The sequence below is a fragment of the Saccopteryx bilineata genome, chromosome 2 (assembly GCF_036850765.1).
Source record: "Saccopteryx bilineata isolate mSacBil1 chromosome 2, mSacBil1_pri_phased_curated, whole genome shotgun sequence".
NCBI lineage: Eukaryota > Metazoa > Chordata > Mammalia > Chiroptera > Emballonuridae > Saccopteryx > Saccopteryx bilineata.
Genome location: NC_089491.1, coordinates 375,666,964 through 376,192,720, shown reverse-complemented (window position 1 = coordinate 376,192,720; position 525,757 = coordinate 375,666,964). Strand labels below are relative to the sequence as shown.

The 525,757-nt window shown below is 50.5% G+C and overlaps 15 protein-coding genes, 4 long non-coding RNA genes and 7 other non-coding genes across 52 annotated transcripts; 10 read left to right on the top strand and 16 right to left on the bottom strand.

Annotated features, from left to right (window-relative positions):
- Window positions 1-4,729: 4,729 nt before the first annotated feature.
- On the top strand, window positions 4,730-39,645 carry SOCS7 (suppressor of cytokine signaling 7). Of its 3 annotated transcripts, XM_066263806.1 has the most exons (10): window positions 4,730-5,915; window positions 13,937-14,001; window positions 16,469-16,573; window positions 17,020-17,121; window positions 18,009-18,139; window positions 18,643-18,811; window positions 23,629-23,757; window positions 30,173-30,308; window positions 30,709-30,858; window positions 34,079-39,645. In XM_066263806.1, the coding sequence occupies exons 1-9, from the start codon at window positions 4,951-4,953 to the stop codon at window positions 30,827-30,829; spliced, it is 1,923 nt and encodes a 640-aa protein (XP_066119903.1). In that variant the 5' UTR covers window positions 4,730-4,950; the 3' UTR covers window positions 30,830-30,858; window positions 34,079-39,645. The 3 variants fall into 3 exon arrangements, with proteins under 3 accessions (XP_066119903.1, XP_066119905.1, XP_066119906.1); XM_066263808.1 differs by lacking the exon at window positions 17,020-17,121; XM_066263809.1 differs by lacking the exons at window positions 16,469-16,573; window positions 17,020-17,121.
- An 8,072-nt stretch (window positions 39,646-47,717) lies between these two features.
- Window positions 47,718-127,410, top strand: ARHGAP23 (Rho GTPase activating protein 23). Of its 5 annotated transcripts, none has more exons than XM_066263802.1 (24): window positions 47,718-47,788; window positions 82,619-82,780; window positions 85,888-85,915; window positions 87,906-88,001; window positions 88,202-88,280; window positions 88,445-88,499; window positions 91,550-92,714; window positions 94,567-94,722; window positions 94,918-95,029; window positions 95,223-95,280; window positions 96,580-96,723; window positions 102,374-102,688; window positions 103,983-104,044; window positions 104,332-104,462; window positions 105,079-105,200; window positions 105,556-105,711; window positions 109,131-109,209; window positions 112,441-112,514; window positions 112,794-112,883; window positions 113,498-113,623; window positions 118,155-118,193; window positions 118,739-118,835; window positions 120,889-120,920; window positions 124,908-127,410. In XM_066263802.1, the coding sequence occupies exons 1-24, from the start codon at window positions 47,780-47,782 to the stop codon at window positions 125,946-125,948; spliced, it is 4,428 nt and encodes a 1,475-aa protein (XP_066119899.1). In that variant the 5' UTR covers window positions 47,718-47,779; the 3' UTR covers window positions 125,949-127,410. The 5 variants fall into 5 exon arrangements, with proteins under 5 accessions (XP_066119899.1, XP_066119901.1, XP_066119898.1 ...); XM_066263804.1 differs by lacking the exon at window positions 47,718-47,788 and adding an exon at window positions 56,187-56,260 and having other exon boundaries at window positions 102,620-102,688; XM_066263801.1 differs by lacking the exon at window positions 47,718-47,788 and adding an exon at window positions 56,187-56,260.
- Window positions 127,411-136,849: 9,439 nt separating this feature from the next.
- SRCIN1 (SRC kinase signaling inhibitor 1) lies at window positions 136,850-208,558 on the bottom strand. 4 transcript variants are annotated; one of them, XM_066263796.1, is made up of 22 exons: window positions 208,367-208,558; window positions 180,386-180,687; window positions 177,182-177,280; window positions 170,342-170,365; window positions 166,523-166,718; window positions 165,743-165,941; window positions 165,218-165,311; window positions 163,862-164,721; window positions 162,752-162,844; window positions 162,463-162,506; window positions 161,992-162,179; window positions 160,733-160,908; window positions 153,581-153,711; window positions 153,280-153,427; window positions 152,708-152,954; window positions 152,011-152,245; window positions 150,245-150,399; window positions 149,806-149,958; window positions 149,106-149,228; window positions 146,289-146,426; window positions 144,730-144,876; window positions 136,850-137,243 (listed from the first exon to the last, which is right to left on the bottom strand). In XM_066263796.1, the coding sequence occupies exons 1-22, from the start codon at window positions 208,386-208,388 to the stop codon at window positions 137,109-137,111; spliced, it is 3,909 nt and encodes a 1,302-aa protein (XP_066119893.1). In that variant the 5' UTR covers window positions 208,389-208,558; the 3' UTR covers window positions 136,850-137,108. The 4 variants fall into 4 exon arrangements, with proteins under 4 accessions (XP_066119893.1, XP_066119896.1, XP_066119894.1 ...); XM_066263799.1 differs by having other exon boundaries at window positions 208,316-208,397; XM_066263797.1 differs by lacking the exons at window positions 146,289-146,426; window positions 208,367-208,558 and adding an exon at window positions 207,166-207,434.
- A 2,524-nt stretch (window positions 208,559-211,082) lies between these two features.
- LOC136327046 (uncharacterized) lies at window positions 211,083-212,964 on the top strand. The gene is made up of 3 exons (XR_010729550.1): window positions 211,083-211,320; window positions 211,656-211,721; window positions 212,213-212,964. It is a non-coding gene; the product is annotated as an uncharacterized lncRNA (long non-coding RNA).
- A 29,406-nt stretch (window positions 212,965-242,370) lies between these two features.
- On the bottom strand, window positions 242,371-242,446 carry TRNAT-UGU (transfer RNA threonine (anticodon UGU)). Its single transcript has one exon. It is a non-coding gene; the product is annotated as a tRNA-Thr (tRNA).
- Window positions 242,447-265,711: 23,265 nt separating this feature from the next.
- On the bottom strand, window positions 265,712-268,846 carry EPOP (elongin BC and polycomb repressive complex 2 associated protein). The gene has a single exon (XM_066263795.1). It carries the CDS (start codon window positions 268,403-268,405, stop codon window positions 267,263-267,265), a length of 1,143 nt encoding a protein of 380 aa, XP_066119892.1. The 5' UTR covers window positions 268,406-268,846; the 3' UTR covers window positions 265,712-267,262.
- A 17,297-nt stretch (window positions 268,847-286,143) lies between these two features.
- LOC136323618 (uncharacterized) lies at window positions 286,144-287,870 on the top strand. The gene is made up of 3 exons (XR_010728993.1): window positions 286,144-286,405; window positions 286,773-286,824; window positions 287,679-287,870. It is a non-coding gene; the product is annotated as an uncharacterized lncRNA (long non-coding RNA).
- Window positions 287,871-296,530: 8,660 nt separating this feature from the next.
- Window positions 296,531-298,560, bottom strand: LOC136327042 (uncharacterized). Of its 2 annotated transcripts, none has more exons than XM_066263794.1 (2): window positions 296,750-297,175; window positions 296,531-296,653 (listed from the first exon to the last, which is right to left on the bottom strand). In XM_066263794.1, exons 1-2 carry the CDS (start codon window positions 297,018-297,020, stop codon window positions 296,634-296,636), a joined length of 291 nt encoding a protein of 96 aa, XP_066119891.1. In that variant the 5' UTR covers window positions 297,021-297,175; the 3' UTR covers window positions 296,531-296,633. The 2 variants fall into 2 exon arrangements, 1 of the variants encoding a protein (XP_066119891.1); XR_010729548.1 differs by lacking the exon at window positions 296,750-297,175 and adding an exon at window positions 297,676-298,560 and having other exon boundaries at window positions 296,571-296,653.
- MLLT6 (MLLT6, PHD finger containing) lies at window positions 297,210-317,281 on the top strand. Of its 3 annotated transcripts, none has more exons than XM_066263788.1 (20): window positions 297,210-297,366; window positions 298,567-298,646; window positions 299,108-299,162; window positions 299,402-299,511; window positions 300,340-300,443; window positions 300,706-300,799; window positions 303,238-303,405; window positions 304,089-304,187; window positions 306,747-306,960; window positions 307,362-307,976; window positions 308,431-308,612; window positions 308,842-308,950; window positions 310,137-310,203; window positions 310,416-310,561; window positions 311,038-311,235; window positions 311,325-311,413; window positions 312,532-312,881; window positions 313,307-313,397; window positions 314,387-314,743; window positions 315,343-317,281. In XM_066263788.1, exons 1-20 carry the CDS (start codon window positions 297,258-297,260, stop codon window positions 315,382-315,384), a joined length of 3,279 nt encoding a protein of 1,092 aa, XP_066119885.1. In that variant the 5' UTR covers window positions 297,210-297,257; the 3' UTR covers window positions 315,385-317,281. The 3 variants fall into 3 exon arrangements, with proteins under 3 accessions (XP_066119885.1, XP_066119888.1, XP_066119884.1); XM_066263791.1 differs by having other exon boundaries at window positions 303,235-303,405; window positions 306,747-306,882; XM_066263787.1 differs by having other exon boundaries at window positions 303,235-303,405.
- LOC136327043 (uncharacterized) lies at window positions 316,896-319,750 on the bottom strand. The gene is made up of 2 exons (XR_010729549.1): window positions 319,614-319,750; window positions 316,896-317,402 (listed from the first exon to the last, which is right to left on the bottom strand). It is a non-coding gene; the product is annotated as an uncharacterized lncRNA (long non-coding RNA).
- CISD3 (CDGSH iron sulfur domain 3) lies at window positions 319,620-323,310 on the top strand. 2 transcript variants are annotated; one of them, XM_066263792.1, is made up of 4 exons: window positions 319,620-320,074; window positions 320,394-320,429; window positions 320,965-321,084; window positions 322,899-323,310. In XM_066263792.1, exons 1-4 carry the CDS (start codon window positions 319,730-319,732, stop codon window positions 323,076-323,078), a joined length of 681 nt encoding a protein of 226 aa, XP_066119889.1. In that variant the 5' UTR covers window positions 319,620-319,729; the 3' UTR covers window positions 323,079-323,310. The 2 variants fall into 2 exon arrangements, with proteins under 2 accessions (XP_066119889.1, XP_066119890.1); XM_066263793.1 differs by lacking the exon at window positions 320,965-321,084.
- Window positions 323,311-323,517: 207 nt separating this feature from the next.
- PCGF2 (polycomb group ring finger 2) lies at window positions 323,518-335,773 on the bottom strand. 9 transcript variants are annotated; one of them, XM_066263778.1, is made up of 10 exons: window positions 329,233-330,404; window positions 328,575-328,671; window positions 328,247-328,302; window positions 327,873-327,923; window positions 327,539-327,647; window positions 327,327-327,381; window positions 327,150-327,245; window positions 325,700-325,780; window positions 325,069-325,177; window positions 323,518-324,094 (listed from the first exon to the last, which is right to left on the bottom strand). In XM_066263778.1, the coding sequence occupies exons 1-10, from the start codon at window positions 329,693-329,695 to the stop codon at window positions 323,841-323,843; spliced, it is 1,371 nt and encodes a 456-aa protein (XP_066119875.1). In that variant the 5' UTR covers window positions 329,696-330,404; the 3' UTR covers window positions 323,518-323,840. The 9 variants fall into 9 exon arrangements, with proteins under 9 accessions (XP_066119875.1, XP_066119879.1, XP_066119882.1 ...); XM_066263782.1 differs by lacking the exon at window positions 323,518-324,094 and adding an exon at window positions 335,745-335,773 and having other exon boundaries at window positions 324,658-325,177; window positions 329,233-329,383; XM_066263785.1 differs by lacking the exon at window positions 323,518-324,094 and adding an exon at window positions 335,426-335,527 and having other exon boundaries at window positions 324,658-325,177; window positions 329,233-329,383.
- Window positions 335,774-339,761: 3,988 nt separating this feature from the next.
- TRNAN-GUU (transfer RNA asparagine (anticodon GUU)) lies at window positions 339,762-339,835 on the bottom strand. The gene has a single exon. It is a non-coding gene; the product is annotated as a tRNA-Asn (tRNA).
- Window positions 339,836-340,576: 741 nt separating this feature from the next.
- On the top strand, window positions 340,577-351,990 carry PSMB3 (proteasome 20S subunit beta 3). 2 transcript variants are annotated; one of them, XM_066263776.1, is made up of 6 exons: window positions 340,577-340,731; window positions 341,058-341,242; window positions 343,985-344,092; window positions 348,726-348,903; window positions 350,903-350,997; window positions 351,881-351,990. In XM_066263776.1, exons 1-6 carry the CDS (start codon window positions 340,729-340,731, stop codon window positions 351,927-351,929), a joined length of 618 nt encoding a protein of 205 aa, XP_066119873.1. In that variant the 5' UTR covers window positions 340,577-340,728; the 3' UTR covers window positions 351,930-351,990. The 2 variants fall into 2 exon arrangements, with proteins under 2 accessions (XP_066119873.1, XP_066119872.1); XM_066263775.1 differs by lacking the exon at window positions 340,577-340,731 and adding an exon at window positions 340,738-340,878.
- A 1,030-nt stretch (window positions 351,991-353,020) lies between these two features.
- Window positions 353,021-384,499, bottom strand: PIP4K2B (phosphatidylinositol-5-phosphate 4-kinase type 2 beta). 2 transcript variants are annotated; one of them, XM_066263773.1, is made up of 10 exons: window positions 384,218-384,499; window positions 371,965-372,062; window positions 367,919-368,015; window positions 365,400-365,552; window positions 364,438-364,584; window positions 362,989-363,027; window positions 362,355-362,468; window positions 358,189-358,447; window positions 357,602-357,705; window positions 353,021-356,981 (listed from the first exon to the last, which is right to left on the bottom strand). In XM_066263773.1, the coding sequence occupies exons 1-10, from the start codon at window positions 384,374-384,376 to the stop codon at window positions 356,901-356,903; spliced, it is 1,251 nt and encodes a 416-aa protein (XP_066119870.1). In that variant the 5' UTR covers window positions 384,377-384,499; the 3' UTR covers window positions 353,021-356,900. The 2 variants fall into 2 exon arrangements, with proteins under 2 accessions (XP_066119870.1, XP_066119871.1); XM_066263774.1 differs by lacking the exon at window positions 384,218-384,499 and adding an exon at window positions 383,985-384,050.
- A 942-nt stretch (window positions 384,500-385,441) lies between these two features.
- CWC25 (CWC25 spliceosome associated protein homolog) lies at window positions 385,442-404,649 on the bottom strand. The gene is made up of 10 exons (XM_066263772.1): window positions 404,492-404,649; window positions 400,282-400,454; window positions 396,066-396,302; window positions 393,731-393,800; window positions 392,904-393,031; window positions 392,208-392,271; window positions 391,048-391,250; window positions 390,570-390,668; window positions 387,731-387,892; window positions 385,442-386,873 (listed from the first exon to the last, which is right to left on the bottom strand). Exons 1-10 carry the CDS (start codon window positions 404,507-404,509, stop codon window positions 386,759-386,761), a joined length of 1,269 nt encoding a protein of 422 aa, XP_066119869.1. The 5' UTR covers window positions 404,510-404,649; the 3' UTR covers window positions 385,442-386,758.
- Window positions 404,650-412,753: 8,104 nt separating this feature from the next.
- TRNAC-GCA (transfer RNA cysteine (anticodon GCA)) lies at window positions 412,754-412,825 on the bottom strand. The gene has a single exon. It is a non-coding gene; the product is annotated as a tRNA-Cys (tRNA).
- A 796-nt stretch (window positions 412,826-413,621) lies between these two features.
- SPMAP1 (sperm microtubule associated protein 1) lies at window positions 413,622-416,751 on the bottom strand. Its single transcript, XM_066255479.1, has 3 exons — window positions 416,545-416,751; window positions 414,670-414,769; window positions 413,622-413,790 (listed from the first exon to the last, which is right to left on the bottom strand). Exons 1-3 carry the CDS (start codon window positions 416,749-416,751, stop codon window positions 413,627-413,629), a joined length of 471 nt encoding a protein of 156 aa, XP_066111576.1. The 3' UTR covers window positions 413,622-413,626.
- Window positions 416,752-421,103: 4,352 nt separating this feature from the next.
- Window positions 421,104-430,140, bottom strand: RPL23 (ribosomal protein L23). 3 transcript variants are annotated; one of them, XM_066263769.1, is made up of 6 exons: window positions 430,070-430,140; window positions 429,398-429,481; window positions 428,966-429,094; window positions 421,566-421,679; window positions 421,348-421,445; window positions 421,104-421,237 (listed from the first exon to the last, which is right to left on the bottom strand). In XM_066263769.1, exons 1-5 carry the CDS (start codon window positions 430,080-430,082, stop codon window positions 421,363-421,365), a joined length of 423 nt encoding a protein of 140 aa, XP_066119866.1. In that variant the 5' UTR covers window positions 430,083-430,140; the 3' UTR covers window positions 421,104-421,237; window positions 421,348-421,362. The 3 variants fall into 3 exon arrangements, with proteins under 3 accessions (XP_066119866.1, XP_066119865.1, XP_066119868.1); XM_066263768.1 differs by having other exon boundaries at window positions 421,360-421,445; XM_066263771.1 differs by lacking the exon at window positions 421,104-421,237 and having other exon boundaries at window positions 421,318-421,445; window positions 430,070-430,097.
- Window positions 429,231-429,366, bottom strand: LOC136327518 (small nucleolar RNA SNORA21). The gene has a single exon (XR_010729718.1). It is a non-coding gene; the product is annotated as a small nucleolar RNA SNORA21 (small nucleolar RNA).
- An 8,783-nt stretch (window positions 430,141-438,923) lies between the features above and the next one.
- On the bottom strand, window positions 438,924-439,028 carry LOC136327981 (U6 spliceosomal RNA). The gene has a single exon (XR_010730027.1). It is a non-coding gene; the product is annotated as a U6 spliceosomal RNA (small nuclear RNA).
- A 2,523-nt stretch (window positions 439,029-441,551) lies between these two features.
- Window positions 441,552-441,623, top strand: TRNAC-GCA (transfer RNA cysteine (anticodon GCA)). Its single transcript has one exon. It is a non-coding gene; the product is annotated as a tRNA-Cys (tRNA).
- A 1,423-nt stretch (window positions 441,624-443,046) lies between these two features.
- On the bottom strand, window positions 443,047-443,118 carry TRNAC-GCA (transfer RNA cysteine (anticodon GCA)). Its single transcript has one exon. It is a non-coding gene; the product is annotated as a tRNA-Cys (tRNA).
- Window positions 443,119-443,818: 700 nt separating this feature from the next.
- LASP1 (LIM and SH3 protein 1) lies at window positions 443,819-486,617 on the top strand. Of its 2 annotated transcripts, XM_066263766.1 has the most exons (7): window positions 443,819-444,033; window positions 451,332-451,426; window positions 461,178-461,262; window positions 467,881-467,988; window positions 478,829-478,979; window positions 479,615-479,721; window positions 483,590-486,617. In XM_066263766.1, exons 1-7 carry the CDS (start codon window positions 443,965-443,967, stop codon window positions 483,761-483,763), a joined length of 789 nt encoding a protein of 262 aa, XP_066119863.1. In that variant the 5' UTR covers window positions 443,819-443,964; the 3' UTR covers window positions 483,764-486,617. The 2 variants fall into 2 exon arrangements, with proteins under 2 accessions (XP_066119863.1, XP_066119864.1); XM_066263767.1 differs by lacking the exons at window positions 443,819-444,033; window positions 451,332-451,426 and adding an exon at window positions 454,180-454,234.
- Window positions 486,618-489,943: 3,326 nt separating this feature from the next.
- LOC136323616 (uncharacterized) lies at window positions 489,944-491,643 on the top strand. The gene is made up of 2 exons (XR_010728991.1): window positions 489,944-490,308; window positions 490,898-491,643. It is a non-coding gene; the product is annotated as an uncharacterized lncRNA (long non-coding RNA).
- A 6,909-nt stretch (window positions 491,644-498,552) lies between these two features.
- Window positions 498,553-524,756, bottom strand: FBXO47 (F-box protein 47). Its single transcript, XM_066255478.1, has 10 exons — window positions 524,576-524,756; window positions 523,943-524,113; window positions 519,943-520,019; window positions 516,453-516,530; window positions 509,843-509,951; window positions 505,099-505,275; window positions 502,865-503,011; window positions 501,870-502,012; window positions 499,321-499,480; window positions 498,553-498,665 (listed from the first exon to the last, which is right to left on the bottom strand). Exons 1-10 carry the CDS (start codon window positions 524,754-524,756, stop codon window positions 498,553-498,555), a joined length of 1,356 nt encoding a protein of 451 aa, XP_066111575.1.
- Between the last annotated feature and the right edge of the window lie 1,001 nt (window positions 524,757-525,757).

Sequence of the window (525,757 nt, the reverse complement as noted above, 5' to 3'; positions counted from 1 at the left end):
CTCCTCCTGCATCACAGAGTTGACAACCACAGCCAGTTGTGGTGATGGTGGTGGGGAGATGGAGGCAGGGAGAAGACAGTGAACAAAGATTTGCGTCTATTTTTCCCACCTTCATTTCGTCATTGTGAGCCCTGTCTTCTTCCCTTCTTCCTGAAAACCTGCCTTTCCTGGCTTTCTTACCACTCTTGCCATTCCCTCTGCTGGACGCAATAGCTGGGAGCTCAGAGCTAGTCTGAGGCAGGCCTCCTGAATCAGAAGGGTGTGGATTCTTGCCAGTAGCCACAGAACAAAGCCCTGCTTGCCTCTCCCTCCCTCTCCCCCCACCTTTCTTTCACCACTATGCTCCCTTCTCACAGTGATCTGGCCCCCCCTGCACATGCTGTCTTCTGGCTCCTTCCCTTCTCAGCACCCCCAACCTTTGAGGTCCCAGGTCACTGAGTGTAATTAGGAAGGAACAGGTGGAGGTTGCTAAAAACTTCCCTTTACAGGTGGCCTCTGCAAACAATTTTGCTTTGGGAATGTAAGGGGTGAAGAGGCTGAAGGATAAGCCTCCAGCGGAGTCCCTAGAATGTCAGAAGTAGAAGTGCCTACAGTACAGACTGTTTTCAAATAAAGAAGGAAACTGAAACTAAAACTAACAGGCAAACTTGACTCAAAGGAACTGCTGAGCTAAAGCCAGCTGAAAACTAAAACTAAACATCAGCGAAGTGACCTTCTGAAGGCCAGAAAGCAAGAGTGGTTACTGGGGTCAGACCTGTATCACAAATCCATAGCTCTCTACTTGTCTCCTCTGGTTCTGTGTGCTAACTAAGAGAGAGGGATAGAGGGAGCAAGTGACCCATTCTATGTTCTTGGTATTACCAATTACCATTAGTCAAGGCCAACAAAACAACAAGGTAAAGACTTACTAGCCCTGGCTGGGTAGCTCAGTTGGTTAGAGTGTTGCCCTAATACACCAAGGTAAATGAGTTCAATCCCCCATCAGAGTATATACAATACTCAACCAATAAATGCATAAATCAGTGGAACAACAAATTGATGTTTCTCTTTTTCCTCTCCCCCTTCCTCTCTCTCTCTCAAATCAATCAATAAAAAAAATTAAAAAGAAGACATAATAGTAAGTTGGTTTTTTCCCTCAAGAAGCTTTTAATAGTAATAAAAACTAACATTTGTATAGTGTTTTAGCAGTTACATGGAAATTTCCATTTAATCCCCACAACAGCCCCATCAAGGGGGATTATTATTATCCTACTTTCGCAAATGAAACACAGGTTCAAAGATATTTAACTATTTGCTCTTGGTCATACATCCAGGAAATGGCATGATTAGGGCTCAAATGAGATAGCAAGCTCCAGTGTGACAGGGACAGCCTGTCACACTCATCAATGCACCCTAAAGCCTGGCCCACGACTGAGTGACTTAAGTGAAACTCAGGACTGGTTTAGATGATCTGAATTGTACTTCAAAAACCTTAAAAACTAGGGTCCTACCACAGCAGGGACCACTGATATAGCCTTCAGTGAACGAGGTGTAGGTAGACACAAACCCCACTCACCAAACACACACCAATTCAACTCATACAAAGATATACTTCCTTTGCTTGGATCTTAACTTTCAATATTTTCTCTAGAACCTGGGCTACAGGCTTGAACATTTAGGAAAATGGAGAAAGGCAGCATTTCTTGCCCTGCCTTAGAAAAAGCCTGTGGGCATTTCCCTGTGCCTGCGTGTACTATGGACACATAGCAATACCCCAGGTGGCAGACAGCTTCCCTCCAGGGCCAAGAAAGTAGATGGACAGCAGAGGGCGCTGCAGAGCTACAGACCTTGCATTTCCCCAGGGAAGTCTATTCTGGGGCCAGAGTTTTCCAGACACAGCCAGGGAATTTAGGTGGAATTCTTGGGCCTCAGGTGTTCTGCGATCGTGTGTGTGTGTGTGTGTGTGTGTGTGTGTGTGTGTGTGTGTGTGTGTGTGTGTGTGTGTGTGTGACAGAGAGAGAGAGAGAGAGAGAGACAGAGAGAGACAGAGAGAGTCAGAGGGACAGGTGTCCTGCGATCCAGTGTGTGTGTGTGCGCGCGTGTGTCAGAGACAGAATCAGAGATAGGGACAGATAGAGACAGACAGACAGGAAGGGAGGGAGATGAAAAACATTAATTCTTTGTTGTGGTTCCTTAGTTGTTCATCGATTGATTTCTCATATGTGCTTTGACCGGGGGGCTACAGCAGACTGAGTGACCCTTTGCTTGAGCCAGCAACCTTGGGCTCAAGCTGGTGAGCCTTGCTCAAACCAGATGAGCCTGCGCTCAAGCTGGCAACCTCAGGGTCTCAAACCTGGGTCCTCCACATCCTAGTCTGACACTCTTTCCACTGTGCCACCGCCTGGTCAGGCCCTGTAATCCTTTTTCTATTCTTTTCTCTAGAAACCTCAATGATGCTTGAAAGGTAGCTGAGGGAGAGTGGGTAGAGAATAAAACGTTTGGCATCAGACAGAGCTGGCTGGTTTTGAATACCACTGCAACTTTTTGAATTGTGTGATCTTTGGTGAATAACTGAGTTTCAGTTTCTTCATGGACAAGGAAGAATATTAATTCTGTTGTGCTGAATGAGATGAATTTGTATCAGGAGCTTCTTACAAGGTGTGAGGTTGAACAAGCATTCAATGCTTATTATCAAGGGCCTACTCTGTGTTCAGAACAGTCCTTGGCACTGGAGATCCCATGATGGGCAAATGTGGGCCCTACCTTCATGGACTGGCAGCTTAGTAATGAAGACAGATTTAATCAAATAACCCCACAGATAGATGACAAATTATATCTGTGCAATGGAGTGCAACAAAGGAATGGTCCTGGTGCCCAACATGGAGATATCTCTGAGGTAGTAAGGAGTTCAATCTGAAAAGTGTATGAACTTGACTAAGCAAAAAGAGAGAGGAAGAGCTTTTCAAGAAAACAGAATAGCTTATGCAATGTCCATATGTACACAAATTTGACACAGGGCTAGTAGAACTGCAGGGGAGAGGGAAGGGGGAGCTTGGTGGGAGATGAGGCCAGAGAAAGGCAGGGTCAGATCAGCAGTTGCTAAGTTCTGCTGGCTGCTCCTTCCTCCTTATCCCTTGCACCCCTAAACACCTCTCATTGCAATGGTTTCCTAACTGCTCTCTCTGCCTCCAGTCCGACCTCTGCCACAATCTTGATCTTCTTTTATCTTATCAACATGCCTACAAGTAAACAAAGCAGCAATTCTTATCTGTTTTGCAGATGAAAAAACTGGGGCTATGGACCTGGCTCATACAAGTTTGTGAAAGCCAATTTCTACAATTTCAGAAATTCTGCAAGCCAGTTGTTAAACAGTTACTGTTAAAACTAAATTATACAAATATATAATGAAATGATATTAAAAACAAAGGTAATAAGTTCTCAGAACTCACCACTTCCTAATAATTGTACTATTATTAGTTATCTGTGTTCTTGGGGTTATGTTGCATAAGCATAATGAAGCTACTGCTCATCTCTTTCTAACCATGTTCAGTCAAGCCAGGTTGGTAGATTGAAGTCAGCCCTGATGAGAATATTTACAACACGGAAATAGGGAAACAGTACAAATTTAGTGTTTTATTGATTTTTGAGACTTTAAACAGTGATGGAGAAAATGTTAATAATTCAACTTAAAATATTTTAAAATAAATTAATTAGCTGTTAACTTATTTATTTTTTTAGAGAGAAAGAGAGAGAAAAGCATCAACTCGTTGCTCCACTTAGTTGGGCATTGATTACTTCTCATAGGTGCCTTGACTAGGGATTGAGCAGGTGACCTTGAGTTTCCAACTGGTGACCTCGGGTTCTGGGTCCACACACTTTATCCATTGCGCCACCACTGGTCAGGTCAGATTTAAATTTAACTTGTATATCTGCAGCCGTTACATTGTGAACAGAATAAAAATTGCAGACACGTTTACTGTCTGAAGATTGTTCTCTGATTGAGCTAAGAAGTCATTCCCATTGACAGTTAAGACTTTTTTTTACTTTCCTCTTACATTAACATAGATGAAAATATTAACCAACATTAATGTCACAATTACACTCCTTGGTCAACTGAAACCACAGGGCTACCCATTCAAGAACTTGGCAAAAATCAATGAAAGCATTCTGTAAGAATCAATTGGGTACACGGAATTTGCGATTGTATATTATTGTCTTTTGTAAATTGGTGTGCTATACATCTTTTACATCAGCCAAATTTATGATAAACTTAAGTACTTATACTGTATATGCATATACGTAGCTCCTTTTTCCCCCCGAGTCAGCTGTTTAACATTTATTAGCACATCTCTTAGTCTTAGACCACATTACTCATGTGTCATTACATAAATATTCACTGGCTGCCACGGGTGATACAGCTTATCATTGAAGAAATGACTCCGCCTCGGTCACACATTGCAGGCGGCATAGGCGAGACTAGAACCAGAATTATTCCCAAGGCCAGCAGTTCTCTCACAGGACCAGACAAGGAGTCTCAAAAAAGCTCCACTTTACCAGGAAGGGGGGCTTCGGCCTGAGCGCGCCCGGGAAGTGAAAAGCAAAGGTCGGGTCAGGAGACCACGGACCAGGCGATGAGCAGCTCACCGCCAATAGCGGACCAAGCTACGCTCTACGTCACGGTCCCTGGAGGCCGGTGCGTGCACGCCCTAGGGAAAGGGGCGTGGCCATAGCCTACCGGAAGTGATGCCATCTCGGGGCGGTCCTCCGCGGCGGCGGCGGCGGCGGCGGCGGCGCGCGGCCTGGGCTCGCACTGGGCTCCGCGCGTCCCCCGCCCCCCTCTATGAGGCAGAGGCCGCGGCGGCCGTTAGTGCTGTCGCTCCGGGGCCCGCGGCGGGCGGGGCTCCGGCGGGGCCCGGCCTAGTCCCCACCCCAGTCCGGCTCCTAGCCGCCCGCCCTCCCTTCCTCTCCCCGATGCAGGGGACTGAGCTCCGGGATGGCGAGGCGGCGGCGGCTGCCGCTTCGTACCGCGTCCTGAGCCGCCTCCTTGGCTATGGAGAGGCGGCCCCCGAGCCAGGCCCGCCGCCGCCGCCGCCGCCCCCGGGCCATGGCGCCCCGCCGCCACCCTTTCTCTCGCGGCCCGGTACGCGGGGCTCCCGGCCGCCGCAGCTGATGGTGTTCCGCAACGTGGGTCGGCCTCCGGAGGAGGAGGACGCGGAGGCGGCCCCGGAGCCGGGACCCTCGGAACTGTTATGTGCCCGGCACCGCTGTGCCCTGGACCCCAAGGCCCTGCCCCCGGGGCTGGCGCTCGAGCGGACCTGGGGCCCGGCGGCTGGACTAGAGGCGCAGTTGGCAGCTCTGGGGCTCGGGCATTCGGCGGGGCCGGGGGTGAAGACGGTTGGTGGGGGTTGCTGCCCCTGCCCCTGCCCCCCGCAGCCGCCCCCTCCGCAGCCCCAGCCGCCGGCTGCCGCCCCGCAGGCCGGGGAGGACCCGACGGAAACTAGCGACGCGCTACTGGTCTTGGAGGGCTTGGAGTCGGAGGCCGAGAGCCTGGAGACTAACAGCTGTTCGGAAGAGGAGCTCAGCAGCCCCGGCCGCGGAGGAGGGGGCGGCCGGCTTCTGCTGCAGCCCCCAGGCCCTGAATTACCCCCGGCGCCCTTCCCGCTGCAGGACTTGGTCCCTCCGGGGCGCTCGAGTAGAGGGGAGCAGCAGCCCCCCCCACCCCCGCCTCCTCCGGGGTCCCTCCGGCCACTCGCGGGCCCTTCCCTGAAGGGCTCCCTCAAAATCCGCCTCAGTCGCCTCTTTCGCACGAAGAGCTGCAACGGTGGCTCGGGTGGCGGGTATGGGGCCAGCAAGAGGCCTTCTGGAGAGCTGGCTGCTTCAGCTGCGAGCTTGACAGACGTGGGAGGCTCTGCCGGCCGGGAGCTGGACGCAGGGAGGTGAGACCAACCGGGGTCTGCTGATAAACGTCCCTTTTTTGCTTCATTTCCTTTTTATTGTAATTAAAGGGAATTCTTATGATATGGTCTTCATAAAAAGGCAGAGAATTGGGGCTAAAGGTGTGACATGACTCATTAGGTCAGAGCTAATTATGGGAAACAGCTTTCCCTCTGAATTCATTCCCCTTGAAACTTCTCCACTGGTTAGTTCCGAGATGATTTGCAACCACGTCTCCACCTCTCCTACCCTGGCCCAGCTTTTAAAGTTTTTCCAACTTTTAAAAATGGCTGTCTACCATTACCTCCCACAGGGACGTTGCTGGAAATGTTTGGCCTTTGGGACAAAAAGTTGACGTTGCATTTTGACCACCTTGTTTATTACTCTTTCTGTGTACCAGGACCCCACCCCTTCACTCTCATGCATACAAAAGATGTGAGGTATTGTAGGCCCACAATCAGTTGGACATTTCTGTTTGAAGGTTTCCTGTTTCCCTAGTTGGTCTCTTAGATGCACTTGGTGTCTCAAGCCTGTGTGCAGACCACTGTCAGTGAGAATAGAAAATAGCTTTGCTCTCAAGTCCATGTGAGAATTCTAAGTATGAGGTATAGGCATTGGTGCATGAGTTCTAGGCCAATGGATGAAACTTCCAAACTTAGATATTGAGTTTTTTCCTACATTTCTGATGGGTGGACTGCTCTATATCATCCAGCGTTAGATCTATATATTGGTTTAGAAAGCTATCAACTTTTGTGTTAATGAAATGAGACTTCCCTTGTAACTGCCATTGTGGTTTGAGCTGCTGAATGGATTCTTAGAAAGATTGGGATTGGTTTTGGTGCAGCTCATGCGATGGATTCTGGAGACACACTGGCAGCCACAACCCAAGGCTGAAGAACAGGTAGGTGAATAAATTGAAAAGTGTGTGTTCCAGAAACCCGTGGGAAGCTTTGGGAAAAGATCAGTGTGTCTGAGGACTGAAGAATTTGAATTTTTAAAAAGCTCCCCCGTTGATCCTAAAACACGATTTGGACTGGGAACCGCTTATCTATGGAGTTCTCTTTCCCGAGGGAACGTGAGTACTCCAAAAGGGAAGTGTGGGGTCACTTTGACTTTGCTGCCTTCTTCTGAACAGCTGTGCCAGGGGGCTTTTCTTGGGGGTTCTGACCAAACCCAAACTCCCTAAGGAAAGTAGGTTGATGCATGTTACCTCTTAAGGTAGACCTGTTTCTGCATTTGCCTCCCAGTGATCTAATGCTCAGGTCTTGAAAAGTGTGGCTGCTGAAACAGCTTTTTTGTAGTAGGCTCTGCATCTGATGCTCCACTTACCAGTATAGATGAAATTTTCATCATATGGGGGGGGGGCAGGATTGAAGCTGTGGGTAATGACATAGGATAGATTGCTAATATTCTTGTGGTTTGTCTTGCCTTTGTTCCATATTGACCAGGACTTAGTCTAAGATTCCAGAGATGCCAAATATGAGGTGTGGTGTGAAATTAGCTGCTTCATCTAATAGATTAGGAAGAGGGAAAGGCATATAACATTATACGGTTTTTTGCCTTCGGAAGCAGAATTTGATGGTCATTGGCTGCTCTGTTACCAACGCTCACACTAAGCACAATACATATTTCTGCTGCAGAGCAAATTGGGCTGTAGCTCTGCAAAGCTTAGTTCAGGGTACTGGAGAATTACATTTTTTGGTCCAAAGGCTTTTTCTGATGAATTGGAGAAGAGCTAGGTATTTGTGTAATGTTTGGTTGACTGCTTTTAGGAGGCAGCATGTTGGATGGAGAATGTTGAACATCTAGATTCCATTTAGAACTCCAGCATCAGCTGTGGGATGCTGACCAAATTTGTCTTCTCCATCCTTCTCCCTTTTTATTCATCAGTAAAATGGGGGTGATTCCTGTCCTTGTAGGAATAGAGTGAAGACAAGAGAAATGGAGATGGAATATTTTATGCTTTTGGAAAAGTAATAAGATTGAACTGGTGATATATATATTGCTTAGAATGTGGTGCTGTTAGATTTGCTTGTTAGCTTTTGCACAGCTTACTATGTGCCAGTCTTGCTGGCAGCCTCGCAGCTGCGGGAAACTTGGTAAGCCTGGCCAGGGTAGTTGTGATTTCTGCGGATCTGCACCTCCTAAGTAAGTCCACCCTGTTGGAAGGAAAGATGAGTGGGTTTTTAGCTTGTTCTCTTGTTTTGATTGGTAGGACCTGGAAGCTGTGAGAAATCTCAGTCTCTTGCCAAAAGGTATTTGACTTCCTCGTTATTGTTGATTGGAGTCTGTAGTCTTTGCTGTATGCTGTAATTTGGGGCTTTTATAGTAACCCCTGGGCATGATTCTTCTTAATATCTTCTTAATATCTACCTTTCCTGTAGCTATCACTAGAAAATACTATCTACAGTAATTTAATAAGGCTTAACAGTTTCCATATTTTAACATTAAGCAAAACTTTAGTTCCTTTCAGGTGTTTTAGAGCATGCCAAGTGACCTGCCTGGATATTCTGAGTCTTAAGTCTAGTGGGACTTTAGCTTAGAGAATGCTTTTGAAGCGAAGGAAGAAATGGGCCCACCAACTAATCACGTTTCTGTTGTGGAGAACTGGGCTCGGCATTAAACACATAATGTTAGAATTCACAGAGCTGGGCTTGATGCCTGTGGGCTTCAGTGTAATACAGAATTGCTATTTCAGGAAAGCCAGTGAAGTTCCCTTTTCTGTTTCACATATGTTGAGCTGATTGTCTTTCTTTTTATTTGGTGGGAAATGGCATTTGATCTGACTTTTTTTGAATCATCACATAATACACACTCAGTTGTAAATGGGTACCTTGTTCATTTTTTTTAAGGTTTTTTTTTTTTTTTTTTCTGAGTTAACAGTTGAGGTTGTTACCGTTGATCTTCATAGTCGTGATGTGGAAAAATGGAAGAACAGTTCTGTAGTTGTTTCCTATCTATTTGTTTGGGAAAAGAGATACAATTCTGGGAAGAGGCAAGCTGCCTTGGCATCAGGTGAGACTCTGTTGTTGTGGATAGACTTGGCAGACGTGAGGAACCCTTTCCACTGTTTCCAGGGTCTTTAGGTTCACAGGGTATTTTTTTTAAGAAGTAGGAGAACATGCTGAGAGCAAAATGATCCTATGGTGTGGTGAGGAAGTTCTCTGTTTAGGTTTTAAGTCCATACTCCATAGGTCTTTTTCATGAAGTGGTTGTGGTTGGCAGTTCTCATTTGGAATGAACTACTTGTCTTCAGAAATCTCTATCCTTGAGTCTTGTCTTTACTCCTTAATATCTTCCCTGCTAACATCATTGCTAAGGTTTTAGACCTTGGTACACCTTTTGGCTTTTCCCTCGAACTTTCCTCTATAGGTTCTTTAGTTGGATTATGATGGAGTTTTGAATCTGACCTTGCTGCACAGATGTCTGTGTGTTGGAACTAAAAATGAACACATGGTTTTTGTGCCTGTAGCACATGAACAGACACCGGCTTGTGATGTGTTGAAAATGGCACAGGCTGGCTGACTTGGCACGGTGTGCTTTAGCAGGGGCAGAGGTAAATTGAGGCTGTAAAACATGACATTTGGACATTCTTGTTTGGAAGTTGATTTAGAAAAGAACGAGCGTTTTAGGACATCAGTAGAGATTAATGGACAAGAAAGGTAGGGCGTTAATATGTCATTGTTTATAATAGGTTTCAGGGAATTTGAAAAGTGGCAAGTAGTTATATCAGTGTGTTGTCGGCCTGTCAGGTCTAATACTTTTAACTCCTTTTTTCCCACAGATCTGTTGCCATACAATTAGCAGTTTGCAGAGTAGAAATGGACAGGGTCAGTCTGTCTCTTTGTTACCTGCTGCACAAGCAGTGCATAGCTGACCCAAAGGACTGCTTAGCCTCAAAGAAAGCCTCTGCCCAAGGTTTTCTGCCACCTGGTCCTGTTCTGCCACCTGAGGCATAGCCCATCAAATCCTGCCCCACGCCATCTCCCAAGTCTTTCTGTTACTAAGGTGTACGTGGCCCTCTGGCAAAGTTAGTGGCTTAACTTTGCACCCTATTGCTCAACAGGGTGATCTGAGAAGGAATAAAATAACATGGGAATGTGGTATAGAAAGGTTAGTTGAAAATGTTATCTGTGTTATTCATGGTGCTTTCCAAACAATAGCACATCCAGCTTAGAATGGGCTTCATTATTTTAAATGTTTCATGTATACAAAAGGAGGTATATAAAGTATGTGTACTATAATAACAATCAAATGCATTCCTAGGTACTCATCTCTAAGTTTAGCAAATAGAGTGCTGCTATTAGTTACCTTTGAAGACCTCTGTGTTGCTTCCTAATGTAATCTCCACAGCTACCATAACTACCATCCTGAATTTTATGTTAATCATTCCCTTGCTTTGTTTTTTTGTAGTCATCTAGATTGGTCTTTTCATAAGTGACTGCCATTAGAATGCTCTCAGGATCCTTGAGACAGAAACAGCTTTGGCTTTTCAGTTAGACTGCATCTCCCCAAAGAGAGAAGGAAGCACTCATTTATTGTTAGCCTTTCAGCCTCTTAAACCTTCTACCTCTCCAAGCTGCCAGTTCTGAGACCCCCTTATTTGATAGAAAAAGACATCCCAGGGCTCTTAAACGACTCTGCTGGGGTTTAGATTCATATGTATTTCTTTTTCCGGCTCCTAGAAACTATGATTTTCGATTTTCGTCTTCAGAATGTTGGGGGCGGGGAGATGAGGTGGAGTGAGAAGGCCTCTGCAAGCTGTGTGCATTCGGGTACTGCTATTCTTCAGTGCTTGGCACTGAAGAGATTCGTCCCCAGCATGGGCAGATGGCAGAGTAATGCAGCTTCCTCTGAAAAGAGGCAAACAGCCAAGTGGCTGAGGTGTGAACCCTTTGAAAGGCCAGTGCTTTAGGTTTCTGCTTGCTGAGTTTAATGTTGTACCTACAAATATCAAATAAAAATCAATTTGGAAGCTCTTCAGTATTAAAGTGCATGTCCAGTGGAATTAACCTACCATTGCAACCCTCTGGAGTGTTGGAACTAAGCTGCACACTGTCATGAGCAACTTTCATAAACAGAGGGACCGTGTGTGCGTGTCTTGTTCTGAGATGCAGCCATCTCTTCTGTGGGCACCATGGATGGGGCATTTACACAGGGCTGCATCATTAGTCTTCTTTTTGTTTTTTTTTTTAAGATTTTATTTCTTGGTTTTACAGAGAAGTGTGGGGGTGAGAAGTACCAACTCATAGTTGCTTCACTTTAGGTGTTCATTGCTTGCTTGTTGTATGTGCCTTGTTCAGTCAAGCCCAGGGTTTCGAACCAGCGACTTCAGCATTTCAGATTGATGAAATGCTACCAAAGGCCAGTAGACTTCTTAAGTCTCAGCATCAAGGATATTGCGGAGGGAGTGTGAGATAGGCCAAGAGAGGAAATCCAGCATCTTGGCTGTTTCTTAGTGAGATATTTTCAGTATGGTTTTGAAATTTCGTTTGAAGTGAGTTCTGAGAATCTCAGCTATCTGTTAAAACACAAATTAATAGAGATCTTCCAAAATAAAAAAAAATTCTTTTTTTTTAATGACAGAGAGAGATAGAGAGGACAGACAGGAGGGGAGAGAGAAGAGAAGCATTATAAGTTGTGGCCCCTTAGTTGTTCATTGATTGCTTCTCATACGTGCCTTGACCTGGGGGCTCCAGCTGAGCCAGTGACCATGAGGTCATGCCTATGATCCCATGCTCAAGCTGGTGAGCTGGTGATCTCAGGGTTTCAAACCTGGGTCCTCAGTGTCCCAGGCTGACACTATCCACTGCGCCACTGCCTGGTCAGGCCAAAATCAAATAATTTTATTTATTTTTTATCTTTTTTTGTATTTTTCTGAAGTTGGAAACGGGGAGGCAGTCAGACAGACTCCCACATGCGCCTGACCGGGATCCACCCGGCACGCCCACCAGGGGGCGATGCTCTGCCCATCTGGGGCATTGCTCTGTTGCAACCAGAGCCGTTCTAGCACCTGAGGCAGAGGCCACAGAGCCATCCTCAGCGCCCGGGCCAACTGTGCTCCAATGGAGCCTTGGCTGTGGGAGGGGAAGAGAGAGACAGAGAGGAAGGAGAGGGGGAGGGAATTGTGCCCTGGCCGGGAATTGAACCTGGGACTCCTGCACGCCAGGCCGATGCTCTACCACTGAGCCAACCGGCCAGGACCTCAAAATCAAATAATTTTAAATAGGATTTTCTTTGTTTTCCACTCCCCTTCAGTTGGTGCAGTTGAAGTTTCATTTAGTCTTTGGGTGAGAGTAATTTTGGAAGGTAAGCCTGCCACAAAGCCCAGACTCAGGCACTCAAATCGGTGGTGGGAGTTTTTTAAATGTCTGGTTTATTGAGGTATGATTTATATATCACCTAAAATTCACCTTTTTTAGGTGTCCAGTTCTATTAATTTTTGATAAATATATATAGTCATCATGACCTCTGCCACAATTAAAATAGAGCATATGGACCCTGGCCAGGGTCCCAGTATGCTCTATTTTAACCATATCATTCCCAGTATGCTAAGGTTGTGTGTTCAATCTCTGGTCAGGGCACACATACAAGAATCAACCAATGAATGCATAAATGAGTGGAACAACAAATCAATCTCACTCCCTCCCTCCCTTTGTCCCTCCCTCCCTCCTTCCCTCCACTTTCTCTAAAATCAATAAATTTAAAAATATCACTATTTTCATCATCTCCATGAGTCTTTCCCTTGTAGTCAGTTCACTGGTCCTGAAATGAGTTTTTTTTAGCTTAGCTCACTTTTAGCCAGAAAGTCTAAATATTTTATTTTTTAATTTTTAGAGAGAGGAGGGGGGGGGGAAGAGAGAGAGGTGGGGGGTGGGGGGGGTCAAGGAGTAGGAAGCATCAACTAGAAGTTGCTTGTCTGACCAGGCGGTGGCGCAGTGGATAGAGCGTTGACTTGGGATGCTGAGGACCCAGGTTTGAAACCCCGAGGTTGCTGGCTTGAGCAGGGGATCATAGATGTGACCCCATGGTCACTGGCTTGAGCTCAAGGTCACTGACTTGAGCAAGGGGTCACTGGCTTGGCTGTAGCCCCCAGGTTAAGGCACATATGAGAAAGCAATCAGTGAACAACTAAAGTGCTGCAACTATGAGTTGATGCTTTTCATTTCTCTGTCTGTCTCTCTAAAAAAAAAAATAAAGTTGCTTCTCTCGTGTACCTTGACCAGGCAAGTCCGGGGCCTTGAACCGGAAACCTCAGTGTCTCAGGTCAATGCTCTATCCACTATGCCACCACAGGTCAGGCTTTGTCAGTCTTCAGATTTCTTTCATTTCTGTCTGAAAGGCATGAAATTGGTATGCAGCAAAGTTACTTTTTGTGTATCTTTTCACAGGAGCAGCATCAGGGAGAAGTCATGGGGGGAGTTATATGACTAACAGTTCAGAGAGGAAGGGGCCATCTAACCTGAAGAGACCCCCTTGTTAGTTGATGGTTTTAACCCATAGCTTGGGACATTTGTGCAGAAATCAGAGGTGTTAGTGGTTGGAGATTACATGTGCATCCTGCAGTGTTGGTCTCAAGTCCAAATATATTTCCTGGTTCACTTTGGGACCTCCTGTCCCTTTGGGCAGGCCCAGAGGGCAAGCTGTTGCTCTGAGATGGCACCTGGTCAGGTCAAGAGCCTTTTCCTTGGTTCCCATATGAAAATCAACTGTGCATCTGACTTCCTTCCTCTAGAAATGGACTTGCTAGTTACCACCCAGTGTACTTGACTCTTAATGTGCTGGGTGTGGAGAGATCCAAAGAGATTTCTCATTGCTTTGTTGGCTGGTGAATTCTGTAGCCAGATCTATTTAAGAAATTGCCTTAATTATTTTATTCTCCCCCTTTAAATTTTAGGCTTTAATACAAAAGTGTTGCTAACAATGACTAGGATTTGCTTTGTTTTCAGTGCATTTGGAATTGAGTACTGTAGTGATTTAAATGCACCTCCCCTTATTCTCTGTGTGCTTTCTCACCCCCTAGGAAACCCAGGTTGACAAGAACTCAAAGTGCCTTTTCTCCAGTCTCCTTCAGCCCCCTGTTCACAGGTAATGGTGATCTCTTTCTCTTTCTCTTTCTCTGACATCTGAAAGCAGGAGTGTTCTGAGGCCTGTCAGGAACCGCTCACAGACGCATCGCAGAGGGAGCTGCGGGCCTGTCTGCAGCTATTTTCTTCATCCCATGCCGGCTGGGTTTGGGGCAAGGCTGTTTTCACGGTGCGGAATGTGTTCTTGACTTTGGATGCTTTATGGTTTGAGTAGTGACTGTTTGCTGGTAATTAGGTGCCCCTGGCAGTTATGCAGTGCTTAGTTCAGGGTCATCACATATAAATTAAAAAGAGAAATTACAAATTTATAGGCTTACAGTGAGTAAAGGACTCTCTAGAAGTCATACATTTCCTGTCCCTGCTTCCAAGGGAGTTCATGGGTTATCAAATAAATACGAGCTCTGGTTATCTGGTCTATTTTTAAAGTCTTTGGGCAAAGGGGATTATGTGAACTCTTGTCATACCCATTTTAGGGGCTAGCAGTTCTTGCAGCTGTTAGAGTTCTTCATTATATCTAATTTAAGTTTAACTCCTCTTGCAGCAAAGAACACAGTTGCTAAAGGAGTAAAGCAGTTGAATGTCCTTTGGGCAACTGCCTTCTCTTTAGTGGGGAACTTTTTCAGAGGGGGAGACCTTTTGTTATGTCAGTCAGATGTGAAGCTCTCGCTTGAATAAGCTGTATAAAAGGTTTTCAGCACACTGCCTCAAGTCTCAGAAACAGCACTCATTGGTTGTGGCTGAGAAGCCTTTTTAAAAATCCCAATTTCAAACTTTTGGTATTGTGTCCCTCAAAAAGATAATTGGAAGAATTATGACTAGGGAATAGACATTTCCAGAAGATGTCAGGTGGGCTAAGTGGGACCCCCATTACGGCATAGACGGCTGAGAGCTGTCAGGACAAGTGAGTTGGTGCCCGTAATAGGCACAGATGGAGAGAGAGGCCTATGTTCTTACTCCAAGCCTAGAATTAAAGAATCTTATCCTGTAATCATATGTTTTTTAAATTAATAATTGTTTCCTCTCTAAAGGAACACCTACATTTGTAGTTTTAGGTTTGGTGTTCTTGTTTCAGACAGCCTTAGCTCTTTTGAATTATATATTTGTATTGAGACTCTACACCTACAATCTAGACCTTTCTGACTCTTTAGGAAATACATTTGTCTGGCTTTTTGCATTGCTCTGGGTAGCTAGGCTCTCAGTTACTAAACTATCTTAGTTAGTGTTCAAGAACTTTGCAAAAACAACAACAAAAACAAACAAAAAACTGTTTAGCCTGACCAGACGGTGGCGCATCTGACTGGGATGCGGAAAGCCGAGGTTCGAGACCCCGAGGTCACCAGCTTGAGATCAGGCTCATCTGGTTCGAACAAGGCCCACCAGCTTGAGCCCAAGGTCACTGGCTCGAGCAAGGAGTCCCTCGGTCTGCTGTAGTGCCCTGGTCAAGGCACATATGAAAAAAACTGTTTATTAGATTCTGAACCTTCTAGAGACAATGGTCTCTATTAATAATTAGAATCTAGCTGAAGGGCTGATTCAGCCTCCTGAATTAAAAATAGTATTGGAAATAACCTCAAGGTAAAGAACTCCGGAGTTCTGACTTGTAGATCAGACCTACCAAAACAAACATATTTTTGGTTGTCATCCCTAGTTATTAAAATACCCTTCATCCTTTGGTGACTCAGTGGACAGAGGGTAGATAGGGCTGGGTGGCAAGAAGAATGTATATGGCAGAGAACAGAACTGCATAACATGCTGGGAAATAAAGAGAAACCACATACCACCCTCCACACCCCAACAGGTTCCTACTGAGCAGCTTACCTGACTTGGCTGACTGTGGAAGTAGTTAATTATTAGGGTATAAACGCACTTTTCAACCTTTATAGTCTCAGCTATTAGGAACTAGTTGATATCTGAAACCGGTTCTCTAATGAGTGAATACTCTGAAACTCTAGACAGGGAAAGCTGTTTATGCAGAAGTCGGGGCTAGCATTGGAACCTCTGTCTGCATTCAGTGTACCATGCAATTCGTACATGTTTCTGGCACTTACTCTCTACGTCCATTTGGGCTTGTAACAAGCTGCTTGCCTTGCTCCTTAAGGCAGAAATTGGTATACAAGTCTGTAAAAATAAGTGATGTGATTTCTGTTTGAATAAAGAAGACCCCCTTGGTCAAGGTTATATTGTCAGTGGCAGGACCACATTAGTTCACTGTTCCACTGACAAGCCCATGTTTTTGTCCTATAGAATCCTTGACTGTTAACAGGGAAAAAATAAAAATAAACAAACAAACAAATAAAATTGCCTGTTTAGGGGTTTGGAGGGTAATTCCAGCCCTGGGAGTATTAGATTTTGAGCTTTTTGAGAGCCATGGACCTCTAACTTCCCTTGCTTGCCCTTTGCTTCCGTGTGCTCTGGCCTCAGCTTTGGGCAGGGTGCTCTATAACATGCTTGCTCCATGAATCCCTCAGGTGAAACAGTGTCACTTGTGGATGTGGACATCTCTCAGCGGGGCCTGACCTCTCCACACCCTCCAACTCCCCCTCCTCCTCCGAGAAGAAGCCTCAGCCTCCTAGGTATAGTCTCCACTCTCTGCCTTCTTGTTCTGATGGGCGGGGGAGCTCTACAGACCCAGTGTTCTTTGCCAGGAACCAAATAAACCCTGGGTTTCTAATGATGAACCAATTATTTTTTGTCCCTTCCCATCATCTCCCTGCAGTTGAATGGGTCTCTTACCTGCATGCTATTATAGCATTTACTACCCATATGTTGATTAGATCTGTATTTATCTTACCCTGAATCTATAGCCTCTGGGCTGCTTTAGGCATAGTGTTACATTACTGCTTTCAAGCAGAGGAAACCAGATTAAGATAACTGTTGCCCTCTGAGCAAGAAGACAGAGTGAAGGTCTGGCCATTTTGCCCCAGAGTGCAGCCTGATAATCCTTTGCCCTCTCCTCTGCTTCACCTTGCTCATTCTGTATTCCTAGTTCTGAACGTCTTGCTTTTGTTCTCTCTTCTAGATGATATCAGTGGGACGCTGCCTACATCTGTCCTTGTGGCTCCGATGGGGTCTTCCCTGCAGTCTTTCCCCCTACCTCCGCCTCCTCCACCCCATGCCCCAGGTTAGCTTAGCTTAGAGGCAAGACTTGCAAGAGTTGGGAGTACAAAGTGATAAACTTTGAAGGATGGGAGAAATCTATTTATGGATATAACAGAACTTAAGAGAAAGCTTAAGTTTTATCCCCTTGGCTAGTCCAGAACTCCTTGGAAATGAGGCCAAGAACTGAGTTTTCTAACCTGTTTTATTTATGGAGTTGAATCTGATTTTTGTTAGAAATAAAAGATTATTGAAATTTTTTCTTTCTTTTTTCTTTTCTTTTTTTGCTGCTAAGACTTTTTTTTAATCCTTGAATAGACATCACTGAGGATATTGTCTTAATTTCAAGATAGTGAGGAGGTTTAATATGTTGCTGGTTTTCAAAGTTCTGTGGTTTTTCTAAGCTTTTGATACTGACTGCAGCCTTGTAAATAAGTACGAAGCATTTAGTGGCCCATGCCCTGCTTTGCCAGCCTCCAGTACCCAAGGAGTAAAATGAATGAAATCGGCATTCTTTCCTACTTGCCTGGCAAAACCATTACACTTCCTGGGCAAGTAAGCGAGTCACTATTTCCAAGGCTGCTTTCCCGGCACTTCACCTCGAGGTGGGAGAAGCTGGAATCGCACTAGGCTGGTGAAGGCCCTGAAGTAGTCACCTTAGTCAGGTTAGTGAGCAGCGCCCCTCCCCATCCTGGGGTTCAGTGCCCCCACCCATCCTTCACAGCTCACACAGCCCACACAGCTTTTTGTTCCAGCCCATCAGCTCTTTCCCACTGCTTTGGCTTTCACCCTTTTCAGCTTAGCTTCTAATGCCTTGCCCCTCCTCAGTTAGCATCTCTGTTTTGGGGGGAGGCTCAACTTGTGGTTGGGAGTATCGAGGGTAAACAAGTGACCACCACGCTTGCCCTGCAGATGCATTTTTCCGGATTGCTCCCATCCGAGCAGCTGAATCCGCGCACAGCCAGCCCCCCCAGCACCTGCAGTGCCCTCTCTACCGGCCCGACTCCAGCAGCTTCACAGCCAGCCTTCGGGAGCTGGAGAAGGTGGGTGGCCCCTGAGTGGGGAGGCCCACCTCCTCTCCCGCTCCCTAATTGGTGAAAGGCTTCCCTTTTATTCCTTTTATCATTTTTAGAGGAAGAGTAGTTTCCTTGTTTCTATATTTTTAGTGACAAAACAATGTGCTACTATTATCAATTTCATAAAAGATGTTGTAAAGTTGAATCTTGGGGGAAAGTAATTGAACGTGTAAGGAAAAGTTGTGGAGAAATGTTTACGTGTCTAAGCTGATTGTGGCAGATTAACTGACCAGGTCCCTCTTTTTTGTAGGGCCTTGGAAATGGAATTGTAGGATTACTCTTCTGTTACTTTGGAGGGCTGAAAGTATAATGAGCTTGATGTTTACAGCTAGTGTTGAGATACTCTTACAGCCTTTCCTTACTGAAACATTTTGGAAGTGGGGAGTCCGTCGGTGGTAAGATAGACTGCGCCGAACACTTTGATGTTTCTCTGTTCTGTTAACCACTTGACCACTTTTTATCTTTGTTAGTGTGGTTGGTATTGGGGACCAATGAATTGGGAAGATGCAGAGATGAAGCTGAAAGGGAAGCCAGATGGTTCTTTCCTGGTACGAGACAGCTCTGATCCTCGTTATATCCTGAGCCTCAGCTTTCGATCACAGGGTATCACCCACCACACTAGAATGGAGCACTACAGAGGTAAGAGGTGCTGGTGTTGGGAGGAAGCCTTTCTCTGCCTTTGCTATTTGACCTTTTTATAGGAAGGATTCATAGAAATAGAAGTGTGAGTAGAGGGGGAAATCTCATAGATTTCAGTCACTAGAAGAAAAGTGGGCAGGGGTAGGGAAGAGAGTTAGGGGTTTGGTTTAAAAGTATCCTCAGCATCTTGTTTCCTAAATGGGAGGGCCTGAACAAAGCTAGTAAAACTTTCTTGGTAGAAGGAAGAAATAACATAGACAAATTCTCCCAGACTTTGTTCATAATTAAATTTCTAGAGATATACTTTTTTTCTTTTTACTTATTAGAGAGAGAGAAGGGGGGAGAGAGAGAAAGAAACACTTATCTGTTCCTGTATGTGCCCTGACCAAGGATCAAACTGGCAACCTCTGCTCATTAGGATGGTGCTCCAACCAACTGAGCCATCTGGCCAGTGCTAGAGATACTTTCTATTAAATCATATATACAAAAGGGAGAATTTAGTGTTGACCCCAGACTGTTCTGTTCCCTGATAGTCATATCAGCTTTTTCTGCAAGTCAGTGTGGTGATGATAATTCCTCTTTATCAGCTTTCTAGTCTCTTAGGAGACAGTCATCAGAACTTGGAGAGTTTGTGGAATCAGCATGCTTTAGACTGTCTACCTGCCTCCCAGGTGATACCCCCTCCTTTGCAGTCATGTTATGCTTAATGTCACCGTCATGTCCAGAAGATGACTTGTTAGACATTGCTGTCTGAATTGACTTTGCAACAGGGCATTCTGTACTTGACTTGGGCCAGAAACTTGATGGTTATTGGTGATAGGTCTGAATAATATATCTTTTTTTTTTATATACTTGCATATGCTATAAATTGTAAAAGTGTAGAGAACTTTGGGGAGTTTGAGGAACTTGCCCATCCCGTCCCTCACGCTCTTTGCACATGTGGTTGCCTTAAAGAGCTGTAAAGACATGCATCTCAAGCCCTGGCCGGTTGACTCAGCGGTAGAGCGTCGGCCTGGCGTGCGGAGGACCCGGGTTCGATTCTCGGCCAGGGCACATAGGAGAAGCGCCCATTTGCTTCTCCACCCCTCCCCCTTCCTCTCCATCTCTCTCTTCCCCTCCCGCAGCCAAGGCTCCATTGGAGCAAAGATGGCCCAGGCGCTGGGGATGGCTCCTTGGCCTCTGCCCCAGGCGCTAGAGTGGCTCTGGTCGCGGCAGAGCGACGCCCCAGAGGGGCAGAGCATCGCCCCCTGGTGGGCAGAGCAGCGCCCCTAGTGGGCGTGCCTGGTGGATCCTGGTCAGGCGCATGCGGGAGTCTGTCTGCCTGTCTCTCCCTGTTTCCAGCTTCAGAAAAATACAAAAAAAAAAAAAAAAGACATGCATCTCAAATAAGAGTCTCTTTCATGCTCTTCTGAGGCACTACCATGTTTTTTCTGCTCTTAGCCATGTTCTGCTGGATTTATTTGGTGTTCTTCTCTTGTGCAGTGGAAGTAGCTATTAAGGTCCTCACAGCTCTGTTCTTGGTTTCGCCTGCCCCCACCTTTGCCTTAGAGATACAGGCAGAGAAGGGATCTTCAGTTCAAAGACCTGAGAATTAGTGAGACAGCTGTGGGATAGACCACTGCCTATTTTCCTGCTGTTTCTAAAAGCAAAAATCAAATAAACAACAAAAAATACAAAACAAAGCATTTCAGAGTGAAGTATTTATAAACCTATTAAAATGATAATTGAGTAGGCCATGGGAATGATGAAGAAATGCTTGACCTCTAGGTTCCTGATAGGTGAGATGCAAGAAGTGAGAGAGTTCTTTCAAATGGTTCTCCAATTACTTTTTGTTCAAAGGGACTTTTCTTTCTTGAATAAATAGAAATTTTAATAAAAGCCTTGTGGGCATTTGTGTTGCCTGTTTGTAATGGAGCATTTGTCTTCGTCTTTTTAAGTGATCCTGTAAGAGTAGCAGAGGGACTCGGGTCTGCGGCTCTCCAGAGTGATTTAGTATCCCCTCTGTGGGCGATTCTTTTGGATTTAGAGCTTTAGTTTTGAAGTTTTATTGTTTTTTTGAAGTCATTAGAGTTCAGATTCCCTTTTACCTTTGGGATTCTGAAGTTTGGGTTGGGATCTTTATAATGTGTTGGGGTGTGGAATTTTAGAAGTTGAAGAAAAGACTTAGAATTTTATTTTTGTGTGTGTAAGTTTTCAGTTACAGTTGACATTCAATATTAGTTTCAGGTGAACAGAATAGTGATTACACATTTATATAACTGACAAAGTGATCTCCAGTAAGTCTAGTACCCACTTTACACCATACACACGTACATAGAGTTACAGTGTTACTGACTATATTCCCTGTGCTGTACTTTGCATCCCTGTGACTGTTTTGTAACTACCAGTTAGTACTTCTTGATCTCTTTACCTTTTTCACCAACCTCTCAACCCTCCTCCCCTCTGGCAACCATCTCTCTGTTCTTTGTATCTATGAGATGTTTCTAGTTTGTTTGTTTATTCTATTCATTAGATTCCACATAGAAGCAAAGTCATATGGTATTTGTCTTTCTCTGTCTGCCTTATCTCACTTGAGGTAACATTCTCTTGGTCCATCCAGTCTGTTGCAAATGGTAAGATTTCATTCCTTTTTATGGTGCTGTAATATTCCATTGTATATATGTACCACAACTTTTTTATCCACTCATCTATTGGTGGGCACTTGGGTTGCTTACCTATCTTGGCTATTGTAAATAACGCTGCAGTGAACATAAGGGTGCATATATTCTTTCAAATTCATGTTTTTTGTTTCTTTAGATATATAACCAGAGGTAGAATCCCTGGTCATAAGGCAGTTCCATTTTTAATTTTTTGAGGAAGCTCCATACTGTTTTCCATAGTGGCTGCTGTACCAGCCTGCATTCCTAACAGTGCACGAGGGTTCCTTTTTCTCCACATTTTTGCCAACTTGTGTGTGGATTTATTGATGATAGCCATTCTGACAGGTGTGAGGTGATATCTCACTGTGGTTTTAATTTGGATTTCTCTGATGAATAGTGACTTTGAGCATCTTTTCATATGTCTATTGGCCATCTGTATGTCCTCTTTAGAGAAGTGTCACAGATAGCTTGGTTGGTTAAAGCATCATCCCAAAGCACAGAGGTTTGCTGGTTTGACCCCTAGTTGAGGCACAAACAGGAACTGATCTATGTTCCTGTCTCTATCTCTCTCTCTCCCCTCTCTTCTTCTCACTAAAATCAATAAAATAAAAGAAAAGATTATGAGAAGTGTTTATTCAGGCCCTGGCCAGTTGACTCAGTGGTAGCGTCGGCCTGGCGTGCAGAGGTCCCAGGTTTGATTCCCGGCCAGGTCATACAGGGGAAGCGCCCATCTGCTTCTCCACCCTTCCCTCTCTCCTTCCTCTCTGTCTCTCTCTTCCCCTCCCGCAGCCGAGGCTCCATTGGAGCAAAGATGGCCCGGGCGCTGGGGATGGCTCCTTGACCTCTGCCCCAGGCACTAGAGTGGCTCTGGTCACGACGGAGCGACGCCCCGGAGGGGCAGAGCGTCGCCCTCTGGTGGGCATGCCAGGTGGATCCCGGCCGGTGGCATGGGGGAGTCTGTCTGGCTATCTCTCCCCGTTTCTTGCTTTAAAAAAAAAAAGAAGAAGAAGAAAAGTGTTTATTCAGGTCCTCTGCCCACTTTTTAATTGGACTGTTTGTTTTTTTGGTGATGAGATATATGAGTTCTTTATAAATTTTGGATGTAATTTCTTATTGGATGTATCATTGGTGGATATCTTCTCCCATTCAATAGGTTGTCTTTTTGTTTCATTGATGGTTTTTAGTTTGATGTAGTCCTGTTTGTTTGTTTTCTTTGTTTGTTTTCCTTGCCTGAGGAAATGTATTAGAAAAAAATATTACTGAGAAAAATTCAACAGTATTTTTTTTTTTTTTTTTACAGAGACAGAAAGAGAGTCAGAGGAATAGACAGGGCCAGACAGACAGGAATGGAGAGATGAGAAGCATCAATCATTAGTTTTTGTTGCACATTGCAATACCTTAATTGTTCATTGATTGCCTTCTCATACGTGCCTTGACCGCAGGCCTTCAGCAGACCGAGTAACCCCTTGCTCGAGCCAGCGACCTTGGGCTCAAGTTGGTGAGCTTTTGCTCAAACCAGATGAGCCCTCACTCGAGCTGGCGACCTCGGGGTCTCGAACCTGGGTCTTCTGCATCCCAGTCTGACGCTCTATCCTCTGCGCCACCGCCCGGTCAGGCTCAACAGAGTATTTTTATATCGTTTTTCTGACTTGAATTTATTTTTTACTTCAACAAAAGCCTTGTAAGACCTGACTGATACCTTATTAAAGGCAATATCTTTATTTCCATTCTGTATTCCCCCATGTATAAGATGCACCCCCTTTTCAAAAAAATTGGGGTCTAAAAACTGGGTGCATCTTACAGTGGTTGTGGCATTTCAATTGCCATAGATGGAACTGAGGACAAGGCAATATATGAAGACAGTGATTCGTCATCAGACACAGATGAGGACAAGCTAATGGATGGGAGTTTTGACAGTGATAAGGAGTTGTATGAATTTTATGATGAATAAAATTTGAGTTCAATAACTTTATGTAATGCTTTTTTTTTCAAATTTCGGGCCCCCAAATTAAGGTAATTATAGAACAAGGAACAGTGGTTTCAGGGACCTTTGTCTGACTCAGCTTGCCAATAAAATTTGCCCTCTGAAAAGTGAGAATCATAGAAATGTGCAATCCAGCCTCCCAGACCTTTTAAAAATGTTTTATATTTTTACCTCTTCTGAATTTTCCATGGCAGGAACCTTCAGCCTGTGGTGTCACCCCAAGTTTGAGGACCGCTGTCAGTCGGTGGTGGAGTTCATTAAGAGAGCCATCATGCATTCCAAGAATGGGAAGTTTCTCTATTTCTTGAGATCCAGGGTTCCAGGTAAGTTACTATAAAATTACTTAACTTACTTGGGTTTGGTCCAGTATAGTATCAAAATGCACCCCCCCCCCATAAAAAGTCCCCAGTTACTTAAAGCTTTTTATCCTAGCTTTGATAACAGTCATTCTAGAGTCCAGTGGTTAATCCCCTACCCTTGTGCATTAGTCTCTCAACATATTGGGAAGGAATCTTTGCTTCTCTGAGCACATGATGAGAAAACTGATCCTTCCTCTGACGTCCAGGCATCATGTGAAAATTGTATACTCAGAGATGTCATCTTGTCCCTGATCCAGGCACCTAACACTTACTTGTGAAGCAAAGGTGAGAGCTCTCAGGTCATTTCCACGGGAACAGGGACAGTAAAAGCGTGTTTGTTTGAAGGCAGTGGTGAGGCTGAATTCCAGGAAGCTGACTGAGTTCACTGGCAGTCTGCTCTCTGTTTTGTTCATGTCATACTAAACTTTCTGTTAAAGAGTATATTCTTGCCTGACCTGTGGTGGCGCAGTGGATAAAGCATCAACCTGGAAATGCTGAGGTCACCGGTTCGAAACCCTGGGCTTGCCTGGTCAAGGCACATATGGGAGTTGATGCTTCCTGCTTCTCCCCCCACTTCTCTCTCTCTCTCTCTCTCTCTCTCTCTCTCTCTCTCTCTCTCCTTTCTAAAATGAATAAATTAAAAAAAAATTAAAAAAAAAAAAAGAGTATATTCTTTTTTCTGTACCTCGTATTCCTACCAGTTTTATATACAAAAACTTCTCTCCATTTGGGAGCCCTGGGCAGTTCCCATCCTTGCTGGTGTGGTTACGTAGTCTTCCTGCCCACTGAGTAGGGAGGTGTCTGTATAAAAGCTGTTGAAGGGGGAGAAGGTGTGGTTTGGAAGAATCTGCTTTAAAGTGTTGGGAAAAATAAAATAACAAGTACATTGAGACATTAGTAAGATAGAAACAGAACTAAAAATGAGAACGTCGTGCTTTCCCATGGAATCAAATTAAGGATTTTAAACAGTGTGCCAAGAAACTGCTGTTAAAAAGAAGTTGCAACCCTGGCTAGTTTGCTCAGTGAGCGTCGTCCTGAAACAACAAGGCTGCAGGTTTGATCCTTGGTCAGGGCACACGTGGAAAACAACCAACAAATGCACGACTGAGTGAAACAACGAATGCTTCCCTTCCCTCACCCCACTCTCTCCCTTCTTCTCTCCCTTCCTCTCTCCCTTCCTCTCTCTGTCTCTCTGGGAAAAAATAAAAAGACATTAAGCCCTGGTGAGATGACTTGGTCAGTTGGAGCGTTGTCCTGGAGTGCGGGGGTAGCCGGTTTGATACCCCAGTCAGGGCACATGCAGGAGCAGCTCCATGTTCCTGTCTCTCCCTGCCTTTCTCAAAAAAAAAAAAAAAAAAAAAAAAAAAAAAGGAAAAGAAAAAGTTCCAGGAGAGCCTCAGGCAGAACATGAGTAACAGGATTGGGCCAGGTTACAGGAATGTGTTTTATAATCTTGGTGATTTAAATAAGGCACGACAGAGTGCAAGCTGTGTTAATTCTGACTTCATTTTAGTGTTTGCCTCAATGCTGTCAACACAGTTGGGTTCTAATGCAGTTGATTTGGTTAAAGGGAAAAGTTAGATTCCTTTCTTATAGGAATTGACTCTGCTTAGCAATTACTAAAAATTGCAGCTTTGGGGGAGGTATTTATTTAACAAACACTTATTTTGTATCTCAGTATTGAAAATAAGCCACATTTCTGCGTTCAGAAAGCTCATAGCCTCAAAGAGGGATCAGGTAGGAAGACACAGGTAATAAATAGCACATGTTCAATTCAGTACAAGGTGTGGCAGTGATCCACAAGGGCAGACTAATAAACTGTGAGTGAGCCAGGGAAATCCTCTCAAAGGATTCCGGAGTTGGGAGCATGTATCTCCTTGTAGCAGGCGTCCCCAAACGGCAGCCCACAGGCTGCATGTGGCCCCCTGAGGCCATTTATCTGCCCCCCCCCCCCCCCCCGCCGCACTTCCGGAAGGGGCACCTCTTTCATTGGTGGTCAGTGAAAGGAGCACTGTATGTGGCGGCCCTCCAACAGTCTGAGGGACAGTGAACTGGCCCCCTGTGTAAAAAGTTTGGGGACCCCTGTAAGAGCATTGACAGACTTCATGTAATCTTGGACTCCTCAGCTATAGCTCATTTCATTCCATAAATGTTCCCTGTTGCAGAAATTTTAACTAAGAGTCTTAACATTGTAACGACTAGAGATTATAATAATTGCTACTATATTGAATGGCTATAGGTTCTTTATTTACATCTCTCTAAGTTCTTTAGGTAATAGATTGGTCTGTTATTTAGAGATAAGTCTCTTTTCATATTGCCAGTGAGGAAACTGAGGCTGAGGCTCAAAAGTGAAGTTACTCAAGGTCACTTAGCTGATCAGTGCTGATGCCAGGATTCAGACCCAGACCCAATGGGCTCCAAATCCTGTGCTTTATTTACCACCCTTCTGTTATGGGAGGAAGTAGCAGTAAGCACATGGAAAATTGAGTCTGCTGGGATTTGTTGAGACTGCATAAAGGAGACAGAACTGCGTTTGTTAGTGGAGGGTATCTTTCTAGGACCTATGATTAATGCTGCAAGCAGGATATCTGTTCGCACTTAAAAGTATAATCAAGTTGAAAAGGCAGGGCAGAGGTAGTACTTGCCCCTGGACCCTAAGTGACCTCTCTTTGAAGGAATGGGACAAAGAAGGCAAAGCCAGTGTTCTTCTTTACCATAATTTGCTGCCCTCCTTTGCTTGTCATAAAGGTCCAGGCATTTTATGAGGTTGACTTATTAGAGGCAAGAATTGGCCTGAGGAGAGGTAGTCATAGCGTTCAGGTTGAGCTGTGTCATCCTGCACCAAGGATTTTAACTTAGTAGATTTGAAAAGAAGCCTATTTGTTCAGAAATTGGAATGATGATAACTAAATGCCCACAGGGGCCAGGTATTACTTCCTTTAACCCTTACAAAATCCTTTGAAAGGATATTATAGTGTCTGTCTCTCTCTCTCTCTCTCAACAAATTGAGAAACTGAGGTACAGTGAGGTATAGAGGTCAGAACCAAAGTCATATTTTTCTGGCTCCAATCTGAAGCCGGATGCACTAGTAGTGCATCCAGACTGGTGTTAAAGGGGTGCCCGGTATAATAGGAATGAATCATCCAGCTAGGCCTAATGGGCGAGTTCTGAATGGTGGCAAATAAGGAGCAAGAAGAATGAATTAGAATAAGTGGAAGAATTAGCATCTGGGGGCAGGGCCCTTGGTAAAGATGATGGTCCATTTACCTCTTCTGAGGTCACTGATCACACTCATTCTGGTCCATTTCACAGTTATAAACTGAGCCCCAACACCAGGCAGCAGTCTCAGAAAGAGAATGAGATTGGATTAGCACAAAGCCTTCTGCTAGAGCCAGGACTCAAAGAGAACGTGTCTGGGAGAGTCTTCATGGTCTTTGAAGTACATAGAGATAAAAATACCTTAATTTCTAATTGCATTCTGAGTGAACCTGAAGGAGATCAGTCACTTGCTCTTTTGTAGCCATCACTGAGCTTATACCTGTTTGCTCAGTGACATGTCTTCCCTGTACCCCAGGGCCTCCCAGTTTAGCACTATTGACAGTTATGGGCTGGATAATTCTGGTCTTCAGGTAACAGTTTGGTATTGAAGAAAGACCTCCGTGTTCAGGTGTCAGACCTGGAAGAGATTTGTCACTACCTGGTCCATATCAGGAGAAGAGAAAACTGAAGTAGCTGGTAACTGGATTTGTGCGCAGGCCGCCTGGCATGAGGACAGGGGGAGAGTCCCAGTGGTTCACTGTTCACTGTCCCTTTCAGCTGCGCTGCTGTCTTGTCTTGGATCTATTTCCATTTGAACCTCTCCTGTTGACAGGCTCTGGATGTGAGAGTTCCACTTCTTTGTTGTGTTTGGGGGCAAAGACTAAATGGTCAGGTTGACACCAGGGGTATCAAAGAATTAACAGTTTTTGAATTATTTGTGAACCTAAGGCTGAAAGGAACACAGTAAAATTGGCAAGTATATATAGTCATTAAAATTCAAGTGCGCAAATAGCTAGATAATTGTATGCTGCTTATTATCCTGATCTCTTAGTAGTTCTATAGTACTGCATCTATAATAATTAGATACATAAATTACTTTTATCTCTGACACATCATGTTGAATTGAGCAATATTACAACCAACCCTCAAAAGCTTTGTTTGTCATAGGTTAACATACTAAAGAATTTTTTTTTTTTTTTTTCATTTTTCTGAAGCTGGAAACAGGGAGAGACAGTCAGACAGACTCCCGCATGCGCCCGACCAGGATCCACCCGGCACGCCCACCAGGGGCGATGCTCTGCCCACCAAGGGGCGATGCTCTGCCCATCCTGGGCGTCGCCATGTTGCGACCAGAGCCACTCTAGCGCCTGAGGCAGAGGCCACAGAACCATCCCCAGCGCCCGGGCCATCTTTGCTCCAATGGAGCCTTGGCTGCGGGAAGGGAAGAGAGAGACAGAGAGGAAAGCGCGGCGGAGGGGTGGAGAAGCAAATGGGCGCTTCTCCTGTGTGCCCTGGCCGGGAATTGAACCCGGGTCCTCCGCACGCTAGGCAAGAATATTTTTAAAACATGAGAGAGAAAGGGTAAATTCAAAAAGGCATTTGACCCCAAAACAAATTCATTTTTATTTTTAAATTATTTATTTATTTATTTTAGAGATGGAGGAGGGATGGGTGGGAGGAGCAGAAGCATCAACTTGCATACGTGCCTTGACCAGACAATCCCAGGGTTTTGAACTGGCAATCTCAGTGTTCCAGGTTGACGCTTTATCCCACTGTGCCACCACAGGTCAGGCAAACTCAAAGTTGTTTTTATTTTATTTTTTTTACAAGGACAGAGAGAGAGTCAGAGATAGGGATAGACAGGGACAGACAGACAGGAACGGAGAGAGATGAGAAGCATCAATCATCAGTTTTTCGTTGTGAGACCTTAGTTGTTCATTGATTGCTTTCTCAATATGTGCCTTGACCGCGGGCCTTCAGCAGACTGAGTGACCCCTTGTTCTCGAGCCAGAGACCTTGGGTCCAAGCTGGTGAGCTTTTGCTCATACCAGGTGAACCTGCGCTCAAGCTGGCTACCTCAGGGTCTCGAACCTGGGTCCTCTGCATCCCAGTCCGACGCTCTATCCACTGCGCCACTGCGTGGTCAGGCTAACTCAAAGTTGTTTTTAAAATCACTTGAGTCTAAATATATTTAAGAGAGAAATCCGTGTTTAATTTTTTTTTAATGGTGTGTAAGGAGAAGGCTGACCACATGGGTGGAGTGGGGCTGCAGTGCTTTAAATGTAAACCTCAGGCGGGAAGGGTGAGCGTGAGAAGGAGAGGCCCCGGGAGTCACGGTGCTGTGGCTGTCCTGGAGAACGCCCGAGCGGCTCCCTGGGCTGAGCTCTTCACAGAGAGCCAGTGCTCTCAGCAGGACAGCTTTGTTGGCTCTGTGCCATAAGCACGCTCTCTAAGCCAAATAAGCCTAAGTTTCTTCATATTTGGTATGGAAGATGATAGTGATATTTGTCTCATAGTATAGTTTCAAAGACTAAATGAATTAATGGTTTTTAAGATAACTTTACTTGTTTATTAATTGTGTAATATTTATTTCCATTTTTTTTTAAAAGTAAGTCAGTTGTTAACTACCATGGAAAGGCTTTGGGAGGCAGTTTGCCCCAGCTATACTAGTTGCTTTACTTTTAATAGCACCCCCTCCCTTTCTTGTGTTCCTGTATTTAAGCTAAAGTTTCAGAAGCAGAGGGATTGGGGAGGGAAAAAAAGAGAGGTTGGGGTGGGAAATACGAAATGGCTAACCCTGATTGTCCTTCCTGGCTGAAGTAAATGCAGGAGTGACAGGCTTGTAAACTTGGATCCCAGCTGTTGCTTTTGCTTCCCAGCCTCCCATTGGAATTTGGTGGGGACCCCTTTGAGCAACCTTTCTGAGTCCTCCCCTTCAGAACACTGCTAGATGTGCTAAACAAATATCCCCATTCCCAGCACGGATGCCTTAGAGTCTCACCCCTCCCAGGAGCCTCAGGCCTGGGATTGGCCATCTGGCTCCCAGCACTCTTTAGCTTGGCATTTTTCACTGGGCTATTCTGAAGAGCAAGATTCTCAGCTGTTAAGAGTGATGCGAGGGAGGCCCTCAGCGAAAGAATAGATTCTCTTGAGTGAAATGTGGTGGTGCTGCTGCTGCTGCAAGTGGAAATAGCAGCCCTCTGGAAGGCCGCTTTTGCACAGAACACGTAGATGAACTATAAAGAAACTCATTTCCTGTCCATGGACTCTCTTTTTAAGGGAGATTATAGTTAGCTGCTTTATTTCCTCTCAATATTTCTCCTGGGCTTTATTCTTGAAGGACTGCCACCAACTCCAGTCCAGCTGCTCTATCCAGTGTCCAGATTCAGCAATGTCAAATCCCTCCAGCACCTTTGCAGATTCCGAATCCGACAGCTCGTCCGGATAGATCACATCCCGGATCTCCCACTGCCTAAGTATGATGCGGTCGTCAGGGTTGGGGCAGTAAGGAGGGCTGGTTACAGATGTTAGGGAGGCCTGCAAGCCAGTTGCGCAGGCAGAGCCTGGCAGTATTCACAGGCATCTCCTTTCACTTCTCCTGTGTCTTTGCACCTGACTCTAGAACTGTCACATTGCAGCCAGAAGGGAGGAAGGTGTGTGTATGTGTCAGCCTCCCTTCTGCGGTCGCTATGAAGGGTGGAGGGAAGGAGACAGAACTGTAATAAGTGAGAAAATGAGAATTTTGTTAGGGGAGCAGAGTCTTTGGTGTGGTATCAACCATATAGAGATTAAAGAGAGGGAAGAGTTGAACAAAGGTAGTCTTCTGTAATCTACGTAAATGACACTGTGTGTGTATCCTTCTTGGGCTTTTTACAGACCTCTGATCTCTTATATCCGGAAGTTCTACTACTATGATCCTCAGGAAGAGGTATACCTGTCTCTAAAGGAAGCGCAGCTCATTTCCAAACAGAAGCAAGAGGTGGAACCGTCCACGTAGCAAGGGGTCCCTGCTGGTCACCACCAAGGGTATGAGATCTCTGCCTCTCTGTCCAGCCATGTCTCTTCCTGGGCAGTTGTCATCATGCGTGGGCCTTGTCCCCCTACCCCCGCTATCCCATGTATATTCCCCTGATCTAAGCATTTCCCCATAGAGTTACCACATCTGATAATGAAGTCCCCAAGGGGCAACCCAACTGGAGAAGAGCAGATAGACAAGGGAGGCTTTAAGAATATTTGCCAGGCAGCGTGCAGGCTAACCACTGAATAGGAAGGAGCAGGAAGACTCACACGGTAGCTAAGTGTGCAGCTTTCTGTCATACTTCAGCTGATGGTGACTCTGGGATGCTGCAGAGTTTTAATTTATAGGGTCCTGGATTGTATGTGCAGTATCTTATGTTTTCAATTATATGCAAATTGCATGCCCTTGGAAGTGTCTCCTAAAACATCTAAATGCCTGAATGTATAGTAGCATTTCTGTTTGATGGCTTTGTGGTTGAGATTAGGGTGGGAAGGAGGAGGGGGACTGAGGAGGCCCACCTGCCTGACAACACCCTTGAGGAGGAATTAGAACCCTTCGGTTAAAGCAGTGGTAGTCAACCTGGTCCCTACCGCCCACTAGTGGGCGTTCCAGCTTTCATGGTGGGCGGTAGCGGAGCAACCAAAGTATAAATAAAAAGATAGATTTAACTATAGTAAGTTGTTTTATAAAGATTTTTTCTGCCAAACTTAGTGAAAATCCAACATAAAGTACTTGGTAAGTAATTATTATTATTATATGTTTTAATTTGCTGTAACTCCACTTTATAAATTTTATAAAGTAAAGTTACTTCCCTACTTTATAAATCACCATTACTGTGGAACCGGTGGGTGGTTAGAACATTTTACTACTAACAGATACAAAAGTGGGTGTAGGTATAAAAAGGTTGACTCCCCCTGGATTAGAGCACTGCCTCTGGGGGCACTGTGCCCCCAGGGGAATGAGTGCATGTGAGCAGGAGGAGCACATGCAAAGAAAGGCTCAGGATGCTGGAGGGCTCCAGACTCCCTCCTATGGGGAATAAATGATTGCCATGAGCGGAGAAGTCTTAGGGTGAGGGACTTGACAGCTAAAAGAAGTCTCTGAGGATTTTTCTAAGGAAGAGTAAGTATTAAACATATTTTGTGTCATTCCAGGGGATGGAACAAGTACCACAATGGACATAAGTTATAAGGGATTAGATATCAGTCCAACTTTAGAAGAACCTTTTTAACAGAGAAGTCCAAAAACAGAATGGGTTTTCTCCAGGAATTAGTTCCCCATTTTTTTTTTTTTTTTTGGTATTTTTGTATTTTTCTGAAGCTGGAAACGGGGAGGCAGTCAGACAGACTCCCCGCATGCGCCCGACCGGGATCCACCCGGCATGCCCACCAGGGGGCGATGCTCTGCCCATCTGGGGCGTTGCTCTGCTGCAATCAGAGCCATTCTAGCACCTGAGGCAGAGGCCACAGCCATCCTTAGTGCCCGGGCCAACTTTGCTCCAGTGGAGCCTTGGCTGCGGGAGGGGAAGAGAGAGACAGAGAGGAAAGAGAGGAGGAGGGGTGGAGAAGCAGATGGGCGCCTCTCCTATGTGCCCTGGCCGGGAATCGAACCCGGAACTCCTGTATGCCAGGCCGACGCTCTACCACTGAGCAAACCGGCCAGGGCCAGTTCCCCATTTCTTAATTCATTCAGCAGATGTCTATGTATATATAAAGTGTGCAGTGTGAATGGGAATAGAGTCCTGAGTAATATAATCAAAGGTCCTGTTCTCACTGGGCTGCAGTTCTCATAGGGAGAGACAGACAACAAACATGTAAATAAGTGAACAAGTTAATTTCAGTGGCCTGTACATGTTATGAGGAAAGTAAAACTAAGTGAAGTTTAGTGATTTAGTGGTGAGGTACTACTCAAGTTTGGATGATCAAGGAAGGCTTCTGTGAGGAGGGGACATTTCAACTGACTATCAAAGAATCAGTCATGAAAGGATCTGGAAGCAGAACATTCTGGGCAAAGGGTCCTTCCTGTAAGTGCAAAGGCCCTGAATTGGGAAGGAGCAGGAGATGACCAGGTGTAGGCCAGGGTTAGTCATTTATCACAAATGGGGGTCAGTCACGTGTTGGCAAAGGACTGAACTGAACTCCCAGGGTTTCTTTTTGTTGTGACACTGGCCTTGTCTGTGTCAAAGACTGAGCGTCATGCTATACTCTCCTGATTTAGATCCTAGGACCCCTTGAAAAAAGGGAAGTTTAACACTTTCTCAAGGGATAGGTCTTTAAGGTGTAAAATTTTGTTCTTATGACTTTGTGTTGGTTGGGCTGATTTTAATTTGGGAGTTCTGAGTAGGCCACCTGGTCTGTTACCTAGGGAAGTTCATGCCAGGGTGTGTGGAGTATAACAGCTTAAATCAGAAGGTAGGGCTGCTCTAGGCTTTGTGATTGTGTGTCAACCCTCTTCAGTAGCCAGAAGCTAAAGAGATCTACAGCTATTTCTAGCCAGTTCTCAAGGGGTTACTCCAGGGGCTCAGCTCCTTTTTTTTTTTTTTTTTTTTTTCATTTTTCTGAAGCTGGAAACAGGGAGAGACAGTCTGACAGACTCCCGCATGCGCCCGACCGGGATCCACCCGGCACGCCCACCAGGGGCGGTGCTCTGCCCACCAGGGGGCGATGCTCTGCCCATCCTGGGCGTCGCCATATTGCGACCAGAGCCACTCTAGCGCCTGAGGCAGAGGCCACAGAGCCATGCCCAGCGCCCGGGCCATCTCTGCTCCAATGGAGCCTTGGCTGCGGGAGGGGAAGAGAGAGACAGAGAGGAAAGCGCGGTGGAGGGGTGGAGAAGCAAATGGGCGCTTCTCCTGTGTGCCCTGGCCGGGAATCGAACCCGGGTCCTCCGCACGCTAGGCCGATCAGCTCCTTTTTTAATCCCTAGAGCAGGTGGCCTCAGGGGAGCAGTGAAGGGAAAATAGGTGGAAGATGAGGGGTAAGGGAAGTGAAGAGGGAGGAAGTTCAACAGGGTGGTGCGTATTGTTAGTGTGGAACCTTTTTTGGCTCCCAGGTCGTCTGCTGCTGAGGCCCCCGGCAGAGCTGCTGCATGTCCCCAGCCAGCCATAGTGTTTGTGGAAGTGCTGGCCAGCGGGACTCCGTGCTCCTTTCAAGCTGTACTCCAGAGGCAAGGCTGTTCTCTCTATTTTGGTTCCACTCTGTTGAATCACTCTTAATTTTTCCCCCCTAGGCATTTGGTTGCCAAGCTCCAGTTTTGAAGAACTAAATGAAGGTACCATGAAAAGAGAAGTGAGAAAAAACAAGAGAAAATAGGAAGGGTTGACATCCTCTGCGCAAAGACTGGTTCCCCTCGCCGCCCTGGGGCTGGGAAGAAGCACACAACCACCCTCCCTGAGTGGGCTCCGCCTCTCCCGTCCACCCCCTGCTGTCCTGGCACTGGATGAGCTCTTAGAAAACTGGAAGAAGTCTCAACACTGTTCCGTTTTTTTATAAGTTTTGATTTGAATATTTTTATTTCTTGGTATGGAAAACTCACCTTAAAGGCAGCTGGGGTTTGTGCCCATTGGATTGGAAGTGGTGTGAAGGGTGCACAGGTTCAAAGGAGGGGAGGGGAGGGGGTTTCCAGTGCTGGTCAAGCAGCTGGTGTCAAAGGCAGAGTGCAAGTCTGCACCATTGACCTTGAGGAAGGGGAGAGGAGTCCGAGTGCAGATCTAGTGGGAGTTTCTGAGGGGTGAGTATCTGCTTCCCATTAAGCGTGGGTAGCTTCAGTGGAAACAGGAGAGAAAGGATGGGCAATCTCAGACGGTTACTGGATGAACACTGGCAGATGGCCTCCGCTGGGGGACGTAGTGACCCCTCACGTCCTGTCCTTTAAGATTTAGGAATGTGCTTGCAGATCATCTCTCATAGAAGCTGGATTCATTTTGTTTCATTTTTAAGCTCTGTGACCTCAAGTTAGCCCCATTCTATATCCACCTTCAACCTGCTCCCTAAGATAACTGTACATGTCGCACTGGTCATGGTAACATCATTCCTGTTGCTGCCTCCAGCTGTCAGGGCAGTAGTTTTCCTAGCGCCTGAGCAGTAGAGCTTCAGTCCTGGGCTCCTGAAGTGAACAGAGCATGCCTCCAGGCCCTTAATGGCAGACTGGACCCGGGACCAGGAGTCAGTGTTACCTGCCTCCATCTGTCGGCTAGCGAGTGGGAGTGTGGTGGGAAGCATGACATGGCACTGTCCTAGTGTGCTCCTCCTAGGGAGGGCTCTCTGTGTCTCAGCCTGAACGGATGTCCTTAGGCCAGGGAGGAGGGGAGCATTACATCTCATGTAGGCTTAGCACTGTCCCACTTCTGGAATGGGAGGTAGCAAGGGCTTCTACATTTCCTAAGTTCTTCCTGGCAGCCCAAACATTTTCGTGAGTCAGATCCTGTTTGCCTCCTTTCACTGCTTCTGCCAGCCGCTGCCTGTGGAGTCACCATCTTCCAGGTGGGAGTGAAGAGGAGGGAGAAAGCTCCAGTGCTTCTCAACTGTAGTTCATTTTCTGTGAAGCAGGCCATTGTCAGATCATGTAAGATTATGAGTTTGCTTTTCTGTAGAGTTACTCTGGGGAAAGGTTTGCTATTAAGATGTGAAAATTGAGCTGTTTAGTCTTTATTACTCTTTTGCAGTAAGTGTCCCATTAGACTGCCTCTTTTGCTTCCCATATGCTCATATCTGCCTCATCTCATAAGGTAAATAATACTGTCAGGTTTTGGTTTTCTGATGGTTTGGGGCGAGGCCCCAGTGTCTTATTAATTTATAGGATTGCCTCATCTGGAAGCATTGATCTTCTGCCTTATGACCTGCATGGACTGACCAGTCTGCGTCCTTGCAGCTGAATAGGGAGGAAACTCTCATTGTTACTCGCCTCCAAAGAGATGGCTCCCAAGGTGAGCTGTGCACCAGAAACGTAGCCCCCCTCTGATTTGTCACAGGACTCTCTTTCCTTGGTTTTCATGGTGGTGGTATCAACCAGTTAATATCAATATCCCAGAAATTGGTTTAACCTGTGAGTCTTGACTCTTGTGAGGGTACAGATTAACTTGCCATCTTGCAGAAAGCTCCACCCCCCACCCCACCCCATCCCACCATACCCCTCCCCACCCCTGCCACTGTAGAGCCTGAAGTCTGGAATCTGTTGAGATCCTGGAGTGGCTGATGTACAGCTACCTGGGGTTTTGGTTTTTTTAAATCATTTTCACTAGATACTGTAGAAGACACAAGAAGTAGAAACATAGTATGTGGCCTTCAGGAGCTTTTAGGTGACTGCCACACATGAAGCAACTGGAGAATGACTCAATGTGGCAGAGAATCAAGGGCTATCTTTAAAGAAATTTCGAGTGGGTAAGATGAGTGTAGACCAGATGGCATAGGAAAGCTCTGAGGCAGTGAGGCATTGGGTTGTATAGGTGAGAGCAGGACAGTGGGTTGAGAAACACACGAACCAGAAGTATGGTGCATACTGAGCAGTGCGCAGCCTCGAGTTAGAGCAGAAGCACTTAAGAATCCATTCTCGTGTGGTGGTCTGGGCAGATCTGAATGCTGAGGGCTTATGATAGTGACATGTAGCCCAAAGCTGGACATCAGCTGGGTCCCTGCCCGTGGCCGAGGACTTCACTGCTCTCAGTGCAGTCTAGGTGAAGGAGGCAGAGCCCCTGGACCTCCTGAACCACCAGGGTTTCCACCGGAGAATTCCTACACTCAGGTACAAATCCAAACCTGCGGAGGATACCCAACCTCATCCCTCTCCATTTTCTCCTGGAAGGGTGGTATTTACCTGTCCGTGATCTGTCTGTGCTTTAGTCACAGCCAGGCTGCAGCCCAGTCCTTCCTCTGGAGAGGGGTCACAAGGCAGAGTTGTGCCAGGGGACACAGGCTCCATCAGAAGGTGTGGAGGAAGGGGTGCGGCGGAGGTGGCAGCCGGGGCAGAGGGAAGGGAGCAGGAGCTGGCCTGTGGTCAGCACTTCTTTTCGTCTCTCCGGGCCAGGCCCACCCTGCCATTTCTGTGCAGTGCTAGTTGCAATGCAATCTGAAGAGTGTACTCACTCCTTTTTGGTTGTGTTTTAAAGTCACAAACTGGAAAAGGTTTTCACTCCTAGAGACCCCTCTTTGATTTCTAAGTTGCGAGTGGGTGATGTCCGTACCCTCAGGCCCTGCCCGAGTTACCCTCACTTGTTATGGTTGATCTGCTGTAACTAACCTTCCTCAGGATGGCGTGAACCACTGTGAGCTGGTGACAACTACTGCTACAACTTGCTATTACTTGAAAATTGTGTACTGTGGTAGGAGCGCACAAGTAAGAAGGGTAGGGGCTTACTAGGTAAATGGGTGACAGTTGGGAGTTTGGGACCATTGGTGACGACCTTGGCCTGTTTGCCTGCCTGTGCCTCACTATGGTGAGGGTATACTCACTGGAATGTGAGCTGAGGACTGCAGCCATCAGCCTCCCCTGAGGAAAGGCGTGGCAGGGAGTTCGCCACCAGTTTATTCGCCCTGTGCTGTAAGGGTACAGTGCACATCCAGGAGGAACTGGAGTCGGGAAGGGCGGTTAGTGATCCCAGACCCCATGTGAGAGCAGAGTGGAGCTGGATGCCCTGGGGTGCCAGCCCATTCAGGTCTCTCCGGGAGTCCTCAGGGCCGCAGGCTGTGGGATGGGAGGAGCCTTCCCTGGGTTCCATCTGTCTGCTCTGCTGCCTCTCTCTCTTGGCCTTGAGCCCTGAGGTTGGAGGACTGGGCCCTGGCATCGAGTGCTGTGGCTGCTGGAGGGCGGTCTGAAAGGCGTGGACGCATGTGTGCATGTGCGTGTGTCTTCATTTGCACAAGTCTTGCCACCAGTTGGGATGTTGAGAGCATCTTATTGAGGGGAGACTTGCCATTTGTTTTCCACTTTTAAGAGAATGACATGCCCCCTGTCCCTAAGGGAGGAGCTTTGAGTTAGACATTTTCCCTATGGGAATCCTCTTGGTTTTGTCTGTGGGAAAGGAGGGAATGGATAAATGATTTTTATCTCTAATTGTTGACACAGCTGTTCTTACACTGAATTTGTGCTATTGCATACATGTAGCCATCTTTCTTTTCACTGCAGCAGTGTTTATCAGTAGTTCAAGATGATTTATTTGCTCCTGGGGAGTAAAACCTTTTTTATTAAAAAAAGAAAAAGAAAAAAAAAAGAAAAGTGTGACCCTCCTCTTTCCCTCATGATCGTGATAGGATTATTGAACCACAGAGCTCAAGAAGGCAAAGTTAAGTCCCTGTGTCCCCATGATCTATTCTGTTTTGACATTGGAGCCTTCTTGCTCAGCCCAGAGTGACAGCAGGAGGCCTTGAGAAGATGTTAGAGCAAAGCCCTAGAGGAGTGAGATGGGGCTGGACCACAGACAGAGGCACTGGGGACTCTGGTGCTGCAGTTAGGAAAATAGAATAATGAATTGTATTTAAACTATTGACTCTAGTCTGCCAGGGAAAGACCTTTCTTTACTTGCAGATTTCACGTTGTCTTTGTCCTTTCGTCCCTTCTTGACCTTCCTGGTAGATGCTGTCCATTTTCTTCCTGTGGCCCTCCCTGTCTCTACGCCTTCTCCCATTCCTCCTCTTTCCATCTACATCCTGGAAGCCAGTCCTGCATGCTGAGTCTGTGACGCGCCTTCACGCCCATTTCATCTCATTAAGAGGGTAGCTGGAACTGCCCCCTCCCCCCTCCCCTGCCATGCCAAGAGGCATCAAGGGGCAGGCAAAAAGCAGCCAGCCATGGCGGGAAGACATGAATGTCTGGTTGCAGCTGGACTGCAATCGTAGTTGCTCCTGAGATAGGGTGTGACGACCGCTTAGGACGCTCCTGACCAGAACCCGCTATGATCACATACCACCCCACTCAGCGCTGTGTCCTAAGCCCCACGCCCAGCTTAGGTGGAGCGGGAAGGCTGATCTGGCTACTCCATCCCTGGTGCTCTCTGAACAGGGACCTGCCCCTCACTGTCAGGCCCAGAACCTACGCTAAGGGACAAGCATAATCCAGGCACCACTCTGTGGGTAGGCCAGGTCCTGGAGTGCCCACGCTGGTGCTGCCCGTGGTACAGCCACTGCTGTACATTTTTGGTTGTTTTCAAGGACTCACGAGGGGTGTCAGTCTGGGCTCAGGTGGTTGCTAGTGCTTCACCCGAGGGGCGCTGCACCCCCTGCAGCCACTTCCACCCTTCAGCCCCCAGCCCCCCCCCCCCGCCCTTCTCCAAGCCAAAGCGTGGCCTGGCTTTTATCTTCTTTCGTTTTCCGCCTTTCCTCTCCCTTTTTGTGCTTAATTTATTAAAATAGTTACTGTATAATTTATTTTCATAAACTATAAAAAATTACTAAATGGTTAAAAATAGACTTGCAGGCCAATCTTAAATGGGATGGGAGGGTCTGAGGGTGGGGTGGGGAAAGATGTTTTGATATAAACAAAACAAATGCACTTTGGGTGTGTTTCGGTATTTTTCTGGGGCTAGCGGGGGGGGGGGGGGTTGTTGGGATGTCCCTGTAGATTAGTTCAGATGGGGTGTCTGTATATATTGTATTAATAGGCATGTTTGACTCCTGTAAAGGGACGTTAGTAGCTGCTGCAGGTCCTGTTTGGAACCCCACGTACAATTTCCGGTTTTTTGTAAGTGTCAGTGCAGGAGACCTTTGACTCTTGTGTTTGTATCTCCTTTTTATGATTGCTGTACTGACCCATGTCTTTTTGGGGAGGGGTGAAAAGAGATTTGAAATAAAAATGTTTAGAAATGATTTCATGTTACTTGAATGTGTTTCAGTTCCTCTCCCATCTCAGATGACTGCTTATACCACAACTCATTAGATGACCCCCTCCTAGGGGTTGGGGAACTCCTGTGACAGCCAGCCAGAGCGCATCCAGAATCGGTCTTGTCGGAATTAGAGATGCGGAAAAACTCCCAGTTCCCTGGCTGTTGCTCAACGCTGCCTTCTTCCTTAGGAAGTGCAGGAGACTTCCAGGGAGCTTTCTGGGCCCCAACACCTGAGCCTTTTTGCCATGGTGAGCAGTGGTGTAGCGCTCTATTTGGGGAGAGCTCATCTTTTATCTTAGAACATAGTCATTCCTAGTATCCACCTTGCTGGCAGGCAAGGTTTTTTCATAAGTTTAACCTGCATCCCTCTGCCTTTCTAGTCCATTCTCTCAAGTTGTGCTCTTTGGAGAGAAAAAGACCAGGTATGTTTCTCTGCTAACTGTGTGTACTTACCAAGTTCCCCACTGAGAGAACCAATATACCACCTTGGCACATTTTGGGGAGTTTTCGGCAGTTTCTCTGCATTTCAGTGTGGGATGCATGATGAGCAAAGTACTGTGTAGCACCGGAGTCCTCAGGAGTTGCGTTTCCTAAGGGCCAACTAGAAGTGCCTCTAGGAGGGATCTGGGAATCCCTGGTCCCCAGACAGCCCGTTCACAAGTCTCAGACCCTCATCAGGACGAAGCAGTAGTAGATCATATGACAGCATTAACTCCTGATTCAAGTTTCCTTCCTTTTTGGAAGAAAGGTGTTTTCAGGCTATGAATTGTGAACAGCATTACAAGGGAAAATGTTTAACTCAGAACCAGCAATTCAAATGCTCTAATGACTACCAGTTGGACACAGTTTGTCAATCACAGGGAATCTTTGCAAACATTATCAATCAGGGTTAGTGTGCATCTCTTAGAGACATGTGTTTTCATCAAGTTTGCATCATTCATATTAGTGAATATTAGTTTAGAAAAATAGGTAGTAGTCCCCTCTGACTTGGATGATAAAGCCACGGAAGCAAAGGCATTCTTTTGGAAACAGCGCAAAATTGAAGCTACCACCTCTCACCCTCTTTACCCCCCAAACCTGAAACCACCTGCTTCATCTTTTGTTCCCTGCGTTCTTTTAACCACCACTTAATTCTGTCACAAAGGCTGTTCCATCTCACCTCTCAGTGGTATCTCGTCACACCTATCTAACTTAATTGAATTCAGTTATACGCATGTGGCAGATGGTAATAGTGCAAGGATTCCCTCCTCCATCCCTTTCTGTGTCCCCTTCATTGAAGATGAGATGGGAAAAGTGAATTTTGTCTTTCTTAGTTCCCCCCAGCCTCTCCCAGTGTGAGCATGTTGTGTATCAATATAATGATTCTAGTGCCTGTTTGTGCCACGTGGGTCCGGAAGGCCAACCGTTTTCATCCGGTGCTCAGCCAAAGGCACACGAGTTGATTCTAGCTCTGAAGAGGCACTAGCTGGGTTCTTGTTCTCTAATGAAGCCCCTTCCCAAGAGACTTTCAAAAGGAATTTTGGCTGTGATGTTATCCCACACACTGATCCCCATGGCATCTCCTTAACTGTCATGTCCTAGTGTGGACAGTCCCCTTTTTCCACCTCAACAAGTCCCAGCTGGCCTTCCTGTTTCCCCTCTCTAGTCCTTTTAAAAGTCCTTTTAAAGGTAGAGATGTGCTCAGGTCACTTCTTTAGTTTACAATCTTCAATGACTTTCAACCTAGAGATAAAAAATTTAACTCTTCAACCTGACATTCAAGGCTGTTTCTCCTCCCCTGCCACAGAAGCTGCACTCTGGTCACAATGAGTGACTCAAAGGTGTCCGATCATGGCAGGCCCTTCTCCTGCCACTGCACCTTCCTTCATGCCATCTCCTGTGCCTGGAAGACCCTTACCTGCCACCCTCTTTACCTGCAAATCTGCTCATTTTCAAGGTTCTGCTCCAAGATCGCCTCTGGAATTTTCACCGGTCACTCCCACTCTTTCCTCTGCTAAGATACTTGTTCATGTGTCTGCCTGCTTGCTCGACTGAGGGGCAGAGCCCATGTCCTGTTCAGCGCTCTCTCTGCCCCCAACCTGGCATAGCTGAGAAAATACCAACTACTCAAGGTGGTTGGTGGTTGAAGAAATGGAAGGTCAGCCCTCTTCCTAGGAGAGCTGCTTGTTTTCCTTGGTCTCTAGTCAGCCAGTTTTGAACCTGGATTTTCTCCTTTCACACAGGACAACTTGATTGTATGCAGGGAGGGGTAGCCACTAAGTGTCAACCTTTAGCATTTTTTCAAGGCATTCAAGTTTTGGTGGTTGGAGTAAGAGTGTGAAATGGTGTGATACAACTGTAACTCAAGATATTCCAAAAGTGGGAATTGGACCGTGGACCACTTCCTCTTGGTGCCACCGGTCTCAGGAAGAATGACAGCTGTTGCTGCCTTTGGGAAGGTGCTGCTCGTCAGTAGGCTTTGTCCAGGGACCAGAGCTTGCACCAAAGCCCTGCCCTTCTCCACCTCCTGGGCTTCTCATCTCATCCTTTGGTAGTGTGTGTGTGTGTGGGGGGGGGGTCAAGGCCTTATTCTGCAGATCAGATCGAGGGGTGATGGAGCAGGCAGGAGAATAGAAGAAGCTAGCTGGGTTTATACTGGGAGAGAAAAATAAGTGTGAGAAGGTAACAACTGAGGTTGGGGTGGGTTTGGAAGGTTTGAAACAGGAGTCTGGCAGCAGCTGTCCCGTGTGAGGGATTGATAGAGTTAAAGGAGATTTTAACAACGTTCTTCGTGCACTGGGTGTCATCTCCTGGCGCCCCTTCCCTGCAGCTGCCACCTCCCCCGGGCCCTGGTGTTGGTGAAGAAAACTGCAATGGTGATAGACATCTTTTTCTTCCAGATATGAGCTTATGTCTTTGAATAGGAAGTCATATTTGGAAGTCACTGCAGGCCCAGCTTCAGACATGTTAAACTCTATTGCATCTGGAGAGTAGGCTCTGGGTCTTGTCCAACTTCTGCTCTGCCCCCCACCCCACAACCCAACAGTGGGCCTGCACACCAAGAGATGCCCTTATGTTTGTGGGTTATGATAAAGTAGGTCAAAGACAGGAGAGAAGCTGGCAGTGGAGGTGGGTCCCTGGGTGGAGTCACCTTCAGTCCTGAATGTGAGATAGGAATAAGAATTCATTGGAGGCAATGCTAGTGAGGGGAAAACCCAGAATGCCAAGTGGAGTCTGAAGGAGAGGCAGCAGGCTGGGTGCAGTGGTCTCAGCCAGCACAGGGGCTTTGTCTACCTGAATCACTTGGACCCTCTTTTCAACCCTCACACTCAGCCCTAGACTAAGTCACCCTCCTAGAATTTCAAAGAGTGAGGTGGGGGAGGGGTGGTAAGGATGGTAAACAAAACTCAGACGGATCTGATGGGTCCTTCGCCCCCTGCCCACTCTGTATACAATGTTAACAGTCAGCGGGACGCCCTCGCCGGGCATTTGCAGACCCAGGTTTGAGCGCTGGCTCCACCCCTTGCTGGTCTTGTGATCTTGCGCAGTCTATTAATGCTTTCTCAATCTGTCTCATCTTAAAGAGGGAGAGCATTTTTATTTACCTGGTGTGTGAGTCAAGGAGATAATGCATGTAAAATACCTGGTAGCTCTTCAGCATTCAAATAGCCACGGGCAGTGCTTAGTATCATTATTAGCAGCATATTAAGAAGGACTAGGGCCTGACCTGTGGTGGCGCAGTGGATAAAGCATCGACCTGGAATGCTGAGGTCGCCGGTTCGAAACCCTGGGCTTGCCTGGTCAAGGCACATATGGGAGTTGATGCTTCCAGCTCCTCCCCCCTTCTCTCTCTCTTTCTCTCTCTCTCCCTCTCTCTCTCCTCTCTAAAATGAATAAATAAAAATTTAAAAAAAAAAAAGAAGGACTAGGAACTTGTAGCCTTTCCAAAGGCAGAGGGAAAATGAAAAGACTTCAAGCCTTTTCAGGCTGCAGAAAGGGGTCGGCTGGAGGGAAGGAGGAGGAGGAAGGAGAGGTTGCTGAGAGCAGGGCTGTGGGCGGATGGTGGGAGCAGGTGGAGCTGGATGAATTGCTGGGCTTTGTCTGCCACCTAGTGGTCACCTTAGGCCTCAGCTGTCTTCTCAGGTCTGGTGGTGATGGGGTGAGGCTGCGCTTAAATATTCCGGGACACAGTATCTCCAGTCCTCTTCTGCTGCCCCTATTTAATTCTCTGTCCCTTTTGGGACCCTGATCCGTGACACATTCTCCACATAGCCCTGGTGTATAAGACAAGTTCCCTTTCTCTTGGTGGAGGGACAGGGGAAGCCTTTGTTCTCTTGGCTTCCAGGCAGAGTGGGGAGCTGAGGCAGACACCCTGGGGCTGTTGGAAGCCACCCTCAGGTCTACCCTAACCCCTGCTGGCTAACGGTACTATAGCCCCAGGAGGATACCAGGGCCTCCTCCTGGCACTGGTGGCCCAGACCTGTCTCAACGTCCCCTTGGGTTTTACGTAGTTCTATAAATATGTACTATTGAATATTTTGTGCAGGCCCTGGGTTAGGGTTGTCCTGAGCTTTCCCTTCCCACCTCCCCAGAGGATTTTGTCCTTTGTTTCCAGGGTGAGAGGAAGAGGGGACAGAATGCAGCCCAAGGTCTGCTCCTGAAGGGCCCAGCTGGGGCCTCTGAGTCAACTCGGTGTCTGGGTCTCTCATCATCCCCTTCCCCCTGGGGGGCTCTGCTCCTCTCTGAGGAGGCTGCCTGGAATGATGTCCTAGTTGCATCATGTCTGACTCCAGCTGTGACTTTCCAGGGAGGGGTCTGACCCTGGGGGGGGGGGCTTCAGGAGTAGGCCAGGAGCCACAGGAAGGAATCACGCATTGGGCTGGGAGTTCAGGGTCAGGCATCCGCAGGCCGCTGGTGTCCCCTGCTGCCCATGGCCTCCCCACTCTGGATGCCCACTTTCCCTCTATGCCTCATAGCCTCAGCTGCACCCGGCCAGGACTGGATCATTCTTGGCTTTGTTTGCCGTGCGGCTGGTGGAGGAGTGGGGGCTGCTGCCCACCACCCTCCTTCCCTCTCATCTCCTTCTACTCCCTCCTGGGTAACCTTCCGCCTTCCTCCCTTCTCCGCCTGGCCTGGGCTCGGCTGGGCTGGGCTCCGCTCGTAGCACCACAGGGGTTGTCTGCCTTACCCCAAGGCTGTCAACTCCCTCTCTGCCTTCTCCTGCTCCCCAGGGAGCCACGGAGGCTACAGGCTGCTGAGGCCAAGGGAGGGAGGCTGGGGTCGGGATCGGCACCAGGCTAGAAACCGTCCTTCTGCATCTCTGTTCGCCACCCAGCTGAAGGCAGGTGTCACCCCCAAAAGGAGCATCTGATTGATCCTCCAAAGTCCTCCAGAATTTGGGGATAAAGTCAGAAAGAGTCACGTGCTAAACTAAAGCTAATAATAATCAACATAAGATAAATTAATTCAACTCTTTCTGGAAAGTACTTCTATTGATTATTTATGTGCTTGGTCAGAGGACCAAAGAGGACCAAGCGTTTTATATTTATATTTCATTTCATCTTTCATCAACCTTGTGAGGTGGTACTCCTATCATTCCTGGTTTATGGATGAGGAAGCTGGAGCCCAGGGAGGGGCGCGTACCACACGGCACCAGATGGCGGACCCGAGATTCAAATCTCGGCTTGTCTTCCTCCAGTCCGACTCAAAGCCTCTCAGACGGTCGGAAAACACAGTGCTGACCAGATTTGGGCTTTTTTTTTTTTTTATCCTCTAAAAGAAAGTTTTGCATAAAGATACTTTCAAAAGATAAGACTGTCCTCTTTTAATTTTGAGAAGGAGATAAAATAAGATACATATCGAAAGTCCTGGGGAAGCCCTGCATCCACGTCTGAGGTAAGGCTGTTGCTGAAGGTTCTGGCCTGTGTGGGGTGTAGGAAGAGAAAACACGGAGCAGGAGCCTGTGGAGGAACAGGCTGCCAGGGCAGACCCCGCAGGCTGGGGCAGAGATGGTGGGCAGTGCCGTGCCTCCCTTTCATGAGGACTCTCTGCTTCTGAGGCTCCTCCAGTGCTCGGGGCTTGCTGATACAATAGCTGGGGGTTAGCAATCTAACCACCATGACTCTGGCTGGCAAGAGTCTAGTCCTAAGGGCCAGCTCAGCAGCTTAGGGGACAGACAATTCTTAGCCTCACAAAGCCCAGCTCCAGACCTTAGGCCTGGTCAAGCAGCAGCTGTTGCAGAAGCCCAGCAAGGGTGGCGGCTGCCGCCTCGGCCACCTCCTCCTCCTTGTTTTCATTTCCCAGTGGCTGCCTTGACTCTGAAAGAAAACCAGAGGGAAACCCGCTGAAAAGAATGGAGCCCCTTCCACAACCACCGTGGTCTGAGAGACATGCTTGCTGGCTGGCACTCTTCTCTGTCTCCTGCCCCTTTAGCCCAGGACAGACTCCCTCTGAAGGGACAAAAGGCCCCATTGACCCTATAGCCTAGTGACTCCACCCAAGTCTGGGCCTCCCCTCCCCTGGCAGCCAGCAGGGTAGCAGACAGGGGCCATGAGGCTGCTGAGAGGGCACGGAAGAGAAGCCAAGAAAAGTCTGCAGCCAGCTGGGCTGAGAAGCCTGGGAATGCCCGGGCAGTGCCCATCTCCCTGAGAGGAGGGGTGGCCAGGGGCACAGGGTGGCCAGGGGTGCAGGGCTGCCGGTTCTCCTGGCTGCAGTCCCAAGAGCAAAGCAGCAAATAACCCATAGGGCCAAAGCAGAGGGCTGGGGAGTCCAATCTCAGCCCCAGATGCGGCTGCCCAGGCCAGGAGCTCAGGGCCTCCCCGGCCTGCATTCCTGCCTCCCTGTCCTTAGCATGCCCCCCACACCCAGCCTATAAAGCCCCCTTTGTCTGGGCCCACTGAGGATCTTAACTCCCATCGCAGCTTCCTGCCCCCTGCCTCCTCCCCCTCTGGTGCCTAATGAAGAGGCCAGGGTAGAAGCGGTTAGACCCCCCTCCATGCTGGCCTGGGCACTGGCCTGGCTGGGTTGGGCAGTCAGCTCCTGAACACTGATGCCCCCACCCCACTGCTGCCTCAGAGCGGGTTCATTCCCACCTCTGTCCACTCAGGATTCCACCCTCTTGCCCTGGGCAGCATGCCCACCTCTCACATGCCTGCTCATGTGATGCCCCCTCAGTTTGGCCCTGCCCTGTCAGGGGCAGGGCAGAGCAGTGGGCCATCAGGAGCCGGGTGTAATGGGAGGACAGGGTGAGGGGCAGTCTTTTTGCCACTTCCCTGGTTTTCACCAGCGTGGGTGGCCCCACAGCCTGCAAGTCAGGTCCTCAGATGGTATCTGGAGCTTCAGATGGCCCTTCTCTGGTGGTGGACAAACAGTTCAGCTGGCCTCCTGCTTGGCACATGCCTGGGGCATGCGCACGGTGGGCGGTAGGAATCTCCATGCTGCTCCCCAAGGCCTCAAAACACATCTGAATAGGGTCTAGACCCTGGCCACACAGAGTGGCCTTTCCCCACTAGGTCTGTCTTGCAGTCACAGGGTCTAGACTCCTGCTCACCTGGGTGGGGCCACACGGTGTCTCCTCGTGTGCCAAGCTCTGTGAGTATCTCGAGCAGGCTCTCAGGCAACCTCTGAGGTGGAGCATCAGCCCGGGAGACAGTGCTCCGGTCATGGGGTCAGCTCTGTCATCAAGCTAGTGTGTGATTCTGGGCAAGCCCCTCTGTGGCTCCTGTAAAATGAGGGGTGGGAGCCATCTGATTCTGATAAACCTCAGGGATGAGAAGAGAGGCTTCCCTTGGAAGGGGTCTTCTCCGGACTAACAGTGCCCCCAGTCCAGGCAGAACAGAGGGTGATGGCAGGGATGAGCCCTTGACTATGTGAGGAGTGTGTGTGCATTGTGTATCCGTGAGATCGAGTGTGTGTGCATGTGTGAGCGTGGCGCCTCCACACGCACGAGCGGAGGACTGGGGAGAGGAGGGGGCGGGGCCTGTGAGGCGGGGCGGGGCGGGGCGGGGAGGGGGTCCGGGCGGCTGACACCAGGCGCTGCTTGGGCTCCGTGGTGCTGCACGACCGCGGCTCATGGAGGGGCCTCCGCCCCCAGCTCCCCCCGGGGCTGGCGCGGCGAAAACAGCGTAGCTGGCATCAGTATGGAGCAGGTCAGTGGGCGCGGGTGCCTGTCTGGGAGGGGAGGGCAGGGTGTGGGGGGCGTAAGGACAAGGTGCGGGTGGGCTCGCCGGGAGGGAGGGGGCCCAGCCACTGCGAGAGGAGAGGGGATGGGCCCTGGGGCGGGCGGGGCCAAGGTTCTGGGGGAGGAATGGGGTTGGATTGGTGTGTATACACACACACACACACACACACACACAACACTGACACACAAGGAGGTGTGCATGGAGGGAGCACGCGCTGCCTCTCTCCTCCCCTCACTCCCTCCAGAAGGAGAGCACCAGCGTTTAGAAGCCCCCCTCCCCATTCGGTAAGGTCCCAAGCCCTGCTAGGATCCTAGGCCCAAGGGGCTGCAGGCTCCACAGAATGGAGTGACAGGAGGTGGGGGTGGCTCTCCCAGGCCATACAACTATCCGTGCTGACCGCCCTGGTGGGATCCCAAGATACAACTGTCCCCTTTGCCCCAGACACATCAAGAGGTTCCTCCCCACCGGCTCCCTCTCCCCTCCCATTTACAGCAGTAGCTGCCGGCTGCTTTTCATGGCAGTGAGAAGATGAGGTGGGCTGGGCAGCCTGTCTATATGCCCCCCAAATACAGACCTGCACCCCAGCCAGTCTGGGGGGGTGTCTTTTACATACAGCCTCCATCAGAACAGGGCAGGGGTAAATGCTCCCTCTGGTCAGAGCTCCTCCTCTCGGCAAATCCAGGGTGAGCCGGGCCAGTTTCTGTAAGTGAGAGGAGGGCTCTATCTTGATCTGCAGCCCCTGCTCTAAGAGGGGCATCGCCAGCAGGCTGGAGGGAGGGGCTGCTCCCTGATCACGATGTGGGATGAGGCCTGGCGTGCTGAGGTTTTCTGTTCCTGGGAGTGCCTGCGTGCTGGGCTTGGGCACTCTCCCAGGCTCCTTGGGGCTGCTCTGCCTCAAGTGTGTTCTGAGGTTCCCCCTCCAGACTGAGCCAGCCCCTGCCCCTGTGGCAGTGGGGTTCACGGGCTGCCTGTGGTAGTGGGAGGAGGGGAATGAGGAGGGGTGAAGGGTGAGCGGTCAGGTGTGGTGGAGTCGGGACAGGCTGCCCCTGAATTCTGGAGATGGAGAGGGGCACTGGGAGGGTGGAGTGCTCTCCGCGTCCACTCTCAGTTCCGTGAGATGCGTGGGGTGGGACTGCGAGCTGAACTAGCGTCCAGGCCTGTTTGGCATCTTGGTTGTTAATTTAAATGGCCAGTGGCAGCTCCCTGGAGCACCAGGCCTGGCAGGGGGAAGGGGATGCAATTCATCATTATCTGCTGTTGTCATTACTGACTTTATCCTCAACTCCACCCTGAGCGGCCAACAAACAAACCAAAAAATTGGAGGGGAGGGAAGTACTAAATGTCACTGAATTGCTCGATTTGCAATAATTAATTTTACGTTATACGAATTTTATCTCAATTAAAAAAGGAGTCAAGACTAGCTAGGGGCTTCCACTTTCTGCCCACACCCCTACATACATCTCCCTGCACGCACAGCTCGGCCTGAGTTGCTCCTCAAAGCAGCTCCACGGCCGCCTCCATCAGCCTTCTGTACTTCTGGGGGCCAGCTGCTTCCTTTTTGCCAGAGAACAGAGCCTGTCTCCCCTGTTTCCTGGCCTTGTGGAGGGCAGGCGTGAGAGAGCTGGAGGGCCAGGACATTGGCTCCTGCCTTGGCCCCATCTGTCCTCTCTGGGCTGCTCTGGACACCCCGCCAGCTGTGCTGAGTGGTGGCTTTCTGGGTCCTTTCTAGGTGTCCTAGGACACCTCTGCAGAAGAGTACCACAACCAGCCTGTCGCCTGGGTTGTGAACTCCTCTGCCCAGTAGGAACTCTGATGATCACACGTAGCACAGCTGTGCATGTGCCCAGGCTGATGTCAGTGCCTTAAGGCGGCCTCAGCCCTGCCCGCCCCATGGGTATCGCCAGCTTTCTGGATGTGCCGGAAGCATAGAGTGTGTGTGTGTGTGGGGGTGCTTCTGAAATCAGAGCTTCTTTCATGGCACCAAGGGAAGCTCCTATTTTAAGTTTCCCATGTGCTGAGCCCTCTCGTAAAGCAAAGAATCCTTTTATAGTGCAAGAACCACCCTGATGTGTCTCTTTGGTATGTGTGGATTTTAGCATGTAGGGTTTCCTTAAAGGGGAGCATGCCTGGAATCTCTCACAGGGACCGGAATTGCCTGGTGGTGTGTGGGGTGGGTGCTGGGGTTGCCCCCCTGTGGTCAGGGCCCTGGCCCTCTTTTCTCTCCATCTAACACCCCGCACTCCCACCCAGTGCTGGCTCAGGGCCAGACAGAGGCGAGGGGAGCAGCTGCGGGGGATTTCCAGAGCTTCCAGGGGGAGGTGGGAGCCACCCTTCCCTTCCTCCTTCCTCCTCTCCCTTCTGTTCCTGTCCCTTCTCCTTCTCTTCCCTTCCTCTACGTTCTCCTCCTCGCTCTGCCTTACTTGGCAGGGAGGAAAGTGAGCAGGTCTGTCCTGTGTGCAGGAGTATGCAGGGGCCGTGGGGGGGGGGCAAAGCAGGTCCTGGGGGCCTGTGTAGAAAGCAGAGTCTCATGCCAGTTGCTGAAAGAATGATAAAACCCTCGCACAGAACCATGGAATTTAGCATCTTGGAGCTGGAAGGGACCACCTGGCTTCGTTCCTCTTAGAAAGGTCATGCTTTGTGCAAAGAGCAAGAGTTTACATCAGATTTCAACAAGTTACTTATCCTCTGAGTCTGTTCCGTCCTTTATATGGTGGGGCTAATAATACCTACCTTACGGTGTTGTCAAGGGCAGTACATGAAATTGTGTTTGTGAAGAGCTTGGCACATAGCAGGTGCTCGACACATTTCAGTTCCTTTCTTCTCCATCTCGGTGTTTCCAAGCTCTTGCTAGGTGATGTCATGCTCCTTAGAAGTCAGCTGCTAACCTTGTACACACACACACACAGTCCGGGCCACTGGGTCTTCAATTGCTGGGTGTCACGGAGCTGGAAGGCTGCAGGGCTGAGACCCCAGCCCAAAGCCATTTCTTCTCCCACACCATGACAGAGGCTCCCCCAGCACGGCCTCCCTGAGGGGCTGTCAGCTGAGAGTGGCAGGGCTGGGGCATCTGTCATCCTTCCTCTGCCCTGGCACCGGGGCTTCTCTGGGTGTGGCTGGCTCGCCTTCTTGCCCTGCTGCCATCTGAGAGAGCCAACGCCTCTTGCTCCCACCCCACGCCAGCTGTCCAGAGGTTGCTGGGCTGGGGCATCAGCTGTTTGGCTGGTTGGCAGGAGATGAGGGTGGGGACTGGCATCATTGTGAATGGACCATTGCCCCACCTGGTACCATTACAGATGCTCAGCAAGGTTCACTGCATGGGATGCCTGAGCCTCTGCCAGAGCCTGGGACCATCCCCTCCCCAGCTCTCAGACTTCAGGCCTCCCTTCTCTGCCACTTGCCAACTGAGAGCCTTCAAACACTGCCTCCCATGCCTCTGCCTTCCCCTTCATTGTGGGGATTCCCACCTGCTTTGCTCACTTCTCTGCGTGCACCACCATCATACCACCATGCCAGCCTTCCTTCTCTGTATTTGTTGCTCTTGCTGGAATAGGAGCTCACTGTGTGCAGGCATACCCTCTGGTTCATTGAACTGTCCCCGCCACCCCACACACAGCAGTTTGCACGCAGTCCAGGTTCAATAAATGTCTTTAGACTGGAATGAACTGGGCCCCCATCTGCTTTGGAGGTGAGAATTTAGGTGAGGATGGGTTGCTTTTGGGGGACAAGGAGAGGACCCATGGGCTGAAAGAGGCACAAGAGGTCAGTCAGATCTCTGAGCATTCCCCTCTAGCCCAGCCCTCCTGCCTGTATCCACTAGGGGGTGCTCTTTCACCTTCAGTGGAAGGGCCAAAAGCTGTGGCCAGGTTTATGATCACCTATCCAATAACCCCCCATTGTTTTTCCTTTTCAGCCACAGTATGCTTTGAGTTCATTATCAAATCAGAGGCGGGCAGAAAGGCCTTATTGTTTTCGTCTTACCGAGGATGACACTGAGGCTCAGAGAATGTTCTTTTCCTCAAAGACATACAGCTATCAGGTGGGCAGGACGGGAATCAGAACCCAGGTCTTGGGACTCTCTGTTCAGTGCTCCAGGATGACCCCATACCACACCTTGCCAGCTCCTGGGCCAGGCCTGATCCTGACCCTGGATGATGTGGTCGAGGGACTCCTTGACCTCACCCCGCACTCCCCTCCTAGGCCTACCTGGCCCTGGGCTGACGAGTTCCCTTTCCTCCCTTCACTCCTCACCCCCTCGGGCTCTCTCTCAGTGCTCCTCAGCCAAAAGGCCTGCTCCAGTTTCCCTACCCAACCGGAAACGTGCTTCACCCATAGCTCACCTGCGTGGCCCACCCTGCTGCCCTTTCCTGCGGATTCTCTTAGCACTGCGATTTCGCTCCCTCCCCCATGCCCTTCCTCACAGCACAGTCTGGCCTCTGCCCCACCCGCCCTGAAAGCGCCGCTCTGCCCAGCACAGCCACTGCCTCTCGCCACCAGCTTCCTCCCAGCCTCCTCAGCCTCCCGTGCTGCCCCGTCCTCCCTCAGCTGCCACTAGAGGTGGGTGCTCCTCGGGTCCTGTCCCACCTCTGGCCTCCTCCCTGCATTGTCTCTGGAGAATCTGAACCACACTCCTGGTCCACCAATGGCTCCAAAGTCATGTCTCTAACGTAGGCCTCCTCTCAGGGAAATGGACCCAGGGCTTCAGCTGCCAATCACTAGTGCACATAGCCTGAGGATTAAATCTGTGGACTCTGGAGCCCAAATGCCTGGGTTTGACTCCTGAGTGGCCTTAGGTAAGATATTCAAGCTCTCTGGGCTTCAATTTCCTTATCCATAAAGTGAGGAGTCTACTATCTATTTCACAGCCCCTTTGTAGGGCTAGATGGTATAATACATACAAAAGACTTAGCATAAGGCATATATATCCCCTCTCCCTGAGAATATCTGAGACAGAAACCTTGGGGTGTTCTATCCTCTTCCATTTCTTTCCCCCAACACTCATGACAAGTCCCAGGGCCTCTGATGCCTGTTGCTCCATACTCTCATGCAATGCCTGGTCCCCCTGGGGCACCCCACCCCCCACGTTAAACCACAGCGGCCGGGGCACATCTACTCCTAAATCCCTGTTTCAAGCTAAACTAAAATCTAAGTGCCTCAGGCCCATTCACTCCAGGGTCACATCCCCACATGCATTTCCTTCCTCACCCCTCCATGCTTCCTGTCCACATACCCTCTGCTTGGCTTCAGGCACACCCACGCCACTAGTCTGCTTAGCCTGCTCTCTCCTGTCTCCCTGTCCTTGTCCACGATAGTCCTCTCCCTGGACTGCTTTCCTCCCCATTCTCCATCCTGCCCCCACCCCATCCATGAAGTTCCCGAAAGCTCAGGGCCACCTCCTGCGGGAAGCCTTCCTCTGCTTCTCCAGCTTTGCATTGCTCTTTTCTGGGATCCCGCTCTAGAGTTTGGATTGGTAAGACGCGGACCCCCAAGGGAAGGAGCTAGGCCTTATCTCTAGATCCTCAGGGGCTACCTCCATTGCCCCACTTCCTCATATATTAGGGCTCCCAGTAAGAATTTGTGAATGAAGAAAAGTGACTGGGCTGGTAGGGAAGTTTAGAAAGAGGGAGCCTATGAGGAAGATCCTCAGTGAGGGACACCCTCCACCCCATGGTGAGCTTTACTGCCTGAAACTCCAGAGAAAGAGTATGCCAGGAAGAGGGTAGATTTGGGGGTGGATGTGAGATGCAGGGAGTGGGATGCAGGGACTCAGGGGATGGGGAGCCAGGATGGAGAGGAAGGATGGGAGGAAGAGGTACTAGAGAAGATGAATGGGGGAGGGCTGGACAGGATGGGGGTGCAGGTCAAGGTGCAGGAAGAGGTGGGAAGGGCAGCAGGGTGGGGGCAGAGCACACTTTCTGGGAAGTGGGGGAGGTGAGTGCAGTGCATTGTGGACAGAGGAATTGCCTGCCGGCTACTGTGAGCTCATTTCCTCTCACCGCCTCCTGTAGTGTCTGAGGGCATCAGGCTCTGGAAAAAGTGAGCCAGGGGTACCCCAGGGGCCACTGCTCTTCTCCCCTCCCCCACAGCCTCAGTTCAGTCTGGATCTCAGATGCTGCAGCTTCCCCCTTCCATAGACAAGGACCACTGAGCCAGGGTGGTAGCAAACTTTGGACCACTGGGGCTATAGGGCAGAGAGAGTCAGGAACAGGAACCTGGTTGAAGATTAAGCAAGAAAATACAGATAGTGTAATGGATTACAGTTAGATATCAGGAAGGACTTCTCAGAAGTGGGAGGTAATTCTGGCTATGCATGACCTTAATGAAGAGAGGTGGGGAAGGAAGAGGAGTCATTAAAATCCCCTCTATCATTATGAAATCATCTATTCCAGTTGACTTCCAGGAGATTTTTTAAAATTAATTAATTAATTTATTTATTTTTACAGGGACAGAGAGAGAGTCAGATAGAGGGATAGATAGGGACAAACAGACAGGAAGGGAGAGAGATGAGAAGCATCAATCATCAGTTTTTCGTTGCGACACCTTAGTTGTTCACTGATTGCTTTCTCATATGTGCCTTGACCGCGGGCCTTCAGCAGATTGAGTAACCCCTTGCTCGAGCCAGTGACCTTGGGTCCAAGCTGGTGAGCTTTTTGCTCAAGCCAGATGAGCCCACGCTCAAGCTGGCAACCTTGGGGTCTCGAACCTGGGTCCTTCTGCATCCCAGTCCAATGCTTAATCCACTGCGCCACTGCCTGGTCAGGCGACTTCCAGGAGATTTAAAATACATTAAATTAGGTCTGGTCGTTTAGCTCAGTCGGTTAGAGTGTTGTCCTGAAATGCCAAGGTTGCAGGTTCAATACCTAGACAGGGCATATAACAGGAAGCAATCAATGAATGTACAATTAAGTGGAGCCACAAATGAATGATTCTCTTGCTCTCTCTCCCCTCTTCCTCTGTCTCTCTAAAAAATCAATTAAGTAAAAAAAAATAAATTAAATATAAGATTTAAAAGCAAGTTAATATTTCCTTCCTCAGGTTCACAGGAGTAGGGGTGGCCTAGTTGGTGTCTGAGCCACCCGCCCCTCCAGGACCTGAGTCCTTGATCCTGGTCATAAGTGAAGGGGTGTGGGGCATGGGCCTGGTCCGCTCTCAGAGTCAGGGTGGTGGTTGTATCAGGTCTCCTAGCCCCAGAGGGGATGGGTGATTCCCAGCTAGACAGAGTCAACCTTACTATGATTTCATTGCCTAACTTTTTCAAATCATATTCCTATCCATTTGTGGCCTCTGCCTTCTTTTCTTCATAATCTGTAAAACTGCAAGAAAGCACAAGAACGAGGTAAGCATAAGCTGTATGGAATAGGCGGTAAGAAAAATGTCACTGAGGTAGCAGAAAGTACTGCCCATCAGAAACAAAGGACTGAGGGACTGTCCCTTCCTGGATCGGTTGAACGGGTTCTGCTTGGGGGCAGAAAAATGAGGAACTGTCTCAGGACCCCAGGGGCCCTTTGGGCCCAACCCACAGTGAAGCAGGGGAGGGAGGCTATGGGTTGCTTGTGACTGGGAAGCCTGAGGGGTCTCTGCGCTCGTTGCTGCCCTCTGCGAAGCAGGTCCATGAGCTGTCCAGGGGCCTGAGCCACAGGCTGGCTGTGTGGGAATCTGAAGGGCTGGGGCACCTGCCAGCCTCTCTCTTCCAGCCTCCATTTCTCTGCTTCTGTGAGGTCCTGGGCTGAGACTCTGACTGGAGGGGATTGATTGAGGGGAGCCCCCCAAGATTCCCCTTCTTCTGTCCACATGGGCATCACCATTTTGCCTTTGTCTCAACTTCCATGAGTCCCTGGATAGAAAGCTCCCTAACTTTTTTCTGTCTTTCCTTCTCATCCATCCTGGATCCATCATCTCTATCTCTGACATTCTCTGCCTCTCTCTACTCTGCCTCAATCTTGTCTCTGCCTCTCTCATGCTTTCTGTGTCTCTCCATCTGTTTCTGACATTTCTCTCTGGCTGTGTTTCTCTCTGCTTCCTTTTCCCTTCCTATCTCCCTCCCTCCCTCTCCCTGTGCTAGTTCTGGGTTTGGAGCCCTTGTTCTCTTTCCTTGGCCGGCCCAGATTACCGTCTATTTGGGCCGGTCCCCTGGAGGCTGGCCCAGACTGTCTGCCTGAGACCACCTCTCTTCCCCAGGCTGTGTTCTTCACCCTAGCGCCGCTGCCAACACAAACTCCTGCCTCATCCCCCTTTACCAGTCTGGTGCCCTAAGGAGAGGCGGCGCGTGCGCCCCGTCGGGACCTCAGGGGGAGGAGCGAAGGGGCGGGCCCCGCCCCTCCCGGGTCCCTGCCCGCGCCCCCAACAGTGCCGCGGCCACAGAGCCGCCGCTGCTGCCTGATGAATGGAGTCACCTTCTGCCTGGTCGGGATCCCGCCCCGCCCGGAGCCCCGGCCCCCAGAGGTGAGGCGCTGAGCCAGGGGAGGGGGGGGGCTCCAGGCACTGCCGGGGAGCTAGCGGCAGGGACCGGGTCGCTGGCGACAGGGCCCAGGTCGCGGCGCCCCTGCTTGGCAGGCACCGCCTGGGGCGCACGACGCGGGCACGGCGGGCACGGCTGCAGGGAATACCGGCGAGTGGCGGGCCGGGGAGGGGGCTGGAGAGAGAGCTATCCTGGTCAGGGAGTTGGGAAAGTCGAAGGCAGGCAGAGGGCCGGGACTCGCGGGGCTGCCAGGGCAGGGGGCACAGACCGCGGCCGCAGTGCCAGGACCCCGGCGCCGGCCAGCGGGGGCGGGAGGTCCGCGCCTTTTGTCCGGGTTTTTCAGGCGGGGCGCCTGCTGCCGTTTCCTCTGCCCGAGTTTTCGTTTTCCGTTGGCGAGGCCTCGGCACAGCTGGAGGGAGAGGGAGTGGGGGAGGGGGTTCCCGGAGCGGGACGTTCTTGACCACTGCAGCCGGACACCCCCTCCCCGCGCTCCGCTCGCCCCCTGCCGGGCCGGACCGTGCAACCAGTTGCCTGGCGCGAGTCTGCCTGCCCCCGAGTCCTGAGGAAGAGAAACAGGTTCGGGACCCCTGGTCCTGCAGGCGCGGCTGCTCTTTCTGCCCTCTCGGGCTGGCTGTGGGTGGGTCTGGTCGCGGGGTGCCAGGGGATTACTCAGCGCGAGGCTGCTTTACTTGAGTTCTTTCATCTGCCAGCTGCTGAGGCTGGGGAGAGGCCAGCAGGGGCCTCCGGGCCCCATCGGGGCCAGCCCCCGACTGCTGAGCCTGGCTGCCGGGTCCTGTTGGAGTACCCAAGCACGTACTCCTCCTCCTCCCTAGTTGAAAGGTTGAACGTTGTCAAGCATGTCGTTCCCTGAGTTTGGAAAAGAAGTTCCTTGGGGGTCTGTGTTGGGGTCAAGGTCTGGGCTGAGGCCTCCTGTCTTTTGACAGGGCTGGAAGACAGGGCTGCTCCTCCCTGGCCCTCCCCTCAGAGTTGAAGCTGGGGTCTGGCACTTTGCACGCTCTGAGACTGGTGTGTCTCTCAGGACCTGGATGGATGTGTGCTCAGTTCTTCCTCAGACTGCATCTCTCTTCCCCCTCCACCTTTCAGCCGAAGTGTTCCTAATTACAAACTTGAAATTCAGGATGGACTGGGGATGGGGGTGGAAGTCATTAAGCCTGAGTCCCTTGGATTCTCACCCCCTCTCCCCAACACATACTTCATCTCCACCCCGCTACCATCTCAACTCTCACTGCTACCCTGTGGCCCAGCTGGGGGTGGATGGCTTTGATGCCACGTGGTTCTCCCCCTCTGCCAGGGCAGCAGTCCCGTTCCCAAAAGAGGCTGCTCTCACCGAGATGTTGTATTCATTGGCATGCAATTTGAATCTCGATTACATAACCAGCCATTTTTTGCCTCCAAACACAACTCAAAGGCCCCCTAACCCCAGCTTCTTCCACTTGCTCACAATATTGTTGAGTCCACCCCCAGGAGGCTAGGAGTTCCCAGTTCCTTCATCTGAGGCCCCCAGTCTCTTGACAGTAGTCACGAGATGAAAACTTTTTGGAGGGGAGCGTTATTAGGAAGGTGGCTTTAGGACATCAGGGGGAATGGGGCAAGCTTTTGAGGATCCCAGCCCAAGCAGAGAGGGGCTGGATCTGGGGAACAGGCCTTGTATCTGGGTAGCCTGAATAGAGACCTATATGCCACCTCCTCAGGCTGACCCTGAGCTCCTGGGGAAAGGCAGCAGGAGGCTGATCTGGCCCTCCACGGGTGCAGCAATTTGGGCATGGATGGGAGTGGGTGCGAGGGAGGGTGTTGGTACAGAACAGGGCAGTGCAGGAGTGAGCAGAGGCATTTATTGCTTCATCCTCCATTGCAGTGATACTTAGAAGGATTTCATGACGTGTATGGTCAAAAAAGAGACTCAAAAGAGGAGAATGGAATAAGTTACAATATGAAGTATTGCAGTTAGCTCTTCAGGAGAACTTCCAGGGAGAGGCTTCTGAATTGCACTATCCTGGGCTAGCCTGCAGCATCATGCAGGGAAGTTTTCTCCAGGAAAGTGGGTTAGGTGGATTCCTGTAATATTGGATTCCAGTGCAGAAATACAGAGAGATTCATAGGGAATGCAAATATAGTCAAATGAACATATATACTAGTGCCTAAAAAAATGTATTTTTAAGGACGAGAGGTTGCTTTAATAGTACAGCTGACAGCTAAGACAGATAGCAAGTACTCTGGACCAGGATCTATATGAATTACCTCATTTAATCCTCCCAGCACAACCACGAGGTAGGTATCATTATTATCCCCATTTTACAGTTGAAGACACAGAGAGCTAATAGCATGAACAAAATTACATCACTAGTAAGTAGCAGAGCCAGGGTGGGGCCCGTCAACCTGGCCTGAGTCCATACTCTTACCCTGCTCTCCCTCTTCTTAGGCCCTGCCTTGTCCTGCTGTCATTCCCACCCCAAATCTGGGTCCGTCTTGGACCCCGCCCAAGATCAACCTCTTGCTAGATTGTAGCTTGGTTGCTTTTCTTTCAGTTGGGACAGGGATGGGGACAAGAGGCCTCAGGGTGATGAGGCCTCAGTGTCCATGGTTGGTATGGGGGGGAATCAGTCAGTTATCCCCCCAACCCCACCCTCCCATGCCAGCCCATAGCACTGGATTGTGGCTTACTCGGTTTATTGGTGCTTTCCTTCCAAAGGGGCATCAGCCCTGCTCTGTTGGCTGCAGGGATTCAAAGGTGAGATATTAACTTTGTCAGGGATTTGGACAAAGCCTGGTTTTAATTATCCTGCTCTCTCGCCCTCCCCGGAGAGAACCATGAATAGGGCCTGTGGGAGCTGGCTCTGCCTTTCTCCTTGCACCCCCACCCCCTTCAGACAACCCGCCTTTAGGTCCAGGCCCCCTGTTCCATGTAAAGTTGTAGCCAGCTCATCAGCAGGGCAGTGACAGTCAGTACCAGGCAGGCATCTTCTCCCCACTGCCTCAGAGGGGCAGCAGGCTGGGCTGGCCTTGGGACTGGACTTTGGGGCAAGTTTAAAGCCCTGTGAGAGTGGAGTGAATTCACCACCTGTCAGTGTGAGCCAGGACCAACGGGGTCACTTGTCCAACTCCCTCATGCTACCGAGGGGAAACCGAGGCCAGAGAGTGCCCAAGGCCAGGGAGCCTCTGAGCAGTGGAACTGAACCCAGGTGTTCCGACTGCCGGGTCGCCTGGCCATGCCTTTCCACACATGGTTCTGTCCTTGGAGGCCCCCTCAGTGCAGGGTTCTGGGACTGGACCCGGGAGGGTGGAGGGAGGGCGGGGAGGAGCAAGGATGAGTGGACAATGTGTCCCGTTCATCTCTGTGTCCCCAGTGGCCAGCACAGTGCCTGGCACAGAGTGATTCTCCGTAAATGTTTGTGAAGTGCAGGCCAGGGAGCAGCCCCTCCCCTGGCCTTCCCAGGGTACACCGTGTCCAGCTCTGCCCCTGGCATTGTGAGAGTTGGTCTACACGTCAGTCTCCCCCATCAGAGTGGCATTATTTGAGGGCAAGAAAAATAACAATAGCAACTACCTCCAAAGCGCCTATTGCTCTAGGTAGGTACATTATCATCATCCTATTTGACAGACAAAGAAACTGGCACAAAAAGATGGCATGGCTGCTTCCTCAGGTCACACAGCAAGTGGCAGAGCTAAGGAATTGAACTTGCTCTTAACCTTATTCCAGGAAGGCCCAGAGGTGTTGCATTTATCTGATAGAGCCTGGCACGCAGGCCTGTTTGTTGACTGACTGTGTATGGAAAAAACCACAGACTTCAATAATCTCCTAACCCTTTGGAAGTAGCTGGGATCGGTGTCTTAGGAAGTCAGACCAGAGGTGCATTACTGTGTTATCTGTGCCAGGAGTGCCTGTGCCAAACCTGGAAAGGAAAGGAAAGCTCACCCACACCCTGTCACCAATGTCCTCCACCCCTTGACAGGGCCGCTGGCCCCCGGTCTTCTGGCCTCTCTCTTGCCCTCCCTCCCTCCCTTCTTCCAGTGGTGAGCAGTAGGCACGTGGGAAAGGACTACAAGGTTGGATTAAAGAGGCCTGTTCCTTCTTTATCTCTCTGACCCTGAGGTGTTCAGCCCGATGTATCACCTTGGTGGAAGATTCTGCACCTTTCAAGTTGTAGGGTGCACGGAGTATTCGGTTTGGGACAGGGTCTGCCATAGCTATCAATTCTCTATCTTTCCCGGGAAGGGGTATGGGTTTCTAGGCATCTCCAGTCCCAAACCCTAAGATGCCCAGGGTCATCTGCTCCAATCTCCTCAAACCGTGTGCTCCTGGGCAGTAGTTACCACCCCTGTGACTCCGCCTGCTCCCCGTTTGCCGGTCTGAGCTACCTACCACCAGAGAGCCTCTGTCACCAGGTCACACTTCATGTGCTGACAAAGGCTGGTGGGGAGCTGGGTAGGAAAAGAGGCTCGGCAGGGGATGTGGTCTGCCCGCCCCTCCGCACGTTGAGAGGGAGGCGGGTGTCTGGCCCCGGACCTCAGCTCGCTGAGGTTCAAGTTCAGCCCTACCCCTTATTCACTGTGACCTTGGCCAAGTTACTTCATCGTATTTAACCTCAGTTTTCATATCCCTGAAATAATGCCTCCAAATTGTTTTTGGATTAAACTGGATTAAATAAGGTAAAATAGGTAAAGTGGCTGACATTTGGTAATCTCAACTATTAGTAGCAACTATTATTAAACAAACAATAATCAGTGAGATGGAAATGACAACAACACACTTTGGGCTCAATAAAAAGAACCCTTTACGGTCGGAGTAATCTGAAGAGGAAATGAGCTGCCCCTGGAGGTAATGAGGGCCCATCCAGAGGAGGTGAGCAAGCTGGAGAGAATTCAGGCACTGGGTGAGAGGCTGACACCGAAAGCCTTCAGGGTTCCGCTCTGGGATCAGCACTGTGTGGCAGGATATTAGAGGAGCGGGTGGGACCTGGCTCCTGCTATCAGGGACTGGGGAGAGGGGGGAGAGGTTGGCTGCTATGGTTTGGGCTCCGTGTGAGGCTCCTCCAAGAACAGGGAGTCCCGAGAGGATGCCTGGACAAGGCCTGGAAGGATTGGGATGGGTCGGCTGCCCTTGTAGGTCTGGGAAGAACTTGGTGGTTGAGGAGCAGCGAGGCCCCAGGACACTAGTCTTGAAGTCGGGCCCCCCAGGCTGCCTCCACATTCTGGCTGCCCAAGGGGGTGGGTGTTTGGTGTTGGTGGTAATGGGGAACTGGTAGCTCCCTGTCCCTCCCACTCCCAGCCTCTCCTGGAGAAGGGGCCAGGGCTACTCCCAGTGGCAAAGAGCAGGGGCTATAAGGAGCGGAACTGGGGAAAGAAAGACTTCTTATGCCCAGCGCATTTGGGGGCGTCCGGGGGTCGGAGGAACAGTGGAGCCTTTGTCCCCAGCTGCCGGGAATCTGGCCGAGGAGCCAGCGCTGGGTCTGGCTGGGCTCTCACAGGCAGGTCCCCTTTGAAGTGACCCTTTCAAAGCTCAGCCTGAATCCCTGGGTGGAGAGACAGCTTGGGGTGGGTGTGAGGATGACTGAGACCTGCAAGGAAGGGCAAGGATGCAGCAGGCCCAGCGCCTCGGGGCGGGCAGGCCGGCAGGGGGGTGTGGGCTGGAGGAATGTGGCCCGGCTGGGGGCGCATGTAGGAGCCATGGCGGGAGGACAGCCACGCCAGCGCCCGGCCGCCAAGCAGGGGTCAGTGTCGGGAAGGGCACAGTTCATCCTGGCCCTGTGCCCGCCAAGCAGGGGTCAGTGTCGGGAAGGGCACAGTTCATCCTGGCCCTGTGCCCGCCAAGCAGGGGTCAGTGTAGGGAAGGGCACAATCCATCCTGGCCCTGTGCCCGCCAAGCAGGGGTCAGTGTAGGGAAGGGCACAATCCATCCTGGCCCTGTGCCCGCCAAGCAGGGGTCAGTGTAGGGAAGGGCACAATCCATCCTGGCCCTGTGCCTGCTTTTTATCATTCCCAGCTTGACTTCTGTCTGACTCTGGGCTCCTAAATCCACAGCTTCTTTCTCCTTTTTAATGTCCTCAAAGAGCCTGGCCTGTGGTGGCACAGTGTATGGAGCATCAACCTGGAATGCTGAGGTCGCCTGTTCGAAACCCTGGGCTTGCTCAGTCAAGGCACATACGAGAAGCAACTACCATGAGTTGATGCTTCTCACTCCTTCCCCCCCTTCTCTGTCTCTAAAATCAATCAATAAAAAACCCTTAACAGTTGAAAGAAAAGCTGTCCTCGAGGAATGTGAGAGCTCCTTGGAGAAACTCCTGTGTGGACGCGGGCCTTTGTGCCTCATAGGAGGGTGGGGGGAGGTCTCGGCCATCGGAGCTTTTCCTGCTCCTGAGAGCGCCCAAAAGGCTGACGGGGGAGACTGCAGTGGAGACCCCCACCTTCCGCCACAGTTTCCCTCATTCTCAGCATGGAGGTTGTATTGAGAGAGAGAGAGAGAAGAGGAGAGAGGAGGAGAGAAGCCCCCTGAGAAGGAACATCTTCAAAACTTTCAGGTGGGGACTCTTAGAAGCCACCCTCCTCCCCTGCCTCTCCATGTGACTCATGGGGAAACTGAGGCCTAGAGAACAGGCCAGACCAAGGAAGCAGAGGCAGAGGGCAGGAGACAGGCCAAAGGGGGAGGCGGAGGGAGGATGGAAGCCGGCTGAGTCGGGAGCTCAGGGTGCTGAGTCCCAGTCCCAGGGTAGCGCAGAGCCCCTGTCTCCTCTGCGGACCTGCTGTGAGTCCATGACAGGAGGGAGGGCAGGAGTGGGTTTCTGTTAGCGTGTTGGGTTTTGGATTGAGCTGTGGACAGTGGAGCCTCCAGCAGTCCCTGTGAGAACCGTACCCTGTTTCTGTGTTCTAGTTCATGCCCTCACACCCCGGTCTGTCAGTGGCGTAATGGCACTCTCTGTACTGGGGAAGAGTCTTTTAAATCTCCCTTACCTCTTCTGTGGGTGTGGCCCCAGTTCCTCCTCGAGAGGGGGGGCGGGGAGCCGGGGGCCGAGGTCGCCATGTGGGACTGCGGGCGGTTCGGGTACTCCCCTGTATCTTGCACTGGCATCTGTGGAGCTGAGCCCTCATTAGCTCTAATGAAGCCTTGGCACTGTGTCCCCCCCTCTGTCACAGCACCTGGTGGGGGTGAGGGGGCAGCTGAGTTGGGCCCAGAGCCCAGGATAGGGTGGGATACCTGTAAGAGGGGAGAGTGGGGGTCAGGAAATGGGGACCGGGCAACAATGCTGAGTCGACTGACAGGACGGAGAAAGAGGTGCACATCCCTCTTTCCTTCCCCAATGGGACCTTGTCTCATCCAGTGGCTCCCAGACGCATAGGTCTCACAGTGCTAGGGAGTGTTATCTAAGAGACTGGGTGTGGCCCGGGGCATTGAGGACATTCCCAGGCCTGGCTTGCGTAGAGTGTCTCTCGCCTTCTCCCTGATTTCAGCCTGGGGCAGGAGAAGGACCTATTCCAGGAACTGGAGGTTCTGTGCTTGGGAAAATGAGGCAGCAGCCAGATCTTAATGCCAACGGGTCTTTGCTCATTTGATGACCATTCCTATGTGCCCTCTCATTTCCTGTGTTCCAGGCTCTCTGTAGGTCTTGGGACCTGGATGAAAAAGATATAACCCTGCCCTCAAGGGGTTTCTTGTCTGTTTTTCCTAGTACTCAAAAGCTCCACTATCTTATAACCACGCATTCTGAGATTTGCATCTATACTGTCTGCCAGTCCAGAACACCCCTTGACACCCTATGCCAAAAATATTAACATAAAAAATGACCTGGTTGCCTGACCTGTGGTGGTGCAGTGGATAGAGCACCCACCTGGAATGCTGGGGAAGCCAGTTCAAAACCTTGGGCTTGCCCGGTCAAATCACATACAAGCAACCAATGAACAACTAGAGTGAAGCAACTACTCATCAGTGCCCCCCCCCATAAAAATCAATAAATAAAATCTTTTTTAAAAATGACTTGGGCCCTGGCCGGTTGGCTCAGTGGTAGAACGTCGGCCTGGCGTGCAGGAGTCCCGGGTTCGATTCCCGGCCAGGGCACACAGGAGAAGCGCCCATCTGCTTCCACCCCTCCCCCTCTCCTTCCTCTCTGTCTCTCTCTTCCCCTCCCGCAGCCAAGGCTCCATTGGAGCAGAGATGGCCCGGGCGCTGAGGATGGCTCTGTGGCCTCTGCCTCAGGTGCTAAGATGGCTCTGGATGCAACAGAGCGACGCCCCAGATGGGCAGAGCATCGACCCCTGGTAGGCATGCCGGGTGGATCCCGGTCGGGCGCATGCGGGAGTCTGTCTGACTGCCTCCCTGTTTCCAGCTTCAGAAAAATGCAAAATAATAATAATAATAATAATTAATTAAAAAATGACTTGGCAGCCTGACCAGTCAGTGGTGCAGTGGATAGAGCGTCGGACTGGGATGCCGAGGACCCAGGTTCGAGACCCTGAGGTTGCCAGCTTGAGCGCAGGCTCACCTGGTTTGAGCAAAAGCTCACCAGCTTGGACCCAAGGTCGCTGGCTCGAGCAAGGGGTTACTCAGTCTGCTGAAGGCCGCGGTCAAGGCACATATGAGAAAGCAATCAATGAACAACTAAGGTGTTGCAACGCGCAATGAAAAACTAATGATGCTTCTCATCTCTCCGTTCCTGTCTGTCTGTCCTTGTCTATCCTTCTCTCTGACTCTCTGTCTCTGAAAAAAAAAAATGACCTGGCAGAATTAGGGAAACAGAACCGAAGCAGATACTAGCAAGTGTCTTCACTGTGACATCATTTGAGTGTGAATGTGGCTACAGAAGTAATAGCAGTTTACAGATGGAAATAGTGTCTCTGGGTAGAATCGCTATAGGGATGTTTAAAAACCAGTTAGTAATATGGTTAATCTCCTTTCTCTCATTTCCTGTTTCTAAACCAATCACTAAGGATTCTTCAGAGAAACTTTTTTGATGAATTTTCAAAGGATCATCATGAAGTCATTGTATATTTACTGACATAAGAACTGAGACCCTGAGAGGGTAAATACTCCACCCAAAGGTTGACCAGCATCCAATTTTATTATTATTATTATTATTATTATTATTATTATTATGTGGGAGGTGGAAAGGCAGAGAGACAGACTCTGCATGCACCCCTGACTGGTATCCACCTGGCAAACCCTCTATGGGGCAATGCTCTGACCATCTGGGGCATTGCTCCACTGCTTGGCAACTGAGCTACTTTAGCACATGAGGCAAGCCCATGGAACAATCCATCCTTAGCAGCTGAGGCCAACTTGCTTGAACCATTCGAGCCTTGGCTGTGGGAGGGGAAGAAAGAGAGAGAGAGAGAGGGAGAGAGAGAGAGGAGGGGGGAAGGGTGGATAAGCAAATGGACGCTTCTCCTATGTGCCCTGACTGGGAATCGAACCCAGGACTTCCACATGCTGGGCCAATGCTCTACTGCTAAGCCAACTAGCTAGGGCTCAGCACCCAAATTTAAATCTAGGTCTTTCCGAATCCTAAACCTGTTGTTCTATGTTATTGCTACCTTCCTTGACAAGGAAGAGCCTGAGAGAACAGCCTCCCACCCTGGGAAGGTGGATGCTCCTCCGCCCTAGCTGAACCTTGAAATCCAAGTAGGGGTCTGCATAATGAAGGAAGGGTGGAGGATGCAGACACGTGATTATGTTCTGCTTCTTTGTGACTCTGCTGTGCACAGGGTTCTCCCTGTGCCTGCCCAGCATCTGGGCTCGCCCTTGAGTGGTATGAAATACCCAAGGCTTCATCAATAAACATGGATGGAGCCCTTGCTTCTTCTAAAGATGCTCCAGCTCTGAGGGAAGAAAGGCTTCATTGAGGAGGTGAGGTTGGCCCAGGCTTGAATGTTATCTGCTGGAACAACAGAGGTGTGCCGGGCAGAGGAGGGAGAAATGAGCATTCCAAACTCAGCATGACTTGTTCCCATAGATACGGTGGAGCCATGGAAGGGTGTCGGGCAGTGGAGGCAGCAGACCAGAGGATGAGGGCTGAAACTTGAGTTGGGGGTAGAACTTGCCACACCATTTCTTCCCCTTCTCGGAATAGCCTTCCTTGCCTTCTCCATTTCTCAAACTCCTATTCATCCTTCAATGCCCAGTTCAAATATCCTTCTCTGTAAAGTACTGCCCTACTCCCCACCAATGTCCTCAAATAAGTGGAGATTTCCTCCTCTAAGCAGTAGGCCTTAAGCCCCATGAGGAGAGAGAGAGACTTTGTCTTGTTCACTGTTCTGTCTCTAGTTTCTAGCGCAGGTCCTATTGACTGAATATTGCTGTTAATGAACTGTATGGTCCCGTAGCACTAAGCACTGCATTGTGAGAACCATATAATAATAACAATAGAATTGGTCACAACTAACATTTATTGAGCATTTCAGTGTAAAACATTGCTATGCTGAGCACTTTATACAAACTATCCTTTTAATCTGTACAATAGCACCATGAGGAACAGATTATCTCTGTTTTATAAATGCAGAAAGAAAAGCTCAGAAAGGTTAGTAACTAGTCCAAAGACACACAGGCAGTGGGACCAAGTTGAAATTCGAACCCCCAAATCCTCTGAACCCTGTTTTGGGACTCTGAAGTACTATGCTCTGCAGCCTCTTTATTTGTTGCATATCTATCTCTATAAAGTCAGGGACTATTTTATTAATTTTAAAAAAATCTCTGGCCTACCAAGTAAGATTTGTTAAGCATCTCCTAGGTTCCAGGCACTCAACACTGAGCCCTCTCAAAGGCACCTTTTATAGCTGAGGAGACTGAAGCTTGGAGAGGGAAGAGACTTGCCAAGGGTCCCACAACCAAGGCCTGAATCTAGATCTTTTTGAGTCCTCTTTCCCCAGTGTCACTGGGCCCATCCCAGTGTAGTACAAGCTCTTGGTGGCACCCAGCCAATAGTCCTGGAAATAAAAGAAAAAAGGAGTAAGGCTCCGAGGTTGAGCGGCTTGTTTGGGGTACACAGAGGGCAGGGGACTGAGTCCATGACCTCAAACCCATTATGCTGCCCACTGCGGTCACTGGTGAGGAAAGGGGGTCCAGAGGCAGTTCAGGGACTGGCTGGTGCAATTTCCCAGGCGCCCACTGTCTATCAGCCATATGAGTTTCACGGAGGCGAGGCTGACCTGGCTCTGGGGTGGGCAGGGACGGTGTCTAAAGGTAGCAGAGCCTTGCAGGGCCTTGACAGAAGAGCGTGAGAGGCCTCCCGTACACAATATCGGAATTTGAGCCACGAGGTGACTCCAGGCTTGGGAACCACAGACGCCAGCGAAGCGGGTGCGGTCAAGGGCCCTGGGCGGTGCTGATGGCTAAGCACTCACTGACCGGTTGAGTGCCCATTGGGCGCAAGTTCCCAGACCGGCAGAGACTCGCCAATCAGATACACCCACTGCCCTCTATTTGCGTGACCACACCCCTTCGCTCCAGCACTCAGGCCCCACCCCTAAGCGTGCCTCTTTGGCCTCCGCCCCATTTCTGGCCCCCAGCGCAGGGCTGGTTTAGGAGGATTGCAGTCCCGGGCTGGGGAGCGAGAAGGACAGACCTGGACTGCCAGTCTGGCTGCACTATTCATAGCTCAGGGGCTGGCGTAGTTCGCATACTTGGCGTTTCTCACGTCTGGCTGGCCCCAAACTGCTGCCCCTTCGCGCTCCTCCCTCCGTCCTCTCCTCTCCCCTTACCCCCTCTTCCCTCTGCCTCCCCCCTACCTTCCTCCTCTCAGCCAATCTTGAAATCTAGAGGTGGCCAAGCCCGCAGGAGGAAACTGAGGCCCAGAGAAGGGGTGCGCCTTTAGGTCCGGCCTCGAGTGAGAAACTGGTAGTAAGGAGGCGTGTAATGCGGGTCCAAGAGCCTGGGCTCTGTCGGCAGACAGACCTGGGCTTGAATCAGAGCTGCCGGTAGCTGTGGGAGCCTGGCATGTTCCTTAGCTCGCAGTCTTGGAAGCTATTCAGAAGCAGTCAGAGACCTGGAGGATAAGGAATCAGTTAAGGGAAGATGAGGGTGGGTGAGAGACAAGTTTTGTATCCAGGGAGAGGGAACTGTGGATGTGGTGGGCCAGCCCTGAGTGGACAAGGACTTGGCCAGCTGGAGTGTGGTGACAGAGAACACTGCAAAGGGTACTGAAGCAGCTTTTTTCTTCCCACCCCTTACATCCTTATTCCAGCACCCCCACTTTCTGGATATGACTCCCCCTGAGGAAGGGGTGGGATGCAAAAAGAGCCACAGACCTGAAGCAGCCCCTACACCAGATAGACCTCACCCCCAAGAACCTTCTCTGAGGAGAGGCTCATTCATTCCTTCACATTCAGAAATGGTATGCCCAGCACCCACCTTGTGCCAGGAGCTGGGGATTTGACAGCCAGCAAATCAGAAGGTCCTCGTCTTCCAGAACTCACAGTCCTGGGAATTGAGGGGGGGGGGTTGGGGGGAGGAGGGAGGTGTTGGTCAAAATAACCTTGTATATGTAGACAACAAGTCAAGAGTCCTGCAAGGGTGCACAAGGACCTGACCTGGTCGGGGGCCTAGAGGAGGCATCTTTAAGAAAGTGACTTTTTTTGCTGAGAACTATAGGGTGGGTAGGAGTTAATTAGGGTGTGGGTTGGTAAGGCAGGAAGGGAGCTGAGGAGGAGAAAACAGCATTCCAGAAGCAGCATGTGCAAAGGACCCGAGGCTGGAAGGGTGCCTGGTCTTCAAAGAAACTGGAAAGAGGGCAGTAACTGGAGCACAGAGGGAGTATGGTGGGCATGGAGCCTGGAGGCATGTCCCACGGAGTCTGCTGATCATAATATTAAAACAATTAGTCTAGACTGTCAGGAGCCAGAAGAGTGATGGGGACTTGGAGCAATGTGGTGGACACGGCATCAAGTAGCTAGACTCAGGAGACATTTGGAAAACCGAGTTGACTCTCTGGTGGGCGGAATGTAGGTCTGGGGCGATACCACTTCCCATTTATCAGTTCCCAGAACACTTTCCCAGCAACTTTGTCAGGCTGCTATCCTTAGCTTAATTTTGTAGCTGAAGAAATAAGGAAACCTGTGTGACCTTGAGGTCACATAACCAGAAAAGTGCTAGGGCCAGTACTAAGGGCAAGTGTGACCCTTTTTCCATCTCAGCCTTCTCAATGCTGGGACAGTGATCTTTCTCCCCTTCTCCACTCCTCAGTGCCCCTGTGGGTTAGCCCAGTATTTCCTACCTAGCACTAGACTAGGGGGGGGAGGTGGAGCAAGGGGCCAAGTTGGTAATTATGTCACGCTTATCTCAAGAGGCTGCTCTGCTCTTAAAGAAGGTAATGCGTGCACAGTGTGCCCGGCATATAGTGAGGGCTCAACAAATGTTAGTATGGGGCCCAGGCATAGGAGCTGGGGCTGAAGGCAATGCCATCTGTCCTCTTCTGACCAGAGCCCAGCCCAGGAACCATCTCCGCTCCCTCATGGGCTGGAGCCAGGGAAGACTGTTTGTCCCTGCAGAGCCACCATCCCCTCCACCCTTGCAGCTGCCTCTGGGGCATCATGGGCAGGATTAGGGAGAGGTTCAGCTCCTAGGTGGGGTGAAGTGATGACCTGGGCAGGTTGGGCAGGGCCTGGGTGAGGGGGTGGGTGGTTTCAGGGGTGGGGCTGAGAGCCTCTCTTTACAGGGAGCCCCATATGCCCTGGGGGAGACTTTCAGAATCTGCTGAGGCCTGCCCTGGGAGGAGATGTGGTCTCAGCTTGACTAGGACTGAGCTTTCCCCTGGAAAAAAACCAGTGGGGTACACCTGTTGTCTTTGCCCAAGTGGTCAGACAGCAGGAAGAACTTCATAGAGAGAGCCACTCCCAGAGTTCTCCCCCAGTCTCCTCTGAAATGAGCTGCCCAGTGTGGAGTCAGAGAATGGATATGATGACTTCGGTGAAGAGTCATAGGCATTCTTCTGCCTCCAGGAAGGAATGACTGCTCTTAACATGATAGAAGAGGCTCTAGCCTCTCTCCAGTACTCCTTGGCCCAAGGGAAAACCTTCCTAAGGTTCCACAGTCACTCTGTCCTGCCGGGGACCCTACTCCCCTGTAGGAGATGGGAAGGGATGATGCTGGGGTGTGGTCGGGGGCTGAGGGGCCTGAAGAATGCAATGGAGAGAGGCAGGGTGGAAGAAATAAGGGCACCCTGCCCACTCTGGGCTGTGAGGGCGTTAAGTGTGCTAGACCTGCGCCAGCAGGGGGCTCTGCTGCACATGGGACCTGCCTGCGTCTCTCACAAGACTGCATCCTGCAGTGTGTAGGCATATTTTTCTTGGAGTGTGTGCATGAGAGAGCATGTGAGAACAGGAGCTTGCCTCTGTGCGCACACCCTTGTGATGTGTATATGTTATGGGTGTTTTGTAGGCTTGAAATAGACGTGTGTGCTTGTGGGCTCAGCCCTCAGGAGATAGGAACCCCACACTTAGCCTGGCTTTTGCTAGAAAAACTCTTCCAAGCTCCTGACACCATGGGATATGGCACCCCCAGAGCTTGTGCCTCCATCAGTTCAGCCACTGATAGATGGCAGGTCCTCATCAATGCCAAGGACCTACTGTATCAAAGTTCAGAGTCCCTGGCAGCACGAGCTCCCCCAGTGCAGGGATTACTAGGGCCCCAAAGATAACAATAGGAGGTCTGACAAGGCACAATGGAGGGGGTGGGAGGGAAAGGTCCTCCAGGCAGGAGGGGCCCAGCTGTCCTGGACAATCTCTGTGGGCACAGCCTGCTTCTGGCCCCAGTGAGAAATCTGTTCATTTGTTCCATCTTCTTTCAACATCTTCTTTTCCATTTGACTTCTAATCTTGTCATTTTTTATTGTAGTAAAATATACATAACATAAAATGTACCATTTTTAAGTGTACAGTTCAGTGGCATGTTATTGACCACAGGACCTTGGAAGGATTTTCCTAGCAAAAGCCAGGCTAAGAGTGGGGTTCCTGAGGGCTGAGCCCACACAGCACACACGGCTATTCCAAGCCTCAAGCAACCATCCCACCATCTGTCTCCAGAACTTTTTCATCTTCCCAAACTGAAACTCTATATCCATTAAACAGTAACTTACATTTTCCGTTCCCCCAGCCCTTGGCAACCATCATTCTATTTTCTGTCTTTATGAATCTAGGTATCTCATATAAGTAGAATTATACAATATTTATTCTTTTGTATCTGGCTTATTTCCTTTTGCATAATGTCCTCAAGGTTCATCCATGTTGTAGCATGTGCCAGAATTTCCTTCCTTTTAAAGACGGAATAAAATTCCATTGTATGCATGCACCACATTTTATTTATCCATTCATCTGTTGATGGACACTTGGATTGTTTCCCCCTTTTGTCTCATGAATAATGCTGCTATGAACATGGGTGTGTACACATGTGTGTTCGAGGCCCTGCTTTCATATCTTTTGGGTACAGAGCCAGAAGTGGAAGTGAGGAACCACCCTACTGTTCTCATAGCAGCAGCACCATTTTGCATTCCCACCAACAGTGCACAAGGGTTCCAATTTCTCTGCCTTCTCACCATTAACAATTGTTGAGAGCCTCCTATGTACAAAATATTCTAGTAGCACAAATGTATTTCTGAAAATTCAGTAGCTGATGGGGGAGACTCAGGTCATGCCCTTGAGCTGTCTCCAATATGAGGGGAAAAACACAGGCCATGACCAAAAACAAACAAATAAACACAACCCTGCTTTCAGGGAGCACCCAGCCTGATGGGGAAGGCATAAGTAAGCCCTTCCTTCTGGGGAGTCCCGGCCCGGTCCGGAGACCAGAATGGTTACATGGAGGGCATGCATTGAGACATCAAGGGGCTGCTGAGCGGAGTAAATCAAGGGGTTGGAGAGGGCTTGTGGTGCGCCCTGTCCCACACTGGCCTGCAGTTGCCTAGGCAATGGCCCTGCTGTTTACTTTGTGGCTGGCTCCAGTCTCACCCCTTTCTGCAAGTGCTCATTTCCCACCACGAGGAAAGATGCTCATCGTTAGCCTCCCCTCCCTGAGGAGGGGACTGGCCCTCCTGCTGGGAAGGGCCCTGCCAGCCTGGCACTTTTGCCAAGTTCTTTGCCTGCTAAGAGAAGACCCCATCTTGGAGTCTCATGTTGCCCACCCCTACCCCACTCCCAAAGGACCAAGAAGACAAGACTCTGGGCCTGCCTGAGTTCTGCTATAGAAGGGGGACCCCTGAAAATTCCTCTCTGCTTGAGGAAACTGGGGTGTTTAGGAGCCTGGTAGGTGGCTGGCAGGGGCAGGCAGCAGTGATGCCCCTGTGAGAGGTTCACCTGGCTCTGTGTAGACCTCTGTGTCCTCATGTGTCACTGTGTCTTTGCGTACATATGGCTGAGTTGTCTGCATGTCTCAATGGGAGTGTGGCCGGGTGTATGAGAGTTGTGACTATCCAAAAGACAATCAAAACAGCTTGCATTGACCTTGAGGGCATTATGCTAAGTGAAATAAATCAGACAGAAAAGGACAAATACCGTATGATCTCACTTATATGTGGAATCCTTAAAAAAAAACAACACCCAAAACCGAATTCATAGATTGGTGGTTGCCAGAGGCCGGGAAGCGGGCCTGGGGAGGAAGGGGGGGTGGCGGTGGGGGTGGAGGTGTTGGAGGGGGTGACCAAATGGGTGAAGGGAGTCAAGAGGTACAAACTTCCAGTTCTAAAATAAGTCATGGGGGTGTAATGTACAGTGTGGCGACTACAGTTAATAACACAGTATTGCATATTTGAAATTGCTAAGAGAGTAGATCTTAAAAGTTCTTATCACAACAACAAAAAAATTCTATAACTATGTGTTGACAGATGTTAACCAGACTCATTGTGGTGATCATTTTGCAATGTATACAGATTTTGAATTATTATGTTGTACATCTGAAACCAATATAATGTTGTATGTTAATTATACCTCAATAAAAGATATTTTTAAAGGAAAAGAAAAAAGAAAAACAACAAAAAAAGTTTGCAGTTATTGAATCTCTACTATGTGCCCAGGGCCTGTGCTAAGGACTTTCTTTAATTTACTTAATTCTCCCAACAACCTGTGAGGTGGAAAGTAGTATCATTCCCATTTTATTGGTGAGGAACCAAGGCTCAAAGGGATTAAGTAACTCCGGCAAGTTCTCACAGCCAGAAAGTGGGAGAGACGGGACTCCGACCTGCCTGGGGCCTGGACTCCAGAGCCCACGTGCTCAACCCTGGGCCGTGCTACCACTGAAGAACTAGGGGACTCTGTGATACTTGGGATCATGCTGGGCCCTCCCTGAGATGACAATGGGATTTCTGGTATCGCAAGTACTTCCTCTTCCCCTCCCCTAGCCTTCTTTGGCTCTAGTCTAGTTTGAGGGTGGGAGGGGAGTGTCAAAATCTCCCCAACTCAGGGCAAGCTTGGCCCTGGAGGGGGAAGCATGAGTCTGGACTCTTTGAACCACACCCTGCCCGCAGGACCATACCAAGTACAGGGTCCCGAGGCTCCCGGTGACTAGGGGTTATCTGCACACTGAGGGAGTTGGTGAGATGCAGGCTTGCTGGACCGGCTCATCAGCTTGGCTTGTTGGGGCTTGTCAGGACTGTACACAACTGGTGCTGGGAACCAGGCATCTGAATGGGGTTAAAGGGTGGAGGAGGACCGAGGGGGCAGCTGCCCTTGAGCGAGGAGACTGGGGTAGGGGTCGGAGGCCCAGGCGTGGGCGGGCCGGATGCCTTTGGTATCACATTGCCTGCATGCCTGGGATGGATGGGACTGGCGGTGAATTCGCTCTGTCTGGGTGTGAAGTTATGGGGTGGTAAGAGGTCTGTGATTGGTGGTGTGTGATGGGTGTGTGTATGGGACCAGTTGAAGCTTCATAAGTGCCAGATCATTCTCTTGGGATGGTGGTGGTGGTGGGGGGCACTGTTTGTCTCATGGTTTGGGGCCTACATTCTAGGAGGAAAGCCAGAAAAAAGAAAAGCAGGTGAAGTGGCCCCAAGTCCCTCTCTCTCACTTCCTGAACCACTTGTCCTTCAAGGTGTCAGTCTCCCTCCTTATATGCCCAGACCCTTGAGCTCCAGGATACTCTTTGTGTCCCCAATTCCTGATTGTCAGACTGGCCCCTGCAAGTCTTCTGCTCCTCCAACCTAGGCCACCATCTCATTCAAAGGCTAACCTGGGAGGCCCCTGATCCTACCCTCAAACAAACTGTCCTCTGCCAGGAAGAAGAGGCCCTAAACCCTTAATATATGGGAGTCTCCCTTTGTTCTGGGTAAAGACTGCTGGCTCTGGTTTGAATCTGGAAACTGGGGACCCCTAAAGGTTTCAGGAGCTGGGGTGCTAATAGAACTGTAAGTGTCCTGAGGACAAGTTTCTGCACTTGTCTTATTCTCCAAGGTGCCCCAGGCCCTGGCACAGCACCTGGCCTACAGCAGGCACTAAAGATATGCCTGTTGAGAGGATAAACAAGAGGGAAATGGAAAAAGATCTGACTTAGTCTTTAGAACCCTGGGATCTTGTACCAGCTTAGTAAAAGTGAAGCTTTGAACCAGTCATCTGTCCTCTTTGAGCCTCAGTTTCTACATCTGAAAAGTGGGTATAAAAATCATCTCTGGACATCCAGTTCTTATGGTAAGTGTCAAATGAGATAAAGTGAAAGTGATGTGAAGCAGTAAAGAACGACAACTTCATTTAGAAAGAAGACTAGATGTCCACCACTTGGAAGATACAGTTGAATGGATTTTGCAAGCTGGTCAAACTAGAGGATATTGGGAGGGCCTGCTCAGCTGGGTAATTCCTGATTTGGGGGAGGAAGCTGGGAGGGTGTAGGGAAGGAGGACTCACACTAGGCAGGAAGGCTTGGAATAGAATCTCAGCTACGCCTGGTATTTCCCAGTCCTTGGCCCCTTCCCCCACCGCCCTGTGGGGCCCACCCCACATTCCTTTCCCAGAGGAAATGGGGGAGGGGGCTGAGAAACTCCCCAGGCCTACAGGAGCATTATTCAAGCTATATACAATCCTGGAGGATTTACTGTGTATACCCCACTCCTGATGTCCCTGTAGAGGCAGCTGGGGTTATGGGGGAGCGGTGGGGAAGGTGTGGATTTGTGTTGGATCAGTCTGTTACCTCCTTTGTTGGGTCTTACTGTTCCTGCCCAGTCAGAGGGCAGGAAATAGACACCATCTATAGCTCATCGTTTCCCAGGTGTCTGTAGCCCTGGACACGGAACCCCTAGTTCAAGGGTAGACCCAGACACACAGCAGCACTTGTTTGCCATGAGAGGCTCCCTGGGGCGTGAGACACGAAGGTCACTCCATTTCCTCAGAACCAGGGGCTGGACTTGCAGCAAGAGGAAAGGAAGTTAGGTGTCTAGAAGGGCTTCCAGGCAGTTGGCTGGGAGAGCAGGCCAAACTCTGAGCGAGGACATCCCTGGGGCCATTGCTCTCGACTTGGGGCCGCAGAGCCTGACATGGCTGATGACATTTTCATGCTTCCAGCTGGTCTATGAGGGCCTGGCCTTTGTGGGACATGACAGGGAGGCTCAAGGCAGGAAATGCAGGAGGAGGCTGACCCAGAATCCTCGGTTTTCTAGTGATTGAGGAGCAGCAGAGGGTGCTGATGTAGAGGTCATGAGTTCTGCTCCCTTGACTGCGGTCCTTTCCCGCTCTGCCCATAAGCTCTCCTGACTCAGCGCTGGTGGCAGCCTCTCTCTTCCCGTCTGGCTTCCGCCAGGGTGGGGGTGGGGGTCCAGCTCCTGCACAGGGGGCCCAACAAGCAGCAAACAGGAAACAGGAGAACAAAACCACTCCCGGCCTCCACAAGCCTCACCCTCACCCTTCCTTCTCCCTCCCTCATTCCTGCCTACCCCGAAGGTCCCCCTAAGGTCCTCTGTTTCTCCTCCCTGTGCCCCAGGACCCAGCTCCTTTCTGTGCCCCTCCATGTCACTCCCCTGCCTCCTACATGATCCACCATCAGGCCTGTCCTTCCTCTGATGGGATGAGGGAGCCAACTCTTCTGTTCAGTTCTCCCTTTTTGGGTGGCTGCCAGCCAGGGCCCGATGCTAGGATTCTTACTCTTCAAACTCCTAGATTTGGGAGCAGGGTTGGGCTGGAGCTGTCGCTCTTTCCACACCTCCAGCCTCCCTTCCCTGACTGGTGGTTAGAATTTTTTTTAACTCTTTTATTTTCAAACTATTTATTGTCTTTAGCATGTCTTTCAAAAATCTTTTTTTTTCTTTTCTTTTTTTTTTTTACAGAGACAGAGAGAGGGATAGACAGACGGGAACGGAGAGATGAGGAGCATCAATCGTTTTTCGTTGCGCATTGCAACACCTTAATTGTTCATTGATTGCTTTCTTATACATGCCTTGACCGTGGGCCTTCAGCAAACCGAGTAACCCCTTGCTTGAGCCAGCGACCTTGGGCTCAAGCTGGTGAGCTTTTGCTCAAACCAGATGAGCCCGTGCTCAAGCTGGCGACCTCAGGGTCTCGAACCTGGGTCTTCCGCATCCCAGTTCGACGATCTATCCACTGCGCCACCGCCCGGTCAGGCTGGTGGCTAGAATTAAAGAATAAGATCCAAAGTTGGAGTTAGGGCTCTGGGCCCGGAGTCCCAGTGCTGCTGTAACAATCTGGGAGCTCTTGGGCATCAATTTCCTTCTCTGAAAATCCAGTCATAGCAGTGGCCCTGCGCCACAGCGAGGGGTCGTGATGAGAAAAGAAGCACACTGTTTGTGAACCGTTAGGTGGGATAGAAATGATGGTGGCGATTATATGCCTACTAGCCAAGGCCTCTGCCAGCCCCACCCGGGAAGGGGCCTGGGAAGGGAGAGAGTCAGGAAGAGGAGGAGGGCAGGGTCTGCCATCAACACAGGTTTCCTGTCTGACTCACATGCTGGAGTAAGGTGGGGGCCAGCTTGGAGCCCATTGTCAGCTTGGTGGTGGCCCATCTGGGTAGAGTGAATGGGCAGTGGGACCTGGGGAAGGGACACAGTCATACTTCTCCACAGTGATGGTGGGAATTCCCGTGAGCTGCAGTTTGCCTACCAAGGTTTAGGCCATAGTTCAGGGTTCAGGAACCTATGGCTCGTGAGCCAGATGTGGCTCTTTTGATGGCTGCATCTGGCTTGCAGACAAATCTTTAATAAAAAAAAAATAATAATAACGTTAAAAATATAAAACATTTTCATGTATTACAATCCATTCATTTCCTACTGCTCATTTTCATGGTTGTGGGTGGCTGGAGCCAATCACAGCTGTCCTCCGGGACAACACCAAATTTTTATTGGATAATGCCTAACATACACAGGTTGTTGTATGGCTCTCACAGAATTACATTTTAAAATATGTGGCGTTCATGGCTCTCTCAGCCAAAAAGTTTCCTGACCTCTGCCATAGTTGATATGCTTGCAAATGTGTCTCTGTGGGATGTGTGGACCGGATATATATGTGAGGGTGTCCAAAGTGTGTGTGCATACAGAATGGAGTCCATATACAGTGTGTATATGAAGGGAATAGTGTGTAGATGTGTGTCTGTAAGGTATGTTGGGCAGAGAGAAAGTGAGTGAGCAAGTAAGTGTGTGTGTGTGAGTGTGGTTGAGAGGGTGTGGGGTGCATGGATGAGTGTGTGGTGCAGGTCTGTACTGGGTGTGTGTGTGTGTTTATGTGTGTGCATCTATATGAGCGACATGAGTACACATGTGAATGTGTGTTTCTCTGGGCACAGGAAGCTGGGTGCCCTGTGTGCTGGTCGGGAACAGTGTGAGTTTTCTTGCGAGCGGGAGGGTGAAGGGGTGTGCACGTGTGTGCCTGTGCGGGTGTGCAGTGTGACGGCGGGGGCGCTGTGTGTGTGGGTGAGTGTGGGTGTGTTTGAATGTGGGCTGGGACGCCAAGGCCAGGGGCCGCCCCGGAGGGGGAGGTGTCTGCCCTGCTCGACTCGCCGGCGTGTCCAGACTCGGCGCCTTCAGCGGGAGGCGCGGGAGGCGCGGAGACGCTGTAGCCGTCCTGCCGCCGTCCGCGCGGGCCGGCCGTCCCCTCGGAGCCCTCGGGCCCCGGGCCCGCGGCTCTGAGGGTCGGGCAGGGACCTCTGGGGCCGGCCTGCCGCCGGGAGGGCCGAGGACGCCGCCCGCGGGGCGCCGAGGAGCGGCTGTGGTTCCCCGCGCGGCGCGCCCCGCTCCGGAAGCCGGGCCCTCAGCGCGATGGGGCCGGGGCGGCGGCCGGGACCGGGGGCCTCCGCCGGCGGCGGCGGCGCTCGTGGGCAGCGCCGTGTGGCGCGTGGAGCGCGCGGGGGCCGCGGGCTGGCGCTGGGAGCGCGCCGTCGGCGTGGACTGCAGCGCCCCGGAGCCGCGCTGCCTCTGGCTGCCCTGCCTGAGCCACAGCGACCGCCGCGCGCCCGGGCCGCGGCTGGCCAGGGTGAGCGCCGAGGAAGTGGGGCCCGGCGCAGGGGCAGGGGCTGGGACGGGCCTGGGGGGGGGGGGAGTGAGTACCGGGGCCACAAACTCCCTGTGATCTTTGAGTTGTGTGTGCCCTGCATTCTGGAACCAGTGCCCCGACTGAGGAGTAAGTGAGGAGCTGGAGAACTTTCTGTGAGGGTGGTGTGGTTGTGGCTGAGAGCTTTTCCAGGGGCGCTGGATGACAAACCTGTCTGAGTGGTGGCCTCCAGTGGGCTCAAGCCTACTGTTACAGGCCGTGGAAGGACAGAAAGGACCGGGGTTGTTTGACGAGATGCTAGCACATACAGGATCCTGGGGAGTTTGGGCTGGCAGGGACCTTGAGCCAGAGGGCCGGCAAGAATACTACTAAACAGAGTGGTGGGCACCGCTTTATCCTCCACCTGGTGTGGACCTGGGCACAGGGGCCCACAAGGGTTTTGTAGTGGGCAAAGGAGGCTGAGGTTGCAGAATGGGCCCCAGCAGGTAGTGAGTGATCTGTGGATGAGGACTAACAGGGCAGGAATGGGGGGCAGCATTTCTGATGTGGGGGATCGACCAGGCTGGTAGGGCGTGAGTCATAGTGGGCACCATGCCCAGCATGAAGGCTATGCTGTCTGCAATGACCTCTTTATGCTCCTGGGGGGAGGAGCAGAGCTCCTGGGTTCTAGTTCCTGGTGTTTGCCAACCCAGCATGTGTCCAGTTCTGTCTAATTTGTGGCCCGGGAGCCGTCTGCCCTTCTTCCAGAATCAGTTGGTAATTTTGGATGTCTCTTTCTTAATATGATATGGGAGCATTTGGAAATAGGTCTGGGGCAAGAGGGCATTAATCAGTGAGGCCCCTGTGTCCACTGAGCCTCTCCCTCTGTGTCCCCTTGTCTCTGTGTCTGCCTCAGAGAGCAGAGTTGGGGATGTATGTGAGCTGTACCCTTTCCCAAATCTGTTCATCTTCCTAGTTCTCATTGCTGGTTCCTTCTCTGTTTCTTCGTCTATCACCTTGTTCCTCCTAAAGATGAGAGCAAGACCCAGTATTGTCCCAAGTCAGATGGAGGGAGCAGAGGAGACATGCGTGTATAATAGCATAGAAGGACTGAAGTTAAAGCTAAGGAAGAGAAGTGCCTACGGTGGAGCTGCCAGATCTGGCTGTTGATGGGGGCTGTGTGTCTCTTCTTCAAGCAAGGGTGTGCTATCTGTGGCAGGGAGTTGATTACACTGACATTCTCACGAGCCTACTTGGAAAGGATGGGGGAAAGGAAACTGGAAAGAAGGGAAAGAGGAAAGGGAGAGGCTGAGATAAGGGTGGGGGACACCCGTTGTGCCTGGGTGAGGAGGAGACCTGAGAGAAGGCATGCCTACGGCCCTGGATTACAGGCAGGCCCCCCAGAGGGTGGCACCCCCAGGCAGCTGGCAGTTCCAGGCAGGATGTGTGTTGGGAGAGGAATGGGGGGCATGCGGGGACCTGTCTCAGCCACTTCTCGTCACTGGGGCAGCTGGTGGCTTAAATCTTAATCCAGGACACCAACAAAACAATGAGTCCTGCAAACAGCTTCAGCTCTGAGCCTGGGTGGAGGGTGTGGGGCTTCTGGAAGGAGGGGGCAGTGGAGGGTCTCCTGAGGCCCTCTTTTCTCCCGGGTCACTTCATTGCCAGGTCAGCAGAGAAAGGAAATCCAAGGGATTTCAAACCTCAGCAGAATTCCCCGAGAATTTTCTCCTCTGGACTACTCAGACCCCATGGGACTGTGGCTCCAAGTAGGAGGTTCTAGGTTGTCACCATTGTTTGGAGGAACTGAGGGGCCATCACTGGCCTTCTAATCCCATGCTAGAATTCCAGCTAGACCTCCTGGACTGGGGTTGTCCAGCTTTAACCTGGACCCTTGCAAGGACAGGGAGTTCATAGCCTTATCCGGACAGTTTTTCAGATAAACATGTGAGAATGGTCACCTTGGCCCGGAGCGTCATTCAACTTCCTTGTATCTATCTCCCAGGTGGCTCTGTCCCCTGGGGCTTGTATGATGCAAGCCTATTACCTCTGTCATATTTTTCTTTAATTTTTCCAACCCCCGGCAGAATTCTCTAGGATAGTGCTAGGCACAAGGCAGGCTTCCTTCCACCAGATGTGTGACCACCAGATGTGTGAACAGGAGACTGGATAGATACACAATGGAATTTTTTTTTACGTGAAAGAGAGAGAGATAAGACAGGAAGGGAGAGAGATGAGAAGCATCAACTCGTAGTTGTGTCACTTTAGTTGTTCATTGCTTGCTTCTCTTACGTGCCTTGACCGGGGTCTCCAGCTGAGCCAGTGACCTCTTGCTCAAGCCAGTGACCTTGGGCTTCAAGCCAGCGACCTTGGGCTTCAAGCCAGCGATCATCGGATCAGGTTGATGATCCCACACTCAACCCCATGACCTTGGGCTCAAGCCAGCAATCATTGGATCAGGTTGATAATCCCACACTCAAGCCAGCGACTCTGAGCTCAAGCTGGTGAATTTGTGCTCAAGGCGGATGAACCCGCGCTCAAGCCAGCAACCTCGGGATTTCGAACCTGGGTCCTCAGTGTCCCAGGTTGACACTCTATCCACTGCGCCACCACTGCTCAGGCAATGGAATTTCTTATCATCAGTACGTATGAGTGGTAAATCTGAGCTTTCTCTAGTTATTAGACAGGGAAGAAAAGGGGACTGAACAGTAAAGTGGGGGCTCCTCACCCCAGAACTGGTGGTCTTTCCTCTGCACCCAACCTCACCTTTCTTTCCAGTGCCAAGGAGGAGTGAGGGATTGAGGACTGTTTAGGGTGAGGATGAAGGAACTTCCTGTAGTCTGAGGGTTAGTTTAGGCTGCCAAAAGTGGGAGGGGTTGTAGGACCCCCAAGGGAGGTCTCCTGGCTTTTCACGAGGCACTCGGCTGCCATCTTCTCCAGTCTTCCCTCTGCCTCTCTGTGAACGCATCTCTCTGACACCCTCCTTTCCCTCTCCGTGTCTGAGCAGGGGACCTGAAGGGAACCTCCCTCAGGCACTGTCTGTTCTCTTCTCCTTCCTGCCCCAGAAACAGTCCTGTGTGTCCCCAAACCCGTCTTCAGACATCCTCTGCCATGTCATCCCGGGAATCCCAAGTATTCCAGTGGGTCGGCCAGAGGGCAGTGAAGTGTCCCCCGACCCCACCCGGTTTCTCACTCAGTTCAGACGAACCAGCCAGGCCTCTAAGCTGGGCTCTGAAGCCTCAGGAAGTCCTGTCAGTTGTCTGGTGTTCAGTCCACTCCCTTGTGGCTCTTAGTCCCCTACCGGTTCCCGTTGCTGCTCATGAAGGATGTGTGTGGGCCAGTCCGTCTGTGCATGTGTATGTCTGTATGCGTGGCATTTGTTGTGTGCATGAAACTGATTATGTGCAACTGTGTGTGCACCTGTCTGCATGCCCACAAAAGAGTGTGTATGTGTATTCATCTGATGGGTGCACTTTGCACATGAGCGTGCTTGTCTGGATGTTGTGGTGTGTCCTGTGTGCATGAGTGCGTGGGGATATATATGTCTGTGTCTGTATGTATGTGTCTATCTGTGTGCACATGTGCGGTTGTGCGGCGGCAGGAATGAGCTCAGACAGCATCGAGCAGTGTGTGTCCAGTACTGGCACATAGTAGGTGCTCAGTGAACGTTTGGTGAACTGAACTGAACCAACGCCTGACTCACTGCAGTGAGTTATTTCCTTGGAGGCAAAGGTATCATGAGGGGATTGAGAGGAAAGAAAAAAGGAAACAGCTGTTGGGCTGTGAGGGTGACAGAGGAAGGAAGGGCTGAGGAAGAGGTCAGGGGCAGGGGAGGGTGCCTGGGACCCCATGGAGCGCGTCCAACCCCTCTCAGGTCCTCCGGGCTGCAGGAAACAGTGTGCAGATTGGGGACCGTGGGCCACGTCGCACTCACCCATCTCCCTGTGCTCCCACAGCTGCCACTGGGCCCGAAAGATGGGTGTTCTCCTGGGCACCCCCTCCCCTGGCAGGGGCCGCGGACGCTGCGGCTACACAAAAGTCTCCAGGATGGCTTTGGTTTCACCCTGCGCCACTTCATCGTGTACCCACCCGAGTCCGCCGTGCACTGCAGCCTGAAGGTACGCCCGGCTCGCCCATGTCCTGGCCCGTCTGGAGGAAGCCTCGGCGGGGAGAGGAGGCTGCTTTGCACCATCCCCTCACTCTGCCGTCCTTCCTCTGCATCCGGGGTCAATTCCATCTGCTTAGGAGGAGGGGACGGGTGGCTGGTTCAGATCAGGGAACCTAGAAGTCCTTCTTCTGCATCCGGGGTCAATTCCATCTGCTTAGGAGGAGGGGACGGGTGGCTGGTTCAGGACAGGGAACCTAGAAGTCCTTCCTCTGCATCCTGGGTCAGTTCCATCTGCTTAGGAGGAGGGGAGGGGTGGCTGGTTCAGGACAGGGAACCTAGAAGTCCTTCCTCTGCATCCGGGGTCAATTCCATCTGCTTAGGAGGAGGGGAGGGGTGACTGGCTCAGGACAGGGAACCTAGAAGTCCTTCCTCTGCATCCGGGGTCAATTCCATCTGCTTAGGAGGAGGGGAGGGGTGGCTGGTTCAGGACAGGGAACCTAGAAGTCCTTCCTCTGCATCCGGGGTCAATTTCATCTGCTTAGGAGGAGGGGAGGGGTGGCTGGTTCAGGACAGGGAACCTAGAAGTCCTTCTTCTGCATCCGGGGTCAATTCCATCTGCTTAGGAGGAGGGGAGGGGTGGCTGGTTCAGGACAGGGAACCTAGAAGTCCTTCCTCTGCATCCGGGGTCAGTTCCATCTGCTTAGGAGGAGGGGAGGGGTGGCTGGTTCAGGACAGGGAACCTAGAAGTCCTTCCTCTGCATCCGGGGTCAGTTCCATCTGCTTAGGAGGAGGGGAGGGGTGGCTGGTTCAGGACAGGGAACCGAGAAGCGGGGGAGCCAGGATGCTCATCGCACCTCAGACTCTTGGTCTCTGGAAGGTGAACTACCTGCTCGGAGAGATCCAGTCCTAGGGCCCCTTGTCCACTGGCCACTTCTGAGCTGGGCTTGTTGCTTCCTGTCCTCCTGAGCTCTCAGTGAGTCTGTCCTACACACCTCTGGAACCCCTCCCGAGCACCCCAGACCCACGCCAGCCTCAGCTCTCCGTGCTGGGAAGAGCCCTGGGCTGGGATGAGAGAGACCTGGGTTCAGCCTGGTGTGCCTCCTAACTCACTGTGGAGCTAGCTCCGGGCTGCATTTTTCCTGCTGTAACCCGAGGGCATTTCTCTACTTGACCCCTGAGGGTTCTTCTGGCCCCCATTTAAATGTCAAGTTCTCTGAGTCCAAGAACCAGGTGTGCAGGAGCAACACATGAAGGGCCCTAGGTGGGAACCAGGCAATGAGCCTGGACCTCTCCTTCCCCCAGGGCAGGGACCAGCCGGCACAGCTGATGGGGGACTCTCCCTTGGGGAACTTGGTCCCACTTGCGAGAGAACAGAGGCATTGGATTTCACTGCCTGCATTTGTGTGCTTGCACGGCTCTTTGTGGGCACATGTGCATGCACAGTATACTGGTCATATACACACGTGTGTGCATCTACACATGTGCATATTGGTGCCTGTAAATACAGGTCATGTGTATATGGCTGTGCAGCTCTCCTTGCCCGTATCTGAATGGGGCGGGGGCGCTGCATAAACTATGCTCACTGGCTGCAGCTCTGTGTCTGAGTGTAACTGGGGGCTGATGGTGTGTGGGAGGGGCTCTGTCCCACCCTGTGATGCCCAAGGACGCCAGCCCCCTAGTTTCCTTAGAACCTTCAGTCCTTTCTTCCCTCCTTTTCCAGAATGCCCCTCCTTCCTGGCCGCTGCCAGCTTCTCTCAGATGTCCCTGCTGAGGGGTGAAAAAGTCAAAAACAGCCTGAGTGGTCTAGTTGGGTGGTGGACCTGTCTCCGAGACACCTAGCTCACATAGGGTGCCGGAAGACTGCAGGGTGGGGTAAGCCAGGGACAGGCTCCGTTCCCTTTCCGGAACCTGCCCAGGATTGGGAGCCTGCAGGGCGCTCAGCCGTCCACATGCATCTGTCTGCCTCTGCCACCGGCTCCCTGTGCTGTCAGCTCATATCGGCGGGCACGCACCCCACATGGGAGGGCCGGGGCAGAGGGACTCTCTAGCAGTGCCCAGAGGCCTTCCTGTTCTGACTGGCATGCCAGAGTCCTGTGTTCCAGTCCTGGGTCTGCTCCTGAGTATCTGAGTGGACCTGGACAAGTTCATCTGTAAAATGGCTGATCTTTGGAGAGGGTTAGACAAGATGACTCCAAAGGTCCGGTCCAGCTCTGAAATGCCACAACCTGCTGGCCCGTTGTGTCTCTCTGACCTTCTCCCTTTCTTTCATTTCTATTTCTTCCCCCAATCCCGTTGTGTCTCTCTGACCTTCTCCCTTTCTTTCACTTCTATTTCTTCCCCCAATCCAGGGCCCTTCCCCCTCACTCAGCTCTGGCGATCCCAGAGGCCTCCCAAATAGGCCCCCTTGACTCAGTTTCATAGCCCTGCACCTGGATGCCAGAATCCTCTTCTCTAACTGGAATTTTCACATCTACTCTCTCCCACACAAGGACCTTCCCTGGCTCCCTCTTTCTCTCATTTCAGACTTGGATGTTTTAGTCTGACTTCCATGGCTTGCTGGTGTGGATTTCCTTTCTCTTCCGGCTCAGTTGATTCAGTCTGACATAGGCCTGCTTATTTCTGATACCAGGCGCCTGCATACTCCACTTCCCTCACCCAGAACACCTTCCAGGCCTTAAAATCCCCTCCCCCAGGGGGACAGTAATCAGGCCTTCCCCTCCCATTCTCTAAGAACTGATAGCCACTGTTTGCACTGGTCATGCCTGCTTATCTGTGATGTCTGGGTTCTCTCTGTGTGTCAGTATGTTTGGTTCAAGCTCCCTAAGGGAAAGGGTCACGGGTCTCCCATTGGAATGGGGGCTTTCGGATAGCTGAGATGTCGCTGTGGTACGATCAGCACGAGAGAGGGCTCGGGTCATTGGGGAATCATGGCTGGCAGTCCCTATAAACACTCCTTCTGCCCCCTCCAGGCACTGGGCTATTTGAAAAAGATAAGAGGGTATAGACGGTTGGCTGAGGTAGATTGACGAGGCCCGCCCAGGTGGAGCTGGGCCTCCCTCCCTCTGTGCTGCTGAGGTCTGGACTAAAGACCAACGCCCATCTCTCTGTCCCCTGCAGGAGGAAGAGAATGGAGGCCGAGGAGGAGGTAAGGAGTGGCGAGGGGCGAGCCCAGGGGCTGGGGCAGAGCCGGGACTCATCCTCCAGCTTCTGCTTCTCTCCCGCTCCCCCAAGTCAGCCTGGATTTTGCTGTGCCCCTCACCCTCGACTGCTGTTCCTGTCTTTGTCTTTTCTGTGTGGCCACTCTGGGCATCTGCTCACTCTCTATCCTCCCTCTCTTTTCTCACATTGCTCTCTCTCTGGGCCTTTCTGTTTCACACTGGAGTCGGCACCTGGGGAGCAGGTTGGTTTCTAAGTCCAGGCCCCTGCCCTGGAGTGACTCCCAGCCTAAAAGGAGGCATAAACAGGGGCCGCAGGGCCTGGGGACTGCTGGGAGGGCGCAGCTGAGCAGGGCTGACCTTGCAGAGAGAGACACTGGGGTTCTTTGGGGCATAAGGGAGCCCTGAAATATTTATCTTTTTTTTTTGTATTTTTTTTTCCCGAAGTTAGAAGCAGGGAGGCTGTCAGACTCCTGCATGCGCCCAACTGGGATCCACCCGGTGTGCCCACCGGGGGGCGATGCTCTGCCCATCTGGGGCATTGCTCCGTTGTGGCTGGAACAATTCTAGCACCTGAAGCAGAGGCCATGGAGCCATCCTCAGTGCCCAGACCAACTTTGCTCGAATGGAGCCTTGGCTGCAGGAGGGGAAGAGACAGATAGAGAGAAAGGGGAGGGGGAAGAGTGGAGAAGCAGATGGGCGCTTCTCCTGTGTGCTCTAGCTGGGAATCGAACCCGGGACTTGCGCACACCGGGCCGACGCTCTACTGCTGAGCCAACCAGCCAGGGTCTCTTTATCTTTTTCTTTTCTTTTTTTTTTCTTTTTCTTTTTTTTTTTTTTTTTGTATTTTTCTGAAGCTGGAAACGGGGAGAGACAGTCAGACAGACTCCCGCATGTGCCCGACCGGGATCCACCCGGCACGCCCACCAGGGGGCGACGCTCTGCCCACCAGGGGGCGATGCTCTGCCCCTCCGGGGCGTCGCTCTGTTGCTACCAGAGCCACTCTAGCGCCTGGGGCAGAGGCCAAGGAGCCATCCCCAGCGCCCGGGCCATCTTTGCTCCAATGGAGCCTCGGCTGCGGGAGGGGAAGAGAGAGACAGAGAGGAAGGAGAGGGGGAGGGGTGGAGAAGCAGATGGGCACCTCTCCTGTGTGCCCTGGCTGGGAATCGAACCCGGGACTTTTGCATGCCAGGCCGACGCTCTACCACTGAGCCAACCGGCCAGGGCCTCTTTATCTTTTTCAATATGAGCCTACATCCCCTGGCTGTCACCTTGCTATTTCAGAGCCCCTCACTGGCACCTAGGTTCCCCAGGGTATTCAAGGCAAAACTCCTTGAACAGGCAGCCTTCCTTCTCTGCCACTGGGGTTTCTGCTGGGAAGCCACGGGGACACCGTGTCCCTGAGTCCCCGTTATAGAGGCCTGTGGTGGAGGCCCCCCCCCTAACTGATGGAGACAGGAGCAGAAGAGTATTGCTGGGGTGTAATGTGATGTCGAAAGTGTGGGTGTTGGGTGTCTGTGAATGCCAGGGCCTTTCTGCAGCCCCCCTAGTCTGTGGGTGTGGGCATCTCTGTGTATGGGGTCTCTCCCCCTGCTGGTATATCCGCAGGGCTTATACAGCCTCTTTTATTGTACCCTTTCCTTCATCTTGTGACTTGTGTGTGTATCTGTCTGTCCCACCAGACAGTGAGCTAAGAAGGGGAAGGACCATGTCTCTGTCTTTCTAAACCTACTTTTAGCTCAGTGCTGGGACGCAGGAGGCATACGGAGCAACTCTGCATCTGTCTGGTTCTCGTTCTCCCAGGAGTGCGTCTTCCTGTCTGGTCCTGGGCATCTCTGTGCCCCTGTGGATGTTGTGTGGGTCTCTGTTTGTGTTCGTATGAGTGTGATTATCCTCTGAGTGTGTGTCCTCTGTGTGTGTAGCTGTGCATGGGTGTGACCTTCAGCAGCTCCCCCAGCTAACCTGGCTGATGCTCACCAGGACCCTCCCGCCGGCACCGCCTGGAGCCCATGGACACCATCTTTGTCAAGAATGTGAAGGACGAGGGCCCTGCCCACAGGGCCGGGCTTCGCAGAGGTGAGCTGTCCCAGTTTTCGGGCCCACGGCACCCCTCTGTGCCTCTTCTCCCTGCCCTCTGGTTAGGATGGGATCCTTGCACCTAGGTGTTAGGGAGGCTCCTGTCACCCACTGTCATCCCTGCCAGGTACAAGGATTCTCAGGTGGGGCCACTGATACACCTTGGCCTCCTCACACATGGCCTTGCCCTTTGTCCCCAGGAGACCGGCTGGTGAAGGTGAATGGGGAGAGCGTCATTGGGAAGACCTACTCCCAGGTCATAGCTCTGATCCAGAACAGGTGAGCGCCCCCTGCCTCTCTTCACCCGCGCTGGTTCCTGCCCAGTGACTGGTCCCTGCACACCCCACCCCCTTGGCCCTGGGGCTGCCCTGGCGACCAGAGTCCCTGTTCTCCCAGAACCCGGTTGCCTCAGCCGGTCCTGACCCCCTGCCCTGTCTCTGTAGCGATGATACTCTGGAGCTCTCCATCATGCCCAAGGATGAGGACATCCTGCAGCTGGTGAGTCCTGCCCTGTAGCCTGAGGTGGAGGACTCCTAGGGCCTGGGGGCAGGATGTAGCCCTTCTCCTTGGGCTTCACCCCTGTGCCGCCCCTCTGGGAGGCAGAGAAGAGAGTGGAGGGGGCAGCACCAGCCTGGCATTGCCCCATCGGGGATGCCAGGCCCATCCCTGGGCTGGGGCCGGTTGTTGCTTCATTGAGGGCTGTTCTGTGTTGGGAGTGGGGGAGGCACGGGCCTTGGCAGACAGGATTCCTGCCAGGGTATCTGCAAGGAGGGTGGCCCAGCGGGCCCCACCAGACTGGCACGTTCTTGTCAGCTCCCGTGAGGCACCTGTCGTCCACACCCTCTCCCTGCCTGGCCCCAGTGAGTGTGTCTCCTGTAGCTGTGTTCATACAGCACACCCCACCCCACTGCACTGTCTGTGCTCTCATTCACACCAGACACCATGCACCACTCCACACACAAGCAGAACATGCCGGAGACCCTGCCACACAACACAGCCACTCAGCACCCTTGCATCTAGCATGTCACACACTGCGTGATGCACACACAGAATGCACCCAGCACACCACAGACCAGCACACACACACCTCTCGGTGCTGCATACAGACCCCCTTAAATGCCACAGTACACCACAAACATTACAGCGGCATAACACACTCCTCAGTATCTCCGTTTCCTACAACACAACACATATACAGTGTATCGCAACACACATACTTGAACTTCTTACTACCAGTACCTGAACACTCACTGACATCACACATTCTCCCTATTGTCCCACAAACCCTATATACCCTATAGGGTCCCTATATACCCACAAACATCACGGCATGCTCCAGCCCAACACAGGGGCCAGCACTCACCAATATCGTGCTAACCACGCGTTACACAGTCACGATGTGCGGTCCAAACACCTCCCCTTCAGCTCACCTAGAACTCGGCACTGGGCCCTGCAGATAGCACGGGCATTGCAGGCAGCGCATTCTGCACTCACATGTGTACCTGTTTACCTCACATACTCCGTGCACACGTACACATGTGCTGTCACAGACAGCGCGTGCTGTCTCTCTCTGTGCCCCATTTCCAGCCCTGACCCAAAGTCCAGGGCAGTCCTCTGTGCCCAGGACCCAGTTCACTGGTCTCATGGGTCCCAGCCGGATGCCAGCTTGCTTGCCCCCAAGGTCACTGCCCCCTCCCGCCAGGGGAGGGTGGAGTGCCAAGCCCAGGAGGCCCTGAGAGCCACCGTGTTGGCTTCTGCCCTGGACATGTTCTCACAATCACTGTAATCATAGTGCCATGCCTGGCACCATGCCCCTAAGGGAGCTTCCACCCCTGACCTCAGTTGTCCCCTTGCCATTCCTGGCGAGGGGGAGGCAAAGATGGGGACCCAAAAGGTGCACTGCTCCCCCCAAGTCTCAAAGGCCCTGCCCATACACCCCAAGGCTGAGGCTGGGCAAACTATGGGAGGGGTCCACAGGGTAGGACTTAGGGCGTGTCCTCCCACTCCCTTTTCAGCTGGAGGGGGGCAAAAAATGGGGAGGCAGCAGCCTGGAGCTCTGTTACCCAGGCCCGGGTGGGCAGCCCCTGATGTCAGCATCTGGGGACCTCCGCTGGCCACCCCTATCCCCGCCGGCCCGAGGGTGGGGCCCAGGCATTCCTGTGGTTGGGAGCCAAGGCTGGAGGCCAATAGGGCCGCGGCAGCCGCTGACGCCACCGCCGACGCTGCGAGGCCCCTCCACACCCATCCTTCCCTCCCTCCTCCTCCCGCCAGCCCAGAGAGCCGGTGGGGGCCGAGGGCAGCCGCTGGGAGGGCAGACCGGAGGGGGGGCAACCGGCGCAGCGGTCAGTGGGGGTTAGCAGGGTGGGGGAGGGTAGAGGCTGGCAGGATGCTGGCGCCACCGCCACCGGCGTGATGCGGGGAGCCCGCAGAGCCGGCAGGATGGCAGGAAAGAGAGGTATGTGTGTCCCTGGCCCGGGAGTGTTGGTCCGAACGGGGCTGAGTGTGTGGGGGTGTGGTTTAGCTCGTTTCATCACATGGTGTGTGTGCTCAGGACTGGAGGTGTAGTTATTTGTGCGTGTGTCTCATTGTGTTTCGCTATGTATGTGTGAGTGTGTCTCTGGGTGTGTATTTTCCTGTGTCTCCTGTGCTGTGATGTGTATATGTGCGTGTGTGTTTTTGGTTTCTCCCTCCCACCCTTTGATACTTCACCCTGAGCTAGGCCCCCAGGCGGCCCCTTGAGGGTCACGCTAGCGCAGGGCCACAGGCCGCTGTCCCTGGGGGATGCCTCCTTTTTTGGCCGGCCTGGGCACTGGCCCTGTCACTCCTCAGCCATGCAGCGTCAGCCTCAGCTCCCTGAGCCAAATTCCAGGCCTCTAGTGGCAGAAGGTGGCCCAAGGCCCCTCAGCCAGTCTGGCCCCTCCCCCATCCTGGCCCAGAGGGAGCAAGAGGTGAGCTAGTTCCTCCTCAGCCCAGTGGTCCAAGAATCAGACCCCCAGCTTCCCACCCAGGGGACAGTGGGACGGCTGGGCTTGCCAGTGGCCCACCCCAACACCCCTCCCTAGACACACCCCTTAATCGGCTTCCTTCTGTTATCTGCCACCTTAACTGGTCTCTGGTGGGGCTTCCCAGCTCCGCCCAAGGGGCTGTGGGCACTGTTGGACATAAGGAAACAGGGAGGCAGCTGAGGCCAGCATGGGGGGAGGACCCGAGAAAACAGATGTTGGAATGTTTGTGGCTAAAGGCAGTCCTTGTCATAAGTCTTAGAGAAATCCTGGCTCTTTCCCCAGTGAGTGAGTGAGTGTGTGTGTGTATGTGTGTGTGTGTGTGTGTGTGTGTCTGTGTCTGTGTGTAACTCTCAAGGGCCTCGTATTTCTGTCCCCCACCCCACTCTCTTTGGAGTACACCTTCCTACCCCCACCCACTCAAGACTCCTCCGGCTGGGTCTTCTCCCTTCAGGCCCTTCTCTGTCATCCTGAACTCTCAGGGCTGCTATAGCCCTGCCCTGGGGCACCTGCCAGCTCTGCTCACCTGCCTCTGTCCCCCACCAGGCCTACTCCCAGGATGCCTACCTGAAGGGGAACCAGCCATATTCTGGAGAGGCCCAGAGCATACCAGAGCCGCCCCCGATCTGCTACCCTCGAAAGACCTACGCCCCACCAGCCCGGGTCTCCGCCTGGGCCACTATGGTGCCTGAGCCCCTGTCAGCACTGCCCAGTGACCCCCGGAGTCTTGCTGTCTGGAGTGACCCGGGGCCCCGCGTCCCATCTGCTGCCCGTGCCCATTTGGACAACCCCTCCTTGGGGATGAGCCAGCCCCGCCCCAGCCCTGGTGCCTTCCCCCACCTTCCCTCAGAGCCCCGGACACCCCGTGCCTTCCCGGAGACTGGCAGCCGGGTGCCCCCAAGCAGACTGGAGTGCCAGCAGGCCTTGTCACACTGGCTGTCGAACCAGGTACCCCGCAGGGCGGGGGAGAGACGGTGCCCTGCCATGCCCCCTAGGGCCCGCAGCGCCTCCCAGGACCGATTGGAGGATGTGACTGCTCGCCACCCATGGCCCTGCTCCACCTCCCAGGGTGCCTTGAGCCAGCTGGGCCAGGAGGGCTGGCACCGCGCTCGCTCTGACGACTACCTGAGCCGGGCCACCCACTCAGCTGAGGCACTGGGACCAGGGACACTGGTGTCACCCAGCTTCGAGCGCTGTGGCTGGGCTTCCCAACGTCCATCTTCCCGCACTCCTGCCTGCCCACCCAGAGACCTGCCTGGGCCCCAGGCCCCACCCCCACCCGGTCTGCAGGGCCTGGATGATATGGGGTACGTCGGGTACCGGAGCTACAGTCCGTCATTCCAGCGCCGGACTGGCCTCCTACATGCACTCTCCTTCCGGGACTCCCCCTTTGGGGGGCTGCCCACTTTCAACTTGGCCCAGTCCTCTGCGCCGTTTCTGCCAGAGGCCTCGGAAGCACCCAGGGTTGTCCGGCCAGAACCCAGCACCCGGGCCCTGGAGCCTCCCACTGAGGAGCGTCGCGACGAGGTGGTCCTGAGGCAGAAGCCTCCGACAGGCCGCAAGGTCCAGATGCCCCCTGCAAGACAGATGAATCGTGGGTTTGGTGATGAGTCCCCAGAGCCAGAGACCAGCGGGCGAGGGGAACGCCTGGGCAGGAAGGTGGCCCCTTTGGCCACTACAGAAGACTCTCTGGCTTCCATCCCCTTCATTGGTGAGTGATGGTGTAGGGGGCCGTCTTGGGAGACTTGGTTGTCTGCGCCCACCCACCTGTCACCGTGGCAAAACTCTGGGTTGGGTGCTGATAGAATCCAACTCTTTCTCTGTCTATTCATCCACCCGTCCGTCCGTCCATCCATTCATCCACCCACCCACCCACCCACCCATCTATCCATCCACCCACCCATCCACCCATCCATCCACCCATTCATCCACCCACCCATCCATCCATCCATCCATCCACCCATCCACCCACCCATCCATCCATCCATCCATCCACCCATCCACCCACCCACCCATCCACCCACCCACCCATCCATCCATCCATCCATCCACCCACCCATCCACCCATCCATCCATCCATCCACCCATCCATCCATCCATCCATCCACCCATCCATCCATCCATCCATCCATCCATCCATCCATCCATCCATCCGTCACCCACCCATCCATCCATCCATCCACCCACCCACCCATCCACCCATCCATCCAACCATCCATCCATCCATCCGTCACCCACCCATCCATTTTTCCTTTCTTCTTTTTCTATCTCTCTCCTTTGTTTTTTCATTTCTTTCTTCCTTCTTTCCATTCTTTTATCCTTCCTTTGTTCCTTTTACTCTGTTTTCCTATCCACTCTCCAGCCTTCCATCCATCCAGCAAGAATTTTGTCAGGCACTGTGCTAGGCTCCATGCTGTGCTGGAGTGTATGACCCAACGGGGAGATATATGATCAGACAAAAGCAATCCAGTGGGATGGGTGTGTGGTGGGAGTACCGGGAGCTCTAGGAGACGGAGAAAGGCCACAGAGCCTAGACTGGGGCATGGTGGCCAAGGAGAGAACCTTGGAGAAAGGAGGTTTTGGCTAAGCCTTGAAGGTCGAGAAGGAATCCACTAGGAGAGGAATGTTCAGGGAGAGACTAGAATATGCAAGGACCTGGAAGTGATGGAGGCAGGAAGCCCTTCCAGGTCATCAGGATGGGCCCAGAGGCGCCTTGTCAGACTCTAGGGAGTGTGGACTTTATCCTGAGAGCAGAGGGGACGCTGAAAGCTGGCAGCCTCTAGAACAGATGTTGGATAAGGGAAAGGCGAGAGGGTGGAGAGGGTGGGCGGTTCCCAGGTTTCATGCCTCCCTGGGGGGTGATGCCTCACCTCCGTTTGGGAATGACAGGGAGTGGGGCAGGAAAAGGTTTAGGGTTTTCCAAATATGAGGCGCTCCTGAGGGAGCAGGATGGACGGGGCTGGGTCCAGGAGCTTGGGAGAAAGACCCCACGCGAGGCCGTGGGACCGGGAGCCAGGAGCTGAGAAGTGGTAGGCGGGGCGGAGGGGGTGAGCTCGCTGTAGTTTAGCCATGGAGTGAGGGAGAGGAGACCGTGCCCTGGCCTCCCACAGCCAGCCTGCGGTCCGAGTGGGCAGACACAGCCTTAGTAAGCTCCCAGTCCGAGGGGGAAACTTCGCCCCTCCTCGAGGAGCCCCCAGCTAATGCAGAAGATGGTCTTAAACTTCGAGAAGCTCCCAGTCTGCTGGGGGAAGAGACAGTCCTTGTCCTCAAGAGGCTCCGCCCTGGTGGGGGAGATACAGTTCCTGCCCTCTGTAGCCTGGCCTAAGGAGGGTGGCTCAACCCCTTGCCTGGGCGCTCCTAGTGGGATGGAGGGGGCAGGGCCGAACCTCCACGACCACAGTCTGGTTGGTGGGCACCATTGGCTGTGGACATGTTGTCAGCAGGGCGCTGGAGACCTGAGAGGCCTTGGGGAGGTGGCCTAGGCCCGGAGGCAAGGCTCGGGGCGGGGAGCAGGCAGGCTCAGCTTTCTACCACCTTCACCCACCACTCCTCCATTCTCACAGATGAGCCCACCAGCCCCAGCATTGACCTACAAGCCAAGCACGTCCCTGCCTCTGCTGTGGTCTCCAGTGCCATGAACTCGGCTCCCGTCCTGGGCACCAGCCCATCCTCCCCAACCTTCACCTTTGCCCTCGGCCGCCATTACTCCCAGGACTGCAGTGAGTGCACCCCACCCCCCAGCCCCACCCTCCCCTTGGCTGCCTGGTCCCCACAGTTTCTTTTGAGTCTGCTACCTGCTGTCTGACCTCTTCTGGCTGGCTTCGGCTCCTGGCCCTGCCCCGACAGGAGGGCTCCAGGGAAGCCGCAGCCTGCAGCCCCCCTGACCATGTGGCCCGATGCGGGCGGTTCTGCAGGCAGCATCAAGGCTGGCCGACGCTCCTCTTACCTACTGGCCATCACCACGGAGCGCTCCAAGTCCTGCGATGACGGGCTCAACACCTTCCGGGAGGAGGGCAAGGCTCTTCGGTGAGGACGGGGGTGGGTCTGTCACAGCCAGCAGGACTGGGCTGTGGGCGGGGCTCCCAGTCCTGGGGTCCTTGACACACCAGGGCAGTGAGCCTCCTCCCTGCAAGGCCTCTGAGCCTTGGGACTTGGGGGGATGGTTCAGGAGCCCTAACTCTGCTTCCCACATCCCTCACTCTCCGTCCTTGCTCCCCAGGCGCCTGCCAAACCGAGTACCCAGCTTGCGGATGCTTCGAAGCTTCTTTACTGATGGGGTGAGTGGCGCGTGTGTGCGTGTGCGTGTGTGTGTGTGTGTGTGTGTGTGTGTGTGTGTGTGTGTAGGCAAGGGTGTCGGAGTGCTGGGCGGGGCCTTGGCACAGGCTCCAGGCCTATGGCCTCTATCATCTGAAATGGGCTCTTCCGGTTCCCACCCTCTTCTTTCTGCCTGCACCACCCACCCACCCTCGTATCAACCACGTGACCCTCCCTCCTCCACGGGCTCTGTCATCACTTAAAGACACGGGCACCCTCCCGGCCAAGGCCTCGGCTGTAGTTCCGCTGCCTAGAATGCCCCTTTCCTGGCCCCCGCCCCAGCCACATGACTCACTTTTTCACTTTCTTCAGGTTTTTTAAGGCCTTCCATTACATTTCAGCCGCCACTCCTCTCCTGACACTTTATGCCTCCGTTTGCCACTCTGTTTTCCTCCTTAGCTCTTTCATGTTCTGTAACTTATGCATCCATCTCCTTCCCTGCCTGTTCCTTCCTGGAACATAAGCTCCATGAGGGCAGGGATCTTGTTGGTGTGTTTGCTGCTTGATCTCTGTGGGTGCCGAAAATAGTGCCTGCACTTGGTCAGCATTTGAGTGGTGTCTTCGGGGACTAGGGACATCAGAAAGTGGGGGCACAGGGTTGAAGATGATGGAGAAGCTAGAGTCTCCAGCCTCAGCACCTGGGGAAACCTTAGGTCAGTTCTGAAATAGCCTTAACTCCTTGATTATGGACGAACAGGAAAAGCTATCTTAATTCAAATTCTCAGTATCTTTGGTCTGTTTAACACCTTGATGATACTGTCACCTGGCTTATTCCTGATAACTTCCTCTGCTTACTTAATTCTCCCTTAACATCTCTGGGGCTGGAGTCCTATTGACACCATCATTTCCTCTGTTTAACTCTTTGTGGACATGACTACCTGGGCCGCTAACTCAGTCTTTGTTGATGTTCCAACTTCCTCTGTTTATTTAACTTAGTGTTGACACAATCATTTCCTCTGTTTCCTTAATTCCTTCAAGGCTATAAAATTAAGGGAGGCTTCAATTTGGCTTTTCTGGCATGGTGAGGTATGTGGTCTGCAGGTCAGAGCCTTTCCTCCTTTCTGGCTTCCCCAGTACATATGTCTCATGACCTCAACCCAGAGGTTCAGAGAGGGCAAGAAAGGCCATGAGGCCACACAGCACAGCAGAGCAGAGTGCAGGCATACGCCAGGCTCGTGTGGCTGTGAGTGGTCCATGGGGTTCCTGAGATGCTGGCACTGTGGGAGACACACCTTAAGTCATTCTCTGTTTTCTTGCTGCAGTCCTTGGATAGCTGGGGCACTTCCGAAGATGTTGATGCTCCTTCTAAGCGACACTCAACCTCTGACCTCTCAGACACGACCTTCAGCGATATCAGGAGAGAAGGCTGGTTATATTATAAGCAGGTCCTCACCAAAAAGGGGAAGGTAAGATGGCTGGAGGAATAAGGTGAAGGTGGATGGAAGCTGAACCCAGCAGAACTCTCCAGCTTCTCACCTCACAGCCTCTGGAGCCAAAGAGAAACTGGCTGAGGCGGTAGCAGGAGGCGTAGAGGTTACATGCTAGGAAGAACTTCTGGGGGACCGAAAGAAATGAAAAGGAGGTCAGTTCTGTGGGATGGATCTGATCAAGTTGTGCTTGCTTGGAATTCTGACCAAACCATCCCGCAGTGATCCTTGGTTGATACATCACCCCCAAAATGGCCAGTAGGGTTCATGGGAAATGATAGAGCAAGGCCAGAGAGATTCTTTTAGGGGAGGCTAGGGCCCCCAAAGAGAGCAGAGATCAGCCTTTAGTCTTCATCCTAAAGGCAGCTAAGCCCCTGGGGCCTGTTTCATGTGGCTTCCTGGGGAGCGAAGTAGAGAGCGGCCAAAGTGGAGGCCAGACCAGTTAGGAGCTGCCACAGAGACCCAGGTGAGAGACGAAGGGGCCTGGGCCCAGGGCTGGAGGGTGGGAGAAGACAGGCAGGGTCCGTAGGGAGAGGGCGGGCCCCTGGTTTGTGGAGGTGGAACCCCCGCTCCAGGCCAGCGCGGTGACTGCGGGGGCAGTCGCTGCTGTGTCTCCGAGCAGCCGGGGGGAACGCTGAGCACAGTGACTGTCATACCCTGGGCTTGTCTCTTGACTGCCACACGGGTTGCTGGGGGGGAAGCTTGGGTGACTCACCTGCCTGTGACTCAGTTCCCTCGTCTGTAATAATAATCCCTAGCTCGTATGCCTGTTGCTGAGGATTTTTTAAAAAATATCTTATTTATTCATTTTAGAGAGGGGAGAGAGAGGGGGGGGGAAAGAGAGAGAAGGGGAGAGGAACAAGAAACATCAACTCCCATCCCACAGTGATCCTTGGTTGATAGATTACCCCAAAAATGGCCAGTAGGTATCACCCTTGGCCAGGTAAGCCTGGGGGTTCAAACTGGCAACCTCAGCATTCCAGGGCGACACTTCACCCACTGCGCCACCGCAGGTCTGGCTGTTGCTGAGGATTAAATGAGGTGGATTTACCCAGTGCCTGGCATGGGGAGTTGCTATTCCGCTTGTTGCTATTACTTGAATTTTCCTCCCTGCCTTCTAAGGGTCTTTTATGCAGAAAGAACATAAGCTTTGAAGCCAGACAGACATGGAATTCCTGCCCAGCCACTTATCAAGCATAAAGCTTTGGGCATAAGGTCCTTAACTTCCGAGCCCCAGTTCTCCGATCTGTAAGACGGAGACTATGTTTTTCTACTCCGAGGGCTGAAAGTGAAGGGAGATGTGTCGTCCAGACAGGGCTGGGTCATCTGCCCCCCATCTCCAGGCGTGGATAATGACTAAGGGTGTGGCCCGCCCTAATTCTCAGTTGAGGTTCTGGGGATTTCGGGGTGAGGGAGCCAGGCCAGTCCTGCCCTGCTGGGGTTCATGATGAGCAGAGATAGCTTAAGTGTTGCATAACAGTTACTAGTGCCTGGCTGTTATGAGGGGGGCGTCCAGGGCAGGAGCATGCTGTAGGTGACCCTAGCCTCAGTGCAGTGGGTGAGACATGAAGGCGGTGTGAGCATCCACCTAGCTGGGAGGGAGGGGAGTGGTCTGACAGGGGAGATGCCCTTCCGGATGGTCTGGAGCAGGGGGGCGGGGTGCTGCGTGGCTGGGAGACAGGGCAGGAGGTGGAGGCCACAGCAGGGAGTGGGGCGCCTGCAGGGGGAGCCCTGTCACTCAGGGCAAGTCTTTACTGGGGTTTAAATGGGGGGGAGATGTGTCTGAACCCAGGAGGCAAGGGTTGCACCTGTGACAGGAAGAGACAATGCCACTGCTATTATCCAGGTGAGCAAGGGTGGGGGGCCTGACCAAGACTGTGGCGTGAGGCCAAAGGGGAGGGGACAATTTGGGGAGACTGAAGGGGAAGAAAGGTCTGGGTGTGCTGACGGCCGGGGGTGAGGGAGGATAGGGGAGGCAATGCTGGTTCCTGGGGTCCCAGCTTGGGCTTTGGGGTGGTGGGTTGTGGGACCCTCCCCTGAGCCACAGTCACTGGAGGGACAGGTTTGGGGAAAGGGAGCCAAGAGGTTCCTTTTAGGGTCTTGTGGAATCCAAGGGTGGAGGTGTCCTGGGGACAGAGGCTCCAAGGGTGTGGCGCTCAAGATGGAGACCCACCTGGATCTGTCCATGAGGGTGTGCACGGAGGAGAGGGCAAGAGAGAGGCTGCACCTTGAAAGGAAGTGGGGGGATGGAGGCCAAAGAGGAGAGCCAACACGATGGCAGTGGGCCAGGAGGAGTAATGCAGGAGGGGCAGCGGGGCCAGCCAGCTGTGTGGCTGAGGAAGGTGAGCCGGTGTAAACAAGCCCTTCTAGCCCAACATTTGAGCCCCTTGGAGGGCCTTTGAGAGCTGCTGCCCCTGCGTGGCAGGTAGCCTGTCCCCAAGCTCCAGATGGCCTTGGAAGCTCAGCCATAGTGTCTCCTGGGCAGAGAGAGAGCTGGCTCCTTCCTGCTCGTTGGCCAGTTCTGGATAACAAGGGTTTCCACTCCCATCCTGGCCAGAGCTCAGTTTCACTAGTCCCCTTGGTACCACGGCCTGGGAGTTAGGAGACGGGTCCTCAAGTCACTTCAGGCCCTTGGTCTGTTCAGGGTCCTGACTGCCAGCCAGATGTCGTCTGTTTCCACAAATTCAGCCTCTCTTGGGTGCCTCCCCCCACCCGATTACCCAGTTTCTTTCAAAGACATTGACTATCAAGTGGGATGCGTGTGTGTGTGTGTGTGTGTGTGTGTGTGTGTAACATGGCCTTGCAGCCACAGACCCAGCACTTGAGCTGGATGTGACCTTGGAGACCAGCTAGTTCACCTCCCATTTTAGCAGTGAGGAACACTGAGGCTAGGGGAGAGGGCTTGACTGGTCCAAGGTCACTTATCTGTTCAGTCATTTATTTATTTATTATTAAGTGGGAGGTGGAGAGGCAGAGAGACAGACTCCTATATGTGTTTCAACTGGGATCCACCCAGCAAGCCCTCTATGGGGTGATGCTCTGCCCATCTGGGGCGTTGCTCCATTGCTTGACAACCAAGCTATTCTAGCACCTGAGGCGAGGCCATGGAGCCATCCTCAGCACCTGGGGCCAACTTGCTCGAACCATGGCTGCGGGAGGTGAAGAGAGAGAGAGGGAAGGGAAGGGGGAGGGGTGGAGAAGCAGGTGGCCACTTTTCCTGTGTGCCCTGACCGGGAATTGAACCTGGGACTTCCACACACCGGGCTGACGCTCTACCACTGAGCCAACTGGCCAGGGCCATGTTTCAGTCTTAAAAGAGGCACCCTTGTTACAACCTCATTCTTCTGACAGGTCTGTGGTCCCCAGGCCTGGTGATGGGCAGAGCTCACAACCAGACGTGACTGTATTCACCCAGTTTGCTCTGAGGGCAGAGGCTTGTGCTGAGTGTGGAGTGGTACGTGAGCCACCAGCCAAAGAAAAGGACTCTGTCTGAGATGGAGCCCCTGCCCTTATGGTGCTCTGAGGATGATTCATCAGTTTATTCAGGAGATATTGATGGGCACTTACCATGCGCCTGTCGAGGCTCTAGGATCTGGGGATATGGACTGAGAGGACAACAAGCTTTCTGCCCTAAAGGCCTTACCGTATGCAGCACCAGAGAATTCCTCAGCCAGCATTGCCTGAGATTGCAGTAAGCACCCAGGGAAAACAAACAGGGTGACGTGATTGTCTTTAAGTCAGGGGACGTGACTGCCTCTAGGAAAAAAATGGTCAGAGAGAGCCTCGCAAAGGAAGGGGTGTTGGTGACATTTGAGCCCAGACCTGAAGGACTGGAAGGGGGCATCCACATGAAACAAGAGAAGGGGCTCCAGGCAGAAGCAACAGCAAGTACAAAGGCCTTAGAAAGGGTGAGCTTGGCTTGTTTATTGCGGAAGGCCCTGTGGCTTGATGCAGGGAGGAAAAAGGAGAGACCACATGACAGAGTCCTTACTTAGATCTGATGCCAAGATGGTGAGAGCCCATGAGAGGGCACTAAGCAAGGGAGAGACATGGTCTCAGTTATATATATATATACATAAATATATTAAATATTTTATTTGCTGATTCTAGAGAGAGAGAAGAGAGAGTGAGGAGCCAGAAATACCTCATAGTCGTTGCTTCCTGTAACATGCCTTGACCGGGCAAGCCCAGGGTTTCGAACCAGCAACCTTAGCATTCCAGGTTGAGACTTTATTCACTGCGCCACCACAGGTCATGCTCTCAGTTAAAACCATGGCTGCAGCTGCTGGTCAAAGCACAGATTGTAGAGGGTGAGAGTAGAGCCTGGGAAGGTTGTGCGGTTGTCCAGAAAAGAGGTGTTGATGGCATGGACAAGGTGGTAGCAGGAATGATGGAGACAGGTGATGTTTGGGAAGCAGAAGTGACTTCCTGATAAATTGGATGTCAGAGGCGAGGAAAAGGGAGGAGTCAAGGGCAACGTTCAGGTGGATTTAATAAATTTCAGGTGGGCAATTGGGTGGATTTCATGAGCTGGAAAAGATGGGGTGGCAGGGTGGAGAATAGGTTTGATGGTGGAACTCAAGTGCCCCGTGCTAAGCAGTGCCTGTGGGCCGTGCAAGTGGAGAAGCTGTACAGGGAGCAGGAAGTACAGGACTTGGGCTGGGGAGACACTGGGAATCACCGCAGGCAGACAGATGATGTCATGGGGGAGGCATGCAGGGAGAGGGAGCCAAGGACAAAGTTCTGGAGCTCCCATCCTTTAGGGCAAGGTCCCAGCCTCAGCTCTGTGGACATTTGGGGTCAGATGGATCTGTGTTGTGGGAGCTGTCCTGAGCATCAGGGACTGTTAGCACCCTGGCCTCTACCCAGGAGATGCCACAACACTTCCCCAGGTGTGACAACCAAGAACATCCCCTGGGGGTGATTCAGCCCTGCTGAGAACCCTGGTGCAGAGGAGGAGAGTGAGAAGGAGCCAATGGAATTAGGAGGAAAACGAAGGACCATGTGGTCCCAGGTGCCGGCAGAGGGTTTGAAGAGGAAAGGCACGGACAAATGCTTTAGAGAGGTTAAGGGCACAGAAGGGACACGAAGCTGCTACATTGGAGGCGTGGGTGACCTGTGACTTCTAGGAAGGGATACGGTGTGGAGCTTTGAGTGAGAGGCAAGGAAGCAGGGAGAGTGAGTGCAGTTGACACACTCTTGATCGGTTCTGCTGTGAAGAGAAGCATACGTGGACTAGGAATGGCTTTATAAGGGTTTTATGTAAGGTGGCTCATGCTGGGTGGGGCCGGATTGCCCTCCCAGAGCCAGGGCTGGTTCTCTGGGCATTGCCAACCTGGAGGAGTTTTGATGCTAGCTAGTCTTTAAGGATGCTAATTTTTAAAGTGCGGACCCTGTGGGGGTACTGAGAACGATGTCAGGGTGTCCTGACAGGTGTCCAGGCAGGTGAGAGGCTGAAAAAGTTGGAGGTTCTGGCCGGATGGAAGGAGAGGGACTCCTGGCGGGCCATGGGGTGTCTGTCCACTGTCTCCAGCGTCCAGCCCCGCCCCCTCCCGCTCCGGGGCGGGGAGGCAGGCCCCGCCCCTCACACGCGCCTCCCCTGTCTCCCCCTCCCCGTGTCTCCCTGCAGAAAGCGGGCGGCGGCCTGCGCCAGTGGAAGCGGGTGTACGCCGCGCTGCGGGCGCGCTCCCTCTCGCTGAGCAAGGAGCGGCGGGAGCCCGGGCCGGCAGCGGCGGGGGCGGCGGCCGTCGCAGGTGAGGACGAGGCGGCGCCCGTCTGCATCGGCTCCTGCCTGGTGGACATCTCCTACAGCGAGACCAAGAGGAGGCACGTGTTCCGGCTGACCACCGCTGACTTCTGTGAATATCTCTTTCAGGCTGAGGACCGGGATGACATGCTGGGCTGGATCAGAGCGATCCGGGAGAACAGCAGGGCCGAGGGCGAGGTGAGGGCCCGGCTCAGCCCCCGCCAGGCCAGGGAGGCTGGGGCAGGCCCCGGGGCCACCTCTCACCTGCCACGGACCTCCCTTCAGCACTCCGAGCCTCGGTTCCCTCTTCCGTAAAATGGGCTAACAACTGTACCCACCTAGGGTTTGGTGTGAAGAGAAAATGCGGTGGTTCCCCGAACTCCTGGCATCTTCAGTGTGCCATGACCGACAGTAACAACTGTCAGAATGATAGTAATTATTTTTATTATTAATTATTATGACTGCAGCCTCTGGCATAGAGAGGTCAGCGCCAAGCCAGTCTCGGCTTCTTACTGTAGGTTCAGTAGGGTGTGTGATTTCCTATGGAATCTCTTACAGAATGAGGTGCCCCTGTGCCAGAACTGGGGCTGGCCCTTCTGACAAGCCGGGCCTGTCTGCGGGGACATGAACACATTGACCTTGGGTGGAGGCCAAGAGGCTTGGCCTTTGGCAGCAGGCCGCAGGGGTTGAGCCAAGGCTTTGGCAAGGACTTTGGGAGAATTTAAAAAATGGCGCCCCTTCCTGGGCAGCTGCACACACCAGAGGCCTGGGCTGGGATTTCAGTGCCTGCTCACCCCCTTCTCAGCCAAATGCCCACACAAATGTATCTCGACATAGCTGCACAAAGTTATGTGGGGTCCTAGGCATGGAGGCCGGCCTCTGCCAAGAAGACAGTGGGCATGGGGCCCGGTCTAGGGGGCACCTGCTTTGGCCATGGGGAAAGCGGTGTTAGTGCACAGCCTCTGGGCCACAGACCCTCTTGTTGAGGGCACATCATCACACTGAACCAGGCTCTGCCCTCCCTAGGACATTGTCTTTCCTCATTGCAAGGAGGAAAGTGCCTGGAATCTAGGCACCTGCTCTGGGAGGTCCGACTGGGCTGTCCCCAGCAGGGCATGATCAGGGTCCCAAGTCACCTTCATTATTGCAATAGCGGCCCCTCTTGGGTCTCCTCTCCTGTGCCTTGGAAGGACGGTGATGAGTGCTGTGTGCATAATTCTGCACCCAAACTCTGAGGTGGCTATGTTATCCCCCCCATGTTACTGCTGAGGAGACCGAGGCTCGGAGAAGCTAGTGGGTTGCCCAAGGTCACACGGCTGGTGAGGGGGTGCTCAGGAGTCCAGCCCCGGTCTTTCTCGCTCCAGGGTCTGTGCCCTCCAGCTGGCAGATGGAGGAGAGGGGAGGGGAGGCTGAGACAGGGGGCAGGCATGAGTCCTGGGATGGGCAGGCTGCAGGCACTGACCACATTCGCTCTCTCTTCCCCTTCCTCCAGGACCCCGGCTGTGCCAACCAAGCTCTGATCAGCAAGAAGCTTAATGATTACCGAAAAGTGAGGTGAGCCCAGCCTTCACGGAGCAGTCCTGGCTATGGGGTAGTTGGGAGTGGGGACACTTCAGGCTAGGGTCATCCTCCTGGCTCACCTCCAGGCCTGAGGGCAGCTCCTGGGTCACCCTCTGCTAAGCACAGGGAGGGTGGCAGGGAACTTGAGGCCTCCAGTCCCTAGAGAAGCATGGAGGCTTTCCCTCAGGGATAGAGGAGAGACCCAAAGTGGCGGGAACCAGGGCAGGTGGCATGCTGGGTCACCCAAATGAAGACCCCTTTTTTTTCCTCTTCCTGTGCAGCCATAGCTCTGGGCCCAAAGCTGATTCCTCCCCAAAAGGCTCTCGTGGCCTGGGGGGCCTCAAGTCTGAGTTCCTCAAACAGAGTGCGGCACGTGGCCTCAGGACTCAGGACCAGCCTGCAGGGAGCAAGGGTAGGAGGTGGCTGCGAGGCGGGTGATGTGCGTGTGGGTAGGAGGCTGGGATCCGCTCTGTGGGTCTGCAAGGGAGCGGAGGGCCTGTGAGTGTGTGTGTGTGTGTGTGTGTGTGTGTGTGTCAGGGTTATCCGGGTGCGTCTGCCCGCCTGTGCATGCCTGTGGGGTCTGGGGCTCCCTGAGCCGAAGGACTGGAAGGACCTGGATCCTGACTTCCTTCCCAGACTTCCCTGCTGACAGTCACCCGGTCTCTGCTGTGTCCCTTCAGGGGCAGCAGCTTGTCCTCTCAGGAAGCAGCCTTTTCCATCTTCACACACTTTTGGCTGTTAGAAAGTTCTTCCTCTGGTTGTACTGGAATCCATGGCTCCCACCTTGCGTTAGCCCTAGAGGACACACAGAAGCCCTTACATAATTTGGAGGCCTCTCTCCCTTGGACTAAACACGCTCATTCCTTGGCCTTCGCATTTGGTATAATTTTCCATCGGTCCTCGGCATGCTGGTGGCTTCTCTGATAGAGTCCCCACATGTCCAAACATGTGTGAATGTAGTGGTTAAGTGTGGCTGCTCCCCTCCCTGGGCCCAGCTCACCTGGCACTCTCTGCCTTCCCCCCCCCAGATGACAGTGTTGCAGCCCCCAAAAGTCCCTGGGGCATTAACATCATCAAGAAGAATAAGAAGGCAGCCCCCAGGGCGTTTGGGGTCCGGCTGGAGGAGTGCCAGCCCGCCACGGAGAACCAGGTGGGTCCCAGCCACACTGCAGAGCAGGGGGAGGCGGGGGAGATGGAACTGCGAGGGACTTCGGAAGCAGCTGTCCACCTTGTCTTCCTGACACAGCTGGGGAAGCCCAGAGAGGGAGCAGCAGAGCTGCTGAACCCCTGACCCCTGGCCAGTGCCCCTTCTCAGACCAGGGTGAGGCTTGGGGGTTATTTCCAGTCCCCAGACTGGAGGCTGTGAGAGACTTTTGTCCCCTTATAGGGTTCCTGGAAGCAACTGGGCCTTGTACTGTCCCCATCTTGGCCCCCCTCCTCTGGTCCACTGGTAGAGAGTGCTGTTCTCACCTTCCCTAACCTCCCTGCTCTGCATGTGTCCCCAGCATGTCCCCCTGATTGTGGCTGCATGCTGTCGCATCGTGGAGGCACGAGGGCTGGAGTCTACGGGCATTTACCGAGTGCCAGGCAACAATGCTGTCGTGTCCAGCCTGCAGGAGCAGCTCAACCGCGGGCCCGGTGACATCAACCTGCAGGATGAGGTATGCATGGTAGGAGGAACGGGGAGGGCAAGGTGGTGTGTGTGGCTAATGTGTTCACTGTGCCCAGCAGTGTGCCTAGTACTGGGCCAGGGCACCAAGATGGGCAAGATGGGACTTACTCTTGCAGGCCAGCCTTGGGCATGGGCATCACCCTAACTGAAGTTGAACAGATAGATGTAGTCAGGGCTTAGGAAGCCCTGAGACAGAGGCTCGCCGGCAACAGGGTTTTGGGCCTTGACGGTGAGTAGAATTCATTAAAAGCCAGAGAACAGCAGCTACGGGCATTGCAGGCAGGAGACAAGGCCTGGGCAAAGGCTTGGACTCTGAAGGTCTGCTCTCAGCCGATGTCCCTCCTCTGTAAGGGACCAGGTTGTAAATATTTTAGGCTTTACTTACCATGCAGTCTCTATTGCATACCTTTCTCCTCTTCCTCTAACTCTTTTTTTTTTCCCCTCCACAATCCCTTAAAAATATAAAATCCATGTTTAACTCAAGGGCTGTGTAAAAGCTGGGTGGATTGGGCTTATGAGCCATGGTTTGCAAACCCCAGGCTTAGGCTAAGGGAAGTTCAGGTGTTTCGGGAGTGGCCAGCAATCTGGGGCTGCAGGATGGGGAGGGGCCCACCCATGAGGTGAGGGGACCAGCTCATGAGTGTGACAGTCACTCCGAAGAGTTTGCAGCAGGGGCCACTGGTTCTCAGACTGTTTTCCAGAATCTTAAGTTTCCCAAAGGTGCTGTGGGAGGCCAGGGCCAGGCCAAGACCCCTGATCCTTGAACTAGAGCCACCCTGCTCTATTGGGTTTTTAATACGATTAGGTTTTTCATGTGCAGTTTTCTTTGACAAAAGAGGCTCTGCTGAATAAGAGGTTTTTGGAAACCACGAATCTGGGCAAAGAAGTCCCATGAGTCACATACCATGAAACCTCATACATGGCAGTCTTCCTGCCCTTGGGAAAGGAATGGGGAGGCCAGACAAGCGTGTGTGAAAGCGTAGGCAAGAGAAAAGGCTGATCTCTCATCAAGGACCAGATTGTGTGCTGAGGAAGGGGAAAGCTGGAGCAGATGGTAGGCTCGGTGTTTGAATCTTTGTAGGATGGATGCGGGGGTGGGGGTGGGGGGCAGGTGGAAAGGAAGGCAGTCCAGACAGGGTGTGATGGTGTCTTCTAAAATCCCAGAAGAGGGTCTGAGTGTTGGGACAGAGTGGATCCCCCTCCTGGGCATGGCAATGAGGAGAATAAGAGACCCAGGGCAGGGGACAGAGAGCTTTTGATGGCTTCACTGAAGCCATTGATATTATCCAATGGATAATAGAAAGCCTTCGATGGGTAGTCAGCTGGGGAAGCATAAACGAGAGTGGGGTCTGAGAAAGGGCAACGCTCTAGCTTATACCTAAGGACAGGGCTGAGGAAGGCCCAGAGCAGCGCCGAGGGAAGGAGTTACCGATATCGGAAGTCGATTCTGGTTCTACGAGAACTAGGAGGGTGGGGCAGCTCTGAGAATTGGTCGCATAAGGGGGAGGGAGAGGGGCAAGAAGAGCCAGAAGTTTGAGCTGGGGGCTGGTGGTATCTGTCGCGGGCAGAAATTAGGAAACAGGACAGGAGAGAGAGGCTGTGGCAGGTAGTGGCCTCATTGGACGTAGGGTGATGATGAGTCCCCGACGTGGGGGCGATGGCCTAGTCAGATACCAGATCACCAGTGGACTGGAGAGTGGGCGTGGGGCCGTGCTTGGGCTGAGAGAGGAGATGCTGGCAGGAGCTGCTATTTGGGGGGAGGGTGGGTGTCAGGAGTGTAAGGGCCGAGCTCTGAGTTGGCAGGAGTGGGGAGCTCAGGCAAGCCTGGGGGTGTGGGGTAGGTACTCGCACATAGGAGGGGTCGAAATACAGGGCAAGGCCTTGGGTTTGGAAGCTGGGAAATGAGAGGAGCCCATGTGTCGGGGCGGGCGGTGGTGGGGGAGGCGGGCCGGTGCTGCACTGGGTAGGGGTGGGTGTGCATGAAGCACAATGGCTGCGCCTCGGCCAGGGAGGAGAGGGCCTAGTGGAGCGGGCCTGTTGAGTGCATTGGCTGTGCGGTTTTGCCTTAGATATCGTGGCGTCATTTGTGGGTGGTGGGAGGGCAGTGCAGGAAGTTAAGCTTTGTGAGTGGGTTGGATCTAACTCCTGTTGAGGCTATGGGGAGGGTAGGATTTGTGTGATGGTCAGGCATTGAGCTGTGGATCCATTGTAACGAGTTTGTATATTGTTGAGCTGAGTGACTTTGACTGTGTGTTGTATGTCTCCGCTGTGTGTCTATGTTTTCTGTGTACGAGTTCCTCCGAAACGTTCCCACCAAGGCTGTTATCCTAGGCTTTGTGCAGGGTGATGGTGCCCCCTGGTGGAAAGAAGGGACAGTGACCCAGTTGTTCATTGGTGTATTCAACAACTCTTTATTTAGATCAGGGTTTTCTCAACCCGTGGTAATTTGGACAGAATAATTCTTTGTTGTAAGAGGTTTTCCTGTTAATTGGAGTAGGTTTAGCAACATCTCTGGACTCTGTCCTCTAGATGCCAGGGGCACCCCCCAGTTATAAAAAAACCGAATGGTTCCAGACATTGCTAAATGTTTCTGGGGGACTGGATCACCCTGGCTGAGAACGGCTGACTTAGGTCTTTTAAGTGCCAGGCCAGCAGAGCTGGCTGGGTGAGAGGAAAGCAGTGGAGAATGGGACAGGCAGGCTCCCTGCCCCTCGTGGAGCTTACAGTTCCGCCAGCGAGATAGGTAAATAGGCAGGAACGAGAGAAAACAGATGCGCACAATAATGACGAACCGTGGTAAGTGTCACGGAAGAAACAAAGTCAGGGGGCTGTCATACAGAAGGCCGGGCAGTAGTGATGGTGGCCACTGTAGCCGTAAGGGTCAGACCAGACCTCTCTGAAGAGGTGACACCGAGACAGGCTTAGCAGCCCGTCATGTGGAGGGCAGAGGGAGGAGAGTTCTAGTGGAGGAAACCAGCAAGTGCAAAGGGCCTGAGACAGGAAGGCACCAGCACGAGTGTGTGCTATGTCAGCGATAAAGAAAGGGGTATCCAAGGATGACTCTGTTAAATGGAGGGCACTGGCAAGCAGGAGTTGGCACTAAGTAGGCACAATGGAGGTCCAATGGGCAGGCTTGTGTAGGCGTGGGTTTTGCTTAATGTTGGGGCTCACTGAGCTGGCTAGAATAGAGAGGGACTGGGGCCAGGTGGTCAGGGGCTAGGCTGTAGTTGAGGACTCTTCTGCCCCCGATAAGTCCTCTTAGCCCAGAGATCCCTGGTCTGGGCAGAGCTTGGTGTAAGTGGACCCCAGGGAGGGGCTGGTCTGGGCTGGACTCTAGAGCTTGGCTAGCATGAAGGCACAGGCATCTCTGTGCCTACCTGTGGCCTGACATCGTTACCCCCTCTCCAGCGCTGGCAAGACCTCAATGTGATCAGCAGCCTGCTCAAGTCCTTCTTCCGAAAGTTACCTGAGCCTCTTTTCACTGATGGTGAGTAGGGGTGGAAATGGAGGATGGAAGGAGGAGGGACACCCTGACCACTTTTTAAGTTGGGTTTGTTGGTTTTATTGGGGGGGGGGTGGTAATGTGTTTTTTTGTTGTTGTTGTTTTCCAAAGTTAGAAGTGGGGAGGCAGTCAGATAGACTCCCGCATGCGCCCAACCGGGATCCACCCGGCATGCCCACCAGGGGATGATGCTCTGCCCAGCTGGGCTGTTGCGCCGTTGCTGCTGGAGCCATTCTAGCACCTGAGGCAGAGGCCATGGAGCCATCCTCAGCACCTGGGCCAACTTTGCTCCAGTTGAGCCTTGGCTGTGGGAGGGGAAGAGAGAGATAGAAAGGAGAAGGGGAGGGGTGGAGAAGCAGATGGGCGCTTCTCCTGTGTGCCCTGGCTGGGAATTAAACCCGGGACTTCCACACGCCTGGCCAACGCTCTACCGCTGAGCCAACCGGCCAGGGTGGGTTATGTTTTAATACAAAAGAAACACATGCTTGTAAAAAACTTAGGTAGTACAGATACAAATAAAGTAAACACAAAAGTCCCCATCGTTCTCCTACTTCCTGTCTCCCAAGGTTCTGCTGACATTCTCTGAGCACTTCCTATGTGCCAGGTGCTATTCCCTACACCAACAGTAGGAGATAGTACTATTAGCTCCACTTCACAGATGAGGAAATTGAGGCACAGAGAGATTAAATGACTTGCCTAAGTCTCACAGGTTGTAAGTGTTGGTGCCAGGATTGGGCCCCAGGCCTCTGGCTCCAGAGCCCAGCTTTGACCATTTGCTGAGCTGCTTATTAACAATCTGTTGTGTTTCCTTCCAGACCCTCTGACACACAGGATAAAAACACATATGCATTCAGTGGTGTGCTGGTAAATGTTTAACATCTGGCTCTCTGGGGAAGAAGCCGTGATCTGTAGCATTTTCTGATTTCCACAGTATAAATACTCCCTCCATGGCTGATTTCAAGCCACTGATATGCCGTCAGCCACATGGAGCTGGGGGGGGGGGGAATGAACAGTGGGCTCCCGGGGGCCAGTGCGAGCAGGCCCAGCACACCACTGTGGGGTTGTTCTTAACAAAAGGAGGCTTGTAATTTTGAGATTCATTCTTGTCAGTACAAAGAGCTGTACACCTCATTCTTCTTTTACATCAGCCACATAGTATTTCATAGTCTGAATAGATTATAATTTGTCTAATCACTCCCCTATTGATGGATATTTAAGTTGCTTTCAAATTTTTACTATCCAAAACATGTTGTAGTGACCATCCTTGTGTGTGTCCCTGCACACCCAGCTCAGTGTCCTCGAGGTAGATTTCTAGATATAGAATTGCTAGCTCTAAGTCCTGGTAAACATTTTTAAAAATAATTTTTTATTTTAAAATTACAGTTGACATCCAATATTATATTACTTCCAGGTGTACAACATAGTGATTAGACACTTATATGTAACTTCTGGAGTGATCGCCCTGATAAGTCCAGCCCCCAGCTGACACCACACACAGTTATTACAGTATTATTGACTATATTCCCTGTGCTGTAATTTACATCCCCGTGACTGTTTTTATAACTGGCAATTTGCACGTCATCTTAATCCCTTTCCTGGTAAACAGTTTTGAAAGCTCAAGTCAGGTGGCACTCTGAGAAGGGCCCTCGTGTACCCCCACAAACTGCGTAAGAGAGCGTCGGCTTCCACCCACCCCATCAACGTTGGGTGTTAATAATATTTTAAACTTTTGCTCATCAGAAAAGGGAAGTGGCATCTCATTATTGTGTTCATTTCCCTCATTACTAGGAAGATTAACTATCTGTTCGTAGTTTATTGGTCTTTTCTATTTCCTCTGTACTTGCCTATTCAGATTATGTGCCCATTTTTCTGTTGGGTTGTCTGTCTTTTTCATAATTGATTTGTAGAAGACAAGCTTTTGTATATTATAAATATTAATCTTTTTTTGGTTTTTGCAAGTATTTGCTCTTGGTCTGCCATTTGTCTTTGAACTTTTCAATAGAGAAATTGAAAACAATTATTTTAAGTGTAGTCAAAGCTGTTAATCTTTCATGGACTCTGCATCTCATGTTTAAGAAGTGGTGGAGAAGCAGATGGTCACTTCTCCTATGTGCCCTGACCGAGAATCAAACCCAGGACATCCACACTCCGGGCCAACGCTCTGCTGCTGAGCCAGCCGGCCAGGGCCCTGACGCCTCCATCTTTCTGCACTGATTTGAAGGGCCACCCTGTCACATAGTAAAGATCCACGTGGCCTGTTTCCCCCCTTCTTGTCCCCATCCTTGCTCAGCGTCCCTCTCAGTTCCAGTGCTTTGGCTGTGCTGTCTTTTCAGCACGTTTCAGTATCCGGCAGGGCCAGTCCTCCTTCATCATTCTTTCTATAAAACACATTGTTGACTCTCCTTGTGCCTTTATTCATCCAGATGGATTTTAGAATAAACTTACCGCAATCCATTTAAAAAGTTCCCCATGGACTTCTGAAGGGCATTGGGGGAACCCTGACACAGGTGGGGTGGGGTGGGGAGACTGAAAGGTTCCCCCTTCTTTCTTTTTTATTTTTTTATTTTTCTGAAGTTAGAAACGGGGAGGCAGTCAGACACACTCCCACATGCGCCCCACTGGGATCCACCCGGCACGCCCACCAGGGGGCGATGCTCTGCCCATCTGGGGCGTCGCTCTGTTGCAACCAGAGCCTTTCTAGCGCCTGAGGCAGAGGCCATGGAGCCATCCTCAGCGCCCGGGCCAGCTTTGCTCCAATGGAGCCTTGGCTGTGGGAGGGGAAGAGAGAGAGAGAGGAAGGAGAGGGGGAGGGGTGGAGAAGCAGATGGGCGCTTCTCCTGTGTGCCCTGGCCGGGAATCGAACCCGGGACTCCTGCACGCCAGGCTGACGCTCTACCACTGAGCCAACCGGCCAGGGCCCCCCCTCTTTCTAAGTAGCTTCTCTCCAGACCGGGTGATATCCTTGTCCTGGAGACTGGCACTGGGGCCCCTCTTCCAGTATTAACATACAGCTCAGGTCTTATTTCTTCCCAGACGGACACACCTCGCCTGCCTCAGGTCAGGCGCACGCCTGCGTGCAGCTGTGGTGGGTTTGGTCACGTGCACACAAGGCCACAGAGCCCTTTAAACTTGACCTTCGGCCCAGAAGGCCCTCGCCCTGAGATTGGGAAAAGGGACTGCCCCCCACTTCTCTAAAGGGTCTTTGGTGTGTCCTAGACAAATACAACGACTTCATCGAAGCCAATCGCATCGAGGACTCGAGGGAGCGAATGAAGACGCTGCGGAAGCTGGTAAGGAAAGAGACTGTCAGACAAAAGGCGTCCTGGGCAGGGAGAGCACCACTGCCCCAGGAGGCCCGGAGTCAGAGCCACCAGTTCCCTCCGTGACTTCGGAAAGCCCTCCCCCACTCCAGGCCTCAGTTCCTTCGACTCTCCAAGGCTGTGATGGTGGGACAACTGGAGGGTGGATCCCAGAGCCCCTGAGATAGGGCAGGGGGACCCCTTTGGGGCACGGTGGATGGGGAGAGGCCGTGGCAGCCTGGTTCCAAGCCCCTTCTCTCTCCTGCCCAGATCCGGGACCTCCCAGGGCACTACTATGAAACGCTGAAATTCCTCGTGGGCCACCTGAAGACCATTGCTGACCACTCGGAGAAAAACAAGGTAGGTGGGGACTTGGTTTGGGGGGGGGTGAGCATGCCTGGGTCCCCTCAGCATGTCCTGAGCCCTCTGGGTCAGGCACTCCCAAGCCCCTCCAGGCACGTCCTTCTCCTGGCCAGTGCTTCTCCCTCGGAACCATCTCCTGCCCTCTGAGGGTCTGCCAGAGGCCCAGAGCCACAGACCCCCGGGGCTGATGAAAATCTGCCCTCGAATTTAGCTGGAATTCCTTGCACTGCGTTTCTTGAATCACACCTCATATCTTCCGGTTCTGCAGCGGGAAAACGAGGAGAGCTATAGGACTTCCCCTGGTCCTAAAACACTCTTGGAGCCTGCAGTGGGCCCCCACCCAGCATCTCCCACTGCTAGCGCGGCGGGGGTGAGCGGGCTGGGCACTGCCCGTGGCTGCCAGGCCTGCAGGTGAATGGGGCTGAAATCTAGCTTCTGCCTCACCCACCAGGCACCGTCCTGCTCATTCAAGGAAGCGTTGGCCCCTAAGCCGGGGATAACTCAGGACGTGGTTGGGCAGGGGTCTGAGGGGCCCAGAACGTGGGAGACCTGAGGGACTGCAGTCAAGCTCACAGGGTTATTGACACTGACCTACTGTCTGCACTGCCCAGATGGAGCCCCGGAACCTGGCCCTGGTCTTTGGGCCGACGTTGGTGAGGACGTCCGAGGACAACATGGCGGACATGGTGACTCATATGCCTGACCGATACAAGATCGTGGAGACGCTGATCCAGCATGTGAGTAGCTACCCTGGCCGCGGACTCCGGGGCACCCCGCTCCTGCTCTCCTGGGTGGTGGGCACAGGGAAAAATGAGGCAGCTTGAGAAAATGTTGCAGGGATGGCGAATGCCCTTCAAGACCAATCAAGAATTAATCCTGGAATCCCTATTGTTCTGGGATCCCTGAGTGTCTAGCAGGAGAAACAAGAGGCCCCTGAGTTTCCAAGATGTGTGTGAGGGTCCGAGAGAAGAGGAAGGTCAGAGAAGGTGCTTCTGGGTTGGGGAGCGGAGAGGGGACGCAGGGGCGCCTTCAGAAGCTGGTCCCCATAGGGGCATCCTGGTGAAAACCAGCAGGCAGGTGCAGGGCCTGAGGCAGAGCTCTGCCCCCCAGGCCCCACTGAGGCTTCAGGGAGGACATGGTGATGCCCAGGGAAGGGCTGAGGCGGATGGGGCAGGGAAAGGCGTGCTCTGGGGCAGGATCCTGAACTCACGCTCCCTTCTCTGGGCTGTTTGGAGGCCCCAGAGGCCTGTGTTTTTAAGTCTTGTTATTGTCCATGAAGGGATGAGAACTGAGAGTGGCCAGCAGAGGGTGCAGGAGGCCTTAGTCTTCCAGAGCCAAATCCAGGGCAGCAGTGCCCCCTTCTGGGGTGCTCAAAGGTTTTTTATGAATCCTCTTAGATTTCTAGTTCTAAATCTCCGTATGGCCTGGGGCCTAGCCCACAAGGGACAAAACCAGATCCCCTCCTGCCAGGAAAAGTAAGATTGGCAGCTAATCAGGGGAAAGGGAGCCTTAGCCTCCTCCACCTCATACAGGTTTAATGGAAGCCTATATCATATTACCCCCATTTTACAGATAAGGAGACTGGGACAAGCTCAGAGAGGCAAAGTGACTTGCTCAAGGTCACACAGCTATTAAATGGCAGCGCCAGGATTTTAACCTGGTTCTGTCTGACCAAAGCCTGTGCTTCTCTTCCCGCCTCCTGGGAGGACAGATTCATCAGTCCGTGCCAGAGCAAGGGAGGCTGGCCAGTCAGTGAAGTAAGGCAGGGGGTCGACTTCAGACTTGCTGACTGGCCTTACCTGTTTGTTTCTTTCCTTCACTGCATGGTGCAGGCGCTGCGCCCTAGGAGGGGGCATCGTGGCCTATTCTAACCCTGAACTTGGACCCACCAGCTGGGTGCCTCTTCCAGAGCTGTCAGGGGAGCCAGGGCCACTAGGCAGTACCAGGGATCCTGAGGAGGCCTTGGTCTGGGGAAGCTTATCTCCTTTGGAAAAGTTCAGCTCTCCAACCCAACAGGGAGTCCCCCTTGCAGCCCCCATGAGTGTGTGCTTTGGGGACGGCAGTAGAGGAGGGAGGGAGGCTGACCCCATGGCTCCTAGAGAAGTGCCTAGAAACTTGAGGCCTGTGGTCAGCTGGGGCCTTCAGGGAGAAAGGAGACCCAAAGCCTGTCTACTTACTCTCCCCCAGAGTCCTGAGGGGGGTCCCCCCGGAAGGAAGCCCCTGGGCATAGGGTTGGGTTGGTAGTTAGGTTGCTGGCTTGACAAGGGGTCTCCCCCTCTGCTGTAGCCCCCCGGTCAAGGCAAATATGAGAAAGCAATCAATGAACAACTAAAGTGCCACAACTATGAGTTGATGCTTCTCATCTCTCTCCCTAAAAGAAAAAAAAAAGGCTGGGTTCTTAGGGTTCCTCTAGTCAGCCTCTTTCCAAGGACTGCACTTCTTAATAATAACAGCTATCATTGCATTTAATAATTTATAATTTTACATATTTAGAAGATACATATATTTAATAAAAATAGCCATTTATTATACACTAACAATGTGTTGTACTAAATGTTTTACATACAATATTTTGGGGGGTTTTGGTGATTTTTAAAAATTGAGATATAATTGACATGTTAGTTTCAGGTATACAGCAATGAACCAGTGTTTGTATATATTGTGAAATGATCGGCTCAGTAATTCTAATTAGTGTCAGTCACCATGTGTAGTAACAAGTTAATTTTCTTGTGATGAGAACTTTTAAGGTCTACTCTCTTAGCAACATTGAAATGTTAAAATCCAGCGTTGCTAATTACAGCCCGCGCTGTACGTTCCATCCCCATGGCTTCTTCTCTAACTAGAGGTTTGTACCTTTTGACCCCCTTCGCCCGTGTCACCCCCTCCCCAACCCTTCACCCTCGGCTCCCCCCCATGTGTTCTCTGTATCTATGAGCTCCGATTTGGGGGGTTATTTTTCCTTTTTTTTTTCTTCCACAGATAAGATCATACCGTATTTGTCTTTCTCTGATTTACTTAGCATAATGCTCTCAATAGCTATCAATGATGTCACAGATGGCAAGGTTTCCTTCCTTTTTATGGCTGAACAATATTCTGTTTTATTGTTTTTATCCATCTACGGACACTTAGGTTGTCTCCATGTCTTGGCTATTGTGAGTAATGCTGCAATGAACATGAGGTGCATGTATCTTATTGAGTTTGTGGTTTTGTTTCCTTCAGATAAATACCCAGAAGTGGAATTGCTGGACCATATGGTAGCTCTATTTTTAATTTTTGAGGAACCTCCATAGTGTTTTCCACAGTGGCTGCCCCAGTTCCCATTCCCACCGGCAGCGCGGGAGGGTTCCCTTTTCTCCACGTCCTCGCCAGCACCTGTTCATTCTTATCTTTTTGGTAATAGCCATACAGTATTTCATTTTAATTCTCATCATAATTCTAGGTGTAGACCCTCATATTATTATGCCCATTTTACAGCTTAAGTATATAATAGTCTCAGAAAGGTCACTTGCCTTAGGTGACCTTGAGCCCAATTCGACTGACTCCAGATCTTTTTTATCCTCTTTCACTCTTTTCTCTTTAGTCTCGTCCTTGTTTTCCGTCTGTGCTCCTTGTTTGAGTTAATTACATGCCTGATCGTGATTAATAATAACTGAGATTGGTGGCACGTGGTCATAATCAACGCTGCAAGTCTCTTTGTTTCCCCTCTTCGTTCCTAACCCCACGCTGCCTCCCCTCCCCTCCCCAAAGCACTCACTCTAATAGGTCAAATATGTGTTCTTTCAGCCTGCCTTCTATATGCTTATTTTAAATATGTGGATATCCTTAAATGTATATAATATTCTCTATGTGGTTTAACTTTCAATCAGTGAGCTTAACCCGTTACTTTGTTGTAATTTACGTACTTTTAGGCTTACTGTATTTCTGTTAACCTAAATGTCATTTTCTTTTCTTTTTGGTCTGTTCTAGCTTGCTTTGGCTGGATTTTTATTTTCCTGACATGAAAATCATACAATTTATAAAATCCATACTTATGTTGAATTATACAATTATAACTTACATTTAGTTTTTACTATCAGTTTCTAACACGTATTAGTCTCCATGTCTCCCTTCCACCACATCTAACTGCCAGGTACCTTAGTGTCCTTTTACCTGGCACTGGTTTCTCCCTCTGAATTTGAATTCCAGGTTGTCATGGATACATGTGTGTGTGTATCATTCTTGGTTTATTAACAATAGACTTTTCTACACTCCTGTCCATCCTTACTTTTCAAGGCTTGTTGCTCAACCCTGTGTTCATTTCTCTACTTATTCATGTATGCACTCAGTTAAGAGAGTCTTTGTGTGGCACTTCCTGGTGTGTTAGAATAGCTTTATGTCACACTCAAACTTTAGTGAGAGTTTGGCAGGGTATAAAATTCCAGGTTTGAAATTCCTGCATTTGTGATCCAGCAATACATAGAAATACTTACTTCCTTGTGTTGTGTCTTTTGCTGTTGAAAGTTCTAGTTACAGCTGATACTTGTTCATTTTAAGCAATATGTTGTTTTTTAGAAAAAAATTAGAGTTTTATTTTCAAGATTCTCAGATTTTAGGAAGTATATTTAAAAGTGGAACTTTTTCTATCCTGCTTGGCATTTGTGAGAAATTTCTTGCTGGCCTGTCCCTCAGGGAACCTCTGAACATCTCCTTCCAGGCACTTCCCTTTTATGGACAGAGGGAGCCACCCCAGTTGTTAGAGTGGAGCCCAGGGCTGGAGTGGGGGACACTCGGCTCTAGCAGCCCTGGCGGGCCTTCTCGCTGCAGTGGACAGGGCCGGCCCTAGGTGGCGCTGCCGCCCCTCCTTGCTTCTGGCGTGCAGTCAGGAGCCAGCCACAGCGATGTGCACTGGACGGTGTTGAATGAACAACAGGCACAAAGAGAGGCTCTCTTGGAGCTGGCCATCAGTCTCTACTCAGCCCTCCCTCACGTCAGGCTGCATTTCCCTCCCAAACTGGGTACGGTCTTTTCCTTCCCCACAGGCTTCCCATGGCCTGTGGGGTCGGGTTCCAGGATCCGTCCACCTCCCTCCGAGACCTCTCTGGCAACTAGGCCGGCCTGGGGTGTGTTGAGAACAGGGCGGCCCTTGCCTCTTGGTGCCCCCTCCTCTTCTGTCCCGTCTGGCGCCTGAGTGGGTCCTCTGGACTGAGCAGGTTGGGAGCCTGTGTGCCTTCGTCTTCCCTCAGCCCCTTCCCACACTGATTGCACCACTTCCTTTTGTCTCCTCTGCAGTCAGACTGGTTCTTCAGCGATGAGGACAAGGGAGAGAGAGTAAGTGGCGCAGGGGGCCGGCGGGGTGGGGTCCGGTCTGCGGTGGGCCCTCATTCCGGGGGGGGCCTGAGTAGGGGGGAGCAAGACCCCTGCCCTGTGGCATCCCAGCCTGATGGAGGAAGCGTGGAACCTCTCCTCAGGAGAATCCAAGCTGATGTGAGACACGGTCCTTGCCCCCGTGGTTCTCAGTCTGAGGGGAGACCTAGGTCTCCTCTAAGGAAGCCAAGTCCAGGAGCAAAGGCAGACGCCACCTTCCAGGCCTGTGTGGAGGATCTAGGTCTTAGGAAGGTCCCGGCTGACCGGGGAGCCACAACTCCTGCCTCCAGCTGAGACTTTGGGGTTCAGTCAAAGCGGGGAGAGGGGGAAAGGCACAACGCGGACTAGCCGGAGATGTGGAGGAGCCCCCCTCCGGAGTGCCTGAGCGATGAGGGAGACTCCCGCTGCCCGAGCGGGCCCCCGCCTGATGGAGGAGGCATGGCCCTGCCTCCAGGGTGCCCCATTCTGCCAGCTGAAGGCGTGCTAGCTGACCCTCCTTCTATTTGCAGACCCCAGTGGATGACAAGGAGCCTCAGTCAGTGCCCAACATCGAGTATCTCCTGCCTAACATTGGTAGGACAGTGCCCCCTGGCGACCCAGGTTCAGGTGAGTGTAGGGTCCTTGGAAGGGGGGGTGGAGCGGGCTCTGCATTCCTGAGGGTCCCAGACGCCCAGCTTCCCTGCGCCTGCCCCCACCACTGAGACGAGTGTGGCAGGGCCTGCTCTCACTCTGGGAGGTCCAGCTTGCCTGTGTGCCCACGTCCTCGTCTGCCCAGCTGCCCCCACTCGGGGCTGGATAGGAGCTTTGTTTGCCCTCCTTCACTGGTTTCTTTCCTGAGCTTTTTATTTCTCACAGGCTATGTCCTTCTGGGCATGTTTCTCTTTTTTAATTTTTCTTCCTTTTCTCCTTGCACCCCTCCATCCCTCCTCCCTCTTCTCCCTGTGCTCTCCTCCCCTCCCCTGAATCCTCTTCCTTCTCTTCTCCTCCCCTCCCCCTCCTCCAGCGGACCTGTTGGAGATTTAAAGGGTACAGTGTGGCGCGGCCTCGGTCACTAACAGTGGCGGGTGATTATAAGAAGGCTGGGCAGGCCTGAGGGGCAGGCAGAGATGTCCGGGCCGTGAGGATCTCACCCCGACATGGCAGCTGCCCGTGATTGTTCACAACCCCATCTGTCTCCTCCATGTGGAAGCCCCTGCTCTGGAGGAAGGAGGCACTTGCTAGAGCCGGATGCTGTCCCCCTTGACAGGAAGTCTGGGTGCTGCACGGCTGCCCTCCCGCAGAGCCCCTTCTGTGGCCTGCTCTCGGTGCCCAGCCCGGCCGCTCCTGGTTATCCGGGCAGGGTGGGGCTTGGCGGGTCGCAGGACCCAGCCTCTCCAGACGCCAGAGGCCTCTCTGTCACTCCTGCCTCAGTCACCTTCGAGGACTGACTCTCTGCTTCTGAAACCAGAGCCCCTGGCCATTCGGCCTGAGTCCTGTTCCCAGACCTCTGGACTTCTCATAGCAGAATAGCCCAGAAACCAGGGAATGCCCAGCCCCTTCTTGGCTCAAGCCACTAAGTCCTCCCACCCTGTGGGTGACCTACCTTCGTGTTTTGCCTGGCCCTGTCTCTGACAGAGGCATATCACAGCACCTCCAGTTGCAGTAGGCAGGCAGGGGGAGAGGCCCAGAGGACAGGGGGTGGGATGGCAGACAGAAGCCCCCGTCTCTTCTGATCACCCGCTGCCGCTCCCTTGCCCTGTGGTGTGTCACTGTGTGATCAGCACATCTGCTCGTCTCACCGTGTGCGGGGGTGGGCTCGGAGGAGACCTCTAACTTGCTTGCCAGAGAGTGTGGACTAACCGCCCCTGCCCACGGCCCCATTGGACCCCGGGAGGTCCTTGGGGCAGCCTGCTCCCTCCCCAGCTCTGGAGAAGACACTGCCAGGACTTGTTTCTGGTGCCATCTCCGCCCCAGTGATATTAAGGGAGTAGGACCCAAGTCCCGTTGAGATAATAATGATTTAACTCCCTCATAACTCTGGTTATAAACTCGGGCCTTGCCCCATAAGGGCGGATTGACCTCTAGTCTGGAGGTGAAACTTACCAAGTATCTGGTCCCCAGGCCACTCTGCCTCCTGTGCCCCCCCCACTTCATGTCTGCCCCTGTATTCAGTCATTCGTTTACATGGTCCTCTTCCTTCTCATGTCCTGGAAGTGGGAGGGTAAGGGGGGATGGAGGGCACCCACCTCTCTGCACTGTGTGGTCTCCATTGCTCCAGAGCATCTGTGATTTGCTGTGTCTCACCGTTGTGGTTTCATGGACTGCATCTAATACTGGGCATTTTCTCTCCAGTGCTTCAGAGTAACAGGGATGGGTGGGGGAGGAACTAGGCCCCCCCAAAGGCCCCCCTTGCCCTAACCCTAGGCAAATGAGGGTTCTGTGGCTGGTAGCCTGATGTCACTTCCTGCCTCAAAAAGAAGTGGTGATTGACATCATTCTCTGCTCCATCCCTGCCCCATAGGAAATGACATCAGAGGCCCATCATGGTCCCAGGGCCCAGGGAGATCTGAGGTTTCTGACCCGCCCTGGTCTCTGAAGCCTTTGAAGAGAGCCAGCTGTGTTCACCAGCCTGCTCTTGCCCCCGTCCAACTTTCATTTTTCTTTCTGTTCTCACCAACAGATTCCACCACCTGCACTTCAGCCAAGTCCAAGGTAAGTGGCAAGGCAATTCTGAAGGCTTTATCCCTGTACAAGCCGGCCCACTTGACTCTTCGGTTAAGGGAATTGGGAGAATTGTGATTAGACCCTGAGAAAGTTGATGGTCACTGGGAAGGAAGGTTGCTAATGTCCAAGATGAACTGTGAAGTCACTCACTTGGCAGTGCTTGGTGAGGCATCTGGTACAGTGAAAGATCTGGCTTGGAAGCCAGTGTTGCCTAGTGGTTAGAAGAAGCACAGACAGTCCTGGGTTTGAGTTCTGGCTCCACCCCTTGGTAGCTTTTGGGGCACTGGACAAGTTACTTAACCTTCTGATCCTCAACTTCCTCATCTGTTAATGATGGCTAATATTTATCCCCGTAAATGGAGTTAACAATAAATGTGTTCTGTAAAGCGATGTTTAAGGTCTTTGAAGAGCCTAAAGCAAGCAGAAGGAAGGAAATAATAAAGATAAGAGCAGAAATCAATGAAATTGAAAACAATTGAGAAAAATCAATAAAACCAAAGCTGGTTCTTTGAACCAGACCTCACAGCAGGCTCTGCGGCTGCCCCAGCCTGCCGCCTGAGACAGAACTTGTCAGGCGAGGATGCCTGCCCCAGGCAGACCCCGCCCAGCTGCCGATTAGAGCCTCATGGCCAGGGGCGGGTCTCAGGCAGCCTGATGCCAGCTCAGGCTGCCCTGCAAAATACCATAGACTGGGTGGCTTAAGCAACAGAAATTTCTGTTCTCACAGTTTCTAAGGCTAGATCTAAGTAAGATGTTAGCACGGTCAGTTTCTGGTGAGAGCTTTCTTCCTGGCTTACAGATGGCTGCCCTCTCACTGCGTCCTCATATGGCACAGACAGGGCGAGAGCTCTGTGGTGTCTCTTCTTATAAGAGCACTAATGTCAACAATAAGGACCCTACCTTCATGACCTCTTCTATGCCTCATTACCTCCCAAAGGCCCCACCTCCAAATTCTGTCACATTGGGGGGTAGGGTTTCAACATAGGGATTTGAGGGGCAGGACACAATTCTGTTCGTGGCTGGTGAAATCAGTTAAATATTGGTTGTTGAACTGGGCTCATTTCTGTCTGGGTCCCTAAGCACTGGCCCGGTCTCAGCGAGCCGACTGTGCCTGACAGAGCAGGTGCTCATCGTGTGTCAGATGAATGCACTGGAAAGAAAGGAGGAAAACTGCTCTAGTCTGCAGGGGTTCCCTGGAACTTCTCCATAGAGCCTCTGCCTGCATACCTGTGGTGGTGGGGAGCTCACTCCGCCACAAGACTTCTGTGGCACAGAGCAAGTTCATTATAGTGACCTGAATCCAGCTCGTTGTGCCTTCCACCCACTGCACCTGCCAGCCGCCTGGTTTCCCATAGCCTGGCCCAGACTGACCCCTTGACCTTTATGTGAATCTACTGACCTCTGAATTCACGGGAGGTGACCATTCGGACCTCATTACTTCTGTAACTAGTTGTAAAGAGAGGACACTTTGGTCAGATGGTCTTCATGGCCTCTCAGGTCTCTCAGAGCATGGCCAGGACAGAAAGTGGCACTGGCCCCCGTGCCTCAGACTGATCATGGCAGTGCTGCTCTGTCGCAGAACCCCAGGGGTGCAGGGAGTCATGCAGGGCGGACAGCCATGCCCCAGGCCCAAGTGCCTGTGAATCCGGAATTGCTGACATGCTCTGGCTTCCTTGAAACTACCTGAAGTGAGAGAGAGTACCTGGGATGCTGTGGCCACACTGGGCGTCTCTGTGTCTCCCCTCATTATTACACACACTGGGGCTGAAACAGGAGGCGGCTTATGAGGAGGTGTCCAAAGGAGGTTACTCCAGCCCAGCAAGGGGACCAGTCCCAGCATCTGCTTCTACAGGGCTTCCTATGGTGTGGAAACTCCACTCACCCACTTGTTTAATCACTTCACATTTATTGAGCACCTACTATGTGCCAGGCACTGTGCCTGGAGTCATGGATGCAAACACCAGCCACAGACCTTGCTTGCTCTCAAAGAACTCAAGAGTTTGATATAAATGATAAGGAAACAAAGCTATCATGTGAGAAGAGCTGGTGTAGATGGATCTTCAAAGGGCTCTGGGGACAGAGAAGGGATTGACCAGCTGCACAGGGGGTGCCATGTTTGAGCTGGGCCTGGTAGAAGGAGTAAGAATGCATCCAGCAAGCAGGGCAGCTGTGTGTGTGTGTGTTGGGCGGGCACAAACTAAGGGCTGCCAGTGTTAAAGCGCAGGTCATACTGAGGGAAGGGTCAGTGGAGCAGAAATGCCAGCGTGAAGGCTGGTTCGGCTTGGGGTTGGGGCAGGGATGGCACTAGGTTGGGAAAGCTGGGAACCAGTTGTGAGGAGACATGTGTCCATGCCGTTGTGGGGGTGGGGTCCTGGAGAGTCCAGCCTTTTCTTAGCAGGTTTGATTGCTCCAGGGGAGGAGGGACTGGGGTGGGGCAGGGGTGGAGGTAGGGAGTCCTAGTAAGAGAGGAAAGAAAGAATCCTGGCCAGTTTGCTCAGTGGATAGAGCGTCGGCCCAGCATGTGCATGCCCTGGGTTTGATTTCCGTCAGAGCCCACAGGAAAAGCGACCATCTGCTTCTCTTCCCCTCCCTCTCCTTTCCCTCTCGCAGCCAGTGGCTCAACTGGTTCAAGTGGGTGCCAAGAATAACTCGGTTGGTCTGAGCATCAGCCTCAGATGAGGGTTGCTTGGTGGATCCCGGTCAGGGCACATGCGGGAGTCTATCTCCCCTCCTCTCACTTTAAAAAGAGAGAGAGAGAGGAAAGAAAGACCCAGAAAAGTCAGAGTGAGGGCCTGGAAGGGATGATGAGGATTATGTGGCTTTGGGGGTCATTTCAGGAGAATGGAGAGGAGCAGGGTAGGAGGAGTCAGAGATCACCTTGAAGTGGGGAACATGAAAGGAGGGCAGACATAGGGGGCATAGTGTAGTTTCAGATAGTGAGTTCCAGGTGCCTACAGACACCCAGGCAGAGACTGGAAGTCGGAAGAAGAGTTCTGGAGCTCAAATAGAGTTTGGTGTTAGATGAGGAGGCCGCAGGAGCAGAGATCTTTGGGAAGGGTATTTCCCAGGGTATATGAACAGATAGCAAAGAGAGGGGGCCGAGAATAGAACCCTGGTGATGGCATCTTAACGGGTAAGGGGGGAAAGAAGAGCCCCCCGTTGGAGTCAGAGGAGAGGACAGAAAGGGAAGACTAAAAACCAGGTTGAAGGAGGCAGTGATGGGCAGCGCTGGTTCTACCAGAGGATCCTAGAAGGCAGAGACTAAAACACCCATGGGGCTTCAATCCGAACCATGGGATTGAGCAGAGCTTTTGAGCCACTTGGCAGTAGATTTGAGCCACGTTTGGATTGATCTGGGGTTGCGGATTGTCTGGGTTGGGTGCTGGGGGATGGCAGTGGGGTGCAGTGGAAAAGAGAAGCAAACTTGGGGGCTTTGCCTTGGAGAGGCACTAAGTAGGTAGAGAGGCAGGTTTCCCAGGTCGGAGTGGAGAGAGGGAGGGGGGTGGGAGCTGTGGTCGGAGAAAGGTCCCTGCCAGGATCTGGTGATTATAAGCCGAGATAGTTTATGTGAAATGGGTTCAAACTGTCAAGTGTTACTGTTGAGAGACTTACCAGAGCTGTCTGAAAGGATGTATCTAGCGCTGGATATGGAGAATGGAATGGAAGTTGGGAGTGGTGGAGGTGCAGACCAGCCCCCTCCAGGCACATGCACACAGGAGGGAGCTGAGAGTCTGGATTAAGACTGGAAGGAGTGCCGAGGAGGCTTCAGGGTAGGGAGGGGACAGCAGGGGTAGTCTTCTAGAGCCATAGTGACACTCCGGCTGCAACAGCGGCCCAGGAGGAACGGTTCACGATGCCAGTGGGGTGGTGTCTGGGTGGGAACTGGGGCGCTGAGGCCCTTCTGGCTGGGGCTGGGTGAGAGGGCAGCATGGGCAAGTATGGGCGCCCCCTGAATACCGACCTGTCTCCGCCCAGGGCTCGTGGGCCCCCAAGAAGGAGCCGTACACCCGGGAGATGCTGGCGATCTCCTTCATCTCGGCTGTCAACCGCAAGCGGAAGAAGCGGCGGGAGGCGCGGGGGCTGGGCAGCAGCACGGACGACGACTCAGAGCAGGAGGCACACAAGGCCGGGGCGGTGACGCCAGCGCCGGGTTCCCAGGACCAGCTGGAGGGGCAGCTGCCTGACGCCGCCGCCCCCGAAGCCCCCGAGTGCCTCGGCCCCCCAGCGGCGCGGGAGGAGCGGCTGGCCGCGGACACGCGCTCCATCGTCTCCGGCTACTCCACGCTGTCCACCATGGACCGCAGTGTTTGCTCCGGCGCCGGCGGGCGGCGGGCGGGCGCCGGGGACGAGGCGGACGACGAGCGCAGCGAGCTGAGCCACGTGGAGACGGACACGGAGGGCGGCGCGGGGCCCGGGGGGCGCCTGGCGCGCAGGCCCTCCTTCACCTCGCACCATCTGATTCCCTGCGACACCCTGGCGCGGCGCCGCCTGGCCCGGAACCGCCCGGACGGCGAGGGCGCGGGGGCGGGGCGGGGAGGCCCTCGCGCCGCGGAGCCGGCCGGCTCGGCCTCGTCCAGCAGCCAGGAGTCGCTGCGCCCCGCGGCGGCCGCGGCGGTGGCGGCCCTGGGCGCGCGGCCCTCGCGCCTGGAGGCGCTGCGGCTCCGCCTCCGCGGCACCGCGGATGACATGCTGGCCGTGCGGCTGCGGCGGCCGCTGTCGCCCGAGACGCGGCGGCGCCGGAGCAGCTGGCGTCGCCACACCGTGGTGGTGCAGAGCCCGCTGACCGACCTCAACTTCAACGAGTGGAAGGAGCTGGGCGGAGGGTGTCCCCCGGAGCCCGCGGGCTCTCGGGCGCACAGTGACAACAAGGACTCTGGCCTCAGCAGCCTGGAGTCTACCAAGGCGCGGGCTGCGTCATCCGCGGCCTCGCTGCCCCCTGCGCCCGGGGACCCAGGGAACCTGCAGAGCCAGCCGCCGCGCCGCGCGGCCGCCTCCCGCCTCCATCAATGTCTGTGACCAGTCTCCTCCCCTCCCCGCGCCCCTTGGGAAACAGGCATCTCCTCCCGCTTGCACCCCCTCTTCTGTTGTCCCTGGGTGCAGGGGGCGCTGAGGCCCTGTCTCCAGTGTGTGTGCAGCAATTGATAGGGGGTGGGTAGGTGTGAATGGGAGGGTGGGGGCCTGGAGGTAAGAGGAGATGGGCAGCTGGGGATCCGTGTCCTCTGGGTAAATGGCAGTGTGCCCTTCTGGGCTTTTCTGTGTCTGCACTTAAAGACCCTTGTTGGCCATGGGGTGTGGGTAAGGAACCCCTAAGTCTCAGACTAAATGAAAGACACTGGGTGATGCTGGTCCTTCGCTTCCTTCCTCTGCCCTCCCCCCAGCTCCTAGCTAAGGGGGGGTTGTGTATTTTTGTCTGGGGAGAGAAGGTATACGGCGATCGTGTCCGTGGGACGGGAGTTGTGTGTATAGTCACTGTCCAAAGGTGTTTCTGTAGCAACTTCTGCCACTCCTGCTTTCTTTGTCTCCCCACCCCCACCAGGGCTCCCTGCCTTTGGCGCACACACGGATCCTCGCCCCTGCTGCTTTCAGAGCCAGAGAAGGGGGTTGGGGCCACTGCACAGAGGCAGGAATGAGACTCACCAGGTTCATGCCCCCACCAACCTTTTGGCAAACTCTAAATCACCCCTTCCCTGCTCCTGCCCCCCCAAGCGCTTTGACCATGGGGAGCTGCCCATTCCCCAGTTTGAGGAGGGTCCAGGGCCCCCCACTAGACCTCCCTTGCCCCTCTCTTTGTTCTTCCAGCTGTGCCTGCTTCTTCCACGCTCAGTCACAGAACCCCTACCTTCTGCCCTTTGGTGGGGGGAGTAAAACATACCTGGTCTCAGTCTCCCTCTCTCTCTCTCTCTCTCTCTCTCTCTCTCTCTCTCTCTCTCTCTCTCTCATACACACACACACACACACACACACACACACACACACACACTGATTTATGGGGTCTGAGCTGGGCAGTCCTTTCAGGATGCTGGAGACCCAGCCCCTCTCCTCCCCCTATTGTAAATAGACCTCCCATCCCCAGGCCTCCCACACACTCACCAGGCCTCCCACACACACCCTGCTCATTCCAGGGAAGCCCACGTGGGCTGCGAACCCTACTGCCACGTCTGTCAATCCTCTTGGTTTATGCAACAATTGGCTGTAAAGTAGATTTCTCTCTCTCCTCCCTCCCCCTTCTTTTTATTGTAAATATTGTCTCTAAATGTGTAACATATAAAGAATTTATAAGGATTTTTAAAGATGTTTTGCTCATTTAAAGAAGTGTTGTGACAGTGTTGGATAAGCCGCTGGCCCCGTCCCCATGTCCCCTTTCACTATGTCTGACACACCTCTCTAGGCAACAACTAAGATTTCCTGCTTCTGAAAAGTCTTGTCTTAAAAGTATAGTCTATATCTTGGAAATAAACGGCCTTCCTTGAGGCACGAATCAGATGTCTCACTTGTTCTGGAGGGAGGAGAGGGCCAGAGCGGGGCTGAGATGGGGGAAGAGTGGGTGTTAGACCAGGTGGGGCAAAGCAGAAGCAGAGCTCTTCCTCCTGGCAGGTTTTTAGATGTCCTGTCCTGGGAGATTGGTATGAGCAGTGACATGGCATAGAATACAGGGTTGGACAAGGCCCGGGTCACTGACAGGGCCCATCCTAGCCAGCTGTCAACATAGGTACTCCAGGCCCTGACTGTCAAGAAGACTATGGGTTTTGCCCATTGTCCTATTCACGAGTGCAAACTTTCCACATGGGATGGGTTTCCTCCTATGTCTTGGCTCTAGAGTCTCCCCTGCCAGCTTCCAGGCTGTCTTTGATGAGTCTAGTATCCATGTGTAGGAAAATCAGGTGACAGTCATCAAAGAGAATCTAGGGAGGGGCCCAGGACTGGCAAGAAAGTTCTTGCTGAATCCCCTCCTTCCTCCACCTCTGGCCCAAAGGTTGTTTTTGTTTGGCAAATGAGCAAAGAGCTATCGTTACTATGGGCTCCATCAGCCCCAATGGCTTTCCAGGTCCTAAGTCAATCCTCCAACACTCTTTTGAGCCCCATACCATTGTCATCTCCATTTCATATATGAGGAAGCTAAAGCACAGAGAGGTGACATGACTTGTCCAAAGTCACACAGTTAATAAGGGGTAGAGTCAGGATAAATCTAAGCCCAGAGAAAAGACGTAAGGACAGGGTTACCTGCCCATTGGGCTGCCTTCTGTAGGCTGTGCTAGGCTTTGGATGAGAGAATGGACCAAAACCCTGTGCTCTCCTTCAACACTCCTTCAAAAATAAAGGAGAAATGAAGAAAAACAGAGAATTTGTTGTTAGCAGACCTGCCATATAAGAAATTCTAAAGGGAGTCACACAAGCTGAAATGAAAGTCCACTAGATGGTAACCTGAATCCACACAAAGAAATACAGAACACCAATAAGAGTAATTACATAGGGATTATGAAAGACACTATAAACATTTTTATTTATAAGTCTTTTTGTCTTTAAAAGGCAACTGTGGCCTGACCTGTGGTGGCGCAGTGGATAAAGCGTCGACCTGGAAATGCTGAGGTTGCCGGTTCGAAACCCTGGGCTTGCCTGGTCAAGGCACATATGGGAGTTGATGCTTCCAGCTCCTCCCCCCTATCTCTCTCTCCTCTCTGTCTCTCTCTGTCTCTCTCTCCTCTCTAAAATGAATAAATAAATAAAGAATTAAAAAAATGAAAAAAAAAAAAAAAGGCAACTGTGTAAAGCAATAATGACAAAACTGTTGACAGGCTTATGTATGATGGTGAGATTTGCCTGACAATGGTGTGGGAGATGGGAAGGGAACAGAGCTAGAATGGAGCACAGTTTTTGTACACTATTAACATTAATTAGTATTAATCCAAACTATATTGTTTTAAATTAGGAGACTAACTGTATCCTTAGGGCAACCACTAAGAAAATAACTCAAAAAAAATATTGTAAATGAAACAAACAGGGAATTAAAATGATATACTAGAAAGTATTTTATACAAAAGAAGGTATGAATTAAGTAACAGAAAAACAACAAATAACCCATAACATATGAAGAAAAAACAAACATCAAAGTGGCAGACATAAATTCTACCTTCTCAGTAATTACACTGAATGTAAATGCAGTAAATACCTCATATAAAAAGGCAGAGATTGGCAGAATAGACTAGAAAAAATTATCTGACTACATGTTGTTTACAAAAAATTCACTTTAGCCCTGTCCGGTTGGCTCAGTGGTAGAGCGTCAGCCCGGCATGCAGGAGTCCCGGGTTCGATTCCCGGCCAGGGCACACAGGAGAAGCGCCCATCTGCTTCTCCACCCCTCCCCCTCTCCTTCCTCTCTCTCTCTCTCTCTTCCCCTCCCTCAGCCAAGGCTCCATTGGAGCAAAGTTGGCCCGGGTGCTGGAGGTGGCTCTGTGGCCTCTGCCTCAGGTGCTAGGATGGCTCTGGTTGCAACAGAGCAACAGCCCAGATGGGCGGAGCATCGCCCCCTGTGGGCATGCCGGGTGGATCCCGGTCGCATGCGGGAGTCTGTCTGCCTCTTCGTTTCCAACTTCAGGGGAAAAAAAAAAAGGTGAAAAAAAATTTACTTTAAACTCAAAGGCACAAAATGTTTGAAAATAAAAGGATGGAAAAAGATACCAGGCAAAGGGCGGCCAAAGCCAAAGGAGAGCTAGAGTGGCCACCTAGGTCAGGTACGAGATGAAATAGACTTTAAAGACAAAAAGGACATTTTTAAATGATAAAAAGGTCAACCTATCAAGAAAATAAAACTATTACAGGTATATATCAAAGCAAAAGCTAACAAAATTGAGGAGAAATAAGGCAATTCAAAATAATAGTTGTCTTTAAAAGGCAACAGCATAAAAACAATACAGAACTGTTGACAGGCTTATAATGTATATAATGGTGAAATTTGCTTAACAATGATGTGAGAGACAGGGAAGGAACAGCTAGAACAGTTGGGAGACTGCTACTTTCAGTAATGCAGAAAACAACTCAGCAGAAGATCAACACGGAAGGAGAAAATTTAAATAACACTATACATCAACTACATCTAACAGCTATCTAAAGAAGACTCCACCCAACGACAGCAGAATACACATTTTTCTCAAGTGCACATGGAACATTTTCAGGATAGACCATAAAACAAACCTGAATAAATTTAAAGGGATCGGAATCATGTCAATTTGTTCTCCAACCACAATGAAATTAAATTAGAAATTAACAACAGAAGAAATTAGAGGAAGTTCACAGAGATGTAGAAATATAAAAGCACACTCTGAAATAATCAATGGGTCAAAAAAAACCACAAGGGAAATTAGAAATACCTTAAGATGAATGAAAGCAAAAACGCAATGTATCAAAGCTTATAAGATGCAGCTAAAGCAGGGCCTGGAGGGAAATTCAGAGCTGTAAACATCTGTATTGGAAAAGATTTCAACTAAATAAACTTTCACATTAAGAAACTAGAAAGAGAAGAGCAAACTAAACATAAGAGAAGAAAATAATAAAGAGTGGAACTAAATGAAATAGAAAATAAAAATGGAGAAAATTAATCAACTAAAAGTTGTTTTTTGGAAAAGATCAACAAAATTGACAAATATTTATCTAGACTGATCAAGAAAAAAAGAGAATCCCAGAACCAACTTTTAGTTGGTTCCTTCCTTAAATTGATCTGCAGATTCAGTAATCCCCGTTAAAAGCCCATCTTTTTGGCAGAAATTGACAAGCTGACCCTAAAACTCCTATGGAAATGTAAGGAGCCCACAACTAATGAGCATGGTGGCCGTGGGCCCAAGGCCCCAGCACTGTGGGCTGTGCTCAGTTTCTCCGTGAATTCTGGGATCACTTAAGCCACTCAGAGATCAAAGAAGAAGAAAATGCTCAGGGGACTCAGGGATGTGCAGACACTGAGGGAGTGAACCGAGGGCTTCTCCAGGTTTCCATTTGTAAAGCAGTCCCTATTCTTCTATCATTTAGGACCCAACTCTGAGGCCAGCCTGATGTCAGTCAAACCCTTACTTTGCTCAGTCTGCCTTCCCCATCAGTAAAGCGGAGGTAACCATGCTTTCAGTCATGTTGTACGGATCAAACAAATACTTAGGAAATGATAGTGATGAGTACTATGATGTATTAACAAAGCTTTCTGTTAGCTTTGAGCTGGGCAGCCATTACCAGCTCCTGCCCTAAAATGGCGGGTCTGCACTCACTCCTGACCCTGGCCCGCCCCATCCCTTCCCCCACACTTCATCCAGAGGTAACTTCTGAAATTGTCAGACCATGTCACTTTCTTACTTAGAATCCTCCCATTGATTTCCATGGCTCCATGAACTCCGCCTTTCTTACCACATCCTGCAAGACCTCCTATGACAGGGCTTCTGCCCACACTCTGACCTCATGGCATGTTCTCTTCTCCCCATCACGCCACTTGGGTTTCATTCATTTTCTAGACCCCACAAATTTCTTCCCACTTCAGGGTCTTCTAGGACACTCGGCCACCAGTTCCCACATAATCGCTTGTTCTTAAGGTTTCTGCTGAAATGTACCCTCAGCACCTGGTCACTCTTGTGGCAGTGAGACGGTGCCCCTTACTCACTGCCACAATCGCTGCAGGCCTGCTTCCCTGTGGCACTACTCACCGTCTGTCTCAACTTTGCTCGGGTACTGGCATCCTGGTGTTTTGATTGGCTCTCCTACTAGACGCTGACCATAGTGCCAGAGAGCAGTGACTGACAAGTAGACACTTTGTAGGCATTTGAAAGATGAATGAGGTGCCTGGCATAATTCCTAGCATGCAGGTGAGGGTCCCATTTTCTTCTTGCTCTTGAACTGTCTTGATGAATGGGGTGATTCTGAGAGATGAGGGGTTTTTTGGCTACTCTCCCAGCTTTCTGGGAATAGGATGGGAGAGAGAAGGCAAGATCTGCTGACATTTTTACAAGAACCTAAGGATGAGGTCTGGTTGCCTGAGTCTGAAGGGCTCCCTGGCGGGCGGGTGGCCCATGGAGTGGGCATTCCCTGCAGATCATAAACAGATCCCCAAAGACGCTGCTGTCTCCAAAGACGCTGCTGACCTTTAGGAGGAGAAAGTACAACTGGAGCTGCCGTGGGGACTGGGAGGCTGGTTCCAGGACACTGCATTACCACGTGGGATGGAAGGGCTGGTGTTTGGAGGGAAAGGCAGAGGAAACTCAGTAATGCCTCAGCCAAGCAGAATGCTTAGAAAGGCAGCTTCAAGTACCATTAAAACCTGCTGGAGGCCCTGGCCTGTTGGCTCAGCGGTAGAGCGTCGGCCTGGCGTGCGGGGGACCCGGGTTCGATTCCCGGCTAGGGCACATAGGAGAAGCGCCCATTTGCTTCTCCACCCCTCCCCCTCTCCTTCCTCTCTGTCTCTCTCTTCCCCTCCCACAGCCGAGGCTCCATTGGAGCAAAGATGGCCCGGGCGCTGGGGATGGCTCCTTGGCCTCTGCCCCAGTTGCTAGAGTGGCTCTGGTTGCGACAGAGTGACGCCCCGGAGGGGCAGAGCATTGCCCCCTGGTGGGCAGAGCGTCGCCCCCTGGTGGGCGTGCTGGGTGGATCCTGGTCGGGCGCATGCGGGAGTCTGTCTGACTGTCTCTCCCCATTTCCAGCTTCAGAAAAAAAAAAAAAAAAAAAAAAAACCCTGCTGTAATGCAGCACAGTCTTCAGAATTCCAGGAAACTCTGAAATGCCCCATCAGGACATCTGGCCCACTCAGTGGTGGGACAAGCTGACCTGGAAGGGTTCAGACAACTTGCTGGCTCCAGGTCAGGGTCCAGAGCCCCCACCTAATCAGAACTGAGGATAAGTCACTCTCAGGGGTCTTTAGATTTCGGAGGAGACCGTGAGATAAGTGGAGCCAGCAGGCCTTTGGGAAGGCAAATAGCAGAAATGCAACATGATGGGGCTGAAACCAGCTCTGCAGACAGTATGTTTCAAACTGTGGTGTTTGACCCATTGGAAGGTCATGAAATCAATTTAGTGCAGCGATTCTCAACCTGTGGGTCGCGACCCACAGGTTGAGAACCACTGATTTAATGGGTTGTGACTAAAATGTTTAGAATTTAACAGAAAATACCAGACTGCATTGTATATAGTCTTATGTGCTGCTTCACTACATATATGGGTGTCTGTGTGTATATATCTAAATCTTTGAGACGGAAAATGTATTTCTTACTTTCAGTTACAGTTTCTTTAAAAAGTTTGAAAGCGGCCCTGGCCAGTTGGCTCAGTGGTAGAGCGTTGGCCTGGTGTACAGGAGTCCCGGGTTCGATTCTCGGCCAGGGCACACAGGAGAAGCGCCCATCTGCTTCTCCACCCCTCCCCCTCTCCTTCCTCTCTGTCTCTCTCTTCCCCTCCCACAGCCGGGGCTCCATTGGAGCAAAGTTGGCCCGGGCTCTGAGGATGGCTCTGTGGCCTCTGCCTCAGGCATAGAATGGCTCTGGTTGCAACAGAGCAATGCCCCAGATGGGCAGAGCATCCCCCCTGGTGGGCATGGTGGGTGGATCCCGGTCGGTTGCATGCGGGAGTCTGACTGCCTCCCCGGTTCCATCTTCAGAAAAAAAATACAAAAAAAAAAAAGTTTGAAAGCTGCTGCTCTTGAAAAAATAAACAGACACCATGAAGGGTCATCCTGCCTCGAGGGGAGAAGGCTGAGACCTGACCCTGGGGACCACTAGAGGTAATCAGACTCTTTGGTTTTTGGGGTAAAACATCAGATTTGGGGTCAGGCAGAGCTTGATTCAATCCTGAGTGCATCTTTCTAGTTGTGTGACCCCAACATCTCCAGCTTGGTCACTCGCAGGTGTCACCAGGGACCCCCATCCTCGGCCCATCCATCCCAGCACCTTCTGGGTGAAGTTGGGCAATAACGAGACAGCAGCCTATAGGAAGGAGATCCAGGAGAGGAAAAGGAAACGAGTTTTATTTAAGCCCCAAACACTTGGCTAGAAAAACCGAAGAGGAAAGAGAGCAGGGAAGTGGGGAGAAGAAAAGACATTAAAAAAGAGAGAGACAGAGAAAACACAGCAACCTTTTTCCATTTAGAAATTGTCAAGTTACACCGACAGAGGTCACAGAATATCCACAGAAGCCATCACTGCTACACCAACATGGGCCCTACGGGGTGGACCGGGCAGGGTGTGGAGCCAGGGCTCGCCCGGGGGGGCCCCGCCTGGGACCCCTCTCAGAGCCTGAGGCTCCTGGGGAAACGGCATATTGTGAAAGGGGCGGGAGAGAAAGCCCCCATGCGAGTAACACAGCACAGTGGGCGGGGCTGGGAGGACCAGGTACAAGGGTCCCCCCAGGCGACGTAGTTTTCTCTTGGTCAAGCACACACTGATGGACAGCAGCGAGGCGCATGCAGCTGGGGGGCGGGCATTGACGTGCTGCGGGCTTTGAGAGGGCTGTGGGGACAGGGCTCGGGAGCGGGGCTGGAGCATGGTGCAGGGAGGATGGAACACACACCAGCACTTCCACACGCCTGTATCTACACGCATTTGCACACTCATGCACAGGTTACATGCACCTCCAGTGTACCCCTCGGGCCACACCTGTGGCCCACATACATTCAAGTCTCTCGCAGCTACACACCTCTGCACACACACACTACTGTCCTCACACACAGAGCTCTTCCACACCAATGTGCAGGTGGGCACGTGCTAATGCCCAAGCAGGTTACATGTACCTTCCTGCACACAGGTGTGGGAGGTCACACCTGTACATGCACGATTCCCTCCACACACAGGTAAGTGGGCTTGTGCCAGTGCGTGCACACACACACACACACACACACAGGTTGCGAACAGTTCCACGCAAATACCTCTCAGCCCGTAATGTGCAGGAAGCCAAAGTGAAAGATGCGAATCCCGCTGTGCTCCACGTGTGCGCGGGGCGGGCCCAGGGTTCCCTCCCTCTGCTCCCTCATGGATGGACATTTCCCCACGTCCCCCTCCCCCCACAAAGGGACATTCAACTCAGGACAATGATGGTGGGGCACACATTCAGGTCTCAGGGCTGAGGGTGGAAGGTAGGGGCGAGTGAAAAGTAGCAAGCAAAGAGCAATGGGTGGAGGGAGGAGGGGCACACCCCTCCCCTCCCAAGTCAGGGGGTCTCTGTACAGCCAGGTCAAACCAAACCATGTCACTGGACCACAGAAGCCAGGCGATGTGCCCACCCTCCAGCCCCCCGCCCCTGCCACAACAGCGGCCAGGGAGAGAGCGCCGTGGTTTTCTTTTTTTTTTCTTTTTTAAATATTTATATATATTTATATTACGTATATTATATATATAATATGTAAATATATTTTTAAAACAATATAAAATGTTAAGACACTTCACTTAAATGTAAAGAGTTGCCTGCAATTAAAAGTAATTGCATCATTTATGAGGTCCTTTTTTTTTTTCCAGGTTTTTTTTTTTCGGGAGGGATTTTTTTTTTCCTCTTCTTTTGTTCTTTTTCAAAAAGGCTTACTTGCCTTTGTACAAAAATGATCCAAAGCTAGAAAACAAGGATGAACCAACAAAAAACAAAAAACAAAAAAACAAAATAAAAAGAGAAATGAAGAAACACAACCCAATTTTCCCTCCCTCCCTTCCCCCCAACAGCTCCCCCAGGCTCTCCTAAGTGAGGACCTTCCCTCGGGGTCCCAGGACAGGAGGTGCCGCCCTGCAGTGAGTGGCTCCTTCTTTCTGTGCTTACTCAGGGAGATTAATCCCAACCCCCGCCCCTGTGCTTACCCCACTTTGTGCTCCAAATAGGAACCCTGCTCCCCGGGGACCCACTCCACCATCCTCCTCCTTCCCCACCCACACTTTCCCTGCTGGCCCCTCACTATGTCCCCTGGGAGGCAGGGCTGAGGTCCAAAGTTGGTTTCCCCCTCCCCCTCTCAGGACCTGGCCAAAAGCCTCACTGTGGACAGCTTCTGCAAGGCAGGTGTCCACAGGTAGGGGGCGCTGGCTGGCTGGGTAGGCCTCAGGGACCCCAAGGATCTCACCAGAGGTCACCAGCTCCCTACTTAAAAACCATGTCTTGCCCCTTCCCTGAAAACCCTCAAATCTCAAAGAGGATGGTTGAAGGTTGTCGCCCTACCCCTGGGGACAGAGCCATCCTCATCATCGCCCCTATTTCCCTCACAACCGGACCCTTCCCACCCTCCAGGCCTCAAAAGCTAATTATCTAGGCCCTTCATTCTTGCCCACCCCACCCCCATTAAATAAGTTAATGTCATTTAAAGTGCTAAATTAGGAAACTAAAAGTATCAAATACCCTTCCTCTGGGCTGCCCTCTGCCAAAGCAGTGTCCCTGGGGTCAGGTTGTCCACTGAACCCACCATCACAGCCAATAGTCCAAAAGAGCCCCTTCCTCCCCTTAGGACGAGCCAGGACGGGCCTCGTCACGGGAAGGGAGTCCCAGGAAGCCAACTCATCTCCAAGGACGTGGATTCAATGGCCTCACGTGCCCCACACCCACTCTGAGGTCCCCCTCCAGCCCAAAAGTCTTGACTCCAGGCCCACCAGGGCACACGTGGAAGGGAGCAAAGAAACAGCCAAGTTCAGTCACATCCAGAGCTTGGACAGGGCGGAGCCTCCAGGCCCGAGTCTGCCTGCGTCCCCTTTTCCAGCCCGATATTGGGGTGGTCCAATGTCCAGGTTCTCCTCCAGGAAGGTTTCCGAAGAAGGGAGAGGGGGTATCTCGCTGCTCCAAGTCTTGGGGCTCAGAGTTTGTTTGGAGTGCTCTTGGGAAGTGGGGGAAGGGGAGGTGGGAAAGGAGGGGGCAGGGGCAGGAACGTAAGGACAGACTTGGATGGGAAGAGGGGAGAAAAGGGATGGAAGAGGAGAGGAAGTGGACCATTTTGAAACAGGAAATCAGAGGAAGGCGGTGTGTTTTGGTTCTTAGTTTTACAGTTTTTCTCTTTTAAAAAAAGATCATTAAAAGTGAATCATTTAAAAAACCAAAAACACCAACAGGGGATGTACAGAGGAAGTGAGGAGGGCCCCACTCGTGGCAACTCTCCGCAGGGTCTGGAGAATGGAGTGGGGTGGGTAGAGAGGAAGGGAGGAGTAGGGAGATACACGGCAGGGGTCAGGGAGGGGGGCAGGCTGGCGTGGGGGGGGGGGGCTTCTAGAAGGAGATGGAAGAATTCCTCGCCCCAAACGAAGTCAATACGGGGATAGAGGTTCTGGAAGCCGAGGGCTTTTCTGAGACTGGGCTTGAGGTCTCACTCGACCCACTCATCTCTTTAGATGGTTTAGTGGCCTGGAACAAAAACAGGGGTCAGGGGTCAGAGAGAGGAAGGGACAGCCTTCGTGCCGGCCCCAGCTTTAAAAAGGGAAAAAGCCTCCAAATAGCCAAGAGAAAATGAACTGCAGAAGGAAGAAATGGGGGAGGGCGTCTTAAGAGAGCAGTCCCCTTGAGACAGAGGAGGGGGCCACGGCAGGGCCAGAACAGGGGCACAGAGGTGGACCCAGGGGCCTGGGAAGCGGGGTGGGAATAGAGGTCCAAGGTCACTGAGAGGAAAGAGAGAAGGTGGCAGAGAGAGACCAGAGAAGCACAAGGGAGATGGCGCCAGGGCGTGGGGAAGAGGACAGGGGAGGAGGGAAGAAGAATGAAACATTAGCCGCCACGGGGGGCATGCCCTCGGAGCCGGCAGGGAGCAGATGGGCTCTTAGTCCCAACTGGCCAGCAGCCCAGCCAGGGCCCCTTCCTACTTCAGCAGGAGCCTGATTCTAAGCAACTGAGGAGTGAGCCTGTCCTCCCTGGGGAGCACCTCTCTCAAGAACCTCCCCACCCCCAGCCTGGAGATAAAGGCTGGTGCTGCGTTGAGCCTCCCTCCCAACTGCATCTGTATAACTGTTTCTCCAGCTTTGAGCTGGGCCTTGTAAGAGCTCATTCCCTGGTAATATGCCTCACACTCACCGGTCAGCTCGGACAGAAATAGCCCAGTCCCTCCCCACCTCCAGCAATGGCCGTGCATCTACACTGGTCCCGCCCCGAATCCATCTCTGTGTGGGCTCAGGAGCCTGCATTCTGGGCAGGCGCCCCAAGCGATCTTGCTGCACACTTCGAGCTCTGCTGGGTTAGGGCCACACAGACCCAGTTTTCTCCCTGTCCCCCCTGGCCTCACATAGCTACTAATGTGGTAACTGAATCGTATTGATTAAAAAAAAAAAAAAAAAGACAGAAAGGAAGAGGACTGGAAACAGAGTGCTGGGACCCAGCGTCAGAGACCTCCTGCGGGTTAGGTTTGCACAGGGTCAATCTGTATCCCATGACCCGTATTATCAGCCAGCTGCTGGGTCAGCTCTATCGGATGCCTTGCGGGGGGGAAAGCCAGACAGTGCCCCAGCAGCCTGGAAGGGAAATGAGATCACACACAGCCTGACAGCGACACCCCCCCCCCACCGGCTGCTGGAGATCATGTCTTCTTCCCCGTGTGCAGTGATTCATCTGGGGTTTGCTGGCCACACTGCAGTCTGCAGTCTACATTTTCCCCCTTTATGAAAATCATGGCAAGTTCCCTGTTTGGGTCTTCTACCCCTCTTCTCTTTACTGTGGAACTCAAAGGGGCTCCAGGGCTGCAGACACAGGATTTTTCCCATTCGCTCAGTCCTTTGCCAAGATCCGCATGCCAGGCATGGCCCTGCTCACGGATCCCAGCATCCAGGCTCCGGGAAAACGCATTCAAAGGCAGCCAAGAGCTCTCTTACTCCCTGTCACTTACCTTAGGCTCCTGTCCCACCCCTTTTCCCATCTAAAGTCCTTTCTCTCAAAGCCAGGTGATAGGGGGGCGCGTCCACTGTCCCCCACGTCCCTTTACATCCCACCATGTCCCAGGCCAGCTCTTTGATTCCTTCCTGGCTGTCTTCTTTGTTCTCAGCAAAGCTCTAGTTAAAAGCTTTTTCTGTTCCTTCCCTTTAGCACTGGTGAAAAGCTTCTATCTATTCTGAGCTTTGGTCTTTAAAACACCTGCCTTCCCTACTTAGGCCTCTACCCGACTCCTGCATTCACTCAGGTGAGGTATTCTCACCCAGGTGATGTCCCCCTTCTCCCACAGTCAGTGTGAGGCCCCTAAACATCAGCGCTGGGCAGAGTTCACACGGACGCCCTCCGCCCCTGCCCCTTCTTCACAGCGACCTCTTACGGCTGCTCTGTGAGCCTGACGGGTGAAGTTCTTTCAGGCCATCTTCCCTCCCAGGGGACTGGCCGCACCAACAGCCAAAATCCACTTTCCTGAAGCTAAGGGTGCATGGCCAACTTTGCCTGCGACCCTGCCCTGTGCTGTTCAGAATTCTCAGGTGACACAGCTGAGGTCCCTGCCACTTGCACCTCACCAGCCAGCCCTCCCCTGTTGCTCCAATTGTGTCCAGTGAAGCAGAGCTTTGTCGCCTTTGTGGCAGGGAAGAAACCTCACAGATGCTCGGCCTTCAACCAGGGAAGACTGGAGCCATTAGCTGGAGCCCGGAGGGCTGAACCCTGCACCCTTCCGCTTCCTGTGGGTCAGAGGCTAGCACCCTCTCTGTGCCCTCAGCACACCGACCTGCCCCTTGATGCTATGACGCATAGATTCCCGCCCAGGTGTAGAGCATCTTGATACAGGAGACCCTGCTGACAGCTCCACCAGGGCCGTTCCCAGGGCCACCTCCCCCTCCTCAGAAGCCCTTCTGAACCCGGCTCTGGGCTGTCAGGAGAGGCGGGGCCTCTCCCAGCCCACGGTGGGTGGGTTTGAGAAATCTATGGCAATTTCGAGCAATTTCTCCTCCTCATCAGTGGATGATTAGGCAAGGCAATGAGAAAAGGGGAGATCTGGGAAGGGTCTCCTGCTCCTAAAAGGATCTTTGGGCCTAGGGTTCCTAGAATGAAGGCACCGAGGGGGGAGGGCGGAATGATGGGCCAGCAGGATCCAGATCGGGAAGACACCAAGTCTCAGCCATCCGTGAACTGCTGAACCCCCAGCCCCGGACCCTCCCTGCCTCCACACTTCTCCTTTGTTACAATACCTTTTCTTCTTGTTTAAGCCACTTTGAATGGCAGTTTCTGTGATTTGCGGCTAGGATTCCCACTGACACATGAGGCCCAAAGCTGCCCCCAGTGCTCTAGTCCAGTGGTCGGCAAACTCATTAGTCAACAGAGCCAAATATCAACAGGACAACGACTGACATTTCTTTCGAGAGCCAAATTTTTTAAACTAAAACTGTATAGGTGGGCACATTGTTATTAACTTAATCAGGGCGCTCCTAAGCTGGCCCTTTCGCCCGCACAAGAGCTGCAGGTGGCTCGCGAGCCGCGGTTTGCCGACCGCTGCTCCAGTCCAGTGCTTTTCAACCACCGGCTCACAGATGAGTCCACCAGAAATTTTGTGCTGGTCTGTGGGAGAGTTCAACACCATGATGTTGTAGGAAGATTATAGACCCAGGAACTTAGTTGAATTCACCTACACTTCGAGTGATTTCTGCCTTAGTGGTCCCCCAAATAATTCTATTTTCACTGGTCCCCAAGTGTAAAAAGGATGAAAACCACTGGTCTAGTCAACAGTGTTTAAGTCACTGCTGCCACCTCACCGAGGCTTGGTGGGGACCTCAAGGTTATGCTCCCTGGCAAAGCGGGAGAACCTAGCATGAAGACAACAGAATCTGTACCAGGCACACCCGGGCTGATGTCCCAGCTCTGCCACTTTCTCACCGTGTGACCCTGAGCAGGGTCTCCCTTGGGACTTCATGTCCTCATCTGCGAAGCAGGGAAAACAGTCCCCACAGCATCAGTCACATGAGATGATGCAACACCGAGCACAGGCCCAGTGTCTGTACTCAGGACACAATGAATGGGAGCTATTGTTATGATCATTTTAACATTTCAACTCTGCTTTGTCTCTTCCCATCTGGACTGGGCCCAATCCACGGCAAATCCGTTCATCCATTCATTCACCTAGCCTAGTGGTCAGCAAACTCACTAGTCAACAGAGCCAAATAGCAACAGGACAACGACTGGGATTTCTTTTGAGAGCCAAGTTTTTTAAACTTAAACTATATAGGTAGGTACAGTCCTTATCGAGGTAGCACCGCACGTGGTATCTTGTGGAAGAGCCACACTCATGGGGCCAAAGAGCCGCATGTGGCTCGTAGCCGCAGTTTGCCGACCAGGGTAAATTAATTAGCCTACAAATATTGACTGAGGGCCTGTGTAGGCCAAGCAACGTCCCAGGTGCTATAGGGATTCACAGCGACAGAACTGTTTCAGCACACATATTTTAAGATATAAAGTTGTCATGAGGATTAAATAAGATATACAACTTGGTACATGGAAGGAGTACTGGCTATTTTCTATCTGCTTAACCATCACCACCAACATCCTTCCAAGTCCTGCCCTGCGCTGTGTCCCGGCTGGCTGACATCACAGCCACCACCTCCACGTCTTTGCTGACTAGCCTCTGGTTGGGTTTGGCCAATGGGATTATGGCAGGGTGGAGAGACCAGGAAGAGAAGCTCCTTCCCTCCTGCCTCCCTCCCTCGGTGTCATGTTGCAGGCGGTGGCCCCGCCCTCCAGAACGAGTCCAGCAGTCCAGCTCTCACGGGGCTCCCTAAACTCTATGCCTTCCTGCCATCTCGCCCCAGGGGAGTCCAGCCTCCAGCTTTCACTGGTGCCTGAGTGCCTCAACAACCCTCAGCCCTCTGGGTGGTCCCTTCATCTCAGAGGTTTCTCAGCCCTGGTAGAGGAAGGGCTGCCCATAGTTCCACCAGCTCCGGATCCTCGCACCCCTGGGAATCTGGCCGCCATCCCACCCCTGGATCATAAGCACAACCCCCAAGGGGGTTCCTCTCAGTCACGCCTCTGATCCCCTCTGGAGCATCACACTGCCGCACATCTCAGGACTTCCTTCCCTGGCCCCCAGTTCCTGAGTCTCTGGTCCTGGTACTTCAATTTCCCTCCCCCCATCACTGTCAAAGGCAGCTGCGAGCTCCAAGCCTTAGAATCATGTGATGAGCAAGAGGCCTCTGCCCTAATGTACAGTGTGTCCAAAAATGATGGTGACTGCTTTCCTCTGAAGATCACGTGGTGGCTTGTCCACACCCAGCATTACGTGACCTCAGGGCCTGCTGCTAAGTTTTTGACCCCACTGTACAGGTAAGAAAGGAGCCTGCAGAGGACAGGAGATTTTGACCAAGATCACAGACCGAGCTGAGACGGAGCGGTGTCCCAGCCCAGGGGACAGAGGGCGGGGTGACCCAGGGCAGCTGAGGAAATTGAGGGGTTGGTGGAGGGTGGGGAGAGCTGAGTGGAGGGAACCAGGCCGTCACAGAGCTCCCTGGGCAGCACGTGAAGGACATTCTATTTCCTGACCTGACAGCGGCCAGCTGGTGGGCACGGGTTGCAGGCTGGGGGAGGGACATAATCAATTCTGCATTTTACAAACGTCACCCCACCCCACCCCACAGTTCTGGGAAAATGGGTTAGCAGTGACAGAGGTCACAGGGAAAGCACAGAAGGGCACGCATTCTGGTCGTGGGGCATGAGATGACCCCTCCCCTGCCTCTGTAGCATTAAATAATTTCCACGTGGACCATATACAGTATTTACTGTCATAGAAAGAAGATGCTTTTTAAAAGAAAGGCTACTAGAAAAGTGAAGGTGAGAGCCATCACCAGACCAGTGGCAGAAGTGTGCACAGAACAACTATGTCTATGTAGGAGGGTGGGGGAGGCAGATGCCCAAGTGTGGGTGGACACCTGCAGGTGGGTGACATTTCCTGAGGGGACAGCAGCTGGCAGGCTTGAGCTCAGAACAGAGACCTGGGCAGGGACAGATGGCACCTGGTGCCCAAGGAGAGGAGCATGTGGTGAGAGGAGAAGAGGCCGAGGAGGGACCGGGGATAGTGAAGCAGACAGACAGGTGAGGAGAAGGCCCAGAAAGGAGTCAGGAGTCGGGGAGAGGGCTCGTGTCCAGACAGGGTGGGTCGGGGAGTCGGCACAGCCCCCCGTGAGCGTGTGTGTGGGGTATATGCCGCTCACGCTGCAGGAGATGGGGAGAGGCCTATCTGGAGGCCACTGGAGACCAAGCCAAGCCCCGTGGAGAGGCTGGAGGGGAAGCGGAGTGGGCTGACTGAGTGGGGAGAGGGCAGGGGGTGTGGAGGTGATGGGAGGGGCATGAGGGCAGCGGGTGAGGAGCTGTGTGCTGGGCGAGTGGGGAGTGGGTGCGCGGGCGGGCCATAATGAGAGCCAGGACGGCGCTGAAGAGGCTGAAGCAAATGTGTTTTGGGGGAGGGGTGTCAGTCTGGGTCTGAATCCTGTGTGATCTTGCATAAAGCCTCAGTTTCCCCATCTATCAAATGAGAATAATAAGGACCCTTCTCAGGTAGAGTGTGAAGCGAGATGATGCGTGTGTCTGGCACTTGTGTACACCCCGTAAACATCGACTGCTGTTCTGGACACGAAAGAGGGACCCAGCCTGGACAGGACTAGTGGAAGTCACCCAGGGTGGTGGCAGGAAAGAGAGCGGGGGACGGGGTTTGCAGCATGTACTGGGGGACCAGTGAGGAAAACAAGACCGTGAGCCGGTGGGAAGCAGGAAGCTGACAGGGAAAGGCTGCTCAGGGGCGGGGCGGGAGAGGCTAGCCGGTCTCCCCCGGACTCTCCAGGGGACGCGCAGGCAGGCAGGACCTGTGTGCCCAGGGCTGCTGCGGGGCCACGTGGCAGAAAAGGCTTCGGAATTCCTAGGTCGCAGTCCTGGCTCTGGGCCACTTTGCTATGCACCCCTGGGAAGTCCCTTCCCATCTCTGAGCTGTCCCCTCTGCTGAAGGAGGCAGCTGGGCTCACCCACTCCCAACCTCCTGCCTCTGAGCCTAGACCTTCCTTCATGTCAGAGCATCTGGACATTTCACAGCCCTGACCCCCACCGCAGCACCCAGCATGGGCCGGGCCTCCGGGCGCTGCTGAGAAATATTCACTGAACCCAGCAAGAGCACTAAAGCTCTCTCAACATCTAGGCCCAGGGACCACCCTGCACCGCCGACTCCGCTACCCGTGGGCCGCAGGACAGAAACACCCACGGGTGAGGTCCTCAGCTCCATGTCCCAAGCCTACTAATTAAATCGAAACAGGGTGAAGCACCCCTGCTGCCCCTCCCCCACCTGGGGGCCGGAGTCTCTCTCCCTTCGCCCCCTCCCCACTGAATGTCAGCGGGAACACACTGAAACCAAACCCCCAGACTGAAAAGCGGAAAAGTGGATGCAGGTTGGTTTCACCCTCAGCTGGGAGATGGCCTAGGCACTCAGGAGGGGGCCCCAAAGAGCAGCGGCGGCTGAGACTGGAGAGAAGGGAGTGGAGAGACTGGGAGTGGCAGAAGAGGAAGGGGCATATGTCTCCCTCCCACCCCAGGGCAGGGCAGGCCAGACCTTGGAAGGGACCCAGTCATTAGGGCTGGTGGGGACAGGAGTCTACTCGCTTCCAGGCCCGCAGAGGCCACGGGAGAGGGCTCTCTGGCGCTGCATGAGGGGCCTGGTAAGGGGCAGGGCCTGGCTGAGAACGTAAGTTCTAAACCAGACCCAGAGCACTGGGATCAGGAGAGGAGAGAGGAGGTGGCTCAAGGGGCTGGTGGGACAGTCCCGGCAGGGAGAACCTCTGGGCAACGGGTGGGAAGCTGGCCACAGGCACGATGGCAGGAGATGGCCAGCACACACAGGAGCACAACACACTGCAGAGGCGGGGGGCTGGATGGGGTCACGGTCCTGTTCCCGTGGGGCCCGCCTTACCTGCTGCTGGGCCTGGATCCTCATGTACTCAGCCCTCTGCTTGCCGTGCTTGCCTTTGTCCGGGCTGCCAGCCTGGCTCTGGGTTGCCTTCAGCCTGGAGGCCCCCGGAGTCACCACCTTCATGGGGGGCACACTGCCACCACCACTCTGCAGGAAAAAGATCAGGGTTGGGGTTGGAGGGAGGATCACACAGGAACCTTAGGCGCGGGTGGGGCCTTTGGGGCTGGGACCTCATCGGTGGGCCCTGGAGACCCCTCCTCAGCTTCACATCCAAGCCCAGGACTCAGGTCCACTCCCAGAAGCCAGGGTTAAGGACTCTCTGAAGGAGAGAGGTGACCAGCTCCGTTTCTGACCGCCCTGCTCTAGAGCGAGGACTCTTTAGTGGTTTCCTTGAATAAATAAACCACAGACAGCTGGTGCGCCCTGGGGTAGCCACTTCCAAAGTGAAGGTCCCTGGTACCACCTTGCTCCCAGCAAAGGGACACCTTCCTGAGCCCAGGAGAGCATGCCTGGGATCGGGAGGGGGGTCTTTATAATGGCAGACAGCAGGACTGACAGCCTCAGGCCTACATCTTCTTCCCGATGGGAAGATGGGGACGAAGTCTCCCTGAAGATGGATAAACCCAGCCCCCTTGACCCGCCCCAGGTACCAGGCCTGCCCAGCGGGGCTCTGGGGACCCAGAGGCGCAGGGAGAGAACAACAGAGGCAGAGTCAGACAGGAGAGGGGGAGGGGAGCAGGGGGGATGGAAAAGAGGAAGAGAACTTTATTTGTCGGTTTGCAGATAGATACAGAGCAGAGGAGAGGCCCTGGTCCCTGCTGGGGCTGCCCGGCCTGATCCCTGGGGAGGCCAGCTTCCCAGCCTCCCTGGGCGCAGCCTGCGAAGCCCACCCGGTGCCAGGCTCCCAGGAGGGCGGCAGGAGCTGAGAGGACAGCGGGGAGAGGGGGCGGCGTGGAGTTCCTGCAGCCCCCAGCTCCCTCCAGCTCTGAAGACAGAGAGACTGGAGCAGGAAGGCAGGAGGGAGGACAGGGGAGGAGGCAGCCACCTGGGGACCGGGGGGGCGGGCCTGGGGGGCGACCAGGGGGCCCCGCGGAGGGGGCCGTGCCCATCTGGCTCAGGGCAGCTTCCAGCTCCCGGAGTGTCTCCTCCAGACTGTCCATCCGCTGGGGGGCGGCCTCCCTCCCTGTGCGGCCTAGGCAAGCACGATTCTGGCCCTCACTCTTCCCACTATGCGCGTGGGCGTCACGTCCCGAGCGGCCTAGGCCGGCACGAGGCTGGCCCTCACTCTGCCCACTGTGAGCGTGGGCGTCATGTCCCGAGTCCTTGGGCGCCTCCTCTGGGGGGGTCTCAGCAGTGGAGGGCTTCTGAGCCCTGTCCAGGGCTGGCCCCCGAGAACAGGGGGCCCTGGCTCCTCCCTCTTCCGGGCTGCAGTCCCCTATCCCCAGTTTCTTCAGGGGTGTCCCTTCCTTTTCGGGCATCAAACTGCTCCTGGGCCAGGAAGCCTCGGCCACGACTCCTGGCAGGGCCTGCGGGCCGCCCCAGCCCCTCCCACTGCCAACCAGGGTCCGGGGTCTTGGGGTGGGGGCCATCCTGGGACTGGGTTCCTCAAGCCTGGCCTCTGGTGGAGAGGGAGGGTTGGGGGCACACTCCGTCAAGATGATCCGTGGGACGCAGAAGGCCCTGGGGCCTGGGGCAGCCTGGGGGGAGAAGAGAGATGAGAGAACACTATGGTCCCTGCAGACCCGACTACCCCGAGCAGAGATGGGAGGTTAGACAATAGGTAAGCCCAGCCCTTTCCTTCCACAGATGGGAAAACTGAGGCAGGGAAGGGGGCTGAGTTAACCCAGCAATTAGAGGCAAAGCTGGGACTAGAACTCAGGCCTCTTCCCACCATACCTTCCAGTCTCCCACTTCCTGGCAGAGATGCCAGTTTACCTAGAAGCACAGATACACGTTGACTTGCCATTGCCCATGCTAAACTAAGTTCTGAGAGCAGGTCTCACAGGTACTCCCATGAGCTTGCCCAGCCCACCTGTGCAATGAGATAACAGTATGAGGAGTGGGTGGAGCCTCAAGTGAGCTCATGTGAGCATGCGCTCAGAACAGTGCCTGGCACACTGCAAGTGCTTGATCCCAGCGATTTGTTGAACTAAACTGGATGATGGAGACTAGCAGCCCTGTGTGGGTGGGGACCAGACATTGGTCTCTAGCCTCTAGGGCAGGGGTCCCCAAACTTTTTACACAGGGGGCCAGTTCACTGTCCCTCAGACCATTGGAGGGCCGGACTGTAAAAAAAACTATGAACAAATCCCTATGCATACTGCACATATCTTATTTTAAAGTAAAAAAACAAAACGGGAACAAATACAATATTTAAAATAAAGAACAAGTAAATTTAAATCAACAAACTGACCAGTATTTCAGTGGGAACTATGCTCCTCTCACTGACCACCAATGAAAGAGGTGCTCCTTCTGGAAGTGCGGCGGGGGCCGGATAAATGGCCTCAGGGGGCTGCATGCGGCCCGCGGGCTGTACTTTGGGGACCCCTGCTCTAGGGGCTGGGCTCTCATCCTCATCACAGACCAGAGGTTCCTGGCCACTGTATCCCCAACTTTCAAAACTTCCTCCAGGGGTTTCATAGGCACAAGCGGAGGGGCTCGGCCACCTCCCTCTGCTGCACACAGGCGCGGGCAAAGCTAGAGTGCCTGCTTCTGTGTGAACACCCCTCGCTCTGGCTTTGGTGGGGGCATAAAGAGACCCCCCCCAAAATGAGCGGACCCTGGTCAAATTCTGAGCACCAGTTTTGTGCCAGACTCTGTCACATACACTTTCACCTTTAATCCTTACAGTAACCCACAAAATAGCTGCTACTCTAACCTGCTCTATATGATTAATGAGGAGATCAAGGGTGGGGGAGGGTCATGTGATTCACTCGGGTCATTTACCCACAACTAGTTAGTGGCAGAGCCAGGACTTGAAACCAGGGAGTCTGACTCCAAGTCCAGTGCTCTTTCCACTAAGAGGAGCGGCAGGGAGATGCGGGGGGAGCCGGGCCGCAGGGTCCCCCAGCCTCCCTCCCTAGGCAACCCGCCAGCCCAGCCACCTGCTTACCTGAAGGTGGGGGTGCAGACGGGGAAGGCAGAGAGGGTGACCCAGGCCTGCCTGGCTCGACTGCCCGACGGCGCCTCAGGATGCAGAGGGGGAGCCAGGCCGCAAAGGCCAGCCGAAGGGCTCTGCCCACTGGTTCCCTTCAGGACTGGCTCCCCAGAGCCAGAGGGGCGGGGGCTGGGTGCCCAGGCACAGTCTGCTGGAGGCAGCCCTTCTGTGCTGCTTATCCACAGATGCTCCTTGGACTGCTCTGTGCCCTGCCTCTGCCCAGCAGACGGCACTGTCCACCCATCTGGTGCCTGTCTGCTCCCCCTGGCCAGTGACACAAAGCAGCACTAGGCCACAGGCCAGCCCGGAATCAGGTGGTGGCCAGCACGGAGCCCACTGTGGGCCAAGGAGAACCAGATGAGGCAGGGGAGCCTGTGTGTGCAATGGGGGCTGCCCTCCCAGAGCAGAGGCCCTCCTGCCCGAGCAGCGCTGAGCAGAGGGAAAGATTCCCAGTGCCCCCCAGGCCACCCCCAAGCAGTGTGCCGGGGATGCAGACAACAGGTCCATCCCCCAGTTCCCAAGGGAGTGTAAGAGGAAATAAGTGCAGCAGGACAGCAGCAAGGACTGAAGTCAGAGAGAAGGAAGAACTTCCGAATCCTGAAAGATACGGAGCCAGCAGCCAAGGAAGGGTCTGAGTTTCATCCATTCCAAGCTCCCTGACCAAGGGGGTGAGACGGGGCCATGGGTCAGAGGGAGGCTGTAAACACGTTTTCCCCTGGGGAGTCCTCACCTTCAGTGCCAGGCAAAAATGCTAGTGTTAGAAACAGAGCCCCCGCCTGGCACAGGCAGCAGAGTAGGGGGGACAGCAGGGACTATGCAAGGGCTCAGATTTTGAATTGGACCTAAAGTCATCCAGTGAGCAAGATCCAAACTCCCATCTTAGACCAAAACAAAACCCAGGCTGCAGGTCAGACCTAAACTTGGCCGCAGATTAGAACAAAATACCAAGACCACCACAGGCTGACTCGGAACCAAGCCTGTAACAAAAAGGAGACCCAGGGGCCACTGGATACCAGGCTGCTGGACTCTCAGGGACGGAAGGAAGGTGTGCGCCTCCTTGGAGCAGGAAGGGGGTGAGTCCACGTGGGTGAGGCTGTGGCGGTGGAGGGCACCCAAGGGTGTGACTGGCATTTTAGCAGGTTAGTGTGACAGGTGAAGAGAGGAAGCTGTGGAGGCCCAGGCAGAAAGAGCGCCGTGAGAGGGTGGGGCAGCCCGTTACCTTCCATGTGGGGCCCGGGGCTGAACCCGCAGGGGGCCCTGGGTCCTGGGGGGACAGCAGGGTAGGGATCGGCTGGCGGCGGGGCGTGGGGGGGAGGGAAGACACTGAGCTTCTCTCAAACACCTGGGGAGCAGAAGGTGGGGGAACGTTTGGAGGAGGGCCCCAGGGAGGACAATGGGGTGCTGGCCTATCACTCAGGCAGCCACAGGGAAGGGTGGCCTGGGCTGGCACTGGGCTCCCAGCCTCACCCCTTGGCCCCTTTCAATGACGAGTGGCCACTCCAGTTCGTCTCTCTTCCAGAAGCCCTGGAAGTCCAGGGTCTCCAGCCGCTCGGGGCGGGGTTGAGAATACTTGAGTGTGAGTGACTGGCAGTGGGCTCAAGGCACTTAGGTAGAGGGGCATTGAATGTTTGAAGAGCATTTGAGGACGGGGACTTCAGGGCAGTTGGGGTGGGTCTCAAGGGCCATAGTCACAAACCTCAAATGCGCAAGGAGAGACCTTATAGCATGTCCCCCATTTTACAGTGGAGAAAGAAATCGGGGCCAGAAGGACGGGGTCCCGAACAGGCCAGCGCTCAGCAGGGAGCCCGAGAGTCCAACTATCTGTCCTAGTCCAGCCACCTCCCCCTGGGGCCCGCTTAGCAGGGAAAGGGAGCAGGGCCTGGCTGATGACTCGGGGGCCAGTCACCCCACTGACCCACCTCCAGCTCTGCAATGATGCGGTCCTCATCGTCCTCGTCCTTGATGGCAGAGGCCATGATGGGCGGTGTGGAAGCCGGGCGGGCCACCTCGGACACAGTCCGGCGCAGCTTCACTTGGGGTTTCTGCACCTCCAGCTCCTCGGACTCGGCCTTCTGCAAGGCCCAGGCCCCCCGTCAAAACCAAGTTCTGCCCGGGCTCCGGCACCAGCTCACCTCCCAGGCGCCACGGGTTCCAGACCGTCTCCCGCCGGCCCTAGCTCCTCATCCTTCCAGGATGGCCCGTCCCCATGGTGGAAGCCCATGTCGGAAGGAGAGTGACCACTGGCCAGCCCCCTTCTTTGCTCACACTTCCTCTGAGAGAGGGGACCACCCAGAGGATCCCAGAGGCATCCCCATGACTTAGCCTCCTTGTCCCAAGGTGTGTGGGGGGGGTTGGTACCTTGATGAAAGTCGAGTCCTTCTTGCTGGTGACCACAACCTCTCCAGTGCGTGTGGTGGTCAGACCATGGGAGGAGGGAAAGCTCCGGCGGGGAGGGGGTGGTGGGGGCGACTTGGAGGGCTTCTCTGTGCGATATCGGGGCACCGTCAGCTCATCTGCAGGCAGCCAAAGGCTGGAGGTCAGGGGACCTGCCACCCTGGCGTCTGTGTGCCACACCTGACTCCAAGGGGAATAAACCTTGCCTCCTCCTCCAGGGAGGAGGGGCGAGAAAAGCTGAGGGGAAAGGACACAGGTCCCCTCCTCCACCTCTCCCCTCCTCCCGCAACCCAGCCCCAAGGCCTGTCACTCCTCCTCTGATAGCAATCTGACCCCTTGCTACTCAAACTGTGGTCGTGGACCAGCCACTGGCAGCGTGGGAACTCGTTAGACATGCAGACGCTGAGGCCCCACCCAGGGCTGCCGGAGCAGAAGCCTAATTTTGACAGCTCGTCAGGTGATTTCATGGGCACATTCAAGTTTGAGGAATGATGCTGTAATTCCTTTCTTTTCCACTTGCCCCTCAGCCCTTGCCCTGGAACAGAACTTCATCCTTTTTCCATCAAGAGAGAACAGTAACTACTGTAAGAGCCTGACTGTGCCCACCAGGCTCTCCCTTCCCCCAATCCTTCTGGGGGATAGGGGCGGGGCTCTTTCCAGGGCAACCTGCAGAAAAGTCACTCAAACCTGACATTCCTCTGGCTTTGATCCTCAATGGCTCCCCGTTAGCCAAACCCACATCCAAGCTCCTTGGCCCAGCACCCTCTGCACCTGCCAATCTTCCAGCCTCGGCCCTGCTTGTATCTCCCTTGCCTGGACCCTGCTGTGCAACACCAAACACGTATCTCCAGGCATTTGCACATGCTGATTCCTCTCCCTAGAATGCCCTCTCACTGGCCCGGGAAGCACCAACCCGTTTTCAAGGCTCCAATGGGAAGCCTTCCTGCTCTCCCAGGGGCCCCTCTAGGGCTGCTCAACACCAGAGCTCACTCCACCACTGCATTTAACAACACATTCTTTTTCTGGTACACACACTAGCTGTGGCCTGCGATAGATTACATAACCACATTGAGCTTAGTGTCCTCATCTGTAAAATGGAAATAACTACTATAACTAACTACCTCTTAGAGTTGTTACGGAATTATAAGCACTAGTACGTAGAAAGCATTTGGGGCAGTTTTTGTCATACAGTAAGTGCATGATAAACATTATGTTAGTATTATTCTCCCACTAAACTTTAAGTGCCTTAAAAGCAAGCAGTGTCTTATTCTTTATTCCTAGTACCTAGTGTTTAACAAACATGTGCGGCAGGGATGAATAAATGAATGGATGATGGCTGCCATTTCTGGTTCGGATTTCTGCCTCCCTTGTGAGCTCACAGGCTGGGGGCGCGGGGGAGCATAGGACCCATGTTTGTATTGGTCAGTGAGGCACCCGTGTCAGCACAGCCTGGTTCAGAGCATATGCAGGGTCAGAGGTGCAGGCGGATGACTCTCTGCCTGGACTTGCCCCTCAGCTGCTGTCAGGGCAGTGGACAGAGCCATGGATGGAGTCCAGCTCTAACCCAGCCCCTGGGTCTCCCTTTGGTGGCTGAGGGTCAGGCTGCTGGAGAAGGGAGGTGCTGGGACCACAGAGATTCTCATTCCCACGTGCCTCCCCATCAGCCTGGGAGCTCCTATAGATGGGGCTCCCCTCCTCTCTGCTTTTCACCCCCCCACCTTCCTCCATACCTGAGCCCCTCCTTCCACTGGGCTCCGTCCTGGGGGCTGCCTTCTGGCCGTGGGGGACTTTGGGGGGCTTGTGGTCAGGGGTGGGGGCTGGGCCCGGGTGGGACTTGCTTGCACAGTCCAGGTCAGGGATGGCCTTCAGCAGCTCCGCCTGTGTCTCCTCCAGCAGCCGATTGATGTCCTTGGCACTATACTGGGTCAGGGCTGCACGCTTCTCCTCCCAGTCCCGCTCAGCAGCCTTCAGAGGAGGGGGCAAGAGTCGCGACTGCAGTGGCTGCCCTGCTCCTGGACATTTGGGGTCTCAGCCCCTTCCCCAGCCACATGTACAAGGAATGGTAAAGGAAGCCCCACATTTGATCGAGCCCCGAAGATCCTCGAACTTCTTGAATATTACACTCTTTCCCCATGAGTCTGAATGCCCCCTTCTTTATAAACTGCTCTCTTCATATACTTAGACCTGTTTTTGGACATTGTCTTTTGTTTCACTGACCACATAGTCTACCCTTATGACAATACCACATTGCTTTAATTATTATAACTTTAAAATATGCTTTTCTGTCTAGCAAGATGAATGTCGCCCTAAATGTGCTTTTCAGACTCCCCACCACCAGGAAAAGTACCCACGCTGCATTGGCACCTCAAATCTAGGAGGGTAGTGAGACCAGGTGAGCCTAGCTGACCCTCACCCCGGGCCAAGTACCTCAACAGACACAGCCTTGTCCACACTTCTCTTGCCAGAAGCATCCAGGCCTTTGGTGGGGTTGCCCCCCTTGGGGGTCGAAGGGGCTCCCTCGGTGGACCCACTCAGCTCATGGAGGTTTAGCGGAGGGCTGGGGGGTGGCATTTCAAAGTCCAAGCTCTTGTTGAAGTCAGTCTCGGCTGTCACCTTCTTAGGGGACTGACTCAGGAGGTTGTTGGGGGGTGGCCACACACCCTCGTCCACTTGCCTGGGGTTGGAAGAGTTAGGAGCAGCTGTGAGACCAGCAGGGTGGTGGCTCCGTGGAAGGGAAGCCTGGCCTGAGGGAGGCAGCGTGTAAGGAGGGCTCTGGGATCTTGCAGGACTGAGGCAAGGGCCGGGGGAGGAGTGGCTGCATCCGGCACGAGGGACAGCCAAGCCCAGCACAGGGCAGAGTCAGGGTGCGGCTCTAGTGGACACACCAGGGACCTTTAGGGGAGTCAGGATGAGGGGTCAGACTGATCTAGCAATCTGGGCCGGCGTGTAACCCCATGGGGAGTCAGAAGTCAGAGAGAAGAGGTCAGGGATGGAGTGACCTTCGGATCTGGGCCAGCATGTCTGTGACCCCCCGGCAGCGCTTGAGTAGCCCGTCCAGGCGCTGCGGCTCCTCCTTCAGGAACTTCACGGCCTCCACCTCCACGCGCAGCACTACCCGCATCTTGCTCTGCAGGCCTGGGAAGTGAGCTGAGGGGACAGAAAGGAGTGAGCTGAGGGGTCGCGGCTCAGAGAGCTGGGAGAATGGGCAGCAGAAAAGGCCACGCCCAGGGGGGGTGGAGGCAGGGGTGCTGCGGGGACCCCACTGGGACCACCTGCCACACTGCCGGCCCCCAGGCTCACCCTTGAGCTCAGTCAGCGTCTCCCCGAGCTGTTTCAGCACCAGCGCCTTCTCCTCCAGCTCGGGCCCAGGCACCAGGCGGTGGTTGTGGGAGACGTCCCTCTGGATCTTCTCCACAGACTTCTCCAGGTCACTGCAGCCACAGAGAGACCCTCTCAGCCCCTCTGGCCCCAGCCCAGCCCCCCGAAAGTGGGTGGTTAGAAAGAAATCAGGCCACCAGTCAGATCAAAATTAAAAGCCATCCACAAGGCCACATGCCCGAGTGAAATCAGAAATGCCAAACCTCAGAGATGAGATTCAGAAGAGCTCCCTAACAGGGACCCTGGGTCCCCTTTTGAAGTTCTGATCTTTAGCCACATCAGCTCAAACACCTCTCCCTGCCGCTTGCATCCTCTGGTTCTCACTCTGCCGAGGAAGCAGCAGAGAGCTTGGCAGCCCTTCAGAGAGCCGGCGGGCAGCCGCACGTGCCCCTGAGGGCGCTCCATTCTTGCAGAGTGGCACTGCCCTGTCTGCCTACCTTTTCTCAAATGATCCAGACACCTAGCCTCTTTCTTTGAGGACAAAACTGCTTTGCTTTTCAGCTGGCTTATGCTGAGCTCGTGTTGTTTTAACCCCACATCTTTCTAAAATGTAAATCAGACCAAGTCACCACCCCGTGTTGAACCCTAAGTGGATTCCATCATTCTGAAGCTAAAATCCAAACTCTTCAAGGTAGCCAAGGAGGGCATGTTGTACTATAGTTCAGTGGTCCCCAACCCCCAGGCCGCGGACCAGTACTGGTCCGCAGAGAAAGAATAAATAACTTACATTATTTCTGTTTTATTTACATTTAAGTCTGAACGATGTTTTAGTTTTTAAAAATGACCAGATTCCCTCTGTTACATCCGTCTAAGACTCACTCTTGACGCTTGTCTCGGTCACGTGATACATTTATCCGTCCCACCCTAAAGGCCGGTCGGTGAAAATATTTTCTGACATTAAACCGGTCTGTGGCCCAAAAAAAGGTTGGGGACCACTGCTGTAGTTGAATATTTGGCTCCAGAGTCAGAGAGATCCAAACTCCAGTCCCAGCTCTACCCATTCCCACGGCGAGATCCTGGGCAAGTTACCTGTATCTCCAGGCCTCAACCACCTCATCCAGAATATGGGGGTGGCGAGGGCTCCTCCCTGCTGGGGCCATTGTAAGCATGAAATAAGCTAATGCAGACAGGAAAGGAGCGGCAAGGGGTCAGGCCTGGGGGCTGGTTTGAAGTTCCCTCCAGCCACACCTCCTGTCCTCTGCCAGCTCGCTCCCGTTTACAACCGTCCAGAATTTCTCTAAGGTCCTTGTATGTGCTGCCTTCTCTGGGACTTTTTAATGCCATTTCCTCCGCCTAGACTACTCCACTGAACCACACACACACATACTCACACATGCACAGACATGTGACTAATTCCCACTTGTCCCCAGGTCTCAATGGGAACTTTGCTCCTATTCTCTGCACTTGGGGTTAGGGGTCTGCTTCCTGCCCCCCACGAGCTCACTTGCGGGACTGTGCAGCTCCAGGGAGACCGGAGCCATGTCTTCTGGACTCGTCTCCAATGCCCGGTGCCTGGAGCAGAAGAGCGGTCGGTCTGCTAAATAACTGGAATGAATGACTAAGTGAAAGAAAGAACTGCTGATGTTGGTGGGACCTCCAAAAAAATTTAAAAAGAAAGAAAGGAGAAAGAAGGAACTGCTGCCCAGGTAGGTCACCTCAATTCTGTGCTTGAGTCACTGACATCCCTGACCCACATGCGGGACTTTACATGCATTCCTGTCAAATCCCATCTGTTGGGTTTCAGCTCAACTATCCAGATCGGAACAACTTCCGAATCTCAGTTCTCACCAGCCAACAGATTTGCTCCCCTCAAAGCTCTGTGTCATCAGCAAAACTTATCAGCATGCCTTATACATCTTCATCCAACTAGTGGGTAAAAAGACAGACCACGCTGGAGCCAAGGATAAAATCCTGGGAGTCAGCACTGCTACTTAAAGAGCTATCATGCCCTAAGCACTTATTGTATTGCCAGGTGCCACATTCAGCCCTTCCCTTTCATTACCTTATTTTAGCAATTTTTTTTTTTTGTATTTTTCTGAAGCTGGAAACGGGGAGACACAGTCAGACAGACTCCCGCATGTGCTCGACTGGGATCCACCCCGCACGCCCACCAGGGGCGATGCTCTGCCCCTCCGGGGCGGGCGTCGCTCTGCCACGACCAGAGCCTCTCTAGCACCTGGGGCAGAGGCCAAGGAGCCATCCCCAGCGCCCGGGCCATCCTTGCTCCAATGGAGCCTTGGCTGCGGGAGGGGAAGAGAGAGACAGAGAGGAAGGGGGGGGGGGTGGAGAAGCAAATGGGTGCTTTTCCTGTGTGCCCTGGCCAGGAATCAAACCCGGGTCCCCCGCACGCCAGGCCGCCGCTCTACCGCTGAGCCAACCGGCCAGAGCTATTTTAGCAATTTTTAACCTTTCTCATTTCATGGCATACATAAACTAATTACTAAAATTCTGCGGCACACCAAAAAATATATTCTTTGCCAATCTGACAAAAAAAAATAGGTATCATTTTGATTCATTCACACGAGATGGCTGTTGTTATGTTAGCTGTTGTCATTTTTTTTTTTTTTTTGGACAATCGAAGGGAAAAGAGGTCAGTGCCCCTGACTAAATAGTCGGGTATTGCACGTTTTAAAAATTCTTGCAGCATGCCAGTGTGCCTACCTCGGCACCCAGGTTGAAAATCGCTGCCTTATTTAATCCTCAAAACAAATCTGGTCTGACCAGGCGGTGGCGCAGTGGATAGAGCGTCAGACTGGGATGTAGAGGACCCAGGTTCGAAACCCCGAGGTCGCCAGCTTGAGCGCAGGCTCATCTGGTTTGAGCAAAAGCCCACCAGCTTGAATTCAGGGACACTGGCTCCAGCAGGGGGTTACTCGGTCTGCTGAAGGCCAGCGGTCAAGGCACATATGAGAGAGCAATCAATGAACAACTAAGATGTTGCAACGTGCAATGAAAAACTAATGATTGATGCTTCTCATCTCTCTCCATTCCTGTCTGTCCCTGTCTATCCCTCTCTCTGAATCACTCTCTGTCTCTGTAAAAAATAAATAAATAAAATAAAAAGGGCCTGACCTGTGGTGGGGCAGTGGATAAAGCGTCAACCTGGAAATGCTGAGGTTGCCGGTTCAAAACCCTGGGCTTGCCTGGTCAAGGCACATATGGGAGTTGATGCTTCCAGCTCCTCCCCCCTCTCTCTCCTCTCTCTGTCTCTCTGCCAGTTCACTGTCCCTCAGACTGTTGGAGGGCCGGACTATAAAAAAAACTATGAACAAATCCCTATGCACATTGCACATATCTTATTTTAAAGTAAAAAAACAAAACGGGAACAAATACAATATTTAAAATAAAGAACAAGTAAATTTATATCAACAAACTGACCAGTATTTCAATGGGAACTATGCTCCTCTCACTGACCACCAATGAAAGAAGTGCTCCTTCTGGAAGTGCGGCGGGGGCTGGATAAATGGCCTCAGGGGGCCGCATGCGGCCCGCGGGCCGTAGTTTGGGGACCCCTGGTGTAGGGGGTCTTGGCAGGCACGTACTGAAGACTGCAAGATCTCCATCAGCCCAGGTCCCTGAATGACTACCCGGAGGTGGGCCATTCCACTAACTCACCCAATACTGTTCCATAAGAAAGATGTGTCTATTACTTTTGAACCATTATATGATTTGTTATAGAAGTCACCTTAACTAATTAATTAGCCACTTTAACTAATATAACTGACTTTGGCATTAAAGAAAAAAAGAGAGGTTCAGCCCTGGCTGGGTAGCTCAATTGGTTAAAGTATCGTCCCCATACGCTAAGCCCAGGCTGCTGGCTCAATCCCCAATCAAGCAATGAATGCATAAATAAGTGGAACAACAAATCAATGTTTTTCTCTCTCAAAAAAAAATTTTTTTTTGGCCCTGGACAGTTGGCTCAGTGTTAAGAGTGTCAGCCTGGCATGTGGAAGTCCTGGGTTCGATTCCCGGCCAGGGCACACAGAAGCAGCGCCCATCTGCTTCTCCACCCCTCCCCCTCTCGCTTCTCTCTCTTTCTCTCTCTTCCCCTCCCGCAGCCACGGCTCAATTGGAGCAAGTCCGTGCCCACCCCCACCCCCCAGGATCGGAGGATGGCTCCCGGGCCTCAGAGGAGTTCGGTTGCTGAGCAACAAAGCAAGGCCCCAGAGGGACAGAGCTCCTCCCCCTAGTGGGCTTGCTGGGTGGATCCCAGTAGGGGCCATGCAAGAATCTGTCTCTGCCTCCCCTTCACTCACTGAATTAAAAAAAAAAAAAAAAAAAAAAAAAAAAATATATATATATATATATATATATATATATATTTTAAGGAGACTCAAGGAGATTAAGTAACTTGTCAAGGTCATATAACTATTTTGTGGCAAAGCAGGGTCTACTCATGTCTGACATCAGCCATTGGGCTCCACTGCACCTCACTCTCACACTGGACTAACATCACCCCACAGCCGTCCACTGTCTCCCACAGCCCCTGCTCTGTCACATGGGAAAGAATAACCCTCTTCTGCTTTGTATGGCACTTGAATGACTCAGGGCGTGCTAGCTGTGTACAATGGTCACTCTCAAAACTGAGCGAGGAGAGACCCTCACTCAAAGGCAGATGCAGGTGAGCCTTCAGGATAGGAGAGCACTGCGACTCCCAGGCCGAAGGGACCGGCCCTCTCTCACCTTAGGCTCCATGAGCACTTTGGGGTGGGGTCCCCTAACTTGGGCAGGCTCTGCAGATGAGTCCCTGACCAGTTTAAGCCTAGACACTGAGATCAGAAAGTGCTTGGGCTTTGCAGGCCCAGGTTTATTCCTGGAAGGGTCGAGAGGGGAGGATCAGGACAGACCAACTATATAATTCGCAGGACCCTATGCAAAATGAAGATTTCCCCCTGGTTAGAAAATTATTAAAAATGTCAACCCCTCCTCCCTCTAATTTTTAAAAAATCTAAAAAAAGCCTGACCTGTGGTGGTACAGTGGGTAAAGCGTCAACCTGGAATGCCAAGGTCGCCAGTTCGAAACCCAGACTTGCCGGGTCAAGGCACATACAGAGAAGCAACTACTATGGGTTGATGCTTCCTGTTCCTCACCCCCCTCCCTCTAAAATCAATTTTAAAAAAATCTAAAAAAAATTTTTCAAGACAGTGATAACAGAGCATTAAACCAAACATGAGGCCCTTACGCGCATGGAGCCCCATGTTACTGCACAGATCACATGCCTACAAGCCAGCCCTGGCTTAGGCTAAGTCAGACTCCAGAAGCCAAAAGGTCTTAGGCAGCAGAGGCCTCCCCCAAGGGCAATGTCTACACAGAGCTCAATTGCTTGGCTGGAAGAACATAATAGGTGAGCAAGCCAAGCTGAATGAAGCATAGTATTGGCCTAAACTTCAAGAAGGGGTAGAGCTAAGCCAAGAAAGAGCAAGTGTACAGGGGTAAGGAGGGGCCTGCTGGTCCACCAAGTGCCCGAGAAGACTATGGGAGCTAGGTAGGGAGGGCCCTCATGGCCACCCTATAGACACTGCAGGGCTGGTGAGCGGCCCAGCCCAGGCTCCACCCCCAAAATGCAGGAGCCCCCTTCAAAGTGCATGGAGAATCCTGCCAGAAGCAATCCATCATCCCCCAAGCTCTCTCAAGTGAGCACTCTGAGTAGCAGGTTTGGTAACAGGGCAGGGGGTAGTGAGTCTGTGATCCTGGAAAAGCAAGGGCCCTAGGACGCTGAAGGCCAGACACTCATATGACAAAAGCATAAATCAGCCCTTTAATTTCTCCTGCCTCTGTGCTTTTATATTTCCTTTAATGTCTCAATAAAGTTCCTTTTGAAAATTCCAACCCAGCTCCTATGTGCTGAGTGAAAAGGGGCCAGGAGAGAACAGAAAAGTCAGGAAATAGAATTCCTTGGGTTAGGGGGATAGCAGCTGCTAGTCTACTTGGAGATCCATCCGATGGAGTGGCTACAACCAGCTTATTTCCATGTGGGATGACCCGATATTCTACCTCAGCCACAAGGGGTCATGGGACCTCTGCACATGTACCACTGGGCTGTGTGGACCCAAGACTACGAAGCAGGGCCACTTCTCAAGGAGCCCCTTGCGAGAGACAATCAAACAGGAAGCTGGGCTCCTCTGAGCAGCCTCTCCTGGCTCCCTGAGTCACTGGCCAGTTGAACCCAAGCCCTCTCTGGAAAGAACTACAAAAATCTTAATACTGGGCACAGATGAGGATGACACAGCAAAGAGAAGGGCAGAAAGTGCCCAGATCACACAGCCTCTCAGTGCTGGTGCTGAACATGAGGTCGCCTTGCGCCTTGTGCCACCGAGCAGGAAGCCAGAGGAAGGGGGAGGGCCTCTGTCCCCAAGGGCCGGCTGCAGTGGGGTGGGTGCATACAGTGGACGACACTCTCCAAAGGCAGTGTCTTCCTTCAGCAGTGCCAGACAATCGAATCTTGGTCAGACAGCTATTTGCTAAATTTGGTTCAGAGGGACTGTCTTCTGTTAACCCTTCCATGTCTAAACACTTGTGGGTGGGGTATACTCTATTTCTCATTCCTTCAGAAAAAGCTAGAGCTATACAGTATGATGGAAGGAGAGTTTTCCCTGGCCACGCCTGGTCTCAGAGGTTAGGGAACTGGAGTGCTGGCAACTGTCACTGGTCAGCACCAAACTGACCCAGCTGGCCACACCTGAATGCTCCCCCTGAATACTCTACAGGAGGGTCAGTTTACACAGGGCACAGACCAGGATGAAAGCAGAGGGCTGAGTGAAATCAGGCATCTGGCCACATGAAAGTAAGGCTGCAGGCCACGGGGTATCCAGACTGCAGATCATTAGGAAGAAAGACCATAGCCAAAGCAGGCCAGAAAAAAAGAAATCAGGAATTGCGCCAGATGGTCAAAGGTTTGTGGGTCAAAGAGAAATCAGGCCACACAGGAGAAGGAAATCAGGCTTCAGAACAGACGAACGTCACCTGTGATTCAGCAGGAAGGGAGCTGCGCCTCCCAGGGAAACCAGAAACCAGGTTGCGCGCCACCCAGGCCGCACCCCCAGCCCTCCCTCGGCTGCTGCGCCGAGTCTCACTTGAGCTGCTGGGTTATGAGCTCCTCGTCGTTGAGGTAGCGCAGCCGCTCCTCCTCCACCAGGGTGCGCTGTCGCTGCAGCGGGTCCTCGTGCCGCCGCGCTGCCTCCGACACACGCATGCTCAGCTCCGCCTCCGTGCCCTTCAGCAGCGCGCGCAACGACTCGAGGTTCTGTAGCTGCCGAACGCAGATGGACCGATGGACCGGGGTGGGAGGGGATGGAGGCACGCATTAGGGAAAGGGCCGGGAGCAGGCAGGCAGAGGACAGTCCGATGCCGGGCGGGCTCCACAGCAGATGCGGCTGCTCGGCTATGGCCGTGAGCAGCAGCGAAAGGGTGGGATGGTGAGGGGCAGAAGCCAAGGGCTAAGTTCTGGAGAACAGAGGCAGGAGAACGGCAAGGGGATAGTAGAGGGAGGAGTGCTGAATTGGCCCATGCAGAAGGTGAACGTGAGCAGCAGCGAAGGGGTGGGATGGTGAGGGGCGGACGACAAAGTTACTGTGCTGGGGTAATACAGAGACCAGGAGAACGGGATATTTGGGGGACAAGGAGTGGCCCTATGTAGGGCCCTGCCGACCATGCGACTATTTGGTTGTGGCTTTGATGGACTCAAGCACTGGGGTTTGATAAGAATTTTCTTGGTTGGGACGAGAAGACTAACCTAATCCTCGAACCCAGTTCTAAGACCGAGTTGGGAGTAATGGTGGGGGTGGGCGAGATCTTATTTATCCGTTGCCCAGATGGCAACTCTCTGCCCCCCTCCAACCTGTCTCTGCTCATTATTCTCACCTGACGGGCTCTAGGGGCCCCTGGAGGAGCAAGCACAGTGATGCCAGGCTCCTGACTGGGGGACCATCTGCCAGGCGGGGCAAGGCGGGGGAACTGAGGGGATGGGGGGAAAGGAATGTAGGGCTGGAAGGAACTGGGACTTCTCTGAGTACCGATAAAGGGTGGCAGCTCAGTGCGCTGGATGGGGGTTTTCAGGAGAGCGGTGAGGTTTCAGGAGAGCGGTAAGGATTCAGAGAAGGGGAAGGAGGGCTCAGTGACGGGAACAAGGGCGAGGGGTGGGGGCTTAGTGAAGGCACAGAGATTTAGCGAGGGGACAGGAACTCGAGGAAGGGGAGGGGGAGAAAGCGTTCGGAGAGATGCCCAGTGATTCGGTTGAGTGAAGGGAATGGGGCAGGACTTGGAATAAGTTTCGGCTTAAGTGGGTGGGCTCAGAGGGGGCGGGGCACGGTTAAGGCCCCGGAGGGGTCGGTACCTGGAGCTTCCGCAGTTGCTGAAGCTGGCCGCGCAGGTCACTAGTGCTGTTCTGGAGGCCACGCAAGTGCAGCTGCATCTGCAAACGACTGATGGCAGTAGGCTGTCCCGCAGGGGTGCTGCTGGCTGAGGGTGGGGGAGGGCCGGACACTGGGGTGGCCCCGCTGCTCCGGCCGCCTGACCCGCAGGCTACACAAGGACCACAAGGATGGGAGAAGAACAGATGAGCTTTGGAGGGGGGTGGGGTCCCCCATACACAGTAGCGACAGAGGCACGTGGCTCTGACTCCCTGTCCTAGATAGTAGTCAGCTCTCCTGTCGGGAGCCAGGGCAAAGACATCTTGGGCTAAGATGACAACTCATTTACCCTTTCTAGCCAAGTGATATACCAGTAGCTATTGTTTAATCCTCACTTTATGGATGAGGCTAGGAGAGTTTAAGGACCTGTGGGGGAGGGGTGAAGGATCACTCACGTGCTGATGGTGTGGCTGCTCCATTGGAGCCTTCAATCTTCTCACTGTGGCATAGGGAAAAGATGGCTACTAGAGGGTTCAGGCTGGCCCCATACAGTCAAAACTGGGTGAGACCTTAATAAAATCTCTCCCCTGACCTTAAAATGGAGTCCCAGAGAAGGAAAGGGACTCACACCCAGAGTCACATGGTGAGACAATGGCACAGCTGAGCCCAGGGCTCCTACTGCCCACTTTCCCTTCCTGTTGCCCCAACCACAGGCTTTGACTGGTGTTGGGAGAAGTGCCTCACCTGGGGGTCTCAGGCTCCGAACCTCGTAGTAGGGCACTCTGCACCAGCCCTGTGAGGCTGGCAATCTGCTTCTCCATGGCCTCCATGCGCTCCCTGGGGAGGAAGGTGGCTTTGAGTAAACTCTTCTCTAGGCATGGAGTCCTTCCTGCCCAGCCTCCATTATGAAAATACAATTTCCTCCACACCAGCATACAGACAATTCAAAGGGCCCCAACAACTAGGGATCAAGCCCACAGTCACCCCCCTCCCTGCCCCCCAGTATAACCTTGGTAGGCTTGTCTCTCTGACAGTCACCTCTCCCTCTACAGCTTCATCTCTCACCACTGGCTCCCTAATAGGCCTCACCCGGACCTCTCAGTGCTTCCACATGTTTCCCCTGGCCTGGTATGCCCCTCCCTACCTCCTCTGGAGCCATCCCAGCACCCCCAGCAGCCTTGAGGAGTGCCTGTACACACTCCCAAGGGAACTACAAGCACTTAAAAATGTGTTTCCCTTACTAAACAGGGCAGAATGGGGTTTACCCAACTTGGTATTGACAGTGCCCAGTGCACTGCCCGAACCACAGGCCTCAAGAGAGCTATGCAAATGTAAATCACTTCTTACCTCTCAGTGGCACTACCTGAGGGCAGAGAGGGACAGGTCAGTGCCCTGCCAGATCGGAGGGTATGTAACTGACTGTGCCTCTCTCTCCCCGCATCCCTATTTCTTACCAGCACCCACTCCCCGGTGGACTTCAGCAGGCCCTGTGCTGGACAGCTCTCGACTGCAAATTCTGTCCGAGCAAGAAAGGCACTCAAGAGTGCTGGTTCAAACTCAGTTTTGGTTAGGGAAACAAGTTCAGAGAACAGATGCAAACCCAGGTCTCCGAAGTCCTTGTTTGGGGCCCTTTTGTCCACCCCTAAGGTCTTGCATAGAGAAGGAAAATGGCATGTCCATCTCTCTATTGTCTTCCCTGTCACATTCAAAATACTCTGGCAACCCCACTAGACTACTCTGGGTCTACAAAAGATTCCGGGATCTCAGAGTCCAGGACAAAATCCTGCCACAAATTCTCCAATGCCTCCTCTCCACCCCACCCTCACTGCCCTGGGACCTCGCCAGCGTCCCCACCTGGTCTCCGTGTCCTTTGCTTGCACAGGCGGCCCGAACCCAATGAGCGGGCGCTCCCCAGGCCCGGGGAAAAGCTCGGAAGGGGGGACTCCGGCCGTCGAAGGGCCCCCGGCGCTTCGGGTCTTGCCTCCGGGACTCTCAGCGAAGACGGATGAGGAGCCTGAGTCTTTGCGGAAGGACTGACGCACCGGCGATCCGCGGCTAGGTGGCCCCGAATAGGGACTGTGCGGCGGTGGGGGACCTCCGGGTGGCGCTACGTCTGCCAGCTTCTGCGGGGACGAGGGCGGTAAGCGGAAGCCATAGCCGTCGCCGTAGAGAGGACCGCCGCCCGCCGCTTTGTACAGGGAGTCCTCCAGGTCCGACTGTAGCGCGGCGGCAGAGTAAGTGCTGAGCGAGCGCACCGAGCCGCGCTTGTAGAGGCCGCCGGCACCCGGGTAGGCGAACGGGTCGCCGGCGGCCGCGGCCAGACTCAGGCGGCCCTCGTGGAGCAGCCCGTAGGGGTCGGCGTAGAGGCCCTCTCCCTTCACCAACATCATGCCACCCGCCTTGCTCGCCAGGTCCTCATCCGGCTTCACGTCGCGCCGCTCCAGGATGGCGCTGGGGCTGGGGCTGACGCCCTGGGCGGCGGGGGCGCCTCCCAGCCGCTCAGCCGCATGGTGCACCGGGCTGCCGGCGTAAGAGGGCGGGCGTCCCCCGGCGTAAGAGAGGCGTGAGCGCGATGGGGAACCTGAAGGCAGCCCGGACGGCAGTCCCGACGGCAGCCCGGGCGGCGGCGAACCGGACGCCAGGTGCGGCGCCGGCGACAGGTTGTTGAGGCGCCGCGTAGGCGACGACTCCCTCGAAGCATACACCATCTCTCTCTGTGCAAAAGACACAAGGCTAGTCACAAAGGGTGTCCCTTGCTTGAGGAGCCAGCATCTTCCCCCTGACACTTAGGAAATCCCTTCTGTTCTCTGCCTTCCCTCACTCCGGCTGTATCTTGGGTCCCTCTCCCATTAGGGCTCCCAGAATGGAGGTAGAAGTGGCAGATGGAAACACACAAGAGGAGCAACCCGCAGCCCACCTTATGGTGAGGGATGGGGAATCCCAACGGCAAGGAGTGGTTCCTGGAAGAACCCTTTAGAATATCTAGAGACGTGTTGAAGAAATCCTAAGCAGACAAGGGGGTTGGGGGTAGCAAAGCGGCAGGTAAGCGTAGGGACTCCTCCATGACCCCATAATTAATGGAGGCCTCCTCTGCCTCCGCCTCTATGTTCCCTTCTCCAAAGCCGACCTTTGTTCCTGGTGACAGATTGTGATCTGGGACCAACCCCATCTGCCCAGCCTCCCCAGTGCCCTGGGAACACCCAGCCATACCCGGAGGTCCCCGTTGGTGAGGTGTGAGCCAGGGAAAGCAGCGTAGAGTGGCTCCTTTCTATAGATCTTGATAATACTGCGGTCCTGGATGTCCCTGGAAGGTGGAGGGGGAGGTTCAGAGGGTCACCATCACCCAGTCCTGTGTTGAGGAGGGGCAGCACCAGGGAGAAGGAAGAGGGATGGCAACTCCCAACTCCTTGTTCGGTGGGTCTCATACCTCAGGCTACCTGCCACCAACACAGACACCCAGCAGCCTCCACCCCATCCCCTTCCTCGGTCTCACACCAGTTTCAGGTTAACTCAAGACTTTGAGAACCAGGAGAGGCAGATGATTTGGAGGGGAGGGAGTGGTGCTGGGATGATCGAGGAAGGAGGCGGGGTGGTAGGGCTCCGGGAGGAGAGGAGGGCTGGGGTTGGGTCAGAAGGGGCCGGGAAATGGCCTGCGAAGTCAAGCCTTCTACCGAGGAGGAGTTCGCGGAAGCCCCCCCCCCCCCGCCCCGCCAATTCCCGCGGAGCCACGCCCACCGGACGTCCTCCAGCTCGTAGAAGACATTGCGAGCCTCGTCTTTGATGAGGATAGCGGTGTTGGGCGACTTAAGCATGCCCATGGTGAGCTTCTGCGGGAACATGTGCGCGATGAGTGCGTGCAGCGTGTCCAGGCTGCTGACCTCGTGCGTGATGTGCACGCGCCGAGTCTCTTCCCCGAACTGCAGGAACAGCACCCCTGCGAAGGAGACGCTGTCAGTGCCGCCGCCACCACGCCGCCGGCCAGGAGAGCGACGGGGGCCTTCGGGAGCCGAGCTGGTCCGGCAGAGACAGGGTCTGAGACCGGACGCTGACCCCGAGTGCAGGTGCACCCAGGCACTCCTCATGCTGCCGACCTCTCAAGGCACCTTGGAGGCAGGTTGGAGCCTGGGCAGGTTGGAGCCTGGGCAAGGAAATGGAATCGGGGGCAGGAGCAGGTGAGACAGAAGCCGAGGGGGAGCCGTTGCTGAGAGGGAGAGGGGTGGGAAGGGAGGCTATGAAGTAAGGGGGGACTGCTGAAGAGGAGGAGAGATAGGGCAGCAGATGCTGACAGGGAGAGGGGTGGGAGAGATGGAGGAAGGCTGGGAAGAGAAACTGGGGAGGGAGGGGCTCTGAGAGGAGATTGCTGGGGGCGGGTGGAGAGATGGGGACGGAGGCAGAGGCTTCCGGAAAGATGGCCGAAGAGAAATGGAACGGTAAAGGGGCTGCAGAGGAAGACAGGGCAAGCCCAGCAGAGGGAGGAGCCAGTGGCCAGGAGGAGGATGGATGAGCAGGCAGTACCTGGTGAGCGCAGCTTGGTCTGGCTGGCGGAGCGCGAGAGGGGAAGGCTCTGTCGGAAGCGGTTCATCCTACTGAAGCCCAGAGGCAGCTCGGCCTCCGACATGGTCTCCAGCGACTCTGCTGAGGCGTAGGACAGCTTGGCCGCCTGGTCTGCCAGCCCAGGCTGGGCTCCCTGAGTGTGGCGTGAGCTGCGGGTCTGCAGGGGCAAGGCAGGCAAAAGGAACGGAGCATGAGTACTTCCCTCTGCCCTCTGCCCCCATCCAGGCCCGGGGAACCCCCACCAGCCAGCAACCGACACACACGCAGAAGGGTCTCCTGGACTCCAGGCTTGGCTGTGTGGCTGCAGGAGAGTTCCCAGCCTCTTGGGGCCTCTGCCTCCCTGGGACACCCAGTAGGTAAGGAGTGGGCAAAGGACGCAGGCACCCAGGGAAGCCAGACAAGAAGCCATCTGAACAGGAGCCATGGGCACGCCTGCTATTTTAAGCTTTGAAAAGACAACAGCACAAATTTGTCACCGAGGTGAGCAGCAGAATCGTTGAGCAAATTGGGGCATTAGTTCCAGACATTAATTAAGCGGAGGGTTTGTGAGTAGTGAATTTATCCATCGTGGAGTTCAGAGGGTTGGGTTGGGGGCACGAGACAGGCCCCAGGGAGAAAGCAAAGAGAGCTAGGACGCCAGGATCCCACCTCTTGGGGAGGGTGGGTATATAGGCCCTCACAGAGCTGGGCACAATGTCCTTGACTTTGAGTTACTGGAAAAACCATCCCAACACCCCCAAAAGCCAGCTGGACCCCAGTGTCAAACAGATGACTTGTCTATTACATGCAGTGCACATGCTAAGCCTGGTGTGATCCACATGCACTCCTGGCAGAAGTGCTAGGCCTTAGCACCTTTCTGCAAAGCAGGAGCTGCCACACAGCAGCTAGCCTTCCGGAAACACCTCCCTCGGAATCAGGCATAGCAGCTTTTTGTCCCAAAGCTACAGTTGAGGGTAACATCTGGCTGGGGCTAGAGAAGAGTGTCACCCAGTGGACCATTCCCTACTCCAGGAACAAATTGATTACTCTCTCAGTGGGGACAGAGTCACCCTGATTTCTACTGCACTTGAAGAGTCTCCTTTTGGCTGAAGGATAAGGCTGTCACTCAACCCATAGCTCCTGCCATTCTGCCCCGGCCTCTCCCTTCAAACCTGCTTGTTGTCAGAAACCCATTTATTTAAGGGAGTAAGATCATGTGTCAGATCTGCGGCAATATGTGCTATGTACATTATATACATATATTATCAGGAAAAAAATCATGTTGCACAATTCTATTTTTCTATAAAATAAATTGCCTATTTTAAACAACAAAGCACTCAAAGCCATTAACATTGGTTATCTCAGGGTTGAGACAGCTTTCTCTTTTCCACCAGTTTGCGTAACACCCTTGCACAGAGGCCAAGCTAATCTCTGTACCATTCACGATTTTAGTATACGTGCTGCCAAAGCGAGCACTCTCTTTTACTTTATACATTTTTCTGCTGGGTGAATGTTGCACAATCAGAATATATCCATTTTATAATTTAAAAAAAAAACAACCAATAAGTACCTCTAAAAAGGAATAATTTATTCTCCTCCCCAGTCCTCTTCTTCTTCAAATCCTGATTAACCCCTAATTAATCTCCATCTTCGTATTAACTTAATTTAATGTTGCAATCGGATTAATATTCTTGAAAAGAGACAGCATCTTCCTCTGATGGGCAATGTGCCCAGCTGTCCCCAAAGTGGCCTCAAGGGCTCAGGGATGTAGAAGGACAGATAGGGGGATCTTTGGGGTATCCAGCCTCAAGTACAATGCTTTGACCAGTAGGTGGACATGGGTCTGGGGAGGAGGAAGGCAGTGTAGGAACGGGGTAGGGGTGGGGGGACAGATTCCTGTGCCCAGACTTTGGACCCTACAGCTCAGATCTAGGCTGACCACCAATGTCAGCCTGTGCCCTTCTCTCTCACCTCAGCCGCAAGGCAGTGTGGGGAACCAGGTCTGGTCTGGTGGTCATGGGGTTGCCAGGCAACTGGAAGGTCAGTGTTTGCCCATTTGGTGTGGGTGAGGGGCTACAGAGTTCAGGCAGAACGAGCAGCTGGCAGGAATGGAGCGCAGGGGGTGACCACAGTGTTTTGGGGGCACAAGGAAGGTGCCAGTAAGAAGATGGACGAGGGGCCAGAAGGAAGAGGGGCAGGGATCTAGGGACTGCTGACTCCTGAAAAGGCAGGACCCTGCCCGGGGAGCCTCGAGGAAGAGATGCCCACATTCCCTGCCCCACCAGTTCCTATCTCCATCCTGGCTCCATGGGTACCTTCTAGTCTCACAGCCTTTGTAGAAAACCCCCTTGAGGAGAGAGAAAGCCTGTTTGCATTTCTCTCCTTCCATGGGGGAGACAACAGGGCAGAGGAAAGGGAAACATTCAGAAGGATTTCCCGACTAGGAAGGAGATGGCGAGAAAACAAAACAGGAATTCAAGCAGAGCTTCCCAAAGGTAGGACAGGGGCTGCCGCGGGAAGCAGCGCGCACCTGTCCCTGGAGGTGTTCCAGGGAGCCCACGAGTCCTGGTCTGCGATCAGGCAGAGGGAACCTTGAGTGGGGACCGTCAGACTAGGATCTGAGGTTCCCAAACACCCCACAAGCTGGGGCAGAATCATTTGCGAGCTTTAAAAAACACTTTCCAGGACCTCACCTTGACTGAATCAGAATCCCTGGGGGCATGCAAAATTTTTGACAAGTTCCCAAGGCGATTCGGATTTGGGAATCAAGTCAGCATCAGTGATTCTATATAATAGTGAATGAGGTAAGCCACCATGTAGGGCTCCCTGTGGGCTAGGCACTGTGCTTGGGATAGCAGTATCTTGTTCTCTCCTCACAACAGTGCCTCGATGCAGACTCTGTGCCATTTTACAGAGGAGAAACCAAGGCCCAGGGCATTATGTAACTTGCTTCAAGTCACCTAGCTAGTTAGCAGCAGACTGTAATTCACTGCCAGGTCATCTGGCTCTTGGGTTAAACCACTATACTTTACTGCCTCCTGCAGAAAGGCTATGCCTGATGTCATGAGTCTCTGATTCAAGGACATCTTCTCTCTGGGAGAATGCATGCAAACAAGATGCTTGGAGCAAAATGACACTTGGGGAGTCTGGGATGGACACCTCCCACCCCAGCATGATGCACGGACTTGAGACTCCAGGACACAAGCAGCAGTTTAACTTGTTTAAGCTCTGGGCCTGCATGCCAGGAAAGATGGAGGAGGCACCCCAGGGGTCCACAGGATGCCCTTGGAGGGGCAGACAGTTCCTCAGCTATAGAGTCCAGACTCCGGCGGAGGCAGGATGGCAACCACCCCTGAGCTTAGCCCTCCACATAGGCAACAAGTTTAGGTGTGCTGGGCTGTGAGTCTCTTGCCCAGCACTGACCAGCTCCCCAAAGTGGAAAGAACAGGATGGTGAACCCACCATAGTCACAAGGCCTCCCTGGAAGATGAAGTTCCAGTATCTGAGTTCAGAGAATAGGGCCCTCACCAAGATTATGGGGTCCAAGCCCCTGCCTCAGAGCCAACAGTCATGGCCTGGGAAAGCCTGAGTATCCCCAACACAGTGCCCCTGCAGGGGTAGCCCGAACTCCCACGCTGGATCCACAAGCCCGCGGCAGGAGAACCCAGACTCTCTCAAAGCGGCAGCCACAGCCTACAGCCCCAAAGCCCTCCGCCCACACCTGTGCAAAGCTTGTGCAGGGAGGGGCAGGGCGGGAGAGCACATGCAGTTGTCATGGGAGCAGAAGCACCACACACTGACCTTGAAACTCCAGTAGTTTGGCTGCTGATGGAAATAAGAGAAGAGATGGTTATGAGGGGTTGGGAGAGGAGAATAGGGGCAGGGGTGGGTTAGAGACCTTTGGAGCTCAGCACTCAGCCCTGGGACATGGGCCCTCCACCCTCCTAGGAGCAGGAAGGCAGCTATGCGTGGTAGATCCCATTCTCTACTGAGACCCAGATGGCCCCGAGCAGGCTCCAGGCCTGCTGGTGGGGGTGGGGAGAACCGTTCCAGATATTTACAAGCTATACATTCTAGTCACAGTAACTGTCCTCAGAGTTACAGGTGGAAAAAAGGCGCCGATGATGACCATGATCTAGGGAACCCAAGAGACCCTGGCAGAGATGAATCGGAGCCGCACGGTCAGAGAAAGGGCATCCGACTGTGGCAGGGCAGGGACAACTTCCTAGAAGAGGTGGCATTTAAGATAAGTCTTGAACAATGAGCAGCTCCGGTTGGGTGGGCGTGCTGAGCAGAGGGGATGGTGCGGGCAAGTGCCCTGGGGCAGGCAAGCGGAGAGCGTGGTGAAAGAATACTCAATTGTCCAGTTTTTTGGGGTGCAGGGCCTGGGAAAATAGTAGATTAGACTGCAAAAAGGGGGCTGGGGCCAGCTGAGTGGGCTTAAATGCAAAGTCAAATTATGTGAATTTAACAGATTGGATGAACAGAAAGCATCTAAGTGAAGCACAGTGAGGTCAGAACTGGATCCCAGGAGGGTTGATGGGGCAGGTAGTAGAAAGGGAGGCCTGGCACCCAGGCCAGGGCAGGGAGGCCTGTTAACATGACAGACCTGTACTATAGAGAAAGGTAGACAGATGCCAGTCACCTTAAGCACTGGTCAATGGATGGGAGTCATGGGCAACAGAGGGAGTTGGGGAGACTGGGAGCATGGGCAACACCCTGGGGCTGGACAGATGAGAGGAAGGCTCCTTGCACCCCTAGAATGGGAGGGGCTCAAAATCCCCCTCACTCACAATAACCTAGAGTCACCCTGCCTTCCCTGGAGGCCAGAAGGCCCTTTCAGATTGCTAAGGACAGAAAGGAATGGCCCGGGGGCCTGGCTGGTTCTTGGCAAAGCTGAGGGCACCCTGCTGATCAGTGCCAGCCTCAGCAGGAAGACAAGAGGCAGCAGATGGCCTGGCCCTGGGGTGCCTGGCACCAGCAAACAAGATTCTCCAAGCCTCAGAGCCACTGGCAGAGGACAGGGACACTGAGGGCCCCCAATGGGAGAAGAATACAACATCAAGACATCCTGGGCCAGCAGCATGCTTTAATGACAAAGAGGAGCTGGACAGGGGCTGAGTGGAGGGGCTCTGCTGGATGGAGGCTTTCCCTGAGCCAGACCTTTAGAGTGCGGGTGATGCCCGCTAGTGCTGGGATGCAGAGGTTCACTCTCCAGGGCTACTACCATTTATCCCCATCTGAGCCACAATCCCCAGCTCTCCCTCTGGCACTGGCTCCCAGAGATGCAAAAAATAGTAACATGGTAGGCGGGGGGAGGAGATAGCAAAGTCTGTGCCCTAGCCAGTGCCTGGAACAATCCATGGACACATGCCACCCCCATGGGTGCCAGGGGATGCCCACAGGTGCTGAGGGGAGGGAGGGGAAGGGGCTCTTGTCACAGCTGCCTGTGGCCTTGGGAAACAAGGGTAGCAAAGGGACTGGGCACGTGGAGGACAGGCATAGCCAGGCAGAGGGACGGGAAGGTTTATGATGAGAGTCATGTCTGCAGCCCCAGTGGTGATGGAAGGCTCTGCAGAGACAGCTGCTGTCCCTCAGCCACCACCATCATTACCCTGGGTACACACAGGCCACCTACAGCACCCCACAGCACACAGGTCCCATGCTGTGCCCATGAACAGACTGTTAAACATCCTTGATAAGGACAGCAACACAAGCACACCCAGAACAACAAAACACACCCCAAAAGGACAAAACAAAGCCCCAAAGGCTTCTTGGACAGAAGCCCTCCATAGACAGAAACAACCCCAGAAGCAAACAAACACAGAGACAAAGATCTTCATATGCAGACCACCCCTACTCATACACAAACACGCACCCCCCCCCCACAGGACTCTGATGTGCTCACACACTGCCACACGCGCCACTCCAGTCCCAAACACAGAGGTACTGGCATCGCTCATAGCCCCAATGTCTCCCAGAGTCAGAGAAACACACAGCGCCATGGATATTCACATGTATGTACACAAACACACACCAGATGCAGAAACACACCAAGCCATACACACACACATACAAAGAGAAAGCCTCATCCCTCCTTCCCTGCACTAGCTAGGTCAGGTGCCTCTGGCCACCTCAGCCATTGTCCCATGCCTATGATGTCCCAGACATCATGTGTCAGGTAGCTGCACTTTCGATTCAAAAGAGGCAGAAGATGCCCCACCCTCATCAAGTCCCCCCCCCCATGTGAACACATCCAATTCAGTATGTGCAGATGGCTGGGGCCCACCTCATGCCTCTGGGAGGGAGACAGGGATGGGACCTGTGTACAGCCACACTGGCTGTGCCCTCAACATGGACCTGCCTCGGGGTCCCAAGGCTGGGAACATCCATGGACAGGCAGACCTGCAATATGCAGGCCCCACGCTGAGCCCATGCACACACTTACAAGCTGAGGCCAGGGGAAAGAACTGAGTGGCATCAGTGCCACGGGAAAGGCCAGCCCAAACCCCACTAGAGGGGAAAGATGGAAGAGCTGCTTTGTATGTGCTTAGCAAACTTGGAGTGAGGCTGCAGTCAGAGACCTGGAACTCTGGGCTCTGGCCTGTGGAGCACACTGAGTGGAGCCTGCCCACCCTCCTCTCTGGAAAGTGGAAATAATGATCCTCTTTCACGTCGGTCCCACCAGGAATGAGAGTCTCCTGGCAACTCAGTGTCCTTGGAGGGGGGAAACCCAGGAGAGGTCCTTGGGGATGCCGTCCATCCCCTGTCTCTCTTTCCAGGATGTTAACCCTGTGGGACATCCTTGGGTGACAGAGGCCTTCTCCCCTGTTCAACAAAGGGGGCTCTCCCCATCCAACCTCTAGCACCCTTTACCTCCTCACCCTTTTCCCGGTTGTCTGATCCCCCTGCCATGCCCATCACAGTGCCTGGCATATAGTAGGCTCTCAACAGATATCTAACCATTAATCAATGCCAAGAAAATGGGACCAGCCCAAGGGAGGAGGGCAATGTCTCTCGATACTCTCATCTGGTCCCACTCCCTCCGCCTCCTGGCACCCAGTACTGCTCAGCCTTCTGGGTCCTTTCCGTGGGGATATCCCAACACTAAACCCCCCCTGGAAGGAGGGCAGAGGACAGGAAGGGCCCAGAAGAGGTCTGGCTCCCCAGTCCAACCCAAAACCTCCCATACCAGGCAGAGCTGTCTTCCTCCCTCTAGTCAGGGAGGGGTCTCCCCTTCCCAGTAGACAGTGAGAAGGCAAAATAAAGGATTGAGTAGGAGAGACCCTGCCGCCCAGGGAAGAATCTTACAGGGCCAGGTAAAATATCAGGTGTTCTAACAGGATATGATGGAAGCCCTCCATCCACTTCCAGCCACTCTCTAGGGACAAGGCTTTCGGAAATGGGGGAAGGGCTGCTCCAAGACCCAAAGAAGGAAGGCCAGGGAGTCCGCAAACTCCCCTGAGAGAAGTGGACATAGCTTTTTCCCTCTGAGGGCTGCGGAGTTAACTCCCTCCCTCTCCCACCCCAGGGGCCCTCAGTGGGATTCTTCCTTCCCTGGCAGCTGGTCCCTTCTCACGGCTGTTCCCTGAGAGGGCGGGGTTGCGCCCCCTGGGCGCCTAAGCCCGGCCAGACAGCTGAGGTCTTGCCCCTCCCCAGGGCAGGAAGAAGTCTCCTGTACCCTAGGTGACTGTGGGACTCCTTGACCTCGAGCCTCTAGACGCATCCTCCAGGAAGGGCGGACAACCAGTGGTCTCAACCCCCCCCCCTTAATCCCCCGGCTCCTCGTTCAACGGCGCACACACCCACCTCTCAACTCGTGTGAACACGCGTCCACGTAAACACCCGTACCCCTAGGCTGGGGCTACGTAAGGCGCCCCGAGGGCGCCACCTCCCCCAGCAACGCACTTGCACGACCCTTCCCCAGGTATGCCCCTTGACACTCACCTCCTGCCCCATCCCAACGCAGTGGGGGTGGGTGGGAGGGAGCCCGAAGTACCTGCACTGCGCCGGGGGTGAGGACGCACCCCGAGAAGGTCACGACTTTCCCAGGTTGGGGGAAGGGGCGCCCACCGCCCATTGAGGTGGGGGCTCGGCCCACCCGGAAGGCTGCGAACGCGGTGGGGGAGGGAAGGGGGCGTTTCTCAGAGATCCGGAACCGCACCAGCCTGCGCACCCCCACCCCCGGACGTACCCTCGATGCCGCAGAGTAGCCCCCTATCTCCGTATCCCCCGCTCCCAGCAGAGCCCGAGGCGGCGACCCCAACCCCTGCAGCCGCACCGCTCCCCCTTACCTGAGGCCACAGGTGTAAGTGCGGGGCCCTCAGCCCCAGGTCCCGCGTTGGGCGGGGGAGGGAGGGCGGCCCCTACTCCCACCCGCCCAGCCTCTCCCCTCCCCCGGCCACCTCCGCAGCTGCCGCCGCCGCTGCCGGTGCCCTTTGCTGCAATGCGAGAGCCGCCGCCGCCGCCGCCGCCGAGCGGGCCCGGGCCCCGGTCGCCTCGGTAACCACGACTCCACCTGGCGCGGCGCGGCGCGCGGCCGTGCACATCCTCTCTGCGGCCCCCTCCCCCGGCGCGGCCCCGCGGGCGCAGCCCCGCGGAGGAGCGGCCCAGGCTAGTGGCTGCGTCGCCGCGGTCACCCGATACTCCGGCCCTCCGCCCAGGACTCGGGTTGCAGAAGGAGGGAGGGAGGTTAGACAGCCTAGTGGAAGTGGGGGAGGGGCTGCGGTTGGGAATCCAACCTCTGTTCCTCTCCCAGGGTCCTCTCCAGGTCCCCACCCCCAAAGGTCTGGGGAGGAGAGTGTCCTGCCTCCTGACCGCCACCCTGTGGGTTCACAGCCTCTCCCCACCAGTCCGCAGTGCCCCATTGCCCTGATAGTTCTGCCATGACTCAATTCCCAGTCACGTCTGGGAGGCCCAGGACGCCTGTTTCCTTGATGGCTTCTGATCCTGCTCTGCTGTGTGACTCTGGCATTTGCTGAACGTCTCTGGTCCTGCATTTTACAAAGGAGGAGCCTCAGATTCAGCCATGGGGAAGGGAAAGTGTTTGATAAGCACGAAGTATCAAGTGATGACAAAATCTTGGGCACAGCCACTTTGCTCAAATTCCAAGGTTCTGGGGCAAGGGTCCCTTAAAGCTCTCCTCTTTCATCAGAGCAGAAGTGGGCAGGCCTACAAACCCTTGTCTCAGGACAGCTGTGCTCCCCAAGTCCAGCCTCCCACCTCTTTGTCACCCCAATCATATCTAACCCCAGGACACTCCATCTAGGGAGGCCTCTGCGTGCCCCCGGCACAGGGTACCTGTCCTCTGGCTCGTCACTGTTCCTGCCCCAGACCTATTTTGGCTTCATGTGCCCTTGGCCACTCAGGACAAGTCTGTCCCACTTGCCATCCAGTCTTGGGGGCAGACACATCTTTGTTCCCTGAAGTCCCATCAAGATGGGGCAGACTGCCTGAAAAGGAAGTGGGCTGAATGCCTTATGAGTGATGCCAAGCCATACCAATCTGTTGCTAAACTTGAGTTCTCTCAGCTAAAACATCAGTGCTCTGCCCTGGCCCAGTCGCTCGGTTGGTTAGAGCATCGTCCCCATTTGCGAAAGGTTGCAGGTTTATTCTCTCCAGTTAGGGTGTATGCAGGAACAGATAGATGTTTCCGTATCTCTCTCTCCCTTTCTCCCTTCCTCTCTCCCAAAAAATTAAAAAATACTTAAAAAAAAAAAAAAAGGTGCTCAGAGTCTTGTCCTTCCTTAGGCTGTCACATTTTTATTTCTAATTCTTAAAGCCAAGACTTGCGGCCCCTTCCCAAGAGGAGCCAGGTGTGTGAGGAAGTGAAACTGGCACCGACGCCACCCATGGGCTCCTCTGCCTCTACACCTCCTCTGCCTCCTAAAGCTAAACATCAAATCCAGCCCGCTAGGGGCTGCCCTGCCTCCTTGCAACTCTGACTCCCTGACCCCTCCCATCCATTTGGACCTCAGATGCCTAATTTGCTCCCAATGTAATATGCTAGCCCTGTCTAAGTGTGCCCCTGTCTAAGACAAGATTTATCTTCTCATCAGGGAAACTGAGGCTTGGTGGGGAAGCAAGAAACAACTTCAGAACAAATGGCCAGGTGCCAATGTCTTCTTAAAATTTTGAAACTAAGCCTTGAACATAGCAAGAAGGCTAGGAGAGAGACATCCTAAAGAACTCCTGATGGTAGGGCATCAGGGAAGGCTGGTTCTGCTCGGAGACGGAAGGGTGGGGTGAGGACAGGGGAATGCGATGATGTTCAGTGGTGTGGGAATTAAGTTCAGGGCATAAAAGACTCCTGAAAACCAATGAGGTGAGGGTGGGGAAGGGACTCCTGTTTGAAGGAAAAAAGAACATAAAAAAATTTTTTTTCCCCAAAATCTGAGTATTCCCTCTCAAAAAATTCCTTTCCCAAAGCCAAACCTTGCCACAGGTTTGGGAAGGAAGTGGTAGGATTTATCAATCAGGGGGAGAATACTGGGCATGAGACTCTCTTGAAAATGAGAGACTTCTACCTAAGAGAAAGGGATGCAAAATAAAACTCCTGGATATTCCCCCCTCCAAGAAAATTCCTCCCCAAAGCCAAACTCCGCCATGAGTTTGGGGTTGGGGTGGAGGTGGGTGACTCACCTGGGCCGGCTGGCCAGCCCCGGAGGGGGCGGAGTCGCCATGGAGGTGGGAGCAGAGGGAGCTGAGAAGGCACACAGGGTCCACGGTCCAGCCGCCAACCTGTGTGTGCGAAGCGGGGGGACACCCCATTAGGGGGAGCGGGCAAGAGCCGCTGGAGGGCTGGGACAGGCAGGAAGGGGCATTCTTTCCCACCAGGAAGGGACCCTGCAACACTGCCTATCTCCTTAGAGAGGCTGGGTCTGTAACTAGAGCCCTTGGTCTGTTTCTGCATGTTTCTCTCCTGTCAGCCTTGGGGCTTCCTGAGCCCAGGGCAGAAGTTTCTCCATTGGATACTCTTAAGGTCTTTTTCTTCATTTCTTGACCACCTCCTTGTGCCCTCTGCCAGGGAGCTCCCCTCTTCTCCCATCCTCCAGCTCTTCTTTCCCTCCTCACTGAGAGGTCCCTTGCTATCCCACAGAGATGAGAACCGTCAGCAGGGTCCTTGCCCCAGGTTCCCCTCTCCCCAGTGCCCCTGTCTTCCCAACCATCACAGAGCAAACAACTCTTCCTCTCCTCCGGGCCACACTACACCTAAGGCTCAAAGCCCATCTCCTCTGCTTCCTCCAGGACTTCCCCCACGGCCCTCTCTCCCCTCTCCTGCCCAGCATCTTCAGCTTCACTCATCTTCATTCATTCCGCAAATGTTTACTGAGCCAGCTCTGGGCTCAGACACTGAGCACTCCATGGCGAGCAAATCTAGTGAATCGGCTGTAGGTCTTACCCACTTATGCTCTAAGGAAGGGAATGAATGAGCTGATGAATAAAGAAATGCATTTGAGTGAGTGGCTGTGCTTTGATTCATTTACTAAGTATTTACTGAGTACCTACTTGATACCAAAGAACGTGATAGACACGGATGAGGCCCTTAAACATGCCCACATCTTCTCTCACAGGCCTGGTGCCCCTTGTACCCAATACCGGGCTGTCTTCACCTTTTCCTGGCCAAACCCCCCCAGACAGGTCTGCCACCAAGGGTCCTGTTCCTTCATCCCCTTCAGTCCCCTCTGAAACCAGCCATTACCTCATAGCACCTCAAGAAATGAGTTCTCAGTCCTCTGGACCCACAGATCCCGGCCTATCACAATGGTTGTTTCTCTCCCCACCCCTCCTAACTTCTGAAGTACAGGGAACCCTTCTGCTGGGCCTTCCTCTGCTCTCTCAGATGCAGACCTGTTCCCAGTCCCCCTCCTCCAACTGTCATGAGCCCTCTCCCCTCTTGACTCCATTCTGCCTTGGTGGCCACGCTATGCTCCGGCTCCCACTTCCATTCTGATTGATTATGCTCGACCCTTCTCCTGAAGCTGTGGTCCCGTCAGAGTCCTGAACTGTACAGATAGTACTTAGTGGACATCCCATGAATACCCTACCACTCCTCAGACTCTTCTTCTTTTTCCTGCCCCCCCAATCTTCCCTCCCAACTCTCATTTCTCCCCAAGGCACCAACATCAGTGTCACCCACGTTTCTGTCTTTGCCTCCTAGATCTAGACAGCAAACAAGCCTTGTTCAGTCCTTCCTCCAACCTCCCATGCTTTTCCCCTTGTCCTCCATGACACACTTTCTTCTTCCTCTCCTTTTCCTGCCTCTAGCTCCCCTTCTGCCCCTCCTCTTTACCATGAAAAACAATCACAGCCCTTCTAGCCACCACATGTGACCCCACATTTCCAGTCTGCCCACATATCCCCCCACCCTGAGCCTTCTTCACCAGCCACGTGGACCTCTGCACCAGCCCGCAAACCAACTATGCTCAAGTCGATGCTCCCGTCCCCTTCCCAACACCTTCTAGAACAACATTCTCTTTCTTGATGCTTCATCAGTCCTTTTTCATCCTTCCAAACCTAGTTTAGGTACCTCCTCTTCCAGGAAGCTTTTCTTGGCCAGGCCTGCCCACCTGATATACCCTCCCCCAAACCTTGCCTCACTGACTGTGCCCCTCATATTCAGATTTAACCATCCTTTAACCCCATCCAGATGCCAGATGCCCATGCTCCCTCCTCCCAAGCCAGAGCAAACAGAGGGAACCCACAAAGGGGGAAATCCCTGAGAGTGGGAGTCATATCTCCATCTGTAGCTCTCCCTTATTCCAACTAGAACTCGGATCCTAAGGGAACTCTGGAGCGAGGCTAAGGCAAAAGCCAGACGGAACTGGAGGTGACATCAGGGGGCAGGAAAGGTACCTGGTTATTCCCTGCAGTGAGTATGGGGTAAGGACACTCTTCCCCTTCCCTAGCCAGCAGTACCTTGAAAGAAGGGACAGAGCAAGACAGGCATGGGAGCAGGGACTGAGAGCCCGAGCCTCAACTGAAAGGATGCTGATAGGATGTGCCCCCGGGTCCCTTCTTCCAGAGTGGACAACGCCTGAGTCTCAGGAGCCATCAGAGAACCTCACCAACGTGGGACCATAAGCAGAAGGCTAGTCCCAGGAAAAAACTCTCCTACAGACAAGAAGGTCATACTTGGATGGAGAGATGCATCCGGGAACCCAGGGATCTGGGAGAGGTTGGCAAGGGAAGCATCTCCGCTCTCCAGTATAGAAGGGGACAGGACAGGCCCTGGACCAGAGGCAGGAGCCCCAACTCTTCCCTAAGCCTTACTGGTGGTGGGAGAGAAACCAAGGCACAGAGAGAGATGGCCAGTAGCTCAAAGTTACAGAGTCTTGGGGAAAGGATTGGGGTGGGGGGCTCTTGCAAGGGCTGGGGCACATCAGATCCAGTGTACTGAGGCTCCCCCAGGGCCATATCACAGAGATGCCGACCCCCAAGTGTCTCAACTCTGCCACTGAATGGACACTCAGGTTCAGAACAGTCAGTCCCCAACGTGTCCCCTCTTCCACCCCACTGCTCCCTTGGCCTCCAAGGCACATCTTCCTGCCCCTCTACCCAGCCCAACAGCCTGGCTCAGAGACTGGACTCTGCCCAATCCCGCGCTCCAAATTCCAGGACTGCAAGTAGATGGCTGGAGGCTGGGCCGGCCCCCATCCCTCCTCCCCAGGCTCCAGAAAAGGCCAACAGGGGCAACTGCCCGACTCTTCTGTTCTTCCCTCACTGCTCCAACCGCCTCTCACAATCATCGGATGAGCCTGGGGCAGGGAGCACGAGGTCAGACTCCCCGCCCACAGGCCCACCCCCTCTATCGGCTGCCCCAGCCTGCAGCCAGACCCCACTCACCTGCTCCCGCATCCTGTCCTGCTGACCTCGAAGGGCCAGGGCGTGCTGGGGGTACTTGCTCTTCAGGTGGTCCATGAAGGCATCGCGCTTGCGGTCGGCGTCCGCCTTCTGGAGCCCGCTGAGCGCCTCCAGGCTCTGGGCTGCGATCACCGTGTGCCGGCGCTCGGATGTGTGCACCAGCCCCACGTTGGAGAAGCGCCGGCCCCCGCCGCCCCCGCTGCCCCCGCCCCCCAGGGTCCGGTACTCCCGCGGGTACTCGGCATCGTCCGCAGACAGCATGGGGGGGCTGCTCCGCTCCGGATCTGTGAGAGGGGAGAGGGGACACGGCGGGGTCACTGTGCGCCCGGCCTGGGGCTGCCCAGCCCCAACCCGTGTCACTGCGGGGAGGGGAGGGGCGGGGACTGGGAACTGCAGAGAGGGGCCTGGGGAGGCAGGTGCTGCCTACCTCCACCTCGAGGACAAGAGGAGGAGACGGGGCTGGCGTGGAGAGTAATATGGTGTCAAGAAGTGTGGAGAGCGAGGGCGGGGTCCGCCTTCCTGTTCTGTGGGCGGGTTCAGAGGGATAGCTGCAGGTGAGGAGCTGTCCTTTGAGGCCAAAGAGGGTTTGGAAGCTGGGGTCCTGGACACCTTTCTAACCACACATTCCCCTTCCTCCTTCTTAGTGCTGGTGTGAATGGGTGAGGGAAGGGGAGTTTCCTTCTAGATGTTTCCTGAAAGATGGAGAAAGAATCCTGCGCTGCTTGCCTTTTAAGAGCGTCCTATGAGAGGTGGGGTAACCCCAGCCTCCTCCCTCAGACTAGCATGGCCGGGACACTCTTGTCCTAAAGGCTGGGGACTGGATTGGAAAGGGGTCAGGGCCAGGATATGTGGGGGGTATGAAGTCAAAGGTTACATGTGGGGATTTCCAAGGATATGGGGTCCAGGGACTGGGGCAGGAGACCCTCTTCCCCCTCCCTTCCCAGAGACAAACAGATGGACAGACAGGAGAGTCTGGGCACAGAGAGGACAGTGAGAGATGGATTTGGCACAAACTCAAAGCAGAAAGAAAGCAGACAGAACAACTGCAGCCCTCCTCCTGGGACCCTCCCCACCTTTCCCCATTCTGTCTTCAGTCTCCTCTCTGAACATTCACACACAGGTGCAAGACCTACAAGGGACGCACAGGGGACAAAGGACAGTACAGAAGCGAGAAGAAGAGAGGCCGGGGGTTGAGGTCCTCATGCAGAACTGTGACTCCCTCCTTCCCGTGTTCACCAGCCCTGAGCCCCTGGCCTCCGCAGCCCAGCCCCGCAGTCTCCCACCCTCTGGGCTCAGCGTACACCTTCCCACAGCCCAGCAGTGGACAGTGCTCCCAGAGTGGTTCCAGGGTGGCAGGAGTTGCTGGGGCTTACCTCAGCCATCGTCCTCTCCCACCCCCAGAAGTCACCCCCACTGGGAGGAGACAGACTTCCCAGCACACTCGCAGCCGCATGACCCACCAGCCTCAAAACAGCACCCCAAGGAACCCAGGGATCTGGGCCTGGGGGTGTCAGGTGCTGCGGCAGATATATGCACCGCTGCACCGGGGCTGACTCACAGGGCGCACTGGGGCAAAAGAGGAAGAGGCAGGGGATTCTGGGGCCCAGCCAGGTTCCAGCCAGCCCCGCCCCGCGTCAGTCCCCCTCCGTGTACACATCCACTGCTCACCAGGCCTGCAGCCAGGCCTCAGTCACCTCTGTCCACCAGAGGAGGAAAGAGGAAGTTCAGCCACCTTCCAGGAAAAGCCACCCCTCACTCAGCACACACATGCGTGCACGCAAGCACACACACACACACACTCCTCCCTGGGCATGGAGATCTGGAGGACCAAGCCCAAGAGGAGCCAGCACCTCCCACCAAGGAACAAACTGGCTTCTATGGACACGGACTTCCGCAGCTTCCAAAGGTCTGCTTGACAGTCATTATCTTGGCCTATGAGCCTCCCAGTAGCCCTGTCAAGGGGTGTTACTATGGCCCCATTTCAAAGATGGAGCTACTGAGGTCAGAAAAGTTGGGTAATGGGTCCAAAGCCACAGTAAGTGGTAGAGACCAGATTTGACCCCAGTACCTATTGGCTTCTCCCCACGCCCACCTACCACACCTTCGAAACACTGACAACACCCCCCACACACACACACACACAACAGGTGCTCTTCCTCGTTTATCTGGTATCTCCTCTGGTGCTGGGTCTAAGGCAGGGGTCCTCAAACTTTTTACACAGGGGACCAGTTCACTGTCCCTCAGACAATTGGAGGGCCGGACCATAAAAAAAAAACTATAAACAAATCCCTATGCATACTGCACATCTTATTTTAAAGTAAAAAAACAAAACGGGAACAAATACAATATTTAAAATAAAGACCAAGTAAATTTAAATCAACAAACTGACCAGTATTTCAATGGGAACTATGCTCCTCTCACTGACCACCAATGAAAGAGGTGCCCCTTCCAGAAGTGCGGAGGGGGCTGGATAAATGGCCTCAGGGGGCCGCATGCGGCCCACGGGCCGTAGTTTGGGGACCCCTGGTCTAAGGTCTTTCCCTCTGTCTTCACCCCAGGCATCTGTCCCTCTCACCACTGTAGCCACCCTCTCTTGTGCTCCCCAAAGTAAAGTCTAGATACAAGAGATGGCTTTTGGGAGGAGCATTTTTTATATAGTTTAATAGTTCTATCTTTATTTTCAGAAGGATTAGGAAAACCCCAACTAGAAGGCCCAACCATTGATTTCATGGTTATCATTCCTTGGGGTGGCAGAGAGATAAAGTTTCCCTTCAAGTAAACTTATTTTAAATTCCAAGTGAGTAATGAAAAACATATTGAGTTAATACAGTGCAAAGGTTCCCTGATAGGGAGGAAATTTGTGAAGGTGGCTCCGGACCACGTGGCTGGGAGCCCTGGGGCCCTCTTCACCGGGACCCAGTACCTGCCCTTGAGTAGCTGGTGGCCACTCAGTGTGGCTAGTGAATGTGACAGAAAGAAAGTGACCTAAAAATCATCCAGGAGAAGGAGAGGCCAAGATGGGGGTGGTCTGGGCCCTGAAGAAATAGCTTCAATCAGAGAGAGGAGGCTGCCTCCTATGACCCTTAACCTCGCTCTTCCACTCACCCTCAACACCAGCTGGAGGTTTACAACCTCACTGGGGACAATTGAGCAGGCAGTGACCCGCTGTGGCCAAGGACCCTGGACACTCCGTCACCCTCTCTTTGCTCAGGCGGGGGAGGGTTCTGCCCACAGAGTTCCTTGCCGCTGGAACTCTGGATCTAGAGACCTGCTGAGCTCTGCCTGAGCCAGAGGGACCTCTTCCTCAGGCGAGACAGCTGGGCTTGTCGTGCCCTCCTAGAGCTGTGTACTCCAGTCCCTGTCTGTCCTCCTGGGCCCAGAGAGCTGCTCCTCCTGACCCTACCCTCCATGTTGGCACTTCCTTCCCTGGCTCCTGAGCTCTCTGGGTGTCGGGTGGGACAGCGTGCCATGCCACCTGAGACAGTCAGGGACTGTGGAGAGGTCCGGGCTCACCCAGGCTCCTCCAGGTTGATTAAAGGGGCCGGGGCAGGGCTTGAGGGAGGGGTCTGAGCTACCAGACCAGGCAGAGGGAAGGGCCGAGGGGAAGCAGCTAAGGGGACAGTGACTGTGTGCTGGCATGCGGCCCTATCAATGATGGCAGTCCCACAGATGTCACAGGGGCAGCAGTGGTGGGGAGGGGGCTGCTGAGCAGGCTCGAGCAGAAAATGGAGCCAGGACTAACCCCTCAGGTGCCCAGACATTGGTAGAGGGAGGGTCAGGATGAGGCAGAAGCCAGATTCTGGGGAGTGTTAGCGAGACGGGAGGAGCAGGATATGCAACTGCTGTCTCTGAGGGGTGGTGGGATGGAGAGGCTTTGATTTTAAAAGCTTTAGAATCTGTTTAAGAACCTTTCAGATCCTTGGCTTTATTTAACAAAGACAGAAACTAGGCTGGGGACCGAAGGGAGACCCCTGCAGAAGCCAGGGTTCCAGTTCCCGGCCCTGTGCATTTTCCGTCCTTTCTGAGGGGCCCCAGGGGCCTGGGGGGACTGACCTGTGCTTCCGGGCTGGGGGCCACCTGTTACCCATAGGAGAAGGAGGCCCACAGGAACCCGTGGGGGCTTGAGGGCTCTGAGCTGGCCTAGGCACTTGAAGTCAGAACACTGCTAGAAAAAACCCAGACCAGGTATAGAGTCAGCTCCTTCTCTGAGGGACCTTGGGTTTGCCATTCATTCACTTATCCAGTCAACAGTATTCTTTGCCCTCTAGGACAGTGGTCCCCAACCCCCAGGCTATGGACCGGTACCGGTCCATGGGCCATTTGGTGCCAGTCCGCAGAGAAAGAATAAATAACTTACATTATTTCCGTTTTATTTATATTTAAGTCTAAACGATGTTTTATTTTTAAAAAATGACCAGATTCCCTCTGTTACATCCATCTAAGACTCACTCTTGACGCTTGTAATGGTCACGTGACACATTTATCCGTCCCACCCTAAAGGCCAGTCTGTGAAAATATTTTCTGACATTAAACCGGTCTGTGGCCCAAAAAAGGTTGGGGACCACTGCTCTAGGAGACTGAGGGTACTAATCTGCAAAATGGGGATGTTAACCTCTAAACCCTGCCGAAGGCACTGAGTGAGGAGCCCGCAAGACAATGCAGGGGAGAGCACATGGCTGTTTTGGTTTGTCTTTTGTTTTGAATTAAAGGCATTCCTGGCACAGAGCTGTGGGACCCTAGCAGGACAGCCTTCCCATCTCATTACCACTGAGCCTGCTCCAGCCACCGCCAAGTCCTCAGAGCCCCTCTGACTGTCCCTGGACCGAGCAGCCCCGTGAAAAGCCCTGGAGATCAATTCCAATCTAGTAAGCGCGGGCTCCGGGAACCACAGCCCTGGGCAGATTGATGCTTCCTGTCCAGTGGCAGGGGTGCAGTGAGAACCCCCCCAGGCAGGGGTCTTGTGAGGGTGGGGGGGCCTTCAGAGGGTGGGCAGGGTTGGGTTCGGCTGGGACAGGGACATAGGCATGAAAGGACTCAGGTGGCGAGGCAGAGGCAGGGAGCTCTGAGGGAAGGGGAAGGTTTGGGAGGCCCCGGAGCGGAGCAGAGCTGGAGTACACTGGGGAAGGGCTGGACTGCTGGGAATGAAGGCCTCCGAGGGATGGGGGCCAGAGAAGCCTGAGAGAGAAGTTGGGGCTGGAGGCTCTGCCATCTTTCCAAGGGCCCACAGTGTGCAAGGCCGATCATAAATTTTGAGTCAGAGATTCAAGCTACAGGGAAGATGCCGAGGACTGGTGAGATCCAGCTCAGAATAAGGGGAAGGCAAGGGGGGCTCTGGTCATCCTCAACTCGCCCTCTCAGCCTGGTAAGTGGGGAAAGGCCCTCTGCAAAGGCTGCGGTGACCAGGAAGGGGAGGGCTCCCCCCAGTGGCCGGCTGCAGATAAAGGCGCAGGTGCTTGGGAAGAGGGCGACATTATTTGTTCCACTAATTCCCAATTCCACGTTTATTTATGAGCCTGATTTATTTTTATCCTCCACTGCATTCTTTTACATGAGATCACTGTAACTCACGATGAGCATTAAGATTTCCTAAGTTTTAGTGACACCGTCTGGTAAGCCATCAAGCCCATCCCCACCTGGCATCTTTACCCAGATGTCACCATTTACTCTGGCTGCCCATGGGCAATGTTCACACATGACATCATCTTCAGAGGAAGAGAATGTGGAGAAGAGAGGAGGGGGAGGAGGGAAGAGAAGAGAGGACAGGGAGAAAACAGGGGGAAGAGCGAAGCTACAAGCTACAGGAGGGAGAAAAGGATTCTGGGGGAGCCCTGTGGCGAGGACCCCCAAGCACAGGACCTGGAGTTCAGGTCCCTGTCTCCCTCTCCCTGGAGACTGGGGAGCTGGTCTAGGTACCTCCCTTGGGGAGCAAGAGTCCTCACAGGTATGTCCCTATCCACTGTCTGGGCAGAGATGGGCTAGGCAGCAGCTCAGGAAACCCATAGGGCCTGGCTAGATCCAGTGAGGGCCACAGGCAGGGCAAAGGGAGGGGTGCATGCAGATTACTGGGAGGGTGAAGGGCCTGGCTCAGACCCCACATTTGCCCAAACAAACACACTTGCAGCTCGAGGCTCCCCTAGTCCCACTGTCTGCAGCCAAAGCAAGAGGAGCCCAAGTCACCCAGGAGGAGCCCCGAGGCGACTGCCACCATCAATTGTACCTGACAACTTCATCCTGCTGGGTGCCTTCCGCAGTCATGAAGCACACTGCTGGGAGGTCAGAGGCCAAAGGCCAGAAGTCAAGTTTGGCAGACACTCTGGGCGCCTGGATCAGGCGAGAGGCTCATCTCTCGCCCCAACCCCTGGGAAGGAATAGGCCTCTCCGTCTTTGTGTGCCCCTGGCTCTGGGCTCCCTGTGTGCCCATGCCCCTCCATTCCAACTGTCTGTCTGTGGGTCCTTGGAGCAGAAGCCCATCTGTGTCTGTTTTCTAAAAACCATCTTTTCCACCCCATACCACAACAACCAAAGTCACTTTCCAGGCAATTGCTTTTCTATAAACATTCCTGTGTAACATCTCCCCAAATTGCTAATGTCCAGCGTCCTGTTGACTCTCCCTGTCACTCCAACCAGAGCCTCAGAGGTGGGGTGGGCGGCGAGGGGAGGGGAGGGGCAATCAGAGAGGAAGAGGCCAGAGGCCGCGGGGCTAGAATTAAGGACAGGGCTTCATGTCCAGTTCCTGGCACAGAGGGGGTACCAGAAACCCCACCCCCACCCCCCATGTTCCCACATTCCGCACCAACTCAGCAGCACCTCCCCTGAATGTCAGCCACCTCAGGAGAGCCTGGGATTGAAGACAGAGAGGGCGGGGATGGGGAAGCCATGGGAGGGAGGCCTGGGAGAAAAGGGAGCTGATTTAAAAGCATGGAAGAGATGGTTAGACAATAAAGGTGACTTCCTAGTGACTGGAGCAGGGACACTAAGGAGGCAGGGGAAAAGCCAGGCAAGCTGTCATCACTGGGTCCCCAGTGAAGGCCAGGCCCCCTCCCTCCAAAGTGAGAGGAAAGACAGAGAAGTGGGAAGAGGTCAGATGGAGCCCATCTCCCCAAGAGGGCCCACTGCCTGGGCACTGCAGTGGCGGGGTTAAGGCGGGCAAGGCAAAGGGGTGTCAGGGGCAGGGTGATCTTTGACTGGCGACACACATGAATCTATGGAGCCACTGAGAAGGGCCTGGGGCTGGTCGATTGTCCTCGACATACCGCCAGAGAAACTGAGGACCAGGGAGGCTGAGTGACTGAATTAGAGTCACCCTATGGGCTCGCTTCCCCAGGGCTGGGGGTGCTGGAGAGGGAAGAGGTAGAAGAGGACTCGGGCCCGGGACCCTCTGGTCTCTTCCATCCCCATGCCCAGGGAGCCCTCCCCCAGGGAAGCTGAACCTCTAGACTCAGGTGGGTTGTGGGGCTGGGATGACAGAGCCCAGAGGGAGCCAGGAGGCAGGGGAGAGTGCAGGGCACTGCCAGGCACAGCTTCATGCAGGCAGAAAATACAAACCAATTTGCGCAGATTTAAAACCCACGGAAGGCCACTTAGTTGGTAAATGAGTTGGAATCTAATTAAAGGACCTTGTCAGGGCTGGGGGAGGAGAGCTCACCTGCCTAGGAGGAGCTGTCGCATGGGGGGTGGGCCAGGGTGGGGGTGGGGTCTGGGTCTCAGCAACTCCCCAAAGAGCTTCTGGAACTTTCCCAGAGAGACAGAATCTGAGAGAGGGGAGGGTGGGGGGTGCCGGGGGCTGCCTCTGCCAGCCCTTCCTCCTCACCCGTGCCCGGCCGGCTCCATCCTGCTGCTTCTGCCCACTTGCTCAGAGGCAGCACCCCCAAGGCAGGGCCTCTTCCCTCCAACTGGGCACAACCCAGGACGGCGCCCATGCTGCCCCCATTGTTCAGGGGCTCGGTGAGGACAGAGCCTCGTCTCCCCCTCAGACTAGACAGTCCCCAAGGGCGGGCCTGTGCCCCTCTCTTACGGGGGATGGGACAAGGCCCCTGTGTGCTTCATTAGGTCGGAAGCCCCTGAAGAGACTGGGGCGTCCTTGGTGACAGAGGTATTACTCCCACCAGATGGGTGGTCCTGCAGGACAGAACTGGGCACGGTGAGATCCACAAGCCACATCAGGACTGAGGCTTGGCCTCGGAGTCATCTCCGCCAGTGGGGCATGGCTGCGGAGTCCTGGCTTCTCCCTGTCTGCTGCCCTCGGCCCTCCCAGCCCCACCCCCACAGCCACAGGCCGCAGGCACAGCCGCCCTCTGACCCCTGGCTCTAATCTCTGCGCCAGGGAAGAGTGATGCCTCCCTACTCTTCTGCTTCCCTCTCTCTTTGTCTTGAAAACCATGCTCTGCTCTCCCTCCAGCCAAACACCTTCCACAGGGGGCTGGGATCCACAAGGAGGAAACCGAGGCACAGAGAGGAAGCCTGACCGGGTCATACAGGAACTGGAGGCAAAATCAGAAATGGAACCTTGTCCAAGCCCCCAAGGACAAGGACATTTCCACCCCACTCTGCCACTTCCCAGAAAACAGTTGCCAAGAGAGCCCCTTTGCGGGCGGGCCCCCGGAGGGCAGAGACTAAAAACCTCCTCAGGAGGAATCAGCAGGAGGGTGAAAACATGCCACAGAACCCTGGGCCCAAAAGAGAGAGAACTGTGGGTCACAGCCCAGCCACACCCCCAAGGTGCCCAGCCACACCCACAAGTCATCTGCTGCAGCCACTCAGAAATCAGCGTCCCCGCTGGTGTCCTGACCACACTCTTCAGACAAGACCCTCCCTCCCCCCCCCCATTGTAAAAGAGCCAACAAGTCAGCCCCTCCACCAGAATTTCAGATATCCAACCCTCCCTCTGCTCCCTGCACACTCCGCCCACCCCAACAAGCAGGTCAAGCTATGACATTACCAAAACTCACTAACTTGGGTGATAAGAAAGCTCTGCTCACACCCAGCTCTGCCATTGACTTGTTGCGTGACCTTGAGCTGGTCAGCAGCCTCTGGGAGCTTCAGTCCTTGCATTCGTTTTTGTTCTCCAGAGCTAGTAACAGACAGGATACAGGTGGTACACTGCACAAAGGCACCAGCCCAGGGAGTGGGTGGGGGCGGGGGCAGTTCCTTCCCAATCTACCCAACTGCCTGATTTCCTTTCCCTCCACTGTCAGAATTTGATCTGACCGAGGAGAACTGTGGGGTTTTGATTTTTAGCTATTAATGGAGATCTGGCTAATTGGCTTCCCTGGGAAGGCGGGGGCGGAGATGAAGAGGGGAGCACGTCACCCCCAGTCTGAGGCCCTTGCTGGGAAAGCTGGAAACAGCCCTGGCGTGTGCCTGCCCGGTGCCGCGTTCGTTAACAAGCTAACTCCCGCGTGACATCTCTACCATCACGCGCCCAGGGAAAGTGTCCTGTCAGCGGCACGTCTCCTTGGAGAGGCAGCAGAGAGGAACACAGGCTGGAGGGAGGGGAGGAGTGAACAAGAGGGTGGGGATAGAGGGGGGTAGGCGCTGGCCCCCCGGCTCTGCCGCCACTCCAAGGAGGCTGCCAGGGCGCCTTCTCTGCCACCAAGGTTTTAAGGCCAGGGCAGTGGGTGTGGGCCCCTAAAGCCCGCTCAGAGGGAGGTGTCCTGTTCCCATGGGAAGAGACCCCAATCTGTTGGAAGTGAGGGGCAGAAGCATCATCCATCACCCCGCTCACCACAGGGAAGTGTTGTCACTGCCCAGTAATCACCCAGGGCCTCATAAATGCTGGGCAGGAGCCTCAGCCTAGCCAGCCCCCTTCACGTCCTCCTCAGCGACACCATCCTGACACCATCCCAACACCATCCCTCATGGGGTCAGGCTCTCTCTAGGAGGCCTTTTCTCTGCCAGCACCCAGACAGCTTCCATTGTCACCAGAATGATCAGGGTCCTGCTGCCTCCAGATTCCAAGCACATACCCAGTTGCTCATGCGCTCAGGCACACCCTTGTGTTCACCACAGTTCTGTCTTCATACTTGGCACCGTGGTACATGCCCACATGCCCAGCACGTGCTCACCGACACATGCGCAATCACCAACTGCCTCACCTGCACCCCCCACGGGCATCTACATGCAGAGGGGCACACCCGAGCCTAGGCAGGACTGGGGTTAAGGCACAGGCATCACCCTGACTCACCATGCTGCCATTGTAGATGCCACATGCACACACGACATGTATGTTTCAGACCCCCTGAGAGACTGCAGCACATCTGGGAGCTCCACCAAGTGCCAGATCAATGCATCTCTAGCTTACAGTGCAAGATAGTAGGACCCCATTTGCCCAACCTGAGTCCAGCTGCACCGTCTCAGGAAGGCAATTTCCTAGGCCCCTCTCCTGCTGTGTCAAGTCCTTGCTTAGGTGTTTGTGTTCTGTTTTGAAATAGATGGGTGGGTCCTCAAAGACACCCCACTCCGACCAATGTTCAACCAACAAGGCAATGCCAAAGACTGAGACGCCCCAGCCCACGCTCTGCCCCTACTATGCTCAGCCTCTTCCACCAGGGCGAGCGGCTGGTGAGCCTTTGAACAGCTTCCACCCACTGCCACGGAGTGAAGGACAGGGCTCAGCCCCTCACCTCAGGGATGAATTACTCTACTGCCCAGCAAGCCAATCAAGAATGTAGGATGTCAAGGTTAGTACCAGGAACGACTGGAGGAAGCGGGAAGGAGAGAGGGAGGAAGGGAGCCCGGAGTTCAGAGAAGGGAGGAAGAGACTCAGCGAGTTGACTACCAACCACTGGGTCCAGGCTGACCTGGGAAGCCTATCAGATACCTGGGCATCTTTCAGAAGTTTTTACTGTTGTCCAACCAGAACTTTCCCAGAATCCAGGAAGGCAGAGCACAGGCTGAAAGACAGGGAAGACATAAACAGTCTCCCCTTCCATTTATCTGCAAAAGACTCGAAAACCCCCCACAATCAGGACAGCCTACAAGGCCTCTGACAGCCCTTGTCATTCATTTCCCAGAGCCACTTTGGATGGTTGCTCTCCCCCGTTCTACAGGGGAGGAAGTGGAGGTTCAAGAAGAGCTGAATTGTCCAAGGTCAGAGTTGAGCCCCATCCCAACTGTGGGCATTCTCAGCCCAGCTGATTCTGCCACCAAGGCATCCAAGTCTCTGTCCAAGCCATTGGGCCAGCGTCCCTTGCGTCTCCTCCATCTCTCCGACTCCCTGAGAAGGGAACACTCAAACAGCCCTCTTTCCCAGCGAACACAGAGACCCTCAACCCCATCCTCTTCGAGGAGTCCTAGTACTGGAAGAACTAAGGGAACCCCCACGCAGACACACATAGGCACTGCTAAAAGGCAGGAGGAGGGACAGGCAGCAGAGCTGCCATAGGGCCACAGAAGCCCAGGCTGGGACTGGGTCGCACAGTTCTGAAAGAACCTCTCCTGGCCCACTTTTCACACCTTAGCTGGGCACAGGGTCTGCCCAACCTCTGCCACAGGCTGTGCCAAGACAGGAGCACTGCAAGTCTGTGTCAGGAACACCAGGCAGCCAGGGCTTAGATACCTCCAAGAATGGAGACCTCATTACATCCAAGGCACCAATCGTCTTGTGGGGCAACTACTTCCTTAAAATGAGCCAGTCTGTGTTTATGGCCCTCACAGGGCCACAGGGACACAGCTTCTGTCTTTGGAGGAGGACAGAGTCCTGAACCCAAATGTTCTCTCCTGAGCCCAACACCTCAGGTCCGTCTTGTGTGGCCCGACTACTGCACCCCTCCCCACTCATCTCTATTGGGTGAGCCCCATGTTGTCACTACCCTTCCTAGTTGGTGGCCTTCAAAACCATTCCAAGGGTCCAGATGAGGTCCGAGGAGCCCAGATGACTCCTTTCAGCTTCTGTCCTCACCAGCCCTGCTCTCGCCCCCAGCATGTGTGGCAGGGAAAAGAAATGCCCAGGGCATATGCAGCCCTGCTCTGGGACCAAAGTGCTCCTTCCTTGCCTCCTGCTCCTCACTCTCGGGCCTCCCTGACCTCAGGCCTTGGGAGCCAACTGGACCCCTCCTGCCTGGGATGCGTGCTCCCCTGTCAGGGTTGGTGGAACCTGCCTGCTCCTTCCAGGTACTTACATCTGCCCTCAGTGCTGGCCTTGCTAATGTCACTCACAGAGTCTGCTCGGGGTCTTAGCCTCCACCTAGAACTATCCCCCTGACAGCCCCAGCAAGGCAAATCCAAACCCAGACACTAACGGGTGTGCCCAAGAGTCTGAGTGGGCAAGGTGCCCTGCCTATACTTCTCTGGTTTGTGGCCTAAGGCCCTGGATGCCCTGTCCAACAGCCAGCCATCTCACGGGTATAGCTCAGTCACACTTTGAGTACTGGAAAACCACAGGCCACAAGATAGTATCTGATGCATATTGACCACACGGTGCTTCTCCCTGCCAACCTACTTCCTCCCCCCCAGTGCTCCCCCACCCTGCTGCCAGAGGGCCCCAGGCTTGAAATGAGAGCCCCCCAGCTGTTTCTCTAACTGTGTCCTGTGTCTGTATCCCATGCTCGTACAGTGGCTAATTCTGGCATCTCATCAGACAGTAATTATGGGGGAATCAGCCAGGCTGTCATCACTGCAGCCCAGCACCTGTCACCAGCCGCTATCCCCAGGCTGCTGGGGTGGGACCAAAAGCTGAGGGAGGAGGCGTGCATTGGAGTGAGGGGTGCCTACTCCCTCCCTGCCTCTGTAGCCCTCATCTCCTTCAACCCACCAGGCATGCAATGTAAGTTACCAGGAGGCCACTTCCCTGTTACCCTGGACAGGTTCTGAATGCATATGTCATGTGTCATATGTACACACATCAGGACCAAACAGAGCAGTAAGGACACAGCAAGCCAAGGCTGAAATCTTGCCTCAGCCACTTTCCATACACATGACCTTGAGCAAGTCATTTTACTTCTCTGGCTGTCAATTTCCTCAACAGCAAAACGGGAAAAAGGGTGCCTGCCTTGGGACGATGGGAAGAAATAAATAGGTAAAGTGCCTGGCACATATATGATCATTTATTCACGCAGCAAACATTCAGTACATATCTAGTATGCACTGAGCAATGTGAGGATGCCAAGATACATTAATCACAAGATGCAGGCATTTTTTTTTTTCATTTTTCTGAAGCTGGAAACAGGGAGAGACAGTCAGACAGACTCCCACATGCGCCCGACCGGGATCCACCTGCACGCCCACCAGGGGCAACGCTCTGCCCACCAGGGGGCGATGCTCTGCCCATCCTGGGCATCGCCATGTTGCGACCAGAGCCACTCTAGCGCCTGGGGCAGAGGCCACAGAGCCATCCCCAGCGCCCGGGCCATCTTTGCTCCAATGGAGCCTTGGCTGCGGGAGGGGAAGAGAGAGACAGAGAGGGAAAGCGCGGCGGAGGGGTGGAGAAGCAAATGGGCGCTTCTCCTGTGTGCCCTGGCCGGGAATCGAACCCGGGTCCTCCGCACGCTAGGCCGACGCTCTACCGCTGAGCCAACCGGCCAGGGCAAGATGCAGGCATTTTGTTTGGCTGGTGGTGTTTTTTGTTTTGTTTATATTTTAATGCCTTTAAGGGGCACCTGTGCTCTTCTCCTCACCACAGTCCCCACCTTTCCCTATTGTCCTCATCCACTACTTCACCACGTCCTGCCCTGAAGGCAACAAGTTTGCAGCCCCCAAGAACAAATGTGGATTAGTAGGCTGTTGGGTCCAGAGCTAGCAGCCATGAGAAATCTGACCATGCTGTGGGAGTTCAGAGGGGCTGCCAGAGGTGGTCAGGGAGGAACAGTTAGTTCAGAGAGGTGCTAGCTCAGGGAGGGTCAGGAAGGGAAGGTGACAAAGGGTGGGGGGTGCTCCTGGAAGAAGAGTCACAGAAACAAAGTCTCACAGAGAGAAAAGTTAGGCCTAATGGGAGCTGGTGGAGACAAATATCTCAGCAGGACCCTGCCGGTGTTAGATCTATGTCCAGGCCCCAGCCTTCAGCACCTCCTCCTTCTCCAGAACCCTCCAGAAAGCTTTCCTTGGTGGCTTCATTGGTGGAACTATGACATAAGACCGCCTCCCTTTGTCTCAGAACCAAGCAGCTGTCACAGCCAAGCCACTGGGTCACTTCCCTGTCCCCATGGGTCTTTTCCCCCAGGTGGAACAGAACCCTACTAGAACCAAGAGGAGGTCTGCAAACTGGAACTCTAACCCCCAGTCCCCTCCCCACCTTCCCCTACCTGAGTCTCCCAGGGATGGGACCAGGAAGGGGGCTGGGGGAAGAAGATGGAGGTGAACCTCAGAGTTCATTTTAGTCACATGAACCAAAGGAACCCTCCCTGTGGGAGGGCAGAAGTGAGGCGAAGTTGCACCACACTACACACAGCACGAGGGATCGAGGCTCGGCCTAAGACAGGCGGAAGGCAGAAGGCAAAACACGAAAGGAAGGAGGAGGAGGAGAGCTGAGGTTGCCATGACGGTTATCTGTGTGACCCTGGGCTTGTTACTTAACCCCTCTGGTCTACCTCCTCCCCTGTAAATGAGACAAGAGCATCGAACTCATGGATGGTTGTACGGATGAAATGAACTAACACATGGACAGAGCTTAATGTAGCATATATGGCTCATGTATTATGGGTCATTAGTATCTGCAGTATTACAGGGATGACCCCCCCTCAACCTCAGCAACAACTAAATGAGCCCCCGACCCCTTGCCTGTCTTCCACCCTCCACTCTCTTTCCTCTCAGAGCCCCCAGAGAGAGCTCAAAGGTCTCTTTTAACCACATCCAGAATCAACATTGAGGGGCTGGCTGCACTGTGCCCCCTCCATGGATGCCTCCCCACCCCCACTCCCACTCCCACCACCAGAGGCATCCTCCTAACAATCCTGCACTTTTCCAAAACCCACCCACATCTCCTTCCACTCTGGGTGGGAAAGCAGGTCTCTTCCCCTCTTTACAGATGTAGAAGATCAGTCTTGAAAAGTACTGAGCTCCCCACCACTGGAAGTATTCCAGAAGAGAGTAGGTGAAAGCGGGGAGCATTCTGGGCCCTCCTCCCTGGTTCCCTGCCCCTGAGCCCTCCGCAGGGCTGCCTGCTGTCTGTGTGGGGAAGGCTGAACCAGGACAGGGCAGAGGGGAAGGGCTGGGGTCTCTAGTCACTCCTGTCTTCTGCTGGCACCAGTGGAGGGTGGGGGCGGGGAGGGAGTGGTGCCGACGCTCTTTTAGGAAGATGGTAATTTTAATTAAGAGGCAGACAAACCAGCGCTCCGCATTTTGTCTCCGAGCAAAGTTATTAAAAAGCCATCAAGGCGGCGGCGGCAGCCACAGTGGCAAGGAGGGCTGCCTCTCCAGGCTGCCTGCCCGGATTAGGGCTAGAGCATCCTTTGGGGAGCTGGAGAAGGGCGGGAGCAGGAGGATACAGAGGCGCAAACTGACAAGATGGGGATTCCGCAGCCCCTCTTCCAAGGTGGGGCAGGGGCAGCACCCAGACAGTGCCTGGGCACAGCCTCGCCAGCCCCAGGGCAGGGCAGGGGCAGGGGCGGGGGCGGGGCGAGGGCGGGGGCTGCTGTGAACCAGGCTCTGAACCAGCCGCTGCTTTTTCTTCACTCTTTTGTTTTTTTTTAAGAGTTTACTTATTGGTTTTTATGGGGGAGGGGAAGCGAGAATTATCAACTCATAGTTGCTTCACTCTAGTTGTTCACTGGTTGCTGGTCGTATGTGCCTTGACCAGGCAAGCCCAGGGTTTTGAACCGGTGACCTCAGCATTCCAGGTTGATGCTCTATCCACTGTGCCACCACAGGTCAGTCTTCCTTACTCTTAACAACGTGCTTGGTAGTTGTTGCTGCACCATTTTACCAGCAAGGACATGGAGGCTCAGAAAGAGCAAGTGGTTTGTCCTAGCTCACACAGCTAGGAAATAGCTTAAATGAGGTTTGGAACCTAGGTCAAGCTGACTCTCAAATCCAGAACTCCAGGTTGCTGGTCCTGGGCACAGAAGTGGGGAGGTGGGTTCCCAGCCCATTTTCCCTCCCCCAGCCTGGGCCCCCTGGGACCCTCTGAAGTGGTCTCAGCCCTGGCCCAACAATGCTGCCCATAGTCCCTAGGGTCACCAGGGACTTTGAAGGGCCTTGCTCACTGTCTGCTTGGTGGGGGCACACTATGAGAGGGGTCAAGGCTGACTTAAAGTACACAGCAGCTGCCAGCAGAGGAAACAGGGGTGGGCAAGGGCATCTGTGGACATAGAGTGACAGCCCTGGGATGGGGGCAGGTACTCTATAGTCAGCTGGCCAGGCCACAGACCCAGGCCCTGCAGCTGGTAAATTCAGACAACCCCTTAAGCTCTGTTGGCTCACCTGTCTTGGTCACTGTTGAACTCTGAGCCTAGCCCAGTGACTGGCACAGAGAAGGTAGTCAATAAATCTTTTTGAATAAATGACTGGATAAATAAATGGAGGAATGAATGAATGATTAAATAAATGAAATGAGATTTCAGGTTTGCAAGTGTCTATAAACTAAATAAAGCTGAATTGAGGTCAAATGTGGTCCCATCTTCTCCCATCCCTCACCTTCTGGCCATGGCTGGATCATGGGCTTCTCTCCTCCCACGAGAAGGGCCCCTTGCTCCTGGCTCCCCTCCCCCAAGGCCACCGGTCCCCTCAGCAGAGGGCCCCTGTCTCCTCCACCCTCCCCAGTTCCGTGGAAGCTTTGCCACCAGCACACACATACATGCACACGTGCTTGCACACGCACGCTAACGCACATGCACACACATGCACACAGACACATTCTCTGCCAGGCAGGGTGCCCTCCCCAGGGTCAGGTCGGTGCTGTCCCCTCCCCTGGTAAAGGTCTGGGCCCACCAGGGATGGCCCCCTCCCCCATTTCTGGCCCTCTAAGGCTGGGGAGGAGCATCTGGTCAAGGAGTGTAGGAGTGGAATGGTGGGAGGCCTCCCTCCTGGCTTACCAACCTGGAGACTTTAAACAGAGGGAACAGAGTCCTGGAGGCTTCCCTCCCGCTGCACGCTGGAGCCCTGGGTGAGGGACAGGAAAGGAGGAAAGTCGTGAATGAATGCCCAGAGCCCGCGGAGAGGAGGTGGAGAGAGGAAGGGGCCGGGGCAAGGCTCCCGAAGTGGGATGGACAGAGCAGGGAGGGGCCTTGGGCCATGGGGGCAGAGAGGGCACGGACAGCGAGGCGGAGCTTAGGAGCTGTCCCTTTGGTGGTCGCTGGGAGCCGGGGCACAGGCAGGGGAGAGCTTTGGTGTTGGAGGAAGAACAGGGGCTGAAGGGGCAGAGACACTGGTGGGAGACAGACAGGAGGACAGACAGCAGGACAACACAAAACACTGGGTCCCCAGAATGAGGTCCCCAGGACAAACAGCCTACAAGCCTGGTTCTCCTCCCAGAAACAGGAACACTCTTTCCCGGGGTGCCTGCCCAAGATCCTCAATGACAGCACCTGGGAGAGCACGTCTGCCTCCCCGACAGAAGTCGCCCTATTCTGGAGGGTGGGAGGCTCAGAGTCAGGGGCGCCTTCCATCACTGCTCTGCTGACAACCCTCTCCTGGCCCAAGAGACCCCATCTGCTCCACTCAGCCCCTAGCCCTGAGGAAGGTCCCCTCCCCTGATCGTAACAGAGGACACAGGCCTTTCACACCCAACAAGCATCCACACACTTGCACTGTGATAGAGGCTGCGCGGGGGGGGGGGGGGTCGCCCCTGCTGCAAACTGCCCAGAGCCCTGTATCTCACTCCTGCTCCACACCCACCTACCCCTCTGGCTGGCGGGGCAGGGCCCCCCTCAACCGTCTATTACAGCTGTCTCCTCACCCTACAGAGAAGGCTTTCTGACTGTACTTGATCTCCCTCAGGCTGCAAAATCACCCCTTATCCACGGGTTCACTTTCTGAAGTTTCAGTTACCCGTGGTCAACTAAGGTCTGAAAATATTCTATGGAAAATTACAGAAATAAAAATAAGTCATGCCTGACCAGGCGGTGGCACAAGTGGATAGAGCATTGGACTGGGATGTGGAGGACCCAGGTTCAAGACTCCGAGGTTGCCAGCTTGAGTGCGGGCTCATCTAGTTTGAGCAAAGCTCACCAGCTTGAGCCCAAGGTCGCTGGCTTGAGCAAGGGGTTACTCAGTCTGCTGTGGCCCCTTGGTCAAGGCACATATGAGAAATCAATCAATGAACAACTAAGGAACCACAATGAAGAATTGATGTTTCTCATCTCTCTCCCTTCCTGTCTGTCTGTCCCTATCTGTCCCTCTCTCAGACTCTCTTTGTCTCTGCCACAAAACAAACAAACAAAAACAAGTCGTGCCCGAACAGGCAGTGGTGCCGTGGGTAGAACGTCAGCCTGGGACGCTGAGGGTCCAGGTTCAAAACCCCGAGGTCGCCAGCCTGAGCACAGACAAGGTCACCGACTTGAGCGTGGGGTCATAGACATGACCCCATGGTCACTGGCTTGAGCCCAAAGGGTGCTAGCTTAAGCCCAAGGTTGCTGGCTTGAGCAAGGGGTCCTTGGCTCTGCTGGAGGCCCCCAATCAAGGCACAGATGAGAAAGAAATCAATGAACAACTAAGGTGCCACAAGGAAGAACTAATGCTTCTCATCTCTCTCCCTTCCTGCTTGTTTGTCCCTGTCTGATCTCTCTCTCTCTCTCTCTCTCTCTCTCTCTCTCTCTCTCGCTCTCTCTCACTTAAAAAAATCTAAGTTTTAAATTGTGCGCCATCCTAAGTAGCATGATGAAATCTCACACCTTCCTGCTCTATCCACCTAAGACGTGAATCATCCCTCTGCCCAGTGTTTCTACTGTATATGCCCCACCAATCTCAGTCACTGCATCCGCTATCACCGTATTGCAGTGCAGTGCTTGTATTCAAATAATCCTTATTTACTTACTAATGGCCCCAAAGTCATTCATGTAACTTCTATTACAGTGCACTGTTATAATCGTTCTATTATTAGTCATAGTTAATCTCTTATTGTGCCCAATTTATAAATTAAACTTTATTATAAGTATGTATAAGTAGGAAAAAAACATAATATATATAGGGTTTTGTACTATCTGCAGTGTCAGGCATCCACTGGGGGTCTTGGAATGTATCCTGCAAGGATAAGGGGGTCTACTGTTTCTATCTATTGCTTTTCATCTGGGGCAAGCAGCATTAAGACCGTTTCTGCCCGGAGATGCTGCATCCCGGGCCTCCTCTTGGGCACAGCCCTCACTTGGCTGGCTCGGACCCATCAATATCTACATCACGTCTGGCTGCAAGCATTCGCAGAGCCCCCTGCCAATCTCATGGTTCCAGTTTTCCCACTGATTACCCAAGACGCAGGCATCCCAGGGAGAAACAACTGTTGTATCCAGATGTTGGGACACTGACTAGGGGAAGAAATCAAGAAGGCTCGCTAACATGTCTAGCCCCAGAGGGCTTCCTGGATGAGGCATTGGGGGTTGGAGTAGGGCATGAACAGAGGGCCACAGGGTAGGGGGAATGAAGACTCAGGAGGGCTAGCTTCCTTCTTACCACCAGCCTTAAGAGGCAGCTGCAGGGGCCTAGCCCCAGAGAGGCTAAGATCTAAAACCCAAATTTGGGTTTTAGAAAAGACTAAAGAAGTATTGTCACGTAAGCCCCTTCCTCCAGGGAGAATGGTCTCCCATTCAATCATTCAATTGGCTAGAGAGGAGAAAGAGGAAGACAAAGAAATCACTACTTATTAAAGGTTTATGATGTGCCAGGAACTCAGCGTGTATTACCTCATTTAATCCTGGTGCCCACTGCTAAGGAAACAGCGCTTATCAGCCTCAATTTACAGATGAGGACACTGAGCACCAGAGAGGGGAAGTGATTTGCCCAAAACCACACAGCGAGACAGAGCTGGGATGCTAGTCCAGCTCAGTCTGACTACAAAACTTAAGCGTTTGACCACTGAGCTAAACTTCTCCCATCCACTTTACCCAGTTTTAGCTATCTCCCATTCAGTGAGCTCTGGGAAGTTCTACCTAGAGTCTAACCTCTTTCCATCCCATGCTCTAGTATAAACTATTTCTTAAAGACAATAAATGGAATAGAAAGCTTTGCTTCAGTATCTTTCTGCCTCTTCCTAGAGGTGGGAGGCAGATGATTCTAACTCTGAGCTGCTGGCAGACCAGGGACCAGGGGAAGAGGATGAGCTGTTGGGTTCTGGAGAAGTGGATCCAGGATTTCCTAAGCTTCATCGTTAAGTGACTTCTAGCTCTCTGGGAGCCCCTTACTTGCTCTCTCATCTCCTTCATGGAAGGGGCTCAGGAAGCCCTTCAAAGGCCTTCTTGTTTTAACATCCAGAAATCTCCTGAGCACCCAGGCAGAGAGAGCTTAAAAAGTCAGGGAAGGGGGTGGGCTAGCAAATTCCTCAGAGCCCTAACTTTCAATTTAGGAAGCCAGGACTAGAATGAGAATTCATCAGGCCAGCCTGGCCACTGGGTGGGGACAGAGTAGGCAGGGACCAGTCCTAGAGAGTAGACAGAGACGCTGGGGATGTCTGCAAGGGCTTCAATTTCAAAGAGCCTCAGAATGCCTTCCCAGTGAGCTGGGATTATAATTCTTCCCCAATGAGGCAGATGCTGGTGCCTGGCATGATGTTACAAATGCCTCCTGTGTCTGCAATTATCACACGCCCTGGGATGGGTGGAACAGCCCTCTCTACCTCCCATGCTCTCTAGCTAGGGCCTCTCCGTGGGGTGTCTGGGTCTCTAGCACGCACTGTGGCTGGGGTGGAAAGGAAGCCAGTGTTCAGGCATGAGAATGTTTGCAGAGGTGAGGAAGGCAGGCAAGTGAAAACCCAACTCCTTCCCAGTCTTATGTGACTCCACACCAGGACATGCAGGCAACTGGGCCAGGTGGCTAAGTCTACCCAGAACCAAGAAGAGGGTGTGGGGGGAGATAGAGCCACCAGCTGGAGGTACCTCATTTGAAGAAAACACGAACTGGATCATAGTCCCTAGCTGGAATGGAGTGTGGCAAGATAGTTCTGTAAGGGTGAGAAGAAAACAAGGAGTTTATGATTTGAAAGATAGCTGAATCCTATAGTTACTCCCTTATCTATCCTCCAGGCTGAGGAGGCAGATTTAGGTAAGGAATGCCTTCGGAGCAGAGGGGACTGTTTGTAAGATGTGTGTGTGCGCACACCAATATTCTCTTGGGTCAAATCCCCATTTTTTCTGGTTTAGTTGGAGCTGGGAAGTATTTTACCCACCCTCTGTGTGGACAGGCATGTATTATCCCACGGGAGAGGAGCTCAGTAGAACCTGTGACAGCTGGAAGGGGCCTTAGAAATTCTTTAGTTCTACCCCCTCTTCTCACACCAAGGACACTGAAGACCGGGGGTGGGCAAATAACTTGTTGCAGGTCACACAGCAGTAGGGGAATAAACAAGCTGATGTCAGTCCAATGCTTTCTCTTTACATTGTCGTCCACCTCTCTGCCCTTGGGGATCAAAAAGTGACTTCCCTGTCCCCTACTTTTCCCAAAGTAGCTCTGAATCCTTCTCTATCTTGGCCGCCTGCGCTCTGCCAGCAAAACAGCCACAAAAGGTTAAACTGGATCTACCACACACCACAGGTCATCTCAAAGGTCATGCCAACCAGTCCCCTGCCCCTAGTCTACTCATCCTCAAAGGTCATGCCAACCAGTCCCCCTGTCCCTAGTCTACTCATCCTCAAAGGTCATGCCAACCAGTCCCCTGCCCCTAGTCTACTCATCCTCAAAGGTCATGCCAACCAGTCCCCTGCCCCTAGTCTACTCATCCTCAAAGGTCATGCCAACCAGTCCCCTGCCCCTAGTCTACTCATCCTCAAAGGTCATGCCAACCAGTCCCCTGCCACTAGTCTACTCATCCTCAGAGGTCATGCCAACCAGTCCCCTGCCCCTAGTCTACTCATCCTCAAAGGTCATGCCAACCAGTCCCCTGCCACTAGCTTACTGATGCTCATGCACATCCATCATTGAGGTAAAAGATTCATAAAAGGCCACCAGAGCTCCCCACCCTGGACCCACCAGCCTTCACCCCCCCCCACTACCGGAGGTTTTTCTTCCTATCTAACCCCCGTTCTTCCCACTGCAGCACGGGCCTGCTTCCTCTCAAGCTGTCCTGTGCAGATAGGGGGAGGGCAAGAAGAACAGACTTCCAGGTCTTCAAATCCTTCTGTTCGGCCAGCAGCAGCAGAGAGGATGAGGGCAGGGTGCCCCAGGGTGGCAGGCCCCGAGCCCGGTGCACGCATGGGGGTACTAGGGGTCCGGTGGGGGAGCGGCACCCTGAGAGTGGGAGACCCTGTGCTTTGGGGAATGGTCCATCCAACTGCCCATGCCCTGTAAAATCCTGTATCTCAGGGTTAGAGGAGGGTCTTCTCTGGGCTCAGACACATGTTCCCACCCCAAACCATTTCTTGAATGTTTATTATGTATCAGGCACTGTGCTGGACATTTTAACCTATTATTTTTTTACAATTTTCACAACAATTTCATCGTCAGAAACCAATCTTCCCCTGGAACAGTCCTTCCCTAAGATTAAATCTAACTTTGATCCCTCTTGCTGCATTTTCTCAGGTTCAATTCTCCTTAACAGTGGAGGGCACTTCTGCTCCCGTCTTCAGAAATGCCTACCATTACTCAGCAGCCTCTTATCTTCTCCAGGTGCCAACCTTTATCCCAGTTTTGCCCCATGTCATGGTCACTTTAGGGGTGAAGAGAACTGAGGCGGGACTAGGGGCTGGATCAGGGCACTGACCTGCACCATTCAAGGTTGCAAGGGAGGAGGCCCTGGGCGAGGTCCCCATGAGATCAGGCTGGGCCAATGGAGGCGAAGGCAGAACTAAGAGCAGTAGGTTCTTGCTCCCTGATGATTTCTGTGGCCCTTGCAGGGGGCTAGGGCCTCACCTTTAGTGTGGTGACCAGGCAGGGCCCAGAGTTGCAAAGAGCTAGTTCTCTCTCAGTAACCATCTCTCAGGTCCAAATTCCAACCCACATATACTCAGAACCCAGGGGACTGAGCAGAAGCATGTAGGGGCACAGGGGGTAGGACTTGCTGAAGACTGGGTGGGAGGCGAAGCCGGCGGAGGAACTCTCACACCTGGCTCAGCTCCTGGCACCCAGAGGGCATCAGGCCTCCCGGTGCAGGAGGGAGGCACCCGAGCCCCTCTGCCAACCTCATAGGGCTCCACACACCCTATGGCAGCCTTGGGCAACTTTATGGAATTTACATGTCACTTAGCTTCCCTGTTTGGACCTTTTGGAGTAAAAAGAGTCAGGGCAGGTGTCCCCTCCATTAGGGCTTTCCCCTATCCTGCCTCCAGCATGGCCGGAACACAGGGGCCAGCGACACTCCTCCCCAGGGAATGCTCAGGCCTCAGCTTCCACCCCTTGGGAGATTCAAGCAGGGAAAGCATGGGCCAATGGGCAAGGGGAATGGGAACAGTGGGTGGGACTCTGTTCCCTGTGGGTGGCACCCTCCCCTTTCAACCAGGCTTCATTAATATATGCAACGCATATGCAAATCACTCAGAAGAGAGACACAACACGGGTGGAATGTCAGAAGAGACCTTGGAGATGATCCAGCCCACACCCCCTCCTTTCGCAGGTGAGGAAAAGAGGCCCCACCAGGAAAGGACTTGTTCAAGGTCATTTGGACATTTGGGCACTGAGAAAGGAGACTAACTGAGGTCTTCACTCAAAGCAGTGTTCTTTCCATGACAGTCTTGTCATTCATATGGGGGGCTTACAAGGTGACAAAGGGGGTACAGGGCCTAGATGGAGCTCGAGGGAGACCTATCAGAACCCCCACCCTTCCTGCCTCTGAGCCTGGAGATGGCGGAGTGAACGTGAGGGGAACAGTGGGCGGTGCTGCCTGGGACAGTGGGTGGCCAGAGGGGTGGAGGGCCAGAGGCGGGAGGCTTTGTTTCCTGGCAGTCAGGCAGCAGCAGAAGCAGCGAAAGGAGAATGTCTGAAGCCCAATGTCAGGGCAAGGTGCCTGCTGTGGTGCGGGAGGGGACGCCGCCCTTACTCCACACACATCCTCAGTGCTCAGCAGGCCCCTTCGGCCTGGGCTCTGAAGACTATGGCACCTGACGGACCCTAATGAACCCAGGCCCATCCCTTCCTTGGCCTCGGCTGCCCTCCCACCCCCCAGCTCAGCTTCTCCACCTTCCAGACAGTCCTAGAAAGCAGGGCCTAGGCCGGGGAAAGGAAGATAGACAGATGGGAGGGGGCAGACAGGAAAGAAATGGGGAGACTGAGGAGCAGAGGGGGAGACAAGAAGGGAGAGAGCATGAAAGGCAGAGCAGGAGAAATAGGGGCAGAGGGAGGGGAGGTCACGAGGAAGGAAGTGGGGGAGACTGAGGGGCATGAAGGGGACTGTGGGAGCCGCGGAGCCGCGAGGGGAGGGCTCCCAGCGTCCTGGACTGAAGGACAAAGCTGGTGCCTGAATATGGGGAATAGGAACCCCATCAAGGCCTGAGGCTGTCTGGCAGGAGTTGGGGACCATGCCCCTGCCCCTCTGCCCACCTCCCCAGCAACTCCCCGGGCTGCCAGGAAATCAGTCCTCCCTCCTCTGCCTCCCCCCCTCCTTCTCTCCCTCTTTCTTTCCCTCCCTCCCTCCCTCCCTCCCTGGGGGCAGGCAAGCCTGCTTCCTAGCCAAATCCAAAGCCTTCATCTCCGCTTTTCAGAGCTGGGAATGAAAGAAGGGGAAGCGAGTGCAGCCCTCAAACCCGCTGACAGCCAGATTTTTATTATCTTTGCTCGAATGGGCCCTGGGAAGTCAACAAGGGAACCTTCAAAGAGTATCTCAGTGGCTCACTGAAGCCTGCACCTGCACTGGCCCACCCACAGCAGGCAGCCAGAGCTTGGGGGACACAATTCGTTCCCCAATTCCCACCAGGCCCAGAGACCAGATCCAAGGAACCAGGGACCTCAGCCTCAGCCCCCGTTTCTGGGCAGGGGCCACTTGGCCAGGCTGCCAGGCTCAAAGGCCCAACCCAGAGCCGCTGGGCCTCAGAAGCAGTCTCTGTCCCTCTCTGGGCCTCGAGAACACAAACGAAGGCAAAAATTGAATCTCCTTGCCAGGGTTGGAGGAGATAAGTGCTTGGGATTCCTCGAAAGAGAAGCTTTTGTGGCAAGCCCTAGATTCTTCCCCTCAATCCTTCCCCTGAACTCTCTGCCTGCCCCACATCGACAGAAACCCTCAGTTGCCTCCTGGCTCCCCTTTGCAGAGCCCCTCCCAACCACAGCTGCCCCTCCATTGCTGAGCTCACTACTCAACATGATCCTTGAAACCCAGAGAGCTCCCTGCATTCAAATCCTCAACTCCATCTGCCTTCTTGCCCCGAGACCTAGCCTAGGGTGAGAGGGGGGCTAAAATAAACGTGGTACTTCAAAAAACCCTCTTCCTCCTAAGCTTGGGTTTGGTCAGAGAAAGCCAAGGTTGGCACTGGGCAGATGGCAGCCATATCATCCCCCCACCAGCTCTGACCACACCATTGAGATCAATGCTCAAAGCCAAAGAAGCAATCAATGGCTCTAATTAAACCCTTTTTCCAGGGTGGGTCCCTGGCCAGAGAGAAAGACTATCAGAGGCTCTGCACCCCAGTACCCAACGCTGTTTCCTGTACATCTTTAAGAAACCTGGTGCCCAGCAGGAATCAGGTCATGAAGACCCCAGAACCCCCACATTAGGCAACAGGCTAGCTGAAAGCCTGGAGTGAGGCAGGTCTCAAACCCAAGGGCCCTTCCGCTAGGAGAGCTCCCCTCAACACTCGGCACTGCCTGAGGACCATAGTTGCTTCTTCTAGAACCTCAGAGTACATGGGGGACCCAAGTGTCCATCTCAGCCCTGAAGGTCATCATGATTAACTGGCCATGATCATCATGGTTAGGGCAGAAGAAGCAGAGCTGGGAGGTCACTGAACAATGACCCTCTTGTCCCCAAGGCAGGGTGGCAGGAAGCCAGGGCAAAGCCTTTACACTCGCTGCCAGCGGTGCCTGGGTGCAAGGCAGTCTGGGCTGGGGGATCTTATTCTTGGAGCCCCCTCCCCTTATGCTCATAGGGCTCAACCCCATCCCTTCCTTTTACACCAGGCCATCAGCTAAGTCTCTGCCCCAACAACTCAGCTTGTCTGGAGCCTTCCTTCCTGTGTGAATGCCAGGACCTGACACTTGCCCAAGTGGCCCCAACACCAACCCAAAACAGCAAAAATCCTCACATACACCATAACGGCCCTCCACACACATACAAACACACAGCCTCGCCAGAAACCGCCCATCACAGCTGCCACCAATGATGACAGCCTCATATTTCCACAGTGACAGTCTCTGTCAAATGCATCATCAATTCTTTAAGATCGGCAACAGAGATACAAAAGGAAATGAGGGAAACTGAGGCACGGAGTTAGACATCAAAGTAGCTGACTCAAGGTCACTCAGACCAAGATACCCAGAGTTCCACCGCCCGCCCCCCACCCCAAGTGCTCAGAGCCTCAGCCAAGAGACATTTAGACTTCCACAAGACTGGAAGTCGGATCAGCTACCTCCCACTCCCAGCCCTCATCTGTTTCCCAAAACAACAGTAGCTCCAACATCTTCTCAAAGGCTTCAGCCCGGAACCCTCAGCTCCTGGAACCCACTTCCCTTAAAGTTGGGGGCTGCAAGAGCTCCTGGTTTCATAGTATTTGGGGAGCGGGAATGACAGTCCAGGATCCCCTCCTTGCACAATCCTTGTTCTTGCTCACCTGGCTCCCTTCGGCCCCCGGGGTCCTTTGGTCCGGCCTCCTCCCTGGGAGATCGGGAGCTGCCCTCAGCTGTCCTCTCCCACCAGGCCAGGGCAAAGCGCCGGAGGCACTGCCAGGGCTGCATGGGGAGGGGCGGGGCGGGGGTGCTCGCACTAGCCGCCGCACACACCGCGCTGGGCCCTGCCAGCCGAGCTGCGGAGGCACCTGGCCGGCCCCCTCTGCTTCCACCAGCATCCTGCTGCCCCCACCGACAGGACTCGGAGCTAGTCCCGGAGCTTCTGACGTAGCAGGGGGGTGCGTGGGAGGGGAGGGGGAGCCACGCCGCGTCCCCTCCCCAGCCCCGCCCTCTACCCCTCAGCCTCCAGTGGTCCCTAACTCCACACTAACCCTAGATGCTCTGCCCAGCTGGGGGCGCCCTCCCCTACCCTCTTCAGGGGAAGGGCTTAAGATCAAATAGCACCTCCCCAACCCCTCCCTCTCGTGGCCCCTCCCTACCCGCCCGCTGAGCTGGGAGCGGGTCCCCAGTTTCTGCAACTGCTGCCTAGACTCCGAGGTCTCCAGGGCTAGGGCCTCGAGGTGAGAGGGGGTGGGGATACAGGCTTGTATCCTGGCAACACAGCCAACCCCAGAATGCACTCATCCCCTTCCTTCCCTGGGGGACTGGCTTAAAGCGCCTACCACCACCACCCAAGAGCGTGCACCCCATTCTGGGACCTGGGGAAGAGGCCTTTGATGCTCCCCCCACTTCTCCATCCCCTTCGCCTCCTCCTTCATTCTCCTATTCCTCCACCTCGGAAGGTCCACTCCCCTCCCCCACTGCCCTCACCGTCCATCCCCCTTCCTCTTCTTCCCACCCCTCCCCCCTCCATACATACCCCCTTTAAATTTTAACCCCTCGGGTCACCTCCCCCGGCATTACGAGGCCCTCCCCACCCGGTCTCTAGCCTCAGCAATTCCTGAACCCCCCTCGGGTCCCAGCCCTGGGCTCTCTCAGGTCCTTCTCCGAAGCCCGGTGCGCCGCGGTCCCCTGACCACCCCCCCATACACCTGCGCCCGGAGCATCCCTCGCCCCTCGGGCCGCCGCCTCCCGGACGCGACCGCCGCCCCCGCCCCCGGCCGAGGGGAAAACACACAAAGAAAACAGAAATACCTTCCACTTAAGCATGGAGGCACATTAGGGAGGAGAGAGACAGGGACATGCCTTGGGACGGAGCGTTCCCCATCGGGCGGGGCGCGGGGGGCGGGGGCCCCGGGCCGGCCTGCCTGGCTCTCGCCCTCTTGCCGCCTCACGGGCTCCTTTCTCGGCCCCAGCCACGGGGCGCGGTGCCAGGCGGGCAGGCCGGGGGCGCGGGCCCCGCTGGGGTGGACCAGCTGGGAGGGCGCCGGCGGCCGGGCGTGTGGGTAAGCGCGCGCGCGGGCGTGTCACCGAGTGTGCGAGAGCGAGTGTATGTGTGTGTATGTGTGTGTGTGTGTGTGTGTGTGTGCGCGCGCGCGCGCGCGACCGGCGCGGGTGTGTCGCTGAGGGCGGGAGCGCGCGCGGCGCGGGCATGGGAGTGTGGCCGGAACGTACAAAGGGCCGCCTGGGGTGGCGGGGAGCCGGGAGGGGCGGGGGCACGGCGCTTCGCGCCCTCAGCAGCACCGCGGGATCCTGCGGCGCGCGGAGGGGCTGGGTGCGGGGTGCGCTCACTCTCCCCTCCTCTCTCCACCTGCTTCTCCCACCCCAAGCTATGCTTGCGCTACGAGACTAGACAAATACCTAAGGCCCGGAACCGGCCTCAGGGGAGAGGCTGCACCACGAGGGTCGGGACTTCTAGGTCTCCAAGTCGGTCCCCCCCAACCCCCGCGCCTTGGGATGGAGAAGCATTCGGGGAGAAACGGGGCAGGGAGGCAAGGCGGGGCCGCGGGACAAGAAGACCACTCTTTAGCCAAGGTGACCTCCGAAAGCCACGACCGCGGTACGCAAGAGAGAGTTTGGATTCTCCTCCTCCGCCTCTGCCCAGACACTCCCGCCGCCTCCTTAGACATGTCTCAAAAGCCGGGACCCAGTCTCCCCACCCGGCGCCCCCTACTGGGCTGTCTTCTTTCTCCCAGCTAGGGTTGCGGCCCCTCCTGCAGGCATCTGCTGGAACTGCAGGGGGCTATGCGATAGGTTTGTCTAGGATCAGGTCAAGTAGGACCCCGAAGGAGGGCGCTTCAACTCCTGCCCTTTCTCACACCTCGCTTGGCAACGCCAGTACCATCTTCACCTTAGCCTGCAGGAACCAGCCCTGTCCCACCCCCACCCCACTCCAACCCCTTTCTTACTTCCACCTCCTCCTTACTCCTACCTTGGCCTACCTGTAGGTTCCACAGACTTCTCCAGCTGGGACCAGGATGGACCCCTCCTTCTGACCCGGTTTCTTGCTCCCTCTCTCCCTCCAGTTTTCTGTCCTGTTTCTCCTCTCCCAAGCTCCTCTTGGAGAGGGGGAGGTAGGCTAAGTTTCCTGCCCCTTTTATTTATTCTCAGCATCCCCAAAGCTGGCTTAAAGGAGCAAAGAAGGGGCACAGTACATCTCTTCGCTAAAGGTCACCAGGCAGAGTGGCAGGAAGGCAGAGGGCAGGAGAGGAGACCCCACCCCAACAGCTAGATGACAAACCGGTTTCCCCACTTCCTGTTCTATCCAGTTGCAGACTTAATCTAAGCTCTCCCACTTTCCTGCCCGCCCCCAGTCCTGCCCCTGAGCCAGTTACATGCTTGGCTAGGGGTAAGTCTGGGATGCCCCTTAGAGATTCATCTCCAGTTGCAGTAACTTAGGTGGCAGGACCAGTGCAGGAGGAGGAGGGGGCCCTTCCCATCTCCAGCCCGACAGCTCAGGAGGGCAGCCAAGAGCCATGTCTGAGACACACCGTTTGGGCACATGACCCCAGCAGTCGGCACCCTGACTTCTCCCCTCCTGGGCCAGCTGCCTCTCCCTCTGCCAACTGGATGGTGCCCATCTTTTGGCCTCTGAGTGCGCAGTGGGCGCTTGTCCAGCTCCCTGCCTGGCTGCCTGCCCAGGATGAGCACGGGAGGCAGCAGGCTCTGTGTAAGGGAGGGGTTGACATGGGAGGAGTGGCTTCTCAACTGCATGGACACCATCTCCCAGGCCTTTCAAAGCCCCAAAGTTGGAGACTCGCATTGCTGTTCCTTGACATTCAGACCCCACCCACACTCAACTACACAGGACTCTCTTTTGCCTCTCCCTCAGGTGACCTCCATGAGACAAAGTTTCTTCCTTCCCTTACTTTATGCCCACCAAAGTAGAAGGGAATCCACAGCCCTACAGAAGTGGGCATATTTAGCCCCATTTCAGAGGTAAAAGTTGAGGCTTAGAAAGATACAGCCACTTACCCAATCTAAGAGTAGTAAAGCTGAAATTCCAACCCAGATCTGCCTGACTCCAGGGCTCCCAGCCTCTTTCCTGTCACCACCACCATCTCCTAATTTTGTGCGCCGCCAGAAGCAGGGACCAATGTCGGGTACATGTCTCATGACCGTGTGGCAGGTGGGAGAGAGTGGGCTCCAGAATGTGGTTGAAGGCTAAGACATGCATTTATGTCAAAGTCAAGGAACTGGGCATTATCCCCTGGATGACAATTAGAAAGATGCTTATCCTGTCACATGGAGATTTTTCTGCCCTTACACTAAATGCCAAGAAGCCACTGTCTCAGGGACTGAGGGGGAGAAACTCCATGAATCAGCCCTTAGAGATTAGAAACAGTTCCAAAGGTTTCAGGAGGACAATACATTCATCTTTCCCCACTCTGAGTTGACCTCCTGCATCATGAGGCCCCCCTCCATAGTGAGGAGCTTAAATCAGATTCAGGCAGAGCTGGGAGCTCGTCTGACTCCCGTCTCTCTTCGACTACTTTGTCCACAGCCACCCAACCCAGGACAGGGGCCTCCAGGTGTCCCATGGAGAGAAAGGATACAGCTCCTGAACAGGAAAAAAGACTTCAAGGCTCTGAGTAGAGCCAGAGGGCAGATGGCCTGGCACCAGCACCCCTCAATGACCCCACCTGATCCTCTGTGGCATCCCCCCAGGGGAGATGCGTGTCTCCTTCCGGTGCCATCAGATCTCAGGAGCAGAGGCTCCTGGGGTAGGGAGAAGACTGATCAGGGCAAGATCAACACAGGTATGATTTTTCCAGCCAAGAGTCGAGAATTGCTCCTGTAATCTGGCATGGTGCCCAGCACAACCAATGTGCCAGCTGCTTCTACCTGAGATGCCTCAGGTGCCGCCCTACCCCCACTCTCATTCTGCAACAGGTAACTTCCCCCTGGCCCTCCTCCCTTGCATCTCTGGCTTTGCTCTTGGTTGGGAGGGGGCAGCTGGCACGGCCCATCTAGGCCTGCTCAAATCACTCCGCCCACCTAGCCTCCTCCCCTGTTCCTGCGAGCCTATGGGAGGGAGGTTATATGGGAGCACCCTAAAGGTACGAACACTCAGCCTAGTCTCTCCTTCCCCAAGGTGCGGTTGGAACAGTGGTTGCACTTGGACAAACATCTGGACAAGAAGAGGGAAATGGGGCCTGAGGTGGGCAGACAGGGGCACATGGACCTCTAGGGAAAAGCACGGGGGTAAAGGTGATGTAGAAATTATGTCTGGGCTCCCACCCTAGACCCTCAAGAAAGCCCTCTGCTCGCGGGGCTGTTGCCAGGCCAGCGCATTGCGTGGGCCCCTTTGGACTATCCACACTCCACCTGGCCTGAAGGCAGTGAGGGATCTGGGAGTTGAGCCTGTTCTGGGGAGAGAGTGACCAGGGCAGTGACCTGACATCTGGGGCGGATGCTGGTGTGGATGGGGCGCTGAGGAGGAGGCATACGCTTCCCTCTGCTGAAAGCCTGAACCCTCCTGACCAGAGCCTACTCTCCTCACACCCCCCCCTGCTCTCTCCCACCCTATAGGAGAGCAGTAAATGACAGTACGTTTCAAAAGACCCTTCTTCATTCCCAGTGGTCCCTCCTTTCCTTTGCTTGTTATTGTAATGAATGCTACAGATACTCAATAATTGATGCCTTCATTAGCACATCAAACCCACTTTCCGAAGAATGGAGAGACTGTGAAAGGGGGCCGTTCTCTGGGTTCCCCTGTGGCCAGCCCTCTCCAAAGAAATCCATCCTGGTGTGTCCACTGGGAAGGACCCTGTTAGAAGCACTTGCCAGGAGAAACCTAGATGCCACTTTCTAACTGGGAGTATTCTGAGCACAAGGCTGTCTTCCCTGTCACATGGCAAGCAAGGGCCTATCTCTCCTATAAGACTGGGAGCAGTGTGGCCCACATTAACTAGGGCTCCCCCTGGGGCAGGGCAGTGGTTCCTACACTAAAGTGAGAATCAGAATTGCCTAGAGAGCCTGGTAAAACAGGGGTCACTGGTCCCACCCCCAAAGTTTCTGATTCTGTAAATTTGAGAAGTAGCTGAAATTTGTATTTCTAACAAGTTCCTAAGTGCTGCTGCTTCTGCTGGTGGTCAGAAAGCATACTTTCAGAACTCATGGGGTAGAAATGTCTTCTTGCTTTCCCAGCTTAGGGCTTCGCCTGTTAATGTGGCTCAGCTGCCAGTCACTGAGGGCCTGGCACACAGGGGGCGTGCAGGAAAACTTTGTGGCACAGATGAGTGTGTCTCTCCCCTCCTTTGCTCAAACTACCACCAAGGCCACTTCCTGCAGCCATAAGCACCTTTGACAACTCCTTTCTCCCCAGACCTTGACCATTGATCCTGACGGACAGAGATGACCAGAACTGGATCACCTTATCCACAGATGCTCGCCACCGGGCTGGGGCGCTGAGGATACCAGTGGGTCTCCTCTCCCGGGAGGAGGAAGGAATAAAAAAGTGAGAAAGAGATTTCCTCCTACCCCACCTCACTTTGAGGTGACCTACCAGGGCCTAAGTGGGGAGCGGGGATCATGGATACAGTCCATAAACATGTAGGCAGCTCCCTACCTCTTTCCTTTCCACTAGGTCCCTAGGGGTAAGAATTGTCTTTGGTGAGTAAACTTCAGCCTTAGTGCTCTTGGGGTGTGGGGGTGGGGAGATATGCAAACTGGAGCAAGAATGTAGCAAGGGAAGGGAAGGGGAGGAGAGAGGAGGGCGGACAGAAGTAGAAAGACAAAAACACAGAAGAAAAGGAGAGAAGAGAGAAGGTAGGAAATAGGGGTGATGGGAGGGAGGGAAGGGGTGAGAGGCCCAGGAAAAGAAAAAGAGAAATAAGAAAGATGAGGGAGGTATGGAGCAGGAAGGAGGAAGGGGGAGGCAGTCTGTAATTGTCCTTGAGAGAATAGATTGTAAGCCACTGGGGTCTAGGTGGACCACAGGCCCAACTTCTACAGAACAACATCCAACTTGGCTTTGAGGCTGTAGATCTCACCATCTGATCCACATGCCTGGTGAAAAAGGGAACACACACACACATACACATACACACACACATACACATACACACACATACACACACACACATACACATACACACACACATACACATACACACACACACACACACACACACACATTGCCACTTCAGCCAGCAGGATGAGGGAATAGAGAAGGTATCGTCCTGACCTATTTTACCCATGCTAGCACCTGGTAACCATCTCTTTGCCTTCCAAGGTCATGGCAATCACCTGTTTAATAATGAAAATAGATGGACCCCTCATACACTGGTGGTGGTAATGCGAAATGGTTCAGCAACTATGGAAAAACAGTTTGGCAGTTCTAGAAAAATTAAACATAGAATTACCATATGACCCAAGAGCCTAAATGTCCTTCAGTAGATGATGGATAAGCAATCTGTGATATACCTATACCATGGAACGCTGTTCATCCACATAAAGTAAAGAAATACTGTCACACACTTAACCTGGCCTTTCCTGATGCCCCGGCACATAGGGCATCTGCTCCAAAGACTGCGAAGATACTCGCAGAACCGCAGGATGCAGTTTTCTGAACCCACACTGCATCCCTGCAGCCTCCACCTCTGCCTGGCTCCCACCCCAGGAGAGGCTCCCACCCCAGGGGAGGAACTGGATCCCACCCCAAGGGGAACTCCCACCCCGGGGAAGGCTCCCACCCCAAAGGGAGCTCCCACCCCAGGGGAGGCTCCCTTTCAGATTCCTGCTTTCCAAACAGGCAGCAGATGTGTGATCAGGACTGAGGAGCTCAGCTCCGGGACTTCAGCTAACATCCTGCAGTCTGCCCCAGGGGCAGGCCCACCTTTCTTTGATCTTGCTGCAAACAGTAGTTTTAAAAGCCCTCTGGTTTTCCTTCCCACAGATTATTTTTATCCCCCCCTAGGTGGACTCCCTGCACTCTGGACTCTCGTACTCCCACAATCCCTCTCCACGTGCCAGGTCCTGGGCTGGCTTCTAGAATCTCGTACTCCCACAATCCCTCTCCATGTGCCAGGTCCTGGGCTGGCTTCTGGAATCTCGTACTCCCACAATCCCTCTCCATGTGCCAGGTCCTGGGCTGGCTTCTAGAATCTCGTACTCCCACAATCCCTCTCCATGTGCCAGGTCCTGGGCTGGCTTCTAGAATCTCGTACTCCCACAATCCCTCTCCATGTGCCAGGTCCTGGGCTGGCTTCTAGAATCTCGTACTCCCACAATCCCTCTCCACGTGCCAGGTCCTGGGCTGGCTTCTGGAATCTCGTACTCCCACAATCCCTCTCCACGTGCTAGGTCCTGGGTTGGCTTCTAGAATCTCGTACTCCCACAATCCCTCTCCATGTGCCAGGTCCTGGGCTGGCTTCTGGAATCTCGTACTCCCACAATCCCTCTCCATGTGCCAGGTCCTGGGCTGGCTTCTGGAATCTCGTACTCCCACAATCCCTCTCCACGGGCCAGGTCCTGGGCTGGCTTCTAGAATCTCGTACTCCCACAATCCCTCTCCACGTGCTAGGTCCTGGGCTGGCTTCTGGAATCTCGTACTCCCACAATCCCTCTCCACGTGCTAGGTCCTGGGCTGGCTTCTGGAATCTCGTACTCCCACAATCCCTCTCCATGTGCTAGGTCCTGGGCTGGCTTCTAGAATCTCGTACTCCCACAATCCCTCTCCATGTGCTAGGTCCTGGGCTGGCTTCTGGAATCTCGTACTCCCACAATCCCTCTCCACGTGCCAGGTCCTGGGCTGGCTTCTAGAATCTCGTACTCCCACAATCCCTCTCCACGTGCCAGGTCCTGGGCTGGCTTCTAGAATCTCGTACTCCCACAATCCCTCTCCATGTGCTAGGTCCTGGGCTGGCTTCTAGAATCTCGTACTCCCACAATCACTCTCCATATCCTAGGTCCTGGGCTGGCTTCTGGAATCTCGTACTCCCACAATCCCTCTCCACGTGCCAGGTCCTGGGCTGGCTTCTAGAATCTCGTACTCCCACAATCCCTCTCCATGTGCTAGGTCCTGGGCTGGCTTCTAGAATCTCGTACTCCCACAATCACTCTCCATATCCTAGGTCCTGGGCTGGCTTCTGGAATCTCGTACTCCCACAATCCCTCTCCATGTGCTAGGTCCTGGGCTGGCTTCTAGAATCTCGTACTCCCACAATCCCTCTCCATGTCCTAGGTCCTGGGCTGGCTTCTAGAAAGAATCAGACACATTTGCTGCTCCCCACTGCTCTACAGCCCCACTAGATCCTGCCACTCAAAGACCTTTCATGACCCTGCTTACAACAGGACACATGTCTTCTGGAGACCCTGAACGTTTTGTGGTCCTGACAAAAACTTTGCACCCTCTTCCTAGACCAGGGATCCCCAAACTTTTCACACAGGGGGCCAGTTTACTGTCCCTCAGACCACTGGAGGGCCACCACATACAGTGCTCCTCTCACTGACCACCAATGAAAGAGGTGCCCCTTCCAGAAGTGCGGTGGGGGCCGGATAAATGGCCTCAGGGGGCCTCATGCAGCCTGCCGGCCGTAGTTTGGGGACGCCTGTCCTAGACAAATGAATATACATGCCCATCTACAAAGAACCTGTGCCCCCCCTTACAGCCTATCCAAGGACCCCTAGGGTGGGGCTATTCAAAGTATGGAAAGTCAGTTTCCCCACCACTGGCTCTGTCCTCAGGCCCCCAGGTCCAGCCCCGGAAGCAAACACCGGTCCCAGGTTCTTGGGTCTCTCACGCTTGCTTCTGCGTCCACGTTCACGAGCTCTTTCTTTGTGTATTCTTCCCCGAACCGTACTTGCCAGCTCATAATATGAGCTGGACAGTGTTCTGCCTCAGCACATAGGTACCTATTGGTGGGTATTTAGGTTGTTTCCAGGACAAGAGATAGCCTGGTAATTACTTTATTTCACCTAATGTATGCATATCTGCAGAATAGATTTCTAGAAGTGGAATAGCTAGATAAAGAGTATGAAATAGGGCCCTGGCCGATTGGCTCAGCGGTAGAGCGTCGGCCTGGAGTGCAGGGGAACCGGGTTCCCGGCCAGGGCACATAGAAGAAGCGCCCATTTGCTTCTCCACCCCCACCCCCTCCTTCCTCTCTGTCTCTCTCTTCCCCTCCCGCAGCCAAGGCTCCATTGGAGCGGAGATGGCCCGGGCGCTGGGGATGGCTCCTTGGCCTCTGCCCCAGGCGCTAGAGTGGCTCTGGTCGCGGCAGAGCGACGCCCCGGAGGGGCAGAGCATCGCCCCCTGGTGGGCAGAGCATCGCCCCCTGGTGGGCAGAGCATCGCCCCTGGTGGGCGTGCCGGGTGGATCCCGGTCGGGCGCATGCGGGAGTCTGTCTGACTGTCTCTCCCCGTTTCCAGTTTCTTAAGAAAAAAAAAAAAGAGTATGAAATAGGAACCATTATTTCTTTTTTTTGTCCTGATTAGTGAATCCATAGCAAACAATTTTTCCCAAGTTGGCCGATTATTTCCTTTGTGGTGTGTCAGCAGGGGAAACTGAGGCAGAGACTGCCTACCTCCCCCCTGGAAAAAAAATTTGAGTGAGGGACCTGAAAGCAAGAATAAGCCCAGTTTCATCAGTTAGAAGAACGCCCCGAAGATCCTGCCCACCTCTGGAAACAGAAGGAAGGAGGGGATGTCTAGTCTGAAAAAGGAGAAATTAAAATAATGATCACTTCGCCCCGGCCAAGGGAGCAAGGTTGGTTAGAGAGTGTCCTGATATGCCAAGGCTGCAGGTTCAATTCCTGGTCAGGGCATACACAAGAATCAGCCAATGGATACATAAATAAGTGGGACAATAAATTGATGTTTTGTTCTCTTTTTTTTTCCTCTCTCTCTTTCTCTAAAATCAATAAAAATTTAAATTTAAAAAATAAATTAGCCTGACCAGGCAGTGGCGCAGTGGATAGAGCATCGGACTGGAATGCAAAGTACCCAGGTTCGAGACCCCGAGGTCGCCAGCTTGAGCACGGGCTCATCTGGCTTGAGCAAAAAGCTCACCAGCTTGAACCCAAGGTCGCTGGCTCAAGCAAGGGGTTACTGGGTCTGCTGAAGGCCCGTGGTCAAGGCACATATGAGAAAGCAATCAATGAACAACTAAGGTGTTGCAACGTGCAATGAAAAACTAATGATTGATGCTTCTCATCTCTCTCCGTTCCTGTCTGTCTATCCTTGTCTATCCCTCTCTCTGACTCACTCTCTGTCTCTGTAAAACATAAAATAAAAAAAATTTAAAAATAAATAGTGACCACCTTGTGCATGAACAAGGAGACAAGCCAGAGAACACGCAGAAAAAAAAAAAAGGAACTTAGCTCCAAGTGTGAACTCACTGCTAGTGCGGGAGTGCAGGAGGGATGGTGACAGCCTGGCCTTAGGGAAGGACTGTGGGTGACTCCCTACTCAGAGATCATTAACCAGGATTAAGGGCGGAGGACCAGCCAGGCCTGCTGGGAGCAGAGGTTAGAGCAGGGGACCATTTAGCCAGGTGACGGCAAATCTTAGCCTAAGTGAAAAGGCAGAAAACCGGATTAATAAGGCAGGACCCAGAGCTTCACAGTCTCCAAAGTAATCCCATAATCAAGCCTTTGAGGGGGGTAAACAGGGTTATGAGCAGCCCAGTTTGCAGATGAGAAAACTGAAGCCCAGAGAAGTTAAGAAATTTGGCCAAAGCTTCACAACTGAACCTGGACTTGAACCCAGCCCTTCAGCCCCCAAGTCCAGTGAGACGACCTCTGATGCCCTGTGTCCTGGGATAGAAAATCCCAAGGTAGGACCCAGGCCTCCATCTTTGGTTCCTCCACCAACCTCCCCAGGCTCTCTGCACCCCACTCCTCCCCACCAACACCCCAACCACAGCCCCAGAACAGGGTGGAGACCGCTGGGAGAGGCTGCAAGTCCCTCTCCTGTCTAACGACTGAGCTGAAGGAGGAAGAAGGTGGTGGGAACAGGTCCCAAACTCCCATCTCACTGTCCTCGCCCGTCTCAGTCTCAGACTCTCGTGATAGGAAAGTAGGCCAGTTTGGAATATGTCACAGATATTTTCGACATCCCCATCTGTACTACAGCTTTGCACACAGCCGAGTCGGGTGGAGCCAGAGCCTTCCTGCCAGATTAGAGCACACCTGCTACCTCTGGGGCTCAGAGCCCAGATGGGGGCTGGGGACATGCACAGGGTCCCTGGAGAGCACTGAGCAAGTGTCCAGCAACCTGGGCAAGAGATCAGCAATGTCTGCCCTCTTCCCAGAGGAGAAAGAACAGGACAGCTGTGACCTATGGACCCCATCCCACCCCCCACTAATCCAGGGATGGAACACCGAGGAATGAGCAATTGGTCCTGTGGAGAAAAGAGTCTGGAAAAGCTTTATGGAAAAGGTCATTGACATTTGAGTTGGGGCTTGAATGGGAAACAGGACTTTGCTGGGTGAAGAGGATGGGGGAGGGTGTTCCCAAGCAAAGGATGTGCTGGAGGATACTACAACCAGTGTGCCTGGTGGGTGAGGGCTGATCAGGGAAGGGCAGCACAAGAGACTGGGCAAGGGTGGGCTGGCATTGGCAAAGGAGCTGTTAATGGTGAATGCCCAGCTACGAAGTTTGGGGTGCAGGTGCCCACAGAGGTTAAGGGTCATGATTCAGAAAAAAACTCCACGTCACTGTGGGAAGGCAGTTGTCACATATAGGAGGGTCAGGGGTGAGTGAGAGCCCTTTTAAAGCCACCAGTCACCCTGATCACAACTTTTTCCAGTTTGCTGGCACCTCTCGTAGTTGGGAAGGTAGACCAATATGAGAAATGACTTCTATGCAGATGTGTTGGACACGTGCCAGCTTAAAGAGCCCAAGGTCGGCGTGGGCTTTGCATATGAAGAGGCTCCTGGAAAGGTTAGCAGAGGAGACACCTGGACACTGTTTATTAAGCACCTGCTATAGGTATTTTGTACCATGGCCTCACTTAATCCTTACAACAATCCCAAGAAGTTTGCTTTCCCCCTTTTTATCGATGTGGCAAGTGAAGTTTAAGTCTCATTATTAAAGAAGCAAAGGGAAGCATAGGGTCCCTTTCCTAAATCCCCATAGCCTGTATGTAGGGTAAGAATTAAGATAAAAGCCAAGGTTCCCTCCCAAAGAAATGACTCCCCAATCTTCACCCTGTCTCACTGCCTCCACCCTGGCTCTAGCCTCCAGGGCCCCACAACCCATCGGACAGCTCCCCTCAGGTGAGAGAACAGAGGCTCAGAGAAGTTAAGTGACTTGTCTGAGGACACAAAGCTAATTAGTGGTAAAAGCAGGAATCAGACCCAGATCTCTTCTCCCACCTAATCACTCTTCCTTATTCTTCCCTCAGCACTCAGTTTCCTTGTTCCCCAGTTTCCTATCTGTGTAATGGGGCCAGGAGGATTAGGGGAGAGTGCACAGATATAAGCCACTTGTCACAGTGCTTGACATTTATTCAACAGTTAAGTATTTATTGAGCAGTTGCTGGGAGCAGAATCCTCCTCTAAATGTTGTGAATTAACAAGAAACAGAAACCAGCCCCTGTTCTCCCACAGTGGAGACTAAAAAAAGGATTGCTAGGAGAATGGGCTATAGCAATGGTGGTAGTCAACCTGGTCCCTACTGCCCACTAGTGGGTGTTTCAGCTTTCATGGTGGGCGGTAGCGGAGCAACCAAAGTATAAATAAAAAGATAGATTTAACTATAGTAAGTTGTTTTATAAAGATTTATTCTGCCAAACTTAGCGAAAATCTGACATAAAGTACTTAGTAAGTTATTATTATTATATGCTTTAACTTGCTGTAACTCTGCTTTACAAATTTTATAAAGTAAAGTTACTTTCCTACTTTATAAATCACCAGTACTGTGGAACCGGTGGGCGGTTAGAAAATTTTACTACTAACAGATACAAAGTGGGCGGTAGGTATAAAAAGGTTGACTACCCGTGGGCTATAGGCACAGAGAAAGCACTCAATAATTGTTCCCACTAAGTCCTACCTACTGACTGTGGGAGCTCAAGAGAGTCACTCTGGTATTCCCTCCTTCTGGATCTAGAAAACAGAACACAGAGGGGCGATGCTTTGCCTAGGAAAGTTGGCCACATATTCCATCGCTGCCAGCCCCCAGGTGAGTAGCCCAGCTCCAACCCCTGTGAGATCAGCAAGGCCCTTTCCTCCCCTACCGTGCCTGGCCCCGGGCCATACCAGTGATGTGGGGTGGCTGATGACAGGCAAATGCTTTGCTTCCTGCTCCCTCTCTTCCCAGGACCTACAACCTCTGCTCCTTGTTCGGTTGCAGTCTTCTGGCTGCCCAGCTTCCACTGCAGGTCCAGCCCCGAATCTGATGCAAGGATCTTGCAAGTGGTAGGAGCCTAGGGTTCAGGGAATGCCTTCGGGGCTCAGGTGCAGCTCAATGAATGGAGCCCCAGCTTTTCACTTTCAAGGGCTGGGCAGATTAAACCCCAGTCAGCAGTGGGGTAGCCGGCCGGTCAAAATCAGGGAGCTCCCATGGGTTGCTGGAGGCTTGAGCCAGGGTGGAGGCAGTGAAAGAGGGAAAAGGTTGGGGAGTCAACCTTTCTCTAGGAGGGAACCTTGGCTTTTATCTTAATTCTTACCCTACATACGAGGGTAATTCGAGTCTAGCCTGAACAATGCAAAACAATCATAGTTAGGGTCATTCTTAAGTACTTACATTATTTTTTAATTTAATTTTTGGTGTGCATGAAAATCCCATTTCAGAGTTGATAAAACTGAGGCTCAGAAAAGCAAAGTGACTTGCTCAGAAAAATCTAAAGCCCCTGCTGTTGTTGTCTCCTTCTGGGCGCTGAACACGCTTGGCCCTGCAGTCCCGGGCTGTGGGCTGGGGCTGACCTCCAATCCCCAGTATAACCAGAGGTAAGGAGCTGGGACCCAAGAACTGGGAGAAAGAGTCTTGCATTTTCCTTGGGTCATTGCTGTCCTGTAGCTCCTTCTCGGGGCAGCAGCCCACTTACCTCACTCCAATACCAAGGTCCAAAAGTGGGGCCAGGGGCAGGAAAAGGGGCAGGACCTTCTCACCGCCCCACTGCTACCACCAGAACACCGTTCTGTCACGTTCTTGCCACAGCCCCTGCTCCATCCACCTGTGCACCCCCTACCCCCTCATTAGTGCTGTCCACTGACCTCCCGGCACTGCTTCTCATTTGTGGAAGCCTTGTGGCATCCTGATTCTAGCAATCTTTACGTGTCTCACCACTTTTTCCTCCATCCACACCCTTGCCTCCACCCTGGACACTGTCACCGCCTCTAAATGCTCACATTTCCCTCTGACCTCACCTCTGCTCCTTTTGTTCAACTCTTCCCTAGTCAGCTATTCTTCGGTCCCCCCAAAATGCTTTTCCCTTCCGTCAGCTCCCCGCTCTTCCCTTTGCAGCCAGAGTCTGCGCTTTATCCAATCATCTTAACTTTGTGGTTACACTTGCGGGATGAAACCCCAACACAGGACTTCAGGTCCCAGGAGGCTCCCTTAACACTTATGTTTGCCACTCCATCCTTAAAAATCCCTTTGCTATGATAGAGAAAGAGTAGCTGGAGTCTCAAAGCAGACTAGATTGTACTAATGGCAAACCCCAACAGAGAAGAGAAATCCACGACCCCACAGAGGGAGCTGCTACAAGTGAATTTTCCTAAGAGAAACTTAGATTTCTTTGCTAACATTAGGAACAAGGTAAGGATGTCACTCTCATGATCCATCTCCAAGATTGTCTAGCCAGTGTACCTAGGCAAGGAGAAAAGGCATCTGAAATTGAAAAAAAAAAAGTAAGATGGTTTTTATTTGCAGACATCATGGATTTCTACGTAGAAAACAAAGGAATCCTAAAAAATAGCTAGAAATAATAGGTGAGTTTAACAAGCTTGTAAGGTATAATAAGATCAATATACAAAATCAATAATATTTCTACATATTAGCAATGAATGACTAGAAATTGAAATAAAAAATAATAATACCATGCATAAAAAATAATAGCATCAAAAAATATGAACTACTCCCTGGCCAGATAGCTCAGTTGGTTAGAATATCGTCCTGAAGCACAGACGTTGCCAGTTTGATCAGCGGCCAGGGCACATTCAGGCACAGATTAATGTTCCTGTCTCTCTCCCTTTCTCGCTGAGATCAATAAATAAAAAAGAAAACTATGAACTACTAAGGATATGTTTCATAATGGACGTACAAGACTTGTACAAAATACTGCTTAGAGGAATTAAAAGAAGATTCAATAAATGAGGAGATATTCCATACTCATGAGTCAGAAGACTCAAGACTGTTAAGAGGTCAATTCTCCCCAAATTGAACTATAAATTCAACACAAGTCAAATTCCCAGCAGCAATATTTGTTTGTCTTTTAGAAATTAGAAAATAGGCCCTGGCCAGTGGGCACAGTGGATAGAGCATTGGCCCAGCATATGGATGTCCCGGGTTCAATTCCTGGTCAGGACACACAGGAGAAGCGACCATCTGTCCCTCTTCCCCTCCCTCTTCCCCTTCTCTCCCTCTTCTCCTCCCGCAGCCAGTAGCTGTATTGGTTCTGGGCACTGAGGACAGCTCGGTTGATTTGAGCATCTGCCCAGACAAGGGCTGCTGGGTGGGTCCTGGTCAGGGAGCCTGAGGGAGTCTGTCTCTCTATCTCTCCTCTTCTCACTTTAAATAAATAAATAAATAAATAAATAAATAAATAAATAAATAAATTAGAAAGCTAATTCTAAAATTATTGTGGAAATTCAGTGGACTTCGAAGAGCCAAAACAACTTTGAAAAAGAAGGGGAGTGGCGGAGGCCCTTTCCTCTTCCTGGACGGGGGAGGCCGCCGCACAATGCCTGGAGAACTGGTGTGAACTAGTTCTGGGGACTCAAAGGCCCTGAAGGGTGGGCACCATCAAACTAGCTTGCTCCCAACAATGAGAACTGGTTCTACACCTGAGCTGCTTCCACAGCCTGACGCCTGCATCCCCAGCTGCATTGGATTGGCTCCATGACCAAGGTGTCTGGGGGACATCAAAGAAACAGTGTCATGACCAGTCACCTTCAGCTAAGGCTCCAAAACGTGGCCCACTGGGTCCTCTAAGCCCTGGAGGGGGGCTGAAAAATGGTTGACAAGGACTAAAACGGGGGGATGACAGAAGGATCTGGACAACAGAATTGTCAGACAGATGGCAACTGCCAACGAGAATGCTGGGTTAATAAATTACTTCATTCATAAAACAATAAAAAATAAATTGAAAAAGAAAAAAACAAGTTGGAAGATTTACACTACCTAGCTTCAAGATTATTAGAAAGCTACAACAATCAAGATAGCATCTGTGGGCATGAAGGCAGACGAACAGACCAAGGGAAGAGACCAGTGAGTCTATAAATAAACCCACACATATAGTTAATTGATTTTTAACAAAGATGCAAAATCAGTCTAGTGGGAAAAGGATAGTCTTTTTAACAAATGGTCCTGGAACAAACAAATATTCATATACAAAACGAAATAAAGTAAAATATCTTACACCATATACAAAAATTAACTCAGAATGAATCCTAAACCTGAACATAAGCTTAAAAGTATAAAATCCCTAGAGAAAATCTTTGTGACCTTGGCTTAGGCAAAGATTTCCTAGATATAGCACCTTAAAAGAAAAAATTGAATAAGTGGAATTCATCAAAATTGAGGATTTCTGCTATTTTGAAGACACTGTTAAAGGAATAAAAAGACAAGCCACCAACTGGGAAAGAGTATTTGCAAAGCATATACGTGATAAAAGAGTTTTATTTATAATATATAAAAAACCTTCAAACTCAATAATAAGAAAACAAACAGCCCAATTTTTTGAATGGGCAAAACATTTTTAAAGTTTTAAAATTTTTAGCCTAATCTGTGGTGGCGCACTGGATAAAGCATCCACCTGGAATTCTGAGGTCACCTGTTCAAAACCCTGGCTTGCCTGGTCAAGGCACATATGGAAGTTAATGCTTCCTGCTCCTCCCCCCCTTCCCTTTCCCTCTCTCTCTCTCTCTCTCCTTTCTCTAAAATGAATACAAATAAAATATATTCATATTTAAAGTTTTAAATTTTTATTTATTGATTTCAGAGAGAGAGAGGAAGAAAAAGAGGCAGGAACATCAATCTATTCCTCTCTGTGCCCTGACCGGGAATCAAACCCACAAATTTTGCATATTAGGAGGCCAAGCTATCTGGCCAGGGCTGGGCAAAAGATTTGAACAGACACTTCAACAAAGAAGATATCAGATGGCAAACAAACATATGGGAAAATACTCATTATTAGTCATTACAGAAATGCAAATTAAAAATCACAATTATATATCACTATTAGGAGAGCAATCATTTTTTTAAAATGACGATACTGAGAATGTGCAACAAACAGAACTCTCACACACTGCTGATGGAAATGTAAAATAGTACAACCACTTTGGAAATCAGTTTGCCAGTGTCTTTAATGTTAAACAGATACCTACACTAGAACCAGCAATTCCCCTCACAAGTTCTTATTTACTCAAAAGAAATAAAAGCATATGCGATACAAAAATTTGTATATGTAAATATTCATATGTTTATTTGTCATAGCCAAGAACTAAAAATCCAAACGTTCAACAGTGAACAACTAAACAAATTATAACATATCTGTACAGTGAAATACTACTTAACAATAAAAAACAATCACCTGACCAGGCAGTGGCACAGTGAATAGAGCATCAGCCTGGGATGCTGAGGACCCAGGTTCAAAACCCCAAGGTCACCAGCTTCAGTGTGGGTTTATCTGGCTTGACTGCAGGCTCACCAGCTTGAGTGTGGGCTCATCAGGCTTGAGCGCAGGGTCAATAGCTTGAGCGTGGGATCATAGACATGACCCCATGATCTCTGGCTTGAGCCCAAGGTTGTTGTCTTAAGCAAGAGGTCACTGGCTCAGCTGCAGTCCCCCTGGTCAAGGCACGTATGAGAAAGTAATCGATGAACAACTAAGGTGACACAACAAAAAATTGATACTTCTCATCTCTCTCCCTTCCTGTCTGTCTGTCCCTGTCTATTCTTCCCTCTCTCTCTCTTGCTAAAAAAAAAAGGAAAAGAAAGAAAAAATAAAAAGATAAATAAATAGCTTTCCTTTTTAGAAACATTTTCAAAATGTTAGAAAAATGATTTAATTCATAACAGCAATTAAAATTATGAAATACATAGGAATAAATTTTACCCAGGATATACAAGCAGACCTGAATAAATGAAGAAATGTATGCCATTTTCCTACAATAAAATAATACTCTGGAAAAGCTGTTAATTCTCTCCAAATTACTCTATAAATGCAATGTAATGCTAGTTTAAAATTTTAATGGAATTCTTTAACTGAAACTAGAAAAGATCATTTTAAAACTCACCTAGAAGAGTACATGAGTAACAAATGAAAAAAAAAAATGTTCTGGGTTTTTTTTTTTTATTTGATGAGAGGACGGGAGGCAGAGACAGATTCCCTCATGCACCCTGACCAGGATCCACCCGGCAAGCCCTCCAGGAAGTGATGCTCTGCCCATCTGGGGCAGTGCTCCATTGCTCAGCAACCAAGCTCTTCGTAGTACCTGAGGTGGAGGCCATGAAGCCATCCTCAGCGCACATGGTAGGGGGAGAAGATTTGTTCCAATCAAGCCATGGCTGCGGGAGGAGAAAAAAAAGAGAGAGAGAAGTGAAAGGGAGAGGGGTGGAGAAGCAGATGGGAGCTTCTCCTGTGTGCCCTAACTGGGAATCGAACCTGGGACATCCACATGCCAAACTGATGCTCTACCACTGAGCAAGCTGGCCAGGGCCAAAAACATGTTTCAAAAAATAAAAATAGACTGTGTGGAAACTTCTTGCATTACCACTAATATGTACTGTAAAACAGTTGGTATTACAGTAAGAATAAGATTTGTCTTCACATATTGTACTTCACAAACATTTGTAGAATGACCAAGCAAAAGAGTAGGCAAACTGATTGACAAAACAAATACTCCAGCAGTCTCAAAATTTTTTTGTGCCTGATCTGTGGTGGCACAGTGGATAAAGTGTCGATCTGGAAATGCTGAGGTCGTCGGTTCGAAACCCTGGGCTTGCCTGGTCAAGGCACATATTGGAGTTGATGCTTCCAGCTCCTCCCCCCTTCTCTCTCTCTGTCTCTCCTCTCTCTCTCTCTCCCACTCCTCTCTAAAATGAATAAATAAAAAAATTAAAAAATTAAAAAATAAAAAAAGAAGCTAGTTTCTCCCTAGAGAATGGAAACTAAGACTCAGAAGCAATACTTTAAAAAAAAAATTTTTTTTTGTATAGTGAATATTGTAATATAAAGGTTTTTAAAGTATCTCTGTTAAGTATGTATTTGATGCCCATGAGCACCTCAAAATCCCAAATGTGCCCCAAATTGACCAAACCATTTTTCTCCCTGCTCCAAGTCCCCTTCCTTATTAATGCTCTTCTTCTTTCTTCATAGTTCTATACCAGGGGTAGTCAACCTTTTTATACCTACCGCCCACTTTTGTATCTCTGTTAGTAGTAAAATTTTCTAACTGCCCACTGGTTCCACATTACCACAGTAATGGTGATTTATAAAGTAGGGAAGTAACTTTACTTTATAAAATTTATAAAGCAGAGTTACAGCAAGTTAAAGCATACAATAATAATTACTTACCAAGTACTTTATGTTGGATTTTCGCTAAGTTTGGCAGAATAAGTCTTTATTTATTTATTTTTATTTTTTGTATTTTTCTGAAGCTGGAAACAGGGAGAGACAGTCAGACAGACTCCCGCATGTGCCTGACCGGGATCCACCTGGCACGCCCACCAGGGGCGACGCTCTGCCCACCAGGGGGCGATGCTCTGCCCCTCCGGGGCGTCGCTCTGCCCCGACCAGAGCCACTCTAGCACCTGGGGCAGAGGCCAAGGAGCCATCCCCAGCGCCCGGGCCATCTTTGCTCCAATGGAGCCTTGGCTGCGGGAGGGGAAGAGAGAGACAGAGGAAGGAGGGGGGGGGTGAAGAAGCAAATGGGCGCTTCTCCTATGTGCCCTGGTCAGGAATCGAACCCGGGTCCCCCGCACACCAGGCCGACGCTCTACCGCTGAGCCAACCAGCCAGGGCAGAATAAGTCTTTATAAAACAACTTACTATAGTTAAACCTTTTTATTTATACTTTGGTTGCTCCGCTACTGCCCACCATGAAAGCTGGAATGCCCACTAATGGGCTGTAGGGACCAGGTTGACTACCACTGTTCTATACAATCACCTCAATAGAACAGGTGGTCATACCTGACCAGGCAGTGGCATAGAGAATAGAGTGTTGGTCTGGGACGCTGAGGACCCAGGTTTGAAACCCCAAGATTGCCAGCTTGAGCCCACGTGGGCTCACCAGCTTGATAGCAGGGTCACTGGCTTGAGTGTGGATCCTAGACATGACCCCATGGTTGCTGGCTTGAGCTCAAAGGTCGCTGGCTTAAAGCCCAAGGTCGCTGGCTTGAACCCAAGGTCACTGGCTTGAGCAAGGGGTCAGTGACTTGGCTACAGCTCCCGGGTCAAGGCACATATGAGAAAGCAATCAATGAGCAACTAAGGTGCCACAACTACAAGTTGATGCTTCTCATCTCTCTCCCTTCCTGTCTGTCCTTGTCTGTCCCCCCCCCTCTTTCTCTCTCTCTTGCTACAAAAGGAAGGAATTAAATTTATTGGGGTGACATAGGTTTTACTTAAGATATCTCTTGTCTCTATCTCCCACCTCATGGGATTGTAGCATCTGACTAAAACAGCATTTTAAACTAGCAAGCAAAAGAGAGAGTGTTAAAAATAAATGGCTATTGCCTGACCTGTGGTGGCGCAGTGGATGAAGCGTCGACCTGGAACACTGAGGTTGCTGGTTCAGAGCCCTGGGCTTGCCCGGTCAAGGCACGTGTGGGAGTTGATGCTTCCTGCTCCTCCCCCCTTCTCTCTCTCTCTGTCTCTCTTCTCTAAAATGAATAAATAAATTTAAAAAAATTAAAATATATATATAAAAAAATAAAAATAAAATAAATAAATGGCTATCTATCTATAGAAAAGAAATACTTAAGTCCATCCATGAAAAATGAGTTTCAGCCTGATCTATGGTGGCACAGTGGATAAAGCATTCAACCTGGAATTCTGAGGTTGTGGGTTTGAAACCCAGTCAAGGCACATATGGGAAGCAATTACTATGAGTTGATGCTTTCTGCTCCTCCCCACACCCTTTCTATTTCCCTCTAAAAATCAATAAATAAAATCATTTAAAAAATTTTAATGAATTTCAGATGGTTAAATATCTAAGTATAAAGAATTAAAATATAAAAGCACCAGGAAGAAATATACAGGATGCTTTTTATAATTTAGGGTGGAACTTTTATAAGACATGAAATTCATAAATCATAAAGAAAAATATCAATAAATTTGATTACAGTGAAAAGCACCACAAAGGTAAAAATTGAATTCTAGACTGGAAATATTTGCAACAGTTAAGGTGTAGATAAGGTTAATTATTATCCCTAATATACAACAACTAGTGCCTACAAATCAGTAATAAAAGGCTAGAAAATCCATCAGAAAAAAAAGGTCAGAAGTAATGAGAAGAAAATTTATGGAATAAACACAAAATCTAATAAACATATAAAAGTTGCGGATACTAGTGTCAGGGAAATGCAAATCAAAATAATAATGATATATCACTTTTGTCCATTAAATTGGGGAAAAATTAATGCAATTGATAGTGACCAGTTGAAACATAAGTGTGGATAAAAAAGAACTTTAATATATTGTTGGTGAGAATACAAAATAGTGTTAATAGTTTGGGAGGTAATTTATCAGTACTCATCAAAATGTGAAACAAACCAGTTAAGAAAGTCACTTGACTTTTAACGGAAATCTTCATTTTACCTTGCCCAGCATTCATTATACCTTCCTCTACCAATAGCCCTCTCCCCACCCTATACTCTCTGGAGAATCACTCTTCTCCTAATCTCTGGTGTTTGGTTTTGTGGGGCTGGCCCCACCTCCCAGTTCCAGGGGTGAGGCATGTGACTTAGGCTTAACCAATCAGTGTATTCCATCCTCCCTCAGGTAAATTGATAGTGGGTTAGGGCAGGGTATGTGATCTAAATGAGGGCAATTTAGAGACTACCCTGTGATTTTTCCAATTTCCCACAAAAGAAGAACAGGTGCAATGTGTCTGGAATTTAGGTGGTCATCTTGACTTCACATAAAAGAGTTTATCTGAAAATTAAGCCAAAACAAAGGAAATCAAAGCCATGTTCTGGAGAAGGATTTATAAAGACAAAGTTTGGGCACCTGGACCCAGCTGTGCCTGAAGTCAGTTGCCCCTCGCAACATAGCTATATGAGCTGATCAAGTCCTCTTTCTTTCTCTCTCTTTTTTCTTTTACTAAATCCAATTTGAATTACATTCCTGTCACTTGCAAACCAGAACAATCCTAATATTTAATCTGCCCTTAAATATTTGCTCAACTGTTGTTGAGGGAATAAAGGTTTCAGAAAACCATACATAAATGTTATTCTAGTTTTAATTTTAAAAGCTATGTCTATGCATATTAAAATTAAGCCTGAAGTAGTGGATAGAGCATTGGACTGGGATGTGGAGGACCCAGGCTTGAGACCTCAAGGTCACCAGCTTGAGCGCAGGTTCATCTGGTTTGAGGAAGGCTCACCAGCTTGAGCCCAAGGTCGCTGGCTCGAGCAAGGAGTCACTAGGTCTGCTGAAGGCCCCCAGTCAAGGCACATATGAGAAATCAATCAGTGAACAACTAAGGAGCCGCAACGAAGAGTTGATGTTTCTCATCTCTCTCCCTTCCTGTCTGTCTGTCCCTATCTGTCCCTCTCTCTGACTCTCTCTGTCTCTACAGGAGAAAAAAAAAAGAAAAAAAAGAAAGCCTGAAAAGACACACACACACACACACACACACACACACACACACACACAATTAGCACTCCCTCGCTCCCTAAGGGAGTGACGATGGGAGCCACAGAAACGCACTTTTAACCCGACATACAGTCTGTAAGATTTGAATTTTTCCAAAGAGCATCCAACCATTCAATCAACAAATATTTATTAATTTATTCTGAACAATCAGGAAGTTATAGACAGGGGGGCATAGCCTTAAATAAAACAAATAAAATTCCTGCTTTTATGATAGGGAGAGGCAATATTATATTTTTTAAATAATATCTTAAAAAACAATAAATCCAACTTTCTGTTTTGCTACATCCAGGAAGCTGAGCATCACTAGAGACAAAACACACAACTGAGACGACAAGGACCAGAGAAAATGGTGGTTTTCAATATTACGTGGCGGCCTGACCTGTGGTGGCGCAGTGGGATAAAGTGTCGACCTGGAACACTGAGGTCGCCGGTTCAAAACCTTGGGCTTGCCTGGTCAAGGCACATATGGGAGTTGATGCTTCCTGCTCCTCCCCCTTCTCTCTCTCTCTGTCTCTCTCTCTCACTCCTCTCTCTCTAAAAAATCAATAAATAAAATATTAAAAAAAATATTACGTGGAGCCTAAGCATGGCTTCACAATGGTCCTGTTTCTGTGGTTAGCTCTCTGTCCTGCTGTCTAAAATAACAGCTTCCAACATCTCCCATTCCTCTTCTTTAAACTGCTTAAAAGAGTGATTTCAGTTGTTATCAAGACAGTTCATTAATATTTTGTGTCTCTGCCTTCCTGGCACACGGGAAGATTTCATTTCTCTGCCCCTTGAAGTTAGGCATGGCCATGTGACTTGTTTTGACTAATGAAAGTTGGTTGGAAGTGATGTGTGTTGCTTCCAGGTGGATGTTTTTAAGAACTGGGGCACAATTTGCCATGCTCCATTCCCCCTAGCACAGCGACCATCAATAACCCAGCTAGTGAAGACTGTCTAACCCGGGTCGTGAGTACATTATGGAGCAGAATCTCATGTCAACCCATAAAGACCATGTAGCCTGAGCAAGAAACAAGCCATGATGTTTGTGGCAGTTTGGGTTCTCTGAAAAGCCTAGTTCTATGAAAGGTAAGATGTGCAAAATATTTATTAAGGGAAATGGCCGTGAAGGATAAAGGAGTAGGAGCCAGAGTAGTCCTGGAACGCCTTCAGACCACAATGCCAGTCTAACACCTTGAGAGCAGAGAATGAATGGAGGGCGATTGGGCAGGAAGTGTCTCAGATTGCAGAGCAGTTCTAGAAGCTTTCAGATGGACCAGTGGAGATAGTCCCCAAGTCAACATTGCCCATTAGAAGAACCTAAAGTTCTACAGGAATGTGCCAACACTAGTACCCCTGCCAGGGCAACATGGCCTGGACACGCACATGATGAAGGATGCCGCGGGGTGGCAGCTGGGGCTGTCCATCACCTGTGCTCCACACTGCAGGTTTCCTTGGAGGAAATCTGAGCAGCACATTTCAGTGCCCTCAGAACTGCTTTAACCAGGGGTCAGCAAACTGCAGCCCACAGGCCAAATCCAACCTGCTGTCTGCTTTTGTAAATATAGGTTCGTTAGAACATAGCCACACCCTTTCATTTACTTGTTGTTTCCGGCCACTTCTGCACTACAATGGCCGAGTTGTAGCTGTGACAGTAGCTGCAGCCTACAAAGCCTAAGATATTTACTAATTGAACCTTTATAAGAAAAATTAGCAAGTTCCTGCTTTAACCCACTGTGATTTGAGTGTGGCTTATTGCCATAGCAAAATCTAGCCTATCCTGGCTGGTCTGGTGTTCTAAATTTGTCTTCTTTCCTCACCTCCCACTCCACGATCTACTCCAACCTGTGCCATGCTTCCCCTCCCGCTCAACACCATTAAACTCCTCTTCCTAAAGCTGCCGCATAACTGTTTTAGCTCTTATTGAATTTGACCTCTCACCAGCTGGGTTACTCATTTCCTCCCCTTTTTAAATTTTAAATGATATACAGGTTAAACATAGGTTTCTTTCTTTCTTTCTCTCTCTCTATCTTTCTTTCTTTCTTTTTGAGAGAGAAAGAGGAAGAAGAAATTGAGGGAGAGAGAACAGCATCAACTCATAGTTGCTCTCTCTTACATACCTTGACCAGAGATTGGATGTTGGGCTCAAGCTGAGCCCAGGACCCCTTACTCAAGCCAGCAACCTTTGGGCTCAGGCCACCAGCCTCGGGTTTTTCACTCCAGTGACCTCTGGGATCATGTTGATTCCTCATTCAAGCCAGCAACCCGCACTCAAGCCAATGAGCCCGCACTCTAGCTGGTGACCTTGGCATTCCGGTTGATGCTCTACCCACTGCACCACCACCAGACAGATCCATTTCTTCTTTCTTAAAATATGCTCTCCTCCCAGCTTCTAGGACACTATACTTTCTTGGATTTCCTCCTATTACTTCTCTGACCACTTTTTCTCAACCTCTTTGGCTCAACCCAACTATTAAACGTTCCTCAAGTTTTTCCAGGCTTGCTTCTATTCTCACTCCTTTACATTCTTATGGCTTTAATTACCACCCGTATCCTAGCAATTTCTACATTAATATCACCAGGTCAGATATCAGCTCTAGTCCTACCTTGTTTCCCCCAAAATAAGACATCCCTCAAAAATAAGACCTAGTGCAATTTTTTTCAAGCTTAGAAATATAAGGCCTCTCCTGAAAATAAGACCTAGTGCGTCTTTAGGAGCAAAAATTAATATAAGACACTGTCTTATTTTCAGGGAAACAGGGTAGATTGTTGTACATGGAAATAGAGTCACAAGAAATTCTTGATGGAATTCAGAGTTTGGCCGGTTATGCTGATGTTTGTGGTGACATGACTACAGTATATTAATAAATGTTGATTTTTTTGTTCAACAATAAATGTGAATTCTTGTTCATGGAAAAGTAAGACATCCCCTGAAAATAAGACCTAGCATGTGTTTAGGAGCAAAAATTAATATAAGACGCTGTCTTATTTTCGGGGAAACACGGTATATATTCAGTTACATACAAAGCCTCTCTCCACTACGTTTTAAGCTGGTCCAAAGCTGGTCTCATTATTTTTTCCCTTAATCTTCTCTCTCTCTCTCTCTCTCTCTCTCTCTCTCTCTTATAAATGGTAGTACCATCCACCAATCTCCTTAAACCAGAAATTGGAGTTTCTTCTTTGATTCTTTTTCTCCTTTACCCCACACTCTCTGATCATTATGTTTTGTTTTGTTTTTTAACTTTTAAATACCTAATTTTTTCATATCTGTCTATCCTCCTTGCCATGAGTCTAACCCAAGCTGCCATTTTTACTTTCCTAGAAAACTGGTACAATTTCTTAACTGATCTCGTTGTTTCTGTACAGGTGTTCCTTCAACCACATCTTCACGCTGCAATCAGAGACCTTTGCCAGTGAGAATATTGGAGCAAACAGAAAACTAATAGAATATGGTAGATTTAAACCTCACTGTATTAGTATTTACATGAAATGTAAGTGAGCCAAATGCTCTAATTAAAAGAAAAAGATGGTGTGACTGGTGGTGGCACAGTGGCTAGAGCTCGACCTTGGAGGCTGAAGTCCCAGGTTTAAAACCCCAAGGTTGTTGGCTTGAGCAAAGCTCATCCAGCTTGAGTGCAGGCTCATCAGCTTGAGCACAAGGTCGCCGGCTTGAACGTGGGGTCAACACGATACCATGCTCACTGGCTTTTGCCCAAAGGTCGCTGGCTTGAGCAAGGGGTCACTGGCTCAGCTGAGGCCCCTGGTCAAGGCACATATGAGAAGCAATCAATGAACAACTAAAAGTGACGCAACTATGAGTTGATGCTTCTCATCTCTCTCTCTCCCTCTCTCTTTCTCTCTCTCTCACACACACACACAAAGAGAAAGATTTCAGACTATATTAAACCATCCAATTATGTGCTGTTTACAAGAGACTCATTGAATAAAAGAACACAGAAAAGTTAAAATTAAAGGATGAGAAAAGATATAATGCAAGCCCTAGCCAAAATAAAGTTGGTGTAGCTATATTAGACAAAATAAACTTTAATGGCAAAAAAATTTTTTTTCCGGAAAAAAGTATTAATAAAAATAATGAGGGACATTCTATGATGATACAAAGGTTAATCCAATAGGAAGACATAATAGTTCTAAATATATATGCATTTAATAATATAGCCTCAAGGTGCAGTGGATAAAGCGTTGACCTGGAATGCTGAGGTCACGTGTTTGAAACCCTAGGCTGGCGTGGTCAAGGCACATATGGGAGTAGATGCTTCCTGCTCCCATCCCTTCTCTCTAAAATGATCTTAAAAGTCTTTAAAAAATAACATAACAGCCTGACCAGGCGGTGGTGCAGTGGATAGAGCGTCGGACTGGGATGCGGCGGACCCAGGTTCGAGACCCGAGGTCGCCAGCTTGAGCACGGGCTCATCTGGTTTGAGCAAGGCTCACCTCAAGCAAGGGGTTACTCGGTCTCCTGAAGGCCTACGGTCAAGGCACATATGAGAGAGCAATCAATGAACAACTAAGGTGTTGCAACGAAAAACTGATGATTGATGTTTCTCATCTCTCTCTGTTCCTGTCTGTCCATCTCTCTCTGTCACTGTAAAAAAATAAAATAAAATAAATAGCATAACATCAAAACATATAAACCAAAAATGGACAGAATTAAAGGAGAAATCTTCATAGTTGGATATTTTTAACACATCTCTTTCGGTAACTTATAGAACAAGTGGATTTTACTTTTTTAATTTATTAATTTGAGAGAGAGAGAGAGAGAGAGAGAGACATAAACATCGATCTGTTTCTGCATGTGCCCTGACTAGGAATTGAACAGTTAAACTTTACATATCAGCCGAGGCTAGAAGCTGAGCTATCCAGCCAAGGCTAGAAGTGGATTTTAAAAATCAATAGAGAAATAAAAGGTTTGAACAACATAATTAACCAATTTCCCTGACAATTATAGAATTCTATTTTTAAAAATGAGGCAACCAGCAACTACAGACAGCACATTCTTCTCAAGTATCTTTTGACATTTAACAAAATTGACCATGGTACTGGCTAGTGGCTCAGTGGATAGAGTGTCAGCCTGGCATATGGATGTCCCAGGTTTGATTCCCAGTCAGGGCACACAAGAGAAGCAACCACCTGCTTCTTTCTATTTTTTTACAAAGACAGAGAGGGTCAGAGAGAGGGATAGACAGGGACAGACAGACAGAAAGGGAGAGAGATGAGAAGCATCAATTATTAGTTTTTCATTGCACGTTGCGACACCTTAATTGTTCATTGATTGCTTTCTCATATGTGCCCTGACCGTGGGCCTTCAGCAGACTGAGTAACCCCTTGCTAGAGCCAGACCCCCTTGGGTCCAAGCTGGTGAGCTTTTTGCTCAACCAGATGAGCCCGCGCTCAAGCTGGTGACCTCGGGGTCTTGAACCTGGGTCCTCTGCATCCCAGTCTGATGCTCTATCCACTGCGCCACCGCCTGGTCAAGCCCACCTGCTTCTTTCTTGTTTCATCTCCCCCTTCTCTCCTCCTTCACCTCCCTCAGCCAGTGGCTAAATTGATTTGAGCTTTGGGCCGGGCACTGAGGATAGCTCGATTGGTCCAAGAGCATCAGCCTCAGGTGTTAAAAATAGCTTGCTTGATTCAAGTATGGCCCCAGAGATTGCCAGGTGGATCCTGGTCAGAGTGCATGCAGGAGTCAATCTCACTATCTCCCCTCTTCTCACTTAAAAAATAAAATTGGCCTGACCAGGTGGTGGCGCAGTGGATAGAGCATCGGACTGGGATGTGGAAGGACCCAGGTTCGAGACCCTGAGGTCGCCAGCTTGAGCGTGGGCTCATCTGGCTTGAGCAAAGAACTCACCAGCTTAGACCCAAGGTCCCTGGCTCCAGCAGGGGGTTACTCGGTCTCCTGAAGGCCCGCGGTCAAGGCACATGTGAGAAAGCAATCAATGAACAACTAAGAAGTCGCAACGCGCAACGAGAAACTGATGATTGATGCTTCTCGTCTCTCTCTGTTCCTGTCTGTCTGTCCCTGTCTATCTCTGCCTCTGTAAAAAAAATAAATAAATAAATAAAATAAAATTGACCAGCCTGACCTGTGGTGGTGCAGTGGATAAAACGGCGACCTGGGAACACTGAGGTTGCTGGTTCAAAACCCTGCACTTGTCGGGTCAAGGCATATGTGGGAGTTGATGCTTCCTGCTCCTCCCCCTTTTCTCTCTTTCTCTCTCTCTCCCTCCCTCCCTCCTCTCTAAAAAAAATGAAGGCCCTGGCCGGTTGGCTCGGTAGTGGAGCGTCGGTGGTAGAGGGTCGGCCTGGCGTGCAGGAGTCCCGGGTTCGATTCCCGGCCAGGGCACACAGGAGAGGCGCCTATCTGCTTCTCCACCCCTCCCCCTCTCCTTCCTCTCTGTCTCTCTCTTCTCCTCCCGCAGCCGAGGCTCCATTGGAGCAGGAGATGGCCCGGGCGCGCTGGGGATGGCTCCTTGGCCTCTGCCCCAGGCGCTAGAGTGGCTCTGGTTGTGACAGAGCGATGCCCCGGATGGGCAGAGCATCGCCCCCTGGTGGGCGTGCCGGGTGGATCCCGGTCGGGCGCATGAGGGAGTCTGTCTGACTGCCTCCCTGTTTCCAGCTTCAGAAAAAAAAAAAATAAATAAAAATAAAAAATAAAATAAAATTGACCAAATGCTGGGCCATAAAGTAAGTCTTAACAAAGTTCAATTTAAATTATTAAAATCATGCATAGTATGTTTTCTGGACCCAGTGAATTGAGCTAGAAATCAGGAACTAAAAGATAACTTTAAATATCCCCCAAATCAGTGGTAGGACTCAGCCAGTTCACACTGGTTCAGCAGAACCGATACCTAATATTTTGTTGAGTTCAGAGAACTGCTTATTAAAATGACACTTGTAATCAAGGTTCTCTCCAAGGTGGGCACCTGGGCAACTGCCCAATGTGGAAATTACAAATTTACATTCTTTACTCTTTTTTTATTATAAATAAATTTTTTATTAATTTTAATGGGGTGACATCAATAAATCAGGGTACATATATTCAAAGAAAACATGTCCAGGTTATCTTGTCATTCAGTTATGTTTCATACCCATCACCCAAAGTCAGATTGTCCTCCGTCACTTTCTATCTAGTTTTCTTTGTGCCCCTCCCCCTCCCCCTCCCCCTCTCCCTCCTTCCCTCCTCCCCCATAACCACCACACTCTTGTCCATGTCTCTTAGTCTCATTTTTATGTCCCACCAATGTATGGAATCATGAAGTTCTTGTTTTTTTCTGATTTACTTATTTCACTCCCTATAATGTTATCAAGATCCCACCATTTTGTTGTAAATGATCCGATGTCATAATTTCTTATGGCAGAGTAGTATACCATGGTGTATATGTGCCACATCTTCTTTATCCAGTCTTCTTTTTTTTTTTTTTTTACAGTGATTAAAGCCTTTAAGCAAACTCTTGGCCAATACAGCAAGAATCCATAAAAGAGTAGTGTCTTTAACATGTTCACCAAGTCGAAGTTGGCACCAACACCATTCCAAATCCTTGCAAATGCAACCCAACCCCAGTTCAGTCCATTAGGAGCTGTCACAAGGAGCAGGAGTCCAGGAAAAGTCCATATCCAGGAAAAGTTTGCATGGCACTGGAATTGTTGTCATAATTCTATACTTTGCAGCTCACGTCCAAGTCCCAATGACTGCTGCTCCTAGCTGGTAGACTGGAAAAGCCATCTGCAGCATGTGTGGAGATGGAGTTTCTGTTCTCCTCTGCCTAGAGAAATGAGACCAGGTTGCTTTTCCCTGGAGCTCTGCAACTGTGGCGTGGTAAAGAGAACCTTGGGATACACTAAGCTGGGTGGCAAAGGTAAATTCATAATAGAAGTTGGCAAAAGGGGGAAAGAGAGCTCTAAATTAGGAGTAGGTCCCAGCCTGAGATATGAGTGGGGCATTGAGGTAGGAGGAATAAAGGAAACACTATATATTAAACAAAGCAGCAGAAAATAGGACTATCAACACCCACAACAGAGATCTTCAAGGGAAGAATAAAAAACCTGACTATTCAGGCAAGACATAGTTAAGTGGCCTTTGTGCAAATGAGATCAGTTTACCTGCTTCTTGGAAGAAATACCCTAGGCTCGTTTTTCATGTTCATCTGCTCAACAGTGTGTTCGAAACACCTGTAGTAATGTTCATTCTGTCCATAGGTAAAAAAAGATTGCAAGTGAGGATGCCAATCAAGAAGCAATATAGAAATATCTTCTTTTTTTTTTTTTTTGATGGAGAAAGAGAGTTAGAGAGAGGGACAGATAGGGACAGACAGACAAGAAGGAAGAGAGATGAGAAGCATCAATTCTTTGTTGTAGTACCTTAGCTGTTCATCGATTGCTTTCTCATGTGTGCTTTGACTGGGAGGCTACAGCAGAGCAAGTGACCCCTTGCTCAAGCCAGCGACCTTGGGCTTCAAACCAGCAACCTTTGGCCTCAAGCCAGCAACCCTGTGCTCAAGCTGGATGAGCGCACACTCAAGCTGGGACCTCAGGGTTTTGAACCTGGGTCTTACTCATCCCAGTCTGACGCTCTATCCGCTGCACCATTACCCGGTCAGGCACAATATGGAAATACCTTAAATAACCATTCTATTGTTTTTTTTTTCAGGTATTATTTAATGTTTTCATTAATATTTTAAAACTTTTATAATCTAGTTTTTTGTACCTTTTTATTGTTCTTATCTAAGTATTAAATGCATGAAATAATAAACTACATTTCAGTATATATATATTTTATACTTAAAACAGTCATTAGGGCAGAGAACTGGTTGGTAAATTATTTGAATCCCACCACTGCCCCAAATGTTTAGAAATTAAGTAATCCTTTAAATAACCCATGAGGCCAAAGAAGAAACCACAATAAAAATTATAAAATATTTTGAACGAATGATAATGAGATACAGCTAAAATGATGCTTAAAGAGAAATTTAGAGACATAAATTTATATATTAGAAAAAAAAGAATGGATACAAATCAATTATTTAAGCATCCATTTGAAGAAGCTTTTAAAAAAGAAAAAGAAAAGCAATTATACCTTTCTCCCCCAAAATAGTAGAAGGAAAGAAACATTAAAGACAAGAATAGAAATCAACCTGACCGGCCCTGGCCGGTTGGCTCAGCAGTAGAGTGTCGGCCTGGCGTGTGGAGGACCCGGGTTCGATTCCCGGCCAGGGCACATAGGAGAAGCACCCATTTGCTTCTCCGCCCCCCCCTCCTTCCTCTCTGTCTCTTTCTTGCCCTCCCGCAGCCAAGGCTCCATTGGAGCAAAGATGGCCCGGGCGCTGGGGATGGCTCCTTGGCCTCTGCCCCAGGCGCTAGAGTGGCTAGAGTGGCTCTGGTCTCGGCAGAGCGACCTCCCAGAGGGGCAGAGCATCACCCCCTGATGGACAGAGCGTCGCCCCTGGTGGGCATGCCGGGTGGATCCCTGTCGGGCACTGTCTCTCTCCGTTTCCAGCTTCAGAAAAATACACACACACACACACACAAAAAAAATCAGCCTGACCAGGCGGTGGTGCAGTGGATAGAGCGTCAGACTGGGATGCGGAGGACCCAGGTTTGAGACCCCGAGGTCGCCAGCTTGAGCATGGGCTCATCTGGTTTGAGCAAAGCTCACCAGCTTGGACCCAAGGTCACTGGCTTAAGCAAGGGGTTACTCGGTCTGTTGAAGGCCCACGGTCAAGGCACATATTAGAAAGCAATCAATGAACAACTAAGGTGTCCCAACGAAAAACTGATGATTGATGCTTCTCATCTCTCTCCCTTCCTGTCCGTCTGTCCCTATCTATCCCTCTCTCTGACTCTCTTTCTGTCTCTGAAAAAATAAAGACAAAAAAAGTAGAAATCAACAAAATAAAAAATAAAAATTCAGTAATATCAACAAAGCCAAAAATTGGTTTTTTTAAAAAGGCTCCTAAAAAAACCTTTTTTAAAAAAAACCTAGCAAAAAAGAGGAGAGAAAGAGAGAATGAACAAATAGCTAACAGTAAGAATAAAAATTGAAACATCACTGCCTGACCTGTAGTGGCACAGTGCAAAGAGCATCAACCTAGGACTCTGAGGACCCAGGTTCCAGACCCTGAGGTCACCAGCTTGAGCACAGGCTCATTTGGCTTGAGTGCCCAAGGTCACTAGCTTGAGCAAGGGTTTTGTAGAGGCCCCCAATCAAAGCACATATGAGAAGCAATCAATGAACAATTAAAGTGCTGCAACTAGGAATTGGTGCTTCATCATCTCTCTCTCTCTTTTTCTCTCTTGCAAAAATAAAAAAAAGAGAAAGGGGAAACATTACTACAGATCCTACAGATATTAAAAAGATAATAAGAGGATATTACAAACAACTTTATGTCAACAATTGAAAATCTACATAACATGGGCAATTCATTTAAAACCCTCAATTTACCCAAAATGTTACAATATCCAAAAATGTCACAAGAATATTCTAATTTTTGAGATCACAGTAGGTAGGCCTGTATCTGTTAAAGAAATTGAGTCCTTAATTTAAAATCTTCCCACGGAGAAACCTCCAGGCCCAGATGGCTTCACTAGTAAATTCTTCCAAATATTCAAGGGTGAAATATAAAACTTACACAAAGAACTCTCTCCACTTCATTGTATGAGGCCATTAGAACTTTGATATCAAAACATGATAAAAACATTACAAAGAGGCCCTGGCCGGTTGGCTCAGTGGTAGCGCGTCAGCCTGGCGTGCAGAAGTCCCGGGTTCGATTCCCGGCCGGGGCACACAGGGGAGGCGCCCATCTGATTCTCCACCCCTCCCCCTCTCCTTCCTCTCTGCCTCTCTCTTCCCCTCCTGCAGCCGAGGCTCCAATGGAGCAAAGATGGCCCGGGCACTGGGGATGGCTCCTCGGCCTCTGTCCCAGGAGCTAGAGTGGCTCTGGTTGCAACAAAGCGATGCTCCGGAGGGGCAGAGCATCGCCCCCTGGTGGGCATGCCGGGTGGATCCCGGTCGGGCGCATGTGGGAGTCTGTCTGACTGCCTCCCCGTTTCCAACTTCAGAAAAATACAAAAAAAATAAAAAGAAAATTAAACAATGTTTTTCATCTTTTTACCAGAATAAAGCACAAAGCCATGTGATTATCTCAATAGATGCAGAAGAAGAATTTGAAAAAATCTGGCACCCATTCTTAATTTTTAAGAAAGAAATCTTTTAGTAAAGTAGGAAAAGAAGGAAATATCCTTAAGTGGATAAGTGCCAAAATATCAAAAGCTTTCACCTGACACAGAAAACAAGACAAACCTTGCGGTCGCCAGCTTAAGCTCAAGGTTGCTGACTTGAGCAAGAGGTCACTGGCTCTGCTGGAGCCCCCCCACAACACTGGTCAGGTCAAGGCACATCTGAGAAGCAATCAGCAAATAACTAAAGTGCTGCAACTATGAGTTGATGCTTCTTATCTCTCTCCCTTTCTCTGTCTCTTGCTAAAAAAAATATATATATATCATAATATAACAGTGTATATACATAAAAATATATATATTGTGTATATAGGTCAACTTAGTTAATAGTATTGATCAAATCTTCTGTTTTTATTGATTTTCTGTCCACTTTTTTTTGTGTGTATTTTTCTGCTCTGCCCATCTGGGGTGTTGTTCCATTGCAACTGGAACCATTTTTTTAGCTTCGGAGGTGGAGGCCATGGAGCCATCCTCAGTGCCAGGGCCAATTTTGTTCCAATAGAGCCTTGGCTACGGGAGGGGAAGAGAGAGACAGAGAGAAAGGAGAGGGGGAAGGGTGGAGAAGCAGATGGGCGCTTCTCCTGTGTGCCCTGGCCTGGAATTGAACCTGGGACTTCCACACACAGGGCCGATGCTCTACCACTGAGCCAACTGGCCAGGGCCACGTCCACTTCTTTTATCAATTACTGAGAGGGGCATTAAAATCTCTGACTGTACTTGTGAATATGTCTATTTCTCCTTGCAGTTCTCAGTTTTTGCTTTATGCATTTTGAAGCTTTGTTATTAGGTGAATAGACCCTTAGAATTATGTCCTCTTGTTGAAATGACCCTTTCATCATGATATAATGGCCCTCTTTATCCTTTGTAATAATCTTTGCTCTGAAATCTATTTTGCCTGATGTTAAAAGATCCCATTTGATTAGTGTTAGCGTGACACAGCCTATATTAATATAGCCACTCCAGTATTCTTTTGATTCATATTAGCACGGTATATCTTTTCCTTTTTACCTACCTGTGTCTTTATTTTTAAAGTGGGCTTCTTGTTTGATTTGAGCCAGGGGTCATCTCTGAGATAGAGGCCCAGCCCTGGTGACATGAGCCCTGAGAACGGGAAGAATTGGTGTATCCGGGGACTTTGTGGGCAGCCCTTCCTTGGAGAAACTGGCACAGGACTGGTGCTGCAGAAAACATTCTTGGTGGTGTGACCAAAATTCAGTTTGGCAGCATTTTAAGAACAACGTGAGCCTGCTGGCATTTGGCCTTGTTTTTCTAGCAGACCACGTCAGAATCCTGTCCAGCGGTAGTTCTCACCCTGAAGGTGCTTCTTGTGCCAGGGAATATTGGGGACATTTTTGGTTGTTAGGACCCATAGAGGGTGCAGTAAGGATCTAGTAGGATCAAGACCAGGGCTTCTGTGGAGCATCTTACAATGCACAGGACAGGATGGTCCAGCCAAAAATGTCAACAGGGCCGAGGTAATGAAACTTCTCTTAAGCCTGGTCCAGCAAAATGTGGCCTAACTGGTACATGAGAACTTCAGATTTTAAATGGGCTTACATTTAAATCAGTCTTCCCTTTTTAGCTGTCCTTTAATTGGGTTGTCTACTCTAGACCATGTGTATTGATTGTGAGTATTCACACGGTTGAGTTTCAATCGACCATCGTGGTTGCCCAGCTCTGAGTTAGCCCTCCTGTGCTGTGGCCCGGAAACACTCCAGCCGTCAGCTGGGACAAGTGGAGGACAGGTGGCTCTGTCGCTCTTCTCTCAGGGATGATTGTCCTACGGTGGCTGATTTCTAATATCCGGACCCCGGCATTTCCTGTATTTTGCCTGTGTTTTCAGTTGTTTCAGGTGGGATGTTAAATTCATTCCCTGATGGTTCATCTTGGACCAAAGCAGAGGCTCAGACATTCATTTTGGAGATTCATGTCCCTCAAGTTGGTGATATTGTCTGTCTTCAATTTTGTTGATTTCCCACCCTCTTCTCTCTATCTTCTCTTTCTAGGACTCTTATTAGTCAAGTAGTGTACTTACCGAACTAGTCCACCTACGTATTCTGTCTTTTTCCCACACATTTCTCTCCTTGGGAGACTCTTAAGAGAAGCGTTCTGAATTCTGTCTGTATTTATCATCACTGACTAGAACAATACCTAGTATTGAATGGGCATTCAACAGATTTTTTTAATTTTTAAAAATTTATTGATGTTACAGAGAAAGAGAAGAAGGGAGGGAGAGACATTGATCTGTTCCTGTACGTGTGTGCCCTGACTAGGAATCAAACCAGCAACCTCTGGTGCTTGCGACGACACTCTAACCAACTAAGCTATCAGACCAGGGCCCAAGAACTCTTTCTTATGGCTCTTTTTCAATTCATTCTCTTTTTTAAATTTCATTTATTCATTTTAGAGAGACGAGAGAGAAGGGGGGAAGGAGAAGGAAGAATCAACTCCCATATGTGCCTTGACCAGGCAAGGCCAAGGTTTCAAACCGGTGACCTCAGTGTCCCAGGTCAACATTTTATCCTCTGTGTCACCACAGGTCAGGCTTTTTTTATATATATATAACTATTAGCAAATATTCATTATCAGGAGGATGCATTTAAGTTGGTTGGGTTGTTTTGTTTTTTTCTTTAGCTTTTCTTTTTCCCTTTTATTTTGCTTTTCTTTTTTGTGTTGGGAGGATAGCAGCCATGGAAATGCACCACCCAGGTCACAGTTCCGGAGAGGACTTGCCGCGGGGAGTGCTGTCAGCTGACAAACTTCAGCTGCAATGCTTTCTCAATCTGCTGCAGCATTTGAATCGAGGGACAGACTTTCCCCAGGCAACTCCTGTCAGTTACTGAGCACAGGGAGCGGGGGACCGGCATGGACATTTCAGCCCAGCAGGCCCCTCTAGTGGGCAGACTACCTGTCCCTCCTTCCTTCTCCTCTTCTTTCTCACATGTCAGTCCTGCATCTCAGGCTGGAGACTTTCCCTGCCTTCTCCTCTTCCCTTTTCTCTATACTCTTCACAAGCATTACCCCCAATAAATCTCATGTACTCCTAACTTCATTTGGTGTGTTTCCCAGAGGACCGGAACTGACACAGGCATTTTCTTCATTTATCAGGTGACCCCTGCTCAGCCATTTGTATTTAAGGGGAAAGGATTAAAAAGCAGACTGGAAGTTTTGTAGGAATGAGTGTGGCTTTTTTTTTTTTTTTTTAACTGGTGGATTTTGCTTTTTAGTCATTGGGCGAAGAGCCAGCCGTTTCACTGGAAACCCTCCAAACCTTAGTACATGGAATTTTTCTTTGGAGCCTTTCAGTTTCTCCAGATAAGAAACTTCCAGCCTTCTGCCTGGAGGTAGCACCATTATTTCTGCCTTTCTGTACAGGGCAGTGGTGGAGAGGTCCACTACTCTTCCATGGCATGCCTCGCCTCTGCCCCCTTGCCTCCCTGGTGCTTCCAAATCCCCTTCCCCTTGTTACCTGTCTGCCTGGGTTCTGGTAGCTAAGCCTAAGACCCTTCCCTGATCCATTTCCAGTCTTCCAAAACATTGCTGAAAACCCCTTATCTGCTGAGATACATTTTCTCTGCCCTTGTGGATTTATGCCTTCTGTCTTTCTTTACTACCATTTTAGTGGGGTCTTAAAAGAAAAAGGAGATACAATTCATCACCATAACAAAAAGCCCCCACATCTGACCTACATTGGCCCAAGGCCATCCTGGCTGCTTTGTGGACAGTGGATTGTTGATGAGCAAGAGTAAAAGCAAGAGTCAGTCCAGAGGCCACTGTCATAGCAGAGGTGAGTGATGAGGGTGACCAGGACTGGGGCGGTAGCAGTGGAGTTGGAGAGAAATAGATAAGGCAAGCCATATATAGGCAATGGTTTTTAGGTATGACCACAAATTCTTTGACATTCCTCCCTTCAAAACATGGAACTTGGCCTGACCTGTGGTGGCGCAGTGGATAAAGCATCGACCTGGAAATGCTGAGGTCGCTGGTTCAAAACCCTGGACTTGCCTGGTCAAGGCACATAGGGAAGTTGATGCTTCCAGCTACCCCCCCTTCTCTCTCTCTCTGTCTCTCCCTATCCTCTCTAAAATGAATAAACAAAAAATTAAAAAAAAAAAAAACACGGAACTTAATTTTCTTCCCCCTGAATGCAGGCTGGACTTAGTGACTCGTCTCTAACGAATAGAATACAGCAGAAATAACAGTGGCGACTTTCAACACAAGATCAGAAAAGGCACTGCAGCGTCCTCTTGGATCTCTCTCTTCTTTAGATCACTCGCTCCAGAAGAAGCCAGCTGCCACATTATGAGGACACTCAAGAGCTCTATGATGTCCACATGGCAAGGAATTTAGGCTTCCTGCCAACTATCAGACTAACTTAACAGGCATATGAATGAGACCCCTTGCAAGCAGATCCTCCAGCGTGGGTCAGCCTTTTAAATGCCTATACCCTCATGGACAGCTTGGCTGTAACCTAATGAGAGCCTGAGCCCAGTCAAATCACTTCTGGATTCCTGACCCAAAGAAGCATGTGTCAGTGAGATAATCAATGCTTATTATTTTAAGATGTTAAATTTAAGAGTAATCTGTTATGGAGCAATAGATAATTAATATGGGGGTAAGGGAGAGAGGAATTAGATTTACCCTGGATTTCTGGGTGTGAGCCACTGGGTAAATGACAGTACCATTTACTGAAGTAGGAAGCCTGGGAGATGAAAAGGGTTTTGTTTTGTTTTGTTTTGTTTTTTACGGAACAGAGAGAGGGATAAACAGGGACAGACAGACAGGAACAGAGAGAGATGAGAAGCATCAGTCATCAGTTTTTCGTTGCGACACCTTAGTTGTTCATTGATTGCTTTCTCATATGTTTGACTGCAGGCCGTCAGCAGATCGAGTATCCCCTTGCTCGAGCCAGCGACCTTGGGTCCAAGCTGGTGAGCTTTTGCTCAAACCAGATGAGGCTGTGCTCAAGCTGGCAACCTCAGGGTCTCAAACCTGGGTCCTCTGCATCCCAGTCCAATGCTCTATCCACTGCGCCACCACCTGGTCAGGTGACAAGGGTTTGAAATCACAGATTGATGTTGACGTGATTTAGAGACATCCAAAGTAGGTATTGTTATAAATCTCCAAGCTGGAGAAATAATGGCATGGGGTTAGTGCTAAAAGCCAAGGCACCCAACGGAAAAAAGACGAGGGGTCCTGGTACCAAGCCCCGGGGCCTCCAAACTTTAGAGATAGGACAGAGAAGGAATCAGGCTAAAAAGATTAACCAGAGAGGTGGAGGAAAACCAGAGACAGTGATGACTCAAAGGCAAGAAAAGAGAGTTTCAAGAAGGAAAAAGAGGCCCTGGCCGGTTGGCTCAGCGGTAGAGCGTCAGCCTGGTGTGCGGGGGACCCCGGTTCGATTCCCGGCCAGGGCACATAGGAGAAGCGCCCATTTGCTTCTCCACACCCCCCCTCCTTCCTCTCTGTCTCTCTCTTCCCCTCCCGCAGCCAAGGCTCCATTGGAGCAAAGATGGCCCGGGCGCTGGGGATGGCTCCTTGGCCTCTGCCCCAGGCGCTAGAGTGGCTCTGGTCTCGGCAGAGCATCGCCCCTGGTGGGCGTGCCGGGTGGATCCCAGTCGGGCGCATGCGGGAGTCTGTCTGACTGTCTCTCCCCGTTTCCAGCTTCAGAAAAATACAAAAAAAAAAAACAAAAAAGAGAGATCAGCTAAGGGATTGAAAGCAGAGCGAGGCATTTGGAGGAGCAGTTCCGCCAATGACAGCTACTTCAAAGAAACTGTGTGTAATAGTAAGCACAGTTACCGTTCCTTGTGTGCTGGGCACTTTAGATTTTCTTGTTGAGTTATCACAGTAACTCCATTAGGTAAATATCATTACCCCCAGTTCAGAGATGAGGGGACTGACAGAGAGATTAAATAACTTGCTCAAGATCATGTAGCGTGTGGAGTGACAGAGGCCATATTAAAACTCAGGTGTGCCGCCTGACCTGTGGTGGCGCAGTGGATAAAGCGTCGACCTGGAAATGCTGAGGTCGCCGGTTCGAAACCCTGGGCTTGCCTGGTCAAGGCACATATGGGAGTTGATGCTTCCAGCTCCTCCCCTTTCTCTCTCTCTCTCTGTCTCTCTCTCCTCTCTCTCTCTCCTCTCTAAAAATGAATAAATAAATAAATAAATGTATCTTAAAAAAAAAAAACTCAGGTGTGCCTTACTTGTGGTGGCGCAGTGGATAAAGTGTCGACCTGGAACGCTGAGGTCACTTGTTCAAAACCCTGGGCTTGCCTGGTCAAGGCACATATGGGAGTTGATGCTTCCTGCTCCTCCCTCCCCCTTCTCTCTCTCTCACACACACACTCTCTCCTCTCTAAAAATTAATAGAAAGAAAAATTTAAAAGCAAAAACAAAAACAAAAAACCTCAAGTGTGTGAGAGACACCAAAGGCCTTGATCTTGACCACAGGGAAGGGCAGAAGAATGCAATGGGCCTGCCTTTGTTTGTTTGTTTGTTTTTGCATCTCAATATCAATGGGTTTCCTAAGTTTTATGTAGGCCCTGGGTAACCTAAGCAAATATGAGCCCAATAGGTGGGTGTTCCCCTAGAGATTGAGCAGAGAAAGAGGGGTGGGGCAGAGGTGGAAATGGCAGGAGAGCGGGGGAATCTGTGCCTTTGACTTTAAGGGAGCAGCATGCAAATTATATTCAAAGGTATGTAAATTATATGCAAATTGATTTGAGAATGAGCATCTATCTGTTCTTTTTGAGTCAACAGCTCAGGCATTTTTGGGTGAGCCCTCCTCAGCTTTCTCCCAAGGTTTCCCAGAGTCAGGATCCCTTGCAGGGTCCATTAACTAAACTGAAGAAGTATCACGTGCTTCTCCCCAAAGCAAACCAGGCTCTGGAGTCCAGAGTCTGGACAGAAAGAAGAGGGCTACCTACCATGTCCAGGTGAGTCAGTAAATCACAGATTTGTTTGACAAATATTTGTAACTAGAGACAGAAGACTTTGAGTCACCACTGTCTCTGGTTTTCCTCCGCCTCTCTGGTCAACCCTTTTGAGCCTGATTCCTTCTCTGTCCTATCTCTAAAGTTTGGAGGCCCTGGGGCTTGGTACCAGGACCCCTCGTTTTTTTTCCATTGGGTGCCTTGGCTTTTAGCACTAACCCCATGCCATTATTTCTCCAGCTTGGAGATTTATAACAATACCTACTTTGGATGTCTCTAAATCACCTCAACATCAACCTGTGATTTCAAATAGAAGACTCATTATTTCTAATTTCTGGGAACATAGTCTGGTGGGGGAAATAAATAGACACAGCAAAGCCTAGAGTCCAGACCAAGGCTTCTCAGACTCAGCACTATTGACATTTTGTGATGAGCCATGTTGAGGGGGCTGTCCTGTGTCTTGTAGGATGTTTAGCAGCATCCCTGGTCTTTTTTTTCTTTATTCATTAGATGCCAGGAGCACCCCTCCCTAGTTGTGACTATCAAAGAATATGCCCAGACATTGCCAAATGTCTTCTAGAGTAGGGGTGAGGAGGAGACCAAATTCACCCCAGCTGAGACCAGTACTCAAGACCTTGAGGCTCTGAGCTCCTTGGGTGAGTCAACATACTCACTGAGCTCTGGGTTCACCTTCAAAAACCCATGTTGTTCCATATTTTTGTATTTTAACCATTGTGGGGGGAAGTCTTTCTGAAATTTCTCACCTAGTTCCTTTCTACCGAGCACAACCTTCCCTTGACGTCCAGGCCTTCCCTCTGGGCACATGCTGTTACTCAGTTTGGCCCCAGAGATTGTTGAGAAGCTACGAGATCACCCCCGAACTAAATGGCCCCAGCCTTGAGTCTTTCAGCTTTGCACGTCTGCTCTTTAGCGTCATTCTGCCTCTTCTTCCCTTGTCGTCAAGTTGTCACCTGTGGGACTGTCACTCATGCTCCTTTCTGCCCTTGCCCATTCCCTTTGATTGGCAGCTTCCGAGAGTTAAGAAACTAGATTTCGCAGATCAGTGTTTCTCTCACTGCTCTGCCAGGCAGCGGGAGTCCTGTGGGGCCTCCAGAAGGGCCCTGGGGGATGGCAGGCGGGGCAGGAGAGGCCTCTGAAAGGCGGGAGGAGGAAAGCCCCCACCCTGGCTTCCGCCACAGCTGCTGGACTTCCTCAGGTTCATTTCACTGTGCTTCTGCATGATATCCTTTGGACAAGAAGTCCCAAGGGTAAAAGGCGTTTGCAAACCACTGACCCAAAGGAGGGTGGAGAGCAGAGAGCTCCCCAACACCTAAAATGTCTGTGCTTTAGTGTGCAGCTTGGTGGTGTCAATCATGGCTGTAAGCTTCCTCCTAGCTCCTTACTCCTGGGTGGATGATGGGGATGCCCACAGGACAGTGTCACTTTACAGAGGGACCAAGCCCTTCATATAGGTGGGGAGACAAGACAAATGGACCCTAGAGGCAGACCAGGCCTGGATCAGACCACAGTGCCTCTTCCTGAGAAGAAAAGGCAATAAACGCCAGGACATGAGGGCCCCTTCTCCACCCAGGTGGCAGAGCAGAGAGAAATTGCACTGAAGTGGCAGCAAAATGAACTGAAGCAAGACACCAGGAAGAACTTCCCAATTTGGCACCCAGGGAGGAGCAGTTGGGAGCTGCTATGGAGTGGGCAGCTTTGGGGCAGGAGGGTTTCCCAGTTACAGACTGAGGGATAATTACACCACCCTTCCCCCACACCTCTCCCTGGCCTCTGACCCTTAGCGGGCTCAGTCTTGCACAGATAAACCTCCAGGCCCAGAAACTTGGCAAGGGGTGGGAAGCAGGGTCTGGGGCCATGCCTTGTCCTGCCATCTCTAAGAAGCCCTTTCTGTCAGAGCCATGCCAGACAGCAGCACAATGTGTGGAGATCTTGTTCCCAAGAGGCTTGGGGATGGAGCAGGCTCTCCCTTCTCCCCCCAACTGCCAGGCCCCACTGAACCCTCTGGACACAGGCACAATCAAGCATTTCATGCCTCTCAAGGGTCAGAATGAAAAGCCTGTGTCTGTCTGTGCTCCCCTCCCCCACTTCCATCTTCAGATTTTTCCATCTGCCCTTGAGCCAGAGCCTCATCTTTCTCCCTCCTTTCCCCCTCCTGCCTGCAGTTCTTTACAAATATCTGGGAACAGAAGAGAGTGCCTTCAGTACTCAGTACTGAAGCCACTACCTCAGGTCTCTAACATGCCAGGGAGGGAGGAAAGATGCTAATGATCCTCCCCTGTCACTCACAGGAACCCGGAGAGCTCAATGACACCCCAAGGTCATACAACAGCAGCCAGACCTGCTGTTTTGCTGTCTCCTTCCTCCCTCCCTGCTCTCTTCCATGGTTGGCCCTGGGTCTGGGGTGACTCGCTACTTCCTCATGGAACCAAAGGGTTTCTTCCCACTGGAAAATCCCCAGACACTGAAATGACCAAGACCTGGAGGAGCCACTGAACTGAATACACAAGTTCAAATCAGAGTTCAGCCTTCTAATGGCTGTGTGTCCCAAGGAGGGAAGGCTCTCTGCGCAGGCTGGGGTGCTGATCTCTGATCTGTTCTCCTCACCCCCCCCCCATACTGAAGCCAGACAAGTAGCCAGGAACTGGCGTCACCATCACCGTCACTGTTCTCCAGTCTCACCGCCACCACCCCTGAGCAACCATTCCGGGGCCTGACATTCTGCCGGATTCACACCACCTCCCCGAGTCCCAGCCAGGAGCTAGCTCTTCCTGGATAAAATATTAAACATGCAAATCTGAGACAGAGCCTTAACGAGCGACAGACTGCACGACCACAGCCTGGCAAAGGAGACGCACGCTGTCCGGGGGCGGGGGGGTGAGAAATATATATAGATATAGATTTTGGATCTATCTGTGCAACGTGTGTATAAGGCAGAGAACAGCAGGGATGGAAAACTACCACAGCAGCTTCCAGCTGGGGTGGCCTGAGGTAGGCAGGAGGCTGGGGGGAGGAAGGGTCAGGAGGATCCCCAAAGCAGAAGGCTCAGGGTGAGGGATGACAAAAGCCCTTTGTGCTTGGATTCTGGGTGGAGGGAGCCAAAGGCTCAGGGTGGAGGATGGGGCACTCAGTTTTGGAGAAGGAAGTTGGTTAGAAGCAAGGCTTCAGGGCGGAAGAAGAGAAGGATGGGAGAGGAGGTGGCAAAGGGCTGGGGAGTCACAGGGATGGTGCCTCGATTCCCGCAGGGCACTGGAGGCTCTTTAATAGGTGCCCACATTGTCCTGGGTGTCATGGAGCTCATGTGGCATTGGCTCAGTGTGGTTCCACCTTGATCCAGATTGACATTAAGTTGACAATGGTTTGTTCAAACTTTAATGGACATGTGAATCACGAGGGTCTTGATAACACAGGAAGGTCTGATCCAGGAGCTTTGGGTGAGGCCCAAGAGACTGCATTTCTTTCTTTCTTTTTTAAGTGAGAGGAGGGGAAATAGAGAGACAGATTCCCACTTGTACCCCGACTGGGATTCACCTGACAATCCCCATCTGGGGCCGATGTTTGAATCGACCGAACTATCCTCAGCACCTAAGGCTGATGCTCCAACCAACCAAGCCACTAGCTGCAAGAGGGGAAGAGAGAGAGAAGGGGTAGAGGGAGGGGGAGAGAAGCAGATGGTTGCTTCTCATGTGTGTCCTCACCAGGGATGGAACCTGGGACATCTGCACTCCTGGCCAACGCTCTATCCACTGAGCTAACCAGCCAGGGCCTAAAGTCTGCATTTCTAGGAAGTTCAGCTGTTGGTCCACCGTCTCCAATCCAGCAGCCATGATTTACAAGGAATTAGAACAACATGGAACTCACTTTGGCTTAGATGGACACGGAACTCACAGGAGTTCCGAGGGGCCCAGGGTGCTGATGAAGATATTGTCTGTCCATGGTGTCCAGCGGGTTAAGAGATTAGAACAATACAATGCCTCCTTGGGTTCAAGCTCACATGGAACTCCCAGCCCAGAGTCAGGGCTCCCACAGCAGCCCACACAAAGGTACTCACAGGACTCCAGACCTACCAGAGTTCACAGGTCCTGGAATGACACGGGGGCCAGGAGGGCTTGAACTATCTAATATGCAGCCCACGTAGCTCCAGAGTCCCGTGGAGCCCAAAGGAGTTAGACTGAACTAGAATCCACTTTGAACCAGAGTGAGATACAGATAACAGTGGCCACAGGGGTCTGAACTGACTTAAAACCCACAAACAACTAAGATGATACTCACTCTGGCCCAGGGTGACATGGAGTACACAAGGCTAGGACTGGTGTGACACCAATACAAAGCCCCTGACCTAAAGAAGGCCTGCAGTGTGGACCCCAGACCCAGCTGGGGTGCTCCATGGACTCTCCAGGATTCTGAAGACGGGAAGGAAGGGGCTGGAGGAGGCAGCAGAGGGGAGGGGCGGGCGCCAAGATGCTGCCAGCTCTGGGGCTGCGCGCCGTGGGCTGAGTGGTGCTTGGCTGGGCCCTGGGCTGGAAGGTGTTGAGAGAGAAGGTGCTGCTGCTGTTGCAACAGCTCAGATGGAGGAGGAAGTGGGAAGCTGGAGGCAGGGCGGCACAGGGCCCTGGCACAGGCGAGCGTGTCCTCCACTGGGAGGCCTGGCACTGGGCAGGGCCTGCTGTCCTATCCCGGCCCTGGCTTTCAGACTCCGTGCTCCCGTTATGTAAGGGAGACTTAGGGAGTTATGGGAATAGTGGTTAGGGGCCACAGAGGGAGAGGACCTGCACAGGGGGAACAGACAAGTAAGCTGAGGAATAAGGATCTCACTCCCTGGGACAGAGGGCCCTCCCCACGCAGCCAGGTCCCTGGGCAGGGTGCCCTGACCTTATTGTGTCCTTCTCCAGAGGAAAGAACAACACAATGCAGGTTCCCCTTCCCCAGGTCCCTGGCAACAACCCATCAGTACCCGGGGACAGATGCTCTCCATCTTTTTCTTAACTAAACCTAGCCTTCACTCCCCCATCTGATCAGGCACTGCTCAGTCCTATGCCCACCCAGCTGAGAGGCTATTCAGGATCTACCTGCAGCTTCTCTTGACGGCCCAAGTAAAGGTAGGGGAGGAAGGGATGGAGGAAGGGGTGTTGTTATGGGATCTTGCTACAGCAGATCCGGTAGTATCAAGCAGGAAGGACACCAGACTTTTTAACAAGGGAAAAAGACATTCTTGGCCCTGGCCGGTTGGCTCAGCGGTAGAGCGTCGGCCTAGCGTGCGGAGGACCCGGGTTCGATTCCCGGCCAGGGCACATAGGAGAAGCGCCTATTTGCTTCTCCACCCCCACCCCCTCCTTCCTCTCTGTCTCTCTCTTCCCCTCCCGCAGCCAAGGCTCCATTGGAGCAAAGATGGCCCGGGCGCTGGGGATGGCTCTGTGGCCTCTGCCCCAGGCGCTAGAGTGGCTCTGGTCGCAACATGGCGACACCCAGGAGGGTCGCAACATGGCGACGCCCAGGATGGGCAGAGCATCGCCCCCTGGTGGACAGAGCGTCGCCCCTGGTGGGCGTGCCGGGTGGATCCCGGTTGGGCGCATGCGGGAGTCTGTCTGACTGTCTCTCCCTGTTTCCAGCTTCAGAAAAATGCGAAAAAAAAAAAAAAAAAAAAAGACATTCTTCCTTTCCCAAATCCCCAGAGGGCCCCCCACCCCACTAGCCCCAGGCCAGGTCACCTCTGTTGTCTCCACCTCTCTCTCTGCCCCACCCCCATTCCAGGTCTGGGTGGGAAGGTTCCTCCTGCTCCCACCCTCTCCTTTCTGCCCCCACCCCTTCCTGAGCGGGAGCTTTCCAGGTCCGAGGGTACTCTCCCTGCCCCCCACCCCTTCCTTCACCCTGCTGTCTTTCTCCATTCAGCCTGTTACTGCTGGAAATCGATCCCTAACTCCACTACCTCCTGCATGCTGACCTAGTTTCTTGCTCAATGCAGAGGGGACACGTCCTTCCACAGTCTTAAACACAGAGCAGTGCAGAGCCGAGAGCCGCACGCTCAATGCACTCGGGGATAGCCTGACACAGGAACTCACCGTGTGCATTCCCAAACACCCTCAGACCGCTGCACACGTACATGCACATCTGGAAACACTTCCCTGACTCGGGAACCCGCTAGGGACCCCTCCACACACACGGGGGCCCCTTATTCATAGGACCAAGGGACACATGTGGATAGACATATCGGCCTTCATGAGCCACAGACATAATTCCCCACAGGCGCTCCCCACTCATCTCCATCTCTCATATCCTCATCCTCTGGGGCAGGAAAACACAGGGCTCCGCACCAGGCTCTGGTGCCGCACTGCCCCGGCCCCGGCCACGGCCATGGCCACGACCAGGGGTCACTCCAAACCCAAGAACAGATTCCCAGTCGCCTCTCCTTCCTTCACCTACTGGAGCTGCACATGACTTATTCCCCCGGGACAGGACCCCTAGACCTCCATGGAAGGGACCTAGGGGAGGGGACACTCCCTTCCGTATTCATGGCAACAAACGTAAAGGTCATATGACTTTGGTCTGTGGAGGTGACAGGAGGTGGGGCAAGAAACCCCAACTGTGGAGCCTTGAGCATTTCACTTAATCCTTCTCACCCGCTTCTTCTGTTAAAACAAACACTGGATTGCACAGGGAGGGAATATGAAAGCCTTTGTAATGGTCAAGCTCAAGGCGGTAAAAGTACGAGGTTATTGTTTATCCTGCCTGTTAATGTCCACAGGGTGGGAAGAGGGAACGTGTCACCTCTGCCTCCCAATAGCCCATCCAGTCCTGTAAAGTCACTCAGGGAAGGTTCATGTCACCAGCCACCCTGCCCACACCCCTCATATTTTAAAGATTCTGGCTCCTTTTGTGTGTGTGTGTGTGTGTGTGTGTGTGTGTGTGTGTGTGTGTGTGACAGAGATAGAAGGAGGGACAGACAGGAAGGGAGAGGGACGAGAAGCATCAATTCTTTGTTGCGGCACCTTAGTTGCTCATTGATTGCTTTCTCATATGTGCCTGACCAGGGGGGCTACAGCTGACTGAGTGACCTCTTGCTCAAGCCAGCGACCTTGGGCTCAAGCTGGTGAGCCTTGCTCAAACCAGATGAGCCGCGCTCAAGCCGGCAACTTCATGGTTTCAAACCTGGGTCCTCTGTGTCCCAGTCTGACGCTCTATCCACTCTGCCACCTCCTGGCCAGGCAAAGACTCTGGCTCTTGACTCTTAGATGTCTCTCCTGCCATCATCTTGGGTAGCCCTGGGGTCCCAGCAAGACAGGAAAGGTAGGCAGCTTCCACTGACCAACCTCCTCTTTCTAGGACCTCACCTCCCTTCTTCGCCTGCAGCTGCTCTGTGTTGTCCCCAACACCTCCACCCCTCACCTCACACTGCTCAATTTTCTACTGAATTCTTGCCCCCACCCCTGGCCTCGACTTCCTCCCTGTTTGACCACTGGACTCACACTTGATACCCTTACTCTCGTGGTCCTTGACCACGAGCCCACCCCCCGCCCACCCTCCTGCTTGCTGCACCCCCAGAGCCAGAGGCGGATTAAGGTCAGTTGAGGTCCTGGGCACAGAAGAAAATATTGGGCCCCTTAAAAAAAAGAGAGAGAGAGACAGGGAAAATAAAAACACATGTTAACCATATTTCTAAATAAATAAAAAATATTATGTACTGTTAACATTAAAATTGCACATATGAAACCAAACTTGGTTTCATTAGAAAAAAAGTGTAAAGTTGGGGTTTTGTGGGGCCCTTCAGAAGTTGGGGCCCAGGGCACGCACCCAGTGCGCCTGCAGCTAAATTTGCCTCTTCCCAGATCCCAGCGGCTAATCTCAGCTGGGAAAATGTCCCTACATCCAGGAGGTTTGATGTCTCCTCCAATCCCTGGCTTCCAACTGTCTTTGTATAGTTAACAGATTCATTCTTTCTGTCTTTCTTTTTTTTATTATTTTTATTTATTGATTTGAGAGAGAGAGGAAAAAAACATATCGATTTGTTGTTCCACCTATCCATTCATTCACTGGTTGGTTCCTGTACGTGCCCCTGACCAGGGACGGAACCCAAACCCTGGCAGAGGGGGCCAACGCTCCAACCGACCGAGCCACCCAGCCACAGCAGCAGATTCCTGCTTTCAGCCTCACAGCTAGGCGGTTCTCAGTCCTCTGCCCAACTCTCTCCCCTCCCCCACTGCATCCCTCACCTAGTCTCCCACTTCTCAGAGAACATGGAAGCTCTCTAGAAAGTACTTCTTCTCCCTGCTCCCACAGCTGCCAGCCCACCTGTCTCCCCTTTAATCCGCTCTTCTGCCTCATGTATGTACGCATGCGTGCGCATATGCGTGAGTCACAGCGTGCTTGTGAACACACAGCTTCTCCTTCTCCACCTGGTCCCAGCCCTGCCCCTTCTCATAGGCCTGCCTCCCTCCCTCATCCTTTTTCCAGGGTCTTCACCCCCTTCGTCTCCTCCAACTCCATTACACTCACCTTTGATCCTGAGTTCCCTTCTAGAGCCTTCCCTGTTTCTTGCCTTCACACCCAAGTTCCTCAAAAAAGACGCCCGCATGGGCTGTATCTACCTTTCTACCTCTGATTTCACCCTACGCCCCTGAAAGAGGGTCACTAGAATCACCAGTGACTTCCTAGTTAGTTTTCAAGGCCAAGGGACCTTCTTTATCCCCTATTTTATCTGACCCTTGTGCAACATCCAACACTGTCCCCGCTTGACCCTCCTGGATGCCTTCTCCTCCCTTGGTTCTCCTAACAGTTAGGATAACGTGTATCAGGTTAATTTTTTATTATTATATTGTATTTTAATTTTTTATCGTACTAGTTGGGCTAATAATTTTTGTTAAACTAATTAGTTTTATTGGTTGGGTTGTGTAGCTAAGTTGTATTAGATAAGCTAAACTCCTTAACAGAGAGCTCCAAATAAGACAGTGGCTTAAAGAACGGAAGGTTCTGCTTTCTCGTGTTCCCAGTGAACATTCCGGGTCAGCGGGGGCTCTGCCTGCACAGTCATTGGAAGGCCCAGGTTCCTTCCGTGGTGTTGCTGCACCGCCCCCTAGAACATTAGGCTTGGGGGGGCAGCCATGCAGGGCTCTAGCGCTGGAAGGGGAAAGGGGGTGTAAGTGGTATGTGTAGGGTCTCAAAGCTGAGCGGAAGGGCCCACATCACTTCCCCTGGGCATCCCACTGGTGGGAATGAAATCACACGGCCACACCTGACTGTGAGGGAAGCTGGGGAGCGAGTCTACCTGGGCAGCCAGGGCAGCACAGACTGGTGGACGACCAGCAGTGGTCACCAGGGTTCCACAGTGTCCCGCCACCTCCCGCCATTCCTCTCACCTTGGTAAATGTCACTCAGGATTCTATTCTTGGATTTCTTCTCACTCCTTCCGACACACATCCTTGGTCATTCCTGTCCAGTCATATGCTGATGACTCCACACTTCCCACCTCCAGCCTAGACCGCCCGCAGGCTGCGGACCGAGGGCCAAACGCTGAGGTTCAAGCCCCGCTCCTCCTCTCCCTGAGAACTCATCAGCTAGGCTGGCGATTCTCCCTCACAAAGGCCTCGCCTCTCCCTCTCCGGGCCCGTGGCTCCTTGACTCCCTCATTGGTGCTCACAGCCTCCACCCCTCCGCCATACTTCACACCATCCCTCATTAGAATGCAGGGATTCAAGGCTCAGTCTTGAGCCCTCTCCTCTTCTCACCTTTTAATCTTTCCCAGAGCCCCACATCCAGCTCCCAATGTCCTTTCCCCCAGACACCCAGCTGACTCTCATCTTCCCTCTTCTCTGAACATCGGACCCAAATAGCCACTTGGAGGCCTCATGGTCATCTCGGACTCTACATGTCCAAGTCTGAACTCAGGATGCTCCCCCTCCCCCCTTCTCACCCCACAGCGTTTCCTGCCTCGTTATTAACCCAGTGTCTGAAGCCAGACTGCCAGGACTTCCTCTTCACCTCCCTCGCCCTCATCCCCCATCAAACCCTCACCATATTCGGTCAGTTGTACTTGCACCCACTTCACTCTACTGTTGCAGCCCCACCCCTGAACCCATGCCTGGTCTGTGACCGTAGCCTCCTCACCAATCTCCCCACATCTGCTTTTGTCCCCATTGTCCACACTAATGCCACAGTGATGCTCTCCAACTCTGATCATCACAAGCCCTGCTTAAAGACCCCACTGGCTTCCCGGTGCTGTCAGAACAAGCCAGAATCCTTCCCTTCATGCTGCAAGGTCCTGCCAGCTCCGCCCCCCCTGCCTCCACCCAGCCTCTCTCCATGACTCCAGGCTCCAGGCTCCAGATCCTTCCCACACCAGGACCCACATCCACACTGTCCCCTCTGCCTGGAACACTCCTCCCACCCTTCTCCTTGTTGTTAATTCCAAGCTCATCTTAAGCATCGCCTCCCAGGGAAGCCTCTCCTGTTCTCCCTGCCCAGGTCTGTCCCTGGCACTGCCCCCAGGTCCTTGCATACCTCTCCTGCCCAGAACTGCTTCAGCGATGTGGTTATTGATTACCATCACCCCCTCCACTGCCAGCTCCAGAGGTCCAGGACCCTACCTGTTTTGCTCATCATTGTCTCTCAGTGCCTGGCACAAGGACTGGCACATAGTAGGGGCTCAATTAATATTTATTGAACAAATAATATACACAAAGTTTATGGCCACCATAGTCTGACTGGGTCATCCCTCAGGGGCTCCCCATTGCCTTCAGAATAAACTCCTTACACTGATATACAAGACCTTTTGTGATCTGGCCTCTGTATACCACATTTCTTATCATATGCACCCCGTTCTCTAGGCAGGGTCTGTGCCTTTGTGTCTAAGAGTCCCACTGACTGAAGCTTCGGTGCCTTTGCTCTGCCCTTTCTGTCCTGAGCACCTCCCAGACCTTTCTCACTTCATGAACCCCTGCCTACCCTTCAAGACTCAACTCAGATATCTCCTCCTCTGGGAAGTCCTCCCAGATGCCCTCCCCATGTTCTTCCCACATGCCCCATTGTTCCCTCAGCCTCACTGATTCCCATCTCTATTGTCACGCTGTAATATGTCTGCTCACATGTCTCTCTTCCTTTCCAAGCTGTGTGCTCTGGGGAGACAAATGTGGGGTTTTAGTCATTTCTTATCTCCAGCCCTTAGCCCACTGTCCAGGACAGTTAATGCTTGAGTGTTCATTCTCCTCCTGTCTCTTCACTGCTCCTCCCCATCCCTTTAAAACTGTGCCACACAGCTTTATACATAAAGCTGAAACCGGAAATGACCCAAGCATCTATAAAATGAAATACTACATGGTCATGAAAGAAAAAACCACTGTTACCTGCCACAGCAAGACGAATCCTTATGCATAAAGTAGAGGACAAAAGAAACCAGAGCCAGAAAAGTACCTTCCATTTACATGAAGGTCAAAACCAGGCAAAATGAATCCGTAGTGATGGAGGTGAGCATGGTGGCTACCTCCTGGTGAGGGGGACTGAGCGGAAGCGGGCCTGACGGAGCCCCCCAGAGAGCTGGCAATGTGGCTTACCTGGGCCTGGGTGCTGATCACACACGTCTGTGCCTGGTAAACATTAATCAAGCCAGACCTTTTGTGCACATTAAATAACGTGACCTCTTTTTTTTTTAATGCTATGATTTTTGCAATAAATCTTCATGGATAACAAACTTCCTGTATCTGAGAGTCACTTCCTGCTACAGAGCCCCCACGATTTTAAGTAATAATTCTGAAGTGCAGAGAGGGTAAATCACTCAGCTAGAGTTACCCAACACATCTGTGTGGACTCACTCTTAGGGAGTCCACACCCTACGGGGAGGAGTGCAACTAAAGGCTTCTGAGGGGCAGGGTCTGCGCCCTTGTGTCTCTGGCACAAAGCTCTGTGACCTCCAAATATCAGGAGCTACCTCCTGCTCATAACCGACAGCTGCTGGGTTGGTGCTTAAGAGCACTAACTAAAGGCCCTGTTCTGTGCCTGTGTCAGCTTAACCTCTCTGCCCCTCAGCTTCCTTATCTACAAAATGGAGATAATAATAGTACCTTCCTCATAATGCTGTTCTGAAGATCAGATGAGTAAATGAGTATAAAGCACTTAGAACAGCGCCAGGCTCCAAGAAAGTGCCGTGTGTTTGCTATGATAAATGCTATTAGGGGAAAACTCAGTCAGACATACCGGAGTTAATCTTTGCTTCTCCACTGGCTGTGTGACCTCAGGCAAATCAATTAACCTCTCTGAATCTCCATTTCCTTGTCTATTAAACAGAAATAATAACAATCATCTATTGTTATTAAGGCAAAATAATGCATGCAAAGCACCTAAGTCCTTGTGTGCAAGGAGCAGTCTCACACATCCCTCTAACCAAACTGGGCCCAGGGAAGTGTTCAATTGCTTGGAAGAATTAATCCCTTTTCCACCCACCCTTCCCCTGCCCGGCATCCTCCTTCCAAGTACTAGCAGACAGCATCATCTAGTGGACAGCTCTGGAACTGCATCCAGTCAAGTGCCATTGACCAAACCGCTGTGCAGTCCTTTAAATAAGCCTTTTAAATTACGTATGCACTCTGCATTGAACAAGTAACCGTTAGGTGCCTGCTGTGACAAGACATGGATCCAGGACCTAAATAAAATAAAGATATACAATATTACTTAGAGGAGTGCAAGAAAAAAGTTACAAACAATTACCATCCATACCCTTTTTTTTTCCATCTTAAATTATATAACACCATATATTGTAGAAGGACTTGGAAAACTGGCCAGTGTCTTCTTGGGAAGTTTTTACAATTTCAGAATTTTGAAGGGACCGTTTTGTGTCAATGACTCTCAGTTAAGGCCAAAGCAGTGAGATGAAGCTTAGGTCAGAAAGGGAGCCTGGCTTAGTTTGCCAGCTTCTCCGTGGAGGCAGAAGTGGAAATGTTTGGCTCTAAAGGCCATACTCTTCCACCACACTCCACTGCCCCGCCCCTGGTGTGTAGAGATCTAGAGGTCTTCATAAAAGAATAAAGACAGTCTAGAGTATGATCACATCCAGCATACTTCATGGAAGAGATGGCATTTCAAATGGGCTTTGGAGAATGAAAGTAGAGAACGGGGTGGGTGTGCAGGGAAGGAAGGGCATTCCAGCGTGATGGACCACGTGGAGTATAAAGTGAAGGAGCAGGGACAGGCTAGACAGGAGAGTTAGGACCAAAGCATAGAGGGCTGAAAATGACAGGGCAAGGAGAATGCACTGAATAAAGTCAGGGGACCCACTGAGTAAGAAGGTAATCTTGAGGGGATCAAGAAGAAACCGAGTCCTGGCCGGGTAGCTCAGCTGGTTAAAGAGTCCTCCCTATGCCTGACCAGGTGGTGGCGCAGTGGATAGAGCGTCGGACTGGGATGCAGAAGGACCCAGGTTCGAGACCCCGAGGTCACCAGCTTGAGCAAAGAGCTCACCAGCTTGGACCCAAGGTCACTAGCTCCAGCAAGGGGTTGCTCGGTCTGCTGAAGGCTCGCGGTCAAGGCACATGTGAGAAAGCAATCAATGAACAACTAAGAAGTCGCAACGCACAACGAAAAACTAATGATTGATGCTTCTCATCTCTCTCTCCGTTCCTGTCTGTCTGTCCCTGTCTATCTCTGCCTATGTAAAAAAATAATAATAATAAATAAATAAAATGAATAGAGCCTTAAAAGATGTTTTAAAAAAAAAAGAGTCCTCCCTATGTGTCAGGGTTGAGGGTTTGATCCCCTGTCAGGACACATGCAGGAGTCAGCCAATGAGTGCATGGATGGGTGGAACAACATTGGTGTTTCTCTCTCATCCTCTCTCTCTGAAATTCTGAAATTCATTAGTAAATAATTTTATTTGGGAAGAAAGTGAGAAAGAAAGAGAAGGAGGGAGGGTGGGAAGGAGAAAGGGAAGGAGGGAGGGAGGGAGGAAGGAAGGGAAGGAGGAAGGAGAGGAGGAGAAAGAAAGAGAGAAAGAAAGAAAGAAGAAAGAAAGAAAGAAAGAAAGAAAGAAAGAAAGAAAGAAAGAAAGAAAGAAAACAGAGATACAGAAACTAGTTAGGTGGCTAGTGCAATAGTTCAGACTAGACTCCTGGGGGCTACACTATGATGAAGAGGATACAGCAGATACTGGTAAGATATGATGACATCAAGAAGATGGTTCAGCAGGCATCAGAGGGCCCTTCAAGGGCATCCTGGACTATATGGAGGACCAGGTTGTTTTCTGAAATTTTAACAGTGACACCCACACTTCCACCTCCAATCTTAGGCTGGCATTGCCCTCAGCAACCAAGCTCATTTCCTGGTTTGACAATAAATTTGGCTACAGCAACAGGGTGGTAAAGTTTATGGTCCATGTGACCTCCAAGGAGTAAGAGCAAAAGGAAGAGAAGCCCTCAGATACTGGGTAATCCTTGCCCCAAATAGATTCTCCAACACACTGAGAATCTCCTGACCATGGTTTCCACCTCTGACCCCCTGAAGAAGGGAAGGGACTTAGCAACCCTACCTTGTCATGAGCCATCAATAAAGTACATTATACCCAGAGGGAGGGGCAAGGCAAAAGACAGTGGGATGTTCAGAAATATAGAAGCAGTGGGTCAAATGAGAGAGACCTGGATGAAAATTCCAGGGGCTGAGTCTTGGGGAAAGAATGGGGAGAAAAGCAGAGCTGTGACCAGAACACAGATATGATCAGGGGGACTGATATGGGCAGGGGTTGGAGACAATCAGCTTGGTTTTCCACAAGGAAAACGAGTTGCCAGTATTCACCGGAGATATGAGACCAAAGCTCAGGAGAGGGGCTGGGCTGGAGGATGAGGAGGCAGGGACAGTCCTTTGGGAGTCACCTACCTATGCTAGCTGAAGGTTTGGGAGAGGAAGACAAAGAGAATCACCTGGGGAGACTTGGGCTGGAGGGTAGACACCCTCCGGATATCATTAAACTCCCCTTTCTTACAGCTCCCGGAGGACAGAGGAGCAAGAGGACACACAGAAGACAGGAAAGGGACCTTAGAGAAAGAGGACCAGGCGACGTTGGTGAGCATCCAGCGATGCCATACATCATGGAGAGATCCAGGGGTCAGAACAGCAGGGAGGCAACCATTGGATTTGTGGTTGGAGGTTGTCATGAGTGACCCTGGAAAAAGCAGTTTCAGGGGGCAGAAGTCAAGCCAGAAAGATTTAAGAGGCAAGAAGCAGAAGGTGTGGGGACAGCCGAGGCTCCCAGAAGGAGGGAGGTGTTAGTGAGCAGGGCTGGATTAGGGTGCGATTGGCCCCAAGACGCCTTGGGGACAAAATTTAAGAAGGCACTCACTCTCAGGCTTGTGCAGGTGGCCCTGATAAAGAGGGGCAGACACACGCCCCAAAGCTGTCAAGAGACAGAGGCCCATAAAGAGAGACCCTCTGGAACTAAAGGGAAGGAGAGAGCCCTGTAGGAGAACTTAGAGACCCAGACAGAAGCTAAGTCCCTCGATCTCCAAAACACAGGCTGGCCAGTGGTAGAGGCTCCAACCTCGGAGGGCAGAGGGTGGGGGAGGGGCGGGTGGGAGGAACGATTCACATTGATAATTTGGGAACAGGGGCTAGGGACACCTGACCTGGAGGAGCCAGGAAAACACGGAGGGAGGGAGATAGAGCTTCCTCCAACCCTCCTGGGGAGATGGAGCTTCCCTTCCCCCATCAGTGAGTATTGGGGGGAGGGGAGTTTTACCATCCTTGGGATCAACAACGAGTCCAATTCTACCTTTTCTCTGGGCTGCTCCAGTTCAGGGAGACTTGTGGGCCCAACTCAAAGAGGCAGCTCCTTACACCAACCCAAAACTCGTTTTCTTCTCCCAGAAAGTATGGTAGGGCAATACCTTTCCAGGACTTACTTTCTGTAGTGGGCTGATGGTAGCACCCAAAAAGGTACGTCTGTGTCCTGACTCCCTTCCCTCCAGACCTGTGACTGTGACTTTATTTGGAACAAGGGTCTTTGCAAATGTAATTAAATTAAGGTTGCCAAAATGACGTCAAGCTGGATTATCCAGGAGCGCCCTAAATCCAATGACAAGTATCCTTATAAGAGACAGGAGAGGGGAAGGCCATGCGGAGAGGAGACAGAGAGCAGGGATGCAGCCACAGCCCAAGAAAAGCCTGTGCTCCCCCAAAGCTGGAAGAAGCTGGAAGGAATTCTCCCCTAGAACCTTCACAGCGACCATGACCCTGCCAACAGCTTCATTTCAGACTCCTGTCCTCTAGAACTATGAGAGAATCAATTTCTACCATTTGAAGACATCAAGTTTGTGGCAATTTGTTATGGCAGCCCTAGGAAACTAATATAGTCCCTATTCTGTTAAATGACTGGAAAGTTCCTCGGGATGCTTCCAGCCCTGAGCTCCTCCAAGCTAAACCTTTCAGCAAGGAGGGGAGTTCCAGGTCTAGCCAAAAGGTGTTTTTTTTTAACTCACAGTCCCAACTCCCTCTCAGGTTGAGGTTTTTAATACGTTCACTTGAGCAAGGACAAGGGAAGATGAATTAAGGGCCCACCTTCCACTCTCCAGAGAAGGAGAGTCCGAGAGAGTGTTTCATGACCCACTACCCCTCTTCTTCCACCCAAAGCTCCCGCCCAGGCTGGTCGAAAGGGCCAAAGTGGACCGGGCCACATTACTAAAAGCAGAGAGCTTTTCAAAAACAGGACTCAGCCTTTCTGACTTGTCCTTACGAATGAACATCGGCCCCCTCTTCACAGTGGCTCGCCCCACCCCTCATGTCTGCCTTCTCCACTCTCGGGGGGCAGGACAAGAAGGATATCCCCGAAGCACAAGAGTGGAAAGCACTCTCCCGCCCTCCTCTCAGGACACAGCTGGGGGGGAGGGGAGGTCAGCAGGGTTCATAAAGGCCAGATGTTGAGGAGAAAGAAAGCAGTGCCCACCCCACGCCCACCACCCCACCCCCACGCTCACCCCCAGAGGAAAATAAAATTAAAGGACACAGTTTTTAAAACGAACAAATTTTTTATGATCCAAAAACAGTTTTTCTCAAGAATCTGCTCTATGCAAACAATAACTTTTTACAAAGCGTTTTCACAGAAAAGGAGACAAGTCCTTCCCCAGTATCGTATGTGGGAATTGTTCCTCCCTCGCCCCGTTTTGGGGGAAAGGAGGGCATTACTCACTGGTGTGGAGAGAAGGGTCACTGGGTTCCCCTCACACCTAAACTTGGAATCTCCCTAAGACTTAACCTCCCCTGACCTCACCTGGGTGGAGAAAGCGACTCCACCCCTCCCTGACTCTAGGGGATCCTCCCAGCCGAGGGCGTGGTTCAGGCCTAGCTCTCCCCTCCCCCCCAACCCCAGAAAACAGAACCTCTGACCTCAAAACTAATCCCCTGGCCCTGCCCCCTTCGGATCCATCAGGTCCCTGACAACTCTCAAATGCTAGTAGTTAGGTGGGGGAAACTGAAGGTACCACAGCCAAGTTCCCATCCAAACCCAAACTTCGCTCCTTCAAACCTCACTCACTGGACCTTGTGGTTAGGCCAGGAGCCCTTTCATTTATCCCTCCACAAAAAGCAGCTTGTCTTGTATCTCTCTACCCCTCAAGGGGTCTGAGTTTGGTGTCCAAAGAATGGACCCTTCTACCACCACCCCCTCCTGTCCATAAATCGGTGGAGAGGACCTCTAAAGGCAACTTGTTTGGTCTGATTTTATTGATTTCTTCCACCTTCCATTACTTTCCCTGGGACAGTGTCCAGCTCCTTCCCTTCTGGAGGGGAGGGGGTTCCCTCAGCCCCTCCCTTCCCAATAAGAGTAAGCTGGGGAGGGGCGTGGTTTATTAAAGGGACTCCTCTTTTAGCCATCAGCAAACAGGAAAACTGAAGGAGGAAACTCCAAAACGACAGAAGAGAGAAAAGTTGGTGGCTGAGACTGAAGATCTCGCCAATTAGGGGTCTCTTGACTTGGGGACCCTTAGGAAGGGGGTGGCAGTCCCCTTGCTCAAGCTGCCCCTCCCCCCCCTGAAGGCGGTGTGGTGCTTAGAGTGCTGGGGAAGGCCTGAGGGGAGTGAAGAGTTAAAGGCCTAGGTGGTGGGGGTGGGGGATGCCCCCAGGGAGCTGCCAATCACCTCCCCGCCCCCAATACAGCCCCCTCATCCCCGGCTCGCCCACAGAAACAACCGGTTTGTCCATCACCAAGGCCTCTCTCCATCTTTTTTTCCCCGTCTTGTCTTGGAACGGTAGCGTCCTTTGCTCCCCCAGAGATGATGGCAGTGCCCCCAGAGATCCGCGATGGAAGAGGGGAGGGGCTGGAATTTCTGTCATTAAGCCCTTTTCCGTTCAGCCTTCTCCTGACTCTGGCCCTTAGTTCTTCGCCAAAGGATGAGGGAGAGGGGGTGTCACCCAGTCTGTTAGGTGCTTGAAGATCACTGTCATTTGAGGTCCCGCTGACCACAGCCCATAAAACATAAAGGAGTCAGGCCAATGTGAGAAACCAGCCCTCAGTTTGGCTGTGACACCAACTTTTCCCTCTTGACGGAAGAGGTTTCGTGCTCAGGGTTCCTCCAGGTTGAACCCCCAGAATTTGACGCCGGGGGGCTCAGGGACAGCGGGACCCCCCATCTGCCACCTCCACAGCGGGTGGGCAGGCGGGGGCTTAGAGTCTCCCTGGAGGCGAAGCGAGGATGCCGGCCCTAAGTCTCCGTCCTCGCCCACGACCAGGGCCGGGGGGCAGGGGAAGCAGTCGAGGAGGCTGAAGGTGCTGGTGGTGGGGAGCGTCGGTGCAGGGCGGCGGGGCTGCGCGTTTCGGTGGGGGGGCGCCGGCCTTCGGCGTTTCTTGGCTGCTCCCCGGGTGGGCCCTTTTGCTGGCGGCCGCTCGGGCCCCCTGCGCAAGCTCGGAGTGTCGAGGGCGAAGCCCTTCGCATAACACCAAAGTTTCGACCGGCGGATCAGACGATCGAAATGTTCCTGGCGGAGGTTGCCGGGCGCGGCCGGAGCTCCGCTGGCCGTCGAGGGGCTAGTGGCGGGTGCCTCGGGGGCGGCTTGCGGGGGGGTTCCATCGACTGCGGCAGTCTGGTCGGGCAGGGGAGGCTCCGGCGCGGCCCCGGGCCCCGCGGGCTCGATGGAGAGGCCCGCAGGTGGCGGTGAAGGCCGGGAATCGGGCTCCCGATGCGGGCTGGCGGCGGCGGGGCCGGGCTGAGAATCGACACCCAGGGCTGGCCTAGGCGGAGTTGAGGCGGAGTTGGTCGGAGATTCCCGAGGGCTTCGGGGCGCCGGGCAACGGCCCGGAGGTCCGCCGGAGCGACAGCCGAAGTGCGGGAAACTGCCTCCGCCCTCTTCCTCCTCTCCGCGGCCCCGGCACACTGCGGCGTCGGCATCCTGGCCGGCCAGGGAGCTCGGAACGCTGGACCGCCCGGCCTGTCCCGCGAGGTGTTTCAGGCCATCAGGGGCCCAGCCGCCGGTGCACAGGGGGTCGCGAGGGCCCAGCAGCAACGGAGCCCGAGGCGCCGGCTCCCCAGGCCCCAGGCCCAACGAGGACGCCCGGGGTTTGGCAAGGGCGCAGAAGGCAAGGGCACGCAGGCACAGCGGAGAGAACTCCTGGGTCCCCAGGCGCGGCTTCCTGGGTGTGGGGGAGCAGGGCGACCCTCGCGGGGACCCCGGCACTGCGAGGCGGGGAGCGGGGCACAGAGTCTCCATGGAACCGCCTAGGGGGGTGCCCACTGAGGTGGCCCTGGTCCCAGAGGCGGGATGCCCCGGCTGCCCGAAGAGCCCACGGGCGAGGGGAACATCGCCCCCCCTCGACGGGGAGGTCTCTGCTCACGGGCGCCCCCGGCCCGCACCCCTGGGCCGCGAAGCTCTGGCTCCCTCCTCGATCTCGTCACGCGGCCCTCCCGGCGGCCGGACTCCTGGGTCCCTGTGAGTCCCTGCACGGTCGGCCGCCCTTCCTGCCGCCGCGTTTCTTGAGCAGCCCCGGCGGGAGCCCCTCTCGAGTAGCCAGAGCGCAGAGGCGGGGGAAACAAAGCGACCGGCGACCGCGGGAGGCGGGAAGGACCCCGGGCCCGGCACCCGGTGCCCGGGCCCAGGCGGCGGGGAGGGCGCCTTCCGCCCGCTCGGCTTCTTTCTTCCCCGCTGGCTCCCGGAGACCGCGTTATAGAGAACTGCCCCCTCGCTGCCCCAATACCAGCGCCGGGGCCGCGAGCCCGTCGCTGATTGGGCGGCACTGTCTGTGACGTTAGCCCGGACCCCACCCCTCCGGCGGCACCGCCCCCGTCCCCATTCCGCTCACAGACACACACACGTGGAACTGGCGCGACTGAGGCTGGGAGGGAGCGAAGGAAGGAGCGTGCGCGGGTGGGATCGCAAGGGGCGAAATGCGCCGCTGCACGTGGCCAGGTGACTCCCGGCATGTAGTCGTCGCAAAATAATTCCTTTTCCCCTTTGCACCCACGGTTTTCACATCTGTAAAATGGGAATGTTCGTATCTACCTTCTTGGGGCTACTTGAATGAAAATAGATGAATCTCAAAAACAATGTTTAGGGAAAAGATGAAATGAGGAGATGGTGGCTTACTAGCTTTGCACAGCAAGGACTCCTGCTGGCAGAGAATGTTCCAGTCCCGTATAACAGTGCCTGGTACACACAGTGGGCTCAAAAAATGTTGAATGAGTAGTTGGGAATTAAAAGTGTGCCAGGTGAACAAAGGAAAACATAAATTAAGCGACGGGGTATTATTACTCCACGGAAGACGATAGATGTTCTCAGTAACTTTTTTTCATTTCTCTAATGCAGTTTCTAAACGCCCTCCTGGCCAAATTCTGAATGGCTGCCTCTGCACCCCCGCTCGAATCCCAAGACTCCTGAGCTGCGAAAATAGGTTGAGGAAACCAGAGGAGGGGACACACGGAATCTTACTATTATCTCCCCCAAAAGTAAAGCTAAGAAAAAGTGAACCCCCAATTAAAAAAAAATCCCCCTCATGGAGAACCATCTCTCCATAGCATGGTCTATTTCCCTGCCCTGCTTCAGTTTCTGTGTAGCTTACTGTGATAGGAAAGCCTGAATGTATTTATTCTTTATTGTCTGTCTCTCCCATTAGTCTGGGAATGAACTGATGAGAACTTTGTTTTTATCACTACCACATTGTCACTCCCTAGAACCACGCCCAGAGGTAATAAGTGCTCAAAAAATATTTGTAAATGAATGAATGAATCCCCAGGATATTTCTCTCTGGATAAAAATCAGGTTATTGGAATATGGCTGCCTCTCATCCTCAGAAATATGAAGAGAGCTCAGTATGATGGCTTGGAGTAAAGGTGTGGAAGGAGGCTGAGGGGCTGTCACAAATAGAAATATCTCACTCTGGGGCTGGGGTAAGAGAGGATTCCTGTAAGGGGACAGATGATGTGGCTTACATCCTGGTCTTCCTGGCCTTGACAACAGGAAGCATTTTTTCCCCCAACATGTCATCAAATATTTGGGAGGAAAGGAATCAGTAAGGTCGATCTCGCCCCCTCCCTTTGCAGAGGCCAGAGGTAAAGAAAGGACCCAAGGCGGGGCTAGAGTTTAAAGAATAGGGGAGGGTGTTCTGTTGCTTGAAATTCTCACCCTCTAGCACCTTCTACAGGTTTCCAGGGTAGTTGTCATGAGAGGAGATCCTAGGGTTCTGTTGGTCTAGACTTCAGGGTTCCTAAGTGAACCAAAACCCTGACCCCGCTCCCCAAACACACACACACACACACACACACACACTAGGAAAGTTCTGGAAGGATGATGATTTTCACAGCTGTCTCTTCTGGAGGACAGTGCGGAGAACTCTTATCCTGAGACAGCAATGCCTGCTTTCTTTTGCTGTGGGGCAGAGGGGCATCTGCTTTAACCCAACTCCACTCCAGCCTCTTTGCAGCTGCGAAGCCTGGAGAGGAGGCTTGAGCCTTACCTGCAGGAACCTGGACAATGCAAATCAATGGCTTCCTCCTTCTCCCACACCAAAAGCCACCACTCCCTCAAATCTGAGTTTGGAGGCTTTATTGGGAAACTTTACTATTGGGAACCCTTCCCTGGAGAAGGAATTCCCTTCACCCCACTGTTCATTCTTTCCCTTCCTTGAATCAGGCGCCCCAGAATATATAGCCCAGACTGAAAAGCTCTTTGTGGCAAAGAAGCACTTTGCAAACGGTAGGAATTAGTGTAATCATCTCCAGCCGAAAGGACTTAGATAATCAAACCTCAATTTTCAGAGCACTTGGATTGGGGGTGCCATCTGTGCAACTCTGGGCAGGTCACCTAGACACTCTGAATCTCAATGTCTCTGTCAGTGGAAAGGGGATAACAGTAGCTGCCTCACAACACTGTCAGGATGGTAGAAACATGATGTGAGCGGGCTGGCTCCGATGTTGCAATTCCCATTTCCTACGGTAGAGGACACTCGACCCCGTCTTTAGCTAGCGGATGAGAAGGCAACAACACCCTTCTCAGGAACCCCTGAGATGTCACTTGAATGCTGGTTTCCAGCTGACATCTCCAGAATAAGGTATAGGAAAGGTCCTGAGGGACCTGGAAGCCAGCCCTTCCCTGTCCGTGGCCCATCTAAGCCTCTCCCAAAGGCCTGTGTTCAAGAATTTCCTGGAGGAAGAAGGCACAACAGGGAACTGGTCTCAGAGGTCCAGCCCAATAATGACTTCTACAGCAATGACTATATTCCAGTCTATGGACTAAGAACTTTATGTTATTTAATCCCCATAACAATTTTATAAGATAGATACTATATTTTACAAATTTTACATACCATACCTAACCCAATGTTGGTGCCCAATTCAATGATTTTTTAATTAAATTTGCAGCTCTATGACGATTGCCACAATGCAGTTTTAGAACATATCCTAAGAGACTCCCATCCCCCCTTGCAGTAACTCCACATTCCTACCCCCAGCCCCCGGTGACTAATCTACTTTCTGTCTCTCTACATCTGCCTTTCCTGGACATGTCATAGAAGTGGAATTGCTCTATATGTGGTCTTCTGCATCTAACTTCTTTCAGAAAAGTATAATGTTTCTGAGAGTCATTCATGCTGCAGCAGGTATTAGTAGTCTGTCCCTTTTTATTGCTCAGTAGCAGCACCCCATGGTATGGATATACCACAGTTTGTTTATCTACTCACATTCGGGTTGTTTCTACTTTTCAGTTATTATAAATAATACTGTTATGAACTTCCAGGTCATGTGGTAAATTTGCATTTAACTTTTTTTTTCTTTTTAGATTTTATTTATTTTAGAGAGGAGAAAGAGAAGGGGGAGAGGAGGAGCAGGAAGCATCAACTCCCATATGTGCCTTGATCAGGCAAGCCCAGGGTTTCAAACCAGCGACTTCAGCATTCCAGGTCAATACTTTATCCACCACATCACCACGGGTCAGGCTGTGTTTAACTTTTGAATAAATAGCCAAATTGTTTTCTAATATCTATTTCGTTAATATCTATATTATAAAGGAAGAAAGTGAGACACGACACTTTAAGTGATTTGCTTAAGGTAACACTGCTAGCAAGTGTCAGTGGCTGGACTCAACCCCAAGTCCGAAGTCCATACTCTTAACCAAAAGTCCGCCCCATGACAATGACAATGAATCTAAGAGGGAAACCATTTCTTGCCCAACCACACCGTAGCCACCACCATTTTACCTATCTTGCTTCTAGTATTCCCTAAATTAGACTCTATTCCAACTCAGAAGGGCTGCATCACACACACTTTGCTCTACCCCTTCTGGAAATTTGCACCCAGGGTAAATAGCTTAAGTTCTGGACTCAGATGGGTCTGTTCATCTCTCAGATTCATTGTTTTACCAGCTATGTGATTTGGGGGCAAGTTACTTAACCTCTGCCTTAGTTTCTGCATTTGTAAAACAGTAATAGCATCTTCCTTCATCCATTTAAAATAATTTATTATGTATAGTCAATAATATTGCAATAACTACTTAAGGTGCCAGGTGGATACTGGAAATATCAGGGGGACACTTTGTAAAGTACATGATTGTCTAACCACTATGCTGAACACTTGAAACTAATATAAAATAATATTGAATGTAAACTATAATTAAAAATAAATTTTAAAGTTCTTTTTAAAATTTTTTTAAATTTATTCACTTTTAGAGAAAGAGAAGAGAGAAAGAGAGAGAATAAGAGAGAGAGAGAAAAAGAGAAAGAAGGGGGAGGAGCAGGAAGGCTTGACCAGGAAAGCACAGGGTTTCAAACCGGCAACCTCAGTGTTTCAGGTCTATGCTTTACCCACTGCACCACCGCAGGTCAGACCTAAAGTTCTTTCTTAAAAAAAAAAAAAGTTTATTTATTGATTTTCAAATCAGTTTGAAAGAGGAAGGGAGAGAGAGAAAGAGAGAGAGAGAGAGAGACAACAGGAACATAGATTGGTTCTTGTATGTGCCGTGACTGGGTATTGAACTGGCAACCTCTGTGCTTCAGGGCAATGCTCTAACCAACTGAGCTAACCGGCCAGAGCCCTAAAGTTCTTTTTAAAATGTTTATTATGGAAAATTCCAAACCTATACAAAAATAAAAGTAAGTAGAGGAGTATAATAAACACTGAGCTTCAACACTTATCAATTCATGGCCTATTTTGGTTTATCCTTATTACCACCCACTGTCTCCCCATTCCAATTTTTAAAAAATCAACCTTACTGAGGTATTATTTACACATTGTTTTCTTGTGTGTGTGAGAGAGAGACAGAGAGGCAGAAACAGGAAGGGAGAGAGATGAGGAGCATCGACTTGTAGTTGCGGCACTTTAGTTGTTCATTGATTGCTTTCTCGTATATGCCTTGTCGGGGGGAGGGGAGGCTCCAGCCAAGCCAGTGACTCCTTGCTTAAGCTAGCAACCTTGGGCTTCAAGCTGGCGACCTTTGGGCTTAAGCCGCGACCATGGGATCATGTCGATTATCACGCACTCAAGTCAGTGACCCTGTACTCAAGCTGGCGAGCCTGCACTCAAGCTGGCAACCTCAGGGTTTTGAACCTGGGTTCTCAGCCTCCCAGGTCGACACTATCCACTGTGCCACCATTGGTCAGGCCTGAGGTAGGATTTAAATACAATAAATGTACATTATTAGTATACATTTCAAATAGTTTTCACAAATGAATATGCCTGTATAATCACCACAATTAAGGTATAGAACATAACATCTTGATTCAAATCCCAGACATCTCATTTCAATCTTAAATATATCAATACTTATTTCTACAAGATAAAAACTCTTTAAAAATGAACATAACTGGCCTGACCTGTGGTGGCGCAGTGGATAAAGTGTCGACTTGGAAATGCTGAGGTCGCCGGTTCGAAACCCTGGGCTTGCCTGGTCAAGGCACATATGGGAGTTGATGCTCCCAGCTCCTCCCCCCTTCTCTCTCTCTGTCTCTCCTCTCTCTGTCTCTCCCTCTCCTCTGTAAAAAAAAAAAGAAAAAAAAAAATGAACATAACTGCCTGATCAGTCAGTGGTGCAGTGGATAGAGCGTCGGATTGAGAGGCAGAAGACCCAGATTTGAGACCCTGAGGTCGCCAGCTTGAGCGTGGGCTCATCTGGTTTGAGCAAAGCTCACCAGCTTGGACCCAAGGTCGCTGGCTCGAGCAAGGCGTTACTCGGTCTGCTGGCCCACGGTCAAGGCACATATGAGAAAGCAATCAATGAACAACTCAGGCAGGGGTCCCCAAACTTTTTACATAGGGGGCCAGTTCACTGTCCCTCAGACCATTGGAGGGCCACCACATACAGTGCTTCTCTCACTGACCACCAATGAAAGAGGTGCCCCTTCTGGAAGTGCGGGGGGGGGGGTCGGATAAATGGCCTCAGGGGGCTGCATGAGGCCCGTGGGCAGGCTGTAGTTTGGGGATGCCTGAAGGTGTCACAATGAAAAACTGATGATTGATGCTTCTCATCTCTCTCCGTTCCTGTCTATCCCTCTCTCTCTCTGACTCTTTCTGTCTGTAAAAAAAAAAAAAAAGAACATAACCTCAATGCTATTATCAAACCTAAAAGAATTAACAGTCATCTTTAACCTCATCAAATAGCCAGTGTTCAGATTTCTAACTATTTAAAAATATATATATAGCTTTTAAATATTTTATTTATTGATTTTGCCTGACCAGACAGTGGCACAGTAGATAGAGCATTGGCCTGGGACACAGAGGATCCAGGTTCGAAAGCCCGAGGTCACCAGCTTGAGCGCAGGGGCATCCGGCTTGAGTGCGGGCTCGCCAGTTTGAGCACGGGGTCACTGGCTTAAGTGTGGAATATTAGACATGACCCCATGGTCGCTGGCTTGAGCCCAAAGGTTGCTGGCTTGAAGCCCAAGGTCGCTGGCTTGAGCAAGGGGTCACTGGTCTGCTGTGGCTCCCCAGTCAAGGCACATATGAGAAAGCACTCAATGAATAACTAAGATGCTGCAACAAAAAATTGATACTTCTCATCTCTCTCCCTTCCTGTCTGTCTATCCCTATCTGTCCCCCTCTCTGTCTCTGTCTCTCTCGAAAAAAAAAAGAAAAAGGAAAGACTTTATTTCTTGATTTTAGAGACAGGAGAGAGAGAAGGGAGGGTAGGGAGGAGCGGGAAGCATCAACTTGTATTTGTTTCCTGTACGTGTCTTGACCAGGCAAGCCCAGGGTTTCAAACCTGGCGAGCTCAGCGTTCCAGGCCGACGTGTTATCCCCTGTGCCACCACAGCTCAGGCTGCTGATATGTCTCCTAACTCTCTTTTAATCTGTACATTTCTCTTTTAACTCTCTTTTATTTCTCCTTGCAACTCATTTGTGAGGATACCAGACTATCATCTAGAATTTACTAATCACATCCCCTGGGTGTCATGTTATCAAGGAACGTTTATTCAACAATATTTACTAAGCATCTACTGTGTACAGGACTGCCGCATTTTGCACAAAAAAATACAGAACATATTTATACTAAAAATTATTTATTGTTTCTCTGTAATTCAAATGTAACTGGACATCCTGCAATTCATCTGGCAAACCTATCTATGTGCCTAGCTAGTGTTGGAGACACAGTGGTGAGCAAGACAGACAAACCCCCCACCCAGAAGTTTACATTCTAATACATTGGAGGAGCCAGGTAATATACAAGCAGACAGCATTTCTCCTGGGTATACTGTACAGGTTAAATGAGAAACCCATATGTTTAGCACCTACTCCATAGACGCCCTTGATAAGTGCAAGTGCTGTTGGTGGTATTAGCCTTTTCCTCTTCTGTTTCTTCCCTTTTCTCATCCTTGCTCCACATTCCCAGGAATTACTCCAGGCTTGCCCTCCTGCTACACTTCTTTCACATGTCTACAGTGAGTTCATTCACACATTTATCAACAGTCACTGAGCACCCACCTTGTAGCAAACCCCATTGCAGGCTCCAAGGACTCAGAAATGATGGAGAGATGCAGTCTGGTGGGAGAGATGGAAGGTACAGCTAATTTGAGAAGTAGCAACAGAGAATGACCACAGTCCAGGCAGGGTGACCTTGAGGAGGGACGTCTTTTCAGAGAAGGTAATCTTCCACTTAGGTTCTAAGATAAACAGGCGTACACAAAGGAGGCATGCGAGAAGAATTCCTACTGAGGAGACGGTATGGGCAAGAGATGAGGCAAGCAAGCGCTGTCCTGTTGCTGCCAACCACCAGCCATCAACAGCCATCTGCTCCTGTTAAGTAGAGAGGATGCCCTGGCCTTGGTCCTGTCCCATCTGCCCTCTCAGAGACATTCCTTATCTCTCATTCATGTTTCTTTCTTTAAAAGCCAAATCTTCCCTTGACCCTGTAGGCTCTAGCCCTCGTCTCTCCTCCCCTACCCACAAGAGCTGTCTACACACTGTCTTCCTTTTCTCACTTCCCACTTACTCCTCAACCCACTTCCATCTGCTTCCACCTCCCTCTACCACCAAAATAGCTCTTGCTGAGGTCCAAGAGGCCTCCGTCTCATCCAAACTAGCAGGCTCCTGTCAGCCCTCTGGTCTTGACCTCTCAACGTTGTCCCACATGATTTGGCCACTTCCTCTTTCTAGGAATTTTCTAGTCCCCCGCCTTCCAGACGCCTTGCTTTCCTAGTGCTCTCCTGCCCCGCTCTGTTCCCCCTTAGTCTTCAGCGCAAGCTCAGGCTCCCCTCCCCAGCCCAAACGTCAGGGTTCCTCAAGGCTCAGTCCAGAACTTCTCCCTTCTCCCCTGAACATTCTCCTGCGCCCCTCCATGGAGGGGGGCTCGGCCCATACCTCTCCTCTCTGCTCTGATCAAGACACCTAACTGCCCACTCAGCTCCTATTTTGGGTATTTCATGATTGGATTTTTGTTTCTTTTTATTTATACATTTCAGAGAGAGGGGAGACAGAGAGACGGAGGGAGGAGCAGGAAGCATCAACTACCATATGTGCCTTGACCAAGAAAGCCTAGGGTTTCAAACCAGCGACCTAAGTGTTCCAGGTCGATGCTTTTACCCACTGCGCCACCGCAGGTCAGGCCCATATGTGCCTTAACCGGGCAATCCCAGGGTTTCAAACCGGCGACCTCAGTGTTTCAGGTCAACACTCTATCACACACCACCACAGGTCAGGCATATTTCAGGCATTTCAAAAGCCCAGCAAATCAAACTCAACCTGTTCTAAACCATCAGTGACCCTCTTCCTCATCTCTCCTGTGCTGTCTCACTTCCACCTCCCCTGTGCTGTCCTCTCTCCCTTTAGCCACCCAGACTTCCTTTAGTGCCTAAAGCAACATCCATTCTCTCCCTCCCTTAGCGCATACTGTTCCTTCTGACTGTGAACTCTCCTTCCTTCTCCTGTGCCTGGCCAACACCTGCTCCAATTGGGAGCTGCACTGAACCATTCCTGCCTTGGAGAAAACCTCTCCCACCCCTCCAGAGTGTGAGCAGGTCAGCCTCTCGTTGTTCCCCTGGAGACCTGTGTACCTTCCTTCACAGCGTTCTCCCTCATTTGTCACCATTCGTATGTTAGTGTGATTAATCGATTATTCATCTCTCGCCTACCACACTCCACGTTTCATGAAAAAAAGGATTACATTAGATTTTGCCTTAGCTCAGTGATGATGAGTACATAGGTGACGCTCATATCCATATTTAAAAATCTTATCTATTATGCACACTTAAAACTGAAAGAGTAGCCTGACCAGGTGGTGGCGCAGTGGATAGAGCATGGGACTGGGATGCGGAAGGACCCAGGTTCGAGACCCCGAGGTCGCCAGCTTGAGCGCGGGCTCATCTGGCTTGAGCAAAGAGCTCACCAGCTTGGACCCAGGGTCGCTGGCTCCTGCAAGGGGTTACTCGGTCTGCTGAAGGCCCACGGTCAGGGCATATGTGAGAAAGCAATCAATGAAAACAACTAAGAAGTCGCAACGCGCAACAAGAAACTGATGATTGATGCTTCTCATCTCTCTCCGTTCCTGTCTGTCTGTCCCTGTCTATCTCTACCTCTGTAAAAAAAAAACAAAAAAAACAAAAAAACAAAAAAAAAAACGGAAAGAGTAGTGAAATAAACCCATATGCCCATTACTTAGATGAGTAATTATATTAATAATTATTAACATGTTTACCGAAATATTTTCAAGTCATTGAGTTTTCATGACTGTTCACTCCTAGATACTTCAAGAAGTTTTCTTACTACAATATTATAATCATACCTTACAAAATTAATCATTTCGCCTGACCTGTGGTGGCGCAGTGGATAAAGCATCGACCTGGAAATGCTGAGGTCGCCAGTTCAAAACCCTGGGCTTGCCTGGTCAAGGCACATATGGGAGTTGATGCTTCCAGCTCCTCCCCTCCTTCTCTCTCTCTGTCTCTCTCTCCTATCTCTCTCTCCTCTCTAAAATGAATAAATAAAATTAAAAAATTAAAAAAAAAATAAAAAAAACTAAAATTAATAATTTCCTAAAATCATCTAATAACCAGCCTATATTCAAATTTCCCTAATTGTGCCCCTCCAAAATGCCTTTTTTTTTTTTTTTTTTTTGTATTTTTCTGAAGCTGGAAACGGGGAGAGACAGTCAGACTCCCGCATGCGTCTGACCGGGATCCACCCGGCACGCCCACCAGGCAGCTACGCTCTGCCCACCAGGGGGGATGCTCTGCCCATCTGGGGCATCGGTCTGCCGTGACCAGAGCCACTCTAGCGCCTGGGGCAGAGACCAAGGAGCCATCCCCAGCGCCCGGGCCATCTTTGCTCCAATGGAGCCTTGGCTGCGGGAGGGGAAGAGAGAAACAGAGAGAAAGGAGAGGGGGAGGGGTGGAGAGGCAGATGGGCGCCTCTCCTGTGTGCCCTGGCTGGGAATCAAACCCGGGACCCCTGCACGCCAGGCCAACGCTCTACCACTGAGCCAACCGGCCAGGGCTATGCCATTTATTTATTTATTTATTTATTTATTTATTTTGTAACAGAAACAGATAGGGACAGACAGGAAGGGAGAGAGATGAGAAGCATCAATTCCTCGTTGCGGCACCTTAGTTTCTCATTGATTGCTTTCTCCTATGTGCCTTGACCAGGGGGCTACAGCAGACCAAGTGACCCTTGCTCAAGCCAGCGACCTTGGGCTCAAGTTAGTGACCCTGCGCTCAAGCTGATGAGCCCGCATTCAAGCCAGCAACCTCAAAGTTTTGAACCTGGGTCCTCTGTGTCACAGTCCGACACTCTATCCACTGCACCACCACCTGGTAAGAAGCGTGGGATCATAGACATGACCCCATGGTCACTGGCTTGAGCACAAAGGTCATTGGCTTAAGCAAGGGGTCACTCGGTCTGCTGTAGCCCCCCCTACCCCGTCGCAGTCAAGGCACATAGGAGAAAGCAATCAATGAGAAACTAAGGTGCTGCCTGACTGGGTTGTGGCGCAGTGGATAGAGCATTGGACTGGGATGCGGAGGGCCCAGGTTCAAGACCCCGAGGTTGTCAGCTTGAGCGTGGGCTCATCAGGTTTGAGCAAAGCTCACCAGCTTGGACCCAAGGTCACTGGCTTGAGCAAGGGGTTAGTTACTTGGTCTGCTGAAGGCCCACGGTCAAGGTACATATGAGAAAGCAATCAGGCCCTGGCCGGTTGGCTCAGCGGTAGAGCGTTGGCCTGGCGTGCGGAAGTCCCGGGTTCGATTCCGGCCAGGGCACACAGGAGAGGCGCCCATTTGCTTCTCCACCCCTCCCCCTCTCCTTCCTCTCTGTCTCTCTCTTCCCCTCCCGCAGCCGAGGCTCCATTGAAGCAAAAGATGTCCCGGGCGCTAGGGATGGCTCCTTGGCCTCTGCCCCAAGTGCTAGAGTGGCTCTGGTCGCGACAGAGCGACGCCCCGGATAGGCCGAGCATAGCCCCCTGGTGGGCGTGCCAGGTGGATCCTGGTCAGGCGCATGCGGGAGTCTATCTGACTGCCTCCCTGTTTCCAGCTTCAGAAAAATACAACAACAACAACAAAAACAAACAAACAAACAAAAAAAAAGGCCTGACCTGTGGTGGCGCAGTGGGATAAAGCATCCACCTGGAACACTGAGGTCGCTGGTTCGAAACCTTGGGCTTGCCTGGTCAAGGCACATATGGGAGTTGATGCTTCCTGCTCCTCCCCCTTCTCTCTCTCTCTGTCTCTCTCTCTCACTCCTCTCTAAAAAATCAATAAATAAAATTAAAAAAAAAGAGAAAGCAATCAATGACTAACTAAGGTGTCGCAATGAAAAACTGATGATTGGCCCTGGCTGGTTGGTTCAGTGGTGGAGTGTCGGCCTGGCAAGCAGGAGTCCCGGGTTCGATTCCCAGCCAGGGCACACAGGAGAAGCGCCCATCTGCTTTTCCACCTCTCCTCCTCTCCTTCCTCTCTCTCTCTTCCCCTCCCGCAGCCAAGGCTCCATTGGAGCAAAGTTGGCCCGGGCGCTGAGGATGGCTCTGTGGCCTCTGCCTCAGGCACTAGAATGACTCTGGTTGCAACAGAGCAACGCCCCAGATGGGCAGAGCATAGCCCCCTGGTGGGCATACCGGGTGGATCCCAGTCGGCCCATGCGGGAGTCTGTCTGACTGCCTCCCCGTTTCCAACTTCAGAAAAAATACAAAACAAACAAACAAACAAACAAACAAAAAACCTGATGATTGATGCTTCTCATCGCTTCTCATCTCTCTCTGTTCCTGCCTGTCTGTCCCTATTTGTCCCTCTCTCTGTCTCCGTAAAAAAAAGAAAAGAAAAAGAGCCTGACCAGGTGGTGGCGCAGTGGATAGAATGTCAGACAGGGATGCCGAGGACCCAGGTTCAAGACCTCAGGGTCACCAGCTTGAGTGCAGGTTCATCTGGTTTGAGCAAAAGCTCACCAGCTTGGACCCAAGGTCGCTGGCTCGAGCAAGGGGTTACTTGGTCTGCTGAAGGCCCGAGGTCAAGGCACATATGAGAAAGCAATCAATGAACAACTAAGGTGTCGCAATGCTCAACGGGAAAACTGATTGATGCTTCTTATCTCTCTCCGTTCCTGTCTGTCTGTCCCTATCTATCCCTCTCTCTGACTCTCTCTCTGTCTCCGTAAAAAAAAAAAAAAAAAAGAAAGAAAGGAAAAAAAAATTAAGGTGCTGCAACGAAGAATTGATGCTTCTCATCTCTCTCTCTTCCTTTCTGTCTATCCCTCTCTCTGTCTCTGTTGCACACACACACAAAAAAATTATTTTTTGGTTTTTAGAGAGTAGGGAGAGAGAGAAAAAGAGAGAGAGAGAGAGAAAAACTTCTATCTGTTCTATGAGTGTCCTGACCAGGGATTGAACCCACAACCTCTGCACATCAGACGGCACTCTAACCCATCAAGTCATCTGGCTAGGGCCCAAAATCCTTCTTTTGTAGTTTCAACCTGGATCTAAATAAGATCTGCACATTGCATTTGGGTATATTTCTCTTTTTTTTAATTTTATTTATTTTTAGAGAGAAGAGAGAGAGGGAGAGAGAGAGAGACAGAGAGAAGGGGGGAGGAGCTGGAAGCATCAACTCCTATATGTGCCTTGACCAGGCAAGCCCAGGGTTTCGAACCGGTGACCTCAGCTTTTCCAGGTTGACACTTTATCCACTGCGCCACCACAGGTCACGCCACATTTGGGTATATTTCTAAGTCTCATTTAAATCTAGAATAACTTTTTCCCCTATGCCACTAAGTTGTTGAATTACTAATGTATTTTAAGTAAATTGCAGACATTATGTCCCACCTTCTAAATTTCTCTGATTGCTTCCTAGTTGTGTTGTTTATCCTGTATTTTCTGTAAACTGAAAATTAGATCTACAGGCTTGATTAAATGCAGATTGACTGGCACAAACACTTCATGGATGACGATGCTTCCTCCATGCCTGAGCTCCACCCGTTAGTGATGGGTGCTGATTGGGAGGCTCCCCTGAGGGCAGCTGACCCCTTTACAGAGAGGTTTCTTCCTTAAGGGCCAGTAAGTAATCCCTGCAGCGATACTATGAAATGACTGTGTTTTTAATAGATGGATGGAGTAGGTCAAGGTGGCTGAACAGTGGTGAGGATGGTGGGCAGGAACCAGAACTCAAAGGGTCAAAGGCCTTGATAAGAAATTTGGGCTTTATCTTGTAGAATGGGGAATTACAGACCGCTTTTAAGCAAAGGAAATCACATGATCCCACTTGGCAAGGCGAACGGAGGGGAAGCATGAAGAGAACAGGGAACGAGCATTTCCTGAACGCTCAGCCTGAACCCAGCCTTCTGCTATGTGTTTGGCACACTAAATCTGAAAGAAATTTTCCCGGGCTTAAAAGAAGAATCCTGTTTTTCAGATGAGGAAGAGGAAGCCCCAGACTCTTCCAGTCACTCGCCCAGGGTCGCAGCAAAAGATGGTGATGGGCCCTGGCTGGTTGGCTCAGTGGTAGAGCATCGGCCTGGCGTGCAGGGGTCTTGGGTTCGATTCCCAGCCAGGGCACACAGAGGAAGCGCCCATCTGCTTCTCCACCCCTCCCCCTCTCCTTCCTCTCTGTCTCTCTCTTCCTCTCCGGTAGCCAAGGCTCCATTGGAGCAAAGATGGCCTGGGCGTTGGGGATGGCTCCTTGGCCTCTGCCCCAGGCGCTGGAGTGGCTCTGGTCGCAGCAGAGCGACACCCCGGAGGGGCAGAGCATCGCCCCCTGGTGGGCAGAGCGTCGCCCCCTGGTGGGCGTGCCGGGTGGATCCCGGTCGGGCGCATGCGGGAGTCTGTCTGTCTCTCCCCGTTTCCAGCTTCAGAAAAATACAAAAAAAAAAAAAGGTGGTGGTGACCTACGGAAGACAGTGACCCTGTGTGGGCAGGTATTTGAGGCAGAATCAGCAATACTTGTAAGCGAGTGGCCTTGGGGAGCGCAGGAAACGGGAGCCCTGGCTGAAGCTGACTCACGGGTGGTGGGATGCAGGAGACAAGCAGGTTGGAGGGGAAGATAATGAGCTCAGGCTCCCAGCTGCCCAGATGTCTCCAAGCCACTCTCTTGAGTAATGATGTTTATAACATGACAATGTCTATAATTTGGCTTCCGGCATGACTCAATGATTAGCTTAAGTTCTCCCTCATTGGCATTTTGTTCAAAGCAAGGACACCCTTCCACTCATTCTGATGAGGTCTGTGCTCTGTGTTACAGGGTGAATGTGCTCCTGGAGCTGTGCAGTCTTGATCTTGGCTCAAGGGGGCCAGAGACCGAAATCACGGGTGGATGGGTTGTCTGTTCTCTCAGCTAGAGTCTGTCGGTCTCTGGGGTGTGGGCTCCCTGTCAGATAGAGAGCTGCCTGAGGGTGGAGTCCTGGAACTGCCCAGTCAATGCCCAGCGGGAGTGTGGTCCAGAGACTGGTTCCAGGAGCCACATGCAGGATACAGTGACAAGGCAGATGGTCAGCTGGGAGGCAGCTGCCAAGGTCAGCTACAAGGAGGCTTAGGGCAGAAAGAGGAATCAGGGAAACTTTTTAGATTTAAGAGGTGTTGACAAGATAGATTTTATGAGACGTGGTGGCTGATGGAGAGGTGTGAGGAGTGAGGAGATGAAGAGCTAAGTGGGACCCTCAGGTTTTATCTCTGGAGAGAATGGAGGCTATTAACTGAGGTGGGACCCTTGAGAGGAGGGCGGTCCAGGGATGGGGAGATGTTGAGTACAGTTCAATGAGCCAAATCTAAGTGGGTGTGGTCTGAAGAGACCTGGCAAAGGAGTCTGGGCCTAGAGAGCAGACAAAACTAAGTCACAGACACACAGGTCAGGATAAAAACTGCAGGTGTGGGTGAGCTCTTCCAGAGAACGTCACGTGGATCCCAGTGACCCCTTCGGGATGGGCACGGGAACAGGACCCCAGCAAAGGCGGCTGAGAAATGCCAGAGAATAAGACTGTGGGGAGGTCATGGGGATCAAATGCCATGGAGAGGTTAAGTAGGACAATGACCGAAAAGTTACTGGCCTTTGTGATTCTGAATGAACCAGTCAGGGGTCTAGGAAACCGACTCTGGCTTATTGGCAAAAACAGAGAAATGGGAGGGATCACCCGGAGGTAGAGCTGAAGAAGCAAACAGTATAGCTGTCTCTTAGCGAGACATGGAACAGGACAAGCATTCGACACCCACTGGCACTACTGGCCAAACCAGCAAGAGGGACCCCACCTGCCTCTGTTCTGGTTACCTGCTCCTCAGAGCAGAGAATGAAGGCATCAGATCGTCAAGACTTGGGTCGCATGCCCATATCTCAGTACCTGGCGCAAAAAGACAGAGGCTCAAAATTTCTTCTTTCAGTAAATATTTATTGAACATCTTGTATGTGCCGGACACAGATCTAGGCCCTTGAAAACAGCAACAAAATCCACAAAGATCCTTGTCTTTAGGGTCCTGACATTAGAGGAGAAAGACATAATAAACAACAGACATAATTATGTGAATAATGTATCAATAGAAGGTTAAGGACAAAGAAAAAGTACAAGGAAGACTGGAACAGTGTAAGAAAAGTATAAAGAGTGTGGGGGGAGGGCACAGCCTGCAACTTTGCATCGTGTGGTCAGGGAGAGCTCACTGAGAAGGCAGGCGCATGGCCGGTGTGCACAAGAAACAGCAGGGAAGTCAGTGGCTGCAGCACATGAGCAAGGGGAAGAGATAAGGCCGGAGGGATTGGGGCAGCAGCTGGACAGGACCTTGTAGGCTCCCTTAAGGACTGAGGCTTCTCACTGAGTATAGTGGGAACTCTGGGGCCCTGGCCGGTTGGCTCAGCGGTAGAGCGTCGGCCTAGCGTGCGGAGGACCCAGGTTCGATTCCCGGCCAGGGCACATAGGAGAAGCGCCCATTTGCTTCTCCACCCCTCCGCCGCGCTTTCCTCTCTGTCTCTCTCTTCCCCTCCCGCAGCCAAGGCTCCATTGGAGCAAAGATGGCCCGGGCGCTGGGGATGGCTCTGTGGCCTCTGCCTCAGGCGCTAGAGTGGCTCTGGTCGCAATATGGCGACGCCCAGGATGGGCAGAGCATCGCCCCCTGGGGGGCAGAGCACCGCCCCTGGTGGGCGTGCCGGGTGGATCCCGGTCGGGCGCATGCGGGAGTCTGTCTGACTGTCTCTCCCTGTTTCCAGCTTCAGAAAAATGAAAAAAAAAAAAAAAAAAATAGTGGGAACTCTGGGAGGATTTGGACTCCAGGGGTGACTTGATCATCCCATAGTCTAATAGGACTATGTAGGGAAGAGATGGCAGGAGCAAAGATGGAGACGAGGAGACCAGTCAGGAGGCTACCACAATAACCCGGGGAGAGAATGATGGTGGAGATGGTGGGAAGTCATCAGATTCCACAGGTTTTCTAAAGGTAGAGCTGGGAGGATTTTTCTGACAGAGCGGATGTGGGCGAGGGATAAGAAATGATTCCAGCCTGACCTGTGGTGGCACAGTGGATAAAGCGTCAACCTGGAATTCTGAGGTCGCCGGATCAAAACCCTGGTTTCCCTGGTCAAGGCACATATGGGAGTTGATGCTTCCTGCTCCTCCCCCTTTCTCTCTCTCTCTCTCTTTCTCCTCTCTAAAATGAATAAATAAAATCTAAAAAAAAAAAAAAAAAAAGAATCCATGTCTTCACCAGACACTAAATCTGGCAGTGCATGATGTTGGACTTCCCAGGCTCCAGAACTGTGATAAATAAATGTTAAAAAAAAAAAAAAGGAATGATTCCAGATTTGGGTCCCAAACAACTGGAAAGATGGAGTTGCCATCAACTGAGTTGGGGAAGGCTGTGGGTGAGGCAGGTGGCACCATGGGTAGGGGTGGGGAGGAGAGGGTAGATCACCCAATGGGGCACTCCCCTGAAATAAGAACAGGACATTGGACAGCCACAACCTCCGAAAACATCCATGACTGGTGACCTTTGGCAGATTGGCTTCAGCGGGGGAACGGGGAGCCAGAGAGTAAACAGGAGTCCAGCGCTTGGGATCTCCTGACTTACCAAGCAGAGCAGGGATGGGAGACAGAGGGACCCGGAGACAAGGCCAAGGGAGTGGCCTTCTGGATGGAGGTGGCCTGAGTCCGTTTGGAGGCTGCAGGGGAAGAGGAAAGTGAGGGAGAGGTTGCAGATGGGGATAGAGGAACTGCACAGGAGGGGGGAGAGATGGGTCCCAGCTGAAGCTTGGCCCGGGAAAGCTGAGGTTCAAGCTCAAGGTGAACAGAGGAAAGAACTGCAGATATGGTTTGACTGAAGAGGTGGAGGCTCAGACACCAGGTAGGTAAAAGGAGTCAGGCATGACCCCAGAATGTTGACTCCCACTCCCACCGTCGTCCTGAAGGCCTTCCATGTGACTGCTGAGTTCGGGTTTCTCATCGTCCCACCGCTCCAGCCCCGGGGCCCCACCTGGCCCCTGCCATGAGACCGTCCGCCGTGCCCGGAATCCTCGATGCTCTGAGCAGTTTCATACCTGAGTCCAGACCCACACAGCTCCTTTCTCTGCTTCTGCCTCAGGCCACCATTGGGAGACACTGCTCACTTGCTGTCCCCGTCCCTCCCAGCCCCTCCATGCCCCAGCCCTGACTTCCTCTCCTGCTCTCCACCTGACCCCCCAACTCAACAATGGCTTTTCTTCCTGTTTCAGAAAGAAACTACAGTGCTGACTGAGAGAAGCCAAACACAAAAGAGAACATAGTGTAAGATTCCATTTTTCTAAAGTTCCAGAATCAGCAAGATGATTCTATTGTCATTTATAGTGATAGAAATCAGGTCAGTGTTGCCTGGAGCTGGGGCAAAGCAATGGGATAAGAGGGAACTTTGTGGGGAAATGGAAATGTTCTATATCTTAACTTGAGGTGGTGGTTACACTTGTCACACTTAAAATGTATCTATTTTATTATATGCAAATAACATTAAAGAGTTTATTTTAAAATAGTGATAGATGTTAACTAAACTTTATTTCAGTAATCATTTCACTATCTATACATAAATCAAATCATTATGTTGTACACCTTAAACTAATGCAATGTTATATGTCAATTATATGGCAATAAAATTGAAAAAATAAGAGAACTAAAAAAAACTTTTAAGAGAAAATACATGCTATCAAGTAGACAAGTCCTACCCACAGATGTTCATCTGTTCCCATCCTTCACTTCCTCCCTTCTCACTGGGGGAAGCAGAACAGCCCCCTCTGGTCCACCCAAGCCCTGTGTTAGAGACTGTCTGAAAAATTTGGGGCCCCACCTCCTTGACCCTGCATCCTCCATCCTTGCTGTTCTGTCTCCCTCTAGCTCACAACCCAGCCCCTCAGAAGGTTGTCTAAATTCACACCATTTCCTCTCCTCCTGATGCAATCCACCTCCCCCCACCATGCTGAACCAGTCACCCCTCTCTGAGACACCTGCCCTGTGGACCACTCCTTCCTTCTTTCCTTCCTCCTCCCTGATTTCCCTGACACCACTTTTTCTGGGGGTCCCCCTGCATCCCTAGATAGTCCTTCTCATGCCCCTTCCCTGGCTTCTCTCCCTCTGCCCCCTCTTAAATGCAGGTGTTCCCTGGACCACTGGCCTTGGCCCATCTATTACTGACAACGCTCAAAGATATCTCTGAACCTGACTTGTGGTGGCGCAGTGGATAAAGCGTCGGCCTGGAAATGCTGAGATCGCCGGTTCAAAACCCTGGGCTTGCCTGGTCAAGGCACATATGGGAGTTGATGCTTCCTGCTCCTACCCCCCTTCTCTGTCTCTCTCCTCTCTATCCCTCTCTCCTTTCTAAAATGAATAAAAAAAAAAAAGATATCTCTGAATATTTTTTTAGAGTATCAAGGATATGGCAGAAGAGGCAGACAGAATATTACACATGCTTCAAAAGCATCTTTACATTTTTTAAAAGTGATATTGATATCCAGCTCTCTTCTGGGATAGTCCACTGGACCTCAAATTCTGTATGCCCCAACCTGAACTCACCAACTCTCTCCCAATCATGTTCCTCTTCCCTTCTTCAGGAGTCAGAAACTTGTCTAAGACAAAAAAACTTTGGAGTCACCCTCTCACTCCAAGACCACCAACTGTGAATTATCCTTCCTCTTGATTTTAGCCCCTGCACGTCCCCTCTCCATCTCCACTGACACTCCAGTCCAGGTCCTCTGCCTCACGCCCAGCGATGTTCCAGCATTCATCCATTCACTTGTTCATCACTCACTGAGTATTAACTGAGTATCTACTACATGCCAGATGCTGACTCAGTGCTTCAGATACATCAGTGAACACAACACATATAAACACAGGCCTTACGCCTGACCTGTGGTGGTGCAGTGGATAAAGCATTTACCTTGAACGCTGAGGTTGCTGGTTCAAAACCCTAGGCTTGCCCAGTCAAGGCACATACAACAAGCAGTCAATGAACAACTAAAATGAAGCAACTATGAGTTAATACTTATTACCTTTTTTTTTTAATATTTACTTTAGTGATTCTAGAGAGAGGAAGGTAGAGAGTGAGAAAAAGACAGGAATATCGATCTGTTCCTGTATGTGCCCTGACCAAGGATAGAACCGGCCAACTCTGTGCTCCAGGATAATGCCCCAACCAACCAAGCTATCTTGCCAGGGTGAGTTGATACTTCTTGAGCCACCCCCCACCCCATCTCTCCTCTCTCTGGAAAATCAATAAATATAACATGTTTAATTTTTTTTTTAAATCCCTGCCCTATGAAACTTACATTCTAGCACTTGCAATACTTTCAGAAGTCGCCCGTATTCCACTTGAACGCTCTGACTGCCAACTCCACTGTGCCTACAGTGAACCTTGCGACATGTTCACCATTCAGCATCTTCCACAGGACCTCATAATCCTGGGATCAAATCTGGGATAAAGAAGAGGTGCCCTGGCCCCTTCCCTCCCGTCTGCTCTCATCTCACCAGGCAGACTCTGGAGCTCCTTCTTTAGGGCTCCCTCTGCACGTGGTCCAACCCCCATTATAACACACATCACACTGTATAGTGCAGTTTGCCTGTCCACCAGCCAGCCTTTCCTCTCCACCCCAACGCCTGCAGGGCTGCAATCGCTTTGATCCATTCTGCATCACCAGTGCCTGGCCCATTATCTGGCATGTAGTAGGTGGTAAAAAAAATGGTGGTGGACAAGCACAGGGAGATGCGAGGGCTGACATCTGCAGGCCGCAAGAACCGTGGCCTTGGGAAGGGTCACAAGTTCCACCACACTATTGGTGGCTCTCGCCGTGCAGCCTGGAGAAGGCGCAATACTCTCCAGCTCCACCGCTACCGCTAATAAGTCATGTTTGTAAAAATCTTGCCTAATAAACAATTTAGGACAAAAAAAATGGTGGTGGATTAAATAAAAGACAGTGAATTTGTAATAGTGTTAAATAGGGAGAGGCTTGGGGAAAAAGAGATAGTGAGTTTTGAACTAGCCCCAGACCAGTCCCCTTACTGATAATTTGGACTGACCCTGTGGTTAAAGGCAAGGTTCAGATCTGGCTTCTACACCTACTTACTGGCTGTGTTTTCTGAGGTTGTTTCCTTCCCCATATAATGGGAACAAGAATAGAACCCATCTCTGTGTATTTTGGATGCTTAGTACAGAGCCTGGCATATTGATTCTCATAAGGTGACCAACTTTTTTACAATGAAAAGGAGGACAAAAATAAATTAAAGAAAACAATGTCATAAGTTAAAGAAACATTTTATTCATTACAACAATAATACATTATAATATAATAATAAATGCATAAATAATAATAAATGCATAATAAAAACATTTGTGATATTTTATATTGTAATTATGCTTACATGCCTATTAATTTTTAATAATAGTTATAATAAAAAAAGTACTCATTAGATACAAATACATCACATCACACACAATGGATTGACTCTGCATCGATCGAATACGGACATTTACAGATTAGTATTCCAATATCAAAAAAAAGGACATGTAGGGCCTGACCTGTGTTGGCACAGTGGATAAAGCGTCGACCTGGAAATGCTGAGGTCGCCGGTTCGAAACCCTGGGCTTGCCTGGTCAAGGCACATATGGGAGTTGATGTTTCCAGCTCCTCCCCCCCTTCTCTCTCTCTGTCTCTCCTCTCTCTCTCCCTCTCCTCTCTAAAATGAATAAATTTTTAAAAAATTAAAAAAAAAAAGGACATGTAGGAAGACACTTTTTGAGGGAGGACGGAACTTAAAAAAGGACTGTCCTGCCCTGGCCTGTTGGCTCAGCAGTAGAGCTTCGGCCTGGCGTGCGGGGGACCCGGGTTCGATTCCCGGCCAGGGCACATAGGAGAAGCGCCCATTTGCTTCTCCACCCCCCACCTCCTTCCTCTCTGTCTCTCTCTTCCCCTCCCACAGCCAAGGCTCCATTGGAGCAAAGATGGCCCGGGCGCTGGAGATGGCTCCTTGGCCTCTGCCCCAGGCGCTAGAGTGGCTCTGGTCGCGGCAGAGTGACCCCCGGAGGGGCAGAGTGGTCGCCCCTGGTGGGCGTGCCGGGTGGATCCTGGTCAGGCGCATGTGGGAGTCTGTCTGACTGTCTCTCCCCGTTTCCAGCTTCAGAAAAATACAAAAAAAAAAAAAAAAAAAAAAAGACTGTCCTCCCTAAAGGAGGATGATTGGTCACCTTAGTTCTCATCCAAAGTGAGCTATTATTGCTATTGTCATCATCCTCATCTTTATATCTTTATCCCCACCACTGGGGCCATCCTTTCCTCCTGACCCTCCCATCCCCCTAGGGCTGTTCCTCCCTTCCCATCTCCAATCCATGTTTATCCCACTGCAGTTGCCTCCACCCCCACCAGTGCCTGGAACTTTCCAGGCTGCGGTCCCCAGGGACCTCCTCTTTGCAGAATCCTTTCCTCCCTTGACCTCTCAATGGCATGTGACCCTGGAATTGCTTCCTCCTTTTCAAATGAGGAGTCAGGGAGTGCTCTGACTTCATGATATGAAATCTCTTGCTTCTCAGGACAACTTCTGCCCCTATCACTCTGCACCTCTCCCGCCCAGGCTGCTCATCTAGAACCAAACAACTGACTGCTTACTGAGTTCACCACCCCGTGTTCCACAGACACCTGATGTCAGCATGTCCAAAGCAGTTCCTTACCAGCTCTACCACCCACCCCCACTCCTGGGTTCTACTGGTAAGTGGACAAATAAGCCCACCCAGCAAACCTCCTGGCTGCACCTCTGGGTCTTGCCTTGGCAAGCAATCCCTGTCCTGGTCTTAAGATGCCACCTTCTTAACATCCTCATACCCAGCTCTCCTCTCGTTCCCTCTGCTTCTGCCAGTCAAACCCTCATCTCTCAACTGGACCCTTATAAATAAATCTCCTACCATTCAAGCGGAGCTTGTTTAAAAAACTGGATCTCAGACCCCCCCACCCCAGACCTACTGAATCAGAATCTGCATTTTAACAAGACCCCCAGGGGATTCACATGCATCTTAAAGATTTAGAATTGCTATCCTAACCAATCTCCCAAACTCTAGCCTCTCTGCCACCCTAACCAATCCCATATCTAACAACCAATGGGCAACTATGGCTATGCATCCTTACTTAAAAGCCCTTAGTCCCCCACTGCCATCCAAACTTCTTAGCAAAATATCCAAGTTCCCCTTAAACTGGTTTTGCCTTACAGCAGCCATCCCCTAACCACCCCTCCTGCTCTCCTACTACAAAGACATCATGTAATTGACACAATGCACATGGCTTTAGAAAGGCGGCTTCTGATCTCATTTTCCTTCATCACAGATATAGATGAAATGCAACACAGTTATAGCAGTAAAAATTATGCACCAAAAGTGGGTGTTCCTGCTGCAGGATGTAAGGAGTTTGGCCATATCACTCACTTCTGCACTTATGAAGTGAAGCTTACGATATGCCTTTCTTCATATTTAACTCCAGTAGACACTTTGCTGTTTCCTACCTCTGTGCCTTTGAACATGCGCCCCATCCCCCAAGAATGCTCTTCTGCTCCTTATTTGCCTGCAGACCCTCCTTCACCCACTTGATCCCAGCTCAGGCCTTGCCTGACTCGGTAAACAGTTACTTCCTTCTTGTCAGCATCACTCTTAGAACTATCATAGAACTACATTATCTTGAAGTTACTTCTTTATAGATATGCCATTCCCACCATCCCAGGTGCTAGCTGTGTATTCGCTATGGCCTGTCCATGATAATTCAGTGGTTTGTTGAAAGACTAAATAATACAACTTTTCAATTTCTGTCCTGATGGTAACTAAAACAAGAGGAATAAAGATTAGATTTCAGCCCTGACCAGTAGCTCAGCTTGTTAGAGCGTCATCCAAATTCACCAAGGTTGTGGGTTTGAACTCTGGTCAGGGCATGTACAAGAATGAAACAATAAATGCCTCAATAAGTGGAACAACAAAACGATTTCTCTCTCTAAAAAAAAAAAAATCAATCAATACAATTTTTTAAAAATTAGACTTCAGAAGGGACTGGTGGAAAAGAGGAACAGAGCAGGGCATATGTGCTATTATTGATCTGTCATCCTGCAGCATGGAAATTTCCCCAGGAGTAGAGTCATCAAACACAGAATGTTAACTCCAAAGGGAATTTCAAGATCCTGTACCCAACCAAATGCCAGAGAGGGCAACTGCTCTGCATAAGGTCACACAGCTGGCTAGCACAGCTGGGACTAGATTCCAGGTAGCTCTGGAAAAAGTTTGGGTAGATTGCTACCTGACACCATGAACAGCTTCCCTTTCTAATCATCTTAACTCCCTAAAGAGACTACCTGGGCTCACTCACAGCTCTTAAAGCACCTGCTGGGTGGAGCTGCCAAAGCCGGGTAGACTGGAGGAGGAGATTCAATTTCCCCCATTTTACAGATTGGCAAACCAAGGCAAGACTGTGTCACGCTGCTAGCTAATGGCAGAGGCAGATTTGACAGTAAGTACCACGCTTTTCTTGTAGAGAGAGAAAAAAAAAAACACCCACCCTCCTGCAGAGTCACTATTTACAATGATGACTGGAGCCTCCTGATGCCTCGGGAATCCCCTTACTCCCACCAGTTCCTCTTTAAGTTCAGCACCCATCCCACTTGCATAGGAAAGAACCAGTACACCCACCCTTGCACCCCAACTCGGCCTATTGGAGAGTCCACCTCCGAGTCATAACCTTTGACGGGGAAATCACCCTCACCTTTCCCCGTGCCAGGCACTTGACACTTGGTACTACCGTCTGCATTCTGAGAGGCGGAAACCGAGGATCACAAGGAATTATTAGCCCATAATCAAAGTCAGTAAGTGGCGAGGATGGATCTCAAACCCAGGTCTTTCTGAATCTAGGGCCCACCTTTATGTAATAGGCCATGCCAGGCACTCCCACGAAGTCAGGTAAACCACCTGAAGCCTCTTACGGCTGGGTTACTTCGGGAAAGTAACTTAACCTCTCTGGACATTCCCAAGGTCAGAAGCTTTGCTTTCGGGGAAGAAATCGGTATGCAAACGAGACGCAAACTAAATGCAAATCCACCGGCGCCAGCGCAGTCCTTGCTCCCAACACAGGGCTTTCTAATGAGAGGGCGCGTCTCCGGCCCCTGGAAACTGCGAAACCAAGCGCCGGCCGGCTAGCAGAAGCGAAACTTCAATACCCTTCAACCTCCCCCGCTTGGTTCTGGGAACCAGCGGCCCAGGCTTCGTGGAAACCCGCGTCACGGCAGCTGTCCCGAGCCCCGGGACCGCCCCGACCACAGCCCGCAACCCCGGGCCGGGAGGTGCGGGGGCCGGCGCGGTCGGGCCCGAGAAGCAGAGCGATGCGCGTTTCCGCCCCGCTCAGCTCAGGCGGCGGCCGCGGCGGCCCCACAATCCCCTTCTGGCTCCGGGGACGGGCGGGGCGGGGCGGGGCGGGGCGGGCCGAGCGGGCGGAAATAATTTTCTGTTTGGTCCTCTCTGCCCTAGTCCCTTAGTCGCGGGACGCGCGGGATCCGCGAGGATGCCGGAGGCGGGAAGAGGGAGCGGGAACGCGCTGCCCTGGCATGCTTAGAGGGGCGGGGAGGGGGCGACCGGGGATTGAGCGCCTACTGTGTACTTTAGCGCTTTACAAAAGGATTTTCGTTAAATCTTCCCTACGGCTCTTGCCAGAAGCAGGTAACGCCCCCATTTAAGAGGGACAGGCTGAGCCTCGGATAAGTCACTCACTAGCCGAAAACTGCGCACCCAATAACTGGGTGACACCCCAAATTAGCGCTCAGTTACACCAAGGAGAGCACGCCTTATTTGAACCACTTCTTGACTGAGTCCTGCTCTTGCTTTCTTTTCTTTTCTTTTTCTTTTTTTGATAGACACATAGTAAGTGCTCAAAAATTGGAAGCTGGAGAATAAGTTTGACCGCTCAGCCTTGGGAGTTTTCGCCACGATTCCAACTCAGCTCGTGGGGCACCAGGTTTACCCAGACCTCGGACAGGAACTTTTGCGATGGGCGGGCGGACGTCCGATTTCGACAGGCATTCGGCGAACAAGTGGTGACGGAGCCCCAGCCCTAAGCGTGGGACAGATTAGGTTCAAATCCCGACTCCGCCTCTTTTAGGTTGTGTGACTTTAGGCAAGTCATTTTATTTGCTGGGGCCTCAGTTGCTCCATCTGTAAAATGAATATATTAATACGCACCCCCAACGAGGTGTGAAGAGTATTAAACGAAACAATGCTCCTAATACATTACTGAACGCACAAGTATCGTCACACGTTCATCCCATAAATTTCGGGCAGTGCATCCGCACCGGATGAGGACCCGAGACAAAAGCTCCTCGGTCCCAGTTCCCATGTCGCCCACCCCTAGTTGTAGGGGCTAACGGCCCTTCGAGTGACCCTCATCCCGCGAAACCCCGAAACTACGGACATCTCGGCCGTCGTCGGTCCTGAAAGCAAATATTCAAATATTTCGAAACAGGCGAATGGGTAAGGCTGACATTTTTGCATTTAATTTTCTTGAAGTTTTATTCTTGTAAAGGTATTTTCCTGAGACTTTCCGTCTGTGTCTTAATTTTTCGTATGAGCGAAGCTCACAAAGCGGACCAAGAAACCCGTGCGTGGCAGTCCTCGCGGCGATCCCAATTTTGGACCCGCCTTCGATAATGCTCTGGCTTTTGGCCCCCTCCCCTAGGCATGGAAGCTGCAGAGACAAACCTTCCCCCATCCCGCCCGTTTAGACAGAACCTCTTCGTCCTGGCAGCCCCCCGGAATTCCCATGTCCCTGCAAGAGCAAGGGAAGGTGGTGGCTGCAACCCAGAACTCGGCTTCCCCAACCTCCTCAAACTCCAGCCTTGCCGGATTAAGGGAGTAAAATCCTGACGCCACAGGCCAGGTCAAGGACAAGTTCTCCCCGCCCTACTCCCCCCCCCCCCTAAGGCGGGGATTTATCCCCCCCCCTTCCCGGATGAAAGGTACTAAATAGACGCGAAGGGAGGGGTGGCGGCGGGCCCTGGTCCCTTGATGTTCCGGTTGAACAGGTGCTGGTGAAAAGGGGGCGGTCCCGGCGGAAGAGTCGACCAGGGGGGCAGTGCGTGGGGGGGGGGGGCGACCTCCTCCACCCTCAGTCCCCTGCGGGTCTTCCCCTCTACTTTCTGTCTGCCCTTCCCCCGCAGGAAGCGTTCCTGGCCGACAGGTCTTTGAAGTGTCGCTGAAGACCCCCAGAGCTGCCTTCTCTCCTCCGCCACCGCACCTTCCAATGAGGGAGTGTGACCTTTGGTCCCTTTAGGCGTCCACCCTCTTTGGGAAGTTTGTGGGGGGTCAGATTTCATCTCCTTTGCTCACACCGGTCTTGGGGGTGAAGCCTTCGGGCTGACACCCCCGCACTTCTTCCCAGATCCAATTTCAGGGGCTCTAATTCTTTGGGGTCCTGTGTGTAAGTTTATGTTGTGTGTCTGCGTGCCTTTGAGGTCAAGTGTAACTCGTCTGCGACTACTTCCGTAGGCGTGGGTCTCTAACTCGCGTGGGTCTCTAAGCGCGCTGTGGGGCTGTACCTGGAGTTTGAATGTCCCTGAGTGGGGCAGGTGGTGTGACTGGATGAGACTGTGAGTGAATTTGTGTGTCAGGGTGACTTGGTGTGCCTCTAAGGGTTATGAGTCTCTGTGCGTGCGGGGGTGTGTCTCCAGGAGCTGGACCGGAAGCTCCCCGAGGGCAGCAATACCTGTTTTGTTCGCAGCTCTACCCAGCTGCTGCACGCAGTAAGCATTCAATAAATACTTGTTGAATGAACAAATGTCTGCTTGTTGGATGGAGTGTCTACTCTCCAGAATGGTCTCCGAAGAAAGTGCGCACGAGCGAAATCCAAAAAGCCTCCCCCCCCCCCCCCGCTCCCAGCCACCAAGGAGCAAGTGACCCAAGTTGTTCCTGCTTCTTCTCGCGCCCCTTCCCCTGCTCTCCACTCCCGTTTGCTTGTGTTTGAAGAACAGCCGCAGAAACTAAGACCTGGGTGTACGATGCTGGAGAATCGGACCAGGGGCGGAGACCCAAGGGCAGACAGAGGGAGGACTCAGGGGCACCAACTGAGAACTACAGAGAGAAAGAACGAGGGACAATTAGTGTGGAGCAAGCAAGCGAAAAGCTCCCTACCAAGCCAGGCTTTGTTCCCTGAACCTAAGACTTTACCCGGCGGCGGGCGGCGGGCGGCAGGCGGGCCGGGAGCGAGCAAGCGGAGGCGCGCGGCCATGGCTGCCGCGGCCGGGCAGGGGGGCCGGGGGGGCGGCGCGTGAGCGGGCGGCGCGGGGCGGGCGCCCGCGATGTGCCACTCGGCGCCTCCCCCGCCGGGCCCGGGCTGCGCGGCGGCTGGTCGGCCCTGGTAGCAGGGCGCGCGGCGCGGAGCGGGCGAGTCCGGCGCGCGGGTCTCATTGTTGGGGGGCGGGGGGGCCCGTCGGGGCATGAGGGCGAGAGCACGGCGGGGGGGGGGCGGCCAGACCAAGCGAGCGAGGAGGAGGAGGAGGAGGACGCCGAGGAGGAGGAAGGAGGCAAAGAAAAGAAGCGGCGGCGGCGGCGGCGGAGGAGGAGGAGGAGGAGGGAGCGAGGAGGCGCGCGGCCCCCCGCTCCCTCCCTCCCCCCCTGACCCCCGACCCCCGCCGGCCGGCCCCCCGCCCCAGCCCCGGAGGGAGCTCATGGGAGTATGAAGGAGATGGTAGGAGGCTGCTGCGTATGTTCGGACGAGAGGGGCTGGGCCGAAAACCCGCTGGTCTACTGTGATGGGCACGCGTGCAGCGTGGCTGTCCACCAAGGTACGGGGTGGCCCATGGGGGGCGGCGGGACCCTGGGGGCGGCGCGCGCTGGGCGCCCTCGGCCGCGCCCTCCGGAGACCTCCCGGGGCTCGGGCGCCCCTCCCCCACCCCACCTGAAAGGAAGGGAGGCGTCGGGGGGTTCCTCCCGCCCTGTCCTGGAGGACCGGGTCAGGCATTGTTTTCTTGCCTATTGTTCCAGTCCCGCGCCCCCACCCCAAGTTGAGGGAGTTTGGAGACAGTCTAGGGGGCAATGAGTGCACTCTCCGCGCCCCGCACCGCCAGTGTCGGGGCTGTTAGGGGAATGTTTACCTTAGAGGTGTCCCCTCCTGGCTGGTTATTTTGGTCCCTGCTCTGGGAGGGAGAGGTCAAGGGAGAGTCATCCCCCCTCCCGCTTCCGGATACTGGGAGGAGCGTATTGGGAAGAGAGGAGAAGGGTCCCAGGGGAGAGGGGACTCCTAAGATCCTCCGGGTAAGAGCTGCGAGTAGGAGAGAGGTTGTGCAGGGGGCCGGAATCGAGAAGAGGGAGGTGTGGAGTTTCCCCCAGCAGCACATGGTTCTGGAGTTAACTCCTTAAGGAATCTTGCCGAGGGCGCAGGCTGGCATCTCCCGCCTGTCTGGCACAGCCAGCTGTCCACCCCCCCCCCCTTCTTGGGAGAGCCCTTAATACTGTCGCTGTCTGCTCTTCCCGCCACTCTCCTATAGGTTACCTGTACTGCACCTGCCTTCAGCCTTGACTTTTGACCTCTATTATAGCTATAGGCAGAAAATGAGGTCCCTATACCCCCAACTCTTTTGCCTCTTCCATTACTGGCCCTTTAAGAAATTCCCCCCCCCCCCAATAACAACAAAAACGTGTTTGACTATTGTAATGTCCCTCTCTTTTTCTCTATTCTGGATGATTTCCAGCAGAAGCTTTGCAGGTCCTGAAAGATTATGGGGGAGGGTCTTCTAGAGTTTAAGGTCAAGGACTCAGACTTCTTGCCCCTGCTTGGAGTGTTTGGCTGTGTGGTTGAAGGCTGGCCTACGCAGCTAGTAGGCATTCTCTGTGGTCCTGCTAGCTAGTGAGTGACTCCCAGACGGGGGAGCAGCCCCCCCTGCTGGAACTGGCTCTAGTCCTTTAACGTCACCCCCTTCCCCAGTTACTCTGGGAAAATCCACTGCTGACAGATTTGCTCCATGACTATCCTCCCCCACCCCTAGCTTGCTATGGCATCGTCCAGGTGCCCACGGGACCCTGGTTCTGCCGGAAATGTGAATCTCAGGAGCGAGCAGCCAGGGTGGTGAGTTTGAGATTTCCCTCCCCCCTTTCACCCATACACCTGAGCATCTCCCTTGGTTAAGCTAGGGGACTCTGAGCTTGAGACTAGGGTGGGACTGTCACACAGGACTTCCTGTTTCCTGCACACCTATCACCAACCCCATCTCACTCTGCCCCACCTCAGGCAAGGGGCTCTTTATTTTTGTTTGCTTGTTTGTTTGAACTTTTTATCATGGAAAATTTCAAACCTGTACGAAAGTAAAGGGAATAAATACTATTAGGAACCTCATGTTCCTGTCACCTGTCTTCAACAATTACCAGCTTGTGGCCAGTACTGTTTCCTCTATACCCCAACTCATTCCCCCACAGACAGCTATCATTTCCTCCTGGGGCCTCTTGAATGTATTGGGGAGGGCAGGTCAGCAGATCCCCACTCCCTTTTGGAAAGGCCCCCTCAATCCCTGTGCCCCCTTGCATTGGCAGAGGTGTGAGCTGTGCCCACACAAAGACGGGGCATTGAAGAGGACTGACAATGGAGGTGAGGCGGGCCCTGAGCTCCAGGGCTCATCTGCTGAGGTCAGCAAGGCCCCCTGAGCAGGGTCTGGGAAGGCAGGAGTGTGTGTGTGGCGGGGGGTGTGCTGATTTTCCTTTCCCCGGCTCTGCACGGGGATCTGATGGGAAGGCCATGGAGGAGGGGACTGTCTGCAGTGTGGGGCTGTGAGGGGTCAGGGTCTCAGGCTTGTCATAGCAGCTGAGGCCTGCCCTACACTGCCCCAGGTTGGGCCCACGTGGTGTGTGCCCTGTACATCCCTGAGGTGCAGTTTGCCAACGTACTCACCATGGAGCCCATCGTGCTGCAGTATGTGCCTCATGATCGTTTCAACAAGGTCAGCGGTCCCTGCCATGCCCTCCTACTAGTCCCCTCCCTAGCTGGGTCCCTCCACCTCTCTTTTCATCCAGTGTAACTTGATTCTATCCAACAGACACTTTCAGGGAACTCAGGAAGTGAGTAGGCACCTTCCACTGACAGATACAGTCAGGCTCTGGAATTCAAGTACTGCCAGAGGGTAGACCTTAGTAAGCAGTTCATTAGTTCATGCACTGAACACATTTTACTGAGTACCTACTGTGTGTCAAACCCAGAGCAAGGTACCACCAGGCACTCAGTGTTCAGTATTGATCAACTCTACCCCATGGAATTCACACTCTTGTGTGGGAAGACTAAATATAATTAAATAGGCAAATAAAGTAGATGCAGTTTATGTTAAATGCTGTCAAGAAAACAAGGTACTGAAAGAATACCTTGTGTGGGGCTTCCTTTAAATAAAGTGGTGAAGGAAAGAGACAGTTAAGCTGAGACCTGGAGGATGAGGAGCCAGCCTTGTGGGGAGTGGGATTCCAGGTTCTCTGAGAATAAGCTCACCAGTGAGCAAGGCAGACACAGGACGGAGCTATCCATTATAGTAGCTGTCAGCCACACGTGGCTATGTAAATTAATTAAAATTAACTTTAAAGTTCAACTCCTTGCCACATTTCAAGTGCTCAATAGCTCATGTGGTTCGTGGTCACTTTATTAGTGCAGTACAGAACATTTCTATAGCATCATCACAGACCGTTCTAATGGATAGCACTAACCTAGGCCAATGGGGAGAGGGTGGAATTGAGGGGTATCTGAGGTGGAAGGGAGGAGGGGATGATTGTGCGGTGTCCTGCAGACATGTTACATCTGCGAGGAGCAGGGCCGGGAGAGCAAGGCAGCCTCGGGAGCCTGCATGACCTGTAATCGCCATGGATGTCGACAAGCTTTTCATGTCACCTGGTGAGACCCCTGCCTGCCCCCAAGCCTCCCGCTCCAGGGTTCTCGGGGATCCCAGGCCAGTGGTACCAACTCTCTCCAAGGTTTGCCATAGATGGCCACTGGACAGGCTCATCCTAGCTGCTGTCCCTTTGGTGATCATGACAGTACTTTTCTTGGATGGCTTTGGCTTTGCCCAAGTGGGGTTCCAAGAGAGGCGGGTAGAAGGGAGGAGGCTGGTCTGGTTTGTGGCCACACCCTTCTCAGGCTGATCTCTCTTGATTAGTGCCCAAATGGCAGGCCTGCTGTGCGAGGAAGAAGTGCTAGAGGTTGACAATGTCAAGTACTGCGGCTACTGCAAATACCACTTCAGCAAGATGGTGAGTCTCATCTGCCAGGGCATAGATGGGTCAGTCAGCCATGGTTTAAAGGTTATGGGCTCTGGGCCAGGCTGGTGCCTGGTGCTGAGAAGACAGAGATAGGAGAAACCCCATCTCTGCCTTGAGGAGCTCTTCACTGAATGAAGAGTAAGCTGAAGTATAGCCTGGAGGGTGTGAAGCCTAGTTAAACTGAGCAGCCTGTTCCAGAAGACAGAGCTCAGACCCTGCCTGTCGTCTGGCCGGCTTCAAGAAAGAGGCCGCACAGAAGCTGATAGAGGTGGGAATAATAAGAGCCACCATGTCGTGGTGGAGGGGCGTTGACTCTTTCTGGCGTCTGGACTAGGTTCCTTACTTGTGTTATTTTGTATGATCCTCCCAACCGCCCTGAGAACTAGATGTACTGTATTTTCCCATTTTAAGGATGATTAAACTAAGATCCAGCAAGGTGATACAACTTATCTTACAGTGTGTGTGGGATTCAGAACGGGCAGTCTGATCTGAAAGCTCCGTAGGCTGCCAAGCAAAGAGAGAAAGGAACCCAGACAGAGGGACAGGCATGGCCAAGTCCTGAGAGGGGAGAGAGAAGTTGGTGAGCAGCAGAACAGGGTGTTCGGTGGGGACGAAGCAGAAAAGCTCAGGCATGGCCTGTGCTTCCTTCTGTCCCTGGCTTCAAGGAGCCAAGGAGAGGCTGGGGAAGGGGTATTCTCCCGTATTTGTGGGAAGACCTGCGGGTTCCAAGAGCCATGAGGTGTCGTGCAGAGGTAGGCTGTGGCCTGACTGGGATTGCAGCTTGGACTTCACCCCCAGGCCAGAGGCTTGTAAGGCTGCTTGTAAGCGGGAGGGTAACACGATCAGATTTGTTTTTTAGGGAAGATTACCCTGGCAGGCACTGGAAAGCTGGATCCAAAGGCTGAGGGCAGCGGCTAGGGGACAGCTGCAGCAGGGGGGATGGAGGAATGAGGCCGGACTCCAGAGCATTTCTAGGTAGACTTGCCTATGTGTGGGGGTGGCTGAGGAAGAGGAGCTGAGGGGGGCATAGAGGATCAGGCTCTGAATCCTGGGTGAAGGGGGCTTGGGCACCTGGGGTGCTGTGAACAGGAGTGCACCAGGCTCGTGTAGTGTTCACACCTGTCTTGGTCTACCCCAAACAGTCCCAGTTTGTGTCTGTTGCCCTGGTGTACTTACTAATAGTTCCCCGCTTTCATTTTCAGCTGTGTCCTATTCTGGATCATAAGTTATATGGCCACCTTCGTGTTAGGGTTTGATAAGGACTTAGAACAAGGTAGGGAACTTGGTTTGGTTTATAGAAGGTGCCAAGTGGGAATGTTTAGCTTTGGTAGCTGTCAGACACCCCTGCCCCCAGGGCAGGGTGATAGTGCCAGTCCCAGGTATATAAATGCTGGGGCTAGAATCCCCAGGTGGGTTAAGGTGTGAAGGAAACTATGAATGGGAGAGTTTGAAGAGTTTGGCATGGTACCCTGGCTGGATAGCTCGGCTGATTAGAGTGTCCTTCCGATATGTAAAGGTTGTGGGGTTCAATCCTGGGTTAGGGCACATAACAGGAAGAGACTGATATTGCTGTCTCTCTTTCTGTCTTTGCCCCCTCCCTCTCTCTCCTTCTCTCTCTGAAATCAAGAAATTAAAAAAAAAAAGTTTGGCATGGTAAGAGCAGTGCCCAAGGGAGCAATTGGGTCAGATGAGGTCTGAAATTAGTCCTTGGGTTTAGCAATTGCAAGGTAGTGGGTGACCTTAGAGGGAGCAGCTGTAAGTCTGGGACAGATAGAGCCATGAGACTGGGCAGCGGGGAGTCTATTAGCAGTGAAGGGAAGGAAGGGGCAGGCCCTGGCTGGGCGGAGAGGCGGCGTGAGGATCATTTGGGTTTTCGCTGTGGATGCGTACCTCCCCCATTCAGGGCAGCAGTCCTTTGTGACAGAAGGGACCACTGTGTTTGGTGGAGGGGGAGATCAGGAACGAGGGTGAAGGGCTGATGGGTGGGGCAGTGTGTCTGGAGGGAAGGATGGGATGTGGAGCGCAGAGGAGCAGGGTCCCCGACAAGGGTCTCCCACACATCCTCCACCCCAGGAAAGGAGGCAGAGGTGGGTCCTGGCTCAGGCTGCCTGAGGTGGGCCAAGATGGCGCTAGAAAGAGGTAGGTGGAGAGCAAGGACCTGTGACCCAGTCCTACCTCTGCTGTGCCTTGCGTTGCGGCCAAAACACCCTTGTCTCTTCTGGGCCTCGGCTGTCAAGTTTGCACACTGGACGAGCTGGGGAAGCTCTAGGGAAGGCCCTTCTGTTGAGCAGAGCATTGCTGAGGCCGCAAGGCCCTCTTGGTGGGCAGGACATGGGGACTGGCCCCCAGGATCACTTGACCTTCAGGAACCTTTTTCTAAGCTAAGGAGAGGAGAGTTTGGCAACTCTTCTCACTTCTCTCCCCAGAAGACCTCCCGGCACACCGGTGGGGGAGGCGGAGGAGCAGGAGGCGGTGGAGGGGGAGGCAGCGGCACAGGGGGAGGCGGTGGCTTCATCACGGGCCGGAGAAGCCGCTCTGCCTCGCCGTCTGCCCAACCGGAGAAGCACCCTTCCCACCATGAGAGGGGACAGAAGAAGGTAAACGTCTTCCCCCTCTACCTGTCTTACCCATACTCACAAATTCACACCTCTTTCAAGAAGCCACCACAAGGTGCCCCCAAGGCCGTGGGGCCTGCCCTCTTCTTCCTCCTGGGCTGTGGAGGCCTGGGAGGGGGCTGAGGAAGTGACATGTAAGGAACGCAGAGGGTGAGGTGAGGGCCTGGCTTCCCTGGGGCCTTTGTGTTTGTGTGGTTCCTCCAGTGTCCTCCCCTTGCCGTCACAGTGTCCCCAAAGCACCCAGCACATGGCCCTGCACGTTTGCAGGCATCTCCACAGTCTAACCTTTTGTCAGCCTGGTGTGTAAGTGTGCATGCCTGCATCCCCTGGTGCCTCGTGTTAGTGTGCCTGGCTCCCATCCCTCTGCGCAGCTGCTCGGCCCCAGTGGACAGCATCGCAAGTGTGCGCTCACATGTGTGGTCCTGTGTGTCACTGGCATGACGATGGGATGGGCTGTTTTTAGCAGGCAGAGAGGATGAGGACCTGTTGGCTCTCGGAGGAACCTGCCGGAGCCACTCCTATCCAGCCAGAGCCCCCAGTCTCTCGTAGGGGGAGACGATGTCCATGAGGCCCATCTCTGAGAGGGGTCCACTCCCCACGTGCACATGTCATCTTCACCTTAAATGCCCCCCAACACCAGGATCTGGTCACCTGTCCTTTTCCAGAGTCGAAAGGACAAGGAACGCCTTAAACAGAAGCACAAGAAGCGGCCTGAGTCACCCCCCAGCATCCTTACCCCAACTGTGGCCCCTACTGCTGACAAGGTATAGCTGCCCACACCCAGGAGGGATTGCCATGGCTGTGTGGGGTGGGGGCAGAGCGCGTGAGGGATCAGGGTGGGCCAGGGACCTGGGCACCCCCTACAGCTTCAGGTTAACATGCCTCTGCTCCCACCTCAACTCCTCTACTCCTCAGCCCTACCAATCACTTACCAACCAGGAGAGCAGGGGTGGGGAGGGGGTGCCGCCCTGCCTGCTGGCTGCCAGATGTTCACATCTGCCTCTGTCCAGACACAGGGCCTCAGCACTGGGCTCTTGTCTGCAGGTACAGTATTCAGGTCAGTTCTCCAAGTTCTGGGGCCCATTCCCCAGAGATAGGTAAAGAGGACCCTCTCCCCCCTCCCCATTCACTTCTCCCCCATGACAGGAAGATGCCCATAGCTGGTGACCTAAGCAAAATCCTACTCTCTGCATGTTGGATGGGCTGAGAGTGTAGCCCTTGGCAGGCCCCTGACACTCATCCCAGGAGGGGCATGGTATGTCAGTCCTGTCTTTAGAAATGGGCAACATCTGGATAAGCAAATAGCAGGCCCTACTGAGGCCAGGGAGTTGCTAATCCAAGCCAGAGCAGCCCCCTCTGCCCCTCCTTCCAGCCTGCCCTCCCCAGGAAAGGTGAACAGGGGCCTGGAGAAACTGCTTCCTCCTGTTGCCATTATTGCCCCATTCACCTCCACTACCTAAGGAGGTTGGCAGAGCCCTGGGCATCTTAGCTGAAGGCTCAGGTATCAGGTTTCTGGGAGGGGCGGGGATGTTGCTATGGCAACTGTCCCAGTAACAGTCTCCCTGCCCTGCTTCCCTGGACTCACCTGGAAAATCTTGTCATCTCTGCCCTCTGACCTTCCCTCAGGGCCTGCAGACAGGTGGAAAGAGAGGGCCAGAGATCTGGGAGTTCCCCAGTGCCTGGCTATTCCCTTGGACATGGAGCATTCTGCCCATCCCCCTCCACCCACCCAAGCATTGCAGCTACCCCGCCCCCAACCCCTCTCCTCCCTTGCTCTCAGAACCACATCTGGCACCCTTCAGAACTCCAGCTGTTAAAAAGAACAAAGAGGAAGAGGAGACAAGGGCCGCCCCCAGGGAGGGCAGCACAGGGTGGCTCTCATTTCCCCGTCCATTCTCCCTCTGGCATTTGTTGGTTTAGCAAACATTTACCTGGTCTCCAGCAGGAGGAAAAGCGCTGTCCCTGGCAGTAATATGGCCACATGCCAGCCTCTCTTCTAGAACAGGGGTGATCTAAGGGGTGTGTAGGGGTTAGCTCATTTAATTCTCAAAATAGTCCAATGAAGTAGGTATTTTATTAACCCCATTTAATAAATGAAGACACAGGTACAGAGGGGTTAAGTAACTTATTTGCCTCAAAGTGCACATCTAGTAAGTAGTGGAGTCAAGATTTGAACCCATGCAGTCTGACTTGAAGGCCTGGACTCTTAAAAGACCACAGACACTGTCCCCAGTATATTAATAGCGGCTGCAGCCATCAGAATCATTGTCATGATTGACCCCACACTATGTATCTGGCATTATGCTCCTCATAACTCTCCAAATAGGCATAATTAGCCCCATAAGGATACAGCAGCTCAGAGAGGTTGAGAGACCGGCTACCTGAACGTAGCAGTGAAGGGCAGAGCCCGCCAGAGCCTGCCAGAGCCCATCCTCCAGCCCCTGCCCTCTTACCCTCAGAGAGATTACTAGGGGCCCCAGATACGGTGACAGTATATTTCAGTATAGTGTGGCAACTGTTGGCATGGCTAACGTGGGTACACAGTGCCCTGGAAATAAAGAGGATACCCCCCCCCCGCCCCGTGTCCAGGGTGGCTTCGTGTCCAGGGGAATTCTGAGCTGGATTTTGAAGGATGAGAAGTTTTCCAGGAGGAGTCAGAATAGGCTTTCCAGGCACAGGGCTCAGCACTGAAAGCTCAGGTTGCCTAGGATGGGCATGGAGTGGCCAGGGAATAGGGAATAGGGGTCAGCCAGGTGGCAGCAGCTTGTGGTGAGCAGAGAGGGAGCCATGGTGACTTAGGGCCCTAGGATGCACCACTTCCTAGCACGAGTCCAGCCCTCTGAGGCACCTCGATTTTTTTTTAATGTTCTATTGATTTTTTACAGATAGGAACATGTGTTCCTTTTTGTGCCCTGACCAGGGATGGAACCAGCAGCCTCTGTGCTCCGAGTTGATGTTCTAAACTAACCAACTGAGCTATCCAGCCAGGGCCCCCTGAGTATTTCTCAAGTGAATGAATGAACAGATGAGTTTATCAGTACAGACTCGGGAACTGTGTTCCTCTCCCCTACCTGAGGGGAAGGACAGACAGCTTCCGGGATTCCTCTTACCCTCACCTCCAGAAGTTGCACAGCTGCTTCCCCATCTCCCTGGTCTCAGGGCTCCCACCACCATCTCCCTACCTGGAAGTCCTTCCTGCAGCTAATTCTGCATTCTCCTAGTCGAGCCCCACATCCTGTGTGCTCCTGTTCCACTCTCCCAAGTCTCCGTGAGCCCAGGCTCAGGCAGCTAGTCTCAGGCCTTCCTCTCCCTCCCTCTTTCAGGTCTCCTCCTCAGCTTCCTCCTCCCACCACGAGGCCAGCACTCAGGAGACCTCTGAGAGCAGCAGGGACTCAAAGGGGAAAAAGTCTTCCAGCCATAGTCTGAGTCACAAGGGGAAGAAGCTGAGCAGTGGGAAAGGTGTGAGCAGTTTCACCTCCGCCTCCTCCTCTTCCTCCTCCTCTTCTTCCTCCTCTGGGGGGCCCTTCCAGCCTGCAGGTGAGTCTGGGCAGGTGAGCCTCCTGGAGGAGGCTGCGAACCAGACAACCTTTGGTCCTGAGCTTTCCTAGCAAGGGCCTTTGCATATTGGTTTGCATCGCATTTGCTTCTTAAATTGATTCAGGTTAAATATGGGGGATCCCCACCAAGTTACACTTCTCCAAACCCCTCAACCCTATTGAGCTGGGGCTCTCCTCTGCTCCCACTTTGTCATAAGCAGGGAAGTTTGGGGAACGGGTGTCACTCATCTTAGACACAGACAGTGGCAGAGCTGGGACAGGACACCAGGTTTCCCCATCCTCTGGCCAGAGCACCCCCTCCCACTAGTGCCCATTGGGACTGGGAGGGAGGAAGGGAGGGAGGGACCCGGGTCCCGCTGTAATTCCACTTTCCCTCTGCAGTGTCATCCCTGCAGAGCTCCCCGGACTTCTCTGCCTTCCCCAAGTTGGAGCAGCCTGAGGAGGACAAGTACTCCAAGCCCACAGCCCTCACACCTTCAGCGCCCCCCTCTCCCTCAGCCCCTGAGCCGCCCAAGGCTGACCTCTTTGAACAGAAGGTGGTCTTCTCTGGCTTTGGGCCCATCATGCGCTTCTCCACCACCACCTCCAGCTCAGGCCGGGCCCGGGCCCCATCCCCTGGGGACTATAAGTCTCCCCACGTCCCGGGGTCTGGGACCTCAGCAGGCTCCCACAAGCGGATGCCCACCCTGAGCGCTGCCCCTGCACCTGCTGAAGAGACCCCAGAGACCAGCCTGAAGGAGAAGAAGCACAAAGCCAGCAAGAGGAGCAGACATGGGCCAGGCCGACCCAAGGGCAGCCGGACAGAAGAGGGCACTGGGGCCTCAGCTGCTCCCTCCCTGCCTGGTGCCCAGCTGGCTGGCTTTACCGCCACTGCTGCCTCACCCTTCTCAGGAGGTTCCCTGGTCAGCTCTGGCCTGGGTGGTCTGGTCTCCCGCACCTTTGGGCCTTCCGGGAGCCTGCCCAGCCTGAGCCTGGAGTCCCCCCTGCTAGGGGCAGGTTAGTGACCCTTTGGAATGGAGGGCATCTGAGGGCTCAGCCAGTCTAGTAACAGGGCAGGGGCATAAACATACAGCTGGAAGGAGATGTGATAGAAATGACTCCAAAGGACAGAGATAAAGGATGTAAGTGGCAGTCATTTCTAAGATTCTCCCCCTTACCCGTCTTCTGCATGGTTGTAGTAGGAGAGATTAGGTTGTCAAGAGGACATAAAAAGCTTTGATTGGGGTATTAAAAAAGCTGGGAATTCCCCAGGCTGTGCCAGGCCAGGCAGTCTAAAAAGTAGTCATGCCAAGCAGAGATCACCCAGGCAAGAAGTGGCATCTTTGCAGGAAGATGGTTAGACTGTGTGTGTGTTCTCACCAGTGAGGTGAGAGGCTGCCTCGGCCACCTGACAGGAGGGGCTTGGCGGAGTGGTGACTGTCTGCTTCCCTCTGTGTTCTTGTACCTGTAGGCATCTACACCAGTAATAAGGACCCCATCTCCCATGGTGGTGGAATGCTGCGGGCTGTCTGCAGTACTCCCCTCTCTTCCAGCCTGCTGGGGCCACCAGGGACCTCTGCCTTGCCCCGGCTCACCCGCTCCCCATTCACCAGCACCCTCCCCTCCTCTTCTGCTTCTATTTCCACCACTCAGGTGAGGATTTACTCCTGGGCTCCTTCATCCCTGGGCAGGTGAGGGACAGGCTGCCAAAGACCCCAGCTCTCCACGGGAACTTGAAATATTGGGCTTGATCACCAGGACGTCTCCCTCTCTCTGGTCCTTTCTCCTCCCCAGCACATCTGGTCCCCTCCACTCGGTAAACACAGTTGTGCCCTAGATCCATGAATAACCACCAGGCTGGACTCTACCTCCTTTCCCTCAGGTGTTTTCTCTGGCTGGCTCTACCTTTAGCCTCCCTTCTACCCACATCTTTGGAACCCCCATGGGTGTCATTAACCCCCTCCTTACCCAAGCTGAGAGCAGCCACACAGGTATGTGAATCTCCGATCCCATTCCCCTTTCTTCCCAAAGACTTCAGGGGCACCCCCATTACCCACATGTCACCCACACACACACACAAAAGATGGGAGGGCTTTCTGGCTGCCCCCTCCCTCTGGCTGTTGCCCACCCTGCAAAAAAAAAAAAATGTTCACATACAACAAATTAGGGTATTCTTTCACATTAAAATCCGGTAAGGAGTTGGAGCAGGATAGGGAAGAATTACTACTGCTCCAGTTCACAGAAGGAGAAAGGCAGAGAGATTAATGTTTAAGGAAGTTCAAGTAGGGAAAGGCATAGCCTGAACTCAGATTCTGGTCCTCTGACTCCAAACCCGGTTCTCTTACCGCCGCTGGCCTCTTAGTGAATCCTTGGGATTAGCGGTTACAGATATAAAAACTAGCTGGGAAACCTGCTCTCCGGGTATGTAAGAGTTAAAGGGGTGGGTCAGAAGCGCCCCACCCTCTCCCTGGAGAGTCTACCTAGCCCCAGGAAGCTGATTGGTTCAGAGACACCACCTGGCCCGCTGGGGTCGAGGCCTGCCTCCCAGCCACCAGTTCAGGTAGACCTTAAAGAGACTAAATCCCACTCCAGAATTAAAGACGCAACAGAATATGGTGACCCCCACACACACCCAAATTGGAATTCTGTGTCCTAGCCAAGGGTTTTGCCATCTAATTTGTGAATTTATGAATATAAAAAGTCTTATAAAACATAATAGCTACAATTATTAAGGGCTTACAGCACGCAGCTTAACACTTTACATTTATTACCTTATTTTAATCCTCATAATCACTAAGGTTAATTTCAAGCCCAAGTTCACAAAGCAAGTATCAGTATCAGTTCCAAGTTCAGCCCAGGACTGTCTAGACCCCAAATTTCTGTAGCATTAAGCTTTCAGGAAAGAAATTGGAAGGTGGATCTCAAAGTAGCCAGGCAGCAGGATCTGCTTAGAGAAAAGGGAAAGAGCCAGATTCAAGGCTTTACCTCCCAGGGGGCTGGTTTTTCATTCCAGGGCTGCCAGCGCCTTCTGAGCTAGAACTGCTAGTCTGGGGTCGGGAGATCCTGGGGAACGGGGTCTTGCCAAGATTTTAGATCCCACACCCATTTACCAGGCGGGGCTCGGGAGGCCGACTGGCACCCATTCCCTTCTGACCCCTGCTCCCTTATCCTTCCAAGAGCCAGACCTGGAGGATTGCAGCTTCCGGTGTCGGGGGGCCTCCCCCCAGGAGAGTCTCTCTTCCATGTGAGGGAGGGGGCAGCTTGGGGGAGGGGCTGGGAGCGGGGCTGGAGGGCCCCTCCGGGAGGAGGGGGCAGGAGGGGGTGGAGAAGCAGGCACCTGGAGAGGGTAGGGCCTAGAAGGGAAGGACTGGAACCCTGGGGTGGGGAAGGAGGAAGAGGGAGACTGGAGTGGGGGCGTGAGTTATGCCTGAACCCGGTGTTCCCTTCTGACCCCAGGTCCCCCATCAGCAGCCTCCCTGCACTCTTCGATCAGACGGCATCAGCGCCCTGTGGGGGCGGCCAGTTAGACCCAACGGCCCCCGGAACGACTAACATGGAGCAGCTGCTGGAAAAACAGGGCGACGGCGAGGCCGGTGTCAACAGTGAGGAAGGGTGGCTCAGGGTTGGGAGACCTACCTTAGAACCCCTATACTCGGTCACCCTTCTCCCTTAAATCCCCAAAAGTCTTTAAGGTTCTGCCCCTTGGCCCTGCCCCAGGGCCTTCCAATCTTTAACCCTTGCTGGACTGTGCCTGGCCCCGCACCCTCTGCACCCTGCCTTTGCCTTTACGGGACTTCTGGCCCATATTTAATTAAGCCCGAACTTCCGCCTGCCCCTGCCTGCCCCTTCTCTTTCAATGACAAGGCCGCAACCGGGCCTCAGACCCCGCCCCTGGTCCTCACACCTCTGGCTCCCCAAGTCCCGCCTTTATGCTCACCTGAGCCCCTTGCTTGCCGCGTCTTCTTTTCTAGGTCTCATTTAGATTTCCTCCGCCAGGCCCCACCCTCTAAACCCCGCCCCCAGGCCCCGCCCCGCCTCTACAGGCTATTAGGTCTCAGGCACTCTCCTCTCTCTGCAGTCGTGGAGATGCTGAAGGCGCTGCATGCTCTGCAGAAAGAAAACCAGCGGCTTCAGGAGCAAATTCTGAGCCTGACGGCCAAGAAGGAGAGGCTGCAGATTCTCAACGTGCAGCTCTCTGTGCCCTTCCCCGCCCTGCCTGCCGTCCTGCCTGCTGCCAATGGCCCTGTCCCTGGGCCCTATGGCCTGCCTCCACAAGGTAAGGGAAGCCCACCCAGCCCAGGAGTGGGAGCCTCTGCCGGGCCGTAGAAACTAGCCCCGACTTCATTCTTGACTTCCCTCCCTCAGTCGGTAGCAGCGATTCCTTGAGCACCAGCAAGAGCCCCCCCGGGAAGAACAGTCTCGGCCTGGACAACTCTCTGTCCACATCTTCGGAGGTGGGCACCACGGGGAGGGGCGCTGGTAAAGGGCAGGAGATGGGAGGTGCTAGGGCCTCCTGGTCCCACCTCCACCCTGCAGCTATTGGAGGCTGGGCAATGAAGTGATTGGCTGAGCAATGAGTTGACTGATCTATTCATTCCTTCATTAGATAAGGTAGTAATTATGGAGTGTCTACTTAGTGCCAGGTACTGGCAAAGCAATCAGTGAGCAAAACGGATACAGTCCTGATCCTGAAGATAGGCTAAATCCAGAAAAACAATCAATAATTACAAACGGGGGAAAAGTATTAAGATGAAAATAATATGAGGGCTGTAAGAAAGAATGGGGGTGGGATTCTTCTATAGATATAAATGATTAGGGAAGACTTCTGTGGGAAGGGTTTGTGAAAGGTTTATTACAGTGATTCACACAAAAGAATTCCTGTGTAATTGGTGGTAGATGGAGTAGCAGTGACTACTGTTAAGTTGTAGTAATTCTTTAAAATCAAGCAAACTAGTTTCTTGTTCTCTCTGCCACTTACTAACTGTGTGATGGGCAATAATAATCATCATAATAACTGATATTAATAGTACATCTGTCCTTTGTCGTGTCCCGTGCTGCGACTTTTAAAGCATTGTTTAGTCTTCATTATGGAATAGGTACTACTGTTACCTCTATGTTATGAGAGTAAACTGAAGCAGAGACCCACCCAAGCCATTGAACTGTGGACATAGGGTTTGAACCTGAGCCTGTCACTCTGGCTTGTCTGCACAGTTACTTAGCCTGTCTCAGTGGTTCACCTATAAAATGGGAATGATGAGATTGTGCAGGTCAAGCATGGACCATGGGTCTGTTTTACTAGATGCTCACTACCATTGCTGACGTTTAGTATTAAACAATGATGGCAAGGGGTGATGGGTCCCAGGAACTGACCTGTAAACATGATTTGTGAAGACGCTTAGGATTCTTAGCCTTATTCCTTGAGCCTTGCTTCTTCCTCCTGGACGGCTCTACCTGGGGGTGAAGTGGGGGTGGCTGTGCTCTATGAGAATGTTGGTGGGTGCTGGGCTGGGGGCCAGAAAGGTCTTGCTGGCCCCCGGCCCCTCTGACCCGCCCCTTCCCCCTCCCTCCCCAGGACCCGCACTCAGGCTGCCCCAGCCGCAGCAGCTCGTCGCTGTCCTTCCACAGCACGCCCCCGCCGCTGCCCCTGCTTCAGCAGAGCCCTGCTACTCTCCCCCTGGCCCTGCCCGGGGCCCCCGCCCCACTCCCGCCTCAGCCACAGAACGGGCTAGGCCGGGCACCAGGGGCAGCAGGGCTGGGGGCTATACCCATGGCTGAGGGGTTGCTGGGGGGGCTGGCGGGCAGTGGGGCCCTGCCCCTCAATGGGCTCCTGGGGGGGTTGAATGGGGCTGCTGCCCCCAACCCTGCAGGCTTGAGCCAGGCTGGTGGGGCCCCCACACTGCAGCTGCCAGGCTGTCTCAACAGGTGAGGGAGAGCTCAGCCCAGGGGAGGGAATGGGGAGGCTGGCTCTGGGAGGGACTCTCCCCAAACGCCCAGAGTTCCCCGAAAGGAAGAACCACCTCCGATTTTACAGAATATAGAGTCTAGTCACCTCTCAGCCCCAGGCACTCCCCAGATGTTAGATATGAGTGTCCTCAGGATGGCAACTCTCTAGGATAGAACCGTCTATTTATTTCTTGTACCCCAGTCTAGGTTTTCCTTATGGGAAAGTTCTTCCATCTAACTTATCTCCCACTGTACTCTCTGAGCCCAGTCTGTTTCTCTTTAGTCTTCTAAAGTTGCACATCACCGCCTCTCCCCAGCTGGGTCTGAGGGAGTCTGGGAACCTGGGGGGCGGGGAGTGTCTCCCTGTCCCTTCTCATGGTCTGTGTGTTGTCCCCCTGCCTCAGCCTAACGGAACAGCAGAGACATCTCCTGCAGCAACAGGAACAGCAGCTCCAACAGCTCCAGCAACTGCTTGCCTCCCCACAGCTGACCCCGGTAACGTCCTCCCTTCCCAGGCCGCCCCCGCCCAGCTCTGCCAGAAGGGCACCTGTCAGAGGGCTTGGGCCAGCCTGCGGAGGAGGGCAGCCTCCGGCCAGGCTAGCATTGTACCCGTGGAACTGGAGCATCCCCTGTGGGACAAAGGGGGTAGGGATTGCTCTCAGGGCCCGCGAGGCATTGGGGCAGGAATGCCGTATGGCCCTGATCACATCCTCGAGGGGGGCTAGAGGGTGGCAAGGCCTCAGTTACTGGCAGTTCCAATTCCAGCCCCAAGGATCTTTGTGGGGGGTAACTTCAGAGTCTGTATGGAGAGGTGGCTGAGCAGGTGACAGACACCCCTCAACCAGAGCAGCCCCTTTCGGGTCTGTCTGTCTTGTGTGTTGGGCTCTGCTAAGATTACTTTGGAGAATAGGAGTTGTGCCTTTCAAAAAGGAGGAAACTGAAAATATATAAAAATATCATTTTTACATAAGAATCATTAGAGACACTAGAAACCAATTCAGCTGATCTGTAAGGGCTCAATGGAAACAGGTAGGAGCAAGATTTCCTAAGATAAACCTCAATAATATTATTTTGGTTTTCAGAAACCTTGAACATTCTTTGCCTACTCAAAGCAAAAATAAATGAATCTTAAATGAAAAAAATAAAAAGATGGAGAGTTAAAAACTATTAACCTAGTTTATAGTGTTTTGCAGCTTAGGGTCTTACCGCCTCTGGGAGCATTTGTTGTTGTCATAGCAACTGAGGAACTGACTCACTGAGCAGGGTGGGGCCGGGATGTTAAACACCCTGTGCTTGGCCAGTGTTGCCCACTTGATAATGTGCTACCACGTTCTTGTCTGGATAGGGAGACTTGAGTCCCAGAGTGGGGAGTTAGAGACAAGAGAATCTTGACTCCTTCCTCCACTGTGATGGGATAGGGCCTGAGCCAAGCAGGGCAGCTGGCCTCAGGGACCACAGGCAATGAGCAGTCGGCCCACTTGCAGGAACACCAGACCGTTGTCTACCAGATGATCCAGCAGATCCAGCAGAAGCGGGAGCTGCAGCGGCTGCAGATGGCTGGGGGCTCCCAGCTGCCCATGGCCAGCCTGCTGGCAGGAAGCTCCGCCCCGCTGCTGTCCGCGGGCACTCCTGGCCTGCTGCCCACAGCATCTGCCCCACCCTTGCTGCCTGCTGGAGCCCTGGTGGCTCCCTCTCTCAGCAACAACACAAGTCTCATGGCTGCAGCAGCTGCAGCCGCAGCAGTAGCAGCAGCGGGCGGCCCTCCAGTCCTGACTGCTCAGACCAACCCCTTCCTCAGCTTGTCAGGGGCCGACGGCAGTGGCAGCGGCTCCAAAGGAGGGGTGAGTCGGGTCTGGGGCTATCCTGTCTTCCTTCTCCGGGATGGGCAGAGGTCGAGCATCAGAAGGTACAGCATCTGATGCATCGTCAGAAGAAGGAAGGAAGTATCCCCTAGCTCAGCAAGGTACCCTGCTCCAGACCCCAGGGCCTCTGCTAGCATATGGGACCCTCCTCCTGCAGAGCCAAGAAAGATGCACTCTGAGCATGGTCTAATAGTAGGGCGACCAATTAGGAAACAGTTCCTCTGGGAAGACCAATTAGAAAAGGCCATTTCCTCTCTGAGTAGACAAATTAGAAAAGATGATGCTTTGGGTGGGCCATTTCCAGAAGGCCCTCCCTCCTTCCCCTGAGGGCATACAGACAGCACACGGTGTGGCTTTGGCTGGTGCATGCCCACTTAGCTAGGCACCATAGTGCAGGGCAACCCCCCCCTCCACACACACACTTAATTTTGGTACCCGTGAGAGCCCAGGCCAGGACCTTCAGCTGGGCTCCCTCACTGCATCCTACAAAAAGCTTTCTTGACCCAAGGGGTTGTTCTCAACTAGGTGTTAGGACTAGACCCCTCCCAAACCCCCAGCCTCCCTTCCTCTCTTTCCAGACTGCTGACAAAGGAGCCTCAGCCAACCAGGAAAAAGGTTAAATCTACCCACACCCCTCCCGACCCCCAAAGTGGAGGGGGTCCTAGGCTGGAGCAGCACCTGTGCCCAGACACTGGAGAGGCCCGGCCCAGAGCACGTGCCGAGACCTGGGGAGTGTGGGGCACCCCTGGTGCTGAGGACTGAGACTGAGAGGGGAGCTCCTTCCATCTGTCCCCCTTCCCCCTCTGCACAGACCCTTTGTGAGGGGCTCAGAGGAAGGACCGCCTCCACGACCACCCAGGAGCCGCTACCCTCAGCAAATATGTGGAGGTCCCCCAGAGAGCAGTGTGGGCCATGGCGTAAGTGGGGGGTTGGTTGGACCCACCACATAAAATGGATCAGCACTTGAGTAGGAACAAGTGGGGGACAAGGCCCTGGGCCTGCCCCTGCGCAGAAATCTGTTATGGAAGAAGGGGTGGCCCTACTGTACCTGCATTTTCTTCCCAACTTGGGCAGATGGCAGGAGGGATCCCTTGGACTGTTTCTCACCAGTTCCCTTCCCCTGTCCCCCAGCAAGGGTCACAAGCTGAGCTTGTAAAAGCCCACAGACTAGGGGGTTAAGGAAGGGACAGGATGGCCTCATACTCAGCCCAAGCCTCCCCAACTCGGGGAGGAGCCCAGTGATGGGTTGGGAGAGGATGGGGGGAGGCCCAGCCCCCTGGGTGTCCAGCCCCTTTTTGCACTATTGGATTTAGGAGTGCCGAGGGTGGGGAGATGGAGCTAGTTGCCTGACTCAGAGAGCGTGTGTGTGTGTGTGTGTGTGTGTGTGTGTGTGTGTGTGTACACGTGTGTCTCCCCCTGGACCTGGGGCAGCTGAGGGCAGGGATAGGAGCAGTGCTCCGAGGGGGAGGGCTCCCAGCTCTTGTGTGCACCCTCCCCACCTCACCAACTTTGGTCCCTTTCTGGGGCATGAATGGTTAACAAAAACCAGAACAGTACTCCAATATTGGAGAGTAACTGGGGGCAGAGGGCTTTGAATCAGGGTAATATCCTGCCCTCCCTTCCCCAGACCCAACACGGTCTTGGTGCCCTCTCAGAGCTCCCTCCCCCACTGATAGTTGGTCCTGCTTCCCTGGCACAAGGGGAGCCCCAGGGATTGGGGGACAGGGCAAGGGAGGGTAAAGTGCCACTTCCTTTAGTGAAGTCCCCCCTCCCAGAATTAGCCAACCCACTTCCCGCACCCTACCCCCATACCAACCAGGGGAGACTTAAGCTGACCTAACAACTGTCCCTTCACCCACCAGCTATTTCCCCTGGGGTATAGTGGGCAACGCTTAAATTCTCACCTTAAAGAGCCCCTGCCTGCCCATAGTCTTTGGTGGCAAAGGCCTAGGGGCCAGTGGGACAGCCAGAAGAGGGGCAAGGTTGAAGCCTGTGTCTGTGTTTCAGTTGCACTGGGGTTGGAGCCAAGAGAAGGCATTTCCAGCCTTCCCTGATGCTCATGTCTCGTCAGTTTCTTTGCATGTGTGGATTTTTTTTGTGTGTGTGTTTCTGTTTGGGTTTTTGTTGTTGGTTGTTTTTTTTTTTTTTAATAAAGAAAAGAAGATGTGTATATTTTTGGCAATGACAGAAACGTAGTGCAGATATATTTTTGCCTGTGCTGCTCAACTGGTTTTTTTCTGATACTGAAAATAATATTATTACTGTTGATAAGACTTTGTAAGATGTTAGGGAGCTGATAATGGAGGGGGGTGGGTGGGACTCCTTCAGAGGCAATTTCTTAGGCACTTGCAAGGGCTTGGTGGGAGGGGGGAGACCGTTGTGATGACCTCAGAAATACTCACTTTTTATTAATGCTAAATATCAGTTAGAAAGAAATGATAGAACTCAGCATTTTATTAATCTTCACCTATTAAGCTAACTCCCTGCCCCTCCCCCAATCACTGAAAAGAAAAATAACCATCAGAGATTCTTAGAAGAGTTGTTCGTTCACAACCACGCCCTTGTCCGAGGCCGACAGATTTAGAGCTGAAGTCAACTTCTGTTCTGGATGGCAGGGAAGTAAATCCACCCAAGGCTGCTGTGGCAGAGAGAGAGAGAGAGAGAGAGAGGTCCAAATGATTTAGTGCACTGGAACCAAGGCCTCCTCCCTCCAGCACTGCAGAGTCTGGGGTTCTCATCTCCAAGAGCCTCTTGTTTTCCAGCTTTCCCCAGGCTGGCCAGGTGCAGCAGCAGGGAGTCAGGTTGGACTTGAATATGGGACCTAGGCTGGGCATGGATCCGTGCTGTCCTTCGAATTTGGGGGTAGGCAGGAGAGAGGTAGTACATTTTCATCTTTTAGGGAGCTTTATAATAAACATCTGGAGATCTTCAGGAAGGAGCAGGGTCCCAATGTGGGGAGATAGCTATACCGACCTAATCCTCTTCTCCCAGACTCAAACCCTTTTTCCAGGATGAATTTGGGTGGGCAGTGGGAAGGGCTACAGATTTGTAGATTGCTCTGACTAGGGGAGGGGAAGGATGTGGTTTTCAGAGCGGAAGTGGAGTCTGAAAATGCGTGAGTGCAACTTCGTGTACCATCACCCTCAGCTTGGAGATGTGAGTGGGGTGTGCATGCACAGTGACTGTGGCCTTGAGGTCACAACTGGTACATGAATGTCAGAGCTGGAAGGGACCTGTTTTTAGGGGTCATTTGAGCCAGCTCCTCGCTTCAAAGGTGATACCTTCAAGCCTAAGGAGGGGCAGGGGTTCAGGCAGAGCCAGGAGCAGCCCTTAGGACCCTGGTGGCCTGGTGCTCTGCACTCTCCCTTCACTGGCTGACTGTCCTTGTGTGTGTGACATGTGGTATGAGTGCAGGGCTGTGCCACGGTGCGAGGGTATCTGTGTAGCACTGTCTTAGCTCAGAGCTGATGGATCCTCTCCATAGACAATGACACTTTAAAGGTTGCTTTTAGAAAGTTTTTCCTTTGTGAGTTTTTTTCCCCTCAGGCTCCTGGGTCTGCTGCCTCCAGGTGTCCTTACCTTGAGGCTGATGAGAGCACCCTGCCATTCCAGTTCTGAGTTCTAGGAAAGTACTCCTAGAAAGGGCCTAGCAAGTGAGGGGAGCCAGAGCCAGAGGCCAGTTCTGAGAAAGGGTAATCGCAGGTCCGCTCCCAAACTGGAAATGCAGACAGGATTTCACAGGCACAGGCTTCCCCTGCTAGCTTCCTGCATCTTCCTTGGTGTGTGGTAGGCTGGAGTTCGGGTTAGGCAGCTTACTCCCAGTTCTCCTTTATTCCAATTTAGTTTCTTGGGGAGAGGTGTCTGGAGGGATTCAAGTCACCTCAGTTGGGAATGTGGAGGGAGGTGGCACCCTGGTGCCTCCTAGTCACAGCACTCAGATTACAGGTGTCTAGCTCCTGGCCGCTCTGACTTGATCTACTGACAAGTTGGGGGCTGAGGGGTGCCTTCATTGCCCGTTGTTCACTTCCTCCAGCCCAACCTGGGACTTAGGTGGCAGGACTGGAGACCCAAACCCTGGTTCACCCCACCCCCTTCCCATCCCAGCCTGTCTCAATGTAGCAGACTCTTCCTCGGGGAGCAGGGAGGGGAAGCCATGGTTTGCTAGCCCAGGGCTCTTTTCATTCTTTCTAAAACCTCCTTTATATCCTCAGCCCAAAAGACAATGCCCTCCCTACCACCTGCAAGCCTGGAATTGTGCATAACCCGGATCTTGTATCTTTGTATAACGGATGTTATTTGTACGAAGGGCAGTTCGTAAACAGCACTTGTTCTTTTAATAAAAGAATGTTTTGCAAAAAAAAAAAAAAAAAAAATCCAGAGACCCTGCTTTGTCTGGCGTTACTGAAGGGAAAGGGAGGTGGCCCGCCAATTGTGGAGCCTTGGGGGAAGTGGGGAGATGGTCTATTACGTTTCTAAAAGTGCTCAGGCCTGACCTGTAGTGGCGCAATGGGATAAAGCGTCGACTGTTCGATACCCTGGGCTTGCCTGGTCAAGGCACATACGGGAGTTCATGCTTCCTGCTCCTCCCCTTTCTCTCTCTCTCTCCTCTCTGAAAATTGAATAAATTAAATCTTTAAAAATAAAAAATAAGAGCGCTCAGAATAGTAGTTCGGCAAAATGCACAAAATACCCAGGCTGCATATCCAACGCTCAGATACCTGTGTCGTGTCCCGCCCCCGCCCAACCGCCGCCACCACCACCAAGGATGTGATGTATATATCGGCCGGGCTGACGGGAATCTTGAGAAAGAAGGTCCCTAGGTGATTAGATGTACCCGCCCTGCACTTACAGAAACAGTGTCTTAGACTCTGCAGGAGAAAACGGCTCCCAGGAGGGTCCCTGCTCACGCGCGGGGCCCCGGTGGGGTGGGGTGGGGGCAGGGAGAGCAGGTAGGTAGACAAGGCGATGCTCTGCGGCTCACTCCGCAGACTTGCGGGTACCGAAGGCGGCGCCCGCAGAGCCCAGTCCACACGGTCCAAGGGGCCCGGGGAGGCTGCCAGACTGGCACTCGGCTTGGCTTCCCGCGGTTGGGGCCGGACCGGACCGCTCAGGTCTTCGGTCCCCATCTGCACGGAACTCCCGGCGTCTTCCGGGCCGAGGCGGGGCTGGCCGGCCCGCCGGGAGGCGGGGGTAAGCGAGAAGGTGACCGGGGCGCGGGGCGGAGCCGGCGCGGCGTGGCGTGGCGTGGCGTGGCGTGGCGGCGGGGTCAGCATGGACCGAGTGAGCGCGCTCCTGCGACCAGTGGCCTGGGTGAGCATCCGCGGCGCGGCGCGGCCCCTTTCTCTCCTCGCCCAACGGCTCTCCCAAGCTCCGTCCCGCCTGCCCCTCGGCTGAGCGTCCCCCTCCATTCCCTTTGTCGCCTAGTGTTTTTCAGACCTCCCTAGCGCCTGCTGCGTGCCAGCACCTCCCCAGCGGCCCCCCTTCCCTCTTGTGATCCCATTTTCTCCTGCGCTCATAAGCAGTTGTCCCTTCCGTCCCAGATGACTTCCCTCTGGAAGTTCTCTTCTTTCCACTGACTTAATGTTTCTGATCCCAAACCACCGCCTGGTGATGACTTCGTGCCTTGCAGAAGCTGAACCAGAGCCGTGACATCTCTTCCTGGCTGGTAAGAACCCCGTTTCCCTTTCTCTCTGCCCAAGTTTCCCAGGTCCAGAGAGCCCATAGGTAGAGTCCAGACAACAGAACCGAGGGTTGGCTCTGCTTCCGGGACTCCAGCCTGTGAATGCCTTGCCTGTAGCCACCTTCCAATGGCTCAGGAGAGGCAGGCTGGACCAGAGGGCATAGGGCAGGGAGCCAGGCTTCTGGGCTGGGTACAGCGGTGCCTGATAAACCAAGCCCCAGGTGCAGTTGGCCTGCTTAGGCTGGCAGGATCCTGGCCTTCCCCACCCTAGCACCTGGGTGGGGCCAGGGTTTGCAGAGAAGGCAGCTGGGCCCTCAAACCTGCGTGGCCTTGAAATCCTTCCCTATCTGGAGCTTCTTGTGTCCTGGGGGGAATATCCTTGCTGGGTGTTATCAGATCAGCCTCCTGCAGAGGAAGCTTGCCACAAGCTAGGGCCAGTGGGAATTCGGACAAGGCCATAGACAGGAAAGTGCTTCCAGGCCCCAGGCTGACCCCAAGCCCCTCATCTTCCCCGCCACAGGCCAAATGGTTCCCCAAAACCCCAGCCAAGCCTGTGGTGGCCCTGAAAACACCCGTCAAGGTGGAGCTAGTGGCAGGGAAAACCTACAGGTGGTGTGTGTGTGGCTGCAGCAAGAATCAGGTGAGAGATCCCTGTCCCCTCCCATTGACTTCTGACATCCTGGTTGGGAAAAATAGGGTGTCTTTTCTGGGAGCTCCCTCTCAAGAAAAAAAGACTCACTTGACCTGTGGTGGTGCAGTGGATAGAACCTCAACCTGGAATGCTGAGGTTACTGGTTAGAAACCCTGTCTGGCCAAAGCAATTTGAGATGAGACTACCTATGTGTTGATGCTTCCCACTTCTCTCCACCCCTTTCCCCACGCCTTTCTCTCTCTCTCTAAAATCAATAAATAAAATCTTTTAAAAAAAGTTAAAGGACTAGCCTGACCTGTGGTGGCGAAATGGATAAAGCATCGAACTGAAATGCTGAGGTCCCCGGTTCAAAACCCTGGGCTTGCCTGGTCAAGGCACATATGGGAGTTGAAGCTTCCTGCTCCTCCCTTCTCTCTCTCTCTCCTCTCTAAAATGAATAAATAAAGCTTTTAAAAAAAAAAAAAGTTAAAGGACTAAAGGAGTGAAAGATAAATATTTTTTTAAAAAAGAAAGAAAAATACTATCAGGTTGGTGCCACCCATAGCCTTGAGCTCTGTTTGCTGCATCCTTCCTTTGAGATGAGCCCTGAAAGAGAGGAACCCAGTCACACAGCCAGGAGGGTGGAGCCCTGGGTTCTGAGCTTTGCTACTAGTGCTCCCTCCTCAGTGGCTTGAGTGGCTTGTTCCAGGCTCCTACTCTAAGCGAGAGGCCTGCCTGGCTCTCTCTTCCTCTCCCCTTTCTCCTAAGAAGCATCTGGGCCATCCCAGCCCTGGGACCCCAACATTGGGAAGACTCTGCTCAGCCCCGCTGCCCCCAAGTGCCCCTTCCCAGTATCCTCTCCTGAAATCCATCCCTTTCGGTGTATGTGGCTTTCCCGGTTGCCTGCTGCAGGCAGCTGTCTTCTCCGCCTGGCTGCCTGCTCCCCTCACTCTCCCTTCTGCCCCAGGAGCCTTTCATCCAGCAGCAGCCTGCTCCCTAGGAGCCGCCAGGGCCCCGTTCCCTGAGCTGAGCTCGGAGCTGTTCCCCTCCAAGCAGTGTGGCTGCTGGCAGCAGCACGGCTTTGCCAGGTCTGACTTTGGGTAGGTTCTCCTGCGGGTGCAGCAGCCTCAGGGAATGCCAGCTAGAGTGGCGGCAGAGGCCTCCCTGCCTCATGCCCCTGAGGCCCAGAGGCTCTTTTTATTGGTATATTGCCCTCATCTCTCTTCCTACCCCACCCTGACCCTAAGGTCAAGAGGCCTACTAATAGCCAGTCATAGCACCTCTGCGGGCCTTGGTTCCCTGTTACCCAGTCTCTGCTTGAGCACCTCCTGGGCTCGACGGGGCATGTATGCTGGCACCAGGCTGCCAGGTCACTTGCTATGGGACATCCCCCTCCTCCCTGTAACCTCTACTCCCTATAATATGCCCAGTTGTTTCCTGGGGCTCTGTGATGCACGCATGCTCCCTCCAACCCAGTTTTGGCCCAGGAATATGGGGAAGAAATGAATGTTATCAAACAAAAAACAAAAACACAAAACATGAAAACCTATCAGTGTAAACTGCTGATACCTAAGGCCCCATCTCACCTTGAAAATTGTCTTCGTGCCCTAGAGGCTAATGCTGTCATGACTCTCTGTATGTAAAGTGCATAATAAATGGTGATTTCCTCGGGACAGCTTGACTCTTAACTACCCTCGCATCACAGAGAGGTAAACTAGTGTCACCCAGGAGCCTGAGCCCTAACCACTGTGCACAACTCCTCCCAGACCTGCCCAGCCCCATTGGGTGGGGCCAGGTCTCTTAACTTCTCTTTTCCTCACCAGCCTTTCTGTGACGGTTCCCACTTCTTCCAACACACTGGCCTCTCCCCACTCAAGTTCAAAGCCCAGGAGACCCGAAGAGTGGCCTTATGTACCTGCAAGGCCACCCAGAAGCCCCCGTACTGCGATGGCACGCACAGGAGTGAGAGGGTGCAAAAGGCAGAAGTGGGCTCCCCACTCTGAGCAGATGGCTGCTGCCCAGTTCCAGGCCTCTCTGACAGGCACCTCTTCGTGGGAAAGGAAAGTGAGTGCCACACTCCCAAAAGGGATCATCTGGAGACCCCAGTACCCGCAGTTGGCTTGTAAAGGACTTGTTCCCCATAACCTGAAGTCTTCAATCTGGAGCAACCAGGAACAGGTCCCTGGTTTAACACCTGCTGGTGGGGATGACATTAAACACGTCTGCCCATCCTGAGTGGTATTCTTGTGGTCCTTGGTGTGAGGCACAGGGCCTCCCCCCCTGCTCTGGGGTTACCTGACTGGCCACAGAGCAGAGGTAGTTCAGGTTTATTCCATATGGGGTCCCCCAAGGCAGGCTGAGCCCAGAGACAAGAGGCATGAGGCGGCCAGGGGACCCACCCATCCTTTCCCTGTCCCATCTGCCCCAAAGAACTAGAGGCTCTGAAGAGTATGCAGCATTTATTACGAAGCCAGGAGATACAAATGTCCCGGGGTAGGAGGGTCCAGTCATAGCACCTCAGACACAGGACGAAGCGTAAATACAGACAAACCCACTGGGGGGACCCAACCCCAAACACCTAGGTTGTGACAGTCTTGCCTCCTCACCTCCTCCCCCACCTGATCTATGTACACAAAGCAAACAGGTGGGCAGGGACCTATTGGGGTCAGCCCATTAGGGGGTGGTCCCCTGACCTCAGGATGGAGTTGAGGACAGAGCTTACAAATGTCCGTCATCTTGTGCTTTCAGACGCCCGAGGCTCTTCCTCACTGGGCCACAGCTAGGGGTCGGGAGGGGACTGGACGGCTATTGGCCTCTGGCAGAATCTGGGGTCTGTGCTTGTCTGAGGTTAACCCCACTCCACCTCTCCACTCCAGGTCCCCAAGTGAGACTTGATCACCAGGCTTGCTGGTGAGGGTTCCTGGGTAGGGACAGAGGCACGGGCAGAAGGGGATGAAGCAGTTCACAACGCTAAAGCCACAGCAGAACTTCAAGGACCGAGGCCTCCCACGGCCTGAATCTTCTCTTCCACAAGAAAAATGATGCGAAGGCCACATACGCAGGAAAAAGAACAAAGAAAGGCAGAACTATCTATTCTTTGTACAAAGTTTCCACTGCAAGAGGAGACAAGGGAGATGCCATCTCCACTGCCCACTCATTCCTCAGAACCAGGGGACAAACTGTATTTGTAAAAGGCACTGTCTTAGCAAGTCTCTGGACATTCAACGTGAGGGTGGGGGAGACCGACTGGTCAGGGCAGGACAGCAGCCAAGATGGGCAGAGAAAGAAGATAGACTCCATACAGTTCAAGTCGTGCCTAAAGTTTTGGGGGCGGGTGGGCTCCCCAACACCCCATCTGCCTTGGGAAATGGAGGGTGGGGCAGAGCTCTACTGAGCCTTAGGTGGTCCCTCCAGTCTACCTCCAGGCACCCCCAGAAAAGAGCAAATTATGCAAGACCCCATAAAAATGAACCCCCACCCCCACATACACACACACACAAAAAGTTTGTTTCCTGTGGCATTTAAATTAATCTGGTTGGTCCATAGAAAATAAGTATGTATATTTGGTTTTTCCTATGTACATATATATAGATTTATTTATAAAACCCTCCCCCCACCCCTAAGGTGGGAGGAGCTGGGAAAAATATAAGAGGTGGAAAAAAGAGCCCAGAAAAAAGAGGGGTGGAGAGGCATGGCTGGAAAAGGAGGGTGACGGTCCCTTTCCTCAAGTTAAGGGGGGCACAGGAGCTCCATTGACAGTCATCTTGCGCCCCCTGCTGGTTGAGGATGGTGCCTGCAGGCAGTTCGAGGTGCCCCCGTTGGTAGCTGTGGTGACCCCGCCGGCTGCTGAAGGGGGAGTGGGGGAGGTAGGGTGGGTGGCCGGGGGTCCATGGGAGCTGGGAGAGCCATGGGAGGGGGTGGCTGGGCTGGGCAGAGAGGAAGAGGTGGCCGGCAGGGTGGCAGGGCTGGGAGCCTTGTCGCTGACTGACTCACACTCTGACGCCCCACTGGTGTTGGTGCCCTCGGAGGGGGTGGGCGCTGTAGGCAAGGTGAGCCGCTTGCAGGCTGGCTGGACCCGGTACTTGAGGGGGAGAGGGCCGTTCTGCAGGGAAAGTGGGAGAGGAGAAGCAGGCATGAGGTGGGTGTCAGGAGAACGGCTAAGTGAGCAGCCACCTACCTTCACCCCCTCGTGCCCAGAAGATGACAGGAAAGGGTCAAGCCTTGGAGAGAAAGACCCCGCAGAGTAGGAGGACAAAGGCAAAGCTTGGCTGAGAGACGGGGCACATGAGACCCAAAAAACATGCCAACTGGAAGGGAGAGAGGGAGGCCAAGAGCAGAAAACAACATTTACTCCCCCACAGCCACCAGGTCAAAAAAAAGGTCAAGCCACCTCTTTCCTGACCCCACACAGGGGCATGCTATCTGCCCAAGGATACTTTTCTCCTGAGTGTGGGAGGTCATCAGTGAGAGGCAGCCCCGAGGCCTAACTGGTAGGGTAGGCCACCCTGGACACAGCCAGCTCATGGGACAAGAGATGAACTGTGATTCGAACAGGGGGGCTCATGTGGTCACTGTGGGCACAGACCAATGCCAGACCTGCCAGGGTCCCTGCAGTCCTGCTCACCCGCCGCCAGGGGTAGATGTAGGCGATGTCCATGAGGGTGTAGTATTCCTTCAGGGGCTCATCCTCATAGAGAACCTCTACCTGCAGGAGGAGAGCGAGAACACTGTGGCCCTGGCCATCTGGCAAAGAGGATCCAAGCTGGGGGTCTTGCGGGGTGTGGGGGAACAGCGGCCCAAGTGGACTCTGGGGGTCCCTCATTACTCTGGGGTTTCGCGGTAGAGCTGATCCCTATCAGAGCTGTCCCAACAGAACTGCTGACCACTAGGTAGAAAGGGATCCAGAAAAGGTACCCACATCATTAACAACCCCCCACCCCAGCCACCCACCCAGCCCTCTGGGTCCCCTTATGTCACCGGCAGGTCCCCCAGAGGAGCCAATGGGCAAAGAAAAGGCCCAGGCAAGAAAGATCTCTTGGAGTACTGGCTTTCACCCAGGCTGCACAGAATCACCCAGGGAGCTTTAGGGAATACCAGTGCTTGGATCTCACGCCGAGATTGTTTTAACTGATAAGATATGAATGGAGTGTTAAAGCCCCCCACATGATTCTGCCATGCAGAGAAGTTTGGCATCCACTGTCCTAGACTCTTTTTTTTTTTTTTATAAAGAATTTTTTTTTTTAATTTTTATTTATTTATTTATTTACAGGGACAGAGAGAGTCAGATAGAGGGATAGATAGGGAGAGACAGACAGGAACGGAGAGAGATGAGAAGCATCAATCATCAGTTTTTCGTTGCGACACCGTAGTTGTTCATTGATTGCTTTCTCATATGTGCCATGACTGCGGGACTTCAGCAGACTGAGCAACCCCCTGCTCGAGCCAGTGACCTTGAGTCCATGCTAGTGAGCTTTTTGCTCAAGCCAGATGAGCCCGCACTCTAGCTGGCAACCCCGAGGTCTCGAACCTGGGTCCTTCCGCATCCCAGTCTGACGCTCTATCTACTGCGCCACCGCCTGGTCAGGCTGTCCTAGACTCTTGAAACGCAGTGTGCTCTATAGACCAAAAGCATTGGCAGCACCTGGAGGCTTGCTGGAAATGCAGAATCTATCAAATCAGGATCTGCATTTTAACAAGATCTCTAAGGGATCACAGACACACTCAAGTTTAAGAAGCAATGTCCTAGAGTTCTATTGGAATTTCAGACTAGCCTTCCCTCAGCCAGCAGGGCCCAGGTAAGACTGTTTTTGCCACAGTTCTGAGTGTGTAAGCATTCATGTGTGTGTGCGCACACACCACCTGTTCTCATGTACCTATGCACACTGGTTTCAACAGATGCACACTGCCCCACCCTAATTCTGGTTTCAATTATCCTTCCACTTGGGCTCAATTACACAACCAGGTAGGCCCTTATTGACACCCAGCCAGACCTGAACAATGGCTGAGATGTACAGATTGTCAGACACACCCAACCACAGGCACTCAATTTTTCAAAGGACCCAAGGGACTCTCACCTTGTACTTGCTGGGCACATCCATCTTGTTGCGGAGAAACTTGGCGAGATGCATGACGGTCATGGCTGCTGGACAGCGCAGGAAGCGCACCCCTGTCTGTCGAGGGAGAGGCACCTCAGGGCTGAGGTCCACCTCTCCCAGCCCACACCCCACTCCTGGGCAGGCCCCAGCACTCACCTTTTCCTTGTCCCCATCCCCATTCTCCAGGGGGCCCTTCTTCTCCTCCCGATCCCTGAGGGGGGAGAATAAAGCTAGGGAGGCCCTGGTCCAGGCAGGATTCCCTAGTACACACATCCAGAAGGCCCTCCTTTCCAGGAGAATTGAACCATGGTGGATAAGAGGTTACCCAGCCTAGGACCCCCAAAAAATCAGGTATATGACAGACTTGCCTGACAGCTTCATAGAACTCAATGGAGAGGCTGACAATCTCATCGTCACTCAGAGCCCCCTTCTCCTGTTCCAGGACTTCACCACGGTCCTCATTGGAGCCATTGGGGACTGCAAAAGGAGAGAACTCGGTGGGGCTGGCCTAGGACGGGAGAAAGGAGCCCCACCACAGACCCAAGATCTCGGAGCTCCGGGGTGAGCCTAGCCATCCTCTGGGCTGGGCAGGCAGCGTGGTGGTGCGTGGAGAAGGCCAGCCCGGTGCATCCAGCCCTCATGGCCGGGCAGCACCACATACCACGTGGTCCCAGGCCTGGGAGCACACACACACGAACTCACCTTCTGTCAGGGGGTACGCTGCATAGAAGTCCCGCCGCCGTTTCATCTCATCTGAAAGAGAGAAGGAAACAGGATGAGGAGGGAACAAGAAGCTGGGAAATGGGAGGTGGTGGGCAGGAGGAAGGGTGTGTGGCTACCTTTGTTTTTATTACTATTATTTTTAAAGAGATTACTTATTGATCTCAGAGAGAGGAGAGAGAGAGAAGGCGGGGGGGGGGGGGTTGTGGGCAGAAAGCCTTTCATAGGGAGTTGCTCATAGATGGTTGATTCTCACATGTGCCCCCACTGGGTAAACCCGGGGCCCCAAACCGGCAACCTCAGCCTTCCATGCCGACACCCCATCCACTGCGCCACCACGAGTCAGGCGTGGATACCTTTAAAAAGCCCAGGGACCAATTTGTAGACAATGTCTTGGAGGGTTTTGTCAGATCTGGGGAAAAAAAACATACAGGGCCCTATCAACACAGCTCTTACCCCAAACTCCCCAGCCAGGACCCCACTCTCACCGCCCTGCCTGGGCCTTGCGCCCAGCACGGGGTCCTAGGAGACCTAGTATCTACCCCTCCAGTACTTCTCGGCTAGATTCGACTGGAGAGAGGGAAGAGGCCCAGTGCTTCCCCACCTGCCCCCACCTTGGCTACAGGAACAAGGAGGGCTGAAGGACAGGGAAGCGGCCCGGAGGATCCCAGGGGCCAGGCCCACCTGATACTCAGCAGCGGCCGGGTCTTATGGACCTGCACGTCACACATGGGGCAGTACTTGTTGGTCTCCAGGTAGCGCACGATGCAGGTTTTGCAGACTTGGGGGAGAGGAAAAGGAGGAGCAGTCAGAGCCCCCTTCGTAACCAGGTCCAGCCCCACATCCTCTGTTCAAGTTCAGGTATCCCTTCTCCACCTTGTCCCAGCAGTTCAGGCCTATTCAGAGGGCCAATGAGATCCTGTTTTGCATAGAGGGCATCTGCACCACATCCATCCTTGGGACAGGACAGATCGTGTGTGTGTGTGTGTGTGTGTGTGTGTGTGTGTGTGTGTGTCAGTCAGGCCAGTGTCATGTGTCATGTGTATGGTGAGCCCCCAATCCCAAATTCCTCTCAGGGTCCTTAACCCCTTGCCCCCAAGCCCATAGTACACATCAGGGGCACTTGCATCTTCGGGGGGTGACGTTTCAGCCACAGAGATCTCAGATTAAAGTCCCTAAAATGACACTTCTGGGCTGAAACCTCTAGTCTCTCCTCCGGGCCATCTCATTGTGACCTAGGGACTCCCACTGCCACAGGGACTTGTTTAGTCTTCAGGGCAGTAACCCTCCAACCTGGGCAGAGGCTGCCCACCCTGAGAAGCAGCCCTTCCACCCAACTCACAGGAATGCAAGCACTCCACGATGGTAGTGGCGTCAATGAAGTACCCCCCACAGAGGGCACACATGAGGTGAGGGTTCAGCTCCGTGATTTTGATCCGTGTGGTCCGATGCATGATGCCACGGAGGGGGTTGGGGGACTGGGGAGTGTCACCCTGGGGAGTAAAAGTAGAATCAGAAACCGGGAGATCCAACATCCTCTCTGAGCCCAAGGCCCCTCCTCTCTGCCTTGGGTTGGGTGCATGTAAGGATTTGGTTCTTTCTGGTCCCTTCTGGGTGTTTCCTGGGTGCCAGAGGCTCTGGAGATTCACATCATCTTGAGCAACAAGGTCAGGCCCCACTTCAGGAGCAGCAGGAAAGACTGAGGTTAGACCATAGGAAGTACTACCCAACTCTCCAGAGGATGTGAGGAGGCAGGAAAATGGAAGAGAACAGACTTTTAAAACATCTCCATAATCCCAATTCATATTCACTCAAGTGAGTGCTGGAAACTATGATGAAATTCAGGTAAATAAGCCAGTGATCTGAACCTAAGGAAAATAAAAGAGAAAAAATAAATTGTCCCTGCCCCTTCACCCCACTCTATACAGGTGCAAGGCCCCTGACTTGGTCTTTCTACTCCATCCTACCCTCCTTTCATTCCATCCACTCCTCCTCCAGGAAGCCTTCCTGGAAACACAAGCTGCTTTACATTTGAAGGGGCACCCCATCACTTGTCCTTCTGGCTCTGCACCCCGCCCTGGCCCCAGAGCAGCAATCTGGAAATCCAGTGTATGCTGACCATACAGGTCCCAGGCCTGGTGCTCACGCAGGAAATACTGAGGAGCACACAGCTCCACCTGTGCCCACAAGCACACACACCTAGGGACCCCGTCCCACTGCACACACAGGAATTTTCTTCTGTAAGCACTGTCACCCACCATGTCCCGCCTGGCGACACCTCCTTTGTAACCTGTCATGGACTACCCAGCGACAGACAACAGGCTCTCAAAGAAGCCGGCCAAAGCCGGGCAGAAAGTTCCCTGTCCCCAGCCCACCTGAGCACCTGGCCAGGCTCTGGCAGGGTCTGGGGAGGTCAGGCAAAGCCCAGCTGTGGGCTGGCTGATGTTTTTGCTTCTTAGATAAAAATCAAAGCTGCTCGGAGAAGCCACGGCCCCTCCCTTCTTCCTCTTTCCCAGAGTAAAAGCCCAAGGGGCGGAGCTTGGGAGGGTGGCCAAGCCCCAACGGCTCCTTTACAACATACACCCTTCTCTCCTTTCCAGAAAGGTTTCTAAAGCCACCACATTGGGTTTTCTAGGACCAAAAATTCACCGCCGGGATCAGCAGTTTCTATAGAGACCCCAGGATGAGTTTGGCCAGGACCCAAACAGCCAACAGAGGCTGGCTAGACACCTAAAGCGACAGAGAGACACTAAGGCCACACGTGGGAGAAACACCAGCTTGCAGGGCAGACAGAGGGGAACAAGCAGCCAGCCCAGCGAGTGGGGATGCAGCTGAGAGCTGCAGAGCTGTCCAGAGGAAAGGGGTTTCCGCTCCACACAGGGTGGCCTCCTTCAGCCTTCCCTGCACCGGGTCCCCCCTTCACAATTATGTAGCAGGCTTGCTGGTGACTCCACTCTTTGGTCGTTTCCATAGTAACCTCGTTCCTGGCAAGATGCCCAAATATTATTACAACCATCCAGAGGAAAGAACAAACTCCAAGTGGCTGTCTCACTGACTGTGTGTAATATTGGATGTGTACATGTTGTCTAGGCCTCCAAAGGGACTTTGTATGACTGCTGTCCCGTGAGTGTGTCTGTGTCCAAAAGAATCTGTGGGCGTGTACAGCCAGAAACAAAACGTTTTGGGCTCAGATAATGCTGGGAGTCCAGGCTGCTACCAGTGAATGTCATACCCCCTTTTCTTTCTCTCGCTCCCTCACACACGATGTGTGTGCGTGCATGTGCACGGCGCACACACACACTCATAGGGCTTCACACTGCTTTAGCCACCTCATTCACACACCTGTGTTTTCAAACAGACACTTGCTCTTAAGAACTCCCATCCAGTTCCTGCCTGGCAGACAATGGCCTCAACCCACAGAAGCTCCTAGGCACATGGCCATGGCCCTCAGCCTCTCACTTCCTCAAGCACTTGTGAGCATTCAGACCCAGACTGTCCCTCAGGCTCTTTTCTAGACAAATGAGTGAAGGGAAGAGCTATGGTGCTTACTGAAGGTATGAAATGTTCCTCCCTCTCCCCTTTAAGGAACGAGCCCCCTTGTGACACTCCCTGCTCCCCCCCTACTCCATCTCCAGAGCCTCAGACTATTACCTCTGGGGCTGGGGAGAAGCCCTAGTTAGTTCTTTACCTGATTGTCATGGTTACATGTCCCCCCAAGCATGCCCTCCTCATCTCATCCCCCCCCCCAGGAAGCCTCAGGGCCCTACAACTGACACCCAATTCCTCCCCAGCCGCAAGGGGCTGGTGTATTGTGAGAAGCAGAGGGAAGAGGGGAGACAGGTGGCTAGACAACCAGTATCATCACTTTAGGGAAGAGGCTGGGAGATGGGAACAGCCTGAGGAAGACAGGGAGGGAGAGACAAATCCAAAAAGCAGAAAAGGGAAACCAAAGGCCACTGGGAAGTAGCCTCTGAGGACGTCTGGGGCTCTAACAGGTCAGTCTCAACCACATCCCCACAGTGGACCTGAGGGCCACCTCCCACCCCGAATGCCTTCCCAGCTGGGGGCCAAGTCCTTCAGTGTCTTCTGTCCCCAAACCACTGTCTTAGCAAGGGCACAACAGTTGGTCAGCTCATGCTTCTGGCCCTTGGGAAGCCCTGGTCTCGGCTACAGTGGCAAGAAAGGAGATAAATCTGCACCCAGCACCCAATTCCAGATCCTCTTTGCCACTCAAGCCTGGCATTGGTCTTCCCTCATCCTCAAAGTCTCCTACTGATAAAGACCACCCCCCTCTTTGTTTTAACCAAGCTCTTTCTGGAAGTTCCCCAAAGGTTAGGCCTCTCTCGCTGTCAGTTTTTTCATTTCCTCTGCACGAACAGCAGTCTCTGCCAACTCAGAGGTCCCCCGCTTCTCTGGACGCTCAGCGACAGCACTCATGGCTCTGCCTTTCCGCCAAATGTGATTAGCCCAACTCCCTCACTAGAAATAGAAAGCCTCCAGGTCTTGGGAAATGTCACTCAAGGTCACATCCAGACGTCTAGAACTGCAAAAGTAGAAGGGATCTTAGAAAGCATCTTGTCCAATCATTTCATTTGACAGATGAAGAAACTTAGAAACAAGTGACTTGTCTAAGGTCACACAGCACCGCAATGACAGTGCTGGAACTACAAACTGCCTGACTCCCAGTCCAGCGCTCTTTACACCCTGGCACCTAGGCCAAGCTCCTTACTCGTTTAAGAACCAATAAACCTGACCTGTGGTGGCACGGTGGCTAAAGCATTGACCCGGAACCCTGAGGTCACCAGCTGGACGCCCTGGGCTTGCCAGGTCAAGGCACATACGAGAAACAACTACTACTGTGAGTTGATGCTTCCTGCTCCCACCTCCTCTCTATCTCCAAAATCAATAAATAAAATCTTAAAAAAAAAAAAAAGAACCAATAAGCCTAGCCTGACCAGTGTTGGTGCAGTGGATAGAGCATCATGGGTCCCAGGTTCAAAACTCCTGGCTTGAGTGCAGGCTCACCAGCTTGAGTGGGGGGTCACCAGCTTAAGTGTGAGATCATCAACACGACCCCATGGTCACTGGCTTGAGCCCAAGGTCACTGGCTTGAGCCCAAGGTCACTGGCTCAGCTGGAGTCTGTCATTGTCATCCGCCCCCAAGGCACGTATGAAAAGCAATTAATGAATAACTAAAGTGCCATAACTACAAGTTGGTGCTTCTCATCTCTGTCCCTTCCTCTCCCTGTCTCTCTCTCTCTCTCTCAAAAAAAAAAGAACAATAAGCCTGGCCTGATTCCATCCAGGGAGAAGGTAGAAGGACTCCACTCCATGTTCCCTAGGAGATCACTCAGTGAGTGAAGGGAGGGATCCAAGTCTGGCCACAACATAACCATCAGCACACATTCTCACCTTGAAGTACGCAGAGGGAGCAGGGGCCTCCTCCTACTTCCATGGTACAGACAGAGAAACTGAGGCTGCACAGAAGCACAGTGAGCCAGAGTGTACTGTCAAGACTCGGATCCTAGTTTCCAGAAGTCCATTCCTCTTCCAACTACGTGGTGCAATCGTGCAAGCCCGTGTGTTTGTGCGGGGAAGAGGTACATGGGGTCCACCTGGAATCACTGTCAACCGCTCAGTGTTCCCCGATCTTTGGCCCTGGCACAAGGATCTACTCCGATCTACTCCCCCGCCAGCAGCATTGAAAAAGGCTTCTAGCCTCCTGAAGCTGGGCTCACTCTACCCTCCCTTAACCTCCTCCCAGCTTGCTAAGATCAAACAAAGACAAAAACCCAAAACATGCACACAGAACTACAACTACCAGATACACACATAGCCAGACACACCCCCTCCATCTCTCTCACACTCAAAACACACAAGGCCAGGCAGACACAACACACACATACATAGTCAGCCAAACAGATATTTGGCCAGACACACACACAGACACATCGGCCAGACACACCCCATCACACATACAGCCCCCCCAGACCCACATTTGCCAGATGCATAGCCATCTCCACCCACATCATCCAGAAGCACACAGTCTGACATCCCTGGCTGAGACCAGAGATGCAAACACACACTAACCTTTTGTGTATCCCTGGTCCACCCAGTGTAAATTATAACCTAAGTCTTCTGGCAACAAAGACAGTGCAGCTCCTAACCTCCACTCTGGGGGTCAGAGACTGGAGGAGTGGGGTGGGCATCTGACCTGCACAAAGATATAACCTCATCCTGTTCAGGCTCTCTCCATTCCCATGGTAACAGCTCCATCCACCAAGATCTCTCAGGCAAGCCCAGGGCAGCAGAGAGCCCTCTTCCTGCCCACCCCCCAAATTCTTCAACTTGAACCCCAGCTACACGGTATCTGGATCCTAAGTCCCAGGTCTGCTTCCTGCCTCATTCCAAAGACAGTTCTAAGACTGCAACCCCAACTCTAAATGAGGAAACCCCTGGGAAAACCTCACCACCAAAACACTGCAACAGAGCTGGCTTTACGCTTCTTTTCCAAGTCCCAACACCCTGGAACAGAGTGGAAGCGGGAGGAAGAAGAGAAAGTAGTTGTAGGAACAGATACAAACTACAAGAGGCCCAGAAAAGGAGACATCAGAATGGAGCGCGAGACAACCAAGGGACACCTACCCCCAGCCACAGGAAGCCCTGGACAGACTGTGGCAGCATGGGGTGGGGCTGGGGGGTAACTCTGAGAAACAAAGACCAGGGGCAAGCTCGGGGTAACACTTCCACAATATTTACAGGCAAATTTACCACCCCAGGCGTCCAGCCATCCGGAGCAATTCTGGGCAGATGGGGGCTTTGGGGGAGGGGGCGAGGCATGCCTGGGCCCAACGCGGAGACAGGAGGAGCAGGGATGTCCACTTACAGAGGGGTCCCATCCCCTCAGAACTAGCAGCAGGAGGGCCTGGGGAGGAAGGGGGCAGCCCGGCTCCCCAGTGGTAGAGGGGTCAGTAGGTCAGACCCCTACCTGCCTCCGCTGGTGATGGGGAATAGCGCGATAAATCTCCCCCGCATTTCCATTCTACCCATTCCGTCCCGGCTGCCCCCGGAGCCTGGGTCAGAGGATCAGGGACCCCAGTTACCAGGTGGCCGCTGCTATCTTCCCTAGAGCCAAACTTTCCGCGGGGCCCAAGGAGGGGTGTTCCGGAGAAAGAGGCTCTGCTTAGGTGGTTGGGGAGGAGGCGGGGCGCCCAGTGCAGGAATGGGGAGGTGGGGGGAGGGCCAGGCTGGGGGAGGTGCCCGAGAGGACCCGGACCCGGCAGGAAAGAGCGCCCTCCCTCGGCCCGCAGCAATCAAAAAAGCACGTCCCCTTATTCCCGGCCTCAAGTACTTGCACGTCTATGACGCCCGGGTGTCCACAGAAAAAGCAGAGAGCGACCCCTCCCCAGACCGAGGAGGGTAGTGGGGTAAAGCCAGGGCTTCTCAGGCTGTTGGGGTGCGATGGAAGGGCAGAGATCCACCCAACACGGAGCCCCAAAGCCTTTGTGGCTGCCTTGGTCCCTCCCCCTCGCTACCTCCGAAGCAGGTCTAGGAGGGGGCTGAGGCACAAAGAGGTGATGGTCGAGGGAGACGCCAAAGCGTTAAAAGGAGAATCCACTTCGGCCATCTTGGAAGGGAAAGAAGGGAAAAGGGGAGAGAAAAAAGGGAGAAAGGCGGACCGGGCGAGCTAGATCGGGGCTGGCGGGGGTGGGGCGCAGACGCGAGCAGCAGGCCCGGTTCGGAGCCTCCTCCTCCCACAGGGATGTGTAAAGGGGATGCACCAGCCCCCATCCAAATCCCCAGACGATTATGGGATAGTAGGAGAAAAGGCAAGGGCAGTCTGCGTCCGCTTACCTGGGTTCGGGGTCCGGTGGGTCTCGGGGAGGGGGGGATGGGAGGGAGGGAGGGAAGGGAGGGGAGGGGGACCCCAGCCGCGTCGCCCGCTCCGGCGGCAGGAGGGGAGAAACCTACGGTAAGAAAGGAGTTTGTGAAAGCGGCTTGGGGTGGAAGGGAGAGAGGGGAGGGGAAGGGAGGGGAGGGGAGGGGACACACAGGGGAGGGGAGGGACCGGGGCTGGGGGGGGGGCACAAAATGGCTTTTTTTCTCCGGACTAGAGTAGGTCCCGCCCACTACTCACCCACGTGACCTCATTCCTTCAGGGTGTTTGCGGAGAGGGGCAGAGGAGGGGGAAAAGAGGCTAACTCAGTTGCCCCCCAACACGGAGTGGGCCCCCCAAAACTAGGACGTGACTTTACCCTTCCCAAACAGTCCCTGAACCTGGAGGATGAATCCTCTCCTCTGTTACCCTCTGCAACTCACCCCTCCCTCCCCAAAAATATGTGTTTGCCCCCCACTCCTTGACCCTGCGATCCCCGCCCCTAGCTGGGGCTAGTAGAAAATGGTGAAATGAAGACTGGGCTATATGCAGTGTGGTTGGCTTTGCAGTCCTCCAGCCTTGGCGAAAGGGCGCTCTGCCCGGGTGGGGGACCCGACGTCTCTTCGGACACACGTCCGGATTATTTTTCATTCACTCTAAGTAACACTCCCTTAAAATTAATAACTGCATTTGGAACAGCGTGTCCTCCCCACACTCCTAGCCTCTCTTGGCGGCCAGATCACCGGCTCTAAAACGCAGCAACCGGGACCAAGCCGGGTAACCTCGTGGGGCAAACCGCCTGGGAACGCGGGGAAAGGCGGCAGGGGTAGGTTTCGTGGCGGGGGGCTTGGTCGCGGTGGCGAAGGCTGGCGCCCCGGACGTGGAGAAAAATTGAACGCAACCTGGGCCGGAAGAAAAGCTGGAGATCCCGAGCCCGGGACACAATCACCCGACCGAATGCGAGAGGCCTGAATAAACTAGAAAACCAGACGCGGGAGGTAGAAAGTGGGCCCGCGCTTTTTCCCGGCCTCGTGCTGGTTCCCCCATTTTTCGCCCAGGCGCGGGTCGCTCTCCGCGCTCTGCGCGGTTGGTGCGCCTCCTTCGTGGCGGCGGCGGGAGGAGCCTGGCGAGCGTGGAGGTGGCGGGTTGCCGCCAAGTCCGACCGTTGCTCCCGGCTCCACCCCAGGGTTCGGGTTCCCGTCGCCGGTGGATCCCACCAACGGGAGAAAAACGAGGAGGGAGGCTTGGACAAGCCGGGAGGAGCGGCTGAGCGTGGCGCCGGGGAAGCTAATCGATACTACGTTCCGGCGACAACCGCGGGCCTGCCTCATTAAGACGGTCGATTCACTTATTCATTAGTCAAGATTTATTGGGGATAGTCACTGTGTCTGTCCCTTCAAAGAGCTCGATCATCCGGCCAGAAGCGCCATTAATCGCACTGACGGTGGCTGGCTCGAGTTAGGAAATAAGGAAACGAATCTTCGGCAGCTTCGGGCGCCTGCCTTCTCCTCGCTTTCTCGCTCGCAGCCCCGGCCAGCCCGAAGCTTGGGCCCGCGGACTGCATGCTTTCACCCCTTGGCCGGCGACCAGCAGATCTGAGGACACTGACTGCCAAGTGAACCCAGCTTCAGCCTTCAGCCCGCACCGACTGAATGGGGGTCGGGAGGAAGAGGAAGGGGAGAGAGAGAGAGAGAGAGAGAGAGAGAGAGAGAGAGATATTTCCGCCCAGAGGGTGATAGTCTGAGAACCCGCGGGAAGAAGGACCGGGGGAGGATCTGGTCACCTGCTCCCTGTGTTTGCATGCGGAGACCCGGAGTTCGCCACTCCCCTAGGAAAGGGGGCTCCTGGCGTAGACACGCCCACTGTCCCTAGGGCAAAGTGAGTCACCTGCATCTTGGATTCTGTCTAGGAAGACCCATGCATCCTTCCCTGTCCCGCAGTCTCTTTTCGGGGAAGGGAGCCCAACAGAGACTCCTGGTCAGCCACTCCTTACAAGCTAGAAGGTCCCAAGCAAGAGAAACCTGTAGGGTTTTCAGAATATTTCAATCTCACCCACGATCCTCACGGGCATCCAGGAGCTGCTATTGGGTTTGTGGGCATGTGGGGAGTCTCTGCTGCTATCTCCGTCTGAATCCCCACTGTGACTCTGATCCTGGGCTGCTGCTGGAAAGGACCACTGTGCTCACCTGGCGTCCATTCACTTGTTCTTCAGTTATTAGGTGCCAATCACCAGCAAACCCTAAGATGGAACAAGACCCCACTACCCACTAAAACTTTATTTTAATCATTTTTGTCCTAGGTAACAGGTCCCCATAACCCTCGCCTTTCTGGTTCAGCAGGAGAACCTTCTGACCCAACTCTCCCCACATCTGGATTTGTCTAGAGCAGGGGTCCCCAAACTTTTTACACAGGGGGCCAGTTCACTGTCCCTCAGACCATTGGAGGGCTGGACTATAAAAAAAAACTATGAACAAATCCCTATGCATACTGCACATATCTTATTTTAAAGTAAAAAGACAAAACAGGAACAAATACAATATTTAAAATAAAGAACCTGTAAATTTAAAACAACAAACTGACCAATATTTCAATGGGAACTATGCTCCTCTCACTGACCACCAATGAAAGAGGTGCCCCTTCCAGAAGTGCGGCGGGCCGGATAAATGGCCTCAGGGGGCCGCATGCTGCCCGCGGGCTGGGCCGTAGTTTGGGGACCCCTGGTCTAGAGTCTGGAAAAAAGAAGCACCTGTGGTGTCAATGCAAGTACTGCCTAGGTACAGGGGACCTAAAGCTGATGAGCTGGGTTTTCCCCCCCAGGGCACTCACTGGCCGATGGGGACAAATCCAGAGGGTTATACACCTTGTCCCATTAGCTTCCATGGCACTGTGTACCCTGTGGTTGCCCCCACCAGCTTTGTGAGAGCCTGGTAGGAATTAATGAGCCTGGGCAGGGCTTTGAGAAAAGGCCTCCTTTGAGCCCAAACTTGAGAAGAGACCGGCTATTGAAGAGAATTGCTTGAGTCCTTTGCTTAGCTCTTTCATAAAAGTGGAGGCTTCTACCCTGCACCCTCTGATGCACCTCTGGCAGAGGTTAGGTGCCAATGCTTCACCTCAGCCTTAGTTGCAGTATTTCATGTGGTCCTCTACCTGACAGCTACTCATCAGAAGAGTCATTGTGTCTGTCACAGACTAGAAGCTTCTAGTGGGCAGAAACCTGTAAATCTAAGTGCTTATTTTGGGCATATACCAAGAGCTACTGCCAGCACCAGATCCCCTTGAAGATGATGACAATGGTAGGAGCGAGGGACTCCTCTAATGATTTTATGACTGTCTTTACCTCTGTCCTTCACTTCTATAAAGGCAAGACCTGTGTCTCCCAAAAACAACACCCTATGTCAGTTCCTGCTTATTTCTCAATCCCCCTCACTTATGTGTATTTCCAGAAAAAAAATTTTTTTGTTTTGTTGTTTTCCTTTTCCTGATGCTTCTCTTTTCCCTCTCTCCATTTCTTCTGAGTCTTCCTTCCACTCACCTTACCTATTTTCTCTGTCATAATCCCTTCTTTCTGTGTTTGTATATCATAGCTATGTTTTTCCTTTCTCACATTTCTTTTCATCCCTGTTTGTTTCTGCCTTTGTCTCTCGCGCTTTCTTCCCTTCCAATGTAATGTTTCGAGATTGTAACATCGACTGAGGCCGATAACGGAAAACTGTCCGACCTCCACTGCGAATTCATTCTTAGTCCTACGAAAAATGCAACCTGATAGGTATTGCACAGTGAGACAAAAACCTCTGTCTGCTCTGCCTGCAATTCAGTTTGGAGGCGGAGCGGTGGAGAAAAGTGCCGGAGAAATTATCCCGTCATTGACTAAACAAATTTTCAATCACAATCACCCTCTGACTTGCTACAGATAAAGTATTTCTATGTCATTTCAATACCAAATTTGGTTTTTCAGCAGTTGGGGTAAATTACACTTAGAAGGGAGGAAAAGAGAGCGTCCCTGGGTGGGCTCGAACCACCAACCTTTCGGTTAACAGCCGAACGCGCTAACCGATTGCGCCACAGAGACTGTGGTAGCCAACTGGGTGGCGGTAAGCCGAGTCAATAGGAGTGAGCCTGCGACAAAACGCGTCAGGACAGAAACCTGGCAATGGTACACAAGAAATCGGACGCCGGAGAGAAAGAAAGGGAAGAGTCCCGACTCAGGGAGGGAAAATGGCACGACGCGATTGCCTCTCCTCCATCGGCTCTGAAGGGGTCAGCACTGGCTCCTCCGGATCTTAGATAAAGCTCTGAACGTCCCTTTTCAGTGACCTGAGACTTGGGGATACTTGAAGTCGACCTGCTGGGTGCACCTAAAGCAGAACAATTTTCGGCTTCCAAACCTAGTTTGCAGCTGAACCTCCTGCTGCCCCTCCCCTTCACATTATGAAATATGCACTCAATGGGCGCCTCCTAAATACCAGGTACAGTTCTAGACCAGTTAATATCCAGAGCTTAGTTTTAGCACAGTACCTGGCACACAACAGATGTAAGGATTTTTGTAATAGATAAATGAAACAAGCTAGCATGAGTAATAAGCTCGACCCATACAGCTTGTGGATAAGCAACACTGTAGCGCTTCAGTTGGGGCTTCAGTAACCCACGTGCAAGCACAACTGGTCCCTAACCTGCCCAGTCCTAAGACCCGGTCCGCCGCGATCCCAGCCTGCACCGCGACGCCAGGTTCTTCCGCACTCACAGTGACTTTTCACTTTCCGCATTCGCCGTCTTCTTTCTGTTTTCTCAATCAAACATCGTGCTGGTGACTGACAGCGGTGATCAGCCAATAGAAAGCCAAAACATTACGGAAAGGCCGGCCTTTCGGCCAATAGAGAGAAAACAATGAGAGTGGTTGAGCAGTGAGGGCCATAGCCGGTTTGCTGGAATTGGGGAGGTTGGAGGTGCTACTACATCGCAGTCATGGTGAGATGGGGAGCGAGGAGAAGGGATACAGGGTGATTGAAAAACAGGGAGGGGGTCATGGAAGGTTTAGGAGACGGAGAGGGCCTTGTGGTCAACTGGAGGAAGCGACACCGGTTTGAAGGGGAGCGCACCGCGGTGAGGACTATGGTGGGTGAATGCGGCTCCTCGCGACTCCGTAGGGCTGATCGCAGAATTGAATGCGGGGCGTTCAGGCGTCTCCAGAATGGCGAACTGTGTGTACAGAAGCCTCCGGATCAGGGGTTGGGTCGGGGGCTATGGCTGCGTTTGGCCCCTCGCGCTAAGTCCTTCCACTCTGTCTGCTCCAGTCTATTATGTCCTATAACGGAGGGGCCGTCATGGCCATGAAGGGGAAGGACTGTGTGGCCATCGCTGCCGACCGGCGCTTCGGGATCCAGGCCCAGATGGTGACCACGGACTTCCAGAAGATCTTTCCCATGGGCGACCGGCTATACATCGGCCTTGCCGGGCTAGCCACCGACGTCCAGACTGTGTAAGTGTTGGGGCCCACACCCAGACCTGTTCATGGGCCAGCCTTGCCTGACCTCGTGAGTGGCCAGCTTCAATGAATTTGAGTCCTTGCGGGACACCATAAGCAACACAAGTTGTATACTAACTAACATACCAGCGTTTACTCTTATGCCAGACTCTGTGGAAAGCACCTTACCTGCGTGGACTCGTTTAATTGTCATGGCGCTGTCCTATTTTGCAGATCAAGGAACTGAGGATCTCCAACATGACAGCCAGAATCACACACAGGCCTCTCTGAAGCCAAAGACTGCACTTAGTACTTAGTCCCTGAAGAACTTGGGGTCTAGTTGGGAGACAGCAGGCATACAGAAAGATAACTGACCCATGATGAGCTGGTGCATATTAACTGCTAGATTAGTTATCTAGTTGGCAATGGTTCTATGATTTGAGATAAGGGAGAGTGATATGATCCAGGTGTAAGGGTTATGGTCCAAATGAAGTGGTGGTGATAGAAAAAGAAAGGAACCCTTTCTGAGAGTAGCCTTACTGGCTACTTGGATATTGTGAGGCCAAAGAATCACTCATTGAGGTTGGGTTCGTGTCTTTTATCTTTTGCTAGTGTCTAGTTACCTGGCATGCAGCCAATCCAGAAATGTTTTAAGGACAATTTCTGTTTTGAGCATGTTACCTGAAATACAAGAATTAGGAGTTCTAGTTTTAGAGGGAGGTAATGACTTTGATTTTGACACTAATTTTTGAGGGGACAAGTAATGGCAAGTAGAAACATCTTGTGAGAAGTTGGGGTATGAAATTCTATCTCAGAGCTGGAGAGGCATTGGTAAGCTTTTAAATCTGTGGAAACTGATTCTGGAGAAACAAAACAGAGGGGAGAAAAACAAGCTGCAGTTCAAGAGCTGAACTGTATAATTAACAGGGGTAAAAGAGGAGGCAGAGGAAAAGAATCAAGATAGGGTTTCAAGAGGGAAGGCGTGGTCACAGGTAACAGATCCTGAAGGAAGCAGGTAGTCTAAGAAGCCGCACAGCTCCTGGACATTGTTCCTAGAAGGGTTCATTAATGTGGATGGCAGAAAATTTTCTTTCTCATCTATCTTAAAGCTTCCTAAGTCTCAAGAACATATAACTTAGAAATTCTTCCTGAATTCTTCCAACCAAAGACAGCTTAGCATTCCAGTCAGTGTGAAGGCCCCCATCAGCCTTCCTCTCTCCAGTCCCTGCTGTTTGCCTCACACCATTTCCTTTTCTTCAGGAGGTTTTTCTCACTGAGCTGCTTGCTTGTGGGCAGTAATTGCTGATTTTGTAAGATGGAGCTAAGGTTGTGTCTGAGTCTCTTGGTTCTGGTGGCCTGTGACTGCTTTGCTTCAGCAGGTGTGTATGGCATTAGTCTGCTCCCTGCAGGGGCCTATTCCTGGGCTCTCAGATGGCACTGGAGGAATTGTAGCCTGTTTTCTTAGGCACCTTCCAATCCCTTAGTGTAGTAGCTGCAGCTTAAGACATATAAGACTTTGGCCCTGGCTGGTTGGATCAGTGGTAGAGCGTTGGCCTGACGTGCAGGAGTCCCGGGTTTGATTCCCGGCCAGGGCACACAGGAGAAACGCCCATCTGCTTCTCCACCCCTCCCCCTCTCCTTCCTCTCTGTCTCTCTCTTCCCCTCCCACAGTCAAGGCTCCATTGGAGCAAAGTTGGCCCGGGCGCTGAGGATGGCTCTGTGGCCTTTGCCTCAGGCACTAGAATGGCTCTGGTTGCAACAGAGCAATGCCCCAGATGGGCAGAGCATCGCCCCCTGGTGGGCATGCCGGGTGGATCCCGGTCGGGCTCATGCGGGAGTCTGTCTGCCTCCCTGTTTCCACTTCAGAAAAATACCAAAAAAAAACAACAAAAAACATATAAGACTTTGCAGTTTTCCAGGCACCTTGTCATATATCCATACATTCATTACTTCACCACCACATGGTTTATTTTTTCCCTCTTTTTTTTTATATTTTTCTGAAGTGAGAAGTCGGGAGCGACAGACAGACTCCCGCATGACCCAGCCGGGATCCACCCAGCATGCCCACCAGGGGGGGATGCTCTGCCCATCTGGGGCGTTGCTCTATTGCAACTGGAGCCATTCTAACGTCTGAGGCAGAGGCCATGGAGCCTTCCTCAGCGCCCGGGACAACTTTGCTCCAATAGAGCCTTGGTTGTGGGAGGGAAAGAGAGAGAGAGAAAGGAGAGGGGGAGGGTTGGAGAAGCAGATGGACACTTCTCCTGTGTGCCCTGGCCAGGAATCAAACCCAGACTTCCACATACCGAGCCAACACTCTACCGCTGAGCCACCCAGCCAGGGCTCTATTTTTTTCCTCATTTTATGGATGGAAAAATTAAGTTGCAGGATGAAGGCTTAGCCCAGATATCAGCTCTCTCAGTTGTAAGCTGCCATGACTGAGTCGGTAGCATACTCCTGCTAGAAGTATAGAAGGAAGGAGCTGTGCATTTTATCATATATACAATAAATTATTCCTCAAAAAAGGGGGGAATCCCCCCTCAAAAAACATGGGAATAAAGGTTAGTAGGACAGTGTGTTTACAGGTGTTGTGGGGGGCAAGTCCTGGAACATGGACATGAGGCTGCACTTCTGGTTAGAAAATCACAGGGAGGGGCGTAGAGGAGGCCTTTCAGGGGCGGAGACGTGTGTCCTGACCTCACAGATTGGATGCTAGTAGACATTCAGCAGTGACTTACTGATTTTTCTCCTCCTTCCAAGTGCCCAGCGCCTGAAGTTCCGACTAAACCTGTATGAGCTGAAGGAAGGTCGGCAGATCAAGCCTTACACCCTCATGAGTATGGTAGCCAACCTCTTATATGAGAAACGGTGAGTGAAAATATCGCACGTACTAGGATAGCATTTTATTCAAGGTCGTTTTGTAATAAGGATGAGATGCCATAGGAACTTAACTCTTGTATCAGTCTGTGGTACAGTTGGTTTCATTATACATCATTTTGCTTAAAGTCACAGAACCTATCTACGATATTAAGTGAGAACTTCCTATATAGCCTGGGACTCGGAGAATCAGACACCTTTGATTGGCCAAGTAGGCATGTAGTATAGAGGGGTGCCCAGAAGAGGATCCCTCCTCATTCTGTCCTTTCTTATTTGCAAGACAATATTTTATGGGTCTGTTTTCTGTGGGTCTGACCACCAAATAGGAAAGAAACAACTACTTCAGAAGGTAGGGAATGCAGAGAGCAAATAAACTTGCTTCTAGGCAACAGATTTAACCATCCCCAAAGAGTGCCCTGCAGTCGCCCAGCCAGGAGCCACTCTTACTCCAAAGCTAATTCTGTGATGTAGATTCTCTGGAATAGCAGGGAACCTAGGAATTGGGTTGTTGATTTTTGTCCATTCTCTTTAAAGACTTTATAATGAGAAAAGAAGGGGTCTAACTTCAGAATTCATTGCAGAAGCTGGGATGGAATTGAAGAGGGAAGAAACCCATAGGTACTTTCCCCACCCACTCTGGGCAGAACTGGGTGGCAAGGAACCAAGTGGAGCTCTTTTTTTCTTTTTCTTCTCTTAAACTTTTTTTTTTTTTTTTTTGGTGGCAGAGACAGAGTCAGAGAGAGGGACAGATAGGGACAGACAGGAAGGGAAAGAGATGAGAAGCAACAATTTTTTGTTGCAGTTCCTTAGTTGTTCATTGATTGATTTCTCATATGTTCCTTGACTGGGTACTACAGTACACTGAGTGACTCCTTGCTCAAGTCAGTGACCTTGGGTCCAAGCTGGTGAGACATGCTCAAACCAGATGAGCCCGCGCTCAAGCTGGTGACCTCAGGGTCTCGAACCTCCAGGTTGTCCTCCACATCGTAGTCCAACGCTCTATCCACTGTGCCACCGCCTGGTCAGGCATCTCTTAAACTTTTTAGAACAGATTTTATAGAAAAGTTGCATGAGTACGCTTTTAAAACTAAGTCTCTGCCTATTTAGTATTAAAATGTTAAAACAAGCCCTGGCTGGTTGGCTAAGTGGATAGAGCATCGACCTGGCATATGGACATCCTGGGTTCAATCCCCAGTCAGGACACACAGGAGAAGAATCTACCATCTACTTCTCTTCGCCTCCCTCAACCCCTCTCTCCCCCCTCCCCTCTTGCAATCAGTGGCTCGATTGGATTGGTTTGAGCATCTGCCCTGGGTGCTGAGGATCTCTCGGTTGATTTGAATGTGGGCCCCAGACATAGGTTGCTGGGTGGATCCTGGTCAGGGTGCATGCAGGAGTCTGTCTCACTATCTCCCCTCCTCTCACTTAAAAAAAAAAAAGTTAAAAAAGGATTACATTTTTTTGGGGTGTAAGTTAATATCCTCAGATGTGAATTCTCTGCCATATGTGGTAACCACATTTATCAAAATCCCACATTGATAAAGGCTTAACAGCCTGACCTGTGGTGGCGCAGTGGATAAAGCGTCGACCTGGAAATGCTGAGGTCGCTGGTTCAAAACCCTGGGCTTGCCTGGTCAAGGCACATATGGGAGTTGATGCTTCCAGCTCCTCCCCCCTTCTCTCTCTCTCTCTCTCTCTCTCTGTCTCTCCCTCTCCTCTGTAAAATGAATAAATAAAAAAAAAATTTTTTTTTAAAAAGAGAAAGGCTTAACAGAAAATGTTTTAAACTGATTAATATGAAAAGGAGTCTTATAAAGTTAAAAAATTAACTCACATTAAAGTATATATTTAATAGTTCATATTTATTGAAAATACAAGACATTGAGGCTAACCTGGAGAATTCTGGATTTTACCTGCTATAGCCAGGAGCTTTCTCTATAAGCCCAACTAAATCATTGATTTTCCAGCAGGATAAGCTAATGCTGTGATTTGCAAAGTTGAGCAATGTGCCGACCCTTTTTAAAAGGACAGCTTCTCATTGACCCCAGAAAATCTATATAGGCACCTCTGTTTGTGAAAGACTGCCAGAAAGACTAAACACTGACCTTCAAGTGATACCTGGTCAGGCAATCTAAGATATTCTTATACTATCTTTATTTTCAGTTTATTGAGAATAAATACAAAATTTTAAAAATTAAAAAAATTTTCTAACTGATTTTAGAGAGAGAGGAAGGGAGAAACATCGATTTATTATTGTTCCACTTATTTGTTCATTCACTGGTTGATTTTTATTTATTTATTTATTTTTATTGACTTTGGCGAGAGAGGAAGGTGGGGAAGAGACAGGACATCAAGCTATTCCTGTACATGCCCTGACCAAGGATCGAACCCCCAACCTTGGCATATTGGGATGATGCTGCAACCTACTCAGCTACTTGGCCAGGGCCCAAATTTTGAAATTTCTTACAGAAATTGATACCCAGGGATCTGTTTAAAAACACCAGATCGCCTGACCAGGCGGTGGCTCAGAGGATAGAGCGTCGGACTGGGATGCGGAAGGATCCAGGTTCAAGACCCCGAGGTCGCCAGCTTGAGCGCGGGCTCATCTGACTTGAGCAAAGCTCACCAGCTTGGACCCAAGGTCGCTGGCTTAAGCAAGGGGTTACTTGGTCTGCTGAAGGCCCACGGTCAAGGCACATATGAGAAAGCAATCAATGAACAACTAAGATGTTGCAACAAAAAACTGATGATTGATGCTTCTCATCTTTCTCCGTTCCTGTCTGTTTGTCCCCATTGTCCCTCTGTCTGACTCTCTCTGTCTCTGTAAAAAATAAATAAAAAATAAAAATAAAAACACCAGATCAAAGCACCTTACCCCAACCCCTTCCTCCGCCTTACTTTTTTTTCTTTTTTCTTTTTTTTTTTTGCAAGAGACAGAAACAGAAATGAAGAAAGATGAGAAGCATCAAGTCATAGTTGCATTCCTTTAGTTGTTCATTGATTGCTTCTCATATGTGCCTTGACCAGAGGGCTCCAGCTGAGTCAGTGACCCCTTGCTCAAATCAGCGACCTTGGGCTCAGGCCAGGTCATGTTGATGATCCCACACTCAAGCCTGCAACCCGCACTCAAGACAGATGAGCCCACACTTAAGCCGGTGACCTCAGGGTTTCAAACCTAGGACTTTAATGTCCCAGGTTGACACTCTACACTGTGCCACCACCAGTGACATCTAAAACTTATTAGTTTAGAATGCTTTATAGAGCTATAACTTAAGATCATTCTTATGAAAATTTCTGAGAGCAATTGTAAGACGTGGATTATTGCCTCTTTGTTTAGTTTTTATTGAGGATAGTAGCCATTAGTTTTCAAGTATTTTATATATAAAGATCCCGAAAATCAATTCTTCTCAGAGCTCAGAGTCTAAAACAAATTTCTGATGAGCTGCTAGTTTGTGTTGGTAGACAATGAGAATGAACCAACCCACTGAGTATCATTTTTTGCTTGGCCTTCTAGGAACTCAGAACAAAACTTTGTGTTTAGTCTGAGTGTCTTATATCCTGTTTTAGTGGTTTCATTTTGTTTTTCAGTGTTTTTCTTACAAACTACCTCATTTTTTTTTTTTTTTGAAAGGAGTAGAGATATGGGATGTATGAACAGATGACTGAGAAGAGAGGGTCAGGGATGGAAGGATATGAAGGTAAATGTCATAGAAAAGAAAAATTTTAGAGCACTGCCAGATCCTAGAAGAGGGAGAAAGTTCTTCACAACTGGCCATGGGGAAAGAGGACCTTTTTTTTTTCTTTTTTTCTTTTTGTGACAGAGAGATGAACAGACACAGGCAGGAAGGGAGAGAGATGAGAAGCATCAATTCTTTTTTTTTTTTTTTTTGTATTTTTCTGAAGCTGGAAACAGGGAGAGACAGTCAGACAGACTCCCGCATGCGCCCGACCGGGTTCCACCCGGCACACCTACTAGGGGCGAAGCTCTGCCCCTCCGGTGCGCAGCTCTGCCGCGACCAGAGCCACTCTAGCGCCTGGGGCAGAGGCCAAGGAGCCATCCCCAGCGCCCCAGCCATCTTTGCTCCAATGGAGCCTTGGCTGCAGGAGGGGAAGAGAGAGACAGAGAGGAAGGAGGGGGTGGGGGTGGAGAAGCAAATGGGCGCTTCTCCTGTGTGCCCTGGCCGGGAATCGAACCTGGGTCCCCCGCACTCCAGGCCGACGCTCTACCGCTGAGCCAGCTGAGCCAACCGGCCAGGGCCGAGAAGCATCAATTCTTCAATGCGGTATCTTAGTTTTTTATTGATTTATTTCTCATATGTGCCTTGATGGGGGTGGGAGGGGCTACAGCAGAGCGAATGACCCCACACTCAAGCTGATGAGCCCGCGTTCAAGCCAGATGAGCCTGCGCTCAAGCTGGTGACCTTGGTGTTTTGAACCTGGGTCCTCTGTGTCCCAGTCCAATGCTCTACCCCTTGTGCCACTGCCTGGTCAGGCTAAAGAGGACCTTCTTAAACAGGCCCTCTGTTTTCCTCCCCAAGTCTGGGCCAGGGCCTTGCCTTAATAGGCTTGAACAGGAAAGTCTGTGTTCTTGACTTCTGGTTTCTCTCTGCTCCTGGCCCCACAGGTTTGGCCCCTACTACACTGAGCCAGTCATCGCTGGGTTGGACCCGAAGACTTTTAAGCCCTTCATTTGCTCTCTAGATCTCATTGGCTGCCCCATGGTGACCGATGACTTTGTGGTCAGTGGCACCTGTGCTGAACAAATGTATGGAATGTGCGAGTCCCTCTGGGAGCCCAACATGGTGAGTTGGTGGCATGGAGTGGGGCTGGGCTCTGAGACACCAGGAAAAGAATGTGTGTACCTTGCAGGTAATGGGGAGGATGGTGCAAGTCGGAGAAAAGCCACTGCTGTTGAGCCAGAAACTCCACCTGCCAGGGCCTTGGTATGGGCTGGGTGCTCTGGGGGAGAGCACCTTGTTGGGAGACCCCAGTCAGATACTCGCGACAACAAATAATTCCTCACGCTGGGTTTCCAGGGTCTGCGCAGTCGTTATGTAATAGTGTAAGGGGTACACTTAGAGGCAGCTCGACAGAAGGGGCGCTGGAGCCAGGTTGTCGGGGTTGAAGACCAACTCCACTGACCACTCTGTTAGTTATGTTCTTGGGTAAGTCAGTTTACTTCTCTGCTCCCGTTTCCTCGGCCTGTAAAGTGGGGATAATAATAGAGCCTACCTTAGAAATGGAGGAGGGAAACTCACGAAAAGACTGGAACAGAGCCCGACAGTAGTGAGGGTGTCCGCCATGCCAGCCGTCAGACCCTGGGGAGACCAGGTGGCCTGTCTTCAAGGGCTTCCTTCAGTCTGATGAATCAAGGTGACACCCAGATACCTCTGAAAATGCAGTTTGCTAGGAAGAGGAGGAAAGAAGGGCTGGTTGGCAGAAGGAGCAGCCTGTGTGAAGGTACAGGCGGGGCCCAGAGTGTGCAGAGACTGCGGAGGGGGCTCTGGCGGCCGCGGGGTGCGGGGTGCGACAGTGACCCAGGATGAAGTTGGGATAAACTTCAGAGTGCTGTGAAGGCTGGGCTGAGGAGTTTGAACTTTTTCTTTTGGTGTGGTGTCAAAAGCTGTAAGGACCCCAAGGGAACCAGAGGCCTGCAGGTAGATGGGACAGGCTACGTGGTCACCGACAGGAGGCGCTCAAGTCCTGGCAAAGATTGTGGTAGTGGGTGAGCTGGGCGGCCAAAGGACTTGGTCATTTAAGTTTTTTTTTTTTTTCTTTTTTTCTTTACAGGGACAGAGAGAGAGAGTCAGAGAGAGGGATAGATAGGGACAGACAGGAACGGAGAGAGATGAGAAGCATCAATCATCAGTTTTTTGTTGCAACACCTTAGTTTTTCATTGATTGTTTTCTCATATGTGCCTTGACCGCGGGCCTTCAGCAGACCGAGTAACCCCTTGCTTGAGCCAGGGGCCTTGGGTCCAAGCTGGTGAGCATTTTTTATTTTGCTCAAGCCAGATCAGCCTGCGCTCAAGCTGGTTACCTCGGGGTCTCAAACCTGGGTCCTCCGCATCCCAGTCCAGCACTCTATCCACTGCGCCACCGCCTGGTCAGGCAGGACTTGGTCATTTAAAACTGGCGTGAGGGAGGTAGAGATACTGAGGACTCCTGAGTTTTCTTTTTCTTTTTTAAGATTTTATTTATTGTTTTACAGAGATGAGGGGGGTGGGAGTGAGAAGTAGTTGCTTCATTCAAGGTGTTCAGTGGTTGTTTGTGGTATGTGCCTTGACCAGGCAAGCCCAGGGCTTCGAACCGGTGACCTCAGTGTTATAGGTTGGCGCTCTATCTACTGCGCCACCACAGGCCAGGCAACTCCTGAGTTTTCTAGCCAACCCAGCAAAGATAGAGTGAAGAAGGAACAGGTTGAGGCAGAAATGTGTTGTCATGGCTGGACAGGTTGAGTTTCGAGGAACCTATGGGACACTTGGGGAGAGTCCATCAAACAGCTGACGAGCACATCGGGCCAGATTGAGAGTCCTCTCCCCGTTTACAGGAGAGGAATTGATGCCATGACTCGTCCAAGGTCACACTGCTGATCAGTGGAAGGAAGTACAGGGAGGGTACATAGAAGCTTGAATTTTCGCTTATATGATCCTGCTTCCTTCTGGTAAGAAGCTAAGGGGCTTTTCACTTCAGGCATTGGAGGGCCACAGTTAGGAACCTTGAGTTTAGAAAAAGAGTTAAGGAGCCAGACCAAGTTAAGGTCTGAGGTTCTGGGGATTAAAGGGCTTCTGCTGTTGGCAGGATCCAGAACACCTGTTTGAGACCATCTCACAAGCCATGCTGAATGCTGTGGACCGTGATGCAGTGTCGGGCATGGGAGTCATCGTCCATATCATGTGAGTATGAGCAGGCCGTCTGGAAGCTCTGCAGACGCTTCCTCTCCACTCCCGCACAAACACCCCATCTTCCAGTCCTCTGGGCAGGTGTGAGAGATAAGGCGTTTGTGGCTGGCCTGGGGTAGCAGAAATCCATGCTTCCCAAAGGGTGGCAGCTGGGAGCCTACCCAGACTCCCCTGGCCTCTGTCAGCTGAGGCTCCGTGACCCCAGGTCTCTCCCCTTGTTCCCAACAGATATTTCTTTCTTTCCTGAGTGCCCCCAAAGTGTCTGGGACCTCTGTTTTGTGATGAGCCACAGCAGAGCTACTGCAGATGGATGGAAATGCCCCTCTCCCCCAGCTCCCACTGGTGTGGCCGCCATGGCTGTGTGAAGGCCTAAGCTCTGGAAGCTGTTTCCAACCTCTAGCTGCTAACTGCCATCCCTTTTTTCCTCTGAATTGTTTGAGGCTGTCACCAGGAACCCTACAAGATGAATAGGTGTCCTCCCAGCTGCTTTCCTTGGGTGCATCCCAGAATAAGTACTGGGACCCGTTCATTACAGGGAGCCTGCTTAATTACCATGAAAGACAGATTGGGACTGACACAGAATTTATCACCCCAGGGTTCTTTTATGTTCCTGGGGCAAAACCTATCACTGTCCTTCCTACCTCCTTGTTCTCTAAGCCTGGGGAGCACCTTCCCTTCTTTGGAAGGCTTCTCAGTCTAGCCCTGAGTCGCCTCAATTCCCGATGGTCCCTTCTATGGAAAGCCTTCACCCAAGTGTCCCCATTCTCCCCTCCTCGCCACAGAGGAAGGCTAAGTTCATGTACACGAGCAAGCCAGTTAGCCCCGGTAGCCAGTGCTTGTTCTGAAGTCTGGATGTTTTGATTTTCTCCGTCTGCAGTGAGAAGGACAAAATCACCACGAGGACACTGAAGGCCCGGATGGACTAAACCCCTGTTTCCAGAGCCCCCCCATTTTTTTTTTAATAAAATAGTTTTTCTTTCACTCCTACTTCTTTGAGTCTTTTACCACAGATCTCTGTCCCCAGCTGGGCAGTGACAGCTCCTCGGTACAGCTCAGCCGCGCGTGTCCCTGACTGGCAGCATGGCCACGCGCACCCCAGCAGGGATGATGTCCACGTGGCACTGGAGTTCCTGCTGTGTGCTCGGCCCTGCACAGCGAGCTTCACACGTTCTGGAGTTTAATCATCATGACTAAGGTAGCTGACGTCATCTGTGTTTAAGAGCAGTTAAATAACTTGCTCAGGACCTTTAATAAGAGGTAGCACGGTATGAACCCATGTTCCATTTGTTGACTTCAAAGCCTGGAATCCTTTTCACTCAACTCTCTTAGAAAACCCTTAAATCTTTCATTGTTTCAGGAAGAAATTTGGCCAAGTACCCACAGTACTTTCCTGTGGATTAGTGTTTCTTAACCTTGGCTGCACATTAGTCACCTGGGGAACTTCTAAAACAGATACGTTGACCTCATCCCTCAAGATACTTATTTAATTGGCCTTTTAAAAGGGCCTGAGCACTGTCTTTTCTAAAAGTTCCCCAAATGCTTCTGCTCTGCAACCTGTAGTAGATGCCCTAATAACCAAGTGAGATGTTTGTATGCCATAGTGGTTCCCAAATGTTAGCCTCCAGCAGGATCACTGGGAAGGCTTGTTAACAGTTTCTGACTCAGCTCTGCCCAGGGACCTGGCAGACAGTTTACAGTCTGATTCCCAGGTGCTTCTGACAGTCTACACTGAGAACCTGAGGGACGGTGAGGTGACTGGTTCCAAGTCAGGGAGAGCAGGTGTGTGTGCCCCTGGCCAATGTCCCTCCTCAGCGATGGCTGACAGACCAGCTCCAGTGCCCTGCCCTTAGCCATGCTCATCAACCACATCTGAATGTGTGGCGAGAGTCTAGTTTTTCTCCAAACTTCAGCCATACATTTAGCCCAAGCAGCTTCGGACACTGGGACCAAAACTTTCTAATTTTGAAAAGAGTATACGAAACGTTAATTTCCAAAGGACTCACACATAACAGATGTGTACACAAAGCTTTCTGAATTTTATTTTCCTCGGGTTGGAGATTTTAACACGCATGCATTTTAAAACAGTAACAGGGTCTCGAACTGTTCCGAGCAGACATTAGACAAGCACAGGGGACTGAAAATTCCTATTTAAAAAAATGGAAATTGCAGTGGGAAATGGAGAAGTCACACACATACGGTGGGGTGATAGTTTATCCTGCTCCCCCCAAAACAATCTGTACTTAATTCACATTTTTTTTATTACAATGATCTGACCTGATGCCTGGGTGTGCTGAGCAGCGCCGGGCCTTCCCCAAATGTTATTAGTTCCTACTTCTTCACAAAACGGCTCTGCGCAAAGGCAAGGGGCTCCTCTGGCAGGTTCTTCTCCAGCCTCCAAGGACCTCCGCACACCACAGGAATGCTGTCTCCTCGTCCCTGTGAGGGTACTCTTCATACTGGCACGTCTCAGAGGAAGGCTAGGGCCATGTCGTTGCCCCCTGCTAGTGGCTGGTACGTTTGGGGGCATTTATTTGAATGTTTTCCCTTTGATTCCTGTGCTCAGAGTGGACTCTCCCTCCACATACTTCTACCAGAAGGAGGTGCCACAGGTCTAAGGCCAGAGCTAAGGGTTTAAACACTTCCTGCCCCTCAGACTTGAGTAACTGAAACGCTGGGGAGTGCTGACGTTTTTTCTCTCCCAAGTTGAACTGGTAAAAAGATGACTGGGGGGTGGGACTGGCTACTGAGAAAAGTCCTGGGTTTTTGGTCCACCTCCCCAGGGCAGACCTGGCAGACTGGAGAGGGAAAGTCACTAGGGCAGGAGGCTGTCACCTAAGCCCTGAGTACTACCAGGGGACCTGCCTAAGGCCTAACACGCAGGCAAGAAACAAGTGGAGCAGGAAGAGCTGCCTCTGGTGGGAATTTAGGGAGTGCCACTGAGAATAGCTATGGGGTGACTTGTGGCACCTGCCACGGTCCAGTAACCCCTGAGCAAGATAAAGAGACGGAGTACTGCCTCAGTCTGTGCTCCCAGAACGCTGGCTTCCCAGCCCTGTCCCCTGCCCCCACTGTGGGGCACAGGAAGGAGCTTGCACTGGGACAGTAAGACTCAGTGGTTCAGGAACAGCAACAGGCCAGAGGCCTTCATCGAGTGGTCTCTGCAGTTTTCAGACAACCCCTTGCTCTGGCTGGGAAGCCTGGGAGACCAGTGTCTTAGCTGTAGACATTCAAGACGGGCAGGAGGGGAGAAGCTGTGACTGGTTAGGTGGTAGATGGATGGACGAGGGGACGAATCCCACCCCTCTCCCTCTCCAGACCTCACCCAGTCAGCCATGACCTATTCTTACACCTTTGTTCTTGGGAGACCCAAAATTATTCTAGGATGCCCTAAGGTTGTGATTTCATGGCTCCAAAGAGTGAAGTTGAGAGTAGTTACTTCCCCCACATGCCTTCTACTGTTCCGAAACATAATGGTGAGATTTGGGGGTCAAGTGGGGCAGGCAGACAAAAGTTTGGAGATCAGTTCACTTTCTCTACATTCAGACTGCAAACCAAATATATCTTCATCATTATAAAAAGAAGAGAAAGAAAACTTGTATAAACCAGGATAAATAGCTTTTAAACATCTGAATGCCAAAGGAAGTAGAGGACCAAACCCAAGGTTTTGAAAATAGCACAGAGAATGACCTTTCTAAAAAAATCTAAAATTCACCAAACCACAGCTCAAATGTTCTGACCCAATCAACACTGGCAGAAACACAAAAGAGCATTTGAAACTGGATGCTACCTCTCAAAATGTAAACAATATACAAAAAAACAAAAAACCACAAAAACTCAATGTTAAAGAAGTTAGATACCTGGTAGCTCCTCTTTAACTGATAGGGTTGTGTTACACATTTCATACACATATGGCAACATGATCAGCAGACCAAGAGCAGGAAGCAGTGGGAGGCCGAGGCCATGGAAGCCTCCAGAGCACAGCCTGCCAACCTTTGGAGATACTGGGCCTATGAGCAGATCCAAATTTTCATTCTTGATTAGAAGGTGGGGAAATCAAGTCCAAACATTATTCCTATATAATCCCTTCCTAAGTCAATTTTGTTTTCTCCATGAGCCACTTGGTTTCAAGTCCTTCTCCAAGTCACCTCATGGTCCTACTGCTGATATTCAGAGCTATCTATGGCCCTTTCCTGGGCCAGGGCAGTCTGACCCATCTGCCTCTTCCAGAAGGGTCCCAGCAGCCCCACAGGAGTCCAAGAATGCTGTCTTCATTCCTTCCTGACCTAAATGCTGTAAGAAGGGCACAGACACTGTGCTGGTTCCCACTCCAGAAGCTGAGCTCAGCCAGGTTCGGAGGGAGCCACAGGAAACCAATCCAGTCATTCAAAATGCTTCCACAAACTTTCTTCACATCTGTGCAGTTATCTACATGTTTTACCATATCTCATCCTAAATCCCCAGTTCCTGGTGAGGGGTTGGGAATATACAGGAATGTACCTTCCCCACGCAGGGCTGTTTTCTCTCCTAGCCAGACCAGACTGCTCTGATGTCATCACAGGGTGACACAGCTCCACTCTGAGGCCCGGATGGCAAGGCTCAGAAGTGAGAGGCGATTCTGAAGGAAGCTGCAGAGGGCCACTCCCGAGGAAGCCTATGGGTGGTAGGTCTGCTAAAAGTCTAGAAGGGAGCATCAAGGAAAAACAGCTCTGAGGCTGGGGCCAGGTCCACTCCCACCTCAAGCCTCCAAACTGGATTTCCTGGGCCATATCCTCAAGTGATCCAGAAACAACCTCAGACTTGGACACCACACTCCAAGGCCGGCGGCATCACTCCCTGCTGGCCATAATGTCCGGGTGACAAACCACAGGCACAGGGAGTCACATTACCATGGTAGCCCAGCGATCTGCCCCAGCTAAAAGCTCACCACAGGTGAGGGTGCCTTGGAAAAGATCAGAAGGAAGGAAGTAGAGAGCACTAGCCCTCATTTGATACTCATCAGTTTCTGTGATTTCTCCAACGGGAAATAACCGTTTAAGCACAACGGTCCTTTCTAGTTCCTCTTGACCAAGTGGGAGGCAGGCTTTCTAGAGAAGACATCTGAACTCCAGGGGCCAAGAGAGCCCAGGGGCTCAAGTGATGATCGTGGGGTTCTCTGAGAACCAGCTGTCCGAGAGCCCAGCAGCGGCCCCCACTCCTCACCATCCCATGAGGATGAACTCGCTGCCCTCTGAGATCTTTGATTCTGATCCAAGGTGATGGCTGTTGAACTGGAGAGTTCCTTCAGGACAGCATTTAGATGAAGGAATCACTTGGAGCCAGAGAGGAAAGGTAAAAGAAGTTGTGCACAATACTTCATAAAATTAAAACGTTAACCCAGCAGGGATGAGTTGTCTGACCTCCTCTCCTCGGGCATCAGAGCGCTTGGCTCCGAGAGGACCCTTGGCTGGTCTATAGGGCGCCTCTGTCATTGAAGGAGCTCAGGGCAGGGATAGGGAAGTGGACAGGGTGATGACATACATCATTAGAAAGAGCAAACCTGGAGCAACAACATTTCGGAAAAACCCAAATAAACCCAGTCCCATCTAGCCCCAAGGTATTTTAAAAGGCTACAAGGTAACAAAATGGAAACCCCTTTTTAACCTGGGTCAAATGGGAAAAACAACAAAAACAAAGGTAAGCAGGAGATGAGGCTACATCCTTTGAGCTCCTGCACACACAGCACATCCCCGCCTCCCTAGAAGCTCTTTCAGTGTCACAGGCTGCAATCTCACTGCTAAAGCCCTCCCCAGCCCCCTACTCTGCTCCCACCCTTCCCATCTAGCTCCAATACACCCTCTCCCCCTTCCAATCCCAACCCCATATCTCCTTCTCTGGCTCTGGCTGAAGGCAGAAGGTCACTACGTCAGGATGTTGGACATGAACTCGTTGAAGCGTTTGGAGTATTGCTCAGGGTTCACAGTCGAGATCTCAGCCCCCGCCTGTAATATACAGAAGCCAAGTCAGGTCTCGCTCCTCGGCCCCCACCAGCAGGCTGCACCTGGGAGGGGCCTGGGCCTTCAGGAGCCTCTGGATCAGCACCAGAGCTGAAAACGACCCCTCAGACCAGGCAGGCCACTTTGAGAATTGGTGGCTATGTCTTGAGATTTCCTGGCCCCCTCCTCTGATTCATAACCAGGGCTGCACCCACTAAAATAGAGACAAGTGGTGGGGAAGTAGTAGAGAGACTCTGGATCTCTGTGGGAGCTGTCTTTTGGAGCGACTGAACTTGAAGTCCACAGGGAAATGGGCCTCGGGGGGAGTGGTGTGGGCACGTAAACAAAGCTATTACTGGCGGTCAGCAAGATTACCGCAGGCCCAGCAGCCCCAGGGAAAGGCGCCAGAGGGCTTGGAGTCTTGAGGGCTAGAGAACAAGGGAAAAGCAAGTTGGGCATATTACCGGGGTGGAATATAGATGGCAGAGAGAAAACACCAGGCGGCAGGCAGGCTGCTCTTCCTGCTTCCTGCCCGGGGAGAGTGGGAAGGAGCGTGTCCCCTACAGCAAGAGGCCTGAGTCTGAGGGCTCGCCCGCTCGGCCCCGCGGGAGACGGGGAGAACTCACCCCGTGCTTCACTGTCTTGGCAGCATGTGCAGCCTTCTTCTTAGTGTCATACGGTGTGAGGATATCAATGATGGCCATGAAGTAGACCTCCTTCTTGGGGGCACCTGGAGGGGAAGCAGGCAGTGGGGAGGGGAGGTGGCAGGGACAGGAGCAGAAAGTAGCTGGGTCCACAACCTTTCAGATAGGAGATCCGGATCGAGCCCTATCATTTTGGATCTGAGGGGAGAAAATGACTAATGGAGTCCTTCACAGAAGCTGTCAGAGCTCTTATCTTACTTGGTCCTGCCAGCTCCCTGTGAGGTGGGTATGAGGGTATCAAGGTTTGTCCACTCCATAAACCAGAGAATCAGGACTCTGACATCCAGGACAAGCAGAAAGGGGGAGAAAGGCCTAACAAAAAGGACCCCAGGGCCCAGACAGTTACTGGTGATAACTCTGTTTGGGAGGGAGCCTGGAGGTAGAAAGAGACCAAAGGCAGCAATGAATAAAGGGGAGGCCCAGATACCCACAGGGGCATGCAAACAACGGGCCTGGGGCGGGGAGGGCGGGGCCAGAGATGGGCAGGGCAGGCACAGGCTCCTACTTACTTTCATGGCTTTTCATGGCATAAACATCAACAGAGGGATCGAACTCCCCGGGACCGAAGAACCGAGGAAAGCTGAGCAGGTTGCCGGGGCTGTCCGGGGGGGTGCCATAGGAGCAGAGCAGGCTGCTGCCCACTCCGTCGTTCTCATACTCCTCGTCCTCCGCCCGCTCCTCCACCTCCATCTCCTCCTGCTCAGCCCGGTCCACGTCGTGGATGCCCACCAGCAGACTGTAGTCCATGATCTTCAGCTGAGCCAGAAACTGGGGGAGGTACGGGGAGAAGAGATGTAAGGAAGAGGTCATACAGGACATCTCAGTGCATCCAGAGAGGGGAGGAAAGGCCATCCTTTCAACTCAATTCTCCAATTCTGAAACACACAGAGAATAAGACGTCAGAGTCTCATGAGCCCTCGAAGAGCCAGCCCTCAGTGAGGCATTAGGACTGAGCGGAGGAATGCAGGGGAGGGAGGGAGGCAGGAAGAGGCTGCGGGAGGAAAGGTAGAACAAGCACTGCAGGAGCGGGAACAGCCATGCGGTCCCGGACCGAGAGGCCACGGCAAGTGTGTAGTCAGACAACGGAATGCCACACTCCGCGAGACGCTGCGAAGCTGGATCCAGCACAGCAGCGTCCTAAATCTTGGGCCTCCATCCATTACGAGTCCTCAATCCAATTTAGTGGGCTGGGACTAGGATTTTCTAAATTATTATTAAATACTATAACACAGGGGTCCCCAAACTTTTTACACAGGGGGCCAGTTCACTTTCCCTCAGATCGTTGGAGGGCCAGACTATAAAAAAACTATGAGCAAATCCCTATGCACACTGCACATATCTTATTTTAAGGTTTTTTGTTTTTTCTTTTTTTCCGGAAGCTGGAAACGGGGAGAGACAGTCAGACAGACTCCCGCATGCGCCCTTCCGGGATCCACCCGGCATGCCCACTAGGGGCTATGCTCTGCCCACCAGGGGGCGATGCTCTGCCGCGACCAGAGCCACTCTAGCGCCTGGGGCAGAGGCCAAGGAGCCATCCCCAGCGCCCGGGCCATCTTTGCTCCAATGGAGCCTTGGCTGCGGGAGGGGAAGAGAGAGACAGAGAGGAAGGAGGGGGGGTGGAGAAGCAAATGGGCACTTCTCCTATGTGCCCTGGCCGGGAATTGAACCCGGGTCCCCCGCACACCAGGCCGACGCTCTACTGCTGAGCCAACCGGCCAGGGCCCACCTGAGAACATTTATAAAACAACATGCAAGCAAAAACAAATGAATTGTGTAAACTGCCTTAGAAGTTCTTCTTAGAAGCAGAGTAGGGAGAAAGAGGTAAGGGAGGAGAAAGACTCACTGAACATCAGAATAAAGGCACAAACATGGTAGGGAATGCTTAAGGAAAAGCTTCCCAGAAAAAAAGAAGTTTGTAAAATCCATGGTCACAGCAGCATTATTCACAATGAAGCAACTCAAGTGTGATGGTTAATATCACGTGTCAACCTGACTGGGCCAGAGGTGTCCAGACATTTGATCAAATATTATTCTGAGTGTGTGATGGTGCTTATGGATTAATTAACATTTGAATCGGTACAGTGAGTAAAGCAGACTGTCCTCCCTAATGTGGGGGGGGGGGAGTATCTAATCAATTGAAGGCCTGAACAGAATCAAGAGCCTGACTTTCCCACGAGAGTAAAAGGGAACTTCCTCTGAGCCTGAACATCAATTTTTTCCTCTCTTCGGAGGCAGGCTGAAATAGCCACTCTTCCTGGGTCGAGCTGCTGGCCTCCAGACTAACACTATCAGCTCTCCTGGGTCTCTGGCCTGCCAGCTGTAGATGTTGAGACTTGTCAGCCGCCAAAATCATGTGGGCCAATTCCTTATAATAAATACCTATCCATCTATCAATCAATTTATCTATCCACCTACCTGTTCCGTATTGATTCTGTTTCTCTGGAGAACCTTACCTAATACACCAAACGCTCATTGGTGGATGCACAGGTAAACAGAACACACTGTGCTGCCAACACACACAGGGAGTATCAGCCTTAAAAAGGAAGGCCATTCGGACACATGCTACCAGATGGATGAGCCCTCAAGACATTATGGTAAGTGAAATAAGCCACACATAAAGAACAAATACTATATGATTCCACTCATATGAGGTCCCTAGGGCAGTCAATTTCAGAAAGACAGAAAGGTAATTGCCAGGGCCTAGGGAGGAGGGGAAAGGGGGAATTAATGCTTAATGGGTCTAGACTTTTAGTTTGGGAAGAAGAAAAAGTTCTGGAGGTAGATGGTAGTGATGGCTGGACGATGTGAATGTACTTAATGGCACTGAAACATACACTTGAAAAAGATAAGATGAGCCTGACCAGGCGGTGGCGCAGTGGATAGAGCATCGGACTGGGATGCTGAGGACCCAGGTTCGAGACCCCAAGGTCGCCAGCTTGAGCGTGGGCTGGTTTGAGCAAAGCTTACCAGCTTGGACCCAAGGTCACTGGCTTGAGCAAGGGGTTACTCGGTCTGCTGTAGCCCACAGTCTAGGCACATATGAGAAAGCAACCAATGAACAACCAAGGTGTCGCAATGAAAAACTGATGATTGATGCTTCTCATCTTATCTATCCCTCTCTTGACTCTCTCTCTCTGTCCCTGTAAAAAAAAAAAAAAAAAAAAGGATAAGATGAGCCCTGCCTGGTGGCTCAGTTGGTTGGAGGGTCGTCCCAATGCAACAAGGTTGTAGGTTCAATCCCCACTTGGGACACATACAGGAATCAACCAGTGGGTGCACTAATGGATGGAACAACAAATCAATGTTTCTCTTTCTCGCTCCCTCTCCCCCTTCCTCTCTATAATTAATAAATAATAAAAAAATTATTTTTAATTATTTTTAAAACATTTTAAAACAGCTTGACTGGTGGTAGTGCAGTGGATAGAGCTTTGACCTGGGATGCTGAGAACCCAAGTTCAAAACCCTGAGGTCACAGGCTTGAGCACGAGCTCACCAGCTTCAGCGCAGGGTCACCAGCTGGAATATGGAATCATTGATATGATCCTATCGTTGCTGGCTTGAGCCGACGGTCTCTGGCTTGAGCTAGGGGTCACTGGCTCAACTGGAGACCCCCATCAAGGCATATATGAGAAGCAATCAATGAAAACTAAAGTGACGTAACTATAAGCTGATGCTTCTCATCTCTCTCCCTTCCTGTCTACTTCTCTTTCTCACTGAAAAAAAAAAAAAGTTCAAAAAAAATGGTTAAGATGGTAAATTTTATGTTATACGTAATTTACCATAATAAAATATTATAAGGTTTAGTTTTGATGAGCAGGCTCCCGAATTTATTTAAACAGAAGGAGACAGTGGTGGTCCGGATGCCACATTCACTATTTAACACCTGTCCTCCTCACAGCTTCTGCACAGAAAGTCCCACTCCATTCGGAACGTTACCAGGTAAGTAGAAAATCAGAGCCAGTAAAAGGCAGGGTTGGTGGATCTTACTGGCTGGTTTCCTGTCGCTCTAATGGCCGATGCCCCCTCCACTTGGGAACCATCAGAAAAGAAGTTTGAAGGGGAGTAAAAAACACATTGAAATAGACAAGGGAAAGCATTCCGAACTAAGTTAGGAAGGTTCAACTGGCATGAATTCTGCCCCCCAAGTGGAATGTTCATTTATATATACTAGCTTTAGGTGCAAACAACTACCAACACTGCACAAAGCATCGCCGCCCTTCCTTTTGTCTACACTCTTGGAAAGCAGTGAATTCAAATTTTCTTTCTTTTTTTTTAAGTGAGAGGAGAGATGGAAAGACTCCCTCATGTGCCATGATTGGTATCCACCTGGTGAGCCATATCTGGGGCTGATGCTCAAATTAATCAAGCTATCCCCAGCGCCTGGGGCCAATGCTCAGAACAGCTGAGTTATCCTCAGCACCCAGGACCAACGCCCAGACCAACTGAGCAACTGACTGCAGGAAAGGAAGAGAGAAAGAGAAGGGGAAGAGAAGCAGATGGTTGCTTTTCATGTGTGCCCTGACCAAGGCTCGAACCTGGGACTTCTGCACACCAGACCAACACTCTATCTACTGACCCAACCAGGCAGGGCCTCAATTTTTTTTTTTTAGAGGCTTCTGCCCTGGGGACAAGAGAGGGCCTGCTCAACGAAGGTGGAAAGGAGGTTAATAAGTACCTCCACGTCCCGTTTCAGTTTCTCCAGGAAGTTCTTTTTACTCTCCTCTCCCACGTGCAGCTTCTGCCCTTCGTTGAGGAAGTCATTGTCTTTGAATGTTGGCAGGTCCTTGGCCTGGGAGATCAACAGCAGTGTTAGCGGGGCAGCCGGGTTCGTTCACCCCCAGGATCCCTGCTGGGGCAGTGGCACAGAAAGGGGAAGGGTCTGCAGAGCAGACGGTCCACCTGCCAAAGCAACAGCTCCGCACAGGAGGCTGTCCCAGGCTTCGGGCAGGCAGCGATGGCAAACGCGGCATATGCTGGACAATGAGGATTGACCAAAGCCTGCCTTCCTGCTCAGCCCAGACTAGCTCGGGGCTCAGGCAGCCCCTCGCTGACTCCACTGGGACTACACCATGGGTACTGCCAGTCCTCCAGGACTCTGAAGAACCGAACAAGGGCAGAGGCAAAAGTCTGGGGGCCAAGGCTGAGGCCGAGGCTAGGTAGGTAGGTGCTTAGTGACAGAGAGTACTGACAGACTGTACGTCTGGGCAGTGGACTAAGGGCTGTGACAAAGGAAGGGACAGGATGGCAGACAGGTGTTCAGCCTTCCAAGCAACCCACTCCACACTTGATGAGCACTGGTCCCAGCATACCTTCTCCTTGTCACTCGCTTCTCTGGCGACAGTAGAACCCTGAAAGGATAAGAGCCATCAGGAGAAGTCCAGCTGAGGCAAATTCCGCCGAGAGAGAAAACATGCACCAGTCTTTGGGGACAGGCAGCAAGTGCAGTGCAGTAGGCTGGTTAGAATCCTAGAGGGGCCAGGAGGCAGCAACTTGTTCACTTCCTCTGTGACAGACCGTTTACAGAGCTCTGACTACGTACAAGACACATGCTCAGGAAACAGGGCTGTACCATGAAACTCAGTGCCTGCCCTTAGGGAACCTTCCTTCTGACAGAGGATACAGGCATGAAGCAGCAGTGACACTATTAAATAACCCATTCATCACAATGGTGCTAAGCAGCAGGAGAGGAGACAGGACACTCTGCGAGCACTATGCACAGGGGAAGAGGCCTGGACTGGAGAAATGGCAGTAGTCAAGGCCTGCTTCCAGGAACAAGTGATATTTGAGCTGAGCTCAGAAGGGTAAGCAGGGCCCTGGCTGGTTGGCTCAGCAGTAGAGCGTCGGCCCAGCATGTGGAAGTCCTGGGTTCAATTCCCGGCCAGGGCACACAGCAGAGGCGTCCATCTGCTTCTCCACCCTTCCCCCTCTCCTTTCTCTCTATCTCTCTCTTCCTCTCCCACAGCCAAGGCTCCATTGGAGCAAAGTTGGCCCGGACACTGAGGACAGCTCCATGGCCTCCGCCTCAGGCGCTAGAATGGCTCCGGCTGCAACGGAGCAATGTCCCAGATGGGCAGAGTATTGCCCCCTAGTGAGCATGCCGGGTGGATGCTGTTCAGGCGCATGCGAGAGTCTGTTTCTCTGCCTCCCTGCTTCTCACTTCAGAAAAATACAAAAAAAGGAGGGGGGCAAGCAAGAAGTAATAGGTGGGGAAGGTAGAGGTCGAGAAAAGGGCAGAAGTATTCCAGGCAGCCAATGTGACATGTCAGGGAGGAAGAGACCACAAACACCACGGGAGTGGACAGGAACCCAGTGTAGCTACAGCAGAGAGGGACAGGGAGTGTGAGGTGAATGAAGGCAGGACGTGAACAACAGAGCACTGTGGGCCACAGGCACAAGTGTTTTCTTTCAGTGTCTAGAAATGCACTTGTGCTGTCTGTCAGTCCATGGGGCCTGGACAGGTGCCAGCGTGCATGCCTCAGGACAGCCTGTCCCATACTGCTGCCCTCACTAAGTACATCCTGCTGACAGAAGTTAAAGAACATCAATTGTTACATAAATGGGGGCTTAAATAACCTACCGTCACTGTCACCTGGACTTCAAACAGCCTTTGGCCCATAAGAATTAGGTCTATCAACTCCAGAGTCACCTGTCTGTGCCAAACATATGTCTGGCTTTCCCACTACGTGACCGCTGGAGCCGTGGCCCTTGCACGTCTCGGGGAGAGAGCAGCCAGAGCTGGGAAACACACAGCCCTTTACCTTGAGGTCATACTTGCGGTGTACAGTGAGCCGATGGCTGAACACGTTCCTGGTGACCACCATGTAGGTCTCCACACCGTCCACAGTCAGGCGGTACATGCCCAGGAACTGTGGCAAAAGGGTGTTGCCATGACACTCCACTATGAACTAGGAAGGAAGGGAGAAAGGCTAAGGAACACGTGAAGGTGCCAGACGGAGGGGGCTCTCCTCAGGCTAAAACGCTCCCTGCCTGGGGACCTAAATAAAGTTATGTGAAGTCAGGGGTTCCTCAGACTTGCAGCAGGCAACAGCCACTGCCCCCAACTAGCATCACAGGATAAGAGGCTGGCTTCATGTGACTGGGGTCCCACCACAGGACAGGCACTAATTTATATAGACCTTGCATCTCCTTGTGGCCTGAGTGAGACAGCCACAGGGCAGGAGCGGCTGCAGGGGCAGGCCTGTGATCTGGTGGGAAAACAATGGCTCCTACCTAGAGCTCCTCCCCACGTGCCCCAGGGTCCTCTGCTGTAATTCCCCAAAGAGCAGAGTGCCTTTCACCACTTCTCAGGTCCCCAGGCAAAGCCAGCAGCACTCAGACAATGCCACTGAGCTCCCCACTCTTCTTCTGGACAGGTTCCAGACAAGTGGGGCAGAGCAATGGGAAGGAAAGCAACCCTGCGAGCCAATAGGCCCCTTTTAGAGACACAAGGCAGGTGCCGGAGTGTGCAAACTTCCCAACGCTGGCAAGAAACAGCTGCTCAACTGGGGCTGAGTCAGTAACATGCCTTCGTTTTTCCTATAAAATTTTCTCAAATAGGCACTTCTCCTCGCAGAAACGTGGTACTGGAGAGGGCCAAGAGCTTGCTTACACGCAGGCACCTGCCATTACTGGGGGCAAGCTCACTCCAAGAGGCTCCCCTGGGGCTCACTTCTCCCCTTCCCACCTGCCCCCTGCTGCCCAGGCTCGGGACTCACCATACCTGGTGGTACTTCTTTAAGATGTTGTGCATCTCGGCCACATCCTCACTGGACACAGTCTTTATGACAAAGCGCCGGTCATAGGTGGTGAGGAAACGAGTGCCACATCGGCCCTGGCTGTCGCTGTTGATAGGAGCGCTGCGCGTCACTGAATTCTGATGGACCAAGACAAAAGCAGGCTGATCTTGGGAGGGAACAGGCCTCTTGACTTTTATTCTGAGTCTTCTTTCATGAGCCAGATTGCTCTACAGCCGATGGCACTGAGAAGATGGGACCTGCCCCAGCCCTTTTCTCATGGGAAGTTCGTATCTCTCCCAAAAGTCTTCCTTAAAGAGAGACAAGTGTTGTTCCTAATCCTTGCCTGGGATGGAAGAGGATTTGCTATGGAATTTTCCTTTCATTCTGAGCCCAGACAGCTAGCTACCTCAGATGTTAGGGAACTGGGTCCTAATTCTGCCACTCACATGCGCTTTGACCCCTGGTGAGACATTTAACTTCTCTACTACTGAGTTTCCTCACCTGGATCACAAAGAGACTGAGATGATTTTCCCAGCCTTTTGAGGTGACAAAACAAAGCTTTGGAAACAATTCAAGAAGTCTAGCATAAAGATGATGGGCCTGACCTGCAGTGGTGCAGTGGATAAAGCATCAACCTGGAGTGCTGAGGTTGCCAGCTGAAAACCCTGGGCTTGCCTGGGGTCAAGGCACCAAGGCACATATGTGAAATACTCCATGAACAACTAAAGTGAAGCAACTATGATCTCGCTCCCTCTCTCTCTCAAATCAATAAATAAAATATTCTTTAAAAGAAGAAACAATAAATATAGTCATACACCCTTGAATGCACCCCCTGATGCTAGAAACCCTCCCAAAGCAGGAAGTTGGTCCTCACTTCTCTGCCCAACACCCCTCCCTTGACCTCCAACTCCTGCTTTTCTGTGCAGGGCTATGAGACAGTTCTGGGGAGCTTTTCTGGTTCTGTCCCTGCTCCTCATGAGGCCCCACTGCCATTAGGATCAGAGAGCAGCAGAAGCCGCAAGAGGAGCAGTAGGGAAGGTCTGACTCAGCCAAAGGGATGTGTACACCAAGCAGACTACGGGAGAAGACCTTTGGCAGGCAAGGCAGGGAGGGTCCCTGCTCCCACGAAAACACGTGGTTATCTGCTCACAGCAATGTCTCCTCTCTAAGCTCTTTCCTCATCTCTTACCTAGCACCTGACTCTTTACCTTCACCTAATGCCTCCTCAGAAAAAGGGAGAACCACCTCCACGGGGGACCTGAAGTCTGAAGTAGTAAGAGGCTATCTAAACTAAAGGAGCAACCCCCAAACAGGGGATCCTCAGCCCACAAGGCTGAGCAGGCTACATGACTGAGGGCCTCACTGTCCTCAGCTGTTCCTTCTACCAGGATGCTTTAGGGGCCTCAAGTCCAGTGGGAGGTCTAGTTTTATCCCTCCCTCATTTTCAGGCAGCATTTTCTGATTCTCTAAATTAAGAAGTTTTCAGAAAGTCTCGGGCTCCAATCAGGTCATGATTTCATTTAGGATCTGGTCCTATCAGAGGGGTGGGAGACCCCCCAGTCCCGCTTAGACATTCCTGGTCATCCGAGTGCCTACACTCACACCTCCCACCCCCCTCTCCAGGACACCATCTCCGAGGAGGCCTTCCACAGTGGAGGAGAAAGGGGAGGGAGACTCGCCCACCGGCTTGTCATAAACTTCTCTGGGAGAGGCTCACTGGGAGCGGGGTGGAGGGATTACCGTGTTTTAAAGGACTGGGGCATCCAGTTTAGATTTCACTAGGCTCTACACTCCTTTTCTCACCACAAGACATTTGAAAGTCAGCTATATTTCTTACTAAATGAGTGGGAGTTTCTCCCACCTTCACCACCAGGCTGTCCCAAGGGAAGAGGGTCCTGGGAAGGTGCTAGATGGAGAAATAACAGAAACCATAGCTATAAGTCAGACTATAATGTCCCTGATATTGCGACTGATTCCTCCCAACAGTACAGAGTCCTCTGTGGCATTATCACCCCCAAAGAGGGCAGTTTCCCTGCCATGACTAGCCTCCTCCCAACATCAGGACAGGGGACAAGTTTAAGAGGTGGTGTTCGTACCTGGCAAGAAGTTACACTACCCTTGAAGCCTTCCTTGTCTAATCTGTTTTATCTGCTTTGAAAGGCCTTATCTCCTGCTGGCAACAATTGCTCTCTTTTAAGTCCAACTACTAAGGAGATGAGTTCTTCAGCCTAGACTAAGAATGTCAGACCAAGAGGAAGCAGCTCCCCCCACGTTGCTACCCCGCCCCCAGGAGAGCAGCCTGAGTCTGTGAGGCACCCTAAGAAGCACATCCAAGGCCCCACCCTCCCTGAGCCCACCAGCACAGAGGAGAAGGCTGCCTGGGCTGGAGACACAGCAGGAAGACACAGCGCAAGAACAGCAGACACTTTTTCCTCTACCTGAGCTGTAACTTCCTGACCCCCTCCACTTGCTAATCCCTCCAATTTTGCAAAGACACCCGTACCTGGTAATCCTGATCGTCAATCCCAAACCTTTCCCGAAGATTTCGAAACACCATGGGGCAGTACTCCTTAAACTTAAAGCGGCTGGGGAGGTTCTCCCTAGGGAAAAGCAGAGAAACGTCTTTGTGAATGTCTTCTTGCTCATCACAATTCTCACATCAGAGCTCTCAAAGTGCGGGCCACAGATCTCTGGGATCTACAACCTGCAGTGCTTGAAATGCAGGTTTCTAGGACTCAGAACTCTGGAGGTAAGTCCAGAAAGCTTCATGTCTAACAAACACTCCAGGTGATTCTGAGCACGTACAAGTTTAAAAACTTTACATCCCTGCCCTGGCTGGTTGGCTCAGCGGTAGAGCGTTGGCCCGGTATGTGGAAGTCCCAGGTTCGATTCCCGGCCAGGGCACACAGGAGAAGCGCCCATCTGCTTCTCCACCCCTCCCTGTCTCCTTCCTCTCTGTCTCTCTCTTCCCCTCCCGCAGCCAAGGCTCCATTGGAGCAAAGCTGGCCCGGGCGCTGAGGATGACTCCATGGCCTCCGCCTCAGGCACCAGAATGGCTCCGACTGCAGTGGAGCAGCACCCCAGATGGGCCGAGCACTGCCTCCTGGTGGGCATGCTGGGTGGATCCCAGTCAGGTGCATGTGGGAGTCTGTCTATCTGCCTCTCCGCTGCTTCTAACTTTGGAAAAATACAAAATAAAAGAAAAACAACAACTTTACATCCCTTGTGTTCACACTTCAAAAAATTAATATAGCTGTATACTTTTGACTTGTGTATTTTTTCTAAGTGTATGGTATCTTTTCAAAATTGACATTAAAGATAAAAAGCCTTACCTTCCAGGAAGTAAGACTGAGTGTGGGCCCCGCTCCACAACGCAGTACACAACACAGTGAGTTCAGCTGTTGTAAAGTCAATGTCAGTCTGATGGCTAAAGGGGAGGGCCTTTTACAAGGGGGCCTTCCTGCTGGGGACATTCCTATCGGAACATCTTGGCTACATCCAGGGAGCCCTGCCCTTGGCTTCCACTGGAATGGAGAAGGAGGGCACTCAAAAACAGAGATCCTGCCCTGGCCGGTTGGCTCAGTGGTAGAGCGTCGGCCTGGCGTGCAGAGGTCCTGGGTTCGATTCCCGGCCAGGGCACACAGGAGAAGCACCCATCTGCTTCTCTACCCCTCTCCCTCTCCTTCCTCTCTGTCTCTCTCTTCCCCTCCCGCAGCCAAGGCTCCATTGGAGCAAGGATGGCCCGGGCGCTGGGGATGGCTCCTTGGCCTCTGCCCCAGGTGCTGGAGTGGCTCTGGTCGCAAAAGAGCGACGCCCCGGAGGGGCAGAGCATCGCCCCCTGGTGGGCAGAGCGTCGCCCCCTGGTGGGCGAGCTGGGTGGATCCCAGTCGGGTGCATGCAGGAGTCTGACTGACTCTCCCTGTTTCCAGCTTCAGAAAAATACAAAAAAAAAACCCCAAAAAACCCAGAGATCCTCAGTCTGTTGACCGGGATCCAATCTTCTCAGGGAGCCTGTTGCCGGCACCAGCCTCCATCCGCCCACGCCTCAGTCGATCCACAGGCTCCCGGGAGGGGAGAGAATCCTTGAAGAGATGCCTCCTCCAAATCTTCCACACTGACAACAGTCACCCTGCTTGGGAACTCCTTTTCAGAAATATTTATGTCCCTCTGACTCCTCCAGGATGACAGAGTCCAAAAAAATCAAAAGCAGTGGCTTCCAACGCTCAGATCTGGCCAACTACCATTTTTGTAAATAAAGTCTTATTGGCAAACTTAAAAATGTTAAATAAAAAGCAGTGCCCTCTTGTGAAGGCAGACTGGTCTGCCCCACTGTACCCGTCTTCTAGTAAATACTGCTCTAGTTTAATAACTAGAACGGAACAGTCATTGGAAGGACAAAAGGAATAAGGAAAGATAAAAAAATAATAAGAAGAAGAGATTGGATACTCTGCTTTAGGCCAAGATGTCAAGGTGATGGAACCTCACCAGAGGTCCTGGACCCTAAAATGGGCAGTGAAACAATGCCCACTTCCGGAGGCCTGACCTCTGGGGCAGAGCAACCTCCTTTCTTGCCCCCAAGTTGAGGGCTGCCTCACCTTCCTTAGGTGGTATGATACTGTGATGTAGTAAGAAACATATATTTGGCTTTTGCTCCTGTTTCTGGCACAGAGCTCCTCAAACCCTTGGAAATTCCTAAATGATAAGAGCAATAAAGGTATCTTTTGTTATTCATAACAAGCCCCTTTTGGCCCTGGCCAGTTGGCTCAGTGATAGAGCGTCGGCCTGGTGTGTGGATGTCCTGGGTTAGATTCCTGGTCAGGGCACACAGAAGCAGCGACCATCTATTTCTCCACTCCTTCCCCTCCCCTTCTCTCTCTCTCTCTCTCTTCTTCTCTCGCAGCCATGGCTCTACTGGTTCGAGTGTATCAGCTCTGGGTGCTGAGGATGGCTCTGTGGAGCCTCCTCCTCAGGTGCTAAAAATAGCTTGGTTGCAAGTATGGATGGCCCCAGATGGGCAAAACATCAGCCTCAGACAGGGATTGCCTAGTGAATCCTGACAGGGGTGCATGTAAGAGTCTGTCTATCCATCCTCCTCTCACTTGAAAAAAGAAGAAGGGGGGGAAGCCCCTTTCAACAACACCTGAGTTTATGTCAGTGAGATGACTTTTGAAAAATCTCTAAGGATGGGTGCTGGTTGCCAGGGGAATCAACCAGGATTACAGGGTTAGAACTTTCAGTCATACCCCTGCCCTTCAGGGAGGGGCAAGGGGCTGGAGGTTGAATCATTCACCAATGGCCAATCATTTAATTAACCTTGCATTCATAATAAAGCCTCCATAAAGACCCAAAAAGACTGCACTGTGGAGCATCCAGGCTGGTGCACACGGGAGAACACGGAAGCTCCACACCCCTTCCCCACACCCTGCCCCATGCATCTCGCTGTCTGGCTGTTCTCGAGTTGTCATCTTTTATAATAAACTGGTAATCTATTAAGTAAACTGCTTTCCTGCGTTCTGTAATCCAGTGAAACAAACTAATTGGATCCAGGAGAGAAGATCATGGGAACCTCCAATCTACAGAGGTCGGTCAGAAGCACAGGTGACAACCTGGACTTGTGACTGTCATCTGAAGGGGGTGGGGAGGGGGCAGTCTTGCAGGACTGGGCCCTAATCCGTGGGACCTAATGCAAACTTGCAGTAGTGTGAGAGCAGAGGAGAAACAGGAGAGCTTTTCCTCTGTACAGGTGGCCACTCAGTGAGCGGCAGGCGGCTTTGAAGACAGCTTCTCCCAGCTTGCAGCTGAGATAGGCGGGGTGGCAAAGCCTGGCTGGGGAGGTGGTGGGGACTGTGGAACAGTGGAGCGCAGAACCAGCATTCAAATGCAGAAAGGAAGGGAGTGCAAGCAGCAAACAGTTCCTGGGTGCCCAGAGCAGGATAAAAAGCAAGGCCTCCAGAGGGCTCAGAGCAGGTCCCAACAGTGCCAGGGGAGGGGGCTGCTTCAACAAAGCCTCAGACAACCTTCAGACCCCAGTGTTAATCCAAGAAGCCACAATGAACAAAAGTGCGAAGAATTACTTTGGATAGCGCCTCGGACACCAGGCTCAGCTTGTTGTTCACACACCAGTTGGGAAGAAAAGAGCTTGGCTGCACCCCAAGCCAGGATCATGGCCGGCAGCTCCTTGCCTAAAACTAAGATCAAGATAGGACCACTGCTGTCGGCTTCATGCTAGATACCTCAGCTCCTGAGCAGCTCGCTTCTTCCTAAACTGGCCCTAGATGAATCACCCCGGGTTGAGCCCCACGCCCCGGGGGACACTGGAGGCAGGCTGATAAAGGAGTGAGATGACAAGACAACCGGGAGAGAGGCACACAATAAATCTCGCTGTCTGGCTGTTGTTGAGTTGTCATCTTTTCCAGCCAGTGATCCAGGTGTCGCTGTCACACCCCGCCAGGTGCTAGCTTGGCCCTACCTTACACAAGGTTTCAGAAGCTCTCTGCCTTGAGGGAAAGGATTGCTCACAAAACCTGAGCCCACTCATAGGCCACTTACTTATTGAAGAGATGATTATCCACCTTGATCTTGCTGTATGCTTTGAAGTCATCTGGCATTAGCATGACAGGGACAGGGACATTGCTCAACTCATTGATCTGTAAAGCAAGGGGAAAGTGAGGTTCTCAGTGAGGAAGCCACCTGCTTCAGAGACAATATGCTACAATGTGGATGCCACCATCTCACCAAAAACATGTCCATGGGCTCCCTCATCTTTATTACCGCTCTTCTCTTCAGGTAAGTTTCCAACCTCATCTCCACCTGCTGAAATTCTCCCCACTTGATGTGGTCCAGCTCAAAAGGCACCTCCTCCATGAAGCTTTCCATGGCTCTAGACCACAAATGTCCCTTCCCATCTTAGAAGTCCTGGTGTGTTCATCTTTAGCCATCTCATAGTCCCCTCATTGTAGTTAAAGCTTATAAACCTCATAAGCCACTAGACTATAGCCCAGGCAGGGCCACGTTACTGATCTTTGTAAGCAAAGATTACCTAACTGATTTTTGGGGGCTCCAGGGTGCTTGGCCCCATGATGTCCACATGGCAGGTACTATATAACTATTTGTCAAATGCAATGATAAATGGATCAATGAATGTCAGCCAACCTACGTGAGCAGGGAGGCTTTTGAATACCTTCATACAAATTGTGGGTCACTCAAGAATTCAGCTTTGGGCACAAAAAGAGCTGGGTGTAGAACTCTTTATCTCCAAAGTAAAGGATTAAAGTGAGAAGAGGTGGACATCTGACCACTGGCTAACTCTTACTCTCCTGATTAAAGCAGGGCCAGTTCTGAAGCTGTGCCTGGCCTCATGCTGACCTGGGGGAGAAGCAGTAGGGTGCTTTGCTCCAATGGCAAACACATCTCAGTGTCTTTCATCTCTCTTCAAGGAGCTGGAGCCTGGACAGGGAGCTGGCTTCCCATTGGCGCAGAACGGAGAGGGCAAATCCTGCCCTTTTCCATTCCCAGCTTGCCAATTAGTGGGCTAATTAGCCACAGATGTCCTCTCCCATCACAGTAGAGAATCTGACATTTGACTCTCAACCCCGTTGCCACTAATGCATTCAGGATTTTCAGAGGAAACCTTAGTCCTAACTTAATGGACAGGGGGTGGGAAAGCACAGCCATGGGTCTCCCAGGTACTTTCCTCGCGAATCCTATCATCTCAGCGAGGTCCCACGTGGCTGTGAGGGAATGACCTGGCCGTTAGGACTACTCCAGAAGCATAAATGGGGGGAAATGGCGTTTAATTTGCTGTCCCTTTTATGTTCCAAACCTTTTTTACTTAGAAGTATCAGAAGATAGCCCTGGCTGGTTGGCTCAGTGGTAGAGCGTCGGCCGGGTGTGTGGAAGTTCTGGGTTCAATTCCCGGCCAGGGCACACAGGAGAAGCGCTCATCTGCTTCTCCAACCTTCCCCCTCTCCTTTCTCTCTATCTCTATATTCCCCTCCTCAGCCGAGGCTCCATGGGAGCAAAGCTGGCCCGGGAACTGAGGACCGCTCCATGGCCTCTGCCTCAGGTGCTAGAATGGCTCCGGCTGCAGCAGAGCAATGCCCCAGAGGGGCCGAGCATCGCCCCCTGGTGGGCATCCCGGGTGGATTCGGTCAGGCACATGCAGGAGTCTGTCTGTCTGCTTCTCACTTCAGAAAAAATATCAAAAAATACAAAAAACAAAACAAAACAAAACAAAAGAAGTATTAGAAGATAAAGGAAGTTCAAGTTAATGCAGTAACTGGGCTGAGGAGTGATACCTTCCTGGAGATGGTGAAAAGCCCATGTGACACATGGGGAAGTTAAGGGAAGCACAGGAGCGTAGGCAGAGAGGAACAGTAGAGTAGGACTGTAAGTTGGCAGTGGGGCAGAGACCTGCTGGGATAAACTGACTAGCACAGACACACAAACAGGTATGATTCCATTTATATGATATTCTAGAACAGGACTCTACAGTGAGAGAAATCCAGTAAAAGGTTGTCTGGGTTGGGGGGAAGCTAACTGTAAAGGAACATGAGAGGTGTGATTCTAGGGTGATAGAATGTTCTATATATTGTCTGGAGTGATGATTAAATGAGTAGATATATTATATTTGTGGAAATTCATCAAACTGTATACATAAAATTTCTAGCATCTAGGTCTGTCATGCCTGCCACCGGCTAAAGGGCCACACACACACAGACACAGCCATGTCAGTTCCCATTCCAAGGGGTGCCCACATGGGAACCTGATCGTGAAGTGTGTGCCTATGGAGGAAACCATTCCACTTCCTTGTTTTTCTGCCAACAGAAACAATTCATGGTAGCTGTCCCATTTCCTTTTTCCTGGCATATTAAGCTTGGCTCTGAGAGTTAAAGAAGTAGTTCATGATTCTTATACAATTCTGCCTTTTCTAGCTCTTATCATCATGCTAGGAAGAACGCACTACTGGCTCAAAGAGTATGGTTTTCTATCAAACCATTCTAGTATGTGCTACTAATTGATTCTGGGTAGTCTAAGATCCAAGCTCAGAACCAAGGCCAGGACTTGATACTGCATAACTAGAAAAGACTAGAACATTTGCTTGAGAGGGGTCAATTGCCCCTTAGCCAGGATGAAATAGTCTAACAGGAGCTATTCAGGAATTGTATTCATCAATCCTCTGTGCAACTCTTAGTGCAGCATAGTTTGAATGGTTGTTAAGTTGATCAGATGAAGCTCTCGCATCATCTCTATTCTTGACTATACAACCTAATAACAGGAAATTTCTAACGAGCTAATGTACAGTGAACAATCCATACAGCTGAACTATGTAGACTCACCCCTCATTTCCACATGACCACATGTAGATGATTCACTCGAGGGATTAGCTGTACATTTTTTTTTAGTTGTGCTAAATTTTATACCCCTCAAGAGTCCTATTCAATTTCAATTGAACATGCACTTACTGAAATACCTACTGCATGCTTTTGTGTAGGGAGGAGGGGGCAGTGGAGAAACGTGGCGCACTGTGCACACAAGAGTAGGAGGCATATCCTCTTGTCAGGGAGATGAGACATACCCACGGGACAGTGGAACTGGAAGTCAAGTTGTATACAAGTTAGTGAGAACAAAGGGACAGACACCAAGGACAGCTGATATTCAGAGGAGTGTGGGTTAGTATGCTCAGAGAGTCAGCCTATCAGCCTTACACAACAGGCTAGACACAGGGCACCTAGTGCCCCTCCTGCTATTGCCAAGAACACTTGACACTGGAAGAATCTATCAGATCTTGTTACACCCCTGCCTAAAAATCTTCCAGGGCTCCTCATGAACCTCAGAGTCAAGTCTTACTCCTTACCCTCGCTTTTAAGGTCTTTTCTGATTTGGCTCAGACTCTGCCAAACTTCTATTTAGTTCACTTCTACTCAATGTATTGAGGACCTTACTATCTGCCAGCACTGTGTCAAAGCTGGGGATACAAAAAATGAAAAGACCCTGTCTGTTTAACTGAGAAGACAGACAACAAGTAACTAATACAATGTGATGACTGCTGTAGTCATGAATAAAGGGAGATGAAAAAATAGATTAAGAAATGACTGTGAGCCTAACCAGGTGGTGGTGCAGTAGATAAAGCATTGGACTGGGATGCAGAGGACCCAGGTTCGAGACCCCGAGGTCACCAGCTTGAGCACGGGCTCATCTGGTTTGAGCAAAGCTCACCAGCTTGGACCCAAGGTCGCTGGCTCAAGCAAGGGGTTATTCAGTCTGCTGAAGGCCCGCGGTCAAGGCACATATGAGAAAGCAATCAATGAACAACTAAGGTGTCACAACGAAAAACTTATGATTGATGTTTCTCTCTCCGTTCCTGTCTGTCTGTCCCTATCTATCCCTCTCTCTGACTCTGTCTCTGTAAAAAAAAAAAAAAAAAAAGAAATGACTGTGAGCCTGACCAGATGGTGGTGCAGTGGATAGGAGCATCGACCTGGAATGCTGAGGACCCAGGTTTGAAACCCTAAGGTCGCTGGCTTGAGCACAGGCTCATCAGCTTGAGCACGGCTCACTGTCTTGAGTGCGGGATCATGGACATGACCCCATAATCACTGGCTTGAGTCCAAAGATTGCTAGCTTGAGCCCAACGTCGCTAGCTTGAACAAGGGGTCACTGGCTCAGCTGGAGCCCTCAGGTCAAGCACATATGAGAAAGCAATCAATGAACAACTAAATGCCGCAATGAAGAACTGATGCTTCTCATCTCTCTCCTTTCCTTGTTTCTGTCTCCCCCTCTCCCTCGCCTCTCACTAAAAAAAAAAAAGAAAGAAAGAAAAAAAAAAAAAGAAATGACTATGAGTAGGAGTGAGAGAATTGGTTGCTAGAGGAAGTCCCAGAGAAATAAATGTGAGAAAGGCTTAGGATGGCAGTTCTAAAAAAAATGAGAGGAAGGGAATCTCCTAGATTGTGAGAACATCAGAACTAAGGCTCAGAGTTGTGAAAGTATATTGCCCATTTTAGGTACTGGGAGAGGGGAATCCATAGGTGGCAGGGTAGGACAGAGGTACTAAGAAGTGGAGGGGCTGTTGGTAGTCACAAAACAGCCACGGGATGTAAGGTACAGCACAGGGAATATAGTCAGTAACAATGTAATAACTATGTATGGTGCCAGCTAGGTGCCAGAAATATCAGGGGACCGCTTTGTAAAGTATGTGATTGTCTAACCACTATGCTGTATGCCTGAAACTAATATAAAATACTGAATGTAAACTGTAATTATATAAAAACTTAAAATAAAGTGGAGAGAGATAATACAGGAGAAACAGATGAATGCTCTAGCATATTCTCAGTGAATAAATAACTGCTTTATTTATTGTGTCTGGTGCTTTATATTATTATGAATCATATATCACATATATTCTGTTCTCTGCTATTATTTCTACACTTAATAGTCACATAAGGTAGTACTAATTTGATTTTGCAGAAGAGGGTCAGGTACCTCGTTCAAGGTCACACAGACAATATGTGCAGAGTGAGGATTTGCTCCCAGGTCTGTCTGGTGCCAAGACCTGGGCTCTTATGGCGTTATCAACCCTTCTATGGACAGCCACCTTGACTAAGGCAGTGTTTCCCTTTCCTTTCCTGGCCTCAGCCCTAATAACCTTCAGGGAAAGTGTTGTGCTTACTGTATAAAAAAGGAAAATAAAGCTCAGAGAGGAAAATCACTACTCAAAAGCTATACTCATAATACGGGGCAGAGCATGGATTTGAACTTAGGTTTGTCCACCATATGATAAATTTGGACTCGACGAGGCAGGCAATGGGAAGTCCTCCCAGGTTCAAATCTGGGAATTCATACGATCAGATGGGTGATACAGAAAAGTAATTCTGGAATAAAAATCAAATAAGGATTGAAAAGGGTAAAGATAATAAGCATCAGGACCATTTGTGGGGACAGTACAATAGCTCAGGTGATACACTGTGGCAGCAAGAACAGAAGAAAGAATAAAGCTAAGAGAACCATTCAAGATCTGGTGAAATGACACTTCCTCTGCCAGAGCCTCCTTGTCTTCCCCAGGTTGATTTCATGATTCATTCCTCTGGGTAGCTTTCTATTCTATATATGACATGTTTAATTTCTCCACTAGGCTGTGAGCCCCTACAAAGGAAGACTATCGCACCCATTATTTTGTTCCTGGCATGACTGGCACACAGCAGTTGCTCAGTGATGATGGGTGGAGGGATGAACGGCTAGAAAAAAGAGACTGAAGGATGGCTAACATTAGGATAAAAACAAAAAGATACAGCAAAGCTGGTGTGACCATGCCGAAGGGTCACAATCTGGAGGATGAGAAAGAAGACTAACGTTAGCTATTCACACTATGACCAGACTGTAAAGAATTTTAAATGCCAGGGAGTGGCCTGACCTGTGGTGGCGCAGTGGATAAAGCGTCGACCTGGAAATGCTGAGGTTGCCGGTTCGAAACCTTGGGCTTGCCTGGTCAAGGCACATATGGGAGTTGATGCTTCCAGCTCCTCCCCCCTTCTCTCTCTCTGTCTCTCTTTCCCCACTCTTCCTCTCTGTCTCTCTCCTCTCTAAAAATGAATAAATAAAAAAAAAATTAAAAAAAAATGCCAGGGAGAGAATAAACTTTATTTGGTGGACAAAGGGGAGTAATTAAAAGTTTTGAAGCATGAACGGTTTCAGGAAGATGTGCCTTTCCTTTACTATCTATCATATTTCTGAGCTAACCTCCTTCACTTTCAGCAGAAGTGCACTTGTGGAATGCAAACTCATTCAAATGTCACACCAAATACAACATATTAGAATGCTAAGTTTGCTGTATCTCACATCATAGAAGTGGTTTTGGGATTATCCACACGATTAACTCCATGAGTCATTAGCATAAACAATGAGGAGGTCAGCCAAGCTGAATGAGGAACAAGTTAAAAGCAGAGAGTTCTATGCTGATCCCACTGGAGATGAAAATTCAGTCACCAGTTCTAGACTGGTGGATTTCTGATTCCAGCAGCTTCCACTTCCCTGTGTGACCTTCACTGGAACTGTTACCCAGGAGGCATGGGCTGGGCATACAGGCTTCCTGACATGTCCCAGGATTCCATGGGTGACTCAGCAATGGGCTGGCCACCACTAAAATCATCTGTTACCTGCTACCATCAGAAAACATAATGCATTGGGAACCATACTCTCAAGACCAAGGAGCCCCAGAAAGACCTGAAACTCCAGAGAGGAAAAGGCAAGAACAGAGAGCCACAGGTGCCAACAAATTCGTTCCTGAGTTTAGGCCTCCTTTCTACACCTTGGTTTTTCTTCTCCTCCTGTTGAGTCCCCCTGCTCTCTATGAAGTGGGAAGGCCTGCTAAAGGACAGATTCACCCAAAGGCCTCACTAGAGCAGAAATCCTTACTAAAGATTTTTAAAGACACAGGGCAAGAGAAAAAAGCGGGTAAAGGGGGTTCTGGGTCAGCATTAAGCAAAGAAAACGCATGGACAGGATGGGGGTGAAATGTGGGAGAGAAATAAGCAGACTTAAGAATGAATCTGTTCCTCACACCATACACAGACATTAATGCAAAATGGCTTACAAACCTAAATGTAAGAGCTAAAACTGTAGGAGTTTCTCAGAAGAAAATGTACGAAAAAACCTTCGTCACCTTGGGTCAGGCAAAGCTTTCTTAAATATGACACCAAGAGCACAAACAAGCAAAGAAAATACATGTTAGACTTTAACAAAATTTAAAATTTGCGCTTCAAAAGAAAACATTAAGAAAGTGAAAAAGATAACTCAAAGAATGGGATAGAATATTTGCAAATCATGTATCTGATAAGGAGCTTGCATCCAGAATATATAAAGTACTCTTATAACTCAATAATAAAAAGACAAATAACCCAATTAAAAGATACAAAAAGTTTTTTTTAAATGCCCAAAGGGGCCCTGGCCGGTTGGCTCAGTGGTAGAGTGTCGGCCTGGCGTGCGGAAGTCCCGGGTTCGATTCCTGGCCAGGGCACACAGGAGAAGCGCCCATCTGCTTCTCCACCCCTCCCCCTCTCCTTCCTCTCTGTCTCTCTCTTCCCCTCCCGCAGCCAAGGCTCCATTGGAGCAAGGATAGCCGGAGCACTGGGGATGGCTCCAAGGCCTCTGCCTCAGGCGTTAGAATGGCTCTGGTCGCAACAAAGCGATGACCCGGATGGGCAGAGCATCGCCCCCTGGTGGACGTGCCGGGTGGATCCCGGTCGGGCGCATGCGGGAGTCTGACTGCCTCCCTGTTTCCAGCTTCAGGAAACGAAAAAAAAAAGAAAAACAAATGGCCAAAAGATTATTTCTTTTTTAAAGGCTCTTAATAGATATTTCTCCAATGAAAATATACAAATGGCCAATAGGCACATGAAAAGATGCTCAACTTCACTATACCAAGAAAACACAAAATGAAATCACAATGAGGCCCTGGCCAGATGGCTCAATGGTAGAGCGTCGCCTGGCATGTGGATGTCCTGAGTTCGATTCCTCAGTCAGGGCACACAGAAGCACTCTCCATGTCTCCCCCTTCCCCTTTCCTCTATCTCTCTCCCTCCGGCACATGCCTCCATTGGTTCAAGTACATTGGCCCCAGGCACTGAGGATGGCACTGTGGAGCCTCCACCTCAGGTACTAAAAATAGCTTGGTTTCCAGTATGGCCCCAGATGGGCAGAGCATCGGCCCCAGAAAGGGATTGCTGTGTGGATCCAAGTTGGGGCACATGCGGGGAGTATGTCTCTCTATATCCCCTCCTCTTACTTGGAAAAGAAGTAAAAAAAAGAAAGCACAATAAGACAGCATTTCACACCCACCGAGATGGCTATTAAAAAAAAAAAAAAAAGACAGAGAGCCCTGGCCACATAGCTCAGCTGGTTAGAGCATCATCCTAATATGCCAAAGTTGCATGTTTGTTTTTGTTTTTGTTTTTTTTATTGTTGTTGTTTTTTCTGAAGTTGGAAACGGGGGAGGCAGTCAGACAGACTCCCGCATGTGCCCAACCGGGACCCACCCGGCACGCCCACCAGGGGTGATGCTCTGCCCACCTGGGGCATTGCTCTGCCGCAATCAGAGCCATCCTAGCCACTGAGGCAGAGGCAACAGAGCCATCCTCAGTGCCGGGGCCAACTTTGCTCCAATGGAGCCTCAGCTGCGGGAGAGGAAGAGAGAGACAGAGAGGAAGGAGGGGGGAGGGGTGGAGAAGCAGCTGAGTGCTTCTCCTGTGTGCCCTGGCCGGGAATCGAACCCAGGACTCCCGCACGCCAGGATGACGTTCTACCACTGAGCCAACCGGCCAGGGCCACATGTTTGGTCCCCAGTCAGGGCACATATAAGAGTCAACCAATGAATGCGCAAATAAGTGGAACAACAAATCGATGTTTCTCTGTCTCTCCCTTCCTCTCTCTCTAAAATCAATGTGTGTGTGTGTGTGTGTACATATACTATGTATATATTTTTAAGACAAACAATAACAAGCGTTGGCAAGGATGTGAAAAAACTGGTACCCCCCTCACACACACACACACACCCACACTGCCACACTGCCGGTGAGGTGAAAACATAAAACGGTGCAGCTACTTTGAAGAACAAGGCTAGCAACTTCCCGAATGTTAACATAGTTACCATCAGCTGCTCCTATTCCTTCTGATCAACTGGGTGAGTCTTCACACACACCTGGTTCCTAAAATGGCCAACAGGTCATCAAGCCAGGTCTGTCTTTTCTGGTCTCCACACCCCTCTCAAAGGCTATCTCTTTCCTAACTCCAGGCCCTTTGAATTGTATTTCATCCATTAAAACACTGATTTCTTCTCTTTGTCAGTTCTCCCATGACAGAGCCAAAGTATTCTGATTTTTCTCCGTTTCCTACACAGTTTTCCTCCCCCAAGTCCATGGGCTGCATCCTTATCCATAAGAACAGCTCATGCGACGACACTGACCTGAAAGGCTTCTCTTTTCCAACCTAGCCGTAAATCAAACACCTCATGAGAGTAATTTTACTACAGATAAAGACATATCCATCCTTCATCTCTCACATACACCATCAGCCATAGACCATCATGGCCTAAACGCCTAAACCGGTGAGAAACTGAAGAATCAAAGAAAAGGTGATAACTGAAACCTCAGATTTGTAAAGCATTGCAACAGGGGGCTTCTGAATGAAGTAAGGTCATCTCCAAGAAATGCTAGCAATCCACTAAGAACAATGTGGTCCTGATCCCGAATGGTAAGAACTTTTTTTTTTTTTTTTTTTACAGAGACAGAGTCAGAGAGAGGGATAGACAGACAGGAATGGAGAGAGATGAGAAGCATCAATCATTAGTTTTTCGTTGAAACACCTTAGTTGTTCATTGATTGTTTTCTCATGTGTGCCTTGACCGCCTGACTGAGTAACCCCTTGCTTGAGCCAGCGACCTTGAGTCCAAGCTGGTGAGCTTTGCTCCAAGCAGATGAGCCCACACACAAGCTGGAGACTTCAGGGTCTCGAACCTGGGTCCTCCGCATCCCAGTCCAACGCTCTATCCACTGCGCCATCGCCTGGTCAAGCGAGACTAGAGAGATTTTATACTCTTCTTCTGGGGAGATGCCTCCATCTCCCAAATGGGGACGTTTAAGTACCAGACCTTTTGCAAACTGAGTTGAAGCAATAAAACTTGGAACTGACTGACCTTGGAAGCTCGGCCTGTGCAGGGCAGTGGTGCCTGGAGCATTCCCCCTGAGGTGCTCGCTCATTATGTCCAGAGGCATGAGTCTTGCTTACAGTCAATGCCTTTCCAGCTAGCCCTCAAACTTTCTCAAAGTTAGCAAAGCAAAAGGGAGGACTGCTGAGTCCAACAGAGTAGGAACAACAGATACCTATCCTCCTGCCACTTAGAGGCTTCCACCTGATGCCCCCATTTGAGCAGGCTGATAACCACCTATCAGAAAACCAAGCACCACACACACTCCCGCGGACCGGCATGCACAGGAGCATATACTTGAGCATACATTCAGGTTCTCTAACAAGACCATAATTCCCCTGTCCTGGCACGTGGCTGAGAGATAGGACAAGGAATGTGAGGCAAAAAAAAAACGGGACCTGCCTCTCAAGCCCCACTGGCCAGCACAGCCCACAGTACTGGACAATGAACTGCATCTTTTGATGTAATCACAACACAGCTAATTCTCCACCCGGGCCCTCCATTTCTTCATGTATAAAATAAGGGACACAAGATCACTTTTAGCTAGCTGTAATATTCCTAACTCTTGGATCTTTACCAGCTCTCTGCACAGACAGGGATGCTTTCTAGTGAGAAGCAGGCACCAGAACAAAATCAAGGACTGACTTTTGGGCAGGGACACAGGGTTCACATTTTGATTACCCGGATTATGTTATCAAACGACCCCTGAGGCAGAAGGAACGAAGCAGAAGGAACAGGCAAGAAACATCCCCCAGAGGTCTGGGCATTAAATCAGTGGTACTTCCTACCCTGGCCAACCCTCACATCAGTACTGAAAACAGTTAACTGCCCAAGACCAAGAAACCAACAAAGACCTCACCATACATAAGTGCTTTTCTGTATTAGATGTAAAGATCTAAAACCCTGGCTCAGACTATAGTTTATCAACCTCCAACCAAAGGCTCCTCTACCAAAGCAAAGCTAAGTCTTGCTGGCCCTGGGTCTTCCGTCATCATTTGGTCTTAAGGGCAATTTCAAACGCTCAGAAAAGTTAGGGGGATTAAAGAACTGAAATGCACAGGAAATTCAAGCCATTAGCTTCCCCATTCCAAACTTTATTTGGTGAAGTTGGTTGTTTCAGGTCCTATTACTTATTCTGTTCATTCCTGGGGTAGGGACTCACAATGAAATGGTCAGAATGCAAGGGGCAAGTGGTTGGAAGAGAAGAAAGACCCTAAACAAATATGACATAAAGTCCACCAACTCAGACACTGGGCTGGGCCCCAACTTCCTGACAGGGACTGCTGGACAATCTCAAAGCACCCCAAGGATCCAGGGGACCGCTCTCTCTTCCTAACCACTATCCAGTATCACACTCTTTATGTCAATCCAACAGAGAGCTAAATAAATGAGAAGTCAAAGTCTTTGACATGAACACCATAGGAGAATGCAAGAAGACATTATTTCTACTATGAATAGTCCTTATAATCCAGCCTCACCTTCTATCAAATGGTTACATTCTCTCTTCTCCCTAACCCAGGAAGACACCCTTAAAGTGTCTGGTTCAAGGAAGCCTGAGATTCGCCAGTTGATACATCTTGTTCAAGAAGAAAAAAACGAAACCCAGAAAGGACTTCCATAGCCACGGGTAAGGTGGTCCGTAGGATGGCAAACTTTGAGCAGCCACACCAACCAAACGCCCAGAAATAGAGAAACAGTCAAGCAGGCCAATGCCACTTGCCCTGTCAACTGGACAGTGAGCTGGCAGTGGGTTATAAAGAGGAAAAACACATGCAACACACGAGGTGGGATAAGAGAGAGGGGAGATGAAGACGATTCCACCGCACCCAGGCCTAGCCTCGGCGATCCAGGACACCCGAAGCGAGCATACCAGACGCAGGACGCCGGAGGGGCTGGAGGGAAGGAGAGGCGGCGACGGCATACCACGGAGACACCAGGCCTCGCGTGGCGCGCGAGGAGTGAACACCCGGCCGGGACGGCGTGCAAGGGTGGGGTGGGCGTGCAAGTGTCTTGGCGAGGGGGTTGCAGGCGTCACTGGCAGGGCCCGCGGGGCGAAGGCAGGGGGCGGCAGGGGGCGTGGGAGAGCGCGGGGGAGCTAGTTACCGTGTGGTTCACCCCCCACATCAGGACGCTGAGGATCGGCTCGCTGGCCCGGAATAGCTTCACTTTCTGGCACACGAAATGCTTCTTCTTGGTCTTGGTCTTGCTGGCGCTTAGCGGCGCCACCGCCACCGCCGTGGTGCTGGTGCAGTTGGACGACATGCCCGGGGAGGCGGCGGCGGCGGCGGCGTAAGGGGGGGCGGCCGAGACGGCGCACAAGCCAGCGGCCCCAGGCCTCCCCCGGACCGATCCCCACCCCCGCTCCCTCACCGCGCCATGGTCGCGCCCGTCCCGTTACCTCCCCACCCCGCCCGGGTGGTTCAGTCCACCCCACGCTCCGCCCTCCCCGCCCCGCCCCCAGGGAGCCGGCCGGCCCGCTCCGCACCCCGCTCCAGGGCGTTGCCACCGCCCTGCAGTCTCCAGGCTCTCTCCTCCCTGCTGGAGTGGTACCGCCCGTCCCGGGGAGGCAGCGGCGCCCCGCTCGCCCCTCCTCCCCGGGCCTGAGAGGAGCCCGGCTGGCCTCCGCGCGCCTCAAAGCCTCGTGCCGGAGCGAGGAGGGGAGAAGGGCTGGGTGGGTCTCGCTGTCTCCCGGGGGAGGGGCTCCCTGTCCGGGCCCCCAAAGCCAGGATTTGGCTCTTTCCCGCAACCTGACGTGCCAAGATGGCGGCGGCACCACCACATGGGAGGGGAGAAGGGGCGGGAATGCGAGGAGGGTGGGACGTACCATCCCCACCCCGGGGGAGAGAGGAGGAACAGAGCAAAGGGAAAAGGAAGTCCTGCCGGGAAAACCGAGGAACGCCCCCTCGCCCCACCCAAGCGTGGATCTTCCCACTCCCCAGGGCCTAGGGCGGTGCTCCATCCACGGGACACGCCCCTCTCCCCCAGGGCCAATGAGAGGAGCCGGCCGGGAGCCCTGGGTTTTATGAATGAGTTACGCACCCACCAACTCACCTGCTGCCCAGTCTTCTCCCGCCAACGGGTCAAGTTAAGAGACTGCTGGCACCTTAATCACCTGTCCTACAGCAGTCATAATCGTCTTATTCTCTGGCTCACTTCATGAAATCCTTGAGTAAACTGCCCACTCTTTGTTACATAATTCCTTTCGGACCATGGATCTCCAGATATTTGACCCCAGTGACAGGTTAGTGTTCTGTACAGAAATCCGTAAACTTGGTTCTCATAACATAGTCGCTCTTTAAACAGTTAGAAAAGTAAATTTACCCTTTATTACAAAGTAACATAATAAAATACATAATTAACCCTAACATAGGGGAACAGGAAGAGGTGAGTAAATGAATGGCAAGTGTATGTTACTTTCTCTTTGGGGAAAAACTGCGTTTTAAATATTACAGTGCCTGGCATCATCACAAGCACTCAAAAATATAAATCCAAATTCATTTTAAGCAGAATTAGGAATTACCAGAAAAGGAACTAGCCCCGCTAATGTGTGGGTCAAGAGTGCCCAAGATCGAGTTCTTGAGTCAAATGAGGGCTTGCGGTGAAAGAACAGAAAAGGGAAAGGAGTAAAGACAGGAAATTGGTCCCATATGGTTTTGGGTTTTTTTAATAACTGACTAAAAAATAGTAGCAAACAACTCCAAGAAATCTAGACTTATTGTAATAAGATCACTACATGATAAAAGGTAAGCCATGAAATAAACAGCTTCCATTTTCTTTTCTTTTAAGAGCCAGTGAGCATACTGGCAATTTGGTGCTGACTCATAAAATCATTTGACTACATCATTGCACTTCCCACATCAAAGACTAAGCAGTATAAAAGGATAGACACCCTAGGTCCTATCAATAAACCAAGCCCCTCCTAAACTAGCTGGATTTGAGAGGGAAAAAAAGCTGACCTGCTTTACTATATTACTCAATAACATACAATGTGGTTTCACTATACAGTCAAGTCACTTACAAACAACATATTGGAACAACATATTGGTTACAAAGGTAACTTTTTTAAAAAAGCATGTAAAAATTACCATTTGTATATATACACACTATACTTTTAACAGTTTGAAAGAAATCCAATGGTTCAGCAGTTCATGGAGGGATTTTTAAATATTTTCCCCTTCCAGATTCTGTCACTGCTTTGGCCCTGCCCCCATCTGACATCGTTCTGTCACAAATTTACTAAATCAAGTAAATGTTCATTTATTCCAGTAAACACAATCTACCTCAGAGACTCTAGAGAGAGAGATTTCTAAATGGTCCGATATATGCTGAGGGGGTGGGATAGGCATAATCAGAATCACGACCACCGGGAGCAGCCTTCCAGAGCAGGAGTGCTGACACCTAGATGGTCCAGTGCCCCCACACTAAAAACACTCAAAACCCACTCTGCAAGAGCTGCTGAGGGTCCCATAAAGCACATCACACTAGTTCTCAAAGTAGCTGTTCCAGGAATCAATGGAGGAGAGTCACTTTGAACAGTGGTGTTTGACATCTGTGGAAGAAGTCACTTGAGCTCTTATAAAGAGAATTTTTAAGGGATCAGCAGTTTCCCTGGAAAATTCAGGAAAACCAGTGAAAGGATGGTTTTCATCTTTTCATGAAGTTCTTCTCCAGAGCTACTGAGGTTCTCTGTAGAGAGTAGATATTCCGCTTCACCCGATCCTCTAGGGAGGAGGTAGATGCACTCTCTAGCTTCATGCGGCTAGGGAGAGAAGACAGACGAATGTGACAAATATGTATCAACTGGTCATCTAGCAAAATTAGAAGTAACAGGTTGCTTCTTTTTTACACAAGGCAGCTGTAAAAACACAAGTTCTTTTAAGTCTACATAGATTACTTTCGAGTGACTCCATTTGGAACTCAATTTTTTAAACTCGTTTCAAAGGGAACATTTATCTGTTTGGACAAGTCAAATCTTCATTAGAAAAAGACTTCCTGAGCCATGAATTCTTGTTTAAAAGGAAGGCCAAGGAGCCCTGGCAAGTTGGCTCAGCAGTAGAGTGTCGATCTGGTGTGTGGAAGTCCCGGGTTCAATTCCTGGTCAAGGCACACAGAAGAGACCATCTGCTTCTCCAACCCTCCCCCCTCCTCTCCTTTCTTCCCCTCCCACAGCCATGGCTCAATTGAGCACATCGTCTGGCACACTGAGGAAGGCTCCATGGAGCCTCTGCCTCAGGCAAATAGTTTGGTCTTTGTTGCGAGCATGGCCCCAGATAGGCAGGCCCTAAATGGGGGTTGCCAGGTGGATTCCTGTCAGGGAACACAGGGAATCTGTCTATCTCCCCTCTTCTCATTTAGAAAAGAAGAAAGAAGAAAAAAGAAAAAAGGAAGGCCAAGGAGATTCAATGAAAATACCAATTCACTTCTCTTCCTCTAATATAAAAAACATCCTACTCTCTGGCCAGCAGCTGGGAGTGGTAATAAAGATGATCTGGAGACTGAGCTCCATGTTCTCCCTGCAGACACAGAAACACTGGGAACACAATCAGTGAACCAGCTGCCCAACTGCCTGCTTGGCACCATCGCCATGAAAGCTGGGCAGGAAGAAGATGCACTCACTGGATAAACTTCCTGTCCCGAGAGCCCAGCTTCTCCAGCCTCTGCTCTCGTTCGTCATCCTTAGCGTGCTTCTTAAGAATGTTCAGTCTCTCTTCCTCCCGCCACTTGGCGTTTTCCATCATCTCTTGCCGTTTTCGCTCGAGTTCCTCTGATGAAAGCTTTCTGTTGAACACAAAAACCATCCTTTCAGGTCTACTCTACAGGCAAAAAAATGGAGTCACCAAAGGAAGGACAAATTAGGTAGGACTCCACATTCTCCAGCTCACTGCTCTTTCTATGGATATGCCCAAACTATCATCAAACTCAGCATGAGTTTCCTTCCTTCCTAACATCTTGGTCAGTGGTTTCAGCCAGATTTCAAAGATGTTTAGTGAAAGATGCCACACCCTCACTCAACAATTTATGGAACAGAGGACTAAGTTATCCATGTGACTGTTGACATCTACCATCTATCTACCCACCGGAGATGCTTAGAATCCATGAACACAGTCTATGAATATACCACTTCAGGACTAAGTTAGAAGCCATGTGCCTAAAGAATTTAATTTGCCCTGGCCAGACAGCTCAACTGGTTAGAGTGTCATCCTAATATGCAAAGGTTGTGAGTTTGATCACTGGTCCGGACACACACAGTAACAAATTGATGTTACTATCTCTCACTCTCTCTAAAATCAACAAATTAAGGGGGAAAAAAAGAATTTAACTTAATCTCAGAAAGTAATAGCTGAGTCTTCTTTCTATCACTCACTGCAAATGAAGTTAGAGCAACATGTTGGTCATGAACCAGCTCAATCACTATTTAACAATGTCAGACGCCCAAATCCATTGCTTCCAAATGGGTGTGATGTACAAATCCCCCTTTAAAAGGAAACATTATTGCCTGATCAGGCAGACACAAAAGAAAAAAAATTTTTTTTAATTCTCACAGGTCTTTGCAGAACTATCCCATGTCTCTCAATCTGAAAAATAATGATTAAATCGTGCTACGAAAGGATTTACAGCCATAATTTTTCTCTTTTTTTATTAATTTGCATCATCTTAGTTAAATAAAACAACCTCAACCACCTGGAACACCAAATCAAAACAAAGACATATCACAAAATCCATGCATTCAAGTTTCTGTGTTTTTACACCCAGAAGAGAGAGGTCTTGAGACCTCTAACTCATTTTAAATTATAAAGTTCAACAAAAACTCTAAGGGCAATAAGAAAGACTGACAGAGAAAGACAAGTTCATGTGATGGCAGACAGCAAAAGAGACAAAATCAAAGCGGGATCTCAGCACAGTCATGTACTGACCATAAGCCTTAAAATATAAAGATACAAACTCATGAGCATCCATCCATAAGAGTGGCATGAATTACAGCACAGCTGAACAACTGACCCAGGGTCACCCGTAAAAGATTACATTATATGTAATACAATCTATCTGGGAAGGCACAGAAATATGTAACATTAACAGATTTTGGAAAGTTGTCAGTCAAATATAAACCTTTTAAAAAAGTTTGTTTCCTAGAAACTTAGAAAATCAGGCAATTAATAGTTAAAAAGGACCTTAGGGTCCACCTTTCTTCTAGGAATGTAGTGAATACAAGATGTTGACTCTCAGTGGTTCTCAATGTTAGCTGCACATCAGAACCACTAGCGAGCTTTAAAAATGTGGATGTCTGGGCCCTGGCCAGTTGGCTCAGTGGTAGAGTATCGGCCTGGCATGCAAGAGTCCCAAGTTCAATTCCCGGCCAGGGCACACAGGAGAAGTGCCCATCTGCTTCTCCACCCTTCCCCCTCTCCTTCCTCTCTGTCTCTCTCTTCCCCTCCCGCAGCCCAGGCTCCATTGGAGCAAAGTTGGCCCGGGCGCTGAGGATGGCTCTGTGGCTTCTGCCTCAGGCACTAGATTGGCTCTGGTCTCAACAGAGAGATGCCCTGGATGGGCAGAATATCGCCCCCTGGTGGGCATGCCGGGTGGATCCCGGTCGGGCACATGTGGGAGTCTGACTGCCTCCTCATTTCTGGCTTCGGAAAAATACAAAAAAAAAAAATGTGGATGTCTGGGCCCACCCCCAGAGACTATGATGTAACAGGGCTGGGATATAGCCGGGTGATGGGAATTTTTTTTTTAAGTTTTCCAGATGATTCTAATATGCAGCCAATTTGTTGGGGCAATAAAAGGGAGTTCACAAAAGTTGCTCATTTCATCCACAGTTCTACTAAGAGCAAGTGAAGACTCCTAGGGACAGCATTCCAAGGGCACAGCCTCAGGCCCCAGGGCTGCCTGCTTGTATTCTGTCTGACTCACTCCATACCCACATCAAACACAAAGCCGTCTTAGGGTGTCTGCCCTCAGGAAAGCACCCTGTTGACCTCACAGCTGATGACTCAAGAAAGGAACATTCTCTCAAGAAAAGCTTCTCTATGGAAATCTCGAGAATTAATATGCTTACAGATGTTGACAGACAATTTGTCCTTTCAATGTGCCTCCCCCGGTGAGGAGGCAGAGCAGACTGTTAAAAGTTGGCAAGAAGAGCCTGACCTGAGGTGGCACAGTGGATAAAGCATTTACCTGGAATGCTGAGATAGCCAGTTTGAAACCCTGGGCTTGCCCAGTTAAGGCATATGCGGGAAGCAATTACTAGGAGTTGATGCTTCCCACTTCTCCCCCATCTTTCTCTCTTTCTCTCTCCCTTCTATCCAAAAATCAATTTTAAAAAAAAGTTGATAAGAAGAATAAAAAAGGTTAGTTGGGCAAAACAGTGACATAGATTGTTCACTTGCCCCAGTTTGAACCACTCCTAGACTCAGGCGTGCAGGGTCGAAGCTTATCTGCTGGGCTCTTGACTCACCTGGTATATCCAGGTGCATGCCGCCTTTGGTAGACTTCTTTTTTAGGTGATGGGCTCTTAGTCCGGCCTCTCTCTCTCCGGTTTACCTTAGAGCTGTGCCTGTAACAGACACAGAGGGCAGAGAGGAGAAAAGCTTTTTTAATACAAGGCTCTGATCATGTCCCTCAAACGACAGAAGACAAACTAACTGGGTTAGACTTATAATCCAAACTGAAGAAAATAGAGGCAGAAGAAGAAGAAAAACAAAGACATAAAGATACATAAGAGTTGATATTAAACTCACTCTAGAGATTCCAATTATATCCATATGTAGTTCTGGGGGCCTGACCTTTACATTGAGGTAGAGGGAAATGATGTAAAGGGAATAATGAAGCAAAGACATTTCGAAAAATTAATGAACAGGTATCACCAAAAGCAACATGCTGTGACCAGGCCCCTGCATGCACAGGCTATTTCACAGTGAAATTCCCAGACTCACGGTTTGCTTGGCCTTGGGGACCGTGACCTTCTGCCCGGGGATCGAGATCTCCTGTCCCGGGACCCCACTTCTCTAGTGCTCTTCTTGCTGGCATGTCTGGGAGGTGAGGGGGAGGAGCTTCTGGACCTGGAGTGATGCTTCCACCCATGCACTCCCTTTGGCTCGGCCATCAAAGGACCCTGGCTATGGTCGGAGTCCCTGATCTATATCATCATGGAAAGGAAGAAAGGCTATTCATAGGAAAATCCAGCCGCTCAGGAGAAAACGCAGTGAAACAATAAAATGAATGAACACTGAGGTTCTATAAAGAGACAACTGGGTAAACCCATGCCCTCACAAAGAACCATACAAACTTAGGAAAGTTAAACTTCAGATTCTTTAAAATAATATATCCGCCTGACCAGGTGGTGGCGCAGTGGATAGAGCGTCGGACTGGGATGCAGAAGACCCAGGCTCGAGACCCCGAGATTGCCAGCTTGAGCGCGGGCTCATCTGGTTTGAGCAAAGCTCACCAGCTTGGACCCAAGGTCACTGGCTTGAGCAAGGGGTTACTCAGTCTGCTGAAGGCCCACAGTCAAGTCACATATGAGAAAGCAAGCAATGAACAACTAAAGTGTTGCAACGAAAAACTAATGATTGATGCTTCTCATCTCTCTCTGTTCCTGTCTGTCTGTCCCTCTCTCTGACTCTCTCTCTGTCTCTGTAAAATAAAAAATAAAATAATAATAATAATAAAATAATATATCCACCCAACCACTAAAATTGGCTTGGCTCGTCACTGCAGCCTAAGGCAGAACAAGAGAGCATGGAGGACAAGACCTAAGGTTAAACAAACTGAAGGCCAAGAAGGAATGCAGAGGGGTGTGCATTTGTCAAAAGTCATCAACCTGTACGTGTAAAATGCCTGCATTGCATGTAAATTATTTGCAGAGGGAGAGACAGGTGCCTAAATGCTCCACTGGGGGTTTAGCCTCTCTGCTCAGAGAGCCCTCAGCGCAGGAATAAGGCATGGGCCCGTTGCCCAGGAGCCCCCTCTTGGTTGCCCAAACTCCCTGCTGCCCACATGATGTCTGACTGGCTGCTAAAAATGATATATCTGAAAAGGCTGTCAAATTGACAACTGGACAGTCCCACTCCCTTAGAGAAGCCCATGTCCTTACCTGTAAGCCATACCCAGGAACTCTAGATAAAACAGAGGAAGAATTTGCCATCTTCTTTTGAGATCTAAGAGATTAAAACACACATTCAGTGAGAAGGCAAATGCATAAAGGTCCAGTTTAAACCTCTGTGCTGAAATGTGCTTCCTGCTTCCCTGGCGACCTTCCCCGCCTCCCAGCTATTACCTGGGAGTGGGTCTCTCTATCTGGACTGTCTGTGCTGGAAGATCCATCAGCAGAAATGTTTTTCCTGTGAAAAAGCGTGGGCCCAGCTTTGCAGCCCCAAAGCCTGAACACATTCTCCTCTCACCTCGTGCTGCTATTCCAGGGACTAAGCGTGAGTCAGCAGTGACAGTGCCAACTGCTCCCACAGAGGAGACATATAGAATGCACCCAGATGGGCCCATTAACGCATTAAAAAATAAAAAGCCTACATAAAACTTGCTTCAGTCTTGGAGGAATCACAGACTGAGAGGAAAGTCATATCCAGCATGTCTGACCATAGACCTATAGGGATTCGGGGTCATGCCAAGATCTCCGAGGACCCCTGGTGCTAGAGAGCAAGCCGGGCGAGGATGCGCTCTGCACCGAAAGCCCAGCATCTGGCAGCTCTGGCATGGAGTAGGAGTTCAGTTAGTGTCTGTGGAACGAATGCATGAATGAGTCCGTGAGGAGGGAGGCCCGCCTCCACATGCTCACCTCCCCCAGCTGCGCTCATCCTCACTGCTGCAACGATCACTGCTGGAGCTTCTGTGCTTATGTTTCTTGTGCTTCTTTTTCTTCTCCTTCTTTTTCTTCTTCTCCTTTTTTTCCAGGCTCATTTGCAACTAGAAAATGCCCAGATCATAACCAGTTCGAAGGGGACTGGGTTATGCACAAACCACCTGACTCCAAGCCTCTGGATCTACAGTGGGGGGTCAGGGGAGAGGGGATGGGAGCAGGGCATTATCAGAGCTTCCTTGTCAACAGGGGAAAGGTCTTAACTCTGGTTGTGCACACAAGCCCCCTAGATTAGTGAATAGAATCTCTGGTGGGTAGGGCTAGGAATTTGTGTTTTTAAACTGTCTCTGGATCCACTGCCTAGCAATTTCCATTATCAAAAGAACTCCAACTAATTGAAAGCAATTGGGGGCTGCAGGATTGATCTTTAAATTTTCCTTACCAAATGATCCAAACAACAATCCCATAATACATCACAGAAATGCTGACCGGGCCCTAGAGGCCTGCCACCTGATCTCCTGAACATAATGTATGAGCCTGCTTTCCACAGGCATATCCCATACCCCCTTTTTCTGGAAAAATGACATCACATGGTACTTTCCCAACCAAAAGGTGTAAAAGAGGAAATCAAGCTTAATTAAACTCTATAAATTAGGATTGAATAAAATCACCAGGAAAAAGTCTAAAAGACAAACATTTTTAAAGCCCTTCTGTTTTCCCTCCTATCATGTAAGAGTAAACAGACAGAAGTTCTCGTGTTAAGTAGCTAAAAGATAATCCAGGTGTTTATTTGATGCACTACTTACCAATTCTTTAATTTTCTTCATTTTCACAGGATTATTCAATACCTCTCTTTTTTTCTCTTCTTCCTTCTTCCTAAAGAAAGAAAAAAATTCATAAAAATAATAAGTTTCTTTTAGAAAGGAAATTAAGTCACTCATTCTATTCTCCACAATTCTATAGTGTGTCCGTAAAGTCACGGTGCACTCCTGACCAGTCACAGGAAAGCAACAAAAGATGATAGAAATGTGAAATCTGCACCAAATAAAAGGAAAACCCTCCCAGTTTCTGTAGGATGATGTGGCAGCATGTGCGCATGCGCAGATGATGATGTAACACCGTGTATATAGCGGAGCAGCCCACGGCATGCCAGTCGAGATGTGGACGGTACAGAGGAAAGTTCAGTGTGTTCTGTGGCTCGCTAAATTCGAATCTGTGACCAAAGTGCACCGTGAATATTGGCGCATTTATAACAAAGCGCCACCACATAGGAATAACATTACTCAGTGGGATAAGCAGTTGAAGGAAACCAGCAGTTTGGTGGAGAAACCCCGTTCTGGTAGGCCATCAGTCAGTGACGAGTCTATAGAGGCTATACGGGATAGCTACCTAAGGAGCCCTAAAAAATCTGTGTGTGAGCCCACATCAAACTGCACTGAATAGCTATGAAACTGGGAGAGTTTTCCTTTTATTTGGTGCAGATTTCACATTTCTATCGTCTTTTGTTGCTTTCCTGTGACCGGTCAAAAGTGCACCATGACTTTACGGACACACTGTAGCAATCTTTTTTCGAAACACATACAGACAGGCCCTATGTTGAAATCTATAGGGTGTGGAAGCCACAAATCCTCCCCAAATTTGCATAAGGGTTTGAACATTGTGGGAAAGTTCACACTGGTTCCCTGTAGTGCAAGAGAGTCTAGTGTGTTTCTTTTTTTTTGTTTTCCTCTTCATTGAATTTATTGGGGTGACACTGGTTAACAAAATTATACAGGTTTCAGGTGCACAACTCTACAATACATCATCTGTACACTGGATTGTGTGTTCACTGCCCCAAGGTGTGTTTCTTGTTAGGCTTCATACTCAAGGCTTTCCAACTAGTCAAGTAAATAGATGCTGTGGATCAGCTGGTTGCAACTTTCCAATACTACAGCCACTGTTTAGCATAATAACTGCCTGAGAAATAAAAAGAATGGATTCCTCTTTCAAGTAGTTGCATTCTTGGACCTGGCTGGATGGCTCAGAGGATAAATCGTTGACCTAACACAAAGAGGTTGTGAGTTTGATCCCTGATCAGGGCACGGACAAGAAGTAATCAATGAGTGCACAGTAGGTGGAACAAGTTGATACTTCTCTCCCTTTCCCTCTCTCTCTCTATCTTTTAAATCAGTAGGAAAATTTTTTTGTTTTTTTTAAAAAGAAGGAAATTGCACACTCATATATTGTTCATAAGTGAGTAAATTGGTCAACCTTTCTGGTGAACATTTGGCAACACTTATCACATACTTTTTGGTCTCACAAATTTGTTACTTAAGGAAATAAGCAAGGTCACTACAAAGGTGTTCATACCATAACAATGAAATTTGAAACAAGTTAGGGATCCAACAAGAGCATCTTAATAAATTATGGTGGACCAATACAATAAAGACATAAAAATGGTATTACAGAAGCATAATTCGTGGCATAGAAAGATGTTCAATATATGTTCAGTATACATGATTAGGTGAAAAAGAGTAGTTTATGAAATAATATGCACCACATTGATAACATCAATATTCACAGCAGCATTATTCACAATAGCCAAGAGGTGGAAATAAGTCCATCTACAGATGAATGGATAAACGAAATGTATACAGTGAAATATTATTCAGCCTTAAATAAGGAGGAAATTCTGATACCTGCTACAGCATGAACAAACCTTGAAGACATTATGCGAAGTGAAAGAAACTAGTCACAAAAAGACAAAAAATTGTATGATGTCATTTACATGATGTTCCTGCAGTAGTCAAACTCATAAAAACAAAAAATAGCATAGTGGTGCCCAGGGAATGGGGGGAAGAGGAAATAGAGAGTTGTTTATTGGGTAGAGAGTTTCAGTTTTACAAGATGAAAAACTTCCAGACACTGGTTGCATAACAATGTGGACATGCTTAACAGTACTGAACACTTAAATGGTTAAGATGGTAAATTATGCTATGTATACCTCACTACAATTAATTTAGAAACTAACAGAACAGGAGACAAATCCTTTTATGAAATAGACAAAAACTAAGAAGAAACCAATTGTGAAGTGAGAGGCTATGTAATACCTCTACTCAACATCTCTGTAACAAAACTCCGTTCCTAGCCCCTCATCAGTACCTGATGATGAACAGTGGGTCCTCCCGGATCTTGCTGGCCATGTCAAGAAGGGAATTGGCTCCCGATGGGGCAAAGATAGAGCCGGGGAGGAGTCCTGTCTCAGAAGAACAGCCTGCCTCCTTCTCTTCCATCTTCTCAAAAACGTATTTGTCGATGGGGCGTCCCAGCAAGTACTCATCACGGTTCACCATCCCACCAGGACCCTGGTACATCCAGTCTAATTTTTCTTCTTTTTTCCTAGTTCAAGAAAAAAAAAAGAAAATGTAGACTTCTTCAACCTACACACAAAACCTGAAGATGATGGATAAATAAGCACAGCTGGTCAGAGCAGGACTCTCTCATTCTACAGGCACCTAGCATGGGTTTAGCACAGGACTCCACGTGGCACATGGGAAGAAATGGTGCTTGCTGACATGAAGCTTACCATTTAGCGGAGAGATCATATTCACCACCTAAAGTAATTTATGAGGAAAGTGTTCCTCAACCTGGGGCATGGATCTTTGCTCAGGGCCTCTCAAGTCTCTTCTACAAAGTCTTTATATTATCCTTTCATTTCGAAGATAGTCTAAAACAATAAGCATATTCTGGGTCACCTCATTACCAAGAACAATTTCAGTGACCACATATGCAGTTGTGTTCATTGTGTGCTTTGGTGCCTTTTTTTTTTTTTTTTAAGTGAGAGGAGAGGAGATACAGAGATAGACTACTGCATGCACCCGACTGGGATCCACCCAGCAACCCCTGTCCAGGCCCAGAGCTCTGCACATTTGGGACCGCTGACAATCGAGCTATTTTTAGCACCTGAGGTGGAGGCACCACAGAGCCATCCTCAGCACCCAGGGCCAACCCACTCAAATCAATCAAGCCAGGCTGCAGGACAGAGAGAGAGTGAGAAAAAAGGGGGAGGAGGGGGGAGAAGCAGATGGTCGCTTCTCCTGTGTGCCCTGACCAGGAATCGAACCCGGGACTTCCACACGCCAGGTTGATGCTCTACTGCTGAGCCAACTGGCCAGGACTGTTTTGGTGCTTATTGTCATACTGGCACAAGCAGTAGTAATATTATAGTTGAAGAGATCATGGAAAAAAGAACAACAAACAGATAACTTAGTAAGAAAATTATGCTCTCAAGACAAAAGAGTGGGCCAAATTATGTCACAATATCATGCCAAACAAATAGTTCCCTGGGGTTCTGAGAAAAATAAAGTGGTGAGAGGCCCTGGTCAGGTGGTTCAGTGAATAGAGCTTTGTCCCAGTGCACCAAGGTCATGGGCTCTATTCTTAGTCAGGGCATGTATAAGAAGCAACCAATGAGTGCACAACTAAATGGAACAATTAAGTAGAAAAATGAGTTGATGCTTCTCTCTCTCTCTCCCTCCCCCCCCCATGGAAAAATTAAAAAAAGAAAAAGTAGCCTGACCAGGCGGTGGTGCAGTGGGTAGAGCGTTGGACTGGGATGCCGAGGACCCAGGTTCGAGACCCCAAGGTCACCAGCTTGAGCGTGGGCTCATCTAGTTTGAGCAAAGCTCACCAGCTTGGACCCAAGGTCGCTGGCTCAAGCAAAGGGTTACTCGGTCTGCTGAAGGCCTACAGTCAAGGCACATATGAGAAAGCAATCAATGAACAACGAAAAACTAATGATTGATACTTCTCATCTCTCTCCCTTCCTGTCTGTCTGTCCTCTCTTTCTGTTTGTATCTGTTTCTGTAAATAAATAAATTAATTTAAAAAAAGAGGATTGGTTTGAGAAATACTGTAGTCTATAATTAAGAATTGAGCCTGACCTGTGGTGGAGCAGTGGATAAGTCGTCCACCTGGAATGCTGAGATCATTGGTTTGAAACCCCGGGTGTGCCTGGTCAAGGCACATACGAGAAGCAATGACTATGAGTTCATGCTTCCTGCTCCTTCCCCTCCCTTTTCTCTCTCTTCCCCCTCTCTCTAAAAAAATCAATAAATAAAATCTTTAAAAAGAAAGAAAAGAAAAAGGAAAGGAAAGGAAAGGGAAGGGAAGAATTGTGGCGCTGTCCGGATAGCTCAGTCGGCGTTAGAGCATTGTCCAGTAGCACAGAGGTCGCCAGTTCCATCCATGGTCAGGGCACACACAAGAACATATCAATGTTCCTGACTCTCTCTCTCTCTCCTTTCCACTCTCTCTAAAATCACAAACATTAAAAAAATAAAGAAAGAATTGGTCGTGGGCCACTTGGGTGCAGGCTCTACCAGCCTGCCCAGTCACTACAGTCAAGATGGAGGAGTACGAGCAAGTGTAGTGCCCTGGTAAACGCGGGAAGACAGTGGCGTTACTATGAGTACCACAAGTGGTGGTGTCTGTCAAGCAATTAAAGGTTTGGCCATTCTCCAGTGGGAGTAAAACAGAGACTATAAAAGAGATGGACTGCTATTAAAACCAGGCCTCCACAGCTGGGAGGTAGCTTAGTAGTTTGAGGAGGTCTGTTTTCCATGACTGACTGTAGTATGCTTCAAGCCAAGGGAAGAAAATCCCTGAATTCACCACAAGTGATGTCATAACAGGAGCCATACTGGCAGTAAGACTTGCAGTGCTTAAGTCATTTACTGGTTTGAAACCCTGGGCTTGCCCAGTCAAGGCACATTCAACAAGGAAGCAATGAACAACTAAAGTGAAGCAACTATGAGTTGATACTTTTTGTTCCTCCCCTCTCTTTCTACTCTCTCTGTAAAATAAATAAAATCTTTTTTAAAAAATTCTGAAACTCCATTTATTTTAAAACATTTCAAATCTTATACTTACATCAAAATGGCCTCCTCCCCAATCCATTATTTTGAAACAGTGTGATTGTTACCCTAAGTTCCATAATGCCATTCCCACAAATTGAAACTCTCACATGCACACACACAAACTTGAGTGTCACTAATCCTCTTGTCATGAAATTATTATGGAAAAGCTCTGTATATCCAATGGGGACACATGCTACACACCAGCCTGGGGACTTGCCCATAAGAACATAAACAATGATGCCTGACCAGGCGGTGGCGCAGTGGACAGAGCGTTGGACTGGGATGCGAAGGACCCAGGTTCCAGACCCCGAGGTTGTCAGCTTGAGCAAAATAAAAAATGCTCACCAGTTTAGATGACCCGAGGTCACTGGCTCAAGCAAGGGGTTACTCGGTCTGCTGAAGGCCCGCAGTCAAGGCACATATGAGAAAGCAATCAATGAACAACTAAGGTGTTGCAACAAAAAACTGATGATTGATGCTTCTCATCTCTCTCCGTTCCTGTCTGTCTGTCCCTATCTGTCCCTCTCTCTGACTCTCTCTCTCTGTCCCTGTAAAGAAAAAAATTAAAAAAAAAAAAAAAGAATGAAGAACATAAACAATGACAATGATAGTAGGTTACTCAATTTTAGTCTATTTGTAGCTTTTCTTCAATTCTGTTAGGAATGCACTACATAGTTTATGCTTTTTATTTCTCAAAACACACTGCCCTGGCCAGAGAGCTCAGTTGGTTAGGGCAGTTAGAGCGTCATCCTGATACACAAAGCTTGCAGGTTTTCAATCTCTGGTCAGGGCACATACAGGAACAGATCCAATGTTCCCCTCTTTATCTCTCTTTCTCTTTCTCTAAAACCAGTCAATAAATAAATTGAAAAAACAAAACACACTTTACTCCCACCTGCTTTTACAAGATGGGGAGGGTATCTGCTGCTCCTATCCTATATCATACATGAGGAAACAGTAGAGTAAAATCGAGTGGGACTGCCCACAGTCACACAGCTTTGACTGACAGACACACCATTCATGTCCTTCCATGGGACCTCAATGCCCCCCCAAAGTGAGCCTGCAACATATACACAACCAGAAGAAGGCACGAGGCCTTGCCACACACTGAGAGGCAGGCAGTGGCAATCATCCTCAGTCATCTACCATGACCTTGGCCTACACTAAGCCCTTTACATGTTACCTCATTTGATCTTCAACAACCTTAGAAACCGGAAACTCGCACTCTCCTGGGTCTACTGCGGTAACCAAGGCTCCCAAACTTGCACCCAGTTACATGGCTAGGCTAGTATATGCAAAACCAGCCTCAAACCCCGGGTCCGTCTAATTTCAAAACCCATGCTCTTAACCAGCTGCTGTGCAACAACTGAATGATGCACCTGCAGGCCAGTCCTGCAGTACCCTACACACCAGGACACCGCAGCCCACACTGCCCACCGCTCCCCCAGCTCCTGGCTTACTTGACAGCGCCAACGTCCTCTGCGTAGCGCTGCATCTCCTCCCGGGCCCTCTCCTCCCGCAGCTCCCGCTGAAGCTCCTCAATCTTTTTCCGCTCAGCCTCATGCTTCTGCTCGGCCTTCCACACTTTCTCCACATTGCGGAGGGTCTGCGGGTGCCAGCTCTTCTTCAGATTCTGTGGGAATCAGAAGGAAGGAGAAAACAATTCAGGGAGTGTGTGGGTGTTAAGCATAACTGGCCCTCACCCACGTCTCTACACCTTGATCATGCCAAGGCAGGCATAGGTAGGGGCAAGGCTTTCATTGTCTTTAACAATGACAGGGCTGGCACCCAATCATCTCTCACATGCCAAAGGGTTGTTGTTCAAGTGCATAAAGTTTCAGGATATAAAAGGCCCTTCCTGAATTCCCTTCAAACATACTGCTCACAAATATTAGGGGATATTTCAAAATAAATATGAAGCAATAAAAAAAAGAAAGCATTTAATTTTTTTCCTTTTTTTAATTTATTGATTTTTAGAGAGAGGGGAGAGAGAGAGAGAAGGGGGAGGAGCAGGAAGCATCAACTCCCATATGTGCCTTGACCAGGCAAGCCCAAGGTTTCGAACTGGCAACCTCAATATTCCAGGTCGACGCTTTATCCTACTGCGCCACTACAGGTCAGGCTTTTTCCTTTTTTTAAGATTTTATTTTTATTCATTTTAGAGGGAGGGGCAGAGAGAGAGAGAGAGAAGGGGGAGGAGCAGGAAGCAGCAACTCCCATATGTTCCTTGACCAGGTAAGCCTAGGGTTTCGAACTGGCGACCTCAGCGTCCCAGGTTGACACCCTATTCACTGTGCCACTACAGGTCAGGCATTTGATTTTATTACACAAGAACATCAGCCTGACCAGGCGGTGGTACAGTGGATAGAGCATCAGACTGGGATGTGGAGGACCCAGGTTCGAGACCCTGAGATCACCAGCTTGAGCGCGGGCTCATCTTGTTTGAGCAAAGCTCACCAGCTTGGACCCAAGGTCGCTAGCTCAAGCAAGGGGCTACTCGGTCTGCTGTAGCCCCACAGTCAAGGCACATATGAGAGGGCAATCAATGAACAACTAAGGTGTTGCAACGAAAAACTAATGATTGATGCTTCTCATCTCTCTCCGTTCCTGTCTGTCTGTCCCTATCTATCCCTCTCTCCGACTATCTCTGTAAAAAAAAAAGGACATCAGAAAAGCAAACACGTCAAAGAAAGTTGTTAAATATGCAAAATGCAAAACTAACTTTTATTTCATTGGTGAAAATGCAATATAGCACATTGCACATTCCCTGATACCCTAATTTTTGTGAGCAGTGTACTTTTAACCTGAAATGCATATGAGGCTGATTTCCATTGGCCATGTCTGAAGTGAGGGTTGGTGATGACAATACATGAGGAACGGAGCAGGGAGATGGAAAGGTACAGAGTCTGAAAAGCAGCATTCACTCTTATGAATGCAACCTTCTTTTCCTTCAGTTCATTTAATCTGCTTTACACCTGTATGGTTTACAACCCCACTTAGTATCTCCTTCAACCTTCCTCCCCAGGAATCTCCGCTTGGTTCTGATCTCCCCTTCACCTTCAAGGAATGCTTCTTCTCTCCATCCTCCCCTAGAGCCACTTCTCCGGTTCAGCTTCCCAATCAGGGAAGATTTCCTGGAGAAAGTGACATCTAAGAACAATTATAAATTAGCTCAGTCATGTAGAAAGAGGAGAGGAAGGAGTAAGATTTCCAAACAGAAGAAATGGCACACACAGGTGAAGGCCCAGGGATAAGAAAGAACACAGCACAAATAATTCACTGTGGCTGGAAATGGAGTATAAGCTGATGGGGAAGGGGCTCAAGATGAAGCCAACTAAGAAAGAAACAGATTACCGTAGGTGCCTTACAAACCATGTTAAGGGGCTGGACTTACTCCGTTGACAGTAGGAAACACTAAACAGTCATATGCAAGTGAGAGGCAAGACTAGCAATCATGTGAAGAATGGACTGGAGCCCTGGCTGGTTGGCTCAGTGGTAGAGCGTCGGCCTGGCGTGCAGAAGTCCCGGGTTCGATTCCCGGCCAGGGCACACAGGAGAAGCGCCCATCTGCTTCTCCACCCCTCCCCCTCTCCTTCCTCTCTGTCTCTCTCTTCCCCTCCCGCAGCCGAGGCTCCACTGGAGCAAAGATGGCCCGGGCGCTGGGGATGGCTCCTTGGCCTCTGCCCCAGGCGCTAGAGTGGCTCTGGTCGCAACAGAGCGACGCCCCGGAGGGGCAGAGCGTCGCCCCCTGGTGGGCAGAGCGTCGCCCCCTGGTGGGCGTGCCGGGTGGATCCCGGTCGGGCGCCTGAAGGAGTCTGTCTGACTGTCTCTCCCCGTTTCCGGCTTCAGAAAAATACAGAAAAAAATAAAATAAAATAAAATAAAATAAAATAAAATAAAATAAAATAAAAAAGAATGGACTGGAGAGGAAAAGGATTGAATACCAGCAGACCAGTGAAGAAGCTTTTTTTATTTATCTATTTTTATTTTGTATTTTTCTGAAGTTGGAAACGGGGGAGGCAGTCAGACAGACTCCCGCATGCGCCTGACCGGGATCCACCCGGCATGCCCACCAAGGGGCGATGCCCTGCCCATCTTGGGGCGTAGCTCTGCCGCAATCAGAGCATTCTAGCGCCTGAGGCAGAGGCCACAGAGCCATCCTCAGCGCCCGGGCAAACTTTGATCCAGTGGAGCCTTGGCTGCGGGAGGGGAAGAGAGAGACAGAGAGGAAGGAGAGGGGGAGGGGTGGAGAAGCAGATGGGCGCTTCTCCTGTGTGCCCTGGCCGGGAATCGAACCCGGGACTTCTGCACGCCAGGCCGACGCTCTACCACTGAGCCATCCGGCCAGGGCCCAGTGAAGAAGTTTAAATGAGAAAGGTACCTGGCATGTGGAAGGTGTTCAGTCAGTGAGGTCCTCCCCTTTCCTCCTTTTCTCTCTGTCTTCTTGTCCTTCCTTTTTTTTTTTTTTTTTTTTTTTTGTATTTTTCTGAAGTTGGAAACGGGGAGGCAGTCAGACAGACTCCCGCATGCGCCCGACCGAGATCCACCCCGGCATGCCCACCAGGGGGCAATGCTCTGCCCATCTGGGGCATTGCTCTGTTGGAACCAGAGCCATTCTAGCGCCCAGGCCAATTTTGCTCCAATGGAGCCTTGGCTGCGGGAGGGGAAGAGAGAGACAGAGAGGAAGGAGAAGGGGAAGGGTGGAGAAGCAGATGAGCGCTTCTCCTGTGTGCCCTGGCCGGGAATCGAACCCGGGACTCCTGCACGCCAGGCCGACGCTCTACCACTGAGCCAACCGGCCAGGGCTAACATCTGACAAATTTTAATACAGCCACTGGAACCTAGCCTGTGGTGGCACAGTGGTTCAAATCCCTGGGCTTGCCAAAGAAATGCACAGAATGCTTCTCATTCCCACCCACCCCCCTTCTCTAAAATCAATAAATAAATTATTTAAAATATATACAGCTACTGGGCAGGTGACTAAATTGATCTATTTGCTGATTCAATTAACTGCACTCTCAAGAAGTTAGCAATTTCTGATCTTGTACCATCCTCTTGTGGGTCATTGCCCTATTTGGGGCCCCTACAAATGAAACATACTGTTTAAGAGAAATTGCCACTTAATTTATATTAAGTGCTATAAATTCAGAAGAACGCTCTGATATTACAGATCAGAATATAACATTGAAGGAGAAACGGAAAAGGTGGACAAGAAGAGGGACTTCGGGCTTAAAATGGATCCCAGGGGACAGAAGACGGAGGCACAAATCATGCCAACTATAACCCAGGACATCCCTCTGAACTCCTAACTGAAGAAGTGCTATGTGTCCCAACACAAGACGTAAAAAATAATGCTTGCGTGACCCGTCTCTGATATGTCTCCTTTCCTACCTTGATTCCAATCCCCGCCGCCCGGGTCTTCCTAGAATTTCCAGCCGGGAGGGCCCCCGCCAACAAACACACAAACAACACCTGCCACCATTGGCGACACACCTGCCACACCTTCCCAAGTCTCGGCTCAGTCCCTCCGTGGCTTTAGGGATCCGTCCCCTCCCCTGAAAGCAAGGCTGCGCTGCCAACGTTACCCACTCCCATCCCCACCAATTTCCTTCCCCAGCCGTAGACCGATTCCAGCCGGAGTCCTCCCCAGCTGAGGCCTCCTTCACTTACCAGGTCTCCGCCTCCCATGACGGTGGAGACGTTTCCTCACTACCTAGAAGACTCAGGAAGGATCAAGAGGAAACGCAGAGAAATAGCTCAGGTGCGACCACCTCAGATCTGCTCTTAGGGGCCACCAGCTGCCACTTTCACTGCCGGATCTAGAACTCACTTCCGGGAGGGCGTTCTATTTCCGCGACGGCGTCGCGAGGTGATGACGTTTTCACTCTGGTGGGGCAGAGTAGCAGTAACGTCACGTGTAGTTTCGTAGTCTGAGGCGGCTGTGATGGTACGTTGTCTGCGGTCTCGTTTTGGACGCTTCGGGTTGGCACCATACCTGCTATCCCAAATTGTGTATCCCAACAGGCTCCGGTCAGTTACAATGTCAGTGGACCTTGTCCAGCGGTTCGGTTGCCATGGCAACGTGCCACAGCGTGCGCCTTCGGGCTCCACTCAGTGTCTCCCCGCGAGTCACTAACATGGACCAGCTTCGGCCGCCTCCCCGCGGGAAGTCACCCCCCCACACACACACACACCTTGGTTTTCCAAACGGCTTTTCAAATCTGCACTTTCCTCAAACCTCGACGTAGCGCCAACTCCCTTAAGTCAGACCTACTTTACGGAGATAAGTAGAAACAATAAAACCGAAATTCCATCGGCAGCCCTTCACCAAACCTTTGGAATCGGCCAGCTTCCCCATTTCCTTTCCCTTAGTTTGCAGTGGAAGAGGCGTCCTTCCTATCTAAGCCTGGCGGTTCTTCCACTCTGGCTTCCACCCCTCACTTCTGGTATTGCTCGATTTCTTCCTCTCTCCTGAATCTCCCTCACTATTGGCTTTTTTTGGCATCAATATTTTAGATGCGTTCATTTTAAAGGCCCACCTTTCCCCCAGCTGCTGTCGTACTATTCTCTCCTCTCTGTCTTAACCAAACTTAGAACGAGTTGTCTCCACTCAGGAGACAAGATGCCTCCACTTCATCTTCTGCTTAATCTCACCCCTCCACTCAACTATTCTTCCCATGATCTTCAGTAATCCCCTGTATTTAAGTCAAATGGCACATTCATCCTCATCTGGATCACCCTGAGCCTTTGGTATTGAAGACCACTCTGCTTATGGAAATACTTTTTTTCCTCTACTTGACTCTCCCTAACAATCTCCAGATTTTCCTTTTCTTCTCTAGATCCTTCTTGGGAAACATGATTATTTTTTCTTCATCCTGCATCTTAGGTTCTGTCTTAGGTCTTTTCACACGCATTGCTCTCCCTGGAAGACTTATCTACTCACAGGGCTTTCACTTATCTCTATGCTGATGAATCCCAAATTTATGATCTCCAGTCAAATCTCTTTCAAGCTCCAGGGTTTTAAGACTGGCTATTAGGCATTTTCAATGAATACCTGGAAAATACAAAAACTGAACTCATTATGTCCCCTATCCCTACTCCCCCAGTCCAGCTCTTTTCTCCCCTTTTACCAGCACTTCTCTATGTAGACATCATTCTGGACCTCTCCCTCATCATAAGTGAATTGTATCAATAAAGCTTTTACTTAAAAGAAAATCAGTATCACTTACCATAAACAGAATGGAAAATCAAATAGAATATTATTAAACACCAGCTAGATATGTCTTCTCTCTTTAATTAAAAAAAAAAAAAAGAGGATTCAAGCCCTGGCCGGTTGGCTCAGTGGTAGAGCGTCGGCCTGGCGTGCAGGAGTCCCGGGTTCGATTCCCAGCCAGGGCACACAGGAGAAGCGCCCATCTGCTTCTCCACCCCTCCCCCTCTCCTTCCTCTCTGTCTCTGTCTTCCCCTCCCGCAGCCAAGGCTCCATTGGAGCAAGGTTGGCCCAGGGCGTTGAGGATGGCTCCATGGCCTCTGCCTCAGGCGCTAGAATGGCTCTTGTTGCAACAGAGCAACACCCCAGATGGGCAGAGCATCGTCCCCTGGTGGGCATGCCGGGTGGATCCCGGTCGGGCACATGCGGGGGTCTGTCTGACTGCCTCCCTGTTTCCAGCTTCAGAAAAATACAAAAAAAAAAAAAAGAGGATTCAGAAGTGTTAGAAGAGCTGACACCAAATAAAACTTTCGTTGAGTTATTCAGGAAGGAAAAAGTTTTGAAAAAGGAGTGATTTTTTTTTTTTTTACAGAGACAGAGAGAGAGTCAGAGAGAGGGATAGATAGGGACAGACAGGAACGGAGAGAGATGAGAAGCATCAATCATCAGTTTTTCGTTGCAACACCTTAGTTGTTCATTGATTGCTTTCTCATATGTGCCTTGACCGCGGGCCTTCAGCAGACCAAGTAACCCCTTGCTTGAGCCAGCGACCTTGAGTACAAGCTGGTGAGTTTTTTGCTCAAACCAGATGAGCCAGCGCTCAAGCTGGCAACCTCGGGGTCTGGAACCTGGGTCCTTCGCATCCCAGTCCGACGCTCTATCCGCTGCGCCACCGCCTGGTCAGGCTGGAGTAATTTTTTCACTCTGCGGTTCAGTGTCTTTTTTGTAACCTGTCTGCCAGCTGCTGTCAAATTGGGTATACCTGCAGTACCCATCCTACACTTGGGGAAACAGAGAAACAAAATGTGATCTGCAGTGCAGCCCTGGAGGGTGGCATGTTTAAGCAATTCTTATTGAGTGGCAAAGGAAGGGGCATAAAAGCATTTAAGACATCAATTTTGTACATTGTCTAACTAGACACAAACCTCTAAAACCGATATCAATTGGGTTTAACTAGTGTCTTATGGAAATTTCTGGGGGAAAACACTGAATTGAAACAGGGGGTCTAGCCTGACCTGTGGTGGCGCAGTGGATAAAGCCTTGACCTGGAAATGCTGAGGTCGCCAGTTCGAAACGCTGGGCTTGCCTGGTCAAGGCACATATGGGAGTTGATGCTTCCTGCTCCTCCCCGTTCTCTCTCTCCCCCTCTCTCTCTCCTTTCTAAAATGAATAAATAAATTTTAAAAATTAATAAAAAAAAAGAAACAGGGGGTCTAGCTGCTTTGTGGTGAAATACTCCACAGAGTTCTGACCCCCACTAGCCTACTCAAGACATTCCTGGTTCACTTATGACCTGTTCTTACCATCTTGATATTGTAGCTGGGGCCCTATGAGAGTAAAAGGAAGGGAAGTTAGAAGAGAGAATCCCTCCTTCACACTTCAATGGTTAATTTGTACTAGATAATTTGCAAGAATTTCAGCTGACTTTCCCGCAAAACCTTCCTCCACAAAGCCAGGTAGAATTGGATCCAACTCCACCAGAGTGTCGTCCTGGCGCGCAGAGGTTGCGGCCCTTGGTCAGACTCACAGGAGAAGCAACCAATGAGTGCACAACTGAATGGAACAATGAGTTGATGCTTCTCTCTATCTAGCTCTCTCCCTCTCTCCCCGCCCCCTCTTCCTCTTACCCCTCCTCTTCTCCCCCCTTCCTCTCAATCTCAAATCAATGGTAAGAAAAGAAAAGAAAAGAAATGATTTTTCCAAACTATGTCTCAAGCACTCAAGGAAAAGAAAGGTATTTTCAGACATGCAGGGACTCAAATATTTTACCTCCTATATATTCTTTCTCAGGAAGCTCCATAATATAAAGGAGGAAGCCAAGAAAAAGGAGGACAATGTCTAGGAAATAGAGAGACTCCAACACAGAGAAGGGTTGGGAATTCCTAACGCACCAGCTGGTGGCAGGCCTGAGTACCCTGAAGCAGAGGACGGAATGTGTCAGAAGCAGAGGACGGAATGTGTCAGAAGGCTGCTTTGAAAAACTTCATTTGATAGGTTCGAACCAGGCTGTTGAAAAATTTGAAAGTAATTGTCAACAGGCACAAAAAAATATGCAAATAAAACATGAGTTTGCCTGACCTGTGGTGGCGCAGTGGATAAAGCCTCGGCCTTGAAATGCTGAGGTCGCCGGTTAGAAACTCTGGGCTTGCCTGGTCAAGGCACTATGGGAGTTGATGCTTCCTGCTCCACTGCCCCCTTCTCTCTCCTCTAAAATGAATAAAGTCTTTTAAAAAATAAGATAATTATCACCCTGGCCGGTTGGCTCAGTGGTAGAGCGTCGGCCTGGCGTGCAGAAGTCCCGGGTTCGATTCCCGGCCAGGGCACACAAGAGAAGTGCCCATCTGCTTCTCCACCCCTCCCCCTCTCCTTCCTCTGTCTCTCTCTTCTCCTCCCGCAGCGGAGGCTCCATTGGAGTAAAGATGGCCCGGGCGCTGGGGATGGCTCCTTGGCCTCTGCCCCAGGCGCTAGAGTGGCTCTGGTCGCAACAGAGCGACGCCCCGGAGGGGCAGAGCATCGCCCCCTGGTGGGCAGAGCGTCGCCCCCTGGTGGGCGTGCCGGGTGGATCCCGGTCGGGCGCATGCAGGAGTCTGTCTGACTGTCTCTCTCGGTCTCCAGCTTCAGAAAAATTAAAAAAAAAAAAAAAAAAAAAAAGATAATTATCTTCAAGAAAAAACATTCCAAGGAAGGCCTGACCAGGCAGTGGCGCAGTGGATAGAGCGTCGGACTGGGATGCGGAAGACCCAGGTTTGAGACCCCCAAGGTCGCCAGCTTGAGTGCAGGCTCATCTGGCTTGTGCAAAAAGCTCACTAGCTTGGACCCAAGGTTGCTGGCTTGAGCAAGGGGTCACGTAGTTTGCTGAAGGCCGCGGTCAAGGCACATATGAGAAAGCAATCAATGAACAACTAAGGTGTCACAATGAAAAACTGATGATTGATGCTTCTCATCTCTTTCCGTTCCTGTCTGTCTATCCCTCTCTCTGACTCTCTCTCTCTGTCCCTGTAAAAAAACAAACAAAAAACATTCCAAGGAAGGAAATACTATGAAGGAAATACTATCATAGTATGTATAGATTCACTCAATAATAAATAGTATTTATGTGATCATGATAATGTAGATGTATGTAATCGATTTAATACAAATATTTATCTAATTTTAGCAAATGGGAAATAAAGGGGTATAAGAATGCAAATCCTTGAGTGCTAGAAATGGAAATCAATGAATTATTATGCTCTCTCCTTACAAATGGTTTCTTCAAGTAGGAAAATGGTGTTGTGGTGAGATATTCATTTTTGTGCTCAAACACTCCTCCAATTCTGGGGCAGTATCTCGTGTTGTCAAACTTTATGAGGCAACACTCCCTCCACCCCTACCTGTCATAAATCAGCGCACGTGTCAGGCTATGGCAGTCAATCAAATAATTTCACTTGACATTTTTTTTAACTCAACAAATTGTCTTGAAGATGCAAGTGCAGCTGGAACAATATATACAGTGTAATGACAATGAAACCAGAAAAATGACCCACAAGTCCAACTGCCTGTTGCCATGAAAACCAATTACACAACATAGGCACTGATGAGAAGGAAAAAGGTTTATTCAAGAGCCAGCAGCCTAAGAAGATGGGGTGACCAGGGGTCTTTTCCTCCAAAACCCATCTTACTCTTTTGGTACAGGCAGGTTTTTGTTTTTTTGTTTTTTTACAGAGACAGAGAGAGAGTCAGAGAGAGGGACAGACAGACAGGAATGGAGAGATGAGAAGCATCAATCATTAGTTTTTTGTTGTGCATTGCAACACCTTAATTGTTCATTGATTGCCTTCTCATACGTGCCTTGACCGCGGGCCTTCAGCAGACCGAGTAACCCCTTGCTCGAGTCAGCGACCTCGGGCTCAAGCTGGTGAGCTTTTGCTTAAACCAGATGAGCGCTCGCTCAAGCTAGTGAACTTGGGGTCTCGAACCTGGGTCTTCTGCATCCCAGTCCGATGCTCTATCCACTGTGCCACCGCCCGGTCAGGCACAGGCAGGGGTTTTTATAAGGAGGGAAAAGGAGGGAGAATAAACAAAAAATAAAACAAAGGAACAAAAGAAGGGGGTTGAGAGTTCTTTGCTGAGGGGACAGCACAGTTTGTTCAGATAACTAGTTGAAGGTCACCATGTCTCGGAGCTGGCATATCTGAAGGTCGGAGTCTCTGCTGCTTTGGTTGTTACAGGAACTGAAGCTAGCTGGTAACTTATAAACTATAGCTATTGTTCTCTGCAGCCGGTGTCCACACATTCCCACATCAGGTTATCCTCTTGCCTTAGTGAGAATCAGAACTTCAGAACTGCAAGTCTCAGCATGGTAGATGTGAGGAGAAGGGGGGCAAGGCTGAGGTGGAGTCATATAGCTCCCGCTTGAAGGGGGTGGAAGGCCAGGGGCCGCCGCCGCCTTCGTGGTTATTTGCATGCAGGTTCTCATTGAATTTGGGCTGACGGTAATGAAACTGCAGAGCCAAGAAATGGTGGGCCATTACCTTTATTCTAGCCTTGCACTAGCAGGTGAGTAAATACACACACAGTGAGAAAACACTTCCCTATCCATTCAGAGCTCCCAAAGCCACTGACTTTATCCAGGTTTTCCTAGAATCAAAGGCCCCACCAGCTCAGTCCCCTCTCGTTCCCATCTCCTTCTCTCTGCACAAACTGGCTTCTCCTTCAGCACCCCGCCATCTTGGCTGCTTCTTCTCTCTCTGCAATAACGTGGCTTCTGCAAAAAAAATGGCCTCCTAGCTCCTCCTTCTTTACAAACTTTTTAAAAACTACCTGGGCCCACACAGACCCCTCCTCCAGCACACATTAGCATAACAAAACCCCTTCCCAAGCAGGAAGGCAACCAGCAGTATCACAGATCACATATCTGGGCAGCAGCCATTTTTTTAACAAAGTGAGCATAAAAATCACATTTTATAAACTTATTTGCCCAACAGGGGGCAAGGCTGAGGTGGAATTATATAGATACCGCTGATGCTTATCCCTCTTTGCTCGGATGTTAACCCTTGATGTGTGACAGCCAGAGGGAAACAGGCCTTTCAACTGTAATGAGAACTTGGCCAGAGGTGAAAGCACAGCATTGATTACATACTTTTTTTTTAAGATTTATTTATTTATTTATTCAATATAGAGAGGGGAGAGAGAGAGAGAGAGAGAGAGAGAGAGGAGAGAGAGAGAGAAGGGGGGAGGAGCAGGAAGCATCAACTCCATATGTGCCTTGACCAGGCAAGCCCAGGGTTTTGAACCGGCAACCTCAGCGTTTCCAGGTTGACGCTTTATTGATTACATACTTTTGATTTGTTACAGAATACACAACTGTGATCACTAAACTGGTGATATTAAATCGTGGTTATAAGAGCAATAAACTGGATTTTAACATTTTACAGACATTCATTTATAAGCTTACTTTGTTAGTTCATCCTTATTTAACTCTACTTCATGGCTAGTCAGACTAAAATCAGTAAATCAGTAACACAGCATGCTTATTCCCAGCTATGAGATTCCCTACTATGAGATTCCCGACTATGGGAGCACAGGGTTGGTGGCACCAATAGTGGATGGACACTTCCAAGGTTGAGATCTGAGCTGGATTTCCCTACTTGGCAGCCTCTCAGTTAACTGCTTTCTGAGTTAGGGTCTCCTGCTTTCCATCAACTCTGTCTCCACCATCCCTCCAGTAGACTCCTTTTCTGCTTGAAGTGGCCAGGATGCAGAATGGCTATTTCTTCCATTCCAAGAACTAAGAAGAAAGTGTTCCTAACCCTGTACAGGGTAGAGCGTCGGCCTGGTGTGCGGAAGTCCCGGGTTCGATTCCTGACCAGGGCACATAGGAGAGGCGCCCATCTGCTTCTCCACCCCTCCCCCTCTCCTTCCTCTCTGTCTCTCTCTCTTCCCCTCCCGCAGCCAAGGCTCCATTGGAGCAAAAGATGGCCCGGGCACTGGGGATGGCTCCTTGGCCTCTGTCCCAGGCACTAGAGTGGCTCTGGTCGCAACAGAGCGACGCCCCGGAGCGGCAGAGCATCAGCCCCTGGTGGGCAGAGCGTTGCCCCTGGTGGGCGTGCCGGGTGGATCCCGGTTGGGCGCATGCGGGAGTCTGTCTGACTGTCTCTCTCGGTCTCCAGCTTCAGAAAAAAAAAAAAAATACATATTATATGAACACCTTTATCTTTACTATCATACTTCAGATTGTTAAATTTGTGTTCACAAATCTGACTTAATCTTAAATTTAGAATTTCCTAGGGACTATGTCTTTTTTTTTTTAACTTTTTTATTGAACTTATTGAGGTGACATACTATGGCTTAATTGATCCCAACAGATTTTCCAGGGTGTTCTCCTAACTGGTCATTTGGAATGTGGGGAAAACTAGTAGTATTTCAGGAGATGAGTTGAGAGTTCCTTGTTTTCCCCAGTAACTGTGTGGCTGGGAGTTAAGAGGTATTTATAGTACTTATAATAGGAGTGAAAAATAATGGGAAGGGGGCACCCGGATTTGAACCAGGGACCTCTTGAACTGCAGTCAAATGCTCTACCCCTGAGCTATACCCCCTGAACCTATTATGTTTGTCCGCCTTGTCCACTTGTGGTGACTCAATGTAATCAGGTTCCACCCACACTAGAGTACTGGCAGGCTCTGTGTTCCAAAGCCCCACCTTCTTTTGTATCCATCATCTGCTCTGGCTTCTCTACTGGCCACCAATAAACTGGGTTGGGGCCCTTGGAGAAAGAAAAACAACAACAAGAAGAAACGGCCTGGAAACTAGCTGAAACTAAAACTGACAGCATTTGGAGAGAAAGTGTCCCCAAGCACAGTATTACTGTGTCTGAATCCTTCAGTATCACCCTGTTCATGCCCTGCCTCTTTATGAATTGAAAGTCGAAAGGAGAAGGAAAATATCCGTTTTTTTGGATGAGATGTCTCTCAGGAAATCCTTTTTAGGGCAGCCAGTGGCCAATCCCTGTGGCTGCACTGCTTGCTCCATTCTTGATGGAAACAGTAGCCAGCTTCTGATCTGGTCCTGACGCCTGGGGAAGAGCTTTGTTGAGGACCAGGTAAGGCAGTTCCTCCTTATCGCACTGGCAAGGGAGAAGCGAGGCCTCTCAAGGATGGCACTCGTTGGCATGGAGTGGAAGGGAACAGGCCTGAAATGGATTTTCTCCTCTTACCTCCTCTCCGTTGGGGAGAGAAGCCGAAGATGGAGAAACTAGCTTGCCTGCTTCCCCTACCTCAGGGAAGAAACAGCACACTCAGAGGCACAAATAACAATTTTTATATAGAATTACATTGAGAGTTCATCTAAACACCTGTCGTAGAAATTCAGGTGGAGGAGTGTGAAGGGAAGAGCTGCTGTTAGAAGAGAGGGAAGTGGGTGACCTCTCCAAACACAGACGGGCGATAGCGGAGGGCAGGGGTGTTCCTGCGGTAGCCAAACTGACCGTTGAACCCCCTATTCATTCTCGCATCGGCGTTGGCATTGTAGTAGTCGTGCCCAGTCACCTGCTGGACGGAATGCCCTTGGGGGTGGAGAGAGAGGCCTGAGCCTGCATTCAACCCCCTCCTGCTTTCTCCACTCCCACAGGGCTGGTGTTAGGATGCCAACCCTGCTACAGTCACTGTGCTCCCCGTGTCTAGCTGAACCCTCAATCTTCAAATGTCTTGAGCTTCTTGACTGAAAAGCCAAGGCTTGGTGAGGTCAAGGAGACAGGTGGCTTCCTAGAAACCCACCCTCACACCAGGAATAGCATGCAGGAGGAGTGTGAATGGTACAGGAGGGTCAGAAACTTTCGGGCTTGGTGGATCTTGCCTTGCTCCTGGGAAAACTGAAAACATTATACCCTTGCCTCTGACCCATCTAGAGAAAATGGCTGAGTTCAGTTTGGCCAAATGGCATAATGGGTCATGTGACTAGAGTGCCACCAAAGGTTGATGGAGTTGGGGTGGGAAGAGGGTTTACTCTGTCAGAAACACATTTCTCAACTTTCCCTTTCCTGTTGCTGCTTAACTGTGCCTGGCGAATGAGCAGGACACAGCCTGCTCAGAAGCAATGAGAGCAATACAGCCTTTGGAGTTAGAAAAAGTGGAATTCTAATCCCAGCTCAGCCTTTCTCAGCAAATCACTTTAACTCCCTAGTGTCAGTTTCCCAGGTTGTAACATGGGGGTAGTGTGAGGATAAAAACCATCTGACATACAGCAAGTGCTCAATAACTAAATATAGGGAGCACTGCGACACCACTTGCGCATGTATAAGAAGAAAAGCTGGAGAATGAATCCCTGGCCCTCTTTCCCCCCAACCAGGCCTCACTGCAGCCCAGTTTCTCTCTCTGAACTATGAGACGCTCGCCATTCTTCCTAGATGGGCCCATGGGGAGGCTGAGAGCAAGGTGGCACTTGCCTGCCCCTGCCCAGTTTCTCCTGTTGAGGTATTTCTGTCCTTGCCCGAAGATGTGGTAATAATCCACTATCCAGCCGTCCCTTCCTGTACCGCCACGATCCTGGGAGTGAAGAAGAACAGAGTAGACTGTCAGCCACCATGCTGAGATGCTCTGTGCAAACTCTCCTGAGGCTTGTTGAGTGGAGGGGGCAGAGGTCACAGACTGCGGTAACAGGGCCAAACAGATTAAATATATTTATGACCTATATTTCATCTTGGGGAGACGCTGCATAGCTTAGCACTTTAAAGGCTCAGTGTCTGCTGTCAGACAGGTTCCAATTCCAGCCTTGCAACTAACAAGACCTATGCCAATGACACAGCTTTTCTGGACCTCAATCTCATCAGTAAAGGAAGGTTGCTGTAAGATTTAAGTGAGATAGTTCAAGTACAGGGCCTGTGAGATAGTTCACAGATAGACATTATCTTCATCTAAATGAAAATTATACCTACCACAAATGGTGGTTGTGACAATTACAAAATGGAACATAGGAAGTTTCAAAAGTATGTACACCATATTCTTTTCTAGCTTTTAAATAGTCATTTTTCTCTTTTTACCCCCCAGACTTTAGCTCCTTCTGCCATAAAGCTTACATAAGTAAACAGCAAGTATACACTCAAACATGGCACACGGATGTGTCTATATATACACATACTGAACACACATGACACTGAACATGCACATGAACACACAAACACCCAGGATCACACACAAAACAACCTACATCTGTTCACAGAATAATCCCCATTAGTCGTACTCATACCACTGTGATATCTATAAGCACAAAATTAGAGGCAAAAGTGGTGAAAAAAATTGGAACCATTAGCAAATAGCCTTAGAATCTTTGATCTTGGGGAAGTAGTCTGCTGGGGAGGGGTAACAGCCCCCAGGAGAGGCCTGGGGAAAAGGGAAACCCACGAGGTTTGGGAGGTTTGGGCTCTCCGGTCCTAGCAAGTGAACCCCACTGCCACTATGATGTCACCGGAAAGAAGGTGCGGTGCTTCGTGGGTCTAAATAGTTCTTTGTCTTGTTCACTGAGGTCACATGGATCTTCATGCTTTCAGAGAATTTGCAGCGTGAGGTCACTCCAAAGGGCGGGTCCGTGACGTCAAAAAAACAATGAAACCGGCTTGCCAGAGGTGACTTTGAGCCCCGTTTCTTAGAGTTGCAGAAACCCAAAATGAGATTATTCTCAAATTCATGGGTGGAAGGTGACTCCGTGAGCCCAGTAAGCTCACGCTCAACACCTGGCACCCATCTCTGCCAGTTCCGGCGGTTCATTAAGAAAACCGAAGGGGCCTGACTTGTGGTGGCACAGTCCTAAGGCATCCGAGACCTCAGGCTTGCCAGGTCAAGGCCCAGAGGAGAAGCAACTACGAGTTTCTCCCTTTGTCTCTCTCTCCTCTCTCTAAAATCAATAAATAAAATCAAAAGAAAGAGAGAGAGAGAGAGAGAGAAAGAAATTAAGAAAGAAAGAAAAAAGAAAGAAAGGAAAGAAAGAGAGAGAGAGAGAAAGAAAGAAAGAAAGAAAGAAAGAAAGAAAGAGAAAGAAAGAAAGAAGAAGAGAAAGAAAGGAGGGAAGGAAGGAAGGAAGGAAGGAAGGGAGGGAGGGAGGGAAGAAGGAAGGAAGGAAGGAAGGAAGGAAGGAAGGAAGGAAGGAAGGAAGGAAGGAAGGAAGGAAGGAAGGAAAGAAAACAGGAAACTGAAGGGGGTGTGAGTGTGAGATTGGGGAATCCTCCCTACGAGCGCTCGAGTCAGACACCAGGATTTGGGAAGTCGGCCCCTACCAGGGCCAACCTCTGCAGCAGACGGTGGGGTGCTTTGGGGCGCTTCCATACCTGATCAGTTTTCCGCAAAATGGGCGGGACTACAGGGCTCCTGAAATACCGGCGGGTGTGGCAGTCCTGCTGTGCATTGTAAGGCGGAATCGCCGACCAGAGCTTGGGCCTCAAGTGCTCATAGGTGCGGGCCATAGTGCTCACGGCTACCCCATCCAAAATAAAGTTCTTCTCCAACCGCAGAGGACACTGGCTGAAGCGCGTCATCCCAACTACCGCAGCCTCCAAGTCCCTCCGTGGTGGGAGTGGTGGGCCGGATGGGCCCTAGGCGGGGGCTGCCTTGCGCATTGTTACGTGACGTCAGGTCCCTGACCAGCGACACAAACCCTATTGTCCCGCATCCAAAGGGTAGGCTCTTAGGGCTGTAGGGGAAGTTGCTTGCGTGGGCCAGAGGAGAGGGATGACCAGGAGACCATGCAAGAGGAATGAGACTGAAGGGGAGAAAAGAGGATTACTGAACGTGGGTGGGCCTTGTGAGTGCAGTCGGGTGTCTCCTGTTTTCCAGGACGGTTCTCTGTTTCCACTTTATCATATACATTTTACCAATTCAGTCCAGTTGAAAATTTTGTACCCAGAATGGATCTGAAAGCGTTCAGATAGCATCTACTTCCAACTCTTCATTTCACAAAACTGGAAGTTGGAAGATCAGAAACTTTAGAGTATTCCCTAAACCCATTTAATGGCAGACCCAGAATTAAGGTCTCCTGTTTTCCAGTTAAGTCCACACAAAGCAATTTCCCCCTCCCCATCCGTTTTTTTTGTTGTTTTTTTTTTGTTTTGTTTTGTTTTTGTATTTTTCTGAAGCTGGAAACGGGGAGGCAGTCAGACAGACTCCTGCATGCTACCAACCGGGATCCACCCAGCATGCCCACCAGGGGACGATGCTCTGCCCATCTGGGGCGTTGCTCTGTTGTGACCAGAGCCATTCTAGCGCCTGAGGCAGAGGCCACAGAGCCATCCTCAGCGCCCGGGCAAACTTTGATCCAGTAGAGCCTTGGCTACGGGAGGGGAAGAGAGAGACAGAGAGGAAGGAGAGGGGGAGGGGTGGAGAAGCAGATGGGCGCTTCTCCTGTGTGCCCTGGCCCGGGAATCGAACCTGGGACTCCTGCACGCCAGGCCGACGCTCTACCACTGAGCCAACCAGCCAGGGCTCCCATCCATTCTTTTCATCAACTAGTATTCCTCTTTCTGTTAACCACCTTCCCCACCAAATAAAAAAACTAGATTACTAACATGTTTTTCCTCTGGCTAACTATATGTATATATATGATAGGATTCAGCAAAACGTGAACAACTTTCTTTAGTTATGACTACAGGTGATTTAAACATTTAATTTATTGATTTTAGAGAGGGAGGAAAGAAAAATCTATTTGTTGTTCCATGTATTTATGCATTCATTCGGTTTTGTTTTTTTTTTTTTTTTTTTTTTTTTTTGACACCTTAGTTAATTGATTGCTTTCTCATATGTGCCTTGACCACGGGCCTTCAGCAGACCGAGTAACCCCTTGCTCAAGCCAGCGACCTTGGGTCCAAGCTGGGGAGCTTTTGCTCAAGCCAGATGAACCCGCACTCAAACTGGTGACCTCAGGGTCTCGAACCTGGGTCCTCCGCATCCCAGTCTGACGCTCTATCCACTGCGCCACCGCCTGGTCAGGCTCATTGATTCTTGTATATGTCCTGACTAGGGACTGAACATGCAACCTTGGTGTTTTGGGATGATGTTCTTACCAACATATAGCTACCTGGCTAGGGCCTATAGGTGATTTTTATTCCCTTTTTTAATTTTTTTCTTTACAGGGACAGAGAGAGAGACTGAGAGAGGGATAGACAGGGACAGACAGGAATGGAGAGATGAGAAGGATCAATCATTAGTTTTTCTTTGCGCGTTGCAACACCTTAACTGCTCATTGATTGCTTTCTCATACGTGCCTTGACCGTGGGCCTTCAGCAGACCGAGTAACCCCTTGCTTGAGCCAGCAACCTTGGGCCCAAGCTGGTGAGCTTTGCTCAAACCAGATGAGCCCTCGCTCAAGCTGGCGACCTCGGGGTCTCGAACCTGGGTCCTCCGCATCCCAGTCCGACGCTCTATCCACTGTACCACCACCCGGTCAGATTATTCCCTTCTTTATACGTCTTACTTCCCAAATTTTCCCCTTGATTAAACTCATATATCAAACCACCTTATACAGACTGCTCACAATAGCTCGGAGGTGCTATTATCCACTATTATCCTAATTTTACAAGCTCAAGGAGGGATTCTTTTACTATTTTTACATAAAGACACAAGCATTAGAAAACAGTTGCATTATACCTATACACAAAAATTACTAATCCTGGCAACTTAATACTCAACATATTTAATCTCTTCACAATGACAGGAGAGCACCTCTAAGTCAAATCTGAAATTATGCAAACCTGTAGTTTGAGTCCATTCTATTAAACATTCAAAAGGACCTGGAGGCCTGACCTGTGGTGGCGCAGTGGATCAAGCGTCGACCTGGAAATGCTGAGGTCGCCAGTTCGAAACCCTGGGCTTACCTGGTCAAGGCACATATGGGAGTTGATGCTTCCAGCTCCTCCCCCCCTTCTTTCTCTCTATCTCTCTCCTCTCTATCCCTCTTTGTCTCTCTGCTCTCTAAAAATGAAAAAAATAAAAATAAAGAAAAATAAAAAAAAAGGACCTGGAAAACACATGGACACAAGAGGACAAGTGGAAAAAATGACAGGCCCAGACTTCCCATCTCAGATTTGATGCAGAAAGGTGAATATATCACACAACTGAATAAAAGCATTTTCAATGGAAGGCCTGGGGGCTTCTTGTCACAATAGATTTGAAATTCACCAAACTGGAGGATGCAGTAGCCAAGAAACCAAGTCTGTTTTAGAAACTTCCAGATTTAATCTTCCTAAAACTAAGGCTGGCCCTGGCTGGTTGGCTCCGTGGTAGAGCGTCAGCCTGGCGTGCGGGGGACCTGGGTTCGACTCCCGGCCAGGGCAAACAGGAGAGGCGCCCATCTGCTTCTCCACCCTCCCCTTCTCCTTCCTGTCTCTCTTCCCCACCTGCAGCCAAGGCTCCATTGGAGCAAAGTTGGCCCGGGCGCTGAGGATGGCTCTGTGGCCTCTGCCTCAGGCACTAGAATGGTTCTGGTTGAAAGAGCATTGCCCCCTGGTGGGTATACCGGGTGGATCCCGGTTGGGCGCATGCAGGAGTCTGTCTGCCTCCCCGTTTCCAACTTCAGAAAAGTACAAAAAAAACCCAAAAAAAACATGCAGGCACTACTAAATCATCTTTCACAAGAGCAAATTGACATGGTATTTACTATTTGTCACGTTTAAAAAATATACTCATGTGCAAATTCCCCCCCCTCAAAACAACCTGAAAATGCAAGTATATACACAGTGTACCTGGTTTTTAGATCACTCCTTGGACTCTGAGCATGTGTAGAATCTGAGCACACTCTACCTTACCTTGAATATTTTTCTAACCGCATGCCACTTGCCTGGAGTAACCTGTCATCAAGCAGTACCGGCCATTTAAGAACTCTAAACCCCCAAATCTTTTATTTGTAGTGAGACAGAGGCAAGGAGAAAAGCATCAATTCTTCATTTTAGCACCTTAGTTATTGCTTTCTCCTGTGTCTTGACCAAGGGCTCCAGTTGAGCCAAGCAATCCTGGAGCTCCAAGCCAGAGACCATGGGGTCATGTCTTTTACAATCCCATGCTCAAGCCTTGGGGTTTTGAAACCTTGGGGTTTCAAACTTGGGTCCTCTGCATTACCCTAGGCACACTCCATCTTAGGCCGACATTCTATCTACCGTATCACTATCTGGTCAGGCAGTTACACATACATACTTTTTTTTTTTTGGTGGCAGAAAGTCAGAAAGAGGGACAGAAAGGGAGAGATGAGAAACATCAATTCTTTGTTGAGGCTCCTTAGTTGTTCATTGATTTCTCACATGTGCCTTGACCAGGGGGCTATAGCAGACTGAGTGAACCCTTGCTCGAGCCAGCAACCTTGGATCAAGCTGGTGAGCCTTGCTCAAACCAGATGACCCCATGCTCAAGCTGGCGACCTCAGGGTCTCCAACCTGGGTCCTCCACATCCCAGTTCAACACGCTATCCACTGTGTCACTACCTGGTCAGACACAGTTATATTATTTTTATTGACAGATTTTAGCAAGAGAAGGGAGAGAGAGACAGGAACATCGATCTGTTCTTATATGTGCTCTGACTGGGATTGAACCAGCAACCTCTGTGCTTTGACATGAACTGAGCTATCTGACCAGGGCCAAGTATCTATACTGCTCACAAAAAGTAAGGGATATTTTAAAATAAATATGAAGCTATAAAATAATCCCCTAATTTTTGTGAGAAGTATAGTTTTTATAGCAGAAATTGAGAAGTTCCAAATGTTCTGTATACTTACCAAAGTACAAGGACTCTTTATCTTTGTTTATATATACCCACAGAAAATTTGCAGTTTCCGTTTTACAGAGGAGGAAAGGGTTGAGTGGTGTCAAAAAGAGTGACATGTAGAAATGAATAGGAAGACAAGCATTCCAAGGAAATAATTTTTAATGGGCTTTTTCTTTATAAATACACTGACGAACATGCAATGCTGCCAGCATTCGATGCAAGCCTGGGCCACAAATCTGCACACTCCTTTGCAACCGGTCCTGTGATGGTAGAACCTGCATAAAAGAATGAATTGTTGGTAAGATCACAGGGTCCTCCTTTACTTCTACTTCTAGACCAAAGAATTAAACCAGCCGAAATAATTTTTAATGGGCTTTTTCTTTACAAATATACTGACGAATCATGCAATGCTGCCAGCATTCGATGCAATCCTGGGCCACAAATCTGCACACTCCTTTGCAACTGGTCCTGTGATGGCAGAACCTGCATAAAAGAATGAGCTGTTGGTAAGATCAGAGGGTCCTCCTTTACTTGTACTCCTAGACCCAAGAATTAAACCAACCCATCTCAAAGATCTAAGGAACAATGTAGAGACTTTCATACCTTTCATCTCGCCTTTATTGTTTACTATGACCCCTGCATTATCTTCAAAATAAAGAAACACTCCATCTTTTCTCCGGTATGACTTTCGTTGTCGAATTACCACTGCTGGATGTACTGAAAAGGGAAAAGGGCAGAGTCATTACTCCGTCAGGTTCCAGTGACTCCACAAGAAAGCAGTTTACATGTCATCTAGCTCCCCAACATTTCCCATTTGGTCAGATGTATTTAGAAAACTTGTTAAACAGCCTGACCTGTGGTGGCGCAGTGGATCAAGCGTTGACCTGGAATGCTGAGGTCGCCAGTTCAAAACCCTGGGCTTGCCTGGTCAAGGCACATATGGGAGTTGATGCTTCCTGCTCCTCCCCCCTTCTCTCTCTCTGTCTGTCTCTCTCTCTCTCCTCTAAAATGAATAAATAAAAAATTTTAAAAATCCTCAATTTTTTTTTTAAAAAAAGAAAACTTGCCAAACATTTCCTATCCTTTTCCCCATTTCACTCAATAGGTGGGTAATGTCAAGATCCTAATATTGCCTGACCAGGCGGTGGTGCAGTGGATAGAGCGTCGGACCCAGGTTCGAGACCCCACGGTCACCAGCTTGAGCGCAGGCTCATCTGGTTTGAGCAAAAGTTCACCAGCTTGGCCCTGGCCGGTTGGCTCAGCGGTAGAGTGTCGGCCCGGCATGCAGGAGTCCCGGGTTCGATTCCCGGCCAAGGCACACAGGAGAGGCGCCAATTTGCTTCTCCACCCCTTCCCCTCTCCTTCCTCTCTGTCTCTCTTCCCCTCCTGCAGCGAGGCTCCATTGGAGCAAAGACGGCCCGAGCGCTGGGAATAGCTCTGTGGCCTCTGCCTCAGGCGCTGGAATGGCTCTGGACACAACAGAGCAACGCCCCAGAGGGCAGAGCATTGCCCCCTGGTGGGCATGCCAGGTGGATCCCGGTCGGGCGCTTGCGGGAGTCTGTCTGACTACTTCTCCGTTTCGGAAAAATGAAAAACAAAACAAACAAACAAAAAAAACCTCACCAGCTTGAGCCCAAGGTCGCTGGCTCAAGCAAGGGGTTACCTGGTCTGCTGAAGGCCCGCGGTCAAGGAACATATGAGAAAGCAATCAATGAACAACTAAGGTCTTGCAACAAAAAACTGATGATTGATGCTTCTCATCTCTCTTCGTTCCTGTCTGTCTGTCCCTGTCTGACTCTCTCTGTCCCTGTTAAAAAAAAAGGATCCTAATATCTCAGAACAGAGAATAACACTATCCTACTCCAGACTGAATAAGTGGAGGGGCCAAACTCTCGATTTATCAGTAGATATTAAACCTCCAAAAAAGTACATACCTTGATCTACAAATTACTGCTTCCAAGAATTTGTTCTATACCTTAGGTTTTATTTTTTCATTTTATTTTATTATTTTTTTTTTACAGGGACAGAGAGAGGGATAGATAGGAACAGACAGATAGGAATGGAGAGAGATGAGAAGCATCAATCATCAGTTTTTCCTTGCGATACCTTAGTTATTCATTGATTGCTTTCTCATATGTGCATTGACCGTGGGCCTTCAGCAGACCGAGTAACTCCTTGCTGGAGCCAGAGACCTTGGGTCCAAGCTGGTGAGCTTTTTGCTCAAGCCAGATGAGCCCAAGCTCAAGCTGGCGACCTCGGGGTCTCGAACCTGGGTCCTTCTGCACCCCAATCCGACACTCTATCCACTGCGTCACTGCCTGGTCAGGCTATACTTTAGGTTTTATAAATATAAACTCATTTACACTCCAATGAACTTACCCAAAGAAAACCTGCAACTGTTGGTGTACATATGTACACCCCCCCCCATGTGTATGGCCAGGATCTTGATCATACTGTCTTACCACAGATGCCTTTTTAAAACAGAATACAATTAAAAGTTTATTGTACAGCACTGAGGCCTTCATAATTTTTAAAAATCTTATTGATTTTACAGAGAAAGGAAAGAGCAAGAGAGTGAAAGAGACAGAATCATGATCTGTTTCTGTATATGCCTCAACTTGGGATCGAATCAGCAATGTTGGTGCTTTGGGACAATGCTCTAATCAACCGAGCTATCCAGCTAGGGTAATGTCTTCATAATTCACTAAGGCTAAAGAAGGACTAGTTAATTTTTTAAAACCTGCACAAAATTTTCACTTTAACTAACCCAACACCAACTATGAAAATGGCCTGATTAAATAGTATTAATACACTATAGAAAGCCTGACCTGTGGTGGTGCAGTGGGTAAGGCGTTGACCTGGAACACTGAGGTCGTCGGTTGGAAACCCCAGGCTTGCCTGGTCAAAACACATACGAGAAGCAACTACTACAAGTAGATGCTTCCTAGTCCTCCCCCACCACCTTTCTCTCTCTCTCTACTCTATCTAAAATCAATAAACATCTTTAAAAAAACACACTATAAATATTACACCAAGTCCTTTAAAGACAACCATCTCAAATGTTATTTCTCAGCATGGGTGATGTTCATGGCATGGGACAGTGTGATCTTAAATCCTTGCAAAGCATCCCTGAAAGATCAGCACCTGTCATTTCCAAATTCAATAAATGCAATGTCATACCTCTCAGGTACCAAACATGCTTCCTTGAAACCAGGGTAACTGACTGTCCCAGGAGAGCCCAAGCTCCACATCAACCAGGCGTCCCTGATTTGACTTCCCCATGCAGTGGGACACTGCTGCTCCCTTATCAGCAGGCCTGGCAGCCTCTTCGAGACTACTCTTGAGGCGGCTCTGAGGATTCTACTTATCAGTGCTGACACTAACTGCCACGGGAGGAAAAACACGAGACCTACACACAAGTTAGTTGCAAGAATCACACAGGCAGTTTATCAGTCACAAATCCTTTTGGCATGCCTGGGTACAGCTTAAGGGGGCCCCGCAGGTGTGCTCCTCTAGGCTTTGGTCAGAGCTCAGAGTGGCATGGACCTCCTCCAAGTCAACACTGGAGTCTGGGGGACTACCTCAGCAGGGGGCACCTCAGCTTTAGTATCTTTTCTGGCCAACACCTTGTAACAGGTGTCAATCTACAGAATTATCACCTCAAACCACCTTTTGGAGAGTTACATAAAGGGAGCCTTTTAAATGTAAATCTCCTGAAATGTCACATCAACCACTTTTAAGATGTTCCTAGAGAAGCTTCTTGTTTATGTTAACTTGCAGAGCTATGACATCAAGCCATTCTTATCTATGTATAACTTCACACACACACTAAAGGGGCCCTGCTTGAAAGTCAGTCTGTTTATCACATCTGCACACACTATATTAATTCCTATCCAGATGGCATAACTTTATTTAATTTCCTTAATTTAAGTATTATCTTAATTACTTTTATATACTTTCCATATTTTTATATTTCTATATATTTAATTACTGTTTAACATTATATCACTACAACTTTGATTAAACAGCACGATAAGATTATCTCACAGCCCTGACCAGACAGCTCAGTTGTTAGAACATCATCCTGAAGTTGAGAGCTTGCTGGTTTGATCTCTGATCACATATGACACTCAATGAATGATTAAATTGAGCCTGACTGCCCCACCACCAGTCAGGCTCAAATGCCTTTCTATCTGCAAGGCACATATGCTGTTTTAATAAAGCAAAAATTTGGGCCCTGGCCGGTTGGCTCAGCGGTAGAGCGTCGAACTGGCGTGCGGGGGACCCGGGTTCGATTCCCGGCCAGGGCACATAGGAGAAGCGCCCATCTGCTTCTCCACCCCTCCCCCTCTCCTTCCTCTCTGTCTCTCTCTTCCCCTCCCGCAGCCAAGGTTCCATTGGAGCAAGGATGGCCCGGGCGCTGGGGATGGCTCCTTGGCCTCTGCCCCAGGCGCTAGAGTGGCTCTGTTCACGGCAGAGAGACGCCCTGGAGGGGCAGAGCATCGCCCCCTGGTGGGCAGAGGTAGCCCCTGTTGGGTGTGCCGGGTGGATCCCGGTCGGGCGCATACGGGAGTCTGTCTGTCTCTCCCCGTTTCCAGCTTCAGAAAAATACAAAAAAAAATAAATAAAGCAAAAATTTGGAATTAACCCTATTACATGGCACATGCACAGAAAGAATTATTTTAAATGATCATGTGTATCTGCAACTTTTAAAATATAGGACAATCATCTGTAAAGCAAGAAGAATGGGTTATGGGAAGGTAAGTGTCCCATTTACATAGGAAAGTTTACAAGCTAGTATATTTGTATCAAGTCAGGAAAGAAGGACATACAACCAAACAACAAGCAACAACCATCTCTTGGAAGGTCTAAGCATTGGTAATTAAAAACTCAATTTGTCTTTCTTGTGTAATTACTTTTTTTTTTAAGAGAAAGACAGGAGAGAGAGGAATGAGAAGCATCAGTTCTTCATTGCAGCACCTTAGCTGTTCAGATTGCTTTCTCATCCAAGGGGGCTACAGCTGAGCCAGTGACCCTTTGTTCAAGCCAGAGACTTTGGGCTTCAAGCCAGTGACCACATGTCTATGATCCCACGCTCAAGCTGGTGACCTTGGGGTTTTAAACCTGGGTCCTCCGCATCCCAGGCTGATACTCTATCTACTGTGCAACTGCCTGGTCAGGCCTAAATAACTTTTTTTGTTTGTTTATTCAGTGGGAGGAGGGAAGGCAGAGACAGACTCCCACATGTGCCCTGACTGGGATTCACCCAGCAAACCTGCTAAGGGGCATTGCTCCGTTACTCAGCAACCCAGCTCTTCTTAAGGCTGAGGCAGAGGCCATGGAGCCATCCTCAGCACCGAGGGCCAACTCACTCTAATCGAGCCATGGCTGCAGGAGCAACCAATGAATACACAAATGGAACAACAAATGGCCTGACTAGTGGTTGCCCAGTGGACAGAGCATCTACCTGGGATACTGAGGTCCCAGATTTGAAACCCTGAGGTTGCTGGCTTGAGCAAGGGGTCACTGGCTTGGCTAGAGCCCCCCCCCCCCAAAAGAACAAATGAATGCTTCTCTATCCCATCCTCTCTAAAAGCAACTGATATATAAAACAAAACAAAACAACATATTGTTGTTTCTCTCCTGTCTCTAAAGTTAAATTTTTTAATTGAGAGAGGACACTAGAATCAGTCACACCTTGATTTACATCTTGACTGACACTAGTTTAGAGACCTTGAACAAGTTAATCTTTTGGAGTTTAAGTTTTTCTTTTGTAAAATATGGATAATAATTACCATTACCACATTTGAGATCAAGACACTGGAAACACAGGGTTAAAAAAAAAAAAAAGGACAGGGAGCCTGGCTATTCTTTTTTTTTTTTTACAGAGACAGAGAGAGAGTTTATCTCAGAAAGAGTATAGATAGGGACAGACAGACAGGAACAGAGAGAGATGAGAAGCATCAATTATTAGTTTTTCGTTGAGACACCTTAGTTGTTCACTGATCGCTTTCTCATATGTGCCTTGACCGTGGGGCTACAGCAGACCAAGTATCCCCTTGCTTGAGCTAGTGACCTTGGGTCCAAGCTGGTGAGCTTTGCTCAAACCAGATGAGCCCGCGCTCAAGCTGGTGACCTCCGGGGTCTCGAACCTGGGTCCTCCGCATCCCAGTCTGACCCTCTAGCCACTGTGCCACTGCCTTGTCAGGCCTGGCTATTCTTGAGCCAAGTTCTATCTGTGAACACAGACAGCCTTGGTCAAGTTTTTAACAAGAACACACACTGGCCTGACCTGTGGTGGCGCAGTGAATAAAGCATTGACTTGGAATGCTGAGGTCGCCGGTTCAAATCCTGGGCTTGCCCGGTTAAGGCACATACAATAAGCAATCATTGAACAACTAAAGTGAAGCAACTATGACTTGATACTTCTTGTTCTCTCCCCTCCTCTCTATGTAAAATAAATAAAAATTTAAAAAAAAACCTTATAAAGACGACACTGAGTGACAGATAACTAACATCATTGAGCACCTCCTGTGGGACCCTCCTTATAAACCATTAAAATTCTCAGAAATGAGCAGGTGCCGTGTTCATGTGGTGTTGGAGACCACAAGCCAACAGGATCTTTGCAGTTTAGATTTTGGGGGAACAGAGGTATGGGGACCTGGCAGTAAGCTGACAGTCTGCCCAAACTCCCACCTCACTTGCTTGGTTGAGTTGCTTAAAGGCTAAGTTTTTCTCCACACCTCCATGTTAGCTGTGGTGCTGGATAGTTTGTACTCATCCTACCCTCCATGATCCTTGGAGAGACTGGAGGCAGTTCTTTGGTTTGTGAAGATGTTATGTATGGTGGGGGTTTTCTGCACTTGGGAGAAATATTGGGTTGCCTTGGAAATGTGATCAGAGATATCACTGATTTGCTAATGACTCTCTCTGCCCTAAAAATAAAGCAGAACTGGGATGGAGAAGCTCTCTGCTCCTGCCATCAGCTTGCAGAAGCCTCCTGATCTCATCCTATTTCTGTTTAAGCTTCTTTTCTTCATTCTGCATCCTTCTCCCTCAGGACCTGGAATTATTAGCCGCGCTGGTTTCCAGCAAAGTGGTAAGGCATCAATCTCATAAACTCTCACAAATGAAGCTAGCAGATAAATAAGGCCACACAAATGCAGGATTCCAGACCTCCAGTCCTGGCCCTTTCCACGTTTGTGCATCACATGTTAAATCTAAGGTGAGGGGAAGCAGTCATTTAGCAGAAACAAGGATCAATGAAGACATTAATAGAGTTGGAAATTCAGAACTATCTTTAGAACCACAGTGTACTTTGTTCGGTCCCACAACTGACTGAGACCCACAGCGATGGCCATCTGCTCGGCCCTTCCCTGACAGCTCCCTAGGCCACAGATCAGATAAACCAAGTGTTCTGAAAGAAAAGTCTGTCCAGTCGCACACCATCCCAATCTACGTACTGATTATTCAATGCTTAGCCACAATGTTACTTACTCCTTGCCTAACAAGCCCTCAAAAGGATATTAAAGGTGAACAAAGTAAGATTTCTGACCAAAAAGCTAAAAATAGGGGTGGGGAGAAGCATATGCAGGCCTCTAAGAAGTATCTGTGACATGCCGCTGAGACCTGCCACATTTGTAAGAGACAGCCAGGCTGTCCCAGGAAAAGCAAGACCTCCCAGGGCAGAGACAGACCAAACAGGCACACAAGAAAAATTCAGGAGCTGAAAAGTGCACCAAGCATCAAAAGCGCTCAAGCCAAACAAGACATCACAAGTCAAAAGTGCTCTGAGGCTCCCTCCTTGAATTCACATGTCTTGTGGGAAAACTTTTGGGGGAATAACCCACGATTAAGCAACGAGCAAAAAGCTCTCTGTTTTTCTCTCGGAAGAGATCAAAGGAAATCAAGCTTTTAAAGGCCCTGAGAAGGGTAAATTATTGTTCCATTTTTCAACAAAGGCAGAAATCTTCCAACTGTCCACTAAGCGCTACTGTACTCACCCTTCTTTCTGAGTTCTGGTTTGCCTTTTTTGACTGTGGCCATCACCATGTCACCCACACCAGCAGCAGGAAGTCTGTTCAGTCGTCCCTTGATCCCCTTCACAGAGATGATATATAGATTTTTGGCTCCTATAAAAAAAAAAAGCAAGCAGAATTGATCTGGGAGGAGGGGTGCCTATGAAGCAGCTTCGCTGGTGTTAACACTTCCCTAACACCTCCAAAGCCTCTCCCTCAACTTACACTCACCACCCCCAAAAGTGGAACACCCTGTCACACCACCGATTGAAGCTAAACAACACGACACGCTGCTGCTTCACCCAAAAGCGGTGTTTTTACTTTGCCCTTTCTTGACGGCTCAGTGAGTCATTAGCAAAAGACTCAATGAGTGCTTTAAAAAGGGGTAGCTCGGCGGGGTGCACTCCAAAGTCCCACCTGTGTTGTCAGCACAGTTGATCACGGCTCCTACCGGAAGACCCAGGGAAATCCGGAATTTCGCACCTGAGGACCCACCGCGTCCTGTGGGTAGGAAGGAAACCAGAAGAGAAGTCACTGTACTGTCATGGTTGGAGTTCCCTTAACATTCTCAGGCTCTAAATTCATTCGCATATGTTTCGGAAACGGTATACGGCAGATTCGTTCTCTCTCGGGCTTCACTCCTTTCCCGACGTGTCAACCAGTTCTCAGGGCCAAGAGCCAATTTCTCATTATAACCACTTTCACGTTGAGATTAAGGGGCCTGTACGACTCAATCCTCACTCCAACTTTTGCACCAAGGAGTTCTTCCTGCAAAGCTGGGGGCCGCACAAGTCGCCCACTAAGCGATCTCACTCAGTCCAGCTTCAACCGCATAACCGCGGTGCTAAGAGTGGAGCGATCTCGTGGGGTTCGGTCTGGAATCCTGTCCGGATCCTGCCAGCTCAACTCCCCAGGTCCCCCCACCGCCACTTTCGGGGACCCACTCAGTTACTCTCGTGATACTCCTCCTCACCCGCTCCGGCTCGGACGAGAGCAAAGTGTCCCAGCTGCCCATGGCCGCCGCCCCTAGGGAGGCCAGCAGCCACCACACGGCAGATGGCGGAGGATAAACCAGAGTCAAAATCTCACCTCGCTTCGACATCTTGAACGCACCGGAAAGAGAAAGAAAGGAAGTAGTTGTAAAGGATGCTGGGATATGAACGGTCACGCCCCGCCCATTGTCGTCACGTGACCTGGGGTTTGCTCCTCGCAACTCTTCCCTTAGGGCTCTGTGCAATTACATAATAAAGCTGGAAGTGGGCAGTTACGGAGTTGAAGGCTGTGGAAGCGAGTGAAAGCTCGATTCTGTTTACGAGCTCGAACGTAGTTGAGAACGCAGGAACGTTCGTTAATTTACCCAACAACCTTTTTTGAGCACTTAGTGCCAGGGACCTCGCTGAGTACTAGGTTAAGAAATGATTAAAACATCTGTGCTGTGCAGGGTCCCCAAAGAGCACAGGGCGTGGGAGAGGTAGGGAGAAGACGCTAAATGGTTTCTTTAGGATGTGATATAATTGAGAAGTACCGTTCTAGCACTACAGATAATTCCACATATGTGTGCCTGGTCCCATACCCATGTGTATTTTAGATAACTTGTTTTATTAATTACCCCATTCACAGTTTCAACCTCCTCCACTCCTCTGCTTTCTTTTTATGTCAATACTATACTCATTTAAATATTAATTGAGTGGCAACTTTATGCCAGATACTGTCCTGGGCATACATGATTAGACTACATCAGGCAACAAAATAAATCAACATTCTTGTCCTTATGGAGCTCACTACTGGGTGGCAGTGAAGGTGGATATTAGACACTGAACAATGAATACAGTGATTGCAAATATATAGTATGTTAGATAGTGTTAAGTATTATGAAAAGAAATAAAAGAGCAACATAAGAAGCATCAGGAAGTTGGAGGAGGGACAGATTGCAATTTAAAATAGAGTCAAAATGTCTCCAAGGCTTTAGGTGTGAGCAAGTGGAAGATGACATTGGCATTAACCAAGATGGAAAAAGTTATGGGAGGAACAGGTTTGTGGGGTAAGCGTAGGAGTTTAATTTTGGACATGTTGAGTTCGATGTTTAGACAACAAAAGGAGATTCAAATAGCAAGTTAGATATAGTAGGCTGGAATTCTGGAGAGGAGATATAATTGTGGGAATTGTCAGCATATAGGTTTACTTAAAGCAATGCTAGATAATGAGATTACAACGAAGAGTATGTAACAAGATCATGAATATTCTGGGACACTTCAGCATTAAGAAGTTTATAAATCTACAAATTTATAAATCTCTTTAACACTCTTAAAATGCCTTTACTTGATCCTTCCAGATTTTCTAGCTATTAATTATTCTGTCTCCTTCACTTCTCAACCAAATTCTATGTATTTCTAACCATATAATTTCCTTACTAGATTTGTCTCTCTTGATAAATGGAACCACCATCCATCCGGGTGCCCATCTGAGACATCTAAGTTCTTTTCAGTTTGCCTTCTAAATGCTCAAATCTATCCACTTCTCTAAGCCACTTCCACCTCTTGTTTAAACTACTTTTTTTTCTTTTTTTTTTTGCATTTTTCCAAAGCCAGAAACAGGGAGGCAGTCAGTCAGACAGACTCCCACATGCGCCCGACTGGGATCCACCTGGCATGCCCACCAGGGGGCGATGCTCTGCCCATCTGGGGTGTTGCTCCGGTGACCAGAGCCATTCTAGCGCCTGAGGCAGAGGCCACAGAGCCATCCTCAGCACCCGGGCCAACTTTGCTCCAATGGAGCCTTGGCTGCGGGAGGGGAAGAGAGAGACAGAGAGGAAGGAGAGGGAGAGGGGGAGGAGTGGAGAAGCAGATGGGCACTTCTCCTGTGTGCCCTGGCCAGGAATCGAACCCGGGACTCCTGCACGCCAGGCCGATGCTCTACCACTGAGCAAACCGGCCAGGGTTAAACTACTTTTGAGGCCTCCTAACATATCTTCCGGTCTCATGCTCTGCAGGGTTGGCTTTTTAGTCCCAGATACTGTCCATGTTCCTGAATACCCATAGGCTTCCCATATGCTTCTAATACTCTACAGCAGTGTTTTTCAACCTTTTTACACTTGGGGACCGATGAAAACAGGATAAATTATTTCAAGGACCACTAACGCAGAAATCACCCTGAGTAGAAGCAAATATGAGTAAGATTATTGGACCTATAATGTTCATACAATCTCAGAGTGTTTAACTCTTTTGCAGACTGGCATGAAATTTCTGGCAGACTGGCACCAGTCTATGAACCAATGGCTGAAAAACACTGGTCTACACTGCCTACCCTCATCATGTGTTTCATGTCTACTGATTTTTCATATTTCAGCTTAAATGTCTTTATTAGAGGAATCTCCCCCGACCCCCATATTAGCAGCCTCTAAATGGTCTGGCTGTAATCCCTCATTGTTTAAAATCCTGTTGGCGCCTGACAAGGTGGTGGCGCAGTGGATAGAGCGTCGGACTGGGATGCAGAGGACCCAGGTTCGAGACTCTGAAGTCGCCAGCTTGAGCCGAAGGACGTTGGCTCCAGCAAGGGGTTACTCGGTCTGCTGAAGGCCCGCGGGTCAAGGCACATATGGGAGAGCAATCAATGAACAATTAAGGTGTCGCAATGCGCAACGAAAAACTAATGATTGATGCTTCTCATCTCTCTGTCCCTGTCTTTCCCTCTCTCTGACTCTCTCTCTCTGTCTCTGTAAAAAAAAAAAAAAAAAAAAAAAAAGGTAAAATCAATAAATCTTACAACAACAACAACAAAACCCAGTTGACCTTCTAGTGCTTATGAAGCCCAAGGTCGCTAGCACAGCACTAGAGCCTTGCCTGAAATGATTTATCTGTTCCCTGGTCTCATCTCCTGTCACCTTGCCTCTTATACTTTCCACTCCAACAATACCAAACTGCTTAGGACTTAAGAACTCTTTCTTGCTTTATTTACTACTTATTTTTCAAAACTCTGTTCAAATATTATCTTTTTCCTGTGCCATCTCACAACCCCAACATTCTCTGCCCTGGGCCACCTCTTTACCTAGAGCACTAGTTCTCAAATATTTTAATCTGGAGACTACTTTACATTCTTAAATTATTGAGGCTTCCAAAATGTTTTTATTTTACATAGGTTATATCTACTGACACCAGATTAGAAATTAAAATTAGGAATGTTTAATTATTTGTTAATTCTTTTAAGATAATAAGCCAGCCCTGGCCAGTTGGCTCAGCGGTAGAGCGTCAGCCTGGCGTGCCGGGGACCCGGGTTCGATTCCCGGCCAGGGCACATAGGAGAAGCGCCCATTTGCTTCTCCACCCCTCCCCCTCTCCTTCCTCTCTGTCTCTCTCCTCCCCTCACGCAGCCAAGGGTCCATTGGAGCAAAGATGGCCTAGGCGCTGGGGATGGCTCCTTGGCCTCTGCCCCAGGCGCTAGAGTGGCTCTGGTCTCGGCAGAGCGACGCCCAGCCCAGGAGGGGCAGAGCATCGCCCCCTGGTGGGCAGAGCGTTGCCCCTGGTGGGCGTGCCGGGTGGATCCCGGTCGGGTGCGTGCGGGAGTCTGTCTGACTGTCTCTCCCGTTTCCAGCTTCGGAAAAATAAAAAAATAAAAAATAAAAAAAAGATAATAAGCCAGAAAAATAACTACATTTTCTAAAAACAATAATAATTTAATGAGAAAAATGACTTTGCAAGTACAATGCTTTTGGAAATCCTGTTAATATCTGGCTTAATGAAAGATAGCTGGATTTTCATGTTTGCAAATTTAAAATATGATATCATGCATCATGTACCCTCTAGAGAGCTCCATGTATGCTCAGGAAAGAACATGAATGAAACAGGTAAATAATGTGTTATGAAACTGTCCCTTTTTCCTATTAGAAAGGGTCTCAGAAATCCCTACACATTTGAGAACCACTGACCTAAAAGAACATCTAAAGAAATATGAATATCACATTGGATAGTAACCCCTTTATTTGCAAATCAAACTGATACTGGAATGTAAAATCTACTTTGGTGTATTAGTTTTGTTTTGTTTTTAATCTCCAGAACACATGGCAGAATAAAGATACTTGGTTAATGTTACCATTATTACTTACCATCTTGATGGGTGGTAAACCTTAAAAGTGAGGCCACCAGGGGGCACTTGGATTTGAACCAGGGACCTCTGGATGTGCAAATATTCTACCCTTGGGCTATATACCCTTTGTGGGATGGTTGAGATTACAGTTAACTGTAGTTTACTGACCAGACATCACTGTAGCTGATTAACAAAAGTTTGGCATTTATGATCAACTGTTTCAGGTTACCTGGAGTGATAATAAAGAACTAAGAGAAGAAAGCAGAGGCAATTAGGACCCAAGTTCTGGGAGAAAAGAGGGATGTCTGCTTTGACCATGCTTGAAGGTCTTTTGGGTGTGTGTAAGGGGCTTCTTCTCCTTCATTAACTACAGCCTTTTCTACCTCCGGCATCTGGGAATTCTTCACAAGTAATTTCCATCCTTCCTGTCTTTGCACGTGAAAGGAAGTGCTTTCCTTGTCTTTCCCAAGACCTTCTTTGCTCCTGCACTACAGGAACCTCTGTCTCCATTCTCTCTAGCATCTCTAGTCACTTCTTCCTCCTTGGCTCCTTCAAATATCAGCCAGCTTCCCCTAAATTAAAAAAAAAAAAAAAAAGCTTTCCTTTAGTTGTGATTGCCTGTGCATTTCTTCTTTCTCATTACCAATTTATTTCTTTTTTTTTTTTTTAGATTTTATTAATTAATTTTAGAGAGAAGAGAGAGAAAAGGGGGAGAGGAGCAGGAAGCATTAACTCCCATATGTGCCTTGACCAGGCAAGCCCAGGGTTTTCTTTTTCTTTCTTTTTTTTTACAGAGACAGAGAGTCAGAGAGAGAGTCAGAGAGGGGATAGACAGGGATGGAGAGATGAGAAGCATCATCATCAGTTTTTCGTTGTGCATTGCGACACCTTAGTTGTTCATTGATTGCTTTCTCATATGTGCCTTGACCACAGGCCTTCAGCAGACCGAGTAACTCCTTGCTCGAGCCAGCGACCTTGGGTTCAAGCTGGTGAGCTTTTGCTCAAACCAGATGAGCCCACACTCAAGCTGGTGACCTCGGGGTCTTGAACCTGGGTCCTTGGCATCCCAGTCCGATGCTCTATCCACTGCACCACTGCCTGGTCAGGCAAGCCCAGGGTTTTGAACCTGTGACCTCAGAGTTCCAGGTTGACACTTTATCCACTGTACCACCACAGGTCAGGCTCAATTTTATTTTTTATGTTTTTTATTTTATTTTTTTTGTATTTTTCTGAAGCTGGAAACAGGGAGGCAGTCAGACAGACTCTTGCATGCGCCGGACCGGGATTCACCCGGCACGCCCACCAATGCTCTGCCCATACGGGGCGTTGCTCTGTTGCGACCAGAGCCATTCTAGCGCCTGAGGCAGAGGCCATAGAGCCATCCCCAGCGCTCGGGCCATCTTTGCTCCAATGGAGCCTTGGCTGAGGGAGGGGAAGAGAGAGACAGAGAGGAAGGAGAGGGGGAGGGGTGGAGAAGCAGATGGGCGCTTCTCCTGTGTGCCCTGGCCGGGAATTGAACCCCGGGACTCCTGCACGCCAGGCTGACGCTCTACCACTGAGCCAACTGGCCAGGGCCTGCCTGGGTTCTTGCTGCCAGTTTTAAGGAAGGTTGTCTGTACTTCATTTTTCTCATTACCAACTACCTGTCTCTGCAGTTCTACTACTCTCTGCATTTGCTCTGTCAGTTACTTTCCCTCCTTTGGTGTATATGCACCGTATATTGCTTCTCCAGCTAGACTGTAAGTTTCTCGAGGGTAGGATCATGTTGCATTCTTTTTTGGATTCACAGTCGTTGGCACAGTATCTGGTTTACTAAAAGCCCTGAGTTGTACTTGCTGCTGAACTGCAATCCTAATTAAACTCAGCTATCTGATTACACCAAACCTGTACCCAAAGCAGCTGAATGTTGAATGTTGTTGAAACAAAGCTTACAAGCCTGTGTGACTCCTACAGTTTCAGACGCGCTCTCCGTCCAGTACTCCTACGCCACTGACTGACTAGGTTCACATTGTCACTCACCAAAACAACTGTTTCACATACTTTCTCCTGTCTCAAACCTTCCACACCTTATCTCTCTTAGCTGAGGGGCTTTACTCTTCCTTTTGAAGAAAATGAGAATCAGTCAGGAGCAGTGGTATGCTGGTAAATGGCCAAAAACAGGCTTGGCTGGCGGCAGCGGGGGGTGGGGGGACACGAAGACACCTGATTTCCCAAGGTGCAAATACTCTCATGTGCTGATTTGAAGCTACCAAAGAGATGTCAACTGGCTTAAAAATTCCTGAAAACTTAACCATTGGTTCTTACTAGCTGGTATAAGCTGAACTGAGCACACTTCTGGAATCAACTACCTCCTTCACCAACTCCCAACTCCCAATTCTATTTCCAACTCAGACATCTCTCTGAATTTCAGAATTAACTGGGTCGCCAACTGCATGCTTAACATCTCCTCTTAAATTTCTATGGGGCAACTCAAATTGAACATGCTGACCCCATACTAGAATGTGAAGTCCATGAGGGTAGGTAGCTGTACTTTATTACTTTCTGTGTGTTTTAAAAAGAAACTCTCCTGCCTGACTAGGCAGTGGTGCAGTGGATAGAGCATCGGATTGGGATGCAGAAGACCCAGGTTCGAGACCCCAAGGTCCCCAGCTTGAGTGCGGACTCATCTAGTTTGAGCAAAGCTCATCAGCTTGGAACCAAGGTCGCTGGCTTGAGCAAGGGGTTACTCGGTCTGCTGAAGGCTCATGGTCAAGGCACATATGAGAAAGCAATCAATGAACAACTAAGGTGTCACAACGAAAAACTAATGATTTTTTTTTTTTTTGTATTTTTCTGAAGCTGGAAACGGGGAGGCAGTCAGACAGACTCCCGCATGCATCTGACCGGGATCCACCCGGCATGCCCACCAGGGGGCGACACTTCGCCCATCCAGGGGGTCGCTCTGTTGCGACCAGAGCCACTCTAGCGCCTGGGGCAGAGGCCAAGGAGCCATCCCCAGCGCCTGGGCCATCTTTTGCTCCAATGGAGCCTCAGCTGCGGGAGGGGAAGAGAGAGACAGAGAGGAAGGAGAAGGGGAGGGGTGGAGAAGGAGATGGGCGCCTCTCCTGTGTGCCCTGGCCAGGAATCGAACCCGGGACTTCCACACGCCAGGCCGACGCTCCACCCCTTAACCAACCGGCCAGGGCCGAAAAACTAATGATTAATGCTTCTCATCTCTCTCCATTCCTGTCTGTCCCTATCTACCCCTCTCTCTGACTCTCTCTCTGTCTCTGTAAAAAGAAACTCTTGATTTTTTTTTAGACGTACTAATTTCTCAGCCTTATTTCAGGAAACCACATCACAATCCACCCAGATAGTAAAGACTAAAATATAAAAGTCATTCTTGATTCTTTTCACCCCCTCACTCTCCCCAAGCCATCTAACGTACAGGAAGTGTGTGGCTCCCCATCCATGGCTAATCCAGATGCTGGCACTCTGCTCCAGCTCTATCATTCCTACTGTGGTAGGCTGAATAGTGGACCTCCATATATGTCCACATCCCAATCCCCTTGTGAATATGCTACCTTACGTGATAAAAGGCACTTTGCAGATGTGATTAAGTTAAGGATCTTGAGATGGGGAGATTATCTTGGATTATCTGGGTGAGCCAATGTAATCACAGGGTCCTAATAGAATGGAGGCAGGATGATCAGAGTCAGAGACAGAGAGAAGGTGTAAGAGTGGAAAGAGAGAGCAGAGGGTGAGAAGATGCTACCTTCCTGGCTTTGTAGATGGAAGAAGGAACCATGAGTGAATAAATGCAGGTGGAGAAACTGCAAAAGTCAAGGAGACTGATTCTCTCCTAAAACCTCCAGAAGGACTGCCAGCATGCCAACACTTTGATTTGAGCCCAGTGACGTTGATTTTGGAATTCTGACCTCCATAACTGTAAGATAATATATGTATGTTGCTTTAAGCAGATTAAGTTTGTGGTACTTTGTTACAGCAGCAATGGGAAACTAATACATCACTATAGTAAGACATAATCACCATCTCTTGTCTGCACTATTGCAATAGAATCCTAACCTGTCTCTCTATGTCCACTCTTCCTTTTCTTTTATAGTGATGAGAATGCTTAACATGAGATCTACCCCCTTAAGAGATGTTGAAATGTATAATACAATATTGTGAACTGTAGGCACAGTGTTGTACAGCAGATTCCTAAAAACTTATTCATCTTGCATAATTGAAACTTTATACCCCTTGATTTGCAACTCTCCATTTCTCTCTCTTCACCCCTGGCAGCCACTGTTCAACTCTCTGCTTCTGTGAAACTGACTGTTTTAGATACCTCATGTAAGTGGAATAATGCAGTATTTGTCCCTTTATGATTGGCTTATTTCATGTTGTATAACGTGCCATGTCACATATTGGAAGATTTCCTACTTTTTAAGGCTGAACAATATTCTATTGTATATATTCTCTATGTAAGTTCTTGACTTCTTGTAAATTTTTTTTTTTTTTTAAGTGAAAGACTATTTAATTCTTCAAGAATCTAAAAACAGCCTGACCTGTGGTGGCACAGTGGATCAAGTATTGACCTGGAATGCTGAGGTCACCAGTTCAAAACCCTGAGCATGCCTGGTCAAGGCACATATGGGAGTTGATGCTTCCTGCTCCTCCCCCCTTCCCTTTCTCTCTCTCTCTCTCTCTTCTCTAAAATGAATAAATAAGTAAGAATAATAATAATAAAAAAGAATCTAAAAGCAGACCAAATGTGTTTTGCTGTGAACACTTTGTAGAGATGAAGTGAAGCAGGGGCTGGGTTTAAAATTTTTAGACAAAGAATCAATGCCACGACGGCAGGGGAAAGAATACAAGAATAAAAAATATGGGAAGCTTCATGAATTTGCATGTCATCCTTGGGCAGGCACCATGATTATCTCCCCTGTACCATTCCAATTGTAGTATATGGCCTGCTGAAGTGAGCACTTTATAAATCTTTCCCACGAGTGTGAGTGATGATTTCAAATTCCTCTGCTAAAAACTGGCTGTTGCTGGTTTTTCATCCACTTGGAGTAAAATCGAAACTCCTTACCTTGCTGCGCAAGGCCCTCCAGTTCTCTTGAATCACTTTCTGCTTGCACACCTTTCTCTAGCCATTCTGGCCGCAGGGCCTTTGTAGTTGCCATTTCCTCTATCTCAGGGGGCGGGAACCTTTGTGGCTGAGAGAGCCATGAACACCACATATTTAAAATGTAATTCCATGAGAGCCATACAACGACCTGTGTACCTTACGCATTATCCAATAAAAATTTGGTGTTGTCCCGGAGGATAGCTGTGATTGGCTCCAGCCACCCACAACCATGAACATGAGCGGTAGGAAATGAATGAGTTGTAATACATGAGAATGTTTTATATTTTTAACGTTATTTTCTTTATTAAAGATTTGTCTGCGAGCCAGATGCAGCCATCAAAAGAGCCACATCTGGCTCGCGAGCCATAGGTTCCTGACCCCTGCTCTATCTGAAATGCCCTCCCCCCTATTCAGGTCTGAACTCCAAAATCACCTGCACAGAAAGTTCTTCCATGGTTCTCCAACCTTACATAGACCTCCTTGTACCTACCTAACACTGTATCTTTTTAAAATTTATTTTACTATTTCTCTTATCATTACTGGACATTTTCTTGTTTATTCACTTGTGCATTTGTTTCTAGTCTGTCTCCATTAGATTTATTTATTTATTTGTTTTAATTAATTAATTTATTTATTTATTTTAGAGAGGAGAGAGTGAGAGTGAGAGAAAGAAAGGAGGAGGAGCAAGAAGCATCAAATCCTATATGTGCCTTGACCAGGCAAGCCCAGGGTTTTGAACTGGTGACCTCAGCATTCTAGGTCAATGCTTTATCCACTGCGCCACTACAGGTCAGGCTAGATTTTTTTTTTTTGACAGAGACACAGAGTCAGAGAGAGGGATAGATAGGGATAGACAGACAGGAACGAAGAGAGATGAGAAGCATCAATCATTAGTTTTTCGTTGTGATACCTTAGTTGTTCATTGATTGCTTTCTCATATGTGCTTGCTCAAGCCAGTGACCTTAGGTCCAAGCCGGTGAACTTTTGCTCAAACCAGATGAGCCCGTGCTCAAGCTGGCGACCTCAGGGTCTCGAACCTGGGTCCTCTGCATCCCAGTGCAATGTTCTATCCACTGTGCCACCGCCTAGTCAGGCTCCATTAGATTTTAAACTTGGCTCTGGCCACTTGGCTCAGTGGTAGAGTGTGGGCAGGGCGTGTGGATGTCCCGGGTTCAATTTCCTGGTCATACAGGCAAAGCACCCATCTACTTCTCCATTCCTCTCCCTCTCACCTCTCTCTCTCTCTCTCTCTCTCTCTCTCTCCCTCTTCTTCTCCTGCAGCCATGGCTCAATTGGAGAGAGTTGGTCTGGGGGGGGTGCGCCTGAGGATGGCTCCATGTCCTACCACCTCAGAGGCTTAGGAGAGTTCAAGGCCCTGGCCGGTTGGCTCAGTGGTAGAGTGTCGGCCTGGTGTGCAGGAGTCCCAGGTTCGATTCCCGGCCAGGGCACACAGGAGAAGCGCTCATCTGCTTCTCTACCCCTCCCCCTCTCCTTCCTCTCTGTCTCTCTCTTCCCCTCCCACAGCCAAGGCTCCATTGGAGCAAAGTTGGCCCTGGTGCTGAGGATGGCTCTGTGGCCTCTGCCTCAGGCGCTACATAGGCTCTGGTTGCAACAGAGCAATGCCCCAGATGGGCAGAGCATCGCCCCCTGGTGGGCGTGCCGGGTGGATCCTGGTCGGGCACATGTGGGAGTCTGTCTGATTGCCTCCCCCTTTCCAACTTCAGAAAAATACAAAAAAAGAAGAAAAAAAAAAGAGCTCAGTTACTGAGCAATGGAGCAACATTCCAGGTGGGCAGAGCATCGCCCCCCTAGTGGGCTTGCCGGGTGGATCCCGGTCCTAGTGCATGAGGGAGTCTGTCTCTTTGTCTCCTATCCTCTCACTGAATAAAAAAAATAAACATTCAGTAAGAGTCAGAACCTTTGTGTCTTTTTATTATAATTATGTTCTGTACCTAGAGTGGGGTGCATAGTAATTGTCCCATAAAAAGAAGGGAGCCACTAGAGAGCATAGCCTGGGAAAGTCTCTCAGAGGAGACATGTCTGTATTCTTTTATCCAGTTTTGCAAGAGGTCGTTCTCTCACTTCAAGTAAACTGGTGTGTGGGATTATGGATAAAGAATTTAGCTTAGAAAAGGAGGATTGGTACCTAAGTTCACATATTTTCAAAGGGCCATATTTTCAGTTGGTCTTTTAATTTTGTTCCTTATCATAAGTAAATATTTTTGGGTCTTTTTTTTGTTTGTTCTGTGGGAATCATAAGTAAATTTAATATCAGTTAGCAGGAAGTACCTAATGAACCTTTTGAACTCATAAATAATTTCAGTACAAAAATTTAGGATTGGTGTAAAAATAATTTACCAAGTGGATGTCAGCACAGGGGGTATAGCTCAGTAGTAGAGCATTTGACTGCAGATCAAGAGGTCCCTGGTTCAAATCTGGATGCCCTCTCATATACTCATGTTTTCTCAGTCACTGGGGTGTACTTCAGAATAATTCCATTGTCTTGAGGGTTCCACCGCCCTGCATTCTCTCTGGAATAATGCAAAGCCCTTCCCAAGAGATGGTGAAAGGAAGCGATGAGACGGTTAATGAGCTATTGGCCTTGGAGATGGGTGGGGCAATGCCATTTTGCCTAGCTCATAGTCTGACCCGGATAGGAGAACAATCCAAGTTCAGTAGATTTACATAATTGCAAAGTTGAACAAGACACACGCAAATATAAGAGAAAAGGTGAAAAGTGGAAAGTTTTCTTCTTCATCTTAGCTCAAAGAAAAGCCTTTGGTTTGATAACCTACAGGTGGCATGTTTGAGGCCTGGTGTCCACGAAAGAGTGGAAAGTTGGTGGCATCTAGGGTCTGGGCTTTGCCCATGTCAGACACATCTCCCAGTAATGTGAACCGTGGGGAAAAATGCTCCAGAGTATACCCTCGGGGCCTTGAGGGATGACACAACCAGATTCCTGGTTTAAAATATCACAGCTGCCCCTTGACCCAAGAAGCGTGTCTGTTCCTTTCTCCTTTATTTTTCCTTTTTTGGGGCAAAACCTAGTCTAAGGGGATGCCCTTACTCCCTGTTCACATTTACTGTTTTCCTCAGGCTTAGCAGTGACACTGTCAGTGACTAAACCAACAAGTATCTGTCCCCACCGCTAGGTTATGAAATTCAACAGCCTTGTATTAATTACTAGCTTAGTGGTTCTTAAAGAGTGGGTCCTCTGACCAGTAGCATTGGCATCACCTAGGAACTTGTCAGAAACGTAAATTCTTGGGATCCCACTCCAGGCCTACTGAATCAGAAACGAGGTGTTTTAATAAGCCCTCCAGGTAATTCTGATACACACTCAGTTTGAGAATCACCGCATTAGTTTATGCCAGTTTGCATCAGGAAGTAACTTTATTTTTGTAAATAAAAATTAGTTTATGGGTGTTCATTGGGCATTGTACGTTCTCAAAAGTGCTTTGACTCTCCCTATACCTGTGCCATGAACAATAGGGAAGGGTGAGCACAGCATGTTCATGTCACCGGTAATAAAGAAAGCTTAAGTTGGAGTAAGGCGGTGTCTGGGGGTTTCTTTCTCTCGACATATCACACTCCCGTCGGAAACAGAGCACCAGCTTGGGGTATTCTGTCCCCGGAACTCGCGGCCACGGAAATCCCGATACTTCTGGTGCCAGTAATTGTGACTGCGCAGCTTTTGTACCTGATTTGTGCGCATATCCACAGAATCGAAAGCATTCCGCGAGGGCTGAAGAAAGTGGAAAGAATTTTTACAAAATCTATTCTGTTCTCTTTTAATCTAAGACCCAATGTTAAAATGAAAGAGTCAAAATGGATGGGACTATGTTGGTTAGAGAAGGAAGAAAAACTGCCAAGGGGGCACCCGGATTTGAACCAGGGACCTCTTGATCTGCAGTCAAATGCTCTACCACTGAGCTATACCCCCGCGCTGCTACAGTGCCTGGCGACGGTTCTTTGGTTACTAGGCCACCGCTACACGGAAGGAGGAAATGAGGCGAAGTGGAAAACGAGGGTGCCCGAATCCGGGGATCCCGGGAAAGCTTCACCGCAGACGCCGGGAGAGCTAGACCCGGCTGCAGGCGTTGAGAACAGGCGGCAGGGACGGGTTCCGCCCTAAGTGGCAAAGGATAGGAGGCGGAAGAGAGGCTAACCGAGGGGCGGGGCAGGGGGTTCCCATTCTGTCCGTTGATTCATGCCAGGTACTCATGGGTACAAAGGAAAGTCCCCAAATTTGGTGAATCTGATCGGGCCTTCAGGAGTGTTCCAGCCCCACCCTCGACAGATGAGAGAGGTCTGCCCGTCTCCCGCAACCCGGGAGCCCCAGATGTTCGACCAGACCGGCTCCATGCCGCTTTCAGCGCGGGAAGGGATCTGGGCACAGCGGGCGTCTTTCCAGGGCTCCGCCAGTTAGGAAGCACCCGGGCGCCAAGGCCCCTCGGGGCTCACTTAGGCGCGCATCCCCGGCCAGCCCGCCCCGGAACTCGCCCCCGCGCAGCCCCACGTCTCCCGGAGAGCGCGCCTGGCCGCGCGCGCTCCTACCCTCCGCTCGTCCCCGCCCCGGTGCAGCCCCTCCTCCCCGCTGTGTTTATTAGGGGAAGGAGGGCGGAGGCGGAGGCCAGTTCCCTAGCTCCAGCCGCCGCCGCCGCCGCCGCCGCCGCCGCCGCCACCGCTGACTGTGTAGTTGCAGTCGCGGCCGTCTCCCGCCAGCTCGCTCTGGGGAAAGAGAGCGCGCGCAAGCTCGGGTGTCCCCGCCCCAGCCTTTCCCGGAGCCATGAATCCCAATTGCGCCCGGTGCGGCAAGATCGTGTACCCCACGGAGAAGGTGAACTGCCTGGATAAGGTGAGCCCCGGGACCAGGAGACGCGCCTTTGCCATCCATTCCCGAGCAGTGCTCCAGACTGGGGGAAGAGAGGAGAGGGGCCGGGTCTGTGCCGCCTCATCCCCGCGGTCCCAGCAGGAGGGAGGGGAGGGCGGTGTCTTGGGGTGTTGGGGACAGACCCCAGTCTGAAGCCAGGAGATCCGAGGCGAGGCAAGGAGTCCACGCGTGGCGGGCAGCCACTATTTGAGAAGAGTCGGCTCTGTACCCGGGGGTTGAGAGAACGAAAGAAGGGTAGGGAAGCCAGGCCACGGGGTGGGGGCTGGGGGGAGGTTAGGGGTGCAGTCCCACCCCCTAGGTCGGGGAGAGTGAGAGAGACGGCCGCTCCCTCTCCCCGCCGCCCGGAGCGCCAAGTAGGCGGAAGCTCGGGGCTCTGGGGGAGGGGGCGGCGGGGGGGGCGGGGCAGAGGCTGGGGGGCCCAGCGAAACTGGCCGCTCTGACCGCGAATGGCTGGGGATCCTGGCCTGGAGACTGGGGGCGGGGGCTATCAACCGGCGAGTGTTGCATCTGGTGAACTGGCCTACGGACAAGGACCTGAGCCCCTTTGAGAGACCCCCGCTTTTGGACGATCTGTAGTCCCCCTGATGGTTCAGCGGTTGATGGACCGCCGGTTAATAGCAGCTTCCCAGCCCCCACCTCAAATTAGAGGCTAACTCGCTGTGCTGGGCTACCTAGCCTGAGTAGGGCGGGGTCGGTTGCTGGAGTAGGGTGGGTGGGGGGTGCTTCGCAGAGATCTCCTGAAATTGTGCACAGAGCTTGAGATCGGCTTGTAGAACAAAGAGCTAACTTTTCAAAGCAGGTTTACCCAATGGAGGGTGGGGTTGGCTGAGTTCAGGGGAAGGCAAGAAAAGGGGGAGGTGTTTGGGGGAGGGGAGGATGGCCTTCTGGAAATTCACTGTCCCCTGGGGCCCTATGGATTTATCGTCCCCCCCCCCCCCCATGCTGGACTTGTTCATCTGGTTGCCATTATACTTTTGGAGGGGGGGTGAAGAGTAGAATTGGTGTTTCCAGCAGTTTGGGGTGGGATCCGTCCTCTCTTAAGCTCCCTTAGATTCTGAGGCAAAGTCGGCCCCTGCTTGGCGTCCCATCCCAGCCTGGAAGAGGGGCCTCTGTGATTTTGTACCCTTCCTCATCCTGCCTAAAGCTGGCTCCAAGTTCAAATACTCCCTTTTTCTCTTTGAATTGGCAGAGGTGGGGAACATGGGATGGAAGAGGGGTGCAGAGCCCTGGGACCAAGTTCATTGGCCACTTGAAGCCACATTTTCTCCCGGAAAGGACAGTTCATTCAATACTTGTTGTCTCTCCCCTTCCCCTTGGGGTTGGAGCTTCCTCAGTGACCTTTGGCCTCTGAGTCAGGGTAAGATGGTAGGAGGGTTCCAAGGTTCTGAAATACTTTTGAACTTGCTCTTGGAGGGAAGGGGCACATGAGGCTGCTGCTCTTTCACTGTCTCTCCGGGGCTGGACCAGACAGGAGAGGAGGGCCATACCGGGAACACCAAGGATGTGGGTGCCGACCCTCTGGTGACTATGCCAACCTTTGGGGAGCAGGACTTGAGTGGAGGCACTAACTGAAGAACTATCTGCCCTTGCACCCCGATGATTTTACCCTTCCCTGGTTGTAGGGATTTGGGCCTCTATAACTTGAGTTTCCTGTCCTCTCCTTCTTCTCCCTAGTCATGAGTTGGGAACAGGCTTGGGGAACCTGTACCCATATAAGGCAGAAGCAGTATATGATGGAAAGATGCTACCCTGAGTTGGGAGACATGGTCCTCATTGCAGGTGTTCTCCCACCAGCTTTATGAGTGGCGCTAGGCCTCAGTATTCACCATCTGTCAGATGGGGGTGATGATGTCATTTCCTTGGAGGTAGGGCAGTTCACTGAAGTGCCCTGAGGGGGTGTGGTATAGGCTCTGTACTCCCTACCTTTTTGGGATACTCTGTCTAGCCCCACACCTAGCTCCCCTCAGAGGCAGATTAAGATTGGTTGAGGCCCTGAGTGCAGAACAAAATATTGGGACCCTTAACAAAAACAGAGAGACAGGGAAAATAAAAATACATGTTAACCATATTTTTAAATAAATAAAAAATGTTATGTACTATTAATGTTAAAATTGCACATATGAAACCAAACTTGGTGTCATTAGAAAGAAATGTAAAGTTGGGGATTTGTGGGGCCCTTCAGAAGTTGGGGCCCAGGGCGCATGCCTGGTGCACCTGCCGTTAAATTCGCCTCTGGCTCCCCTTGTAAAGAACTTTGGTGCTGTGTGTCAGAGGGGAGGAAAGCAGGGATCCTGCCAGGTACCCTCCCCAGCTGTTCTCTGGCTCTAGATGGAGAGGACAGTCAGGTGGAGGTTGCCTGGGGAAGTGGGGATTGGTGATTCCTCCCTCTTCTTAGAGCTTTTCCTATAGGAGGAGGTCCTAGGGAGACCTCCTCACCCCCTGCTCTGAGCAGGAGGCCTGGACTATCCAGGTGTCAGACCTCTACCTCCTAACCGCCTCAAGGCAGTAAGGACTGGAACTTCCTACTGGGGAACTGGTGCCACAAGGGCTGAGACCTGAGAAGAGGAACATTCAGTCCCACAGGCAAGATTGCTAACCAACTTCCCAAGGTTTTCCATTTACAATAGGAGAGAGTCAAATTAGACCCACCCAGCTCACTACAATTTCCCTATGGCAGTTAGCCCACAGTCTGACCCAAAGCACAGGCTATGTCCTTGGTGTTAACCTTTTCTCCTCCCTGAGCCTTATCTCCCAAAGGCTTAGGTGGTGTAAAGGCCTTGTCACCTCTGACGGCCACCCTGCCCCCGACCTGCAGCAGGCAGCTGCTCAGCATGCTGGATAGGTTTGTATTGCTTGTGACGGTGTTTGAGGAAGGAGATAGAGATTTCCTTCCCCAGAGGACTTCTGGGATTAGAATTGGGGGAGAAACAGGGTGACCTCATATTTGTCATTCACTGGACAAATATTTATTGAGTACCTACTTTGTGCCAGGCGCTCTGAAGGGCTGCGGTGGGGAGGCAGAGAGGCTGTATCTCAGATGTCCTCAACATTCTGAGAGAGGTGGATTTTTATCCCTGTCCCTGGAAGGAAGCATTTGTATTTGGGGACTTGTGTTGTCATAAATCTTGCCCTGCCCCTCCCCCTGGGCTAGTTTTCTAGGGCTCCTGAAAACAGGTGGAGACAGTCATCCTGGAAGGGTAGAGGAATGGTGTGTGCCAGTTTCCCTGGAATCCCCATTAAGAGGGTTCCCCACCTCTGGTTGTCTGAGCTGCCCCCTAACCTGCTCTCTCACTCCCTTAGGGGGCAGTAAGATAAAAGGAGGTGGGCTGGACACAAAAAAAGGTAAGTCCTTGCAGCTGTGGTGCCCCATGTTCCTAGCTAAAGCTGAGAGTACCCCACGATCACCTTGTGGCCATTCATTCATAGCAGCTACTACTTACTGCGGCGTGCCAAGCTCAGCCTTCATAGCAGCCTCACGCAACAGCTGTGGTTGCTCCTGTAAATGATGAACCCCATGAATGGAGGCTCAGACAGTCGTGTGGCTCATTCGTCTCTAAGCTAGAGCTGGAATTCCAATCTGAAATTCTTTGTACTCAGCTGTTCTGCCTGTTATGTTTGCGAAAAGTTACTTTTATTTACACTATCTCATTAGTGTCCATAGTGGTGCCGCCCCATCCTGACCCTGGCCTGAGGAATCCTCTGGGCCTGGGCTCTTGCCAGAAGCTGGTGTACTAGACATAATCATCTCCCCCTGAGAATTTGTGGAGGTGCAGCCAAGGTCTATGACTTTAAGCCAGCGGCCCAGGTGGGCGATTGAACTGGGTTGGTTACCCAACTAGGGTGGGGCTGGTGTTGCCCCTGGAGAAGGGAGAAACTGTGACCCTGGGCTAAAGGAAGAGAGAGGAAGGTCTCATACTCCAACCCTGAGTCACAGCCACCCCAGGCAGCCTGGGTGCAGAGGGCGAGATGCCAGGCTGCAGGCACAGTGACCTGAAGCTGGCTACATCTCCGTCACTCGGAGCTGGGAGCAGTGCTTCCTCCACCTCCACAGTGATTACAGAGAGATAGGAGCTGGCCCAAGCCTTGCCCAAGTGTGGGAGATCTTGCTTCTGCCCCATCCGCCTCTGTCTGCCTTTCTGCAGGCAAGGGAGATTTGAGGGCAAAGCTGGAGCCTGGAGGATGGCTGAGAGGCTTATAGTAGACACCAGAGGTCTGTTTTTTCTTGAAAGGGAAACTGAACTTTTAGGGCAATGGGAAGGATTAGAGTTGCCTGTCCAGAGGTGTACTTTGCTCCTGATCCTGAGTTCCCTGTCCCGAGGCTCTGGAATGCTTCTCTGAATTCTTGCTGGGGCCTTTAAGGACTTAGGGAGCAGGGAAAGAAGTAGCCAGAGAGGGTCATTGTGGAGTTGTATTGACTTATTTCCCCGACTGTGTTCTTCACCAGACCTGATTGAGACAGGGGTGGGGTTTGGGGGGGCACCTGGTCCAGTCTTGGCCCACAGGGGCTGTTGAATGACCCGCCATATTCTGTCCTCCGTGCTCTCCACTTTCCTATTGTGAAGGGGACACAGTAATGGGAGCTGCTGGATTTTCCTGCACCTTGGAGCCCTCCTTCAGAGAGTGAGGAAAGTGACCTGAGGCAGCTAGCTTGGAGCACGAGTCATCTTCCTCCCAGCACCCCTGCGGGACCCTGGTTTTAGTTCCACTTTACAGCTGCCAGACGGAGTTTAGCAGTTACCCTGAGCGCACTCAGATCACCTGTGCTTTTATTTTTCTGCTCCTGAGTGCCCTGTAAGGGAACGGAGGACTACCGCCCCAGACTCTAGTGGGTCTCCCTGAAAGCAAGGGGTCTCTGGGGTGAGGCGGGGAAGAGCTACTGCTGGAAACGGTGCCGTCCCCGCAAATAGGGATTCACCTCCAAATGGCAGCTGGGAGGGGTGTTGTGGAACCCCTGGATTGCGTGTTGACCCTGTACCCCCTGCCTGGTCAGTATACCCTGCTCTTCTTCCCAAGACGCTGGCTCCAGGGTGGGATCCTGGCCATCTGCTAGGGTGGGGTGTCTGTCTCCTTCCCTTTGTCTCTCCCAGATCAATCAGGAGGCAGCTTTGGAGGTCCCCAGCCCTAGGACAGTGCTTATTCCTGCAGATGTGTGTGTGAAAGTGGGTCATGGTCTGGATTCCAGAGAATGTTTTTCCTGGCAGGCCCCTGCGGGGTGTGGGGAGGCGGGGGCCCAAGCAGGGGCATGTGCAACTAAGCAGGCAGAGGCCAGCGGACCGGGTGGTAACAGGACTGGGGCACTTTGCCAGTGCCTCCCAGGCATTGGAGGGAGAGGGACTGCCACTTTGGGGGCCGATGGGGGCAGGGACTTTCTCGTTTTCCTGGTGGGTTGTAAGTGTTGGGGTTTTGCACCATGAGTCTGGGCTGGGCTTTGGGATGGGCCCCAGTTGGGGTGGGGGCCAAGCTTAGACCAGACATCTCTTTGCTTCCAGACTTCCAGCTGGCCTTCTTCCCAAAACAGTGGTTCTCGAATCACTTCGTGTACTAGTCTACCACTGGTGGTTCCTTTGGCTCTCCTTCACGGGGAAGTACCTGTTAGATGCCAGCTACCCCTGAATTGCCCCATGGTCTCTGATTGAACTGGGCCAGGGTGTGTGTGGGGTAACCCAACATCCCAGCTTCCTTTTGTTTGGTCCCCTCTTCCAAAGTGTCCCAGAAGCACCCTTGGCAGGGAAACCCATTTTGAAAAGCATTGTCGTGGGGGAGGATTCCTTGTCAGATGGCCAAGACCATCCCTGTGCTGGTGGTCACCTTTAGCTGTCTTCCTGGGCCCTTCCCTGGTTTCTGGCCTCCTTCCTTGAGGGGTCAGGAGCGTCTCCCTCGACTGCCGGGAGATGGGCAGAGTCAGGCCAGTCGGATCACCCAGGCAGGTCTGGATTCTGGGGTCCTGAAAGTTGGACTCCTGGTCAGTGCAGATCCCAGGTTCGTGTCCTGGGTTAGATCTCATTTGTTTTTTTTCTTTTAATTTTTAAAAAATGTTTATTTTACTGATTTTAGAGAGAGGAAGAGGCAGGAACTTCAATCTGTTCCTGTATGTGTGCTGGCTGGGAATCAAACTGGCAACCTCTGCATTTCCAGACGATGCTCTAACCAGCTGAGCCCCCGGCCAGGTCTCATCAACATTTCTTAGGATGGGGTCACTTCTTTTGCATTCTCTCCCCTTCCCTCCTGTTCCCTCCCATTGGCCATGCTGGATTGGTCCTGGTGGCCCTGTAGTGGGCCTCTTGGCTTCACTGGGGTCTCACCTGTCACTTGTTGTCACCCACATTGTAGCTGTGGCTGGGCACAGTGAAGCCCCGCCTGCACCCCCCCCCCCCCCCCCCCGCCAGTACCCGTCTCTGCGCCCTTTGCTTTGCTGAGGTTCCTATCTGCTGTGCCCGGCAGCTAACATTTGGGTACTTAGAGGTGCCAGGTGCTGTGCTGAGGGCTTTGCGGGTGAGTTCTCATTTAATCCTCAACTGTGCCAGGAGGGACAAGTATCATTTCCATCCTACAGACCTGGAAATGACTCCCAGGTGTGGGCCCTGACCAAGGTCACATAGCTAGTCAGGGTGGAGCTTTGATGTTCACTATGGGGTTTCCTTTCCGAAGCTTTTAAGCAGAGCTCTTTGGGGGGCCTGAGGGGGGGTGCTCGGGGTGCTCTCCTACTGAGGGAGGGCGAGGGGAGGGAGAGAGGGCATGGGAGGCATCAGAGCTGGGGCCCTGGCTATGGAAGCTAGGGGTGCCTGGGTGTTGGGCCTGCAGTTAGGGGTGGGCCCTCCTCCCACTCCCCCTCTCTAGGCCTGGTCAAGGCTGAGGAGCTGCCCCTCATGTTCAGTTCCGCAGCGGCTTCTTAGCAACCCTGGTACAGCTTTGCATAAGCAATGAGGCTTCTGCAGCTTGGTGACAGCAGGCGTGGTCTGGGGAGGTGGAGACGACCTTTTGGGGACAGCTCGCCACTACTCTTACTGGCCTCTTCCCCACTCACCCTACGTGTCTGCCCTTCTCCCTTCCTTACAGCTTAAATGGCTGATTGGTGGGGAGTGGGGAAAGGGGGGGATGTCATCAGCTGCCAGAGCCTGTGACCTGAGATGTCCCCAGCTCACTGGGGGTGATTCTATATTCAAGTCCCCTGGATGGAGCAGAAGCGGTTCTTCCTAGAGCCTGAGCCCCCTTCCTGAAGTCCTGGTATCTGATGGGTGTCCTCCCTCTGCCTCTGTCCCCAGTTCTGGCATAAAGCATGCTTCCATTGCGAGACCTGCAAGATGACACTCAACATGAAGAACTACAAGGGCTACGAGAAGAAGCCCTACTGCAACGCGTGAGTCCCGCCTCGGATGGGATGGGGCAGGGCGGGGCGGGTCTCTCGGCTCCCTCTTGCCTCTTAGCTGGACAAAGCGAAGCGAGGGCTCATTTCCATTTCACAGAGAAGGAATCAGGCTTGGGGAGAGGAAGGGACTTTCTCAGGATGACTCGTCTAGTGAGAGGCTAGTTCAAACGCAGTAAAAGGAGTGTGCCTTTTCCACTGCGCCGTGCTGTGACAGAGGGGTCCAGTGTGGCCTTTCCAGGAAAAGTGACCTGCCCTGTTTCTGCCCAGTTGTGTTCTCTGTGTCTCCTTTCCTCACTTCTCTCCCAGTAAGAGCAGTTGACTGTTTTCATCTCTGACATCCCCCCTGCCAGAGAGCCTGAGCACTAGGCGTTGGGGTCCTCCTTTCTGGCATTAATTTCTTTTTTTTGTATGTGAGAGCGATAGAGACAGAGAGAGGAAAAGATAGGGACAGACAGACAAAGGGAGAGAGATGAGAAGTATCAGTCCTTTGTTGTGGCACCTTGGTTATTCATTGATTTCTTTTCATATGTGCCTTGACCGGGGGGAGGGAGGGCTACAGCAGAGTGAGTGACCTCTTGCTCAAGCCAGTGACCTTGGGCTTCAAGCCAACGACCTTTGGGCTCAAGCCAGCGACCATGGGGTCATGTCTATGGTGCTTAAGCCAGATGAACCCGCGCTCAAGCCAGCGACCTTGGGGTTTCTTTCCTTTTTTTTCTGAAGTGAGAAGTGGGGAGGCAGAGACAGATTCCCACATGTGCCCAACTGAGATCCACCCGGCGTGCCCACCAGGAGGCTATGCTCTGCTCATCTGGGGTGTTGCTCTGGTGTAATTGGAGCCACTCTAGCGCCTGAGGCAGAGGCCATGGAACCCTTCTCAGTGTCTGGGCCAACTTTGCTCCAGTGGAGCCTTGGCTGCGGGACGGGGAGCGAGAGACAGAGAGGAAGGAGAAGGGGAAGGATGGAGTAGCAGATGGGCGCTTCTCCTGTGTGCCCTGACTGGGAATCAAACCCAGAACTTCCACACGCCAGGCTGACACTCTACTGCGGAGCTAGCCGGCCAGGGTGACCTCAGGGTTTCGAACCTGGGTACTCTGCATTCCAGTCCAACACTCTATCCACTGCACCACGGCCTGGTTAGGCACAATTCATTTCTTGAGAAGTGGGGACAGCAGAAAGGGATGGCCTGGCCCCGGGCAGAGCTCTTCCCGCTCTGGTGAGGGAGGCTGTGGAGACTGTCACCCTTTTCCAGTGAAGTTGACTTGGGCTCTCTTCTTTCTGCACTGGGACCTGCAGCCTGGCCTGCTGTGAAGACATGGGTAGGGTAGGGTCCGCCAGCCGTGCTGTTTCAGAGAGTACACCTCCCACCTTCAGGGTGACCTGGTGTGCATGGCGCAAGTGTGAACGCTGTGCAAACTCAGGTGGGTCTGGCGCACATGCGGGATCTCCCAGCCGTCCTGCTAGGTAGGGGCTTCAGAGGGTCAAGCCACTTCAAGTAGGTGGCAAGGTCAGTATTCAAAACAATTCAGCATCTAGCCTGAGTCTGTTTTTTTGTTGTGTGTTTTTTTAATTCCCAGCCAGGAGGCTCTTTGTTGCTAATGTATACCCAGGAGGGGGATTTGAGACTTGTCTGAGAGTTGGGGTCTTAAACCCCTTTACAAGGCTGCCTCTCCCTTTTTTGCACCCCCAGTCCTCTAGTCATACCACTGCCTCATCTTCTTGGTGGGTTGTTTTTTTTTTTCATTCATTAGGGATATATTGCCCCTCGGCTGCTACATGCCAACAACCTATGCCAGGTGCGGAGAAAACAGATTTTTTGATAAACTCTTATACTCAAGAAGCACCGTGTGTGTTGTCCCTTCTGGAAGGGCTTGGGACATGGGGACCGGGGACTGTTGGCTGGGGTAGAAAGAGGGTCCCTCTCTTCCTTCAGCTGCTCCTTCTCTCCTATTAACTTACACTGGTCCTCTTCCCCCCAGCTCTTCCCGCCCCCCAAGGGAAATGGGACATTCTTTGAATTCTTAAGGGCTCACACAAGCCCTGATTCTGTGCCACTTCCTCCCTCTGTTGGGGAGGTGGGGTGGGGTTCTCTACAAAGCCAGAGGCCGGGGCAGTGTTAACCTCTTGATTGCTGGGCCCCTTCAGGCCTGATTCTGGGCACTTTGGGGGCAGCTTCTGACCCTTAACCCTCCAGGCAGAAAACTGGCTGAGCCCTGAAGCCAGTGGGCTGCGGGGCCCAGCACTTCTTCCCAGCTCTTCCCCAGGACTGCAGTAGCCTAGAATTCAGTGAGCACTGGGAGTTGGAGAAAGAAGTCAGAGGCGTGTCCTTGTTTTCCCTGTATTTTCTCAGCCTAGTGCCAAAGTCCCAGCTTACTTTTTCGCCCTTTTCTGGGATAGGTTGCGGTGGGTGGGGGAGCTCCTTGCATTGGTTGGAGGGCTCCAGAGGAGGCAGAAGAGGAAGCACCCCTCTCTGGGTGCTGCTTCCAACCTGCCTAGGCAGAGGTTCCCTATTGGTCTCCTGGCCCCGAGCCAGAGGGCAGGTTGACTCCTCTCTGTTCCCGTAGCCTTTGCAGTCTTGGCCTGTGCCATGCCCAGGTGGCCTCTGGCCCAGCTGGGATGTTCCCTGGGTCAGACAAGACTTTGGGGTTTTGCGGGCCAGTTGTGTTTCACTCCGGCTAGAGTAGCAGCCTTGCCTGAGGCATTCACACCCCCTCAGCCAGCTTCTGCTGAGCATTTGTTCCATGCCTGCTGTCCACACATGGAATTCCCAGGATGAAACCAGATGCAGGCCCGGCCTGCCAGGTGTGTCCTGTAGACCTCTCTGAGCCTTGGTTTCCCCATGGGTAAAACTCCTTAGCCTGGGACGCTGACCCAGAGACCGAAGGATACTGAGTATCTGCTCTGCGCCAGGTAGTATGCTCTGGCCACTCTCATTCCTGCCTGTTTTCTTCCTGCCTCTGGCCCCATCGTCCAGCGACGTTCTGGTTCCGAATCCTGGGGTGTCCAGGATGTCCTGGCCTTGCTTTGCGGACCAGGCCTGGCTTCCTTCTCAGCGGCACCTCCCACTCAGAACTCAGAGAGCTCAGAACTGAGAGAGGCAGGTGGTCTCCGCTGGCACTGTGCCAGGGAGTTGGGCCCACCCAGGGAGTGTGAGTGTAGGGTGCAGGGCGGCCTCCACAGTCTGCTTGTCTTCGGCTAGTCCCTGAGCCAGGATCTCACAGGGGGTGTGTCAAGAGAAAAATCTGTCTGTCGTCCCTCCGTGACATCTCAAGACTGAAGTACTGGAAAGTGACTGTAAGCAGCCAAAAGGCCTTTTCTGTTTCTCTCCTTACACCAGACTTGCTTTAGGGTGAGGTGTGGGGCAGAACGCAGAGCTCACAGCTGGGTGGTGGGGACCCCCATGAACTTGCACTGACACATGCGCCTGGTGCGTTTCCAGACACACTTGCTGCTGGATGCGGAGCTGGAGAGAAACGCCAGGGAGGTCGGCTGCGTAGGGTGCGTTTGTGTTCACACTTCCCGGACCATAGCCACCCAGACGTCGCTATGGCAGGGTAGAGGCGCCGGTGCCTGTTGTGTTTAGCGCAGTAGCCAGCAGCGGAAGAACCAGTGAATTGCATTCCTTTTTGAACCTTCTTTCTAAGCAGGTGGGGTAGGCTGCTCCAGTTTGCTTAGAGGGAAATTTATACTCTTGGTTATTTGTTTTGTAAACTACATTTCCTGAAAGTGGGGCGGTCCTATCCACAGGACAAACCTGCTGCTTTGCTTTCATGCAAATAGTCTAGGAGTCTGGAGGTCAAGGGCAGGGTGGGGGGTGGGGAGAAATGTGCTGTTCTCTCCTGCTTGGGTGCCATGACTCAGTGGGGGCGGCAGACCTGGGTGCAATTGCAGGCCAGGAAGGGAGCCAGTGTTTGGGTGTCAGATGCCGAGTGGATGTGGACCCAGGAAGGAAGGGTGCTGTATCTTTCTGCCATTCGCCGACTGCGGATAGGATATCCGGGGTTCATCCTTCAGTTTCCTTGATCCGCGGGGCGAGGGGCTAAGGCAGATGGAGATGTGCCCGGTTCTGGGAACAAGGGACTCGGGTCCTGCCCCTTCCTCAGAGAGTAGGGCGGGCCTGTGCTGGTGGAGCTGGCTGCTCCAAGTGTCTGGGGATCCTAGCAGACTGTCTCAAATCCCAGCTGCTCTTAGGGGATGGGGCAGTGGTAGGCAAATGCAGGTTTGGGGGGCCTGGACTGATAGCTCAGTTGGTTAGAGCGTCATCCTGATATGCAGAGGTTGCCTGTTCAATCCCTGGTCAGGCCACATACAGAAACAGATGGACGTTTCTGTCTCTCTTAAAATCAATCAATAGATTAAAAACAACAACAACAACAAAAAACATTAACAAAAATATCCAGATCTGGGACTGGGGCTTTCCCTCCTCCCCAGAATTTTGTGCCTGTGACTGGGCCCCGGGGATCAGATGGTTTAGGGAGCCAGGGTAGCGCCAGGCACGGGAGGGGGGGTGTTGTGTGTTGGGGACAGGAGAAGCACGCTCAAAGGGGAGTCTGCAGTGGCCAGATGCGGCCTCCAGGCAGTCCCCTTACTTCATTCTCAACCCCAAATCTTTGTACTCACAGATGTCAGGGCCGTAAGGTTCCTAATACCTATTTCATAATACCATTTCATAGATGAGGAAACTGAGACCCAGTGTTTCTATGCCTTGTCCAACTTGGCAGAATCATTTCTTTTTATGTATTGCCATCAGGAGCAATAGCTGGTTTTGATTTTATAGTTTGTCTCCAACCCCTGAGGGCTGGTAAGTTCTTCTTCAGTCTAGCCTTGATCTTTTTTGGCTGCTCATTATTTTTCTCTGGCCACACAATGCCTCCTTGTTGCTTCCTATCCCTGCCACTTCAGCCTGAGGCCGGGGGGGACTGGTGAGAAAGTGGGTTAGTTAGAAGGGAGCCCTCCCTGCCCCATGGGCAGTGTTCCCAGCAGGGGCTCAGCAGCTCCTTCCAGAGGCAGGATGTTGGGACTGCCCCCCCCCCACCCCTTTTGGTAAAACCAAAGGCTCCTTGTTGCTTTTATTGATGTATTTTTGTTCTTCCTTAAACAAAAAGCTGTGATTTTTGAATGAGTCTGAGGCTTGAAGAGGTGAGGTTGCGTGCAGAAGGGGGCGCTGGGCTTTCAGGCTCTCTGGTCTGTTGTATTCTGTCTCTGGAACATAGCTAGTGGCAGGACTGGGGGTGGGGCTCTGCCCCCTACAAGTTGTCCCTGTTCCCAGTAAGCCTGTAAGCAGGAGCCTAGCAATTTTTCTACATCCTCCCAGTCCTCAGGGATAACCCAGCTCCTGGGGCAGAGGCCCCTCCTCCTGCATCCCCACAGGTCATTTTTTGGACTCTCAAGACACCCGCTTTAGAAAAGTTATAAGGAGAAGGCAGCTTCTTACTGGGGGTGGCTGAGGGACCCCCAGAGGGTCTCATCATGGCCAAGCTTAGGAATAGGTTGGGTTTGAAAGATGAATTGCTTTCTCCTCCACCCAGCCTGCCAGGCACCCTTTCCCTAGAGGACTGAGAGCTAGGAGTGGACTGGGGTCCACCTGCGAGAGAGATGTCAGCTTGCCCTTATCCGGCTGGGTAGCTGTGGTGGAGGGGACAGTGCATTCGTTGGTCAAAGTCTCCTGCTTGACACTGAACCTCAGTTTCTTTATCTCTACAATGGGCACATTCATAACCCTTGCCTTTTCTAGTCCATAGCCTTGTGGCAGATTTTAGCAGGCAATATGCACAGGACACAGCCTATCAAGAAGTCGCTTTGTGTGCCTGTAAGCTCTCTTGGAGGCTTAGGCTACTACTAACAGCAGCCTGGTGTCCCTGCCCCGTCTCTGTTCTTGCCCTCGTGGCTGCTAGGTCCCTTTCCCTGTTCTCCAGACTCTGACCTGTCCTGTCCTGTGTGCTCTCCACGCCTCTCTTCCGCAGAGCAGCGGATACTGCTGTGAGGGTGGAGAGGGGCGTTGCAGAGGGCCCACTGCTAGGAATGATTAACAGGGAAGCTGGCCCACGAAGGGACAAAGAGCAGCTGTGCTCCAGACCCAGCTCCAGGCCAGGGTTAGGACGCCTGGTTCTCCCCACCCTGGCCCCTTGTTCCCTCACCACGGCCCAGTCTGTTGGTGGGGCTGGGGTTCCCGTGGGGTCACTAGCTGGGGGCGGGTGGCCCCTCTTCTGTCTCAGTGCCCACAATGTCATACACACACGTCCATTCATCTCGACGGGGATGTGAGGGGTAGCGGGAGGGCAGAGCTTCAACCTGAACATAGAGAGGGAGGGAAAAGGTAAAATTCCCAGCAGTTGTTTCTGGAAGGAGGTCAGATTGGTTGGAGCCCTTGCCATGGCAGTGGTGCTGGTGGGGGAGGGGCAGAGCACTGATGCTGCCGTGCCTGCCCCTCTAGCAATAAATCTGCAGCACCTGTCCTCTTCACCTGAATTGTCTAAGGGTCCTGCAGACAGCCTGCTGGCTTTGCCCTCTGGGGTCCTCTGCAGTGGAGGACACCCTTGCTGTCTGTGTCCTCCCCACCCCCACAGACCCTCTCTCTCTCTGTCTGCTCTCCCTGCTCTCCTGCCTGGAGCTGAGGATGAGGTTGCCATGGGAACCTGAAGCACAGTGAGCAGGGGAAGGGAAAGACAGGGTTGTCAAGCCAGGGCTGGGGGTTGTGGGGAGCGGACAGGGTTGACCCAGCCAGAGGATTTCAACGCAAGCGGCATGACTGTTCCTTCCTCTGGCCTGGGGTTGGGGTTTAGGAGGCCGGGGCAGGAGACTGGGGGAGCGGCAGCTCCTCGTCAATCTGGTTAATCTGTTGCAGGATTAAAATCCCTTTCCTTCCCCTGTCACGTTAAGCGGAGTCAACATCTAGGCCGGTTCTCTGATGGGGTTAGTGTTCTGGTTGTGAGGCGGCTGAGACTGGGGGTGACATATGACTCCAGAGAGGAGGCAATACAAACGAACCCCACCCAGAGGTACTTGCTGCACGTTAGAGGGCTCCTGAGACCCCTCTGGTAGAGTGTAGGAGGCGTGGGAGGTGTCTGGTTGTAGCCTGTATTGCGCGCTGTCACGTGCGGACCTGCCGGCCTTGGTGTCTAGGGGACGCCCCTCGCTGCAGAAGGCTCATCTATACATTTATCGTGTGTGAGGAATAATGCAGTGTGTGGAGGAGCCTCGGGACTGCGGCTGGGGAGGGTGCACGTCGGGTGCACAAGTCTAGCTGTCCTGGGGTCACTGGAGCGGGCACTCCGTTATAACCGTGTATACTCAGGCAAACGGGAAACCCCGGGTTGCAGACTGGCTCGCATGCACATGTGTTTGCTGAGCCTGCCAGCTACCCTTCCCCACCAAGTGCCAACCAGTGCCATCTTCTCAGAATTGACCTTTCAAGTTCTGGGCCAGAGCTGCCCTGGAGGTATCCTCGGTTCCCCTGCTTTAGGACCTAACTTCCCTCTGTTCTGTGAGTCTGTACTTACAGGTGCTCTCCTGACCACACCCCCACCCTATGATGCCGTCAGAATGACTCTTATTTGGTGGGAGGGTCTTCTCTGAAAGGACCTCAGGGCCAGCCGGTTCCACTGGAGATCTCACTTAGATCTCTCTTGCTGTTCTCTTTCTAGCCTCTGGGAACAGACTCCCAGTTGATCTTCCCTTTCCCTGGAACTGCTCTGGAATTTTGAATGGCGCTCCTCAGTGGTGGGTGGCTCTGGTTTCGTGGAACTGGGCCAAGTCTGGAGACTGGACCCACAGCCTCAGCCTCACATCCATCCGCAGGCCATGCCAGCTGCAGGCACCTGTGTTTACTTTTCAGTCTCCTCTCTTTCCTCCCTCTGCTGAGGCAGCTGCGGGCCGGTGCTGTCCTGGGAGGTAGGACCCAGGAGGGGCAGTGGAGGCTATTGGTTAGGACGCAGCTAGAATCATTTAAGTTCAAGATAATGAAACTAGCCCAGAGGAAAAAGGATTTGCCAGTCGTCCAGGGAGTCAGTGGCAGGGCCAGAGTATAGCACTGTGCCCCTCTCCCTTGGTTGAGTTCTCCAGACCTCAAGCCCTGGTCTTCACTGTGGAAATTCTTGTGTTCGCCAGCAGCCGTGGCTAGGTGTGTTAGGGTGGCTGGAGAGTGTGCCAGGCTTGGTGAGGGCACAGAAACTGGAGGACTGCTCATGCCCAGCTCCAGGGCACATCAGCCGACTGGGGTGGAGCATGCCCGGAAGGGGGCAATCCTTCTCTCACCTAGGGACAGCCTGTGAATCCCGAATCTGCTGGTACACGCGGTTGTGGTGGGGTGTGGTCACCCAGGGCTGAAAATGACCAGATTGGGCTCCTGCTTAGAGAAGCCACCCACCAGTCCCTGAAATAGTTGGGGCCCAAGCGGATCCCTAGCCATCTCTCATGCTAGCACATGTATACAAACCACAGTGACTCAGGACTGCTTCTCCTTTAGCCGGTTTGCTGGGGACTTTGTGATGACCCAGTGGGATGTAGAAGACCCGAGTTCTAGTCCCGGCTCAGCTTCAGTGCCTAGTGTAATAGTCGCTTATTTAACAAATATTTATTGAATACCAGGTATTATTCTAGGAGCGTGGGATAAATCGATGAACAAAAGAGACGCCCCCAAACAGCAGCAACAATGACAACAAAAACCCTCACCTCATAGAGAAATAGTGGGGAGAGAAGTTCATTATGAAGTCACTACGTGCTAAGTATTTGGTGCTAACACACTACTTCCTCTTCTGGGAAATGAGAGGGTTGGGCCTGATGGTCTGAGAGGTCCCTGCGGCCTGGGTTCTGAGGGCTTCCCTGGCACCTGCCACCTCCGAGCCAGTCCTCTTTCTGGGAGACAAGACTCTGGTCTGTCTAGTGTTGGAGGACTGAAGGGTCTGGGTCAGGGTGCTGGGTCCTGGGGAGGGTGTCTGGGTGCCAGTCTGGATGCGAGCACTTCCTGGCCTTGTGCCTCGGCCACATTGCTTAACCTCTCTGACCCTCAGTTATGTCACCTGTCAAAGGAGGACAATAGGGTGCTTGTGAGGATTTGATGAAGGAAAGCATGTATGTCCTTAGCTGGGGCAAACGTCAACCATTGTTGCAGTGTTTTCTATCATCCGAGGGTGCCCTCTCTTCTGGCATCATCCTGATCTCTTCCCCAGTTAAGTGGGACCTTGTTAGCCCTTTGATATACCACTCTAGATGTGTGTTTGTTCCTCTCACCGCCTCCTCAGGAAGCCCCCTGGATATGTGTTCCCTTTTCCCCTTTATTTCTGTCTCCATATCCCTCCTGCCCTTCCTCTCCTTGGTTGATCCCCATTTCTGGTCTTAGCTGGAAGCTTTGTCCTGACCCCATCCTCATCTTCTCCCCAGTCTGGCCCAGCCCCCCTTGACTTCCCTGGTTGGTAGACTAAGGCGTGGATTATCCCCGAACAGGGGTGATCTGAAACCCTCTGTGTGTCCCCGTGGCCTCCCTGTGGCTCAGGACGGTTCTCCTGGTCCGCCAGCCACTCAGGCCTGTGTGTCTCCCAGGTCCGGTCAGGCCGAGTCTCAGAGATACTTGCCTCCCCCTGGGTGGGTGGTGGACGCTGTGGTCCCGCTCCTGGGGCAGGGGCGGGGGCAGGAACAGCCCATGGATATGAGGAGGTTGCCGGGAGAGAGTCTGGGGTCTGTGAGAAGCCTAGAGGTTGAGCCTGCTCTTTCCCCAGAGTGACCTCTACTTATTTTTTCTGTCCTGCAGACACTACCCCAAGCAGTCCTTCACCATGGTGGCCGACACCCCAGAAAACCTCCGCCTCAAGCAACAAAGTGAGCTGCAGAGTCAGGTGAGGGGGCGGCCGGCGCTGGGGCCTGATGGGGCACGAGGCTGTCGTAACCTATTCGTTTGGCAAGGGCTCCTTCCCCCTTGGGTTACTCAGCAAGGCCAAGGTGCTGACATCCTAGGACTCGCCTTGTCTCCCTGCCTTCAACCCTGTACTCAGTTACTTCATATTTCCGGACTTGATCAAAGGACGGGGGGAGAGCATGCCCCGCTTCTTACCTAGAGTGGGTTGGAGAGGTATAGGTGTCTGATTCTCTCTGCTCTAGGAAGTTTCACGTGGGGCCCCTAGAGCCCACCACCTTTGGACAGCTGTCCCCCTCCTTCTCCTCTCCACTCGCCCTCACTGTCAAAGCAGGGAGCGCACCTCTCCGGGCTCACGCCGGTCTGAGGTTACACAGCCCACGCTTGGGAGCCATGTCCCCACACCTCCTGTGCCCCTCCAAAGGGACAGGCTGCAAAGGGGTCTTTGGCCGGGAGGGCTTGTCTGCCTTTGTTTCCCGAGCACCCGCTGTGTGGGGAGTGGTGCATGCCGGGTAGTGTAGAAGGAGAGGGGGTTTCTGTCCCAGGGAGAGCTCAGTCTCCAGGGGACACTGAGGAATAAGAGCCCTGAGAAAGAACAGCTGACCCTGCCTGGGGGTCTGGGAGGGCTTCTGGGACAAACCTGGCCTGGATTCTGGGTGGTTGAGTAAAGACCCCTTGGGGAGCTGAACTAAGTGGGCAGGGTGCCCAGGGCCAGGAAAATATTATAGAGGGTCCACCTGGGCTGCAGAGGGGACCTCTCCTGCTCCCTTGAGTGAGACTCCTGCTGCGTGATGTTGACATGACCGCTGAGTCCCTGTCTCCCAGTAGGTTTCGTGAGGGAGAACCAGCCCTGCACTGTCGAGGGCTTTATGTGCATTCTCTCATTTAATCGTCCCCACACCCTGGCAAGAAGGTGCTATTTTCCCATTGTACAGATGAGGAAACTGATACTCAGAGACATTAAGGAACTTGATAACATCATACAGGTAGTAGTAATAGAGGTAATAACAATATTAATAGCCAGTATATGGAGTGCTTAATGCTCTGGGTATATTTAGCTTATTCGGTCTTCACAACAGCCCCGTGTAGTTGGCAGGATTGTTCCCATTTTGCAGAGAGGAAATGGATGCCAGTTTGTCTAACTCTCGAGACTTGTGATCTTTCCGGTTTTCCGCCACGCTCCCAGAGGAGCAGTCTCTACCTGGAAACCTGCTGGTGAGAACTTCGTAGCTTAGCAAGTGCTTTGAGTTACTTGGCCTCATTTATCCTTGACCCTACTCTGGGGGTCCGACGAGGAGACCAAGGCTGAGAGAGGCACTGGCCTTTGGCTGTGACTCACATGCTAAGTGAGGAGTGAGGGTCTGGCATCTGGCCCTGACTCTTTCGCTCAGGAGTACAGTGACCTTGACCATGTGCAGCCCGGGGGGGGGGGCACGCAGTGACAGAAGTGGGGGAAGCTGGTTTGGTCTGTGGCAGCAGCTCATACCTGCCAGCCCAGCCCCCACTAGGGGAGCCGGAGAGGACACCAGCCCCCTGCCTGCTGAGGAGGGCCGGATGGCCCAGCTGGCAGGAAGAGGGGCTGAGACAGCCCTGGAGCCTGGGCCTGGTCTGCTCAGGGGAGATTCTGGCCAGACCCCAGCCAGGCTCTGTCTGCTGCCCCAGACTCCCACCCTATAGGAGGTCCCCAGGGGCCAGAGGTGGAGGGGGCGTCACGGGGCGGGCAGGCCAGACCACTGTGGGGCGGCCTGTGCTCAGCCCGCAGCTCGAGAGGGGCAGTCAGAACCCCGAGGACCTGGAGGAAGGGGTGCGGGAGGGGACAGCGGGTAACGGTGCACGCTCAGGCAGAGGCGGGAGCCACGGACGTGTGTCCATCCTCTCAGGAGGAGAAATTCAAACCGGACTGATGCCCTCAGCCTTTGTTGCTCTCACAAAAGCTCGGCTGCCTGTCTTTTTGTCCCTGGAACCTGATCCCTGAGGGGCACCGCCTGCTCCCCAGGGGCCCTCCTGGGTCACCCTCTGGGCTCAGGCAGGCCAGGGGAATCACGAGCATGCAGGACTCTCCGTTAGGTCCTCACTGAGAGCCAGACCTTGACCCCACTAGAGCCTCACAGCCAGCTGGTGAAGGCACTCTTGTCAACCCCACCGTACAGGTGGGGACACTGAGGTTCGCAGAGGCCATGCAGCTTACCCCGATGCAGATTTCAAGCCCTTTGCCCTCAGCAGTTCTGTCGCCTGCTGCGGCCCCCAGCCCCCTGCTCTCAGCCCAGATGCACCAGCCACCAGATGGGACTGGATGACTTGTGAGAGTGCACTGGGTTGGGTCCCAGGAACCTGTGTTTTGACCGCCTTGGTGATTCTGGTGAACACTTCTGACATAATTTGAGAAGCTTAGAGCTGGGTGGCAGGTCAGTAGAACTAGGACCCGAGTTCACTCTTTCCCCTGTGCCGGGTGTAAGCCACTGTGTCCGGTGTGAGCCGTGGGAATCAGGACTTTGCATTGAGAGCATCGCTCTAATCGCCTGTGGTCGGGCTCCTCGGGCTGGGGCTGGGGCTGGCCGAGGTGGAGGCAGGACCTGCCCTCTTTGCAGGCCTGGTTCTCCCTCCGCCTCCCCCAGCTGTGTGGTCTGAGCCTGGCCGCCTGGCTTTTTTTCTTCCCAGGTAAAATGGGGCCAGCAAACCCCAGTTGCCTAGAGGTCGGGGGCTGGGCTGGCTGCTCTGAGGCTTGGAAGGGCTGAGCTGGCCTGGCTGGGGGTGGTGACAGGTTCTGGTTCCTGTGGCCAGGGTGGGGGCAGGGCCGGCTGTAACCGCCTGTGGCTGGCGGGAAGGGAAGTGGGAGTCTCCTGCCTACCCGGCCCCACCCCACCAGGGTGTCAGCTGGTCCTTTTCCAGGGTCCCTTCCTGGGCTTGCATGTTCTGTCTCACCCCTTCTCTGTCGTTTGGAAGCTTGCCTATGCTATTTCGACTTTGTTTTCTCATCTCCAGATTGGTTCCCCAAGTGGTACTTTGGGTGTCTGGGACACCTGGAGCCCCCCCTGCAGGGAAGGAGACTGCAGGGCTGACCAGAAATGACCCTCTGGGTGGTCCTGACCAGGCCTGGCTGAGGCAGGGAACTGGCAGCTGGGCCCCAGCACCCGCCCCTGTGGCTCTCCCCACCCTCAGCACAGGCTGAATAGAGGCAGTATCTTCGGGGTGGGGCTGAGCTGGGGGTGTCTGCGGCCTCCTGAGCCCAGGCAGAAGTGCAAAGAGAATGTCTCTTTCATGTTTTCCCTTCCAGTCTCAACTCCGGGATGCAGCACAGCCCGGGACTGCCAGAGGGGTCAGGGGAGCCCCATGCCCGCCCTGGGGCAAGGCCCCCCCCCCCTTATCTTGGATCCTGGGAGCAGACATCATACCCCGGGCACTCTTACTTGCGCTGACTTGCCAGAGGTTAAGTCATGGATCTGCCTCTGCTAGCTATGTGACCTTGGGCAAGTTCTAGAGTCCCTGAGTTTGAGTGCTTTCATCTGTAAAATGGGGATTCCTCCTTCCACAGGTTGCTGTGAGGATGTTTGTATGTTTCAGGCATTTTGAGCAATTCCTGTATAGACAGGTCCTTCCCCTTTTATCTTGGATCCTGGTACAGAGTCAGCACTCAGTAGATGTTTGCTATTACTGCTGTCCTGGGAAGGAGAGGACGTGGAGCTTGGGCATTTGTGAAGCTGAGGCACAGACGCAGTGACCTTCTGATGACAGCTTCCAGCCCTGACCTTCATGTCTGTTTCAGGCCTGATTTCTTTTTTAAGTCATGATCTTTCCTCTCATGTTGGGTCAGTAAGGCGGTTATTTTCCAAATGGTGTTGCCTTGCCTGTTTGTTTGGAAATTTGCGTCTACGTTCAATTCATTAGTCGTTTACTCAACGGATATTTATTTGGACCTACTGGTTTCTGCAATAAGTGATGAACAAGATAGATCCTGGGAGAATGATTAATAAATGTACAGATAAAAAGTAGAGTTTTCATAGGTGGTGGTGGTTGGAGCTTGAGGAGCCCCAGGCCTGGTCCTGGCCTTGCCTTGGGAGCTTGCAGGATGGGAGGCCCAGGTGAAGAATCATCCGGCTACAGCACTGAGTGACCCTATCAACAACTGGGCTGAGTGACCTTGAACAGGTCCTTTCCCTCAGAGACCCTTGTCACATCCTGGTGCGCCAGCCCAGATGAGGGTGAACACTCCCGCTTGGGCGGTAAGGAGCCCTGAAAGAGGGACTCCAGGCAGGACCCCTCCCACACTCCTGGCTCCCCACTTTTGACCTGTCACCCACTCCACACCAAACAGCCTCTCCGAGAATCTTTCCCACCTTGATTCTCCGTAGTTAAGGCTTGTAGGTACTTAAAAAATGGTCACAAATGCCAGAGCTGGGAGGGCTTTTAGAGGTCAGCTAGCTAGCCCTTCTTGGCAGGGGTCCCAGAGAGAGGCACTGACTTGCCGAGGGACCCACAACAGGTGGTGCTGAGCCCAGGCCTCGGTCGTTTCTCAGCCCGGACTCCATCCCAGCCTGGCCTCCTCGGGACCCTCTGTGCCTGGAGTAAATGAATTATCCTTCCCCAGCAGGGAGGGAGGGGCAGTTCCTGAGCCTGGGAACCCACTGATGTCATCACAGTGTTGCCACGGCCATTATTCCCCTGGCTTAGGGGCCTGACCCTTGCCAGGCCAGGAAGCAGAGGAAGGGGGAGTGGTCTGGCATTGGTTCAGCACTTGAACGTTGACAAAGCACTTTCACAGCTCCCGTATCAGTATGTGGTGAGCCCTGCTGTGTGCTCCGCGGTGCGGCGTGGTGGCTCCGGTAGAGAGACGGTCTGAAATCTGCACCACTGATTGGAATGAGTGGTGTTATTATCCCCATTTTACAGATTTGTAAACCGAGGCCCAAGAGGTTAACCATTTGCTCAAGGTCACTTAGGAAGCAGGAGGCTGAGCCTGTGTTGATACCAGCTCCCTCTGGCACTTTGCCCATGCTTGGGGATAGCAAGCCCCCTCCCCATGATTCCTGTGACAGCCCTTTTACAGGTGAGGAAACTGAGGCCAGAGGGCTTAGATTTGGGGCTTCTGTATCTGGAGCCACATTTTTCTGACTCTTAAGTGCCTTACCTATTTGATGCCTTCTTCTCAAAGGGTTTCCCCAACCTGCCCCAACACTAAGAGTCACCATGCTGGCCCAGACCTCCCTGGATGGGCCGATGCCGGACGGATCTGGGCCCTTGGGGTGCACTGGTCCCTTTATCCACTGTGTTAACTTCCCATCACTTCCCGTCTGATGGGAACCAGCACGTCCAGGCCTTTGTTTTTAGTCTGGATCCAAACAAAGGCATTTCTGGAACCTTTTAGGAAGAAGTCCATGGATGGATGAGCTGGGGCTCCAGGGGACAAACAAGGACTCCTGACCCCTGGGGGGTGTGCAGAGGAGCTGACAGGTGTGGCCATGGCTGCCTACGTGTGTGTTGTTTGTTGGGTCCTAGTACACTAGACACTGTGGCCAGATGGTTCCATGCCTGGGAGCTGCCTGGACTTGTCATCCTGGAAACTCCCAAGGTCTTGTGCCTTATGTCCTGGGCTGACCTGCTTTCAGGACAGTGCAGCCCCCCTGGAGGAAATCCAGGCAGCTGGTGGGGTTTGGGACAGCTGGCTGAGAGGAACACAGTGAAGTCTCTGGAAGCCAAGGAACAGTTCTGTGTTCCATGGGCATTTTCAGCTTCCATTCTGTTCTTTAAACCCCCAGGGGAGGACAAGATAATACTCATTTTTTAATTTCTTGAGTGCTTGGGAAGTCCTTTCTGCTGTCTAACTTGAATCCCTCTGAGAATCCACAGACTTCTCAGAAGACGAGGGCAGTGATGGGGTGGTAGTGTTTTCCCCAGAGCCCAGAACCCTGTTCTGCAGTTCTGTCTGTCCCCAACCAATTCCTTCTTCTCCTATGGTACCAACATCAGGAGCTGGCCTGGCAGGCTCCAGGAAGCCACCAGGGCCTATCAAAGGCTCATTGATTGAGTCTTCCGAGTGGCTGTCTCCTCACCCTCCTTTCTGGGCACCGACTTTGTCCCTTGGCACAGCCCTCCCTTAGCTGGTCACTTAAAAACTCCCCAGGGCTCTGGGCGGGTAGGGCCACATCCTGGCTAGGCGCAGGCTTTGGAGCTCTGGAAGGAGCCCTTTCCTGTGGCTTCCTGGCAGGCCAGGCTGGCAGAAAAGGGTGGGGAGGCAGGCCGCTGAGGCTTTGAATCTTGGTGACTCTGGACATTTGCTGCTAAGCTGTGTGACCTTGGGCATGGGACTGTGAGTCTTTTGTGGTTCAGTTCCTTATCTAAAATAGAAATAATAATAATACATGGTAAGATTTAGCTGAGATAATTCATGTAAAGCACTTGGCCCTCAGAGTGCACTGCACTAAATACATATTAATGGCTTATCATTTTTACCTTGATACTTTTTGGTTAAGGCTTCTGCTTTGAGTTGGGGGTGCGGTGGATGTCACTACAGGGGGAGTCAGGCCGGGATCTGTCTCCTCGCTGGCTGCTGCCTCGGAGGTAGGCCTCGCTTGATTCTAGTCCCTCTCCCCTCTGGGTCCTCCAGGTGCGCTACAAGGAGGAGTTTGAGAAGAACAAAGGCAAAGGCTTCAGCGTGGTGGCCGACACACCCGAACTCCAGAGAATCAAGAAGACCCAGGACCAGATCAGTAATGTAAGCACCCCTGTCCCTGTGGCTGCACACTGACCTGCTGCCCTTCCTTGCTGTCCCCTCCCTGCTGGGCTGACAGACATGAAGGAGGCCCCTGGGTGGGCTTGGCCGATGGCTGTGTGAGCATAGGGAAGGGAAAGGAAGGGAGGGGAAGGGAAAGATTGGGTTTGGAGTTCCCAGATGCCTCTCTTGGTGGACCCCAAATTCTCCCTTTGCGCCCCTCTGCCCACGTAGCACACTTCCGCCTTCAAAGGGCTGCACTTTAGGGGAATGCAGGGAGGGCCTGTGGGCTCAATCACCCTCACTCTCTTTGAAGTATTGTGGGTTTTCTCCTGGCTGTGGTGGGTGTTAGGGTCCAGGCTGGCTGTTTTGTCTGAGCACAAAGGTCAAAACTTCAAAACTGGGTGGCAGGGATGGGGAGGGGCCAGCCTCCCTTGTCTGCCTTTGGGTGCTGACATTGCAGTCATTTCCGCTCTCCCTCAGCTTCCTCCCCCACCTTGGCCTGTTCTTCCTTCCTGTGTAAAAACCCCAGTGGCGGTGCCTGCTGGCCCTGTACCCCCGGCCTGGGCCCTCCTGGGCTCAGGATGGTCAGCAGTATCTGGCTGTGGCAAGGCTGAGCGAGGAGCATGGATAGTGGATCAACGGGACCTCGGGGCTCTATGGCCAGAGACTAGACCTCAGTTTCCTGTTTGGCTGAGCTATAGACCTGTGTGGCCCTGGGCTTGTGAGGAGGCTGCCCCTGGGGCTTTGGGCCTGTGGGGCTGGAGCACTGCTGTGAGTCATAGCGTGGAGTCTGGGTTGCAGAGCGCTCGCTGCTCTCTGCACAGCGGTGGGTGCACCGGGTGTGGGGGCACAGCCACAGGAAGTGGCCAGCCAGCTGGGCCGGCAGATTCTACAAATGAAGGACTGCACGATCAGCCGTCTTCACGTCTGGAACGGGAAGGAGTCGGTGCCTTGCCCATCGTCACTCTGGGCTGAGGGACTGGAGATGGAGGTTTTCAGGTGGCCCAGCCGGCATCCACTCCTGGGCTTCCCATCCCACTCCTGGGCTCCCGATCCCTCTACCTGGCCCCTTGTCAGGCACTCTTAGAGGTTGGCTGGGTCGTGCTTGGAGTGGGCTCCTACAGTGGCTCAGGTGGCTTTCAGAGGCCAGGGCCCAAGCCTGGAGGACCAGCCGTACCCAGGATCATGGCTTTCAAACTTTGACACTTCACACTGTGAAACTAAATCCTGCAAACAGGCCTGTGTATTGATTTAGACTAGAAAACAGTCAAAACTTTCACGAAAGAGCCCTTGCTACTGGAGGGCATTCAGATATTTTCTATTTTGAAAAGGTACTGGTTGCAGACCTCACTGAATGGTTCTCACAACTAGGTTGTTGACCTGCAATTTAAAATTTGAGGCTTGGGGAAATATAAGGCTTCCCTGGGCTAGGAGGGCGTCCCTCCCAGGGCTCTAATTCCACACCCTCCCCCAAAAAAAGTCTGTCTCCTGTTGCTTCCTTACAAGTCAGGACCTAGCCAAGGTAAAGAAGAGGGAAAGCAGGTCTGTCTCAGCCCACCAGAGGAACGGGAGGGAGGGGAAGCCCTAGGTAATGGGGGAAAGCCGGAAAGGCTCACAAAGCTGGAATCTTGACTCGGCAGCCTCTTTGGGTTTTCATTGTGAAGACTCTTGTCTTTTATCATTGATGCTTGTTTTCTGTCTATAGACCTAATCCCCGAATACCTTTGCTCATTGCTTCCAGCCTGTGGGTTTGAACCGGGTGTGTGGGGGTGGGGGTGAGGGTGGGGGTAATGACAAGCAACCCAGTCATTCCTACCTCCCCTCTGGAAGGCGTCCAGAATACTCTACACTCAGACTAGAGCTCCTGTTCTTCTTCCCTTCCTCCACCCACCAGTTATTGGAGGTGTTACTGTCTGAGGAGTCCTGGTAACAGAGCTCACTGTGGCCAAGACATTCACACCTAAGGAGATAACTATCTTATCATTAGCCACAGGGCTGCACTTAGCTGATTGTCTTGTGCTCTGAGGTGGGGGAAGTGAGTTGAACCTGACCTGGTTCTGCTTTTGCAGCTTTAGCTGGGGCCTGTGAGGTGTGACCACAAAGCTGGAAGAGTCTTGGTTTTAGTGAATGCAGTTAGAGTGTGTCAAATGTGGGTCTCCCGTCAACTGTACTGGATTCATTGGGGAGGGTTTATAGAAAGTGCAGGTTCACAGTTCTCCTCCCCAGGATGCATGAACCAGCATCTCTAGGAGTAGGGGCCAGGAACCAGTGTTTTGTTTTGGTTTTCTGTTTTTAAGGAAGAAGAGGGGAGATAGTGAGACAGACTCCTGCATGTGCCCCAACCAGGACCCACCGGGCAGAGTGTCTGGGGCTGATGCTCATGTAGTGAGCTATTTTTAGCACTTGAGGCTGAGGTGCTATCCTCAGCGCCTGGTACCATGCTCCAACCAATCAAGCTATTGGCTGTGGGAGGGAGAGAGGGGGGAGAGGAAGGGGGAGAGAAGCATATGGTCGCTTCTCTTGTGTGTGCCCTGACCAGGAATCGAACCCAGGACATCCATACACTGGGCTGATGCTCTCTCCACTGAGCAAACCGGTCAGGACCAGAACCAGCATTTTAAACACAGTCCTTAGGTTTGCTTTGGTGCTCACCGAAGTTTGAGAACTCTCACCTAAGAGTCTGAAAAAGCTTCAACAAGTCCTAAATCAGAGGGTGCCAGGCCTGGCTACATTCCATAACTCCAAGGGAACTTAAACCATGCTTAGAGCCATTGTTAACTTGTCCCACATCACGGAGAGTTTTGGGAAAGGTGGTGCTTTAGAGCCACACCTTTTGTTTTGTCTCCAAAATAGTATTCCTATATATAGCTTGTCCTCAGTTGCCAGGTCAGCACCCAGCGACTCCTAGCTGTTTGCAGAGGTCGGGCCATCTTGCATAGAGATGATTTACCTCCTTGAGGGATATGCTGCAGACTAGAGGGTTTACCAGTGAGAGCATTTAAAAAAAAAAGTGTCTGGTCCTCCCAGGTGGGGTTTCAGTGCTTTGGATGTGTGGTCAGTCCTCCATCCTGCTGAAAGGCAAGGTGGTGAGGTGGGAAGAGCCATTGGGGGCAGAAACCCGGCTTCTATCATCAAGGGCTGGGCAGGCCTCGCTGAACCTCAGTTTCCTCATCGGTAAAAACGGGGACTATGGGCCCTACTTTATAGTTGCAATGGAAATGTCACGTGCTTGGCATTTGATAGATATTGTCTATTATTATTACTTTAAAGGCAGACCTATTTGCTTCCTACATTGTGGTTAAGGGACACAGAGTAAAGTTTGACTGAAAAGCTGGGCCATTGTCTAGTACAGAGACTGTGGAAAAATTTGAGGCAAGGTACACATCAGGTAAGTAATTGTGTCTTCATTAAAGGCATCTAAAGCAGTGGTCCCCAACCGTTTTTGGGCCACGGACTGGTTTAATGTCAGAAAATATTTTCACAACCAGCCTTTAGGGTGGGGTGGATAAATGTATCATGTGACCGAGACAAGCGTCAAGAGTGAGTCTTAGACGGATGTAACAGGGAATCTGGTCATTTTTAAAAAATAAAACATCGTTCAGACTTAAATATAAATAAAATGGAAATAATGTAAGTTATTTATTCTTTCTCTGCGGACCGGTACCAAATGGCCCACAGACCAGTACCAGTCCGCGGCCCAGGGGTTGGGGACCACTGATCTAAAGGGTTGAGAGGCCAGGGCTGCATGCTGTGGGATGAGATTTATCCTTTCAGAACCTTGGCCTTTAGTCATGAACTCTAATGGCTATACGGATGGGAAACATTAACCCCCCCTTTGAAGCCACTGCCTTCAAGTAGGGAGGCTATGCTTTTTATTTATCTACATATTTACTTATATATTGATTTTTTTTTTTTTTAAGTGAGAGGAGGGGAGATAGTGAGATAGACTCATGCATGTGCCCAACTGGGATCCACCTGGCAACCCTGTCTGGGGCTGATGCTCGAATCAGTTGAGCTGTTTTTAGTGCCTGAGGCTGGTGTGTTTGTACCAACCAAGCTGTCCTCAGCGCCTGGGGCCAATGCTCAAACCAGTCCAGTCAAGCCACTGGCTGTGGGCAGGGGTGGGGAGCGTATGAGAGAGAAGGGGGAGAGGGAAGGGAAAGAAGCAGATGGTCGTTTTCCTGTGTGCCCTGACCGGGAATCAAACCCAGAGACTCCATACGCCAGGCTGAACACGGGGCTGATACTTTATCCACTGAGCCAACCAGCTAGGGCCTATATTGGTTTGTTTTTTGTTTTGTTTTGTTTTTGTGACAGAGACAGAGAGAGGGACAGACAGGGACAGACAGAGGGGAAGGGAGAGAGATGAAGCATCAATTCTTTGTTGCAGCACCCTAGTTGCTCATTGACTGCTTTCTCATATGTGCCTTGACCGGGGGCTGTAACAGAGCGAGTGACCCCTTGCTTAAGCCAGCGACCTTGAGGCTCAAGCCAGTGGCCATGGGATCATGTCTATGATCCCACACTCAAGCCAGTGACCCTGTGCTCAAGTCGGTGACCTCAGGGTTTCAAACCTGGGTCCTCAGCATCCCAGGCCGAGGCTCTATTCACTGTGCTACCACCTGATCAGGCTTATATCACATTTTATTGATTCTGTTGTTGATATAGAGTTGAGTCATTTCCATCTAATATATAGCCTGATGCGAGATGCTCCCCAGGCCTCGCCAACCATGCCCTCTGGCCCTCTCCCAGCATGCTCCCGGGCATACTCCGCAGGCCTCGCCAACCATGCCCTCTGGCCCTCTCCTAGCATGCTCCCCTGCATACTCCCCAGGCCTCGCCAACCATGCCCTCTGGCCCTCTCCCAGCATGCTCCCGGGCATACTCCGCACGCAGGCCTTGCCAACCATGCCCTCTGGCCCTCTCCCAGCATGCTCCCGGGCATACTCCGCCAACCATGCCCTCTGGCCCTCTCCTAGCATGCTCCCCTGCATACTCCCCAGGCCTCGCCAACCATGCCCTCTGGCCCTCTCCTAGCATGCTTCCCTGCATACTCCCAGGCCTCGCCAACCATGCCCTCTGGCCCTCTCCTAGCATGCTCCCCTGCATACTCCCCAGGCCTCGCCAACCATGCCCTCTGGCCCTCTCCCAGCATGCTCCCGGGCATACTCCCCAGGCCTTGCCAACCATGCCCTCTGGCCCTCTCCCAGCATGCTCCCCTGCATACTCCCCAGGCCTCGCCAACCATGCCCTCTGGCCCTCTCCCAGCATGCTCCGGGGCATACTCCCCAGGCCTTGCCAACCATGCCCTCTGGCCCTCTCCCAGCATGCTCCCGGGCATACTCTGCAGGCCTCGCCAACCATGCCCTCTGGCCCTCTCCTAGTGTGCTCCCCCACTCTCTTCCAAAGTAAAATAAATAATTAATAAAGACATCCTCATTCATATTTCTTAGTGTTAGCGTGGAATTGCTGGGTCTTAGAGTGTGCATTCCTTCAGCCTTACCAGATACTGTTGAACTGGTTTCCAAGCAGCTGTCCTGGTTTACTCTCAGCAGTGATGAGACTGCCCGTTGCACTGTATCGTTAGACTTGTTTGTTTTAACCATTTGATTGTGTATAGTGGTATCTCATTGTGGTTTTAACTCACATTTCTCTGATTACTAATGAGATTGAGCATAGATGTCTTTTTTTTTTTTTAAAGAACAAAATATTGTTAGTCTCTAACAGGGAGCTGTATTAGTGGTCATTGACAACTAAGGATCTGATGTTGGAACTGGATTCTGACATCCCCATCTGTAAAATGGGGGTGATATGCATTTTTCTTGGACTGGCTGAGAGAAGGAAATGAAGAAAGCATATAAGGGCACAAAGTAGGCCCTCAACAAATGGGAGACCTTATAAAAATAGACCCTGGCTAGTGAGTTGATTGTTCCATTCAAAGGCTGATACTCCCTCGTTAGCCATGATGTAGAAGCATGTGAGAGCAGCTATGGAGTCAGACCTTTGTTTTTCACCACAATGGGGGGGGGGGGGCTCAGAAAAGAAAGAGAACATCAAGTAGCAGAGAAAGTGTATTTGCTTTAGTTTTGGAATGGACCCTCAATTAGTCATTCTGCAGTCCTGGCTAGCAGGGGCCTGGATGAGGGGGCAAGGTCCTTAGGCCTGAGCCCCTCAACCCCTGGCATTTGGATGTCATGGGCACAGTTAGAGCATTGTGCCCTTCCACCGGGGCCCAGGACAGTTCTTTAGCTGGGGCTCTGCTGACATTTCTGAACTTACGGTGATCCCCATTTGAAGCTCTTAGATCAGAACTTTGCTAAGCTTGGAGCAGAGCTAAGCCAGGCCCTTGGAGTCTAGAAAATATTTCTTTCCCTTTCGAATGTGCTAATGCCCTTTAATGTGCCCGTTCGCGTCTCAAACCGTTAGCTTCATCAGAAGTAATAACAGTTTCCTGGTTTGCTGGGGGTGGGGGAGAGAAGGAGGTTGAGAGTCAGTATAGGATATTTTATGCGGTGGGCCCAGGCAGAAGGGACCTGTGGCCTCACTCTTCTGAGCCCATCGCCTCCTCTGTGCTGCTTTCCCGCGCGTCCATGCCTGGTGTCCTCTTCTCTCAGAGTTAGGGTGACCTGTGGTCACCATCCCTTTTGAGAAGGAGAGGGCTGCTATTTGTATTTATTCTAGAACAGGAGGCATGAACCAGGACTAGGGGCAGACATGGGTATATGGTCGCCCTTCTCCACACCTGTCCTCTGGCAGGGCCTGTCCAGCTGTGACCGTATCCTTATGTCACCAGCCTCACCTCTTACTGAGTAATGAAAGCTTTGCCTCGGGAAGTCATTTAACTTCTGATCCTCATTTTCCTCTTCTGTAAAGTCAGAATTAAGGTGTATCTGTCCGACTTATCCTTTAGAGTGACTGTGGTAAGGGCCAAAGGAGGTAATGTGCAGAGCGCCTTTATGAACTTTAAGGTGGAGAGTTGAGCAAGTGTGAAGGTTATTAATGATAATAATATCAAGTGGTACCTGCGTCGGTGCGGGAAGCGGGAAAGCGGGTTCTTTCTTTTTTTTTCTTTTTTAAAAAATTTTCTCATTGGTTGGAGAGAGAGAAGAAGGAAGAAAGGAAAGCATCAACTCATTTCCCACTTAGTTTTTCCATTTAGTTTGTACATTCATTGATCGCACGTTCCCTGACCAACCTCAGCATGCTGGGATGATGCTCTGCCCACTGAGCCATCCGGCCAGGGCCTGCGGTGGTTTTTTAAGGAGTAAGAGCAAGTCCACCGGCCACTTGTGAAACACACCCATCAGCTCCAGTTTCATTGGGTTCCTACAGCTGGTCAAGAGCCTTAGGACCACCGTGGTGTCATTCACAGATGAGAAAACCAAGGCCCAGAGGGAAGGGACTCTCCCAGGCTCATGAACAAGCAAAGGACTGATGATCTTTCAGGGATGAGGCGTGAGCGGGATGCTGCAGCCCGTGATGAAGGGCGAGTCTGCAGGACATTGATGGGGGACAGATGCAGGTCCTGGCTCAGACAGGAGCTGGGGTCAGGCACACACTGCTTCCCAGGGCTCTCTGTTACCCTTCCACTCACGCCGACATCACGCCCAGAGAAGGGGGCTGTCGCCCAGGGACACCTGTCCCCTTAGCCCACCTCCTGGCGCCCTCAGGGTCCATGCAGGCCTCTGTTCACCTTCACGGATGCAGTTTCTCTCCCCTGGTCACCAGCTCCTGATCTGGCCTCTTTTCATTAATAGAAAGTAAACACGGGAAGCTGACCTTTTCCACTCCCAGGGCAAAAGTCAGAAGAGCAGTTGACTTGTGAGCCTGCAGGCCTCAGAAGGGGTGATCCCTCTTCTTGTTCCCCCACCCATCCCTGGATGGGGATCACTGAGGCAGTGGGGTTGGGGGAGACTTACCTTCTGTCCTTGTCTTAGGAATCTGAGAGCAAGGCACAGGTCCTGTGTCTGAGAACTTCACCCTGGGTGCCTTTCTGAGAGGGAATTGGGAGAGCTGATAGGTTTTCAGTTTGGCCAGGGCTGCCTCCTCCCCCTCAGGAATAGGGTCAGCCTATTATTTCACCAATTGGGCTATGGGTCCCTGCTTGGGGACGTAGGGAAAGGGCTGGAAGAGGAGGGGGCTGGCCCTGACCCACTCCTAAGCAAGGCACTCTCGGCCTCCAGACTGGGTCGGTCCTGAGCTTTGCTGCTGCCAGGCCGTCCTCCTGGCCCAGGCTGCAGTGAGAAACCACCATTTGAGCCAGCAGAAGGGTGCAGGTGTGCCCAGTGGGCCACACCCGCAGACCTTTAGCCCAGGTAATAATAGGTAAGCCCTGCCTGCCTGGTCAAGTGTTAACTCTTGTCCTCCCTGCACAGCTGATGCCAAGGCGGGGGGAGGAGTGAAGGCAGCAGAGAACATGGGAGTAGATGACCAAAGGGGCTACCCTGGGCTGGACAGCTCATCAGGCCTCGGCCAGAGGGTCCAGGGCACAGGATCGCTGGTTCCTTCTGCTCCGCGACACAGGGCAGGCTTTGCTCGCCTCCTTGCCCAACCCCATGTTCCCCTGGGAGAGTCACAGGGCTGGATCCTGGGGAACAGGAAGTGAAAACCAGCTTTCAGTGAGAGTTCAGGGCCTTGGCCTGCCTGGGACAGGACCAGTTTTTCTCAGTGTCCTGCTTTCCGAGTTTCCTCTGGGGGTAAGGGGACACTAGTCTCTCACTCTTTGTCCCACTTCCTCCCCACACCCAGGCCAGCCCAGCACTCCCGGAACACTCAAACCAGGGGCCTTAGCATCTTCCCTTGGTTGCTCTTCTCTCCATCAGTCTCTTCTCTGCACAAAAAGGCTGATAGACCCAAGGAAGGGGTCTGCAAGGGGGGCGTGGGCCCTGAGAGCGCAGGGCAAACACCGTAGAGCTCCTGGCTCTGGTTCTCTCTCGTCTCGTCCTTTATTTATATGTTTTTGTGTGAGTTTTACAATGTACTTTCCGTATTTATAAAGTGATACTTATATGTAATTTACAAAATAGACATAGTTTGGGAGGATTCCACTAAAACATTTTACATGTTGCAGTCCAAGTATTTGGGCAAGCAGAGGTCAGCAAGCTTTTCCTGTAAAGGGCCAGAGAGTGAATATTTTAGGCGTCGTGGGGCCATTCGGCTTCTGTGCCCGCTGCTCAGCTCTGCGGCCACACAATGAAAGCAGCCACACGTAATAGGGAAACGAATGGATGCAGCTGTGTTCCAAGAAAACTTTTATTTCTAGACGCTGAAATTTGCATTTCATAGAAAAGTCATGTATCACAAAATATTATTCCTCTTGGACTCCTCCATTCACACCCACCCCCACCCCCCCATTTTAAAAAATGAAGTAATCTTAACTCCCAGGCCCTGAGCGAACAGGCTGTGGGCCCTTGGACCGGTTCGCCAACCTCTGCTCTAGATCGCTGTTCTCAAATCTGCTTCAGGCTCGCCTGGGAAGCTTGTGAAAATACACAGCCCAGAGCCCCAGCCCTGACTGGATTTCTGGAAGGCCCTAGGACTTACATTCTTTTTTTTTTTTTTTTTTTTTTTTTTTTTTTTTTTAATTTTTCTGAAGCTGGAAACAGGGAGAGACAGCCAGACAGACTCCCGCATGCGCCCGACTGGGATCCACCCGGCACGCCCACCAGGGGTGACGCTCTGCCCACCAGGGGGCGATGCTCTGCCCATCCTGGGCGTCGCCATGTTGCGACCAGAGCCACTCTAGCGCCTGGGGCAGAGGCCACAGAGCCATCCCCAGCGCCCGGGCCATCTTTGCTCCAACGGAGCCTCGGCTGCGGGAGGGGAAGAGAGAGACAGAGAGGGAAAGTGCGGCAGAGGGGTGGAGAAGCAGATGGGCGCTTCTCCTGTGTGCCCTGGCCGGAATCGAACTCAGGTCCTCCGCACGCTAGGCCGACGCTCTACCGCTGAGCCAACCGGCCAGGGCCAGGACTTACATTCTAACAGGCGGCCCAGGTGGGTTGGAAGCAGGTCGTCGGAAGAGCAGATTTTAAGCAGGTCTCCAGGATCTTGGCGTGTTCAGTTTGGCCCACTCTTGTGAGTGCTGGGGGTGATTTCTCCAGGCCTCATTTTGCCCATTTTTGGAATCTGACCAGAGACGGAATCTCTCTCCCAGAGAACGTCCAGCCTGACATTTCTTGTCCCCAAAGGCTGAGGTCCTCAGCAGAGCATTCTTCGACTCTGGCCTCCACTGCTCATGCCTACGAGAGGCAGAATCACCTACTGAATAAGAACACTGGTTCTGGAATTCATGTGCTCTCGGGCAACTCACTTTGCCTGTCAGTGTCTTAGTTTCCTTCTTGCCTGTCCAAGGGGGACTGTAATATATGCCCTCGGAGGTGCTGACAGGTCACATGAGCCGTGACGTGGAACACCTAGCACAGTGCCAGGCACCTAGTAAGTGCTTAATAAACAGAGTCGCTGCTATTGCTGCTATTGCTGCTCTTGACCTGCATAGAAGCGGGGCAGCCCCAGCCCCGGCCACAGGGATGTGGAAACGACCACTCGCGTTTGTCTGGTGCTTTAGTTTGCATGGCCCTTTCCATCCCTCATCCCATTGCTTCCTCCAGCCTGGGTGCCTAGGGTAGAAGCCGATGTCCCATTTTACAGAGGTGCAAACCGAGACCTGGCAAGGTTATGTAGCTTGTCCAGGGGCACACAGCTGGTGCATCCTCCAGAGAACCTGGCTTTCTGCCTGGAGACCTCAGGGAGTCTCTCCTATGTAGCTATCTTGAGTGACAGTGGGAAGGAGTTTACGTTGGTTTTTTGTGGGTCTGTTATCTAGTGCTTTCTGCCCCTGCAGATAAAATACCACGAGGAGTTTGAGAAGAGCCGCATGGGCCCCAGCGGGGGTGAGGGCATGGAGCCTGAGCGCCGAGATTCCCAGGACAGTAGCAGCTACCGGAGACCCCATGAGCAGCAGCAGCCTCACCATATCCCAACCAGCACCCCAGGTGAGCATGAGCCTTGTGGGAATGGAGGACCTGAGGCCAGGCCAGCTACAGGGTGGGAAGGAGCCTCATTTACATATGCCAGCGTTTACGCGCACGCGCGTGCGCACACACACACACACTCTCTCTCTGTCTCTGTGTCTCTGTGTCTCTCTCTCTCTCTCTGTCTCTCTGTCAGGTCCTAGCCCCACCGGAGGCATGAACACCGGGGGTGGGGGTGCTGTGCTAGGTCCCCAGCATGATGGGGGGAGGCTCAGCCTCTGCTATAGAATATGCAGCACCACCTGACCTGTGGTGGCGCAGTGGATAAGGCGTCGACCTGGAATGCTGAGGTGGCTGGTTCAAAACCCTGGACTTGTCCAGTCAAGGCACTTTCGGGAGTTGATGCTTCCTGCTCTTCCCCCCCTTTCTCTTTCTCTCTCTGTATCTCTCACTCTCCTCTCTAAAATGAATAAAATAAAATTAAAAAAAAAACTATTAAAAAGAAGAATACACAGCACCTGCGAGTGTGTACACAGACATTGCCTTTGAGAAGTGGGGGTTGAGCAGGGCTATGGGGGCTTTAGGAGAAAGGGTGGGGGCCTTGGGAGGGGTTGGATTTGGCCAGTTTCTGAGCCCTGTCTCCTGCCATCTTCCAGTTTACCAGCAGCAGCAGCAGCAGCAGCAGGCAGCCCCATCCTATGGCGGCTACAAGGAGCCCGCAGCCCCAGCCTCCATACAGCGCAGCGCCCCAGGCGGGGGCGGGGTGAGTAGCCTGACCGGAGGTGACAGATGGGAGGTTGAGCATCACAGGAGTGAGGCCCAAGGCCCTAGGTCTTAGATTCTTCTTAGAAACCCCTCCAGGAGACCTGGCTTTCCCTGACTTTTGACCCCAGTTTCCATGTCATCTACAGGCGATAGCGATCTCAGCCTCTAGAGCAGAGAGGAAGTGTGGGTGGAGCCCGGGGCTGGGATTGGGGCCTTGTGTTCCAGTTCTGCCCCCATCCAGGTTTTCTTAATCTAGCCCTTGGAGCCCCTTTTTGCTTGGGGCATCCCAGACCTGGGCCCTGCTCCCCACTCTTCATAAGGACGACCCCGCCTCCCCTGTCCTGCAGATCTCAGCTCACCCCTGTCTCTGAGAGGCCCTCCTAAACCATCTCGTGTCAAGTGGGTCTCCCTTGACATTTCCATCACGCCACCCCAGCAGTGTTCTTGCAGTGGTTTTCAGACCTTTTAGACTTGGGGACCAGTGAAAGTAGAATTATTTCGGGCACCGCTAAGGCAGAAATCACCCTGAGCATGAGTGAATTCCAACTAAGATCACTGGGTTTATAATCACACAACATCAGGGCGGTTAACTCTTTCGCAGACCAGCGTAAAGTTTCTGGTGGACCAGTCTGCCGACTGGCGGTTGAGAAACTCTGCTTTAGAACACCCTCTCAGCTTAAAATAGTGCTGTGTTTATGAACTTCTGTCTGAGCCCCCTGCTCCAGACTTGAAACTCTATGCAGTTCACTTACTCTGAGCCAGGCTCAGAGCGGGCACTTGTCAACTTCGCTGAATAAGCGAACCAGCAAAGTAGTAAGTGACGCCTTCTTACCAGTTCTTGGAGTTGAAATTCCGATCTCTTAAGTCCTGCTACACACAGGCGTGACGGAGCCACGCTTGCTCAGCTACTCTGTGCTGACTGCCTAGAATTTCAGAGTAGCACATGTAGGAGCTGGAAGGACAACACTTAGAGAAATAAAGTAGCCAGTCCTTCACATACTAAGCATGTCCTTGGACAGGAGGGATTTGGCTCTGAATAAAAGACCACCTCCTTACCCTTGTGGAGCTTACATTCCAGTCCGAGAGACAAACAAGAAAGTACTAAGTGTTGTAAAGTAACCAGCAAGTTCCATAGAGACATCAAGGTCGGTTACAGAAGAAATTTTAGAAGGGAGCTTTATTGCCGGCAACATGTACAGGGCATATCAAACCCAAATCATGCAGCCATGAACACAGTTCTGAGGCTGCTTTTTTTTTTTTTCCTGAAGTTGGAAACGGAGAGGCAGACAGACAGACTCCCGCATGCGCCTGACTGGGATCCACCCGGCATGCCCACCAGGGGACGATGTTCTGCCCATACGGGGCATTGCTCTGTTGCAACCAGAGCCATTCTAGCGCCTGAGGCAGAGGCCACAGAGCCATCCTCAGCGCCCGGGCCAACTTTGCTCCAATGGAGCCTTGGCTACGGGAGGGGGAGAGAGAGGAAGGAGAGGGGGAGGGGTGGAGGAGTAGATGGACACTTCTCCTGTGTGCCCTGGCCAGGAATCGAACCTGGGACTCCACGCCAGGCCGATGCTCTACCACTGAGCAAACTGGCCAGGGCTCTGAGGTTGCTTTTAAAGACAAAAAAAATCACATACTGGTTGGGGGGAAAAGGAGGAGGAGCATGGAACAAAAGTAATTAATCTTACTAACAATAGCTCATTGAATTTTGTTACAACATCTATCTCTAGGATCTATCAAAAGGAAAAACATTTTTACACACTAAGACCATAAGATAACACAGTAGTGATAAATGTTTTACATACCTGGCAAAGACATTCCCAAACATTCTACGATTTACAACCTATCCCTGTTGCCACAGTAGTGAGAAATGTTTAGTTTAGGATGAAGAGAGAAGCTAAATGAAGTTACTTTTGCTAAGAGTGTTGGGATTAGTTTATTAGGAAGTCTAAAGCTAGTCCCCGCTTGCTTAGTTTACAAGTTTTGCACATACAAAGAAGTTCAAAATGATGATTATTACAAAGCATATAAAATGTTACAGAATACAGGTTTTTCATGGGGGGGGGGGGTTGAACTCGTGACCCCTTTGTCTAGAGGTATACGTCACTCTCATGACTCCAGCATGGGAGGGTGAGTCAGGATTAGTGTAGGAAGTTTTAATTAAGGTATGTGAACATTGTTTCCTAAAGGCTTTTAAGAAAATAGAAGAGGAAGGGGTTTTCAGATAGGTTCTATCTTCTTTGCTCTGCCTAGCAGGTGGCGCCAGTCTTTCCAGAGAAATATAGGAAGTAGTTTGACTGTACCTAGCTGACTCAGTTGCCCCTGCAAGCTCTTCTCCTTGTTTTTTTCTCCCTCAGGAGGGGTAAGGGGGCCTGACTCTTCCTTTTAAAATACTAATGCTAACAGTTTTTCAGTTCCTTGGCACTTTATCACATAAGTAGATATATAACAAAAGGTCAGATAGTGGTTATGAAGAAAAAAACAGCAGCGTAAAAGGAGAGAGAGCAGCCAAGTCCTCAATAAAGTAAAGAAGTGAATGGTCCAGGAGCCCAGCAAGTACAAAGGCCCTGAGGCAGGAATATGCTAGGAAAGTTCAAGGACCAGCAGGAAGGCTAAGGGACTATAGAGGGGAAGAGGGTAGGAAATGAGGTAAGATCATGCAGGGACTTTTGGGCCACAGGAAGGCCTTTGAACTATGCAGAGTGAGGGGTTTGACCTGTTTTTAAAAGATAGCTCTAGTCTTTGTATTGAAAAGAGGCAGTTGAAAGTTGAGGGTGGAAACAGGGAGAAGAGTTAGGAGGCTGTTGCAAAATGCAGGCGTGGATGGTGGCTACTCAGCCCAAAAGATAGAGGCAGGGGTGATGATGATAAAGGAAACCAAGGTCATCTTGTAAGGGCTGGGATTTCTCATCCCACTGATTTGGGGGCTAATGGAATAGGTTTCTGTTGCTTGGGGGGGGGGGGAATGTTAGAAATTTAGTACTAAAGAGGATGGGGGACCTTTGAAGGATTTAAAGCCAGGAAGTAACATGATCAACTTTGCATTTTGAAATGTTCCCCTGAAATCACAATTGATGAACAGTTGGAGGGGGCAGACCAGAGGCCGGAAACAGGTCCTGGCAGTGGGGTGGACAGTGAATACGGGAGGCTCCTGAGGGGCTCACCAGCCCTGGACCAGTTGGCACTTGGGCCCCGCTGCTGGCCCATGCAGATCCCAGGGGCTGGCCTGGGGACCACAAACGCTGAGCTGACCCCCCAGAGGTAAATTGATGTCAAGGGCAGGAAGGTCAGAGTACATTAGCGTCTCGCCCACCTCCAAGACCACAGTTGGATTTCAGGGGCTTCTATTGGACATTTCCTAGAGCTTTAGCTTAAGACTTTGGCTGAGGTTGCGAGGTGGAAATCTCTTGTGTCACCTGGAGACTTTTCTCGCAGGACTAGGTCTTTGTCCTGAACTTGGGAGTAAAGCCAGACTTATCACAGCTTCCAAAGAACAAGGCTGTTGCTTATAATAATACAGATGACAGCGTGCAGGGCGTATCATATTTTGAAACACTTAACTGTCATCGTGTCCATCGGACCTTACGGCAGTCCTGTTCTGAGAGGTGGAGCATGGCCATTGTAACCTCAGTCCCTGTCTGGTGCCTGCCTCGTAGTATTAATAGATGCCGAATACATTGGACGCTCTCAGAAAGTGAGACACAGAGGTGAGGAAATTCAAGGCAGAGCCCAGCCCTTCCCTGTCTCCCAGTCCTCAGCTTACTACTCACCTGGGCTCTGCTCAGAGTCCCAGACAATTAGCAAGGAAGATGGGGGCCCCGGGGGAGCTGGGCCCTGGGCTGACTGTGTCCCCACCCCTGCAGAAGCGGTACCGCGCTGTCTATGACTACAGCGCCGCCGATGAAGATGAGGTCTCCTTCCAGGATGGGGACACCATCGTCAACGTGCAGCAGATCGATGACGGGTGGATGTACGGGACCGTGGAGCGCACCGGTGACACAGGGATGCTGCCAGCCAACTACGTGGAGGCTATCTGAGCCCACTGGGCCCCGCCCCACCCCATCCTTCTTCAGTGCATTCCATGGCATCACATCCGTCCTGGGCGTGACCTGTCCACCCTTCAGTGTCTCTGTGTTTTTAAATCTGCGACAGCTTGTTTCTTCCCACCCTCCTCCAGCTTTTGCAGACTGAAGCCTCGTTCTGCCACTTTTGCGGGCTCCTTCCTCTGGCAGGTTTTCCCCTTGACCAACTTTTCAGTTCTCTCTCTGGATGGAGCAGGTGTGGACCTTTCTGGGGGAGGCTGTGGCCCATGGGGCTGGTCTGGAATGGGAGACCCATCGTCTTCCAGGCCCCTGCCTTCTCTATTTTCGGCTCCCTCAGAGCCTCCTGCCCATCTCTTCACACACCCGAACATTCCAGGGTGGGGCTCACCCCAGCCCCCCCGGACTCCCAGGGGAGGGGGCTCGTCCATTGCCAGGAGTGGGGCCCCACCGTCGTGGCCCTGGGATGCGGATGGGCAGGGGCCGGCCAGGCTCCAGTGAGAGGGCTTTGCTTCTCAAAGATGGGGCTGCTGGCCCTCCGAGGGGTCCCCTCACCACCCGCTCCCCTTCTCAAAGACGACAAAGGAGGGCAGCGTTCCCACTTTGGAGTTCATTCGTCCTCCCCACACGTGGCCCTCCTCACACTGTGATTTTGCTCTTCAGCCCACGCAGACCCAGTGTGGGCTAGGAGCTCCCCAGGAAGCATGGCTTAGGTCAAGTTCTGGCCTTTCTTTTAGGGACAGCTGCAGAAGGAAGGGAACAGGGTGTTCTCTCCCGTAGCCCTTTGCCCCCTAACTCCCACCCCCTACCTCCAGGGACCCTGGCTTGCTTGCTTAGCTGGAAGCCGTGGTCCTAAAAAGTGGGGCAAGGAAGCCTCAGGCCTCTTGTCCTTGGAGGCCCAGCCCTCCGAGATCTGGGCTGGGTGGGCCACTCCTTACCCCTCATGGGAAGATGGCCTCCCCTTCCCGGCCTGCCTCCAAGTGGACCAGAGCTGTGCAAAGCCACAGGACCCTCAGTATCTCCAGGACTTAGCATGTGGGGAAAGAAGCGTGTGTCTGTAGGTGTGTCAGCTAGTGTGAGCATGAGTGAAGGGGCAGGGTGAGGCCTTCAGGAATCTCTGGGCTCATGTGAGGGTGACATTTTCCTCAAAACTCATAATGAAGGGGGTGGAGAGGTCCTAGGGAAGAGAGGTTCCTTATGTTTCTTTGGAATGAAAATAACTCCCTCTGTCCCCAGATGAAGGAAGCCCACCTGCCCCTCTCGCAGTGTGCCGGGCAGGACTAAGGGGACACCTAGAGATTGTTGGGCGCTGGTAGAGCCTGCTGGGTTGGGTTGGGGTGGGGGAAGGCTTCGTGGCTCCAGGCATATTCTTCCCCTAAGTCTGACCTGCGCTGCAGAGTAGGGGCCAGAGGACCCTGTGTTATCCACACTGTGGGTGCCTTATCTGGGGGCTCTTCACCCCAGGCCTCTTCCTTACTTACCTAAAGCCCCCTTGAGTTGTTGGGAGAGGGCCAAGGCTACAAAACTGGAAGCACAGACCCCGGGACAAAGAAGGGAATGATGGTGCTATCTCCAAGTCCCTTCTGTCTCACGCAAGTGGCTGTGACACTTGCCTGGTTTTATTCATCTCTGGGCTTTCTTGTCACCCTCCGGGTCCTCCCTGCCATTTTCACCCTGAGTCCACTCAGACCCCGTTGTTGACATCTTTGCATCCTTGTACCCTGCGGTGGTGGGCTGCAGGCATAGTCAAGAAGTCCTCACTGCTTGTGAGTTAAGTTGGGAATACGCACCCCAAGTCGGAGAGCTGAGTAAGTGACTGCAGGGCAGGGGGAGCCTCTGCCCAGCCGGTCCCTTTTTTGGCTCGGCTGCAGCCGGGTGAGGGCAGAGGGAGGGGCTCATACTGGGCAATTTGGGGAATGAGAACGTGATTGGAAGCCTCGGGAGAGGCGCTGGGCCATTTCATTTCCTCTTGATCTCAAAGCACAACATGGGTTCTGGGGCCAAAGGTCAGAGACACATCCTGTTGGAGGACCTGCCGTTGGGAGGATGCTGAGGGTGGAGGAGGGCCTGGAGGAGCAAGAAATAGCCTTTTCACTCAGCTTAATTTTCCTCCCAAAGCAAGTCAAGCTGGTCACTGGAATTTTGCTGCCAGGCCCTCTGCTCCTCCCATCCTAAAAATAGGGGACCTTTTCTTATACACCCCCAGACAGAGGACAAACTGTCACACTGGTGCTGAGGGACTCAAGGGTTGCTGGGAGTCCTTGTTCCTTTCCAGAACCATCCATCCCTAGAAGAGCACAGAACCTGGGGGCTGGGCTGAGACCCTGGTCTCTTACAGTTCACAGAGGTCTTTAGCCAATACCCCAGAAAAGAAAATACATCAACGGTAGAATGTGAATATGTTAGTGGACCAATTATAAAGAATAAGCCCAAAGCCCAACGTTGAGAAAAGTGGATTTTCTCGACACTGTTTCCTGTTTTCTTGTGTCCCCCCAGGGAAAACTATTGCTTAATTTCTGCCTTCCCCCCCCCCCTTCACATAAGCACTTTTGGGCCTTTTATTTTAATAGCTGGAAAAAAAGAAAATACCACCCCACAAACCTGTATTTAAAAAGAAACAGAAATGACCATGTGAAATTTGCCTCTGTCCAAACATTTCATCTGTGTGTGTGAAGCCATCATTCATCTTTTTATATGGGGTGGTTGTCTCTTCTTGGTCTGTTTGGTCCCCTCCCTCGTGGGCTTGTGCTTGGGATCAAATCCTTCTGGCCTGTTATGATTCTGAACATTTGACTTGGACCACAAGTGAGTCTTTCTGGTGACTCAAATAAAAGTATAATTTTTACCTGCGGACTTCGTTTTCTCTCTGGCTCTGACATGCTGCTGTATGTGTGTGTTCCATGTTTGGGGGCGTTGGTCTGTCACACTCCTGGGAGCCCTGCTCACTCTTCCATGAGAGAGACCAGTTTGGAAACTCAGCCTACAGAGGCAATGTGCCTTGGGCGTCCTCTTTGTTGAGAACTCCCCACCAGTTTGCTCCTGGCACAGCGATCTACCCAATTTGGTGACATTCCCAGAAACTTCCCTGAGTTCCCGTCTTCTCTTACGGTCTGACTTGCTTCACTCTGCACCTGGCTCCCCACTAGCCAGTGCACACACAGGGCAGGTAATGGGTCTAATTCATTTTTGTATTTTTCTGAAGCTGGAAACAGGGAGAGACAGTCAGACTCCCGCATGCGCCCGGCCAGGATCCACCCGGCACGCCCACCAGGGGTGATGCTCTGCCCACCAGGGGGGATGCTCTGCCCCTCCGGGGCGTCGCTCTGCCGAGACCAGAGCCACTCTAGCGCCTGGGGCAGAGGCCAAGGAGCCATCCCCAGCGCCCGGGCCATCTTTGCTCCAATGGAGCCTTGGCTGCGGGAGGGGAAGAGAGAGACAGAGAGGAAGGAGGGGGTGGGGGTGGAGAAGCAAATAGGCGCTTCTCCTATGTGCCCTGGCCGGGAATCAAACCTGGGTCCCCCGCACGCCAGGCCGATGCTCTACCGCTGAGCCAACCGGCCAGGGCGGGTCTAATTCATTTTTAATCCCCAGTGCTTGCCCAAGGCCAGCACAGAGCTAGCTGCTCGACAAATATTTGCTGAATGAATAATGAGCAGCCGGCGGGCAGTTTTAGCTCCTGCCTGCACATAGTGGGGACTCAGTACACACTTGAGCAATGAGATGACAGTGGGACTTGGACAGTCTACAGTGAGGTAAGACAGGGATGAAGCCATCTGTTAGGCTGACAATCCAAAGCAGTATTCACAATGCCTTACAGATGTGGTCTTGAACACATATTTTTATTCTTTAGCCCTGTGAGAGAAGTAACTACTGCAATGTCCATCTTATAGACAGGCTTCACTGAAACCCCGAAAGGCAGTGTTTTGGCAGAAGTCACAGCTGGTCTGGAGGTCTGAGGACCGCCTGTGTGATGCTTATGGGCTCATGCTACCTTGCTAGGGTGGGCTGTGTACACATGCCCTTTGCACGTTTCACTTGAGTAGCTCCTATGCTCTGTTCCAGGTGCCCTGGGTGTAACCTCTGACCAGAAGGCCAAGTGGCCTCCTCTCTTCTGCTGGGTTGGGAAGAGGGTAGTAGTGGTAGAGAAGGAACCCAGATCCTCTTGCCCTGGCTCAGTGTCACCAGTGAGCCTCATAACCAGCTGTTATGTGGAGAGGGGCATTTCCCACTTGGGGATCACAATGAAGGCATTCTCTAGCTTCAGAATAACAGGGGGGTGGAGAGGAAAAGGGCTTTGCCAAACTGAGCCTGAATTGAGCTTTCCTAATCAAGGAAATGATGGTAATCAGGAGAATGACAAGTGGAGTCAGCTGGGCTGAGCAGTGTGGGAGTGTCAGAGGCGGTGCTGGGTGGGATAATTAAAGAAGATACTGACACCTGCTTCTCCAAGGAGCGGAGGAGCAGCTGCCTAATATTTCCCCGCTAGAAGGGAATGAGTTAGTGACTCCTGCCTCCCATACGCCTTCCTGCTTGTGTCATGGAGCCACAGTCCCCCTCCCAGGAGGCTTCATTCACCTGAGCAATGGGAGGGGGTGGGGAGGCAGTCAGTCTGCTTAGGAGGGAATCAGGGTTCTGCCTCCTGGGGAGGGACAATAGGAGGAGTTTCCAGACCCCCTTCTAAAGTTGCCTAAGTTCCTGAGACCTAGCATGGGGAGAGTTACCAATGCTTCACCCCCCAGGCCCTTCAAAATAATTATTTAGGGGTGGAGCCATGGACAGTAGGCCTCAAAGATGTCAGAGAAAGTTTTTAAAATTCAATAGGAAATGGCCCTGGCCGGTTGGCTCAGCGGTAGAGCGTCGGCCTAGCGTGCGGAGGACCCAGGTTCGATTCCCGGCCAGGGCACATAGGAGAAGCGCCCATTTGCTTCTCCACCCCTCCGCCGCGCCTTCCTCTCTGTCTCTCTCTTCCCCTCCCGCAGCCAAGGCTCCATTGGAGCAAAGATGGCCCGGGCGCTGGGGATGGCTCTGTGGCCTCTGCCCCAGGCGCTAGAGTGGCTCTGGTCGCAACATGGCGACGCCCAGGATGGGCAGAGCATCGCCCCCTGGTGGGCAGAGCGTCGCCCCCTGGTGGGCGTGCCGGGTGGATCCCGGTCGGGCGCATGCGGGAGTCTGTCTGACTGTCTCTCCCTGTTTCCAGCTTCAGAAAAATGCAAAAAAAAAAAAAAAAAAAAAAAAAAATTCAATAGGAAATAACAAAGACATAAAAAGGTATGCAAGCATACAATTCATAACCAAGTACCTGCTACCCAGCTTAAAAAAATAAAATATCCATTTTATTTTCCTTTCCCCTCAGAAGAAGCCACTTGAATTTGCATTTCTAGACACTCTTACTGCACAGGGATGGGCCTGAGAATTCTTTAGTGCCCGCTCTGAGTGTAACACCACAAGGAGCTCTCTGAAAAGGATACAAAAGAGAACAAGAACGTGGGTAGTGACCACAGAGACAAGAAACAGAGGAGGAGAGACCTCTGGTGCTCACAGTGTAAACAGAGTGATCTGAGCAAAATGCCTCACAACCTGAGCCGTGCAGATAGGACCCAGGGGCATTTCAGACCAAGAAAGTGGGCCAGCCCAGGGCGAGAGAACAATATAGACTCTGGGGTGTGCGAGTCTAGATTTGAATCTTGATCTGTTTCGTTCCCAGTGAAATATTAAGCAAGTTCCTGACCATCTCTGAGCCTCAGCACCATGTGTGTAATATCTGGCACAGTCTAGAAATCCTATGTCAGCTCCACGCCTGAGAGGCCAGCCGAGTCTCACATGAGACCTTTGTCCATGGCCTTCCGTAACAGGGCTATCACAACTTGCCAATGGCCCACCCAACTCCCAACCATGATTTCTCTGACATAATATGCTGGGGATGTATGAGAAGAAAAGGAAGAATGGCGGTCGGGAAGAGTTATTCCTAAGGGATCTGGACAGAGATCAGATCTCCTCCTACGTCCCTATCATGCAGACTCCACGTAGATACAAAGGGGCGGGATTGGGTTCCTAGGGAGAAATTGAGCCTCTCCAGTTCAGCCTGGCCTCAATGGAGCAGTTCCTCGGTTACCCGCTCCCAAGCTTTATGATTGGTTGGCTGTGATCTGGCGGGAGGAGGGAAGTAAGCAGCTGATGGAGCTGCTGCATCCCTTAGTCTCCGACCCTGGAAGGGGGAGGGGGAGAATGAGGGCCGAGCAGTGGAGGGAGGAGGGAGCCATTTCTCTCCACTGACGGCAACCTCAGCTCACAGCTCACATTTCCCTGGAATCCAGAGGCCTCCTCTGCCAAGGACTCCATAATGTTGGATATTTTCATCCTGATGTTTTTTGCCATCATTGGCCTGGTCGTTCTCTCCTACATTATCTATCTGCTCTAGAGTGGCCTGCAGCTGCGGCGGGAGCCCACTGGAAAACAGCTCAGGGGGGATGGATGAAGCTGACTGGCCGAGCATCCTGCTTGCTGACGCACCGGAGGATTTTTGCTTCTGGTCATTATTTCGGGTATTGATTCAAAACCAAAATTAAAAGAGATCTCGTTTTTCTATTTTTTTCCCCCTCAGCTGTATTGATGTAGCATTTCTTAGACCACTCTGAAAAGAGTAAGAAATGCCAACTTCTTTCTCTGAGACCTAATTTAAAATGTTTCTGTTTTTTAAATGAAAAGTGAAACTCATATTGTGAAGGATTTTTAGGTAGAATGGGCTGGGAGTGGTGTGCATGGTGGGAGGGACTATATAATTTTGTAGTATTTTTCTTCAAGTTGCTCAAACTTCAAGTTGTCCATTCTCTCCTGGTAATTAAAGGTAAAAACACATCATTACATGCCAGCAGAGTGGTTTACAATTATGCTTGCATAACTACATTAATTAGTGACTCATTCTCACTTGAGGATGAGATAGGAAATGAAATTTACTTGGGAGTGGGGTTTTGTGGGGGTGATGTCCATTCTTTCCCAACTGTGGGGTTTGGCGGAAAGGAGAGAAGAACTCCTATTTCTTTTCTTAGTCTCCAGAGACTGAGATCAGTACTAGGATCTAAGACCTTTACTGCTGTTCGCTTCTGAGCCTTCTTGTTTCTGTGTTTCCCACAGCTCCTGGTCTCCAGTCCAACAAGAGGCCTCTTATCAACAGCAGCAGTCCTGCTGCCCAGCAGACCTCTTCCAGAGCCTTCCGGATATGGTTAACCCTTGTCAAGCAAGGGGCTTTTTGAACTCAAAGGCTGAGGCACTCGTCTGGGACATCAGGAATTCAAGGGCAAGGCTGGCAGGTGCTGCGTGCATTTGAGCTGTAAATGGATGGTGTTGAGAAAGAACACAGAGAGCTAAAGTGTAGACTCATTAAAATCATCATGGAGAACTTCTCAAAATTCACGTTGATAGCCTTTCCTTAGGTCTTTCCTTCACATGATATTTCTTTGTATGCCCAAGAGTATGTTGTTTCTATTTTTATCTCATTATCACTCTGTCTTTATAGATTGCCAATCTGGGGTTGTGTGGTTTCCCCTGTCTTAGTCTCTAGCCAGAAGGAACTTGTCATTTGAGTTTTAAGATTTATTTTCCCCCTCCCTACCACATGTGTTCCAGCTTCTCGTTTAAGGAGAGAAACAGTTATATAGTCCTCATTCTTTGTGCCTGGCTGAGTTATAAATTATTGAAACAAGATGACTATATATATCTTGTTTGGGGAAAATCTCTCACCCCAAAATAAATGTTTTTTAAATTGTCAAATATTCCTTTTCTGGGAAAAAAACTTTTCAACATATTTTCTGTCCAATTAAGGTTGAAGTAACCATATATTTTGGGGTCCAGTGAAGTCTTGGACCCTAAATATGTGGTATCTATTCCTTTAAAAAATCCATCATATTTGTTCTACATTTGATTTTCTGGTTTAAAAATAAAAAAGAAAGATGGACTTAATAGTTTTTATTTATAACATTGTGTTCAATTTCCATGCTTTAAAAAGATGTAAAATTGAGGCAGTATAATAAAATGTCACAATTAAAATGAAAAACTTTCATTTTAGAATTCTGGCCAAGAAGAACACTGTTCTAGAAGCTTTGTCTTGGCATCAAATTATATGACCTTCAATAAGTCACTGAACCTTTCAGGGATTCACTTTCTTTATTTTGACAAATGAAAGGGATGGAATAGAAAATTGTTAATATCCTTTTCCATGTTAAAATTCTACAATTCTAGGATGTATTATCTTTGGAAAATACACCTTTGAGAACAGAATAGTTATTAGTAGTCCACTCTTCTGCTCTTCCCAAATAACATTTTATGATGAAAACTCATCTGCAAAACTCTTTTTTTTTTTTTTGGCACATTGTAAGGAGAAAATTACTATTTATTTACCCAAACATATATCAGTGATATTTTGCCTAAACTGCTTGGGGAATATTAATAAATGCAATATTGCTTGGTAGTGTGTAATAAAAAGAGGTAATGTGACAGGTACGCTAACACAAAAAACATGACTCTGAACATTAATACATTCAGGGATGGTTTTCAGTTACCTGTAGAGTCCTTAACATGACATTTCCCAGTAAAACATTCCTCTGACTCTTTGGCATAGCTTTGTGTTTCAAACTAAAAGTTTCTTCTTCAAGTCAAGATAGCAGCTCTATATTTTTACTTAGGTAATTAGGGCAAGTGGCAGTATTTTGGAGGGGTCCAAGTAACACAGGTAATTATTGTGGTGTAGATCTTCATAGTATAGTCTCCAACCTAGCTCAGTCTGAAGTCTTTTATGTGGTCAAGGCTCTACAGTCTATATCCATACAAAGAAGAAAGGACCAATCAATTCATTGAAAACAATTAGTCAATTTCAGTTATACACCAGTGAGATATACCACTAGCTCTGGGTACAATATAAGGAGAGAAAGATTACCCATATTTTCAGTTACTTATGAAACAATTACATTTTGGAGGAAATTTTATGACTTTGTGCCTATATCTAAGCTATAATACTGAGTTTATAAAAGCATTTTACAGTGTTTAGAAAATTTTAAATTTTTTTCACATTTAAACTATTTATATATTGGCATCCTAAAACCTAATAAAACACTGGAGTAAAGTTACTTCTGGAATATAAGGTTTTGTATAAATTTTACAAATCTGCATCATAAGGCAATCATGTCCTACAAAATGGGGATTGTATTTGGCCCACATCAATGTAGTAAAAACATCTCTAAATAATTATAGATTACTTAGAAAAAACTTAATGTGTCATAATGCTAAGAATCATTACACTAATACCTGCTCTCTTGATTAAAATAAGAGGTTTGTATGGGAAAGTCATATTATATTTTATTTCAGGAGAAAAGAGGATATAATTTGGGAAACAGTTAAATAATGGAAAGATAAATGTTACAAAGTTAGAATCACCTAAGACTCCTTGCTCTGGGTAAATGGAATCAAATCTAAACTTTCTGAGTTTGAAACTTAACATGACATAATTTGTTAAATTTCAGAAAATTTTTTTGCTATTAAAAAGCTTAAAATTAGCATTATTCCAACATCAGAATCCCTTAAGAGTACATTTTAATTTAAATTATTCAAAAATAGCCCTGGTAGGATAGCTCGGTTAGTTAGAGTATCATGCTAAAGTTCAGAAGTTGCTGGTTTGATCCCTGGTCAGGGCACATTCAGAACAGATCAATGTTCTTGTCTCCTGCTCTGTCCCTTCCTCTCTCTTAAATCAATAAAATAAACATTTAAAGTATTAAAAAATAATGGGAATTTCCTTTAATAAAGTTCTAAAGAATAGTAAAGTGGAAAATTGTCTTTATAATTTACATGCTTTGCCTTTATCAACTTCCAAATGTTTGCTAAGCCTAGAATTGCCTCTTCTAAGTTAGTTTCGCTCCGTCTATTTATTTTATTTTATTTATTTATTTTTAGAGAGAGAGAGCAAGACAGGCAGGAAGGGAGATGAGAAGCATCAACTCATAGTTGCGGCACCTTAGTTGTTTATTGATTGCTTTCTCATATGTGCCTTGACTGGGGGGCTCCAGCCAAGCCAGTGACTCCTTGCTCAAGCCAGCAACCCCATGCTCAAGCTGGCGACCTCAGGGTTTTGAACCTGGGTCCTCTGCATCCCAGGCCAACGCTCTATCAACTGTGCAGCTGTCTGGTCAGGCTGCTCCATCTATTCTAAACAAAAATAAAATCAAAGTCATATATAAAAGGGGAAATAGAAAAATCCATTGATACAACTTCCATTATAAACTCAAACACATTAAGAAATAGTTAACAACTTCTTTGTTCTTAGAAAAACACTGTAAGATCTTGTCATGGGAAATTGCAGGTAATATACAATACTTAATACATATTTTGTTTTTTGAAACTAGTGTTAAACATTGATAATTGTAGCATGTCTATTTTAACAGCAATTGAAGTAGTAATTGGTTGGGAATTTAGTTTCCAAATTAAATAGCAGAATATTATAGAACACTGTTCTACTTACAGATTATTATACAATTTATGAGTTGTTGCTAGTAAATGAAATTATTTAATTTATATGCTCTAATATTAAGTATAAATATATAATACATAAATATATAGCTAATTGCAACATTATTTTGTTAAGATATTTTATATTTTGATCATGGTAGAGCTATAATTAATAGCTTAAATAAAAATAACTTCCTCGCCTGACCAGGCGGTGGTGCAGTGTGTAGAGCATCGGACTGGGATGTGGAGGACCTAGATTCGAGACCTCAAGGTTGCCAGCTTGAGCATGGGCTCATCTGGTTTGCGCAAGGCTCATCAGCTTGAGCCCAAGGTCGCTGGCTTGAGCAAGGGGTCACTTGGTCTGCTGTAGCCCCCCCTCCATCAAGGCACATATGAGAAATCAATCAATGAACTAGGGAACCACAATGAAGAACTGATGTTTCTCATCTCTCTCCCTTTCTGTCTGTCCCTATCTGTCCCTCTCTCTGACTCTCTCTGTCTCTGTCACAAAAAAAACACACAAACAAAAACAAACTTCCTCCACAAGAAATAATAAAGGAATTACACATTCAATGATTTGCATAATGACAGACTCTACAAACTAGAACTGTTTCTAATTTTTATTTTATTGATATGAATAAATAAATTAAATAAAATTAGCAAATATTAAATATTTAAATATCAGACATTGACATTTTACCATAAACATAATATAATACTTTAAAAATAACACCTATTTTTCAGTTTTGTGCACTTTAAAGAAAGTAGTGATCTTAGAATGCCTACAAGTTTTTTTTTAATTTAAAAGGCTTTTTTTTAATTTAAAAGTTAAACTAAGTTTTTTTCTTTTTTAAGTCTTGTTACTTGAATTCTCGGTAGTTATATTTGCTTCCTTGATTAAAAAAAAGAAAAAAAAATATATATGTTCTTAGTTAGTCCTTTGGCACTTTTTTTAACCTAAAGAAGAGTGTCCAATACAACTATCTTTGAGGTCATCTTTCCTATTTTAGTGATGTCTCAGTAAACTAAAGGAAACTTCGTCCACAACCTGATTTCTTACAGGTTCCACAGCTACCTGCTAGTGGAATTGGTAAAGAAGTTACTTTGCTAGTAAGGTATCCAATAACATAGTAGCAGCTTTGTGGTTTTTGCCCTTCACAATATTTACTGACATAAAAATCTGTAATTATATAATTCAGTACTATTCACTTAAAGAGGTTAACTCAGGTAATAACCATGCAAAGAGATTAATGTTTGTTTTCTCAGGACATAAGAGGGTTTCTCCAGTTGCATCTTCTGCTGGGCACCTAACACTTGCTCTAATCTCCAAAGGTGAATAATAATCCTGGCAATAAAATCTTTGTTATTAACAGAACAACTGGAAGCATGAACTAAGTCAACAGTGGATGGGAAAGGTGTGAAATAGGTGCCTTTTGTTTATGCGATAGAGAGCAGCCTTGACCTCTTAAATACCTGAAAGGCTTCCCAAACATAGTAATTTACTGCCTGCATTGTGAAAATAATAAAGTTGAGGAATCAGAAGGGCACGAGAAGGAATTATCTAAAAAAAATGTTAAGAATAGATATTTTATGGTTTTATAACATACAGAGTATTTACAAGATATAAACTTTATATTAGTTTCTAAGAAAAATAACCATTTGTTTGTTAATAGTACTATTATGGTGTTGTGTGTGTGTGTGTGTGTTTAGAAACAACAGTAGAGATAAATATATAGGAGTAAAAATTATCCTACAAATCGAAGTCAAAAGAGACTGAGGAAAGCACTATCAAAAGGAAATAAAATCTAGACATCCATGTAAATCTTCTACTTCAGAAAAAGGTACAGGATAAACGATCTGACCCACTAGTAGTTTACGCTGTTATGTTATTATGACTGTACTAGAGTTAGAATGGAGTCTCCTAATGTTTTTAGGCTATTCATTTTGCAAATGCTCCTTTTTTTGTGGTAATATGATTGCATATACAATCACTTAATTATCAATATTAATGATAACATATGCTTTTGGAAGTTAGTCTGCCATTTTAAAATTTAATACCACACTTTATTCCTAATGACAAATGTATTCAGCAAAAGACTGGACTGCTGAACTGAGGAAACTGCAAATTTAGTCTCAAATGTTATTTTTTTCTATTAATAACTGAATGAAAAAATTTTCAGTTTACTTTTTATTGGAAGCAAGATGATATCATTTATCTACTGCACCCAAATAATGAATCAGATTTTTTATGTTACAAATTTCTGGGGAGGGTAAGATAATAATCTCACAATTATCAAGAATAATATAACCATATTTTAAAAATTTATAGCAGCAGTCATGTCAGTTCAAGTCTATGATGAGATTCAAAATCCAGGTCAACAATCTTTAAATTAAACCATTCTTCTTTTGTAAACTTTCTGAAAATAACTGCTGTAGAGACTTGGATAATTCAAGGAATGCAAGGAAACTCCACAATGCCAAACTGCTTATTTAATAGAATAAAACTTAACATCTATCTAGTAAAATATTTAAAATACTCACTATTTATATTAAAATTTTTATTTTTCCTTCATTTTTCTTCTATTTCCCCAAATAATCTAATAGAATATATTCTCAACATGGAATCACTAGTGTTTTGATAAGTGAATGGACTAATTTTCCAAAGCATAAATGAGGAAAAGAATGAGAGAGAAAAGAAAAAGCTAATTAAGGTGTTGTTTTGTACTCTGGTATCTGCCAACTTTTAATCTTCATAATTTAGTTGTGAATTGAAGGAAGAAAATGAAATTGAGAGGAAGAAAATGAAACCATGAAGGATAAAAGCAAGGACTTTGTTTTTTGCATAAATATGCAAATGTTAAACTCTGGCGAAAGAATTCCTGCTACTGATGGAATTACAGTTGGACAATCCATCACAGAAAGGCAGTTAATTTCTGACCCTCTATAACAGAAAATTAAGTGCTTATGCCACTGAAATATTGTAAAACCTTATCACAATTTACCTTTTTTTCCACTATTTTCACTCTTCCTCAACTCTATTAAATCCTTTCATAAGTCCCTGTTGCCAAATACTTGAGAATTTCCCACAATTTATACCCTACTTCCATGGGTAATTTCTATATCTTTTAATGTTTCTTCCCTTTTTCAGATTGAAAAGTCGGGGGTTTAGGAAAAGAAAGCCAGCCTCTGAAAAGAGTAGGAAGGGCTGTGTCTTCAGCAGGAGTAAAGTGATCAAACCCAGGGAGAAGAAAACGGGAGATCCAGGAGGGCTCCAGCATTATCTCAGGCACTATTTATTTTCTACCAAAACAGTAAACGTGGGGTGTCAGATGGTAGTCAGACTGAAACAGTCCTGGAGTCTCTTGAAATTAATTTACTTTAGTGAAGAAAAACCCTGCTGATTGGCTGCTGTAACCATCCATGCATGCTTCCAGTTTCCTGCAAGTTCTACTCTTTAGGATAGGGAGAAAAGCTTTAGGAAGAAGTGCAAATTATTTGTGCACATTGTTCTGGCAGCAGAATAAGTACTTAACTTTCATTTTACATTTTCCCTTATTTACAACATTTTACTCTATTCCCCAGGAAATAAAAGATGATTTGTATGAAAACAATATATATCCCTTTCTATTGATAGAATTTTTGTATGATTTGTCTTAAAGAAGGAAATATATATGTTTGTGTATATACATACATACATACATATATATATATATAAATACATGTATACCCATACACACATACTTCCTTTGGTTTTTGATGTTAGTTCATACAAAATGTGAACAAAATATAATGTTCTTTGTAACCATTTTCCAAGAAAGTGGTAAAAAATGATATTTATATCTGCATATTCCAAAACATCAGATTGCAAACTTTCACAAAACATTCTAGACTATGTCTACATAACCTAAGCAAAGTGAACATACATACTGTTAAAAGAATTTGGGTCTGTTTAACTTTAAAACAAACTTTTCTCTTGCTACAAAGAGTTATACATATAGGTTGGGTGACCCAGATTCTTAAGACTCTAATGTTCCATTTAGTTTGGTGTTAAGTTTACCAAAGTCTGGAGAGGCACAGCTTGTTTTACAGAGAAATCTCAATATATTCTAGGGTTTGCTTGTAATTTTTATATTAATAATGGTCTAAACAGTTGCCACTAAAATTCTATGCAACTTTAGAATTACTTAGGTGATAAAAAGTCCCTTGGTGCAATTCTTTGATTGTAGAAAAGGAGCATTCTTCTCATTGTTAGTTCAGTGAGGTAGTCTCTAAATGCAAGGCTTTCTGAGTATTTAGGTAGAAAGAGAATTCACAGTCAAATACAGGACTTCCTTATGGAAATTAGCCTGAGCATGCACGAGATGGAACAAATTCAAAAAGTTTCTGTCCTCTTCATCACGATCTCCTATATGCCATACACAGGAATTAACAGTGGGAGAAAAAATGGCAGTTAAGTTTTAAAATATATGAACTGTTTAAAACATAAGATGTTCTAATTTTTCCTACTAATATGTAACAAAGCTAGTTAGGGATCTTTATTAAGTCAGATATTAGCCATTGAAATCATGGAATTCTATAAGAGCACTGAATTACAAGTTAGAAGAAAAGGATGCTGGTCCATGTTTTACTGCTTCTAACTTTATGACCTAAGGCAAGTCGGATAATTTCTCTAAGCTTTAGTTTTCTCATCTCTAAAATAGGGTTATTATGTTGGCTACCTAATAAAGCTGTAAAAATATATATTAAAACTATAAATATAGGATATTATTATGATGATTAGGATAGTTGATAAGTAAGCACGTAAAAACTTTTTGCTGTGCAAAATTGAAATTGGTTCCTTTCAGAGCAGACTCTTGAACTTTGCTTTCCATTAAAACCAATATGAGATTTAGAAAGAGACAATACCAGGAACTAAATATACCTCATGGAAAAACAAATAAAAATGTCTACTCCTTCTATTTTTAGTTTAGAAATAAAAGTGTATACAGAATTATTCCTGTCTTAAGTGGAGACTAAATGCATTTTATTCACACCTGTGCACCATCTACATGCATACTCACCAGACATAACTGAGTGCAGCATTTCCATAGTAACCCACGCAAATGCATTTGCCACATCCTGCAGGAAATTAGTTTTTTCCACTGAAGAGTTAAAGACTTTACAGACTTTTTGCATCATTTGAACTGCCCAATCCATGCAGTACAGTTCTTTCTCACACACCTGATTTAGACATACAAAGTATTATGATAAATCTTCATGTAAAGAAAGCTATAGAATTAGAAAATTGTATTAACTAGGATGGTTTATGATTTTATATAATTTATTACACATTAAATTATATTGAGTCTATAAGTGGGAAATATTTTTATATCTAACACTACTTTCCTTTTAAATGGTATAGTTTTAGTGGAAAATGTATGACATAAATATTGCTCAAGCCAGTGAGCTGTGCTCAAACCAGATGAGCCCCGCATTCAAGCCAGAGACCTCCGGGTTTCAAACCTGGTCCTCTGTGTCCCAGTCTGATGCTCTATCCATTGCACCATCACCTGGTCAGGCTGTTTACTAATATTTTAAATGGCAAATTTAACTCACACAGCCAAATAATATACAACAAGGGGATAAACTTTATAGTAATGTAACTCAATAGCGTTAATCTGACAGGAAAGATTCATTGACTTCTTATGTGTAAGGCATGGTACAGGCACTATGTAAGAAGCAAATGACATAGTCCTGGATTTCAAAGAATCTGCAATCTGTTTTGGGAGATGACTTATCCACACATAAAATGGCTTAAGAACACTAGTAAATCAAGATAAAGAGAAGACAAATTTGAGGCAATTTAGGAAAAATTAATGGCCAGAGCTGAGATGGTAATCAGGAAAGGCTTTCTGGAGAAGGTTTATTCACCCCATTCTGTTTCTTCCTCTCCATTCTGTTTGCCATAGTGCTGCCAAAGTGACCTTTTAAAAACCTGAAACTCAGCCTGACCCATGGTGGTACAGCAGATAAAGTGTCAACCTGGAATGCTGAGGTCGTTGGTTCAAAATCCTGGGCTTGCCTGGTCAAAGCACACATGGTTGTTGATGCTTCTTGTTCCTCCCCTCCTTCTTTCTCTATCTCTCTTTCCCCCTTCCCCCCTCCCTCTCTCTCTCATGAATGAATGAATGAATAAAAACTTGAAACTGATCATGTCTCTTCTTTTTCTAAATCTTTTCAGCAGTTCCCTATTGGAGGATATATTCAAACTCACAGAAAATTTGCAAGGCTCTTCATTACTTGGCCTCTCCTTGCTGTCTTGCCTCACCTCCTCCTTCCTCTTCCACACATTTTACCCTCAGAAATAATACTATACTGTTTACAGTCCTGTGAATATAGTCATGTAATTCCATTTCTCTCTCTTTTAGAGGGAATCTGCTTAATGATTAAAAAAATATATTGAAAATACAGTTAATTTAGTAGCTTTATTCACATTTTTAAAAGAGCCACAGAGATTTCATTCATGTTTTAAGCAGTTGAGTTGGTAATGACCTAGTCTCCATTTCATAGGAAATGGATTACATTCAATTCCTCACAACAGCCAGCTGGAAGATGATTCCCTTTCTTTTGAGGTATTGGTTGAGCTGGTATCTGTGATGGTAGACAAATAAATGATTTGCTCTCTCTAGCTGGCTAGTGAATCTCTATTCATTTTTAAAAATGACTTTGGGCCTGACCTGTGGTGGTTCAGTAGATAAAGCATCGACCTGGCACACTGGGGTCACCAATTCGAAACCCTGGGCTTGCCTGGCCAAGGCACACATGGGAGTTGATGCTTCCAGCTCCTCCCCCCTTCTCTCTCTCTTCTCTAAAATTAATAAATAAAGTCTTTAAAATTTTTTTTAAATAAAATGAAATTGACTTTGGATTGGGAAAACCCTCTCTGTACACTATACTCACCCAATATTGGCTCCTCTTTGCTACCTCTTGTATTTTTTTGTACCTATATTTTTGCATGTATCTCACTGAATTAATTTATATATACCTTGATATCTCTTAAGAGACTACAAGGAGCTTTCAGTCAGAGAATTGTCCTATTAATTTCCATAGTCCCAGAATCTCACACAATGTATGGCCCATAGTAAAAATTCAATTTGTGTTAAATGAATGAATATTAAATATATTTAAAGGTTTCTTTTTGAAAAAGATTTTCTCTATAAAAAGTAGAGAGAAAAGTATAATGAACGCCCTGTATCCACATTCAGCTTACCAATCTTGTTTAACCTTCACCTCCATTCACTACATCCTCTCCCTCTGCCCACTGATTATTCTGAGCAAATCAAATGAAGTACTTCATTGTTTAACAGAATTTTTTAAAAATGACTATAACATGGCAGACTGTATAATGACAATCTAGACATAAAGTGGGAAGAGGTTAATACTGGGAATAATTCCAAATATGATAGTTTATTACATATTATTGACAATTTTTAAGTATATATACAATATATACTTATATATTATTCTTTCAAAATATTTTTTACATATTTCAGTTCCTTTATGGCAGCTCCCTGGCAGGTCAACTATAATGTTAAACAACTTGTTACAGAAATATTTATTTTTTACTTACCAAAGCCAAAAAGACTACCAGTCTTGCCAGTTCAGTGGACCGTCCATTCACAGCTTTACTAGCCATGAAAGCGAAACAGATGTTGTTCCCACTTAGGATTAGGAGACGTGCATTATTTTCCAGAAGCCACTCACGAGGAACCACTTTTATTAGAGAAAGAACAGTTATTTAATGAGAAATTGCACAATGGCTATAGTAAACATAATTAATTACATGCAATATTACATCACCTCATCGGAAATACAATTAGTGCCAAGGGAAAAGCTTAGAAAAAATGCTTTAATTTTTCAATTACAGCATTTAACTGGAGACAGAGTTTACTGCCATGTCACGGCAGCTCTTAAAATGTTTTAGTAATGTAGTCAAAGCATTTTTCCTATACATAGATCAATAAGCAAGGTGGCCTAACCCTGTGAAAGGAAATCTTGAAAACTTCAGCATCTAAAGGATTATGCATAATTGGGAAAAATTGTTTCACCTCTGCCACACTGTTTTTGTTTTTTTTTAATATTTTTTATTTATTGACTTTTTAGAGAGAGGGGAGAAAGAGACGAGGGGAGGAGCTGGAAGCATCAACTCCCATATGTGCCTTGACCAGGCAAGCCCAGGGTTTCAAACCGGCGACCTCAGTGTCCCAAGTTGACACTTTATCCCACTGCGCCACCACAGGTCAGGCCTCTGCCACACTGTTTGGAGAGGGTTTCTTCTTACATAACCTAGGAAAGTTCTGAGAACTTGCAAAATGGGAATAATTAAATTATGATGCTTTCAAATAATAATGGTAATAAATATATATTTATAACATTCACAATTGAAGGAAAGTGAGTAGATTCTATGCATTCTCTTTAAACAATGCTAAATTCTTTAACTATTTTAGAGCATTTAATGATTTCCAATAGACAAGTCATTTGTTACCAGTAGAATTACCCTTATAACTTTATAACTGTATTCTAATAATAAATTTGTTACTCTGTGTGATAAAAATATTATTTTACCTGATAGTTCATCTATAAGTCTGATAACATCATCTGGAGTCCACTCTTTGATGCCTGTGTTATATAGTAATTTAATGGCATTAGCCAAACATTTCAAACTGGAGTCATCTGTAGGTTCTTCTATCATTTTCTGCCAAACCACTTGTCCTGAATAATTGAAACAAAAATTAGGTTATGACAGAATAGTTGGCTTTGTGATAAAGATTTCATAAATTATTTTGCCTGACCAGGTGGTGATACAGTGGATAGAGCGTTGACCTGGGACACTGAGGACCCAGGTTCGAAACCTCAAAGTCACCGACTTGAGTGTGGGATCATAGACATGATCCCATGGTTGCTGGCTTGAGCCCAAAGGTTGCTGGTCTGAAGCCCAATGTCACTGGTTTGATCAAGGGGTCACTGGCTCAGCTAGAACCCTCTGGTCAATGCATGTAAAAGAAGCAATCAATGAGCAACTAAAGTGCCCCAATTATGAGCTGATGCTTCTCACTCTCCCTTCCTGTCTATCTGTCCCTTTCTATCTCTCTCTCAAAAAACAAACAAACAAAAAAACAGAAACAAAAACAAAAAAAAATTCATGGATTGTTTAAAAAGGAAATTGGATTGCATAAAGAAATTTATAAATTCATAATGAAAGTCACTTCTAATAACAGTATAAATTTGAAGGTCTCTGATGTGATGAAGCACAGCAACACTAGCTAAATGAAGTAAAGGAAAGGTAGTTTTACTAAGCAGAATACTTATTCTAGTTCAAAGATAATGCTATCCCTATAACAGAAATTGGAATAAATGAGTAATGTAATCTTACCGAAATAAAATAAAATCTGAAAAAGAACATACTATATTTAAGGATCTTCCAAACATTTATATCAGAACAGAGTAGTCCAGTCAATTTTTTAAGTTCAGTCAATTTTTGATTATTTACCTATGGCCAATTTTCTTTGTGAATTACACAACAGAATTTTATTCCAGATTGGCTTCTTTAAAGGATTTTTTAATTTTCTTTTTAAAATTTAAGTAAGAGGAGGGAAGATAGAGAGACAGACTTCTGCATGTGCCCTTACCAGGATCCACCCGGCAACCCCTGTCTGGGGCTGATGCTCAGCCCATCTAGTGCCAATGCTTGCAACTGAATTATTTTTAGTGCTTGAGGCAGAGGCTCCACAGAGCCATGCTCAGTGCCTGGGGCCAACGTGCTTGAACCAATCAAGTCATGGGCTGCAGGAGGGGACGAGGAAAGAGAGAGGAGGGGGAGGGGTGGAGAAGCAGATGGTCGCTTCTCCAGTGTGCCCTGACTGGTAATCGAACCTGGGACATCTGTATGCTAAGCTGATGCTCTACCACTGAGCCAACTACCCAGGGCTGATTTTTTTCTTTTCTTTTTTTTTTTCTTTTATTAATTTTTAGAGAGGAGAGAGAATAAGAGAGAGAGAGAGAGAGAGAGAAGGGGGAGGGAGGAGCAGGAAGCATCAACTCCCATATGTGCCTTGACCAGGCAAGCCTTGATTTTTTTCTTATTTTAATTTTTTTCATTGATTTGAGAGAGAGAGAGGAAGAGGGAGGAAGGGAGAGAGAGAGAGAAGCATCAACTTGTTCCACTTAGGTGTTCTACTCAGTTGTTCCATCTAGTTGTGCACTCACTGGTTGCTTCTTGTGTGTGCCCAGACTGAGGATCAAACCCATGACCTTGGAGCACTGGAACTGCACTCCATCCATGGAGCCACCGGCCAGGGCCAGATTGACTTCTTGATGCTATTCAATGTACTTTAAACTGGTTTCTTCCTGACATTAGGTAATGTGAACCAAAGAACTGCATGCCAATTTTAACATTAATCTAAAACTTAATTAGAAAGGCAAAAGGTTGCAAAAAGAAATCGTAGTATGCACCCAGAGTTAAGTAAAACATCAATTCCAACTACTACTTTGATTTACTGGCACTATTGCTCCCCTCCAGCAGCAAACGTAATCTTGAATTAAGATAATGTTTAAAAATGAAAAGTGGCTATTTTAGGTAAAGAGATGATGGGAATATATTTGGTAATGGCCTTCAGGGAACAATTTCTGTCTTGAAGGTTAAGTTATGCACAAGTTAATGTTATATAAATCTATGAAATCATGAAACAGTTTAGTCATTAAGCATGATGAAACTGAGCAGGTACAAAGAGATATGCTTCCTAAAGAAAAAGTAATTAACCAGTTTTGTAACATATGTTGCTAAAAAAACAGATGCTCACCATCTTGAGGAGATATTGGTCCAAAGATGATATACAGTAATTTTGCCTGGTACACTATTGGCCATGGTTTTAATATACGTGTCAGCCAAAATGCAGAATCATGTCTATGTGTCCAGTGATCAAGCAGGACATTTCTACAGAACAGTCTGATCCTTAACTCCAGTTTTCTGGCATTTCCTATAAAGAAAAAGACTTGTAAATCATTCTTCTTAGGAAGGTTGATGTGCATAATAGATAGGTCAAAGACATTAACATTTTTGTATTGAAAGTATTACTAATGTATCTCTATAAAAATTTTAGATTAGCATGGGATAATTTTTAAACAGCTTTATTGAGATATAATTTATATACCATACAATTTGCCCACTTAAAGTGTACAATTCAATGATCTTTAGTATATTCATAAGATATGTGCAGTCATCACAATTTTAGAACATCTGATCACCTCAGAAAGAAATCCTGGGTCATATGGTAACTCTATATTTAATCATTTGAGGAATTTGCTAGACTGCTTTCTAAAGTGGCTGAACCACTTTACATTTCCACCAATGTATGAGGGTTGAAATTTCTCCATATTCTCACCAACACCTGTTATCTGACTTTTTAAAAAGATTTATTTATTTATTTATTCATTTTTAGAGAGACAGGAAAGAGAGAGAAAGGGAGGAGGAGCAGGAAGCATCAACTCCCATATGTGCCTTGACCAGGTAAGCCCAGGGTTTTGAACCAGCAACCTCAGCAGACTAGGTCAATGCTTTATCCCAGCGGTTCTCAACCTGTGGGTCACGACCCCGGCAGGGGTTAACGACCAAAACACAGGGGTCGCCTAAAGCTGCTTTATCCACTGTGCCACCACAGGTCAGGTGTATCTGACTTTGATTCTAGCCACCCTAGTAAGTATGAAGTGGTATTGCATGTTTTTTAACAGCTTTATTAAAATATGTGTAATTTATATACCATACAATTTATCCACTTAAAGTGTATAAATTAATAATTTTTATTATATTATGTTACTAATATTTAAAATTATGATATAAAACATAAATTTTGCTATTTCAACTATTTTTAAAGTATACAGTTCAGGAGCATCAATTACATTCACAATGTTGTTCAACCATCACCACTGTTTATTTCTAAAATTTTTCATCATCTCAAACAGAAACTCTGTAACCATTATGCAATAACACTCCTCTTCCTCCACTTCCTGATAACCTCTAATCTACATTCTGTTTTTGTGAATCTGCCTGTTTTAGGTACCTCATATAAGTGGAATCAGGCACTATTTGTTCTTTTGTGTCTGACTTATTTCACTTAGCATAATGTTTTCAAAGTGTATCCATGACGTAGCACATATCAGAACTTTACTCCTTTTCATGGCTGAATAATATTCATTGTTTGTATATACTGCATTTAGTTTATCTATTCATCTGTTGATGAAAACTTTTTGTTTCTTCTTTTTGGTTATTGCAAATAATGCTGCAATGAATACTGGCACACAAAAATCTGTCCAAGTCCCTGCTCTCAATTCCCTTAGGTATATATTTAGAAGTGGAATTGCTGAGGCAATGATAATTCTGTGTTTAACTTTTTGAGAAATGGCTAAACTTTTTCATAGTAGCAGCACCACTTTACATTTTTACACCATTTATATTTGTAGATAAGTGTAAATGGAGTCTACCAATGATCAAAGGCCACATGCAAATAAATATCCCCTGATGTGTTATGCCAAATAACACAGACATTTAAAAGAGAGATTACTGCGGGCCTGAAGAGATCAGGAAAGACTTTATAGAGGAGGTAGGGCAAATTGCATCCTAAAGGATTAGAATGAAAAATAGTATTTCAGGGAAAAAAAGAGAGATCCAACCGGCAACCCTGGTGCATCGGGATGATGTTCCAAACAACTGAGCTACCCAGCCAAGGCACCACAATTTTATAAGGTCTACTGGAAAGTTCTGTCCGTTTTTGGAATAAAACAAAATACAAATTTTTCTTACCATCAATAAACTTTATTAAATAATATAATTGCCATTATTATTAATGATTTCTTGCCAGCGTGAGGGCAATTTGTATACCCCATTTTTGAAAAATGTTTTATCTTTTTTTTTTTTTTGTATTTTCTGAAGCTGGAAATGGGGAGAGACAGTCAGACAGACTCCCACATACGCCGGACCGGGATCCACCGGCACACCCACCAGGGGGCGACGCTCTGCCCACCAGGGGGTGATGCTCTGCCCCTCCAGGACTTCGCTCTGTTGCGACCAAAGCCACTCTAGCGCCTGGGGCAGAGGCCAAGGAGCCATCCCCAGCGCCAGGGCCATCCTCGCTCCAATGGAGCCTCGGCTGCGGGAGGGGAAGAGAGAGACAGAGAGGAAGGAGAGGGGGAGGGGTGGAGAAGCAGATGGGCGCCTCTCCTGTGTGCCCTGGCCGGGAATCGAACCCGGGACTTCTGCACACCAGGCCGACGCTCTACCACTGAGCCAACCGGCCAGGGCCAAAAAAATATTTTATCTTTTGATGTGAAAAATTGAACCAGTGCTTGTTTGATATCTTCTTCATTTTTGAATTTTTTGCCCGTCAAAAAATTTTGTAAGGACAAAAACAAGTGATAGTCGGAGGGTGCTAAGTCTGGGGAATATGGTGGATACGACAGAATTTCCCAGCCTAGTTCTGCAATTTTTTGACGAGTCCCCAAAGCAGCAGGTGGCCTGGCATTATCATGATGCAGTATATGATGCTCTTCCTATTGAACATCGCCGGCCTCTTTTCTTGGAGTGCTGTCTTTAAATTATCCAGTTGCTGACAATACTTCTCCGAATTGAGCTTTTCATTCGGTTTTAAAAGCTCATAATGTATTGGTCCTCGAATGTCCAACCATATACACAACATTCTCTTATTCAGAGTCAAATTTGGTTTAGAGGTGGAAGGGCTACGTTTTCCGGGTTTACAATATGCCCTTTTCCTTACGATGTTTTTGTAGGTAATCCACTTTTCATCCCCAGTTATCATCTAGTTCAAGAAGGGCTCGATTTTGTTTCGAGCAAGCAGAGATGTGCATATGACGACTCGATCACCCAAATTCTTCTGACTTAATTCATGTGGCACCCATCTTGAATATTTCCACACCAATCCTATCTTCCGAATATGGCCCGAAATGGTTTGCTGAGCTGAATTAAGCCTTTCTGCGATCTCTGATGTTGTCAGAAAAGGATCTTGCTCCAACATGGTCTTAACAACATTGTCATCATCGAACAAAGATGGTTGCCCAGAACGTGGCTTATCAGAAAGGTCGAAATCACCTGTTTCGAATTTTTCGAACCGTCTTCTGCATGTCCTATCAGAAACTGTACCTTCACCAAACACTTTCAATAAATTTCTACATGCTTCTGTAGCATTTCTTCTTTGTTGAAATATGTAAAAATTACAGTGGCGTAAATGAACTTTATCAGTAGCCATGGATACACTATTGCTTCACACATAAGACTAACGTGAATCAACTTTGTTTTAGTTAATTTGCTATGTCTGTATGTATACATTAAGTGATAAAAATAGAGAGGCAGGCCCTGGCTGGTTGGCTCAGTGGTAGAGCGTTGGCCTGGCATGCAGGAGTCCCGGGTTCGATTCCAGGCCAGGGCACACAGGAGAAGCGCCCATGTGCTTCTCCACCCCTCCCCCTCTCCTTCCTTTGTCTCTCTCTTCCCCTCCCGCAGCCAAGGCTCCATTGGAGCAAAGTTGGCCCGGGCGCTGAGGATGGCTCTGTGGCCTCTGCCTCAGGCGCTAGAATGGCTCTGGTTGCAACAGAGTGATGCCCCAGATGGGCAGAGCATATTTAATTATCCACCCTGGTGGACGTGCCAGGTGGATCCTGGTCGGGCGCATGCGGGAGTCTGTCTGACTGCCTCCCTGTTTCCAACTTCAGAAAAATACAAAAAAATAAAATAAAATAGAGAGGCACACATGTGCCAAATAAACATGTGCTTACATGTGGAAACTTGTTGTGATAGAAATGGACAGAATTTTCTGGTAGATCTTTTATGTATTTATTTTTAAGTATATATTTTGAGTTTCTCTTTGGCACATCTCCTATGAAGCGCACATATTTATTTATTTATTTTTTTTGCATTTTTCTGAAGCTGGAAACAGGGAGAGACAGTCAGACAGACTCCCGCATGCGCCCGACCGGGATCCACCCGGCACGCCCACCATGGGGCTACGCTCTGCCCACCAGGGGGCGAGGCTCTGCCCATCCTGGGCGTCGCCATGTTGCGACCAGAGCCACTCTAGCGCCTGGGGCAGAGGCCACAGAGCCATCCCCAGCGCCCGGGCCATCTTTTGCTCCAATGGAGCCTTGGCTGCGGGAGGGGAAGAGAGAGACAGAGAGGAAGGCGCGGCGGAGGGGTGGAGAAGCAAATGGGCGCTTCTCCTATGTGCCCTGGCCGGGAATCGAACCCGGGTCCTCCGCACGCTAGGCCGACGCTCTACCGCTGAGCCAACCGGCCAGGGCTGAAGCGCACATATTTAAAAAAAAAATACTGATTGATTTTAGAGAGAGGAAGAGGGAGAGAGACAGATAGAAACATCAATCTGTTCCTGTGCATACCCTGACTAGGAGTTGAGCCTGCAACCTTCACTGAGCCACTTGGCCAGAAACACCACAATTTGTTTTTAAATACACTTTTGAATCGTACTTTTTTTTTCTACTTTAATTTCTGTATAATGTTATTTCTGAATTGTAGTTCTTTACCTGGTTTGCTGAAGACAATCGTCTGTATCCTGTGGGAAAAATTAGTCAGTTCACACAGGAAGTTAAAAACACGACCGCACTCGAGTTCATCCCAACCTGCCGTTAGGGTCTAAAGAGAATAAAAATAAAGGAAACATTGCAGATGTTCAGACTATCAAATCAAAGCATAAGTCACTATTGCCTTATGAGCACATGACTATTGTAGCATATGATTCAGGTGATGTATAATTTTTATCCACTATAGAACTGTTGAAATAAGAAATTTTACATAAACAAAATATAGAAATGCTCCAAATCCAGTTTCTTTTATGTTATAAAGGGAGTATGTTTTCAAAGAACTAAATGAGCTCAGACAGTGTAAGGAAAATGACCAAGGCCCAAACCCTAGTATACAGCTTTAGACACCTGACTCACAAGCATACTGTAGCTATCATTTATGATATTGTTTACAAATGATAATGAATCTCATTTTAATGTGACAATTATGAGCATTCATGACATTTGGATGTAAACAAGCAAAAAATATTTTTTAGGAGAAAATTTATTTTTTTTTGAGCAAATCGCAACATACAGTCAAACAGATATGAAAAGGAAATTCAAATGGCATATCACTATATAGTTTACCCTTGAATAATACGTTTGAATTATGCAGTATTTTTGCAGTGTATATGGAGTCTACCAGTGATCAAAGGCCATATGCAAATAGGTACTAAACTTTATGCAGGTTTTTTTTCCAACAAATACCTCTACTGTTTTCATTGTGAGGTTAGGAGTACACAGATAAGGAGAGCTGACTATTTGCATTTATCTATGCAATTTTATGTAGGGGACTTAGCATCCACGCATTTTGGTATCCATGTGGGATCCTGGAACCAATCCACCTCTATACCAAGACAACTTAAATTTTGGGGAAGTCAAAAGTTATACATAGAGAGCAGCCTAAGATGGCCAATGTGCAGGATCGGGTGTTGGATGATGAGAAGTGATTCTGGATCACCTGTAGCTCCAAGAAGGTTGCTGAGGGCCAGTCAAAAGCAGGGACTCCCACTGGTCTTCACCAGTTTCCAGCCTGTGAGTTCCAGGGCCAGTACATCCAGCGGCCAGATAGAGAGCATCAGCTCAAGACCTAACAACCATAGTTAGAGCAGTAACTTAAGGAAAGGCTCCTCACACCTGACCCAGCTAAGGCATAGAAAATGTTGTCACAAACAGCAAAAAGAGCAGTAGCAGCAGACAAGTAGCCCACAGTGGATTACAAACAGCTGAAACCAACCCAGAAAGATTTAGAAATTACACAACTGAAAGCTGGAGTCAGACAACACCAACCGTATACTCAGCTACACAAACAACATATTTGAAGGAGCAGTCTATATCGAGACAAAATGGGAAGACAGGGAAGTGCAATTCAAATGAATCAACTAGAGGAATCCCCAGAAAAAGAATTGAATGAAATGGAAACAACTAAGATGCTGGATGCAGAGTTTAGAATAATGAGTGTGAGGATGCTCAAGGATCTTAGAGCAACCATAGACAGACAACATGAGCACCTAAACAGTGAGATATCTGGCATCAAAAAGGACATTGAAATCATAAAAAAAGATCAGACAGAAATGATAAACACAATATCAGAAATGAAGACCACACTACAAGGAATGAAAAGCAGGCGGGATGAGAAAGAGGATCAAATCAGCAATTTAGAGGACAAGATAAGCAAAAGCACGGAAGCAGAACAGCAAAAGAAAAGGAGGATCAAAATGTCTGAGAAAACTCTAAGAGAGTTCTGTTACAATAGGAAATGAAACAACATCTTCATCATAGGGGTTCCTGAAGGAGAAGAGAAAGAACAAGAGATAGAGAACCTGATTGAAGAAATCATAGCTGAAAATGTCCTGAAATTGATGCAGGAAAAAGTCACACAAGTTCAAGAAGCACAGAGAATCCCATTAAAAAGGAACCCAAATAAACCTAAATGAAGACACATCATAATTAAAAAACCAAAACTAAGAAATAAAGAAAGAATACTAAAAGCTGCAAGAAAAAAACAGTCAATCACCTACAAAAGAGACCCCAAAAGGATGACATCCAACTTCTCAACAAAAACACTTGAGGTGAGGCCCTGGCCGGTTGGCTCAGTGGTAGAGCGTCGGCCTGGCATGCGGGGGACCCGGGTTCGATTCCCGGCCAGGGCACATAGGAGAAGCGCCCATTTGCTTCCCTACCCCCCCCTTCCTCTCTGTCTCTCTCTTCCCCTCCCGCAGCTGAGGCTCCATTGGAGCAAAGATGGCCCAGGCGCTGGGGATGGCTCCTTGGCCTCTGCCCCAGGTGCTAGAGTGGCTCTGGTCGCGGCAGAGCGACGCCCCGGAGGGGCAGAGCGTAGCCCCTGGTGGGCATGCCAAGTGGATCCCGGTCGGGCGCATGCGGGAGTCTGTCTGACTGTCTCTCTCCGTTTCCAGCTTCAGAAAAATACAAAAAAAAAAAAAAAAAAAAAACTTAGGAAAAAAAAAAAAACACTTGAGGTGAGAAGGGAATGGCAAGAAATATTAAAATTAATGCAGAACAAGATCCTACAACCAAGACTTCTTTATCCAGCAGGGCTATTGTTTAAAATAGAAGGAGAAATAAAAAACTTCCTGTACAAAAAAAACCCAACAACAACCCTCAAGGAATTTATTACAACCAAACCAATGATGTAAGAAATGTTAAGGGTCCTGTTGTAAACAGAACAAGGGGAGGTGGGGAATCTAGTAAAGAGGAATATAGATTTGATTTTAGAAATGCATCCAAATTGAAAAAAAAGAAGTAAAACTATCATTATTTGCTGATGTTATGATACTGTACATAGAGAACCCTAAAGTCTCAGTAAAAAAACTACTGGACCTAATAAATGAATTCAGCAAGGTGGCAGAATATAAAATTAATATTCAAAAACCAGTGGCATTTTTATACACCAACAATGAACTGTCTGAAAGAGAAATTAAGAAAACAATCCCCTTCACTACTGCAACAACAACAAAGAAAGTACCTAGCTGTAAATTTAACCAAGGAGGTTAAAGACTTGTATTCAGAAAATTATAAAACATTGATAAGAGAAATCAAGGAACATAATCGAATCAAAAATGGGCAAAAGAAATGAATAGACACTTCAAAGAGGACATTCAGAAGGCCAATAGGCAAAAGAAAAAATGTTCAACATCACTAATCATTAGAGAAATGCAAATTAAAACTACAATGAGATATCACCTCACACCAGTCAGAATGACACATTAACAAAACAAAACATAGTAAGTGCTGGTGAGGATGTGGAGTAAAAGGAATATTCTTGCACTGCTGGTGGGAATGCAGACTGGTGCAACCACTGTGGAAAATGGTATGGAGATTCCTCAAAAAATTAAAAATGGAACTGCCTTTTGACCCAGTCATCCCACTTTTAGGAATATATACTAAGAACATCAAATCACTGATTCAAAAAAAGAAATGTACCCCCTATGTTTATGGCAGCATTGTTTACAATAATGAAGATCTGGATACAGCCCAAGTGTCCTTCAGTGGACGAGAGGATTAAAAAGCTGTACTACGTATACACATGGAATACTATGGGGCCATGAAAAAGAAGGAAATACTACCTTTTGCAACAACATGGATGGACCTGGAAACTATTATGTTAAGTGACATAAGCCAGGCAAGAAATAAAAATATCATATGACTTCACTCATATGAGGAATCCAATGAACAATGTGAACTGAGGAACAGAATAGAAGCAGAGGAGGGATCAAAGGGACCAGTGGGAAAGTGGACAGAGGGAAAGGGGATGAGAGGATGAGATCAGAGAAGGGAAAGAGCTTGGTGAAATTATATGTACATAACAGCGTTATAGAGAGCAGAAGAGCAAATCCTGGAGGAAAGCGGGGAGGGTGTTGGGGGAGGGGGCAAGAAGGATGTTGAGGGGAATTTGGGGGTGTGGGAGGATGTATTCGATGGGACATTTGAATCTATGTAAACATAATAAATTTAAATCAATTAAAAAAAAGTTATACATAGATTTTCAACTGTGCATAGGTTGGTGCCCCTAACCTCTATGTTGTTTAAGGGTCAACTATTGTATAATTAAATACTGAAAAAGTTGATAAATCACACGCATTTTTCTTAAAATTGTTGACTTGGATTTCAGCAGTATATTGAATAAAAATTAATCTTATTATCTCTGGAAGGACATACAAGAAACTGCTAACTTTGGTTAATTCTGCTAAAGGGTATTCAGTGGACAAGGGACAAGCCTTGGAGGGAGATTTACTTTTCATTTTATATCATTTTGTACCTTTTGAATTTAACATAAATGCATGTGCTCATATTACCTGTCCCAAAGAAATTTTTAAGAAAGCAAAAATCTATCTTGGAAGAGGGCTAGTCGGAGGGCCTATGCCCCTGGAATCAGTTGGTGGCTGGCAAGTGAGGATATAAGCAAGACTGCTGTAAGACTGTTGTAAACCTCAAAAGGTTGTTGTAAGTTTTAAATAAGTACATGTAAATTGTTTAGAATGGTATATCAATAACACATTATTAATACTGAATAACATTAAATTATGACATTACCTTCTTTTATTATTTTCTTTCACAATAAAAGTTTTGTCAAAAATGTTCTTAAAGCCCTGGCCAGTTGGCTCAGTGGTAGAGCGTCGGCCTGGCGTGCGGGAGTCCCGGGTTCAATTCCCAGCCAGGGCACACGGGAGAAGCGCCCATCTGCTTCTCCACCCCTCCCCCTCTCCTTCCTCTCTGTCTCTCTCTTCCCCTCCCGCAGCCAAGGCTCCATTGGAGCAAGGTTGGCCCAGGTGCTGAGGATGGCTCCGTGGCCTCCACCTCAGGTGCTAGAATGGCCCTGGTTGCAGCAGAGTGACACCTCAGATGGGCAGAGCATCGCCCCCTGGTGGGCATGCCAGGTGGATCCCGGTCGGGCGCATGCGGGAGTCTTTCTGACTGCTTCCCTGTTTCTAACTTCAGAAAAATACAAAAAAAAAAAAAGTTTTTAAAATCATACAGCTGATTTTTTTCTTTTTTCTAGTTCTATTGAGATATCACTTCTTAGGTTTCATTTCTTTTTTTTATTTTTTATTTTTATTTATTTATTCATTTTAGAGGAGAGAGAGGAGAGAGAGAAGGGGGAGGAGCAGGAAGCATCAACTCCCATATGTGCCTTGACCAGGCAAGCCCAGGGTTTTGAACCGGTGACCTCAGCATTCCAGGTTGACGCTTTATCCACTGCGCCACCACAGGTCAGGCAGGTTTCATTTCTTTAACCCTGCCAGTAAGTCTCCTTTTAGGGCTTGCAGCAGATGACCAACCACAAAGGAATGTCTGATGTCACAAGCTGAGAAGTCCTGGCAAACTTCCATAAAAGACAATCCTTTGTCCAGCAGCCAATTAAATGATGCCCACGACCCTTCTCACTCCTCCTCCCCAAAACCCTTAAAACCCGACCCCAGGCTGTGCCTGGTGTGTGACTCTCTCTTACGAGTCAGCCTGGCAGGGTTCCTTTCTTCCTAAAAGCCTGTTACTCTGGTCTTTTCGGACTTCCATGGATTCTAATATCACTGACATATAACGTTTTATAAGTTAATGGTATACAACACAGTGATTTATATATGTACATATTGCAAAATGATAGATGTAAAAGATTCGTTACATCTAACACCTCCCAGAGTTAGAATTTCTCTCTATAGTTGACTTCTAAAATCACATCTTAAATAACTCACCCTTAAAATTCATTATACACACATACCTTACCCCGCATTATTTCTAGTCTTTACAATGGTGGTTAGAAACTTCAAAGACATTGATATAGAGCAAATAAATGTTAAACATTTCTTTTTTTTTTTTTGTGCCAGAGACAGAGAGAGACAGAGAGAGTCAAAGAGAGAGACAGACAGACAGGAAGAGAGAGAGATGAGAAGCACCAATTCTTCGTTGCAGCAGCTTAGTTGTTCATTGATTGCTTTCTAATATGTGCCTTGACTGAGGGTCTACAGCAGACTGAGTGACCTCTTGCTCAAGCCAGCGACCTTGGGTCCAAGCTGGTGAGCTTTGCTCAAACCAGATAAGCCCGTGCTCAAGCTGGCGACCTCGGGGTCTAGAACCTGGGTCCTCGGCATCCCAGTCCGACGCTTTATCCACTGTGCCACTGCCTGGTCAGGCTAAATATTTCTTAACAGTGAGAAATCGAAGAAGAAGCTCCGAGGTGGTAAACATTATTAGATTAACACATTCTCAAATATTTACAAATTTATTTTGTTCTTTTTTAGATTACTATTACTTTTATTAACCCATGGACTACATGCTCTACGTGTCAACAGTTCAAAAACATTCCTTTTCTTCTTTCATTAAAAATAATGTACCTGCCTGACCTGTGGTGGCGCAGTGGGTAAAGCTTCTACCTGGAATGCTGAGGTCCCCAGTTTGAAACCCTGGGCTTGCCTGGTCATGGAACATATGGGAGTTGATGCTTCCTGCTCCTCCCACTTCTCTCTCTCTCTCTCTCTCTCCCTCCCTCCCTCCCTCCCTCCTCCCCTCTTTCTGAAATAACAAATAAATAAAGTATTTTTTTAAAAAAGTAATGTACCTGTAAAAACATGCCATAGCACGATAATCCTAAACACTGCATAGGAGCTGCACAGCCACTGAATTTAAAACAGGAAACCTGTAAAGAAAATGACTATTAATTCCTCTTTTTCAGTAGAACTGTACAATGATTAGACTTTTTAATTTATTTTTATATTTATTTATTTATTCATTAATTTTTTAGTGAGAGAGAGAGAGAGAGGAAAGGAGAGAGATGAGAAGCATCAACTCGTAGTTGTGGTACTTTAGTTGTTCATTGATTGCTTCTCATACGTGCATTGACCAGGGGGCTCCAGCTGAGCCAATGACCCCTTGCTAAAACTTGGGGTCAAGCCAGTGACCATGGGCCTTGAACCAGCCACCTTGGAATCATGTCGATGATCTCACACTCAAGCCAGCCACCCTGCACTCAAGCCAGATGAGCCCATACTCAAGCCAGTGACTTCAGGGTTTTGCACCTGGGACCTCAGCGTGGGACCTGATGCTCTATCCACTGTGTCACTACCAGTCAGGTTGACATTCAAATTTAATGGAAATATGCAGGATTTTTTTCAGTATTAACTGAAAACATTTAAAATAACTAACTAATTAAGCATTGTTATATAGGTGGGGAACAAAAGAAATATAAAACAAATGCTGCCTTCAAGGAGCTCACAATTTACTTAGGAGAATAAGATATATACATGTGGAAGAAAAAGATAACACACGCCTGACTAGGTGGTGGCACAGTGGATAGAGTGTCGAACTGGACACAGAGGACCCAGGTTCAAAATCCCCGAGTGGGCTCATCTGGCTTGAGCACAGGCTCATCCAGTTTGAGCGCAGGGTCGCTGGCTTGCGTGTGGAATCATAGAAATGACCCCAATTGTCACTGGCTTGAGCCCAAAGGTCGCTGGCTTGAGCAAGGGGTCATGAGCTTTGCTGGAGCCCCCTGGGTCAAGGAACATATGAAAAAGCAATCAATGATAACTAAGGAGCCGTAACGAGAATTGATGCTTCTCATCTCTCTCACCTTCTGTCTGTATGTCCCTATCTATCCCTCTCTCTGTCTCTGTCTCTTTGCCTCTGTCACACACACACACACACAAAGATATACATGTGAAGTAATTTTGATAATTTAGGTTAGAATATGTATAAATGTTAAAATGACCAAAAAAATACGGTATCAGATACTATTAAAGCAGGTAAATAATAAATTTGGAAATGATTAAAAAAGGCTTATGAAGGATGTGAAATAAGCAATATTTTTTTTTATTTTTCTTTTGTGAGAGTGAGAGAAAAAGAGAGAGAGACAGAGATAAGAAGGGAGATGAGAAGCATCAACTTGTAGTTGTGGCACTTTAGTTGTTCTCGTAAGAACTGGATTGCTTCTCGTATGTGCCTTGACAAGGGGCCTCTAGATGAGCCGTTGACCCCTTGCTCAAGCAGCAATCTTAGGCTCCAAGCCAGTGACCTTTGGGTTCAAGCCAGTATCTTTGGGATCATGTTGATAATCCTGAGCTTAAGCCAGTGACCTTGGGCTCCAAGCCAATGACTTTTGGGTTCCAGTCAGTATCTTTGGGATCATGTTGATAATTCTGCACTCAAGCCAGTGACCTTGGGGTTTGGAGCCTGAGATCTCAGTGTCCTAGGATGACGTTCTATCCACTGTACCACCACCAGTCAGGCAGCGATGTCTTAAAGTAGAATTCAGATATAACAAATGGAAAGGATTGGTGAGGGCAAACTTGTATTAAAGGAGGAATAAAAAAGATTATTTGGGAAGAAAGATATGACCAACTTAACTAAGCTCAAAATAATATGAAGTACAGCTGCATTGTCAGGGAGAACCTAAAAACCAGCTATGGACTTTGGACCTTATCTTGCTGAAACTGAGTAGCCAATGAAAAAATTTTAAGCAAGAAAATTAACTTCTTGATGAAAGTGATGCTTTAGGAAGAAAAACATTGATTCAGTGTGCAGAATGTCTTGGGGACTGGAGAAATGGATGGCAGAAAGATCATCTGGGAAGCTGTTGCAATAATATAGACCTGAATTCAATGCAAATATTGGCATGAAGGAAACTAGTGCATCAGAATTTGTCTGCATACTATTGAGTGTAAAACTGAGCCACTAGTGTTGTACATATGTTTGGGTTTGAATAATAAAACTCATTTTCATACACAGTGATTATGCCCACACATTGATACATATTTCCAAATCATAAATTATCACCCTGGCTTGGCTGGTTAGAGCATTGTCCCAATTCACAAAAGTTGCCGGTTTGATCCCCGGTCAGGGCACATACAGAAACAGAACAATGTTTCTCTCTCGGTCTCCCTTCCTCTCTCTAACATCAATAAATAATTTTTTAAAAATCACAAATTATAAAAAGGTTGTCATTTCATGTATTAAAATACTTTCTTATGTCTTTATATATTTAAACAATAAGATTTTAACATTCAGAAATTATTCCATTTTAATAAAATATCTAAATCACCACTTTAAAACATCCACATGAGCCTGACCAGGATGTGGCACAGTGAATAAATAGAGCATCGGCCTGGGACGCAGAGGACCCCAGGTTCAAAACCCCGAGGTCACCGGCCTGAGCATGGGTCCTGGCTTGAGCATGGATCATAGACATGACCCCATGGTCGTTGGCTTGAAGCCCAAGGTCGCTGGCTTGGCTGCAGCCCCCCCCCCCATCAAGGCACATATGAGAAAGCATTCAATGAACAACTAAGGTGCCACAACAAAGAATTGATGCTTCTCATTTCTCTCCCTTCCTGTCTGTCCCTGTCTCTGTTGCTAAAAAACAAAATTAAAAAAACATCCACATGACTCCCAGATGGGGCAAAAATACCTTTATACTCTGATAAATCTAATAAACTTAAATGATATATTTAGTTATATATAAAAAGTATTTTAAAATAAGTAAAACACAGGCCCTGGCCAGTTGGCTCAGTGGTCGGCCTGGCGTGCGGAAGTCCCAGGTTCAATTCCCGGACAGGGCACACAGGAGAAGTGCCCATCTGCTTCTCCACCCCTCCCCCTCTCCTTCCTCTCTGTCTCTCTCTTCCCCTCCTGCAGCCGAGGCTCCATTGGAGCAAAGATGGCCCGGGCCCTGGGGATGGCTCCATGGCCTCTGCCTCAGGCGCTAGAGTGGCTCTGGTCTCAATAGAGCGATGCCCCAGATGGGCAGAGCATCACCCCCTGGTGGGCGTGCCGGGTGGATCCTGGTCGGTTCATGCGAGAGTCTGTCTGACTGCCTCCCCATTTCCAGCTTCAGAAAAATACAAAAAAAAAAAAAAAGTAAAACACTACTACATTTTGGTGTTTTATAACCTTTGAGTACTTGGTAAAGTATTAGATTATAATCAATCAATTTTTTTAGTTCTAATTCATGAAGTTCCACTTATTAAATATATGCCTTTAATGAGTATAAGACAATGATAAAATATTTTTACTAGAAATCAAGATTGTGAATTAATTCAAAAGTATGATCTTACTTCTGCAAGAATCTTGTGAATGTATTTTAGTCTTTCCTTTGTGGGTAGCAGCAATGTACATCTTTTAAATAGTAAACCTGAAGTAAAAAACAAACAAACATGAAAAAACGGTGAAAACAATGCAATCAATTAAAACGTCTCTATAAAGCATAGCATAATGTTTCCTGAAAGTCAAGTATGGTATACCATAGTGGACTGTGAGTTGATATTTTTTTTTTTTAGATTTTATTTATTCATTTTGAAGAGAGGAGAGAAAGAGAGAGAGAGAAGGGGGGAGGAGCAGGAAGCATCAACTCCCATATGTGCCTTGACCAGGCAAGCCCAGGGTTTTGAACCGGCGACCTCAGCATTCCAGGTTGATGCTTTTATCCATTGCGCCACCACAGGCCAGGCTTGATATGGTTTTTAAGAGGAAGTTTGGGTGGGTGTAAAACATTTATATGTTGATTACAAAGTGACTGATGTCTACCTAAGGGGGACTGGCATAAAATCTTACAAAATTTTGTGAAATTGATACTATAGGATATAGAAAGGTTTTATTTTATTAAAATGCATATTTTATTGATTTGAGAGAGAGACAGGACCATTGATCTATTCTTATATATGCCCTGACTGGGGAATCTAACTGGCAACTTCTGCACTTTGGGACAATGCTCTAACCAACTGAGCTATCCAGCCAGGGAAGACATGGAAAAGTTTTTAATTATTTAGATTTTAAAAGATACAATATAACAAGACACAAAATACACCAGGGAAACTTATATTGTCTTTATTCCATAGAAAACATATTACAGTATCTCTTGAAATTAATCTCATGTCCATAAAGAAAAATGTTTTGAATTGTTAAATGCAAAACATGGAAAGAATGGGAGAAGAGATTTTGTATTACTTTCTTAAAATAAAAAAAATTAAAATCATAAGTCCTTAAAATTTCAGAAGTTAAAATCATTTTTGCTCAGAAAAATATCCAATTTGGATGAAATATCTATTTCTTCCTTCAAAGATATCTTTTTATGGGGCTTGCATGTTAAGAATGTATAGAATTTTGTGTTCAGGTATTTAAAAAAGAAAAAAAACCTTCAATTTCCCAGTGAGATATGTAACTTCAACTACAGTGACAGGAAGTGAATGATTTATTTCTTCTAACTTTAAGTGGTCTGTTTTCCTAAAATGGCAGTACATTGTTAACATTCCTATGAAGGCAAATGTCCTCAAATTAAAAATAAGATATATGGCAGGAAATATATACCTGAATATCATAACTTTCTTCAGTTTTTATCTTCTCTGCATTTACTTCATTTACTTTTTATCATAATACAACTACTACGTTATCTAATTCTGTAGCATATATCGGGAATCTAATTTATTTTTAGAAGTTGCTGTGTTTGGGCAACACATGACCAGAATTGAATTTTAAACACAAACCCTCCCTATTTTTGTACATAAAAAGACATTTTCAGTGTTTGGCTCTTAGGCTGAGTTCTTTTCCTATCATATTTTGGCATCCAATCCCATGGCACATCATGGCTGGGGAATTGTAAGCTATCATTGTTATGTTGGTTGCCTTTTCTAACGTAAAACTCCTATTTTTAAGGGTTGCAATTTAACATAAAAACTAATACTGGCTGACTTATTTATTTATTTATTTATAACACAGGTGCTCTGCTATACCCTTTAGAGACCAACTTCTTTAATTTCTTCCAATTAAAATAGAGTCAGATGTAATGTTCTTTCCACAAGGCCATCTGCTCTGTTTTGTGTGAAGAAGCAAATTAAAATTTATAATATTCAAAGAGGAGAATTCTGAAAATGTTATTTTAATGTCTGAAAATAAGAACAGATCAGATAGGAATAGCAACACGAGAAAATGATAAATACATCAAACATTTACTCAAAGAATCAGTCATAATCCAGTTGTCTGCATCAAAATTAAATGTAAGGTTGAAATCATTACATGAATAAAATTGTTTTAAAAGCTAGCTATTAAGATCAATACCCATTTGTATTTTTAACTGACTTATCCATTTAATTGTCTTAATGCTTTTAGTTTGTTTGTTTAAGCAACTGAGCTTTGGTCATGGAAAAGAAATTCTTTCAGATCAAAACCAAAGAATAGCCCTCGCTGGATAGCTCTGTTGGTTACAGCATTGTCCCAATACACAAAGGTTGTGGGTTTGATCCCAAGTCAGGGAACACATAGGAACAGATCAATGTTTCGGTCTCGGTCTCTTTTTCTCTAAAATCAGTGAATTAAAAAAACCCCCAAAGAATAAATCTTTTACTCAACCAAGTACCACTTCTTCTGCAACTAATGTTTGAAAAAGGTATTTACAATAACAAGTAACAAAATTTAACTATACATTCTACTATTGACTTTACTAAGCCTAATCATAAATATTGAAGTCAATAATATTGTAATCAAATTATATACTGTTCATCTAGTCTTATTAAATGTAATTTTCAGATAGTTTTATATAGACTTATTTTAGTATTTTACTTATTTTTAAGATTTTATGTATTGATTTTTAGAGAGAGGAGAGAGAGAGAGAAAGTTGGGGGAGAAGCAGGAAGCATCAACTCATAGTAGTTGTTTCCTATATGTGCCTTGGCTGGGCAGGCCTAGGGTTTCAAATCAGCAACTTCAACATTCCAGGTCAAAGCTTTATCAACTCTGCTACCACAGGTCAGCCTTATTTTATTATCTTAAAACTAGGTATCCTTGGACTACCAAAAGGTAATATTCGGTTAACTTGTATGCCTTTATTTAAATCTCAAAATCACTTTGATACTTGGTTTTATTGTCATGCATTAATTATGAAGTGATTTCACAATTAAATTGGTGTCATTAGTCAAGTCAAAATTAGAATTTTAGTTCAGCACTCTTAGGAAGAATAAAATCAATAAATGGGGTGAAAGACCAATGAATACAAATCATGTTAAAAAAGATTATACACATTTTGTTTGATAAGGCTAACAAAGTTATTAGTAAATGTGAACAGTGCTTTAAAAAAAAAGAAAAACATTGTTTCTGATAAAAGAGTAAGCCATCTTCCACAATAATGTGTTTAGATTTCTTTTCTATTTTAAGGACCAAGTTATATTTTTAAGGGAAAAGAGTATAAAGATAAAACTCATTAGGTCCACAGGAAATAAAACACAGAAAATATATCAATTTCCTACACTGGTAAACCACCTAGAAAATAAGCATAAGTGACAGTGTATCCACATGCAATCACAAGGCTGACACTTTAAAGTGCATTCTCTCATCTTTAAAGCTAAATGTAAAGGACTGTTGTTAAGGGAATGTCCTCACATTGAATAGTTACAAGCATCATAAAAATAGGCACATATTAGGAAATACTCCATTTCCTGTGGGTTTTACAGAATTGTATAGTAAAATCCCTTAATTAAGTATAGTTATGTTTTTATAAGTTGCTGAGTTTTTTAAAAAAATTGATTTTGGAGAGAGGGGGAAGGGGAGAGGGGGAGAGAGGAGGAGAGAGAGAGAGACAGAGAGAAACACTGATGTTTCTGTATATGCCCTGACTAGAGGTCGAACCTGCAATCTTTGTGTCTCAGGACAACACTAACCAATTGAGCTATCTCATCAGGGCTTATGCATAGTTCTTTACTTGTTACAATTCTTTTTGTGTGTGTGTGTGGCAGAGACAGAGAGAGTCAGAGAGAAGGACAGATAGGGACAGACAGGAAGGGAGAGATGAGAAACATCAATTCTTCGTTGCGGCTCCTTAGTTGTTCATTGATTGATTTCTCATATATGTCTTGGGGGGGGGGGGAGGGCAGCTACAGTAGACCGAGTGACCCCTTGCTCGAGCCAGCGACCTTGGGCTCAAGCTGGTGAGCCTTGCTCAAACCAGATGAGCCTGCGCTCAAGCTGGCGACCTCGGGGTCAAACCTGGGTCCTCCACATCCCAGTCCCACGCTCTATCCACTGCGCCATCGCCTGGTCAGGCGTTACAATTCTTATTACATACATTACCTAGAGATCTGTAGTGTTCAAATATAGCAGTGTCTTGTTTCTTGTCAGGTAGCACAAGGTTATGAAAGTTCTGTAGTAAAAGTCTTTTGCTCCCTGATGAGGTTGAGATATAATTAATAATGTGCTGGCTGACTGCTTTGGACACCATGCTTAGCATGCTGATATCTTTCACTACCAAAGGAAAAATATATACATATATATGAATGGTTTAAATAAAAGAACATCACTGTTAGTACAATGTCATAACTTATGTTAGTTCATTGATAGTAATATTAAATAATAGTACAAATAATGAGGAAAATCTTAAAATTGTTTTAAATCCAGTGCTCAATAAATTAGAAACATTTTGGGATGTAACAAATTACCCTGTCATTATAATTAGAAACATGCTTAAAGAGTTTGAGTACTTTTTCATTGTATCCCTTACCTAACAACGATGAAACTTTAGAAAAGAAACATATATAATTTTATTAACCAATGTCACTTCAATAGATTCAATAATTTTTTTTAAAGAAAATAAAATTAATGTGAACACTATTAATTCTTGCAGGGCTAAAGATGACAAACAAGTTCTTGGGAAAAATAAAAATATTTGAGTGTTTATGTAGGCTTCTCATAGTTCCCAAAACTCACCTGACAAACATTTTAGGATTATTTGGAATATTTCCAATGGCAAGGCTTTAAAATTTCCAAGCGTTGATAAAGGCCGAGAACCTGAGTCAAGGGTGTTGGAAACATAATTGGATCGACGATTACTACGTCTGTATTTCTGGTTGGGTATCAAAGTGAAATTGGTATTTATTCTCGATGCCATCGTTTTTCTTATCTAGTGAATTTATCCTGGTTAGAAAAACAAGGTACAGGAGACAATGAAGAAAAGGAAATTATAGGATGAAGAGCTGTTTTTTTATTTTTTTAATGAAGAGGTTGATACTTTGATGGGAAATAGCCGTTTCTCTATATTTATAAAACTTTTAAATACGACGTCCAATTTATGAGTTCCCACCAGTAGAGTCTATTATTCATCTCAGCATGATATGAAATGTTAAAAAATATACAATATTTTTCCTCTTAGCCAAATATTCTAGATAAAGAATTTTAGTAGAAAATGAGAATGTATTTGGATGAAATATATTCTAAGGAAAAAATATGCAAAAACATTTTTTGTAAAAATTTTAAAAAGATTTAACACAAAAGAAACCCATATAATAAATTCAACACATTCAGTATCTGTCAATTCATATGTTGCTTTTATAATCTTTATATTAAAAAAATTAAAAATTTGAAAAAAAATTGATTAAAATTTTGTAGTTATGTTTTTCTGTTTCTTTAAAACTGAGCACTGACACTTTTTGTTAGAAACAATAAAAACAAAAAGATAAAAAATGGAGACTTTTTAAAAAAATGGAAACTTTACATGTAGAGCTTTTAAAGTTTTACTAGCTCTAAGAGATTAAGAAAGTTGCATTATTATCAATTATGTGCTAACATGCAAATAAGCAGTGAAATCAAAGTCTTATCAAATTAATGACTCAAATAAATAAATGAGTAATAATTTTCCTTCAATTTCACTTTTGGTTAATATTGTAACAGTTATTAATAGTTATTAATAAGTTTTAGGAAGGGCTTAACTTGATTTCAGATGAACATTTCTTAGAGGGAACATTAAAATCACTGATAATTTACTTATACTAAACAATATTCTTTTTAAAAAGGAACTATTCATCACATACAGTGACACTGTCACTGGCGCTCCAGAAAACTGTCATATATACATGTGTGTTTGTGTGTATACATGCACATAACAACTCCATT

Excerpts from the sequence above, each read along its gene's own strand:
- SRCIN1 (XM_066263796.1), bottom strand. The coding sequence starts at position 208,388 with ATGGGGAACGCTCCGTCCCAAG. Across the intron at positions 180,688-208,366 it reads GGGGAACGCTCCGTCCCAAG|ATCCGGAGCGGAGCAGCCCC; the intron begins GCATGTCCCTGT and ends CCCCTCTCACAG. Across the intron at positions 153,428-153,580 it reads GACGCTGACTGAGCTCAAGG|CTCACTTCCCAGGCCTGCAG; the intron begins GTGAGCCTGGGG and ends CTGTCCCCTCAG.
- LOC136327042 (XM_066263794.1), bottom strand. The coding sequence starts at position 297,020 with ATGCCCCGACGGGCCCCCCCGCCCCCCAACAATGAGACCCGCGCGCCG. Across the intron at positions 296,654-296,749 it reads CGCCCGCCGCCCGCCGCCGG|TTCTCAGTTGGTGCCCCTGA; the intron begins GTAAAGTCTTAG and ends TTCTCTCTGTAG.
- EPOP (XM_066263795.1), bottom strand. The coding sequence starts at position 268,405 with ATGGAGACTCTGTGCCCCGCTCCCCGCCTCGCAGTGCCGGGGTCCCCG.
- SOCS7 (XM_066263806.1), top strand. The coding sequence starts at position 4,951 with ATGCAGGGGACTGAGCTCCGGGATGGCGAGGCGGCGGCGGCTGCCGCT. Across the intron at positions 14,002-16,468 it reads CTTCAGCCCCCTGTTCACAG|GTGAAACAGTGTCACTTGTG; the intron begins GTAATGGTGATC and ends TGAATCCCTCAG. Across the intron at positions 30,309-30,708 it reads CCGGATCTCCCACTGCCTAA|ACCTCTGATCTCTTATATCC; the intron begins GTATGATGCGGT and ends GGCTTTTTACAG.
- PCGF2 (XM_066263777.1), bottom strand. The coding sequence starts at position 329,695 with ATGAATTGGGATTATGGAGATGTTTTAAAAGTCTGTTCTCTTCCATTT. Across the intron at positions 325,781-327,149 it reads ATGTGCCCAGCAAGTACAAG|GTAGAGGTTCTCTATGAGGA; the intron begins GTGAGAGTCCCT and ends CTCCTCCTGCAG. Across the intron at positions 325,178-325,699 it reads ACATCTACCCCTGGCGGCGG|AACGGCCCTCTCCCCCTCAA; the intron begins GTGAGCAGGACT and ends CTTTCCCTGCAG.
- LASP1 (XM_066263766.1), top strand. The coding sequence starts at position 443,965 with ATGAATCCCAATTGCGCCCGGTGCGGCAAGATCGTGTACCCCACGGAG. Across the intron at positions 478,980-479,614 it reads TATCCCAACCAGCACCCCAG|TTTACCAGCAGCAGCAGCAG; the intron begins GTGAGCATGAGC and ends GCCATCTTCCAG. Across the intron at positions 479,722-483,589 it reads GCGCCCCAGGCGGGGGCGGG|AAGCGGTACCGCGCTGTCTA; the intron begins GTGAGTAGCCTG and ends CCACCCCTGCAG.
- PSMB3 (XM_066263775.1), top strand. The coding sequence starts at position 340,789 with ATGGAAGGTTTAGGAGACGGAGAGGGCCTTGTGGTCAACTGGAGGAAG. Across the intron at positions 340,879-341,057 it reads GCACCGCGGTGAGGACTATG|TCTATTATGTCCTATAACGG; the intron begins GTGGGTGAATGC and ends TGTCTGCTCCAG. Across the intron at positions 344,093-348,725 it reads AACCTCTTATATGAGAAACG|GTTTGGCCCCTACTACACTG; the intron begins GTGAGTGAAAAT and ends CTGGCCCCACAG.
- ARHGAP23 (XM_066263801.1), top strand. The coding sequence starts at position 56,198 with ATGAATGGAGTCACCTTCTGCCTGGTCGGGATCCCGCCCCGCCCGGAG. Across the intron at positions 88,281-88,444 it reads ATAGCTCTGATCCAGAACAG|CGATGATACTCTGGAGCTCT; the intron begins GTGAGCGCCCCC and ends CTGTCTCTGTAG. Across the intron at positions 95,281-96,579 it reads GAAGCTTCTTTACTGATGGG|TCCTTGGATAGCTGGGGCAC; the intron begins GTGAGTGGCGCG and ends TTCTTGCTGCAG.
- SPMAP1 (XM_066255479.1), bottom strand. The coding sequence starts at position 416,751 with ATGACGCGCTTCAGCCAGTGTCCTCTGCGGTTGGAGAAGAACTTTATT. Across the intron at positions 414,770-416,544 it reads TTTTGCGGAAAACTGATCAG|GATCGTGGCGGTACAGGAAG; the intron begins GTATGGAAGCGC and ends CTTCACTCCCAG. Across the intron at positions 413,791-414,669 it reads GAGAAACTGGGCAGGGGCAG|GGCATTCCGTCCAGCAGGTG; the intron begins GCAAGTGCCACC and ends TCCACCCCCAAG.
- RPL23 (XM_066263769.1), bottom strand. Across the intron at positions 429,095-429,397 it reads CAACTGTGCTGACAACACAG|GAGCCAAAAATCTATATATC; the intron begins GTGGGACTTTGG and ends TTTTTTTTATAG. Across the intron at positions 421,680-428,965 it reads ACCAGAACTCAGAAAGAAGG|TACATCCAGCAGTGGTAATT; the intron begins GTGAGTACAGTA and ends TTCCCTTTTCAG.
- CISD3 (XM_066263792.1), top strand. The coding sequence starts at position 319,730 with ATGCTCTGCGGCTCACTCCGCAGACTTGCGGGTACCGAAGGCGGCGCC. Across the intron at positions 320,430-320,964 it reads GTGACATCTCTTCCTGGCTG|GCCAAATGGTTCCCCAAAAC; the intron begins GTAAGAACCCCG and ends TCCCCGCCACAG. Across the intron at positions 321,085-322,898 it reads GTGGCTGCAGCAAGAATCAG|CCTTTCTGTGACGGTTCCCA; the intron begins GTGAGAGATCCC and ends TTTCCTCACCAG.
- FBXO47 (XM_066255478.1), bottom strand. The coding sequence starts at position 524,756 with ATGGCATCGAGAATAAATACCAATTTCACTTTGATACCCAACCAGAAA. Across the intron at positions 524,114-524,575 it reads AATCCTAAAATGTTTGTCAG|TGAAAGATATCAGCATGCTA; the intron begins GTGAGTTTTGGG and ends TTCCTTTGGTAG. Across the intron at positions 520,020-523,942 it reads TGAACACTACAGATCTCTAG|GTTTACTATTTAAAAGATGT; the intron begins GTAATGTATGTA and ends TTTTTACTTCAG.
- MLLT6 (XM_066263787.1), top strand. The coding sequence starts at position 297,258 with ATGAAGGAGATGGTAGGAGGCTGCTGCGTATGTTCGGACGAGAGGGGC. Across the intron at positions 310,204-310,415 it reads CAGGAGAGTCTCTCTTCCAT|GTCCCCCATCAGCAGCCTCC; the intron begins GTGAGGGAGGGG and ends TTCTGACCCCAG. Across the intron at positions 314,744-315,342 it reads GCAGCGGCTCCAAAGGAGGG|ACTGCTGACAAAGGAGCCTC; the intron begins GTGAGTCGGGTC and ends CTCTCTTTCCAG.
- PIP4K2B (XM_066263773.1), bottom strand. The coding sequence starts at position 384,376 with ATGTCGTCCAACTGCACCAGCACCACGGCGGTGGCGGTGGCGCCGCTA. Across the intron at positions 365,553-367,918 it reads TTGACGATCAGGATTACCAG|AATTCAGTGACGCGCAGCGC; the intron begins GTACGGGTGTCT and ends TTGGTCCATCAG. Across the intron at positions 362,469-362,988 it reads AAGCGAGTGACAAGGAGAAG|GCCAAGGACCTGCCAACATT; the intron begins GTATGCTGGGAC and ends TTGATCTCCCAG.
- CWC25 (XM_066263772.1), bottom strand. Across the intron at positions 393,801-396,065 it reads GACCCACTGTTCATCATCAG|GAAGAAGGAAGAAGAGAAAA; the intron begins GTACTGATGAGG and ends TTCTTTCTTTAG. Across the intron at positions 391,251-392,207 it reads TTCCTGGGTATGGCTTACAG|ATCAGGGACTCCGACCATAG; the intron begins GTAAGGACATGG and ends ATGATGATATAG.